Consider the following 548,039-nt stretch of genomic DNA (forward strand, 5'->3'; position numbering starts at 1 on the left):
CTTGGAATAGACCTTACCCGGGAGGCTGAGGAGTGTGATCCCTCTGTAGTTGGAACACACCCTCCGGTCCCCCTTCTTGAACAGAGGGACCACCACCCCGGTCTGCCAGTCCAGAGGCACGGTCCCCGAACGCCACGCGATGTTGCAGAGACGTGTCAACCAAGACAGTCCTACAACATCCAGATACTTTAGGTACTCAGGGCGGATCTCATCCACCCCCGGAGCCCTGCCACCGAGGAGTTTGCGGACAACCTCAGTGACTTCAGCTTGGGTGATGGATGAGCCAGCCTCCGAGTCCCCGGTCTCTACTTCCTCTTCAGAAGACGTGACTGAGGGATTAAGGAGATCCTCAAAGTATTCCTTCCACCGTCCGACGACATCCCCAGTCGAGGTCAGCAGGCCTCCACCCGCACCGTAAACGGTGTTTGTGAGACACTGCTTCCCCTTCCTGAGGCGCCGGACGGTTTGCCAGAATTTCTTTGGTGCCGACCGATAGTCCTCCTCCATGGCCTCCCCGAACTCCTCCCAGGCCCGGGTTTTTGCCTCTGCGACAGCACGAGCCGCGGCTCGCTTGGCCTGCCGATACCCGTCGATGACCTCCGGAGACCTACAAGCCAGAGTGGCCTGATAGGCCTCCTTCTTTAGTCTGACGGCATCCCTTACTTCCGGTGTCCACCACCGGGTTCGGGGGTTGCCGCCACGACAGGCACCGGAGACCTTGCGACCACAGCTCCGAGCAGCCGCATCAACAATGGAGGCGGAGAACATGGTCCACTCGGACTCAATGTCCCCAGCCCCCCCCGGGACATGGGAGAAGCTCTCCCGGAGGTGCGAGTTGAATACCCTACTGACAGAGGGCTCCACTAGACGTTCCCAACAGACCCTCACAATGCGCTTGGGTCTGCCAAGTCTGTCCGGCTTCCTCCTCCGCCAGCGGATCCAACTCACCACCAGGTGGTGATCGGTTGACAACTCTGCCCCTCTCTTCACCCGAGTGTCCAAGACACGCGGCCGGAGGTCTGATGACACGACAACTAAGTCGATCATTGACCTCCGGCCTAGGGTGTCCTGGTGCCACGTGCACTGATGGACACCCTTGTGCTTGAACATGGTGTTCGTTATGGACAATCCGTGGCTAGCACAGAAGTCCAATAACTGAACACCGCTCGGGTTCAGATCGGGGAAGCCGTTCTTCCCGATCACCCCTCTCCAGGTGTCACTGTCATTGCCCACGTGGGCGTTGAAGTCCCCCAGTAGAACAACGGAGTCCCCGGTCGGTGCACTGTCCAGTACCCCTCCCAAGGACTCCAAGAAGGCCGGGTACTCTGCACTGCTGTTCGGCCCGTAGGCCGCCACAACAGTGAGAGACCTGTCCCCCACCCGAAGGCGGAGGGACGCGACCCTCTCGTTCACCGGGGTAAACTCCAACACGTGGCGGCTGAGCTGAGGGGCTATCAGCAAGCCCACACCAGCCCGCCGCCTCTCCCCGCGGGCAACACCAGAGAAGTGGAGCGTCCAGCCCCTCTCGAGGAGATGGGTTCCAGAGCCCAAACTGTGCGTGGAGGTGAGGCCGACTATATCTAGTCGGTATCGCTCAACCTCCCGCACAAGCTCAGGCTCTTTCCCCCCCAGCGAGGTGACATTCCATGTCCCCAGAGTTAGTCTCTGTGTCCGGAGATCTGGTCGCCGAGGCCCCTGCCGTCGACTGCCGCCCAGATCTCTCTGCACCGGCCCCCTATGGATCCTCCTGCGGGTGGTGGGCCCACGGGAGGGCGGCCCCACGTCGCTCTTTCGGGCTGTGCCCGGCCGGGCCCCGTGGGGCAAGACCCGGCCACCAGGCGCTCGCCATGGAGCACCCATCCCAGGCCTGGCTCCAGGATGGGGCCCCGGTGACGCCGATCCGGGCGACGTGAACTGCCTTGATTGTGTCGTCGTCATAAGAGGCTTCTGAACCGATCTTTGTCTGACCCGTCACCTAGGACCTGTTTGCCTTGGGAGACCCTACCAGGGGCATGAAGCCCCCGACAACATAGCTCCCGGGATCATTCGGGCACTCAAACCCCTCCACCACGTTAAGGTGTCGGCTCAAGGAGGCACTGGCAAGTTTCTAATAACAAAAGCATATTTTTATCAATAGAAGTTAAGCGATACTTAATGCTTAGCGTTAGCCTTATGCAAGTAATAAACTAAAAAAAACTGTGTGTTTGTTGTCATGGTAACGGAGCACGGAGTTTGACAGACACATGTGGCTCGGATTGATACGAGATCAGCCGCTTTCAACGTGAATAAATCCAGCAAACAGTTGAGCAGCTCATTTTGAGTCGTTTTGGACGTACCTTTTGTAACAGACTCTGTAGATGCAGTTTTAAGACGTAAACACGGCGTGTGGCACTTCCTGTAGGCGCGTGTGGCACTTCCTGTAGGCGCGTGTGGCAATTCCTGTAGACGCGTGTGGCACTTCCTGTAGACGCGCGCACATGTCTGTGTCTCTAGCGTAAAAAGCGTAGCTCCATGACGTAACTTGTACGTTCAAAAGGGCTCTTCCTGGAGCGCCCCATAGTCGCTATTTTCCTCTGGAGAAAACCATAGTGACGTAGTCACTTTTGATTGTGATTTGATTGGCAAAAAATCCCCATTGGGAACGTAGAAAAGTGACGCAGGCTGCGCAGCAGAGCACGCGGCGCGCAAACAAAGTATACATCTATATCTATTTATGGATATATATATGGATATATATTATTATTTTACACATTTACACTAATAAGAATATAAGATATTTCTGAATAAATTATATTGTTATTGTCTTCTCTGGTGTTGCCCGCGGGGAGAGGCGGCGGGCTGGTGTGGGCTTGCTGATAGCCCCTCAGCTCAGCCGCCACGTGTTGGAGTTTACCCCGGTGAACGAGAGGGTCGCGTCCCTCCGCCTTCGGGTGGGGGACAGGTCTCTCACTGTTGTGGCGGCCTACGGGCCGAACAGCAGTGCAGAGTACCCGGCCTTCTTGGAGTCCTTGGGAGGGGTACTGGACAGTGCACCGACCGGGGACTCCGTTGTTCTACTGGGGGACTTCAACGCCCACGTGGGCAATGACAGTGACACCTGGAGAGGGGTGATCGGGAAGAACGGCTTCCCCGATCTGAACCCGATCGGTGTTCAGTTATTGGACTTCTGTGCTAGCCACGGATTGTCCATAACGAACACCATGTTCAAGCACAAGGTCCATCAGTGCACATGGCACCAGGACACCCTAGGCCGGAGGTCAATGATCGACTTTGTTGTCGTGTCATCAGACCTCCGGCCGCGTGTCTTGGACACTCGGGTGAAGAGAGGGGCAGAGTTGTCAACCGATCACCACCTGGTGGTGAGTTGGATCCGCTGGCGGAGGAGGAAGCCGGACAGACTTGGCAGACCCAAGCGCATTGTGAGGGTCTGTTGGGAACGTCTAGTGGAGCCCTCTGTCAGTAGGCTATTCAACTCGCACCTCCGGGAGAGCTTCTCCCATGTCCCGGGGGAGGTTGGGGACATTGAGTCCGAGTGGACCATGTTCTCCGCCTCCATTGTTGATGCGGCTGCTCGGAGCTGTGGTCGCAAGGTCTCCGGTGCCTGTCGTGGCGGCAACCCCCGAACCCGGTGGTGGACACCGGAAGTAAGGGATGCCGTCAGACTGAAGAAGGAGGCCTATATCAGGCCACTCTGGCTTGTAGGTCTCCGGAGGTCATCGACGGGTATCGGCAGGCCAAGCGAGCCGCGGCTCGTGCTGTTGCAGAGGCAAAAACCCGGGCCTGGGAGGAGTTCGGGGAGGCCATGGAGGAGGATTATCGGTCGGCACCAAAGAAATTCTGGCAAACCGTCCGGCGCCTCAGGAGGGGGAAGCAGTGTCTCACCAACACCGTTTACGGTGCGGGTGGAGGCCTGCTGACCTCAACTGGGGATGTCGTCGGACGGTGGAAGGAATACTTTGAGGATCTCCTTAATCCCTCAGTAACGTCGTCCGAAGAGGAAGTGGAGACCGGGGACTCGGTGGCTGGCTCATCCATCACCCAAGCTGAAGTCACTGAGGTTGTTCGCAAACTCCTCGGTGGCAGGGCTCCGGGGGTGGATGAGATCCGCCCTGAGTACCTAAAGTATCTGGATGTTGTAGGACTGTCTTGGTTGACACGTCTCTGCAACATCGCGTGGCGTTCGGGGACCGTGCCTCTGGACTGGCAGACCGGGGTGGTGGTCCCTCTGTTCAAGAAGGGGGACCGGAGGGTGTGTTCCAACTACAGAGGGATCACACTCCTCAGCCTCCCGGGTAAGGTCTATTCCAAGGTACTGGAGAGGAGAATCCGACCGATAGTCGAACCTCGGATTCAGGAGGAGCAGAGTGGTTTTCGTCCCGGTCGTGGAACACTGGACCAGCTCTATACCCTCCATCGGGTGCTCGAGGGTTCATGGGAGTTTGCCCAACCAGTCCATATGTGTTTTGTGGATCTGGAGAAGGCTTTCGACCGTGTCCCTCGGGGTGTCCTTTGGGGGGTGCTCCGGGAGTACGGGGTCCGGGGCCCTTTGCTCAGGGCTGTCCGGTCCCTGTATGACCGGAGCAGGAGCTGTGTTCGCATTGCCGGCAGTAAGTCAGACCTGTTCCCAGTGCATGTTGGACCCCGCCAGGGCTGCCCTTTGTCACCGGTTCTGTTCATAATTTTTATGGACAGAATTTCTAGGCGCAGTCAGGGGTCGGAGGGTGTCCGGTTTGGGGACCACAGGATCTCATCTCTGCTGTTTGCAGACGATGTTGTCCTGATGGCTCCATCAAACCCGGACCTGCAACATGCACTGGGACGGTTTGCAGCCGAGTGTGAAGCGGCTGGGATGAGAATCAGCACCTCCAAATCCGAGGCCATGGTTCTCGACCGGAAAAAGGTGGCTTGCCCTCTCCAGGTGGGTGGGGTGTCCTTGCCCCAAGTGGAGGAGTTCAAGTATCTCGGGGTCTTGTTCACGAGTGAGGGAAGGATGGAGCGTGAGATCGACAGGCGGATCGGTGCAGCGGCTGCAGTGATGCAGTCGCTGCATCGACTGTTGTGGTGAAGAGGGAGCTGAGCCGAAAGGCAAAGCTCTCTATTTACCGGTCGGTCTACGTTCCTACCCTCACCTATGGTCATGAGCTTTGGGTAGTGACCGAAAGAACAAGATCGCGGATACAAGCGGTCGAAATGAGTTTCCTCCGCCGTGTGGCTGGGCGCTCCCTTAGAGATAAGGTGAGGAGCTCGGCCACACGGGGGGAGCTCGGAGTAGAGCCGCTGCTCCTCCACGTCGAGAGGAGCCAGCTGAGGTGGCTCGGGCATCTGTTTCGGATGCCTCCTGGGCGCCTCCCTCGGGAGGTGTTTCAGGCATGTCCCACCGGGAAGAGGCCCCGGGGAAGACCCAGGACACGCTGGAGAGACTATGTCTCTCGGCTGGCCTGGGAACGCCTCGGGATCCCCCCGGAGGAGTTAGAGGAAGTGTCTGGGGAGAAGGAAGTCTGGGAGTCCCTGCTCAGACTGCTGCCCCCGCGACCCGGCCCCGGATAAAGCGGCAGAAGATGGATGGATGGATGGATGTTTTTAGACACAAATAAATTGACGTAGTTGGCAGATTGACAGGGGGGGGCGGCGCCCCAGCGCCCTTAATGGACCAGCCAATGCTGCTTTAGAATGTACTTTAGAATGTACTTTAGAATGTACTTTTGAATGTACTTTTGAATGTACTTTTGAATGTACTTTAGAACGTAGTTTTAGAATGTTCTTGGGAATGTACTTTAGAATGTACTTTAGAATGTACTTTAGAGCGTAGTTTTGAATGTACTTTTGGAATGTACTTTTGGAATGTAATTTAGAATGTACTTTTGAATGTACTTTTGAATGTACTTTAGAACGTAGTTTTGGAATGTTCTTTGGAATGTACTTTTGGAATGTACTTTTGGAATGTAATTTAACAATGTACTTTTGAACATACTTTAAGAATGTTCTTTGGAATGTACTTTAGAATGTACTTTAGAACGTACTTTAGAATGTAATTTAGAACGTACTTTAGAATGTACTTTAGAACGTACTTTAGAATGTACTTTAGAACGTACTTTAGAATGTACTTTTTTAAAATGTACTTTAGAATGTACTTTTGAATGTACTTTTGGAATGTACTTTAGAATGTACTTTAGAATGTACTTTAGAATGTACTTTAGAATGTACTTTTTTAAATGTACTTTAGAATGTACTTTAGAACGTACTTTAGAATGTACTTTTTTAAATGTACTTTAGAATGTACTTTTGAATGTACTTTTGGAATGTACTTTTGAATGTACTTTTGGAATGTACTTTTGAATGTACTTTTGGAATGTACTTTAGAATGTACTTTTGGAACGAACTTTTTGCAGCAGGAGAAAGGTCCATCACAAAGTAATGGACACAAACATCACCAACGATCCAGGACTGAGAGAGGAACAGACATCAGGCAAATGGAAAAGTTTTTCATTTTCAATGACTGAATTTGGAAATGGACAAATTTGGACTTTGGACCGTTTATTTCATGTATTAAATTTGTATTTATTTTAATTTAATTTAAATATGCTGTGATTTTGTTTCTTTCTTCCAGAGCTGCTCCGAGCCGCTGTGGATCTGATCCTGGACCAGGAGGTTCTGGACCGACGCTGGCTGGACTTTCCTCTGGACCTGGCCCCAGTTTGAAGACCGAGCCGGACTTTACAGAACCACAACAAACTCCTGGAGAAGATGGTCCAGTCCAGATTGAGACCTGAGAAAGACCTTCAGAGTCCAGACCTTCAGAGTCCAGACCCTCAGAGTCCAGACCCTCAGAGTCCAGACCCTCAGAGTCCAGACCTTCAGAGTCCAGACCCTCAGAATCCAGACCTTCAGAGTCCAGACCTTCAGAGTCCAGACCCTCAGAGTCCAGACCCTCAGAGTCCAGACCCTCAGAGTCCAGACCTTCAGAGTCCAGACCCTCAGAGTCCAGACCAGGAGCCAAACCAGAACCAAACCAGGATGTCCTCTTCTGTTAAACAAGAGGTGAGTTCACTGTTCAGGTCCTCCTCTGACCCTCAGGTCCTCCTCTGACCCTCAGGTCTTCCTCTGACCCTCAGGTCCTCCTCTGACCCTCAGGTCTTCCGCTGACCCTCAGGTCCTCCTCTGACCCTCAGGTCTTCCTTTGACCCTCAGGTCTTCCTTTGACCCTCAGGTCTTCCTCTGACCCTCAGGTCCTCCTCTGACCCTCAGGTCTTCCTTTGACCCTCAGGTCTTCCTCTGACCCTCAGGTCCTCCTTTTACCCTCAGGTCCTCCTCTGACCCTCAGGTCTTCCTCTGACCCTCAGGTCCTCCTCTGACCCTCAGGTCCTCCTCTGACCCTCAGGTCCTCCTCTGACCCTCAGGTCCTCAGACTTGGCCGGGTTATCCTCAGGGACCTGTTGTTCCTGTCCCGGTCCGTAGTCCAGTCTTATACAGATCACTTGGACATTTTGAACCACTTCCTGAAACTTTACCACAACAGCTTCAGACTCCGCCTCCAGGAGCTTGCAGACGTCTCATTGGACAGTGACCGTGCCTATTTGCTCCTCTGGACCAATCACAGCTACCAACGGTGAGAGTGGGCGGGGTTTCTACACTAAAGACATTAGATAATTTTCTCATCATCATTACGAGCATTTTTTTGGTGTGAAAACAATTCTCTTCCATTTTAGATTCTTTCAGATTTATTAATTTCATTAATATTTATTTTAGAATATTGTAATCATTCTTGACCCAAACAGTGAAGTTCTGCTTCATGCTGAGCTCAAAGACCGACTGAAGAGTGAGGACCTGGGACCTTTACTGAGTCCTGTGGTTCTCAAGAAGATCCAGGGCCAGCACCGGGACTCCATCCAGGTAAGATTGGTCTACAGGGATCTCAACCAGTTTAGAGAGGGATCTGGACAGGTTTAAGGAGGATCTCAACCAGCTTAGAGAGGGATCTGGACAGGTTTAAGGAGGATCTCAACCAGCTTAGAGAGGGATCTGGAGAGGTTTAAGGGAGGATCTCAACCAGCTTAGAGAGGGATCTGGACAGGTTTAAGGAGGATCTCAACCAGCTTAGAGAGGGATCTGGACAGGTTTAAGGAGGATCTCAACCAGCTTAGAGAGGGATCTGGAAAGGTTTAAGGAGGATCTGGACAGGTATAAGGAGGATCTGGACAGGTTTAAGGAGGATCTGAACAGGTTTAAGGATGATCTGGACAGGTTTAAGGAGGATCTGAACAGGTTTAAGGAGGATCTGAACAGGTTTAAGGAGGATCTGAACAGGTTTAAGGAGGATCTGAACAGGTTTAAGGAGGATCTGGAAAGGTTTAAGGAGGATCTGGACAGGTTTAAAGAGGATCTGAACAGGTTTAAGGAGGATCTGAACAGGTTTAAGGAGGATCTGAACAGGTTTAAGGAGGATCTGAACAGGTTTACATCTGTGTTCTCAGAGTCGGGTGCATTTCTGGTTGAACAACATTCTTCTGAAGGAGGAAAAGTCCTGGAGATCTGGTTCTGGGTCTGAGATGATTGACGGCTTCTGCTTCAGTCCTCTGGCCCTGGACGTGATCCAGGTCGGCTAAAAAGACTTCAACACTATTAGATCATGATATATACTTATAATATATACTTATAATATATACTGAATATAAACTGATATTTTATACTAAACTGTATTTAGACTGATCCTTGGAATTGTTTCAGGTAATAGACGGAGCACTTCAAGAATTGAAATGCTTGAGCCCGGACCAGAGACCGGACCAGACATCGGACCAGACACCGGACCAGAGACCGGACCAGAGACCGGACCAGAGACCGGACCAGAGACCGGACCAGAGTCAGATCTTTTCTGAGCTCCCAGGTTTCCTCAGCAGGTGAGTCACTGTAGTTTCAGTCAGGGTTTTTGGGGGTTGTTTCGTTTGTAACAGAATGGGCTGAAAGAAAAGAACACAAGTAGCACAAAACATTTAAAGAAACACGGCACGCGGTCCCACTGGATCCAAAGTCTGTAAAATGTGTCCATTTCTAAATTCAGTCAGAATGTGATCGTTTAATGTTCAAACCAGTGTCCGTCGAGTCCTTTGTTGTACATGAGTCCAGGGACTCGTGGAGCATCTGTGTCCACAGGTCATCGATGTGAACAGATTGCAAGTGAAATTAAATATGAAATATAGTTTGATAGAATAAGTGTTTATCAGAGGAAAGAGCTCATACTTCCCCCAGAGTTGCTCCTAGGGCAGCGGAGCTGAAACTGTAGCTTTATATTTCTGTTCCTAACTGGTCTGACCATAAGTCATTTCAAAGAGGAACGTTTTAAGCCTGGACTTAAATGAAGAGACTGTGTCAGCATATTTAACATGGGTCGGGAGCTGATTACATAACACAGGAGCTCTACCTCCTACTGTGCTTTTAGAGACTCTTGGGACCACCAGAAGGCTCTACCTCCTACTGTGCTTTTAGAGACTCTTGAGACCACCAGATCAGTGTGTGGATGCAAAACAATGAAATCATCGTCTTTGCCCCACAGAAACCCCGCGCTGCTGCTCGGGTCCTGACTAGAACCAGGACGTACCATCACATTAGTCCTGTTCTCAGGTCTCTGCACTTCCCCCTGTGGCTCAGAGAAGAGACTTTAAAGCAGCTCTGCTTGTGTATAAGTCTCTCTATGGCCAAGCACAAAAGTACATCTCGGACTCTGAGGACCTCAGGGGCCGGCCTCCTGCTGGTGCCAGAGTCAGGACTAAACATGGACCGGTCTCCTGCTGGTGCCAGAGTCAGGACTAAACATGGACCGGCCTCCTGCTGGTGCCGGAGTCAGGACTAAACATGGACCGGCCTCCTGCTGGTGCCGGAGTCAGGACTAAACATGGACCGGCCTCCTGCTGGTGCCAGAGTCAGGACTAAACATGGAGCGGCCTCCTGCTGGTGCCAGAGTCAGGACTAAACATGGACCGGCCTCCTGCTGGTGCCAGAGTCAGGACTAAACATGGAGCGGCCTCCTGCTGGTGCCAGAGTCAGGACTAAACATGGAGCGGCCTCCTGCTGGTGCTAGAGTCAGGACTAAACATGGAGCGGCCTCCTGCTGGTGCCAGAGTCAGGACTAAACATGGAGCGGCCTCCTGCTGGTGCCAGAGTCAGGACTAAACATGGGTAAATATGGGAAAGAGTGTCTGCAGTTTGGTCCATCACTAAGCACGGACATAATGTATGATTCATGTCAGCAAAATTGTTAAATTGAATGAATAGAAATGAGGGTTTTGTGATTTCTGTTGTGTGATTGTAATGATCTTTGTTCCTGTTGTGAAGCACTTTGCCTTGTGTATTAATTGTGCGACACAAAAACGTGCCTTGCTCATGTGCTCCGGGTGAAGAAGGAGTTTTCTCTCAATTCTGATGCATTTACAAATTCAGAGGATCTTCTTTGTCACACACGGTTTTGGTCTCAGCGCAGACAGGGTCAGGGTCAGGGTTAGGGTTGGGGTCAGGGTCACAGTTAGGATCAGGGTTACGGTAAAGGTCAGGGTCAGGGTCAGGGTTAGGGTTAGGGTCAGGGTCAGGGTTAGGGTTAGGGTTAGTGGGTTAGGATTAGGGTCAGGTTAGGGTCAGGGTTAGTGTCAGGCTTAGGGTTAAGGTCAGGGTAAGGGTTAGGGTCAGGGTCAGGGTTAGGGTTAGGGTTAGGGTTAGGGTTAGGGTTAGGGTAAGGGTCAGGGTCAGGCTTAGGTTTGGGTTAACATCTGTTTAAATGTGATCATCTCTGAATAGAATTATTTTAGACTGACCATTTCCTGTATAAAACATTTCCTCAAACTCTAGCCCTAACCCTAACCCTGTGCAGAACTTACAGGAGGGTCTCAGTTTGTGCAGAACTTAAAGGGGGGTCTCAGTTTATGCAGAACTTACAGGAGGGTCTAAGTTTGTGCAGAATTTACAGAAGGGTCTCAGTTTGTGCAAAACTTACCCGAGAGTTTCAGTCTGTGCAGAACTTACAGAATCGTTTTAGTTTGTGCAGTACTTACAGGAGTCTCAATTTGTGCAGAACTTACAGGAGAATCTCAGTTTGTGCAGAACTTACAGGAGGGTCTCAGTTTGTGTAGAACTTACAGGACGGTCTCAATTTGTGCAGAACTTACAGGAGAGTCTCAGTTTGTGCAGAACTTAAAGGAGGGTCTCAGTTTGTGCAAAACTTACAGGATCTCAATTTGTGCAGAACTTACAGGAGAATCTCAGTTTGTGCAGAACTTCCAGGAGAGTCTAAGTTTGTGCAGAACTTACAGGAGAGTCTCAGTTTGTGCAGAACTTACAGGAGGTTCTCAGTTTATGCAGAACTTACAGGAGGGTCTCAGTCTGTGCAGAACTTAAAGGATCGTTTCAGTTTGTGCAGAACTTATAGGAGAGTCTCAGTTTGTGCGGAACTTACAGGAGGGTCTCAGTTTGTGCAGAACTTACAGGAGGGTCTCAGTTTGTGCAGAACTTACAGGAGAGTCTCAGTTTGTGCGGAACTTACAGGAGGGTCTCAGTTTGTGCAGAACTTACAGGAGGGTCTCAGTTTGTGCAGAACTTACGGGAGTGTCAGTTGGTGCAAAACTTAAAGGAGAGTCTCAGTTTGTGCAGAACTTACAGGAGGGTCTCAGTCTGTGCAGAACTTAAAGGATCGTTTCAGTTTGTGCAGAACTTACAGGAGAGTCTCAGTTTGTGCGGAACTTACAGGAGGGTCTCAGTTTGTGCAGAACTTACAGGTGGGTCTCAGTTTGTGTAGAACTTACAGGAGAGTCTCAGTTTGTGCAGAACTTACAGGAGAGTCTCAGATTGTGCGGAACTTACAGGACGGTCTCAGTTTGTGCATAACTTACAGGAGGGTCTCAGTTTGTGTAGAACTTACAGGAGAGTCTCAGTTTGTGAAGAACTTACAGGATCTCAATTTGTGCTGAACTTACAGGAGAATCTCAGTTTGTGCAAAACTTACAGGAGGGTTTCAGTCTGTGCGGAACTTAATGGATCGTTTCAGTTTGTGCAGAACTTACAGGAGGGTCTCAGTTTGTGCAGAACTTACAGGAGGGTCTCAGTTTGTGTAGAACTTACAGGAGAGTCTCAGTTTGTGAAGAACTTACAGGATCTCAATTTGTGCTGAACTTACAGGAGAATTTCAGTTTGTGCAAAACTTACAGGAGAGTTTCAGTATGTGCGGAACTTAAAGGATCGTTTCAGTTTGTGCAGAACTTACAGGAGAGTCTCAGTTTGTGCAGAACTTACATGAGGGTCTCAGTTTGTGTAGAACTTACAGGAGAGTCTCAGTTTGTGAAGAACTTACAGGATCTCAATTTGTGCTGAACTTACAGGAGAATCTCAGTTTATGCAAAACTTACAGGAGGGTCTCAGTTTGTGCAGAACTTACAGGATTCTCAATTTCTGCAAAACTTACAGGAGAGTCTCAGTCTGTACAGAACTTACAGGAGTATCTCAGTTTGTGCAAAACTTACAGGAGAGTCTTAGTTTGTGCAGAACTTACCGGAGATTTTCAGTTTGTGCAGAACTTACAGGATAGTTTCAGTTTTTAAAGAACTTACAGGAAGTAAGTTTTTTTTTTCAAACTGAGTCCAGATGACTACAACTGAAGCTTTTTCTACTATGGAACACGCCTGGACGAATGAGGGATTACACCGACAACTTACAGGAAGGTCTCAGTTTGTGTAGAACTTACAGGACAGTCTCAATTTGTGCAGAACTTACTTGAAAGTCTCAGTTTGTGCAGAACTTAAAGGACTCTCAGATTGTGCAGAACTTACAGGAGAGTCTCAGTTTGTGCAGAACTTGCAGGAGAGTCAGTTTGTGCAGAACTTACAGGGGAGTCTCAGTTTGTGCAGAACTTACGGGAGGGTCTCAGTTTGTGCAGAACTTACAGGATTCTCAATTTGTGCAGAATTTACAGAAGGGTCTCAGTTTGTGCAGAACTTACAGGGAGATCTCAGTTTGTGAAGAACTTACAGGAGGGTCTCAGTCTGTGCAGAACTTACAGGAGAGTCTCAATTAGTGTAGAACTTACCGGTGAGTTTCAGTCTGTGCAGAACTTACAGGATCGTTTCAGTTTGGGCAGAACTTACAGGAGTCTCAGTTCATGCAGAACTTACAGGAAGGTCTCAGTTTGTGTAGAACTTACAGGACAGTCTCAATTTGTCCAGAACTTACTGGAGAGTCTCAGTTTGTGCAGAACTTAAAGGACTCTCAGTTTGTGCAGAACTTGCAGGAGAGTCTCAGTTTGTGCAGAACTTACAGGAGAGTCTAAGTTTGTGCAGAACTTACAGGAGAGTTTAAGTTTGTGCAGAACTTATAGGAGGGTGTCAGTTTTTGCAGAACTTACAGGAGGGTCTCAGTTTGCTCAGAACTTACAGAAGGGTCTCAGTTTGTGCAGAACTTACAGGAGAGTCTAAGTTTGTGCAGAACTTACAGGAGGGTCTCAGTTTGTGTAGAACTTACAGGAGAGTCTCAGTTTGTGAAGAACTTACAGGATCTCAATTTGTGCTGAACTTACAGGATCGTTTAAGTTTGTGCAGAACTTACAGGAGGGTCTCAGTTTGTGTAGAACTTACAGGAGAGTCTCAGTTTGTGAAGAACTTACAGGATCTCAATTTGTGCGGAACTTAAAGGATCGTTTCAGTTTGTGCAGAACTTACAGGAGGGTCTCAGTTTGTGCAGAACTTACAGGAGACTCTCAGTTTGTGAAGAACTTACAGGATCTCAATTTGTGCTGAACTTACAGGAGAATCTCAGTTTGTGCAAAACTTACAGGAGAGTTTCAGTCTGTTCGGAACTTAAAAGATCGTTTCAGTTTGTGCAAAACTTACAGGAGAGTCTCAGTTTGTGCAGAACTTACAGGAGGGTCTCAGTTTGTGCAGAACTTACATGAGGGTCTCAGTTAGTGTAGAACTTACAGGTGAGTCTCAGTTTGTGAAGAACTTACAGGATCTCAATTTGTGCTGAACTTACAGGAGAATCTCAGTTCGTGTAAAACTTACAGGAGGGTCTCAATTTGTGCAGAACTTACAGGATCTCAATTTCTGCAAAACTTACCGGAGGGTCTCAGTCTGTACAGAACTTACAGGAGGATCTCAGTTAGTGCAGAACTTACAGGAGAGTCTTAGTTTGTGCAGAACTTACAGGATCGTTTCATTTTTTGCAGAACTTACAGGAGTCTCTGTTTTTGCAGAACTTACAGGAGAGTCTCAGTTTTTGCAGAACTTACAGGAAGGTCTCAGTTTTTTTAGAACTTACAGGACAGTCTTAATTTGTTTAGAACTTACTGGAGAGTCTCAGTTTGTGCAGATTTTAAAGGACTCTCAGATTGTGCAGAACTTACAGGAGAGTCTCAGTTTGTGCAGAACTTGCAGGAGAGTCTCAGTTTGTGCAGAACTTACAGGAGAGTTTCAGTTTGTGCAGAACTTACAGGATCGTTTCAGTTTGTGCAGAACTTACAGGATCTCAATTTGTGCTGAACTTACAGGAGAATCTCAGTTTGTGCAGAACTTACCGGAGAGTTTCAGTCTGTGCAGAACTTACAGGATCGTTTCAGTTTGTGCAGAACTTACAGGAGAGTCTCAGTTTTTGCAGAACTTACAGGAAGGTCTCAGTTTGTGTAGAACTTACAGGACAGTCTCAATTTGTGCAGAACTTACTGGAGAGTCTCAGTTTGTGCAGAACTTAAAGGACTCTCAGATTGTGCAGAACTTACAGGAGAGTCTCAGTTTGTGCAGAACTTGCAGGAGAGTCTCAGTTTGTGCAGAACTTACAGGAGAGTCTCAGTTTGTGCAGAACTTACGGGAGTGTCAGTTGGTGCAAAACTTAAAGGAGAGTCTCAGTTTGTGCAGAACTTACAGGAGGGTCTCAGTTTGTGCAGAACTTAAAGGATTCTCAATTTGTGCAGAATTTACAGAAGGGTCTCAGTTTGTGCAGAACTTACCGGAGAGTTTCAGTCTATGCAGAACTTACAGGATCGTTTCAGTTTGTGCATAACTTACAGGAGAGTCTCAGTTTTTGCAGAACTTACAGGAAGGTCTCAGTTTGTGTAGAACTTACAGGACAGTCTCAATTTGTGCAGAACGTACTGGAGAGTCTCAGTTTGTGCAGAACTTAAAGGACTCTCAGATTGTGCAGAACTTACAGGAGAGTCTCAGTTTGTGCAGAACTTGCAGGAGAGTCTCAGTTTGTGCAGAACTTACCGGAGTGTCAGTTGGTGCAAATCTTAAAGGAGAGTCTCAGTTTGTGCAGAACTTACAGGAGGGTCTCAGTTTGTGCAGAACTTAAAGCATTGTTTCAGTTTATGAAGAACTTACAGGAGGGTCTCAGTCTGTGCAGAACTTACCTGAGAGTCTCAATTAGTGCAGAACTTACCGGAGAGTTTCAGTCTGTGCAGAACTTACAGGATGGTTTCAGTTTGTGCAGAACTTACAGGAAGGTCTCAGTTTGTGTAGAACTTACAGGACAGTCTCAATATGTGCAGAACTTACTGAAGAGTCTCAGTTTGTGCAGAACTTAAAGGACTCTCAGTTTGTGCAGAACTTAAAGGACTCTCAGTTTGTGCAGAACTTGCAGGAAAGTCTCAGTTTGTGCAAAACTTAAAGGAGAGTCTCAGTTTGTGCAGAAATTACAGGAGAGTCTCAGTTTGTGCAGAACTTACAGGATTCTCAATTTGTGCAGAATTTACAGGAGAATCTCAGTTTGTGCAGAACTTACAGGAGGGTCTCAGTTTGTGCAGAACTTACAGGAGAGTCTCAGTTTGTTCAGAACTTACAGAAGGGTCTCAGTTTGTGCAGAACTTACAGGAGGGTCTCAGTTTGTGAAAAACTTAGAGAAGGGTCTCAGTTTGTGCACAACTTACAGGAGGGTCGCAGTTTGTGCAGAACTTACAGGAGGGTTTCAGTCCGTGCATTCCTTACAGGAGAGTCTCAATTTGTGCAGAACTTACAGGAGAGTCTCAGTTTGTGCAGAACTTACAGGAGGGTCTCAGTTTTTGCAGAACTTACAGGATCTCAATTTGTGCAGGACTTATTGGAGAGTCTCAGTTTGTGCAGAACTTACAGGAGGATCTCAGTTTGTGCAGAACTTACAGGAGGATCTCAGTTTGTGCAGAACTTACAGGATTCTAAATTTGTGCAGAACTTACAGGAGAATCTCAGTTTGTACAGAACTTACAGGAGGGTCTCAGTTCGTGCAGAACTTACAGGATTCTAAATTTGTGCAAAATTTAAAGAAGGGTCTCAGTTTGTGCAGAACTTACAGGAAGGTCTCAGTTTGTGAAGAACTTACAGGAGGGTCTCAGTCTGTCCAGAACTTACAGGACTCTCAGTTTTTGCAGAACTTACAGGAGAGTCTCAGTTTTTGCAGAACTTACATGAGTGTCAGTTTGTGCAGAACTTACAGGAGTGTCTCAGTTTGTGCAGAAATTACAGAATATCAATTTGTGCAGAACTTACAGGAGGGTCTCAGTTTGTGCAGAACTTACAGGATCTCAATTTCTGCAAAACTTACAGGAGGGTCTCAGTCTGTACAGAACTTACAGGAGGATCTCAGTTTGTCTAAAACTTACAGGAGAGTCTTAGTTTGTGCAGAACTTACCGGAGAGTTTCAGTCTGTGCAGAACTTACAGGATCGTTTCAGTTTGTGCAGAACTTACAGGAGAGTCTCAGTTTTTGCAGAACTTACAGGAAGGTCTCAGTTTGTGTAGAACTGACAGGACAGTCTCAATTTGTGCAGAACTTACTGGAGAGTCTCAGTTTGTGCAGAACTTAAAGGACTCTCAGATTGTGCAGAACTTACAGGAGAGTCTCAGTTTGTGCAGAACTTGCAGGAGAGTCTCAGTTTGTGCAGAACTTACAGGAGAGTCTCAGTTTGTGCAGAACTTACGGGAGTGTCAGTTGGTGCAAAACTTAAAGGAGAGTCTAAGTTTGTGCAGAACTTACAGGAGGGTCTCAGTTTGTGCAGAACTTAAAGGATTCTCAATTTGTGCAGAATTTACGGAAGGGTCTCAGTTTGTGCAGAACTTACAGGAGAGTCTCAGTTTTTGCAGAACTTACAGGAAGGTCTCAGTTTGTGTTGAACTTACAGGACAGTCTCAATTTGTGCAGAACGTATTGGAGAGTCTCAGTTTGTGCAGAACTTGCAGGAGAGTCTCAGTTTGTGCAGAACTTACGGGAGTGTCAGTTGGTGCAAAATTAAAGGAGAGTCTCAGTTTGTGCAGAACTTACAGGAGGGTCTCAGTTTGTGCAGAACTTAAAGGATTCTCAATTTGTGCAGAATTTACAGAAGAGTCTCAGTTTGTGCAGAACTTAAAGCAGGGTTTCAGTTTATGAAGAACTTACAGGAGGGTCTCAGTCTGTGCAAAACTTACAGGAGAGTCTCAATTAGTGCAGAACTTACCGGAGAGTTTCAGTCTGTGCAGAACTTACGGGATGGTTTCAGTTTGTGCAGAACTTACAGGAGTCTCAGATTTTGCAGAACTTACAGGAAGGTCTCAGTTTGTGTAGAACTTACAGGACAGTCTCAATATGTGCAGAACTTACTGGAGGGTCTCAGTTTGTGCAGAACTTAAAGGACTCTCAGATTTTGCAGAACTTACAGGAGGGTCTCAGTTTGTGCAGAACTTGCAGGAGAGTCTCAGTTTGTGCAGAACTTACAGGAGAGTCTAAGTTTGTGCAGAACTTACAGGAGAGTCTCAGTTTGTGCAGAACTTACAGGAGTGTCAGTTGGTGCAAAACTTAAAGGAGAGTCTCAGTTCGTGCAGAACTTACAGGAAGGTCTCGGTTTGTGTAGAACTTACAGGACAGTCTCAATTTTAGAAGAATTTACTGAAGAGTCTCAGTTTGTGCAGAACTTAAATGACTCTCAGATTGGGCAGAACTTACAGGAGAGTCTCAGTTTAGGCAGAACTTGCAGGAGAGTCTCAGTTTGTGCAGAACTTACAGGAGAGTCTAAGTTTGTGCAGAACTTACAGGAGAGTCTCAGTTTGTGCAGAACTTACAGGAGTGTCAGTTGGTGCAAAACTTAAAGGAGAGTCTCAGTTTGTGCAGAACTTACAAGAGGGTCTCAGTTTGTGCAGAACTTACAGGATTCTCAATTTGTGCAGAATTTACAGAAGGGTCTCAGTTTGTGCAGAACTTAAAGCAGGGTTTCAGTTTATGAAGAACTTACAGGAGGGTCTCAGTCTGTGCAGAACTTGCAGGAGAGTCTCAATTAGTGCAGAACTTACAGGATGGTTTCAGTCTGTGCAGAACTTACAGGATGGTTTCAGTTTGTGCAGAACTTACAGGGGTCTCAGTTTTTGCAGAACTTACAGGAAGGTCTCAGTTTGTGTAGAACTTACAGGACAGTCTCAATTTGTGCAGAACTTAGTGGAGAGTCTCAGTTCGTGCAGAACTTAAAGGATTCTCAGTTTGTGCAGAACTTAAAGGACTCTCAGTTTGTGCAGAACTTGCATGAAAGTCTCAGTTTGTGAAGAACTTAGAGAAGGGTCTCAGTATGTGCAGAACTTACAGGAGGGTCTCAGTTTGTGCAGAACTTACAGGAGGGTCTCAGTTTGTGCAGAACTTACAGGAGGGTTTCAGTCCGTGCAGACCTTACAGGAGAGTCTCAATTTGTGCAGAACTTACAGGAGAGTCTCAGTTTGTGCAGAACTTACAGGAGGGTCTCAGTTTTTGCAGAACTTACAGAATCTCATTTTGTGCAGGACTTATTGGAGAGTCTCAGTTTGTGCAGAACTTACAGGAGGATCTCAGTTTGTGCAGAACTTACAGGATTCTAAATTTGTGCAAAACTTACAGGAGAATCTCAGTTTGTACAGAACTTACAGGAGGGTCTCAGTTCGTGCAGAACTTACAGGATTCTCAATTTGTGCAGAATTTACAGAAGGGTCTCAGTTTGTGCAGAACTTACAGGAGGGTCTCAGTCTGTCCAGAACTTACAGGAGAGTCTCAGTTTGTTCAGAACTTACAGAAGGGTCTCAGTTTGTGCAGAACTTACAGGAGGGTCTCAGTTTGTGAAGAACTTAGAGAAGGGTCTCAGTATGTGCAGAACTTACAGGAGGGTCTCAGTTTGTGCAGAACTTACAGGAGGGTCTCAGTTTGTGCAGAACTTACAGGAGGGTCTCAGTTTGTGCAGAACTTACAGAATATCAATTTGTGCAGAACTTACAGGAGGGTCTCAGTTTGTGCAGAACTTACAGGATTCTCAATTTGTGCAGAATTTACAGGAGAATCTCAGTTTGTGCAGAACTTACAGGAGGGTCTCAGTTTGTACAGAACTTACAGGAGAGTCTCAGTTTGTTCAGAACTTACAGAAGGGTCTCAGTTTGTGCAGAACTTACAGGAGGGTCTCAGTTTGTGAAGAACTTAGAGAAGGGTCTCAGTATGTGCAGAACTTACAGGAGGGTCTCAGTTTGTGCAGAACTTACAGGAGGGTCTCAGTTTGTGCAGAACTTACAGGAGGGTTTCAGTCCGTGCAGACCTTACAGGAGAGTCTCAATTTGTGCAGAACTTACAGGAGAGTCTCAGTTTGTGCAGAACTTACAGGAGGGTCTCAGTTTTTGCAGAACTTACAGGATCTCATTTTGTGCAGGACTTATTGGAGAGTCTCAGTTTGTGCAGAACTTACAGGAGGATCTCAGTTTGTGCAGAACTTACAGGATTCTAAATTTGTGCAAAACTTACAGGAGAATCTCAGTTTGTACAGAACTTACAGGAGGGTCTCAGTTCGTGCAGAACTTACAGGATTCTCAATTTGTGCAGAATTTACAGAAGGGTCTCAGTTTGTGCAGAACTTACAGGGAGGTCTCAGTTTGTGAAGAACTTACAGGAGGGTCTCAGTCTGTCCAGAACATACAGGAGAGTCTCAATTAGTGCAGAACTTACCGGAGAGTTTCAGTCTGTGCAGAACTTACAGGATCGTTTCAGTTTGGGCAGAACTTACAGGAGTCTCAGTTTTTGCAGAACTTACAGGAGAGTCTCAGTTTTTGCAGAACTTACATGAGTGTCAGTTTGTGCAGAACTTACAGGAGGGTCTCAGTTTGTGCAGAACTTACAGAATATCAATTTGTGCAGAACTTACAGGAGGGTCTCAGTTTGTGCAGAACTTACAGGATCTCAATTTCTGCAAAACTTACAGGAGGGTCTCAGTCTGTACAGAACTTACAGGAGGATCTCAGTTTGTCTAATACTTACAGGAGAGTCTTAGTTTGTGCAGAACTAACCGGAGAGTTTCAGTCTGTGCAGAACTTACAGGATTGTTTTAGTTTGTGTAGAACTTACAGGACAGTCTCAATTTGTGCAGAACTTACTGGAGAGTCTCAGTTTGTGCAGAACTTAAAGGACTCTCAGATTTTACAGAACTTACAGGAGAGTCTCAGTTTGTGCAGAACTTGCAGGAGAGTCTCAGTTTGTGCAGAACTTACAGGAGAGTCTAAGTTTGTGCAGAACTTACAGGAGAGTCTCAGTTTGTGCAGAACTTACAGGAGTGTCAGTTGGTGCAAAACTTAAAGGAGAGTCTCAGTTCGTGCAGAACTTACAGGAAGGTCTCGGTTTGTGTAGAACTTACAGGACAGTCTCAATTTTAGAAGAATTTACTGGAGAGTCTCAGTTTGTGCAGAACTTAAATGACTCTCAGATTGGGCAGAACTTACAGGAGGTTCTCAGTTTAGGCAGAACTTGCAGGAGAGTCTCAGTTTGTGCAGAACTTACAGGAGAGTCTAAGTTTGTGCAGAACTTACAGGAGAGTCTCAGTTTGTGCAGAACTTACAGGAGTGTCAGTTGGTGCAAAACTTAAAGGAGAGTCTCAGTTTGTGCAGAACTTACAAGAGGGTCTCAGTTTGTGCAGAACTTACAGGATTCTCAATTTGTGCAGAATTTACAGAAGGGTCTCAGTTTTTGAATAACTTAAAGCAGGGTTTCAGTTTATGAAGAACTTACAGGAGGATCTCAGTTTATGCAGAACTTACAGGATCTCAATTTCTGCAAAACTTACAGGAGAGTCTTAGTTTGTGCAGAACTTACCGGAGAGTTTCAGTCAGTGCAGAACTTACAGGATTGTTTCAGTTTGTGTAGAACTTACAGGACAGTCTCAATTTGTGCAGAACTTACTGGAGAGTCTCAGTTTGTGCAGAACTTAAAGGACTCTCAGATTGTGCAGAACTTACAGGAGAGTCTCAGTTTGTGCAGAATTTACAGAAGGGTGTCAGTTTGTGCAGAACTTACAGGAGGGTGTCAGTTTGTGAAGAACTTACAGGAGGGTGTCAGTTTGTGAAGAACTTACAGGAGGGTCTCAGTCTGTACAGAACTTACAGCAGGATCTCAGTTTGTGCAAAACTTACAGGAGAGTCTTAGTTTGTGCTGAACTTACCGGAGAGTTTCAGTCTGTGCAGAACTTACAGGATTGTTTCAGTTTGTGTAGAACTTACAGGACAGTCTCAATTTGTGCAGAACTTACTGGAGAGTCTCAGTTTGTGCAGAACTTAAAGGACTCTCAGATTGTGCAGAACTTACAGGAGAGTCTCAGTTTGTGCAGAACCTGCAGGAGAGTCTCAGTTTGTGCAGAACTTACAGGAGAGTCTAAGTTTGTGCAGAACTTACAGGAGAGTCTCAGTTTGTGCAGAACTTACAGGAGAGTCTCAGTTTGTGCAGAACTTACAGGAGAGTCTAAGTTTGTGCAGAACTTACAGGAGAGTCTCAATTAGAGCAGAACTTACCGGAGAGTTTCCTGTCCGTGCAGAACTTACAGGATTGTTTCAGTTTGTGCAGAACTTACAGGAGTCCCAGTTTTTGCAGAACTTACAGGAGAGTCTCAGTTATTGCAGAACTTACAGGAAGGTCTCAGTTTTTGTAGAACTTACAGGACAGTCTCAATTTGTGCAGAACTTACTGGAGAGTCTCAGTTTGTGCAGAACTTGAAGGACTCTCAGTTTGTGCAGAACTTACAGGAGAGTCTCAGTTTGTGCAGAACTTACAGGAGGTTCTCAGTTTATGCAGAACTTACAGGAGGGTCTCAGTTTGTGCAAAACTTACAGGAGAGTTTCAGTCTGTGCAGAACTTAAAGGATCGTTTCAGTTTGTGCCGAACTTACAGGAGTGTCTAAGTTTGTGCAGAACTTACAGGAGGGTCTTAGTTTGTGCAGAACTTACAGGAGAGTCTCAGTTTGTGTAGAACTTACAGGAGAGTCTCAGTTTGTGAAGAACTTACAGGATCTCAATTTGTGCTGAACTTATAGGAGAATCTCAGTTTTTGCAGAACTTAGGGAGAGTTTCAGTTTGTGCAGAACTTACAGGAGAGTCTCAGTTTGTGCAGAACCTACAGGAGTGTCAGTTGGTGCAAAACTTAAAGGAGAGTCTCAGTTTGTGCAGAACTTACAGGATTCTCAATTTGTGCAGAATTTACAGAAGGGTCTCAGTTTGTGCAGAACCTGCAGGAGAGTCTCAGTTTGTGCAGAACTTACAGGAGAGTCTAAGTTTGTGTTGAACTTACAGGAGAGTCTCAGTTTGTGCAGAACTTTCAGGAGAGTCTTAGTTCGTGCAGAACCTGCAGGAGAGTCTCAGTTTGTGCAGAACTTACAGGAGGGTCTCAGTTTGTGCAGAACTTACAGGATTCTCAATTTGTGCAGAATATACAGAAGGGTCTCAGTTTGTGCAGAACTTACAGGGAGGTCTCAGTTTGTGAAGAACTTACAGGAGGGTCTCAGTCAGTCCAGAACTTACAGGAGAGTCTCAATTAGTGCAGAACTTACCGGAGAGTTTCAGTCTGTGCAGAACTTACAGGATCGTTTCAGTTTTTGCAGAACTTACAGGAGAGTCTCAGTTTTTGCAGAACTTACAGGAGTGTCAGTTTGTGCAGAACTTACAGGAGGGTCTCTGTTTGTGCAGAACTTACAGAATATCAATTTGTGCAGAACTTACAGGAGGGTCTCAGTTTATGCAGAACTTACAGGATCTCAATTTCTGCAAAACTTACAGGAGAGTCTTAGTTTGTGCAGAACTTACCGGAGAGTTTCAGTCAGTGCAGAACTTACAGGATTGTTTCAGTTTGTGTAGAACTTACAGGACAGTCTCAATTTGTGCAGAACTTACTGGAGAGTCTCAGTTTGTGCAGAACTTAAAGGACTCTCAGATTGTGCAGAACTTACAAGAGAGTCTCAGTTTGTGCAGAACTTGCAGGATAGTCTCAGTTTGTGCAAAACTTACAGGAGAGTCTAAGTTTGTGCAGAACTTACAGGAGGGTGTCAGTTTGTGAAGAACTTACAGGAGGGTCTCAGTCTGTACAGAACTTACAGCAGGATCTCAGTTTGTGCAAAACTTACAGGAGAGTCTTAGTTTGTGCTGAACTTACCGGAGAGTTTCAGTCTGTGCAGAACTTACAGGATTGTTTCAGTTTGTGTAGAACTTACAGGACAGTCTCAGTTTGTGCAGAACTTAAAGGACTCTCAGATTGTGCAGAACGTACAGGAGAGTCTCAGTTTGTGCAGAACCTGCAGGAGAGTCTCAGTTTGTGCAGAACTTACAGGAGAGTCTAAGTTTGTGCAGAACTTACAGGAGGGTCTCAGTTTGTGAAGAACTTAGAGAAGGGTCTCAGTATGTGCAGAACTTACAGGAGGGTCTCAGTTTGTGCAGAACTTACAGGAGGGTCTCAGTTTGTGCAGAACTTACAGGAGGGTCTCAGTTTGTGCAGAACTTACAGAATATCAATTTGTGCAGAACTTACAGGAGGGTCTCAGTTTGTGCAGAACTTACAGGATTCTCAATTTGTGCAGAATTTACAGGAGAATCTCAGTTTGTGCAGAACTTACAGGAGGGTCTCAGTTTGTACAGAACTTACAGGAGAGTCTCAGTTTGTTCAGAACTTACAGAAGGGTCTCAGTTTGTGCAGAACTTACAGGAGGGTCTCAGTTTGTGAAGAACTTAGAGAAGGGTCTCAGTATGTGCAGAACTTACAGGAGGGTCTCAGTTTGTGCAGAACTTACAGGAGGGTCTCAGTTTGTGCAGAACTTACAGGAGGGTTTCAGTCCGTGCAGACCTTACAGGAGAGTCTCAATTTGTGCAGAACTTACAGGAGAGTCTCAGTTTGTGCAGAACTTACAGGAGGGTCTCAGTTTTTGCAGAACTTACAGGATCTCATTTTGTGCAGGACTTATTGGAGAGTCTCAGTTTGTGCAGAACTTACAGGAGGATCTCAGTTGGTGCAGAACTTACAGGATTCTAAATTTGTGCAAAACTTACAGGAGAATCTCAGTTTGTGCAGAACTTAGGGAGAGTTTCAGTTTGTGCAGAACTTACAGGAGAGTCTCAGTTTGTGCAGAACCTACAGGAGTGTCAGTTGGTGCAAAACTTAAAGGAGAGTCTCAGTTTGTGCAGAACTTACAGGATTCTCAATTTGTGCAGAATTTACAGAAGGGTCTCAGTTTGTGCAGAACCTGCAGGAGAGTCTCAGTTTGTGCAGAACTTACAGGAGAGTCTAAGTTTGTGTTGAACTTACAGGAGAGTCTCAGTTTGTGCAGAACTTTCAGGAGAGTCTTAGTTCGTGCAGAACCTGCAGGAGAGTCTCAGTTTGTGCAGAACTTACAGGAGGTTCTCAGTTTATGCAGAACTTACAGGAGGGTCTCAGTTTTCTGCAAAACTTACAGGAGAGTTTCAGTCTGTGCAGAACTTAAAGGATCGTTTCAGTTTGTGCCGAACTTACAGGAGTGTCTAAGTTTGTGCAGAACTTACAGGAGGGTCTTAGTTTGTGCAGAACTTACAGGAGAGTCTCAGTTTGTGTAGAACTTACAGGAGAGTCTCAGTTTGTGAAGAACTTACAGGATCTCAATTTGTGCTGAACTTACAGGAGAATCTCAGTTTGTGCAGAACTTAGGGAGAGTTTCAGTTTGTGCAGAACTTACAGGAGAGTCTCAGTTTGTGCAGAACCTACAGGAGTGTCAGTTGGTGCAAAACTTAAAGGAGAGTCTCAGTTTGTGCAGAACTTACAGGATTCTCAATTTGTGCAGAATTTACAGAAGGGTCTCAGTTTGTGCAGAACCTGCAGGAGAGTCTCAGTTTGTGCAGAACTTACAGGAGAGTCTAAGTTTGTGTTGAACTTACAGGAGAGTCTCAGTTTGTGCAGAACTTTCAGGAGAGTCTTAGTTCGTGCAGAACCTGCAGGAGAGTCTCAGTTTGTGCAGAACTTACAGGAGGGTCTCAGTTTGTGCAGAACTTACAGGATTCTCAATTTGTGCAGAATATACAGAAGGGTCTCAGTTTGTGCAGAACTTACAGGGAGGTCTCAGTTTGTGAAGAACTTACAGGAGGGTCTCAGTCAGTCCAGAACTTACAGGAGAGTCTCAATTAGTGCAGAACTTACCGGAGAGTTTCAGTCTGTGCAGAACTTACAGGATCGTTTCAGTTTTTGCAGAACTTACAGGAGAGTCTCAGTTTTTGCAGAACTTACAGGAGTGTCAGTTTGTGCAGAACTTACAGGAGGGTCTCTGTTTGTGCAGAACTTACAGAATATCAATTTGTGCAGAACTTACAGGAGGGTCTCAGTTTATGCAGAACTTACAGGATCTCAATTTCTGCAAAACTTACAGGAGAGTCTTAGTTTGTGCAGAACTTACCGGAGAGTTTCAGTCAGTGCAGAACTTACAGGATTGTTTCAGTTTGTGTAGAACTTACAGGACAGTCTCAATTTGTGCAGAACTTACTGGAGAGTCTCAGTTTGTGCAGAACTTAAAGGACTCTCAGATTGTGCAGAACTTACAGGAGAGTCTCAGTTTGTGCAGAACTTGCAGGATAGTCTCAGTTTGTGCAAAACTTACAGGAGAGTCTAAGTTTGTGCAGAACTTACAGGAGGGTGTCAGTTTGTGAAGAACTTACAGGAGGGTCTCAGTCTGTACAGAACTTACAGCAGGATCTCAGTTTGTGCAAAACTTACAGGAGAGTCTTAGTTTGTGCTGAACTTACCGGAGAGTTTCAGTCTGTGCAGAACTTACAGGATTGTTTCAGTTTGTGTAGAACTTACAGGACAGTCTCAGTTTGTGCAGAACTTAAAGGACTCTCAGATTGTGCAGAACGTACAGGAGAGTCTCAGTTTGTGCAGAACCTGCAGGAGAGTCTCAGTTTGTGCAGAACTTACAGGAGAGTCTAAGTTTGTGCAGAACTTACAGGAGGGTCTCAGTTTGTGAAGAACTTAGAGAAGGGTCTCAGTATGTGCAGAACTTACAGGAGGGTCTCAGTTTGTGCAGAACTTACAGGAGGGTCTCAGTTTGTGCAGAACTTACAGGAGGGTCTCAGTTTGTGCAGAACTTACAGAATATCAATTTGTGCAGAACTTACAGGAGGGTCTCAGTTTGTGCAGAACTTACAGGATTCTCAATTTGTGCAGAATTTACAGGAGAATCTCAGTTTGTGCAGAACTTACAGGAGGGTCTCAGTTTGTACAGAACTTACAGGAGAGTCTCAGTTTGTTCAGAACTTACAGAAGGGTCTCAGTTTGTGCAGAACTTACAGGAGGGTCTCAGTTTGTGAAGAACTTAGAGAAGGGTCTCAGTATGTGCAGAACTTACAGGAGGGTCTCAGTTTGTGCAGAACTTACAGGAGGGTCTCAGTTTGTGCAGAACTTACAGGAGGGTTTCAGTCCGTGCAGACCTTACAGGAGAGTCTCAATTTGTGCAGAACTTACAGGAGAGTCTCAGTTTGTGCAGAACTTACAGGAGGGTCTCAGTTTTTGCAGAACTTACAGGATCTCATTTTGTGCAGGACTTATTGGAGAGTCTCAGTTTGTGCAGAACTTACAGGAGGATCTCAGTTTGTGCAGAACTTACAGGATTCTCAATTTGTGCAGAATTTACAGGAGAATCTCAGTTTGTGCAGAACTTACAGGAGGGTCTCAGTTTTTGCAGAACTTACAGGATCTCATTTTGTGCAGGACTTATTGGAGAGTCTCAGTTTGTGCAGAACTTACAGGATTCTAAATTTGTGCAAAACTTACAGGAGAATCTCAGTTTGTACAGAACTTACAGGAGGGTCTCAGTTCGTGCAGAACTTACAGGATTCTCAATTTGTGCAGAATTTACAGAAGGGTCTCAGTTTGTGCAGAACTTACAGGGAGGTCTCAGTTTGTGAAGAACTTACAGGAGGGTCTCAGTCTGTCCAGAACTTACAGGAGAGTCTCAATTAGTGCAGAACTTACCGGAGAGTTTCAGTCTGTGCAGAACTTACAGGATCGTTTCAGTTTGGGCAGAACTTACAGGAGTCTCAGTTTTTGCAGAACTTACAGGAGAGTCTCAGTTTTTGCAGAACTTACATGAGTGTCAGTTTGTGCAGAACTTACAGGAGGGTCTCAGTTTGTGCAGAACTTACAGAATATCAATTTGTGCAGAACTTACAGGAGGGTCTCAGTTTGTGCAGAACTTACAGGATCTCAATTTCTGCAAAACTTACAGGAGGGTCTCAGTCTGTACAGAACTTACAGGAGGATCTCAGTTTGTCTAATACTTACAGGAGAGTCTCAGTTTGTGCAGAACTTACAGGAGGGTCTCAGTTTGTGCAGAACTTACAGAATATCAATTTGTGCAGAACTTACAGGAGGGTCTCAGTTTGTGCAGAACTTACAGGATTCTCAATTTGTGCAGAATTTACAGGAGAATCTCAGTTTGTGCAGAACTTACAGGAGGGTCTCAGTTTGTACAGAACTTACAGGAGAGTCTCAGTTTGTTCAGAACTTACAGAAGGGTCTCAGTTTGTGCAGAACTTACAGGAGGGTCTCAGTTTGTGAAGAACTTAGAGAAGGGTCTCAGTATGTGCAGAACTTACAGGAGGGTCTCAGTTTGTGCAGAACTTACAGGAGGGTCTCAGTTTGTGCAGAACTTACAGGAGGGTTTCAGTCCGTGCAGACCTTACAGGAGAGTCTCAATTTGTGCAGAACTTACAGGAGAGTCTCAGTTTGTGCAGAACTTACAGGAGGGTCTCAGTTTTTGCAGAACTTACAGGATCTCATTTTGTGCAGGACTTATTGGAGAGTCTCAGTTTGTGCAGAACTTACAGGAGGATCTCAGTTTGTGCAGAACTTACAGGATTCTCAATTTGTGCAGAATTTACAGGAGAATCTCAGTTTGTGCAGAACTTACAGGAGGGTCTCAGTTTTTGCAGAACTTACAGGATCTCATTTTGTGCAGGACTTATTGGAGAGTCTCAGTTTGTGCAGAACTTACAGGAGGATCTCAGTTTGTGCAGAACTTACAGGATTCTAAATTTGTGCAAAACTTACAGGAGAATCTCAGTTTGTACAGAACTTACAGGAGGGTCTCAGTTCGTGCAGAACTTACAGGATTCTCAATTTGTGCAGAATTTACAGAAGGGTCTCAGTTTGTGCAGAACTTACAGGGAGGTCTCAGTTTGTGAAGAACTTACAGGAGGGTCTCAGTCTGTCCAGAACTTACAGGAGAGTCTCAATTAGTGCAGAACTTACCGGAGAGTTTCAGTCTGTGCAGAACTTACAGGATCGTTTCAGTTTGGGCAGAACTTACAGGAGTCTCAGTTTTTGCAGAACTTACAGGAGAGTCTCAGTTTTTGCAGAACTTACATGAGTGTCAGTTTGTGCAGAACTTACAGGAGGGTCTCAGTTTGTGCAGAACTTACAGAATATCAATTTGTGCAGAACTTACAGGAGGGTCTCAGTTTGTGCAGAACTTACAGGATCTCAATTTCTGCAAAACTTACAGGAGGGTCTCAGTCTGTACAGAACTTACAGGAGGATCTCAGTTTGTCTAATACTTACAGGAGAGTCTTAGTTTTTGCAGAACTAACCGGAGAGTTTCAGTCTGTGCAGAACTTACAGGATTGTTTTAGTTTGTGTAGAACTTACAGGACAGTCTCAATTTGTGCAGAACTTACTGGAGAGTCTCAGTTTGTGCAGAACTTAAAGGACTCTCAGATTTTACAGAACTTACAGAAGAGTCTCAGTTTGTGCAGAACTTGCAGGAGAGTCTCAGTTTGTGCAGAACTTACAGGAGAGTCTAAGTTTGTGCAGAACTTACAGGAGAGTCTCAGTTTGTGCAGAACTTACAGGAGTGTCAGTTGGTGCAAAACTTAAAGGAGAGTCTCAGTTCGTGCAGAACGTACAGGAAGGTCTCGGTTTGTGTAGAACTTACAGGACAGTCTCAATTTTAGAAGAATTTACTGGAGAGTCTCAGTTTGTGCAGAACTTAAATGACTCTCAGATTGGGCAGAACTTACAGGAGGTTCTCAGTTTAGGCAGAACTTGCAGGAGAGTCTCAGTTTGTGCAGAACTTACAGGAGAGTCTAAGTTTGTGCAGAACTTACAGGAGAGTCTCAGTTTGTGCAGAACTTACAGGAGTGTCAGTTGGTGCAAAACTTAAAGGAGAGTCTCAGTTTGTGCAGAACTTACAAGAGGGTCTCAGTTTGTGCAGAACTTACAGGATTCTCAATTTGTGCAGAATTTACAGAAGGGTCTCAGTTTTTGAATAACTTAAAGCAGGGTTTCAGTTTATGAAGAACTTACAGGAGGATCTCAGTTTATGCAGAACTTACAGGATCTCAATTTCTGCAAAACTTACAGGAGAGTCTTAGTTTGTGCAGAACTTACCGGAGAGTTTCAGTCAGTGCAGAACTTACAGGATTGTTTCAGTTTGTGTAGAACTTACAGGACAGTCTCAATTTGTGCAGAACTTACTGGAGAGTCTCAGTTTGTGCAGAACTTAAAGGACTCTCAGATTGTGCAGAACTTACAGGAGAGTCTCAGTTTGTGCAGAATTTACAGAAGGGTGTCAGTTTGTGCAGAACTTACAGGAGGGTGTCAGTTTGTGAAGAACTTACAGGAGGGTGTCAGTTTGTGAAGAACTTACAGGAGGGTCTCAGTCTGTACAGAACTTATAGCAGGATCTCAGTTTGTGCAAAACTTACAGGAGAGTCTTAGTTTGTGCTGAACTTACCGGAGAGTTTCAGTCTGTGCAGAACTTACAGGATTGTTTCAGTTTGTGTAGAACTTACAGGACAGTCTCAATTTGTGCAGAACTTACTGGAGAGTCTCAGTTTGTGCAGAACTTAAAGGACTCTCAGATTGTGCAGAACTTACAGGAGAGTCTCAGTTTGTGCAGAACCTGCAGGAGAGTCTCAGTTTGTGCAGAACTTACAGGAGAGTCTAAGTTTGTGCAGAACTTACAGGAGAGTCTCAGTTTGTGCAGAACTTACAGGAGAGTCTCAGTTTGTGCAGAACTTACAGGAGAGTCTAAGTTTGTGCAGAACTTACAGGAGAGTCTCAATTAGAGCAGAACTTACCGGAGAGTTTCCTGTCCGTGCAGAACTTACAGGATTGTTTCAGTCTGTGCAGAACTTACAGGAGTCCCAGTTTTTGCAGAACTTACAGGAGAGTCTCAGTTATTGCAGAACTTACAGGAAGGTCTCAGTTTTTGTAGAACTTACAGGACAGTCTCAATTTGTGCAGAACTTACTGGAGAGTCTCAGTTTGTGCAGAACTTGAAGGACTCTCAGTTTGTGCAGAACTTACAGGAGAGTCTCAGTTTGTGCAGAACTTACAGGAGGTTCTCAGTTTATGCAGAACTTACAGGAGGGTCTCAGTTTGTGCAAAACTTACAGGAGAGTTTCAGTCTGTGCAGAACTTAAAGGATCGTTTCAGTTTGTGCCGAACTTACAGGAGTGTCTAAGTTTGTGCAGAACTTACAGGAGGGTCTTAGTTTGTGCAGAACTTACAGGAGAGTCTCAGTTTGTGTAGAACTTACAGGAGAGTCTCAGTTTGTGAAGAACTTACAGGATCTCAATTTGTGCTGAACTTACAGGAGAATCTCAGTTTGTGCAGAACTTAGGGAGAGTTTCAGTTTGTGCAGAACTTACAGGAGAGTCTCAGTTTGTGCAGAACCTACAGGAGTGTCAGTTGGTGCAAAACTTAAAGGAGAGTCTCAGTTTGTGCAGAACTTACAGGATTCTCAATTTGTGCAGAATTTACAGAAGGGTCTCAGTTTGTGCAGAACCTGCAGGAGAGTCTCAGTTTGTTTAGAACTTACAGGACAGTCTCAATTTTAGAAGAATTTACTGGAGAGTCTCAGTTTGTGCAGAACTTAAATGACTCTCAGATTGGGCAGAACTTACAGGAGGTTCTCAGTTTAGGCAGAACTTGCAGGAGAGTCTCAGTTTGTGCAGAACTTACAGGAGAGTCTAAGTTTGTGCAGAACTTACAGGAGAGTCTCAGTTTGTGCAGAACTTACAGGAGTGTCAGTTGGTGCAAAACTTAAAGGAGAGTCTCAGTTTGTGCAGAACTTACAAGAGGGTCTCAGTTTGTGCAGAACTTACAGGATTCTCAATTTGTGCAGAATTTACAGAAGGGTCTCAGTTTTTGAATAACTTAAAGCAGGGTTTCAGTTTATGAAGAACTTACAGGAGGATCTCAGTTTATGCAGAACTTACAGGATCTCAATTTCTGCAAAACTTACAGGAGAGTCTTAGTTTGTGCAGAACTTACCGGAGAGTTTCAGTCAGTGCAGAACTTACAGGATTGTTTCAGTTTGTGTAGAACTTACAGGACAGTCTCAATTTGTGCAGAACTTACTGGAGAGTCTCAGTTTGTGCAGAACTTAAAGGACTCTCAGATTGTGCAGAACTTACAGGAGAGTCTCAGTTTGTGCAGAATTTACAGAAGGGTGTCAGTTTGTGCAGAACTTACAGGAGGGTGTCAGTTTGTGAAGAACTTACAGGAGGGTGTCAGTTTGTGAAGAACTTACAGGAGGGTCTCAGTCTGTACAGAACTTATAGCAGGATCTCAGTTTGTGCAAAACTTACAGGAGAGTCTTAGTTTGTGCAGAACTTACCGGAGAGTTTCAGTCAGTGCAGAACTTACAGGATTGTTTCAGTTTGTGTAGAACTTACAGGACAGTCTCAATTTGTGCAGAACTTACTGGAGAGTCTCAGTTTGTGCAGAACTTAAAGGACTCTCAGATTGTGCAGAACTTACAGGAGGTTCTCAGTTTGTGCAGAACTTGCAGGATAGTCTCAGTTTGTGCAAAACTTACAGGAGAGTCTAAGTTTGTGCAGAACTTACAGGAGGGTGTCAGTTTGTGAAGAACTTACAGGAGGGTCTCAGTCTGTACAGAACTTACAGCAGAATCTCAGTTTGTGCAAAACTTACAGGAGAGTCTTAGTTTGTGCTGAACTTACCGGAGAGTTTCAGTCTGTGCAGAACTTACAGGATTGTTTCAGTTTGTGTAGAACTTACAGGACAGTCTCAGTTTGTGCAGAACTTAAAGGACTCTCAGATTGTGCAGAACGTACAGGAGAGTCTCAGTTTGTGCAGAACCTGCAGGAGAGTCTCAGTTTGTGCAGAACTTACAGGAGAGTCTAAGTTTGTGCAGAACTTACAGGAGAGTCTCAGTTTGTGCAGAACTTACAGGAGAGTCTCAGTTTGTGCAGAACTTACAGGAGTGTCAGTTGGTGCAAAACTTAAAGGAGAGTCTCAGTTCGTGCAGAACTTACAGGAAGGTCTCGGTTTGTGTAGAACTTACAGGACAGTCTCAATTTTAGAAGAATTTACTGGAGAGTCTCAGTTTGTGCAGAACTTAAATGACTCTCAGATTGGGCAGAACTTACAGGAGGTTCTCAGTTTAGGCAGAACTTGCAGGAGAGTCTCAGTTTGTGCAGAACTTACAGGAGAGTCTAAGTTTGTGCAGAACTTACAGGAGAGTCTCAGTTTGTGCAGAACTTACAGGAGTGTCAGTTGGTGCAAAACTTAAAGGAGAGTCTCAGTTTGTGCAGAACTTACAAGAGGGTCTCAGTTTGTGCAGAACTTACAGGATTCTCAATTTGTGCAGAATTTACAGAAGGGTCTCAGTTTTTGAATAACTTAAAGCAGGGTTTCAGTTTATGAAGAACTTACAGGAGGATCTCAGTTTATGCAGAACTTACAGGATCTCAATTTCTGCAAAACTTACAGGAGAGTCTTAGTTTGTGCAGAACTTACCGGAGAGTTTCAGTCAGTGCAGAACTTACAGGATTGTTTCAGTTTGTGTAGAACTTACAGGACAGTCTCAATTTGTGCAGAACTTACTGGAGAGTCTCAGTTTGTGCAGAACTTAAAGGACTCTCAGATTGTGCAGAACTTACAGGAGAGTCTCAGTTTGTGCAGAATTTACAGAAGGGTGTCAGTTTGTGCAGAACTTACAGGAGGGTGTCAGTTTGTGAAGAACTTACAGGAGGGTGTCAGTTTGTGAAGAACTTACAGGAGGGTCTCAGTCTGTACAGAACTTATAGCAGGATCTCAGTTTGTGCAAAACTTACAGGAGAGTCTTAGTTTGTGCTGAACTTACCGGAGAGTTTCAGTCTGTGCAGAACTTACAGGATTGTTTCAGTTTGTGTAGAACTTACAGGACAGTCTCAATTTGTGCAGAACTTACTGGAGAGTCTCAGTTTGTGCAGAACTTAAAGGACTCTCAGATTGTGCAGAACTTACAGGAGAGTCTCAGTTTGTGCAGAACCTGCAGGAGAGTCTCAGTTTGTGCAGAACTTACAGGAGAGTCTAAGTTTGTGCAGAACTTACAGGAGAGTCTCAGTTTGTGCAGAACTTACAGGAGAGTCTCAGTTTGTGCAGAACTTACAGGAGAGTCTAAGTTTGTGCAGAACTTACAGGAGAGTCTCAATTAGAGCAGAACTTACCGGAGAGTTTCCTGTCCGTGCAGAACTTACAGGATTGTTTCAGTTTGTGCAGAACTTACAGGAGAGTCTCAGTTTTTGCAGAACTTACAGGAGTGTCAGTTTGTGCAGAACTTACAGGAGGGTCTCTGTTTGTGCAGAACTTACAGAATATCAATTTGTGCAGAACTTACAGGAGGGTCTCAGTTTATGCAGAACTTACAGGATCTCAATTTCTGCAAAACTTACAGGAGAGTCTTAGTTTTTGCAGAACTTACCGGAGAGTTTCAGTCAGTGCAGAACTTACAGGATTGTTTCAGTTTGTGTAGAACTTACAGGACAGTCTCAATTTGTGCAGAACTTACTGGAGAGTCTCAGTTTGTGCAGAACTTAAAGGACTCTCAGATTGTGCAGAACTTACAGGAGAGTCTCAGTTTGTGCAGAACTTGCAGGATAGTCTCAGTTTGTGCAAAACTTACAGGAGAGTCTAAGTTTGTGCAGAACTTACAGGAGGGTGTCAGTTTGTGAAGAACTTACAGGAGGGTCTCAGTCTGTACAGAACTTACAGCAGGATCTCAGTTTGTGCAAAACTTACAGGAGAGTCTTAGTTTGTGCTGAACTTACCGGAGAGTTTCAGTCTGTGCAGAACTTACAGGATTGTTTCAGTTTGTGTAGAACTTACAGGACAGTCTCAGTTTGTGCAGAACTTAAAGGACTCTCAGATTGTGCAGAACGTACAGGAGAGTCTCAGTTTGTGCAGAACCTGCAGGAGAGTCTCAGTTTGTGCAGAACTTACAGGAGAGTCTAAGTTTTGTGCAGAACTTACAGGAGAGTCTCAGTTTGTGCAGAACTTACAGGAGAGTCTCAGTTTGTGCAGAACTTACAGGAGTGTCAGTTGGTGCAAAACTTAAAGGAGAGTCTCAGTTCGTGCAGAACTTACAGGAAGGTCTCGGTTTGTGTAGAACTTACAGGACAGTCTCAATTTTAGAAGAATTTACTGGAGAGTCTCAGTTTGTGCAGAACTTAAATGACTCTCAGATTGGGCAGAACTTACAGGAGGTTCTCAGTTTAGGCAGAACTTGCAGGAGAGTCTCAGTTTGTGCAGAACTTACAGGAGAGTCTAAGTTTGTGCAGAACTTACAGGAGAGTCTCAGTTTGTGCAGAACTTACAGGAGTGTCAGTTGGTGCAAAACTTAAAGGAGAGTCTCAGTTTGTGCAGAACTTACAAGAGGGTCTCAGTTTGTGCAGAACTTACAGGATTCTCAATTTGTGCAGAATTTACAGAAGGGTCTCAGTTTTTGAATAACTTAAAGCAGGGTTTCAGTTTATGAAGAACTTACAGGAGGATCTCAGTTTATGCAGAACTTACAGGATCTCAATTTCTGCAAAACTTACAGGAGAGTCTTAGTTTGTGCAGAACTTACCGGAGAGTTTCAGTCAGTGCAGAACTTACAGGATTGTTTCAGTTTGTGTAGAACTTACAGGACAGTCTCAATTTGTGCAGAACTTACTGGAGAGTCTCAGTTTGTGCAGAACTTAAAGGACTCTCAGATTGTGCAGAACTTACAGGAGAGTCTCAGTTTGTGCAGAATTTACAGAAGGGTGTCAGTTTGTGCAGAACTTACAGGAGGGTGTCAGTTTGTGAAGAACTTACAGGAGGGTGTCAGTTTGTGAAGAACTTACAGGAGGGTCTCAGTCTGTACAGAACTTATAGCAGGATCTCAGTTTGTGCAAAACTTACAGGAGAGTCTTAGTTTGTGCTGAACTTACCGGAGAGTTTCAGTCTGTGCAGAACTTACAGGATTGTTTCAGTTTGTGTAGAACTTACAGGACAGTCTCAATTTGTGCAGAACTTACTGGAGAGTCTCAGTTTGTGCAGAACTTAAAGGACTCTCAGATTGTGCAGAACTTACAGGAGAGTCTCAGTTTGTGCAGAACCTGCAGGAGAGTCTCAGTTTGTGCAGAACTTACAGGAGAGTCTAAGTTTGTGCAGAACTTACAGGAGAGTCTCAGTTTGTGCAGAACTTACAGGAGAGTCTCAGTTTGTGCAGAACTTACAGGAGAGTCTAAGTTTGTGCAGAACTTACAGGAGAGTCTCAATTAGAGCAGAACTTACCGGAGAGTTTCCTGTCCGTGCAGAACTTACAGGATTGTTTCAGTTTGTGCAGAACTTACAGGAGTCCCAGTTTTTGCAGAACTTACAGGAGAGTCTCAGTTATTGCAGAACTTACAGGAAGGTCTCAGTTTTTGTAGAACTTACAGGACAGTCTCAATTTGTGCAGAACTTACTGGAGAGTCTCAGTTTGTGCAGAACTTGAAGGACTCTCAGTTTGTGCAGAACTTACAGGAGAGTCTCAGTTTGTGCAGAACTTACAGGAGGTTCTCAGTTTATGCAGAACTTACAGGAGGGTCTCAGTTTGTGCAAAACTTACAGGAGAGTTTCAGTATGTGCAGAACTTAAAGGATCGTTTCAGTTTGTGCCGAACTTACAGGAGTGTCTAAGTTTGTGCAGAACTTACAGGAGGGTCTTAGTTTGTGCAGAACTTACAGGAGAGTCTCAGTTTGTGTAGAACTTACAGGAGAGTCTCAGTTTGTGAAGAACTTACAGGATCTCAATTTGTGCTGAACTTACAGGAGAATCTCAGTTTGTGCAGAACTTAGGGAGAGTTTCAGTTTGTGCAGAACTTACAGGAGAGTCTCAGTTTGTGCAGAACCTACAGGAGTGTCAGTTGGTGCAAAACTTAAAGGAGAGTCTCAGTTTGTGCAGAACTTACAGGATTCTCAATTTGTGCAGAATTTACAGAAGGGTCTCAGTTTGTGCAGAACCTGCAGGAGAGTCTCAGTTTGTGCAGAACTTACAGGAGAGTCTAAGTTTGTGTTGAACTTACAGGAGAGTCTCAGTTTGTGCAGAACTTTCAGGAGAGTCTTAGTTCGTGCAGAACCTGCAGGAGAGTCTCAGTTTGTGCAGAACTTACAGGAGGGTCTCAGTTTGTGCAGAACTTACAGGATTCTCAATTTGTGCAGAATATACAGAAGGGTCTCAGTTTGTGCAGAACTTACAGGGAGGTCTCAGTTTGTGAAGAACTTACAGGAGGGTCTCAGTCTGTCCAGAACTTACAGGAGAGTCTCAATTAGTGCAGAACTTACCGGAGAGTTTCAGTCTGTGCAGAACTTACAGGATCGTTTCAGTTTTTGCAGAACTTACAGGAGAGTCTCAGTTTTTGCAGAACTTACAGGAGTGTCAGTTTGTGCAGAACTTACAGGAGGGTCTCTGTTTGTGCAGAACTTACAGAATATCAATTTGTGCAGAACTTACAGGAGGGTCTCAGTTTATGCAGAACTTACAGGATCTCAATTTCTGCAAAACTTACAGGAGAGTCTTAGTTTGTGCAGAACTTACCGGAGAGTTTCAGTCAGTGCAGAACTTACAGGATTGTTTCAGTTTGTGTAGAACTTACAGGACAGTCTCAATTTGTGCAGAACTTACTGGAGAGTCTCAGTTTGTGCAGAACTTAAAGGACTCTCAGATTGTGCAGAACTTACAGGAGAGTCTCAGTTTGTGCAGAACTTGCAGGATAGTCTCAGTTTGTGCAAAACTTACAGGAGAGTCTAAGTTTGTGCAGAACTTACAGGAGGGTGTCAGTTTGTGAAGAACTTACAGGAGGGTCTCAGTCTGTACAGAACTTACAGCAGGATCTCAGTTTGTGCAAAACTTACAGGAGAGTCTTAGTTTGTGCTGAACTTACCGGAGAGTTTCAGTCTGTGCAGAACTTACAGGATTGTTTCAGTTTGTGTAGAACTTACAGGACAGTCTCAGTTTGTGCAGAACTTAAAGGACTCTCAGATTGTGCAGAACGTACAGGAGAGTCTCAGTTTGTGCAGAACCTGCAGGAGAGTCTCAGTTTGTGCAGAACTTACAGGAGAGTCTAAGTTTGTGCAGAACTTACAGGAGAGTCTCAGTTTGTGCAGAACTTACAGGAGAGTCTCAGTTTGTGCAGAACTTACAGGAGAGTCTAAGTTTGTGCAGAACTTACAGGAGAGTCTCAATTAGAGCAGAACTTACCGGAGAGTTTCCTGTCCGTGCAGAACTTACAGGATTGTTTCAGTTTGTGCAGAACTTACAGGAGTCCCAGTTTTTGCAGAACTTACAGGAGAGTCTCAGTTATTGCAGAACTTACAGGAAGGTCTCAGTTTTTGTAGAACTTACAGGACAGTCTCAATTTGTGCAGAACTTACTGGAGAGTCTCAGTTTGTGCAGAACTTGAAGGACTCTCAGTTTGTGCAGAACTTACAGGAGAGTCTCAGTTTGTGCAGAACTTACAGGAGAGTTTCAGTCTGTGCAGAACTTAAAGGATCGTTTCAGTTTGTGCCGAACTTACAGGAGTGTCTAAGTTTGTGCAGAACTTACAGGAGGGTCTCAGTTTGTGCAGAACTTACAGGAGAGTCTCAGTTTGTGTAGAACTTACAGGAGAGTCTCAGTTTGTGAAGAACTTACAGGATCTCAATTTGTGCTGAACTTACAGGAGAATCTCAGTTTGTGCAGAACTTAGGGAGAGTTTCAGTTTGTGCAGAACTTACAGGAGAGTCTCAGTTTGTGCAGAACTTACAGGAGTGTCAGTTGGTGCAAAACTTAAAGGAGAGTCTCAGTTTGTGCAGAACTTACAGGAGGGTCTCAGTTTGTGCAGAACTTACAGGATTCTCAATTTGTGCAGACTTTACAGAAGGGTCTCAGTTTGTGCAGAACTTACAGGGAGGTCTCAGTTTGTGAAGAACTTACAGGAGGGTCTCAGTCTGTCCAGAACTTACAGGAGAGTCTCAATTAGTGCAGAACTTACCGGAGAGTTTCAGTCTGTGCAGAACTTACAGGATCGTTTCAGTTTTTGCAGAACTTACAGGAGAGTCTCAGTTTTTGCAGAACTTACAGGAGTGTCAGTTTGTGCAGAACTTACAGGAGGGTCTCTGTTTGTGCAGAACTTACAGAATATCAATTTGTGCAGAACTTACAGGAGGGTCTCAGTTTGTGCAGAACTTACAGGATCTCAATTTCTGCAAAACTTACAGGAGAGTCTTAGTTTGTGCAGAACTTACCGGAGAGTTTCAGTCAGTGCAGAACTTACAGGATTGTTTAAGTTTGTGTAGAACTTACAGGACAGTCTCAATTTGTGCAGAACTTACTGGAGAGTCTCAGTTTGTGCAGAACTTAAAGGACTCTCAGATTGTGCAGAACTTACAGGAGAGTCTTAGTTTGTGCAGAACTTGCAGGATAGTCTCAGTTTGTGCAGAACTTACAGGAGAGTCTAAGTTTGTGCAGAACTTACAGGAGAGTCTCAGTTTGTGCAGAACTTACAGGAGTGTCAGTTGGTGCAAAACTTAAAGGAGAGTCTCAGTTTGTGCAGAACTTACAGGACAGTCTCAATTTGAGAAGAACTTACTGGAGAGTCTCAGTTTGTGCAGAACTTACAGGAGAGTCTCAGTTTGTGCAGAACTTACAGGAGTGTCAGTTGGTGCAAAACTTAAAGGAGAGTCTCAGTTTGTGTAGAACTTACAGGACAGTCTCAATTTGAGAAGAACTTACTGGAGAGTCTCAGTTTGTGCAGAACTTAAATGACTCTCTGATTGTGCAGAACTTACAGGAGAGTCTCAGTTTAGGCAGAACTTGCAGGAGAGTCTCAGTTTATGCAGAACTTACAGGAGAGTCTCAGTTTGTGCAGAACTTACAGGAGTGTCAGTTGGTGCGAAACTTAAAGGTGAGTCTCAGTTTGTGCAGAACTTACAAGAGGGTCTCAGTTTGTGCAGAACTTACAGGAGGGTCTCAGTTTGTGCAGAACTTACAGGATCTCAATTTCTGCAAAACTTACAGGAGGGTCTCAGTCTGTACAGAACTTACAGGAGGATCTCAGTTTGTCTAATACTTACAGGAGAGTCTTAGTTTGTGCAGAACTAACCGGAGAGTTTCAGTCTGTGCAGAACTTACAGGATTGTTTTAGTTTGTGTAGAACTTACAGGACAGTCTCAATTTGTGCAGAACTTACTGGAGAGTCTCAGTTTGTGCAGAACTTAAAGGACTCTCAGATTTTACAGAACTTACAGGAGAGTCTCAGTTTGTGCAGAACTTGCAGGAGAGTCTCAGTTTGTGCAGAACTTACAGGAGAGTCTAAGTTTGTGCAGAACTTACAGGAGAGTCTCAGTTTGTGCAGAACTTACAGGAGGGTCAGTTGGTGCAAAACTTAAAGGAGAGTCTCAGTTCGTGCAGAACTTACAGGAAGGTCTCGGTTTGTGTAGAACTTACAGGACAGTCTCAATTTTAGAAGAATTTACTGGAGAGTCTCAGTTTGTGCAGAACTTAAATGACTCTCAGATTGGGCAGAACTTACAGGAGGTTCTCAGTTTAGGCAGAACTTGCAGGAGAGTCTCAGTTTGTGCAGAACTTACAGGAGAGTCTAAGTTTGTGCAGAACTTACAGGAGAGTCTCAGTTTGTGCAGAACTTACAGGAGTGTCAGTTGGTGCAAAACTTAAAGGAGAGTCTCAGTTTGTGCAGAACTTACAAGAGGGTCTCAGTTTGTGCAGAACTTACAGGATTCTCAATTTGTGCAGAATTTACAGAAGGGTCTCAGTTTTTGAATAACTTAAAGCAGGGTTTCAGTTTATGAAGAACTTACAGGAGGATCTCAGTTTATGCAGAACTTACAGGATCTCAATTTCTGCAAAACTTACAGGAGAGTCTTAGTTTGTGCAGAACTTACCGGAGAGTTTCAGTCAGTGCAGAACTTACAGGATTGTTTCAGTTTGTGTAGAACTTACAGGACAGTCTCAATTTGTGCAGAACTTACTGGAGAGTCTCAGTTTGTGCAGAACTTAAAGGACTCTCAGATTGTGCAGAACTTACAGGAGAGTCTCAGTTTGTGCAGAATTTACAGAAGGGTGTCAGTTTGTGCAGAACTTACAGGAGGGTGTCAGTTTGTGAAGAACTTACAGGAGGGTGTCAGTTTGTGAAGAACTTACAGGAGGGTCTCAGTCTGTACAGAACTTACAGCAGGATCTCAGTTTGTGCAAAACTTACAGGAGAGTCTTAGTTTGTGCTGAACTTACCGGAGAGTTTCAGTCTGTGCAGAACTTACAGGATTGTTTCAGTTTGTGTAGAACTTACAGGACAGTCTCAATTTGTGCAGAACTTACTGGAGAGTCTCAGTTTGTGCAGAACTTAAAGGACTCTCAGATTGTGCAGAACTTACAGGAGAGTCTCAGTTTGTGCAGAACCTGCAGGAGAGTCTCAGTTTGTGCAGAACTTACAGGAGAGTCTAAGTTTGTGCAGAACTTACAGGAGAGTCTCAGTTTGTGCAGAACTTACAGGAGAGTCTCAGTTTGTGCAGAACTTACAGGAGAGTCTAAGTTTGTGCAGAACTTACAGGAGAGTCTCAATTAGAGCAGAACTTACCGGAGAGTTTCCTGTCCGTGCAGAACTTACAGGATTGTTTCAGTTTGTGCAGAACTTACAGGAGTCCCAGTTTTTGCAGAACTTACAGGAGAGTCTCAGTTATTGCAGAACTTACAGGAAGGTCTCAGTTTTTGTAGAACTTACAGGACAGTCTCAATTTGTGCAGAACTTACTGGAGAGTCTCAGTTTGTGCAGAACTTGAAGGACTCTCAGTTTGTGCAGAACTTACAGGAGAGTCTCAGTTTGTGCAGAACTTACAGGAGAGTTTCAGTCTGTGCAGAACTTAAAGGATCGTTTCAGTTTGTGCCGAACTTACAGGAGTGTCTAAGTTTGTGCAGAACTTACAGGAGGGTCTCAGTTTGTGCAGAACTTACAGGAGAGTCTCAGTTTGTGTAGAACTTACAGGAGAGTCTCAGTTTGTGAAGAACTTACAGGATCTCAATTTGTGCTGAACTTACAGGAGAATCTCAGTTTGTGCAGAACTTAGGGAGAGTTTCAGTTTGTGCAGAACTTACAGGAGAGTCTCAGTTTGTGCAGAACTTACAGGAGTGTCAGTTGGTGCAAAACTTAAAGGAGAGTCTCAGTTTGTGCAGAACTTACAGGAGGGTCTCAGTTTGTGCAGAACTTACAGGATTCTCAATTTGTGCAGACTTTACAGAAGGGTCTCAGTTTGTGCAGAACTTACAGGGAGGTCTCAGTTTGTGAAGAACTTACAGGAGGGTCTCAGTCTGTCCAGAACTTACAGGAGAGTCTCAATTAGTGCAGAACTTACCGGAGAGTTTCAGTCTGTGCAGAACTTACAGGATCGTTTCAGTTTTTGCAGAACTTACAGGAGAGTCTCAGTTTTTGCAGAACTTACAGGAGTGTCAGTTTGTGCAGAACTTACAGGAGGGTCTCTGTTTGTGCAGAACTTACAGAATATCAATTTGTGCAGAACTTACAGGAGGGTCTCAGTTTGTGCAGAACTTACAGGATCTCAATTTCTGCAAAACTTACAGGAGAGTCTTAGTTTGTGCAGAACTTACCGGAGAGTTTCAGTCAGTGCAGAACTTACAGGATTGTTTCAGTTTGTGTAGAACTTACAGGACAGTCTCAATTTGTGCAGAACTTACTGGAGATTCTCAGTTTGTGCAGAACTTAAAGGACTCTCAGATTGTGCAGAACTTACAAGAGAGTCTCAGTTTGTGCAGAACTTGCAGGATAGTCTCAGTTTGTGCAGAACTTACAGGAGAGTCTAAGTTTGTGCAGAACTTACAGGAGAGTCTCAGTTTGTGCAGAACTTACAGGAGTGTCAGTTGGTGCAAAACTTAAAGGAGAGTCTCAGTTTGTGCAGAACTTACAGGACAGTCTCAATTTGAGAAGAACTTACTGGAGAGTCTCAGTTTGTGCAGAACTTACAGGAGAGTCTCAGTTTGTGCAGAACTTACAGGAGTGTCAGTTGGTGCAAAACTTAAAGGAGAGTCTCAGTTTGTGTAGAACTTACAGGACAGTCTCAATTTGAGAAGAACTTACTGGAGAGTCTCAGTTTGTGCAGAACTTAAATGACTCTCTGATTGTGCAGAACTTACAGGAGAGTCTCAGTTTAGGCAGAACTTGCAGGAGAGTCTCAGTTTATGCAGAACTTACAGGAGAGTCTCAGTTTGTGCAGAACTTACAGGAGTGTCAGTTGGTGCGAAACTTAAAGGTGAGTCTCAGTTTGTGCAGAACTTACAAGAGGGTCTCAGTTTGTGCAGAACTTACAGGATGGTTTAAGTTTGTGCAGAACTTACAGGAGTCTCAGTTTTTGCAGAACTTACAGGAAGGTCTCAGTTTGTGTAGAACTTACAGGACAGTCTCAATTTGTGCAGAACCTACTGGAGAGTCTCAGTTTGTGCAGAACTTAAAGGACTCTCAGTTTGTGCAGAACTTAAAAGACTCTCAGTTTGTGCAGAGATTGCAGGAAAGTCTCAGTTTATGCAAAACTTAAAGGAGAGTCTCAGTTTGTGAAGAAGTTAGAGAAGGGTCTCAGTATGTGCAGAACTTACAGGAGGGTCTCAGTTTGTGCAGAACTTACAGGAGGGTCTCAGTTTGTGCAGAACTTACAGGAGGGTTTCAGTCCGTGCAGACCTTACAGGAAATCTCAATTTGTGCAGAACTTACAGGAGAGTCTCAGTTTGTGCAGAACTTACAGGAGGGTCTCAGTTTATGCAGAACTTACAGGATCTCAATTTGTGCAGGACTTACAGGAGAGTCTCAGTTTGTGCAGAACTTACAGGACGATCTCAGTTTGTGCAGAACTTACAGGATTCTAAATGTGTGCAGAACTTACAGGAGAATCTCAGTTTGTACAGAACTTACAGGACCCTCAGTTTGTAGAGAAATTACAGGACTCTCAGTTTGTGCAGAACTTATAAGAGAGTCTCAGTTTGTGCAGAACTTGCAGGAGAGTCTCAGTTTTTGCAGAACTTACAGGAGAATGTCAGTTTGTGCAGAACTTACAGGAGGGTCTCAGTTTCTGCCGAACTTACAGGAGGGTCAAAGTTTGTGCTGAACTTACAGGATTCTCAATTTGTGCAGAACTTACAGTAGGGTCTCAGTTTTTGCAGAACTTACAGGAGAGTCTCAATTTGTGCAGAACTTACAGGACCCTCAGTTTGTGTAGAACTTACAGGAGAGTCTCAGTTTGTGCAGAACTTACAGGAGGGTCTCAGTTTGTCCAGAACTTAAAGGAGGATCTCAGTTTGTGCAGAAAATACAGGATAATCTCAGTTTGTGCTGAATTTACAGGAGAGTCTCAGTTTGTGCAGAACTTGCAGGAGATTCTCAGCTTGTGCAGAACTTACAGGAGAGTCTCAGTTTGTGCAGAACTTACAGGAGAGTCTCAGTTTGTGCAGAACTTACAGGAGTGTCAGTTTGTGCAGAACTTACCGGAGGGTCTCAGTTTGTGCAGAACTTACAGAATATCAATTTGTGCAGAACTTACCGGAGAGTTTCAGTCCGTGCAGAACTTACAGGATTGTTTCAGTTTGTGTAGAACTTACAGGACAGTCTCAATTTGTGCAGAACTTACTGGAGAGTCTCAGTTTGTGCAGAACTTAAAGGACTCTCAGATTATGCAGAACTTACAGGAGAGTCTCAGTTTGTGCAGAACCTGCAGGAGAGTCTCAGTTTGTGCAGAACTTACAGGAGAGTCTCAATTAGTGCAGAACTTACCGGAGAGTTTCCGTCTGTGCAGAACTTACAGGAGGGTGTCAGTTTGTGAAGAACTTACAGGAGGGTGTCAGTTTGTGAAGAACTTACAGGAGGGTCTCAGTCTGTACAGAACTTACAGCAGGATCTCAGTTTGTGCAAAACTTACAGGAGAGTCTTAGTTTGTGCTGAACTTACCGGAGAGTTTCAGTCTGTGCAGAACTTACAGGATTGTTTCAGTTTGTGTAGAACTTACAGGACAGTCTCAATTTGTGCAGAACTTACTGGAGAGTCTCAGTTTGTGCAGAACTTAAAGGACTCTCAGATTGTGCAGAACTTACAGGAGAGTCTCAGTTTGTGCAGAACCTGCAGGAGAGTCTCAGTTTGTGCAGAACTTACAGGAGAGTCTAAGTTTGTGCAGAACTTACAGGAGAGTCTCAGTTTGTGCAGAACTTACAGGAGAGTCTCAGTTTGTGCAGAACTTACAGGAGAGTCTAAGTTTGTGCAGAACTTACAGGAGAGTCTCAATTAGAGCAGAACTTACCGGAGAGTTTCCTGTCCGTGCAGAACTTACAGGATTGTTTCAGTTTGTGCAGAACTTACAGGAGTCCCAGTTTTTGCAGAACTTACAGGAGAGTCTCAGTTATTGCAGAACTTACAGGAAGGTCTCAGTTTTTGTAGAACTTACAGGACAGTCTCAATTTGTGCAGAACTTACTGGAGAGTCTCAGTTTGTGCAGAACTTGAAGGACTCTCAGTTTGTGCAGAACTTACAGGAGAGTCTCAGTTTGTGCAGAACTTACAGGAGAGTTTCAGTCTGTGCAGAACTTAAAGGATCGTTTCAGTTTGTGCCGAACTTACAGGAGTGTCTAAGTTTGTGCAGAACTTACAGGAGGGTCTCAGTTTGTGCAGAACTTACAGGAGAGTCTCAGTTTGTGTAGAACTTACAGGAGAGTCTCAGTTTGTGAAGAACTTACAGGATCTCAATTTGTGCTGAACTTACAGGAGAATCTCAGTTTGTGCAGAACTTAGGGAGAGTTTCAGTTTGTGCAGAACTTACAGGAGAGTCTCAGTTTGTGCAGAACTTACAGGAGTGTCAGTTGGTGCAAAACTTAAAGGAGAGTCTCAGTTTGTGCAGAACTTACAGGAGGGTCTCAGTTTGTGCAGAACTTACAGGATTCTCAATTTGTGCAGACTTTACAGAAGGGTCTCAGTTTGTGCAGAACTTACAGGGAGGTCTCAGTTTGTGAAGAACTTACAGGAGGGTCTCAGTCTGTCCAGAACTTACAGGAGAGTCTCAATTAGTGCAGAACTTACCGGAGAGTTTCAGTCTGTGCAGAACTTACAGGATCGTTTCAGTTTTTGCAGAACTTACAGGAGAGTCTCAGTTTTTGCAGAACTTACAGGAGTGTCAGTTTGTGCAGAACTTACAGGAGGGTCTCTGTTTGTGCAGAACTTACAGAATATCAATTTGTGCAGAACTTACAGGAGGGTCTCAGTTTGTGCAGAACTTACAGGATCTCAATTTCTGCAAAACTTACAGGAGAGTCTTAGTTTGTGCAGAACTTACCGGAGAGTTTCAGTCAGTGCAGAACTTACAGGATTGTTTCAGTTTGTGTAGAACTTACAGGACAGTCTCAATTTGTGCAGAACTTACTGGAGAGTCTCAGTTTGTGCAGAACTTAAAGGACTCTCAGATTGTGCAGAACTTACAAGAGAGTCTCAGTTTGTGCATAACTTGCAGGATAGTCTCAGTTTGTGCAGAACTTACAGGAGAGTCTAAGTTTGTGCAGAACTTACAGGAGAGTCTCAGTTTGTGCAGAACTTACAGGAGTGTCAGTTGGTGCAAAACTTAAAGGAGAGTCTCAGTTTGTGCAGAACTTACAGGACAGTCTCAATTTGAGAAGAACTTACTGGAGAGTCTCAGTTTGTGCAGAACTTACAGGAGAGTCTCAGTTTGTGCAGAACTTACAGGAGTGTCAGTTGGTGCAAAACTTAAAGGAGAGTCTCAGTTTGTGTAGAACTTACAGGACAGTCTCAATTTGAGAAGAACTTACTGGAGAGTCTCAGTTTGTGCAGAACTTAAATGACTCTCTGATTGTGCAGAACTTACAGGAGAGTCTCAGTTTAGGCAGAACTTGCAGGAGAGTCTCAGTTTATGCAGAACTTACAGGAGAGTCTCAGTTTGTGCAGAACTTACAGGAGTGTCAGTTGGTGCGAAACTTAAAGGTGAGTCTCAGTTTGTGCAGAACTTACAAGAGGGTCTCAGTTTGTGCAGAACTTACAGGATGGTTTAAGTTTGTGCAGAACTTACAGGAGTCTCAGTTTTTGCAGAACTTACAGGAAGGTCTCAGTTTGTGTAGAACTTACAGGACAGTCTCAATTTGTGCAGAACCTACTGGAGAGTCTCAGTTTGTGCAGAACTTAAAGGACTCTCAGTTTGTGCAGAACTTAAAAGACTCTCAGTTTGTGCAGAGATTGCAGGAAAGTCTCAGTTTATGCAAAACTTAAAGGAGAGTCTCAGTTTGTGAAGAAGTTAGAGAAGGGTCTCAGTATGTGCAGAACTTACAGGAGGGTCTCAGTTTGTGCAGAACTTACAGGAGGGTCTCAGTTTGTGCAGAACTTACAGGAGGGTTTCAGTCCGTGCAGACCTTACAGGAAATCTCAATTTGTGCAGAACTTACAGGAGAGTCTCAGTTTGTGCAGAACTTACAGGAGGGTCTCAGTTTATGCAGAACTTACAGGATCTCAATTTGTGCAGGACTTACAGGAGAGTCTCAGTTTGTGCAGAACTTACAGGACGATCTCAGTTTGTGCAGAACTTACAGGATTCTAAATGTGTGCAGAACTTACAGGAGAATCTCAGTTTGTACAGAACTTACAGGACCCTCAGTTTGTAGAGAAATTACAGGACTCTCAGTTTGTGCAGAACTTATAAGAGAGTCTCAGTTTGTGCAGAACTTGCAGGAGAGTCTCAGTTTTTGCAGAACTTACAGGAGAATGTCAGTTTGTGCAGAACTTACAGGAGGGTCTCAGTTTCTGCCGAACTTACAGGAGGGTCAAAGTTTGTGCTGAACTTACAGGATTCTCAATTTGTGCAGAACTTACAGTAGGGTCTCAGTTTTTGCAGAACTTACAGGAGAGTCTCAATTTGTGCAGAACTTACAGGACCCTCAGTTTGTGTAGAACTTACAGGAGAGTCTCAGTTTGTGCAGAACTTACAGGAGGGTCTCAGTTTGTCCAGAACTTAAAGGAGGATCTCAGTTTGTGCAGAAAATACAGGATAATCTCAGTTTGTGCTGAATTTACAGGAGAGTCTCAGTTTGTGCAGAACTTGCAGGAGATTCTCAGCTTGTGCAGAACTTACAGGAGAGTCTCAGTTTGTGCAGAACTTACAGGAGAGTCTCAGTTTGTGCAGAACTTACAGGAGTGTCAGTTTGTGCAGAACTTACCGGAGGGTCTCAGTTTGTGCAGAACTTACAGAATATCAATTTGTGCAGAACTTACCGGAGAGTTTCAGTCCGTGCAGAACTTACAGGATTGTTTCAGTTTGTGTAGAACTTACAGGACAGTCTCAATTTGTGCAGAACTTACTGGAGAGTCTCAGTTTGTGCAGAACTTAAAGGACTCTCAGATTATGCAGAACTTACAGGAGAGTCTCAGTTTGTGCAGAACCTGCAGGAGAGTCTCAGTTTGTGCAGAACTTACAGGAGAGTCTCAATTAGTGCAGAACTTACCGGAGAGTTTCCGTCTGTGCAGAACTTACAGGATGGTTTCAGTTTGTGCAGAACTTACAGGAGTCTCAGTTTTTGCAGAACTTACAGGAATGTCTCAATTTGTGCAGAACTTACTGGAGAGTCTCAGTTTGTGGAGAACTTAAAGGATTCTAAATTTGTGCAGAACTTACAGGAGAATCTCAGTTTGTTCAGAACTTACAGGACCCTCAGTTTGTGCAGAACTTACAATGGAGTCTCAGTTTGTTTAGAACTTGCAGGAGGGTCTCAGTTTTTGCAGAACTTACAGGAGAATGTCAGTTTGTGCAGAACTTACAGGAGGGTCTCAGTTTGTGCTGAATTTACAGGAAGGTCTCAGTTTGTGTAGAACTTACAGGACAGTCTCAATTAGTGCAAAACTTACCGGAGAGTTTCAGTCTGTGCAGAACTTACAGGATGGTTTAAGTTTGTGCAGAACTTACAGGAGTCTCAGTTTTTGCAGAACTTACAGGAAGGTCTCAGTTTGTGCAGAACTTGCAGGAGAGTCTCAGTTTTTGCAGAACTTACAGGAGAATGTCAGTTTGTGCAGAACTTACAGGAGGGTCTCAGTTTCTGCCGAACTTACAGGAGGGTCAAAGTTTGTGCTGAACTTACAGGATTCTCAATTTGTGCAGAACTTACAGTAGGGTCTCAGTTTTTGCAGAACTTACAGGAGAGTCTCAATTTGTGCAGAACTTACAGGACCCTCAGTTTGTGTAGAACTTACAGGAGAGTCTCAGTTTGTGCAGAACTTACAGGAGGGTCTCAGTTTGTCCAGAACTTAAAGGAGGATCTCAGTTTGTGCAGAAAATACAGGATAATCTCAGTTTGTGCTGAATTTACAGGAGAGTCTCAGTTTGTGCAGAACTTGCAGGAGATTCTCAGCTTGTGCAGAACTTACAGGAGAGTCTCAGTTTGTGCAGAACTTACAGGAGAGTCTCAGTTTGTGCAGAACTTACAGGAGTGTCAGTTTGTGCAGAACTTACAGGAGGGTCTCAGTTTGTGCAGAACTTACAGAATATCAATTTGTGCAGAACTTACCGGAGAGTTTCAGTCCGTGCAGAACTTACAGGATTGTTTCAGTTTGTGTAGAACTTACAGGACAGTCTCAATTTGTGCAGAACTTACTGGAGAGTCTCAGTTTGTGCAGAACTTAAAGGACTCTCAGATTATGCAGAACTTACAGGAGAGTCTCAGTTTGTGCAGAACCTGCAGGAGAGTCTCAGTTTGTGCAGAACTTACAGGAGAGTCTCAATTAGTGCAGAACTTACCGGAGAGTTTCCGTCTGTGCAGAACTTACAGGATGGTTTCAGTTTGTGCAGAACTTACAGGAGTCTCAGTTTTTGCAGAACTTACAGGAATGTCTCAATTTGTGCAGAACTTACTGGAGAGTCTCAGTTTGTGGAGAACTTAAAGGATTCTAAATTTGTGCAGAACTTACAGGAGAATCTCAGTTTGTTCAGAACTTACAGGACCCTCAGTTTGTGCAGAACTTACAATGGAGTCTCAGTTTGTTTAGAACTTGCAGGAGGGTCTCAGTTTTTGCAGAACTTACAGGAGAATGTCAGTTTGTGCAGAACTTACAGGAGGGTCTCAGTTTGTGCTGAATTTACAGGAAGGTCTCAGTTTGTGTAGAACTTACAGGACAGTCTCAATTAGTGCAAAACTTACCGGAGAGTTTCAGTCTGTGCAGAACTTAAAGGACTCTCAGATTGTGCAGAACTTACAGGAGAGTCTCAGTTTTTGCAGAACTTACAGGAATGTCTCAATTTGTGCAGAACTTACTGGAGAGTCTCAGTTTGTGCAGAACTTAAAGGACTCTCAGATTGTGCAGAACTTACAGGAGAGTCTCAGTTTTTGCAGAACTTACAGGAATGTCTCAATTTGTGCAGAACTTACTGGAGAGTCTCAGTTTGTGGAGAACTTAAAGGATTCTAAATTTGTGCAGAACTTACAGGAGAATCTCAGTTTGTTCAGAACTTACAGGACCCTCAGTTTGTGCAGAACTTACTGGAGAGTCTCAGTTTGTGGAGAACTTAAAGGATTCTAAATTTGTGCAGAACTTACAGGAGAATCTCAGTTTGTTCAGAACTTACAGGACCCTCAGTTTGTGCAGAACTTACAATGGAGTCTCAGTTTGTTTAGAACTTGCAGGAGGGTCTCAGTTTTTGCAGAACTTACTGGAGGGTCTCAGTTTGTGCTGAATTTACAGGAAGGTCTCAGTTTGTGTAGAACTTACAGGACAGTCTCAATTAGTGCAAAACTTACCGGAGAGTTTCAGTCTGTGCAGAACTTACAGGATGGTTTAAGTTTGTGCAGAACTTACAGGAGTCTCAGTTTTTGCAGAACTTACAGGAAGGTCTCAGTTTGTGTAGAACTTACAGGACAGTCTCAATTTGTGCAGAACCTACTGGAGAGTCTCAGTTTGTGCAGAATTTAAAGGACTCTCAGTTTGTGCAGAACTTAAAAGACTCTCAGTTTGTGCAGAGATTGCAGGAAAGTCTCAGTTTATGCAAAACTTAAAGGAGAGTCTCAGTTTGTGAAGAAGTTAGAGAAGGGTCTCAGTATGTGCAGAACTTACAGGAGGGTCTCAGTTTGTGCAGAACTTACAGGAGGGTCTCAGTTTGTGCAGAACTTACAGGAGGGTTTCAGTCCGTGCAGACCTTACAGGAAATCTCAATTTGTGCAGAACTTACAGGAGAGTCTCAGTTTGTGCAGAACTTACAGGAGGGTCTCAGTTTATGCAGAACTTACAGGATCTCAATTTGTGCAGGACTTACAGGAGAGTCTCAGTTTGTGCAGAACTTACAGGACGATCTCAGTTTGTGCAGAACTTACAGGATTCTAAATGTGTGCAGAACTTACAGGAGAATCTCAGTTTGTACAGAACTTACAGGACCCTCAGTTTGTAGAGAAATTACAGGACTCTCAGTTTGTGCAGAACTTATAAGAGAGTCTCAGTTTGTGCAGAACTTGCAGGAGAGTCTCAGTTTTTGCAGAACTTACAGGAGAATGTCAGTTTGTGCAGAACTTACAGGAGGGTCTCAGTTTCTGCCGAACTTACAGGAGGGTCAAAGTTTGTGCTGAACTTACAGGATTCTCAATTTGTGCAGAACTTACAGTAGGGTCTCAGTTTTTGCAGAACTTACAGGAGAGTCTCAATTTGTGCAGAACTTACAGGAGGGTCTCAGTTTGTCCAGAACTTACAGGAGGATCTCAGTTTGTGCAGAAAATACAGGATAATCTCAGTTTGTGCTGAATTTACAGGAGAGTCTCAGTTTGTGCAGAACTTGCAGGAGATTCTCAGCTTGTGCAGAACTTACAGGAGAGTCTCAGTTTGTGCAGAACTTACAGGAGAGTCTCAGTTTGTGCAGAACTTACAGGAGTGTCAGTTTGTGCAGAACTTACAGGAGGGTCTCAGTTTGTGCAGAACTTACAGAATATCAATTTGTGCAGAACTTACCGGAGAGTTTCAGTCCGTGCAGAACTTACAGGATTGTTTCAGTTTGTGTAGAACTTACAGGACAGTCTCAATTTGTGCAGAACTTACTGGAGAGTCTCAGTTTGTGCAGAACTTAAAGGACTCTCAGATTGTGCAGAACTTACAGGAGAGTCTCAGTTTTTGCAGAACTTACAGGAATGTCTCAATTTGTGCAGAACTTACTGGAGAGTCTCAGTTTGTGGAGAACTTAAAGGATTCTAAATTTGTGCAGAACTTACAGGAGAATCTCAGTTTGTTCAGAACTTACAGGACCCTCAGTTTGTGCAGAACTTACTGGAGAGTCTCAGTTTGTGGAGAACTTAATGGATTCTAAATTTGTGCAGAACTTACAGGAGAATCTCAGTTTGTTCAGAACTTACAGGACCCTCAGTTTGTGCAGAACTTACAATGGAGTCTCAGTTTGTTTAGAACTTGCAGGAGGGTCTCAGTTTTTGCAGAACTTACAGGAGAATGTCAGTTTGTGCAGAACTTACAGGAGGGTCTCAGTTTGTGCTGAATTTACAGGAAGGTCTCAGTTTGTGTAGAACTTACAGGACAGTCTCAATTAGTGCAAAACTTACCGGAGAGTTTCAGTCTGTGCAGAACTTACAGGATGGTTTAAGTTTGTGCAGAACTTACAGGAGTCTCAGTTTTTGCAGAACTTACAGGAAGGTCTCAGTTTGTGTAGAACTTACAGGACAGTCTCAATTTGTGCAGAACCTACTGGAGAGTCTCAGTTTGTGCAGAACTTAAAGGACTCTCAGTTTGTGCAGAACTTAAAAGACTCTCAGTTTGTGCAGAGATTGCAGGAAAGTCTCAGTTTATGCAAAACTTAAAGGAGAGTCTCAGTTTGTGAAGAAGTTAGAGAAGGGTCTCAGTATGTGCAGAACTTACAGGAGGGTCTCAGTTTGTGCAGAACTTACAGGAGGGTCTCAGTTTGTGCAGAACTTACAGGAGGGTTTCAGTCCGTGCAGACCTTACAGGAAATCTCAATTTGTGCAGAACTTACAGGAGAGTCTCAGTTTGTGCAGAACTTACAGGAGGGTCTCAGTTTATGCAGAACTTACAGGATCTCAATTTGTGCAGGACTTACAGGAGAGTCTCAGTTTGTGCAGAACTTACAGGACGATCTCAGTTTGTGCAGAACTTACAGGATTCTAAATGTGTGCAGAACTTACAGGAGAATCTCAGTTTGTACAGAACTTACAGGACCCTCAGTTTGTAGAGAAATTACAGGACTCTCAGTTTGTGCAGAACTTATAAGAGAGTCTCAGTTTGTGCAGAACTTGCAGGAGAGTCTCAGTTTTTGCAGAACTTACAGGAGAATGTCAGTTTGTGCAGAACTTACAGGAGGGTCTCAGTTTCTGCCGAACTTACAGGAGGGTCAAAGTTTGTGCTGAACTTACAGGATTCTCAATTTGTGCAGAACTTACAGTAGGGTCTCAGTTTTTGCAGAACTTACAGGAGAGTCTCAATTTGTGCAGAACTTACAGGACCCTCAGTTTGTGTAGAACTTACAGGAGAGTCTCAGTTTGTGCAGAACTTACAGGAGGGTCTCAGTTTGTCCAGAACTTACAGGAGGATCTCAGTTTGTGCAGAAAATACAGGATAATCTCAGTTTGTGCTGAATTTACAGGAGAGTCTCAGTTTGTGCAGAACTTGCAGGAGATTCTCAGCTTGTGCAGAACTTACAGGAGAGTCTCAGTTTGTGCAGAACTTACAGGAGAGTCTCAGTTTGTGCAGAACTTACAGGAGTGTCAGTTTGTGCAGAACTTACAGGAGGGTCTCAGTTTGTGCAGAACTTACAGAATATCAATTTGTGCAGAACTTACCGGAGAGTTTCAGTCCGTGCAGAACTTACAGGATTGTTTCAGTTTGTGTAGAACTTACAGGACAGTCTCAATTTGTGCAGAACTTACTGGAGAGTCTCAGTTTGTGCAGAACTTAAAGGACTCTCAGATTGTGCAGAACTTACAGGAGAGTCTCAGTTTGTGCAGAACCTGCAGGAGAGTCTCAGTTTGTGCAGAACTTACAGGAGAGTCTCAATTAGTGCAGAACTTACCGGAGAGTTTCCGTCTGTGCAGAACTTACAGGATGGTTTCAGTTTGTGCAGAACTTACAGGAGTCTCAGTTTTTGCAGAACTTACAGGAATGTCTCAATTTGTGCAGAACTTACTGGAGAGTCTCAGTTTGTGGAGAACTTAAAGGATTCTAAATTTGTGCAGAACTTACAGGAGAATCTCAGTTTGTTCAGAACTTACAGGACCCTCAGTTTGTGCAGAACTTACAATGGAGTCTCAGTTTGTTTAGAACTTGCAGGAGGGTCTCAGTTTTTGCAGAACTTACAGGAGAATGTCAGTTTGTGCAGAACTTACAGGAGGGTCTCAGTTTGTGCTGAATTAACAGGAAGGTCTCAGTTTGTGTAGAACTTACAGGACAGTCTCAATTAGTGCAAAATTTACCGGAGAGTTTCAGTCTGTGCAGAACTTACAGGATGGTTTAAGTTTGTGCAGAACTTACAGGAGTCTCAGTTTTTGCAGAACTTACAGGAAGGTCTCAGTTTGTGTAGAACTTACAGGACAGTCTCAATTTGTGCAGAACCTACTGGAGAGTCTCAGTTTGTGCAGAACTTAAAGGACTCTCAGTTTGTGCAGAACTTAAAAGACTCTCAGTTTGTGCAGAGATTGCAGGAAAGTCTCAGTTTATGCAAAACTTAAAGGAGAGTCTCAGTTTGTGAAGAAGTTAGAGAAGGGTCTCAGTATGTGCAGAACTTACAGGAGCGTCTCAGTTTGTGCAGAACTTACAGGAGGGTCTCAGTTTGTGCAGAACTTAAAGGAGGGTTTCAGTCCGTGCAGACCTTACAGGAAATCTCAATTTGTGCAGAACTTACAGGAGAGTCTCAGTTTGTGCAGAACTTACAGGAGGGTCTCAGTTTATGCAGAACTTACAGGATCTCAATTTGTGCAGGACTTACAGGAGAGTCTCAGTTTGTGCAGAACTTACTGGACGATCTCAGTTTGTGCAGAACTTACAGGATTCTAAATGTGTGCAGAACTTACAGGAGAATCTCAGTTTGTACAGAACTTACAGGACCCTCAGTTTGTAGAGAAATTACAGGACTCTCAGTTTGTGCAGAACTTATAAGAGAGTCTCAGTTTGTGCAGAACTTGCAGGAGAGTCTCAGTTTTTGCAGAACTTACAGGAGAATGTCAGTTTGTGCAGAACTTACAGGAGGGTCTCAGTTTCTGCCGAACTTACAGGATGGTCAAAGTTTGTGCTGAACTTACAGGATTCTCAATTTGTGCAGAACTTACAGTAGGGTCTCAGTTTTTGCAGAACTTACAGGAGAGTCTCAATTTGTGCAGAACTTACAGGACCCTCAGTTTGTGTAGAACTTACAGGAGAGTCTCAGTTTGTGCAGAAAATACAGGATAATCTCAGTTTGTGCTGAATTTACAGGAGAGTCTCAGTTTGTGCAGAACTTGCAGGAGATTCTCAGCTTGTGCAGAACTTACAGGAGAGTCTCAGTTTGTGCAGAACTTACAGGAGAGTCTCAGTTTGTGCAGAACTTACAGGAGTGTCAGTTTGTGCAGAACTTACAGGAGGGTCTCAGTTTGTGCAGAACTTACAGAATATCAATTTGTGCAGAACTTACCGGAGAGTTTCAGTCCGTGCAGAACTTACAGGATTGTTTCAGTTTGTGTAGAACTTATAGGACAGTCTCAATTTGTGCAGAACTTACTGGAGAGTCTCAGTTTGTGCAGAACTTAAAGGACTCTCAGATTGTGCAGAACTTACAGGAGAGTCTCAGTTTGTGCAGAACCTGCAGGAGAGTCTCAGTTTGTGCAGAACTTACAGGAGAGTCTAAGTTTGTGCGGAACTTACAGGAGAGTCTCAGTTTGTGCAGAACTTACAGGAGAGTTTCCTGTCCGTGCAGAACTTACAGGATTGTTTCAGTTTGTGCAGAACTTACAGGAGTCCCAGTTTTTGCAGAACTTACAGGAGAGTCTCAGTTATTGCAGAACTTACAGGAAGGTCTCAGTTTTTGTAGAACTTACAGGACAGTCTCAATTTGTGCAGAACTTACTGGAGAGTCTCAGTTTGTGCAGAACTTGAAGGACTCTCAGTTCGTGCATTACTTACAGGAGAGTCTCAGTTTGTGCAGAACTTACAGGAGGTTCTCAGTTTATGCAGAACTTACAAGAGGGTCTCAGTCTGTGCAGAACTTAAAGGATCGTTTCAGTTTGTGCCGAACTTACAGGAGTGTCTAAGTTTGTGCAGAACTTACAGGAGGGTCTCAGTTTGTGCAGAACTTACAGGAGAGTCTCAGTTTGTGTAGAACTTACAGGAGAGTCTCAGTTTGTGAAGAACTTACAGGATCTCAATTTGTGCTGAACTTACAGGAGAATCTCAGTTTGTGCAGAACTTAGGGAGAGTTTCAGTTTGTGCAGAACTTACAGGAGAGTCTCAGTTTGTGCAGAACTTACAGGAGTGTCAGTTGGTGCAAAACTTAAAGGAGAGTCTCAGTTTGTGCAGAACTTACAGGAGGGTCTCAGTTTGTGCAGAACTTACAGGATTCTCAATTTGTGCAGAATTTACAGAAGGGTCTCAGTTTGTGCAGAACTTACAGGGAGGTCTCAGTTTGTGAAGAACTTACAGGAGGGTCTCAGTCTGTCCAGAACTTACAGGAGAGTCTCAATTAGTGCAGAACTTACCGGAGAGTTTCAGTCTGTGCAGAACTTACAGGATCGTTTCAGTTTTTGCAGAACTTACAGGAGAGTCTCAGTTTTTGCAGAACTTACAGGAGTGTCAGTTTGTGCAGAACTTACAGGAGGGTCTCTGTTTGTGCAGAACTTACAGAATATCAATTTGTGCAGAACTTACAGGAGGGTCTCAGTTTATGCAGAACTAACAGGATCTCAATTTCTGCAAAACCTACAGGAGAGTCTTAGTTTGTGCAGAACTTACCGGAGAGTTTCAGTCAGTGCAGAACTTACAGGATTGTTTCAGTTTGTGTAGAACTTACAGGACAGTCTCAATTTGTGCAGAACTTACTGGAGAGTCTCAGTTTGTGCAGAACTTAAAGGACTCTCAGATTGTGCAGAACTTACAGGAGAGTCTCAGTTTGTGCAGAACTTGCAGGATAGTCTCAGTTTGTGCAGACTTTACAGCAGAGTCTAAGTTTGTGCAGAACTTACAGGAGAGTCTCAGTTTGTGCAGAACTTACAGGAGTGTCAGTTGGTGCAAAACTTAAAGGAGAGTCTCAGTTTGTGCAGAACTTACAGGACAGTCTCAATTTGAGAAGAACTTACAGGAGAGTCTCAGTTTGTGCAGAACTTACAGGAGTGTCAGTTGGTGCAAAACTTAAAGGAGAGTCTCAGTTTGTGTAGAACTTACAGGACAGTCTCAATTTGAGAAGAACTTACTGGAGAGTCTCAGTTTGTGCAGAACTTAAATGACTCTCTGATTGTGCAGAACTTACAGGAGAGTCTCAGTTTAGGCAGAACTTGCAGGAGAGTCTCAGTTTGTGCAGAACTTACAGGAGAGTCTCAGTTTGTGCAGAACTTACAGGAGTGTCAGTTGGTGCAAAACTTAAAGGTGAGTCTCAGTTTGTGCAGAACTTACAAGAGGGTCTCAGTTTGTGCAGAACTTACAGGATTCTCAATTTGTGCAGAATTTACAGAAGGGTCTCAGTTTGTGCAGAACTTAAAGGAGGGTTTCAGTTTATGAAGAACTTACAGGAGGGTCTCAGTCTGTGCAGAACTTACAGGAGAGTCTCAATTAGTGCAGAACTTACAAGGAGAGTTTCCGTCTGTGCAGAACTTACAGGATGGTTTCAGTTTGTGCAGAACTTACAGGAGTCTCAGTTTTTGCAGAACTTACAGGAAGGTCTCAGTTTGTGTAGAACTTACAGGACAGTCTCAATTTGTGCAGAACTTACTGGAGAGTCTCAGTTTGTGCAGAACTTAAAGGATTCTAAATTTGTGCAGAACTTACAGGAGAATCTCAGTTTGTACAAAACTTACAGGACCCTCAGTTTGTGCAGAACTTACAATGGAGTCTCAGTTTGTTTAGAACTTGCAGGAGGGTCTCAGTTTTTGCAGAACTTACAGGAGAATGTAAGTTTGTGATGAACTTACAGGAGGGTCTCAGTTTGTGCTGAACTTACAGGAGGGTCAAAGTTTGTAATGAACTTACAGGATTCTCAATTTGTGCAGAACTTACAGTAGGGTCTCAGTTTTTGCAGAACTTACAGGAGAGTCTCAATTTGTGCAGAACTTACAGGACTCTCAGTTTTTGTAGAACTTACAGGAGAGTCTCAGTTTGTGCAGAACTTACAGGAGGGTCTCAGTTTGTGCAGAACTTACAGGAGGATCTCAGTTTGTGCAGAAAATACAGGATAATCTCAGTTTGTGCTGAATTTACAGGAGAGTCTCAGTTTGTGCAGAACTTGCAGGAGATTCTCAGCCTGTGCAGAACTTACAGGACAGTCTAAATTTGTGCAGAACTTACAGGAGTGTCTCAGTTTGTGCAGAACTTACAGGAGAGTCTAAGTTTGTGTTGAACTTACAGGAGAGTCTCAGTTTGTGCAGAACTTTCAGGAGAGTCTTAGTTCGTGCAGAACCTGCAGGAGAGTCTCAGTTTGTGCAGAACTTACAGGAGAGTCTCAATTAGAGCAGAACTTACCGGAGAGTTTCAGTCCGTGCAGAACTTACAGGATTGTTTCAGTTAGTGCAGAACTTACAGCAGTCCCAGTTTTTGCAGAACTTACAGGATCCTCAATTTGTGCAGAATTTACAGAAGGGTGTCAGTTTGTGCAGAACTTACAGGAGGGTGTCAGTTTGTGAAGAACTTACAGGAGGGTCTCAGTCTGTACAGCACTTACAGCAGGATCTCAGTTTGTGCAAAACTTACAGGAGGGTCTCAGTTTGTGCAGAACTTACAGGAGAGTCTCAGTTTGTGTAGAACTTACAGGAGAGTCTCAGTTTGTGAAGAACTTACAGGATCTCAATTTGTGCTGAACTTACAGGAGAATCTCAGTTTGTGCAGAACTTAGGGAGAGTTTCAGTTTGTGCAGAACTTACAGGAGAGTCTCAGTTTGTGCAGAACTTACAGGAGTGTCAGTTGGTGCAAAACTTAAAGGAGAGTCTCAGTTTGTGCAGAACTTACAGGAGGGTCTCAGTTTGTGCAGAACTTACAGGATTCTCAATTTGTGCAGAATTTACAGAAGGGTCTCAGTTTGTGCAGAACTTACAGGGAGGTCTCAGTTTGTGAAGAACTTACAGGAGGGTCTCAGTCTGTCCAGAACTTACAGGAGAGTCTCAATTAGTGCAGAACTTACCGGAGAGTTTCAGTCTGTGCAGAACTTACAGGATCGTTTCAGTTTTTGCAGAACTTACAGGAGAGTCTCAGTTTTTGCAGAACTTACAGGAGTGTCAGTTTGTGCAGAACTTACAGGAGGGTCTCTGTTTGTGCAGAACTTACAGAATATCAATTTGTGCAGAACTTACAGGAGGGTCTCAGTTTATGCAGAACTTACAGGATCTCAATTTCTGCAAAACCTACAGGAGAGTCTTAGTTTGTGCAGAACTTACCGGAGAGTTTCAGTCAGTGCAGAACTTACAGGATTGTTTCAGTTTGTGTAGAACTTACAGGACAGTCTCAATTTGTGCAGAACTTACTGGAGAGTCTCAGTTTGTGCAGAACTTAAAGGACTCTCAGATTGTGCAGAACTTACAGGAGAGTCTCAGTTTGTGCAGAACTTGCAGGATAGTCTCAGTTTGTGCAGACTTTACAGGAGAGTCTAAGTTTGTGCAGAACTTACAGGAGAGTCTCAGTTTGTGCAGAACTTACAGGAGTGTCAGTTGGTGCAAAACTTAAAGGAGAGTCTCAGTTTGTGCAGAACTTAAATGACTCTCTGATTGTGCAGAACTTACAGGAGAGTCTCAGTTTAGGCAGAACTTGCAGGAGAGTCTCAGTTTGTGCAGAACTTACAGGAGAGTCTCAGTTTGTGCAGAACTTACAGGAGTGTCAGTTGGTGCAAAACTTAAAGGTGAGTCTCAGTTTGTGCAGAACTTACAAGAGGGTCTCAGTTTGTGCAGAACTTACAGGATTCTCAATTTGTGCAGAATTTACAGAAGGGTCTCAGTTTGTGCAGAACTTACAGGGAGGTCTCAGTTTGTGAAGAACTTACAGGAGGGTCTCAGTCTGTCCAGAACTTACAGGAGAGTCTCAATTAGTGCAGAACTTACCGGAGAGTTTCAGTCTGTGCAGAACTTGCAGGATCGTTTCAGTTTTTGCAGAACTTACAGGAGAGTCTCAGTTTTTGCAGAACTTACAGGAGTGTCAGTTTGTGCAGAACTTACAGGAGGGTCTCTGTTTGTGCAGAACTTACAGAATATCAATTTGTGCAGAATTTACAGGAGGGTCTCAGTTTATGCAGAACTTACAGGATCTCAATTTCTGCAAAACCTACAGGAGAGTCTTAGTTTGTGCAGAACTTACCGGAGAGTTTCAGTCAGTGCAGAACTTACAGGATTGTTTCAGTTTGTGTAGAACTTACAGGACAGTCTCAATTTGTGCAGAACTTACTGGAGAGTCTCAGTTTGTGCAGAACTTAAAGGACTCTCAGATTGTGCAGAACTTACAGGAGAGTCTCAGTTTGTGCAGAACTTGCAGGATAGTCTCAGTTTGTGCAGACTTTACAGGAGAGTCTAAGTTTGTGCAGAACTTACAGGAGAGTCTCAGTTTGTGCAGAACTTACAGGAGTGTCAGTTGGTGCAAAACTTAAAGGAGAGTCTCAGTTTGTGCAGAACTTAAATGACTCTCTGATTGTGCAGAACTTACAGGAGAGTCTCAGTTTAGGCAGAACTTGCAGGAGAGTCTCAGTTTAGGCAGAACTTGCAGGAGAGTCTCAGTTTGTGCAGAACTTACAGGAGAGTCTCAGTTTGTGCAGAACTTACAGGAGTGTCAGTTGGTGCAAAACTTAAAGGTGAGTCTCAGTTTGTGCAGAACTTACAAGAGGGTCTCAGTTTGTGCAGAACTTACAGGATTCTCAATTTGTGCAGAATTTACAGAAGGGTCTCAGTTTGTGCAGAACTTAAAGGATGGTTTCAGTTTATGAAGAACTTACAGGAGGGTCTCAGTCTGTGCAGAACTTACAGGAGAGTCTCAATTAGTGCAGAACTTACCGGAGAGTTTCCGTCTGTGCAGAACTTACAGGATGGTTTCAGTTTGTGCAGAACTTACAGGAGTCTCAGTTTTTGCAGAACTTACAGGAATGTCTAAGTTTGTGTAGAACTTACAGGACAGTCTCAATTTGTGCAGAACTTACTGGAGAGTCTCAGTTTGTGCAGAACCTGAAGGAGAGTCTCAGTTTGTGCAGAACTTACAGGAGAGTCTTAATTTTTGTGCCGAACTTACAGGAGAGTCTCAGTTTGTGCAGAACTTACAGGAGAGTCTTAGTTTGTGCAGAACCTGCAGGAGAGTCTCAGTTTGTGCAGAACTTACAGGAGAGTCTCAAATTAGAGCAGAACTTACCGGAGAGTTTCAGTCCGTGCAGAACTTACAGGATTGTTTCAGTTAGTGCAGAACTTACAGCAGTCCCAGTTTTTGCAGAACTTACAGGATTCTCAATTTGTGCAAAATTTACAGAAGGGTGTCAGTTTGTGCAGAACTTACAGGAGGGTCTCAGTCTCTGCAGAACTTACAGGAGGGTCTCAGTGTGTGCAGAACTTACAGGAGAGTCTCAATTAGAGCAGAACTTACTGGAGAGTTTCAGTCCGTGCAGAACTTACAGGATTGTTTCAGTTTGTGCAGAACTTACAGGAGTCCCAGTTTTTGCAGAACTTACAGGAGAGTCTCAGTTATTGCAGAACTTACAGGAGGGTCTCAGTTTTTGTAGAACTTACAGGACAGTCTCAATTTGTGCAGAACTTACTGGAGAGTCTCAGTTTGTGCAGAACTTACAGGAGAGTCTCAGTTTGTGCAGAACTTACAGGAGGTTCTCAGTTCGTGCAGAAAATACAGGATAATCTCAGTTTGTTCTGAATTTACAGGAGCGTCTCAGTTTGTGCAGAACTTGCAGGAGATTCTTAGCTTGTGCAGAACTTACAGGAGAGTCTCAGTTTGTGCAGAACTTACAGGAGAGTCTCAGTTTGTGCAGAACTTACAGGAGTGTCAGTTTGTGCAGAACTTACAGGAGGGTCTCAGTTTGTGCAGAACTTACAGAATATCAATTTGTGCAGAACTTACAGGAGGGTCTCAGTTTGTGCAGAACTTACAGGATCTCAATTTCTGCAAAACTTACAGGAGGGTCTTAGTCTGTACAGAACTTACAGGAGGATCTCAGTGTGTGCAAAACTTACAGGAGAGTCTTAGTTTGTGCAGAACTTACCGGAGAGTTTCAGTCTGTGCAGAACTTACAGGATTGTTTCAGTTTGTGTAGAACTTACAGGACAGTCTCAATTTGTGCAGAACTTACTGGAGAGTCTCAGTTTGTGCAGAACTTAAAGGACTTTCAGATTGTGCAGAACTTACAGGAGAGTCTCAGTTTGTGCAGAACCTGCAGGAGAGTCTCAGTTTGTGCAGAACTTACAGGAGAGTCTAAGTTTGTGCAGAACTTACAGGAGAGTCTCAGTTTGTGCAGAACTTACAGGAGAGTCTCAGTTTGTGCAGAACCTGCAGGAGAGTCTCAGTTTGTGCAGAACTTACAGGAGAGACTCAGTTTGTGCAGAACTTACAGGAGTGTCAGTTGGTGCAAAACTTAAAGGAGAGTCTCAGTTTGTGTAGAACTTACAGGACAGTCTCAATTTGAGAAGAACTTACTGGAGAGTCTCAGTTTGTGCAGAACTTAAATGACTCTCTGATTGTGCAGAACTTACAGGAGAGTCTCAGTTTAGGCAGAACTTGCAGGATAGTCTCAGTTTGTGCAGAACTTACAGGAGAGTCTCAGTTTGTGCAGAACTTACAGGAGTGTCAGTTGGTGCAAAACTTAAAGGTGAGTCTCAGTTTGTGCAGAACTTACAAGAGGGTCTCAGTTTGTGCAGAACTTACAGGATTCTCAATTTGTGCAGAATTTACAGAAGGGTCTCAGTTTGTGCAGAACTTAAAGGATGGTTTCAGTTTATGAAGAACTTACAGGAGGGTCTCAGTCTGTGCAGAACTTACAGGAGAGTCTCAATTAGTGCAGAACTTACCGGAGAGTTTCCGTCTGTGCAGAACTTACAGGATGGTTTCAGTTTGTGCAGAACTTACAGGAGTCTCAGTTTTTGCAGAACTTACAGGAATGTCTCAGTTTGTGTAGAACTTACAGGACAGTCTCAATTTGTGCAGAACTTACTGGAGAGTCTCAGTTTGTGCAGAACTTAAAGGATTCTAAATTTGTGCAGAACTTACAGGAGAATCTCAGTTTGTACAGAACTTACAGGACCCTCAGTTTGTGCAGAACTTACAATGGAGTCTCAGTTTGTTTAGAACTTGCAGGAGGGTCTCAGTTTTTGCAGAACTTACAGGAGAATGTCAGTTTGTGCAGAACTTACAGGAGGGTCTCAGTTTGTGCTGAACTTACAGGAGGGTCAAAGTTTGTAATGAACTTACAGGATTCTCAATTTGTGCAGAACTTACAGTAGGGTCTCAGTTTTTGCAGAACTTACAGGAGAGTCTCAATTTGTGCAGAACTTACAGGACTCTCAGTTTTTGTAGAACTTACAGGAGAGTCTCAGTTTGTGCAGAACTTACAGGAGGGTCTCAGTTTGTGCAGAACTTACAGGAGGATCTCAGTTTGTGCAGAAAATACAGGATAATCTCAGTTTGTGCTGAATTTACAGGAGAGTCTCAGTTTGTGCAGAACTTGCAGGAGATTCTCAGCCTGTGCAGAACTTACAGGACAGTCTAAATTTGTGCAGAACTTACTGGAGAGTCTCAGTTTGTGCAGAACTTAAAGGACTTTCAGATTGTGCAGAACTTACAGGAGTGTCTAAGTTTGTGCAGAACCTGCAGGAGAGTCTCAGTTTGTGCAGAACTTACAGGAGAGTCTAAGTTTGTGTTGAACTTACAGGAGAGTCTCAGTTTGTGCAGAACTTTCAGGAGAGTCTTAGTTCGTGCAGAACCTGCAGGAGAGTCTCAGTTTGTGCAGAACTTACAGGAGAGTCTCAATTAGAGCAGAACTTACCGGAGAGTTTCAGTCCATGCAGAACTTACAGGATTGTTTCAGTTAGTGCAGAACTTACAGCAGTCCCAGTTTTTGCAGAACTTACAGGATTCTCAATTTGTGCAGAATTTACAGAAGGGTGTCAGTTTGTGCAGAACTTACAGGAGGGTGTCAGTTTGTGAAGAACTTACAGGAGGGTCTCAGTCTGTACAGAACTTACAGCAGGATCTCAGTTTGTGCAAAACTTACAGGAGAGTCTTAGTTTGTGCAGAACTTACCGGAGAGTTTCAGTCTGTGCAGAACTTACAGGATTGTTTCAGTTTGTGTAGAACTTACAGGACAGTCTAAATTTGTGCAGAACTTACTGGAGAGTCTCAGTTTGTGCAGAACTTAAAGGACTTTCAGATTGTGCAGAACTTACAGGAGTGTCTCAGTTTGTGCAGAACCTGAAGGAGAGTCTCAGTTTGTGCAGACTTTACAGGAGAGTCTAAGTTTGTGCAGAACTTACAGGAGAGTCTCAGTTTGTGCAGAACTTACAGGAGTGTCAGTTGGTGCAAAACTTAAAGGAGAGTCTCAGTTTGTGCAGAACTTAAATGACTCTCTGATTGTGCAGAACTTACAGGAGAGTCTCAGTTTAGGCAGAACTTGCAGGAGAGTCTCAGTTTGTGCAGAACTTACAGGAGAGTCTCAGTTTGTGCAGAACTTACAGGAGTGTCAGTTGGTGCAAAACTTAAAGGTGAGTCTCAGTTTGTGCAGAACTTACAAGAGGGTCTCAGTTTGTGCAGAACTTACAGGGAGGTCTCAGTTTGTGAAGAACTTACAGGAGGGTCTCAGTTTTTGCAGAACTTACAGGAGAGTCTCAGTTTTTGCAGAACTTACAGGAGTGTCAGTTTGTGCAGAACTTACAGGAGGGTCTCTGTTTGTGCAGAACTTACAGAATATCAATTTGTGCAGAACTTACAGGAGGGTCTCAGTTTATGCAGAACTTACAGGATCTCAATTTCTGCAAAACCTACAGGAGAGTCTTAGTTTGTGCAGAACTTACCGGAGAGTTTCAGTCAGTGCAGAACTTACAGGATTGTTTCAGTTTGTGTAGAACTTACAGGACAGTCTCAATTTGTGCAGAACTTACTGGAGAGTCTCAGTTTGTGCAGAACTTAAAGGACTCTCAGATTGTGCAGAACTTACAGGAGAGTCTCAGTTTGTGCAGAACTTGCAGGATAGTCTCAGTTTGTGCAGACTTTACAGGAGAGTCTAAGTTTGTGCAGAACTTACAGGAGAGTCTCAGTTTGTGCAGAACTTACAGGAGTGTCAGTTGGTGCAAAACTTAAAGGATAGTCTCAGTTTGTGCAGAACTTAAATGACTCTCTGATTGTGCAGAACTTACAGGAGAGTCTCAGTTTAGGCAGAACTTGCAGGAGAGTCTCAGTTTAGGCAGAACTTGCAGGAGAGTCTCAGTTTGTGCAGAACTTACAGGAGAGTCTCAGTTTGTGCAGAACTTACAGGAGTATCAGTTGGTGCAAAACTTAAAGGTGAGTCTCAGTTTGTGCAGAACTTACAAGAGGGTCTCAGTTTGTGCAGAACTTACAGGATTCTCAATTTGTGCAGAATTTACAGAAGGGTCTCAGTTTGTGCAGAACTTAAAGGATGGTTTCAGTTTATGAAGAACTTACAGGAGGGTCTCAGTCTGTGCAGAACTTACAGGAGAGTCTCAATTAGTGCAGAACTTACCGGAGAGTTTCCGTCTGTGCAGAACTTACAGGATGGTTTCAGTTTGTGCAGAACTTACAGGAGTCTCAGTTTTTGCAGAACTTACAGGAATGTCTAAGTTTGTGTAGAACTTACAGGACAGTCTCAATTTGTGCAGAACTTACTGGAGAGTCTCAGTTTGTGCAGAACCTGAAGGAGAGTCTCAGTTTGTGCAGAACTTACAGGAGAGTCTTAATTTTTGTGCCGAACTTACAGGAGAGTCTCAGTTTGTGCAGAACTTACAGGAGAGTCTTAGTTTGTGCAGAACCTGCAGGAGAGTCTCAGTTTGTGCAGAACTTACAGGAGAGTCTCAAATTAGAGCAGAACTTACCGGAGAGTTTCAGTCCGTGCAGAACTTACAGGATTGTTTCAGTTAGTGCAGAACTTACAGCAGTCCCAGTTTTTGCAGAACTTACAGGATTCTCAATTTGTGCAAAATTTACAGAAGGGTGTCAGTTTGTGCAGAACTTACAGGAGGGTCTCAGTCTCTGCAGAACTTACAGGAGGGTCTCAGTGTGTGCAGAACTTACAGGAGAGTCTCAATTAGAGCAGAACTTACTGGAGAGTTTCAGTCCGTGCAGAACTTACAGGATTGTTTCAGTTTGTGCAGAACTTACAGGAGTCCCAGTTTTTGCAGAACTTACAGGAGAGTCTCAGTTATTGCAGAACTTACAGGAGGGTCTCAGTTTTGTAGAACTTACAGGACAGTCTCAATTTGTGCAGAACTTACTGGAGAGTCTCAGTTTGTGCAGAACTTACAGGAGAGTCTCAGTTTGTGCAGAACTTACAGGAGGTTCTCAGTTCGTGCAGAAAATACAGGATAATCTCAGTTTGTTCTGAATTTACAGGAGCGTCTCAGTTTGTGCAGAACTTGCAGGAGATTCTTAGCTTGTGCAGAACTTACAGGAGAGTCTCAGTTTGTGCAGAACTTACAGGAGAGTCTCAGTTTGTGCAGAACTTACAGGAGTGTCAGTTTGTGCAGAACTTACAGGAGGGTCTCAGTTTGTGCAGAACTTACAGAATATCAATTTGTGCAGAACTTACAGGAGGGTCTCAGTTTGTGCAGAACTTACAGGATCTCAATTTCTGCAAAACTTACAGGAGGGTCTTAGTCTGTACAGAACTTACAGGAGGATCTCAGTGTGTGCAAAACTTACAGGAGAGTCTTAGTTTGTGCAGAACTTACCGGAGAGTTTCAGTCTGTGCAGAACTTACAGGATTGTTTCAGTTTGTGTAGAACTTACAGGACAGTCTCAATTTGTGCAGAACTTACTGGAGAGTCTCAGTTTGTGCAGAACTTAAAGGACTTTCAGATTGTGCAGAACTTACAGGAGAGTCTCAGTTTGTGCAGAACCTGCAGGAGAGTCTCAGTTTGTGCAGAACTTACAGGAGAGTCTAAGTTTGTGCAGAACTTACAGGAGAGTCTCAGTTTGTGCAGAACTTACAGGAGAGTCTCAGTTTGTGCAGAACCTGCAGGAGAGTCTCAGTTTGTGCAGAACTTACAGGAGAGACTCAGTTTGTGCAGAACTTACAGGAGTGTCAGTTGGTGCAAAACTTAAAGGAGAGTCTCAGTTTGTGTAGAACTTACAGGACAGTCTCAATTTGAGAAGAACTTACTGGAGAGTCTCAGTTTGTGCAGAACTTAAATGACTCTCTGATTGTGCAGAACTTACAGGAGAGTCTCAGTTTAGGCAGAACTTGCAGGATGGTCTCAGTTTGTGCAGAACTTACAGGAGAGTCTCAGTTTGTGCAGAACTTACAGGAGTGTCAGTTGGTGCAAAACTTAAAGGTGAGTCTCAGTTTGTGCAGAACTTACAAGAGGGTCTCAGTTTGTGCAGAACTTACAGGATTCTCAATTTGTGCAGAATTTACAGAAGGGTCTCAGTTTGTGCAGAACTTAAAGGATGGTTTCAGTTTATGAAGAACTTACAGGAGGGTCTCAGTCTGTGCAGAACTTACAGGAGAGTCTCAATTAGTGCAGAACTTACCGGAGAGTTTCCGTCTGTGCAGAACTTACAGGATGGTTTCAGTTTGTGCAGAACTTACAGGAGTCTCAGTTTTTGCAGAACTTACAGGAATGTCTCAGTTTGTGTAGAACTTACAGGACAGTCTCAATTTGTGCAGAACTTACTGGAGAGTCTCAGTTTGTGCAGAACTTAAAGGATTCTAAATTTGTGCAGAACTTACAGGAGAATCTCAGTTTGTACAGAACTTACAGGACCCTCAGTTTGTGCAGAACTTACAATGGAGTCTCAGTTTGTTTAGAACTTGCAGGAGGGTCTCAGTTTTTGCAGAACTTACAGGAGAATGTCAGTTTGTGCAGAACTTACAGGAGGGTCTCAGTTTGTGCTGAACTTACAGGAGGGTCAAAGTTTGTAATGAACTTACAGGATTCTCAATTTGTGCAGAACTTACAGTAGGGTCTCAGTTTTTGCAGAACTTACAGGAGAGTCTCAATTTGTGCAGAACTTACAGGACTCTCAGTTTTTGTAGAACTTACAGGAGAGTCTCAGTTTGTGCAGAACTTACAGGAGGGTCTCAGTTTGTGCAGAACTTACAGGAGGATCTCAGTTTGTGCAGAAAATACAGGATAATCTCAGTTTGTGCTGAATTTACAGGAGAGTCTCAGTTTGTGCAGAACTTGCAGGAGATTCTCAGCCTGTGCAGAACTTACAGGACAGTCTAAATTTGTGCAGAACTTACTGGAGAGTCTCAGTTTGTGCAGAACTTAAAGGACTTTCAGATTGTGCAGAACTTACAGGAGTGTCTAAGTTTGTGCAGAACCTGCAGGAGAGTCTCAGTTTGTGCAGAACTTACAGGAGAGTCTAAGTTTGTGTTGAACTTACAGGAGAGTCTCAGTTTGTGCAGAACTTTCAGGAGAGTCTTAGTTCGTGCAGAACCTGCAGGAGAGTCTCAGTTTGTGCAGAACTTACAGGAGAGTCTCAATTAGAGCAGAACTTACCGGAGAGTTTCAGTCCATGCAGAACTTACAGGATTGTTTCAGTTAGTGCAGAACTTACAGCAGTCCCAGTTTTTGCAGAACTTACAGGATTCTCAATTTGTGCAGAATTTACAGAAGGGTGTCAGTTTGTGCAGAACTTACAGGAGGGTGTCAGTTTGTGAAGAACTTACAGGAGGGTCTCAGTCTGTACAGAACTTACAGCAGGATCTCAGTTTGTGCAAAACTTACAGGAGAGTCTTAGTTTGTGCAGAACTTACCGGAGAGTTTCAGTCTGTGCAGAACTTACAGGATTGTTTCAGTTTGTGTAGAACTTACAGGACAGTCTAAATTTGTGCAGAACTTACTGGAGAGTCTCAGTTTGTGCAGAACTTAAAGGACTTTCAGATTGTGCAGAACTTACAGGAGTGTCTCAGTTTGTGCAGAACCTGAAGGAGAGTCTCAGTTTGTGCAGAACTTACAGGAGAGTCTTAATTTTTGTGCCGAACTTACAGGAGAGTCTCAGTTTGTGCAGAACTTACAGGAGAGTCTTAGTTTGTGCAGAACCTGCAGGAGAGTCTCAGTTTGTGCAGAACTTACAGGAGAGTCTCAAATTAGAGCAGAACTTACCGGAGAGTTTCAGTCCGTGCAGAACTTACAGGATTGTTTCAGTTAGTGCAGAACTTACAGCAGTCCCAGTTTTTGCAGAACTTACAGGATTCTCAATTTGTGCAGAATTTACAGAAGGGTGTCAGTTTGTGCAGAACTTACAGGAGGGTCTCAGTTTGTGAAGAACTTACAGGAGGGTCTCAGTCTCTGCAGAACTTACAGGAGGGTCTCAGTGTGTGCAGAACTTACAGGAGAGTCTCAATTAGAACAGAACTTACTGGAGAGTTTCAGTCCGTGCAGAACTTACAGGATTGTTTCAGTTTGTGCAGAACTTACAGGAGTCCCAGTTTTTGCAGAACTTACAGGAGAGTCTCAGTTATTGCAGAACTTACAGGAAGGTCTCAGTTTTTGTAGAACTTACAGGACAGTCTCAATTTGTGCAGAACTTACTGGAGAGTCTCAGTTTGTGCAGAACTTACAGGAGAGTCTCAGTTTGTGCAGAACTTACAGGAGGTTCTCAGTTAGAGCAGAACTTACCGGAGAGTTTCAGTCCGTGCAGAACTTACAGGATTGTTTCAGTTAGTGCAGAACTTACAGCAGTCCCAGTTTTTGCAGAACTTACAGGATTCTCAATTTGTGCAGAATTTACAGAAGGGTGTCAGTTTGTGCAGAACTTACAGGAGGGTGTCAGTTTGTGAAGAACTTACAGGAGGGTCTCAGTCTGTACAGCACTTACAGCAGGATCTCAGTTTGTGCAAAACTTACAGGAGGGTCTCAGTTTGTGCAGAACTTACAGGAGAGTCTCAGTTTGTGTAGAACTTACAGGAGAGTCTCAGTTTGTGAAGAACTTACAGGATCTCAATTTGTGCTGAACTTACAGGAGAATCTCAGTTTGTGCAGAACTTAGGGAGAGTTTCAGTTTGTGCAGAACTTACAGGAGAGTCTCAGTTTGTGCAGAACTTACAGGAGTGTCAGTTGGTGCAAAACTTAAAGGAGAGTCTCAGTTTGTGCAGAACTTACAGGAGGGTCTCAGTTTGTGCAGAACTTACAGGATTCTCAATTTGTGCAGAATTTACAGAAGGGTCTCAGTTTGTGCAGAACTTACAGGGAGGTCTCAGTTTGTGAAGAACTTACAGGAGGGTCTCAGTCTTTCCAGAACTTACAGGAGAGTCTCAATTAGTGCAGAACTTACCGGAGAGTTTCAGTCTGTGCAGAACTTACAGGATCGTTTCAGTTTTTGCAGAACTTACAGGAGAGTCTCAGTTTTTGCAGAACTTACAGGAGTGTCAGTTTGTGCAGAACTTACAGGAGGGTCTCTGTTTGTGCAGAACTTACAGAATATCAATTTGTGCAGAACTTACAGGAGGGTCTCAGTTTATGCAGAACTTACAGGATCTCAATTTCTGCAAAACCTACAGGAGAGTCTTAGTTTGTGCAGAACTTACCGGAGAGTTTCAGTCAGTGCAGAACTTACAGGATTGTTTCAGTTTGTGTAGAACTTACAGGACAGTCTCAATTTGTGCAGAACTTACTGGAGAGTCTCAGTTTGTGCAGAACTTAAAGGACTCTCAGATTGTGCAGAACTTACAGGAGAGTCTCAGTTTGTGCAGAACTTGCAGGATAGTCTCAGTTTGTGCAGACTTTACAGGAGAGTCTAAGTTTGTGCAGAACTTACAGGAGAGTCTCAGTTTGTGCAGAACTTACAGGAGTGTCAGTTGGTGCAAAACTTAAAGGAGAGTCTCAGTTTGTGCAGAACTTACAGGACAGTCTCAATTTGAGAAGAACTTACTGGAGAGTCTCAGTTTGTGCAGAACTTACAGGAGAGTCTCAGTTTGTGCAGAACTTACAGGAGTGTCAGTTGGTGCAAAACTTAAAGGTGAGTCTCAGTTTGTGCAGAACTTACAAGAGGGTCTCAGTTTGTGCAGAACTTACAGGAGTCTCAATTTGTGCAGAATTTACAGAAGGGTCTCAGTTTGTGCAGAACTTAAAGGAGGGTTTCAGTTTATGAAGAACTTACAGGAGGGTCTCAGTCTGTGCAGAACTTACAGGAGAGTCTCAATTAGTGCAGAACTTACCGGAGAGTTTCCGTCTGTGCAGAACTTACAGGATGGTTTCAGTTTGTGCAGAACTTACAGGAGTCTCAGTTTTTGCAGAACTTACAGGAAGGTCTCAGTTTGTGTAGAACTTACAGGACAGTCTCAATTTGTGCAGAACTTACTGGAGAGTCTCAGTTTGTGCAGAACTTAAAGGATTCTAAATTTGTGCAGAACTTACAGGAGAATCTCAGTTTGTACAGAACTTACAGGACCCTCAGTTTGTGCAGAACTTACAATGGAGTCTCAGTTTGTTTAGAACTTGCAGGAGGGTCTCAGTTTTTGCAGAACTTACAGGAGAATGTCAGTTTGTGCAGAACTTACAAGAGGGTCTCAGTTTGTGCAGAACTTACAGGAGTCTCAATTTGTGCAGAATTTACAGAAGGGTCTCAGTTTGTGCAGAACTTAAAGGAGGGTTTCAGTTTATGAAGAACTTACAGGAGGGTCTCAGTCTGTGCAGAACTTACAGGAGAGTCTCAATTAGTGCAGAACTTACCGGAGAGTTTCCGTCTGTGCAGAACTTACAGGATGGTTTCAGTTTGTGCAGAACTTACAGGAGTCTCAGTTTTTGCAGAACTTACAGGAAGGTCTCAGTTTGTGTAGAACTTACAGGACAGTCTCAATTTGTGCAGAACTTACTGGAGAGTCTCAGTTTGTGCAGAACTTAAAGGATTCTAAATTTGTGCAGAACTTACAGGAGAATCTCAGTTTGTACAGAACTTACAGGACCCTCAGTTTGTGCAGAACTTACAATGGAGTCTCAGTTTGTTTAGAACTTGCAGGAGGGTCTCAGTTTTTGCAGAACTTACAGGAGAATGTCAGTTTGTGCAGAACTTACAGGAGGGTCTCAGTTTGTGCTGAACTTACAGGAGGGTCAAAGTTTGTAATGAACTTACAGGATTCTCAATTTGTGCAGAACTTACAGTAGGATCTCAGTTTTTGCAGAACTTACAGGAGAGTCTCAATTTGTGCAGAACTTACAGGACTCTCAGTTTTTGTAGAACTTACAGGAGAGTCTCAGTTTGTGCAGAACTTACAGGAGGGTCTCAGTTTGTGCAGAACTTACAGGAGGATCTCAGTTTGTGCAGAAAATACAGGATAATCTCAGTTTGTGCTGAATTTACAGGAGAGTCTCAGTTTGTGCAGAACTTGCAGGAGATTCTCAGCCTGTGCAGAACTTACAGGACAGTCTAAATTTGTGCAGAACTTACTGGAGAGTCTCAGTTTGTGCAGAACTTAAAGGACTTTCAGATTGTGCAGAACTTACAGGAGTGTCTAAGTTTGTGCAGAACCTGCAGGAGAGTCTCAGTTTGTGCAGAACTTACAGGAGAGTCTAAGTTTGTGTTGAACTTACAGGAGAGTCTCAGTTTGTGCAGAACTTTCAGGAGAGTCTTAGTTCGTGCAGAACCTGCAGAAGAGTCTCAGTTTGTGCAGAACTTACAGGAGAGTCTCAATTAGAACAGAACTTACCGGAGAGTTTCAGTCCATGCAGAACTTACAGGATTGTTTCAGTTAGTGCAGAACTTACAGCAGTCCCAGTTTTTGCAGAACTTACAGGATTCTCAATTTGTGCAGAATTTACAGAAGGGTGTCAGTTTGTGCAGAACTTACAGGAGGGTGTCAGTTTGTGAAGAACTTACAGGAGGGTCTCAGTCTGTACAGAACTTACAGCAGGATCTCAGTTTGTGCAAAACTTACAGGAGAGTCTTAGTTTGTGCAGAACTTACCGGAGAGTTTCAGTCTGTGCAGAACTTACAGGATTGTTTCAGTTTGTGTAGAACTTACAGGACAGTCTAAATTTGTGCAGAACTTACTGGATAGTCTCAGTTTGTGCAGAACTTAAAGGACTTTCAGATTGTGCAGAACTTACAGGAGTGTCTCAGTTTGTGCAGAACCTGAAGGAGAGTCTCAGTTTGTGCAGAACTTACAGGAGAGTCTTAATTTTTGTGCCGAACTTACAGGAGAGTCTCAGTTTGTGTAGAACTTACAGGAGAGTCTTAGTTTGTGCAGAACCTGCAGGAGAGTCTCAGTTTGTGCAGAACTTACAGGAGAGTCTCAAATTAGAGCAGAACTTACCGGAGAGTTTCAGTCCGTGCAGAACTTACAGGATTGTTTCAGTTAGTGCAGAACTTACAGCAGTCCCAGTTTTTGCAGAACTTACAGGATTCTCAATTTGTGCAGAATTTACAGAAGGGTGTCAGTTTGTGCAGAACTTACAGGAGGGTCTCAGTCTCTGCAGAACTTACAGGAGGGTCTCAGTGTGTGCAGAACTTACAGGAGAGTCTCAATTAGAGCAGAACTTACTGGAGAGTTTCAGTCCGTGCAGAACTTACAGGATTGTTTCAGGTTGTGCAGAACTTACAGGAGTCCCAGTTTTTGCAGAACTTACAGGAGAGTCTCAGTTATTGCAGAACTTACAGGAAGGTCTCAGTTTTTGTAGAACTTAAGGGACAGTCTCAATTTGTGCAGAACTTACTGGAGAGTCTCAGTTTGTGCAGAACTTACAGGAGAGTCTCAGTTTGTGCAGAACTTACAGGAGGTTCTCAGTTCGTGCAGAAAATACAGGATAATCTCAGTTTGTTCTGAATTTACAGGAGATTCTCAGTTTGTGCAGAACTTGCAGGAGATTCTTAGCTTGTGCAGAACTTACAGGAGAGTCTCAGTTTGTGCAGAACTTACAGGAGAGTCTCAGTTTGTGCAGAACTTACAGGAGTGTCAGTTTGTGCAGAACTTACAGGAGGGTCTCAGTTTGTGCAGAACTTACAGAATATCAATTTGTGCAGAACTTACAGGAGGGTCTCAGTTTGTGCAGAACTTACAGGATCTCAATTTCTGCCAAACTTACAGGAGGGTCTTAGTCTGTACAAAACTTACAGGAGGATCTCAGTGTGTGCAAAACTTACAGGATAGTCTTAGTTTGTGCAGAACTTACCGGAGAGTTTCAGTCTGTGCAGAACTTACAGGATTGTTTCAGTTTGTGTAGAACTTACAGGACAGTCTCAATTTGTGCAGAACTTACTGGAGAGTCTCAGTTTGTGCAGAACTTAAAGGACTTTCAGATTGTGCAGAACTTACAGGAGAGTCTCAGTTTGTGCAGAACCTGCAGGAGAGTCTCAGTTTGTGCAGAACTTACAGGAGAGTCTAAGTTTGTGCAGAACTTACAGGAGAGTCTCAGTTTGTGCAGAACTTACAGGAGAGTCTCAGTTTGTGCAGAACCTGCAGGAGAGTCTCAGTTTGTGCAGAACTTACAGGAGAGTCTCAGTTTGTGCAGAACTTACAGGAGTGTCAGTTGGTGCAAAACTTAAAGGAGAGTCTCAGTTTGTGTAGAACTTACAGGACAGTCTCAATTTGAGAAGAACTTACTGGAGAGTCTCAGTTTGTGCAGAACTTAAATGACTCTCTGATTGTGCAGAACTTACAGGAGAGTCTCAGTTTAGGCAGAACTTGCAGGAGAGTCTCAGTTTGTGCAGAACTTACAGGAGAGTCTCAGTTTGTGCAGAACTTACAGGAGTGTCAGTTGGTGCAAAACTTAAAGGTGAGTCTCAGTTTGTGCAGAACTTACAAGAGGGTCTCAGTTTGTGCAGAACTTACAGGATTCTCAATTTGTGCAGAATTTACAGAAGGGTCTCAGTTTGTGCAGAACTTAAAGGATGGTTTCAGTTTATGAAGAACTTACAGGAGGGTCTCAGTCTGTGCAGCACTTACAGGAGAGTCTCAATTAGTGCAGAACTTACCGGAGAGTTTCCGTCTGTGCAGAACTTACAGGATGGTTTCAGTTTGTGCAGAACTTACAGGAGTCTCAGTTTTTGCAGAACTTACAGGAATGTCTCAGTTTGTGTAGAACTTACAGGACAGTCTCAATTTGTGCAGAACTTACTGGAGAGTCTCAGTTTGTGCAGAACTTAAAGGATTCTAAATTTGTGCAGAACTTACAGGAGAATCTCAGTTTGTACAGAACTTACAGGACCCTCAGTTTGTGCAGAACTTACAATGGAGTCTCAGTTTGTTTAGAACTTGCAGGAGGGTCTCAGTTTTTGCAGAACTTACAGGAGAATGTCAGTTTGTGCAGAACTTACAGGAGGGTCTCAGTTTGTGCTGAACTTACAGGAGGGTCAAAGTTTGTAATGAACTTACAGGATTCTCAATTTGTGCAGAACTTACAGTAGGGTCTCAGTTTTTGCAGAACTTACAGGAGAGTCTCAATTTGTGCAGAACTTACAGGACTCTCAGTTTTTGTAGAACTTACAGGAGAGTCTCAGTTTGTGCAGAACTTACAGGAGGGTCTCAGTTTGTGCAGAACTTACAGGAGGATCTCAGTTTGTGCAGAAAATACAGGATAATCTCAGTTTGTGCTGAATTTACAGGAGAGTCTCAGTTTGTGCAGAACTTGCAGGAGATTCTCAGCCTGTGCAGAACTTACAGGACAGTCTAAATTTGTGCAGAACTTACTGGAGAGTCTCAGTTTGTGCAGAACTTAAAGGACTTTCAGATTGTGCAGAACTTACAGGAGTGTCTAAGTTTGTGCAGAACCTGCAGGAGAGTCTCAGTTTGTGCAGAACTTACAGGAGAGTCTAAGTTTGTGTTGAACTTACAGGAGAGTCTCAGTTTGTGCAGAACTTTCAGGAGATTCTTAGTTCGTGCAGAACCTGCAGGAGAGTCTCAGTTTGTGCAGAACTTACAGGAGAGTCTCAATTAGAGCAGAACTTACCGGAGAGTTTCAGTCCTTGCAGAACTTACAGGATTGTTTCAGTTAGTGCAGAACTTACAGCAGTCCCAGTTTTTGCAGAACTTACAGGATTCTCAATTTGTGCAGAATTTACAGAAGGGTGTCAGTTTGTGCAGAACTTACAGGAGGGTGTCAGTTTGTGAAGAACTTACAGGAGGGTCTCAGTCTGTACAGAACTTACAGCAGGATCTCAGTTTGTGCAAAACTTACAGGAGAGTCTTAGTTTGTGCAGAACTTACCGGAGAGTTTCAGTCTGTGCAGAACTTACAGGATTGTTTCAGTTTGTGTAGAACTTACAGGACAGTCTAAATTTGTGCAGAACTTACTGGAGAGTCTCAGTTTGTGCAGAACTTAAAGGACTTTCAGATTGTGCAGAACTTACAGGAGTGTCTCAGTTTGTGCAGAACCTGAAGGAGAGTCTCAGTTTGTGCAGAACTTACAGGAGAGTCTTAATTTTTGTGCCGAACTTACAGGAGAGTCTCAGTTTGTGCAGAACTTACAGGAGAGTCTCAAATTAGAGCAGAACTTACCGGAGAGTTTCAGTCCGTGCAGAACTTACAGGATTGTTTCAGTTAGTGCAGAACTTACAGCAGTCCCAGTTTTTGCAGAACTTACAGGATTCTCAATTTGTGCAGAATTTACAGAAGGGTGTCAGTTTGTGCAGAACTTACAGGAGGGTCTCAGTTTGTGCAGAACTTACAGGAGGGTCTCAGTCTCTGCAGAACTTACAGGAGGGTCTCAGTGTGTGCAGAACTTACAGGAGAGTCTCAATTAGAGCAGAACTTACTGGAGAGTTTCAGTCCGTGCAGAACTTACAGGATTGTTTCAGTTTGTGCAGAACTTACAGGAGACCCAGTTTTTGCAGAACTTACAGGAGAGTCTCAGTTATTGCAGAACTTACAGGAAGGTCTCAGTTTTTGTAGAACTTACAGGACAGTCTCAATTTGTGCAGAACTTACTGGAGAGTCTCAGTTTGTGCAGAACTTACAGGAGAGTCTCAGTTTGTGCAGAACTTACAGGAGGTTCTCAGTTCGTGCAGAAAATACAGGATAATCTCAGTTTGTTCTGAATTTACAGGAGAGTCTCAGTTTGTGCAGAACTTGCAGGAGATTCTTAGCTTGTGCAGAACTTACAGGAGAGTCTCAGTTTGTGCAGAACTTACAGGAGAGTCTCAGTTTGTGCAGAACTTACAGGAGTGTCAGTTTGTGCAGAACTTACAGGAGGGTCTCAGTTTGTGCAGAACTTACAGAATATCAATTTGTGCAGAACTTACAGGAGGGTCTCAGTTTGTGCAGAACTTACAGGATCTCAATTTCTGCAAAACTTACAGGAGGGTCTTAGTCTGTACAGAACTTACAGGAGGATCTCAGTGTGTGCAAAACTTACAGGAGAGTCTTAGTTTGTGCAGAACTTACCGGAGAGTTTCAGTCTGTGCAGAACTTACAGGATTGTTTCAGTTTGTGTAGAACTTACAGGACAGTCTCAATTTGTGCAGAACTTACTGGAGAGTCTCAGTTTGTGCAGAACTTAAAGGACTTTCAGATTGTGCAGAACTTACAGGAGAGTCTCAGTTTGTGCAGAACCTGCAGGAGAGTCTCAGTTTGTGCAGAACTTACAGGAGAGTCTAAGTTTGTGCAGAACTTACAGGAGAGTCTCAGTTTGTGCAGAACTTACAGGAGAGTCTCAGTTTGTGCAGAACCTGCAGGAGAGTCTCAGTTTGTGCAGAACTTACAGGAGAGTCTCAGTTTGTGCAGAACTTACAGGAGTGTCAGTTGGTGCAAAACTTAAAGGAGAGTCTCAGTTTGTGTAGAACTTACAGGACAGTCTCAATTTGAGAAGAACTTACTGGAGAGTCTCAGTTTGTGCAGAACTTAAATGACTCTCTGATTGTGCAGAACTTACAGGAGAGTCTCAGTTTAGGCAGAACTTGCAGGAGAGTCTCAGTTTGTGCAGAACTTACAGGAGAGTCTCAGTTTGTGCAGAACTTACAGGAGTGTCAGTTGGTGCAAAACTTAAAGGTGAGTCTCAGTTTGTGCAGAACTTACAAGAGGGTCTCAGTTTGTGCAGAACTTACAGGATTCTCAATTTGTGCAGAATTTACAGAAGGGTCTCAGTTTTTGCAGAACTTAAAGGATGGTTTCAGTTTATGAAGAACTTACAGGAGGGTCTCAGTCTGTGCAGAACTTACAGGAGAGTCTCAATTAGTGCAGAACTTACCGGAGAGTTTCCGTCTGTGCAGAACTTACAGGATGGTTTCAGTTTGTGCAGAACTTACAGGAGTCTCAGTTTTTGCAGAACTTACAGGAATGTCTCAGTTTGTGTAGAACTTACAGGACAGTCTCAATTTGTGCAGAACTTACTGGAGAGTCTCAGTTTGTGCAGAACTTAAAGGATTCTAAATTTGTGCAGAACTTACAGGAGAATCTCAGTTTGTACAGAACTTACAGGACCCTCAGTTTTTGCAGAACTTACAGGAGAATGTCAGTTTGTGCAGAACTTACAGGAGGGTCTCAGTTTGTGCTGAACTTACAGGAGGGTCAAAGTTTGTAATGAACTTACAGGATTCTCAATTTGTGCAGAATTTACAGTAGGGTCTCAGTTTTTGCAGAACTTACAGGAGAGTCTCAATTTGTGCAGAACTTACAGGACTCTCAGTTTTTGTAGAACTTACAGGAGAGTCTCAGTTTGTGCAGAACTTACAGGAGGGTCTCAGTTTGTGCAGAACTTACAGGACAGTCTAAATTTGTGCAGAACTTACTGGATAGTCTCAGTTTGTGCAGAACTTAAAGGACTTTCAGATTGTGCAGAACTTACAGGAGTGTCTCAGTTTGTGCAGAACCTGAAGGAGAGTCTCAGTTTGTGCAGAACTTACAGGAGAGTCTTAATTTTTGTGCCGAACTTACAGGAGAGTCTCAGTTTGTGCAGAACTTACAGGAGAGTCTTAGTTTGTGCAGAACCTGCAGGAGAGTCTCAGTTTGTGCAGAACTTACAGGAGAGTCTCAAATTAGAGCAGAACTTACCGGAGAGTTTCAGTCCGTGCAGAACTTACAGGATTGTTTCAGTTAGTGCAGAACTTACAGCAGTCCCAGTTTTTGCAGAACTTACAGGATTCTCAATTTGTGCAGAATTTACAGAAGGGTGTCAGTTTGTGCAGAACTTGCAGGAGGGTGTCAGTTTGTGAAGAACTTACAGGAGGGTCTCAGTCTGTACAGAACTTACAGCAGGATCTCAGTTTGTGCAAAACTTACAGGAGAGTCTTAGTTTGTGCAGAACTTACCGGAGAGTTTCAGTCTGTGCAGAACTTACAGGATTGTTTCAGTTTGTGTAGAACTTACAGGACAGTCTAAATTTGTGCAGAACTTACTGGATAGTCTCAGTTTGTGCAGAACTTAAAGGACTTTCAGATTGTGCAGAACTTACAGGAGTGTCTCAGTTTGTGCAGAACCTGAAGGAGAGTCTCAGTTTGTGCAGAACTTACAGGAGAGTCTTAATTTTTGTGCCGAACTTACAGGAGAGTCTCAGTTTGTGCAGAACTTACAGGAGAGTCTTAGTTTGTGCAGAACCTGCAGGAGAGTCTCAGTTTGTGCAGAACTTACAGGAGAGTCTCAAATTAGAGCAGAACTTACCGGAGAGTTTCAGTCCGTGCAGAACTTACAGGATTGTTTCAGTTAGTGCAGAACTTACAGCAGTCCCAGTTTTTGCAGAACTTACAGGATTCTCAATTTGTGCAGAATTTACAGAAGGGTGTCAGTTTGTGCAGAACTTACAGGAGGGTCTCAGTCTCTGCAGAACTTACAGGAGGGTCTCAGTGTGTGCAGAACTTACAGGAGAGTCTCAATTAGAGCAGAACTTACTGGAGAGTTTCAGTCCGTGCAGAACTTACAGGATTGTTTCAGGTTGTGCAGAACTTACAGGAGTCCCAGTTTTTGCAGAACTTACAGGAGAGTCTCAGTTATTGCAGAACTTACAGGAAGGTCTCAGTTTTTGTAGAACTTACAGGACAGTCTCAATTTGTGCAGAACTTACTGGAGAGTCTCAGTTTGTGCAGAACTTACAGGAGAGTCTCAGTTTGTGCAGAACTTACAGGAGGTTCTCAGTTCGTGCAGAAAATACAGGATAATCTCAGTTTGTTCTGAATTTACAGGAGAGTCTCAGTTTGTGCAGAACTTGCAGGAGATTCTTAGCTTGTGCAGAACTTACAGGAGAGTCTCAGTTTGTGCAGAACTTACAGGAGAGTCTCAGTTTGTGCAGAACTTACAGGAGTGTCAGTTTGTGCAGAACTTACAGGAGGGTCTCAGTTTGTGCAGAACTTACAGAATATCAATTTGTGCAGAACTTACAGGAGGGTCTCAGTTTGTGCAGAACTTACAGGATCTCAATTTCTGCCAAACTTACAGGAGGGTCTTAGTCTGTACAGAACTTACAGGAGGATCTCAGTGTGTGCAAAACTTACAGGAGAGTCTTAGTTTGTGCAGAACTTACCGGAGAGTTTCAGTCTGTGCAGAACTTACAGGATTGTTTCAGTTTGTGTAGAACTTACAGGACAGTCTCAATTTGTGCAGAACTTACTGGAGAGTCTCAGTTTGTGCAGAACTTAAAGGACTTTCAGATTGTGCAGAACTTACAGGAGAGTCTCAGTTTGTGCAGAACCTGCAGGAGAGTCTCAGTTTGTGCAGAACTTACAGGAGAGTCTAAGTTTGTGCAGAACTTACAGGAGAGTCTCAGTTTGTGCAGAACTTACAGGAGAGTCTCAGTTTGTGCAGAACCTGCAGGAGAGTCTCAGTTTGTGCAGAACTTACAGGAGAGTCTCAATTAGAGCAGAACTTACCGGAGAGTTTCAGTCCTTGCAGAACTTACAGGATTGTTTCAGTTAGTGCAGAACTTACAGCAGTCCCAGTTTTTGCAGAACTTACAGGATTCTCAATTTGTGCAGAATTTACAGAAGGGTGTCAGTTTGTGCAGAACTTGCAGGAGGGTGTCAGTTTGTGAAGAACTTACAGGAGGGTCTCAGTCTGTACAGAACTTAGAGCAGGATCTCAGTTTGTGCAAAACTTACAGGAGAGTCTTAGTTTGTGCAGAACTTACCGGGGAGTTTCAGTCTGTGCAGAACTTACAGGATTGTTTCAGTTTGTGTAGAACTTACAGGACAGTCTAAATTTGTGCAGAACTTACTGGATAGTCTCAGTTTGTGCAGAACTTAAAGGACTTTCAGATTGTGCAGAACTTACAGGAGTGTCTCAGTTTGTGCAGAACCTGAAGGAGAGTCTCAGTTTGTGCAGAACTTACAGGAGAGTCTTAATTTTTGTGCCGAACTTACAGGAGAGTCTCAGTTTGTGCAGAACTTACAGGAGAGTCTTAGTTTGTGCAGAACCTGCAGGAGAGTCTCAGTTTGTGCAGAACTTACAGGAGAGTCTCAAATTAGAGCAGAACTTACCGGAGAGTTTCAGTCCGTGCAGAACTTACAGGATTGTTTCAGTTAGTGCAGAACTTACAGCAGTCCCAGTTTTTGCAGAACTTACAGGATTCTCAATTTGTGCAGAATTTACAGAAGGGTGTCAGTTTGTGCAGAACTTGCAGGAGGGTGTCAGTTTGTGAAGAACTTACAGGAGGGTCTCAGTCTGTACAGAACTTACAGCAGGATCTCAGTTTGTGCAAAACTTACAGGAGAGTCTTAGTTTGTGCAGAACTTACCGGAGAGTTTCAGTCTGTGCAGAACTTACAGGATTGTTTCAGTTTGTGTAGAACTTACAGGACAGTCTAAATTTGTGCAGAACTTACTGGATAGTCTCAGTTTGTGCAGAACTTAAAGGACTTTCAGATTGTGCAGAACTTACAGGAGTGTCTCAGTTTGTGCAGAACCTGAAGGAGAGTCTCAGTTTGTGCAGAACTTACAGGAGAGTCTTAATTTTTGTGCCGAACTTACAGGAGAGTCTCAGTTTGTGCAGAACTTACAGGAGAGTCTTAGTTTGTGCAGAACCTGCAGGAGAGTCTCAGTTTGTGCAGAACTTACAGGAGAGTCTCAAATTAGAGCAGAACTTACCGGAGAGTTTCAGTCCGTGCAGAACTTACAGGATTGTTTCAGTTAGTGCAGAACTTACAGCAGTCCCAGTTTTTGCAGAACTTACAGGATTCTCAATTTGTGCAGAATTTACAGAAGGGTGTCAGTTTGTGCAGAACTTACAGGAGGGTCTCAGTCTCTGCAGAACTTACAGGAGGGTCTCAGTGTGTGCAGAACTTACAGGAGAGTCTCAATTAGAGCAGAACTTACTGGAGAGTTTCAGTCCGTGCAGAACTTACAGGATTGTTTCAGGTTGTGCAGAACTTACAGGAGTCCCAGTTTTTGCAGAACTTACAGGAGAGTCTCAGTTATTGCAGAACTTACAGGAAGGTCTCAGTTTTTGTAGAACTTACAGGACAGTCTCAATTTGTGCAGAACTTACTGGAGAGTCTCAGTTTGTGCAGAACTTACAGGAGAGTCTCAGTTTGTGCAGAACTTACAGGAGGTTCTCAGTTCGTGCAGAAAATACAGGATAATCTCAGTTTGTTCTGAATTTACAGGAGAGTCTCAGTTTGTGCAGAACTTGCAGGAGATTCTTAGCTTGTGCAGAACTTACAGGAGAGTCTCAGTTTGTGCAGAACTTACAGGAGAGTCTCAGTTTGTGCAGAACTTACAGGAGTGTCAGTTTGTGCAGAACTTACAGGAGGGTCTCAGTTTGTGCAGAACTTACAGAATATCAATTTGTGCAGAACTTACAGGAGGGTCTCAGTTTGTGCAGAACTTACAGGATCTCAATTTCTGCCAAACTTACAGGAGGGTCTTAGTCTGTACAGAACTTACAGGAGGATCTCAGTGTGTGCAAAACTTACAGGAGAGTCTTAGTTTGTGCAGAACTTACCGGAGAGTTTCAGTCTGTGCAGAACTTACAGGATTGTTTCAGTTTGTGTAGAACTTACAGGACAGTCTCAATTTGTGCAGAACTTACTGGAGAGTCTCAGTTTGTGCAGAACTTAAAGGACTTTCAGATTGTGCAGAACTTACAGGAGAGTCTCAGTTTGTGCAGAACCTGCAGGAGAGTCTCAGTTTGTGCAGAACTTACAGGAGAGTCTAAGTTTGTGCAGAACTTACAGGAGAGTCTCAGTTTGTGCAGAACTTACAGGAGAGTCTCAGTTTGTGCAGAACCTGCAGGAGAGTCTCAGTTTGTGCAGAACTTACAGGAGAGTCTCAATTAGAGCAGAACTTACCGGAGAGTTTCAGTCCTTGCAGAACTTACAGGATTGTTTCAGTTAGTGCAGAACTTACAGCAGTCCCAGTTTTTGCAGAACTTACAGGATTCTCAATTTGTGCAGAATTTACAGAAGGGTGTCAGTTTGTGCAGAACTTGCAGGAGGGTGTCAGTTTGTGAAGAACTTACAGGAGGGTCTCAGTCTGTACAGAACTTAGAGCAGGATCTCAGTTTGTGCAAAACTTACAGGAGAGTCTTAGTTTGTGCAGAACTTACCGGGGAGTTTCAGTCTGTGCAGAACTTACAGGATTGTTTCAGTTTGTGTAGAACTTACAGGACAGTCTAAATTTGTGCAGAACTTACTGGATAGTCTCAGTTTGTGCAGAACTTAAAGGACTTTCAGATTGTGCAGAACTTACAGGAGTGTCTCAGTTTGTGCAGAACCTGAAGGAGAGTCTCAGTTTGTGCAGAACTTACAGGAGAGTCTTAATTTTTGTGCCGAACTTACAGGAGAGTCTCAGTTTGTGCAGAACTTACAGGAGAGTCTTAGTTTGTGCAGAACCTGCAGGAGAGTCTCAGTTTGTGCAGAACTTACAGGAGAGTCTCAAATTAGAGCAGAACTTACCGGAGAGTTTCAGTCCGTGCAGAACTTACAGGATTGTTTCAGTTAGTGCAGAACTTACAGCAGTCCCAGTTTTTGCAGAACTTACAGGATTCTCAATTTGTGCAGAATTTACAGAAGGGTGTCAGTTTGTGCAGAACTTGCAGGAGGGTGTCAGTTTGTGAAGAACTTACAGGAGGGTCTCAGTCTGTACAGAACTTACAGCAGGATCTCAGTTTGTGCAAAACTTACAGGAGAGTCTTAGTTTGTGCAGAACTTACCGGAGAGTTTCAGTCTGTGCAGAACTTACAGGATTGTTTCAGTTTGTGTAGAACTTACAGGACAGTCTAAATTTGTGCAGAACTTACTGGATAGTCTCAGTTTGTGCAGAACTTAAAGGACTTTCAGATTGTGCAGAACTTACAGGAGTGTCTCAGTTTGTGCAGAACCTGAAGGAGAGTCTCAGTTTGTGCAGAACTTACAGGAGAGTCTTAATTTTTGTGCCGAACTTACAGGAGAGTCTCAGTTTGTGCAGAACTTACAGGAGAGTCTTAGTTTGTGCAGAACCTGCAGGAGAGTCTCAGTTTGTGCAGAACTTACAGGAGAGTCTCAAATTAGAGCAGAACTTACCGGAGAGTTTCAGTCCGTGCAGAACTTACAGGATTGTTTCAGTTAGTGCAGAACTTACAGCAGTCCCAGTTTTTGCAGAACTTACAGGATTCTCAATTTGTGCAGAATTTACAGAAGGGTGTCAGTTTGTGCAGAACTTACAGGAGGGTCTCAGTCTCTGCAGAACTTACAGGAGGGTCTCAGTGTGTGCAGAACTTACAGGAGAGTCTCAATTAGAGCAGAACTTACTGGAGAGTTTCAGTCCGTGCAGAACTTACAGGATTGTTTCAGGTTGTGCAGAACTTACAGGAGTCCCAGTTTTTGCAGAACTTACAGGAGAGTCTCAGTTATTGCAGAACTTACAGGAAGGTCTCAGTTTTTGTAGAACTTACAGGACAGTCTCAATTTGTGCAGAACTTACTGGAGAGTCTCAGTTTGTGCAGAACTTACAGGAGAGTCTCAGTTTGTGCAGAACTTACAGGAGGTTCTCAGTTCGTGCAGAAAATACAGGATAATCTCAGTTTGTTCTGAATTTACAGGAGAGTCTCAGTTTGTGCAGAACTTGCAGGAGATTCTTAGCTTGTGCAGAACTTACAGGAGAGTCTCAGTTTGTGCAGAACTTACAGGAGAGTCTCAGTTTGTGCAGAACTTACAGGAGTGTCAGTTTGTGCAGAACTTACAGGAGGGTCTCAGTTTGTGCAGAACTTACAGAATATCAATTTGTGCAGAACTTACAGGAGGGTCTCAGTTTGTGCAGAACTTACAGGATCTCAATTTCTGCCAAACTTACAGGAGGGTCTTAGTCTGTACAGAACTTACAGGAGGATCTCAGTGTGTGCAAAACTTACAGGAGAGTCTTAGTTTGTGCAGAACTTACCGGAGAGTTTCAGTCTGTGCAGAACTTAAAGGATTGTTTCAGTTTGTGTAGAACTTACAGGACAGTCTCAATTTGTGCAGAACTTACTGGAGAGTCTCAGTTTGTGCAGAACTTAAAGGACTTTCAGATTGTGCAGAACTTACAGGAGAGTCTCAGTTTGTGCAGAACCTGCAGGAGAGTCTCAGTTTGTGCAGAACTTACAGGAGAGTCTAAGTTTGTGCAGAACTTACAGGAGAGTCTCAGTTTGTGCAGAACTTACAGGAGAGTCTCAGTTTGTGCAGAACCTGCAGGAGAGTCTCAGTTTGTGCAGAACTTACAGGAGAGTCTCAGTTTGTGCAGAACTTACAGGAGTGTCAGTTGGTGCAAAACTTAAAGGAGAGTCTCAGTTTGTGTAGAACTTACAGGACAGTCTCAATTTGAGAAGAACTTACTGGAGAGTCTCAGTTTGTGCAGAACTTAAATGACTCTCTGATTGTGCAGAACTTACAGGAGAGTCTCAGTTTAGGCAGAACTTGCAGGAGAGTCTCAGTTTGTGCAGAACTTACAGGAGAGTCTCAGTTTGTGCAGAACTTACAGGAGTGTCAGTTGGTGCAAAACTTAAAGGTGAGTCTCAGTTTGTGCAGAACTTACAAGAGGGTCTCAGTTTGTGCAGAACTTACAGGATTCTCAATTTGTGCAGAATTTACAGAAGGGTCTCAGTTTGTGCAGAACTTAAAGGATGGTTTCAGTTTATGAAGAACTTACAGGAGGGTCTCAGTCTGTGCAGAACTTACAGGAGAGTCTCAATTAGTGCAGAACTTACCGGAGAGTTTCCGTCTGTGCAGAACTTACAGGATGGTTTCAGTTTGTGCAGAACTTACAGGAGTCTCAGTTTTTGCAGAACTTACAGGAATGTCTCAGTTTGTGTAGAACTTACAGGACAGTCTCAATTTGTGCAGAACTTACTGGAGAGTCTCAGTTTGTGCAGAACTTAAAGGATTCTAAATTTGTGCAGAACTTACAGGAGAATCTCAGTTTGTACAGAACTTACAGGACCCTCAGTTTGTGCAGAACTTACAATGGAGTCTCAGTTTGTTTAGAACTTGCAGGAGGGTCTCAGTTTTTGCAGAACTTACAGGAGAATGTCAGTTTGTGCAGAACTTACAGGAGGGTCTCAGTTTGTGCTGAACTTACAGGAGGGTCAAAGTTTGTAATGAACTTACAGGATTCTCAATTTGTGCAGAACTTACAGGAGGGTCTCAGTTTTTGCAGAACTTACAGGAGAGTCTCAATTTGTGCAGAACTTACAGGACTCTCAGTTTTTGTAGAACTTACAGGAGGGTCTCAGTTTGTGCAGAACTTACAGGAGGGTCTCAGTTTGTGCAGAACTTACAGGAGGATCTCAGTTTGTGCAGAAAATACAGGATAATCTCAGTTTGTGCTGAATTTACAGGAGAGTCTCAGTTTGTGCAGAACTTGCAGGAGATTCTCAGCCTGTGCAGAACTTACAGGACAGTCTAAATTTGTGCAGAACTTACTGGAGAGTCTCAGTTTGTGCAGAACTTAAAGGACTTTCAGATTGTGCAGAACTTACAGGAGTGTCTAAGTTTGTGCAGAACCTGCAGGAGAGTCTCAGTTTGTGCAGAACTTACAGGAGAGTCTAAGTTTGTGTTGAACTTACAGGAGAGTCTCAGTTTGTGCAGAACTTTCAGGAGATTCTTAGTTCGTTCAGAACCTGCAGGAGAGTCTCAGTTTGTGCAGAACTTACAGGAGAGTCTCAATTAGAGCAGAACTTACCGGAGAGTTTCAGTCCTTGCAGAACTTACAGGATTGTTTCAGTTAGTGCAGAACTTACAGCAGTCCCAGTTTTTGCAGAACTTACAGGATTCTCAATTTGTGCAGAATTTACAGAAGGGTGTCAGTTTGTGCAGAACTTACAGGAGGGTGTCAGTTTGTGAAGAACTTACAGGAGGGTCTCAGTCTGTACAGAACTTACAGCAGGATCTCAGTTTGTGCAAAACTTACAGGAGAGTCTTAGTTTGTGCAGAACTTACCGGAGAGTTTCAGTCTGTGCAGAACTTACAGGATTGTTTCAGTTTGTGTAGAACTTACAGGACAGTCTAAATTTGTGCAGAACTTACTGGAGAGTCTCAGTTTGTGCAGAACTTAAAGGACTTTCAGATTGTGCAGAACTTACAGGAGTGTCTCAGTTTGTGCAGAACCTGAAGGAGAGTCTCAGTTTGTGCAGAACTTACAGGAGAGTCTTAATTTTTGTGCCGAACTTACAGGAGAGTCTCAGTTTGTGCAGAACTTACAGGAGAGTCTTAGTTTGTGCAGAACCTGCAGGAGAGTCTCAGTTTGTGCAGAACTTACAGGAGAGTCTCAAATTAGAGCAGAACTTACCGGAGAGTTTCAGTCCGTGCAGAACTTACAGGATTGTTTCAGTTAGTGCAGAACTTACAGCAGTCCCAGTTTTTGCAGAACTTACGGGATTCTCAATTTGTGCAGAATTTACAGAAGGGTGTCAGTTTGTGCAGAACTTACAGGAGGGTCTCAGTTTGTGCAGAACTTACAGGAGGGTCTCAGTCTCTGCAGAACTTACAGGAGGGTCTCAGTGTGTGCAGAACTTACAGGAGAGTCTCAATTAGAGCAGAACTTACTGGAGAGTTTCAGTCCGTGCAGAACTTACAGGATTGTTTCAGTTTGTGCAGAACTTACAGGAGTCCCAGTTTTTGCAGAACTTACAGGAGAGTCTCAGTTATTGCAGAACTTACAGGAAGGTCTCAGTTTTTGTAGAACTTACAGGACAGTCTCAATTTGTGCAGAACTTACTGGAGAGTCTCAGTTTGTGCAAAACTTACAGGAGAGTCTCAGTTTGTGCAGAACTTACAGGAGGTTCTCAGTTCGTGCAGAAAATACAGGATAATCTCAGTTTGTTCTGAATTTACAGGAGAGTCTCAGTTTGTGCAGAACTTGCAGGAGATTCTTAGCTTGTGCAGAACTTACAGGAGAGTCTCAGTTTGTGCAGAACTTACAGGAGAGTCTCAGTTTGTGCAGAACTTACAGGAGTGTCAGTTTGTGCAGAACTTACAGGAGGGTCTCAGTTTGTGCAGAACTTACAGAATATCAATTTGTGCAGAACTTACAGGAGGGTCTCAGTTTGTGCAGAACTTACAGGATCTCAATTTCTGCAAAACTTACAGGAGGGTCTTAGTCTGTACAGAACTTACAGGAGGATCTCAGTGTGTGCAAAACTTACAGGAGAGTCTTAGTTTGTGCAGAACTTACCGGAGAGTTTCAGTCTGTGCAGAACTTACAGGATTGTTTCAGTTTGTGTAGAACTTACAGGACAGTCTCAATTTGTGCAGAACTTACTGGAGAGTCTCAGTTTGTGCAGAACTTAAAGGACTTTCAGATTGTGCAGAACTTACAGGAGAGTCTCAGTTTGTGCAGAACCTGCAGGAGAGTCTCAGTTTGTGCAGAACTTACAGGAGAGTCTAAGTTTGTGCAGAACTTACAGGAGAGTCTCAGTTTGTGCAGAACTTACAGGAGAGTCTCAGTTTGTGCAGAACCTGCAGGAGAGTCTCAGTTTGTGCAGAACTTACAGGAGAGTCTCAGTTTGTGCAGAACTTACAGGAGTGTCAGTTGGTGCAAAACTTAAAGGAGAGTCTCAGTTTGTGTAGAACTTACAGGACAGTCTCAATTTGAGAAGAACTTACTGGAGAGTCTCAGTTTGTGCAGAACTTAAATGACTCTCTGATTGTGCAGAACTTACAGGAGAGTCTCAGTTTAGGCAGAACTTGCAGGAGAGTCTCAGTTTGTGCAGAACTTACAGGAGAGTCTCAGTTTGTGCAGAACTTACAGGAGTGTCAGTTGGTGCAAAACTTAAAGGTGAGTCTCAGTTTGTGCAGAACTTACAAGAGGGTCTCAGTTTGTGCAGAACTTACAGGATTCTCAATTTGTGCAGAATTTACAGAAGGGTCTCAGTTTGTGCAGAACTTAAAGGATGGTTTCAGTTTATGAAGAACTTACAGGAGGGTCTCAGTCTGTGCAGAACTTACAGGAGAGTCTCAATTAGTGCAGAACTTACCGGAGAGTTTCCGTCTGTGCAGAACTTACAGGACCCTCAGTTTGTGCAGAACTTACAATGGAGTCTCAGTTTGTTTAGAACTTGCAGGAGGGTCTCAGTTTTTGCAGAACTTACAGGAGAATGTCAGTTTGTGCAGAACTTACAGGAGGGTCTCAGTTTGTGCTGAACTTACAGGAGGGTCAAAGTTTGTAATGAACTTACAGGATTCTCAATTTGTGCAGAACTTACAGTAGGGTCTCAGTTTTTGCAGAACTTACAGGAGAGTCTCAATTTGTGCAGAACTTACAGGACTCTCAGTTTTTGTAGAACTTACAGGAGAGTCTCAGTTTGTGCAGAACTTACAGGAGGGTCTCAGTTTGTGCAGAACTTACAGGAGGATCTAGGTTTGTGTAGAAAATACAGGATAATCTCAGTTTGTGCTGAATTTACAGGAGAGTCTCAGTTTGTGCAGAACTTGCAGGAGATTCTCAGCCTGTGCAGAACTTACAGGACAGTCTAAATTTGTGCAGAACTTACTGGAGAGTCTCAGTTTGTGCAGAACTTAAAGGACTTTCAGATTGTGCAGAACTTACAGGAGTGTCTAAGTTTGTGCAGAACCTGCAGGAGAGTCTCAGTTTGTGCAGAACTTACAGGAGAGTCTAAGTTTGTGTTGAACTTACAGGAGAGTCTCAGTTTGTGCAGAACTTTCAGGAGAGTCTTAGTTCGTGCAGAACCTGCAGGAGAGTCTCAGTTTGTGCAGAACTTACAGGAGAGTCTCAATTAGAGCAGAACTTACCGGAGAGTTTCAGTCCTTGCAGAACTTACAGGATTGTTTCAGTTAGTGCAGAACTTACAGCAGTCCCAGTTTTTGCAGAACTTACAGGATTCTCAATTTGTGCAGAATTTACAGAAGGGTGTCAGTTTGTGCAGAACTTGCAGGAGGGTGTCAGTTTGTGAAGAACTTACAGGAGGGTCTCAGTCTGTACAGAACTTACAGCAGGATCTCAGTTTGTGCAAAACTTACAGGAGAGTCTTAGTTTGTGCAGAACTTACCGGAGAGTTTCAGTCTGTGCAGAACTTACAGGATTGTTTCAGTTTGTGTAGAACTTACAGGACAGTCTAAATTTGTGCAGAACTTACTGTAGAGTCTCAGTTTGTGCAGAACTTAAAGGACTTTCAGATTGTGCAGAACTTACAGGAGTGTCTCAGTTTGTGCAGAACCTGAAGGAGAGTCTCAGTTTGTGCAGAACTTACAGGAGAGTCTTAATTTTTGTGCCGAACTTACAGGAGAGTCTCAGTTTGTGCAGAACTTACAGGAGAGTCTTAGTTTGTGCAGAACCTGCAGGAGAGTCTCAGTTTGTGCAGAACTTACAGGAGAGTCTCAAATTAGAGCAGAACTTACCGGAGAGTTTCAGTCCGTGCAGAACTTACAGGATTGTTTCAGTTAGTGCAGAACTTACAGCAGTCCCAGTTTTTGCAGAACTTACAGGATTCTCAATTTGTGCAGAATTTACAGAAGGGTGTCAGTTTGTGCAGAACTTACAGGAGGGTCTCAGTTTGTGAAGAACTTACAGGAGGGTCTCAGTCTCTGCAGAACTTACAGGAGGGTCTCAGTGTGTGCAGAACTTACAGGAGAGTCTCAATTAGAACAGAACTTACTGGAGAGTTTCAGTCCGTGCAGAACTTACAGGATTGTTTCAGTTTGTGCAGAACTTACAGGAGTCCCAGTTTTTGCAGAACTTACAGGAGAGTCTCAGTTATTGCAGAACTTACAGGAAGGTCTCAGTTTTTGTAGAACTTACAGGACAGTCTCAATTTGTGCAGAAATTACTGGAGAGTTTCAGTTTGTGCAGAACTTACAGGAGAGTCTCAGTTTGTGCAGAACTTACAGGAGGTTCTCAGTTCGTGCAGAAAATACAGGATAATCTCAGTTTGTTCTGAATTTACAGGAGAGTCTCAGTTTGTGCAGAACTTGCAGGAGATTCTTAGCTTGTGCAGAACTTACAGGAGAGTCTCAGTTTGTGCAGAACTTACAGGAGAGTCTCAGTTTGTGCAGAACTTACAGGAGTGTCAGTTTGTGCAGAACTTACAGGAGGGTCTCAGTTTGTGCAGAACTTACAGGATCTCAATTTCTGCAAAACTTACAGGAGGGTCTCAGTCTGTACAGAACTTACAGGAGGATCTCAGTGTGTGCAAAACTTACAGGAGAGTCTTAGTTTGTGCAGAACTTACCGGAGAGTTTCAGTCTGTGCAGAACTTACAGGATTGTTTCAGTTTGTGTAGAACTTACAGGACAGTCTCAATTTGTGCAGAACTTACTGGAGAGTCTCAGTTTGTGCAGAACTTAAAGGACTTTCAGATTGTGCAGAACTTACAGGAGAGTCTCAGTTTGTGCAGAACCTGCAGGAGAGTCTCAGTTTGTGCAGAACTTACAGGAGAGTCTAAGTTTGTGCAGAACTTACAGGAGAGTCTCAGTTTGTGCAGAACTTACAGGAGCGTCTCAGTTTGTGCAGAACCTGCAGGAGAGTCTCAGTTTGTGCAGAACTTACAGGAGAGTCTAAGTTTTTGTAGAACTTACAGGAGAGTCTCAATTAGAGCAGAACTTACCTGAGAGTTTCAGTCCGTGCAGAACTTACAGGATTGTTTCAGTTTGTGAAGAACTTACAGGAGGGTCTCAGTCTGTCCAGAACTTACAGGAGAGTCTCAATTAGTGCAGAACTTACCGGAGATTTTCAGTCTGTGCAGAACTTACAGGATCGTTTCAGTTTGTGCAGAACTTAGAGGAGAGTCTCAGTTAGTGCAGAACTTACAGGAGTGTCAGTTTGTGCAGAACTTACAGGAGGGTCTCAGTTTGTGCAGAACTTACAGAATATCAATTTGTGCAGAACTTACAGGAGAGTCTCAATTAGAGCAGAACTTACCGGAGTATTTCAGTCCGTGCAGAACTTACAGGATTGTTTCAGTTTGTGCAGAACTTACAGGAGTCTCAGTTTTTGCAGAACTTACAGGAGAGTCTCAATTTTGCAGAACTTACAGGAAGGTCTCAGTTTTTGTAGAATATACAGGACAGTCTCAATTTGTGCAGAACTTACTGGAGAGTCTCAGTTTGTGCAGAACTTACAGGAGGGTGTCAGTTTGTGCAGAACTTACAGGAGGGTCTCAGTTTGTGCAGAACTTACAGGAGGGTCTCAGTTTATGCAGAACTTACAGGAGGGTCTCAGTTTGTGCAAAACTTACAGGAGAGTTTCAGTCAGTGCAGAACTTAAAGGATTGTTTCAGTTTATGTAGAACTTACAGGACAGTCTCAATTTGTGCAGAACTTACTGGAGAGTCTCAGTTTGTGCAGAACTTAAAGGACTCTCAGATTGTGCAGAACTTACAGGAGAGTCTCAGTTTGTGCAGAACTTGCAGGAGAGTCTCAGTTTGTGCAGAACTTACAGGAGAGTCTAAGTTTGTGCAGAACTTACAGGAGAGTCTCAGTTTGTGCAGAACTTACAGGAGTGTCAGTTGGTGCAAAACTTAAAGGAGAGTCTCAGTTTGTGCAGAACTTACAGGAGAGTCTCAATTTGTGCAGAACTTACAGGACTCTAGGGTTTGTGTAGAACTTACAGGAGAGTCTCAGTTTGTGCAGAACTTACAGGAGGGTCTCAGTTTGTGCAGAACTTACAGGAGGGTCTCAGTTTGTGCAGAAAATACAGGATAATCTCAGTTTGTGCTGAATTTACAGGAGAGTCTCAGTTTGTGCAGAACTTGCAGGAAATTCTCAGTTTGTGCAGAACTTACAGGAGAGTCTCAGTTTGTGCAGAACTTACAGGAGAGTCTCAGTTAGTGCAGAACTTACAGGAGTGTCAGTTTGTGCAGAACTTACAGGAGGGTCTCAGTTTGTGCAGAACTTACAGGAGGGTCTCAGTTTGTGCAGAACTTACAGGATCTCAATTTCTGCAAAACTTACAAGAGGGTCTCAGTTTGTGCAAAACTTACAGGAGAGTCTTAGTTTGTGCAGAACTTACCGGAGAGTTTCAGTCTGTGCAGAACTTACAGGATTGTTTCAGTTTGTGTAGAACTTACAGGACAGTCTCAATTTGTGCAGAACTTACTGGAGAGTCTCAGTTTGTGCAGAACTTAAAGGACTCTCAGATTGTGCAGAACTTACAGGAGAGTCTCAGTTTGTGCAGAACTTGCAGGAGAGTCTCAGTTTGTGCAGAACTTACAGGAGAGTCTAAGTTGGTGCAAAACTTAAAGGAGAGTCTCAGTTTGTGCAGAACTTACAGGAGGGTCTCAGTTTGTGCAGAACTTACAGGATTCTCAATTTGTGCAGAATTTACAGAAGGGTCTCAGTTTGTGCAGAACTTACAGGAGGGTCTCAGTTTGTGCAGAACTTACAGGAGTGTCAGTTTGTGCAGAACTTACAGGAGGGTCTCAGTTTGTGCAGAACTTACAGAATATCAATTTGTGCAGAACTTACAGGAGGGTCTCAGTTTGTGCAGAACTTACAGGATCTCAATTTCTGCAAAACTTACAGGAGGGTCTCAGTCCGTACAGAACTTACAGGAGGATCTCAGTTTGTGCAAAACTTACAGGAGAGTCTTAGTTTGTGCAGAACTTACCGGAGAGTTTCAGTCTGTGCAGAACTTACAGGATTGTTTCAGTTTGTGTAGAACTTACAGGACAGTCTCAATTTGTGCAGAACTTACTGGAGAGTCTCAGTTTGTGCAGAACTTGCAGGAGAGTCTCAGTTTGTGCAGAACTTACAGGAGGGTCTCAGTTTGTGCAGACCTTACAGGATTCTAAATTTGTGCAGAATTTACAGAAGGGTCTCAGTTTGTGCAGAACTTACAGGAGGGTCTCAGTTTGTGAAGAACTTACAGGAGGGTCTCAGTCTCTGCAGAACTTACAGGAGGGTCTCAGTGTGTGCAGAACTTACAGGAGAGTCTCAATTAGAGCAGAACTTACCGGAGTGTTTCAGTCCGTGCAGAACTTACAGGATTGTTTCAGTTTGTGCAGAACTTACAGGAGTCTCAGTTTTTGCAGAACTTACAGGAGAGTCTCAATTTTGCAGAACTTACAGGAAGGTCTCAGTTTTTGTAGAATTTACAGGACAGTCTCAATTTGTGCAGAACTTACTGGAGAGTCTCAGTTTGTGCAGAACTTACAGGAGGGTGTCAGTTTGTGCAGAACTTACAGGAGGGTTTCAGTTTGTGCAGAACTTACAGGAGGGTCTCAGTTTTTGCAAAACTTACAGGATCCTCTCAGTTATTGCAGAACTTACAGCAGGTTCTCTATTTATGCAGAACTTACATGAGGGTCTCAGTTTGTGCAAAACTTACAGGAGAGTTTCAGTCCGTGCAGAACTTAAAGGATACTTTCAGTTTGTGCAAAACTTACAGGAGTCTCAGATTTTGCAGAACTTAAAGGAGAGTCTCAGTTTTTGCAGAACTTACAGGAAGGTTTCAGTTTTTGTAGAACTTACAGGAAAGTCTCAATTTGTGCAGAACTTACTGGAGAGTCTCAGTTTGTGCAGAACTTACAGGAGAGTCTCAGTTTGTGAAGAACTTGCAGGAGAGTCTCAGTTTGTGCAGAACTTACAGGAGGGTCTCAGTTTGTGTAGAACTTACAGGAGTGTCTAAGTTTGTGCAGAACTTACTGGAGGGTCTCAATTTGTGCAGAACTTACAGGAGGGTCTCAGTTTGTGTAGATCTTACAGGAGAGTCTCAGTTTGTGAAGAACTTACAGGATCTCAATTTGTGCTGAACTTACAGGAGAATCTCAGTTTGTGCAGAACTTAGGGAGAGTCTCAGTTTGTGCAGAACTTACAGGAGAGTCTCAGTTTGTGCAGAACTTACAGGAGGGTCTCAGTTTGTGCAGAACTTACAGGATTCTCAATTTGTGCAGAATTTACAGAAGGGTCTCAGTTTGTGCAGAACTTACAGGGAGGTCTCAGTTTGTGAAGAACTTACAGGAGGGTCTCAGTCTGTCCAGAACTTACAGGAGAGTCTCAATTAGTGCAGAACTTACCGGAGATTTTCAGTCTGTGCAGAACTTACAGGATCGTTTCAGTTTTTGCAGAACTTACAGGAGAGTCTCAGTTTTTGCAGAACTTACAAGAGTGTCAGTTTGTGCAGAACTTACAGGAGGGTCTCAGTTTGTGCAAAACTTACAGGAGAGTCTTAGTTTGTGCAGAACTTACCGGAGAGTTTCAGTCTGTGCAGAACTTACAGGATTGTTTCAGTTTGTGTAGAACTTACAGGACAGTCTCAATTTGTGCAGAACTTACTGGAGAGTCTCAGTTTGTGCAGAACTTAAAGGACTCTCAGATTGTGCAGAACTTACAGGAGAGTCTCAGTTTGTGCAGAACTTGCAGGAGAGTCTCAGTTTGTGCAGAACTTACAGGAGAGTCTAAGTTGGTGCAAAACTTAAAGGAGAGTCTCAGTTTGTGCAGAACTTACAGGAGGGCTCAGTTTGTGCAGAACTTACAGGATTCTCAATTTGTGCAGAATTTACAGAAGGGTCTCAGTTTGTGCAGAACTTACAGGAGGGTCTCAGTTTGTGCAGAACTTACAGGAGTGTCAGTTTGTGCAGAACTTACAGGAGGGTCTCAGTTTGTGCAGAACTTACAGAATATCAATTTGTGCAGAACTTACAGGAGGGTCTCAGTTTGTGCAGAACTTACAGGATCTCAATTTCTGCAAAACTTACAGGAGGGTCTCAGTCCGTACAGAACTTACAGGAGGATCTCAGTTTGTGCAAAACTTACAGGAGAGTCTTAGTTTGTGCAGAACTTACCGGAGAGTTTCAGTCTGTGCAGAACTTACAGGATTGTTTCAGTTTGTGTAGAACTTACAGGACAGTCTCAATTTGTGCAGAACTTACTGGAGAGTCTCAGTTTGTGCAGAACTTGCAGGAGAGTCTCAGTTTGTGCAGAACTTACAGGAGGGTCTCAGTTTGTGCAGACCTTACATGATTCTAAATTTGTGCAGAATTTACAGAAGGGTCTCAGTTTGTGCAGAACTTACAGGAGGGTCTCAGTTTGTGAAGAACTTACAGGAGGGTCTCAGTCTCTGCAGAACTTACAGGAGGGTCTCAGTGTGTGCAGAACTTACAGGAGAGTCTCAATTAGAGCAGAACTTACCGGAGTGTTTCAGTCCGTGCAGAACTTACAGGATTGTTTCAGTTTGTGCAGAACTTACAGGAGTCTCAGTTTTTGCAGAACTTACAGGAGAGTCTCAATTTTGCAGAACTTACAGGAAGGTCTCAGTTTTTGTAGAATTTACAGGACAGTCTCAATTTGTGCAGAACTTACTGGAGAGTCTCAGTTTGTGCAGAACTTACAGGAGGGTGTCAGTTTGTGCAGAACTTACAGGAGGGTTTCAGTTTGTGCAGAACTTACAGGAGGGTCTCAGTTTTTGCAAAACTTACAGGATCCTCTCAGTTATTGCAGAACTTACAGCAGGTTCTCTATTTATGCAGAACTTACATGAGGGTCTCAGTTTGTGCAGAACTTACAGGATTCTCAATTTGTGCAGAATTTACAGAAGGGTCTCAGTTTGTGCAGAACTTACAGGGAGGTCTCAGTTTGTGAAGAACTTACAGGAGGGTCTCAGTCTGTCCAGAACTTACAGGAGAGTCTCAATTAGTGCAGAACTTACCGGAGTCTCAGATTTTGCAGAACTTAAAGGAGAGTCTCAGTTTTTGTAGAACTTACAGGAAAGTCTCAATATGTGCAGAACTTACTGGAGAGTCTCAGTTTGTGCAGAACTTACAGGAGAGTCTCAGTTTGTGAAGAACTTGCAGGAGAGTCTCAGTTTGTGCAGAACTTACAGGAGGGTCTCAGTTTGTGTAGAACTTACAGGAGTGTCTAAGTTTGTGCAGAACTTACTGGAGGGTCTCAATTTGTGCAGAACTTACAGGAGGGTCTCAGTTTGTGTAGATCTTACAGGAGAGTCTCAGTTTGTGAAGAACTTACAGGATCTCAATTTGTGCTGAACTTACAGGAGAATCTCAGTTTGTGCAGAACTTAGGGAGAGTCTCAGTTTGTGCAGAACTTACAGGAGAGTCTCAGTTTGTGCAGAACTTACAGGAGGGTCTCAGTTTATGCAGAACTTACAGGATCTCAATTTCTGCAAAACTTACAGGAGGGTCTCAGTCTGTACAGAACTTACAGGAGGATCTCAGTTTATGCAGAACTTACAGGAGGGTCTCAGTTTGTGCAAAACTTACAGGAGAGTTTCAGTCTGTGCAGAACTTAAAGGATCGTTTAAGTTTGTGCAGAACTTACAGGAGTGTCTAAGTTTGTGCAGAACTTACAGGAGGGTCTCAGTTTTTGCAAAACTTACAGGATCCTCTCAGTTATTGCAGAACTTACAGCAGGTTCTCTATTTATGCAGAACTTACATGAGGGTCTCAGTTTGTGCAAAACTTACAGGAGAGTTTCAGTCCGTGCAGAACTTAAAGGATACTTTCAGTTTGTGCAAAACTTACAGGAGCCTCAGTTTTTGCAGAACTTAAAGGAGAGTCTCAGTTTTTGCAGAACTTACAGGAAGGTTTCAGTTTTTGTAGAACTTACAGGAAAGTCTCAATTTGTGCAGAACTTACTGGAGAGTCTCAGTTTGTGCAGAACTTAAAGGACTCTCAGTTTGTGCAGAACTTACAGGAGAGTCTCAGTTTGTCAAGAACTTGCAGGAGAGTCTCAGTTTGTGCAGAACTTACAGGAGGGTCTCAGTTTGTATAGAACTTACAGGAGTGTCTAAGTTTGTGCAGAACTTACTGGAGGGTCTCAGTTTGTGCAGAACTTACAGGAGGGTCTCAGTTTGTGTAGAACTTACAGGAGAGTCTCAGTTTGTGAAGAACTTACAGGATCTCAATTTGTGCTGAACTTACAGGAGAATCTCAGTTTGTGCAGAACTTAGGGAGAGTCTCAGTTTGTGCAGAACTTACAGGAGAGTCTCAGTTTGTGCAGAACTTACAGGAGTGTCAGTTGGTGCAAAACTTAAAGGAGAGTCTCAGTTTGTGCAGAACTTACAGGAGGGTCTCAGTTTGTGCAGAACTTACAGGATTCTCAATGTGTGCAGAATTTACAGAAGGGTCTCAGTTTGTGCAGAACTTACAGGGAGGTCTCAGTTTGTGAAGAACTTACAGAAGGGTCTCAGTCTCTGCAGAACTTACAGGAGGGTCTCAGTGTGTGCAGAACTTAAAGGAGAGTCTCAATTAGAGCAGAACTTACCGGAGAGTTTCAGTCCGTGCAGAACTTACAGGATTGTTTCAGTTAGTGCAGAACTTACAGCAGTCCCAGTTTTTGCAGAACTTACAGGATTCTCAATTTGTGCAGAATTTACAGAAGGGTGTCAGTTTGTGCAGAACTTACAGTAGGGTCTCAGTTTGTGAAGAACTTACAGGAGGGTCTCAGTCTCTGCAGAACTTACAGGAGGGTCTCAGTGTGTGCAGAACTTACAGGAGAGTCTCAATTAGAGCAGAACTTACCGGAGAGTTTCAGTCCGTGCAGAACTTACAGGATTGTTTCAGTTTGTGCAGAACTTACAGGAGTCCCAGTTTTTGCAGAACTTACAGGAGAGTCTCAGTTATTGCAGAACTTACAGGAAGGTCTCAGTTATTGCAGAACTTACAGGAAGGTCTCAGTTTGTGCTGAATTTACAGGAGAGTCTCAGTTTGTGCAGAACTTGCAGGAGATTCTTAGCTTGTGCAGAACTTACAGGAGAGTCTCAGTTTGTGCAGAACTTACAGGAGAGTCTCAGTTTGTGCAGAACTTACAGGAGTGTCAGTTTGTGCAGAACTTACAGGAGGGTCTCAGTTTGTGCAGAACTTACAGAATATCAATTTGTGCAGAACTTACAGGAGGGTCTCAGTTTGTGCAGAACTTACAGGATCTCAATTTCTGCAAAACTTACAGGAGGGTCTCAGTCTGTACAGAACTTACAGGAGGATCTCAGTGTGTGCAAAACTTACAGGAGAGTCTTAGTTTGTGCAGAACTTACCGGAGAGTTTCAGTCTGTGCAGAACTTACAGGATTGTTTCAGTTTGTGTAGAACTTACAGGACAGTCTCAATTTGTGCAGAACTTACTGGAGAGTCTCAGTTTGTGCAGAACTTAAAGGACTTTCAGATTGTGCAGAACTTACAGGAGAGTCTCAGTTTGTGCAGAACCTGCAGGAGAGTCTCAGTTTGTGCAGAACTTACAGGAGAGTCTAAGTTTGTGCAGAACTTACAGGAGAGTCTCAGTTTGTGCAGAACTTACAGGAGAGTCTCAGTTTGTGCAGAACCTGCAGGAGAGTCTCAGTTTGTGCAGAACTTACAGGATAGTCTAAGTTTGTGTAGAACTTACAGGAGAGTCTCAATTAGAGCAGAACTTACCTGAGAGTTTCAGTCCGTGCAGAACTTACAGGATTGTTTCAGTTTGTGAAGAACTTACAGGAGGGTCTCAGTCTGTCCAGAACTTACAGGAGAGTCTCAATTAGTGCAGAACTTACCGGAGATTTTCAGTCTGTGCAGAACTTACAGGATCGTTTCAGTTTTTGCAGAACTTACAGGAGAGTCTCAGTTTTTGCAGAACTTACAGGAGTGTCAGTTTGTGCAGAACTTACAGGAGGGTCTCAGTTTTTGCAGAACTTACAGAATATCAATTTGTGCAGAACTTACAGGAGGTTCTCAGTTTGTGCAGAACTTACAGGATCTCAATTTCTGCAAAACTTACAGGAGGGTCTCAGTCTGTACAGAACTTACAGGAGTGTCAGTTGGTGCAAAACTTAAAGGAGAGTCTCAGTTTGTGCAGAACTTACAGGAGAGTCTCATTATGTGCAGAACTTACAGGAGAGTCTCAATTTGTGCAGAACTTACAGGACTCTCGGGTTTGTGTAGAACTTACAGGAGAGTCTCAGTTTGTGCAGAACTTACAGGAGGGTCTCAGTTTGTGCAGAACTTACAGGAGGGTCTCAGTTTGTGCAGAAAATACAGGATAATCTCAGTTTGTGCAGAACTTACAGGAGAGTCTCAGTTTGTGCAGAACTTAGAGGAGAGTCTCAGTTAGTGCAGAACTTACAGGAGTGTCAGTTTGTGCAGAACTTACAGGAGGGTCTCAGTTTGTGCAGAACTTACAGAATATCAATTTGTGCAGAACTTACAGGAGAGTCTCAATTAGAGCAGAACTTACCGGAGTGTTTCAGTCCGTGCAGAACTTACAGGATTGTTTCAGTTTGTGCAGAACTTACAGGAGTCTCAGTTTTTGCAGAACTTACAGGAGAGTCTCAATTTTGCAGAACTTACAGGAAGGTCTCAGTTTTTTTAGAATATACAGGACAGTCTCAATTTGTGCAGAACTTACTGGAGAGTCTCAGTTTGTGCAGAACTTACAGGAGGGTGTCAGTTTGTGCAGAACTTACAGGAGGGTCTCAGTTTGTGCAGAACTTACAGGAGGGTCTCAGTTTATGCAGAACTTACAGGAGGGTCTCAGTTTGTGCAAAACTTAACGGGAGAGTTTCAGTCAGTGCAGAACTTAAAGGATTGTTTCAGTTTATGTAGAACTTACAGGACAGTCTCAATTTGTGCAGAACTTACTGGAGAGTCTCAGTTTGTGCAGAACTTAAAGGACTCTCAGATTGTGCAGAACTTACAGGAGAGTCTCAGTTTGTGCAGAACTTGCAGGAGGGTCTCAGTTTGTGCAGAACTTACAGGAGAGTCTAAGTTTGTGCAGAACTTACAGGAGAGTCTCAGTTTGTGCAGAACTTACAGGAGTGTCAGTTGGTGCAAAACTTAAAGGAGAGTCTCAGTTTGTGCAGAACTTACAGGAGAGTCTCAGTTTGTGCAGAACTTACAGGAGAGTCTCAATTTGTGCAGAACTTACAGGACTCTAGGGTTTGTGTAGAACTTACAGGAGGGTCTCAGTTTGTGCAGAACTTACAGGAGGGTCTCAGTTTGTGCAGAACTTACAGGAGGGTCTCAGTTTGTGCAGAAAATACAGGATAATCTCAGTTTGTGCTGAATTTACAGGAGAGTCTCAGTTTGTGCAGAACTTGCAGGAAATTCTCAGTTTGTGCAGAACTTACAGGAGAGTCTCAGTTTGTGCAGAACTTACAGGAGAGTCTCAGTTAGTGCAGAACTTACAGGAGTGTCAGTTTGTGCAGAACTTACAGGAGGGTCTCAGTTTGTGCAGAACTTACAGAATATCAATTTGTGCAGAACTTACCGGAGGGTCTCAGTTTGTGCAGAACTTACAGGATCTCAATTTCTGCAAAACTTACAAGAGGGTCTCAGTTTGTGCAAAACTTACAGGAGAGTCTTAGTTTGTGCAGAACTTACCGGAGAGTTTCAGTCTGTGCAGAACTTACAGGATTGTTTCAGTTTGTGTAGAACTTACAGGACAGTCTCAATTTGTGCAGAACTTACTGGAGAGTCTCAGTTTGTGCAGAACTTAAAGGACTCTCAGATTGTGCAGAACTTACAGGAGAGTCTCAGTTTGTGCAGAACTTGCAGGAGAGTCTCAGTTTGTGCAGAACTTACAGGAGAGTCTAAGTTGGTGCAAAACTTAAAGGAGAGTCTCAGTTTGTGCAGAACTTAAAGGAGGGTCTCAGTTTGTGCAGAACTTACAGGATTCTCAATTTGTGCAGAATTTACAGAAGGTTCTCAGTTTGTGCAGAACTTACAGGAGGGTCTCAGTTTGTGCAGAACTTACAGGAGTGTCAGTTTGTGCAGAACTTACAGGAGGGTCTCAGTTTGTGCAGAACTTACAGAATATCAATTTGTGCAGAACTTACAGGAGGGTCTCAGTTTGTGCAGAACTTACAGGATCTCAATTTCTGCAAAACTTACAGGAGGGTCTCAGTCCGTACAGAACTTACAGGAGGATCTCAGTTTGTGCAAAACTTACAGGAGAGTCTTAGTTTGTGCAGAACTTACCGGAGAGTCTCAGTCTGTGCAGAACTTAAAGGACTCTCAGATTGTGCAGAACTTACAGGAGAGTCTCAGTTTGTGCAGAACTTGCAGGAGAGTCTCAGTTTGTGCAGAACTTACAGGAGAGTCTAAGTTGGTGTAAAACTTAAAGGAGAGTCTCAGTTTGTGCAGAACTTACAGGAGGGTCTCAGTTTGTGCAGAACTTACAGGATTCTCAATTTGTGCAGAATTTACAGAAGGTTCTCAGTTTGTGCAGAACTTACAGGAGGGTCTCAGTTTGTGCAGAACTTACAGGAGTGTCAGTTTGTGCAGAACTTACAGGAGGGTCTCAGTTTGTGCAGAACTTACAGAATATCAATTTGTGCAGAACTTACAGGAGGGTCTCAGTTTGTGCAGAACTTACAGGATCTCAATTTCTGCAAAACTTACAGGAGGGTCTCAGTCCGTACAGAACTTACAGGAGGATCTCAGTTTGTGCAAAACTTACAGGAGAGTCTTAGTTTGTGCAGAACTTACCGGAGAGTCTCAGTCTGTGCAGAACTTACAGGATTGTTTCAGTTTGTGTAGAACTTACAGGACAGTCTCAATTTGTGCAGAACTTACTGGAGAGTCTCAGTGTGTGCAGAACTTGCAGGAGAGTCTCAGTTTGTGCAGAACTTACAGGAGGGTCTCAGTTTGTGCAGACCTTACAGGATTCTAAATTTGTGCAGAATTTACAGAAGGGTCTCAGTTTGTGCAGAACTTACAGGAGGGTCTCAGTTTGTGAAGAACTTACAGGAGGGTCTCAGTCTCTGCAGAACTTACAGGAGGGTCTCAGTGTGTGCAGAACTTACAGGAGAGTCTCAATTAGAGCAGAACTTACCGGAGTGTTTCAGTCCGTGCAGAACTTACAGGATTGTTTCAGTTTGTGAAGAACTTACAGGAGTCTCAGTTTTTGCAGAACTTACAGGAGGGTCTCAGTTTGTGCAAAACTTAACGGGAGAGTTTCAGTCAGTGCAAAACTTAAAGGATTGTTTCAGTTTATGTAGAACTTACAGGACAGTCTCAATTTGTGCAGAACTTACTGGAGAGTCTCAGTTTGTGCAGAACTTAAAGGACTCTCAGATTGTGCAGAACTTACAGGAGAGTCTCAGTTTGTGCAGAACTTGCAGGAGGGTCTCAGTTTGTGCAGAACTTACAGGAGTGTCAGTTGGTGCAAAACTTAAAGGAGAGTCTCAGTTTGTGCAGAACTTACAGGAGAGTCTCAGTTTGTGCAGAACTTACAGGAGAGTCTCAATTTGTGCAGAACTTACAGGACTCTAGGGTTTGTGTAGAACTTACAGGAGAGTCTCAGTTTGTGCAGAACTTACAGGAGGGTCTCAGTTTGTGCAGAACTTACAGGAGGGTCTCAGTTTGTGCAGAAAATACAGGATAATCTCAGTTTGTGCTGAATTTACAGGAGAGTCTCAGTTTGTGCAGAACTTGCAGGAAATTCTCAGTTTGTGCAGAACTTACAGGAGAGTCTCAGTTTGTGCAGAACTTACAGGAGAGTCTCAGTTAGTGCAGAACTTACAGGAGTGTCAGTTTGTGCAGAACTTACAGGAGGGTCTCAGTTTGTGCAGAACTTACAGAATATCAATTTGTGCAGAACTTACCGGAGGGTCTCAGTTTGTGCAGAACTTACAGGATCTCAATTTCTGCAAAACTTACAAGAGGGTCTCAGTTTGTGCAAAACTTACAGGAGAGTCTTAGTTTGTGCAGAACTTACCGGAGAGTTTCAGTCTGTGCAGAACTTACAGGATTGTTTCAGTTTGTGTAGAACTTACAGGACAGTCTCAATTTGTGCAGAACTTACTGGAGAGTCTCAGTTTGTGCAGAACTTAAAGGACTCTCAGATTGTGCAGAACTTACAGGAGAGTCTCAGTTTGTGCAGAACTTGCAGGAGAGTCTCAGTTTGTGCAGAACTTACAGGAGAGTCTAAGTTGGTGCAAAACTTAAAGGAGAGTCTCAGTTTGTGCAGAACTTACAGGAGGGTCTCAGTTTGTGCAGAACTTACAGGATTCTCAATTTGTGCAGAATTTACAGAAGGTTCTCAGTTTGTGCAGAACTTACAGGAGGGTCTCAGTTTGTGCAGAACTTACAGGAGTGTCAGTTTGTGCAGAACTTACAGGAGGGTCTCAGTTTGTGCAGAACTTACAGAATATCAATTTGTGCAGAACTTACAGGAGGGTCTCAGTTTGTGCAGAACTTACAGGATCTCAATTTCTGCAAAACTTACAGGAGGGTCTCAGTCCGTACAGAACTTACAGGAGGATCTCAGTTTGTGCAAAACTTACAGGAGAGTCTTAGTTTGTGCAGAACTTACCGGAGAGTCTCAGTCTGTGCAGAACTTACAGGATTGTTTCAGTTTGTGTAGAACTTACAGGACAGTCTCAATTTGTGCAGAACTTACTGGAGAGTCTCAGTTTGTGCAGAACTTGCAGGAGAGTCTCAGTTTGTGCAGAACTTACAGGAGGGTCTCAGTTTGTGCAGACCTTACAGGATTCTAAATTTGTGCAGAATTTACAGAAGGGTCTCAGTTTGTGCAGAACTTACAGGAGGGTCTCAGTTTTTGAAGAACTTACAGGAGGGTCTCAGTCTCTGCAGAACTTACAGGAGGGTCTCAGTGTGTGCAGAACTTACAGGAGAGTCTCAATTAGAGCAGAACTTACCGGAGTGTTTCAGTCCGTGCAGAACTTACAGGATTGTTTCAGTTTGTGAAGAACTTACAGGAGTCTCAGTTTTTGCAGAACTTACAGGAGAGTCTCAATTTTGCAGAACTTACAGGACAGTCTCAATTTGTGCAGAACTTACTGGAGAGTCTCAATTAGAGCAGAACTTACCGGAGTGTTTCAGTCCGTGCAGAACTTACAGGATTGTTTCAGTTTGTGAAGAATTTACAGGACAGTCTCAATTTGTGCAGAACTTACTGGAGAGTCTCAGTTTGTGCAGAATTTACAGGACAGTCTCAATTTGTGCAGAACTTACTGGAGAGTCTCAGTTTGTGCAGAACTTACAGGAGGGTGTCAGTTTGTGCAGAACTTACAGGAGGGTCTCAGTTTGTGCAGAACTTACAGGAGGTTCTCAGTTTATGCAGAACTTACAGGAGGGTCTCAGTTTGTGCAAAACTTACAGGAGAGTTTCAGTCGGTGCAGAACTTAAAGGATCGTTTCAGTTTGTGCAGAACTTACAGGAGTGTCTAAGTTTGTGCAGAACTTACAGGAGGGTCTCAGTTTTTGCCCCCTGCTTCCGAAGAGTGCACACGCTTTTTCGCTCGCTCCGCTTGCTATCGCTGCTTTCCTTATTTATTTTGCTTTTTAATCAGTTTTTGTCTTCCAAACATTTTTGCTTTAGACTTTTTCAAGTAAACCAAGGATTTTAAGAACATTTTTCCAGTTTTAACGACATATCTGACGGCAGCGACATGTCCGGGAGAAGAAGTGAGAAAGACTGTGAACGCTGTCGGAAATATCAACAAGAAATTAATGAGCTGAAAACACGGATATTTGTTTTGGAATCTGAAAAAGTTCTTCACGATACCATTCCTGTGTCAACCGACGGTAAGAAGAGCACACTTTTTACAAGAAAAACTGCTACTTTCAACCTAAACCGCAGTGACTCTGTGTCGTTTCCAAAACTGTCTAAAAACCAGAAAGACCAGGCTGTTTCTTGGAACAAACTTGGAGCAAAGCCTAAACGATACAAAGATAACGTGAAGTCACCTAAAATACAGCTCACCAACAGATTTTTACCACTTTCAGAGATGGAATTAAATGAAAAAAGGAAAGATGACGTGGCTAAAATACAGCGAGAAGGATCTGTGCCAGGAGCCAAGGTCATTGTTTTAGTTGGGGACGGCGCGATAAGTCACGTGACGCATGAAAAGATAAACACACATTCTTTTCCAAGCGCCACTGTTTCTGAGATAACGTCACTCCTTCCAAATATTATGGCTAAGCATGGAGGAGCTAAACAGCTGATTGTGCACGTGGGTGCAGTGGACATGCGGCGGGAACAGACTGAAGTTTTGAAAAAAGACTTCTTGAAGTTATTCGACGTGCTTGATAAAATGGAAATCAAAACATTCATAAGTGGACCTCTTCCAAACATCGACAGGAGGATAAACAAGTTTAGCCGGCTTCTTCAGCTGAACACATGGCTGTCCAAAGAGTGTCCCCCGAGAGGACTACACTACATTGAGAACTTCTATCTATTCTGGAAACGAGAGGACCTGTTTAAGAGAAATGGCCCCCACCTATGCAGAGGTGGAGTGAGGGTGCTGACAGAGAACCTGCTCCACGCTCTGAGGCATTGGACTGGGCCTGGACAGTTCCTGAGCAGATAGTTAGAGAAGAGAGGAATGAGAGAAGAATTCCTGCTCCATCAGCCAGAGACCGAGCCAATGTTTCAACATCAAAAGCACCACAACCTCAGCCTCCACCAAAGGATTCATCAGCAGCTGCTCCACCACCACCAGCAAAGGATTCAGCTCCAGCTGCTCCACATTCACCTCCACCGCCTCCAGCAAAGGAACAATCTTCATCGCCCCTGCCTTCAGACCATCCCTGGGTTCCCCCTGCAACATCTACTCCCACTAAAGATTCTTCATTCTCCTTCTCATCTCCACTCTCACCCATGGGCCTTCCCAGCCATTTTGAAAGTCTGATCAAATCAGGCATTAAGATGGCTCCACTCACGCCCAATATAGCAAGGGCTATGTCAATACTTATCAACTCTTCCCTGCACAAGCCGACTACACCAACAACAGCCCCACCACCCATCCCCCCTCGTCTCTCACCTGGTATCTCCCATAGCTAGGATGCACTGGGTCTCAGCGTTGCCGGGACTTATTGTCACATTAAAAATCAAACCAACCCGGGGCCCTATGTAAAAAGAGCCCCCCCTAGTGCTATTTCTGTAGTCACATCATCACAGAGATGGAAAAACAAAATGCGAGTCAGGCCCAATCTGAGAAATGTGATTCATATTCCCTGTGAAAAGATAAAGCCCAGTCTCACTGAAACTAGTCTGAAACTTGCTGTGCTAAATGTCAGATCCTTATGTAACAAATCTCTCTTAATTAATAATTTTATTTCTTCTTATAATCTTGATTTTATGTTTTTAACTGAAACATGGCTCGACAAAAACACAGGAAATGTAGTTCTGATAGAATCTGCTCCACCCAACTTTAAGTTTGAATCTGAAACACGAGAAAACAAAAAAGGGGGTGGAGTCTGTGCTGTCTTTAGAGATGAAATAATTACCCGCAGGTTGTCTTTTGGGGTGTTTTCATCATTTGAGTATGTATCCTTTAAAATGGAGCTAAAACGGTCTCCATCCATTCTCTTCATTGTTTTATACAAGCCTCCCCAGCACTGCCAAAGTTTTATTGATGATTTTACTGAGATGCTTTCAGTCATATGCACAGACTTTGATGGTTTGGTCATTACAGGTGATTTCAATGTGCATGTTGATAATATTTGTGACAGAAACGCTAAAGAGCTTGATGCTGTCCTTGAAACCTTCAGTCTTACTCAGCATGTGAGAGGCCCCACCCACAGCAAAGGACACACTCTAGATCTCATAATTACAAAGGGGGTAAATATTTCAAATGTTAATGTGATCGATGTTGCTCTGTCTGATCATTTCTGTGTCTTCTTTGACCTGTCTGTTTCTCCCAAACCTCCGGTTGGTCCTGCAGTTGTTCAGAGGAGACACATAAGTGATGGCACAGGTGCACTGTTTATGGAAATGATAAACTTCGAAAATGTCTCATGTTCTAATGTAAATGATTTGTTGAACTCTGTTACATCTAGTGTTTTGAATGTTCTGGACACCATCGCCCCTATAAAGGCTAAAATGGTTAAAAATAAGCAGAAGGCGCCGTGGAGAAATGATGATTCGGTCAGGGCACAGAAAAGGGAGTGCCGCAGGGCCGAACGGAAATGGCGCAAGTCAAAGCTCCAGGTTCAAAAAGAGATTTACAAAGAAAAGCTGAATATGTACAACCTAATCTTATGTAGAACTAGGGAAAGATATTTTTCTGAAATAATTGGAAGCTGCAGTAACAACTCGCGTGTCCTGTTTGCCACAGTAAACAGATTAACAAACCCTCCAGCTCAGCTGCCGTTAGAACTCATTTCCACATCCAAGTGTAATGAGTTTGCATTATTCTTTAATGACAAAGTTCAGGGCATTAAAAATGCTATAAATCCCACAATGCAAAAAATTACCCTAAAACCACCAAGACACTTAGAGCTGACTCACTTTGCACCAGTAACTGACAAAACTGTCCATGAGATCATCACCAGTCTGAGTTCATCTACATGCTGCCTTGATGTGTTACCCACCAAATTTCTAAAGTCTGTGCTGAACAGTTTGTTAGCACCACTCACTCACATAGTTAACATGTCGCTTCAATCTGGAACATTCCCAATGTCTTTGAAAACTGCGGTCATAAAGCCTCTCCTAAAGAAGAGCAGTCTTGATGCCGCAGTACTGAGTCATTACCGGCCCATCTCTAATCTGCCATTTTGGGGCAAAGTCCTTGAAAAGGTTGTTTACCAACAGCTCACAGATTTCCTCTTAATAAACAACTCATTTGATGTTTTTCAGTCAGGTTTTAGACCTCATCACAGCACTGAGACTGCTCTTGTCAAGGTGACAAATGACATCCGCCTGAACACTGACACGGGCAAAGCCTCAGTCTTAATTCTGTTAGATCTGAGTGCTGCTTTTGACACTGTCGATCATGGGATCCTCTTACAGAGACTAGAGGACTGGGTGGGCATCACTGGCACTGCCCTAAACTGGTTAAGGTCCTATCTGGAAGACAGGAAGTACTTTGTTGAAATTGGTAGCTGTGTCTCAGACCACATGACCCTGACCTGTGGAGTGCCCCAAGGGTCAGTCCTGGGTCCCCTTCTGTTCAACCTCTACATGCTGCCGTTGGGTCAGTTGATACGCAGTGAAAATGTGTCCTATCACAATTATGCAGACGACACTCAGATCTATGTTTCACTATCGGCAGGTGACTATGGACCAGTAGATTCACTCTGTCACTGCATCCAACAGATCAGTTTGTGGATGCAAAACAACTTTCTCCAGCTGAACTCAGACAAGACTGAAATAATCGTTTTTGGCCCACAGAAACAAAGAGAAAGTGTTAGCGGTCACCTCCAGAGTCTCGCTCTAAAACCTACAAACCAAATTAGAAATCTGGGGGTAATAATGGACTCAGACTTGAACTTTAATAGCCACGTCAAATCAATAACATCAGCAGCTTTTTACCATCTAAAAAACATTGCCAAAATCAAAAATATAGTGTCAAAACCAGATTTAGAGAGACTTATCCACGCGTTTGTCTCCAGTAGATTAGACTACTGTAACGGCCTGCTCACTGGTCTCTCCAAACGAGCTGTAAAACAGCTGCAGTACATCCAGAACGCTGCTGCTCGGGTCCTGACTAGAACCAGGAAGTATGATCACATTAGTCCTGTTCTCAGGTCTCTGCACTGGCTCCCTGTGGCTCAGAGAATAGACTTTAAAGCAGCTCTGCTTGTGTACAAGTCTCTCCATGGCCTAGCACCAAAGTACATCTTGGATATGTTAGTGCCATATGAACCATCTCGGACTCTGAGGACCTCAGGGACCGGCCTCATGCTGGTGCCCAGAGTCAGGACAAAACATGGGGAATCTGCGTTTCAGTTTTATGCAGCTAAAATCTGGAACAGTCTTCCTGAAGATGTGAGACAGGCTTCTACTCTGACAATGTTCAAATCTAAGCTAAAAACTGTTTTGTTTAGCTGCGCATATGACTAAAAGGATTTTTTCTTTGCACTCTTCTCTTTTGTTTGTGATTTTATTAGTTTAGAAAATCAGTTGGATTGATAATTTTTAATTTAGTTAATTTTATTGTATTTCTGTAATTTCTTTGTGATTTGAATGCATTTTTCCTGCTGTGAAGCACTTTGAATTGCCTTGTGTATGAAATGTGCTCTACAAATAAACTTGCCTTGCCTTGCCTTGCCTTTGCAAAACTTACAGGATCCTCTCAGTTATTGCAGAACTTACAGCAGGTTCTCTATTTATGCAGAACTTACATGAGGGTCTCAGTTTGTGCAAAACTTACAGGAGAATTTCAGTCCGTGCAGAACTTAAAGGATACTTTCAGTTTGTGCAAAACTTACAGGAGTCTCAGATTTTGCAGAACTTAAAGGAGAGTCTCAGTTTTTGCAGAACTTACAGGAAGGTTTCAGTTTTTGTAGAACTTACAGGAAAGTCTCAATTTGTGCAGAACTTACTGGAGAGTCTCAGTTTGTGCAGAACTTACAGGAGAGTCTCAGTTTGTGAAGAACTTGCAGGAGAGTCTCAGTTTGTGCAGAACTTACAGGAGGGTCTCAGTTTGTGTAGAACTTACAGGAGTGTCTAAGTTTGTGCAGAACTTACTGGAGGGTCTCAATTTGTGCAGAACTTACAGGAGGGTCTCAGTTTGTGCAGAACTTACAGGAGGGTCTCAGTTTGTGCAGAACTTACAGGATTCTGAATTTGTGCAGAATTTACAGAAGGGTCTCAGTTTGTGCAGAACTTACAGGGAGGTCTCAGTTTGAGAAGAACTTACAGGAGGGTCTCAGTCTGTCCAGAACTTACAGGAGAGTCTCAATTAGTGCAGAACTTACCGGAGATTTTCAGTCTGTGCAGAACTTACAGGATCGTTTCAGTTTTTGCAGAACTTACAGGAGAGTCTCAGTTTTTGCAGAACTTACAAGAGTGTCAGTTTGTGCAGAACTTACAGGAGGGTCTCAGTTTGTGCAGAACTTACAGAATATCAATTTGTGCAGAACTTACAGGAGGATCTCAGTTTATGCAGAACTTACAGGAGGGTCTCAGTTTGTGCAAAACTTACAGGAGAGTTTCAGTCTGTGCAGAACTTAAAGGATCGTCTCAGTTTGTGCAGAACTTACAGGAGTGTCTAAGTTTGTGCAGAACTTACAGGAGGGTCTCAGTTTTTGCAAAACTTACAGGATCCTCTCAGTTATTGCAGAACTTACAGCAGGTTCTCTATTTATGCAGAACTTACATGAGGGTCTCAGTTTGTGCAAAACTTACAGGAGAGTTTCAGTCCGTGCAGAACTTAAAGGATACTTTCAGTTTGTGCAAAACTTACAGGAGTCTCAGTTTTTGCAGAACTTAAAGGAGAGTCTCAGTTTTTGCAGAACTTACAGGAAGGTTTCAGTTTTTGTAGAACTTACAGGAAAGTCTCAATTTGTGCAGAACTTACTGGAGAGTCTCAGTTTGTGCAGAACTTAAAGGACTCTCAGTTTGTGCAGAACTTACAGGAGAGTCTCAGTTTGTGAAGAACTTGCAGGAGAGTCTCAGTTTGTGCAGAACTTACAGGAGGGTCTCAGTTTGTGTAGAACTTACAGGAGTGTCTAAGTTTGTGCAGAACTTACTGGAGGGTCTCAGTTTGTGCAGAACTTACAGGAGGGTCTCAGTTTGTGTAGAACTTACAGGAGAGTCTCAGTTTGTGAAGAACTTACAGGATCTCAATTTGTGCTGAACTTACAGGAGAATCTAAGTTTGTGCAGAACTTAGGGAGAGTCTCAGTTTGTGCAGAACTTACAGGAGAGTCTCAGTTTGTGCAGAACTTACAGGAGGGTCTCAGTTTGTGCAGAACTTACAGGATTCTGAATTTGTGCAGAATTTACAGAAGGGTCTCAGTTTGTGCAGAACTTAAAGGGAGGTCTCAGTTTGTGAAGAACTTACAGGAGGGTCTCAGTCTGTCCAGAACTTACAGGAGAGTCTCAATTAGTGCAGAACTTACCGGAGATTTTCAGTCTGTGCAGAACTTACAGGATCGTTTCAGTTTTTGCAGAACTTACAGGAGAGTCTCAGTTTTTGCAGAACTTACAAGAGTGTCAGTTTGTGCAGAACTTACAGGAGGGTCTCAGTTTGTGCAGAACTTACAGAATATCAATTTGTGCAGAACTTAGAGGAGGGTCTCAGTTTATGCAGAACTTACAGGATCTCAATTTCTGCAAAACTTACAGGAGGGTCTCAGTCTGTACAGAACTTACACGAGGATCTCAGTTTATGCAGAACTTACAGGAGGGTCTCAGTTTGTGCAAAACTTACAGGAGAGTTTCAGTCTGTGCAGAACTTAAAGGATCGTTTCAGTTTGTGCAGAACTTACAGGAGTGTCTAAGTTTGTGCAGAACTTACAGGAGGGTCTCAGTTTTTGCAAAACTTACAGGATCCTCTCAGTTATTGCAGAACTTACAGCAGGTTCTCTATTTATGCAGAACTTACATGAGGGTCTCAGTTTGTGCAAAACTTACAGGAGAGTTTCAGTCCGTGCAGAACTTAAAGGATACTTTCAGTCTGTGCAAAACTTACAGGAGTCTCAGTTTTTGCAGAACTTAAAGGAGAGTCTCTGTTTTTGCAGAACTTACAGGAAGGTTTCAGTTTTTGTAGAACTTACAGGAAAGTCTCAATTTGTGCAGAACTTACTGGAGAGTCTCAGTTTGTGCAGAACTTAAAGGACTCTCAGTTTGTGCAGAACTTACAGGAGAGTCTCAGTTTGTGAAGAACTTGCAGGAGAGTCTCAGTTTGTGCAGAACTTACAGGAGGGTCTCAGTTTGTGTAGAACTTACAGGAGTGTCTAAGTTTGTGCAGAACTTACTGGAGGGTCTCAGTTTGTGCAGAACTTACAGGAGGGTCTCAGTTTGTGTAGAACTTACAGGAGAGTCTCAGTTTGTGAAGAACTTACAGGATCTCAATTTGTGCTGAACTTACAGGAGAATCTCAGTTTGTGCAGAACTTAGGGAGAGTCTCAGTTTGTGCAGAACTTACAGGAGAGTCTCAGTTTGTGCAGAACTTACAGGAGTGTCAGTTGGTGCAAAACTTAAAGGAGAGTCTCAGTTTGTGCAGAACTTACAGGAGGGTCTCAGTTTGTGCAGAACTTACAGGATTCTCAATTTGTGCAGAATTTACAGAAGGGTCTCAGTTTGTGCAGAACTTACAGGGAGGTCTCAGTTTGTGAAGAACTTACAGGAGGGTCACAGTCTGTCCAGAACTTACTGGAGAGTCTCAATTAGTGCAGAACTTACCGGAGATTTTCAGTCTGTGCAGAACTTACAGGATCGTTTCAGTTTTTGCAGAACTTACAGGAGAGTCTCAGTTTTTGCAGAACTTACAAGAGTGTCAGTTTGTGCAGAACTTACAGGAGGGTCTCAGTTTGTGCAGAACTTACAGAATATCAATTTGTGCAGAACTTACAGGAGGGTCTCAGTTTATGCAGAACTTACAGGATCTCAATTTCTGCAAAACTTACAGGAGGGTCTCAGTCTGTACAGAACTTACAGGAGGATCTCAGTTTGTGCAAAACTTACAGGAGAGTCTTAGTTTGTGCAGAACTTACCGGAGTGTTTCAGTCCGTGCAGAACTTACAGGATTGTTTCAGTTTGTGCAGAACTTACAGGAGTCTCAGTTTTTGCAGAACTTACAGGAGAGTCTCAATTTTGCAGAACTTACAGGAAGGTCTCAGTTTTTGCAGAACTTACAGGAGAGTCTCAATTTGTGCAGAACTTAAAGGACTCTCAGTTTGTGCAAAACTTACAGGAGGGTCTCAGTTTGTGCAGAACTTACAGGAGGGTGTCAGTTTGTGCAGAACTTACAGGAGGGTCTCAGTTTGTGCAGAACTTACAGGAGGTTCTCAGTTTATGCAGAACTTACAGGAGGGTCTCAGTTTGTGCAAAACTTACAGGAGAGTTTCAGTCTGTGCAGAACTTAAAGGATCGTTTCAGTTTGTGCAGAACTTACAGGAGTGTCTAAGTTTGTGCAGAACTTACAGGAGGGTCTCAGTTTTTGCAAAACTTACAGGATCCTCTCAGTTATTGCAGAACTTACAGGAGGTTCTCTATTTATGCAGAACTTACAGGAGGGTCTCAGTTTGTGCAAAACTTACAGGAGAGTTTCAGTCCGTGCAGAACTTAAAGGATACTTTCAGTTTGTGCAAAACTTACAGGAGTCTCAGTTTTTGCAGAACTTAAAGGAGAGTCTCAGTTTTTGCAGAACTTACAGGAAGGTTTCAGTTTTTGTAGAACTTACAGGAAAGTCTCAATTTGTGCAGAACTTACTGGAGAGTCTCAGTTTTTGCAGAACTTAAAGGACTCTCAGTTTGTGCAGAACTTACAGGAGAGTCTCAGTTTGTGAAGAACTTGCAGGAGAGTCTCAGTTTGTGCAGAACTTACAGGAGAGTCTCAGTTTGTGCAGAACTTACAGGATTCTCAATTTGTGCAGAATTTACAGAAGGGTCTCAGTTTGTGCAGAACTTACAGGGAGGTCTCAGTTTGTGAAGAACTTACAGGAGGGTCTCAGTCTTTCCAGAACTTACAGGAGAGTCTCAATTAGTGCAGAACTTACCGGAGATTTTCAGTCTGTGCAGAACTTACAGGATCGTTTCAGTTTTTGCAGAACTTATAGGAGAGTCTCAGTTTTTGCAGAACTTACAAGAGTGTCAGTTTGTGCAGAACTTACAGGAGGGTCTCAGTTTGTGCAGAACTTACAGAATATCAATTTGTGCAGAACTTACAGGAGGGTCTCAGTTTATGCAGAACTTACAGGATCTCAATTTCTGCAAAACTTACAGGAGTCTCAGTTTTTGCAGAACTTAAAGGAGAGTCTCAGTTTTTGCAGAACTTACAGGAAGGTTTCAGTTTCTGTAGAACTTACAGGAAAGTCTCAATTTGTGCAGAACTTACTGGAGAGTCTCAGTTTGTGCAGAACTTAAAGGACTCTCAGTTTGTGCAGAACTTACAGGAGAGTCTCAGTTTGTGAAGAACTTGCAGGAGAGTCTCAGTTTGTGCAGAACTTACAGGAGAGTCTCAGTTTGTGCAGAACTTACAGGATTCTCAATTTGTGCAGAATTTACAGAAGGGTCTCAGTTTGTGCAGAACTTACAGGGAGGTCTCAGTTTGTGAAGAACTTACAGGAGGGTCTCAGTCATTCCAGAACTTACAGGAGAGTCTCAATTAGTGCAGAACTTACCGGAGATTTTCAGTCTGTGCAGAACTTACAGGATCGTTTCAGTTTTTGCAGAACTTACAGGAGAGTCTCAGTTTTTGCAGAACTTACAAGAGTGTCAGTTTGTGCAGAACTTACAGGAGGGTCTCAGTTTGTGCAGAACTTACAGAATATCAATTTGTGCAGAACTTACAGGAGGGTCTCAGTTTGTGCAGAACTTAAAGGGAGGTCTCAGTTTGTGAAGAACTTACAGGAGGGTCTCAGTCTGTCCAGAACTTACAGGAGAGTCTCAATTAGTGCAGAACTTACCGGAGATTTTCAGTCTGTGCAGAACTTACAGGATCGTTTCAGTTTTTGCAGAACTTACAGGAGAGTCTCAGTTTTTGCAGAACTTACAAGAGTTTCAGTTTGTGCCGAACTTACAGGAGGGTCTCAGTTTGTGCAGAACTTACAGAATATCAATTTGTGCAGAACTTAGAGGAGGGTCTCAGTTTATGCAGAACTTACAGGATCTCAATTTCTGCAAAACTTACAGGAGGGTCTCAGTCTGTACAGAACTTACACGAGGGTCTCAGTTTATGCAGAACTTACAGGAGGGTCTCAGTTTGTGCAAAACTTACAGGAGAGTTTCAGTCTGTGCAGAACTTAAAGGATCGTTTCAGTTTGTGCAGAACTTACAGGAGTGTCTAAGTTTGTGCAGAACTTACAGGAGGGTCTCAGTTTTTGCAAAACTTACAGGATCTTCTCAGTTATTGCAGAACTTACAGCAGGTTCTCTATTTATGCAGAACTTACATGAGGGTCTCAGTTTGTGCAAAACTTACAGGAGAGTTTCAGTCCGTGCAGAACTTAAAGGATACTTTCAGTCTGTGCAAAACTTACAGGAGTCTCAGTTTTTGCAGAACTTAAAGGAGAGTCTCTGTTTTTGCAGAACTTACAGGAAGGTTTCAGTTTTTGTAGAACTTACAGGAAAGTCTCAATTTGTGCAGAACTTACTGGAGAGTCTCAGTTTGTGCAGAACTTAAAGGACTCTCAGTTTGTGCAGAACTTACAGGAGAGTCTCAGTTTGTGAAGAACTTGCAGGAGAGTCTCAGTTTGTGCAGAACTTACAGGAGGGTCTCAGTTTGTGTAGAACTTACAGGAGTGTCTAAGTTTGTGCAGAACTTACTGGAGGGTCTCAGTTTGTGCAGAACTTACAGGAGGGTCTCAGTTTGTGTAGAACTTACAGGAGAGTCTCAGTTTGTGAAGAACTTACAGGATCTCAATTTGTGCTGAACTTACAGGAGAATCTCAGTTTGTGCAGAACTTAGGGAGAGTCTCAGTTTGTGCAGAACTTACAGGAGAGTCTCAGTTTGTGCAGAACTTACAGGAGTGTCAGTTGGTGCAAAACTTAAAGGAGAGTCTCAGTTTGTGCAGAACTTACAGGAGGGTCTCAGTTTGTGCAGAACTTACAGGATTCTCAATTTGTGCAGAATTTACAGAAGGGTCTCAGTTTGTGCAGAACTTACAGGGAGGTCTCAGTTTGTGAAGAACTTACAGGAGGGTCTCAGTCTGTCCAGAACTTACTGGAGAGTCTCAATTAGTGCAGAACTTACCGGAGATTTTCAGTCTGTGCAGAACTTACAGGATCGTTTCAGTTTTTGCAGAACTTACAGGAGAGTCTCAGTTTTTGCAGAACTTACAAGAGTGTCAGTTTGTGCAGAACTTACAGGAGGGTCTCAGTTTGTGCAGAACTTACAGAATATCAATTTGTGCAGAACTTACAGGAGGGTCTCAGTTTATGCAGAACTTACAGGATCTCAATTTCTGCAAAACTTACAGGAGGGTCTCAGTCTGTACAGAACTTACAGGAGGATCTCAGTTTGTGCAAAACTTACAGGAGAGTCTTAGTTTGTGCAGAACTTACCGGAGTGTTTCAGTCCGTGCAGAACTTACAGGATTGTTTCAGTTTGTGCAGAACTTACAGGAGTCTCAGTTTTTGCAGAACTTACAGGAGAGTCTCAATTTTGCAGAACTTACAGGAAGGTCTCAGTTTTTGCAGAACTTACAGGAGAGTCTCAATTTGTGCAGAACTTAAAGGACTCTCAGTTTGTGCAAAACTTACAGGAGGGTCTCAGTTTGTGCAGAACTTACAGGAGGGTGTCAGTTTGTGCAGAACTTACAGGAGGGTCTCAGTTTGTGCAGAACTTACAGGAGGTTCTCAGTTTATGCAGAACTTACAGGAGGGTCTCAGTTTGTGCAAAACTTACAGGAGAGTTTCAGTCTGTGCAGAACTTAAAGGATCGTTTCAGTTTGTGCAGAACTTACAGGAGTGTCTAAGTTTGTGCAGAACTTACAGGAGGGTCTCAGTTTTTGCAAAACTAACAGGATCCTCTCAGTTATTGCAGAACTTACAGGAGGTTCTCTATTTATGCAGAACTTACAGGAGGGTCTCAGTTTGTGCAAAACTTACAGGAGAGTTTCAGTCCGTGCAGAACTTAAAGGATACTTTCAGTTTGTGCAAAACTTACAGGAGTCTCAGTTTTTGCAGAACTTAAAGGAGAGTCTCAGTTTTTGCAGAACTTACAGGAAGGTTTCAGTTTTTGTAGAACTTACAGGAAAGTCTCAATTTGTGCAGAACTTACTGGAGAGTCTCAGTTTGTGCAGAACTTAAAGGACTCTCAGTTTGTGCAGAACTTACAGGAGAGTCTCAGTTTGTGAAGAACTTGCAGGAGAGTCTCAGTTTGTGCAGAACTTACAGGAGAGTCTCAGTCTGTGCAGAACTTACAGGATTCTCAATTTGTGCAGAATTTACAGAAGGGTCTCAGTTTGTGCAGAACTTACAGGAAGGTCTCAGTTTGTGAAGAACTTACAGGAGGGTCTCAGTCTTTCCAGAACTTACAGGAGAGTCTCAATTAGTGCAGAACTTACCGGAGATTTTCAGTCTGTGCAGAACTTACAGGATCGTTTCAGTTTTTGCAGAACTTACAGGAGAGTCTCAGTTTTTGCAGAACTTACAAGAGTGTCAGTTTGTGCAGAACTTACAGGAGGGTCTCAGTTTGTGCAGAACTTACAGAATATCAATTTGTGCAGAACTTACAGGAGGGTCTCAGTTTATGCAGAACTTACAGGATCTCAATTTCTGCAAAACTTACAGGAGTCTCAGTTTTTGCAGAACTTAAAGGAGAGTCTCAGTTTTTGCAGAACTTACAGGAAGGTTTCAGTTTTTGTAGAACTTACAGGAAAGTCTCAATTTGTGCAGAACTTACTGGAGAGTCTCAGTTTGTGCAGAACTTAAAGGACTCTCAGTTTGTGCAGAACTTACAGGAGAGTCTCAGTTTGTGAAGAACTTGCAGGAGAGACTCAGTTTGTGCAGAACTTACAGGAGAGTCTCAGTTTGTGCAGAACTTACAGGATTCTCAATTTGTGCAGAATTTACAGAAGGGTCTCAGTTTGTGCAGAACTTACAGGGAGATCTCAGTTTGTGAAGAACTTACAGGAGGGTCTCAGTCTTTCCAGAACTTACAGGAGAGTCTCAATTAGTGCAGAACTTACCGGAGATTTTCAGTCTGTGCAGAACTTACAGGATCGTTTCAGTTTTTGCAGAACTTACAGGAGAGTCTCAGTTTTTGCAGAACTTACAAGAGTGTCAGTTTGTGCAGAACTTACAGGAGGGTCTCAGTTTGTGCAGAACTTACAGAATATCAATTTGTGCAGAACTTACAGGAGGGTCTCAGTTTATGCAGAACTTACAGGATCTCAATTTCTGCAAAACTTACAGGAGGGTCTCAGTCTGTACAGAACTTACAGGAGGATCTCAGTTTGTGCAAAACTTACAGGAGAGTCTTAGTTTGTGCAGAACTTACCGGAGAGTTTCAGTCTGTGCAGAACTTACAGGATTGTTTCAGTTTGTGCAGAACTTACAGGAGTCTCAGTTTTTGCAGAACTTACAGGAGAGTCTCAATTTTGCAGAACTTACAGGAAGGTCTCAGTTTTTGCAGAACTTACAGGAGAGTCTCAATTTGTGCAGAACTTAAAGGACTCTCAGTTTGTGCAAAACTTACAGGAGGGTCTCAGTTTGTGCAGAACTTACAGGAGGGTGTCAGTTTGTGCAGAACTTACAGGAGGGTCTCAGTTTGTGCAGAACTTACAGGAGGTTCTCAGTTTATGCAGAACTTACAGGAGGGTCTCAGTTTGTGCAAAACTTACAGGAGAGTTTCAGTCTGTGCAGAACTTAAAGGATCGTTTCAGTTTGTGCAGAACTTACAGGAGTGTCTAAGTTTGTGCAGAACTTACAGGAGGGTCTCAGTTTTTGCAAAACTAACAGGATCCTCTCAGTTATTGCAGAACTTACAGGAGGTTCTCTATTTATGCAGAACTTACAGGAGGGTCTCAGTTTGTGCAAAACTTACAGGAGAGTTTCAGTCCGTGCAGAACTTAAAGGATACTTTCAGTTTGTGCAAAACTTACAGGAGTCTCAGTTTTTGCAGAACTTAAAGGAGAGTCTCAGTTTTTGCAGAACTTACAGGAAGGTTTCAGTTTTTGTAGAACTTACAGGAAAGTCTCAATTTGTGCAGAACTTACTGGAGAGTCTCAGTTTGTGCAGAACTTAAAGGACTCTCAGTTTGTGCAGAACTTACAGGAGAGTCTCAGTTTGTGAAGAACTTGCAGGAGAGTCTCAGTTTGTGCAGAACTTACAGGAGAGTCTCAGTCTGTGCAGAACTTACAGGATTCTCAATTTGTGCAGAATTTACAGAAGGGTCTCAGTTTGTGCAGAACTTACAGGAAGGTCTCAGTTTGTGAAGAACTTACAGGAGGGTCTCAGTCTTTCCAGAACTTACAGGAGAGTCTCAATTAGTGCAGAACTTACCGGAGATTTTCAGTCTGTGCAGAACTTACAGGATCGTTTCAGTTTTTGCAGAACTTACAGGAGAGTCTCAGTTTTTGCAGAACTTACAAGAGTGTCAGTTTGTGCAGAACTTACAGGAGGGTCTCAGTTTGTGCAGAACTTACAGAATATCAATTTGTGCAGAACTTACAGGAGGGTCTCAGTTTATGCAGAACTTACAGGATCTCAATTACTGCAAAACTTACAGGAGTCTCAGTTTTTGCAGAACTTAAAGGAGAGTCTCAGTTTTTGCAGAACTTACAGGAAGGTTTCAGTTTTTGTAGAACTTACAGGAAAGTCTCAATTTGTGCAGAACTCACTGGAGAGTCTCAGTTTGTGCAGAACTTAAAGGACTCTCAGTTTGTGCAGAACTTACAGGAGAGTCTCAGTTTGTGAAGAACTTGCAGGAGAGACTCAGTTTGTGCAGAACTTACAGGAGAGTCTCAGTTTGTGCAGAACTTACAGGATTCTCAATTTGTGCAGAATTTACAGAAGGGTCTCAGTTTGTGCAGAACTTACAGGGAGATCTCAGTTTGTGAAGAACTTACAGGAGGGTCTCAGTCTTTCCAGAACTTACAGGAGAGTCTCAATTAGTGCAGAACTTACCGGAGATTTTCAGTCTGTGCAGAACTTACAGGATCGTTTCAGTTTTTGCAGAACTTACAGGAGAGTCTCAGTTTTTGCAGAACTTACAAGAGTGTCAGTTTGTGCAGAACTTACAGGAGGGTCTCAGTTTGTGCAGAACTTACAGAATATCAATTTGTGCAGAACTTACAGGAGGGTCTCAGTTTATGCAGAACTTACAGGATCTCAATTTCTGCAAAACTTACAGGAGGGTCTCAGTCTGTACAGAACTTACAGGAGGATCTCAGTTTGTGCAAAACTTACAGGAGAGTCTTAGTTTGTGCAGAACTTACCGGAGAGTTTCAGTCTGTGCAGAACTTACAGGATTGTTTCAGTTTATGTAGAACTTACAGGACAGTCTCAATTTGTGCAGAACTTACTGGAGAGTCTCAGTTTGTGCAGAACTTAAAGGACTCTCTGATTGTGCAGAACTTACAGGAGAGTCTCAGTTTGTGCAGAACTTGCAGGAGAGTCTCAGTTTGTGCAGAACTTACAGGAGAGTCTAAGTTTGTGCAGAACTTACAGGAGAGTCTCAGTTTGTGCAGAACTTACAGGAGTGTCAGTTGGTGCAAAACTTAAAGGAGAGTCTCAGTTTGTGCAGAACTTACAGGAGGGTCTCAGTTTGTGCAGAACTTACAGGATTCTCAATTTGTGCAGAATTTACAGAAGTGTCTCAGTTTGTGCAGAACTTACAGGAGGGTCTAAGTTTGTGAAGAACTTACAGGAGGGTCTCAGTCTCTGCAGAACTTACAGGAGGGTCTCAGTGTGTGCAGAACTTACAGGAGATTCTCAATTAGAGCAGAACTTACCGGAAAGTTTCAGTCCGTGCAGAACTTACAGAATTGTTTCAGTTTGTGCAGAACTTACAGGAGTCCCAGTTTTTGCAGAACTTACAGGAAAGTCTCAGTTATTGCAGAACTTACAGGAAGGTCTCAGTTTTTGTAGAACTTACAGGACAGTCTCAATTTGTGCAGAACTTACTGGAGAGTCTCAGTTTGTGCAGAACTTAAAGGACTCTCAGTTTGTGCAGAACTTACAGGAGAGTCTCAGTTTGTGCAAAACTTACAGGAGAGTTTCAGTTTGTGCTGAACTTACAGGAGTGTCTAAGTTTGTGCAGAACTTACTGGAGGGTCTCAGTTTGTGCAAAACTTACAGGAGAGTTTCAGTTTGTGCAGAACTTACAGGAGTGTCTAAGTTTGTGCAGAACTTACTGGAGGGTCTCAGTTTGTGCAGAACTTACAGGAGGGTCTCAGTTTGTGTAGAACTTACAGGAGAGTCTCAGTTTGTGAAGAACTTACAGGATCTCAATTTGTGCTGAACTCACAGGAGAATCTCAGTTTGTGCAGAACTTAGGGAGAGTCTCAGTTTGTGCAGAACTTACAGGAGAGTCTCAGTTTGTGCAGAACTTACAGGAGTGTCAGTTGGTGCAAAACTTAAAGGAGAGTCTCAGTTGGTGCAGAACTTACAGGAGGGTCTCAGTTTGTGCAGAACTTAAAGGATTCTCAATTTGTGCAGAATTTACAGAAGGGTCTCAGTTTGTGCAGAACTTACAGGGAGGTCTCAGTTTGTGAAGAACTTACAGGAGGGTCTCAGTTTTTGCAAAACTTACAGGATCCTCTCAGTTATTGCAGAACTTACAGGAGGTTCTCTATTTATGCAGAACTTACAGGAGGGTCTCAGTTTGTGCAAAACTTACAGGAGAGTTTCAGTCCGTGCAGAACTTAAAGGATACTTTCAGTTTGTGCAGAACTTAAAGGATACTTTCAGTTTGTGCAAAACTTACAGGAGTCTCAGTTTTTGCAGAACTTACAGGAAGGTTTCAGTTTTTGTAGAACTTACAGGAGAGTCTCAATTAGTGCAGAACTTACCGGAGATTTTCAGTCTGTGCAGAACTTACAGGATCGTTTCAGTTTTTGCAGAACTTACAGGAGAGTCTCAGTTTTTGCAGAACTTACAAGAGTGTCAGTTTGTGCAGAACTTACAGGAGGGTCTCAGTTTGTGCAGAACTTACAGAATATCAATTTGTGCAGAACTTACAGGAGGGTCTCAGTTTATGCAGAACTTACAGGATCTCAATTTCTGCAAAACTTACAGGAGTCTCAGTTTTTGCAGAACTTAAAGGAGAGTCTCAGTTTTTGCAGAACTTACAGGAAGGTTTCAGTTTTTGTAGAACTTACAGGAAAGTCTCAATTTGTGCAGAACTTACTGGAGAGTCTCAGTTTGTGCAGAACTTAAAGGACTCTCAGTTTGTGCAGAACTTACAGGAGAGTCTCAGTTTGTGAAGAACTTGCAGGAGAGACTCAGTTTGTGCAGAACTTACAGGAGAGTCTCAGTTTGTGCAGAACTTACAGGATTCTCAATTTGTGCAGAATTTACAGAAGGGTCTCAGTTTGTGCAGAACTTACAGGGAGATCTCAGTTTGTGAAGAACTTACAGGAGGGTCTCAGTCTTTCCAGAACTTACAGGAGAGTCTCAATTAGTGCAGAACTTACCGGAGATTTTCAGTCTGTGCAGAACTTACAGGATCGTTTCAGTTTTTGCAGAACTTACAGGAGAGTCTCAGTTTTTGCAGAACTTACAAGAGTGTCAGTTTGTGCAGAACTTACAGGAGGGTCTCAGTTTGTGCAGAACTTACAGAATATCAATTTGTGCAGAACTTACAGGAGGGTCTCAGTTTATGCAGAACTTACAGGATCTCAATTTCTGCAAAACTTACAGGAGGGTCTCAGTCTGTACAGAACTTACAGGAGGATCTCAGTTTGTGCAAAACTTACAGGAGAGTCTTAGTTTGTGCAGAACTTACCGGAGAGTTTCAGTCTGTGCAGAACTTACAGGATTGTTTCAGTTTGTGCAGAACTTACAGGAGTCTCAGTTTTTGCAGAACTTACAGGAGAGTCTCAATTTTGCAGAACTTACAGGAAGGTCTCAGTTTTTGCAGAACTTACAGGAGAGTCTCAATTTGTGCAGAACTTAAAGGACTCTCAGTTTGTGCAAAACTTACAGGAGGGTCTCAGTTTGTGCAGAACTTACAGGAGGGTGTCAGTTTGTGCAGAACTTACAGGAGGGTCTCAGTTTGTGCAGAACTTACAGGAGGTTCTCAGTTTATGCAGAACTTACAGGAGGGTCTCAGTTTGTGCAAAACTTACAGGAGAGTTTCAGTCTGTGCAGAACTTAAAGGATCGTTTCAGTTTGTGCAGAACTTACAGGAGTGTCTAAGTTTGTGCAGAACTTACAGGAGGGTCTCAGTTTTTGCAAAACTAACAGGATCCTCTCAGTTATTGCAGAACTTACAGGAGGTTCTCTATTTATGCAGAACTTACAGGAGGGTCTCAGTTTGTGCAAAACTTACAGGAGAGTTTCAGTCCGTGCAGAACTTAAAGGATACTTTCAGTTTGTGCAAAACTTCCAGGAGTCTCAGTTTTTGCAGAACTTAAAGGAGAGTCTCAGTTTTTGCAGAACTTACAGGAAGGTTTCAGTTTTTGTAGAACTTACAGGAAAGTCTCAATTTGTGCAGAACTTACTGGAGAGTCTCAGTTTGTGCAGAACTTAAAGGACTCTCAGTTTGTGCAGAACTTACAGGAGAGTCTCAGTTTGTGAAGAACTTGCAGGAGAGTCTCAGTTTGTGCAGAACTTACAGGAGAGTCTCAGTCTGTGCAGAACTTACAGGATTCTCAATTTGTGCAGAATTTACAGAAGGGTCTCAGTTTGTGCAGAACTTACAGGAAGGTCTCAGTTTGTGAAGAACTTACAGGAGGGTCTCAGTCTTTCCAGAACTTACAGGAGAGTCTCAATTAGTGCAGAACTTACCGGAGATTTTCAGTCTGTGCAGAACTTACAGGATCGTTTCAGTTTTTGCAGAACTTACAGGAGAGTCTCAGTTTTTGCAGAACTTACAAGAGTGTCAGTTTGTGCAGAACTTACAGGAGGGTCTCAGTTTGTGCAGAACTTACAGAATATCAATTTGTGCAGAACTTACAGGAGGGTCTCAGTTTATGCAGAACTTACAGGATCTCAATTTCTGCAAAACTTACAGGAGTCTCAGTTTTTGCAGAACTTAAAGGAGAGTCTCAGTTTTTGCAGAACTTACAGGAAGGTTTCAGTTTTTGTAGAACTTACAGGAAAGTCTCAATTTGTGCAGAACTCACTGGAGAGTCTCAGTTTGTGCAGAACTTAAAGGACTCTCAGTTTGTGCAGAACTTACAGGAGAGTCTCAGTTTGTGAAGAACTTGCAGGAGAGACTCAGTTTGTGCAGAACTTACAGGAGAGTCTCAGTTTGTGCAGAACTTACAGGATTCTCAATTTGTGCAGAATTTACAGAAGGGTCTCAGTTTGTGCAGAACTTACAGGGAGATCTCAGTTTGTGAAGAACTTACAGGAGGGTCTCAGTCTTTCCAGAACTTACAGGAGAGTCTCAATTAGTGCAGAACTTACCGGAGATTTTCAGTCTGTGCAGAACTTACAGGATCGTTTCAGTTTTTGCAGAACTTACAGGAGAGTCTCAGTTTTTGCAGAACTTACAAGAGTGTCAGTTTGTGCAGAACTTACAGGAGGGTCTCAGTTTGTGCAGAACTTACAGAATATCAATTTGTGCAGAACTTACAGGAGGGTCTCAGTTTATGCAGAACTTACAGGATCTCAATTTCTGCAAAACTTACAGGAGGGTCTCAGTCTGTACAGAACTTACAGGAGGATCTCAGTTTGTGCAAAACTTACAGGAGAGTCTTAGTTTGTGCAGAACTTACCGGAGAGTTTCAGTCTGTGCAGAACTTACAGGATTGTTTCAGTTTATGTAGAACTTACAGGACAGTCTCAATTTGTGCAGAACTTACTGGAGAGTCTCAGTTTGTGCAGAACTTAAAGGACTCTCTGATTGTGCAGAACTTACAGGAGAGTCTCAGTTTGTGCAGAACTTGCAGGAGAGTCTCAGTTTGTGCAGAACTTACAGGAGAGTCTAAGTTTGTGCAGAACTTACAGGAGAGTCTCAGTTTGTGCAGAACTTACAGGAGTGTCAGTTGGTGCAAAACTTAAAGGAGAGTCTCAGTTTGTGCAGAACTTACAGGAGGGTCTCAGTTTGTGCAGAACTTACAGGATTCTCAATTTGTGCAGAATTTACAGAAGTGTCTCAGTTTGTGCAGAACTTACAGGAGGGTCTAAGTTTGTGAAGAACTTACAGGAGGGTCTCAGTCTCTGCAGAACTTACAGGAGGGTCTCAGTGTGTGCAGAACTTACAGGAGATTCTCAATTAGAGCAGAACTTACCGGAAAGTTTCAGTCCGTGCAGAACTTACAGAATTGTTTCAGTTTGTGCAGAACTTACAGGAGTCCCAGTTTTTGCAGAACTTACAGGAAAGTCTCAGTTATTGCAGAACTTACAGGAAGGTCTCAGTTTTTGTAGAACTTACAGGACAGTCTCAATTTGTGCAGAACTTACTGGAGAGTCTCAGTTTGTGCAGAACTTAAAGGACTCTCAGTTTGTGCAGAACTTACAGGAGAGTCTCAGTTTGTGCAAAACTTACAGGAGAGTTTCAGTTTGTGCTGAACTTACAGGAGTGTCTAAGTTTGTGCAGAACTTACTGGAGGGTCTCAGTTTGTGCAAAACTTACAGGAGAGTTTCAGTTTGTGCAGAACTTACAGGAGTGTCTAAGTTTGTGCAGAACTTACTGGAGGGTCTCAGTTTGTGCAGAACTTACAGGAGGGTCTCAGTTTGTGTAGAACTTACAGGAGAGTCTCAGTTTGTGAAGAACTTACAGGATCTCAATTTGTGCTGAACTCACAGGAGAATCTCAGTTTGTGCAGAACTTAGGGAGAGTCTCAGTTTGTGCAGAACTTACAGGAGAGTCTCAGTTTGTGCAGAACTTACAGGAGTGTCAGTTGGTGCAAAACTTAAAGGAGAGTCTCAGTTGGTGCAGAACTTACAGGAGGGTCTCAGTTTGTGCAGAACTTAAAGGATTCTCAATTTGTGCAGAATTTACAGAAGGGTCTCAGTTTGTGCAGAACTTACAGGGAGGTCTCAGTTTGTGAAGAACTTACAGGAGGGTCTCAGTTTTTGCAAAACTTACAGGATCCTCTCAGTTATTGCAGAACTTACAGGAGGTTCTCTATTTATGCAGAACTTACAGGAGGGTCTCAGTTTGTGCAAAACTTACAGGAGAGTTTCAGTCCGTGCAGAACTTAAAGGATACTTTCAGTTTGTGCAGAACTTAAAGGATACTTTCAGTTTGTGCAAAACTTACAGGAGTCTCAGTTTTTGCAGAACTTACAGGAAGGTTTCAGTTTTTGTAGAACTTACAGGAAAGACTCAATTTGTGCAGAACTTACTGGAGAGTCTCAGTTTGTGCAGAACTTAAAGGACTCTCAGTTTGTGCAGAACTTACAGGAGAGTCTCAGTTTGTGAAGAACTTGCAGGAGAGTCTCAGTTTGTGCAGAACTTACAGGAGGGTCTCAGTTTGTGTAGAACTTACAGGAGTGTCTAAGTTTGTGCAGAACTTACTGGAGGGTCTCAGTTTGTGCAGAACTTACAGGAGAGTTTCAGTTTGTGCAGAACTTACAGGAGAGTCTCAGTTTTTGCAGAACTTACAGAATATCAATTTGTGCAGAACTTACAGGAGGGTCTCAGTTTGTGCAGAACTTACAGGAGGGTCTCAGTTTGTGCAGAACTTACAAGTCTCAGTTTGTGCAGAACTTACAGGAGGGTCTCAGTTTGTGCAGAACTTACAGGAGGGTCTCAGTTTGTGCAGAAAATACAGGATAATCTCAGTTTGTGCTGAATTTACAGGAGAGTCTCAGTTTGTGCAGAACTTGCAGGATATTCTCAGTTTGAGCAGAACTTACAGGAGAGTCTCAGTTTGTGCAGAACTTACAGGAGAGTCTCAGTTAGTGCAGAACTTACAGGGGTGTCAGTTTGTGCAGAACTTACAGGAGGGTCTCAGTTTGTTCAGAACTTACAGAATATCAATTTGTGCAGAACTTACAGGAGGGTCTCAGTTTGTGCAGAACTTACAGGATCTCAATTTCTGCAAAATTTACAAGAGGGTCTCAGTTTGTGCAAAACTTACAGGAGAGTCTTAGTTTGTGCAGAACTTACCGGAGAGTTTCAGTCTGTGCAGAACTTACAGGATTGTTTTAGTTTGTGTAGAACTTACAGGACAGTCTCAATTTGTGCAGAACTTAAAGGACTCTCAGATTGTGCAGAACTTACAGGAGCGTCTCAGTTTGTGCAGCACTTGCAGGAGAGTCTCAGTTTGTGCAGAACTTACAAGAGTGTCAGTTTGTGCAGAACTTACAGGAGGGTCTCAGTTTGTGCAGAACTTACAGAATATCAATTTGTGCAGAACTTACAGGAGGGTCTCAGTTTATGCAGAACTTACAGGATCTCAATTTCTGCAAAACTTACAGGAGGGTCTCAGTCTGTACAGAACTTACAGGAGGATCTCAGTTTGTGCAAAACTTACAGGAGAGTCTTAGTTTGTGCAGAACTTACCGGAGAGTTTCAGTCTGTGCAGAACTTACAGGATTGTTTCAGTTTATGTAGAACTTACAGGACAGTCTCAATTTGTGCAGAACTTGCTGGAGAGTCTCAGTTTGTGCAGAACTTAAAGGACTCTCTGATTGTGCAGAACTTACAGGAGAGTCTCAGTTTGTTTAGAACTTGCAGGAGAGTCTCAGTTTGTGCAGAACTTACAGGAGAGTCTAAGTTCGTGCAGAACTTACAGGAGAGTCTCAGTTTGTGCAGAACTTACAGGAGTGTCAGTTGGTGCAAAACTTAAAGGAGAGTCTCAGTTTGTGCAGAACTTACAGGAGGGTCTCAGTTTGTGCAGAACTTACAGGATTCTCAATTTGTGCAGAATTTACAGAAGGGTCTCAGTTTGTGCAGAACTTACAGGAGGGTCTAAGTTTGTGAAGAACTTACAGGAGGGTCTCAGTCTCTGCAGAACTTACAGGAGGGTCTCAGTGTGTGCAGAACTTACAGGAGATTCTCAATTAGAGCAGAACTTACCGGAGAGTTTCAGTCCGTGCAGAACTTACAGGATTGTTTCAGTTTGTGCAGAACTTACAGGAGTCCCAGTTTTTGCAGAACTTACAGGAGAGTCTCAGTTATTGCAGAACTTACAGGAAGGTCTCAGTTTTTGTAGAACTTACAGGACAGTCTCAATTTGTGCAGAACTTACTGGAGAGTCTCAGTTTGTGCAGAACTTAAAGGACTCTCAGTTTGTGCAGAACTTACAGGAGAGTCTCAGTTTGTGCAAAACTTACAGGAGAGTTTCAGTTTGTGCTGAACTTACAGGAGTGTCTAAGTTTGTGCAGAACTTACTGGAGGGTCTCAGTTTGTGCAAAACTTACAGGAGAGTTTCAGTTTGTGCAGAACTTACAGGAGTGTCTAAGTCTGTGCAGAACTTACTGGAGGGTCTCAGTTTGTGCAGAACTTACAGGAGGGTCTCAGTTTGTGTAGAACTTACAGGAGAGTCTCAGTTTGTGAAGAACTTACAGGATCTCAATTTGTGCTGAACTCACAGGAGAATCTCAGTTTGTGCAGAACTTAGGGAGAGTCTCAGTTTGTGCAGAACTTACAGGAGAGTCTCAGTTTGTGCAGAACTTACAGGAGTGTCAGTTGGTGCAAAACTTAAAGGAGAGTCTCAGTTTGTGCAGAACTTACAGGAGGGTCTCAGTTTGTGCAGAACTTAAAGGATTCTCAATTTGTGCAGAATTTACAGAAGGGTCTCAGTTTGTGCAGAACTTACAGGGAGGTCTCAGTTTGTGAAGAACTTACAGGAGGGTCTCAGTTTTTGCAAAACTTACAGGATCCTCTCAGTTATTGCAGAACTTACAGGAGGTTCTCTATTTATGCAGAACTTACAGGAGGGTCTCAGTTTGTGCAAAACTTACAGGAGAGTTTCAGTCCGTGCAGAACTTAAAGGATACTTTCAGTTTGTGCAGAACTTAAAGGATACTTTCAGTTTGTGCAAAACTTACAGGAGTCTCAGTTTTTGCAGAACTTAAAGGAGAGTCTCAGTTTTTGCAGAACTTACAGGAAGGTTTCAGTTTTTGTAGAACTTACAGGAAAGTCTCAATTTGTGCAGAACTTACTGGAGAGTCTCAGTTTGTGCAGAACTTAAAGGACTCTCAGTTTGTGCAGAACTTACAGGAGAGTCTCAGTTTGTGAAGAACTTGCAGGAGAGTCTCAGTTTGTGCAGAACTTACAGGAGGGTCTCAGTTTGTGTAGAACTTACAGGAGTGTCTAAGTTTGTGCAGAACTTACTGGAGGGTCTCAGTTTGTGCAGAACTTACAGGAGGGTCTCAGTTTGTGTAGAACTTACAGGAGAGTCTCAGTTTGTGAAGAACTTACAGGATCTCAATTTGTGCTGAACTTACAGGAGAATCTCAGTTTGTGCAGAACTTAGGGAGAGTCTCAGTTTGTGAAGAACTTACAGGAGGGTCTCAGTCTTTCCAGAACTTACAGGAGAGTCTCAATTAGTGCAGAACTTACCGGAGATTTTCAGTCTGTGCAGAACTTACAGGATCGTTTCAGTTTTTGCAGAACTTACAGGAGAGTCTCAGTTTTTGCAGAACTTACAGAATATCAATTTGTGCAGAACTTACAGGAGGGTCGCAGTTTGTGCAGAACTTACAGGAGGGTCTCAGTTTGTGCAGAACTTACAAGTCTCAGTTTGTGCAGAACTTACAGGAGGGTCTCAGTTTGTGCAGAACTTACAGGAGGGTCTCAGTTTGTGCAGAAAATACAGGATAATCTCAGTTTGTGCTGAATTTACAGGAGAGTCTCAGTTTGTGCAGAACTTGCAGGATCTCAATTTGTGCTGAACTCACAGGAGAATCTCAGTTTGTGCAGAACTTAGGGAGAGTCTCAGTTTGTGCAGAACTTACAGGAGAGTCTCAGTTTGTGCAGAACTTACAGGAGTGTCAGTTGGTGCAAAACTTAAAGGAGAGTCTCAGTTGGTGCAGAACTTACAGGAGGGTCTCAGTTTGTGCAGAACTTAAAGGATTCTCAATTTGTGCAGAATTTACAGAAGGGTCTCAGTTTGTGCAGAACTTACAGGGAGGTCTCAGTTTGTGAAGAACTTACAGGAGGGTCTCAGTTTTTGCAAAACTTACAGGATCCTCTCAGTTATTGCAGAACTTACAGGAGGTTCTCTATTTATGCAGAACTTACAGGAGGGTCTCAGTTTGTGCAAAACTTACAGGAGAGTTTCAGTCCGTGCAGAACTTAAAGGATACTTTCAGTTTGTGCAGAACTTAAAGGATACTTTCAGTTTGTGCAAAACTTACAGGAGTCTCAGTTTTTGCAGAACTTACAGGAAGGTTTCAGTTTTTGTAGAACTTACAGGAAAGACTCAATTTGTGCAGAACTTACTGGAGAGTCTCAGTTTGTGCAGAACTTAAAGGACTCTCAGTTTGTGCAGAACTTACAGGAGAGTCTCAGTTTGTGAAGAACTTGCAGGAGAGTCTCAGTTTGTGCAGAACTTACAGGAGGGTCTCAGTTTGTGTAGAACTTACAGGAGTGTCTAAGTTTGTGCAGAACTTACTGGAGGGTCTCAGTTTGTGCAGAACTTACAGGAGAGTTTCAGTTTGTGCAGAACTTACAGGAGAGTCTCAGTTTTTGCAGAACTTACAGAATATCAATTTGTGCAGAACTTACAGGAGGGTCTCAGTTTGTGCAGAACTTACAGGAGGGTCTCAGTTTGTGCAGAACTTACAAGTCTCAGTTTGTGCAGAACTTACAGGAGGGTCTCAGTTTGTGCAGAACTTACAGGAGGGTCTCAGTTTGTGCAGAAAATACAGGATAATCTCAGTTTGTGCTGAATTTACAGGAGAGTCTCAGTTTGTGCAGAACTTGCAGGATATTCTCAGTTTGAGCAGAACTTACAGGAGAGTCTCAGTTTGTGCAGAACTTACAGGAGAGTCTCAGTTAGTGCAGAACTTACAGGGGTGTCAGTTTGTGCAGAACTTACAGGAGGGTCTCAGTTTGTTCAGAACTTACAGAATATCAATTTGTGCAGAACTTACAGGAGGGTCTCAGTTTGTGCAGAACTTACAGGATCTCAATTTCTGCAAAATTTACAAGAGGGTCTCAGTTTGTGCAAAACTTACAGGAGAGTCTTAGTTTGTGCAGAACTTACCGGAGAGTTTCAGTCTGTGCAGAACTTACAGGATTGTTTTAGTTTGTGTAGAACTTACAGGACAGTCTCAATTTGTGCAGAACTTAAAGGACTCTCAGATTGTGCAGAACTTACAGGAGCGTCTCAGTTTGTGCAGCACTTGCAGGAGAGTCTCAGTTTGTGCAGAACTTACAAGAGTGTCAGTTTGTGCAGAACTTACAGGAGGGTCTCAGTTTGTGCAGAACTTACAGAATATCAATTTGTGCAGAACTTACAGGAGGGTCTCAGTTTATGCAGAACTTACAGGATCTCAATTTCTGCAAAACTTACAGGAGGGTCTCAGTCTGTACAGAACTTACAGGAGGATCTCAGTTTGTGCAAAACTTACAGGAGAGTCTTAGTTTGTGCAGAACTTACCGGAGAGTTTCAGTCTGTGCAGAACTTACAGGATTGTTTCAGTTTATGTAGAACTTACAGGACAGTCTCAATTTGTGCAGAACTTGCTGGAGAGTCTCAGTTTGTGCAGAACTTAAAGGACTCTCTGATTGTGCAGAACTTACAGGAGAGTCTCAGTTTGTTTAGAACTTGCAGGAGAGTCTCAGTTTGTGCAGAACTTACAGGAGAGTCTAAGTTCGTGCAGAACTTACAGGAGAGTCTCAGTTTGTGCAGAACTTACAGGAGTGTCAGTTGGTGCAAAACTTAAAGGAGAGTCTCAGTTTGTGCAGAACTTACAGGAGGGTCTCAGTTTGTGCAGAACTTACAGGATTCTCAATTTGTGCAGAATTTACAGAAGGGTCTCAGTTTGTGCAGAACTTACAGGAGGGTCTAAGTTTGTGAAGAACTTACAGGAGGGTCTCAGTCTCTGCAGAACTTACAGGAGGGTCTCAGTGTGTGCAGAACTTACAGGAGATTCTCAATTAGAGCAGAACTTACCGGAGAGTTTCAGTCCGTGCAGAACTTACAGGATTGTTTCAGTTTGTGCAGAACTTACAGGAGTCCCAGTTTTTGCAGAACTTACAGGAGAGTCTCAGTTATTGCAGAACTTACAGGAAGGTCTCAGTTTTTGTAGAACTTACAGGACAGTCTCAATTTGTGCAGAACTTACTGGAGAGTCTCAGTTTGTGCAGAACTTAAAGGACTCTCAGTTTGTGCAGAACTTACAGGAGAGTCTCAGTTTGTGCAAAACTTACAGGAGAGTTTCAGTTTGTGCTGAACTTACAGGAGTGTCTAAGTTTGTGCAGAACTTACTGGAGGGTCTCAGTTTGTGCAAAACTTACAGGAGAGTTTCAGTTTGTGCAGAACTTACAGGAGTGTCTAAGTCTGTGCAGAACTTACTGGAGGGTCTCAGTTTGTGCAGAACTTACAGGAGGGTCTCAGTTTGTGTAGAACTTACAGGAGAGTCTCAGTTTGTGAAGAACTTACAGGATCTCAATTTGTGCTGAACTCACAGGAGAATCTCAGTTTGTGCAGAACTTAGGGAGAGTCTCAGTTTGTGCAGAACTTACAGGAGAGTCTCAGTTTGTGCAGAACTTACAGGAGTGTCAGTTGGTGCAAAACTTAAAGGAGAGTCTCAGTTTGTGCAGAACTTACAGGAGGGTCTCAGTTTGTGCAGAACTTAAAGGATTCTCAATTTGTGCAGAATTTACAGAAGGGTCTCAGTTTGTGCAGAACTTACAGGGAGGTCTCAGTTTGTGAAGAACTTACAGGAGGGTCTCAGTTTTTGCAAAACTTACAGGATCCTCTCAGTTATTGCAGAACTTACAGGAGGTTCTCTATTTATGCAGAACTTACAGGAGGGTCTCAGTTTGTGCAAAACTTACAGGAGAGTTTCAGTCCGTGCAGAACTTAAAGGATACTTTCAGTTTGTGCAGAACTTAAAGGATACTTTCAGTTTGTGCAAAACTTACAGGAGTCTCAGTTTTTGCAGAACTTAAAGGAGAGTCTCAGTTTTTGCAGAACTTACAGGAAGGTTTCAGTTTTTGTAGAACTTACAGGAAAGTCTCAATTTGTGCAGAACTTACTGGAGAGTCTCAGTTTGTGCAGAACTTAAAGGACTCTCAGTTTGTGCAGAACTTACAGGAGAGTCTCAGTTTGTGAAGAACTTGCAGGAGAGTCTCAGTTTGTGCAGAACTTACAGGAGGGTCTCAGTTTGTGTAGAACTTACAGGAGTGTCTAAGTTTGTGCAGAACTTACTGGAGGGTCTCAGTTTGTGCAGAACTTACAGGAGGGTCTCAGTTTGTGTAGAACTTACAGGAGAGTCTCAGTTTGTGAAGAACTTACAGGATCTCAATTTGTGCTGAACTTACAGGAGAATCTCAGTTTGTGCAGAACTTAGGGAGAGTCTCAGTTTGTGAAGAACTTACAGGAGGGTCTCAGTCTTTCCAGAACTTACAGGAGAGTCTCAATTAGTGCAGAACTTACCGGAGATTTTCAGTCTGTGCAGAACTTACAGGATCGTTTCAGTTTTTGCAGAACTTACAGGAGAGTCTCAGTTTTTGCAGAACTTACAGAATATCAATTTGTGCAGAACTTACAGGAGGGTCGCAGTTTGTGCAGAACTTACAGGAGGGTCTCAGTTTGTGCAGAACTTACAAGTCTCAGTTTGTGCAGAACTTACAGGAGGGTCTCAGTTTGTGCAGAACTTACAGGAGGGTCTCAGTTTGTGCAGAAAATACAGGATAATCTCAGTTTGTGCTGAATTTACAGGAGAGTCTCAGTTTGTGCAGAACTTGCAGGAAATTCTCAGTTTGAGCAGAACTTACAGGAGAGTCTCAGTTTGTGCAGAACTTACAGGAGAGTCTCAGTTAGTGCAGAACTTACAGGAGTGTCAGTTTGTGCAGAACTTACAGGAGGGTCTCAGTTTGTTCAGAACTTACAGAATATCAATTTGTGCAGAACTTACAGGAGGGTCTCAGTGTGTGCAGAACTTACAGGATCTCAATTTCTGCAAAATTTACAAGAGGGTGTCAGTTTGTGCAAAACTTACAGGAGAGTCTTAGTTTGTGCAGAACTTACCGGAGAGTTTCAGTCTGTGCAGAACTTACAGGATTGTTTCAGTTTGTGTAGAACTTACAGGACAGTCTCAATTTGTGCAGAACTTACTGGAGAGTCTCAGTTTGTGCAGAACTTAAAGGACTCTCAGATTGTGCAGAACTTACAGGAGCGTCTCAGTTTGTGCAGAACTTGCAGGAGAGTCTCAGTTTGTGCAGAACTTACAGGAGAGTCTAAGTTGGTGCAAAACTTAAAGGAGAGTCTCAGTTTGTGCAGAACTTACAGGAGGGTCTCAGTTTGTGCAGAACTTACAGGATTCTCAATTCGTGCAGAATTTACAGAAGGGTCTCAGTTTGTGCAGAACTTACAGGAGGGTCTCAGTATGTGAAGAACTTACAGGAGGGTCTCAGTCTCTGCAGAACTTACAGGAGGGTCTCAGTGTGTGCAGTACTTACAGGAGAGTCTCAATTAGAGCAGAACTTACAGGAGAGTCTCAATTTTGCAGAACTTACAGGAAGGTCTCAGTTTTTGTAGAATTTACAGGAGAGTCTCAATTTGCGCAGAACTTACTGGAGAGTCTCAGTTTGTGCAGAACTTAAAGGACTCTCAGTTTGTGCAAAACTTACAGGAGGGTCTCAGTTTGTGCATAACTTACAGGAGGTTCTCAGTTTATGCAGAACTTACAGGAGGGTCTCAGTTTGTGCAAAACTTACAGGAGAGTTTCAGTCTGTGCAGAACTTAAAGGATCGTTTCAGTTTGTGCAGAACTTACAGGAGTGTCTAAGTTTGTGCAGAACTTACAGGAGGGTCTCAGTTTTTGCAAAACTTACAGGATCCTCTCAGTTATTGCAGAACTTACAGGAGTCTCAGTTTTTGCAGAACTTAAAGGAGAGTCTCAGTTTTTGCAGAACTTACAGGAAGGTTTCAGTTTTTGTAGAACTTACAGGAAAGTCTCAATGTGTGCAGAACTTACTGGAGAGTCTCAGTTTGTGCAGAACTTAAAGGACTCTCAGTTTGTGCAGAACTTACAGGAGGGTCTCAGTTTGTGTAGAACTTACAGGAGAAACTCAGTTTTTGAAGAACTTACAGGATATCAATTTGTGCTGAACTTACAGGAGAATCTCAGTTTGTGCAAAACTTACAGGAGGGTCTCAGTTTGTGCAGAACTTATAGAATCTCAATTTCTGCAAAACTTACAGGAGTGTCTCAGTCTGTAGAGAACTTACAGGAGGATCTCAGTTTGTGCAGAACTTACAGGAGTGTCTTAGTTTGTGCAGAACTTACCGGAGTGTTTCAGTCTGTGCAGAACTTACAGGATTGTTTCAGTTTGTGCAAAACTTACAGGAGAGTCTAAGTTTTACAGAACTTACAGGAGAGTCTCAGTTTTTGCAGAACTTACAGGAGAGTCTCAGTTTGTGCAGAACTTACAGGAGAGTCTCAGTTTGTGCAGAACTTACAGGAGTGTCTCAGTTCGTGCAAAACTTACAGGATTCTCAATTCGTGCAGAATTTACAGAAGGGTCTCAGTTTGTGCAGAACTTACAGGAGGGTTTCAGTTCGTGAAGAACTTACATGAGGGTCTCATTCTGTGCAGAACTTACAGGAGAGTCTCAATTAGTGCATAACTTACCGTAGAGTTTCAGTCCGTGCAGAACTTACAGGATGGTTTCAGTTTGTGCAAAACTTACAGGAGTCTCAGTTTTTGCAGAACTTACAGGAAGGTCTCAGTTTGTGTAGAACTTACAGGACAGTCTCAATTTGTGCGAAACTTACTGGAGAGTCTCAGTTTGTGCAGAACTTAAAGGACTCTCAGTTTGTGCAGAGCTTAAAGGACTATCAGTTTGTGCAGAACTTGCAGGAAAGTCTCAGTTTCTGCAAAACTTAAAGGAGAGTCTCAGTTTGTGCAGAACTTACAGGAGAGTCTCAGTTTGTGCAGAACTTACATGATTCTCAATTTGTGCAGAATTTACAGGAGAATATCAGTTTGTGCAGAACTTACAGGAGGGTCTCAGTTTGTGCAGAACTTACAGGAGGGTCTCAGTTTACTCAGAACATACAGAAGGGTCTCAGTTCATGCAGAACTTACAGGGAGGTCTCAGTTTGTGCACACCTTACAGGAGAGTCTAAATTTGTGCAGAACTTACAGGAGAGTCTCAGTTTGTGCAGAACTTACAGGAGGGTCTCAGTTTTTGCAGAACTTACAGGATCTCAATTTGTGAAGGACTTACAGGAGAATCTCAGTTTGTGCAGAACTTACAGGAGGATCTCAGTTAGTACAGAACTTACAGGACCCTCAGTTTGTAAAGAACTTACAGGACTCTCAGTTTCTGCAGAACTTATAAGAGAGTCTCAGTTTGTGCAGAACTTGCAGGAGAGTCTCAGTTTGTGCAGAACTTACAATGGAGTCTCAGTCTGTTTAGAACTTGCAGGAGAGTCTCAGTTTTTGCAGAACTTACAGGAGAGTGTCAGTTTTTGCAGAACTTACAGGAGGGTCTCAGTTCATGCAGAACTTACAGGGGGGTCTCAGTTTGTGCACACCTTACAGGAGAGTCTAAATTTGTGCAGAACTTACAGGAGAGTCTCAGTTTGTGCAGAACTTACAGGAGGGTCTCAGTTTTTGCAGAACTTACAGGATCTCAATTTGTGAAGGACTTACAGGAGAATCTCAGTTTGTGCAGAACTTACAGGAGTATCTCAGTTAGTACAGAACTTACAGGACCCTCAGTTTGTAAAGAACTTACAGGACTCTCAGTTTCTGCAGAACGTATAAGAGAGTCTCAGTTTGTGCAGAACTTGCAGGAGAGTCTCAGTTTGTGCAGAACTTACAATGGAGTCTCAGTCTGTTTAGAACTTGCAGGAGAGTCTCAGTTTTTGCAGAACTTACAGGAGAGTGTCAGTTTTTGCAGAACTTACAGGAGGGTCTCAGTTTGTGCTGAACTTACAGGAGGGTCAAAGTTTGTGCTGAACTTACAGGATTCTCAATTTGTGCAGAACTTACAGTAGGGTCTCAGTTTGTGCAGAACTTACAGGAGGGTCTCAGTTTGCGCAGAACTTACAGGAGAATATAAGTTTGTGCAGAACTTACAGGAGAGTCTCAGTTAGTGCAGAACTTACAGGAGAGTCTCAATTTGTGCAGAACTTACAGGACTCTCAGTTTGTGTAGAACTTACAGGAGGGTCTCAGTCTCTGCAGAACTTACAGGAGGGTCTCAGTGTGTGCAGAACTTACAGGAGAGTCTCAATTAGAGCAGAACTTACCGGAGAGTTTCAGTCCGTGCAGAACTTACAGGATTGTTTCAGTTTGTGCAGAACTTACAGGAGCCTCAGTTTTTGCAGAACTTACAGGAGAGTCTCAGTTTTTGCAGAACTTACAGGAAGGTCTCAGTTTTTTTAGAACTTAAAGGGACAGTCTCAATTTGTGCAGAACTTAATGGAGAGTCTCAGTTTGTGCAGAACTTAAAGGACTCTCAGTTTGTGCAGAACTTACAGGAGGGTCTCAGTTTGTGCAGAACTTACAATGGAGTCTCAGTCTGTTTAGAACTTGCAGGAGAGTCTCAGTTTTTGCAGAACTTACAGGAGAGTGTCAGTTTTTGCAGAACTTACAGGAGGGTCTCAGTTTGTGCTGAACTTACAGGAGGGTCAAAGTTTGTGCTGAACTTACAGGATTCTCAATTTGTGCAGAACTTACAGTAGGGTCTCAGTTTGTGCAGAACTTACAGGAGGGTCTCAGTTTGCGCAGAACTTACAGGAGAATATAAGTTTGTGCAGAACTTACAGGAGAGTCTCAGTTAGTGCAGAACTTACAGGAGAGTCTCAATTTGTGCAGAACTTACAGGACTCTCAGTTTGTGTAGAACTTACAGGAGGGTCTCAGTCTCTGCAGAACTTACAGGAGGGTCTCAATTAGAGCAGAACTTACCGGAGAGTTTCAGTCCGTGCAGAACTTACAGGATTGTTTCAGTTTGTGCAGAACTTACAGGAGCCTCAGTTTTTGCAGAACTTACAGGATTGTTTCAGTTTGTGCAGAACTTACAGGAGCCTCAGTTTTTGCAGAACTTACAGGAGAGTCTCAGTTTTTGCAGAACTTACAGGAAGGTCTCAGTTTTTTTAGAACTTAAAGGGACAGTCTCAATTTGTGCAGAACTTAATGGAGAGTCTCAGTTTGTGCAGAACTTAAAGGACTCTCAGTTTGTGCAGAACTTACAGGAGGGTCTCAGTTTGTGCAGAACTTACAGGAGGGTGTCAGTTTGTGCAGAACTTACAGGAGGGTCTCAGTTTGTGCAGAACTTACAGGAGGATCTCAGTTAGTGCAGAACTTACAGGAGAGTCTTAGTTTGTGCAGAACTTACCGGAGAGTTTCAGTCTCTGCAGAACTTACAGGAGAGTCTCAGTTTTTGCAGAACTTACAGGAAGGTCTCAGTTTGTGTAGAACTTACAGGACAGTCTCAATTTGAGAAGAACTTACTGGAGAGTCTCCGTTTGTGCAGAACTTACAGGAAGGTCTCAGTTTGTGCAGAACTTACAGGAGAGTCTCAGTTTGTGCAGAACTTACAGGAGAGTCTAAGTTTGTGCAGAACTTACAGGAGAGTCTCAGTTTGTGCAGAACTTACAGGAGTGTCAGTTGGTGCAAAACTTAAAGGAGAGTTTCAGTTTGTGCAGAACTTACAGGAGGGTCTCAGTTTGTGCAGTACTTACAGGATTCTCAATTTGTGCAGAATTTACAGAAGGGTCTCAGTTTGTGCAGAACTTACAGGAGGGTTTCAGTTCGTGAAGAACTTACAGGAGGGTCTCAGTCTGTGCAGAACTTACAGGAGAGTCTCAATTAGTGCAGAACTTACCGGAGAGTTTCAGTCCGTGCAGAACTTACAGGATGGTTTCAGTTTGTGCAGAACTTACAGGAGTCTCAGTTTTTGCAGAACTTACAGGAGTCTCAGTTTTTGCAGAATTTACAGGAAGGTCTCAGTTTGTGTAGAACTTACAGGACAGTCTCAATTTGTGCGAAACTTACTGGAGAGTCTCAGTTTGTGCAGAACTTAAAGGACTCTCAGTTTGTGCAGAACTTAAAGGACTCTCAGTTTGTGCAGAACTTGCAGGAAAGTCTCAGTTTGTGCAAAACTTAAAGGAGAGTCTCAGTTTGTGCAGAACTTACAGGAGAGTCTCAATTTGTGCAGAATTTACAGGACAATCTCAGTTTGTGCAGAACTTACAGGAGGGTCTCAGTTTGTGCAGAACTTACAGGAGGGTGTCAGTTTACTCAGAACTTACAGAAGGGTCTCAGTTCGTGCAGAACTTACAGGAGTGTCAGTTTGTGCAGAACTTACAGGAGGGTCTCAGTTTGTGCAGAAGTTACAGAATATCAATTTGTGCAGAACTTACAGAAGGGTCTCAGTTTGTGCAGAACTTACAGGATCTCAATTTGTGCTGAACTCACAGGAGAATCTCAGTTTGTGCAGAACTTAGGGAGAGTCTCAGTTTGTGCAGAACTTACAGGAGAGTCTCAGTTTGTGCAGAACTTACAGGAGTATCAGTTGGTGCAAAACTTAAAGTAGAGTCTCAGTTTGTGCAGAACTTACAGGAGGGTCTCAGTTTGTGCAGAACTTAAAGGATTCTCAATTTGTGCAGAATTTACAGAAGGGTCTCAGTTTGTGCAGAACTTACAGGGAGGTCTCAGTTTGTGAAGAACTTACAGGAGGGTCTCAGTTTTTGCAAAACTTACAGGATCCTCTCAGTTATTGCAGAACTTACAGGAGGTTCTCTATTTATGCAGAACTTACAGGAGGGTCTCAGTTTGTGCAAAACTTACAGGAGAGTTTCAGTCCGTGCAGAACTTAAAGGATACTTTCAGTTTGTGCAGAACTTAAAGGATACTTTCAGTTTGTGCAAAACTTACAGGAGTCTCAGTTTTTGCAGAACTTAAAGGAGAGTCTCAGTTTTTGCAGAACTTACAGGAAGGTTTCAGTTTTTGTAGAACTTACAGGAAAGTCTCAATTTGTGCAGAACTTACTGGAGAGTCTCAGTTTGTGCAGAACTTAAAGGACTCTCAGTTTGTGCAGAACTTACAGGAGAGTCTCAGTTTGTGAAGAACTTGCAGGAGAGTCTCAGTTTGTGCAGAACTCACAGGAGGGTCTCAGTTTGTGTAGAACTTACAGGAGTGTCTAAGTTTGTGCAGAAATTACTGGAGGGTCTCAGTTTGTGCAGAACTTACAGGAGGGTCTCAGTTTATGTAGAACTTACAGGAGAGTCTCAGTTTGTGAAGAACTTACAGGATCTCAGTTTGTGCTGAACTTAGGGAGAGTCTCAGTTTGTGCAGAACTTAGGGAGAGTCTCAGTTTGTGCAGAACTTACAGGAGAGTCTCAGTTTGTGCAGAACTTACAGGAGTGTCAGTTGGTGCAAAACTTAAAGGAGAGTCTCAGTTTGTGCAGAACTTACAGGAGGGTCTCAGTTTGTGCAGAACTTACAGGATTCTCAATTTGTGCAGAATTTACAGAAGGGTCGCAGTTTGTGCAGAACTTACAGGGAGGTCTCAGTTTGTGAAGAACTTACAGGAGGGTCTCAGTCTTTCCAGAACTTACAGGAGAGTCTCAATTAGTGCAGAACTTACCGGAGATTTTCAGTCTGTGCAGAACTTACAGGATCGTTTCAGTTTTTGCAGAACTTACAGGAGAGTCTCAGTTTTTGCAGAACTTACAGAATATCAATTTGTGCAGAACTTACAGGAGGGTCTCAGTTTGTGCAGAACTTACAGGAGGGTCTCAGTTTGTGCAGAACTTACAAGTCTCAGTTTGTGCAGAACTTACAGGAGGGTCTCAGTTTGTGCAGAACTTACAGGAGGGTCTCAGTTTGTGCAGAAAATACAGGATAATCTCAGTTTGTGCTGAATTTACAGGAGAGTCTCAGTTTGTGCAGAACTTGTAGGAAATTCTCAGTTTGAGCAGAACTTACAGGAGAGTCTCAGTTTGTGCAGAACTTACAGGAGAGTCTCAGTTAGTGCAGAACTTACAGGAGTGTCAGTTTGTGCAGAACTTACAGGAGGGTCTCAGTTTGTTCAGAACTTACAGAATATCAATTTGTGCAGAACTTACAGGAGGGTCTCAGTTTGTGCAGAACTTACAGGATCTCAATTTCTGCAAAATTTACAAGAGGGTCTCAGTTTGTGCAAAACTTACAGGAGAGTCTTAGTTTGTGCAGAACTTACCGGAGAGTTTCAGTCAGTGCAGAACTTACAGGATTGTTTCAGTTTGTGTAGAACTTACAGGACAGTCTCAATTTGTGCAGAACTTACTGGAGAGTCTCAGTTTGTGCAGAACTTAAAGGACTCTCAGATTGTGCAGAACTAACAGGAGCGTCTCAGTTTGTGCAGAACTTGCAGGAGAGTCTCAGTTTGTGCAGAACTTACAGGAGAGTCTAAGTTGGTGCAAAACTTAAAGGAGAGTCTCAGTTTGTGCAGAACTTACAGGAGGGTCTCAGTTTGTGCAGAACTTACAGGATTCTCAATTTGTGCAGAATTTACAGAAGGGTCTCAGTTTGTGAAGAACTTACATGAGGGTCTCAGTATGTGAAGAACTTACAGGAGGGTCTCAGTCTCTGCAGAACTTACAGGAGGGTCTCAGTGTGTGCAGAACTTACAGGAGAGTCTCAATTAGAGCAGAACTTACCGGAGTGTTTCAGTCCGTGCAGAACTTACAGGATTGTTTCAGTTTGTGCAGAACTTACAGGAGTCTCAGTTTTTGCAGAACTTACAGGAGAGTCTCAATTTTGCAGAACTTACAGGAAGGTCTCAGTTTTTGTAGAATTTACAGGACAGTCTCAATTTGCGCAGAACTTACTGGAGAGTCTCAGTTTGTGCAGAAATTAAAGGACTCTCAGTTTGTGCAAAACTTACAGGAGGGTCTCAGTTTGTGCAGAACTTACAGGAGGGTGTCAGTTTGTGCAGAACTTACAGGAGGGTCTCAGTTTGTGCAGAACTTACAGGAGGTTCTCAGTTTATGCAGAACTTACAGGAGGGTCTCAGTTTGTGCAAAACTTACAGGAGAGTTTCAGTCTGTGCAGAACTTAAAGGATCGTTTCAGTTTGTGCAGAACTTACAGGAGTGTCTAAGTTTGTGCAGAACTTACAGGAGGGTCTCAGTTTTTGCAAAACTTACAGGATCCTCTCAGTTATTGCAGAACTTACAGGAGGTTCTCTATTTATGCAGAACTTACAGGAGGGTCTCAGTTTGTGCAAAACTTACAGGAGAGTTTCAGTCCGTGCAGAACTTAAAGGATACTTTCAGTTTTTGCAAAACTTACAGGAGTCTCAGTTTTTGCAGAACTTAAAGGAGAGTCTCAGTTTTTGCAGAACTTACAGGAAGGTTTCAGTTTTTGTAGAACTTACAGGAAAGTCTCAATTTGTGCAGAACTTACTGGAGAGTCTCAGTTTGTGCAGAACTTAAAGGACTCTCAGTTTGTGCAGAACTTACAGGAGGGTCTCAGTTTGTGTAGAACTTACAGGAGAAACTCAGTTTTTGAAGAACTTACAGGATATCAATTTGTGCTGAACTTACAGGAGTGTCTCAGTCTGTAGAGAACTTACAGGAGGATCTCAGTTTGTGCAGAACTTACAGGAGAGTCTTAGTTTGTGCAGAACTTACAGGAGAGTCTCAGTTTGTGAAGAACTTGCAGGAGAGTCTCAGTTTGTGCAGAACTCACAGGAGGGTCTCAGTTTGTGTAGAACTTACAGGAGTGTCTAAGTTTGTGCAGAAAATACTGGAGGGTCTCAGTTTGTGCAGAACTTACAGGAGGGTCTCAGTTTATGTAGAACTTACAGGAGAGTCTCAGTTTGTGAAGAACTTACAGGATCTCAGTTTGTGCTGAACTTAGGGAGAGTCTCAGTTTGTGCAGAACTTAGGGAGAGTCTCAGTTTGTGCAGAACTTACAGGAGAGTCTCAGTTTGTGCAGAACTTACAGGAGTGTCAGTTGGTGCAAAACTTAAAGGAGAGTCTCAGTTTGTGCAGAACTTACAGGAGGGTCTCAGTTTGTGCAGAACTTACAGGATTCTCAATTTGTGCAGAATTTACAGAAGGGTCGCAGTTTGTGCAGAACTTACAGGGAGGTCTCAGTTTGTGAAGAACTTACAGGAGGGTCTCAGTCTTTCCAGAACTTACAGGAGAGTCTCAATTAGTGCAGAACTTACCGGAGATTTTCAGTCTGTGCAGAACTTACAGGATCGTTTCAGTTTTTGCAGAACTTACAGGAGAGTCTCAGTTTTTGCAGAACTTACAGAATATCAATTTGTGCAGAACTTACAGGAGGGTCTCAGTTTGTGCAGAACTTACAGGAGGGTCTCAGTTTGTGCAGAACTTACAAGTCTCAGTTTGTGCAGAACTTACAGGAGGGTCTCAGTTTGTGCAGAACTTACAGGAGGGTCTCAGTTTGTGCAGAAAATACAGGATAATCTCAGTTTGTGCTGAATTTACAGGAGAGTCTCAGTTTGTGCAGAACTTGCAGGAAATTCTCAGTTTGAGCAGAACTTACAGGAGAGTCTCAGTTTGTGCAGAACTTACAGGAGAGTCTCAGTTAGTGCAGAACTTACAGGAGTGTCAGTTTGTGCAGAACTTACAGGAGGGTCTCAGTTTGTTCAGAACTTACAGAATATCAATTTGTGCAGAACTTACAGGAGGGTCTCAGTTTGTGCAGAACTTACAGGATCTCAATTTCTGCAAAATTTACAAGAGGGTCTCAGTTTGTGCAAAACTTACAGGAGAGTCTTAGTTTGTGCAGAACTTACCGGAGAGTTTCAGTCAGTGCATAACTTACAGGATTGTTTCAGTTTGTGTAGAACTTACAGGACAGTCTCAATTTGTGCAGAACTTACTGGAGAGTCTCAGTTTGTGCAGAACTTAAAGGACTCTCAGATTGTGCAGAACTTACAGGAGCGTCTCAGTTTGTGCAGAACTTGCAGGAGAGTCTCAGTTTGTGCAGAACTTACAGGAGGGTCTAAGTTGGTGCAAAACTTAAAGGAGAGTCTCAGTTTGTGCAGAACTTACAGGAGGGTCTCAGTTTGTGCAGAACTTACAGGATTCTCAATTTGTGCAGAATTTACAGAAGGGTCTCAGTTTGTGAAGAACTTACAGGAGGGTCTCAGTATGTGAAGAACTTACAGGAGGGTCTCAGTCTCTGCAGAACTTACAGGAGGGTCTCAGTGTGTGCAGAACTTACAGGAGAGTCTCAATTAGAGCAGAACTTACCGGAGTGTTTCAGTCCGTGCAGAACTTACAGGATTGTTTCAGTTTGTGCAGAACTTACAGGAGTCTCAGTTTTTGCAGAACTTACAGGAGGGTCTCAATTTTGCAGAACTTACAGGAAGGTCTCAGTTTTTGTAGAATTTACAGGACAGTCTCAATTTGCGCAGAACTTACTGGAGAGTCTCAGTTTGTGCAGAAATTAAAGGACTCTCAGTTTGTGCAAAACTTACAGGAGGGTCTCAGTTTGTGCAGAACTTACAGGAGGGTGTCAGTTTGTGCAGAACTTACAGGAGGGTCTCAGTTTGTGCAGAACTTACAGGAGGTTCTCAGTTTATGCAGAACTTACAGGAGGGTCTCAGTTTGTGCAAAACTTACAGGATCCTCTCAGTTATTGCAGAACTTACAGGAGGTTCTCTATTTATGCAGAACTTACAGGAGGGTCTCAGTTTGTGCAAAACTTACAGGAGAGTTTCAGTCCGTGCAGAACTTAAAGGATACTTTCAGTTTGTGCAAAACTTACAGGAGTCTCAGTTTTTGCAGAACTTAAAGGAGAGTCTCAGTTTTTGCAGAACTTACAGGAAGGTTTCAGTTTTTGTAGAACTTACAGGAAAGTCTCAATTTGTGCAGAACTTACTGGAGAGTCTCAGTTTGTGCAGAACTTAAAGGACTCTCAGTTTGTGCAGAACTTACAGGAGGGTCTCAGTTTGTGTAGAACTTACAGGAGAAACTCAGTTTTTGAAGAACTTACAGGATATCAATTTGTGCTGAACTTACAGGAGTGTCTCAGTCTGTAGAGAACTTACAGGAGGATCTCAGTTTGTGCAGAACTTACAGGAGAGTCTTAGTTTGTGCAGAACTTACCGGAGTGTTTCAGTCTGTGCAGAACTTACAGGATTGTTTCAGTTTGTGCAAAACTTACAGGAGAGTCTAAGTTTTACAGAACTTACAGGAGAGTCTCAGTTTTTTGCAGAACTTACAGGAGAGTCTCAGTTTGTGCAGAACTTACAGGAGAGTCTCAGTTTGTGCAGAACTTACAGGAGTGTCTCAGTTTGTGCAAAACTTACAGGATTCTCAATTCGTGCAGAATTTACAGAAGGGTCTCAGTTTGTGCAGAACTTACAGGAGGGTTTCAGTTCGTGAAGAACTTACATGAGGGTCTCATTCTGTGCAGAACTTACAGGAGAGTCTCAATTAGTGCATAACTTACCGTAGAGTTTCAGTCCGTGCAGAACTTACAGGAGTCTCAGTTTTTGCAGAACTTACAGGAAGGTCTCAGTTTGTGTAGAACTTACAGGACAGTCTCAATTTGTGCGAAACTTACTGGAGAGTCTCAGTTTGTGCAGAACTTAAAGGACTCTCAGTTTGTGCAGAGCTTAAAGGACTATCAGTTTGTGCAGAACTTGCAGGAAAGTCTCAGTTTCTGCAAAACTTAAAGGAGAGTCTCAGTTTGTGCAGAACTTACAGGAGAGTCTCAGTTTGTGCAGAACTTACATGATTCTCAATTTGTGCAGAATTTACAAGAGAATATCAGTTTGTGCAGAACTTACAGGAGGGTCTCAGTTTGTGCAGAACTTACAGGAGGGTCTCAGTTTACTCAGAACTTACAGAAGGGTCTCAGTTCATGCAGAACTTACAGGGGGGTCTCAGTTTGTGCAGACCTTACAGGATCTCAATTTCTGCAAAATTTACAAGAGGGTCTCAGTTTGTGCAAAACTTACAGGAGAGTCTTAGTTTGTGCAGAACTTACCGGAGAGTTTCAGTCAGTGCATAACTTACAGGATTGTTTCAGTTTGTGTAGAACTTACAGGACAGTCTCAATTTGTGCAGAACTTACTGGAGAGTCTCAGTTTGTGCAGAACTTAAAGGACTCTCAGATTGTGCAGAACTTACAGGAGCGTCTCAGTTTGTGCAGAACTTGCAGGAGAGTCTCAGTTTGTGCAGAACTTACAGGAGGGTCTAAGTTGGTGCAAAACTTAAAGGAGAGTCTCAGTTTGTGCAGAACTTACAGGAGGGTCTCAGTTTGTGCAGAACTTACAGGATTCTCAATTTGTGCAGAATTTACAGAAGGGTCTCAGTTTGTGAAGAACTTACAGGAGGGTCTCAGTATGTGAAGAACTTACAGGAGGGTCTCAGTCTCTGCAGAACTTACAGGAGGGTCTCAGTGTGTGCAGAACTTACAGGAGAGTCTCAATTAGAGCAGAACTTACCGGAGTGTTTCAGTCCGTGCAGAACTTACAGGATTGTTTCAGTTTGTGCAGAACTTACAGGAGTCTCAGTTTTTGCAGAACTTACAGGAGGGTCTCAATTTTGCAGAACTTACAGGAAGGTCTCAGTTTTTGTAGAATTTACAGGACAGTCTCAATTTGCGCAGAACTTACTGGAGAGTCTCAGTTTGTGCAGAAATTAAAGGACTCTCAGTTTGTGCAAAACTTACAGGAGGGTCTCAGTTTGTGCAGAACTTACAGGAGGGTGTCAGTTTGTGCAGAACTTACAGGAGGGTCTCAGTTTGTGCAGAACTTACAGGAGGTTCTCAGTTTATGCAGAACTTACAGGAGGGTCTCAGTTTGTGCAAAACTTACAGGATCCTCTCAGTTATTGCAGAACTTACAGGAGGTTCTCTATTTATGCAGAACTTACAGGAGGGTCTCAGTTTGTGCAAAACTTACAGGAGAGTTTCAGTCCGTGCAGAACTTAAAGGATACTTTCAGTTTGTGCAAAACTTACAGGAGTCTCAGTTTTTGCAGAACTTAAAGGAGAGTCTCAGTTTTTGCAGAACTTACAGGAAGGTTTCAGTTTTTGTAGAACTTACAGGAAAGTCTCAATTTGTGCAGAACTTACTGGAGAGTCTCAGTTTGTGCAGAACTTAAAGGACTCTCAGTTTGTGCAGAACTTACAGGAGGGTCTCAGTTTGTGTAGAACTTACAGGAGAAACTCAGTTTTTGAAGAACTTACAGGATATCAATTTGTGCTGAACTTACAGGAGTGTCTCAGTCTGTAGAGAACTTACAGGAGGATCTCAGTTTGTGCAGAACTTACAGGAGAGTCTTAGTTTGTGCAGAACTTACCGGAGTGTTTCAGTCTGTGCAGAACTTACAGGATTGTTTCAGTTTGTGCAAAACTTACAGGAGAGTCTAAGTTTTACAGAACTTACAGGAGAGTCTCAGTTTTTTGCAGAACTTACAGGAGAGTCTCAGTTTGTGCAGAACTTACAGGAGAGTCTCAGTTTGTGCAGAACTTACAGGAGTGTCTCAGTTTGTGCAAAACTTACAGGATTCTCAATTCGTGCAGAATTTACAGAAGGGTCTCAGTTTGTGCAGAACTTACAGGAGGGTTTCAGTTCGTGAAGAACTTACATGAGGGTCTCATTCTGTGCAGAACTTACAGGAGAGTCTCAATTAGTGCATAACTTACCGTAGAGTTTCAGTCCGTGCAGAACTTACAGGAGTCTCAGTTTTTGCAGAACTTACAGGAAGGTCTCAGTTTGTGTAGAACTTACAGGACAGTCTCAATTTGTGCGAAACTTACTGGAGAGTCTCAGTTTGTGCAGAACTTAAAGGACTCTCAGTTTGTGCAGAGCTTAAAGGACTATCAGTTTGTGCAGAACTTGCAGGAAAGTCTCAGTTTCTGCAAAACTTAAAGGAGAGTCTCAGTTTGTGCAGAACTTACAGGAGAGTCTCAGTTTGTGCAGAACTTACATGATTCTCAATTTGTGCAGAATTTACAGGAGAATATCAGTTTGTGCAGAACTTACAGGAGGGTCTCAGTTTGTGCAGAACTTACAGGAGGGTCTCAGTTTACTCAGAACTTACAGAAGGGTCTCAGTTCATGCAGAACTTACAGGGGGGTCTCAGTTTGTGCAGACCTTACAGGAGAGTCTAAATTTGTGCAGAACTTACAGGAGAGTCTCAGTTTGTGCAGAACTTACAGGAGGGTCTCAGTTTTTGCAGAACTTACAGGATCTCAATTTGTGAAGGACTTACAGGAGAATCTCAGTTTGTGCAGAACTTACAGGAGGATCTCAGTTAGTACAGAACTTACAGGACCCTCAGTTTGTAAAGAACTTACAGGACTCTCAGTTTCTGCAGAACTTATAAGAGAGTCTCAGTTTGTGCAGAACTTGCAGGAGAGTCTCAGTTTGTGCAGAACTTACAATGGAGTCTCAGTCTGTTTAGAACTTGCAGGAGAGTCTCAGTTTTTGCAGAACTTACAGGAGATTGTCAGTTTTTGCAGAACTTACAGGAGGGTCTCAGTTTGTGCTGAACTTACAGGAGGGTCAAAGTTTGTGCTGAACTTACAGGATTCTCAATTTGTGCAGAACTTACAGTAGGGTCTCAGTTTGTGCAGAACTTACAGGAGGGTCTCAGTTTGCGCAGAACTTACAGGAGAATATAAGTTTGTGCAGAACTTAAAGGAGAGTCTCAGTTAGTGCAGAACTTACAGGAGAGTCTCAATTTGTGCAGAACTTACAGGACTCTCAGTTTGTGTAGAACTTACAGGAGAGTCTCAGTTTGTGCAGAACTTACAGGAGGGTCTCAGTTTGTGCAGAACTTACAGGAGGGTCTCAGTTTGTGCAGAAAATACAGGATAATCTCAGTTTGTGCTGAATTTACAGGAGAGTCTCAGTTTGTGCAGAACTTGCAGGAGATTCTCAGTTTGTGCAGAACTTACAGGAGAGTCTCAGTTTGTGCAGAACTTACAGGAGAGTCTCAGTTAGTGCAGAACTTACAGGAGTGTCAGTTTGTGCAGAACTTACAGGAGGGTCTCAGTTTGTGCAGAACTTACAGAATATAAATTTGTGCAGAACTTACAGGAGTGTCTCAGTTTGTGCAAAACTTACAGGATTCTCAATTCGTGCAGAATTTACAGAAGGGTCTCAGTTTGTGCAGAACTTACAGGAGGGTTTCAGTTCGTGAAGAACTTACATGAGGGTCTCATTCTGTGCAGAACTTACAGGAGAGTCTCAATTAGTGCATAACTTACCGTAGAGTTTCAGTCCGTGCAGAACTTACAGGAGTCTCAGTTTTTGCAGAACTTACAGGAAGGTCTCAGTTTGTGTAGAACTTACAGGACAGTCTCAATTTGTGCGAAACTTACTGGAGAGTCTCAGTTTGTGCAGAACTTAAAGGACTCTCAGTTTGTGCAGAGCTTAAAGGACTATCAGTTTGTGCAGAACTTGCAGGAAAGTCTCAGTTTCTGCAAAACTTAAAGGAGAGTCTCAGTTTGTGCAGAACTTACAGGAGAGTCTCAGTTTGTGCAGAACTTACATGATTCTCAATTTGTGCAGAATTTACAGGAGAATATCAGTTTGTGCAGAACTTACAGGAGGGTCTCAGTTTGTGCAGAACTTACAGGAGGGTCTCAGTTTACTCAGAACTTACAGAAGGGTCTCAGTTCATGCAGAACTTACAGGGGGGTCTCAGTTTGTGCAGACCTTACAGGAGAGTCTAAATTTGTGCAGAACTTACAGGAGAGTCTCAGTTTGTGCAGAACTTACAGGAGGGTCTCAGTTTTTGCAGAACTTACAGGATCTCAATTTGTGAAGGACTTACAGGAGAATCTCAGTTTGTGCAGAACTTACAGGAGGATCTCAGTTAGTACAGAACTTACAGGACCCTCAGTTTGTAAAGAACTTACAGGACTCTCAGTTTCTGCAGAACTTATAAGAGAGTCTCAGTTTGTGCAGAACTTGCAGGAGAGTCTCAGTTTGTGCAGAACTTACAATGGAGTCTCAGTCTGTTTAGAACTTGCAGGAGAGTCTCAGTTTTTGCAGAACTTACAGGAGATTGTCAGTTTTTGCAGAACTTACAGGAGGGTCTCAGTTTGTGCTGAACTTACAGGAGGGTCAAAGTTTGTGCTGAACTTACAGGATTCTCAATTTGTGCAGAACTTACAGTAGGGTCTCAGTTTGTGCAGAACTTACAGGAGGGTCTCAGTTTGCGCAGAACTTACAGGAGAATATAAGTTTGTGCAGAACTTAAAGGAGAGTCTCAGTTAGTGCAGAACGTACAGGAGAGTCTCAATTTGTGCAGAACTTACAGGACTCTCAGTTTGTGTAGAACTTACAGGAGAGTCTCAGTTTGTGCAGAACTTACAGGAGGGTCTCAGTTTGTGCAGAACTTACAGGAGGGTCTCAGTTTGTGCAGAAAATACAGGATAATCTCAGTTTGTGCTGAATTTACAGGAGAGTCTCAGTTTGTGCAGAACTTGCAGGAGATTCTCAGTTTGTGCAGAACTTACAGGAGAGTCTCAGTTTGTGCAGAACTTACAGGAGAGTCTCAGTTAGTGCAGAACTTACAGGAGTGTCAGTTTGTGCAGAACTTACAGGAGGGTCTCAGTTTGTGCAGAACTTACAGAATATAAATTTGTGCAGAACTTACAGGAGGGTCTCAGTTTGTGCAGAACTTACAGGAGGGTCTCAGTTTGTGAAGAACTTACAGGAGGGTCTCAGTCTCTGCAGAACTTACAGGAGGGTCTCAGTGTGTGCAGAACTTACAGGAGAGTCTCAATTAGAGCAGAACTTACCGGAGAGTTTCAGTCCGTGCAGAACTTACAGGATTGTTTCAGTTTGTGCAGAACTTACAGGAGCCTCAGTTTTTGCAGAACTTACAGGAGGGTCTCAGTTTGCGCAGAACTTACAGGAGAATATAAGTTTGTGCAGAACTTAAAGGAGAGTCTCAGTTAGTGCAGAACTTACAGGAGAGTCTCAATTTGTGCAGAACTTACAGGACTCTCAGTTTGTGTAGAACTTACAGGAGAGTCTCAGTTTGTGCAGAACTTACAGGAGGGTCTCAGTTTGTGCAGAACTTACAGGAGGGTCTCAGTTTGTGCAGAAAATACAGGATAATCTCAGTTTGTGCTGAATTTACAGGAGAGTCTCAGTTTGTGCAGAACTTGCAGGAGATTCTCAGTTTGTGCAGAACTTACAGGAGAGTCTCAGTTTGTGCAGAACTTACAGGAGAGTCTCAGTTAGTGCAGAACTTACAGGAGTGTCAGTTTGTGCAGAACTTACAGGAGGGTCTCAGTTTGTGCAGAACTTACAGAATATAAATTTGTGCAGAACTTACAGGAGGGTCTCAGTTTGTGCAGAACTTACAGGAGGGTCTCAGTTTGTGAAGAACTTACAGGAGGGTCTCAGTCTCTGCAGAACTTACAGGAGGGTCTCAGTGTGTGCAGAACTTACAGGAGAGTCTCAATTAGAGCAGAACTTACCGGAGAGTTTCAGTCCGTGCAGAACTTACAGGATTGTTTCAGTTTGTGCAGAACTTACAGGAGCCTCAGTTTTTGCAGAACTTACAGGAGAGTCTCAGTTTTTGCAGAACTTACAGGAGAGTCTCAGTTTTTGCAGAACTTACAGGAGTGTCTCAGTTTGTGCAAAACTTACAGGAGGATCTCAGTTAGTGCAGAACTTACAGGAGAGTCTTAGTTTGTGCAGAACTTACCGGAGAGTTTCAGTCTCTGCAGAACTTACTGGAGAGTCTCAGTTTTTGAAGAACTTACAGGAAGGTCTCAGTTTGTGTAGAACTTACAGGACAGTCTCAATTTGAGAAGAACTTACTGGAGAGTCTCCGTTTGTGCAGAACTTACAGGAAGGTCTCAGTTTGTGCAGAACTTACAGGAGAGTCTCAGTTTGTGCAGAACTTACAGGAGAGTCTAAGTTTGTGCAGAACTTACAGGAGAGTCTCAGTTTGTGCAGAACTTACAGGAGTGTCAGTTGGTGCAAAACTTAAAGGAGAGTTTCAGTTTGTGCAGAACTTACAGGAGGGTCTCAGTTTGTGCAGAACTTACAGGATTCTCAATTTGTGCAGAATTTACAGAAGGGTCTCAGTTTGTGCAGAACTTACAGGAGGGTTTCAGTTCGTGAAGAACTTACAGGAGGGTCTCAGTCTGTGCAGAACTTACAGGAGAGTCTCAATTAGTGCAGAACTTACCGGAGAGTTTCAGTCCGTGCAGAACTTACAGGATGGTTTCAGTTTGTGCAGAACTTACAGGAGTCTCAGTTTTTGCAGAACTTACAGGAGTCTCAGTTTTTGCAGAATTTACAGGAAGGTCTCAGTTTGTGTAGAACTTACAGGACAGTCTCAATTTGTGCGAAACTTACTGGAGAGTCTCAGTTTGTGCAGAACTTAAAGGACTCTCAGTTTGTGCAGAACTTAAAGGACTCTCAGTTTGTGCAGAACTTACAGGAGGGTGTCAGTTTGTGCAGAACTTACAGGAGGGTCTCAGTTTGTGCAGAACTTACAGGAGGTTCTCAGTTTATGCAGAACTTACAGGAGGGTCTCAGTTTGTGCAAAACTTACAGGAGAGTTTCAGTCTGTGCAGAACTTAAAGGATCGTTTCAGTTTGTGCAGAACTTACAGGATCCTCTCAGTTATTGCAGAACTTACAGGAGGTTCTCTATTTATGCAGAACTTACAGGAGGGTCTCAGTTTGTGCAAAACTTACAGGAGAGTTTCAGTCCGTGCAGAACTTAAAGGATACTTTCAGTTTGTGCAAAACTTACAGGAGTCTCAGTTTTTGCAGAACTTAAAGGAGAGTCTCAGTTTTTGCAGAACTTACAGGAAGGTTTCAGTTTTTTGTAGAACTTACAGGAGAGTCTCAATTTGTGCAGAACTTACTGGAGAGTCTCAGTTTGTGCAGAACTTAAAGGACTCTCAGTTTGTGCGGAACTTACAGGAGGGTCTCAGTTTGTGTAGAACTTACAGGAGAAACTCAGTTTTTGAAGAACTTACAGGATATCAATTTGTGCTGAACTTACAGGAGAATCTCAGTTTGTGCAAAACTTACAGGAGGGTCTCAGTTTGTGCAGAACTTATAGAATCTCAATTTCTGCAAAACTTACAGGAGTGTCTCAGTCTGTAGAGAACTTACAGGAGGATCTCAGTTTGTGCAGAACTTACAGGAGAGTCTTAGTTTGTGCAGAACTTACCGGAGTGTTTCAGTCTGTGCAGAACTTACAGGATTGTTTCAGTTTGTGCAAAACTTACAGGAGAGTCTAAGTTTTACAGAACTTACAGGAGAGTCTCAGTTTTTGCAGAACTTACAGGAGAGTCTCAGTTTGTGCAGAACTTACAGGAGAGTCTCAGTTTGTGCAGAACTTACAGGAGTGTCTCAGTTCGTGCAAAACTTACAGGATTCTCAATTCGTGCAGAATTTACAGAAGGGTCTCAGTTTGTGCAGAACTTACAGGAGGGTTTCAGTTCGTGAAGAACTTACATGAGGGTCTCATTCTGTGCAGAACTTACAGGAGAGTCTCAATTAGTGCATAACTTACCGTAGAGTTTCAGTCCGTGCAGAACTTACAGGATGGTTTCAGTTTGTGCAAAACTTACAGGAGTCTCAGTTTTTGCAGAACTTACAGGAAGGTCTCAGTTTGTGTAGAACTTACAGGACAGTCTCAATTTGTGCGAAACTTACTGGAGAGTCTCAGTTTGTGCAGAACTTAAAGGTCTCTCAGTTTGTGCAGAGCTTAAATGACTATCAGTTTGTGCAGAACTTGCAGGAAAGTCTCAGTTTCTGCAAAACTTAAAGGAGAGTCTCAGTTTGTGCAGAACTTACAGGAGAGTCTCAGTTTGTGCAGAACTTACATGATTCTCAATTTGTGCAGAATTTACAGGAGAATATCAGTTTGTGCAGAACTTACAGGAGGGTCTCAGTTTGTGCAGAACTTACAGGAGGGTCTCAGTTTACTCAGAACTTACAGAAGGGTCTCAGTTCATGCAGAACTTACAGGGGGGTCTCAGTTTGTGCAGACCTTACAGGAAGGTTTCAGTTTTTGTAGAACTTACAGGAAAGTCTCAATTTGTGCAGAACTTACTGGAGAGTCTCAGTTTGTGCAGAACTTACAGGAGAGTCTCAGTTTGTGAAGAACTTGCAGGAGAGTCTCAGTTTGTGCAGAACTTACAGGAGGGTCTCAGTTTGTGTAGAACTTACAGGAGTGTCTAAGTTTGTGCAGAACTTACTGGAGGGTCTCAATTTGTGCAGAACTTACAGGAGGGTCTCAGTTTGTGCAGAACTTACAGGAGGGTCTCAGTTTGTGCAGAACTTACAGGATTCTGAATTTGTGCAGAATTTACAGAAGGGTCTCAGTTTGTGCAGAACTTACAGGGAGGTCTCAGTTTGAGAAGAACTTACAGGAGGGTCTCAGTCTGTCCAGAACTTACAGGAGAGTCTCAATTAGTGCAGAACTTACCGGAGATTTTCAGTCTGTGCAGAACTTACAGGATCGTTTCAGTTTTTGCAGAACTTACAGGAGAGTCTCAGTTTTTGCAGAACTTACAAGAGTGTCAGTTTGTGCAGAACTTACAGGAGGGTCTCAGTTTGTGCAGAACTTACAGAATATCAATTTGTGCAGAACTTAGAGGAGGGTCTCAGTTTATGCAGAACTTACAGGATCTCAATTTCTGCAAAACTTACAGGAGGGTCTCAGTCTGTACAGAACTTACAGGAGGATCTCAGTTTATGCAGAACTTACAGGAGGGTCTCAGTTTGTGCAAAACTTACAGGAGAGTTTCAGTCTGTGCAGAACTTAAAGGATCGTCTCAGTTTGTGCAGAACTTACAGGAGTGTCTAAGTTTGTGCAGAACTTACAGGAGGGTCTCAGTTTTTGCAAAACTTACAGGATCCTCTCAGTTATTGCAGAACTTACAGCAGGTTATCTATTTATGCAGAACTTACATGAGGGTCTCAGTTTGTGCAAAACTTACAGGAGAGTTTCAGTCCGTGCAGAACTTAAAGGATACTTTCAGTTTGTGCAAAACTTACAGGAGTCTCAGTTTTTGCAGAACTTAAAGGAGAGTCTCAGTTTTTGCAGAACTTACAGGAAGGTTTCAGTTTTTGTAGAACTTACAGGAAAGTCTCAATTTGTGCAGAACTTACTGGAGAGTCTCAGTTTGTGCAGAACTTAAAGGACTCTCAGTTTGTGCAGAACTTACAGGAGAGTCTCAGTTTGTGAAGAACTTGCAGGAGAGTCTCAGTTTGTGCAGAACTTACAGGAGGGTCTCAGTTTGTGTAGAACTTACAGGAGTGTCTAAGTTTGTGCAGAACTTACTGGAGGGTCTCAGTTTGTGCAGAACTTACAGGAGGGTCTCAGTTTGTGTAGAACTTACAGGAGAGTCTCAGTTTGTGAAGAACTTACAGGATCTCAATTTGTGCTGAACTTACAGGAGAATCTAAGTTTGTGCAGAACTTAGGGAGAGTCTCAGTTTGTGCAGAACTTACAGGAGAGTCTCAGTTTGTGCAGAACTTACAGGAGGGTCTCAGTTTGTGCAGAACTTACAGGATTCTGAATTTGTGCAGAATTTACAGAAGGGTCTCAGTTTGTGCAGAACTTAAAGGGAGGTCTCAGTTTGTGAAGAACTTACAGGAGGGTCTCAGTCTGTCCAGAACTTACAGGAGAGTCTCAATTAGTGCAGAACTTACCGGAGATTTTCAGTCTGTGCAGAACTTACAGGATCGTTTCAGTTTTTGCAGAACTTACAGGAGAGTCTCAGTTTTTGCAGAACTTACAAGAGTGTCAGTTTGTGCAGAACTTACAGGAGGGTCTCAGTTTGTGCAGAACTTACAGAATATCAATTTGTGCAGAACTTAGAGGAGGGTCTCAGTTTATGCAGAACTTACAGGATCTCAATTTCTGCAAAACTTACAGGAGGGTCTCAGTCTGTACAGAACTTACACGAGGATCTCAGTTTATGCAGAACTTACAGGAGGGTCTCAGTTTGTGCAAAACTTACAGGAGAGTTTCAGTCTGTGCAGAACTTAAAGGATCGTTTCAGTTTGTGCAGAACTTACAGGAGTGTCTAAGTTTGTGCAGAACTTACAGGAGGGTCTCAGTTTTTGCAAAACTTACAGGATCCTCTCAGTTATTGCAGAACTTACAGCAGGTTCTCTATTTATGCAGAACTTACATGAGGGTCTCAGTTTGTGCAAAACTTACAGGAGAGTTTCAGTCCGTGCAGAACTTAAAGGATACTTTCAGTCTGTGCAAAACTTACAGGAGTCTCAGTTTTTGCAGAACTTAAAGGAGAGTCTCTGTTTTTGCAGAACTTACAGGAAGGTTTCAGTTTTTGTAGAACTTACAGGAAAGTCTCAATTTGTGCAGAACTTACTGGAGAGTCTCAGTTTGTGCAGAACTTAAAGGACTCTCAGTTTGTGCAGAACTTACAGGAGAGTCTCAGTTTGTGAAGAACTTGCAGGAGAGTCTCAGTTTGTGCAGAACTTACAGGAGGGTCTCAGTTTGTGTAGAACTTACAGGAGTGTCTAAGTTTGTGCAGAACTTACTGGAGGGTCTCAGTTTGTGCAGAACTTACAGGAGGGTCTCAGTTTGTGTAGAACTTACAGGAGAGTCTCAGTTTGTGAAGAACTTACAGGATCTCAATTTGTGCTGAACTTACAGGAGAATCTCAGTTTGTGCAGAACTTAGGGAGAGTCTCAGTTTGTGCAGAACTTACAGGAGAGTCTCAGTTTGTGCAGAACTTACAGGAGTGTCAGTTGGTGCAAAACTTAAAGGAGAGTCTCAGTTTGTGCAGAACTTACAGGAGGGTCTCAGTTTGTGCAGAACTTACAGGATTCTCAATTTGTGCAGAATTTACAGAAGGGTCTCAGTTTGTGCAGAACTTACAGGGAGGTCTCAGTTTGTGAAGAACTTACAGGAGGGTCACAGTCTGTCCAGAACTTACTGGAGAGTCTCAATTAGTGCAGAACTTACCGGAGATTTTCAGTCTGTGCAGAACTTACAGGATCGTTTCAGTTTTTGCAGAACTTACAGGAGAGTCTCAGTTTTTGCAGAACTTACAAGAGTGTCAGTTTGTGCAGAACTTACAGGAGGGTCTCAGTTTGTGCAGAACTTACAGAATATCAATTTGTGCAGAACTTACAGGAGGGTCTCAGTTTATGCAGAACTTACAGGATCTCAATTTCTGCAAAACTTACAGGAGGGTCTCAGTCTGTACAGAACTTACAGGAGGATCTCAGTTTGTGCAAAACTTACAGGAGAGTCTTAGTTTGTGCAGAACTTACCGGAGTGTTTCAGTCCGTGCAGAACTTACAGGATTGTTTCAGTTTGTGCAGAACTTACAGGAGTCTCAGTTTTTGCAGAACTTACAGGAGAGTCTCAATTTTGCAGAACTTACAGGAAGGTCTCAGTTTTTGCAGAACTTACAGGAGAGTCTCAATTTGTGCAGAACTTAAAGGACTCTCAGTTTGTGCAAAACTTACAGGAGGGTCTCAGTTTGTGCAGAACTTACAGGAGGGTGTCAGTTTGTGCAGAACTTACAGGAGGGTCTCAGTTTGTGCAGAACTTACAGGAGGTTCTCAGTTTATGCAGAACTTACAGGAGGGTCTCAGTTTGTGCAAAACTTACAGGAGAGTTTCAGTCTGTGCAGAACTTAAAGGATCGTTTCAGTTTGTGCAGAACTTACAGGAGTGTCTAAGTTTGTGCAGAACTTACAGGAGGGTCTCAGTTTTTGCAAAACTTACAGGATCCTCTCAGTTATTGCAGAACTTACAGGAGGTTCTCTATTTATGCAGAACTTACAGGAGGGTCTCAGTTTGTGCAAAACTTACAGGAGAGTTTCAGTCCGTGCAGAACTTAAAGGATACTTTCAGTTTGTGCAAAACTTACAGGAGTCTCAGTTTTTGCAGAACTTAAAGGAGAGTCTCAGTTTTTGCAGAACTTACAGGAAGGTTTCAGTTTTTGTAGAACTTACAGGAAAGTCTCAATTTGTGCAGAACTTACTGGAGAGTCTCAGTTTTTGCAGAACTTAAAGGACTCTCAGTTTGTGCAGAACTTACAGGAGAGTCTCAGTTTGTGAAGAACTTGCAGGAGAGTCTCAGTTTGTGCAGAACTTACAGGAGAGTCTCAGTTTGTGCAGAACTTACAGGATTCTCAATTTGTGCAGAATTTACAGAAGGGTCTCAGTTTGTGCAGAACTTACAGGGAGGTCTCAGTTTGTGAAGAACTTACAGGAGGGTCTCAGTCTTTCCAGAACTTACAGGAGAGTCTCAATTAGTGCAGAACTTACCGGAGATTTTCAGTCTGTGCAGAACTTACAGGATCGTTTCAGTTTTTGCAGAACTTATAGGAGAGTCTCAGTTTTTGCAGAACTTACAAGAGTGTCAGTTTGTGCAGAACTTACAGGAGGGTCTCAGTTTGTGCAGAACTTACAGAATATCAATTTGTGCAGAACTTACAGGAGGGTCTCAGTTTATGCAGAACTTACAGGATCTCAATTTCTGCAAAACTTACAGGAGTCTCAGTTTTTGCAGAACTTAAAGGAGAGTCTCAGTTTTTGCAGAACTTACAGGAAGGTTTCAGTTTCTGTAGAACTTACAGGAAAGTCTCAATTTGTGCAGAACTTACTGGAGAGTCTCAGTTTGTGCAGAACTTAAAGGACTCTCAGTTTGTGCAGAACTTACAGGAGAGTCTCAGTTTGTGAAGAACTTGCAGGAGAGTCTCAGTTTGTGCAGAACTTACAAGAGAGTCTCAGTTTGTGCAGAACTTACAGGATTCTCAATTTGTGCAGAATTTACAGAAGGGTCTCAGTTTGTGCAGAACTTACAGGGAGGTCTCAGTTTGTGAAGAACTTACAGGAGGGTCTCAGTCATTCCAGAACTTACAGGAGAGTCTCAATTAGTGCAGAACTTACCGGAGATTTTCAGTCTGTGCAGAACTTACAGGATCGTTTCAGTTTTTGCAGAACTTACAGGAGAGTCTCAGTTTTTGCAGAACTTACAAGAGTGTCAGTTTGTGCAGAACTTACAGGAGGGTCTCAGTTTGTGCAGAACTTACAGAATATCAATTTGTGCAGAACTTACAGGAGGGTCTCAGTTTGTGCAGAACTTAAAGGGAGGTCTCAGTTTGTGAAGAACTTACAGGAGGGTCTCAGTCTGTCCAGAACTTACAGGAGAGTCTCAATTAGTGCAGAACTTACCGGAGATTTTCAGTCTGTGCAGAACTTACAGGATCGTTTCAGTTTTTGCAGAACTTACAGGAGAGTCTCAGTTTTTGCAGAACTTACAAGAGTTTCAGTTTGTGCCGAACTTACAGGAGGGTCTCAGTTTGTGCAGAACTTACAGAATATCAATTTGTGCAGAACTTAGAGGAGGGTCTCAGTTTATGCAGAACTTACAGGATCTCAATTTCTGCAAAACTTACAGGAGGGTCTCAGTCTGTACAGAACTTACACGAGGGTCTCAGTTTATGCAGAACTTACAGGAGGGTCTCAGTTTGTGCAAAACTTACAGGAGAGTTTCAGTCTGTGCAGAACTTAAAGGATCGTTTCAGTTTGTGCAGAACTTACAGGAGTGTCTAAGTTTGTGCAGAACTTACAGGAGGGTCTCAGTTTTTGCAAAACTTACAGGATCCTCTCAGTTATTGCAGAACTTACAGCAGGTTCTCTATTTATGCAGAACTTACATGAGGGTCTCAGTTTGTGCAAAACTTACAGGAGAGTTTCAGTCCGTGCAGAACTTAAAGGATACTTTCAGTCTGTGCAAAACTTACAGGAGTCTCAGTTTTTGCAGAACTTAAAGGAGAGTCTCTGTTTTTGCAGAACTTACAGGAAGGTTTCAGTTTTTGTAGAACTTACAGGAAAGTCTCAATTTGTGCAGAACTTACTGGAGAGTCTCAGTTTGTGCAGAACTTAAAGGACTCTCAGTTTGTGCAGAACTTACAGGAGAGTCTCAGTTTGTGAAGAACTTGCAGGAGAGTCTCAGTTTGTGCAGAACTTACAGGAGGGTCTCAGTTTGTGTAGAACTTACAGGAGTGTCTAAGTTTGTGCAGAACTTACTGGAGGGTCTCAGTTTGTGCAGAACTTACAGGAGGGTCTCAGTTTGTGTAGAACTTACAGGAGAGTCTCAGTTTGTGAAGAACTTACAGGATCTCAATTTGTGCTGAACTTACAGGAGAATCTCAGTTTGTGCAGAACTTAGGGAGAGTCTCAGTTTGTGCAGAACTTACAGGAGAGTCTCAGTTTGTGCAGAACTTACAGGAGTGTCAGTTGGTGCAAAACTTAAAGGAGAGTCTCAGTTTGTGCAGAACTTACAGGAGGGTCTCAGTTTGTGCAGAACTTACAGGATTCTCAATTTGTGCAGAATTTACAGAAGGGTCTCAGTTTGTGCAGAACTTACAGGGAGGTCTCAGTTTGTGAAGAACTTACAGGAGGGTCTCAGTCTGTCCAGAACTTACTGGAGAGTCTCAATTAGTGCAGAACTTACCGGAGATTTTCAGTCTGTGCAGAACTTACAGGATCGTTTCAGTTTTTGCAGAACTTACAGGAGAGTCTCAGTTTTTGCAGAACTTACAAGAGTGTCAGTTTGTGCAGAACTTACAGGAGGGTCTCAGTTTGTGCAGAACTTACAGAATATCAATTTGTGCAGAACTTACAGGAGGGTCTCAGTTTATGCAGAACTTACAGGATCTCAATTTCTGCAAAACTTACAGGAGGGTCTCAGTCTGTACAGAACTTACAGGAGGATCTCAGTTTGTGCAAAACTTACAGGAGAGTCTTAGTTTGTGCAGAACTTACCGGAGTGTTTCAGTCCGTGCAGAACTTACAGGATTGTTTCAGTTTGTGCAGAACTTACAGGAGTCTCAGTTTTTGCAGAACTTACAGGAGAGTCTCAATTTTGCAGAACTTACAGGAAGGTCTCAGTTTTTGCAGAACTTACAGGAGAGTCTCAATTTGTGCAGAACTTAAAGGACTCTCAGTTTGTGCAAAACTTACAGGAGGGTCTCAGTTTGTTCAGAACTTACAGGAGGGTGTCAGTTTGTGCAGAACTTACAGGAGGGTCTCAGTTTGTGCTGAACTTACAGGAGGTTCTCAGTTTATGCAGAACTTACAGGAGGGTCTCAGTTTGTGCAAAACTTACAGGAGAGTTTCAGTCTGTGCAGAACTTAAAGGATCGTTTCAGTTTGTGCAGAACTTACAGGAGTGTCTAAGTTTGTGCAGAACTTACAGGAGGGTCTCAGTTTTTGCAAAACTAACAGGATCCTCTCAGTTATTGCAGAACTTACAGGAGGTTCTCTATTTATGCAGAACTTACAGGAGGGTCTCAGTTTGTGCAAAACTTACAGGAGAGTTTCAGTCCGTGCAGAACTTAAAGGATACTTTCAGTTTGTGCAAAACTTACAGGAGTCTCAGTTTTTGCAGAACTTAAAGGAGAGTCTCAGTTTTTGCAGAACTTACAGGAAGGTTTCAGTTTTTGTAGAACTTACAGGAAAGTCTCAATTTGTGCAGAACTTACTGGAGAGTCTCAGTTTGTGCAGAACTTAAAGGACTCTCAGTTTGTGCAGAACTTACAGGAGAGTCTCAGTTTGTGAAGAACTTGCAGGAGAGTCTCAGTTTGTGCAGAACTTACAGGAGAGTCTCAGTCTGTGCAGAACTTACAGGATTCTCAATTTGTGCAGAATTTACAGAAGGGTCTCAGTTTGTGCAGAACTTACAGGAAGGTCTCAGTTTGTGAAGAACTTACAGGAGGGTCTCAGTCTTTCCAGAACTTACAGGAGAGTCTCAATTAGTGCAGAACTTACCGGAGATTTTCAGTCTGTGCAGAACTTACAGGATCGTTTCAGTTTTTGCAGAACTTACAGGAGAGTCTCAGTTTTTGCAGAACTTACAAGAGTGTCAGTTTGTGCAGAACTTACAGGAGGGTCTCAGTTTGTGCAGAACTTACAGAATATCAATTTGTGCAGAACTTACAGGAGGGTCTCAGTTTATGCAGAACTTACAGGATCTCAATTTCTGCAAAACTTACAGGAGTCTCAGTTTTTGCAGAACTTAAAGGAGAGTCTCAGTTTTTGCAGAACTTACAGGAAGGTTTCAGTTTTTGTAGAACTTACAGGAAAGTCTCAATTTGTGCAGAACTTACTGGAGAGTCTCAGTTTGTGCAGAACTTAAAGGACTCTCAGTTTGTGCAGAACTTACAGGAGAGTCTCAGTTTGTGAAGAACTTGCAGGAGAGTCTCAGTTTGTGCAGAACTTACAGGAGAGTCTCAGTTTGTGCAGAACTTACAGGATTCTCAATTTGTGCAGAATTTACAGAAGGGTCTCAGTTTGTGCAGAACTTACAGGGAGATCTCAGTTTGTGAAGAACTTACAGGAGGGTCTCAGTCTTTCCAGAACTTACAGGAGAGTCTCAATTAGTGCAGAACTTACCGGAGATTTTCAGTCTGTGCAGAACTTACAGGATCGTTTCAGTTTTTGCAGAACTTACAGGAGAGTCTCAGTTTTTGCAGAACTTACAAGAGTGTCAGTTTGTGCAGAACTTACAGGAGGGTCTCAGTTTGTGCAGAACTTACAGAATATCAATTTGTGCAGAACTTACAGGAGGGTCTCAGTTTATGCAGAACTTACAGGATCTCAATTTCTGCAAAACTTACAGGAGGGTCTCAGTCTGTACAGAACTTACAGGAGGATCTGAGTTTGTGCAAAACTTACAGGAGAGTCTTAGTTTGTGCAGAACTTACCGGAGAGTTTCAGTCTGTGCAGAACTTACAGGATTGTTTCAGTTTATGTAGAACTTACAGGACAGTCTCAATTTGTGCAGAACTTACTGGAGAGTCTCAGTTTGTGCAGAACTTAAAGGACTCTCTGATTGTGCAGAACTTACAGGAGAGTCTCAGTTTGTGCAGAACTTGCAGGAGAGTCTCAGTTTGTGCAGAACTTACAGGAGAGTCTAAGTTTGTGCAGAACTTACAGGAGAGTCTCAGTTTGTGCAGAACTTACAGGAGTGTCAGTTGGTGCAAAACTTAAAGGAGAGTCTCAGTTTGTGCAGAACTTACAGGAGGGTCTCAGTTTGTGCAGAACTTACAGGATTCTCAATTTGTGCAGAATTTACAGAAGTGTCTCAGTTTGTGCAGAACTTACAGGAGGGTCTAAGTTTGTGAAGAACTTACAGGAGGGTCTCAGTCTCTGCAGAACTTACAGGAGGGTCTCAGTGTGTGCAGAACTTACAGGAGATTCTCAATTAGAGCAGAACTTACCGGAAAGTTTCAGTCCGTGCAGAACTTACAGAATTGTTTCAGTTTGTGCAGAACTTACAGGAGTCCCAGTTTTTGCAGAACTTACAGGAAAGTCTCAGTTATTGCAGAACTTACAGGAAGGTCTCAGTTTTTGTAGAACTTACAGGACAGTCTCAATTTGTGCAGAACTTACTGGAGAGTCTCAGTTTGTGCAGAACTTAAAGGACTCTCAGTTTGTGCAGAACTTACAGGAGAGTCTCAGTTTGTGCAAAACTTACAGGAGAGTTTCAGTTTGTGCTGAACTTACAGGAGTGTCTAAGTTTGTGCAGAACTTACTGGAGGGTCTCAGTTTGTGCAAAACTTACAGGAGAGTTTCAGTTTGTGCAGAACTTACAGGAGTGTCTAAGTTTGTGCAGAACTTACTGGAGGGTCTCAGTTTGTGCAGAACTTACAGGAGGGTCTCAGTTTGTGTAGAACTTACAGGAGAGTCTCAGTTTGTGAAGAACTTACAGGATCTCAATTTGTGCTGAACTCACAGGAGAATCTCAGTTTGTGCAGAACTTAGGGAGAGTCTCAGTTTGTGCAGAACTTACAGGAGAGTCTCAGTTTGTGCAGAACTTACAGGAGTGTCAGTTGGTGCAAAACTTAAAGGAGAGTCTCAGTTGGTGCAGAACTTACAGGAGGGTCTCAGTTTGTGCAGAACTTAAAGGATTCTCAATTTGTGCAGAATTTACAGAAGGGTCTCAGTTTGTGCAGAACTTACAGGGAGGTCTCAGTTTGTGAAGAACTTACAGGAGGGTCTCAGTTTTTGCAAAACTTACAGGATCCTCTCAGTTATTGCAGAACTTACAGGAGGTTCTCTATTTATGCAGAACTTACAGGAGGGTCTCAGTTTGTGCAAAACTTACAGGAGAGTTTCAGTCCGTGCAGAACTTAAAGGATACTTTCAGTTTGTGCAGAACTTAAAGGATACTTTCAGTTTGTGCAAAACTTACAGGAGTCTCAGTTTTTGCAGAACTTACAGGAAGGTTTCAGTTTTTGTAGAACTTACAGGAAAGACTCAATTTGTGCAGAACTTACTGGAGAGTCTCAGTTTGTGCAGAACTTAAAGGACTCTCAGTTTGTGCAGAACTTACAGGAGAGTCTCAGTTTGTGAAGAACTTGCAGGAGAGTCTCAGTTTGTGCAGAACTTACAGGAGGGTCTCAGTTTGTGTAGAACTTACAGGAGTGTCTAAGTTTGTGCAGAACTTACTGGAGGGTCTCAGTTTGTGCAGAACTTACAGGAGAGTTTCAGTTTGTGCAGAACTTACAGGAGAGTCTCAGTTTTTGCAGAACTTACAGAATATCAATTTGTGCAGAACTTACAGGAGGGTCTCAGTTTGTGCAGAACTTACAGGAGGGTCTCAGTTTGTGCAGAACTTACAAGTCTCAGTTTGTGCAGAACTTACAGGAGGGTCTCAGTTTGTGCAGAACTTACAGGAGGGTCTCAGTTTGTGCAGAAAATACAGGATAATCTCAGTTTGTGCTGAATTTACAGGAGAGTCTCAGTTTGTGCAGAACTTGCAGGATATTCTCAGTTTGAGCAGAACTTACAGGAGAGTCTCAGTTTGTGCAGAACTTACAGGAGAGTCTCAGTTAGTGCAGAACTTACAGGGGTGTCAGTTTGTGCAGAACTTACAGGAGGGTCTCAGTTTGTTCAGAACTTACAGAATATCAATTTGTGCAGAACTTACAGGAGGGTCTCAGTTTGTGCAGAACTTACAGGATCTCAATTTCTGCAAAATTTACAAGAGGGTCTCAGTTTGTGCAAAACTTACAGGAGAGTCTTAGTTTGTGCAGAACTTACCGGAGAGTTTCAGTCTGTGCAGAACTTACAGGATTGTTTTAGTTTGTGTAGAACTTACAGGACAGTCTCAATTTGTGCAGAACTTAAAGGACTCTCAGATTGTGCAGAACTTACAGGAGCGTCTCAGTTTGTGCAGCACTTGCAGGAGAGTCTCAGTTTGTGCAGAACTTACAAGAGTGTCAGTTTGTGCAGAACTTACAGGAGGGTCTCAGTTTGTGCAGAACTTACAGAATATCAATTTGTGCAGAACTTACAGGAGGGTCTCAGTTTATGCAGAACTTACAGGATCTCAATTTCTGCAAAACTTACAGGAGGGTCTCAGTCTGTACAGAACTTACAGGAGGATCTCAGTTTGTGCAAAACTTACAGGAGAGTCTTAGTTTGTGCAGAACTTACCGGAGAGTTTCAGTCTGTGCAGAACTTACAGGATTGTTTCAGTTTATGTAGAACTTACAGGACAGTCTCAATTTGTGCAGAACTTACTGGAGAGTCTCAGTTTGTGCAGAACTTAAAGGACTCTCTGATTGTGCAGAACTTACAGGAGAGTCTCAGTTTGTTTAGAACTTGCAGGAGAGTCTCAGTTTGTGCAGAACTTACAGGAGAGTCTAAGTTCGTGCAGAACTTACAGGAGAGTCTCAGTTTGTGCAGAACTTACAGGAGTGTCAGTTGGTGCAAAACTTAAAGGAGAGTCTCAGTTTGTGCAGAACTTACAGGAGGGTCTCAGTTTGTGCAGAACTTACAGGATTCTCAATTTGTGCAGAATTTACAGAAGGGTCTCAGTTTGTGCAGAACTTACAGGAGGGTCTAAGTTTGTGAAGAACTTACAGGAGGGTCTCAGTCTCTGCAGAACTTACAGGAGGGTCTCAGTGTGTGCAGAACTTACAGGAGATTCTCAATTAGAGCAGAACTTACCGGAGAGTTTCAGTCCGTGCAGAACTTACAGGATTGTTTCAGTTTGTGCAGAACTTACAGGAGTCCCAGTTTTTGCAGAACTTACAGGAGAGTCTCAGTTATTGCAGAACTTACAGGAAGGTCTCAGTTTTTGTAGAACTTACAGGACAGTCTCAATTTGTGCAGAACTTACTGGAGAGTCTCAGTTTGTGCAGAACTTAAAGGACTCTCAGTTTGTGCAGAACTTACAGGAGAGTCTCAGTTTGTGCAAAACTTACAGGAGAGTTTCAGTTTGTGCTGAACTTACAGGAGTGTCTAAGTTTGTGCAGAACTTACTGGAGGGTCTCAGTTTGTGCAAAACTTACAGGAGAGTTTCAGTTTGTGCAGAACTTACAGGAGTGTCTAAGTCTGTGCAGAACTTACTGGAGGGTCTCAGTTTGTGCAGAACTTACAGGAGGGTCTCAGTTTGTGTAGAACTTACAGGAGAGTCTCAGTTTGTGAAGAACTTACAGGATCTCAATTTGTGCTGAACTCACAGGAGAATCTCAGTTTGTGCAGAACTTAGGGAGAGTCTCAGTTTGTGCAGAACTTACAGGAGAGTCTCAGTTTGTGCAGAACTTACAGGAGTGTCAGTTGGTGCAAAACTTAAAGGAGAGTCTCAGTTTGTGCAGAACTTACAGGAGGGTCTCAGTTTGTGCAGAACTTAAAGGATTCTCAATTTGTGCAGAATTTACAGAAGGGTCTCAGTTTGTGCAGAACTTACAGGGAGGTCTCAGTTTGTGAAGAACTTACAGGAGGGTCTCAGTTTTTGCAAAACTTACAGGATCCTCTCAGTTATTGCAGAACTTACAGGAGGTTCTCTATTTATGCAGAACTTACAGGAGGGTCTCAGTTTGTGCAAAACTTACAGGAGAGTTTCAGTCCGTGCAGAACTTAAAGGATACTTTCAGTTTGTGCAGAACTTAAAGGATACTTTCAGTTTGTGCAAAACTTACAGGAGTCTCAGTTTTTGCAGAACTTAAAGGAGAGTCTCAGTTTTTGCAGAACTTACAGGAAGGTTTCAGTTTTTGTAGAACTTACAGGAAAGTCTCAATTTGTGCAGAACTTACTGGAGAGTCTCAGTTTGTGCAGAACTTAAAGGACTCTCAGTTTGTGCAGAACTTACAGGAGAGTCTCAGTTTGTGAAGAACTTGCAGGAGAGTCTCAGTTTGTGCAGAACTTACAGGAGGGTCTCAGTTTGTGTAGAACTTACAGGAGTGTCTAAGTTTGTGCAGAACTTACTGGAGGGTCTCAGTTTGTGCAGAACTTACAGGAGGGTCTCAGTTTGTGTAGAACTTACAGGAGAGTCTCAGTTTGTGAAGAACTTACAGGATCTCAATTTGTGCTGAACTTACAGGAGAATCTCAGTTTGTGCAGAACTTAGGGAGAGTCTCAGTTTGTGAAGAACTTACAGGAGGGTCTCAGTCTTTCCAGAACTTACAGGAGAGTCTCAATTAGTGCAGAACTTACCGGAGATTTTCAGTCTGTGCAGAACTTACAGGATCGTTTCAGTTTTTGCAGAACTTACAGGAGAGTCTCAGTTTTTGCAGAACTTACAGAATATCAATTTGTGCAGAACTTACAGGAGGGTCGCAGTTTGTGCAGAACTTACAGGAGGGTCTCAGTTTGTGCAGAACTTACAAGTCTCAGTTTGTGCAGAACTTACAGGAGGGTCTCAGTTTGTGCAGAACTTACAGGAGGGTCTCAGTTTGTGCAGAAAATACAGGATAATCTCAGTTTGTGCTGAATTTACAGGAGAGTCTCAGTTTGTGCAGAACTTGCAGGAAATTCTCAGTTTGAGCAGAACTTACAGGAGAGTCTCAGTTTGTGCAGAACTTACAGGAGAGTCTCAGTTAGTGCAGAACTTACAGGAGTGTCAGTTTGTGCAGAACTTACAGGAGGGTCTCAGTTTGTTAAGAACTTACAGAATATCAATTTGTGAAGAACTTACAGGAGGGTCTCAGTGTGTGCAGAACTTACAGGATCTCAATTTCTGCAAAATTTACAAGAGGGTGTCAGTTTGTGCAAAACTTACAGGAGAGTCTTAGTTTGTGCAGAACTTACCGGAGAGTTTCAGTCTGTGCAGAACTTACAGGATTGTTTCAGTTTGTGTAGAACTTACAGGACAGTCTCAATTTGTGCAGAACTTACTGGAGAGTCTCAGTTTGTGCAGAACTTAAAGGACTCTCAGATTGTGCAGAACTTACAGGAGCGTCTCAGTTTGTGCAGAACTTGCAGGAGAGTCTCAGTTTGTGCAGAACTTACAGGAGAGTCTAAGTTGGTGCAAAACTTAAAGGAGAGTCTCAGTTTGTGCAGAACTTACAGGAGGGTCTCAGTTTGTGCAGAACTTACAGGATTCTCAATTCGTGCAGAATTTACAGAAGGGTCTCAGTTTGTGCAGAACTTACAGGAGGGTCTCAGTATGTGAAGAACTTACAGGAGGGTCTCAGTCTCTGCAGAACTTACAGGAGGGTCTCAGTGTGTGCAGTACTTACAGGAGAGTCTCAATTAGAGCAGAACTTACAGGAGAGTCTCAATTTTGCAGAACTTACAGGAAGGTCTCAGTTTTTGTAGAATTTACAGGAGAGTCTCAATTTGCGCAGAACTTACTGGAGAGTCTCAGTTTGTGCAGAACTTAAAGGACTCTCAGTTTGTGCAAAACTTACAGGAGGGTCTCAGTTTGTGCATAACTTACAGGAGGTTCTCAGTTTATGCAGAACTTACAGGAGGGTCTCAGTTTGTGCAAAACTTACAGGAGAGTTTCAGTCTGTGCAGAACTTAAAGGATCGTTTCAGTTTGTGCAGAACTTACAGGAGTGTCTAAGTTTGTGCAGAACTTACAGGAGGGTCTCAGTTTTTGCAAAACTTACAGGATCCTCTCAGTTATTGCAGAACTTACAGGAGTCTCAGTTTTTGCAGAACTTAAAGGAGAGTCTCAGTTTTTGCAGAACTTACAGGAAGGTTTCAGTTTTTGTAGAACTTACAGGAAAGTCTCAATGTGTGCAGAACTTACTGGAGAGTCTCAGTTTGTGCAGAACTTAAAGGACTCTCAGTTTGTGCAGAACTTACAGGAGGGTCTCAGTTTGTGTAGAACTTACAGGAGAAACTCAGTTTTTGAAGAACTTACAGGATATCAATTTGTGCTGAACTTACAGGAGAATCTCAGTTTGTGCAAAACTTACAGGAGGGTCTCAGTTTGTGCAGAACTTATAGAATCTCAATTTCTGCAAAACTTACAGGAGTGTCTCAGTCTGTAGAGAACTTACAGGAGGATCTCAGTTTGTGCAGAACTTACAGGAGAGTCTTAGTTTGTGCAGAACTTACCGGAGTGTTTCAGTCTGTGCAGAACTTACAGGATTGTTTCAGTTTGTGCAAAACTTACAGGAGAGTCTAAGTTTTACAGAACTTACAGGAGAGTCTCAGTTTTTGCAGAACTTACAGGAGAGTCTCAGTTTGTGCAGAACTTACAGGAGAGTCTCAGTTTGTGCAGAACTTACAGGAGTGTCTCAGTTCGTGCAAAACTTACAGGATTCTCAATTCGTGCAGAATTTACAGAAGGGTCTCAGTTTGTGCAGAACTTACAGGAGGGTTTCAGTTCGTGAAGAACTTACATGAGGGTCTCATTCTGTGCAGAACTTACAGGAGAGTCTCAATTAGTGCATAACTTACCGTAGAGTTTCAGTCCGTGCAGAACTTACAGGATGGTTTCAGTTTGTGCAAAACTTACAGGAGTCTCAGTTTTTGCAGAACTTACAGGAAGGTCTCAGTTTGTGTAGAACTTACAGGACAGTCTCAATTTGTGCGAAACTTACTGGAGAGTCTCAGTTTGTGCAGAACTTAAAGGACTCTCAGTTTGTGCAGAGCTTAAAGGACTATCAGTTTGTGCAGAACTTGCAGGAAAGTCTCAGTTTCTGCAAAACTTAAAGGAGAGTCTCAGTTTGTGCAGAACTTACAGGAGAGTCTCAGTTTGTGCAGAACTTACATGATTCTCAATTTGTGCAGAATTTACAGGAGAATATCAGTTTGTGCAGAACTTACAGGAGGGTCTCAGTTTGTGCAGAACTTACAGGAGGGTCTCAGTTTACTCAGAACATACAGAAGGGTCTCAGTTCATGCAGAACTTACAGGGAGGTCTCAGTTTGTGCACACCTTACAGGAGAGTCTAAATTTGTGCAGAACTTACAGGAGAGTCTCAGTTTGTGCAGAACTTACAGGAGGGTCTCAGTTTTTGCAGAACTTACAGGATCTCAATTTGTGAAGGACTTACAGGAGAATCTCAGTTTGTGCAGAACTTACAGGAGGATCTCAGTTAGTACAGAACTTACAGGACCCTCAGTTTGTAAAGAACTTACAGGACTCTCAGTTTCTGCAGAACTTATAAGAGAGTCTCAGTTTGTGCAGAACTTGCAGGAGAGTCTCAGTTTGTGCAGAACTTACAATGGAGTCTCAGTCTGTTTAGAACTTGCAGGAGAGTCTCAGTTTTTGCAGAACTTACAGGAGAGTGTCAGTTTTTGCAGAACTTACAGGAGGGTCTCAGTTCATGCAGAACTTACAGGGGGGTCTCAGTTTGTGCACACCTTACAGGAGAGTCTAAATTTGTGCAGAACTTACAGGAGAGTCTCAGTTTGTGCAGAACTTACAGGAGGGTCTCAGTTTTTGCAGAACTTACAGGATCTCAATTTGTGAAGGACTTACAGGAGAATCTCAGTTTGTGCAGAACTTACAGGAGTATCTCAGTTAGTACAGAACTTACAGGACCCTCAGTTTGTAAAGAACTTACAGGACTCTCAGTTTCTGCAGAACGTATAAGAGAGTCTCAGTTTGTGCAGAACTTGCAGGAGAGTCTCAGTTTGTGCAGAACTTACAATGGAGTCTCAGTCTGTTTAGAACTTGCAGGAGAGTCTCAGTTTTTGCAGAACTTACAGGAGAGTGTCAGTTTTTGCAGAACTTACAGGAGGGTCTCAGTTTGTGCTGAACTTACAGGAGGGTCAAAGTTTGTGCTGAACTTACAGGATTCTCAATTTGTGCAGAACTTACAGTAGGGTCTCAGTTTGTGCAGAACTTACAGGAGGGTCTCAGTTTGCGCAGAACTTACAGGAGAATATAAGTTTGTGCAGAACTTACAGGAGAGTCTCAGTTAGTGCAGAACTTACAGGAGAGTCTCAATTTGTGCAGAACTTACAGGACTCTCAGTTTGTGTAGAACTTACAGGAGGGTCTCAGTCTCTGCAGAACTTACAGGAGGGTCTCAGTGTGTGCAGAACTTACAGGAGAGTCTCAATTAGAGCAGAACTTACCGGAGAGTTTCAGTCCGTGCAGAACTTACAGGATTGTTTCAGTTTGTGCAGAACTTACAGGAGCCTCAGTTTTTGCAGAACTTACAGGAGAGTCTCAGTTTTTGCAGAACTTACAGGAAGGTCTCAGTTTTTTTAGAACTTAAAGGGACAGTCTCAATTTGTGCAGAACTTAATGGAGAGTCTCAGTTTGTGCAGAACTTAAAGGACTCTCAGTTTGTGCAGAACTTACAGGAGGGTCTCAGTTTGTGCAGAACTTACAATGGAGTCTCAGTCTGTTTAGAACTTGCAGGAGAGTCTCAGTTTTTGCAGAACTTACAGGAGAGTGTCAGTTTTTGCAGAACTTACAGGAGGGTCTCAGTTTGTGCTGAACTTACAGGAGGGTCAAAGTTTGTGCTGAACTTACAGGATTCTCAATTTGTGCAGAACTTACAGTAGGGTCTCAGTTTGTGCAGAACTTACAGGAGGGTCTCAGTTTGCGCAGAACTTACAGGAGAATATAAGTTTGTGCAGAACTTACAGGAGAGTCTCAGTTAGTGCAGAACTTACAGGAGAGTCTCAATTTGTGCAGAACTTACAGGACTCTCAGTTTGTGTAGAACTTACAGGAGGGTCTCAGTCTCTGCAGAACTTACAGGAGGGTCTCAGTGTGTGCAGAACTTACAGGAGAGTCTCAATTAGAGCAGAACTTACCGGAGAGTTTCAGTCCGTGCAGAACTTACAGGATTGTTTCAGTTTGTGCAGAACTTACAGGAGCCTCAGTTTTTGCAGAACTTACAGGAGAGTCTCAGTTTTTGCAGAACTTACAGGAAGGTCTCAGTTTTTTTAGAACTTAAAGGGACAGTCTCAATTTGTGCAGAACTTAATGGAGAGTCTCAGTTTGTGCAGAACTTAAAGGACTCTCAGTTTGTGCAGAACTTACAGGAGGGTCTCAGTTTGTGCAGAACTTACAGGAGGGTGTCAGTTTGTGCAGAACTTACAGGAGGGTCTCAGTTTGTGCAGAACTTACAGGAGGATCTCAGTTAGTGCAGAACTTACAGGAGAGTCTTAGTTTGTGCAGAACTTACCGGAGAGTTTCAGTCTCTGCAGAACTTACAGGAGAGTCTCAGTTTTTGCAGAACTTACAGGAAGGTCTCAGTTTGTGTAGAACTTACAGGACAGTCTCAATTTGAGAAGAACTTACTGGAGAGTCTCCGTTTGTGCAGAACTTACAGGAAGGTCTCAGTTTGTGCAGAACTTACAGGAGAGTCTCAGTTTGTGCAGAACTTACAGGAGAGTCTAAGTTTGTGCAGAACTTACAGGAGAGTCTCAGTTTGTGCAGAACTTACAGGAGTGTCAGTTGGTGCAAAACTTAAAGGAGAGTTTCAGTTTGTGCAGAACTTACAGGAGGGTCTCAGTTTGTGCAGTACTTACAGGATTCTCAATTTGTGCAGAATTTACAGAAGGGTCTCAGTTTGTGCAGAACTTACAGGAGGGTTTCAGTTCGTGAAGAACTTACAGGAGGGTCTCAGTCTGTGCAGAACTTACAGGAGAGTCTCAATTAGTGCAGAACTTACCGGAGAGTTTCAGTCCGTGCAGAACTTACAGGATGGTTTCAGTTTGTGCAGAACTTACAGGAGTCTCAGTTTTTGCAGAACTTACAGGAGTCTCAGTTTTTGCAGAATTTACAGGAAGGTCTCAGTTTGTGTAGAACTTACAGGACAGTCTCAATTTGTGCGAAACTTACTGGAGAGTCTCAGTTTGTGCAGAACTTAAAGGACTCTCAGTTTGTGCAGAACTTAAAGGACTCTCAGTTTGTGCAGAACTTGCAGGAAAGTCTCAGTTTGTGCAAAACTTAAAGGAGAGTCTCAGTTTGTGCAGAACTTACAGGAGAGTCTCAATTTGTGCAGAATTTACAGGACAATCTCAGTTTGTGCAGAACTTACAGGAGGGTCTCAGTTTGTGCAGAACTTACAGGAGGGTGTCAGTTTACTCAGAACTTACAGAAGGGTCTCAGTTCGTGCAGAACTTACAGGAGTGTCAGTTTGTGCAGAACTTACAGGAGGGTCTCAGTTTGTGCAGAAGTTACAGAATATCAATTTGTGCAGAACTTACAGAAGGGTCTCAGTTTGTGCAGAACTTACAGGATCTCAATTTGTGCTGAACTCACAGGAGAATCTCAGTTTGTGCAGAACTTAGGGAGAGTCTCAGTTTGTGCAGAACTTACAGGAGAGTCTCAGTTTGTGCAGAACTTACAGGAGTATCAGTTGGTGCAAAACTTAAAGTAGAGTCTCAGTTTGTGCAGAACTTACAGGAGGGTCTCAGTTTGTGCAGAACTTAAAGGATTCTCAATTTGTGCAGAATTTACAGAAGGGTCTCAGTTTGTGCAGAACTTACAGGGAGGTCTCAGTTTGTGAAGAACTTACAGGAGGGTCTCAGTTTTTGCAAAACTTACAGGATCCTCTCAGTTATTGCAGAACTTACAGGAGGTTCTCTATTTATGCAGAACTTACAGGAGGGTCTCAGTTTGTGCAAAACTTACAGGAGAGTTTCAGTCCGTGCAGAACTTAAAGGATACTTTCAGTTTGTGCAGAACTTAAAGGATACTTTCAGTTTGTGCAAAACTTACAGGAGTCTCAGTTTTTGCAGAACTTAAAGGAGAGTCTCAGTTTTTGCAGAACTTACAGGAAGGTTTCAGTTTTTGTAGAACTTACAGGAAAGTCTCAATTTGTGCAGAACTTACTGGAGAGTCTCAGTTTGTGCAGAACTTAAAGGACTCTCAGTTTGTGCAGAACTTACAGGAGAGTCTCAGTTTGTGAAGAACTTGCAGGAGAGTCTCAGTTTGTGCAGAACTCACAGGAGGGTCTCAGTTTGTGTAGAACTTACAGGAGTGTCTAAGTTTGTGCAGAAATTACTGGAGGGTCTCAGTTTGTGCAGAACTTACAGGAGGGTCTCAGTTTATGTAGAACTTACAGGAGAGTCTCAGTTTGTGAAGAACTTACAGGATCTCAGTTTGTGCTGAACTTAGGGAGAGTCTCAGTTTGTGCAGAACTTAGGGAGAGTCTCAGTTTGTGCAGAACTTACAGGAGAGTCTCAGTTTGTGCAGAACTTACAGGAGTGTCAGTTGGTGCAAAACTTAAAGGAGAGTCTCAGTTTGTGCAGAACTTACAGGAGGGTCTCAGTTTGTGCAGAACTTACAGGATTCTCAATTTGTGCAGAATTTACAGAAGGGTCGCAGTTTGTGCAGAACTTACAGGGAGGTCTCAGTTTGTGAAGAACTTACAGGAGGGTCTCAGTCTTTCCAGAACTTACAGGAGAGTCTCAATTAGTGCAGAACTTACCGGAGATTTTCAGTCTGTGCAGAACTTACAGGATCGTTTCAGTTTTTGCAGAACTTACAGGAGAGTCTCAGTTTTTGCAGAACTTACAGAATATCAATTTGTGCAGAACTTACAGGAGGGTCTCAGTTTGTGCAGAACTTACAGGAGGGTCTCAGTTTGTGCAGAACTTACAAGTCTCAGTTTGTGCAGAACTTACAGGAGGGTCTCAGTTTGTGCAGAACTTACAGGAGGGTCTCAGTTTGTGCAGAAAATACAGGATAATCTCAGTTTGTGCTGAATTTACAGGAGAGTCTCAGTTTGTGCAGAACTTGTAGGAAATTCTCAGTTTGAGCAGAACTTACAGGAGAGTCTCAGTTTGTGCAGAACTTACAGGAGAGTCTCAGTTAGTGCAGAACTTACAGGAGTGTCAGTTTGTGCAGAACTTACAGGAGGGTCTCAGTTTGTTCAGAACTTACAGAATATCAATTTGTGCAGAACTTACAGGAGGGTCTCAGTTTGTGCAGAACTTACAGGATCTCAATTTCTGCAAAATTTACAAGAGGGTCTCAGTTTGTGCAAAACTTACAGGAGAGTCTTAGTTTGTGCAGAACTTACCGGAGAGTTTCAGTCAGTGCAGAACTTACAGGATTGTTTCAGTTTGTGTAGAACTTACAGGACAGTCTCAATTTGTGCAGAACTTACTGGAGAGTCTCAGTTTGTGCAGAACTTAAAGGACTCTCAGATTGTGCAGAACTAACAGGAGCGTCTCAGTTTGTGCAGAACTTGCAGGAGAGTCTCAGTTTGTGCAGAACTTACAGGAGAGTCTAAGTTGGTGCAAAACTTAAAGGAGAGTCTCAGTTTGTGCAGAACTTACAGGAGGGTCTCAGTTTGTGCAGAACTTACAGGATTCTCAATTTGTGCAGAATTTACAGAAGGGTCTCAGTTTGTGAAGAACTTACATGAGGGTCTCAGTATGTGAAGAACTTACAGGAGGGTCTCAGTCTCTGCAGAACTTACAGGAGGGTCTCAGTGTGTGCAGAACTTACAGGAGAGTCTCAATTAGAGCAGAACTTACCGGAGTGTTTCAGTCCGTGCAGAACTTACAGGATTGTTTCAGTTTGTGCAGAACTTACAGGAGTCTCAGTTTTTGCAGAACTTACAGGAGAGTCTCAATTTTGCAGAACTTACAGGAAGGTCTCAGTTTTTGTAGAATTTACAGGACAGTCTCAATTTGCGCAGAACTTACTGGAGAGTCTCAGTTTGTGCAGAAATTAAAGGACTCTCAGTTTGTGCAAAACTTACAGGAGGGTCTCAGTTTGTGCAGAACTTACAGGAGGGTGTCAGTTTGTGCAGAACTTACAGGAGGGTCTCAGTTTGTGCAGAACTTACAGGAGGTTCTCAGTTTATGCAGAACTTACAGGAGGGTCTCAGTTTGTGCAAAACTTACAGGAGAGTTTCAGTCTGTGCAGAACTTAAAGGATCGTTTCAGTTTGTGCAGAACTTACAGGAGTGTCTAAGTTTGTGCAGAACTTACAGGAGGGTCTCTATTTATGCAGAACTTACAGGAGGGTCTCAGTTTGTGCAAAACTTACAGGAGAGTTTCAGTCCGTGCAGAACTTAAAGGATACTTTCAGTTTTTGCAAAACTTACAGGAGTCTCAGTTTTTGCAGAACTTAAAGGAGAGTCTCAGTTTTTGCAGAACTTACAGGAAGGTTTCAGTTTTTGTAGAACTTACAGGAAAGTCTCAATTTGTGCAGAACTTACTGGAGAGTCTCAGTTTGTGCAGAACTTAAAGGACTCTCAGTTTGTGCAGAACTTACAGGAGGGTCTCAGTTTGTGTAGAACTTACAGGAGAAACTCAGTTTTTGAAGAACTTACAGGATATCAATTTGTGCTGAACTTACAGGAGTGTCTCAGTCTGTAGAGAACTTACAGGAGGATCTCAGTTTGTGCAGAACTTACAGGAGAGTCTTAGTTTGTGCAGAACTTACAGGAGAGTCTCAGTTTGTGAAGAACTTGCAGGAGAGTCTCAGTTTGTGCAGAACTCACAGGAGGGTCTCAGTTTGTGTAGAACTTACAGGAGTGTCTAAGTTTGTGCAGAAAATACTGGAGGGTCTCAGTTTGTGCAGAACTTACAGGAGGGTCTCAGTTTATGTAGAACTTACAGGAGAGTCTCAGTTTGTGAAGAACTTACAGGATCTCAGTTTGTGCTGAACTTAGGGAGAGTCTCAGTTTGTGCAGAACTTAGGGAGAGTCTCAGTTTGTGCAGAACTTACAGGAGAGTCTCAGTTTGTGCAGAACTTACAGGAGTGTCAGTTGGTGCAAAACTTAAAGGAGAGTCTCAGTTTGTGCAGAACTTACAGGAGGGTCTCAGTTTGTGCAGAACTTACAGGATTCTCAATTTGTGCAGAATTTACAGAAGGGTCGCAGTTTGTGCAGAACTTACAGGGAGGTCTCAGTTTGTGAAGAACTTACAGGAGGGTCTCAGTCTTTCCAGAACTTACAGGAGAGTCTCAATTAGTGCAGAACTTACCGGAGATTTTCAGTCTGTGCAGAACTTACAGGATCGTTTCAGTTTTTGCAGAACTTACAGGAGAGTCTCAGTTTTTGCAGAACTTACAGAATATCAATTTGTGCAGAACTTACAGGAGGGTCTCAGTTTGTGCAGAACTTACAGGAGGGTCTCAGTTTGTGCAGAACTTACAAGTCTCAGTTTGTGCAGAACTTACAGGAGGGTCTCAGTTTGTGCAGAACTTACAGGAGGGTCTCAGTTTGTGCAGAAAATACAGGATAATCTCAGTTTGTGCTGAATTTACAGGAGAGTCTCAGTTTGTGCAGAACTTGCAGGAAATTCTCAGTTTGAGCAGAACTTACAGGAGAGTCTCAGTTTGTGCAGAACTTACAGGAGAGTCTCAGTTAGTGCAGAACTTACAGGAGTGTCAGTTTGTGCAGAACTTACAGGAGGGTCTCAGTTTGTTCAGAACTTACAGAATATCAATTTGTGCAGAACTTACAGGAGGGTCTCAGTTTGTGCAGAACTTACAGGATCTCAATTTCTGCAAAATTTACAAGAGGGTCTCAGTTTGTGCAAAACTTACAGGAGAGTCTTAGTTTGTGCAGAACTTACCGGAGAGTTTCAGTCAGTGCATAACTTACAGGATTGTTTCAGTTTGTGTAGAACTTACAGGACAGTCTCAATTTGTGCAGAACTTACTGGAGAGTCTCAGTTTGTGCAGAACTTAAAGGACTCTCAGATTGTGCAGAACTTACAGGAGCGTCTCAGTTTGTGCAGAACTTGCAGGAGAGTCTCAGTTTGTGCAGAACTTACAGGAGGGTCTAAGTTGGTGCAAAACTTAAAGGAGAGTCTCAGTTTGTGCAGAACTTACAGGAGGGTCTCAGTTTGTGCAGAACTTACAGGATTCTCAATTTGTGCAGAATTTACAGAAGGGTCTCAGTTTGTGAAGAACTTACAGGAGGGTCTCAGTATGTGAAGAACTTACAGGAGGGTCTCAGTCTCTGCAGAACTTACAGGAGGGTCTCAGTGTGTGCAGAACTTACAGGAGAGTCTCAATTAGAGCAGAACTTACCGGAGTGTTTCAGTCCGTGCAGAACTTACAGGATTGTTTCAGTTTGTGCAGAACTTACAGGAGTCTCAGTTTTTGCAGAACTTACAGGAGGTTCTCAATTTTGCAGAACTTACAGGAAGGTCTCAGTTTTTGTAGAATTTACAGGACAGTCTCAATTTGCGCAGAACTTACTGGAGAGTCTCAGTTTGTGCAGAAATTAAAGGACTCTCAGTTTGTGCAAAACTTACAGGAGGGTCTCAGTTTGTGCAGAACTTACAGGAGGGTGTCAGTTTGTGCAGAACTTACAGGAGGGTCTCAGTTTGTGCAGAACTTACAGGAGGTTCTCAGTTTATGCAGAACTTACAGGAGGGTCTCAGTTTGTGCAAAACTTACAGGATCCTCTCAGTTATTGCAGAACTTACAGGAGGTTCTCTATTTATGCAGAACTTACAGGAGGGTCTCAGTTTGTGCAAAACTTACAGGAGAGTTTCAGTCCGTGCAGAACTTAAAGGATACTTTCAGTTTGTGCAAAACTTACAGGAGTCTCAGTTTTTGCAGAACTTAAAGGAGAGTCTCAGTTTTTGCAGAACTTACAGGAAGGTTTCAGTTTTTGTAGAACTTACAGGAAAGTCTCAATTTGTGCAGAACTTACTGGAGAGTCTCAGTTTGTGCAGAACTTAAAGGACTCTCAGTTTGTGCAGAACTTACAGGAGGGTCTCAGTTTGTGTAGAACTTACAGGAGAAACTCAGTTTTTGAAGAACTTACAGGATATCAATTTGTGCTGAACTTACAGGAGTGTCTCAGTCTGTAGAGAACTTACAGGAGGATCTCAGTTTGTGCAGAACTTACAGGAGAGTCTTAGTTTGTGCAGAACTTACCGGAGTGTTTCAGTCTGTGCAGAACTTACAGGATTGTTTCAGTTTGTGCAAAACTTACAGGAGAGTCTAAGTTTTACAGAACTTACAGGAGAGTCTCAGTTTTTTGCAGAACTTACAGGAGAGTCTCAGTTTGTGCAGAACTTACAGGAGAGTCTCAGTTTGTGCAGAACTTACAGGAGTGTCTCAGTTTGTGCAAAACTTACAGGATTCTCAATTCGTGCAGAATTTACAGAAGGGTCTCAGTTTGTGCAGAACTTACAGGAGGGTTTCAGTTCGTGAAGAACTTACATGAGGGTCTCATTCTGTGCAGAACTTACAGGAGAGTCTCAATTAGTGCATAACTTACCGTAGAGTTTCAGTCCGTGCAGAACTTACAGGAGTCTCAGTTTTTGCAGAACTTACAGGAAGGTCTCAGTTTGTGTAGAACTTACAGGACAGTCTCAATTTGTGCGAAACTTACTGGAGAGTCTCAGTTTGTGCAGAACTTAAAGGACTCTCAGTTTGTGCAGAGCTTAAAGGACTATCAGTTTGTGCAGAACTTGCAGGAAAGTCTCAGTTTCTGCAAAACTTAAAGGAGAGTCTCAGTTTGTGCAGAACTTACAGGAGAGTCTCAGTTTGTGCAGAACTTACATGATTCTCAATTTGTGCAGAATTTACAGGAGAATATCAGTTTGTGCAGAACTTACAGGAGGGTCTCAGTTTGTGCAGAACTTACAGGAGGGTCTCAGTTTACTCAGAACTTACAGAAGGGTCTCAGTTCATGCAGAACTTACAGGGGGGTCTCAGTTTGTGCAGACCTTACAGGAGAGTCTAAATTTGTGCAGAACTTACAGGAGAGTCTCAGTTTGTGCAGAACTTACAGGAGGGTCTCAGTTTTTGCAGAACTTACAGGATCTCAATTTGTGAAGGACTTACAGGAGAATCTCAGTTTGTGCAGAACTTACAGGAGGATCTCAGTTAGTACAGAACTTACAGGACCCTCAGTTTGTAAAGAACTTACAGGACTCTCAGTTTCTGCAGAACTTATAAGAGAGTCTCAGTTTGTGCAGAACTTGCAGGAGAGTCTCAGTTTGTGCAGAACTTACAATGGAGTCTCAGTCTGTTTAGAACTTGCAGGAGAGTCTCAGTTTTTGCAGAACTTACAGGAGATTGTCAGTTTTTGCAGAACTTACAGGAGGGTCTCAGTTTGTGCTGAACTTACAGGAGGGTCAAAGTTTGTGCTGAACTTACAGGATTCTCAATTTGTGCAGAACTTACAGTAGGGTCTCAGTTTGTGCAGAACTTACAGGAGGGTCTCAGTTTGCGCAGAACTTACAGGAGAATATAAGTTTGTGCAGAACTTAAAGGAGAGTCTCAGTTAGTGCAGAACTTACAGGAGAGTCTCAATTTGTGCAGAACTTACAGGACTCTCAGTTTGTGTAGAACTTACAGGAGAGTCTCAGTTTGTGCAGAACTTACAGGAGGGTCTCAGTTTGTGCAGAACTTACAGGAGGGTCTCAGTTTGTGCAGAAAATACAGGATAATCTCAGTTTGTGCTGAATTTACAGGAGAGTCTCAGTTTGTGCAGAACTTGCAGGAGATTCTCAGTTTGTGCAGAACTTACAGGAGAGTCTCAGTTTGTGCAGAACTTACAGGAGAGTCTCAGTTAGTGCAGAACTTACAGGAGTGTCAGTTTGTGCAGAACTTACAGGAGGGTCTCAGTTTGTGCAGAACTTACAGAATATAAATTTGTGCAGAACTTACAGGAGGGTCTCAGTTTGTGCAGAACTTACAGGAGGGTCTCAGTTTGTGAAGAACTTACAGGAGGGTCTCAGTCTCTGCAGAACTTACAGGAGGGTCTCAGTGTGTGCAGAACTTACAGGAGAGTCTCAATTAGAGCAGAACTTACCGGAGAGTTTCAGTCCGTGCAGAACTTACAGGATTGTTTCAGTTTGTGCAGAACTTACAGGAGCCTCAGTTTTTGCAGAACTTACAGGAGGGTCTCAGTTTGCGCAGAACTTACAGGAGAATATAAGTTTGTGCAGAACTTAAAGGAGAGTCTCAGTTAGTGCAGAACTTACAGGAGAGTCTCAATTTGTGCAGAACTTACAGGACTCTCAGTTTGTGTAGAACTTACAGGAGAGTCTCAGTTTGTGCAGAACTTACAGGAGGGTCTCAGTTTGTGCAGAACTTACAGGAGGGTCTCAGTTTGTGCAGAAAATACAGGATAATCTCAGTTTGTGCTGAATTTACAGGAGAGTCTCAGTTTGTGCAGAACTTGCAGGAGATTCTCAGTTTGTGCAGAACTTACAGGAGAGTCTCAGTTTGTGCAGAACTTACAGGAGAGTCTCAGTTAGTGCAGAACTTACAGGAGTGTCAGTTTGTGCAGAACTTACAGGAGGGTCTCAGTTTGTGCAGAACTTACAGAATATAAATTTGTGCAGAACTTACAGGAGGGTCTCAGTTTGTGCAGAACTTACAGGAGGGTCTCAGTTTGTGAAGAACTTACAGGAGGGTCTCAGTCTCTGCAGAACTTACAGGAGGGTCTCAGTGTGTGCAGAACTTACAGGAGAGTCTCAATTAGAGCAGAACTTACCGGAGAGTTTCAGTCCGTGCAGAACTTACAGGATTGTTTCAGTTTGTGCAGAACTTACAGGAGCCTCAGTTTTTGCAGAACTTACAGGAGAGTCTCAGTTTTTGCAGAACTTACAGGAGAGTCTCAGTTTTTGCAGAACTTACAGGAGTGTCTCAGTTTGTGCAGAACTTACAGGAGGATCTCAGTTAGTGCAGAACTTACAGGAGAGTCTTAGTTTGTGCAGAACTTACCGGAGAGTTTCAGTCTCTGCAGAACTTACAGGAGAGTCTCAGTTTTTGAAGAACTTACAGGAAGGTCTCAGTTTGTGTAGAACTTACAGGACAGTCTCAATTTGAGAAGAACTTACTGGAGAGTCTCCGTTTGTGCAGAACTTACAGGAAGGTCTCAGTTTGTGCAGAACTTACAGGAGAGTCTCAGTTTGTGCAGAACTTACAGGAGAGTCTAAGTTTGTGCAGAACTTACAGGAGAGTCTCAGTTTGTGCAGAACTTACAGGAGTGTCAGTTGGTGCAAAACTTAAAGGAGAGTTTCAGTTTGTGCAGAACTTACAGGAGGGTCTCAGTTTGTGCAGAACTTACAGGATTCTCAATTTGTGCAGAATTTACAGAAGGGTCTCAGTTTGTGCAGAACTTACAGGAGGGTTTCAGTTCGTGAAGAACTTACAGGAGGGTCTCAGTCTGTGCAGAACTTACAGGAGAGTCTCAATTAGTGCAGAACTTACCGGAGAGTTTCAGTCCGTGCAAAACTTACAGGATGGTTTCAGTTTGTGCAGAACTTACAGGAGTCTCAGTTTTTGCAGAACTTACAGGAGTCTCAGTTTTTGCAGAATTTACAGGAAGGTCTCAGTTTGTGTAGAACTTACAGGACAGTCTCAATTTGTGCGAAACTTACTGGAGAGTCTCAGTTTGTGCAGAACTTAAAGGACTCTCAGTTTGTGCAGAACTTAAAGGACTCTCAGTTTGTGCAGAACTTACAGGAGGGTGTCAGTTTGTGCAGAACTTACAGGAGGGTCTCAGTTTGTGCAGAACTTACAGGAGGTTCTCAGTTTATGCAGAACTTACAGGAGGGTCTCAGTTTGTGCAAAACTTACAGGAGAGTTTCAGTCTGTGCAGAACTTAAAGGATCGTTTCAGTTTGTGCAGAACTTACAGGAGTGTCTCAGTTTGTGCAGAACTTACAGGAGGGTCTCAGTTTACTCAGAACTTACAGAAGGGTCTCAGTTCATGCAGAACTTACAGGGGGGTCTCAGTTTGTGCAGACCTTACAGGAGAGTCTAAATTTGTGCAGAACTTACAGGAGAGTCTCAGTTTGTGCAGAACTTACAGGAGGGTCTCAGTTTTTGCAGAACTTACAGGATCTCAATTTGTGAAGGACTTACAGGAGAATCTCAGTTTGTGCAGAACTTACAGGAGGATCTCAGTTAGTACAGAACTTACAGGACCCTCAGTTTGTAAAGAACTTACAGGACTCTCAGTTTCTGCAGAACTTATAAGAGAGTCTCAGTTTGTGCGGAACTTACAGGAGGGTCTCAGTTTGTGTAGAACTTACAGGAGAAACTCAGTTTTTGAAGAACTTACAGGATATCAATTTGTGCTGAACTTACAGGAGAATCTCAGTTTGTGCAAAACTTACAGGAGGGTCTCAGTTTGTGCAGAACTTATAGAATCTCAATTTCTGCAAAACTTACAGGAGTGTCTCAGTCTGTAGAGAACTTACAGGAGGATCTCAGTTTGTGCAGAACTTACAGGAGAGTCTTAGTTTGTGCAGAACTTACCGGAGTGTTTCAGTCTGTGCAGAACTTACAGGATTGTTTCAGTTTGTGCAAAACTTACAGGAGAGTCTAAGTTTTACAGAACTTACAGGAGAGTCTCAGTTTTTGCAGAACTTACAGGAGAGTCTCAGTTTGTGCAGAACTTACAGGAGAGTCTCAGTTTGTGCAGAACTTACAGGAGTGTCTCAGTTCGTGCAAAACTTACAGGATTCTCAATTCGTGCAGAATTTACAGAAGGGTCTCAGTTTGTGCAGAACTTACAGGAGGGTTTCAGTTCGTGAAGAACTTACATGAGGGTCTCATTCTGTGCAGAACTTACAGGAGAGTCTCAATTAGTGCATAACTTACCGTAGAGTTTCAGTCCGTGCAGAACTTACAGGATGGTTTCAGTTTGTGCAAAACTTACAGGAGTCTCAGTTTTTGCAGAACTTACAGGAAGGTCTCAGTTTGTGTAGAACTTACAGGACAGTCTCAATTTGTGCGAAACTTACTGGAGAGTCTCAGTTTGTGCAGAACTTAAAGGACTCTCAGTTTGTGCAGAGCTTAAATGACTATCAGTTTGTGCAGAACTTGCAGGAAAGTCTCAGTTTCTGCAAAACTTAAAGGAGAGTCTCAGTTTGTGCAGAACTTACAGGAGAGTCTTAGTTTGTGCAGAACTTACATGATTCTCAATTTGTGCAGAATTTACAGGAGAATATCAGTTTGTGCAGAACTTACAGGAGGGTCTCAGTTTGTGCAGAACTTACAGGAGGGTCTCAGTTTACTCAGAACTTACAGAAGGGTCTCAGTTCATGCAGAACTTACAGGGGGGTCTCAGTTTGTGCAGACCTTACAGGAGAGTCTAAATTTGTGCAGAACTTACAGGAGAGTCTCAGTTTGTGCAGAACTTACAGGAGGGTCTCAGTTTTTGCAGAACTTACAGGATCTCAATTTGTGAAGGACTTACAGGAGAATCTCAGTTTGTGCAGAACTTACAGGAGGATCTCAGTTAGTACAGAACTTACAGGACCCTCAGTTTGTAAAGAACTTACAGGACTCTCAGTTTCTGCAGAACTTATAAGAGAGTCTCAGTTTGTGCAGAACTTGCAGGAGAGTCTCGGTTTGTGCAGAACTTACAATGGAGTCTCAGTCTGTTTAGAACTTGCAGGAGAGTCTCAGTTTTTGCAGAACTTACAGGAGAGTGTCAGTTTTTGCAGAACTTACAGGAGGGTCTCAGTTTGTGCTGAACTTACAGGAGGGTCAAAGTTTGTGCTGAACTTACAGGATTCTCAATTTGTGCAGAACTTACAGTAGGGTCTCAGTTTGTGCAGAACTTACAGGAGGGTCTCAGTTTGCGCAGAACTTACAGGAGAATATAAGTTTGTGCAGAACTTACAGGAGAGTCTCAGTTAGTGCAGAACTTACAGGAGAGTCTCAATTTGTGCAGAACTTACAGGACTCTCAGTTTGTGTAGAACTTACAGGAGAGTCTCAGTTTGTGCAGAACTTACAGGAGGGTCTCAGTTTGTGCAGAACTTACAGGAGGGTCTCAGTTTGTGCAGAAAATACAGGATAATCTCAGTTTGTGCTGAATTTACAGGAGAGTCTCAGTTTGTGCAGAACTTGCAGGAGATTCTCAGTTTGTGCAGAACTTACAGGAGAGTCTCAGTTTGTGCAGAACTTACAGGAGAGTCTCAGTTAGTGCAGAACTTACAGGAGTGTCAGTTTGTGCAGAACTTACAGGAGGGTCTCAGTTTGTGCAGAACTTACAGAATATCAATTTGTGCAGAACTTACAGGAGGGTCTCAGTTTGTGCAGAACTTACAGGAGGGTCTCAGTTTGTGAAGAACTTACAGGAGGGTCTCAGTCTCTGCAGAACTTACAGGAGGGTCTCAGTGTGTGCAGAACTTACAGGAGAGTCTCAATTAGAGCAGAACTTACCGGAGAGTTTCAGTCCGTGCAGAACTTACAGGATTGTTTCAGTTTGTGCAGAACTTACAGGAGCCTCAGTTTTTGCAGAACTTACAGGAGAGTCTCAGTTTTTGCAGAACTTACAGGAAGGTCTCAGTTTTTGTAGAACTTAAAGGGACAGTCTCAATTTGTGCAGAACTTAATGGAGAGTCTCAGTTTGTGCAGAACTTAAAGGACTCTCAGTTTGTGCAGAACTTACAGGAGGGTCTCAGTTTGTGCAGAACTTACAGGAGGGTGTCAGTTTGTGCAGAACTTACAGGAGTGTCTCAGTTTGTGCAGAACTTACAGGAGAGTCTTAGTTTGTGCAGAACTTACCGGAGAGTTTCAGTCTCTGCAGAACTTACAGGAGAGTCTCAGTTTTTGCAGAACTTACAGGAAGGTCTCAGTTTGTGTAGAACTTACAGGACAGTCTCAATTTGAGAAGAACTTACTGGAGAGTCTCCGTTTGTGCAGAACTTACAGGAGAGTCTCAGTTTGTGCAGAACTTACAGGAGAGTCTAAGTTTGTGCAGAACTTACAGGAGAGTCTCAGTTTGTGCAGAACTTACAGGAGTGTCAGTTGGTGCAAAACTTAAAGGAGAGTTTCAGTTTTTGCAGAACTTACAGGAGGGTCTCAGTTTGTGCAGAACTTACAGGAGGGTTTCAGTTCGTGAAGAACTTACAGGAGGGTCTCAGTCTGTGCAGAACTTACAGGAGAGTCTCAATTAGTGCAGAACTTACCGGAGAGTTTTAGTCCGTGCAGAACTTACAGGATGGTTTCAGTTTGTGCAGAACTTACAGGAGTCTCAGTTTTTGCAGAACTTACAGGAGTCTCAGTTTTTGCAGAATTTACAGGAAGGTCTCAGTTTGTGTAGAACTTACAGGACAGTCTCAATTTGTGCGAAACTTACTGGAGAGTCTCAGTTTGTGCAGAACTTAAAGGACTCTCAGTTTGTGCAGAACTTAAAGGACTCTCAGTTTGTGCAGAACTTGCAGGAAAGTCTCAGTTTGTGCAAAACTTAAAGGAGAGTCTCAGTTTGTGCAGAACTTACAGGAGAGTCTCAATTTGTGCAGAATTTACAGGACAATCTCAGTTTGTGCAGAACTTACAGGAGGGTGTCAGTTTACTCAGAACTTACAGAAGTGTCTCAGTTCGTGCAGAACTTACAGGAGGGTCTCAGTTTGTGAAGAACTTAGAGAAGGGTCTCAGTATGTGCAGAACTTACAGGAGGGTCTCAGTTTGTTCAGAACTTACAGGGGGGTCTCAGTTTGTGCAGACCTTACAGGAGAGTCTCAATTTGTGCAGAACTTACAGGAGAATCTCAGTTAGTACAGAACTTACAGGACCCTCAGTTTGTAAAGAACTTACAGGACTCTCAGTTTGTACAGAACTTATAAGAGAGTCTCAGTTCGTGCAGAACTTGCAGGAGAGTCTCAGTTTGTGCAGAACTTACAATGGAGTCTCAGTCTGTTTAGAACTTGCAGGAGAGTCTCAGTTTTTGCAGAACTTACAGGAGAGTGTCAGTTTGTGCAGAACTTACAGGAGGGTCTCAGTTTGTGCAGAACTTACAGGAGAATATAAGTTTGTGCAGAACTCACAGGAGAGTCTCAGTTTGTGCAGAACTTACAGGAGAGTCTCAATTTGTGCAGAACTTACAGGAGGGTATCAGTTTGTGCAGAACTTACAATGGAGTCTCAGTCTGTTTAGAACTTGCAGGAGAGTCTCAGTTTTTGCAGAACTTACAGGAGAGTGTCAGTTTTTGCAGAACTTACAGGAGGGTCTCAGTTTGTGCTGAACTTACAGGAGGGTCAAAGTTTGTGCTGAACTTACAGGATTCTCAATTTGTGCAGAACTTACAGTAGGGTCTCAGTTTGTGCAGAACTTACAGGAGGGTCTCAGTTTGCGCAGAACTTACAGGAGAATATAAGTTTGTGCAGAACTTACAGGAGAGTCTCAGTTAGTGCAGAACTTACAGGAGAGTCTCAATTTGTGCAGAACTTACAGGACTCTCAGTTTGTGTAGAACTTACAGGAGAGTCTCAGTTTGTGCAGAACTTACAGGAGGGTCTCAGTTTGTGCAGAACTTACAGGAGGGTCTCAGTTTGTGCAGAAAATACAGGATAATCTCAGTTTGTGCTGAATTTACAGGAGAGTCTCAGTTTGTGCAGAACTTGCAGGAGATTCTCAGTTTGTGCAGAACTTACAGGAGAGTCTCAGTTTGTGCAGAACTTACAGGAGAGTCTCAGTTAGTGCAGAACTTACAGGAGTGTCAGTTTGTGCAGAACTTACAGGAGGGTCTCAGTTTGTGCAGAACTTACAGAATATCAATTTGTGCAGAACTTACAGGAGGGTCTCAGTTTGTGCAGAACTTACAGGAGGGTCTCAGTTTGTGAAGAACTTACAGGAGGGTCTCAGTCTCTGCAGAACTTACAGGAGGGTCTCAGTGTGTGCAGAACTTACAGGAGAGTCTCAATTAGAGCAGAACTTACCGGAGAGTTTCAGTCCGTGCAGAACTTACAGGATTGTTTCAGTTTGTGCAGAACTTACAGGAGCCTCAGTTTTTGCAGAACTTACAGGAGAGTCTCAGTTTTTGCAGAACTTACAGGAAGGTCTCAGTTTTTGTAGAACTTAAAGGGACAGTCTCAATTTGTGCAGAACTTAATGGAGAGTCTCAGTTTGTGCAGAACTTAAAGGACTCTCAGTTTGTGCAGAACTTACAGGAGGGTCTCAGTTTGTGCAGAACTTACAGGAGGGTGTCAGTTTGTGCAGAACTTACAGGAGTGTCTCAGTTTGTGCAGAACTTACAGGAGAGTCTTAGTTTGTGCAGAACTTACCGGAGAGTTTCAGTCTCTGCAGAACTTACAGGAGAGTCTCAGTTTTTGCAGAACTTACAGGAAGGTCTCAGTTTGTGTAGAACTTACAGGACAGTCTCAATTTGAGAAGAACTTACTGGAGAGTCTCCGTTTGTGCAGAACTTACAGGAGAGTCTCAGTTTGTGCAGAACTTACAGGAGAGTCTAAGTTTGTGCAGAACTTACAGGAGAGTCTCAGTTTGTGCAGAACTTACAGGAGTGTCAGTTGGTGCAAAACTTAAAGGAGAGTTTCAGTTTTTGCAGAACTTACAGGAGGGTCTCAGTTTGTGCAGAACTTACAGGAGGGTTTCAGTTCGTGAAGAACTTACAGGAGGGTCTCAGTCTGTGCAGAACTTACAGGAGAGTCTCAATTAGTGCAGAACTTACCGGAGAGTTTTAGTCCGTGCAGAACTTACAGGATGGTTTCAGTTTGTGCAGAACTTACAGGAGTCTCAGTTTTTGCAGAACTTACAGGAGTCTCAGTTTTTGCAGAATTTACAGGAAGGTCTCAGTTTGTGTAGAACTTACAGGACAGTCTCAATTTGTGCGAAACTTACTGGAGAGTCTCAGTTTGTGCAGAACTTAAAGGACTCTCAGTTTGTGCAGAACTTAAAGGACTCTCAGTTTGTGCAGAACTTGCAGGAAAGTCTCAGTTTGTGCAAAACTTAAAGGAGAGTCTCAGTTTGTGCAGAACTTACAGGAGAGTCTCAATTTGTGCAGAATTTACAGGACAATCTCAGTTTGTGCAGAACTTACAGGAGGGTGTCAGTTTACTCAGAACTTACAGAAGTGTCTCAGTTCGTGCAGAACTTACAGGAGGGTCTCAGTTTGTGAAGAACTTAGAGAAGGGTCTCAGTATGTGCAGAACTTACAGGAGGGTCTCAGTTTGTTCAGAACTTACAGGGGGGTCTCAGTTTGTGCAGACCTTACAGGAGAGTCTCAATTTGTGCAGAACTTACAGGAGAATCTCAGTTAGTACAGAACTTACAGGACCCTCAGTTTGTAAAGAACTTACAGGACTCTCAGTTTGTACAGAACTTATAAGAGAGTCTCAGTTCGTGCAGAACTTGCAGGAGAGTCTCAGTTTGTGCAGAACTTACAATGGAGTCTCAGTCTGTTTAGAACTTGCAGGAGAGTCTCAGTTTTTGCAGAACTTACAGGAGAGTGTCAGTTTGTGCAGAACTTACAGGAGGGTCTCAGTTTGTGCAGAACTTACAGGAGAATATAAGTTTGTGCAGAACTCACAGGAGAGTCTCAGTTTGTGCAGAACTTACAGGAGAGTCTCAATTTGTGCAGAACTTACAGGAGGGTATCAGTTTGTGCAGAACTTACAGGAGGGTCTCAGTTTGTGCAGAAAATACAGGATAATCTCAGTTTGTGCTGAATTTACAGGAGAGTCTCAGTTTGTGCAGAACTTGCAGGAGATTCTCAGTTTGTGCAGAACTTACAGGAGAGTCTCAGTTTGTGCAGAACTTACAGGAGAGTCTCAGTTATTGCAAAAATTACAGGAGTGTCAGTTTGTGCAGAACTTACAGGAGGGTCTCAGTTTGTGCAGAAGTTACAGAATATCAATTTGTGCAGAACTTACAGAAGGGTCTCAGTTTGTGCAGAACTTAGAGGATCTCAATTTCTGCAAAACTTACAGGAGAGTCTTAGTTTGTGCAGAACTTACCGGAGAGTTTCAGTCCGTGCAGAATCTTACAGGATTGTGTCAGTTTGTGTAAAACTTACAGGACGGTCTCAATTTGTGCAGAACTTGCAGGAGAGTCTCAGTTTGTGCAGAACTTACAGGAGAGTCTAAGTTTGTGCAGAACTTACAGGAGAGTCTCAGTTTGTGCAGAACTTACAGGAGTGTCAGTTGGTGCAAAACTTAAAGGAGAGTCAGTTTGTGCAGAACTTACAGGAGGGTCTCAGTCTCTGCAGAACTTACAGGAGGGTCTCAGTGTGTGCATAACTTACAGGAGAGTCTCAATTAGAGCAGAACTTACCGGAAAGTTTCAGTCCGTGCAGAACTTACAGGATTGTTTCAGTTTGTGCAGAACTTACAGGAGTCTCAGTTTTTGCAGAACTTACAGGAGAGTCTCAGTTTTTGCAGAACTTACAGGAAGGTCTCAATTTGTGCGAAACTTACTGGAGAGTCTCAGTTTGTGCAGAACTTACTGGAGAGTGTAAGTCCGTGCAGAACTTACAGGACGGTTTCAGTTTGTGCAGAACTTACAGGAGTCTCAGTTTTTGCAGAACTTACAGGAAGGTCTCAGTTTGTGTAGAACTTACAGGACAGTCTCAATTTGTGCGAAACTTACAGGAGAGTCTCAGTTTGTGCAGAACTTACAATAGAGTCTCAGTCTGTTTAGAACTTGCAGGAGAGTCTCAATTTTTGCAGAACTTACAGTAGGGTCTCAGTTTGTGCAGAACTTACAGGAGGGTCTCAGTTTGCGCAGAACTTACAGGAGAATATAAGTTTGTGCAGAACTCACAGGAGAGTCTCAGTTTGTGCAGAACTTACAGGAGGGTATCAGTTTGTGCAGAACTTACAGGAGGGTCTCAGTTTGTGCAGAAAATACAGGATAATGTCAGTTTGTGCTGAATTTACAGGAGAGTCTCAGTTTGTGCAGAACTTGCAGGAGATTCTCAGTTTGTGCAGAACTTACAGGAGAGTCTCAGTTTGTGCAGAACTTACAGGAGAGTCTCAGTTATTGCAAAACTTACAGGAGTGTCAGTTTGTGCAGAACTTACAGGAGGGTCTCAGTTTGTGCAGAAGTTACAGAATATCAATTTGTGCAGAACTTACAGAAGGGTCTCAGTTTGTGCAGAACTTAGAGGATCTCAATTTTTGCAAAACTTACAGGAGAGTCTTAGTTTGTGCAGAACTTACCGGAGAGTTTCAGTCCGTGCAGAATCTTACAGGATTGTGTCAGTTTGTGTAAAACTTACAGGACGGTCTCAATTTGTGCAGAACTTGCAGGAGAGTCTCAGTTTGTGCAGAACTTACAGGAGAGTCTAAGTTTGTGCAGAACTTACAGGAGAGTCTCAGTTTGTGCAGAACTTACAGGAGAGTCTCAGTTTGTGCAGAACTTACAGGAGGGTGTCAGTTTGTGCAGAACTTACAGGAGGGTCTCAGTCTCTGCAGAACTTACAGGAGGGTCTCAATTAGAGCAGAACTTACCGGAAAGTTTCAGTCCGTGCAGAACTTACAGGATTGTTTCAGTTTGTGCAGAACTTACAGGAGTCTCAGTTTTTGCAGAACTTACAGGAGAGTCTCAGTTTTTGCAGAACTTACAGGAAGGTCTCAATTTGTGCGAAACATACTGGAGAGTCTCAGTTTGTGCAGAACTTACTGGAGAGTGTAAGTCCGTGCAGAACTTACAGGACGGTTTCAGTTTGTGCAGAACTTACAGGAGTCTCAGTTTTTGCAGAACTTACAGGAAGGTCTCAGTTTGTGTAGAACTTACAGGACAGTCTCAATTTGTGCGAAACTTACTGGAGAGTCTCAGTTTGTGCAGAACTTAAAGGACTCTCAGTTTGTGCAGAACTTAAAGGACTCTCAGTTTGTGCAGAACTTGCAGGAAAGTCTCAGTTTGTGCAAAACTTAAAGGAGAGTCTCAGTTTGTGCAGAACTTACAGGAGAGTCTCAGTTTGTGCAGAACTTACAGGATTCTCAATTTGTGCAGAATTTACAGGAGAATCTCAGTTTGTGCAGAACTTACAGGAGGGTCTCAGTTTGTGCAGAACTTACAGGAGGGTCTCAGTTTACTCAGAACTTACAGAAGGGTCTCAGTTCGTGCAGAACTTACAGGAGGGTCTCAGTTTGTGAAGAACTTAGAGAAGGGTCTCAATTTGTGCAGAACTTACAGGAGAGTCTCAGTTTGTGCAGAACTTACAGGAGGGTCTCAGTTTGTGCAGAACTTACAGGATCTCAATTTGTGCAGGACTTACAGGAGAATCTCAGTTTGTGCAGAACTTACAGGAGGATCTCAGTTTGTGCAGAACTTACAGGAGTTTCTCAGTTTGTGCAGAACTTACAGGATAGTCTCAGTTTGTGCAGAACTTATAGGAGTGTCTCAGTTAGTGCAGAACTTACAGGAGTGTCAGTTTGTGCAGAACTTACAGGAGGGTCTCAGTTTGTGCAGAACTTACAGAATATCAATTTGTGCAGAACTTACAGGAGGGTGTCAGTTTGTGCAGAACTTACAGGACTCTCAGTTTGTGCAGAACTTATAAGAGAGTCTCAGTTTGTGCAGAACTTGCAGGAGAGTCTCAGTTTGTGCAGAACTTACAATGGAGTCTCAGTTTGTTTAGAACTTGCAGGAGAGTCTCAGTTTTTGCAGAACTTACAGGAGAGTGTCAGTTTGTGCAGAACTTACAGGAGGGTCTCAGTTTGTGCTGAACTTACAGGAGAGTCAAAGTTTGTGCTGAACTTACAGGATTCTCAATTTGTGCAGAACTTACAGGACTCTCAGTTTGTGTAGAACTTACAGGAGAGTCTCAGTTTGTGCAGAACTTACAGGAGGGTCTCAGTTTGTGCAGAACTTACAGGAGGGTCTCAGTTTGTGCAGAAAATACAGGATAATCTCAGTTTGTGCAGAACTTAAAGGAGAGTCTCAGTTTATGCAGAACTTACAGGAGAGTCTCAGTTAGTGCAGAACTTACAGGAGTGTCAGTTTGTGCAGAACTTACAGGAGGGTCTCAGTTTGTGCAGAACTTAAACAATATCAATTTGTGCAGAACTTACAGGAGGGTCTCAGTTTGTGCAGAACTTACAGGATCTCAATTTCTGCAAAACTTACAGGAGGGTCTCAGTCTGTACAGAACTTACAGGAGGATCTCAGTTCGTGCAAAACTTACAGGAGAGTCTTAGTTTGTGCAGAACTTACCGGAGAGTTTCAGTCTGTGCAGAACTTACAGGATTGTTTCTGTTTGTGTAGAACTTACAGGACAGTGTCAATTTGTGCAGAACTTACTGGAGAGTCTCAGTTTGTGCAGATCTTAAAGGACTCTCAGATAGTGCAGAACTTACAGGAGAGTCTCAGTTTGTGCAGAACTTGCAGGAGAGTCTCAGTTTGTGCAGAACTTGCAGGAGAGTCTCAGTTTGTGCAGAACTTACAGGTGAGTCTAAGTTTGTGCAGAACTTACAGGAGTGTCAGTTGGTGCAAAACTTAAAGGAGAGTCTCAGTTTGTGCAGAACTTACAGGAGGGTCTCAGTTTGTGCAGAACTTACAGGATTCTCATTTTGTGCAGAATTTACAGAAGGGTCTCAGTTTGTGCAGAACTTACAGAAGGGTCTCAGTTTGTGAAGAACTTACAGGAGGGTCTCAGTCCCTGCAGAACTTACAGGAGGGTCTCAGTGTGTGCAGAACTTACAGGAGAGTCTCAATTAGAGCAGAACTTACCGGAGAGTTTCAGTCCGTGCAGAACTTACAGGATTGTTTCAGTTTGTGCAGAACTTACAGGAGTCTCAGTTTTTGCAGAACTTACAGGAGAGTCTCAGTTTTTGCAGAACTTACAGGAAGGTCTCAGTTTTTGTAGAACTTACAGGACAGTCTCAATTTGTGCAGAACTTACTGGAGAGTCTCAGTTTGTGCAGAACTTAAAGGACTCTCAGTTTGTGCGGAACTTACAGGAGGGTCTCAGTTTGTGCAGAACTTACAGGAGGGTGTCAGTTTGTGCAGAACTTACAGGAGGTTCTCAGTTTATGCAGAACTTACAGGAGGGTCTCAGTTTGTGCAAAACTTACAGGAGAGTTTCAGTCTGTGCAGAACTTAAAGGATCGTTTCAGTTTGTGCAGAACTTACAGGAGTGTCTAAGTTTGTGCAGAACTTACAGGAGGGTCTCAGTTTGTGGAGAACTTACAGGAGGGTCTCAGTTTGTGTAGAACTTACAGGAGAGTCTCAGTTTGTGAAGAACTTACAGGATCTCAATTTGTGCTGAACTTACAGGAGAGTCTCAGTTTGTGCAGAACTTACAGGAGAGTCTCAATTTGTGCAGAACTTACAGGACTCTCAGTTTGTGTAGAACTTGCAGGAGAGTCTCAGTTTGTGCAGAACTTACAGGAGGGTCTCAGTTTGTGCAAAAAATACAGGATAATCTCAGTTTGTGTAGAACTTACAGGAGAGTCTCAGTTTGTGAAGAACTTACAGGATCTCAATTTGTGCTGAACTTACAGGAGAATCTCAGTTTTTGCAGAACTTACAGGAGAGTCTCAGTTTGTGCAGAACTTACAGGAGAGTCTCAATTTGTGCAGAACTTACAGGACTCTCAGTTTGTGTAGAACTTACATTAGAGTCTCAGTTTGTGCAGAACTTACAGGAGGGTCTCAGTTTGTGCAGAAAATACAGGATAATCTCAGTTTGTGTAGAACTTACAGGAGAGTCTCAGTTTGTGAAGAACTTACAGGATCTCAATTTGTGCTGAACTTACAGGAGAATCTCAGTTTGAGCAGAACTTACAGGAGAGTCTCAGTTTGTGCAGAACTTACAGGAGAGTCTCAATTTGTGCAGAACTTACAGGACTCTCAGTTTGTGCAGAACTTACAGGAGTGTCTCAGTTTGTGTAGAACTTACAGGAGAGTCTCAGTCTGTGAAGAACTTACAGGAGGGTCTCAGTTTGTGTAGAACTTACAGGAGAGTCTCAGTTTGTGAAGAACTTACAGGATCTCAATTTGTGCTGAACTTACAGGAGAATCTCAGTTTGTGCAGAACTTGCAGGAGTTTCTCAGTTTGTGCAGAACTTACAGGATAGTCTCAGTTTGTGCAGAACTTATAGGAGTGTCTCAGTTAGTGCAGAACTTACAGGAGTGTCAGTTTGTGCAGAACTTACAGGAGGGTCTCAGTTTGTGCAGAACTTACAGAATATCAATTTGTGCAGAACTTACAGGAGGGTGTCAGTTTGTGCAGAACTTACAGGATCTCAATTTCTGCAAAACTTACAGGAGGTTCTCAGTTTGTGCAAAACTTACAGGAGAGTCTTAGTTTGTGCAGAACTTACCGGAGAGTTTCAGTCTGTGCAGAACTTACAGGATTGTTTTAGTTTGTGTAGAACTTACAGGAGAGTCTCAGTTTGTGCAGAACTTACAGGATCTCAATTTCTGCAAAACTTACAGGAGGTTCTCAGTTTGTGCAAAACTTACAGGAGAGTCTTAGTTTGTGCAGAACTTACAGGAGAATATAAGTTTGTTCAGAACTTACAGGAGAGTCTCAGTTTGTGCAGAACTTAAAGGAGAGTCTCAATTTGTGCAGAAAATACAGGATAATCTCAGTTTGTGTAGAACTTACAGGAGAGTCTCAGTTTGTGTAGAACTTACAGGAGAGTCTCAGTTTGTGAAGAACTTACAGGATCTCAATTTGTGCTGAACTTACAGGAGAATCTCAGTTTGTGCAGAACTTACAGGAGAGTCTCAATTTGTGCAGAACTTACAGGACTCTCAGTTTGTGTAGAACTTACAGGAGAGTCTCAGTTTGTGCAGAACTTACAGGATCTCAATTTGTGCTGAACTTACAGGAGAATCTCAGTTTGTGCAGAACTTACAGGAGAGTCTCAGTTTGTGCAGAACTTACAGGAGAGTCTCAATTTGTGCAGAACTTACAGGACTCTCAGTTTGTGCAGAACTTACAGGAGTGTCTAAGTTTGTGCAGAACTTACAGGAGGGTCTCAGTTTGTGCAGAACTTACAGGAGGGTCTCAGTTTGTGTAGAACTTACAGGAGAGTCTCAGTTTGTGAAGAACTTACATGATCTCAATTTGTGCTGAACTTACAGGAGAATCTCAGTTTGTGCAGAACTTGCAGGAGATTCTCAGTTTGTGCAGAACTTACAGGACAGTCTCAGTTTGTGCAGAACTTACAGGAGTGTCTCAGTTAGTGCAGAACTTACAGGAGTGTCAGTTGGTGCAAAACTTAAAGGAGAGTCAGTTTGTGCAGAACTTACAGGAGAGTCTCAGTTTGTGCAGAACTTACAGGAGGGTGTCAGTTTGTGCAGAACTTACAGGAGGGTCTCAGTCTCTGCAGAACTTACAGGAGGGTCTCAGTGTGTGCATAACTTACAGGAGAGTCTCAATTAGAGCAGAACTTACCGGAAAGTTTCAGTCCGTGCAGAACTTACAGGATTGTTTCAGTTTGTGCAGAACTTACAGGAGTCTCAGTTTTTGCAGAACTTACAGGAGAGTCTCAGTTTTTGCAGAACTTACAGGAAGGTCTCAATTTGTGCGAAACTTACTGGAGAGTCTCAGTTTGTGCAGAACTTACTGGAGAGTGTAAGTCCGTGCAGAACTTACAGGACGGTTTCAGTTTGTGCAGAACTTACAGGAGTCTCAGTTTTTGCAGAACTTACAGGAAGGTCTCAGTTTGTGTAGAACTTACAGGACAGTCTCAATTTGTGCGAAACTTACTGGAGAGTCTCAGTTTGTGCAGAACTTAAAGGACTCTCAGTTTGTGCAGAACTTAAAGGACTCTCAGTTTGTGCAGAACTTGCAGGAAAGTCTCAGTTTGTGCAAAACTTAAAGGAGAGTCTCAGTTTGTGCAGAACTTACAGGAGAGTCTCAATTTGTGCAGAATTTACAGGACAATCTCAGTTTGTGCAGAACTTACAGGAGGGTCTCAGTTTGTGCAGAACTTACAGGAGGGTGTCAGTTTACTCAGAACTTACAGAAGGGTCTCAGTTCGTGCAGAACTTACAGGAGGGTCTCAGTTTGTGAAGAACTTAGAGAAGGGTCTCAGTATGTGCAGAACTTACAGGAGGGTCTCAGTTTGTTCAGAACTTACAGGGGGGTCTCAGTTTGTGCAGACCTTACAGGAGAGTCTCAATTTGTGCAGAACTTACAGGAGAATCTCAGTTAGTACAGAACTTACAGGACCCTCAGTTTGTAAAGAACTTACAGGACTCTTAGTTTGTACAGAACTTATAAGAGAGTCTCAGTTCGTGCAGAACTTGCAGGAGAGTCTCAGTTTGTGCAGAACTTACAATGGAGTCTCAGTCTGTTTAGAACTTGCAGGAGAGTCTCAGTTTTTGCAGAACTTACAGGAGAGTGTCAGTTTGTGCAGAACTTACAGGAGGGTCTCAGTTTGTGCTGAACTTACAGGAGGGTCAAAGTTTGTGCTGAACTTACAGGATTTTCAATTTTTGCAGAACTTACAGTAGGGTCTCAGTTTGTGCAGAACTTACAGGAGGGTCTCAGTTTGCGCAGAACTTACAGGAGAATATAAGTTTGTGCAGAACTCACAGGAGAGTCTCAGTTTGTGCAGAACTTACAATAGAGTCTCAGTCTGTTTAGAACTTGCAGGAGAGTCTCAATTTTTGCAGAACTTACAGTAGGGTCTCAGTTTGTGCAGAACTTACAGGAGGGTCTCAGTTTGCGCAGAACTTACAGGAGAATATAAGTTTGTGCAGAACTCACAGGAGAGTCTCAGTTTGTGCAGAACTTACAGGAGAGTCTCAATTTGTGCAGAACTTACAGGAGGGTATCAGTTTGTGCAGAACTTACAGGAGGGTCTCAGTTTGTGCAGAAAATACAGGATAATCTCAGTTTGTGCTGAATTTACAGGAGAGTCTCAGTTTGTGCAGAACTTGCAGGAGATTCTCAGTTTGTGCAGAACTTACAGGAGAGTCTCAGTTTGTGCAGAACTTACAGGAGAGTCTCAGTTATTGCAAAACTTACAGGAGTGTCAGTTTGTGCAGAACTTACAGGAGGGTCTCAGTTTGTGCAGAAGTTACAGAATATCAATTTGTGCAGAACTTACAGAAGGGTCTCAGTTTGTGCAGAACTTAGAGGATCTCAATTTCTGCAAAACTTACAGGAGAGTCTTAGTTTGTGCAGAACTTACCGGAGAGTTTCAGTCCGTGCAGAATCTTACAGGATTGTGTCAGTTTGTGTAAAACTTACAGGACGGTCTCAATTTGTGCAGAACTTACAGGAGAGTCTAAGTTTGTGCAGAACTTACAGGAGAGTCTCAGTTTGTGCAGAACTTACAGGAGTGTCAGTTGGTGCAAAACTTAAAGGAGAGTCAGTTTGTGCAGAAATTACAGGAGAGTCTCAGTTTGTGCAGAACTTACAGGAGGGTGTCAGTTTGTGCATAACTTACAGGAGGGTCTCAGTCTCTGCAGAACTTACAGGAGGGTCTCAGTGTGTGCATAACTTACAGGAGAGTCTCAATTAGAGCAGAACTTACCGGAAAGTTTCAGTCCGTGCAGAACTTACAGGATTGTTTCAGTTTGTGCAGAACTTACAGGAGTCTCAGTTTTTGCAGAACTTACAGGAGAGTCTCAGTTTTTGCAGAACTTACAGGAAGGTCTCAATTTGTGCGAAACTTACTGGAGAGTCTCAGTTTGTGCAGAACTTACTGGAGAGTGTAAGTCCGTGCAGAACTTACAGGACGGTTTCAGTTTGTGCAGAACTTACAGGAGTCTCAGTTTTTGCAGAACTTACAGGAAGGTCTCAGTTTGTGTAGAACTTACAGGACAGTCTCAATTTGTGCGAAACTTACTGGAGAGTCTCAGTTTGTGCAGAACTTAAAGGACTCTCAGTTTGTGCAGAACTTAAAGGACTCTCAGTTTGTGCAGAACTTGCAGGAAAGTCTCAGTTTGTGCAAAACTTAAAGGAGAGTCTCAGTTTGTGCAGAACTTACAGGACAATCTCAGTTTGTGCAGAACTTACAGGAGGGTCTCAGTTTGTGCAGAACTTACAGGAGGGTGTCAGTTTACTCAGAACTTACAGAAGGGTCTCAGTTCGTGCAGAACTTACAGGAGGGTCTCAGTTTGTGAAGAACTTAGAGAAGGGTCTCAGTATGTGCAGAACTTACAGGAGGGTCTCAGTTTGTTCAGAACTTACAGGGGGGTCTCAGTTTGTGCAGACCTTACAGGAGAGTCTCAATTTGTGCAGAACTTACAGGAGAATCTCAGTTAGTACAGAACTTACAGGACCCTCAGTTTGTAAAGAACTTACAGGACTCTTAGTTTGTACAGAACTTATAAGAGAGTCTCAGTTCGTGCAGAACTTGCAGGAGAGTCTCAGTTTGTGCAGAACTTACAATGGAGTCTCAGTCTGTTTAGAACTTGCAGGAGAGTCTCAGTTTTTGCAGAACTTACAGGAGAGTGTCAGTTCGTGCAGAACTTACAGGAGGGTCTCAGTTTGTGCTGAACTTACAGGAGGGTCTCAGTTTGTGAAGAACTTACATGATCTCAATTTGTGCTGAACTTACAGGAGAATCTCAGTTTGTGCAGAACTTGCAGGAGATTCTCAGTTTGTGCAGAACTTACAGGACAGTCTCAGTTTGTGCAGAACTTACAGGAGTGTCTCAGTTAGTGCAGAACTTACAGGAGTGTCAGTTGGTGCAAAACTTAAAGGAGAGTCAGTTTGTGCAGAACTTACAGGAGAGTCTCAGTTTGTGCAGAACTTACAGGAGGGTGTCAGTTTGTGCAGAACTTACAGGAGGGTCTCAGTCTCTGCAGAACTTACAGGAGGGTCTCAGTGTGTGCATAACTTACAGGAGAGTCTCAATTAGAGCAGAACTTACCGGAAAGTTTCAGTCCGTGCAGAACTTACAGGATTGTTTCAGTTTGTGCAGAACTTACAGGAGTCTCAGTTTTTGCAGAACTTACAGGAGAGTCTCAGTTTTTGCAGAACTTACAGGAAGGTCTCAATTTGTGCGAAACTTACTGGAGAGTCTCAGTTTGTGCAGAACTTACTGGAGAGTGTAAGTCCGTGCAGAACTTACAGGACGGTTTCAGTTTGTGCAGAACTTACAGGAGTCTCAGTTTTTGCAGAACTTACAGGAAGGTCTCAGTTTGTGTAGAACTTACAGGACAGTCTCAATTTGTGCGAAACTTACTGGAGAGTCTCAGTTTGTGCAGAACTTAAAGGACTCTCAGTTTGTGCAGAACTTAAAGGACTCTCAGTTTGTGCAGAACTTGCAGGAAAGTCTCAGTTTGTGCAAAACTTAAAGGAGAGTCTCAGTTTGTGCAGAACTTACAGGAGAGTCTCAATTTGTGCAGAATTTACAGGACAATCTCAGTTTGTGCAGAACTTACAGGAGGGTCTCAGTTTGTGCAGAACTTACAGGAGGGTGTCAGTTTACTCAGAACTTACAGAAGGGTCTCAGTTCGTGCAGAACTTACAGGAGGGTCTCAGTTTGTGAAGAACTTAGAGAAGGGTCTCAGTATGTGCAGAACTTACAGGAGGGTCTCAGTTTGTTCAGAACTTACAGGGGGGTCTCAGTTTGTGCAGACCTTACAGGAGAGTCTCAATTTGTGCAGAACTTACAGGAGAATCTCAGTTAGTACAGAACTTACAGGACCCTCAGTTTGTAAAGAACTTACAGGACTCTTAGTTTGTACAGAACTTATAAGAGAGTCTCAGTTCGTGCAGAACTTGCAGGAGAGTCTCAGTTTGTGCAGAACTTACAATGGAGTCTCAGTCTGTTTAGAACTTGCAGGAGAGTCTCAGTTTTTGCAGAACTTACAGGAGAGTGTCAGTTTGTGCAGAACTTACAGGAGGGTCTCAGTTTGTGCTGAACTTACAGGAGGGTCAAAGTTTGTGCTGAACTTACAGGATTTTCAATTTTTGCAAAACTTACAGTAGGGTCTCAGTTTGTGCAGAACTTACAGGAGGGTCTCAGTTTGCGCAGAACTTACAGGAGAATATAAGTTTGTGCAGAACTCACAGGAGAGTCTCAGTTTGTGCAGAACTTACAATAGAGTCTCAGTCTGTTTAGAACTTGCAGGAGAGTCTCAATTTTTGCAGAACTTACAGTAGGGTCTCAGTTTGTGCAGAACTTACAGGAGGGTCTCAGTTTGCGCAGAACTTACAGGAGAATATAAGTTTGTGCAGAACTCACAGGAGAGTCTCAGTTTGTGCAGAACTTACAGGAGAGTCTCAATTTGTGCAGAACTTACAGGAGGGTATCAGTTTGTGCAGAACTTACAGGAGGGTCTCAGTTTGTGCAGAAAATACAGGATAATCTCAGTTTGTGCTGAATTTACAGGAGAGTCTCAGTTTGTGCAGAACTTGCAGGAGATTCTCAGTTTGTGCAGAACTTACAGGAGAGTCTCAGTTTGTGCAGAACTTACAGGAGAGTCTCAGTTATTGCAAAACTTACAGGAGTGTCAGTTTGTGCAGAACTTACAGGAGGGTCTCAGTTTGTGCAGAAGTTACAGAATATCAATTTGTGCAGAACTTACAGAAGGGTCTCAGTTTGTGCAGAACTTAGAGGATCTCAATTTCTGCAAAACTTACAGGAGAGTCTTAGTTTGTGCAGAACTTACCGGAGAGTTTCAGTCCGTGCAGAATCTTACAGGATTGTGTCAGTTTGTGTAAAACTTGCAGGACGGTCTCAATTTGTGCAGAACTTACAGGAGAGTCTAAGTTTGTGCAGAACTTACAGGAGAGTCTCAGTTTGTGCAGAACTTACAGGAGTGTCAGTTGGTGCAAAACTTAAAGGAGAGTCAGTTTGTGCAGAAATTACAGGAGAGTCTCAGTTTGTGCAGAACTTACAGGAGGGTGTCAGTTTGTGCAGAACTTACAGGAGGGTCTCAGTCTCTGCAGAACTTACAGGAGGGTCTCAGTGTGTGCATAACTTACAGGAGAGTCTCAATTAGAGCAGAACTTACCGGAAAGTTTCAGTCCGTGCAGAACTTACAGGATTGTTTCAGTTTGTGCAGAACTTACAGGAGTCTCAGTTTTTGCAGAACTTACAGGAGAGTCTCAGTTTTTGCAGACCTTACAGGAGAGTCTCAATTTGTGCAGAACTTACAGGAGAATCTCAGTTAGTACAGAACTTACAGGACCCTCAGTTTGTAAAGAACTTACAGGACTCTTAGTTTGTACAGAACTTATAAGAGAGTCTCAGTTCGTGCAGAACTTGCAGGAGAGTCTCAGTTTGTGCAGAACTTACAATGGAGTCTCAGTCTGTTTAGAACTTGCAGGAGAGTCTCAGTTTTTGCAGAACTTACAGGAGAGTGTCAGTTTGTGCAGAACTTACAGGAGGGTCTCAGTTTGTGCTGAACTTACAGGAGGGTCAAAGTTTGTGCTGAACTTACAGGATTTTCAATTTTTGCAGAACTTACAGTAGGGTCTCAGTTTGTGCAGAACTTACAGGAGGGTCTCAGTTTGCGCAGAACTTACAGGAGAATATAAGTTTGTGCAGAACTCACAGGAGAGTCTCAGTTTGTGCAGAACTTACAATAGAGTCTCAGTCTGTTTAGAACTTGCAGGAGAGTCTCAATTTTTGCAGAACTTACAGTAGGGTCTCAGTTTGTGCAGAACTTACAGGAGGGTCTCAGTTTGCGCAGAACTTACAGGAGAATATAAGTTTGTGCAGAACTCACAGGAGAGTCTCAGTTTGTGCAGAACTTACAGGAGAGTCTCAATTTGTGCAGAACTTACAGGAGGGTATCAGTTTGTGCAGAACTTACAGGAGGGTCTCAGTTTGTGCAGAAAATACAGGATAATCTCAGTTTGTGCTGAATTTACAGGAGAGTCTCAGTTTGTGCAGAACTTGCAGGAGATTCTCAGTTTGTGCAGAACTTACAGGAGAGTCTCAGTTTGTGCAGAACTTACAGGAGAGTCTCAGTTATTGCAAAACTTACAGGAGTGTCAGTTTGTGCAGAACTTACAGGAGGGTCTCAGTTTGTGCAGAAGTTACAGAATATCAATTTGTGCAGAACTTACAGAAGGGTCTCAGTTTGTGCAGAACTTAGAGGATCTCAATTTCTGCAAAACTTACAGGAGAGTCTTAGTTTGTGCAGAACTTACCGGAGAGTTTCAGTCCGTGCAGAATCTTACAGGATTGTGTCAGTTTGTGTAAAACTTACAGGACGGTCTCAATTTGTGCAGAACTTACAGGAGAGTCTAAGTTTGTGCAGAACTTACAGGAGAGTCTCAGTTTGTGCAGAACTTACAGGAGTGTCAGTTGGTGCAAAACTTAAAGGAGAGTCAGTTTGTGCAGAAATTACAGGAGAGTCTCAGTTTGTGCAGAACTTACAGGAGGGTGTCAGTTTGTGCAGAACTTACAGGAGGGTCTCAGTCTCTGCAGAACTTACAGGAGGGTCTCAGTGTGTGCATAACTTACAGGAGAGTCTCAATTAGAGCAGAACTTACCGGAAAGTTTCAGTCCGTGCAGAACTTACAGGATTGTTTCAGTTTGTGCAGAACTTACAGGAGTCTCAGTTTTTGCAGAACTTACAGGAGAGTCTCAGTTTTTGCAGAACTTACAGGAAGGTCTCAATTTGTGCGAAACTTACTGGAGAGTCTCAGTTTGTGCAGAACTTACTGGAGAGTGTAAGTCCGTGCAGAACTTACAGGACGGTTTCAGTTTGTGCAGAACTTACAGGAGTCTCAGTTTTTGCAGAACTTACAGGAAGGTCTCAGTTTGTGTAGAACTTACAGGACAGTCTCAATTTGTGCGAAACTTACTGGAGAGTCTCAGTTTGTGCAGAACTTAAAGGACTCTCAGTTTGTGCAGAACTTAAAGGACTCTCAGTTTGTGCAGAACTTGCAGGAAAGTCTCAGTTTGTGCAAAACTTAAAGGAGAGTCTCAGTTTGTGCAGAACTTACAGGACAATCTCAGTTTGTGCAGAACTTACAGGAGGGTCTCAGTTTGTGCAGAACTTACAGGAGGGTGTCAGTTTACTCAGAACTTACAGAAGGGTCTCAGTTTGTGCAGAACTTACAGGAGGGTCTCAGTTTGTGAAGAACTTAGAGAAGGGTCTCAGTATGTGCAGAACTTACAGGAGGGTCTCAGTTTGTTCAGAACTTACAGGGGGGTCTCAGTTTGTGCAGACCTTACAGGAGAGTCTCAATTTGTGCAGAACTTACAGGAGAATCTCAGTTAGTACAGAACTTACAGGACCCTCAGTTTGTAAAGAACTTACAGGACTCTTAGTTTGTACAGAACTTATAAGAGAGTCTCAGTTCGTGCAGAACTTGCAGGAGAGTCTCAGTTTGTGCAGAACTTACAATGGAGTCTCAGTCTGTTTAGAACTTGCAGGAGAGTCTCAGTTTTTGCAGAACTTACAGGAGAGTGTCAGTTCGTGCAGAACTTACAGGAGGGTCTCAGTTTGTGCTGAACTTACAGGAGGGTCAAAGTTTGTGCTGAACTTACAGGATTTTCAATTTTTGCAGAACTTACAGTAGGGTCTCAGTTTGTGCAGAACTTACAGGAGGGTCTCAGTTTGCGCAGAACTTACAGGAGAATATAAGTTTGTGCAGAACTCACAGGAGAGTCTCAGTTTGTGCAGAACTTACAATAGAGTCTCAGTCTGTTTAGAACTTGCAGGAGAGTCTCAATTTTTGCAGAACTTACAGTAGGGTCTCAGTTTGTGCAGAACTTACAGGAGGGTCTCAGTTTGCGCAGAACTTACAGGAGAATATAAGTTTGTGCAGAACTCACAGGAGAGTCTCAGTTTGTGCAGAACTTACAGGAGAGTCTCAATTTGTGCAGAACTTACAGGAGGGTATCAGTTTGTGCAGAACTTACAGGAGGGTCTCAGTTTGTGCAGAAAATACAGGATAATCTCAGTTTGTGCTGAATTTACAGGAGAGTCTCAGTTTGTGCAGAACTTGCAGGAGATTCTCAGTTTGTGCAGAACTTACAGGAGAGTCTCAGTTTGTGCAGAACTTACAGGAGAGTCTCAGTTATTGCAAAACTTACAGGAGTGTCAGTTTGTGCAGAACTTACAGGAGGGTCTCAGTTTGTGCAGAAGTTACAGAATATCAATTTGTGCAGAACTTACAGAAGGGTCTCAGTTTGTGCAGAACTTAGAGGATCTCAATTTCTGCAAAACTTACAGGACGGTCTCAATTTGTGCAGAACTTGCAGGAGAGTCTCAGTTTGTGCAGAACTTACAGGACTCTCAGTTTGTGCAGAACTTACAGGAGAGTCTCAATTTGTGCAGAACTTACAGGACTCTCAGTTTGTGTAGAACTTACATTAGAGTCTCAGTTTGTGCAGAACTTACAGGAGGGTCTCAGTTTGTGCAGAAAATACAGGATAATCTCAGTTTGTGTAGAACTTACAGGAGAGTCTCAGTTTGTGAAGAACTTACAGGATCTCAATTTGTGCTGAACTTACAGGAGAATCTCAGTTTGAGCAGAACTTACAGGAGAGTCTCAGTTTGGGCAGAACTTACAGGAGAGTCTCAATTTGTGCAGAACTTACAGGACTCTCAGTTTGTGCAGAACTTACAGGAGTGTCTCAGTTTGTGTAGAACTTACAGGAGAGTCTCAGTCTGTGAAGAACTTACAGGAGGGTCTCAGTTTGTGTAGAACTTACAGGAGAGTCTCAGTTTGTGAAGAACTTACAGGATCTCAATTTGTGCTGAACTTACAGGAGAATCTCAGTTTGTGCAGAACTTGCAGGAGTTTCTCAGTTTGTGCAGAACTTACAGGATAGTCTCAGTTTGTGCAGAACTTATAGGAGTGTCTCAGTTAGTGCAGAACTTACAGGAGTGTCAGTTTGTGCAGAACTTACAGGAGGGTCTCAGTTTGTGCAGAACTTACAGAATATCAATTTGTGCAGAACTTACAGGAGGGTGTCAGTTTGTGCAGAACTTACAGGATCTCAATTTCTGCAAAACTTACAGGAGGTTCTCAGTTTGTGCAAAACTTACAGGAGAGTCTTAGTTTGTGCAGAACTTACCGGAGAGTTTCAGTCTGTGCAGAACTTACAGGATTGTTTTAGTTTGTGTAGAACTTACAGGACAGTCTCAATTTGTGCAGAACTTACTGGAGAGTCCCAGTTTGTGCAGAACTTACAGGAGAATATAAGTTTGTACAGAACTTACAGGAGAGTCTCAGTTTGTGCAGAACTTACAGGAGAGTCTCAGTTTGTGCAGAACTTACAGGAGAGTCTCAATTTGTGCAGAACTTACAGGACTCTCAGTTTGTGTAGATCTTACAGGAGAGTCTCAGTTTGTGCAGAACTTACAGGAGGGTCTCAGTTTGTGCAGAAAATACAGGATAATCTCAGTTTGTGTAGAACTTACAGGAGAGTCTCAGTTTGTGTAGAACTTACAGGAGAGTCTCAGTTTGTGAAGAACTTACAGGATCTCAATTTGTGCTGAACTTACAGGAGAATCTCAGTTTGTGCAGAACTTACAGGAGAGTCTCAATTTGTGCAGAACTTACAGGACTCTCAGTTTGTGTAGAACTTACAGGAGAGTCTCAGTTTGTGCAGAACTTACAGGATCTCAATTTGTGCTGAACTTACAGGAGAATCTCAGTTTGTGCAGAACTTACAGGAGAGTCTCAGTTTGTGCAGAACTTACAGGGGAGTCTCAATTTGTGCAGAACTTACAGGACTCTCAGTTTGTGCAGAACTTACAGGAGTGTCTAAGTTTGTGCAGAACTTACAGGAGGGTCTCAGTTTGTGCAGAACTTACAGGAGGGTCTCAGTTTGTGTAGAACTTACAGGAGAGTCTCAGTTTGTGAAGAACTTACATGATCTCAATTTGTGCTGAACTTACAGGAGAATCTCAGTTTGTGCAGAACTTGCAGGAGATTCTCAGTTTGTGCAGAACTTACAGGACAGTCTCAGTTTGTGCAGAACTTACAGGAGTGTCTCAGTTAGTGCAGAACTTACAGGAGTGTCAGTTGGTGCAAAACTTAAAGGAGAGTCAGTTTGTGCAGAACTTACAGGAGAGTCTCAGTTTGTGCAGAACTTACAGGAGGGTGTCAGTTTGTGCAGAACTTACAGGAGGGTCTCAGTCTCTGCAGAACTTACAGGAGGGTCTCAGTGTGTGCATAACTTACAGGAGAGTCTCAATTAGAGCAGAACTTACCGGAAAGTTTCAGTCCGTGCAGAACTTACAGGATTGTTTCAGTTTGTGCAGAACTTACAGGAGTCTCAGTTTTTGCAGAACTTACAGGAGAGTCTCAGTTTTTGCAGAACTTACAGGAAGGTCTCAATTTGTGCGAAACTTACTGGAGAGTCTCAGTTTGTGCAGAACTTACTGGAGAGTGTAAGTCCGTGCAGAACTTACAGGACAGTTTCAGTTTGTGCAGAACTTACAGGAGTCTCAGTTTTTGCAGAACTTACAGGAAGGTCTCAGTTTGTGTAGAACTTACAGGACAGTCTCAATTTGTGCGAAACTTACTGGAGAGTCTCAGTTTGTGCAGAACTTAAAGGACTCTCAGTTTGTGCAGAACTTAAAGGACTCTCAGTTTGTGCAGAACTTGCAGGAAAGTCTCAGTTTGTGCAAAACTTAAAGGAGAGTCTCAGTTTGTGCAGAACTTACAGGAGAGTCTCAATTTGTGCAGAATTTACAGGACAATCTCAGTTTGTGCAGAACTTACAGGAGGGTCTCAGTTTGTGCAGAACTTACAGGAGGGTGTCAGTTTACTCAGAACTTACAGAAGGGTCTCAGTTCGTGCAGAACTTACAGGAGGGTCTCAGTTTGTGAAGAACTTAGAGAAGGGTCTCAGTATGTGCAGAACTTACAGGAGGGTCTCAGTTTGTTCAGAACTTACAGGGGGGTCTCAGTTTGTGCAGACCTTACAGGAGAGTCTCAATTTGTGCAGAACTTACAGGAGAATCTCAGTTAGTACAGAACTTACAGGACCCTCAGTTTGTAAAGAACTTACAGGACTCTCAGTTTGTACAGAACTTATAAGAGAGTCTCAGTTCGTGCAGAACTTGCAGGAGAGTCTCAGTTTGTGCAGAACTTACAATGGAGTCTCAGTCTGTTTAGAACTTGCAGGAGAGTCTCAGTTTTTGCAGAACTTACAGGAGAGTGTCAGTTTGTGCAGAACTTACAGGAGGGTCTCAGTTTGTGCTGAACTTACAGGAGGGTCAAAGTTTGTGCTGAACTTACAGGATTTTCAATTTTTGCAGAACTTACAGTAGGGTCTCAGTTTGTGCAGAACTTACAGGAGGGTCTCAGTTTGCGCAGAACTTACAGGAGAATATAAGTTTGTGCAGAACTCACAGGAGAGTCTCAGTTTGTGCAGAACTTACAATAGAGTCTCAGTCTGTTTAGAACTTGCAGGAGAGTCTCAATTTTTGCAGAACTTACAGTAGGGTCTCAGTTTGTGCAGAACTTACAGGAGGGTCTCAGTTTGCGCAGAACTTACAGGAGAATATAAGTTTGTGCAGAACTCACAGGAGAGTCTCAATTTGTGCAGAACTTACAGGAGGGTATCAGTTTGTGCAGAACTTGCAGGAGGGTCTCAGTTTGTGCAGAAAATACAGGATAATCTCAGTTTGTGCTGAATTTACAGGAGAGTCTCAGTTTGTGCAGAACTTGCAGGAGATTCTCAGTTTGTGCAGAACTTACAGGAGAGTCTCAGTTTGTGCAGAACTTACAGGAGAGTCTCAGTTATTGCAAAACTTACAGGAGTGTCAGTTTGTGCAGAACTTACAGGAGGGTCTCAGTTTGTGCAGAAGTTACAGAATATCAATTTGTGCAGAACTTACAGAAGGGTCTCAGTTTGTGCAGAACTTAGAGGATCTCAATTTCTGCAAAACTTACAGGAGAGTCTTAGTTTGTGCAGAACTTACCGGAGAGTTTCAGTCCGTGCAGAATCTTACAGGATTGTGTCAGTTTGTGTAAAACTTACAGGACGGTCTCAATTTGTGCAGAACTTGCAGGAGAGTCTCAGTTTGTGCAGAACTTACAGGAGAGTCTCAGTTTGTGCAGAACTTACAGGAGAGTCTCAATTTGTGCAGAACTTACAGGACTCTCAGTTTGTGTAGAACTTACATTAGAGTCTCAGTTTGTGCAGAACTTACAGGAGGGTCTCAGTTTGTGCAGAAAATACAGGATAATCTCAGTTTGTGTAGAACTTACAGGAGAGTCTCAGTTTGTGAAGAACTTACAGGATCTCAATTTGTGCTGAACTTACAGGAGAATCTCAGTTTGAGCAGAACTTACAGGAGAGTCTCAGTTTGTGCAGAACTTACAGGAGAGTCTCAATTTGTGCAGAACTTACAGGACTCTCAGTTTGTGCAGAACTTACAGGAGTGTCTCAGTTTGTGTAGAACTTACAGGATCTCAATTTGTGCTGAACTTACAGGAGAATCTCAGTTTGTGCAGAACTTGCAGGAGTTTTTCAGTTTGTGCAGAACTTATAGGAGTGTCTCAGTTAGTGCAGAACTTACAGGAGTGTCAGTTTGTGCAGAACTTACAGGAGGGTCTCAGTTCGTGCAGAACTTACAGAATATCAATTTGTGCAGAACTTACAGGAGGGTGTCAGTTTGTGCAGAACTTACAGGATCTCAATTTCTGCAAAACTTACAGGAGGTTCTCAGTTTGTGCAAAACTTACAGGAGAGTCTTAGTTTGTGCAGAACTTACCGGAGAGTTTCAGTCTGTGCAGAACTTACAGGATTGTTTTAGTTTGTGTAGAACTTACAGGACAGTCTCAATTTGTGCAGAACTTACTGGAGAGTCCCAGTTTGTGCAGAACTTACAGGAGAATATAAGTTTGTACAGAACTTACAGGAGAGTCTCAGTTTGTGCAGAACTTACAGGAGAGTCTCAGTTTGTGCAGAACTTACAGGAGAGTCTCAATTTGTGCAGAACTTACAGGACTCTCAGTTTGTGTAGAACTTACAGGAGAGTCTCAGTTTGTGCAGAACTTACAGGAGGGTCTCAGTTTGTGCAGAAAATACAGGATAATCTCAGTTTGTGTAGAACTTACAGGAGAGTCTCAGTTTGTGTAGAACTTACAGGAGAGTCTCAGTTTGTGAAGAACTTACAGGATCTCAATTTGTGCTGAACTTACAGGAGAATCTCAGTTTGTGCAGAACTTACAGGAGAGTCTCAATTTGTGCAGAACTTACAGGACTCTCAGTTTGTGTAGAACTTACAGGAGAGTCTCAGTTTGTGCAGAACTTACAGGATCTCAATTTGTGCTGAACTTACAGGAGAATCTCAGTTTGTGCAGAACTTACAGGAGAGTCTCAGTTTGTGCAGAACTTACAGGAGAGTCTCAATTTGTGCAGAACTTACAGGACTCTCAGTTTGTGCAGAACTTACAGGAGTGTCTAAGTTTGTGCAGAACTTACAGGAGGGTCTCAGTTTGTGCAGAACTTACAGGAGGGTCTCAGTTTGTGTAGAACTTACAGGAGAGTCTCAGTTTGTGAAGAACTTACATGATCTCAATTTGTGCTGAACTTACAGGAGAATCTCAGTTTGTGCAGAACTTGCAGGAGATTCTCAGTTTGTGCAGAACTTACAGGACAGTCTCAGTTTGTGCAGAACTTACAGGAGTGTCTCAGTTAGTGCAGAACTTACAGGAGTGTCAGTTGGTGCAAAACTTAAAGGAGAGTCAGTTTGTGCAGAACTTACAGGAGAGTCTCAGTTTGTGCAGAACTTACAGGAGGGTGTCAGTTTGTGCAGAACTTACAGGAGGGTCTCAGTCTCTGCAGAACTTACAGGAGGGTCTCAGTGTGTGCATAACTTACAGGAGAGTCTCAATTAGAGCAGAACTTACCGGAAAGTTTCAGTCCGTGCAGAACTTACAGGATTGTTTCAGTTTGTGCAGAACTTACAGGAGTCTCAGTTTTTGCAGAACTTACAGGAGAGTCTCAGTTTTTGCAGAACTTACAGGAAGGTCTCAATTTGTGCGAAACTTACTGGAGAGTCTCAGTTTGTGCAGAACTTACTGGAGAGTGTAAGTCCGTGCAGAACTTACAGGACGGTTTCAGTTTGTGCAGAACTTACAGGAGTCTCAGTTTTTGCAGAACTTACAGGAAGGTCTCAGTTTGTGTAGAACTTACAGGACAGTCTCAATTTGTGCGAAACTTACTGGAGAGTCTCAGTTTGTGCAGAACTTAAAGGACTCTCAGTTTGTGCAGAACTTAAAGGACTCTCAGTTTGTGCAGAACTTGCAGGAAAGTCTCAGTTTGTGCAAAACTTAAAGGAGAGTCTCAGTTTGTGCAGAACTTACAGGAGAGTCTCAATTTGTGCAGAATTTACAGGACAATCTCAGTTTGTGCAGAACTTACAGGAGGGTCTCAGTTTGTGCAGAACTTACAGGAGGGTGTCAGTTTACTCAGAACTTACAGAAGGGTCTCAGTTCGTGCAGAACTTACAGGAGGGTCTCAGTTTGTGAAGAACTTAGAGAAGGGTCTCAGTATGTGCAGAACTTACAGGAGGGTCTCAGTTTGTTCAGAACTTACAGGGGGGTCTCAGTTTGTGCAGACCTTACAGGAGAGTCTCAATTTGTGCAGAACTTACAGGAGAATCTCAGTTAGTACAGAACTTACAGGACCCTCAGTTTGTAAAGAACTTACAGGACTCTCAGTTTGTACAGAACTTATAAGAGAGTCTCAGTTCGTGCAGAACTTGCAGGAGAGTCTCAGTTTGTGCAGAACTTACAATGGAGTCTCAGTCTGTTTAGAACTTGCAGGAGAGTCTCAGTTTTTGCAGAACTTACAGGAGAGTGTCAGTTTGTGCAGAACTTACAGGAGGGTCTCAGTTTGTGCTGAACTTACAGGAGGGTCAAAGTTTGTGCTGAACTTACAGGATTTTCAATTTTTGCAGAACTTACAGTAGGGTCTCAGTTTGTGCAGAACTTACAGGAGGGTCTCAGTTTGCGCAGAACTTACAGGAGAATATAAGTTTGTGCAGAACTCACAGGAGAGTCTCAGTTTGTGCAGAACTTACAGGAGAGTCTCAATTTGTGCAGAACTTACAGGAGGGTATCAGTTTGTGCAGAACTTACAGGAGGGTCTCAGTTTGTGCAGAAAATACAGGATAATCTCAGTTTGTGCTGAATTTACAGGAGAGTCTCAGTTTGTGCAGAACTTGCAGGAGATTCTCAGTTTGTGCAGAACTTACAGGAGAGTCTCAGTTTGTGCAGAACTTACAGGTGAGTCTCAGTTATTGCAAAACTTACAGGAGTGTCAGTTTGTGCAGAACTTACAGGAGGGTCTCAGTTTGTGCAGAAGTTACAGAATATCAATTTGTGCAGAACTTACAGAAGGGTCTCAGTTTGTGCAGAACTTAGAGGATCTCAATTTCTGCAAAACTTACAGGAGAGTCTTAGTTTGTGCAGAACTTACCGGAGAGTTTCAGTCCGTGCAGAATCTTACAGGATTGTGTCAGTTTGTGTAAAACTTACAGGACGGTCTCAATTTGTGCAGAACTTACAGGAGAGTCTAAGTTTGTGCAGAACTTACAGGAGAGTCTCAGTTTGTGCAGAACTTACAGGAGTGTCAGTTGGTGCAAAACTTAAAGGAGAGTCAGTTTGTGCAGAAATTACAGGAGAGTCTCAGTTTGTGCAGAACTTACAGGAGGGTGTCAGTTTGTGCAGAACTTACAGGAGGGTCTCAGTCTCTGCAGAACTTACAGGAGGGTCTCAGTGTGTGCATAACTTACAGGAGAGTCTCAATTAGAGCAGAACTTACCGGAAAGTTTCAGTCCGTGCAGAACTTACAGGATTGTTTCAGTTTGTGCAGAACTTACAGGAGTCTCAGTTTTTGCAGAACTTACAGGAGAGTCTCAGTTTTTGCAGAACTTACAGGAAGGTCTCAATTTGTGCGAAACTTACTGGAGAGTCTCAGTTTGTGCAGAACTTACTGGAGAGTGTAAGTCCGTGCAGAACTTACAGGACGGTTTCAGTTTGTGCAGAACTTACAGGAGTCTCAGTTTTTGCAGAACTTACAGGAAGGTCTCAGTTTGTGTAGAACTTACAGGACAGTCTCAATTTGTGCGAAACTTACTGGAGAGTCTCAGTTTGTGCAGAACTTAAAGGACTCTCAGTTTGTGCAGAACTTAAAGGACTCTCAGTTTGTGCAGAACTTGCAGGGAAGTCTCAGTTTGTGCAAAACTTAAAGGAGAGTCTCAGTTTGTGCAGAACTTACATGATTCTCAATTTGTGCAGAATTTACAGGAGAATCTCAGTTTGTGCAGAACTTACAGGAGGTTCTCAGTTTGTGCAGAACTTACAGGAGGGTATCAGTTTACTCAGAACTTACAGAAGGGTCTCAGTTCGTGCAGAACTTACAGGAGGGTCTCAGTTTGTGAAGAACTTAGAGAAGGGTCTCAATTTGTGCAGAACTTACAGGAGAGTCTCAGTTTGTGCAGAACTTACAGGAGGGTCTCAGTTTGTGCAGAACTTACAGGATCTCAATTTGTGCAGGACTTACAGGAGAATCTCAGTTTGTGCAGAACTTACAGGAGGATCTCAGTTTGTGCAGAACTTACAGGTTTCTAAATTCGAGCAGAACTTACAGGAGAATCTCAGTTAGTACAGAACTTACAGGACCATCAGTTTGTGCAGAACTTACAGGACTCTCAGTTTGTGCAGAACTTATAAGAGAGTCTCAGTTTGTGCAGAACTTGCAGGAGAGTCTCAGTTTGTGCAGAACTTACAATGGAGTCTCAGTTTGTTTAGAACTTGCAGGAGAGTCTCAGTTTTTGCAGAACTTACAGGAGAGTGTGTGTTTTTGCAGAACTTACAGTAGGGTCTCAGTTTGTGCTGAACTTACAGGAGAGTCAAAGTTTGTGCTGAACTTACAGGATTCTCAATTTGTGCAGAACTTACAGGACTCTCAGTTTGTGTAGAACTTACAGGAGAGTCTCAGTTTGTGCAGAACTTACAGGAGGGTCTCAGTTTGTGCAGAACTTAAAGGAGAGTCTCAGTTTGTGCAGAACTTACAGGAGAGTCTCAGTTAGTGCAGAACTTACAGGAGTGTCAGTTTGTGCAGAACTTACAGGAGGGTCTCAGTTTGTGCAGAACTTACACAATATCAATTTGTGCAGAACTTACAGGAGGGTCTCAGTTTGTGCAGAACTTACAGGATCTCAATTTCTGCAAAACTTACAGGAGGGTCTCAGTCTGTACAGAACTTACAGGAGGATCTCAGTTCGTGCAAAACTTACAGGAGAGTCTTAGTTTGTGCAGAACTTACCGGAGAGTTTCAGTCTGTGCAGAACTTACAGGATTGTTTCTGTTTGTGTAGAACTTACAGGACAGTGTCAATTTGTGCAGAACTTACTGGAGAGTCTCAGTTTGTGCAGATCTTAAAGGACTCTCAGATAGTGCAGAACTTACAGGAGAGTCTCAGTTTGTGCAGAACTTGCAGGAGAGTCTCAGTTTGTGCAGAACTTGCAGGAGAGTCTCAGTTTGTGCAGAACTTACAGGTGAGTCTAAGTTTGTGCAGAACTTACAGGAGTGTCAGTTGGTGCAAAACTTAAAGGAGAGTCTCAGTTTGTGCAGAACTTACAGGAGGGTCTCAGTTTGTGCAGAACTTACAGGAGGGTCTCAGTCTCTGCAGAACTTACAGGAGGGTCTCAGTGTGTGCAGAACTTACAGGAGAGTCTCAATTAGAGCAGAACTTACCGGAGAGTTTCAGTCCGTGCAGAACTTACAGGATTGTTTCAGTTTGTGCAGAACTTACAGGAGTCTCAGTTTTTGCAGAACTTACAGGAGAGTCTCAGTTTTTGCAGAACTTACAGGAAGGTCTCAGTTTTTGTAGAACTTACAGGACAGTCTCAATTTGTGCAGAACTTACTGGAGAGTCTCAGTTTGTGCAGAACTTAAAGGAGGGTGTCAGTTTGTGCAGAACTTACACGAGGTTCTCAGTTTATGCAGAACTTACAGGAGGGTCTCAGTTTGTGCAAAACTTACAGGAGAGTTTCAGTCTGTGCAGAACTTAAAGGATCGTTTCAGTTTGTGCAGAACTTACAGGAGTGTCCAAGTTTGTGCAGAACTTACAGGAGGGTCTCAGTTTGTGCAGAACTTACAGGTTTCTGAATTCGAGCAGAACTTACAGGAGAATCTCAGTTAGTACAGAACTTACAGGACCATCAGTTTGTGCAGAACTTACAGGACTCTCAGTTTGTGCAGAACTTATAAGAGAGTCTCAGTTTGTGCAGAACTTGCAGGAGAGTCTCAGTTTGTGCAGAACTTACAATGGAGTCTCAGTTTGTTTAGAACTTGCAGGAGAGTCTCAGTTTTTGCAGAACTAACAGGAGAGTGTCTGTTTGTGCAGAACTTACAGTAGGGTCTCAGTTTGTGCTGAACTTACAGGAGAGTCAAAGTTTGTGCTGAACTTACAGGATTCTCAATTTGTGCAGAACTTACAGGACTCTCAGTTTGTGTAGAACTTACAGGAGAGTCTCAGTTTGTGCAGAACTTACAGGAGGGTCTCAGTTTGTGCAGAACTTAAAGGAGAGTCTCAGTTTGTGCAGAACTTACAGGAGAGTCTCAGTTAGTGCAGAACTTACAGAAGTGTCAGTTTGTGCAGAACTTACAGGAGTGTCTAAGTTTGTGCAGAACTTACAGGAGGGTCTCAGTTTGTGTAGAACTTACAGGAGAGTCTCAGTTTGTGAAGAACTTACAGGATCTCAATTTGTGCTGAACTTACAGGAGAATCTCAGTTTGTGCAGAACTTACAGGAGAGTCTCAGTTTGTGCAGAACTTACAGGGGAGTCTCAATTTGTGCAGAACTTACAGGACTCTCAGTTTGTGTAGAACTTACAGGAGAGTCTCAGTTTGTGCAGAACTTACAGGAGGGTCTCAGTTTGTGCAAAAAATACAGGATAATCTCAGTTTGTGTAGAACTTACAGGAGAGTCTCAGTTTGTGAAGAACTTACAGGATCTCAATTTGTGCTGAACTTACAGGAGAATCTCAGTTTTTGCAGAACTTACAGGAGAGTCTCAGTTTGTGCAGAACTTACAGGAGAGTCTCAATTTGTGCAGAACTTACAGGACTCTCAGTTTGTGTAGAACTTACATTAGAGTCTCAGTTTGTGCAGAACTTACAGGAGGGTCTCAGTTTGTGCAGAAAATACAGGATAATCTCAGTTTGTGTAGAACTTAAAGGAGAGTCTCAGTTTGTGAAGAACTTACAGGATCTCAATTTGTGCTGAACTTACAGGAGAATCTCAGTTTGAGCAGAACTTACAGGAGAGTCTCAGTTTGTGCAGAACTTACAGGAGAGTCTCAATTTGTGCAGAACTTACAGGACTCTCAGTTTGTGCAGAACTTACAGGAGTGTCTAAGTTTGTGCAGAACTTACAGGAGGGTCTCAGTTTGTGCAGAACTTACAGGAGGGTCTCAGTTTGTGTAGAACTTACAGGAGAGTCTCAGTTTGTGAAGAACTTACAGGATCTCAATTTGTGCTGAACTTACAGGAGAATCTCAGTTTGTGCAGAACTTGCAGGAGTTTCTCAGTTTGTGCAGAACTTACAGGAGAGTCTCAGTTTGTGCAGAACTTACAGGAGTGTCTCAGTTAGTGCAGAACTTACAGGAGTGTCAGTTTGTGCAGAACTTACAGGAGGGTCTCAGTTTGTGCAGAACTTACAGAATATCAATTTGTGCAGAACTTACAGGAGGGTGTCAGTTTGTGCAGAACTTACAGGATCTCAATTTCTGCAAAACTTACAGTAGGTTCTCAGTTTGTGCAAAACTTACAGGAGAGTCTTAGTTTGTGCAGAACTTACCGGAGAGTTTCAGTCTGTGCAGAACTTACAGGATTGTTTTAGTTTGTGTAGAACTTACAGGACAGTCTCAATTTGTGCAGAACTTACTGGAGAGTCCCAGTTTGTGCAGAACTTACAGGAGAATATAAGTTTGTACAGAACTTACAGGAGAGTCTCAGTTTGTGCAGAACTTACTGGAGAGTCTCAGTTTGTGCAGAACTTACAGGAGAGTCTCAATTTGTGCAGAACTTACAGGACTCTCAGTTTGTGTAGAACTTACAGGAGAGTCTCAGTTTGTGCAGAACTTACAGGAGGGTCTCAGTTTGTGCAGAAAATACAGGATAATCTCAGTTTGTGTAGAACTTACAGGAGAGTCTCAGTTTGTGAAGAACTTACAGGACTCTCAGTTTGTGTAGAACTTACAGGAGAGTCTCAGTTTGTGCAGAACTTACAGGATCTCAATTTGTGCTGAACTTACAGGAGAATCTCAGTTTGTGCAGAACTTACAGGAGGGTCTCAGTTTGTGCAGAACTTACAGGAGAGTCTCAATTTGTGCAGAACTTACAGGACTCTCAGTTTGTGCAGAACTTACAGGAGTGTCTAAGTTTGTGCAGAACTTACAGGAGGGTCTCAGTTTGTGCAGAACTTACAGGAGGGTCTCAGTTTGTGTAGAACTTACAGGAGAGTCTCAGTTTGTGAAGAACTTACATGATCTCAATTTGTGCTGAACTTACAGGAGAATCTCAGTTTGTGCAGAACTTGCAGGAGATTCTCAGTTTGTGCAGAACTTACAGGACAGTCTCAGTTTGTGCAGAACTTACAGGAGTGTCTCAGTTAGTGCAGAACTTACAGGAGTGTCAGTTTGTGCAGAACTTACAGGAGGGTCTCAGTTTGTGCAGAACTTACAGAATATCAATTTGTGCAGAACTTACAGGAAGGTCTCAGTTTGTACAGAACTTACAGGATCTCAATTTCTGCAAAACTTACAGGAGGGTCTCAGTTTGTGCAAAACTTACAGGAGAGTCTTAGTTTGTGCAGAACTTACCGGAGAGTTTCAGTCTGTGCAGAACTTACAGGATTGTTTTAGTTTGTGTAGAACTTACAGGACAGTCTCAATTTGTGCAGAACTTACTGGAGAGTCCCAGTTTGTGCAGAACTTACAGGAGAATATAAGTTTGTACAGAACTTACAGGAGAGTCTCAGTTTGTGCAGAACTTACAGGAGAGTCTCAGTTTGTGCAGAACTTACAGGAGAGTCTCAATTTGTGCAGAACTTACAGGACTCTCAGTTTGTGTAGAACTTACAGGAGAGTCTCAGTTTGTGCAGAACTTACAGGAGGGTCTCAGTTTGTGCAGAAAACACAGGATAATCTCAGTTTGTGTAGAATTTACAGGAGAGTCTCAGTTTGTGAAGAACTTACAGGAGAGTCTCAATTTGTGCAGAACTTACAGGACTCTCAGTTTGTGTAGAACTTACAGGAGAGTCTCAGTTTGTGCAGAACTTACAGGATCTCAATTTGTGCTGAACTTACAGGAGAATCTCAGTTTGTGCAGAACTTACAGGAGAGTCTCAGTTTGTGCAGAACTTACAGGAGAGTCTCAATTTGTGCAGAACTTACAGGACTCTCAGTTTGTGCAGAACTTACAGGAGTGTTTAAGTTTGTGCAGAACTTACAGGAGGGTCTCCGTTTGTGCAGAACTTACAGGAGTGTCTCAGTTTGTGTAGAACTTACAGGAGAGTCTCAATTAGAGCAGAACTTACCGGAGAGTTTCAGTCCGTGCAGAACTTACAGGATTGTTTCAGTTTGTGCAGAACTTACAGGAGTCTCAGTTTTTGCAGAACTTACAGGAGAGTCTCAGTTTTTGCAGAACTTACAGGAAGGTCTCAGTTTTTGTAGAACTTACAGGACAGTCTAAATTTGTGCAGAACTTACTGGAGAGTCTCAGTTTGTGCAGAACTTAAAGGACTCTCAGTTTGTGCGGAACTTAAAGGAGGGTCTCAGTTTGTGCAGAACTTACAGGAGGGTGTCAGTTTGTGCAGAACTTACAGGAGGTTCTCAGTTTATGCAGAACTTACAGGAGGGTCTCAGTTTGTGCAAAACTTACAGGAGAGTTTCAGTCTGTGCAGAACTTAAAGGATCGTTTCAGTTTGTGCAGAATTTACAGGAGTGTCTAAGTTTGTGCAGAACTTACAGGAGGGTCTCAGTTTGTGCAGAACTTACAGGAGGGTCTCAGTTTGTGTAGAACTTACAGGAGAGTCTCAGTTTGTGAAGAACTTACAGGAGAGTCTCAGTTTGTGCAGAACTTACAGGAGGGTCTCAGTTTGTGCAAAAAATACAGGATAATCTCAGTTTGTGCTGAACTTACAGGAGAATCTCAGTTTGTGCAGAACTTACAGGAGGGTCTCAGTTTGTGCAGAACTTACAGGAGAGTCTCAATTTGTGCAGAACTTACAGGACTCTCAGTTTGTGTAGAACTTACAGGAGAGTCTCAGTTTGTGAAGAACTTACAGGATCTCAATTTGTGCTGAACTTACAGGAGAAACTCAGTTTTTGCAGAACTTACAGGAGAGTCTCAGTTTGTGCAGAACTTACAGGAGAGTCTCAATTTGTGCAGAACTTAGAGGACTCTCAGTTTGTGTAGAACTTACATTAGAGTCTCTGTTTGTGCAGAACTTACAGGAGGGTCTCAGTTTGTGCAGAAAATACAGGATAATCTCAGTTTGTGTAGAACTTACAGGAGAGTCTCAGTTTGTGAAGAACTTACAGGATCTCAATTTGTGCTGAACTTACAGGAGAATCTCAGTTTGAGCAGAACTTACAGGAGAGTCTCAGTTTGTGCAGAACTTACAGGAGAGTCTCAATTTGTGCAGAACTTACAGGACTCTCAGTTTGTGCAGAACTTACAGGAGGGTCTAAGTTTGTGCAGAACTTACAGGAGGGTCTCAGTTTGTGCAGAACTTACAGGAGGGTCTCAGTTTGTGTAGAACTTACAGGAGAGTCTCAGTTTGTGAAGAACTTACAGGATCTCAATTTTTGCTGAACTTACAGGAGAATCTCAGTTTGTGCAGAACTTGCAGGAGATTCTCAGTTTGTGCAGAACTTACAGGAGAGTCTCAGTTAGTGCAGAACTTACAGGAGTGTCAGTTTGTGCAGAACTTACAGGAGGGTCTCAGTTTGTGCAGAACTTAAAGAATATCAATTTGTGCAGCACTTACAGGAGGGTGTCAGTTTGTGCAGAACTTACAGGATCTCAATTTCTGCAAAACTTACAGGAGGGTCTCAGTTTGTGCAAAACTTACAGGAGAGTCTTAGTTTGTGCAGAACTTACCGGAGAGTTTCAGTCTGTGCAGAACTTACAGGATTGTTTTAGTTTGTGTAGAACTTACAGGATCTCAATTTCTGCAAAACTTACAGGAGGGTCTCAATTTGTGCAGAACTTACTGGAGAGTCCCAGTTTGTGCAGAACTTACAGGAGAATATAAGTTTGTACAGAACTTACAGGAGAGTCTCAGTTTGTGCAGAACTTACAGGAGAGTCTCAGTTTGTGCAGAACTTACAGGAGAGTCTCAATTTGTGCAGAACTTACAGGACTCTCAGTTTGTGTAGAACTTACAGGAGAGTCTCAGTTTGTGCAGAACTTACAGGAGGGTCTCAGTTTGTGCAGAAAATACAGGATAATCTCAGTTTGTGTAGAACTTACAGGAGAGTCTCAGTTTGTGCAGAACTTACAGGAGAGTCTCAATTTGTGCAGAACTTACAGGAGAATCTCAGTTTGTGCAGAACTTACAGGAGAGTCTCAGTTTGTGCAGAACTTACAGGAGAGTTTCAGTCTGTGCAGAACTTACAGGATTGTTTTAGTTTGTGTAGAACTTACAGGATCTCAATTTCTGCAAAACTTACAGGAGGGTCTCAATTTGTGCAGAACTTACTGGAGAGTCCCAGTTTGTGCAGAACTTACAGGAGAATATAAGTTTGTACAGAACTTACAGGAGAGTCTCAGTTTGTGCAGAACTTACAGGAGAGTCTCAGTTTGTGCAGAACTTACAGGAGAGTCTCAATTTGTGCAGAACTTACAGGACTCTCAGTTTGTGTAGAACTTACAGGAGAGTGTCAGTTTGTGCAGAACTTACAGGAGGGTCTCAGTTTGTGCAGAAAATACAGGATAATCTCAGTTTGTGTAGAACTTACAGGAGAGTCTCAGTTTGTGCAGAACTTACAGGAGAGTCTCAATTTGTGCAGAACTTACAGGACTCTCAGTTTGTGTAGAACTTACAGGAGAGTCTCAGTTTGTGCAGAACTTACAGGATCTCAATTTGTGCTGAACTTACAGGAGAATCTCAGTTTGTGCAGAACTTACAGGAGAGTCTCAGTTTGTGCAGAACTTACAGGAGAGTCTCAATTTGTGCAGAACTTACAGGACTCTCAGTTTGTGCAGAACTTACAGGAGTGTCTAAGTTTGTGCAGAACTTACAGGAGGGTCTCAGTTTGTGCAGAACTTACAGGAGGGTCTCAGTTTGTGTAGAACTTACAGGAGAGTCTCAGTTTGTGAAGAACTTACATGATCTCAATTTGTGCTGAACTTACAGGAGAATCTCAGTTTGTGCAGAACTTGCAGGAGATTCTCAGTTTGTGCAGAACTTACAGGAGAGTCTCAGTTTGTGCAGAACTTACAGGAGTGTCTCAGTTAGTGCAGAACTTACAGGAGTGTCAGTTTGTGCAGAACTTACAGGAGGGTCTCAGTTTGTGCAGAACTTACAGAATATCAATTTGTGCAGAACTTACAGGAAGGTCTCAGTTTGTACAGAACTTACAGGATCTCAATTTCTGCAAAACTTACAGGAGGGTCTCAGTTTGTGCAAAACTTGCAGGAGAGTCTTAGTTTGTGCAGAACTTACCGGAGAGTTTCAGTCTGTGCAGAACTTACAGGATTGTTTTAGTTTGTGTAGAACTTACAGGACAGTCTCAATTTGTGCAGAACTTACTGGAGAGTCCCAGTTTGTGCAGAACTTACAGGAGAATATAAGTTTGTACAGAACTTACAGAAGAGTCTCAGTTTGTGCAGAACTTACAGGAGAGTCTCAGTTTGTGCAGAACTTACAGGAGAGTCTCAATTTGTTCAGAACTTACAGGACTCTCAGTTTGTGTAGAACTTACAGGAGAGTCTCAGTTTGTGCAGAACTTACAGGAGGGTCTCAGTTTGTGCAGAAAACACAGGATAATCTCAGTTTGTGTAGAACTTACAGGAGAGTCTCAGTTTGTGAAGAACTTACAGGATCTCAATTTGTGCTGAACTTACAGGAGAATCTCAGTTTGTGCAGAACTTACAGGAGAGTCTCAATTTGTGCAGAACTTACAGGACTCTCAGTTTGTGTAGAACTTACAGGAGAGTCTCAGTTTGTGCAGAACTTACAGGATCTCAATTTGTGGTGAACTTACAGGAGAATCTCAGTTTGTGCAGAACTTACAGGAGAGTCTCAGTTTGTGCAGAACTTACATGAGAGTCTCAATTTGTGCAGAACTTACAGGACTCTCAGTTTGTGCAGAATTTACAGGAGTGTCTAAGTTTGTGCAGAACTTACAGGAGGGTCTCAGTTTGTGCAGAACTTACAGGAGGGTCTCAGTTTGTGTAGAACTTACAGGAGAGTCTCAGTTTGTGAAGAACTTACATGATCTCAATTTGTGCTGAACTTACAGGAGAATCTCAGTTTGTGCAGAACTTGCAGGAGATTCTCAGTTTGTGCAGAACTTACAGGAGAGTCTCAGTTTGTGCAGAACTTACAGGAGTGTCTCAGTTAGTGCAGAACTTACAGAAGTGTCAGTTTGTGCAGAACTTACAGGAGGGTCTCAGTTTGTGCAGAACTTACAGAATATCAATTTGTGCAGAACTTACAGGAAGGTCTCAGTTTGTACAGAACTTACAGGATCTCAATTTCTGCAAAACTTACAGGAGGGTCTCAGTTTGTGCAAAACTTACAGGAGAGTCTTAGTTTGTGCAGAACTTACCGGAGAGTTTCAGTCTGTGCAGAACTTACAGGATTGTTTTAGTTTGTGTAGAACTTACAGGACAGTCTCAATTTGAGCAGAACTTACTGGAGAGTCCCAGTTTGTGCAGAACTTACAGGAGAATATAAGTTTGTGCAGAACTTACAGGAGAGTCTCAGTTTGTGCAGAACTTACAGGAGAGTTTCAATTTGTGCAGAACTTACAGGACTCTCAGTTTGTGTAGAACTTACAGGAGAGTCTCAGTTTGTGCAGAACTTACAGGAGGGTCTCAGTTTGTGCAGAACTTACAGGAGGGTCTCAGTTTGTGCAGAAAATACAGGATAATCTCAGTTTTTGCTGAATTTACAGGAGAATCTCAGTTTGTGCAGAACTTGCAGGAGATTCTCAGTTTGTGCAGAACTTACAGGAGAGTCTCAGTTTGTGCAGAACTTACAGGAGAGTCTCAGTTAGTGCAGAACTTACAGGAGTGTCAGTTTGTGCAGAACTTACAGGAGGGTCTCAGTTTGTAAAGAACTTACACAATATCAATTTGTGCAGAACTTACAGGAGGGTCTCAGTTTGTGCAGAACTTACAGGATCTCAATTTCTGCAAAACTTACAGGAGGGTCTCAGTCTGTACAGAACTTAGAGGAGAGTCTTAGTTTGTGCAGAACTTACCGGAGAGTTTCAGTCTGTGCAGAACTTACAGGATTGTTTCTGTTTGTGTAGAACTTACAGGACAGTCTCAATTTGTGCAGAACTTACTGGAGAGTCCCAGTTTGTGCAGAACTTACAGGAGAATATAAGTTTGTACAGAACTTACAGGAGAGTCTCAGTTTGTGCAGAACTTACAGGAGGGTCTCAGTTTGTGCAGAACTTACAGGAGAGTCTCAATTTGTGCAGAACTTACAGGACTCTCAGTTTGTGTAGAACTTACAGGAGAGTCTCAGTTTGTGCAGAACTTACAGGAGGGTCTCAGTTTGTGCAGAAAACACAGGATAATCTCAGTTTGTGTAGAACTTACAGGAGAGTCTCAGTTTGTGAAGAACTTACAGGATCTCAATTTGTGCTGAACTTACAGGAGAATCTCAGTTTGTGCAGAACTTACAGGAGGGTCTCAGTTTGTGCAGAAAACACAGGATAATCTCAGTTTGTGTAGAACTTACAGGAGAGTCTCAGTTTGTGCAGAACTTACAGGATCTCAATTTGTGCTGAACTTACAGGAGAATCTCAGTTTGTGCAGAACTTACAGGAGAGTCTCAGTTTGTGCAGAACTTACAGGAGTCTCAATTTGTGCAGAACTTACAGGACTCTCAGTTTGTGCAGAACTTACAGGACTCTCAGTTTGTGCAGAACTTACAGGAGTGTCTAAGTTTGTGCAGAACTTACAGGAGGGTCTCAGTTTGTGCAGAACTTACAGGAGGGTCTCAGTTTGTGTAGAACTTACAGGAGAGTCTCAGTTTGTGAAGAACTTACATGATCTCAATTTGTGCTGAACTTACAGGAGAATCTCAGTTTGTGCAGAACTTGCAGGAGATTCTCAGTTTGTGCAGAACTTACAGGACAGTCTCAGTTTGTGCAGAACTTACAGGAGTGTCTCAGTTAGTGCAGAACTTACAGGAGTGTCAGTTTGTGCAGAACTTACAGGAGGGTCTCAGTTTGTGCAGAACTTACAGAATATCAATTTGTGCAGAACTTACAGGAAGGTCTCAGTTTGTACAGAACTTACAGGATCTCAATTTCTGCAAAACTTACAGGAGGGTCTCAGTTTGTGCAAAACTTACAGGAGAGTCTTAGTTTGTGCAGAACTTACCGGAGAGTTTCAGTCTGTGCAGAACTTACAGGATTGTTTTAGTTTGTGTAGAACTTACAGGACAGTCTCAATTTGTGCAGAACTTACTGGAGAGTCCCAGTTTGTGCAGAACTTACAGGAGAATATAAGTTTGTGCAGAACTTACAGGAGAGTCTCAGTTTGTGCAAAACTTACAGGAGAGTCTCAATTTGTGCAGAACTTACAGGACTCTCAGTTTGTGTAGAACTTACAGGAGAGTCTCAGTTTTAGCAGAACTTACAGGAGGGTCTCAGTTTGTGCAGAACTTACAGGAGGGTCTCAGTTTGTGCAGAAAATACAGGACAATCTCAGTTTGTGCTGAATTTACAGGAGAATCTCAGTTTGTGCAGAACTTGCAGGAGATTCTCAGTTTCTGCAGAACTTACAGGAGAGTCTCAGTTTGTGCAGAACTTACAGGAGAGTCTCAGTTAGTGCAGAACTTACAGGAGTGTCAGTTTGTGCAGAACTTACACGAGGGTCTCAGTTTGTACAGAACTTACACAATATCAATTTGTGCAGAACTTACAGGAGGGTCTCAGTTTGTGCAGAACTTACAGGATCTCAATTTCTGCAAAACTTACAGTAGGGTCTCAGTCTGTACATAACTTAGAGGAGAGTCTTAGTTTGTGCAGAACTTACCGGAGAGTTTCAGTCTGTGCAGAACTTACAGGATTGTTTTAGTTTGTGTAGAACTTACAGGACAGTCTCAATTTGTGCAGAACTTACTGGAGAGTCCCAGTTTGTGCAGAACTTACAGGAGAATATAAGTTTGTGCAGAACTTACGGGAGAGTCTCAGTTTGTGCAGAACTTACAGGAGAGTCTCAGTTTGTGCAGAACTTACAGGACTCTCAGTTTGTGTAGAACTTACAGGAGAGTCTCAGTTTGAGCAGAACTTACAGGAGGGTCTCAGTTTGTGCAGAACTTACAGGAGGGTCTCAGTTTGTGCAGAAAATACAGGATAATCTCAGTTTGTGCTGAATTTACAGGAGAATCTCAGTTTGTGCAGAACTTGCAGGAGATTCTCAGTTTGTGCAGAACTTACAGGAGAGTCTCAGTTTGTGCAGAACTTACAGGAGAGTCTCAGTTAGTGAAGAACTTACAGGAGTGTCAGTTTGTGCAGAACTTACACGAGGGTCTCAGTTTGTACAGAACTTACACAATATCAATTTGTGCAGAACTTACAGGAGGGTCTCAGTTTGTGCAGAACTTACAGGATCTCAATTTCTGCAAAACTTACAGTAGGGTCTCAGTCTGTACATAACTTAGAGGAGAGTCTTAGTTTGTGCAGAACTTACCGGAGAGTTTCAGTCTGTGCAGAACTTACAGGATTGTTTCTGTTTGTGTAGAACTTACAGGACAGTCTCAATTTGTGCATAACTTACTGGAGAGTCTCAGTTTGTGCAGAACTTAAAGGACTCTCAGATTGTGCAGAACTTACAGGAGAGTCTCAGTTTGTGCAGAACTTGCAGGAGAGTCTCAGTTTGTGCAGAACTTGCAGGTGAGTCTAAGTTTGTGCAGAACTTACAGGACAGTCTCAGTTTGTGCAGAACTTACAGGAGTGTCAGTTGGTGCGAAACTTAAAGGAGAGTCTCAGTTTGTGCAGAACCTACAGGAGGGTCTCAGTTTGTTCAGAACTTACAGGATTCTCAATTTGTGCAGAATTTACAGAAGGGTCTCAGTTTGTGCAGAACTTACGGAAGGGTCTCAGTTTATGCAGAACTTACAGGAGGGTCTCAATTTGTGCAGAACTTACTGGAGAGTCTCAGTTTGTGCAGAACTTAAAGGACTCTCAGTTTGTGCGGAACTTACAGGAGGGTCTCAGTTTGTGCAGAACTTACAGGAGGGTCTCAATTTGTGCAGAACTTACAGGAGGTTCTCAGTTTATGCAGAACTTACAGGAGGGTCTCAGTTTGTGCAAAACTTACAGGAGAGTTTCAGTCTGTGCAGAACTTACAGGAGGGTCTCAGTTTTGCAGAAAATACAGGATAATCTCAGTTTGTGTAGAACTTACAGGAGAGTCTCAGTTTGTGAAGAACTTACAGGATCTCAATTTGTGCTGAACTTACAGGAGCATCTCAGTTTGTGCAAAACTTGCAGGAGTTTCTCAGTTTGTGCAGAACTTACAGGAGAGTCTCAGTTTGTGCAGAACTTACAGGAGTGTCTCAGTTAGTGCAGAACTTACAGGAGTGTCAGTTTGTGCAGAACTTACAGGAGGGTCTCAGTTTGTGCAGAACTTACAGAATATCAATTTGTGCAGAACTTACAGGAGGGTCTCAGTTTGTGCAGAACTTACAGGATCTCAATTTCTGCAAAACTTACAGGAGGGTCTCAGTCTGTACAGAACTTACAGGAGGATCTCAGTTTGTGCAAAACTTACAGGAGAGTCTTAGTTTGTGCAGAACTTACCGGAGAGTTTCAGTCTGTGCAGAACTTACAGGATTGTTTTAGTTTGTGTAGAACTTACAGGACAGTCTCAATTTGTGCAGAACTTACTGGAGAGTCTCAGTTTGTGCAGAACTTAAAGGACTCTCAGTTTGTGCAGAACTTACAGGAGGGTCTCAGTTTGTGCAGAACTTACAGGAGGGTGTCAGTTTGTGCAGAACTTTCAGGAGGGTCTCAGTTTGTGCAGAACTTACAGGAGGTTCTCAGTTTATGCAGAACTTACAGGAGGGTCTCAGTTCGTGCAAAACTTACAGGAGAATCTTAGTTTGTACAGAAGTTAACGGAGAGTTTCAGTCTGTGCAGAACTTACAGGATTGTTTCTGTTTGTGTAGAACTTACAGGACAGTCTCAATTTGTGCAGAACTTACTGGAGAGTCTCAGTTTATGCAGAACTTAAAGGAATCTCAGATTGTGCAGAACTTACAGGAGAGTCTCAGTTTGTGCAGAACTTGCAGGAGAGTCTCAGTTTGTGCAGAACTTGCAGGAGAGTCTCAGTTTGTGCAGAACTTACAGGAGAGTCTAAGTTTGTGCAGAACTTACAGGACAGTCTCAGTTATTGCAGAACTTACAGGAGTGTCAGTTGGTGCAAAACTTAAAGGAGAGTCTCAGTTTGTGCAGAACTTACAGGAGGGTCTCAGTTTGTGCAGAACTTACAGGAGGGTCTCAGTTTGTGCAGAACTTACAGGATTCTCAATTTGTGCAGAATTTACAGAAGGGTCTCAGTTTGTGCAGAACTTACAGGAGGGTCTCAGTTTGTGAAGAACTTACAGGAGGGTCTCAGTCTCTGCAGAACTTACAGGAGGGTCTCAGTGTGTGCAGAACTTACAGGAGAGTCTCAATTAGAGCAGAACTTACCGGAGAGTTTCAGTCCGTGCAGAACTTACAGGATTGTTTCAGTTTGTGCAGAACTTACAGGAGTCTCAGTTTTTGCAGAACTTACAGGAGGGTCTCAGTTTGTGCAGAACTTACAGGAGGGTGTCAGTTTGTGCAGAACTTTCAGGAGGGTCTCAGTTTGTGCAGAACTTACAGGAGGTTCTCAGTTTATGCAGAACTTACAGGAGGGTCTCAGTTCGTACAAAACCTACAGGAGAATCTTAGTTTGTACAGAAGTTACCGGAGAGTTTCAGTCTGTGCAGAACTTACAGGATTGTTTCTGTTTGTGCAGAACTTACAGGACAGTCTCAATTTGTGCAGAACTTACTGGAGAGTCTCAGTTTATGCAGAACTTAAAGGACTCTCAGATTGTGCAGAACTTACAGGAGAGTCTCAGTTTGTGCAGAACTTGCAGGAGAGTCTCAGTTTGTGCAGAACTTGCAGGAGAGTCTCAGTTTGTGCAGAACTTACAGGAGAGTCTAAGTTTGTGCAGAACTTACAGGACAGTCTCAGTTATTGCAGAACTTACAGGAGTGTCAGTTGGTGCAAAACTTAAAGGAGAGTCTCAGTTTGTGCAGAACTTACAGGAGGGTCTCAGTTTGTGCAAAACTTACAGGAGAGTCTTAGTTTGTGCAGAACTTACCGGAGAGTTTCAGTCTGTGCAGAACTTACAGGATTGTTTTAGTTTGTGTAGAACTTACAGGACAGTCTCAATTTGAGCAGAACTTACTGGAGAGTCCCAGTTTGTGCAGAACTTACAGGAGAATATAAGTTTGTGCAGAACTTACAGGAGAGTCTCAGTTTGTGCAGAACTTACAGGAGAGTTTCAATTTGTGCAGAACTTACAGGACTCTCAGTTTGTGTAGAACTTACAGGAGAGTCTCAGTTTGTGCAGAACTTACAGGAGGGTCTCAGTTTGTGCAGAACTTACAGGAGGGTCTCAGTTTGTGCAGAAAATACAGGATAATCTCAGTTTTTGCTGAATTTACAGGAGAATCTCAGTTTGTGCAGAACTTGCAGGAGATTCTCAGTTTGTGCAGAACTTACAGGAGAGTCTCAGTTTGTGCAGAACTTACAGGAGAGTCTCAGTTAGTGCAGAACTTACAGGAGTGTCAGTTTGTGCAGAACTTACAGGAGGGTCTCAGTTTGTAAAGAACTTACACAATATCAATTTGTGCAGAACTTACAGGAGGGTCTCAGTTTGTGCAGAACTTACAGGATCTCAATTTCTGCAAAACTTACAGGAGGGTCTCAGTCTGTACAGAACTTAGAGGAGAGTCTTAGTTTGTGCAGAACTTACCGGAGAGTTTCAGTCTGTGCAGAACTTACAGGATTGTTTCTGTTTGTGTAGAACTTACAGGACAGTCTCAATTTGTGCAGAACTTACTGGAGAGTCCCAGTTTGTGCAGAACTTACAGGAGAATATAAGTTTGTACAGAACTTACAGGAGAGTGTCAGTTTGTGCAGAACTTACAGGAGGGTCTCAGTTTGTGCAGAACTTACAGGAGAGTCTCAATTTGTGCAGAACTTACAGGACTCTCAGTTTGTGTAGAACTTACAGGAGAGTCTCAGTTTGTGCAGAACTTACAGGAGGGTCTCAGTTTGTGCAGAAAACACAGGATAATCTCAGTTTGTGTAGAACTTACAGGAGAGTCTCAGTTTGTGAAGAACTTACAGGATCTCAATTTGTGCTGAACTTACAGGAGAATCTCAGTTTGTGCAGAACTTACAGGAGGGTCTCAGTTTGTGCAGAAAACACAGGATAATCTCAGTTTGTGTAGAACTTACAGGAGAGTCTCAGTTTGTGCAGAACTTACAGGATCTCAATTTGTGCTGAACTTACAGGAGAATCTCAGTTTGTGCAGAACTTACAGGAGAGTCTCAGTTTGTGCAGAACTTACAGGAGTCTCAATTTGTGCAGAACTTACAGGACTCTCAGTTTGTGCAGAACTTACAGGACTCTCAGTTTGTGCAGAACTTACAGGAGTGTCTAAGTTTGTGCAGAACTTACAGGAGGGTCTCAGTTTGTGCAGAACTTACAGGAGGGTCTCAGTTTGTGTAGAACTTACAGGAGAGTCTCAGTTTGTGAAGAACTTACATGATCTCAATTTGTGCTGAACTTACAGGAGAATCTCAGTTTGTGCAGAACTTGCAGGAGATTCTCAGTTTGTGCAGAACTTACAGGACAGTCTCAGTTTGTGCAGAACTTACAGGAGTGTCTCAGTTAGTGCAGAACTTACAGGAGTGTCAGTTTGTGCAGAACTTACAGGAGGATCTCAGTTTGTGCAGAACTTACAGAATATCAATTTGTGCAGAACTTACAGGAAGGTCTCAGTTTGTACAGAACTTACAGGATCTCAATTTCTGCAAAACTTACAGGAGGGTCTCAGTTTGTGCAAAACTTACAGGAGAGTCTTAGTTTGTGCAGAACTTACCGGAGAGTTTCAGTCTGTGCAGAACTTACAGGATTGTTTTAGTTTGTGTAGAACTTACAGGACAGTCTCAATTTGTGCAGAACTTACTGGAGAGTCCCAGTTTGTGCAGAACTTACAGGAGAATATAAGTTTGTGCAGAACTTACAGGAGAGTCTCAGTTTGTGCAGAACTTACAGGAGAGTCTCAATTTGTGCAGAACTTACAGGACTCTCAGTTTGTGTAGAACTTACAGGAGAGTCTCAGTTTTAGCAGAACTTACAGGAGGGTCTCAGTTTGTGCAGAACTTACAGGAGGGTCTCAGTTTGTGCAGAAAATACAGGACAATCTCAGTTTGTGCTGAATTTACAGGAGAATCTCAGTTTGTGCAGAACTTGCAGGAGATTCTCAGTTTCTGCAGAACTTACAGGAGAGTCTCAGTTTGTGCAGAACTTACAGGAGAGTCTCAGTTAGTGCAGAACTTACAGGAGTGTCAGTTTGTGCAGAACTTACACGAGGGTCTCAGTTTGTACAGAACTTACACAATATCAATTTGTGCAGAACTTACAGGAGGGTCTCAGTTTGTGCAGAACTTACAGGATCTCAATTTCTGCAAAACTTACAGTAGGGTCTCAGTCTGTACATAACTTAGAGGAGAGTCTTAGTTTGTGCAGAACTTACCGGAGAGTTTCAGTCTGTGCAGAACTTACAGGATTGTTTTAGTTTGTGTAGAACTTACAGGACAGTCTCAATTTGTGCAGAACTTACTGGAGAGTCCCAGTTTGTGCAGAACTTACAGGAGAATATAAGTTTGTGCAGAACTTACGGGAGAGTCTCAGTTTGTGCAGAACTTACAGGAGAGTCTCAATTTGTGCAGAACTTACAGGACTCTCAGTTTGTGTAGAACTTACAGGAGAGTCTCAGTTTGAGCAGAACTTACAGGAGGGTCTCAGTTTGTGCAGAACTTACAGGAGGGTCTCAGTTTGTGCAGAAAATACAGGATAATCTCAGTTTGTGCTGAATTTACAGGAGAATCTCAGTTTGTGCAGAACTTGCAGGAGATTCTCAGTTTGTGCAGAACTTACAGGAGAGTCTCAGTTTGTGCAGAACTTACAGGAGAGTCTCAGTTAGTGCAGAACTTACAGGAGTGTCAGTTTGTGCAGAACTTACACGAGGGTCTCAGTTTGTACAGAACTTACACAATATCAATTTGTGCAGAACTTACAGGAGGGTCTCAGTTTGTGCAGAACTTACAGGATCTCAATTTCTGCAAAACTTACAGTAGGGTCTCAGTCTGTACATAACTTAGAGGAGAGTCTTAGTTTGTGCAGAACTTACCGGAGAGTTTCAGTCTGTGCAGAACTTACAGGATTGTTTCTGTTTGTGTAGAACTTACAGGACAGTCTCAATTTGTGCATAACTTACTGGAGAGTCTCAGTTTGTGCAGAACTTAAAGGACTCTCAGATTGTGCAGAACTTACAGGAGAGTCTCAGTTTGTGCAGAACTTGCAGGAGAGTCTCAGTTTGTGCAGAACTTGCAGGTGAGTCTAAGTTTGTGCAGAACTTACAGGACAGTCTCAGTTTGTGCAGAACTTACAGGAGTGTCAGTTGGTGCGAAACTTAAAGGAGAGTCTCAGTTTGTGCAGAACCTACAGGAGGGTCTCAGTTTGTTCAGAACTTACAGGATTCTCAATTTGTGCAGAATTTACAGAAGGGTCTCAGTTTGTGCAGAACTTACGGAAGGGTCTCAGTTTATGCAGAACTTACAGGAGGGTCTCAATTTGTGCAGAACTTACTGGAGAGTCTCAGTTTGTGCAGAACTTAAAGGACTCTCAGTTTGTGCGGAACTTACAGGAGGGTCTCAGTTTGTGCAGAACTTACAGGAGGGTCTCAATTTGTGCAGAACTTACAGGAGGTTCTCAGTTTATGCAGAACTTACAGGAGGGTCTCAGTTTGTGCAAAACTTACAGGAGAGTTTCAGTCTGTGCAGAACTTACAGGAGGGTCTCAGTTTTGCAGAAAATACAGGATAATCTCAGTTTGTGTAGAACTTACAGGAGAGTCTCAGTTTGTGAAGAACTTACAGGATCTCAATTTGTGCTGAACTTACAGGAGCATCTCAGTTTGTGCAAAACTTGCAGGAGTTTCTCAGTTTGTGCAGAACTTACAGGAGAGTCTCAGTTTGTGCAGAACTTACAGGAGTGTCTCAGTTAGTGCAGAACTTACAGGAGTGTCAGTTTGTGCAGAACTTACAGGAGGGTCTCAGTTTGTGCAGAACTTACAGAATATCAATTTCTGCAAAACTTACAGGAGGGTCTCAGTCTGTACAGAACTTACAGGAGGATCTCAGTTTGTGCAAAACTTACAGGAGAGTCTTAGTTTGTGCAGAACTTACCGGAGAGTTTCAGTCTGTGCAGAACTTACAGGATTGTTTTAGTTTGTGTAGAACTTACAGGACAGTCTCAATTTGTGCAGAACTTACTGGAGAGTCTCAGTTTGTGCAGAACTTAAAGGACTCTCAGTTTGTGCAGAACTTACAGGAGGGTCTCAGTTTGTGCAGAACTTACAGGAGGGTGTCAGTTTGTGCAGAACTTTCAGGAGGGTCTCAGTTTGTGCAGAACTTACAGGAGGTTCTCAGTTTATGCAGAACTTACAGGAGGGTCTCAGTTCGTGCAAAACTTACAGGAGAATCTTAGTTTGTACAGAAGTTAACGGAGAGTTTCAGTCTGTGCAGAACTTACAGGATTGTTTCTGTTTGTGTAGAACTTACAGGACAGTCTCAATTTGTGCAGAACTTACTGGAGAGTCTCAGTTTATGCAGAACTTAAAGGAATCTCAGATTGTGCAGAACTTACAGGAGAGTCTCAGTTTGTGCAGAACTTGCAGGAGAGTCTCAGTTTGTGCAGAACTTGCAGGAGAGTCTCAGTTTGTGCAGAACTTACAGGAGAGTCTAAGTTTGTGCAGAACTTACAGGACAGTCTCAGTTATTGCAGAACTTACAGGAGTGTCAGTTGGTGCAAAACTTAAAGGAGAGTCTCAGTTTGTGCAGAACTTACAGGAGGGTCTCAGTTTGTGCAGAACTTACAGGAGGGTCTCAGTTTGTGCAGAACTTACAGGATTCTCAATTTGTGCAGAATTTACAGAAGGGTCTCAGTTTGTGCAGAACTTACAGGAGGGTCTCAGTTTGTGAAGAACTTACAGGAGGGTCTCAGTCTCTGCAGAACTTACAGGAGGGTCTCAGTGTGTGCAGAACTTACAGGAGAGTCTCAATTAGAGCAGAACTTACCGGAGAGTTTCAGTCCGTGCAGAACTTACAGGATTGTTTCAGTTTGTGCAGAACTTACAGGAGTCTCAGTTTTTGCAGAACTTACAGGAGGGTCTCAGTTTGTGCAGAACTTACAGGAGGGTGTCAGTTTGTGCAGAACTTTCAGGAGGGTCTCAGTTTGTGCAGAACTTACAGGAGGTTCTCAGTTTATGCAGAACTTACAGGAGGGTCTCAGTTCGTACAAAACCTACAGGAGAATCTTAGTTTGTACAGAAGTTACCGGAGAGTTTCAGTCTGTGCAGAACTTACAGGATTGTTTCTGTTTGTGCAGAACTTACAGGACAGTCTCAATTTGTGCAGAACTTACTGGAGAGTCTCAGTTTATGCAGAACTTAAAGGACTCTCAGATTGTGCAGAACTTACAGGAGAGTCTCAGTTTGTGCAGAACTTGCAGGAGAGTCTCAGTTTGTGCAGAACTTGCAGGAGAGTCTCAGTTTGTGCAGAACTTACAGGAGAGTCTAAGTTTGTGCAGAACTTACAGGACAGTCTCAGTTATTGCAGAACTTACAGGAGTGTCAGTTGGTGCAAAACTTAAAGGAGAGTCTCAGTTTGTGCAGAACTTACAGGAGGGTCTCAGTTTGTGCAGAACTTACAGGATTCTCAATTTGTGCAGCATTTACAGAAGGGTCTCAGTTTGTGCAGAACTTACAGAAGGGTCTCAGTTTGTGAAGAACTTACAGGAGGGTCTCAGTCTCTGCAGAACTTACAGGAGGGTCTCAGTGTGTGCAGAACTTAAAGGAGAGTCTCAATTAGAGCAGAACTTACCGGAGAGTTTCAGTTTGTGCAGAACTTACAGGATTGTTTCAGTTTGTGCAGAACTTACAGGAGTCTCAGTTTTTGCAGAACTTACAGGAGAGTCTCAGTTTTTGCAGAACTTACAGGAAGGTCTCAGTTTTTGTAGAACTTACAGGACAGTCTCAATTTGTGCAGAACTTACTGGAGAGTCTCAGTTTGTGCAGAACTTAAAGGACTCTCAGTTTGTGCGGAACTTACAGGAGGGTCTCAGTTTGTGCAGAACTTACAGGAGGGTGTCAGTTTGTGCAGAACTTACAGGAGGGTCTCAGTTTGTGCAGAACTTACAGGAGGTTCTCAGTTTATGCAGAACTTACAGGAGGGTCTCAGTTTGTGCAAAACTTACAGGAGAGTTTCAGTCTGTGCAGAACTTAAAGGATCGTTTCAGTTTGTGCAGAACTTACAGGAGTGTCTAAGTTTGTGCAGAACTTACAGGAGGGTCTCAGTTTGTGCAGAACTTACAGGAGGGTCTCAGTTTGTGTAGAACTTACAGGAGAGTCTCAGTTTGTGAAGAACTTACAGGATCTCAATTTGTGCTGAACTTACAGGAGAATCTCAGTTTCTGCAGAACTTACAGGAGAGTCTCAGTTTGTGCAGAACTTACAGGAGAGTCTCAATTTGTGCAGAACTTACATGACTCTCAGTTTGTGTAGAACTTACAGGAGAGTCTCAGTTTGTGCAGAACTTACAGGAAGGTCTCAGTTTGTATAGAAAATACAGGATAATCTCAGTTTGTGTAGAACTTACAGGAGGCAAGGCAAGGCAAGGCAAGGCAAGTTTATTTGTAGAGCACATTTCATACACAAGGCAATTCAAAGTGCTTCACAGCAGGAAAAATGCATTCAAATCACAAAGAAATTACAGAAACAGAAATACAATAAAATTAACTAAATTAAAAATTATCAATCCAACTGATTTTCTAAACTAATAAAATCACAAACAAAAGAGAAGAGTGCAAAGAAAAAATCCTTTCAGTCATATGCGCAGCTAAACAAAACTGTTTTTAGCTTAGATTTGAACATTGTCAGAGTAGAAGCCTGTCTCACATCTTCAGGAAGACTGTTCCAGATTTTAGCTGCATAAAACTGAAACGCAGATTCCCCATGTTTTGTCCTGACTCTGGGCACCAGCAAGAGGCCGGTCCCTGAGGTCCTCAGAGTCCGAGATGGTTCATATGGCACTAACATATCCAAGATGTACTTTGGTGCTAGGCCATGGAGAGACTTGTACACAAGCAGAGCTGCTTTAAAGTCTATTCTCATAGCCACAGGGAGCCAGTGCAGAGACCTGAGAACAGGACTAATGTGATCATACTTCCTTGTTCTAGTCAGGACCCGAGCAGCAGCGTTCTGGATGTACTGCAGCTGTTTTACAGCTCGTTTGGAGAGACCAGTGAGCAGGCCGTTACAGTTGTCTAATCTACTGGAGACAAACGCATGGATAAGTCTCTCTAAATCTGGTTTTGACACTATATTTTTGATTTTGGCAATGTTTTTTAGATGGTAAAAAGCTGCTGATGTTATTGATTTGACGTGGCTATTAAAGTTCAAGTCTGAGTCCATTATTACCCCCAGATTTCTAATTTGGTTTGTAGGTTTTAGAGCGAGACTCTGGAGGTGACCGCTAACACTTTCTCTTTGTTTCTGTGGGCCAAAAACGATTATTTCAGTCTTGTCTGAGTTCAGCTGGAGAAAGTTGTTTTGCATCCACAAACTGATCTGTTGGATGCAGTGACAGAGTGAATCTACTGGTCCATAGTCACCTGCCGACAGTGAAACATAGATCTGAGTGTCGTCTGCATAATTGTGATAGGACACATTTTCACTGCGTATCAACTGACCTAACGGCAGCATGTAGAGGTTGAACAGAAGGGGACCCAGGACTGACCCTTGGGGCACTCCACAGGTCAGGGTCATGTGGTCTGAGACACAGCTACCAATTTCAACAAAGTACTTCCTGTCTTCCAGATAGGACCTTAACCAGTTTAGGGCAGTGCCAGTGATGCCCACCCAGTCCTCTAGTCTCTGTAAGAGGATCCCATGATCGACAGTGTCAAAAGCAGCACTCAGATCTAACATAATTAAGACTGAGGCTTTGCCCGTGTCAGTGTTCAGGCGGATGTCATTTGTCACCTTGACAAGAGCAGTCTCAGTGCTCAGGAGAGTCTCAGTTTGTGAAGAACTTACAGGATCTCAATTTGTGCTGAACTTACAAGAGAATCTCAGTTTGTGCAGAACTTACAGGAGAGTCTCAGTTTGTGCAGAACTTACAGGAGAGTCTCAATTTGTGCAGAACTTACAGTACTCTCAGTTTGTGCAGAACTTACAGGAGTGTCTAAGTTTGTGCAGAACTTACAGGAGGGTCTCAGTTTGTGCAGAACTTACAGGAGGGTCTCAGTTTGTGTAGAACTTACAGGAGAGTCTCTGTTTGTGAAGAACTTACAGGATCTCAATTTGTGCTGAACTTACAGGAGAATCTCAGTTTGTGCAGAACTTGCAGGAGATTCTCAGTTTGTGCAGAACTTACAGGAGAGTCTCAGTTTGTGCAGAACTTACAGAATATCAATTTGTGCAGAACTTACAGGATTGTTTCAGTTTGTGCAGAACTTACAGGAGGATCTCAGTTTGTGCAAAACTTACAGGAGAGTCTTAGTTTGTGCAGAACTTACCGGAGAGTTTCAGTCTGTGCAGAACTTACAGGATTGTTTTAGTTTGTGTAGAACTTACAGGACAGTCTCAATTTGTGCAGAACTTACTGGAGAGTCTCAGTTTGTGCAGAACTTAAAGGACTCTCAGATTGTGCAGAACTTACAGGAGAGTCTCAGTTCGTGCAGAACTTGCAGGAGAGTCTCAGTTTGTGCAGAACTTACAGGAGAGTCTAAGTTTGTGCAGAACTTACAGGAGAGTCTCAGTTTGTGCAGAACTTACAGGAGTGTCAGTTGGTGCAAAACTTAAAGGAGAGTCTCAGTTTGTGCAGAACTTACAGGAGGGTCTCAGTTTGTGTGGAACTTACAGGATTCTCAATTTGTGCAGAATTTACAGAAGGGTCTCAGTTTGTGCAGAACTTACAGGAGGGTCTCAGTTTGTGAAGAACTTACAGGAGGGTCTCAGTCTCTGCAGAACTTACAGGAGAGTCTCAATTAGAGCAGAACTTACCGGAGAGTTTCAGTCCGTGCAGAACTTACAGGATTGTTTCAGTTTGTGCAGAACTTACAGGATTCTCAGTTTTTGCAAAACTTACAGGAGAGTCTCAGTTTTTGCAGAACTTACAGGAAGGTCTCAGTTTTTGTAGAACTTACAGGACAGTCTCAATTTGTGCAGAACTTACTGGAGAGTCTCAGTTTGTGCAGAACTTAAAGGACTCTCAGTTTGTGCAGAACTTACAGGAGGGTCTCAGTTTGTGCAGAACTTACAGGAGGGTGTCAGTTTGTGCAGAACTTACAGGAGGGTCTCAGTTTGTGCAGAACTTACAGGAGGGTGTCAGTTTGTGCAGAACTTACAGGAGGGTCTCAGTTTGTGCAGAACTTACCGGAGAGTTTCAGTCTGTGCAGAACTTACAGGATTGTTTCTGTTTGTGTAGAACTTACAGGACTCTCAGATTGTGCTGAACTTACAGGAGAGTCTCAGTTTGTGCAGAACTTGCAGGAGAGTCTCAGTTTGTGCAGAACTTGCAGGATAGTCTCAGTTTGTGCAGAACTTTCAAGTGAGTCTAAGTTTGTGCAGAACTTACAGGACAGTCTCAGTTTGTGCAGAACTTACAGGAGTGTCAGTTGGTGCAAAACATAAAGGAGAGTCTCAGTTTGTGCAGAACTTAAAGGACTCTCAGTTTGTGAAGAACTTACAGGAGGGTCTCAGTCTCTGCAGAACTTACAGGAGGGTCTCAGTGTGTGCAGAACTTACAGGAGAGTCTCAATTACAGCAGAACTTACCGGAGAGTTTCAGTTTGTGCAGAACTTACAGGATCGTTTCAGTTTGTGCAGAACTTACAGGAGTGTCTAAGTTTGTGCAGAACTTACAGGAGGGTCTAAGTTTGTGCAGAACTTAGAGGAGTGTCTAAGTTTGTGCAGAACTTACAGGAGGGTCTCAGTTTGTGCAGAACTTACAGGAGGGTCTCAGTTTGTGTAGAACTTACAGGAGAGTCTCAGTTTGTGAAGAACTTACAGGATCTCAATTTGTGCTGAACTTACAGGAGAATCTCAGTTTGTGCAGAACTTACAGGAGAGTCTCAATTTGTGCAGAACTTACAGGACTCTCAGTTTGTGCAGAACTTACAGGAGTTTCTAAGTTTGTGCAGAACTTACAGGAGAGTCTCAGTTTTTGCAGAACTTACAGGAAGGTCTCAGTTTTTGTAGAACTTACAGGACAGTCTCAATTTTTGCAGAACTTACTGGAGAGTCTCAGTTTGTGCAGAACTTGCAGGAGAGTCTCAGTTTGTGCAGAACTTACAGGAGAGTCTAAGTTTGTGCAGAACTTACAGGAGAGTCTCAGTTTGTGCAGAACTTACAGGAGTGTCAGTTGGTGCAAAACTTAAAGGAGAGTCTCAGTTTGTGCAGAACTTACAGGAGGGTCTCAGTTTGTGCAGAACTTACAGGATTCTCAATTTGTGCAGAATTTACAGAAGTGTCTCATTTGGTGCAGAACTTACAGGAGGGTCTCAGTTTGTGAAGAACTTACAGAAGGGTCTCAGTCTCTGCAGAACTTACAGGAGGGTCTCAGTTTGTGCAGAACTTACAGGAGAGTCTCAATTAGAGCAGAACTTACCGGAGAGTTTCAGTCCGTGCAGAACTTACAGGATTGTTTCAGTTTGTGCAGAACTTACAGGAGTCTCAGTTTTTGCAAAACTTACAGGAGAGTCTCAGTTTTTGCAGAACTTACAGGAAGGTCTCAGTTTTTGTAGAACTTACAGGACAGTCTCAATTCGTGCAGAACTTACTGGAGAGTCTCAGTTTGTGCAGAACTTAAAGGACTCTCAGTTTGTGCAGAACTTACAGGAGGGTCTCAGTTTGTGCAGAACTTACAGGAGGGTGTCAGTTCATGCAGAACTTACAGGAGGGTCTCAGTTTGTGCAGAACTTACAGGAGGTTCTCAGTTCATGCAGAACTTACAGGAGGGTCTCAGTTCGTGCAAAACTTACAGGAGAGTCTTAGTTTGTGCAGAACTTACCGGAGAGTTTCAGTCTGTGCAGAACTTACAGGATTGTTTCTGTTTGTGTAGAACTTACAGGACAGTCTCAATTTGTGCAGAACTTACTGGAGAGTCTCAGTTTGTGCAGAACCTAAAGGACTCTCAGATTGTGCAGAACTTACAGGAGAGTCTCAGTTTGTGCAGAACTTGCAGGAGAGTCTCAGTTTGTGCAGAACTTGCAGGAGAGTCTCAGTTTGTGCAGAACTTACAGGTGAGTGTCAGTTTGTGTAGAACTTACAGGACAGTCTCAGTTTGTGCAGAACTTACAGGAGTGTCAGTTGGTGCAAAACTTAAAGGAGAGTCTCAGTTTGTGCAGAACTTACAGGAGTGTCTAAGTTTGTGCAGAACTTACAGGAGGGTCTCAGTTTGTGTAGAACTTACAGGAGAGTCTCAGTTTGTGAAGAACTTACAGGATCTCAATTTGTGCTGAACTTACAGGAGAATCTCAGTTTGTGCAGAACTTGCAGGAGATTCTCAGTTTGTGCAGAACTTACAGGAGTGTCTCAGTTAGTGCATAACTTACAGAATATCAATTTGTGAAGAACTTACAGGAGGGTCTCAGTTTGTGCAGAACTTACAGGATCTCAATTTCTGCAAAACTTACAGGAGGGTCTCAGTCTGTACAGAACTTATAGGCGGATCTCAGTTTGTGCAAAACTTACAGGAGAGTCTTAGTTTGTGCAGAACTTACAGGAGGGTCTCAGTTTGTGCAGAATTTACAGGATTCTCAATTTGTGCAGAATTTACAGAAGGGTCTCAGTTGGTGCAGAACTTACAGGAGGGTCTCAGTTTGTGAAGAACTTACAGAAGGGTCTCAGTCTCTGCAGAACTTACAGGAGGGTCTCAGTATGTGCAGAACTTACAGGAGAGTCTCAATTAGAGCAGAACTTACCGGAGAGTTTCAGTCCGTGCAGAACTTACAGGATTGTTTCAGTTTGTGCAGAACTTACAGGAGTCTCAGTTTTTGCAAAACTTACAGGAGAGTCTCAGTTTTTGCAGAACTTACAGGAAGGTCTCAGTTTTTGTAGAACTTAAAGGACTCTCAGTTTGTGCAGAACTTACAGGAGGTTCTCAGTTTATGCAGAACTTACAGGAGGGTCACAGTTCGTGCAAAACTTACAGGAGAGTCTTAGTTTGTGCAGAACTTACCGGAGAGTTTCAGTCTGTGCAGAACTTACAGGATTGTTTCTGTTTGTGTAGAACTTACAGGACAGTCTCAATTTGTGCAGCACTTACTGGAGAGTCTCAGTTTGTGCAGAACTTAAAGGACTCTCAGATTGTGCAGAACTTACAGGAGAGTCTCAGTTTGTGCAGAACTTGCAGGAGAGGTTCAGTCTGTGCAGAACTTAAAGGATCGTTTCAGTTTGTGCAGAACTTACAGGAGTGTCTTAGTTTGTGTAGAACTTACAGGAGAGTCTCAGTTTGTGAAGAACTTACAGGATCTCAATTTGTGCTGAACTTACAGGAGAATCTCAGTTTGTGCAGAACTTACAGGAGAGTCTCAGTCTGTGCAGAATTTACAGGAGAGTCTCAATTTGTGCAGAACTTACAGGACTCTCAGTTTGTGTAGAACTTACAGGAGAGTCTCAGTTTGTGCAGAACTTACAGGAGGGTCTCAGTTTGTGCAGAAAATACAGGATAATCTCAGTCTGTGTAGAACTTACAGGAGAGTCTCAGTTTGTAAAGAACTTACAGGATCTCAATTTGTGCTGAACTTGCAGGAGAATCTCAGTTTGTGCAGAACTTACAGGAGAGTCTCAGTTTGTGCAGAACTTACAGGAGAGTCTCAATTTGTGCAGAACTTACAGGACTCTCAGTTTGTGCAGCACTTACAGGAGTGTCTAAGTTTGTGCAGAACTTACAGGAGGGTCTTTGTTTGTGCAGAACTTACAGGAGGGTCTCAGTTTGTGTAGAACTTACAGGAGAGTCTCAGTTTGTGAAGAACTTACAGGATCTCAATTTGTGCTGAACTTACAGGAGAATATCAGTTTGTGCAGAACTTGCAGGAGATTCTCAGTTTGTGCAGAACTTACAGGAGAGTCTCAGTTTGTGCAGAACTTACAGGAGTGTCTCAGTTAGTGCAGAACTTACAGAATATCAATTTGTGCAGAACTTACAGGAGGGTCTCAGTTTGTGCAGAACTTACAGGATCTCAATTTCTGCAAAACTTACAGGAGGGTCTCAGTCTGCACAGAACTTACAGGAGGATCTCAGTTTGTGCAAAACTTACAGGAGAGTCTTAGTTTGTGCAGAACTTACAGGAGAGTCTCAGTTTGTGCAGAACTTGCAGGAGAGTCTCAGTTTGTGCAGAACTTACAGGAGAGTCTAAGTTTGTGCAGAACTTACAGGAGAGTCTCAGTTTGTGCAGAACTTACAGGAGTGTCAGTTGGTGCAAAACTTAAAGGAGAGTCTCAGTTTGTGCAGAACTTACAGGAGGGTCTCACTTTGTGCAGAATTTACAGAAGGGTCTCAGTTGGTGCAGAACTTACAGGAGGGTCTCAGTTTGTGAAGAACTTACAGAAGGGTCTCAGTCTCTGCAGAACTTACAGGAGGGTCTCAGTGTTTGCAGAACTTACAGGAGAGTCTAAATTAGAGCAGAACTTACCGGAGAGTTTCAGTCCGTGCAGAACTTACAGGATTGTTTCAGTTTGTGCAGAACTTACAGCAGTCTCAGTTTTTGCAAAACTTACAGGAGAGTCTCAGTTTTTGCAGAACTTACAGGAAGGACTCAGTTTTTGTAGAACTTACAGGACAGTCTCAATTTGTGCAGAACTTACTGGAGAGTCTCAGTTTGTGCAGAACTTACAGAATATCATTTTGTGCAGAACTTACAGGAGGGTCTCAGTTTGTGCAGAACTTACAGGAGAGTCTTAGTTTGTGCAGAACTTACCGGAGAGTTTCAGTCTGTGCAGAACTTACAGGATTTTTTCAGTTTGTGTAGAACTTACAGGACAGTTTCAATTTGTGCAGAACTTACTGGAGAGTCTCAGTTTGTGCAGAACTTAATGGACTCTCAGATTGTGCAGAACTTACAGGAGAATCTAAGTTTGTGCAGAACTTGCAGGACAGTCTCAGTTTGTGCAGAACTTACAGGAGAGTCTCAGTTTGTGCAGAACTTACAGGAGTGTCAGTTGGTGCAAAACTTAAAGGAGAGTCTCAGTTTGTGCAGAACTTACAGGAGGGTCTCAGTTTGTGCAGAACTTACAGGATTCTCAATTTGTGCAGAATTTACAGAAGGTTCTCAGTTGGTGCAGAACTTACAGGAGGGTCTCAGTTTGTGAAGAACTTACAGGAGGGTCTCAGTCTCTGCAGAACTTACAGGAGGGTCTCAGTGTGTGCAGAACTTACAGGAGAGTCTCAATTAGAGCAGAACTTACCGGAGAGTTTCAGTCCGTGCAGAACTTACAGGATTGTTTCAGTTTGTTTAGAACTTACAGGAGTCTCAGTTTTTGCAAAACTTACAGGATAGTCTCAGTTTTTGCAGAACTTACAGGAAGGTCTCAGTTTTTGTAGAACTTACAGGACAGTCTCAATTTGTGCAGAACTTACTGGAGAGTCTCAATTTGTGCAGAACTTAAAGGACTCTCAGTTTGTGCAGAACTTACAGGAGGGTCTCAGTTTGTGCAGAACGTACAGGAGGGTGTCAGTTTGTGCAGAACTTACAGGAGGGTCTCAGTTTGTGCAGAACTTACAGGAGGTTCTCAGTTTATGCAGAACTTACAGGAGGGTCTCAGTTCGTGCAAAACTTACAGGAGAGTCTTAGTTTGTGCAGAACTTACCGGAGAGTTTCAGTCTGTGCAGAACTTACAGGATTGTTTCTGTTTGTGTAGAACTTACAGGACAGTCTCAGTTTGTGCAGAACTTACTGGAGAGTCTCAGTTTGTGCAGAACTTGCAGGAGAGTCTCAGTTTGTGCAGAACTTGCAGGAGAGTCTCAGTTTTTGCAGAACTTACAGGTGAGTCTGAGTTTGTGCAGAACTTACAGGACAGTCTCAGTTTGTGCAGAACTTACAGGATTGTCAGTTGGTGCAAAACTTAAAGGAGAGTCTCAGTTTGTGCAGAACTTACAGGAGGGTCTCAGTTTGTGCAGAACTTACAGGATTCTCAATTTGTGCAGAATTTACAGAAGGGTCTCAGTTTGTGCAGAACTTACAGAAGGGTCTCAGTTTGTGAAGAACTTACAGGAGGGTCTCAGTCTCTGCAGAACTTACAGGAGGGTCTCAGTGTGTGCAGAACTTACAGGAGAGTCTCAATTAGAACAGAACTTACCGGAGAGTTTCAGTCCGTGCAGAACTTACAGGATTGTTTCAGTTTGTGCAGAACTTACAGGAGTCTCAGTTTTTGCAGAACTTACAGGAGAGTCTCAGTTTTTGCAGAACTTACAGGAAGGTCTCAGTTTTTGTAGAACTTACAGGACAGTCTCAATTTGTGCAGAACTTACTGGAGAGTCTCAGTTTGTGCAGAACTTAAAGGACTCTCAGTTTGTGCGGAACTTACAGGAGGGTCTCAGTTTGTGCAGAACTTACAGGAGGGTGTCAGTTTGTGCAGAACTTACAGGAGGGTCTCAGTTTGTGCAGAACTTACAGGAGGTTCTCAGTTTATGCAGAACTTACAGGAGGGTCTCAGTTTGTGCAAAACCTACAGTAGAGTTTCAGTCTGTGCAGAACTTAAAGGATCGTTTCAGTTTGTGCAGAACTTACAGGAGTGTCTAAGTTTGTGCAGAACTTACAGGAGGGTCTCAGTTTGTGCAGAACTTACAGGAGGGTCTCAGTTTGTGTAGAACTTACAGGAGAGTCTCAGTTTGTGAAGAACTTACAGGATCTCAATTTGTGCTGAACTTACAGGAGAATCTCAGTTTGTGCAGAACTTACAGGAGAGTCTCAGTTTGTGCAGAACTTGCAGGAGGGTCTCAGTTTGTGCAGAACTTGCAGGAGAGTCTCAGTTTTTGCAGAACTTACAGGTGAGTCTAAGTTTGTGCAGAACTTACAGGACAGTCTCAGTTTGTGCAGAACTTACAGGAGTGTCAGTTGGTGCAAAACTTAAAGGAGAGTCTCAGTTTGTGCAGAACTTACAGGAGGGTCTCAGTTTGTGCAGAACTTACAGGATTCTCAATTTGTGCAGAATTTACAGAAGGGTCTCAGTTTGTGCAGAACTTACAGAAGGGTCTCAGTTTGTGAAGAACTTACAGGAGGGTCTCAGTCTCTGCAGAACTTACAGGAGGGTCTCAGTGTGTGCAGAACTTACAGGAGAGTCTCAATTAGAACAGAACTTACCGGAGAGTTTCAGTCCGTGCAGAACTTACAGGATTGTTTCAGTTTGTGCATAACTTACAGGAGAGTCTCAGTTTGTGCAGAACTTGCAGGAGAGTCTCAGTTTTTGCAGAACTTACAGGTGAGTCTGAGTTTGTGCAGAACTTACAGGACAGTCTCAGTTTGTGCAGAACTTACAGGATTGTCAGTTGGTGCAAAACTTAAAGGAGAGTCTCAGTTTGTGCAGAACTTACAGGAGGGTCTCAGTTTGTGCAGAACTTACAGGATTCTCAATTTGTGCAGAATTTACAGAAGGGTCTCAGTTTGTGCAGAACTTACAGAAGGGTCTCAGTTTGTGAAGAACTTACAGGAGGGTCTCAGTCTCTGCAGAACTTACAGGAGGGTCTCAGTGTGTGCAGAACTTACAGGAGAGTCTCAATTAGAACAGAACTTACCGGAGAGTTTCAGTCCGTGCAGAACTTACAGGATTGTTTCAGTTTGTGCAGAACTTACAGGAGTCTCAGTTTTTGCAGAACTTACAGGAGAGTCTCAGTTTTTGCAGAACTTACAGGAAGGTCTCAGTTTTTGTAGAACTTACAGGACAGTCTCAATTTGTGCAGAACTTACTGGAGAGTCTCAGTTTGTGCAGAACTTAAAGGACTCTCAGTTTGTGCGGAACTTACAGGAGGGTCTCAGTTTGTGCAGAACTTACAGGAGGGTGTCAGTTTGTGCAGAACTTACAGGAGGGTCTCAGTTTGTGCAGAACTTACAGGAGGTTCTCAGTTTATGCAGAACTTACAGGAGGGTCTCAGTTTGTGCAAAACCTACAGTAGAGTTTCAGTCTGTGCAGAACTTAAAGGATCGTTTCAGTTTGTGCAGAACTTACAGGAGTGTCTAAGTTTGTGCAGAACTTACAGGAGGGTGTCAGTTTGTGCAGAACTTACAGGAGGGTCTCAGTTTGTGTAGAACTTACAGGAGAGTCTCAGTTTGTGAAGAACTTACAGGATCTCAATTTGTGCTGAACTTACAGGAGAATCTCAGTTTGTGCAGAACTTACAGGAGAGTCTCAGTTTGTGCAGAACTTACAGGAGAGTCTCAATTTGTGCAGAACTTACAGGACTCTCAGTTTGTGTAGAACTTACAGGAGAGTCTCAGTTTGTGCAGAACTTACAGTAGGGTCTCAGTTTGTGCAGAACATACAGGATAATCTCAGTTTGTGCAGAACTTGCAGGAGAGTCTCAGTTTGTGCAGAACTTGCAGGAGAGTCTCAGTTTTTGCAGAACTTACAGGTGAGTCTAAGTTTGTGCAGAACTTACAGGACAGTCTCAGTTTGTGCAGAACTTACAGGAGTGTCAGTTGGTGCAAAACTTAAAGGAGAGTCTCAGTTTGTGCAGAACTTACAGGAGGGTCTCAGTTTGTGCAGAACTTACAGGATTCTCAATTTGTGCAGAATTTACAGAAGGGTCTCAGTTTGTGCAGAACTTACAGAAGGGTCTCAGTTTGTGAAGAACTTACAGGAGGGTCTCAGTCTCTGCAGAACTTACAGGAGGGTCTCAGTGTGTGCAGAACTTACAGGAGAGTCTCAATTAGAACAGAACTTACCGGAGAGTTTCAGTCCGTGCAGAACTTACAGGATTGTTTCAGTTTGTGCGGAACTTACAGGAGTCTCAGTTTTTGCAGAACTTACAGGAGAGTCTCAGTTTTTGCAGAACTTACAGGAAGGTCTCAGTTTTTGTAGAACTTACAGGACAGTCTCAATTTGTGCAGAACTTACTGGAGAGTCTCAGTTTGTGCAGAACTTAAAGGACTCTCAGTTTGTGCGGAACTTACAGGAGGGTCTCAGTTTGTGCAGAACTTACAGGAGGGTGTCAGTTTGTGCAGAACTTACAGGAGGGTCTCAGTTTGTGCAAAACTTACAGGAGGTTCTCAGTTTATGCAGAACTTACAAGAGGGTCTCAGTTTGTGCAAAACTTACAGGAGAGTTTCAGTCTGTGCAGAACTTAAAGGATCGTTTCAGTTTGTGCAGAACTTACAGGAGTGTCTAAGTTTGTGCAGAACTTACAGGAGGGTCTCAGTTTGTGCAGAACTTACAGGAGGGTCTCAGTTTGTGTAGAACTTACAGGAGAGTCTCAGTTTGTGAAGAACTTACAGGATCTCAATTTGTGCTGAACTTACAGGAGAATCTCAGTTTGTGCAGAACTTACAGGAGAGTCTCAGTTTGTGCAGAACTTACAGGAGAGTCTCAATTTGTGCAGAACTTACAGGACTCTCAGTTTTTGTAGAACTTACAGGAGAGTCTCAGTTTGTGCAGAACTTACAGTAGGGTCTCAGTTTGTGCAGAAAATACAGGATAATCTCAGTTTGTGTAGAACTTACAGGAGAGTCTCAGTTTGTGAAGAACTTACTGGATCTCAATTTGTGCTGAACTTACAGGATAATCTCAGTTTGTGCAGAACTTACAGGAGAGTCTCAGTTTGTGCAGAACTTACAGGAGAGTCTCAATTTGTGCAGAACTTACAGGAGAGTCTCAGTTTGTGCAGAACTTACAGGAGGGTCACAGTTTGTGCAGAACTTACAGGAGGGTCTCAGTTTGTGAAGAACTTACAGGATCTCAATTTGTGCTGAACTAACAGGAGAGTCTCAGTTTGTGCAGAACTTGCAGGAGATTCTCAGTTAGTGCAGAATTTACAGGAGAGTCTTAGTTTGTGCAGAACTTACAGGAGTGTCTCAGTTAGTGCAGAACTTACAGAATATCAATTTGTGCAGAACTTACAGGAGGGTCTCAGTTTGTGCAGAACTTAAAGGACTCTCAGATTGAGCAGAACTTACAGGAGGGTCTCAGTTTGTGCAGAACTTACAGGATTCTCAATTTGTGCAGAATTTACAGAAGGGTCTCAGTTTGTGCAGAACTTACAGAAGGGTCTCAGTTTGTGAAGAACTTACAGGAGGGTCTCAGTCTCTGCAGAACTTACAGGAGGGTCTCAGTGTGTGCAGAACTTACAGGAGAGTCTCAATTAGAGCAGAACTTACCGGAGAGTTTCAGTCCGTGCAGAACTTACAGGATTGTTTCAGTTTTTGTAGAACTTACAGGGCAGTCTCAATTTGTGCAGAACTTACTGGAGAGTCTCAGTTTGTGCAAAACTTAAAGGACTCTCAGTTTGTGCGGAACTTACAGGAGGGTCTCAGTTTATGCAGAACTTACAGGAGGATGTCAGTTTGTGCAGAACTTACAGGAGGGTCTCAGTTTGTGCAGAACTTACAGGAGGTTCTCAGTTTATGCAGAACTTACAGGAGGGTCTCAGTTTGTGCAAAACTTACAGGAGAGTTTCAGTCTGTGCAGAACTTAAAGGATCGTTTCAGTTTGTGCAGAACTTACAGGAGTGTCTAAGTTTGTGCAGAACTTACAGGAGGGTCTCAGTTTGTGCAGAACTTACAGGAGGGTCTCTGTTTGTGTAGAACTTACAGGAGAGTCTCAGTTTGTGAAGAACTTACAGGATCTCAATTTGTGCTGAACTTACAGGAGAATCTCAGTTTGTGCAGAACTTACAGGAGAGTCTCAGTTTGTGCAGAACTTACAGGAGAGTCTCAATTTGTGCAGAACTTAAAGGACTCTCAGTTTGTGTAGAACTTACAGGAGAGTCTCAGTTTGTGCATAACTTACAGTAGGGTCTCAGTTTGTGCAGAAAATACAGGATAATCTCAGTTTGTGTAGAACTTACAGGAGAGTCTCAGTTTGTGAAGAACTTACAGGATCTCAATTTGTGCTGAACTTACAGGAGAATCTCAGTTTGTGCAGAACTTACAGGAGAGTCTCAGTTTGTGCAGAACTTACAGGAGAGTCTCAATTTGTGCAAAACTTACAGGAGAGTCTCAGTTTGTGCAGAACTTACAGGAGGGTACCAGTTTGTGCAGAACTTACAGCAGGGTCTCAGTTTGTGTAGAACTTACAGGAGAGTCTCAGTTTGTGAAGAACTTACAGGATCTCAATTTGTGCTGAACTTACAGGAGAATCTCAGTTTGTGCAGAACTTGCAGGAGATTCTCAGTTAGTGCAGAATTTACAGGAGAGTCTCAGTTTGTGCAGAACTTACAGGAGTGTCTCAGTTAGTGCAGAACTTACAGAATATCAATTTGTGCAGAACTTACAGGAGGGTCTCAGTTTGTGCAGAACTTACAGGATTTCAATTTCTGCAAAACTTACAGGAGGGTCTCAGTCAGTTGAGAACTTACAGGAGGATCTCAGTTTGTGCAAAACTTACAGGAGAGTCTTAGTTTGTGCAGAACTTACTGGAGAGTCTCAGTTTGTGCAGAACTTAAAGGACTCTCAGATTGTGCAGAACTTACAGGAGAGTCTCAGTTTGTGCAGAACTTGCAGGAGAGTCTCAGTTTGTGCAGAACTTACAGGAGAGTCTAAGTTTGTGCAGAACTTACAGGAGAGTCTCAGTTTGTGCAGAACTTACAGGAGTTTCAGTTGGTGCAAAACTTAAAGGAGAGTCTCAGTTTGTGCAGAACTTACAGGAGGGTCTCAGTTTGTGCAGAACTTACAGGATTCTCAATTTGTGCAGAATTTACAGAAGGGTCTCAATTGGTGCAGAACTTACAGGAGGGTCTCAGTTTGTGAAGAACTTACAGAAGGGTCTCAGTCTCTGCAGAACTTACAGGAGGGTCTCAGTTTGTGCAGAACTTACAGGAGTGTCTCAATTAGAGCAGAACTTACCGGAGAGTTTCAGTCCGTGCAGAACTTACAGGATTGTTTCAGTTTGTGCAGAACTTACAGGAGTCTCAGTTTTTGCAAAACTTGCAGGAGAGTCTCAGTTTTTGCAGAACTTACAGGAAGGTCTCAGTTTTTGTAGAACTTACAGGACAGTCTCAATTCGTGCAGAACTTACTGGAGAGTCTCAGTTTGTGCAGAACTTACAGGAGGGTGTCAGTTTGTGCAGAACTTACAGGAGGGTCTCAGTTTGTGCAGAACTTACAGGAGGTTCTCAGTTCATGCAGAACTTACAGGAGGGTCTCAGTTCGTGCAAAACTTACAGGAGAGTCTTAGTTTGTGCAGAACTTACCGGAGAGTTTCAGTCTGTGCAGAACTTACAGGATTGTTTCTGTTTGTGTAGAACTTACAGGACAGTCTCAATTTGTGCAGAACTTACTGGAGAGTCTCAGTTTGTGCAGAACTTAAAGGACTCTCAGATTGTGCAGAACTTACAGGAGAGTCTCAGTTTGTGCAGAACTTGCAGGAGAGTCTCAGTTTGTGCAGAACTTGCAGGAGAGTCTCAGTTTGTGCAGAACTTACAGGTGAGTCTCAGTTTGTGAAGAACTTACAGGACAGTCTCAGTTTGTGCAGAACTTACAGGAGTGTCAGTTGGTGCAAATCTTAAAGGAGAGTCTCAGTTTGTGCAGAACTTACAGGAGGGTCTCAGTTTGTGCAGAACTTACAGGATTCTCAATTTGTGCAGAATTTACAGAAGGGTCTCAGTTTGTGCAGAACTTACAGAAGGGTCTCAGTTTGTGAAGAACTTACAGGAGGGTCTCAGTCTCTACAGAACTTACAGGAGGGTCTCAGTGTATGCAGAACTTACAGGAGAGTCTCAATTAGAGCAGAACTTACCGGAGAGTTTCAGTCCGTGCAGAACTTACAGGATTGTTTCAGTTTGTGCAGAACTTACAGGAGTCTCAGTTTTTGCAGAACTTACAGGAGAGTCTCAGTTTTTGCAGAACTTACAGGAAGGTCTCAGTTTTTGTAGAACTTACAGGACAGTCTCAATTTGTGCAGAACTTACTGGAGAGTCTCAGTTTGTGCAGAACTTAAAGGACTCTCAGTTTGTGCGGAACTTACAGGTGGTTCTAAGTTTGTGCAGAACTTACATGACAGTCTCAGTTTGTGCAGGACTTACAGGAGGGTCTCAGTTTGTGCAGAACTTACAGGAGGTTCTCAGTTTATGCAGAACTTACAGGAGGGTCTCAGTTTGTGCAAAACTTACAGGAGAGTTTCAGTCTGTGCAGAACTTAAAGGATTGTTTCAGTTTGTGCAGAACTTACAGGAGTGTCTAAGTTTGTGCAGAACTTACAGGAGGGTCTCAGTTTGTGCAGAACTTACAGGAGGGTCTCAGTTTGTGTAGAACTTACAGGAGAGTCTCAGTTTGTGAAGAACTTACAGGATCTCAATTTGTGCTGAACTTACAGGAGAATCTCAGTTTGTGCAGAACTTACAGGAGAGTCTCAGTTTGTGCAGAACTTACAGGAGAGTCTCAGTTTGTGCAGAACTTACAGGAGAGTCTCAATTTGTGCAGAACTTACAGGACTCTCAGTTTGTGTAGAACTTACAGGAAAGTCTCAGTTTGTGCAGAACTTACAGGAGGGTCTCAGTTTGTGCAGAAAATACAGGATAATCTCAGTTTGTGTAGAACTTACAGGAGAGTCTCAGTTTGTAAAGAACTTACAGGATCTCAATTTGTGCTGAACTTACAGGAGAGTCTCAGTTTGTGCAGAACTTACAGGAGAGTCTCAATTTGTGCAGAACTTACAGGACTCTCAGTTTGTGCAGAACTTACAGGAGTGTCTAAGTTTGTGCAGAACTTACAGGAGGGTCTCAGTTTGTGCAGAACTTACAGGAGGGTCTCAGTTTGTGTAGAACTTACAGGAGAGTCTCAGTTTGTGAAGAACTTACAGGATCTCAATTTGTGCTGAACTTACAGGAGAATCTCAGTTTGTGCAGAACTTGCAGGAGATTCTCAGTTTGTGCAGAACTTACAGGAGAGTCACAGTTTGTGCAGAACTTACAGGAGTGTGTCAGTTAGTGCAGAACTTACAGAATATAAATTTGTGAAGAACTTACAGGAGGGTCTCAGTTTGTGCAGAACTTACAGGATCTCAATTTCTGCAAAACTTACAGGAGGGTCTCAGTCTGTACAGAACTTACAGGCGGATCTCAGTTTGTGCAAAACTTACAGGAGAGTCTTAGTTTGTGCAGAACTTACAGGAGGGTCTCAGTTTGTGCAGAATTTACAGGATTCTCAATTTGTGCAGAATTTACTGAAGGGTCTCAGTTGGTGCAGAACTTACAGGAGGGTCTCAGTTTGTGAAGAACTTACAGAAGGGTCTCAGTCTCTGCAGAACTTACAGGAGTGTCTAAGTTTGTGCAGAACTTACAGGAGGGTCTCAGTTTGTGCAGAACTTACAGGAGGGTCTCAGTTTGTGTAGAACTTACAGGAGAGTCTCAGTTTGTGAAGAACTTACAGGATCTCAATTTGTGCTGAACTTACAGGAGAATCTCAGTTTGTGCAGAACTTGCAGGAGATTCTCAGTTTGTGCAGAACTTACAGGAGAGTCTCAGTTTGTGCAGAACTTACAGGAGTGTGTCAGTTAGTGCAGAACTTACAGAATATAAATTTGTGAAGAACTTACAGGAGGGTCTCAGTTTGTGCAGAACTTACAGGATCTCAATTTCTGCAAAACTTACAGGAGGGTCTCAGTCTGTACAGAACTTACAGGCGGATCTCAGTTTGTGCAAAACTTACAGGAGAGTCTTAGTTTGTGCAGAACTTACAGGAGGGTCTCAGTTTGTGCAGAATTTACAGGATTCTCAATTTGTGCAGAATTTACTGAAGGGTCTCAGTTGGTGCAGAACTTACAGGAGGGTCTCAGTTTGTGAAGAACTTACAGAAGGGTCTCAGTCTCTTCAGAACTTACAGGAGGGTCTCAGTGTGTGCAGAACTTACAGGAGAGTCTCAATTAGAGCAGAATTCACCGGAGAGTTTCAGTCCGTGCAGAACTTACAGGATTGTTTCAGTTTGTGCAGAACTTACAGGAGTCTCAGTTTTTGCAAAACTTACAGGAGAGTCTCAGTTTTTGCAGAACTTACAGGAAGGTCTCAGTTTTTGTAGAACTTACAGGACAGTCTCAGTTTGTGCAGAACTTACTGGAGAGTCTCAGTTTGTGCAGAACTTAAAGGACTCTCAGTTTGTGCAGAACTTACAGGAGGGTCTCAGTTTGTACAGAACTTACAGGAGGGTGTCAGTTTGTGCAGAACTTACAGGAGGGTCTCAGTTTGTGCAGAACTTACAGGAGGTTCTCAGTTTATGCAGAACTTACAGGAGGGTCTCAGTTCGTGCAAAACTTACAGGAGAGTCTTAGTTTGTGCAGAACTAACCGGAGAGTCTCAGTTTGTGCAGAACGTAAAGGACTCTCAGATTGTGCAGAACTTACAGGAGAGTCTCAGTTTGTGCAGAACTTGCAGGAGAGTCTCAGTTTGTGCAGAACTTGCAGGAGAGTCTCAGTTTGTGCAGAACTTACAGGTGAGTCTAAGTTTGTGCAGAACTTACAGGACAGTCTCAGTTTGTGCAGAACTTACAGGAGTGTCACTTGGTGCAAAACTTAAAGGAGAGTCTCAGTTTGTGCAGAACTTACAGGATTCTCAATTTGTGCAGAATTTACAGAAGGGTCTCAGTTTGTGCAGAACTTACAGAAGGGTCTCAGTTTGTGAAGAACTTACAGGAGGGTCTCAGTCTCTGCAGAACTTACAAGAGGGTCTCAGTGTGTGCAGAACTTACAGGAGAGTCTCAATTAGAGCAGAACTTACCGGAGAGTTTCAGTTTGTGCAGAACTTACAGGAGTCTCTGTATTTGCAGAACTTACAGGAGAGTCTCAGTTTTTGCAGAACTTACAGGAAGGTCTCAGTTTTTGTAGAACTTACAGGACAGTCTCAATTTGTGCAGAACTTACTGGAGAGTCTCAGTTTGTGTAGAACTTGCAGGAGAGTCTCAGTTTGTGCAGAACTTACAGGAGAGTCAAAGTTTGTGCAGAACTTACAGGAGAGTCTCAGTTTGTGCAGAACTTACAGGAATGTCAGTTGGTGCAAAACTTAAAGGAGAGTCTCAGTTTGTGCAGAACTTACTGGAGGGTCTCAGTTTGTGCAGAACTTACAGGATTCTCAATTTGTGCAGAATTTGAAGAAGTGTCTCATTTGGTGCAGAACTTACAGGAGGGTCTCAGTTTGTGAAGAACTTACAGAAGGGTCTCAGTCTCTGCAGAACTTACAGGAGGGTCTCAGTTTGTGCAGAACTTACAGGAGAGTCTCAATTAGAGCAGAACTTACCGGAGAGTTTCAGTCCGTGCAGAACTTACAGGATTGTTTCAGTTTGTGCAGAACTTACAGGAGTCTCAGTTTTTGCAAAACTTACAGGAGAGTCTCAGTTTTTGCAGAACTTACAGGAAGGTCTCAGTTTTTGTAGAACTTACAGGACAGTCTCAATTCGTGCAGAACTTACTGGAGAGTCTCAGTTTGTGCAGAACTTAAAGGACTCTCAGTTTGTGCAGAACTTACAGGAGGGTCTCAGTTTGTGCAGAACTTACAGGAGGGTGTCATTTCATGCAGAACTTACAGGAGGGTCTCAGTTTGTGCAGAACTTACAGGAGGTTCTCAGTTAATGCAGAACTTACAGGAGGGTCTCAGTTCGTGCAAAACTTACAGGAGAGTCTCAGTTTGTGCAGAACTTGCAGGAGAGTCTCAGTTTGTGCAGAACTTACAGGATTGTTTCTGTTTGTGTAGAACTTACAGGACAGTCTCAATTTGTGCAGAACTTACTGGAGAGTCTCAGTTTGTGCAGAACTTAAAGGACTCTCAGATTGTGCAGAACTTACAGGAGAGTCTCAGTTTGTGCAGAACTTGCAGGAGAGTCTCAGTTTGTGCAGAACTTGCAGGAGAGTCTCAGTTTGTGCAGAACTTACAGGTGAGTCTCAGTTTGTGCAGAACTTACAGGACAGTCTCAGTTTGTGCAGAACTTACAGGAGTGTCTAAGTTTGTGCAGAACTTACAGGAGGGTCTCAGTTTGTGCAGAACTTACAGGAGGGTCTCAGTTTGTGTAGAACTTACAGGAGAGTCTCAGTTTGTGAAGAACTTAAAGGATCTCAATTTGTGCTGAACTTACAGGAGAATCTCAGTTTGTGCAAAACTTGCAGGAGATTCTGAGTTTGTGCAGAACTTACAGGAGAGTCTCAGTTTGTGCAGAACTTACAGGAGGGTACCAGTTTGTGCAGAACTTACAGCAGGGTCTCAGTTTGTGTAGAACTTACAGGAGAGTCTCAGTTTGTGAAGAACTTACAGGATCTCAATTTGTGCTGAACTTACAGGAGAATCTCAGTTTGTGCAGAACTTGCAGGAGATTCTCAGTTAGTGCAGAATTTACAGGAGAGTCTCAGTTTGTGCAGAACTTACAGGAGTGTCTCAGTTAGGGCAGAACTTACAGAATATCAATTTGTGCAGAACTTACAGGAGGGTCTCAGTTTGTGCAGAACTTACAGGATTTCAATTTCTGCAAAACTTACAGGAGGGTCTCAGTCAGTTGAGAACTTACAGGAGGATCTCAGTTTGTGCAAAACTTACAGGAGAGTCTTAGTTTGTGCAGAACTTACTGGAGAGTCTCAGTTTGTGCAGAACTTAAAGGACTCTCAGATTGTGCAGAACTTACAGGAGAGTCTCAGTTTGTGCAGAACTTGCAGGAGAGTCTCAGTTTGTGCAGAACTTACAGGAGAGTCTAAGTTTGTGCAGAACTTACAGGAGAGTCTCAGTTTGTGCAGAACTTACAGGAGTGTCAGTTGGTGCAAAACTTAAAGGAGAGTCTCAGTTTGTGCAGAACTTACAGGAGGGTCTCAGTTTGTGCAGAACTTACAGGATTCTCAATTTGTGCAGAATTTACAGAAGGGTCTCAATTGGTGCAGAACTTACAGGAGGGTCTCAGTTTGTGAAGAACTTACAGAAGGGTCTCGGTCTCTGCAGAACTTACAGGAGGGTCTCAGTTTGTGCAGAACTTACAGGAGTGTCTCAATTAGAGCAGAACTTACCGGAGAGTTTCAGTCCGTGCAGAACTTACAGGATTGTTTCAGTTTGTGCAGAACTTACAGGAGTCTCAGTTTTTGCAAAACTTGCAGGAGAGTCTCAGTTTTTGCAGAACTTACAGGAAGGTCTCAGTTTTTGTAGAACTTACAGGACAGTCTCAATTCGTGCAGAACTTACTGGAGAGTCTCAGTTTGTGCAGAACTTAAAGGACTCTCAGTTTGTGCAGAACTTACAGGAGGGTCTCAGTTTGTGCAGAACTTACAGGAGGGTGTCAGTTTGTGCAGAACTTACAGGAGGGTCTCAGTTTGTGCAGAACTTACAGGAGGTTCTCAGTTCATGCAGAACTTACAGGAGGGTCTCAGTTCGTGCAAAACTTACAGGAGAGTCTTAGTTTGTGCAGAACTTACCGGAGAGTTTCAGTCTGTGCAGAACTTACAGGATTGTTTCTGTTTGTGTAGAACTTACAGGACAGTCTCAATTTGTGCAGAACTTACTGGAGAGTCTCAGTTTGTGCAGAACTTAAAGGACTCTCAGATTGTGCAGAACTTACAGGAGAGTCTCAGTTTGTGCAGAACTTGCAGGAGAGTCTCAGTTTGTGCAGAACTTGCAGGAGAGTCTCAGTTTGTGCAGAACTTACAGGTGAGTCTCAGTTTGTGAAGAACTTACAGGACAGTCTCAGTTTGTGCAGAACTTACAGGAGTGTCAGTTGGTGCAAATCTTAAAGGAGAGTCTCAGTTTGTGCAGAACTTACAGGAGGGTCTCAGTTTGTGCAGAACTTACAGGATTCTCAATTTGTGCAGAATTTACAGAAGGGTCTCAGTTTGTGCAGAACTTACAGAAGGGTCTCAGTTTGTGAAGAACTTACAGGAGGGTCTCAGTCTCTACAGAACTTACAGGAGGGTCTCAGTGTATGCAGAACTTACAGGAGAGTCTCAATTAGAGCAGAACTTACCGGAGAGTTTCAGTCCGTGCAGAACTTACAGGATTGTTTCAGTTTGTGCAGAACTTACAGGAGTCTCAGTTTTTGCAGAACTTACAGGAGAGTCTCAGTTTTTGCAGAACTTACAGGAAGGTCTCAGTTTTTGTAGAACTTAAAGGACAGTCTCAATTTGTGCAGAACTTACTGGAGAGTCTCAGTTTGTGCAGAACTTAAAGGACTCTCAGTTTGTGCGGAACTTACAGGTGGTTCTAAGTTTGTGCAGAACTTACATGACAGTCTCAGTTTGTGCAGGACTTACAGGAGGGTCTCAGTTTGTGCAGAACTTACAGGAGGTTCTCAGTTTATGCAGAACTTACAGGAGGGTCTCAGTTTGTGCAAAACTTACAGGAGAGTTTCAGTCTGTGCAGAACTTAAAGGATTGTTTCAGTTTGTGCAGAACTTACAGGAGTGTCTAAGTTTGTGCAGAACTTACAGGAGGGTCTCAGTTTGTGCAGAACTTACAGGAGGGTCTCAGTTTGTGTAGAACTTACAGGAGAGTCTCAGTTTGTGAAGAACTTACAGGATCTCAATTTGTGCTGAACTTACAGGAGAATCTCAGTTTGTGCAGAACTTACAGGAGAGTCTCAGTTTGTGCAGAACTTACAGGAGAGTCTCAGTTTGTGCAGAACTTACAGGAGAGTCTCAATTTGTGCAGAACTTACAGGACTCTCAGTTTGTGTAGAACTTACAGGAAAGTCTCAGTTTGTGCAGAACTTACAGGAGGGTCTCAGTTTGTGCAGAAAATACAGGATAATCTCAGTTTGTGTAGAACTTACAGGAGAGTCTCAGTTTGTAAAGAACTTACAGGATCTCAATTTGTGCTGAACTTACAGGAGAGTCTCAGTTTGTGCAGAACTTACAGGAGAGTCTCAATTTGTGCAGAACTTACAGGACTCTCAGTTTGTGCAGAACTTACAGGAGTGTCTAAGTTTGTGCAGAACTTACAGGAGGGTCTCAGTTTGTGCAGAACTTACAGGAGGGTCTCAGTTTGTGTAGAACTTACAGGAGAGTCTCAGTTTGTGAAGAACTTACAGGATCTCAATTTGTGCTGAACTTACAGGAGAATCTCAGTTTGTGCAGAACTTGCAGGAGATTCTCAGTTTGTGCAGAACTTACAGGAGAGTCTCAGTTTGTGCAGAACTTACAGGAGTGTGTCAGTTAGTGCAGAACTTACAGAATATAAATTTGTGAAGAACTTACAGGAGGGTCTCAGTTTGTGCAGAACTTACAGGATCTCAATTTCTGCAAAACTTACAGGAGGGTCTCAGTCTGTACAGAACTTACAGGCGGATCTCAGTTTGTGCAAAACTTACAGGAGAGTCTTAGTTTGTGCAGAACTTACAGGAGGGTCTCAGTTTGTGCAGAATTTACAGGATTCTCAATTTGTGCAGAATTTACTGAAGGGTCTCAGTTGGTGCAGAACTTACAGGAGGGTCTCAGTTTGTGAAGAACTTACAGAAGGGTCTCAGTCTCTGCAGAACTTACAGGAGTGTCTAAGTTTGTGCAGAACTTACAGGAGGGTCTCAGTTTGTGCAGAACTTACAGGAGGGTCTCAGTTTGTGTAGAACTTACAGGAGAGTCTCAGTTTGTGAAGAACTTACAGGATCTCAATTTGTGCTGAACTTACAGGAGAATCTCAGTTTGTGCAGAACTTGCAGGAGATTCTCAGTTTGTGCAGAACTTACAGGAGAGTCTCAGTTTGTGCAGAACTTACAGGAGTGTGTCAGTTAGTGCAGAACTTACAGAATATAAATTTGTTAAGAACTTACAGGAGGGTCTCAGTTTGTGCAGAACTTACAGGATCTCAATTTCTGCAAAACTTACAGGAGGGTCTCAGTCTGTACAGAACTTACAGGCGGATCTCAGTTTGTGCAAAACTTACAGGAGAGTCTTAGTTTGTGCAGAACTTACAGGAGGGTCTCAGTTTGTGCAGAATTTACAGGATTCTCAATTTGTGCAGAATTTACTGAAGGGTCTCAGTTGGTGCAGAACTTACAGGAGGGTCTCAGTTTGTGAAGAACTTACAGAAGGGTCTCAGTCTCTTCAGAACTTACAGGAGGGTCTCAGTGTGTGCAGAACTTACAGGAGAGTCTCAATTAGAGCAGAATTCACCGGAGAGTTTCAGTCCGTGCAGAACTTACAGGATTGTTTCAGTTTGTGCAGAACTTACAGGAGTCTCAGTTTTTGCAAAACTTACAGGAGAGTCTCAGTTTTTGCAGAACTTACAGGAAGGTCTCAGTTTTTGTAGAACTTACAGGACAGTCTCAGTTTGTGCAGAACTTACTGGAGAGTCTCAGTTTGTGCAGAACTTAAAGGACTCTCAGTTTGTGCAGAACTTACAGGAGGGTCTCAGTTTGTACAGAACTTACAGGAGGGTGTCAGTTTGTGCAGAACTTACAGGAGGGTCTCAGTTTGTGCAGAACTTACAGGAGGTTCTCAGTTTATGCAGAACTTACAGGAGGGTCTCAGTTCGTGCAAAACTTACAGGAGAGTCTTAGTTTGTGCAGAACTAACCGGAGAGTCTCAGTTTGTGCAGAACGTAAAGGACTCTCAGATTGTGCAGAACTTACAGGAGAGTCTCAGTTTGTGCAGAACTTGCAGGAGAGTCTCAGTTTGTGCAGAACTTGCAGGAGAGTCTCAGTTTGTGCAGAACTTACAGGTGAGTCTAAGTTTGTGCAGAACTTACAGGACAGTCTCAGTTTGTGCAGAACTTACAGGAGTGTCACTTGGTGCAAAACTTAAAGGAGAGTCTCAGTTTGTGCAGAACTTACAGGATTCTCAATTTGTGCAGAATTTACAGAAGGGTCTCAGTTTGTGCAGAACTTACAGAAGGGTCTCAGTTTGTGAAGAACTTACAGGAGGGTCTCAGTCTCTGCAGAACTTACAAGAGGGTCTCAGTGTGTGCAGAACTTACAGGAGAGTCTCAATTAGAGCAGAACTTACCGGAGAGTTTCAGTTTGTGCAGAACTTACAGGAGTCTCTGTATTTGCAGAACTTACAGGAGAGTCTCAGTTTTTGCAGAACTTACAGGAAGGTCTCAGTTTTTGTAGAACTTACAGGACAGTCTCAATTTGTGCAGAACTTACTGGAGAGTCTCAGTTTGTGCAGAACTTGCAGGAGAGTCTCAGTTTGTGCAGAACTTACAGGAGAGTCTAAGTTTGTGCAGAACTTACAGGAGAGTCTCAGTTTGTGCAGAACTTACAGGAATGTCAGTTGGTGCAAAACTTAAAGGAGAGTCTCAGTTTGTGCAGAACTTACAGGAGGGTCTCAGTTTGTGCAGAACTTACAGGATTCTCAATTTGTGCAGAATTTGAAGAAGTGTCTCATTTGGTGCAGAACTTACAGGAGGGTCTCAGTTTGTGAAGAACTTACAGAAGGGTCTCAGTCTCTGCAGAACTTACAGGAGGGTCTCAGTTTGTGCAGAACTTACAGGAGAGTCTCAATTAGAGCAGAACTTACCGGAGAGTTTCAGTCCGTGCAGAACTTACAGGATTGTTTCAGTTTGTGCAGAACTTACAGGAGTCTCAGTTTTTGCAAAACTTACAGGAGAGTCTCAGTTTTTGCAGAACTTACAGGAAGGTCTCAGTTTTTGTAGAACTTACAGGACAGTCTCAATTCGTGCAGAACTTACTGGAGAGTCTCAGTTTGTGCAGAACTTAAAGGACTCTCAGTTTGTGCAGAACTTACAGGAGGGTCTCAGTTTGTGCAGAACTTACAGGAGGGTGTCATTTCATGCAGAACTTACAGGAGGGTCTCAGTTTGTGCAGAACTTACAGGAGGTTCTCAGTTAAACAGGACTTACAGGAGGGTCTCAGTTCGTGCAAAACTTACAGGAGAGTCTTAGTTTGTGCAGAACTTACCGGAGAGTTTCAGTCTGTGCAGAACTTACAGGATTGTTTCTGTTTGTGTAGAACTTACAGGACAGTCTCAATTTGTGCAGAACTTACTGGAGAGTCTCAGTTTGTGCAGAACTTAAAGGACTCTCAGATTGTGCAGAACTTACAGGAGAGTCTCAGTTTGTGCAGAACTTGCAGGAGAGTCTCAGTTTGTGCAGAACTTGCAGGAGAGTCTCAGTTTGTGCAGAACTTACAGGTGAGTCTCAGTTTGTGCAGAACTTACAGGACAGTCTCAGTTTGTGCAGAACTTACAGGAGTGTCTAAGTTTGTGCAGAACTTACAGGAGGGTCTCAGTTTGTGCAGAACTTACAGGAGGGTCTCAGTTTGTGTAGAACTTACAGGAGAGTCTCAGTTTGTGAAGAACTTAAAGGATCTCAATTTGTGCTGAACTTACAGGAGAATCTCAGTTTGTGCAAAACTTGCAGGAGATTCTGAGTTTGTGCAGAACTTACAGGAGAGTCTCAGTTTGTGCAGAACTTACAGGAGTGTCTCAGTTAGTGCATAACTTACAGAATATCAATTTGTGAAGAACTTACAGGAGGGTCTCAGTTTGTGCAGAACTTACAGGATCTCAATTTCTGCAAAACTTACAGGAGGGTCTCAGTTTGTGCAGAATTTACAGGATTCTCAATTTGTGCAGAATTTACAGAAGGGTCTCAGTTGGTGCAGAACTTACAGGAGGGTTTCAGTTTGTGAAGAACTTACAGAAGGGTCTCAGTCTCTGCAGAACTTACAGGAGGGTCTCAGTGTGTGCAGAACTTACAGGAGAGTCTCAATTAGAGCAGAACTTACCGGAGAGTTTCAGTCCGTGCAGAACTTGCAGGAGATTCTCAGTTTGTGCAGAACTTACAGGAGAGTCTCAGTTTGTGCAGAACTTACAGGAGTGTGTCACTTAGTGCAGAACTTACAGAATATAAATTTGTGAAGAACTTACAGGAGGGTCTCAGTTTGTGCAGAACTTACAGGATCTCAATTTCTGCAAAACTTACAGGAGGGTCTCAGTCTGTACAGAACTTACAGGCGGATCTCAGTTTGTGCAAAACTTACAGGAGAGTCTTAGTTTGTGCAGAACTTACAGGAGGGTCTCAGTTTGTGCAGAATTTACAGGATTCTCAATTTGTGCAGAATTTACTGAAGGGTCTCAGTTGGTGCAGAACTTACAGGAGGGTCTCAGTTTGTGAAGAACTTACAGAAGGGTCTCAGTCTCTTCAGAACTTACAGGAGGGTCTCAGTGTGTGCAGAACTTACAGGAGAGTCTCAATTAGAGCAGAATTCACCGGAGAGTTTCAGTCCGTGCAGAACTTACAGGATTGTTTCAGTTTGTGCAGAACTTACAGGAGTCTCAGTTTTTGCAAAACTTACAGGAGAGTCTCAGTTTTTGCAGAACTTACAGGAAGGTCTCAGTTTTTGTAGAACTTACAGGACAGTCTCAGTTTGTGCAGAACTTACTGGAGAGTCTCAGTTTGTGCAGAACTTAAAGGACTCTCAGTTTGTGCAGAACTTACAGGAGGGTCTCAGTTTGTACAGAACTTACAGGAGGGTGTCAGTTTGTGCAGAACTTACAGGAGGGTCTCAGTTTGTGCAGAACTTACAGGAGGTTCTCAGTTTATGCAGAACTTACAGGAGGGTCTCAGTTCGTGCAAAACTTACAGGAGAGTCTTAGTTTGTGCAGAACTAACCGGAGAGTCTCAGTTTGTGCAGAACGTAAAGGACTCTCAGATTGTGCAGAACTTACAGGAGAGTCTCAGTTTGTGCAGAACTTGCAGGAGAGTCTCAGTTTGTGCAGAACTTGCAGGAGAGTCTCAGTTTGTGCAGAACTTACAGGTGAGTCTAAGTTTGTGCAGAACTTACAGGACAGTCTCAGTTTGTGCAGAACTTACAGGAGTGTCACTTGGTGCAAAACTTAAAGGAGAGTCTCAGTTTGTGCAGAACTTACAGGATTCTCAATTTGTGCAGAATTTACAGAAGGGTCTCAGTTTGTGCAGAACTTACAGAAGGGTCTCAGTTTGTGAAGAACTTACAGGAGGGTCTCAGTCTCTGCAGAACTTACAAGAGGGTCTCAGTGTGTGCAGAACTTACAGGAGAGTCTCAATTAGAGCAGAACTTACCGGAGAGTTTCAGTTTGTGCAGAACTTACAGGAGTCTCTGTATTTGCAGAACTTACAGGAGAGTCTCAGTTTTTGCAGAACTTACAGGAAGGTCTCAGTTTTTGTAGAACTTACAGGACAGTCTCAATTTGTGCAGAACTTACTGGAGAGTCTCAGTTTGTGCAGAACTTGCAGGAGAGTCTCAGTTTGTGCAGAACTTACAGGAGAGTCTAAGTTTGTGCAGAACTTACAGGAGAGTCTCAGTTTGTGCAGAACTTACAGGAATGTCAGTTGGTGCAAAACTTAAAGGAGAGTCTCAGTTTGTGCAGAACTTACAGGAGGGTCTCAGTTTGTGCAGAACTTACAGGATTCTCAATTTGTGCAGAATTTGAAGAAGTGTCTCATTTGGTGCAGAACTTACAGGAGGGTCTCAGTTTGTGAAGAACTTACAGAAGGGTCTCAGTCTCTGCAGAACTTACAGGAGGGTCTCAGTTTGTGCAGAACTTACAGGAGAGTCTCAATTAGAGCAGAACTTACCGGAGAGTTTCAGTCCGTGCAGAACTTACAGGATTGTTTCAGTTTGTGCAGAACTTACAGGAGTCTCAGTTTTTGCAAAACTTACAGGAGAGTCTCAGTTTTTGCAGAACTTACAGGAAGGTCTCAGTTTTTGTAGAACTTACAGGACAGTCTCAATTCGTGCAGAACTTACTGGAGAGTCTCAGTTTGTGCAGAACTTAAAGGACTCTCAGTTTGTGCAGAACTTACAGGAGGGTCTCAGTTTGTGCAGAACTTACAGGAGGGTGTCATTTCATGCAGAACTTACAGGAGGGTCTCAGTTTGTGCAGAACTTACAGGAGGTTCTCAGTTAATGCAGAACTTACAGGAGGGTCTCAGTTCGTGCAAAACTTACAGGAGAGTCTTAGTTTGTGCAGAACTTACCGGAGAGTTTCAGTCTGTGCAGAACTTACAGGATTGTTTCTGTTTGTGTAGAACTTACAGGACAGTCTCAATTTGTGCAGAACTTACTGGAGAGTCTCAGTTTGTGCAGAACTTAAAGGACTCTCAGATTGTGCAGAACTTACAGGAGAGTCTCAGTTTGTGCAGAACTTGCAGGAGAGTCTCAGTTTGTGCAGAACTTGCAGGAGAGTCTCAGTTTGTGCAGAACTTACAGGTGAGTCTCAGTTTGTGCAGAACTTACAGGACAGTCTCAGTTTGTGCAGAACTTACAGGAGTGTCTAAGTTTGTGCAGAACTTACAGGAGGGTCTCAGTTTGTGCAGAACTTACAGGAGGGTCTCAGTTTGTGTAGAACTTACAGGAGAGTCTCAGTTTGTGAAGAACTTAAAGGATCTCAATTTGTGCTGAACTTACAGGAGAATCTCAGTTTGTGCAAAACTTGCAGGAGATTCTGAGTTTGTGCAGAACTTACAGGAGAGTCTCAGTTTGTGCAGAACTTACAGGAGTGTCTCAGTTAGTGCATAACTTACAGAATATCAATTTGTGAAGAACTTACAGGAGGGTCTCAGTTTGTGCAGAACTTACAGGATCTCAATTTCTGCAAAACTTACAGGAGGGTCTCAGTTTGTGCAGAATTTACAGGATTCTCAATTTGTGCAGAATTTACAGAAGGGTCTCAGTTGGTGCAGAACTTACAGGAGGGTTTCAGTTTGTGAAGAACTTACAGAAGGGTCTCAGTCTCTGCAGAACTTACAGGAGGGTCTCAGTGTGTGCAGAACTTACAGGAGAGTCTCAATTAGAGCAGAACTTACCGGAGAGTTTCAGTCCGTGCAGAACTTACAGGATTGTTTTAGTTTGTGCAGAACTTACAGGAGTCTCAGTTTTTGCAAAACTTACAGGAGAGTCTCAGTTTTTGCAGAACTTACAGGAAGGTCTCAGTTTTTGTAGAACTTACAGGACAGTCTCAGTGTGTGCAGAACTTACTGGAGAGTCTCAGTTTGTGCAGAACTTAAAGGACTCTCAGTTTGTGCAGAACTTACAGGAGGTTCTCAGTTTATGCAGAACTTACAGGAGGGTCTCAGTTCGTGCAAAACTTACAGGAGAGTCTTAGTTTGTGCAGAACTTACCGGAGAGTTTCAGTCTGTGCAGAACTTACAGGATTGTTTCTGTTTGTGTAGAACTTACAGGACAGTCTCAATTTGTGAAGAACTTACTGGAGAGTCTCAGTTTGTGCAGAACTTAAAGGACTCTCAGTTTGTGCAGAACTTACAGGAGGGTCTCAGTTTGTGCAGAACTTACAGGAGGGTCTCAGTTTGTGTAGAACTTACAGGAGAGTCTCAGTTTGTGAAGAACTTAAAGGATCTCAATTTGTGCTGAACTTACAGGAGAATCTCAGTTTGTGCAAAACTTGCAGGAGATTCTGAGTTTGTGCAGAACTTACAGGAGAGTCTCAGTTTGTGCAGAACTTACAGGAGTGTCTCAGTTAGTGCATAACTTACAGAATATCAATTTGTGAAGAACTTACAGGAGGGTCTCAGTTTGTGCAGAACTTACAGGATCTCAATTTCTGCAAAACTTACAGGAGGGTCTCAGTTTGTGCAGAATTTACAGGATTCTCAATTTGTGCAGAATTTACAGAAGGGTCTCAGTTGGTGCAGAACTTACAGGAGGGTTTCAGTTTGTGAAGAACTTACAGAAGGGTCTCAGTCTCTGCAGAACTTACAGGAGGGTCTCAGTGTGTGCAGAACTTACAGGAGAGTCTCAATTAGAGCAGAACTTACCGGAGAGTTTCAGTCCGTGCAGAACTTACAGGATTGTTTCAGTTTGTGCAGAACTTACAGGAGTCTCAGTTTTTGCAAAACTTACAGGAGAGTCTCAGTTTTTTGCAGAACTTACAGGAATGTCTCAGTTTTTGTAGAACTTACAGGACAGTCTCAGTGTGTGCAGAACTTACTGGAGAGTCTCAGTTTGTGCAGAACTTAAAGGACTCTCAGTTTGTGCAGAACTTACAGGAGGTTCTCAGTTTATGCAGAACTTACAGGAGGGTCTCAGTTCGTGCAAAACTTACAGGAGAGTCTTAGTTTGTGCAGAACTTACCGGAGAGTTTCAGTCTGTGCAGAACTTACAGGATTGTTTCTGTTTGTGTAGAACTTACAGGACAGTCTCAATTTGTGAAGAACTTACTGGAGAGTCTCAGTTTGTGCAGAACTTAAAGGACTCTCAGTTTGTGCAGAACTTACAGGAGGGTCTCAGTTTGTACATAACTTACAGGAGGGTGTCAGTTTGTGCAGAACTTACAGGAGAGTCTCAGTTTGTGCAGAACTTACAGGAGGTTCTCAGTTTATGCAGAACTTACAGGAGGGTCTCAGTTCGTGCAAAACTTACAGGAGAGTCTTAGTTTGTGCAGAACTAACCGGAGAGTCTCAGTTTGTGCAGAACTTACAGGAGAGTCTCAGTTTGTGCAGAACTTGCAGAAGAGTCTCAGTTTGTGCAGAACTTGCAGGAGAGTCTCAGTTTGTGCAGAACTTACAGGTAAGTCTAAGTTTGTGCAGAACTTACAGGACAGTCTCAGTTTGTGCAGAACTTACAGGAGTGTCACTTGGTGCAAAACTTAAAGGAGAGTCTCAGTTTGTGCAGAACTTACAGGAGGGTCTCAGTTTGTGCAGAACTTACAGGATTCTCAATTTGTGCAGAATTTACAGAAGGGTCTCAGTTTGTGCAGAACTTACAGAAGGGTCTCAGTTTGTGAAGAACTTACAGGAGGGTCTCAGTCTCTGCAGAACTTACAGGAGGGTCTCAGTGTGTGCAGAACTTACAGGAGAGTCTCAATTAGAACAGAACTTACCGGAGAGTTTCAGTTTGTGCAGAACTTACAGGAGTCTCTGTATTTGCAGAACTTACAGGAGAGTCTCAGTTTTTGCAGAACTTACAGGAAGGTCTCAGTTTTTGTAGAACTTACAGGACAGTCTCAATTTGTGCAGAACTTACTGGAGAGTCTCAGTTTGTGCAGAACTTGCAGGAGAGTCTCAGTTTGTGCAGAACTTACAGGAGAGTCTAAGTTTGTGCAGAACTTACTGGAGAGTCTCAGTTTGTGCAGAACTTACAGGAGTGTCAGTTGGTGCAAAACTTAAAGGAAAGTCTCAGTTTGTGCAGAACTTACAGGAGGGTCTCAGTTTGTGCAGAACTTACAGGATTCTCAATTTGTGCAGAATTTACAGAAGTGTCTCATTTGGTGCAGAACTTACAGGAGGGTCTCAGTTTGTGAAGAACTTACAGAAGGGTCTCAGTCTCTGCAGAACTTACAGGAGGGTCTCAGTTTGTGCAGAACTTACAGGAGAGTCTCAATTAGAGCAGAACTTACCGGAGAGTTTCAGTCCGTGCAGAACTTACAGGATTGTTTCAGTTTGTGCAGAACTTACAGGAGTCTCAGTTTTTGCAAAACTTACAGGAGAGTCTCAGTTTTTGCAGAACTTACAGGAAGGTCTCAGTTTTTGTAGAACTTACAGGACAGTCTCAATTCGTGCAGAACTTACTGGAGAGTCTCAGTTTGTGCAGAACGTAAAGGACTCTCATTTTGTGCAGAACTTACAGGAGGGTCTCAGTTTGTGCAGAACTTACAGGAGGGTGTCAGTTCATGCAGAACATACAGGAGGGTCTCAGTTTGTGCAGAACTTACAGGAGGTTCTCAGTTCATGCAGAACTTACAGGAGGGTCTCAGTTCGTGCAAAACTTACAGGAGAGTCTTAGTTTGTGCAGAACTTACCGGAGAGTTTCAGTCTGTGCAGAACTTACAGGATTGTTTCTGTTTGTGTAGAACTTACAGGACAGTCTCAATTTGTGCAGAACTTACTGGAGAGTCTCAGTTTGTGCAGAACTTAAAGGACTCTCAGATTGTGCAGAACTTACAGGAGAGTCTCAGTTTGTGCAGAACTTGCAGGAGAGTCTCAGTTTGTGCAGAACTTGCAGGAGAGTCTCAGTTTGTGCAGAACTTACAGGTGAGTCTCAGTTTGTGCAGAACTTACAGGACAGTCTCAGTTTGTGCAGAACTTACAGGAGTGTCTAAGTTTGTGCAGAACTTACAGGAGGGTCTCAGTTTGTGCAGAACTTACAGGAGGGTCTCAGTTTGTGTAGAACTTACAGGAGAGTCTCAGTTTGTGAAGAACTTACAGGATCTCAATTTGTGCTGAACTTACAGGAGAATCTCAGTTTGTGCAGAACTTGCAGGAGATTCTCAGTTTGTGGAGAACTTACAGGAGAGTCTCAGTTTGTGCAGAACTTACAGGAGTGTCTCAGTTAGTGCATAACTTACAGAATATCAATTTGTGAAGAACTTACAGGAGGGTGTCAGTTTGTGCAGAACTTACAGGATCTCAATTTCTGCAAAACTTACAGGAGGGTCTCAGTCTGTACAGAACTTATAGGCGGATCTCAGTTTGTGCAAAACTTACAGGAGAGTCTTAGTTTGTGCATAACTTACAGGAGGGTCTCAGTTTGTGCAGAATTTACAGGATTCTCAATTTGTGCAGAATTTACAGAAGGGTCTCAGTTGGTGCAGAACTTACAGGAGGGTCTCAGTTTGTGAAGAACTTACAGAAGGGTCTCAGTCTCTGCAGAACTTACAGGAGGGTCTCAGTGTGTGCAGAACTTACAGGAGAGTCTCAATTAGAGCAGAACTTACCGGAGAGTTTCAGTCCGTGCAGAACTTACAGGATTGTTTCAGTTTGTGCAGAACTTACAGGAGTCTCAGTTTTTGCAAAACTTACAGGAGAGTCTCAGTTTTTGCAGAACTTACAGGAAGGTCTCAGTTTTTGTAGAACTTACAGGACAGTCTCAGAGTGTGCAGAACTTACTGGAGAGTCTCAGTTTGTGCAGAACTTAAAGGACTCTCAGTTTGTGCAGAACTTACAGGAGGTTCTCAGTTTATGCAGAACTTACAGGAGGGTCTCAGTTCGTGCAAAACTTACAGGAGAGTCTTAGTTTGTGCAGAACTTACCGGAGAGTTTCAGTCTGTGCAGAACTTACAGGATTGTTTCTGTTTGTGTAGAACTTACAGGACAGTCTCAATTTGTGCAGAACTTACTGGAGAGTCTCAGTTTGTGCAGAACTTTAAGGACTCTCAGATTGTGCAGAACTTGCAGGAGAGTAACAGTTTGTGCAGAACTTACAGGTGAGTCTAAGTTTGTGCAAAACTTACACGAGAGTTTCAGTCTGTGCAGAACTTAAAGGATCGTTTCAGTTTGTGCAGAACTTACAGGAGTGTCTAAGTTTGTGTAGAACTTACAGGAGAGTCTCAGTTTGTGAAGAACTTACAGGATCTCAATTTGTGCTGAACTTACAGGAGAATCTCAGTTTGTGCAGAACTTACAGGAGTGTCTCAGTTTGTGCAGAACTTACAGGAGAGTCTCAATTTGTGCAGAACTTACAGGATTCTCAGTTTGTGTAGAACTTACAGGAGAGTCTCAGTTTGTGCAGAAAATACAGGATAATCTCAGTCTGTGTAGAACTTACAGGAGAGTCTCAGTTTGTAAAGAACTTACAGGATCTCAATTTGTGCTGAACTTACAGGAGAATCTCAGTTTGTGCAGAACTTACAGGAGAGTCTCAGTTTGTGCAGAACTTACAGGAGAGTCTCAATTTGTGCAGAACTTACAGGACTCTCAGTTTGTGCAGAACTTACAGGAGTGTCTAAGTTTGTGCAGAACTTACAGGAGGGTCTCAGTTTGTGCAGAACTTACAGGATGGTCTCAGTTTGTGTAGAATTTACAGGAGAGTCTCAGTTTGTGAAGAACTTACAGGAGAGTCTCAGTTTGTGCAGAACTTACAGGAGAGTCTCAATTTGTGCAGAACTTACAGGACTCTCAGTTTGTGCAGAACTTACAGGAGTGTCTAAGTTTGTGCAGAACTTACAGGAGGGTCTCAGTTTGTGCAGAACTTACAGGATGGTCTCAGTTTGTGTAGAATTTACAGGAGAGTCTCAGTTTGTGAAGAACTTACAGGATCTCAATTTGTGCTGAACTTACAGGAGAATATCAGTTTGTGCAGAACTTGCAGGAGATTCTCAGTTTGTGCAGAACTTACAGGAGAGTCTCAGTTTGTGCAGAACTTACAGGAGTGTCTCAGTTAGTGCAGAACTTACAGAATATCAATTTGTGCAGAACTTACAGGAGGGTCTCAGTTTGTGCAGAACTTACAGGATCTCAATTTCTGCAAAACTTACAGGAGGGTCTCAGTCTGCACAGAACTTACAGGAGGATCTCAGTTTGTGCAAAACTTACAGGAGAGTCTTAGTTTGTGCAGAACTTACTGGAGAGTCTCAGTTTGTGCAGAACTTAAAGGACTCTCAGATTGTGCAGAACTTACAGGAGAGTCTCAGTTTGTGCAGAACTTGCAGGAGAGTCTCAGTTTGTGCAGAACTTACAGGAGAGTCTAAGTTTGTGCAGAACTTACAGGAGAGTCTCAGTTTGTGCAGAACTTACAGGAGTGTCAGTTGGTGCAAAACTTAAAGGAGAGTCTCAGTTTGTGCAGAACTTACAGGAGGGTCTCAGTTTGTGCAGAACTGACAGGATTCTCAATTTGTGCAGAATTTACAGAAGGGTCTCAGTTGGTGCAGAACTTACAGGAGGGTCTCAGTTTGTGAAGAACTTACAGAAGGGTCTCAGTCTCTGCAGAACTTACAGGAGGGTCTCAGTGTTTGCAGAACTTACAGGAGAGTCTCAATTAGAGCAGAACTTACCGGAGAGTTTCAGTCCGTGCAGAACTTACAGGATTGTTTCAGTTTGTGCAGAACTTACAGCAGTCTCAGTTTTTGCAAAACTTACAGGAGAGTCTCAGTTTTTGCAGAACTTACAGGAAGGACTCAGTTTTTGTAGAACTTACAGGACAGTCTCAATTTGTGCAGAACTTACTGGAGAGTCTCAGTTTGTGCAGAACTTAAAGGACTCTCAGTTTGTGCAGAACTTACAGGAGGGTCTCAGTTTGTGCAGAACTTGCAGGAGATTCTCAGTTTGTGCAGAACTTACAGGAGAGTCTCAGTTTGTGCAGAACTTACAGGAGTGTCTCAGTTAGTGCATAACTTACAGAATATCAATTTGTGAAGAACTTACAGGAGGGTCTCAGTTTGTGCAGAACTTACAGGATCTCAATTTCTGCAAAACTTACAGGAGGGTCTTAGTTTGTGCAGAACTTACAGGAGGGTCTCAGTTTGTGCAGAATTTACAGGATTCTCAATTTGTGCAGAATTTACAGAAGGGTCTCAGTTGGTGCAGAACTTACAGGAGGGTCTCAGTTTGTGAAGAACTTACAGAAGGGTCTCAGTCTCTGCAGAACTTACAGGAGGGTCTCAGTGTGTGCAGAACTTACAGGAGAGTCTCAATTAGAGCAGAACTTACCGGAGAGTTTCAGTCCGTGCAGAACTTACAGGATTGTTTCAGTTTGTGCAGAACTTACAGGAGTCTCAGTTTTTGCAAAACTTACAGGAGAGTCTCAGTTTTTGCAGAACTTACAGGAAGGTCTCAGTTTTTGTAGAACTTACAGGACAGTCTCAGTGTGTGCAGAACTTACAGGAGGTTCTCAGTTTATGCAGAACTTACAGGAGGGTCTCAGTTCGTGCAAAACTTACAGGAGAGTCTTAGTTTGTGCAGAACTTACCGGAGAGTTTCAGTCTGTGCAGAACTTACAGGATTGTTTCTGTTTGTGTAGAACTTACAGGACAGTCTCAATTTGTGAAGAACTTACTGGAGAGTCTCAGTTTGTGCAGAACTTAAAGGACTCTCAGTTTGTGCAGAACTTACAGGAGGGTCTCAGTTTGTACAGAACTTACAGGAGGGTGTCAGTTTGTGCAGAACTTACAGGAGGGTCTCAGTTTGTGCAGAACTTACAGGAGGTTCTCAGTTTATGCAGAACTTACAGGAGGGTCTCAGTTCGTGCAAAACTTACAGGAGAGTCTTAGTTTGTGCAGAACTAACCGGAGAGTCTCAGTTTGTGCAGAACTTAAAGGACTCTCAGATTGTGCAGAACTTACAGGAGAGTCTCAGTTTGTGCAGAACTTGCAGGAGAGTCTCAGTTTGTGCAGAACTTGCAGGAGAGTCTCAGTTTCTGCAGAACTTACAGGTGAGTCTAAGTTTGTGCAGAACTTACAGGACAGTCTCAGTTTGTGCAGAACTTACAGGAGTGTCACTTGGTGCAAAACTTAAAGGAGAGTCTCAGTTTGTGCAGAACTTACAGGAGGGTCTCAGTTTGTGCAGAACTTACAGGATTCTCAATTTGTGCAGAATTTACAGAAGGGTCTCAGTTGTGCAGAACTTACAGAAGGGTCTCAGTTTGTGAAGAACTTACAGGAGGGTCTGTATTTGCAGAACTTACAGGAGAGTCTCAGTTTTTGCAGAACTTACAGGAAGGTCTCAGTTTTTGTAGAACTTACAGGACAGTCTCAATTTGTGAAGAACTTACTGGAGAGTCTCAGTTTGTGCAGAACTTGCAGGAGAGTCTCAGTTTGTGCAGAACTTACAGGAGAGTCTCAGTTTGTGCAGAACTTACAGGAGTGTCAGTTGGTGCAAAACTTAAAGGAGAGTCTCAGTTTGTGCAGAACTTACAGGAGGGTCTCAGTTTGTGCAGAACTTACAGGAGGGTCTCAGTCTCTGCAGAACTTACAGGAGGGTCTCAATGTGTGCAGAACTTACAGGAGAGTCTCAATTAGAGCAGAACTTACCGGAGAGTTTCAGTCCGTGCAGAACTTACAGGATTATTTCAGTTTGTTTAGAATTTACAGGAGTCTCAGTTTTTGCAAAACTTACAGGAGAGTTTCAGTTTTTGCAGAACTTACAGGAAGGTCTCAGTTTTTGTAGAACTTACAGGACAGTCTCAATTTGTGCAGAACTTACTGGAGAGTCTCAGTTTGTGCAGAACTTAAAGGACTCTCAGTTTGTGCAGAATTTACAGGAGGGTCTCAGTTTGTGCAGAACTTACAGGAGGGTGTCAGTTTGTGCAGAACTTACAGGAGGGTCTCAGTTTGTGCAGAACTTACAGGAGGTTCTCAGTTTATATAGAACTTACAGGCGGGTCACAGTTCGTGCAAAACTTACAGGAGAGTCTTAGTTTGTGCAGAACTTACCGGAGAGTTTCAGTCTGTGCAGAACTTACAGGATTGTTTCTGTTTGTGTAGAACTTACAGGACAGTCTCAATTTGTGCAGAACTTACTGGAGAGTCTCAGTTTGTGCAGAACTTAAAGGACTCTCAGATTGTGCAGAACTTACAGGAGAGTCTCAGCTTGTGCAGAACTTGCAGGAGAGTCTCAGTTTGTGCAGAACTTGCAGGAGAGTCTCAGTTTGTGCAGAACTTACAGGTGAGTCTAAATTTGTGCAGAACTTACAGGACAGTCTCAGTTTGTGCAGAACTTACAGGAGTGTCAGTTGGTGCAAAACTTAAAGGAGAGTCTCAGTTTGTGCAGAACTTACAGGAGGGTCTCAGTTTGTGCAGAACTTACAGGATTCTCAATTTGTGCAGAATTTACAGAAGGGTCTCAGTTTGTGCAGAACTTACAGAAGGGTCTCAGTTTGTGAAGAACTTACAGGAGGGTCTCAATTAGAACAGAACTTACCGGAGAGTTTCAGTCCGTGCAGAACTTACAGGATTGTTTCAGTTTGTGCAGAACTTACAGGAGTCTCAGTTTTTGCAGAACTTACAGGAGAGTCTCAGTTTTTGCAGAACTTACAGGAAGGTCTCAGTTTTTGTAGAACTTACAGGACAGTCTCAATTTGTGCAGAACTTACTGGAGAGTCTCAGTTTGTGCAGAACTTAAAGGACTCTCAGTTTGTGCGGAACTTACAGGAGGGTCTCAGTTTGTGCAGAACTTACAGGAGGGTCTTAGTTTGTGCAGAACTTATCGGAGAGTTTCAGTCCGTGCAGAACTTACAGGATTGTTTCAGTTTGTGCAGAACTTACAGGAGTCTCAGTTTTTGCAGAACTTACAGGAGAGTCTCAGTTTGTGCAGAACTTACAGGAGGGTCTCAGTTTGTGCAGAAAATACAGGATAATCTCAGTCTGTGTAGAACTTACAGGAGAGTCTCAGTTTGTAAAGAACTTACAGGATCTCAATTTGTGCTGAACTTACAGGAGAATCTCAGTTTGTGCAGAACTTACAGGAGAGTCTCAGTTTGTGCAGAACTTACAGGAGAGTCTCAATTTGTGCAGAACTTACAGGACTCTCAGTTTGTGCAGAACTTACAGGAGTGTCTAAGTTTGTGCAGAACTTACAGGAGGGTCTCAGTTTGTGCAGAACTTACAGGATGGTCTCAGTTTGTGTAGAACTTACAGGAGAGTCTCAGTTTGTGAAGAACTTACAGGATCTCAATTTGTGCTGAACTTACAGGAGAATATCAGTTTGTGCAGAACTTGCAGGAGATTCTCAGTTTGTGCAGAACTTACAGGAGAGTCTCAGTTTGTGCAGAACTTACAGGAGTGTCTCAGTTAGTGCAGAACTTACAGAATATCAATTTGTGCAGAACTTACAGGAGGGTCTCAGTTTGTGCAGAACTTAAAGGACTCTCAGATTGTGCAGAACTTACAGGAGAGTCTCAGTTTGTGCAGAACTTGCAGGAGAGTCTCAGTTTGTGCAGAACTTACAGGAGAGTCTAAGTTTGTGCAGAACTTACAGGAGAGTCTCAGTTTGTGCAGAACTTACAGGAGTGTCAGTTGGTGCAAAACTTAAAGGAGAGTCTCAGTTTGTGCAGAACTTACAGGAGGGTCTCAGTTTGTGCAGAACTTACAGGATTCTCAATTTGTGCAGAATTTACAGAAGGGTCTCAGTTGGTGCAGAACTTACAGGAGGGTCCCAGTTTGTGAAGAACTTACAGAAGGGTCTCAGTCTCTGCAGAACTTACAGGAGGGTCTCAGTGTTTGCAGAACTTACAGGAGAGTCTCAATTAGAGCAGAACTTACCGGAGAGTTTCAGTCCGTGCAGAACTTACAGGATTGTTTTAGTTTGTGCAGAACTTACAGCAGTCTCAGTTTTTGCAAAACTTACAGGAGAGTCTCAGTTTTTGCAGAACTTACAGGAAGGACTCAGTTTTTGTAGAACTTACAGGACAGTCTCAATTTGTGCAGAACTTACTGGAGAGTCTCAGTTTGTGCAGAACTTAAAGGACTCTCAGTTTGTGCAGAACTTACAGGAGGGTCTCAGTTTGTGCAGAACTTGCAGGAGATTCTCAGTTTGTGCAGAACTTACAGGAGAGTCTCAGTTTGTGCAGAACTTACAGGAGTGTCTCAGTTAGTGCATAACTTACAGAATATCAATTTTTGAAGAACTTACAGGAGGGTCTCAGTTTGTGCAGAACTTACAGGATCTCAATTTCTGCAAAACTTACAGGAGGGTCTCAGTCTGTACAGAACTTATAGGCGGATCTCAGTTTGTGCAAAACTTACAGGAGAGTCTTAGTTTGTGCAGAACTTACAGGAGGGTCTCGGTTTGTGCAGAATTTACAGGATTCTCAATTTGTGCAGAATTTACAGAAGGGTCTCAGTTGGTGCAGAACTTACAGGAGGGTCTCAGTTTGTGAAGAACTTACAGAAGGGTCTCAGTCTCTGCAGAACTTACAGGAGGGTCTCAGTGTGTGCAGAACTTACAGGAGAGTCTCAATTAGAGCAGAACTTACCGGAGAGTTTCAGTCCGTGCAGAACTTACAGGATTGTTTCAGTTTGTGCAGAACTTACAGGAGTCTCAGTTTTTGCAAAACTTACAGGAGAGTCTCAGTTTTTGCAGAACTTACAGGAAGGTCTCAGTTTTTGTAGAACTTACAGGACAGTCTCAGTGTGTGCAGAACTTACTGGAGAGTCTCAGTTTGTGCAGAACTTAAAGGACTCTCAGTTTGTGCAGAACTTACAGGAGGTTCTCAGTTTATGCAGAACTTACAGGAGGGTCTCAGTTCGTGCAAAACTTACAGGAGAGTCTTAGTTTGTGCAGAACTTACCGGAGAGTTTCAGTCTGTGCAGAACTTACAGGATTGTTTCTGTTTGTGTAGAACTTACAGGACAGTCTCAATTTGTGAAGAACTTACTGGAGAGTCTCAGTTTGTGCAGAACTTAAAGGACTCTCAGTTTGTGCAGAACTTACAGGAGGGTCTCAGTTTGTACAGAACTTACAGGAGGGTGTCAGTTTGTGCAGAACTTACAGGAGGGTCTCAGTTTGTGCAGAACTTACAGGAGGTTCTCAGTTTATGCAGAACTTACAGGAGGGTCTCAGTTCGTGCAAAACTTACAGGAGAGTCTTAGTTTGTGCAGAACTAACCGGAGAGTCTCAGTTTGTGCAGAACTTAAAGGACTCTCAGATTGTGCAGAACTTACAGGAGAGTCTCAGTTTGTGCAGAACTTGCAGGAGAGTCTCAGTTTGTGCAGAACTTGCAGGAGAGTCTCAGTTTGTGCAGAACTTACAGGTGAGTCTAAGTTTGTGCAGAACTTACAGGAGAGTCTAAGTTTGTGCAGAACTTACAGGAGAGTCTCAGTTTGTGCAGAACTTACAGGAGTGTCAGTTGGTGCAAAACTTAAAGGAGAGTCTCAGTTTGTGCAGAACTTACAGGAGGGTCTCAGTTTGTGCAGAACTTACAGGATTCTCAATTTGTGCAGAATTTACAGAAGGGTCTCAGTTGTGCAGAACTTACAGAAGGGTCTCAGTTTGTGAAGAACTTACAGGAGGGTCTGTATTTGCAGAACTTACAGGAGAGTCTCAGTTTTTGCAGAACTTACAGGAAGGTCTCAGTTTTTGTAGAACTTACAGGACAGTCTCAATTTGTGCAGAACTTACTGGAGAGTCTCAGTTTGTGCAGAACTTGCAGGAGAGTCTCAGTTTGTGCAGAACTTACAGGAGAGTCTCAGTTTGTGCAGAACTTACAGGAGTGTCAGTTGGTGCAAAACTTAAAGGAGAGTCTCAGTTTGTGCAGAACTTACAGGAGGGTCTCAGTTTGTGCAGAACTTACAGGAGGGTCTCAGTCTCTGCAGAACTTACAGGAGGGTCTCAATGTTTTTCAGAACTTACAGGAGAGTCTCAATTAGAGCAGAACTTACCGGAGAGTTTCAGTCCGTGCAGAACTTACAGGATTATTTCAGTTTGTTTAGAACTTACAGGAGTCTCAGTTTTTGCAAAACTTACAGGAGAGTCTCAGTTTTTGCAGAACTTACAGGAAGGTCTCAGTTTTTGTAGAACTTACAGGACAGTCTCAATTTGTGCAGAACTTACTGGAGAGTCTCAGTTTGTGCAGAACTTAAAGGACTCTCAGTTTGTGCAGAACTTACAGGAGGGTCTCAGTTTGTGCAGAACTTACAGGAGGGTGTCAGTTTGTGCAGAACTTACAGGAGGGTCTCAGTTTGTGCAGAACTTACAGGAGGTTCTCAGTTTATGCAGAACTTACAGGCGGGTCACAGTTCGTGCAAAACTTACAGGAGAGTCTTAGTTTGTGCAGAACTTACCGGAGAGTTTCAGTCTGTGCAGAACTTACAGGATTGTTTCTGTTTGTGTAGAACTTACAGGACAGTCTCAATTTGTGCAGAACTTACTGGAGAGTCTCAGTTTGTGCAGAACTTAAAGGACTCTCAGATTGTGCAGAACTTACAGGAGAGTCTCAGCTTGTGCAGAACTTGCAGGAGAGTCTCAGTTTGTGCAGAACTTGCAGGAGAGTCTCAGTTTGTGCAGAACTTACAGGTGAGTCTAAGTTTGTGCAGAACTTACAGGACAGTCTCAGTTTGTGCAGAACTTACAGGAGTGTCAGTTGGTGCAAAACTTAAAGGAGAGTCTCAGTTTGTGCAGAACTTACAGGAGGGTCTCAGTTTGTGCAGAACTTACAGGATTCTCAATTTGTGCAGAATTTACAGAAGGGTCTCAGTTTGTGCAGAACTTACAGAAGGGTCTCAGTTTGTGAAGAACTTACAGGAGGGTCTCAGTCTCTGCAGAACTTACAGGAGGGTCTCAGTGTGTGCAGAACTTACAGGAGAGTCTCAATTAGAACAGAACTTACCGGAGAGTTTCAGTCCGTGCAGAACTTACAGGATTGTTTCAGTTTGTGCAGAACTTACAGGAGTCTCAGTTTTTGCAGAACTTACAGGAGAGTCTCAGTTTTTGCAGAACTTACAGGAAGGTCTCAGTTTTTGTAGAACTTACAGGACAGTCTCAATTTGTGCAGAACTTACTGGAGAGTCTCAGTTTGTGCAGAACTTAAAGGACTCTCAGTTTGTGCGGAACTTACAGGAGGGTCTCAGTTTGTGCAGAACTTACAGGAGGGTCTTAGTTTGTGCAGAACTTACCGGAGAGTTTCAGTCCGTGCAGAACTTACAGGATTGTTTCAGTTTGTGCAGAACTTACAGGAGTCTCAGTTTTTGCAGAACTTACAGGAGAGTCTCAGTTTGTGCAGAACTTACAGGAGGGTCTCAGTTTGTGCAGAAAATACAGGATAATCTCAGTCTGTGTAGAACTTACAGGAGAGTCTCAGTTTGTAAAGAACTTACAGGATCTCAATTTGTGCTGAACTTACAGGAGAATCTCAGTTTGTGCAGAACTTACAGGAGAGTCTCAGTTTGTGCAGAACTTACAGGAGAGTCTCAATTTGTGCAGAACTTACAGGACTCTCAGTTTGTGCAGAACTTACAGGAGTGTCTAAGTTTGTGCAGAACTTACAGGAGGGTCTCAGTTTGTGCAGAACTTACAGGATGGTCTCAGTTTGTGTAGAACTTACAGGAGAGTCTCAGTTTGTGAAGAACTTACAGGATCTCAATTTGTGCTGAACTTACAGGAGAGTCTCAGTTTGTGCAGAACTTACAGGAGAGTCTCAGTTTGTGCAGAACTTACAGGAGTGTCTCAGTTAGTGCAGAACTTACAGAATATCAATTTGTGCAGAACTTACAGGAGGGTCTCAGTTTGTGCAGAACTTAAAGGACTCTCAGATTGTGCAGAACTTACAGGAGAGTCTCAGTTTGTGCAGAACTTGCAGGAGAGTCTCAGTTTGTGCAGAACTTACAGGAGAGTCTAAGTTTGTGCAGAACTTACAGGAGAGTCTCAGTTTGTGCAGAACTTACAGGAGTGTCAGTTGGTGCAAAACTTAAAGGAGAGTCTCAGTTTGTGCAGAACTTACAGGAGGGTCTCAGTTTGTGCAGAACTTACAGGATTCTCAATTTGTGCAGAATTTACAGAAGGGTCTCAGTTGGTGCAGAACTTACAGGAGGGTCCCAGTTTGTGAAGAACTTACAGAAGGGTCTCAGTCTCTGCAGAACTTACAGGAGGGTCTCAGTGTTTGCAGAACTTACAGGAGAGTCTCAATTAGAGCAGAACTTACCAGAGAGTTTCAGTCCGTGCAGAACTTACAGGATTGTTTCAGTTTGTGCAGAACTTACAGCAGTCTCAGTTTTTGCAAAACTTACAGGAAGGACTCAGTTTTTGTAGAACTTACAGGACAGTCTCAATTTGTGCAGAACTTACTGGAGAGTCTCAGTTTGTGCAGAACTTAAAGGACTCTCAGTTTGTGCAGAACTTACAGGAGTGTCTCAGTTTGTGCAGAACTTACAGAATATCAATTTGTGCAGAACTTACAGGATGGTCTCAGTTTGTGCAGAACTTACAGGTTCTCAATTTCTGCAAAACTTACAGGAGGGTCTCAGTCTGTACAGAACTTACAGGAGGATCTCAGTTTGTGCAAAACTTACAGGAGAGTCTTAGTTTGTGCAGAACTTACCGAAGAGTTTCAGTCTGTGCAGAACTTACAGGATTTTTTCAGTTTGTGTAGAACTTACAGGACAGTTTCAATTTGTGCAGAACTTACTGGAGAGTCTCAGTTTGTGCAGAACTTAAAGGACTCTCAGATTGTGCAGAACTTACAGGAGAGTCTCAGTTTGTGCAGAACTTGCAGGAGAGTCTCAGTTTGTGCAGAACTTACAGGAGAGTCTCAGTTTGTGCAGAACTTACAGGAGTGTCAGTTGGTGCAAAACTTAAAGGAGAGTCTCAGTTTGTGCAGAACTTACAGGAGGGTCTCAGTTTGTGCAGAACTTACAGGAGGGTCTCAGTCTCTGCAGAACTTACAGGAGGGTCTCAATGTGTGCAGAACTTACAGGAGAGTCTCAATTAGAGCAGAACTTACCGGAGAGTTTCAGTCCGTGCAGAACTTACAGGATTATTTCAGTTTGTTTAGAACTTACAGGAGTCTCAGTTTTTGCAAAACTTACAGGAGAGTCTCAGTATTTGCAGAACTTACAGGAAGGTCTCAGTTTTTGTAGAACTTACAGGACAGTCTCAATTTGTGCAGAACTTACTGGAGAGTCTCAGTTTGTGCAGAACTTAAAGGACTCTCAGTTTGTGCAGAACTTACAGGAGGGTGTCAGTTTGTGCAGAACTTACAGGAGGGTCTCAGTTTGTGCAGAACTTACAGGAGGTTCTCAGTTTATGCAGAACTTACAGGAAGGTCACAGTTCGTTCAAAACTTACAGGAGAGTCTTAGTTTGTGCAGAACTTACCGGAGAGTTTCAGTTTGTGTAGAACTTACAGGAGAGTCTCAGTTTGTGAAGAACTTACAGGATCTCAATTTGTGCTGAACTTACAGGAGAATCTCAGTTTGTGCAGAACTTACAAGAGAGTCTCAGTTTGTGCAGAACTTACAGGAGAGTCTCAATTTGTGCAGAACTTACAGGACTCTCAGTTTGTGTAGAACTTACAGGAGAGTCTCAGTTTGTGCAGAACTTACAGTAGGGTCTCAGTTTGTGCAGAAAATACAGGATAATCTCAGTTTGTGTAGAACTTACAGGAGAGTCTCAGTTAGTGCAGAACTTACAGAATATCAATTTGTGCAGAACTCACAGGAGGGTCTCAGTTTGTGCAGATCTTAAAGGACTCTCAGATTGTGCAGAACTTACAGGAGAGTCTCAGTTTGTGCAGAACTTGCAGGAGAGTCTCAGTTTGTGCAGAACTTACAGGTGAGTCTCAGTTTGTGCAGAACTTACAGGACAGTCTCAGTTTGTGCAGAACTTACAGGAGATTCAGTTGGTGCAAAACTTAAAGGAGAGTCTCAGTTTGTGCAGAACTTACAGGAGGGTCTCAGTTTGTGCAGAACTTACAGGATTCTCAATTTGTGCAGAATTTACAGAAGGGTCTCAGTTTGTGCAGAACTTACAGAAGGGTCTCAGTTTGTGAAGAACTTACAGGAGGGTCTCAGTCTCTGCAGAACTTACAGGAGAGTCTCAATTAGAGCAGAACTTACCGGAGAGTTTCAGTCCGTGCAGAACTTACAGGATTGTTTCAGTTTGTGCAGAACTTACAGGAGTCTCAGTTTTTGCAGAACTTACAGGAGAGTCTCAGTTTTTGCAGAACTTACAGGAAGGTCTCAATTTGTGCAGAACTTACTGGAGAGTCTCAGTTTGTGCAGAACTTAAAGGACTCTCAGTTTGTGCGGAACTTACAGGAGGGTCTCAGTTTGTGCAGAACTTACAGGAGGATGTCAGTTTGTGCAGAACTTACAGGAGGGTCTCAGTTTGTGCAGAACTTACAGGAGGTTCTCAGTTTATGCAGAACTTACAGGAGGGTCTCAGTTTGTGCAAAACTTACAGGAGAGTTTCAGTCTGTGCAGAATTTAAAGGATCGTTTCAGTTTGTGCAGAACTTACAGGAGTGTCTAAGTTTGTGCAGCACTTACAGGAGGGTCTCAGTTTGTGCAGAACTTACAGGAGGGTCTCAGTTTGTATAGAACTTACAGGAGAGTCTCAGTTTGTGAAGAACTTACAGGATCTCAATTTGTGCTGAACTTACAGGAGAATCTCAGTTTGTGCAGAACTTACAGGAGAGTCTCAGTTTGTGCAGAACTTACAGGAGAGTCTCAATTTGTGCAGAACTTACAGGAGAGTCTCAGTTTGTGCAGAACTTACAGGAGGGTCACAGTTTGTGCAGAACTTGCAGGAGATTCTCAGTTAGTGCAGAATTTACAGGAGAGTCTCAGTTTGTGCAGAACTTACAGGAGTGTCTCAGTTAGTGCAGAACTTACAGAATATCAATTTGTGCAGAACTTACAGGAGGGTCTCAGTTTGTGCAGAACTTACAGGATTTCAATTTCTGCAAAACTTACAGGAGGGTCTCAGTCTGTTGAGAACTTACAGGAGGATCTCAGTTTGTGCAAAACTTACAGGAGAGTCTTAGTTTGTGCAGAACTTACTGGAGAGTCTCAGTTTGTGCAGAACTTAAAGGACTCTCAGATTGTGCAGAACTTACAGGAGAGTCTCAGTTTGTGCAGAACTTGCAGGAGAGTCTCAGTTTGTGCAGTACTTACAGGAGAGTCTAAGTTTGTGCAGAACTTACAGGAGAGTCTCAGTTTGTGCAGAACTTACAGGAGTGTCAGTTGGTGCAAAACTTAAAGGAGAGTCTCAGTTTGTGCAGAACTTACAGGAGGGTCTCAGTTTGTGCAGAACTTACAGGATTCTCAATTTGTGCAGAATTTACAGAAGGGTCTCATTTGGTGCAGAACTTACAGGAGAGTCTCAGTTTGTGCAGAACTTGCAGGAGAGTCTCAGTTTGTGCAGTACTTACAGGAGAGTCTAAGTTTGTGCAGAACTTACAGGAGAGTCTCAGTTTGTGCAGAACTTACAGGAGTGTCAGTTGGTGCAAAACTTAAAGGAGAGTCTCAGTTTGTGCAGAACTTACAGGAGGGTCTCAGTTTGTGCAGAACTTACAGGATTCTCAATTTGTGCAGAATTTACAGAAGGGTCTCATTTGGTGCAGAACTTACAGGAGGGTCTCAGTCCGTGCAGAACTTACAGGATTGTTTCAGTTTGTGCAGAACTTACAGGAGTCTCAGTTTTTGCAAAACTTACAGGAGAGTCTCAGTTTTTGCAGAACTTACAGGAAGGTCTCAGTTTTTGTAGAACTTACAGGACAGTCTCAATTCGTGCAGAACTTACTGGAGAGTCTCAGTTTGTGCAGAACTTAAAGGACTCTCAGTTTGTGCAGAACTTCCAGGACGGTCTCAGTTTGTGCAAAACTTACAGGAGGGTGTCAGTTTGTGCAGAACTTACAGGAGGGTCTCAGTTTGTGCAGAACTTACAGGAGGTTCTCAGTTCATGCAGAACTTACAGGAGGGTCTCAGTTCGTGCAAAACTTACAGGAGAGTCTTAGTTTGTGCAGAACTTACCGGAGAGTTTCAGTCTGTGCAGAACTTACAGGATTGTTTCTGTTTGTGTAGAACTTACAGGACAGTCTCAATTTGTGCAGAACTTACTGGAGAGTCTCAGTTTGTGCAGAACTTAAAGGACTCTCAGATTGTGCAGAACTTACAGGAGAGTCTCAGTTTGTGCAGAACTTGCAGGAGAGTCTCAGTTTGTGCAGAACTTGCAGGAGAGTCTCAGTTTGTGCAGAACTTACAAGTGAGTCTCAGTTTGTGCAGAACTTACAGGACAGTCTCAGTTTGTGCAGAACTTACAGGAGTGTCAGTTGGTGCAAAACTTAAAGGAGAGTCTCAGTTTGTGCAGAACTTACAGGAGGGTCTCAGTTTGTGCAGAACTTACAGGATTCTCAATTTGTGCAGAATTTAAAGAAGGGTCTCAGTTTGTGCAGAACTTACAGAAGGGTCTCAGTTTGTGAAGAACTTACAGGAGGGTCTCAGTGTATGCAGAACTTACAGGAGAGTCTCAATTAGAGCAGAACTTACCGGAGAGTTTCAGTCCGTGCAGAACTTACAGGATTGTTTCAGTTTGTGCAGAACTTACAGGAGTCTCAGTTTTTGCAGAACTTACAGGAGAGTCTCAGTTTTTGCAGAACTTACAGGAAGGTCTCAGTTTTTGTAGAACTTACAGGACAGTCTCAATTTGTGCAGAACTTACTGGAGAGTCTCAGTTTGTGCAGAACTTGCAGGAGATTCTCAGATTGTGCAGAACTTACAGGTGAGTCTAAGTTTGTGCAGAACTTACATGACAGTCTCAGTTTGTGCAGGACTTACAGGAGTGTCAGTTGGTGCAAAACTTAAAGGAGAGTCTCAGTTTGTGCAGAACTTACAGGAGGGTCTCAGTTTGTGCAGAACTTACAGGATTCTCAATTTGTGCAGAATTTACAGAAGGGTCTCAGTTTGTGCAGAACTTACAGGAGGGTCTCAGTCTCTGCAGAACTTAAAGGACTCTCAGTTTGTGCAGAACTTACAGGAGGGTGTCAGTTTGTGCAGAACTTACAGGAGGGTCTCAGTTTGTGCAGAACTTACAGGACTCTCAGTTTATGCAGAACTTACAGGAGGGTCTCAATGTGTGCAGAACTTACAGGAGAGTCTCAATTAGAGCAGAACTTACCGGAGAGTTTCAGTCCGTGCAGAACTTACAGGATTATTTCAGTTTGTTTAGAACTTACAGGAGTCTCAGTTTTTGCAAAACTTACAGGAGAGTCTCAGTATTTGCAGAACTTACAGGAAGGTCTCAGTTTTTGTAGAACTTACAGGACAGTCTCAATTTGTGCAGAACTTACTGGAGAGTCTCAGTTTGTGCAGAACTTAAAGGACTCTCAGTTTGTGCAGAACTTACAGGAGGGTGTCAGTTTGTGCAGAACTTACAGGAGGGTCTCAGTTTGTGCAGAACTTACAGGAGGTTCTCAGTTTATGCAGAACTTACAGGAAGGTCACAGTTCGTTCAAAACTTACAGGAGAGTCTTAGTTTGTGCAGAACTTACCGGAGAGTTTCAGTTTGTGTAGAACTTACAGGAGAGTCTCAGTTTGTGAAGAACTTACAGGATCTCAATTTGTGCTGAACTTACAGGAGAATCTCAGTTTGTGCAGAACTTACAAGAGAGTCTCAGTTTGTGCAGAACTTACAGGAGAGTCTCAATTTGTGCAGAACTTACAGGACTCTCAGTTTGTGTAGAACTTACAGGAGAGTCTCAGTTTGTGCAGAACTTACAGTAGGGTCTCAGTTTGTGCAGAAAATACAGGATAATCTCAGTTTGTGTAGAACTTACAGGAGAGTCTCAGTTAGTGCAGAACTTACAGAATATCAATTTGTGCAGAACTCACAGGAGGGTCTCAGTTTGTGCAGATCTTAAAGGACTCTCAGATTGTGCAGAACTTACAGGAGAGTCTCAGTTTGTGCAGAACTTGCAGGAGAGTCTCAGTTTGTGCAGAACTTACAGGTGAGTCTCAGTTTGTGCAGAACTTACAGGACAGTCTCAGTTTGTGCAGAACTTACAGGAGATTCAGTTGGTGCAAAACTTAAAGGAGAGTCTCAGTTTGTGCAGAACTTACAGGAGGGTCTCAGTTTGTGCAGAACTTACAGGATTCTCAATTTGTGCAGAATTTACAGAAGGGTCTCAGTTTGTGCAGAACTTACAGAAGGGTCTCAGTTTGTGAAGAACTTACAGGAGGGTCTCAGTCTCTGCAGAACTTACAGGAGAGTCTCAATTAGAGCAGAACTTACCGGAGAGTTTCAGTCCGTGCAGAACTTACAGGATTGTTTCAGTTTGTGCAGAACTTACAGGAGTCTCAGTTTTTGCAGAACTTACAGGAGAGTCTCAGTTTTTGCAGAACTTACAGGAAGGTCTCAATTTGTGCAGAACTTACTGGAGAGTCTCAGTTTGTGCAGAACTTAAAGGACTCTCAGTTTGTGCGGAACTTACAGGAGGGTCTCAGTTTGTGCAGAACTTACAGGAGGATGTCAGTTTGTGCAGAACTTACAGGAGGGTCTCAGTTTGTGCAGAACTTACAGGAGGTTCTCAGTTTATGCAGAACTTACAGGAGGGTCTCAGTTTGTGCAAAACTTACAGGAGAGTTTCAGTCTGTGCAGAATTTAAAGGATCGTTTCAGTTTGTGCAGAACTTACAGGAGTGTCTAAGTTTGTGCAGCACTTACAGGAGGGTCTCAGTTTGTGCAGAACTTACAGGAGGGTCTCAGTTTGTATAGAACTTACAGGAGAGTCTCAGTTTGTGAAGAACTTACAGGATCTCAATTTGTGCTGAACTTACAGGAGAATCTCAGTTTGTGCAGAACTTACAGGAGAGTCTCAGTTTGTGCAGAACTTACAGGAGAGTCTCAATTTGTGCAGAACTTACAGGAGAGTCTCAGTTTGTGCAGAACTTACAGGAGGGTCACAGTTTGTGCAGAACTTGCAGGAGATTCTCAGTTAGTGCAGAATTTACAGGAGAGTCTCAGTTTGTGCAGAACTTACAGGAGTGTCTCAGTTAGTGCAGAACTTACAGAATATCAATTTGTGCAGAACTTACAGGAGGGTCTCAGTTTGTGCAGAACTTACAGGATTTCAATTTCTGCAAAACTTACAGGAGGGTCTCAGTCTGTTGAGAACTTACAGGAGGATCTCAGTTTGTGCAAAACTTACAGGAGAGTCTTAGTTTGTGCAGAACTTACTGGAGAGTCTCAGTTTGTGCAGAACTTAAAGGACTCTCAGATTGTGCAGAACTTACAGGAGAGTCTCAGTTTGTGCAGAACTTGCAGGAGAGTCTCAGTTTGTGCAGTACTTACAGGAGAGTCTAAGTTTGTGCAGAACTTACAGGAGAGTCTCAGTTTGTGCAGAACTTACAGGAGTGTCAGTTGGTGCAAAACTTAAAGGAGAGTCTCAGTTTGTGCAGAACTTACAGGAGGGTCTCAGTTTGTGCAGAACTTACAGGATTCTCAATTTGTGCAGAATTTACAGAAGGGTCTCATTTGGTGCAGAACTTACAGGAGAGTCTCAGTTTGTGCAGAACTTGCAGGAGAGTCTCAGTTTGTGCAGTACTTACAGGAGAGTCTAAGTTTGTGCAGAACTTACAGGAGAGTCTCAGTTTGTGCAGAACTTACAGGAGTGTCAGTTGGTGCAAAACTTAAAGGAGAGTCTCAGTTTGTGCAGAACTTACAGGAGGGTCTCAGTTTGTGCAGAACTTACAGGATTCTCAATTTGTGCAGAATTTACAGAAGGGTCTCATTTGGTGCAGAACTTACAGGAGGGTCTCAGTCCGTGCAGAACTTACAGGATTGTTTCAGTTTGTGCAGAACTTACAGGAGTCTCAGTTTTTGCAAAACTTACAGGAGAGTCTCAGTTTTTGCAGAACTTACAGGAAGGTCTCAGTTTTTGTAGAACTTACAGGACAGTCTCAATTCGTGCAGAACTTACTGGAGAGTCTCAGTTTGTGCAGAACTTAAAGGACTCTCAGTTTGTGCAGAACTTCCAGGACGGTCTCAGTTTGTGCAAAACTTACAGGAGGGTGTCAGTTTGTGCAGAACTTACAGGAGGGTCTCAGTTTGTGCAGAACTTACAGGAGGTTCTCAGTTCATGCAGAACTTACAGGAGGGTCTCAGTTCGTGCAAAACTTACAGGAGAGTCTTAGTTTGTGCAGAACTTACCGGAGAGTTTCAGTCTGTGCAGAACTTACAGGATTGTTTCTGTTTGTGTAGAACTTACAGGACAGTCTCAATTTGTGCAGAACTTACTGGAGAGTCTCAGTTTGTGCAGAACTTAAAGGACTCTCAGATTGTGCAGAACTTACAGGAGAGTCTCAGTTTGTGCAGAACTTGCAGGAGAGTCTCAGTTTGTGCAGAACTTGCAGGAGAGTCTCAGTTTGTGCAGAACTTACAAGTGAGTCTCAGTTTGTGCAGAACTTACAGGACAGTCTCAGTTTGTGCAGAACTTACAGGAGTGTCAGTTGGTGCAAAACTTAAAGGAGAGTCTCAGTTTGTGCAGAACTTACAGGAGGGTCTCAGTTTGTGCAGAACTTACAGGATTCTCAATTTGTGCAGAATTTAAAGAAGGGTCTCAGTTTGTGCAGAACTTACAGAAGGGTCTCAGTTTGTGAAGAACTTACAGGAGGGTCTCAGTGTATGCAGAACTTACAGGAGAGTCTCAATTAGAGCAGAACTTACCGGAGAGTTTCAGTCCGTGCAGAACTTACAGGATTGTTTCAGTTTGTGCAGAACTTACAGGAGTCTCAGTTTTTGCAGAACTTACAGGAGAGTCTCAGTTTTTGCAGAACTTACAGGAAGGTCTCAGTTTTTGTAGAACTTACAGGACAGTCTCAATTTGTGCAGAACTTACTGGAGAGTCTCAGTTTGTGCAGAACTTGCAGGAGATTCTCAGATTGTGCAGAACTTACAGGTGAGTCTAAGTTTGTGCAGAACTTACATGACAGTCTCAGTTTGTGCAGGACTTACAGGAGTGTCAGTTGGTGCAAAACTTAAAGGAGAGTCTCAGTTTGTGCAGAACTTACAGGAGGGTCTCAGTTTGTGCAGAACTTACAGGATTCTCAATTTGTGCAGAATTTACAGAAGGGTCTCAGTTTGTGCAGAACTTACAGGAGGGTCTCAGTCTCTGCAGAACTTAAAGGACTCTCAGTTTGTGCAGAACTTACAGGAGGGTGTCAGTTTGTGCAGAACTTACAGGAGGGTCTCAGTTTGTGCAGAACTTACAGGACTCTCAGTTTATGCAGAACTTACAGGAGGGTCTCAGTTTGTGCAAAACTTACAGGAGAGTTTCAGTCTGTGCAGAACTTAAAGGATTGTTTCAGTTTGTGCAGAACTTACAGGAGTGTCTAAGTTTGTGCAGAACTTACAGGAGGGTCTCAGTTTGTGCAGAACTTACAGGAGGGTCTCAGTTTGTGTAGAACTTACAGGAGAGTCTCAGTTTGTGAAGAACTTACAGGATCTCAATTTGTGCTGAACTTACAGGAGAATCTCAGTTTGTGCAGAACTTACAGGAGAGTCTCAGTTTGTGCAGACTTACAGGAGAGTCTCAATTTGTGCAGAACTTACAGGACTCTCAGTTTGTGCAGAACTTACAGGAGTGTCTAAGTTTGTGCAGAACTTACAGGAGGGTCTCAGTTTGTGCAGAACTTACAGGAGGGTCTCAGTTTGTGTAGAACTTACAGGAGAGTCTCAGTTTGTGAAGAACTTACAGGATCTCAATTTGTGCTGAACTTACAGGAGAATCTCAGTTTGTGCAGAACTTGCAGGAGATTCTCAGATTGTGCAGAACTTACAGGAGAGTCTCAGTTTGTGCAGAACTTACAGGAGTGTCTCAGTTAGTGCAGAACTTACAGAATATCAATTTGTGAAGAACTTACAGGAGGGTCTCAGTTTCTGCAGAACTTACAGGATCTCAATTTCTGCAAAACTTACAGGAGGGTCTCAGTGTGTGCAGAACTTACAGGAGAGTCTCAATTAGAGCAGAACTTACCGGAGAGTTTCAGTCCGTGCAGAACTTACAGGATTGCTTCAGTTTGTGCAGAACTTACAGGAGTCTCAGTTTTTGCAAAACTTACAGGGGAGTCTTAGTTTTTGCAGAACTTACAGGAAGGTCTCAGTTTTTGTAGAACTTACAGGACAGTCTCAGTTTGTGCAGAACTTACTGGAGAGTCTCAGTTTGTGCAGAACTTAAAGGACTCTCAGTTTGTGCAGAACTTACAGGAGGGTCTCATTTTGTACAGAACTTACAGGAGGGTGTCAGTTTGTGCAGAACTTACAGGAGGGTCTCAGTTTGTGCAGAACTTACAGGAGGTTCTCAGTTTATGCAGAACTTACAGGAGGGTCTCAGTTCGTGCAAAACTTACAGGAGAGTCTTAGTTTGTGCAGAACTTACCGGAGAGTCTCAGTTTGTGCAGAACTTAAAGGACTCTCAGATTGTGCAGAACTTACAGGAGAGTCTCAGTTTGTGCAGAACTTACAGAAGGGTCTCAGTTTTTGAAGAACTTACAGGAGGGTCTCAGTCTCTGTAGAACTTACAGGAGGGTCTCAGTGTGTGCAGAACTTAGAGGAGAGTCTCAATTAGAGCAGAACTTACCGGAGAGTTTCAGTCTGTGCAGAACTTACAGGATTGTTTCAGTTTGTGCAGAACTTACAGGAGTCTCTGTATTTGCAGAACTTACAGGAGAGTCTCAGTTTTTGCAGAACTTACAGGAAGGTCTCAGTTTTTGTAGAAATTACAGGACAGTCTCAATTTGTGCAGAACTTACTGGAGAGTCTCAGTTTGTGCAGAACTTGCAGGAGAGTCTCAGTTTGTGCAGAACTTACAGGAGAGTCTAAGTTTGTGCAGAACTTACAGGAGTGTCAGTTGGTGCAAAACTTAAAGGAGAGTCTCAGTTTGTGCAGAACTTACAGGAGGGTCTCAGTTTGTGCAGAACTTACAGGATTCTCAATTTATGCAGAATTTACTGAAGTGTCTCATTTGGTGCAGAACTTACAGGAGGGTCTCAGTTTGTGAAGAACTTACAGAAGGGTCTCAGTCTCTGCAGAACTTACAGGAGGGTCTCAGTTTGTGCAGAACTTACAGGAGAGTCTCAATTAGAGCAGAACTTACCGGAGAGTTTCAGTCCGTGCAGAACTTACAGGATTGTTTCAGTTTGTGCAGAACTTACAGGAGTCTCAGTTTTTGCAAAACTTACAGGAGAGTCTCAGTTTTTGCAGAACTTACAGGAAGGTCTCAGTTTTTGTAGAACTTACAGGACAGTCTCAATTCGTGCAGAACTTACTGGAGAGTCTCAGTTTGTGCAGAACTTAAAGGACTCTCAGTTTGTGCAGAACTTACAGGAGGGTCTCAGTTTGTGCAGAACTTACAGGAGGGTGTCAGTTCATGCAGAACTTACAGGAGGGTCTCAGTTTGTGCAGAACTTACAGGAGGTTCTCAGTTCATGCAGAACTTACAGGAGGGTCTCAGTTCGTGCAAAACTTACAGGAGAGTCTTAGTTTGTGCAGAACTTACCGGAGAGTTTCAGTCTGTGCAGAACTTACAGGATTGTTTCTGTTTGTGTAGAACTTACAGGACAGTCTCAATTTGTGCAGAACTTACTGGAGAGTCTCAGTTTGTGCAGAACTTAAAGGAGAGTCTCAGTTTGTGCAGAACTTACAGGAGAGTCTAAGTTTGTGCAGAACTTACAGGAGAGTCTCAGTTTGTGCAGAACTTACAGGAGTGTCAGTTGGTGCAAAACTTAAAGGAGAGTCTCAGTTTGTGCAGAACTTACAGGAGGGTCTCAGTTTGTGCAGAACTTACAGGATTCTCAATTTGTGCAGAATTTACAGAAGGGTCTCAGTTGGTGCAGAACTTACAGGAGGGTCTCAGTTTGTGAAGAACTTACAGAAGGGTCTCAGTCTCTGCAGAACTTACAGGAGGGTCTCAGTGTTTGCAGAACTTACAGGAGAGTCTCAATTAGAGCAGAACTTACCAGAGAGTTTCAGTCCGTGCAGAACTTACAGGATTGTTTCAGTTTGTGCAGAACTTACAGCAGTCTCAGTTTTTGCAAAACTTACAGGAGAGTCTCAGTTTTTGCAGAACTTACAGGAAGGACTCAGTTTTTGTAGAACTTACAGGACAGTCTCAATTTGTGCAGAACTTACTGGAGAGTCTCAGTTTGTGCAGAACTTAAAGGACTCTCAGTTTGTGCAGAACTTACAGGAGGGTCTCAGTTTGTGCAGAACTTACAGAATATCAATTTGTGCAGAACTTACAGGATGGTCTCAGTTTGTGCAGAACTTACAGGTTCTCAATTTCTGCAAAACTTACAGGAGGGTCTCAGTCTGTACAGAACTTACAGGAGGATCTCAGTTTGTGCAAAACTTACAGGAGAGTCTTAGTTTGTGCAGAACTTACCGGAGAGTTTCAGTCTGTGCAGAACTTACAGGATTTTTTCAGTTTGTGTAGAACTTACAGGACAGTTTCAATTTGTGCAGAACTTACTGGAGAGTCTCAGTTTGTGCAGAACTTAAAGGACTCTCAGATTGTGCAGAACTTACAGGAGAGTCTCAGTTTGTGCAGAACTTGCAGGAGAGTCTCAGTTTGTGCAGAACTTACAGGAGAGTCTCAGTTTGTGCAGAACTTACAGGAGTTTCAGTTGGTGCAAAACTTAAAGGAGAGTCTCAGTTTGTGCAGAACTTACAGGAGGGTCTCAGTTTGTGCAGAACTTACAGGAGGGTCTCAGTCTCTGCAGAACTTACAGGAGGGTCTCAATGTGAGCAGAACTTACAGGAGAGTCTCAATTAGAGCAGAACTTACCGGAGAGTTTCAGTCCGTGCAGAACTTACAGGATTATTTCAGTTTGTTTAGAACTTACAGGAGTCTCAGTTTTTGCAAAACTTACAGGAGAGTCTCAGTTTTTGTAGAACTTACAGGACAGTCTCAATTTGTGCAGAACTTACTGGAGAGTCTCAGTTTGTGCAGAACTTAAAGGACTCTCAGTTTGTGCAGAACTTACAGGAGGGTCTCAGTTTGTGCAGAACTTACAGGATTCTCAATTTGTGCAGAATTTAAAGAAGGGTCTCAGTTTGTGCAGAACTTACAGAAGGGTCTCAGTTTGTGAAGAACTTACAGGAGGGTCTCAGTGTATGCAGAACTTACAGGAGAGTCTCAATTAGAGCAGAACTTACCGGAGAGTTTCAGTCCGTGCAGAACTTACAGGATTGTTTCAGTTTGTGCAGAACTTACAGGAGTCTCAGTTTTTGCAGAACTTACAGGAGAGTCTCAGTTTTTGCAGAACTTACAGGAAGGTCTCAGTTTTTGTAGAACTTACAGGACAGTCTCAATTTGTGCAGAACTTACTGGAGAGTCTCAGTTTGTGCAGAACTTGCAGGAGATTCTCAGATTGTGCAGAACTTACAGGTGAGTCTAAGTTTGTGCAGAACTTACATGACAGTCTCAGTTTGTGCAGGACTTACAGGAGTGTCAGTTGGTGCAAAACTTAAAGGAGAGTCTCAGTTTGTGCAGAACTTACAGGAGGGTCTCAGTTTGTGCAGAACTTACAGGATTCTCAATTTGTGCAGAATTTACAGAAGGGTCTCAGTTTGTGCAGAACTTACAGGAGGGTGTCAGTCTCTGCAGAACTTAAAGGACTCTCAGTTTGTGCAGAACTTACAGGAGGGTGTCAGTTTGTGCAGAACTTACAGGAGGGTCTCAGTTTGTGCAGAACTTACAGGACTCTCAGTTTATGCAGAACTTACAGGAGGGTCTCAGTTTGTGCAAAACTTACAGGAGAGTTTCAGTCTGTGCAGAACTTAAAGGATTGTTTCAGTTTGTGCAGAACTTACAGGAGTGTCTAAGTTTGTGCAGAACTTACAGGAGGGTCTCAGTTTGTGCAGAACTTACAGGAGGGTCTCAGTTTGTGTAGAACTTACAGGAGAGTCTCAGTTTGTGAAGAACTTACAGGATCTCAATTTGTGCTGAACTTACAGGAGAATCTCAGTTTGTGCAGAACTTACAGGAGAGTCTCAGTTTGTGCAGACTTACAGGAGAGTCTCAATTTGTGCAGAACTTACAGGACTCTCAGTTTGTGCAGAACTTACAGGAGTGTCTAAGTTTGTGCAGAACTTACAGGAGGGTCTCAGTTTGTGCAGAACTTACAGGAGGGTCTCAGTTTGTGTAGAACTTACAGGAGAGTCTCAGTTTGTGAAGAACTTACAGGATCTCAATTTGTGCTGAACTTACAGGAGAATCTCAGTTTGTGCAGAACTTGCAGGAGATTCTCAGATTGTGCAGAACTTACAGGAGAGTCTCAGTTTGTGCAGAACTTACAGGAGTGTCTCAGTTAGTGCAGAACTTACAGAATATCAATTTGTGAAGAACTTACAGGAGGGTCTCAGTTTCTGCAGAACTTACAGGATCTCAATTTCTGCAAAACTTACAGGAGGGTCTCAGTGTGTGCAGAACTTACAGGAGAGTCTCAATTAGAGCAGAACTTACCGGAGAGTTTCAGTCCGTGCAGAACTTACAGGATTGCTTCAGTTTGTGCAGAACTTACAGGAGTCTCAGTTTTTGCAAAACTTACAGGGGAGTCTTAGTTTTTGCAGAACTTACAGGAAGGTCTCAGTTTTTGTAGAACTTACAGGACAGTCTCAGTTTGTGCAGAACTTACTGGAGAGTCTCAGTTTGTGCAGAACTTAAAGGACTCTCAGTTTGTGCAGAACTTACAGGAGGGTCTCATTTTGTACAGAACTTACAGGAGGGTGTCAGTTTGTGCAGAACTTACAGGAGAGTCTCAGTTTGTGCAGAACTTACAGGAGGTTCTCAGTTTATGCAGAACTTACAGGAGGGTCTCAGTTCGTGCAAAACTTACAGGAGAGTCTTAGTTTGTGCAGAACTTACCGGAGAGTCTCAGTTTGTGCAGAACTTAAAGGACTCTCAGATTGTGCAGAACTTACAGGAGAGTCTCAGTTTGTGCAGAACTTACAGAAGGGTCTCAGTTTTTGAAGAACTTACAGGAGGGTCTCAGTCTCTGTAGAACTTACAGGAGGGTCTCAGTGTGTGCAGAACTTAGAGGAGAGTCTCAATTAGAGCAGAACTTACCGGAGAGTTTCAGTCTGTGCAGAACTTACAGGATTGTTTCAGTTTGTGCAGAACTTACAGGAGTCTCTGTATTTGCAGAACTTACAGGAGAGTCTCAGTTTTTGCAGAACTTACAGGAAGGTCTCAGTTTTTGTAGAAATTACAGGACAGTCTCAATTTGTGCAGAACTTACTGGAGAGTCTCAGTTTGTGCAGAACTTGCAGGAGAGTCTCAGTTTGTGCAGAACTTACAGGAGAGTCTAAGTTTGTGCAGAACTTACAGGAGTGTCAGTTGGTGCAAAACTTAAAGGAGAGTCTCAGTTTGTGCAGAACTTACAGGAGGGTCTCAGTTTGTGCAGAACTTACAGGATTCTCAATTTATGCAGAATTTACTGAAGTGTCTCATTTGGTGCAGAACTTACAGGAGGGTCTCAGTTTGTGAAGAACTTACAGAAGGGTCTCAGTCTCTGCAGAACTTACAGGAGGGTCTCAGTTTGTGCAGAACTTACAGGAGAGTTTCAGTCCGTGCAGAACTTACAGGATTGTTTCAGTTTGTGCAGAACTTACAGGAGTCTCAGTTTTTGCAAAACTTACAGGAGAGTCTCAGTTTTTGCAGAACTTACAGGAAGGTCTCAGTTTTTGTAGAACTTACAGGACAGTCTCAATTCGTGCAGAACTTACTGGAGAGTCTCAGTTTGTGCAGAACTTAAAGGACTCTCAGTTTGTGCAGAACTTACAGGAGGGTCTCAGTTTGTGCAGAACTTACAGGAGGGTGTCAGTTCATGCAGAACTTACAGGAGGGTCTCAGTTTGTGCAGAACTTACAGGAGGTTCTCAGTTCATGCAGAACTTACAGGAGGGTCTCAGTTCGTGCAAAACTTACAGGAGAGTCTTAGTTTGTGCAGAACTTACCGGAGAGTTTCAGTCTGTGCAGAACTTACAGGATTGTTTCTGTTTGTGTAGAACTTACAGGACAGTCTCAATTTGTGCAGAACTTACTGGAGAGTCTCAGTTTGTGCAGAACTTAAAGGAGAGTCTCAGTTTGTGCAGAACTTACAGGAGAGTCTAAGTTTGTGCAGAACTTACAGGAGAGTCTCAGTTTGTGCAGAACTTACAGGAGTGTCAGTTGGTGCAAAACTTAAAGGAGAGTCTCAGTTTGTGCAGAACTTACAGGAGGGTCTCAGTTTGTGCAGAACTTACAGGATTCTCAATTTGTGCAGAATTTACAGAAGGGTCTCAGTTGGTGCAGAACTTACAGGAGGGTCTCAGTTTGTGAAGAACTTACAGAAGGGTCTCAGTCTCTGCAGAACTTACAGGAGGGTCTCAGTGTTTGCAGAACTTACAGGAGAGTCTCAATTAGAGCAGAACTTACCAGAGAGTTTCAGTCCGTGCAGAACTTACAGGATTGTTTCAGTTTGTGCAGAACTTACAGCAGTCTCAGTTTTTGCAAAACTTACAGGAGAGTCTCAGTTTTTGCAGAACTTACAGGAAGGACTCAGTTTTTGTAGAACTTACAGGACAGTCTCAATTTGTGCAGAACTTACTGGAGAGTCTCAGTTTGTGCAGAACTTAAAGGACTCTCAGTTTGTGCAGAACTTACAGGAGGGTCTCAGTTTGTGCAGAACTTACAGAATATCAATTTGTGCAGAACTTACAGGATGGTCTCAGTTTGTGCAGAACTTACAGGTTCTCAATTTCTGCAAAACTTACAGGAGGGTCTCAGTCTGTACAGAACTTACAGGAGGATCTCAGTTTGTGCAAAACTTACAGGAGAGTCTTAGTTTGTGCAGAACTTACCGGAGAGTTTCAGTCTGTGCAGAACTTACAGGATTTTTTCAGTTTGTGTAGAACTTACAGGACAGTTTCAATTTGTGCAGAACTTACTGGAGAGTCTCAGTTTGTGCAGAACTTAAAGGACTCTCAGATTGTGCAGAACTTACAGGAGAGTCTCAGTTTGTGCAGAACTTGCAGGAGAGTCTCAGTTTGTGCAGAACTTACAGGAGAGTCTCAGTTTGTGCAGAACTTACAGGAGTTTCAGTTGGTGCAAAACTTAAAGGAGAGTCTCAGTTTGTGCAGAACTTACAGGAGGGTCTCAGTTTGTGCAGAACTTACAGGAGGGTCTCAGTCTCTGCAGAACTTACAGGAGGGTCTCAATGTGAGCAGAACTTACAGGAGAGTCTCAATTAGAGCAGAACTTACCGGAGAGTTTCAGTCCGTGCAGAACTTACAGGATTATTTCAGTTTGTTTAGAACTTACAGGAGTCTCAGTTTTTGCAAAACTTACAGGAGAGTCTCAGTTTTTGTAGAACTTACAGGACAGTCTCAATTTGTGCAGAACTTACTGGAGAGTCTCAGTTTGTGCAGAACTTAAAGGACTCTCAGTTTGTGCAGAACTTACAGGAGGGTCTCAGTTTGTGCAGAACTTACAGGAGGGTGTCAGTTTGTGCAGAACTTACAGGAGGGTCTCAGTTTGTGCAGAACTTACAGGAGGGTCTCAGTTTATGCAGAACTTACAGGAGGGTCTCAGTTCGTGCAAAACTTACAGGAGAGTCTTAGTTTGTGCAGAACTTACCGGAGAGTTTCAGTCTGTGCAGAACTTACAGGATTGTTTCTGTTTGTGTAGAACTTACAGGACAGTCTCAATTTGTGCAGAACTTACTGGAGAGTCTCAGTTTGTGCAGAACTTAAAGGACTCTCAGATTGTGCAGAACTTACAGGAGAGTCTCAGCTTGTGCAGAACTTGCAGGAGAGTCTCAGTTTGTGCAGAACTTGCAGGAGAGTCTCAGTTTGTGCAGAACTTACAGGTGAGTCTAAGTTTGTGCAGAACTTACAGGACAGTCTCAGTTTGTGCAGAACTTACAGGAGTGTCAGTTGGTGCAAAACTTAAAGGAGAGTCTCAGTTTGTGCAGAACTTACAGGAGGGTCTCAGTTTGTGCAGAACTTACAGGATTCTCAATTTGTGCAGAATTTACAGAAGGGTCTCAGTTTGTGCAGAACTTACAGAAGGGTCTCAGTTTGTGAAGAACTTACAGGACAGTCTCAATTTGTGCAGAACTTACTGGAGAGTCTCAGTTTGTGCAGAACTTAAAGGACTCTCAGTTTGTGCGGAACTTACAGGAGGGTCTCAGTTTGTGCAGAACTAACAGGAGGGTGTCAGTTTGTGCAGAACTTACAGGAGGGTCTCAGTTTGTGCAGAACTTACAGGAGGTTCTCAGTTTATGCAGAACTTACAGGAGGGTCTCAGTTTGTGCAAAACTTACAGGAGAGTTTCAGTCTGTGCAGAACTTAAAGGATCGTTTCAGTTTGTGCAGAACTTACAGGAGTGTCTAAGTTTGTGCAGAACTTACATGAGGGTCTCAGTTTGTGCAGAACTTACAGGAGGGTCTCAGTTTGTGTAGAACTTACAGGAGAGTCTCAGTTTGTGAAGAACTTACAGGATCTCAATTTGTGCTGAACTTACAGGAGAATCTCAGTTTGTGCAGAACTTACAAGAGAGTCTCAGTTTGTGCAGAACTTACAGGAGAGTCTCAATTTGTGCAGAACTTACAGGACTCTCAGTTTGTGTAGAACTTACAGGAGAGTCTCAGTTTGTGCAGAACTTACAGTAGGGTCTCAGTTTGTGCAGAAAATACAGGATAATCTCAGTTTGTGTAGAACTTACAGGAGAGTCTCAGTTTGTGAAGAACTTACTGGATCTCAATTTGTGCTGAACTTACAGGAGAATCTCAGTTTGTGAAGAACTTACAGGATCTCAATTTGTGCTGAACTTACAGGAGAATCTCAGTTTGTGCAGAACTTGCAGGAGATTCTCAGTTAGTGCAGAATTTACAGGAGAGTCTCAGTTTGTGCAGAACTTACAGGAGTGTCTCAGTTAGTACAGAACTTACAGAATATCAATTTGTGCAGAACTTACAGGAGGGTCTCAGTTTGTGCAGATCTTAAAGGACTCTCAGATTGTGCAGAACTTACAGGAGAGTCTCAGTTTGTGCAGAACTTGCAGGAGAGTCTCAGTTTGTGCAGAACTTGCAGGAGAGTCTCAGTTTGTGCAGAACTTACAGGTGAGTCTCAGTTTGTGCAGAACTTACAGGAAAGTCTCAGTTTGTGCAGAACTTACAGGACAGTCTCAGTTTGTGCAGAACTTGCAGGAGATTCTCAGTTAGTGCAGAATTTACAGGAGAGTCTCAGTTTGTGCAGAACTTACAGGAGTGTCTCAGTTAGTGCAGAACTTACAGAATATCAATTTGTGCAGAACTTACAGGAGGGTGTCAGTTTGTGCAGAACTTACAGGAGGGTCTCAGTTTGTGCAGAACTTACAGGAGGTTCTCAGTTTATGCAGAACTTACAGGAGGGTCTCAGTTCGTGCAAAACTTACAGGAGAGTCTTAGTTTGTGCAGAACTTACCGGAGAGTTTCAGTCTGTGCAGAACTTACAGGATTGTTTCTGTTTGTGTAGAACTTACAGGACAGTCTCAATTTGTGCAGAACTTACTGGAGAGTCTCAGTTTGTGCAGAACTTAAAGGACTCTCAGATTGTGCAGAACTTACAGGAGAGTCTCAGCTTGTGCAGAACTTGCAGGAGAGTCTCAGTTTGTGCAGAACTTGCAGGAGAGTCTCAGTTTGTGCAGAACTTACAGGTGAGTCTAAGTTTGTGCAGAACTTACAGGACAGTCTCAGTTTGTGCAGAACTTACAGGAGTGTCAGTTGGTGCAAAACTTAAAGGAGAGTCTCAGTTTGTGCAGAACTTACAGGAGGGTCTCAGTTTGTGCAGAACTTACAGGATTCTCAATTTGTGCAGAATTTACAGAAGGGTCTCAGTTTGTGCAGAACTTACAGAAGGGTCTCAGTTTGTGAAGAACTTACAGGAGAGTCTCAATTAGAACAGAACTTACCGGAGAGTTTCAGTCCGTGCAGAACTTACAGGATTGTTTCAGTTTGTGCAGAACTTACAGGAGTCTCAGTTTTTGCAGAACTTACAGGAGAGTCTCAGTTTTTGCAGAACTTACAGGAAGGTCTCAGTTTTTGTAGAACTTACAGGACAGTCTCAATTTGTGCAGAACTTACTGGAGAGTCTCAGTTTGTGCAGAACTTAAAGGACTCTCAGTTTGTGCGGAACTTACAGGAGGGTCTCAGTTTGTGCAGAACTAACAGGAGGGTGTCAGTTTGTGCAGAACTTACAGGAGGGTCTCAGTTTGTGCAGAACTTACAGGAGGTTCTCAGTTTATGCAGAACTTACAGGAGGGTCTCAGTTTGTGCAAAACTTACAGGAGAGTTTCAGTCTGTGCAGAACTTAAAGGGTCGTTTCAGTTTGTGCAGAACTTACAGGAGTGTCTAAGTTTGTGCAGAACTTACAGGAGGGTCTCAGTTTGTGCAGAACTTACAGGAGGGTCTCAGTTTGTGTAGAACTTACAGGAGAGTCTCAGTTTGTGAAGAACTTACAGGATCTCAATTTGTGCTGAACTTACAGGAGAATCTCAGTTTGTGCAGAACTTACAAGAGAGTCTCAGTTTGTGCAGAACTTACAGGAGAGTCTCAATTTGTGCAGAACTTACAGGACTCTCAGTTTGTGTAGAACTTACAGGAGAGTCTCAGTTTGTGCAGAACTTACAGTAGGGTCTCAGTTTGTGCAGAAAATACAGGATAATCTCAGTTTGTGTAGAACTTACAGGAGAGTCTCAGTTTGTGAAGAACTTACTGGATCTCAATTTGTGCTGAACTTACAGGAGAATCTCAGTTTGTGAAGAACTTACAGGATCTCAATTTGTGCTGAACTTACAGGAGAATCTCAGTTTGTGCAGAACTTGCAGGAGATTCTCAGTTAGTGCAGAATTTACAGGAGAGTCTCAGTTTGTGCAGAACTTACAGGAGTGTCTCAGTTAGTACAGAACTTACAGAATATCAATTTGTGCAGAACTTACAGGAGGGTCTCAGTTTGTGCAGATCTTAAAGGACTCTCAGATTGTGCAGAACTTACAGGAGAGTCTCAGTTTGTGCAGAACTTGCAGGAGAGTCTCAGTTTGTGCAGAACTTGCAGGAGAGTCTCAGTTTGTGCAGAACTTACAGGTGAGTCTCAGTTTGTGCAGAACTTACAGGACAGTCTCAGTTTGTGCAGAACTTACAGGACAGTCTCAGTTTGTGCAGAACTTGCAGGAGATTCTCAGTTAGTGCAGAATTTACAGGAGAGTCTCAGTTTGTGCAGAACTTACAGGAGTGTCTCAGTTAGTGCAGAACTTACAGAATATCAATTTGTGCAGAACTTACAGGAGGGTCTCAGTTTGTGCAGATCTTAAAGGACTCTCAGATTGTGCAGAACTTACAGGAGAGTCTCAGTTTGTGCAGAACTAGCAGGAGAGTCTCAGTTTGTGCAGAACTTACAGAAGGGTCTCAGTTTGTGAAGAACTTACAGGAGGGTCTCAGTCTCTGCAGAACTTACAGGAGAGTCTCAATTAGAGCAGAACTTACCGGAGAGTTTCAGTCCGTGCAGAACTTACAGGATTGTTTCAGTTTGTGCAGAACTTACAGGAGTCTCAGTTTTTGCAGAACTCACAGGAGAGTCTCAGTTTGTGCAGAACTTAAAGGACTCTCAGATTGTGCAGAACTTACAGGAGAGTCTCAGCTTGTGCAGAACTTGCAGGAGAGTCTCAGTTTGTGCAGAACTTGCAGGAGAGTCTCAGTTTGTGCAGAACTTACAGGTGAGTCTAAGTTTGTGCAGAACTTACAGGACAGTCTCAGTTTGTGCAGAACTTACAGGAGTGTCAGTTGGTGCAAAACTTAAAGGAGAGTCTCAGTTTGTGCAGAACTTACAGGAGGGTCTCAGTTTGTGCAGAACTTACAGGATTCTCAATTTGTGCAGAATTTACAGAAGGGTCTCAGTTTGTGCAGAACTTACAGAAGGGTCTCAGTTTGTGAAGAACTTACAGGAGAGTCTCAATTAGAACAGAACTTACCGGAGAGTTTCAGTCCGTGCAGAACTTACAGGATTGTTTCAGTTTGTGCAGAACTTACAGGAGTCTCAGTTTTTGCAGAACTTACAGGAGAGTCTCAGTTTTTGCAGAACTTACAGGAAGGTCTCAGTTTTTGTAGAACTTACAGGACAGTCTCAATTTGTGCAGAACTTACTGGAGAGTCTCAGTTTGTGCAGAACTTAAAGGACTCTCAGTTTGTGCGGAACTTACAGGAGGGTCTCAGTTTGTGCAGAACTAACAGGAGGGTGTCAGTTTGTGCAGAACTTACAGGAGGGTCTCAGTTTGTGCAGAACTTACAGGAGGTTCTCAGTTTATGCAGAACTTACAGGAGGGTCTCAGTTTGTGCAAAACTTACAGGAGAGTTTCAGTCTGTGCAGAACTTAAAGGATCGTTTCAGTTTGTGCAGAACTTACAGGAGTGTCTAAGTTTGTGCAGAACTTACAGGAGGGTCTCAGTTTGTGCAGAACTTACAGGAGGGTCTCAGTTTGTGTAGAACTTACAGGAGAGTCTCAGTTTGTGAAGAACTTACAGGATCTCAATTTGTGCTGAACTTACAGGAGAATCTCAGTTTGTGCAGAACTTACAAGAGAGTCTCAGTTTGTGCAGAACTTACAGGAGAGTCTCAATTTGTGCAGAACTTACAGGACTCTCAGTTTGTGTAGAACTTACAGGAGAGTCTCAGTTTGTGCAGAACTTACAGTAGGGTCTCAGTTTGTGCAGAAAATACAGGATAATCTCAGTTTGTGTAGAACTTACAGGAGAGTCTCAGTTTGTGAAGAACTTACTGGATCTCAATTTGTGCTGAACTTACAGGAGAATCTCAGTTTGTGAAGAACTTACAGGATCTCAATTTGTGCTGAACTTACAGGAGAATCTCAGTTTGTGCAGAACTTGCAGGAGATTCTCAGTTAGTGCAGAATTTACAGGAGAGTCTCAGTTTGTGCAGAACTTACAGGAGTGTCTCAGTTAGTACAGAACTTACAGAATATCAATTTGTGCAGAACTTACAGGAGGGTCTCAGTTTGTGCAGATCTTAAAGGACTCTCAGATTGTGCAGAACTTACAGGAGAGTCTCAGTTTGTGCAGAACTTGCAGGAGAGTCTCAGTTTGTGCAGAACTTGCAGGAGAGTCTCAGTTTGTGCAGAACTTACAGGTGAGTCTCAGTTTGTGCAGAACTTACAGGACAGTCTCAGTTTGTGCAGAACTTACAGGACAGTCTCAGTTTGTGCAGAACTTGCAGGAGATTCTCAGTTAGTGCAGAATTTACAGGAGAGTCTCAGTTTGTGCAGAACTTACAGGAGTGTCTCAGTTAGTGCAGAACTTACAGAATATCAATTTGTGCAGAACTTACAGGAGGGTCTCAGTTTGTGCAGATCTTAAAGGACTCTCAGATTGTGCAGAACTTACAGGAGAGTCTCAGTTTGTGCAGAACTAGCAGGAGAGTCTCAGTTTGTGCAGAACTTACAGAAGGGTCTCAGTTTGTGAAGAACTTACAGGAGGGTCTCAGTCTCTGCAGAACTTACAGGAGAGTCTCAATTAGAGCAGAACTTACCGGAGAGTTTCAGTCCGTGCAGAACTTACAGGATTGTTTCAGTTTGTGCAGAACTTACAGGAGTCTCAGTTTTTGCAGAACTCACAGGAGAGTCTCAGTTTTTGCAGAACTTACAGGAAGGTCTCAGTTTTTGTAGAACTTACAGGACAGTCTCAATTTGTGCAGAACTTACTGGAGAGTCTCAGTTTGTGCAGAACTTAAAGGACTCTCAGTTTGTGCGGAACTTACAGGAGGGTCTCAGTTTGTGCAGAACTTACAGGAGGATGTCAGTTTGTGCAGAACTTACAGGAGGGTCTCAGTTTGTGCAGAACTTACAGGAGGGTCTCAGTTTATGCAGAACTTACAGGAGGGTCTCAGTTTGTGCAAAACTTACAGGAGAGTTTCAGTCTGTGCAGAACTTAAAGGATCGTTTCAGTTTGTGCAGAACTTACAGGAGTGTCTAAGTTTGTGCAGAACTTACAGGAGGGTCTCAGTTTGTGCAGAACTTACAGGAGTGTCTAAGTTTGTGCAGAACTTACAGGAGAATCTCAGTTTGTGCAGAATTTACAGGAGAGTCTCAGTTTGTGCAGAACTTACAGGAGAGTCTCAATTTGTGCAGAACTTACAGGACTCTCAGTTTGTGCAGAACATACAGGATAATCTCAGTTTGTGTAGAACTTACAGGAGAGTCTCAGTTTGTGAAGAACTTACAGGATCTCAATTTGTGCTGAACTTACAGGAGAATCTCAGTTTGTGCAGAACTTACAGGAGAGTCTCAGTTTGTGCAGAACTTACAGGAGGGTCACAGTTTGTGCAGAACTTTCAGGAGATTCTCAGTTAGTGCAGAATTTACAGGAGAGTCTCAGTTTGTGCAGAACTTACAGGAGTGTCTCAGTTAGTGCAGAACTTACAGAATATCAATTTGTGCAGAACTTACAGGAGGGTCTCAGTTTGTGCAGAACTTACAGGATTTCAATTTCTGCAAAACTTACAGGAGGGTCTCAGTCTGTTGAGAACTTACAGGAGGATCTCAGTTTGTGCAAAACTTACAGGAGAGTCTTAGTTTGTGCAGAACTTACTGGAGAGTCTCAGTTTGTGCAGAACTTAAAGGACTCTCAGATTGTGCAGAACTTACAGGAGAGTCTCAGTTTGTGCAGAACTTGCAGGAGAGTCTCAGTTTGTGCAGTACTTACAGGAGAGTCTAAGTTTGTGCAGAACTTACAGGAGAGTCTCAGTTTGTGCAGAACTTACAGGAGTGTCAGTTGGTGCAAAACTTAAAGGAGAGTCTCAGTTTGTGCAGAACTTACAGGAGGGTCTCAGTTTGTGCAGAAATTACAGGATTCTCAATTTGTGCAGAATTTACAGAAGGGTCTCATTTGGTGCAGAACTTACAGGAGGGTCTCAGTTAGTGAAGAACTTACAGAAGGGTCTCAGTCTCTGCAGAACTTACAGGAGGGTCTCAGTTTGTGCAGAACTTACAGGAGAGTCTCAATTAGAGCAGAACTTACCGGAGAGTTTCAGTCCTTGCAGAACTTACAGGATTGTTTCAGTTTGTGCAGAACTTACAGGAGTCTCAGTTTTTGCAAAACTTACAGGAGAGTCTCAGTTTTTGCAGAACTTACAGGAAGGTCTCAGTTTTTGTAGAACTTACAGGACAGTCTCAATTCGTGCAGAACTTACTGGAGAGTCTCAGTTTGTGCAGAACTTAAAGGACTCTCAGTTTGTGCAGAACTTACAGGACGGTCTCAGTTTGTGCAGAACTTACAGGAGGGTGTCAGTTTGTGCAGAACTTACAGGAGGGTCTCAGTTTGTGCAGAACTTACAGGAGGTTCTCAGTTCATGCAGAACTTACAGGAGGGTCTCAGTTCGTGCAAAACTTACAGGAGAGTCTTAGTTTGTGCAGAACTTACCGGAGAGTTTCAGTCTGTGCAGAACTTACAGGATTGTTTCTGTTTGTTTTGAACTTACAGGACAGTCTCAATTTGTGCAGAACTTACTGGAGAGTCTCAGTTTGTGCAGAACTTAAAGGACTCTCAGATTGTGCAGAACTTACAGGAGAGTCCCAGTTTGTGCAGAACTTGCAGGAGAGTCTCAGTTTGTGCAGAACTTGCAGGAGAGTCTCAGTTTGTGCAGAACTTACAGGTGAGTCTCAGTTTGTGCAGAACTTACAGGACAGTCTCAGTTTGTGCAGAACTTACAGGAGTGTCAGTTGGTGCAAAACTTAAAGGAGAGTCTCAGTTTGTGCAGAACTTACAGGAGGGTCTCAGTTTGTGCAGAACTTACAGGATTCTCAATTTGTGCAGAATTTAAAGAAGGGTCTCAGTTTGTGCAGAACTTACAGAAGGGTCTCAGTTTGTGAAGAACTTACAGGAGGGTCTCAGTTTGTGCAGAACTTACAGGAGAGTCTCAATTTGTGCAGAACTTACAGGACTCTCAGTTTGTGTAGAACTTACAGGAGGGTCTCAGTTTGTGCAGAACTTACAGGAGGGTCTCAGTTTGTGCAGAAAATACAGGATAATCTCAGTTTGTGTAGAACTTACAGGAGAGTCTCAGTTTGTGAAGAACTTACAGGATCTCAATTTGTGCTGAACTTACAGGAGAATCTCAGTTTGTGCAGAACTTACAGGAAAGTCTCAGTTTGTGCAGAACTTACAGGAGAGTCTCAATTTGTGCAGAACTTACAGGACTCTTAGTTTGTGCAGAACTTACAGGAGTGTCTAAGTTTGTGCAGAACTTACAGGAGGGTCTCAGTTTGTGCAGAACTTACAGGAGGGTCTCAGTTTGTGCAAAACTTACAGGAGAGTCTTAGTTTGTGCAGAACTTACCGGAGAGTTTCAGTCTGTGCAGAACTTACAGGATTGTTTTAGTTTGTGTAGAACTTACAGGACAGTCTCAATTTGTGCAGAACTTACTGGAGAGTCTCAGTTTGTGCAGAACTTAAAGGACTCTCAGATTGTGCAGAACTTACAGGAGAGTCTCAGTTCGTGCAGAACTTGCAGGAGAGTCTCAGTTTGTGCAGAACTTACAGGAGAGTCTAAGTTTGTGCAGAACTTACAGGAGGGTCTCAGTTTGTGCAGAACTTACAGGATTCTCAATTTGTGCTGAATTTACAGAAGGGTCTCAGTTTGTGCAGAACTTACACGAGGGTCTCAGTTTGTGAAGAACTTAGAGGAGGGTCTCAGTCTCTGCAGAACTTACAGGAGGGTCTCAGTGTGTGCAGAACTTACAGGAGAGTCTCAATTAGAGCAGAACTTACCAGAGAGTTTCGGTCCGTGCAGAACTTACAGGATTGTTTCAGTTTGTGCAGAACTTACAGGAGTCCCAGTTTTTGCAAAACTTACAGGAGAGTCTCAGTTTTTGCAGATTTTACAGGAAGGTCTCAGTTTTTGTAGAACTTACAGGACAGTCTCAATTTGTTTCGAACTTACTGGAGAGTCTCAGTTTGTGCAGAACTTAAAGGACTCTCAGTTTGTGCAGAACTTACAGGAGGGTCTCAGTTTGTGCAGAACTTACAGGAGGGTGTCAGTTTGTGCAGAACTTACAGGAGGGTCTCAGTTTGTGCAGAACTTACAGGAGGTTCTCAGTTTATGCAGAACTTACAGGAGGGTCTCAGTTTGTGCAAAACTTACAGGAGAGTTTCAGTCTGTGCAGAACTTAAAGGATCGTTTCAGTTTGTGCAGAACTTACAGGAGTGTCTCAGTTTGTGCAGAACTTACAGGAGGGTCTCAGTTTGTGTAGAACTTACAGGAGAGTCTCAGTTTGTGAAGAACTTACAGGATCTCAATTTGTGCTGAACTTACAGGAGAATCTCAGTTTGTGCAGAATTTACAGGAGAGTCTCAGTTTGTGCAGAACTTACAGGAGAGTCTCAATTTGTGCAGAACTTACAGGACTCTCAGTTTGTGCAGAAAATACAGGATAATCTCAGTTTGTGTAGAACTTACAGGAGAGTCTCAGTTTGTGAAGAACTTACAGGATCTCAATTTGTGATGAACTTACAGGAGAATCTCAGTTTGTGCAGAACTTACCGGAGAGTCTCAGTTTGTGCAGAACTTACAGGAGGGTCACAGTTTGTTCAGAACTTTCAGGAGATTCTCAGTTAGTGCAGAATTTACAGGAGAGTCTCAGTTTGTGCAGAACTTACAGGAGTGTCTCAGTTAGTGCAGAACTTACAGAATATCAATTTGTGCAGAACTTACAGGAGGGTCTCAGTTTGTGCAGAACTTACAGGATTTCAATTTCTGCAAAACTTACAGGAGGGTCTCAGTCTGTTGAGAACTTACAGGAGGATCTCAGTTTGTGCAAAACTTACAGGAGAGTCTTAGTTTGTGCAGAACTTACTGGAGAGTCTCAGTTTGTGCAGAACTTAAAGGACTCTCAGATTGTGCAGAACTTACAGGAGAGTCTCAGTTTGTGCAGAACTTGCAGGAGAGTCTCAGTTTGTGCAGTACTTACAGGAGAGTCTAAGTTTGTGCAGAACTTACAGGAGAGTCTCAGTTTGTGCAGAACTTACAGGAGTGTCAGTTGGTGCAAAACTTAAAGGAGAGTCTCAGTTTGTGCAGAACTTACAGGAGGGTCTCAGTTTGTGCAGAAATTACAGGATTCTCAATTTGTGCAGAATTTACAGAAGGGTCTCATTTGGTGCAGAACTTACAGGAGGGTCTCAGTTAGTGAAGAACTTACAGAAGGGTCTCAGTCTCTGCAGAACTTACAGGAGGGTCTCAGTTTGTGTAGAACTTACAGGAGAGTCTCAATTAGAGCAGAACTTACCGGAGAGTTTCAGTCCTTGCAGAACTTACAGGATTGTTTCAGTTTGTGCAGAACTTACAGGAGTCTCAGTTTTTGCAAAACTTACAGGAGAGTCTCAGTTTTTGCAGAACTTACAGGAAGGTCTCAGTTTTTGTAGAACTTACAGGACAGTCTCAATTCGTGCAGAACTTACTGGAGAGTCTCAGTTTGTGCAGAACTTAAAGGACTCTCAGTTTGTGCAGAACTTACAGTACGGTCTCAGTTTGTGCAGAACTTACAGGAGGGTGTCAGTTTGTGCAGAACTTACAGGAGGGTCTCAGTTTGTGCAGAACTTACAGGAGGTTCTCAGTTCATGCAGAACTTACAGGAGGGTCTCAGTTCGTGCAAAACTTACAGGAGAGTCTTAGTTTGTGCAGAACTTACCGGAGAGTTTCAGTCTGTGCAGAACTTACAGGATTGTTTCTGTTTGTTTTGAACTTACAGGACAGTCTCAATTTGTGCAGAACTTACTGGAGAGTCTCAGTTTGTGCAGAACTTAAAGGACTCTCAGATTGTGCAGAACTTACAGGAGAGTCCCAGTTTGTGCAGAACTTGCAGGAGAGTCTCAGTTTGTGCAGAACTTGCAGGAGAGTCTCAGTTTGTGCAGAACTTACAGGTGAGTCTCAGTTTGTGCAGAACTTACAGGACAGTCTCAGTTTGTGCAGAACTTACAGGAGTGTCAGTTGGTGCAAAACTTAAAGGAGAGTCTCAGTTTGTGCAGAACTTACAGGAGGGTCTCAGTTTGTGCAGAACTTACAGGATTCTCAATTTGTGCAGAATTTAAAGAAGGGTCTCAGTTTGTGCAGAACTTACAGAAGGGTCTCAGTTTGTGAAGAACTTACAGGAGGGTCTCAGTTTGTGCAGAACTTACAGGAGAGTCTCAATTTGTGCAGAACTTACAGGACTCTCAGTTTGTGTAGAACTTACAGGAGGGTCTCAGTTTGTGCAGAACTTACAGGAGGGTCTCAGTTTGTGCAGAAAATACAGGATAATCTCAGTTTGTGTAGAACTTACAGGAGAGTCTCAGTTTGTGAAGAACTTACAGGATCTCAATTTGTGCTGAACTTACAGGAGAATCTCAGTTTGTGCAGAACTTACAGGAAAGTCTCAGTTTGTGCAGAACTTACAGGAGAGTCTCAATTTGTGCAGAACTTACAGGACTCTCAGTTTGTGCAGAACTTACAGGAGTGTCTAAGTTTGTGCAGAACTTACAGGAGGGTCTCAGTTTGTGCAGAACTTACAGGAGGGTCTCAGTTTGTGCAAAACTTACAGGAGAGTCTTAGTTTGTGCAGAACTTACCGGAGAGTTTCAGTCTGTGCAGAACTTACAGGATTGTTTTAGTTTGTGTAGAACTTACAGGACAGTCTCAATTTGTGCAGAACTTACTGGAGAGTCTCAGTTTGTGCAGAACTTAAAGGACTCTCAGATTGTGCAGAACTTACAGGAGAGTCTCAGTTCGTGCAGAACTTGCAGGAGAGTCTCAGTTTGTGCAGAACTTACAGGAGAGTCTAAGTTTGTGCAGAACTTACAGGAGGGTCTCAGTTTGTGCAGAACTTACAGGATTCTCAATTTGTGCTGAATTTACAGAAGGGTCTCAGTTTGTGCAGAACTTACAGGAGGGTCTCAGTTTGTGAAGAACTTACAGGAGGGTCTCAGTCTCTGCAGAACTTACAGGAGGGTCTCAGTGTGTGCAGAACTTACAGGAGAGTCTCAATTAGAGCAGAACTTACCGGAGAGTTTCAGTCCGTGCAGAACTTACAGGATTGTTTCAGTTTGTGCAGAACTTACAGGAGTCCCAGTTTTTGCAAAACTTACAGGAGAGTCTCAGTTTTTGCAGAACTTACAGGAAGGTCTTAGTTTTTGTAGAACTTACAGGACAGTCTCAATTTGTTTCGAACTTACTGGAGAGTCTCAGTTTGTGCAGAACTTAAAGGACTCTCAGTTTGTGCAGAACTTACAGGAGGGTCTCAGTTTGTGCAGAACTTACAGGAGGGTGTCAGTTTGTGCAGAACTTACAGGAGGGTCTCAGTTTGTGCAGAACTTACAGGAGGTTCTCAGTTTATGCAGAACTTACAGGAGGGTCTCAGTTTGTGCAAAACTTACAGGAGAGTTTCAGTCTGTGCAGAACTTAAAGGATCGTTTCAGTTTGTGCAGAACTTACAGGAGGGTCTCAGTTTGTGTAGAACTTACAGGACAGTCTCAGTTTGTGAAGAACTTACAGGATCTCAATTTGTGCTGAACTTACAGGAGAATCTCAGTTTGTGCAGAACTTACAGGAGAGTCTCAGTTTGTGCAGAACTTACAGGAGTGTCTCAGTTAGTGCGGAATTTACAGGACTGTCAGTTTGTACAGAACTTACAGGAGGGTCTCAGTTTGTGCAGAACTTACAGAATATCAATTTGTGCAGAACTTACAGGAGGGTCTCAGTTTGTGCAGAACTTACAGGATCTCAATTTCTGCAAAACTTACAGGAGGGTCTCAGTCTGTACAGAACTTACAGGAGGATCTCAGTTTGTGCAAAACTTACAGGAGAGTCTCAGTTTGTGCAGAACTTACCGGAGAGTTTCAGTCTGTGCAGAACTTACAGGATTGTTTCAGTTTGTGTAGAACTTACAGGACAGTCTCAATTTGTGCAGAACTTACTGGAGAGTCTCAGTTTGTGCAGAACTTAAAGGACTCTCAGATTGTGCAGAACATACAGGAGAGTCTCAGTTTGTGCAGAACTTGCAGGAGAGTCTCAGTTTGTGCAGAACTTACAGGAGAGTCTCAGTTTGTGCAGAACTTACAGGAGTGTCAGTTCGTGCAAAACTTAAAGGAGAGTCTCAGTTTGTGCAGAACTTACAGGAGGGTCTCAGTTTGTGCAGAACTTACAGGATTCTCAATTTGTGCAGAATTTACAGAAGGGTCTCAGTTGGTGCAGAACTTACAGGAGGGTCTGAGTTTGTGAAGAACTTACAGGAGGGTCTCAGTTTGTGTAGAACTTACAGGAGAGTCTCAGTTTGTGCAGAACTTAGAGGAGAGTCTCAGTTTGTGCAGAACTTACAGGAGGGTCTCAGTTTGTGCAGAACTTACAGGATTCTCAATTTGTGCAGAATTTACAGAAGGGTCTCAGTTGGTGCAGAACTTACAGGAGGGTCTGAGTTTGTGAAGAACTTACAGGAGGGTCTCAGTTTGTGTAGAACTTACAGGAGAGTCTCAGTTTGTGCAGAACTTAAAGGATCGTTTCAGTTTGTGCAGAACTTACAGGAGTGTCTAAGTTTGTGCAGAACTTACAGGAAGGTCTCAGTTTGTGTAGAACTTACAGGAGAGTCTCAGTTTGTGCAGAACTTAGAGGAGAGTCTCAGTTTGTGCAGAACTTACAGGAGAGTTTCAATTTGTGCAGAACTTACAGGATTCTCAGTTTGTGTAGAACTTACAGGAGAGTCTCAGTTTGTGCAGAACTTACAGGAGGGTCTCAGTTTGTGCAGAACTTGCAGGAGAGTCTCAGTTTGTGCAGAACTTACAGGAGAGTCTAAGTTTGTGCAGAACTTACAGGAGAGTCTCAGTTTGTGCAGAACTTACAGGAGTGTCTCAGTTTGTGCAGAACTTACAAGATTCTCAATTTGTGCAGAATTTACAGAAGGGTCTCAGTTTGTGCAGAACTTACAGGAGGGTTTCAGTTCGTGAAGAACTTACCGGAGAGTTTCAGTCCGTGCAGAACTTAGAGGATGGTTTCAGTTTGTGTAGAACTTACAGGACAGTCTCAATTTGTGCAGAACTTACTGGAGAGTCTCAGTTTGTGCAGAACTTAAAGGACTCTCAGATTGTGCAGAACATACAGGAGAGTCTCAGTTTGTGCAGAACTTGCAGGAGAGTCTCAGTTTGTGCATAACTTACAGGAGAGTCTAAGTTTGTGCAGAACTTACAGGAGGGTCTCAGTTTGTGCAGAACTTACAGGATTGTCAGTTCGTGCAAAACTTAAAGGAGAGTCTCAGTTTGTGCAGAACTTACAGGAGGGTCTCAGTTTGTGCAGAACTTACAGGATTCTCAATTTGTGCAGAATTTACAGAAGGGTCTCAGTTGGTGCAGAACTTACAGGAGGGTCTGAGTTTGTGAAGAACTTACAGGAGGGTCTCAGTCTCTGCAGAACTTACAGGAGGGTCTCAGTGTGTGCAGAACTTACAGGAGAGTCTCAATTAGAGCAGAACTTACCGGAGAGTTTCAGTCCGTGCAGAACTTACAGTATTGTTTCAGTTTGTGCAGAACTTACAGGAGTCTCAGTTTCTGCAGAACTTACAGGAGAGTCTCAGTTTTTGCAGAACTTACAGGAAGGTCTCAGTTTTTGTAAAACTTACAGGACAGTCTCAATTTGTGCAGAATTTGTGTAGAACTTACAGGAGAGTCTCAGTTTGTGCAGAACTTAGAGGAGAGTCTCAGTTTGTGCAGAACTTACAGGAGAGTTTCAATTTGTGCAGAACTTACAGGACTCTCAGTTTGTGTAGAACTTACAGGAGAGTCTCAGTTTGTGCAGAACTTACAGGAGGGCCTCAGTTTGTGCAGAACTTGCAGGAGAGTCTCAGTTTGTGCAGAACTGACAGGAGAGTCTAAGTTTGTGCAGAACTTACAGGAGAGTCTCAGTTTGTGCAGAACTTACAGGAGTGTCTCAGTTTGTGCAGAACTTACAAGATTCTCAATTTGTGCAGAATTTACAGAAGGGTCTCAGTTTGTGCAGAACTTACAGGAGGGTTTCAGTTCGTGAAGAACTTACCGGAGAGTTTCAGTCCGTGCAGAACTTAGAGGATGGTTTCAGTTTGTGCAGAACTTACTGGAGAGTCTCAGTTTGTGCAGAACTTACTGGAGAGTCTCAGTTTGTGCAGAACTTAAACGACTCTCAGTTTGTGCAGAACTTAAAGGACTCTCAGTTTGTGCAGAACTTGCAGGAGAGTCTCAGTTTGTGCAAAACTTAAAGGAGAGTCTCAGTTTGTGCAGAACTTACAGGAGAGTCTCAGTTTGTGCAGAACTTACAGGATTCTCAATTTGTGCAGAACTTACAGAAGGGTCTCAGTTTGTGAAGAACTTACAGGAGGGTCTCAGTCTCTGCAGAACTTACAGGAGTGTCTAAGTTTGTGTAGAACTTACAGGAGAGTCTCAGTTTGTGAAGAACTTACAGGATCCCAATTTGTGCTGAACTTACAGGAGAATCTCAGTTTGTGCAGAACTTACAGGAGAGTCTCAGTTTGTGCAGAACTTACAGGAGAGTCTCAATTTGTGCAGAACTTACAGGACCCTCAGTTTGTGTAGAACTTACAGGAGGGTCTCAGTTTGTGCAGAACTTACAGGAGGGTCTGAGTTTGTTAAGAACTTACAGGAGGGTCTCAGTCTCTGCAGAACTTACAGGAGGGTCTCAGTGTGTGCAGAACTTACAGGAGAGTCTCAATTAGAGCAGAACTTACCGGAGAGTTTCAGTCCGTGCAGAACTTACAGGATTGTTTCAGTTTGTGCAGAACTTACAGGAGTCTCAGTTTCTGCAGAACTTACAGGAGAGTCTCAGTTTTTGCAGAACTTACAGGAAGGTCTCAGTTTTTGTAAAACTTACAGGACAGTCTCAATTTGTGCAGAACTTACTGGAGAGTCTCAGTTTGTGCAGATCTTAAAGGACTCTCAGTTTGTGCAGAACTTACAGGAGGGTCTCAGTTTGTGCAGAACTTACAGGAGGGTGTCAGTTTGTGCAGAACATACAGGAGGGTCTCAGTTTGTGCAGAACTTACAGGAGGTTCTCAGTTTATGCAGAACTTGCAGGAGGGTCTCAGTTTGTGCAAAACTTACAGGAGAGTTTCAGTCTGTGCAGAACTTAAAGGATCGTTTCAGTTTGTGCAGAACTTACAGGAGTGTCTAAGTTTGTGCAGAACTTACAGGAAGGTCTCAGTTTGTGTAGAACTTACAGGAGAGTCTCAGTTTGTGCAGAACTTAGAGGAGAGTCTCAGTTTGTGCAGAACTTACAGGAGAGTTTCAATTTGTGCAGAACTTACAGGACTCTCAGTTTGTGTAGAACTTACAGGAGAGTCTCAGTTTGTGCAGAACTTACAGGAGGGTCTCAGTTTGTGCAGAACTTGCAGGAGAGTCTCAGTTTGTGCAGAACTTACAGGAGAGTCTAAGTTTGTGCAAAACTTACAGGAGTGTCTCAGTTTGTGCAGAACTTACAAGATTCTCAATTTGTGCAAAACTTCAAGGAGAGTCTCAGTTTGTGCAGAACTTACAGGAGAGTCTCAGTTTGTGCAGAACTTACAGGATTCTCAATTTGTGCAGAACTTACAGAAGGGTCTCAGTTTGTGAAGAACTTACAGGAGGGTCTCAGTCTCTGCAGAACTTACAGGAGTGTCTAAGTTTGTGTAGAACTTACAGGAGAGTCTCAGTTTGTGAAGAACTTACAGGATCCCAATTTGTGCTGAACTTACAGGAGAATCTCAGTTTGTGCAGAACTTACAGGAGAGTCTCAGTTTGTGCAGAACTTACAGGAGAGTCTCAATTTGTGCAGAACTTACAGGACTCTCAGTTTGTGCAGAACTTAAAGGACTCTCAGTTTGTGCAGAACTTGCAGGAGAGTCTCAGTTTGTGCAAAACTTCAAGGAGAGTCTCAGTTTGTGCAGAACTTACAGGAGAGTCTCAGTTTGTGCAGAACTTACAGGATTCTCAATTTGTGCAGAACTTACAGAAGGGTCTCAGTTTGTGAAGAACTTACAGGAGGGTCTCAGTCTCTGCAGAACTTACAGGAGTGTCTAAGTTTGTGTAGAACTTACAGGAGAGTCTCAGTTTGTGAAGAACTTACAGGATCCCAATTTGTGCTGAACTTACAGGAGAATCTCAGTTTGTGCAGAACTTACAGGAGAGTCTCAGTTTGTGCAGAACTTACAGGAGAGTCTCAATTTGTGCAGAACTTACAGGACTCTCAGTTTGTGTAAAACTTACAGGAGGGTCTCAGTTTGTGCAGAACTTACAGGAGGGTCTCAGTTTGTGCAGAAAATACAGGATAATCTCAGTTTGTGTAGAACTTACAGGAGAGTCTCAGTTTGTGAAGAACTTACAGGATCTCAATTTGTGCTGAACTTACAGGAGAATCTCAGTTTGTGCAGAACTTACAGGAAAGTCTCAGTTTGTGCAGAACTTACAGGAGGGTCTCAGTTTGTGCAGAACTTACAGGAGGGTCTCAGTTTGTGCAAAACTTACAGGAGAGTCTTAGTTTGTGCAGAACTTACCGGAGAGTTTCAGTCTGTGCAGAACTTACAGGATTGTTTTAGTTTGTGTAGAACTTACAGGACAGTCTCAATTTGTGCAGAACTTACTGGAGAGTCTCAGTTTGTGCAGAACTTAAAGGACTCTCAGATTGTGCAGAACTTACAGGAGAGTCTCAGTTCGTGCAGAACTTGCAGGAGAGTCTCAATTTGTGCAGAACTTACAGGACTCTCAGTTTGTGTAGAACTTACAGGACTCTCAGTTTGTGCAGAACTTAAAGGACTCTCAGTTTGTGCAGAACTTGCAGGAGAGTCTCAGTTTGTGCAAAACTTCAAGGAGAGTCTCAGTTTGTGCAGAACTTACAGGAGAGTCTCAGTTTGTGCAGAACTTACAGGATTCTCAATTTGTGCAGAACTTACAGAAGGGTCTCAGTTTGTGAAGAACTTACAGGAGGGTCTCAGTCTCTGCAGAACTTACAGGAGTGTCTAAGTTTGTGTAGAACTTACAGGAGAGTCTCAGTTTGTGAAGAACTTACAGGATCCCAATTTGTGCTGAACTTACAGGAGAATCTCAGTTTGTGCAGAACTTACAGGAGAGTCTCAGTTTGTGCAGAACTTACAGGAGAGTCTCAATTTGTGCAGAACTTACAGGACTCTCAGTTTGTGTAAAACTTACAGGAGGGTCTCAGTTTGTGCAGAACTTACAGGAGGGTCTCAGTTTGTGCAGAAAATACAGGATAATCTCAGTTTGTGTAGAACTTACAGGAGAGTCTCAGTTTGTGAAGAACTTACAGGATCTCAATTTGTGCTGAACTTACAGGAGAATCTCAGTTTGTGCAGAACTTACAGGAAAGTCTCAGTTTGTGCAGAACTTACAGGAGGGTCTCAGTTTCTGCAGAACTTACAGGAGGGTCTCAGTTTGTGCAAAACTTACAGGAGAGTCTTAGTTTGTGCAGAACTTACCGGAGAGTTTCAGTCTGTGCAGAACTTACAGGATTGTTTTAGTTTGTGTAGAACTTACAGGACAGTCTCAATTTGTGCAGAACTTACTGGAGAGTCTCAGTTTGTGCAGAACTTAAAGGACTCTCAGATTGTGCAGAACTTACAGGAGAGTCTCAGTTCGTGCAGAACTTGCAGGAGAGTCTCAATTTGTGCAGAACTTACAGGACTCTCAGTTTGTGTAGAACTTACAGGAGAGTCTCAGTTTGTGCAGAACTTACAGTAGGGTCTCAGTTTGTGCAGAAAATACAGGATAATCTCAGTTTGTGTAGAACTTACAGGAGAGTCTCAGTTTGTGAAGAACTTACTGGATCTCAATTTGTGCTGAACTTACAGGAGAATCTCAGTTTGTGAAGAACTTACAGGATCTCAATTTGTGCTGAACTTACAGGAGAATCTCAGTTTGTGCAGAACTTGCAGGAGATTCTCAGTTAGTGCAGAATTTACAGGAGAGTCTCAGTTTGTGCAGAACTTACAGGAGTGTCTCAGTTAGTACAGAACTTACAGAATATCAATTTGTGCAGAACTTACAGGAGGGTCTCAGTTTGTGCAGATCTTAAAGGACTCTCAGATTGTGCAGAACTTACAGGAGAGTCTCAGTTTGTGCAGAACTTGCAGGAGAGTCTCAGTTTGTGCAGAACTTGCAGGAGAGTCTCAGTTTGTGCAGAACTTACAGGTGAGTCTCAGTTTGTGCAGAACTTACAGGAAAGTCTCAGTTTGTGCAGAACTTACAGGACAGTCTCAGTTTGTGCAGAACTTGCAGGAGATTCTCAGTTAGTGCAGAATTTACAGGAGAGTCTCAGTTTGTGCAGAACTTACAGGAGTGTCTCAGTTAGTGCAGAACTTACAGAATATCAATTTGTGCAGAACTTACAGGAGGGTGTCAGTTTGTGCAGAACTTACAGGAGGGTCTCAGTTTGTGCAGAACTTACAGGAGGTTCTCAGTTTATGCAGAACTTACAGGAGGGTCTCAGTTCGTGCAAAACTTACAGGAGAGTCTTAGTTTGTGCAGAACTTACCGGAGAGTTTCAGTCTGTGCAGAACTTACAGGATTGTTTCTGTTTGTGTAGAACTTACAGGACAGTCTCAATTTGTGCAGAACTTACTGGAGAGTCTCAGTTTGTGCAGAACTTAAAGGACTCTCAGATTGTGCAGAACTTACAGGAGAGTCTCAGCTTGTGCAGAACTTGCAGGAGAGTCTCAGTTTGTGCAGAACTTGCAGGAGAGTCTCAGTTTGTGCAGAACTTACAGGTGAGTCTAAGTTTGTGCAGAACTTACAGGACAGTCTCAGTTTGTGCAGAACTTACAGGAGTGTCAGTTGGTGCAAAACTTAAAGGAGAGTCTCAGTTTGTGCAGAACTTACAGGAGGGTCTCAGTTTGTGCAGAACTTACAGGATTCTCAATTTGTGCAGAATTTACAGAAGGGTCTCAGTTTGTGCAGAACTTACAGAAGGGTCTCAGTTTGTGAAGAACTTACAGGAGAGTCTCAATTAGAACAGAACTTACCGGAGAGTTTCAGTCCGTGCAGAACTTACAGGATTGTTTCAGTTTGTGCAGAACTTACAGGAGTCTCAGTTTTTGCAGAACTTACAGGAGAGTCTCAGTTTTTGCAGAACTTACAGGAAGGTCTCAGTTTTTGTAGAACTTACAGGACAGTCTCAATTTGTGCAGAACTTACTGGAGAGTCTCAGTTTGTGCAGAACTTAAAGGACTCTCAGTTTGTGCGGAACTTACAGGAGGGTCTCAGTTTGTGCAGAACTAACAGGAGGGTGTCAGTTTGTGCAGAACTTACAGGAGGGTCTCAGTTTGTGCAGAACTTACAGGAGGTTCTCAGTTTATGCAGAACTTACAGGAGGGTCTCAGTTTGTGCAAAACTTACAGGAGAGTTTCAGTCTGTGCAGAACTTAAAGGATCGTTTCAGTTTGTGCAGAACTTACAGGAGTGTCTAAGTTTGTGCAGAACTTACAGGAGGGTCTCAGTTTGTGCAGAACTTACAGGAGGGTCTCAGTTTGTGTAGAACTTACAGGAGAGTCTCAGTTTGTGAAGAACTTACAGGATCTCAATTTGTGCTGAACTTACAGGAGAATCTCAGTTTGTGCAGAACTTACAAGAGAGTCTCAGTTTGTGCAGAACTTACAGGAGAGTCTCAATTTGTGCAGAACTTACAGGACTCTCAGTTTGTGTAGAACTTACAGGAGAGTCTCAGTTTGTGCAGAACTTACAGTAGGGTCTCAGTTTGTGCAGAAAATACAGGATAATCTCAGTTTGTGTAGAACTTACAGGAGAGTCTCAGTTTGTGAAGAACTTACTGGATCTCAATTTGTGCTGAACTTACAGGAGAATCTCAGTTTGTGAAGAACTTACAGGATCTCAATTTGTGCTGAACTTACAGGAGAATCTCAGTTTGTGCAGAACTTGCAGGAGATTCTCAGTTAGTGCAGAATTTACAGGAGAGTCTCAGTTTGTGCAGAACTTACAGGAGTGTCTCAGTTAGTACAGAACTTACAGAATATCAATTTGTGCAGAACTTACAGGAGGGTCTCAGTTTGTGCAGATCTTAAAGGACTCTCAGATTGTGCAGAACTTACAGGAGAGTCTCAGTTTGTGCAGAACTTGCAGGAGAGTCTCAGTTTGTGCAGAACTTGCAGGAGAGTCTCAGTTTGTGCAGAACTTACAGGTGAGTCTCAGTTTGTGCAGAACTTACAGGACAGTCTCAGTTTGTGCAGAACTTACAGGACAGTCTCAGTTTGTGCAGAACTTGCAGGAGATTCTCAGTTAGTGCAGAATTTACAGGAGAGTCTCAGTTTGTGCAGAACTTACAGGAGTGTCTCAGTTAGTGCAGAACTTACAGAATATCAATTTGTGCAGAACTTACAGGAGGGTCTCAGTTTGTGCAGATCTTAAAGGACTCTCAGATTGTGCAGAACTTACAGGAGAGTCTCAGTTTGTGCAGAACTGGCAGGAGAGTCTCAGTTTGTGCAGAACTTACAGAAGGGTCTCAGTTTGTGAAGAACTTACAGGAGGGTCTCAGTCTCTGCAGAACTTACAGGAGAGTCTCAATTAGAGCAGAACTTACCGGAGAGTTTCAGTCCGTGCAGAACTTACAGGATTGTTTCAGTTTGTGCAGAACTTACAGGAGTCTCAGTTTTTGCAGAACTCACAGGAGAGTCTCAGTTTTTGCAGAACTTACAGGAAGGTCTCAGTTTTTGTAGAACTTACAGGACAGTCTCAATTTGTGCAGAACTTACTGGAGAGTCTCAGTTTGTGCAGAACTTAAAGGACTCTCAGTTTGTGCGGAACTTACAGGAGGGTCTCAGTTTGTGCAGAACTTACAGGAGGATGTCAGTTTGTGCAGAACTTACAGGAGGGTCTCAGTTTGTGCAGAACTTACAGGAGGGTCTCAGTTTATGCAGAACTTACAGGAGGGTCTCAGTTTGTGCAAAACTTACAGGAGAGTTTCAGTCTGTGCAGAACTTAAAGGATCGTTTCAGTTTGTGCAGAACTTACAGGAGGGTCTCAGTTTGTGCAGAACTTACAGGAGTGTCTAAGTTTGTGCAGAACTTACAGGAGAATCTCAGTTTGTGCAGAATTTACAGGAGAGTCTCAGTTTGTGCAGAACTTACAGGAGAGTCTCAATTTGTGCAGAACTTACAGGACTCTCAGTTTGTGCAGAACATACAGGATAATCTCAGTTTGTGTAGAACTTACAGGAGAGTCTCAGTTTGTGAAGAACTTACAGGATCTCAATTTGTGCTGAACTTACAGGAGAATCTCAGTTTGTGCAGAACTTACAGGAGAGTCTCAGTTTGTGCAGAACTTACAGGAGGGTCACAGTTTGTGCAGAACTTTCAGGAGATTCTCAGTTAGTGCAGAATTTACAGGAGAGTCTCAGTTTGTGCAGAACTTACAGGAGTGTCTCAGTTAGTGCAGAACTTACAGAATATCAATTTGTGCAGAACTTACAGGAGGGTCTCAGTTTGTGCAGAACTTACAGGATTTCAATTTCTGCAAAACTTACAGGAGGGTCTCAGTCTGTTGAGAACTTACAGGAGGATCTCAGTTTGTGCAAAACTTACAGGAGAGTCTTAGTTTGTGCAGAACTTACTGGAGAGTCTCAGTTTGTGCAGAACTTAAAGGACTCTCAGATTGTGCAGAACTTACAGGAGAGTCTCAGTTTGTGCAGAACTTGCAGGAGAGTCTCAGTTTGTGCAGTACTTACAGGAGAGTCTAAGTTTGTGCAGAACTTACAGGAGAGTCTCAGTTTGTGCAGAACTTACAGGAGTGTCAGTTGGTGCAAAACTTAAAGGAGAGTCTCAGTTTGTGCAGAACTTACAGGAGGGTCTCAGTTTGTGCAGAAATTACAGGATTCTCAATTTGTGCAGAATTTACAGAAGGGTCTCATTTGGTGCAGAACTTACAGGAGGGTCTCAGTTAGTGAAGAACTTACAGAAGGGTCTCAGTCTCTGCAGAACTTACAGGAGGGTCTCAGTTTGTGCAGAACTTACAGGAGAGTCTCAATTAGAGCAGAACTTACCGGAGAGTTTCAGTCCTTGCAGAACTTACAGGATTGTTTCAGTTTGTGCAGAACTTACAGGAGTCTCAGTTTTTGCAAAACTTACAGGAGAGTCTCAGTTTTTGCAGAACTTACAGGAAGGTCTCAGTTTTTGTAGAACTTACAGGACAGTCTCAATTCGTGCAGAACTTACTGGAGAGTCTCAGTTTGTGCAGAACTTAAAGGACTCTCAGTTTGTGCAGAACTTACAGGACGGTCTCAGTTTGTGCAAAACTTACAGGAGGGTGTCAGTTTGTGCAGAACTTACAGGAGGGTCTCAGTTTGTGCAGAACTTACAGGAGGTTCTCAGTTCATGCAGAACTTACAGGAGGGTCTCAGTTCGTGCAAAACTTACAGGAGAGTCTTAGTTTGTGCAGAACTTACCGGAGAGTTTCAGTCTGTGCAGAACTTACAGGATTGTTTCTGTTTGTTTTGAACTTACAGGACAGTCTCAATTTGTGCAGAACTTACTGGAGAGTCTCAGTTTGTGCAGAACTTAAAGGACTCTCAGATTGTGCAGAACTTACAGGAGAGTCCCAGTTTGTGCAGAACTTGCAGGAGAGTCTCAGTTTGTGCAGAACTTGCAGGAGAGTCTCAGTTTGTGCAGAACTTACAGGTGAGTCTCAGTTTGTGCAGAACTTACAGGACAGTCTCAGTTTGTGCAGAACTTACAGGAGTGTCAGTTGGTGCAAAACTTAAAGGAGAGTCTCAGTTTGTGCAGAACTTACAGGAGGGTCTCAGTTTGTGCAGAACTTACAGGATTCTCAATTTGTGCAGAATTTAAAGAAGGGTCTCAGTTTGTGCAGAACTTACAGAAGGGTCTCAGTTTGTGAAGAACTTACAGGATCTCAATTTGTGCTGAACTTACAGGAGAATCTCAGTTTGTGCAGAACTTACAGGAAAGTCTCAGTTTGTGCAGAACTTACAGGAGAGTCTCAATTTGTGCAGAACTTACAGGACTCTCAGTTTGTGCAGAACTTACAGGAGTGTCTAAGTTTGTGCAGAACTTACAGGAGGGTCTCAGTTTGTGCAGAACTTACAGGAGGGTCTCAGTTTGTGCAAAACTTACAGGAGAGTCTTAGTTTGTGCAGAACTTACCGGAGAGTTTCAGTCTGTGCAGAACTTACAGGATTGTTTTAGTTTGTGTAGAACTTACAGGACAGTCTCAATTTGTGCAGAACTTACTGGAGAGTCTCAGTTTGTGCAGAACTTAAAGGACTCTCAGATTGTGCAGAACTTACAGGAGAGTCTCAGTTCGTGCAGAACTTGCAGGAGAGTCTCAGTTTGTGCAGAACTTACAGGAGAGTCTAATTTTGTGCAGAACTTACAGGAGGGTCTCAGTTTGTGCAGAACTTACAGGATTCTCAATTTGTGCTGAATTTACAGAAGGGTCTCAGTTTGTGCAGAACTTACAGGAGGGTCTCAGTTTGTGAAGAACTTAGAGGAGGGTCTCAGTCTCTGCAGAACTTACAGGAGGGTCTCAGTGTGTGCAGAACTTACAGGAGAGTCTCAATTAGAGCAGAACTTACCAGAGAGTTTCGGTCCGTGCAGAACTTACAGGATTGTTTCAGTTTGTGCAGAACTTACAGGAGTCCCAGTTTTTGCAAAACTTACAGGAGAGTCTCAGTTTTTGCAGATTTTACAGGAAGGTCTCAGTTTTTGTAGAACTTACAGGACAGTCTCAATTTGTTTCGAACTTACTGGAGAGTCTCAGTTTGTGCAGAACTTAAAGGACTCTCAGTTTGTGCAGAACTTACAGGAGGGTCTCAGTTTGTGCAGAACTTACAGGAGGGTGTCAGTTTGTGCAGAACTTACAGGAGGGTCTCAGTTTGTGCAGAACTTACAGGAGGTTCTCAGTTTATTCAGAACTTACAGGAGGGTCTCAGTTTGTGCAAAACTTACAGGAGAGTTTCAGTCTGTGCAGAACTTAAAGGATCGTTTCAGTTTGTGCAGAACTTACAGGAGTGTCTCAGTTTGTGCAGAACTTACAGGAGGGTCTCAGTTTGTGTAGAACTTACAGGAGAGTCTCAGTTTGTGAAGAACTTACAGGATCTCAATTTGTGCTGAACTTACAGGAGAATCTCAGTTTGTGCAGAATTTACAGGAGAGTCTCAGTTTGTGCAGAACTTACAGGAGAGTCTCAATTTGTGCAGAACTTACAGGACTCTCAGTTTGTGCAGAAAATACAGGATAATCTCAGTTTGTGTAGAACTTACAGGAGAGTCTCAGTTTGTGAAGAACTTACAGGATCTCAATTTGTGCTGAACTTACAGGAGAATCTCAGTTTGTGCAGAACTTACCGGAGAGTCTCAGTTTGTGCAGAACTTACAGGAGGGTCACAGTTTGTTCAGAACTTTCAGGAGATTCTCAGTTAGTGCAGAATTTACAGGAGAGTCTCAGTTTGTGCAGAACTTACAGGAGTGTCTCAGTTAGTGCAGAACTTACAGAATATCAATTTGTGCAGAACTTACAGGAGGGTCTCAGTTTGTGCAGAACTTACAGGATTTCAATTTCTGCAAAACTTACAGGAGGGTCTCAGTCTGTTGAGAACTTACAGGAGGATCTCAGTTTGTGCAAAACTTACAGGAGAGTCTTAGTTTGTGCAGAACTTACTGGAGAGTCTCAGTTTGTGCAGAACTTAAAGGACTCTCAGATTGTGCAGAACTTACAGGAGAGTCTCAGTTTGTGCAGAACTTGCAGGAGAGTCTCAGTTTGTGCAGTACTTACAGGAGAGTCTAAGTTTGTGCAGAACTTACAGGAGAGTCTCAGTTTGTGCAGAACTTACAGGAGTGTCAGTTGGTGCAAAACTTAAAGGAGAGTCTCAGTTTGTGCAGAACTTACAGGAGGGTCTCAGTTTGTGCAGAAATTACAGGATTCTCAATTTGTGCAGAATTTACAGAAGGGTCTCATTTGGTGCAGAACTTACAGGAGGGTCTCAGTTAGTGAAGAACTTAGAGAAGGGTCTCAGTCTCTGCAGAACTTACAGGAGGGTCTCAGTTTGTGTAGAACTTACAGGAGAGTCTCAATTAGAGCAGAACTTACCGGAGAGTTTCAGTCCTTGCAGAACTTACAGGATTGTTTCAGTTTGTGCAGAACTTACAGGAGTCTCAGTTTTTGCAAAACTTACAGGAGAGTCTCAGTTTTTGCAGAACTTACAGGAAGGTCTCAGTTTTTGTAGAACTTACAGGACAGTCTCAATTCGTGCAGAACTTACTGGAGAGTCTCAGTTTGTGCAGAACTTAAAGGACTCTCAGTTTGTGCAGAACTTACAGTACGGTCTCAGTTTGTGCAGAACTTACAGGAGGGTGTCAGTTTGTGCAGAACTTACAGGAGGGTCTCAGTTTGTGCAGAACTTACAGGAGGTTCTCAGTTCATGCAGAACTTACAGGAGGGTCTCAGTTCGTGCAAAACTTACAGGAGAGTCTTAGTTTGTGCAGAACTTACCGGAGAGTTTCAGTCTGTGCAGAACTTACAGGATTGTTTCTGTTTGTTTTGAACTTACAGGACAGTCTCAATTTGTGCAGAACTTACTGGAGAGTCTCAGTTTGTGCAGAACTTAAAGGACTCTCAGATTGTGCAGAACTTACAGGAGAGTCCCAGTTTGTGCAGAACTTGCAGGAGAGTCTCAGTTTGTGCAGAACTTGCAGGAGAGTCTCAGTTTGTGCAGAACTTACAGGTGAGTCTCAGTTTGTGCAGAACTTACAGGACAGTCTCAGTTTGTGCAGAACTTACAGGAGTGTCAGTTGGTGCAAAACTTAAAGGAGAGTCTCAGTTTGTGCAGAACTTACAGGAGGGTCTCAGTTTGTGCAGAACTTACAGGATTCTCAATTTGTGCAGAATTTAAAGAAGGGTCTCAGTTTGTGCAGAACTTACAGAAGGGTCTCAGTTTGTGAAGAACTTACAGGAGGGTCTCAGTTTGTGCAGAACTTACAGGAGAGTCTCAATTTGTGCAGAACTTACAGGACTCTCAGTTTGTGTAGAACTTACAGGAGAGTCTCAGTTTGTGCAGAACTTACAGGAGGGTCTCAGTTTGTGCAGAAAATACAGGATAATCTCAGTTTGTGTAGAACTTACAGGAGAGTCTCAGTTTGTGAAGAACTTACAGGATCTCAATTTGTGCTGAACTTACAGGAGAATCTCAGTTTGTGCAGAACTTACAGGAAAGTCTCAGTTTGTGCAGAACTTACAGGAGAGTCTCAATTTGTGCAGAACTTACAGGACTCTCAGTTTGTGCAGAACTTACAGGAGTGTCTAAGTTTGTGCAGAACTTACAGGAGGGTCTCAGTTTGTGCAGAACTTACAGGAGGGTCTCAGTTTGTGCAAAACTTACAGGAGAGTCTTAGTTTGTGCAGAACTTACCGGAGAGTTTCAGTCTGTGCAGAACTTACAGGATTGTTTTAGTTTGTGTAGAACTTACAGGACAGTCTCAATTTGTGCAGAACTTACTGGAGAGTCTCAGTTTGTGCAGAACTTAAAGGACTCTCAGATTGTGCAGAACTTACAGGAGAGTCTCAGTTCGTGCAGAACTTGCAGGAGAGTCTCAGTTTGTGCAGAACTTACAGGAGAGTCTAAGTTTGTGCAGAACTTACAGGAGGGTCTCAGTTTGTGCAGAACTTACAGGATTCTCAATTTGTGCTGAATTTACAGAAGGGTCTCAGTTTGTGCAGACCTTACAGGAGGGTCTCAGTTTGTGAAGAACTTACAGGAGGGTCTCAGTCTCTGCAGAACTTACAGGAGGGTCTCAGTGTGTGCAGAACTTACAGGAGAGTCTCAATTAGAGCAGAACTTACCGGAGAGTTTCAGTCCGTGCAGAACTTACAGGATTGTTTCAGTTTGTGCAGAACTTACAGGAGTCCCAGTTTTTGCAAAACTTACAAGAGAGTCTCAGTTTTTGCAGAACTTACAGGAAGGTCTCAGTTTTTGTAGAACTTACAGGACAGTCTCAATTTGTTTCGAACTTACTGGAGAGTCTCAGTTTGTGCAGAACTTAAAGGACTCTCAGTTTGTGCAGAACTTACAGGAGGGTCTCAGTTTGTGCAGAACTTACAGGAGGGTGTCAGTTTGTGCAGAACTTACAGGAGGGTCTCAGTTTGTGCAGAACTTACAGGAGGTTCTCAGTTTATGCAGAACTTACAGGAGGGTCTCAGTTTGTGCAAAACTTACAGGAGAGTTTCAGTCTGTGCAGAACTTAAAGGATCGTTTCAGTTTGTGCAGAACTTACAGGAGGGTCTCAGTTTGTGTAGAACTTACAGGACAGTCTCAGTTTGTGAAGAACTTACAGGATCTCAATTTGTGCTGAACTTACAGGAGAATCTCAGTTTGTGCAGAACTTACAGGAGAGTCTCAGTTTGTGCAGAACTTACAGGAGTGTCTCAGTTAGTGCGGAATTTACAGGACTGTCAGTTTGTACAGAACTTACAGGAGGGTCTCAGTTTGTGCAGAACTTACAGAATATCAATTTGTGCAGAACTTACAGGAGGGTCTCAGTTTGTGCAGAACTTACAGGATCTCAATTTCTGCAAAACTTACAGGAGGGTCTCAGTCTGTACAGAACTTACAGGAGGATCTCAGTTTGTGCAAAACTTACAGGAGAGTCTCAGTTTGTGCAGAACTTACCGGAGAGTTTCAGTCTGTGCAGAACTTACAGGATTGTTTCAGTTTGTGTAGAACTTACAGGACAGTCTCAATTTGTGCAGAACTTACTGGAGAGTCTCAGTTTGTGCAGAACTTAAAGGACTCTCAGATTGTGCAGAACATACAGGAGAGTCTCAGTTTGTGCAGAACTTGCAGGAGAGTCTCAGTTTGTGCAGAACTTACAGGAGAGTCTAAGTTTGTGCAGAACTTACAGGAGAGTCTCAGTTTGTGCAGAACTTACAGGAGTGTCAGTTCGTGCAAAACTTAAAGGAGAGTCTCAGTTTGTGCAGAACTTACAGGAGGGTCTCAGTTTGTGCAGAACTTACAGGATTCTCAATTTGTGCAGAATTTACAGAAGGGTCTCAGTTGGTGCAGAACTTACAGGAGGGTCTGAGTTTGTGAAGAACTTACAGGAGGGTCTCAGTTTGTGTAGAACTTACAGGAGAGTCTCAGTTTGTGCAGAACTTAGAGGAGAGTCTCAGTTTGTGCAGAACTTACAGGAGGGTCTCAGTTTGTGCAGAACTTACAGGATTCTCAATTTGTGCAGAATTTACAGAAGGGTCTCAGTTGGTGCAGAACTTACAGGAGGGTCTGAGTTTGTGAAGAACTTACAGGAGGGTCTCAGTTTGTGTAGAACTTACAGGAGAGTCTCAGTTTGTGCAGAACTTAAAGGATCGTTTCAGTTTGTGCAGAACTTACAGGAGTGTCTAAGTTTGTGCAGAACTTACAGGAAGGTCTCAGTTTGTGTAGAACTTACAGGAGAGTCTCAGTTTGTGCAGAACTTAGAGGAGAGTCTCAGTTTGTGCAGAACTTACAGGAGAGTTTCAATTTGTGCAGAACTTACAGGATTCTCAGTTTGTGTAGAACTTACAGGAGAGTCTCAGTTTGTGCAGAACTTACAGGAGGGTCTCAGTTTGTGCAGAACTTGCAGGAGAGTCTCAGTTTGTGCAGAACTTACAGGAGAGTCTAAGTTTGTGCAGAACTTACAGGAGAGTCTCAGTTTGTGCAGAACTTACAGGAGTGTCTCAGTTTGTGCAGAACTTACAAGATTCTCAATTTGTGCAGAATTTACAGAAGGGTCTCAGTTTGTGCAGAACTTACAGGAGGGTTTCAGTTCGTGAAGAACTTACCGGAGAGTTTCAGTCCGTGCAGAACTTAGAGGATGGTTTCAGTTTGTGTAGAACTTACAGGACAGTCTCAATTTGTGCAGAACTTACTGGAGAGTCTCAGTTTGTGCAGAACTTAAAGGACTCTCAGATTGTGCAGAACATACAGGAGAGTCTCAGTTTGTGCAGAACTTGCAGGAGAGTCTCAGTTTGTGCATAACTTACAGGAGAGTCTAAGTTTGTGCAGAACTTACAGGAGGGTCTCAGTTTGTGCAGAACTTACAGGATTGTCAGTTCGTGCAAAACTTAAAGGAGAGTCTCAGTTTGTGCAGAACTTACAGGAGGGTCTCAGTTTGTGCAGAACTTACAGGATTCTCAATTTGTGCAGAATTTACAGAAGGGTCTCAGTTGGTGCAGAACTTACAGGAGGGTCTGAGTTTGTGAAGAACTTACAGGAGGGTCTCAGTCTCTGCAGAACTTACAGGAGGGTCTCAGTGTGTGCAGAACTTACAGGAGAGTCTCAATTAGAGCAGAACTTACCGGAGAGTTTCAGTCCGTGCAGAACTTACAGTATTGTTTCAGTTTGTGCAGAACTTACAGGAGTCTCAGTTTCTGCAGAACTTACAGGAGAGTCTCAGTTTTTGCAGAACTTACAGGAAGGTCTCAGTTTTTGTAAAACTTACAGGACAGTCTCAATTTGTGCAGAATTTGTGTAGAACTTACAGGAGAGTCTCAGTTTGTGCAGAACTTAGAGGAGAGTCTCAGTTTGTGCAGAACTTACAGGAGAGTTTCAATTTGTGCAGAACTTACAGGACTCTCAGTTTGTGTAGAACTTACAGGAGAGTCTCAGTTTGTGCAGAACTTACAGGAGGGTCTCAGTTTGTGCAGAACTTGCAGGAGAGTCTCAGTTTGTGCAGAACTGACAGGAGAGTCTAAGTTTGTGCAGAACTTACAGGAGAGTCTCAGTTTGTGCAGAACTTACAGGAGTGTCTCAGTTTGTGCAGAACTTACAAGATTCTCAATTTGTGCAGAATTTACAGAAGGGTCTCAGTTTGTGCAGAACTTACAGGAGGGTTTCAGTTCGTGAAGAACTTACCGGAGAGTTTCAGTCCGTGCAGAACTTAGAGGATGGTTTCAGTTTGTGCAGAACTTACTGGAGAGTCTCAGTTTGTGCAGAACTTACTGGAGAGTCTCAGTTTGTGCAGAACTTAAACGACTCTCAGTTTGTGCAGAACTTAAAGGACTCTCAGTTTGTGCAGAACTTGCAGGAGAGTCTCAGTTTGTGCAAAACTTAAAGGAGAGTCTCAGTTTGTGCAGAACTTACAGGAGAGTCTCAGTTTGTGCAGAACTTACAGGATTCTCAATTTGTGCAGAACTTACAGAAGGGTCTCAGTTTGTGAAGAACTTACAGGAGGGTCTCAGTCTCTGCAGAACTTACAGGAGTGTCTAAGTTTGTGTAGAACTTACAGGAGAGTCTCAGTTTGTGAAGAACTTACAGGATCCCAATTTGTGCTGAACTTACAGGAGAATCTCAGTTTGTGCAGAACTTACAGGAGAGTCTCAATTAGAGCAGAACTTACCGGAGAGTTTCAGTCCTTGCAGAACTTACAGGATTGTTTCAGTTTGTGCAGAACTTACAGGAGTCTCAGTTTTTGCAAAACTTACAGGAGAGTCTCAGTTTTTGCAGAACTTACAGGAAGGTCTCAGTTTTTGTAGAACTTACAGGACAGTCTCAATTCGTGCAGAACTTACTGGAGAGTCTCAGTTTGTGCAGAACTTAAAGGACTCTCAGTTTGTGCAGAACTTACAGTACGGTCTCAGTTTGTGCAGAACTTACAGGAGGGTGTCAGTTTGTGCAGAACTTACAGGAGGGTCTCAGTTTGTGCAGAACTTACAGGAGGTTCTCAGTTCATGCAGAACTTACAGGAGGGTCTCAGTTCGTGCAAAACTTACAGGAGAGTCTTAGTTTGTGCAGAACTTACCGGAGAGTTTCAGTCTGTGCAGAACTTACAGGATTGTTTCTGTTTGTTTTGAACTTACAGGACAGTCTCAATTTGTGCAGAACTTACTGGAGAGTCTCAGTTTGTGCAGAACTTAAAGGACTCTCAGATTGTGCAGAACTTACAGGAGAGTCCCAGTTTGTGCAGAACTTGCAGGAGAGTCTCAGTTTGTGCAGAACTTGCAGGAGAGTCTCAGTTTGTGCAGAACTTACAGGTGAGTCTCAGTTTGTGCAGAACTTACAGGACAGTCTCAGTTTGTGCAGAACTTACAGGAGTGTCAGTTGGTGCAAAACTTAAAGGAGAGTCTCAGTTTGTGCAGAACTTACAGGAGGGTCTCAGTTTGTGCAGAACTTACAGGATTCTCAATTTGTGCAGAATTTAAAGAAGGGTCTCAGTTTGTGCAGAACTTACAGAAGGGTCTCAGTTTGTGAAGAACTTACAGGAGGGTCTCAGTTTGTGCAGAACTTACAGGAGAGTCTCAATTTGTGCAGAACTTACAGGACTCTCAGTTTGTGTAGAACTTACAGGAGAGTCTCAGTTTGTGCAGAACTTACAGGAGGGTCTCAGTTTGTGCAGAAAATACAGGATAATCTCAGTTTGTGTAGAACTTACAGGAGAGTCTCAGTTTGTGAAGAACTTACAGGATCTCAATTTGTGCTGAACTTACAGGAGAATCTCAGTTTGTGCAGAACTTACAGGAAAGTCTCAGTTTGTGCAGAACTTACAGGAGAGTCTCAATTTGTGCAGAACTTACAGGACTCTCAGTTTGTGCAGAACTTACAGGAGTGTCTAAGTTTGTGCAGAACTTACAGGAGGGTCTCAGTTTGTGCAGAACTTACAGGAGGGTCTCAGTTTGTGCAAAACTTACAGGAGAGTCTTAGTTTGTGCAGAACTTACCGGAGAGTTTCAGTCTGTGCAGAACTTACAGGATTGTTTTAGTTTGTGTAGAACTTACAGGACAGTCTCAATTTGTGCAGAACTTACTGGAGAGTCTCAGTTTGTGCAGAACTTAAAGGACTCTCAGATTGTGCAGAACTTACAGGAGAGTCTCAGTTCGTGCAGAACTTGCAGGAGAGTCTCAGTTTGTGCAGAACTTACAGGAGAGTCTAAGTTTGTGCAGAACTTACAGGAGGGTCTCAGTTTGTGCAGAACTTACAGGATTCTCAATTTGTGCTGAATTTACAGAAGGGTCTCAGTTTGTGCAGACCTTACAGGAGGGTCTCAGTTTGTGAAGAACTTACAGGAGGGTCTCAGTCTCTGCAGAACTTACAGGAGGGTCTCAGTGTGTGCAGAACTTACAGGAGAGTCTCAATTAGAGCAGAACTTACCGGAGAGTTTCAGTCCGTGCAGAACTTACAGGATTGTTTCAGTTTGTGCAGAACTTACAGGAGTCCCAGTTTTTGCAAAACTTACAAGAGAGTCTCAGTTTTTGCAGAACTTACAGGAAGGTCTCAGTTTTTGTAGAACTTACAGGACAGTCTCAATTTGTTTCGAACTTACTGGAGAGTCTCAGTTTGTGCAGAACTTAAAGGACTCTCAGTTTGTGCAGAACTTACAGGAGGGTCTCAGTTTGTGCAGAACTTACAGGAGGGTGTCAGTTTGTGCAGAACTTACAGGAGGGTCTCAGTTTGTGCAGAACTTACAGGAGGTTCTCAGTTTATGCAGAACTTACAGGAGGGTCTCAGTTTGTGCAAAACTTACAGGAGAGTTTCAGTCTGTGCAGAACTTAAAGGATCGTTTCAGTTTGTGCAGAACTTACAGGAGGGTCTCAGTTTGTGTAGAACTTACAGGACAGTCTCAGTTTGTGAAGAACTTACAGGATCTCAATTTGTGCTGAACTTACAGGAGAATCTCAGTTTGTGCAGAACTTACAGGAGAGTCTCAGTTTGTGCAGAACTTACAGGAGTGTCTCAGTTAGTGCGGAATTTACAGGACTGTCAGTTTGTACAGAACTTACAGGAGGGTCTCAGTTTGTGCAGAACTTACAGAATATCAATTTGTGCAGAACTTACAGGAGGGTCTCAGTTTGTGCAGAACTTACAGGATCTCAATTTCTGCAAAACTTACAGGAGGGTCTCAGTCTGTACAGAACTTACAGGAGGATCTCAGTTTGTGCAAAACTTACAGGAGAGTCTCAGTTTGTGCAGAACTTACCGGAGAGTTTCAGTCTGTGCAGAACTTACAGGATTGTTTCAGTTTGTGTAGAACTTACAGGACAGTCTCAATTTGTGCAGAACTTACTGGAGAGTCTCAGTTTGTGCAGAACTTAAAGGACTCTCAGATTGTGCAGAACATACAGGAGAGTCTCAGTTTGTGCAGAACTTGCAGGAGAGTCTCAGTTTGTGCAGAACTTACAGGAGAGTCTAAGTTTGTGCAGAACTTACAGGAGAGTCTCAGTTTGTGCAGAACTTACAGGAGTGTCAGTTCGTGCAAAACTTAAAGGAGAGTCTCAGTTTGTGCAGAACTTACAGGAGGGTCTCAGTTTGTGCAGAACTTACAGGATTCTCAATTTGTGCAGAATTTACAGAAGGGTCTCAGTTGGTGCAGAACTTACAGGAGGGTCTGAGTTTGTGAAGAACTTACAGGAGGGTCTCAGTTTGTGTAGAACTTACAGGAGAGTCTCAGTTTGTGCAGAACTTAGAGGAGAGTCTCAGTTTGTGCAGAACTTACAGGAGGGTCTCAGTTTGTGCAGAACTTACAGGATTCTCAATTTGTGCAGAATTTACAGAAGGGTCTCAGTTGGTGCAGAACTTACAGGAGGGTCTGAGTTTGTGAAGAACTTACAGGAGGGTCTCAGTTTGTGTAGAACTTACAGGAGAGTCTCAGTTTGTGCAGAACTTAAAGGATCGTTTCAGTTTGTGCAGAACTTACAGGAGTGTCTAAGTTTGTGCAGAACTTACAGGAAGGTCTCAGTTTGTGTAGAACTTACAGGAGAGTCTCAGTTTGTGCAGAACTTAGAGGAGAGTCTCAGTTTGTGCAGAACTTACAGGAGAGTTTCAATTTGTGCAGAACTTACAGGATTCTCAGTTTGTGTAGAACTTACAGGAGAGTCTCAGTTTGTGCAGAACTTACAGGAGGGTCTCAGTTTGTGCAGAACTTGCAGGAGAGTCTCAGTTTGTGCAGAACTTACAGGAGAGTCTAAGTTTGTGCAGAACTTACAGGAGAGTCTCAGTTTGTGCAGAACTTACAGGAGTGTCTCAGTTTGTGCAGAACTTACAAGATTCTCAATTTGTGCAGAATTTACAGAAGGGTCTCAGTTTGTGCAGAACTTACAGGAGGGTTTCAGTTCGTGAAGAACTTACCGGAGAGTTTCAGTCCGTGCAGAACTTAGAGGATGGTTTCAGTTTGTGTAGAACTTACAGGACAGTCTCAATTTGTGCAGAACTTACTGGAGAGTCTCAGTTTGTGCAGAACTTAAAGGACTCTCAGATTGTGCAGAACATACAGGAGAGTCTCAGTTTGTGCAGAACTTGCAGGAGAGTCTCAGTTTGTGCATAACTTACAGGAGAGTCTAAGTTTGTGCAGAACTTACAGGAGGGTCTCAGTTTGTGCAGAACTTACAGGATTGTCAGTTCGTGCAAAACTTAAAGGAGAGTCTCAGTTTGTGCAGAACTTACAGGAGGGTCTCAGTTTGTGCAGAACTTACAGGATTCTCAATTTGTGCAGAATTTACAGAAGGGTCTCAGTTGGTGCAGAACTTACAGGAGGGTCTGAGTTTGTGAAGAACTTACAGGAGGGTCTCAGTCTCTGCAGAACTTACAGGAGGGTCTCAGTGTGTGCAGAACTTACAGGAGAGTCTCAATTAGAGCAGAACTTACCGGAGAGTTTCAGTCCGTGCAGAACTTACAGTATTGTTTCAGTTTGTGCAGAACTTACAGGAGTCTCAGTTTCTGCAGAACTTACAGGAGAGTCTCAGTTTTTGCAGAACTTACAGGAAGGTCTCAGTTTTTGTAAAACTTACAGGACAGTCTCAATTTGTGCAGAATTTGTGTAGAACTTACAGGAGAGTCTCAGTTTGTGCAGAACTTAGAGGAGAGTCTCAGTTTGTGCAGAACTTACAGGAGAGTTTCAATTTGTGCAGAACTTACAGGACTCTCAGTTTGTGTAGAACTTACAGGAGAGTCTCAGTTTGTGCAGAACTTACAGGAGGGTCTCAGTTTGTGCAGAACTTGCAGGAGAGTCTCAGTTTGTGCAGAACTGACAGGAGAGTCTAAGTTTGTGCAGAACTTACAGGAGAGTCTCAGTTTGTGCAGAACTTACAGGAGTGTCTCAGTTTGTGCAGAACTTACAAGATTCTCAATTTGTGCAGAATTTACAGAAGGGTCTCAGTTTGTGCAGAACTTACAGGAGGGTTTCAGTTCGTGAAGAACTTACCGGAGAGTTTCAGTCCGTGCAGAACTTAGAGGATGGTTTCAGTTTGTGCAGAACTTACTGGAGAGTCTCAGTTTGTGCAGAACTTACTGGAGAGTCTCAGTTTGTGCAGAACTTAAACGACTCTCAGTTTGTGCAGAACTTAAAGGACTCTCAGTTTGTGCAGAACTTGCAGGAGAGTCTCAGTTTGTGCAAAACTTAAAGGAGAGTCTCAGTTTGTGCAGAACTTACAGGAGAGTCTCAGTTTGTGCAGAACTTACAGGATTCTCAATTTGTGCAGAACTTACAGAAGGGTCTCAGTTTGTGAAGAACTTACAGGAGGGTCTCAGTCTCTGCAGAACTTACAGGAGTGTCTAAGTTTGTGTAGAACTTACAGGAGAGTCTCAGTTTGTGAAGAACTTACAGGATCCCAATTTGTGCTGAACTTACAGGAGAATCTCAGTTTGTGCAGAACTTACAGGAGAGTCTCAGTTTGTGCAGAACTTACAGGAGAGTCTCAATTTGTGCAGAACTTACAGGACCCTCAGTTTGTGTAGAACTTACAGGAGGGTCTCAGTTTGTGCAGAACTTACAGGAGGGTCTGAGTTTGTTAAGAACTTACAGGAGGGTCTCAGTCTCTGCAGAACTTACAGGAGGGTCTCAGTGTGTGCAGAACTTACAGGAGAGTCTCAATTAGAGCAGAACTTACCGGAGAGTTTCAGTCCGTGCAGAACTTACAGGATTGTTTCAGTTTGTGCAGAACTTACAGGAGTCTCAGTTTCTGCAGAACTTACAGGAGAGTCTCAGTTTTTGTAAAACTTACAGGACAGTCTCAATTTGTGCAGAACTTACTGGAGAGTCTCAGTTTGTGCAGATCTTAAAGGACTCTCAGTTTGTGCAGAACTTACAGGAGGGTCTCAGTTTGTGCAGAACTTACAGGAGGGTGTCAGTTTGTGCAGAACATACAGGAGGGTCTCAGTTTGTGCAGAACTTACAGGAGGTTCTCAGTTTATGCAGAACTTGCAGGAGGGTCTCAGTTTGTGCAAAACTTACAGGAGAGTTTCAGTCTGTGCAGAACTTAAAGGATCGTTTCAGTTTGTGCAGAACTTACAGGAGTGTCTAAGTTTGTGCAGAACTTACAGGAAGGTCTCAGTTTGTGTAGAACTTACAGGAGAGTCTCAGTTTGTGCAGAACTTAGAGGAGAGTCTCAGTTTGTGCAGAACTTACAGGAGAGTTTCAATTTGTGCAGAACTTACAGGACTCTCAGTTTGTGTAGAACTTACAGGAGAGTCTCAGTTTGTGCAGAACTTACAGGAGGGTCTCAGTTTGTGCAGAACTTGCAGGAGAGTCTCAGTTTGTGCAGAACTTACAGGAGAGTCTAAGTTTGTGCAAAACTTACAGGAGTGTCTCAGTTTGTGCAGAACTTACAAGATTCTCAATTTGTGCAGAATTTACAGAAGGGTCTCAGTTTGTGCAGAACTTACAGGAGGGTTTCAGTTCGTGAAGAACTTACCGGAGAGTTTCAGTCCGTGCAGAACTTAGAGGATGGTTTCAGTTTGTGCAGAACTTACTGGAGAGTCTCAGTTTGTGCAGAACTTACTGGAGAGTCTCAGTTTGTGCAGAACTTAAACGACTCTCAGTTTGTGCAGAACTTAAAGGACTCTCAGTTTGTGCAGAACTTGCAGGAGAGTCTCAGTTTGTGCAAAACTTCAAGGAGAGTCTCAGTTTGTGCAGAACTTACAGGAGAGTCTCAGTTTGTGCAGAACTTACAGGATTCTCAATTTGTGCAGAACTTACAGAAGGGTCTCAGTTTGTGAAGAACTTACAGGAGGGTCTCAGTCTCTGCAGAACTTACAGGAGTGTCTAAGTTTGTGTAGAACTTACAGGAGAGTCTCAGTTTGTGAAGAACTTACAGGATCCCAATTTGTGCTGAACTTACAGGAGAATCTCAGTTTGTGCAGAACTTACAGGAGAGTCTCAGTTTGTGCAGAACTTACAGGAGAGTCTCAATTTGTGCAGAACTTACAGGACTCTCAGTTTGTGTAAAACTTACAGGAGGGTCTCAGTTTGTGCAGAACTTACAGGAGGGTCTCAGTTTGTGCAGAAAATACAGGATAATCTCAGTTTGTGTAGAACTTACAGGAGAGTCTCAGTTTGTGCAGAACTTACAGGATTCTCAATTTGTGCAGAACTTACAGAAGGGTCTCAGTTTGTGAAGAACTTACAGGAGGGTCTCAGTCTCTGCAGAACTTACAGGAGTGTCTAAGTTTGTGTAGAACTTACAGGAGAGTCTCAGTTTGTGAAGAACTTACAGGATCTCAATTTGTGCTGAACTTACAGGAGAATCTCAGTTTGTGCAGAACTTACAGGAAAGTCTCAGTTTGTGCAGAACTTACAGGAGGGTCTCAGTTTGTGCAGAACTTACAGGAGGGTCTCAGTTTGTGCAAAACTTACAGGAGAGTCTTAGTTTGTGCAGAACTTACCGGAGAGTTTCAGTCTGTGCAGAACTTACAGGATTGTTTTAGTTTGTGTAGAACTTACAGGACAGTCTCAATTTGTGCAGAACTTACTGGAGAGTCTCAGTTTGTGCAGAACTTAAAGGACTCTCAGATTGTGCAGAACTTACAGGAGAGTCTCAGTTCGTGCAGAACTTGCAGGAGAGTCTCAGTTTGTGCAGAACTTACAGGAGAGTCTAAGTTTGTGCAGAACTTACAGGAGGGTCTCAGTTTGTGCAGAACTTACAGGATTCTCAATTTGTGCTGAATTTACAGAAGGGTCTCAGTTTGTGCAGAACTTACAGGAGGGTCTCAGTTTGTGAAGAACTTACAGGAGGGTCTCAGTCTCTGCAGAACTTACAGGAGGGTCTCAGTGTGTGCAGAACTTACAGGAGAGTCTCAATTAGAGCAGAACTTACCGGAGAGTTTCAGTCCGTGCAGAACTTACAGGATTGTTTCAGTTTGTGCAGAACTTACAGGAGTCCCAGTTTTTGCAAAACTTACAGGAGAGTCTCAGTTTTTGCAGAACTTACAGGAAGGTCTCAGTTTTTGTAGAACTTACAGGACAGTCTCAATTTGTTTCGAACTTACTGGAGAGTCTCAGTTTGTGCAGAACTTAAAGGACTCTCAGTTTGTGCAGAACTTACAGGAGGGTCTCAGTTTGTGCAGAACTTACAGGAGGGTGTCAGTTTGTGCAGAACTTACAGGAGGGTCTCAGTTTGTGCAGAACTTACAGGAGGTTCTCAGTTTATGCAGAACTTACAGGAGGGTCTCAGTTTGTGCAAAACTTACAGGAGAGTTTCAGTCTGTGCAGAACTTAAAGGATCGTTTCAGTTTGTGCAGAACTTACAGGAGTGTCTCAGTTTGTGCAGAACTTACAGGAGGGTCTCAGTTTGTGTAGAACTTACAGGACAGTCTCAGTTTGTGAAGAACTTACAGGATCTCAATTTGTGCTGAACTTACAGGAGAATCTCAGTTTGTGCAGAACTTACAGGAGAGTCTCAGTTTGTGCAGAACTTACAGGAGTGTCTCAGTTAGTGCAGAACTTACAGGACTGTCAGTTTGTACAGAACTTACAGGAGGGTCTCAGTTTGTGCAGAACTTACAGAATATCAATTTGTGCAGAACTTACAGGAGGGTCTCAGTTTGTGCAGAACTTACAGGATCTCAATTTCTGCAAAACTTACAGGAGGGTCTCAGTCTGTACAGAACTTACAGGAGGATCTCAGTTTGTGCAAAACTTACAGGAGAGTCTCAGTTTGTGCAGAACTTACCGGAGAGTTTCAGTCTGTGCAGAACTTACAGGATTGTTTCAGTTTGTGTAGAACTTACAGGACAGTCTCAATTTGTGCAGAACTTACTGGAGAGTCTCAGTTTGTGCAGAACTTAAAGGACTCTCAGATTGTGCAGAACATACAGGAGAGTCTCAGTTTGTGCAGAACTTGCAGGAGAGTCTAAGTTTGTGCAGAACTTTCAGGAGAGTCTCAGTTTGAGCAGAACTTACAGGAGTGTCAGTTCGTGCAAAATTTAAAGGAGAGTCTCAGTTTGTGCAGAACTTACAGGAGGGTCTCAGTTTGTGCAGAACTTACAGGATTCTCAATTTGTGCAGAATTTACAGAAGGGTCTCAGTTGGTGCAGAACTTACAGGAGGGTCTGAGTTTGTGAAGAACTTACAGGAGGGTCTCAGTTTGTGTAGAACTTACAGGAGAGTCTCAGTTTGTGCAGAACTTAGAGGAGAGTCTCAGTTTGTGCAGAACTTACAGGAGGGTCTCAGTTTGTGCAGAACTTACAGGATTCTCAATTTGTGCAGAATTTACAGAAGGGTCTCAGTTGGTGCAGAACTTACCGAAGGGTCTGAGTATGTGAAGAACTTACAGGAGTGTCTCAGTTGGTGCAGAACTTACAGGAGGGTCTGAGTGTGTGAAGAACTTACAGGAGGGTCTCAGTCTCTGCAGAACTTACAGGAGGGTCTCAGTGTGTGCAGAACTTACAGGAGAGTCTCAATTAGAGCAGAACTTACCGGAGAGTTTCAGTCCGTGCAGAACTTACAGGATTGTTTCAGTTTGTGCAGAACTTACAGGAGTCTCAGTTTCTGCAGAACTTACAGGAGAGTCTCAGTTTTTGCAGAACTTACAGGAAGGTCTCATTTTTTGTAAAACTTACAGGACAGTCTCAATTTGTGCAGAACTTACTGGAGAGTCTCAGTTTGTGCAGATCTTAAAGGACTCTCAGTTTGTGCAGAACTTACAGGAGGGTCTCAGTTTGTGCAGAACTTACAGGAGGGTGTCAGTTTGTGCAGAACATACAGGAGGGTCTCAGTTTGTGCAGAACTTACAGGAGGGTCTCAGTTTGTGAAAAACTTACAGGAGAGTTTCAGTCTGTGCAGAACTTAAAGGATCGTTTCAGTTTGTGCAGAACTTACAGGAGTGTCTAAGTTTGTGCAGAACTTACAGGAAGGTCTCAGTTTGTGTAGAACTTACAGGAGAGTCTCAGTTTGTGCAGAACTTAGAGGAGAGTCTCAGTTTTTTGCAGAACTTACAGGAGAGTTTCAATTTGTGCAGAACTTACAGGACTCTCAGTTTGTGTAGAACTTACAGGAGAGTCTCAGTTTGTGCAGAACTTACAGGAGGGTCTCAGTTTGTGCAGAACTTGTAGGAGAGTCTCAGTTTGTGCAGAACTTACAGGAGAGTCTAAGTTTGTGCAGAACTTACAAGATTCTCAATTTGTGCAGAATTTACAGAAGGGTCTCAGTTTGTGAAGAACTTACCGGAGAGTTTCAGTCCGTGCAGAACTTAGAGGATGGTTTCAGTTTGTGCAGAACTTACTGGAGATTCTCAGTTTGTGCAGAACTTACTGGAGAGTCTCAGTTTGTGCAGAACTTAAAGGACTCTCAGTTTGTGCAGAACTTAAACGACTCTCAGTTTGTGCAGAACTTAAAGGACTCTCAGTTTGTGCAGAACTTGCAGGAGAGTCTCATTTTGTGCAAAACTTAAAGGAGAGTCTCAGTTTGTGCAGAACTTACAGGAGAGTCTCAATTTGTGCAGAACTTACAGGACTCTCAGTTTGTGTAGAACTTACAGGAGAGTCTCAGTTTGTGCAGAACTTACAGGATTCTCAATTTGTGCAGAACTTACAGAAGGGTCTCAGTTTGTGAAGAACTTACAGGAGGGTCTCAGTCTCTGCAGAACTTACAGGAGTGTCTAAGTTTGTGTAGAACTTACAGGAGAGTCTCAGTTTGTGAAGAACTTACAGGATCCCAATTTGTGCTGAACTTACAGGAGAATCTCAGTTTGTGCAGAACTTACAGGAGAGTCTCAGTTTGTGCAGAACTTACAGGAGAGTCTCAATTTGTGCAGAACTTACAGGACTCTCAGTTTGTGTAGAACTTACAGGAGGGTCTCAGTTTGTGCAGAACTTACAGGAGGGTCTCAGTTTGTGCAGAAAATACAGGATAATCTCAGTTTGTGTAGAACTTACAGGAGAGTCTCAGTTTGTGAAGAACTTACAGGATCTCAATTTGTGCTGAACTTACAGGAGAATCTCAGTTTGTGCAGAACTTACAGGAAAGTCTCAGTTTGTGCAGAACTTACAGGAGAGTCTCAATTTGTGCAGAACTTACAGGACTCTCAGTTTGTGCAGAACTTACAGGAGTGTCTAAGTTTGTGCAGAACTTACAGGAGGGTCTCAGTTTGTACAGAACTTACAGGAGGGTCTCAGTTTGTGCAAAACTTACAGGAGAGTCTTAGTTTGTGCAGAACTTACCGGAGAGTTTCAGTCTGTGCAGAACTTACAGGATTGTTTTAGTTTGTGTAGAACTTACAGGACAGTCTCAATTTGTGCAGAACTTACTGGAGAGTCTCAGTTTGTGCAGAACTTAAAGGACTCTCAGATTGTGCAGAACTTACAGGAGAGTCTCAGTTCGTGCAGAACTTGCAGGAGAGTCTCAGTTTGTGCAGAACTTACAGGAGAGTCTAAGTTTGTGCAGAACTTACAGGAGGGTCTCAGTTTGTGCAGAACTTACAGGATTCTCAATTTGTGCTGAATTTACAGAAGGGTCTCAGTTTGTGCAGAACTTACAGGAGGGTCTCAGTTTGTGAAGAACTTACAGGAGGGTCTCAGTCTCTGCAGAACTTACAGGAGGGTCTCAGTGTGTGCAGAACTTACAGGAGAGTCTAAATTAGAGCAGAACTTACCGGAGAGTTTCAGTCCGTGCAGAACTTACAGGATTGTTTCAGTTTGTGCAGAACTTACAGGAGTCCCAGTTTTTGCAAAACTTACAGGAGAGTCTCAGTTTTTGCAGAACTTACAGGAAGGTCTCAGTTTTTGTAGAACTTACAGGACAGTCTCAATTTGTTTCGAACTTACTGGAGAGTCTCAGTTTGTGCAGAACTTAAAGGACTCTCAGTTTGTGCAGAACTTACAGGAGGGTCTCAGTTTGTGCAGAACTTACAGGAGGGTGTCAGTTTGTGCAGAACTTACAGGAGGGTCTCAGTTTGTGCAGAACTTACAGGAGGTTCTCAGTTTATGCAGAACTTACAGGAGGGTCTCAGTTTGTGCAAAACTTACAGGAGAGTTTCAGTCTGTGCAGAACTTAAAGGATCGTTTCAGTTTGTGCAGAACTTACAGGAGTGTCTCAGTTTGTGCAGAACTTACAGGAGGGTCTCAGTTTGTGTAGAACTTACAGGACAGTCTCAGTTTGTGAAGAACTTACAGGATCTCAATTTGTGCTGAACTTACAGGAGAATCTCAGTTTGTGCAGAACTTACAGGAGAGTCTCAGTTTGTGCAGAACTTACAGGAGTGTCTCAGTTAGTGCAGAACTTACAGGACTGTCAGTTTGTACAGAACTTACAGGAGGGTCTCAGTTTGTGCAGAACTTACAGGAGGGTCTCAGTTTGTGTAGAACTTACAGGACAGTCTCAGTTTGTGAAGAACTTACAGGATCTCAATTTGTGCTGAACTTACAGGAGAATCTCAGTTTGTGCAGAACTTACAGGAGAGTCTCAGTTTGTGCAGAACTTACAGGAGTGTCTCAGTTAGTGCAGAACTTACAGGACTGTCAGTTTGTACAGAACTTACAGGAGGGTCTCAGTTTGTGCAGAACTTACAGAATATCAATTTGTGCAGAACTTACAGGAGGGTCTCAGTTTGTGCAGAACTTACAGGATCTCAATTTCTGCAAAACTTACAGGAGGGTCTCAGTCTGTACAGAACTTACAGGAGGATCTCAGTTTGTGCAAAACTTACAGGAGAGTCTCAGTTTGTGCAGAACTTACCGGAGAGTTTCAGTCTGTGCAGAACTTACAGGATTGTTTCAGTTTGTGTAGAACTTACAGGACAGTCTCAATTTGTGCAGAACTTACTGGAGAGTCTCAGTTTGTGCAGAACTTAAAGGACTCTCAGATTGTGCAGAACATACAGGAGAGTCTCAGTTTGTGCAGAATTTGCAGGAGAGTCTCAGTTTGTGCAGAACTTACAGGAGAGTCTAAGTTTGTGCAGAACTTTCAGGAGAGTCTCAGTTTGTGCAGAACTTACAGGAGTGTCAGTTCGTGCAAAATTTAAAGGAGAGTCTCAGTTTGTGCAGAACTTACAGGAGGGTCTCAGTTTGTGCAGAACTTACAGGATTCTCAATTTGTGCAGAATTTACAGAAGGGTCTCAGTTGGTGCAGAACTTACAGGAGGGTCTGAGTTTGTGAAGAACTTACAGGAGGGTCTCAGTTTGTGTAGAACTTACAGGAGAGTCTCAGTTTGTGCAGAACTTAGAGGAGAGTCTCAGTTTGTGCAGAACTTACAGGAGGGTCTCAGTTTGTGCAGAACTTACAGGATTCTCAATTTGTGCAGAATTTACAGAAGGGTCTCAGTTGGTGCAGAACTTACCGGAGGGTCTGAGTTTGTGAAGAACTTACAGGAGTGTCTCAGTTGGTGCAGAACTTACAGGAGGGTCTGAGTGTGTGAAGAACTTACAGGAGGGTCTCAGTCTCTGCAGAACTTACAGGAGGGTCTCAGTGTGTGCAGAACTTACAGGAGAGTCTCAATTAGAGCAGAACTTACCGGAGAGTTTCAGTCCGTGCAGAACTTACAGGATTGTTTCAGTTTGTGCAGAACTTACAGGAGTCTCAGTTTCTGCAGAACTTACAGGAGAGTCTCAGTTTTTGCAGAACTTACAGGAAGGTCTCATTTTTTGTAAAACTTACAGGACAGTCTCAATTTGTGCAGAACTTACTGGAGAGTCTCAGTTTGTGCAGATCTTAAAGGACTCTCAGTTTGTGCAGAACTTACAGGAGGGTCTCAGTTTGTGCAGAACTTACAGGAGGGTGTCAGTTTGTGCAGAACATACAGGAGGGTCTCAGTTTGTGCAGAACTTACAGGAGGTTCTCAGTTTATGCAGAACTTACAGGAGGGTCTCAGTTTGTGAAAAACTTACAGGAGAGTTTCACTCTGTGCAGAACTTAAAGGATCGTTTCAGTTTGTGCAGAACTTACAGGAGTGTCTAAGTTTGTGCAGAACTTACAGGAAGGTCTCAGTTTGTGTAGAACTTACAGGAGAGTCTCAGTTTGTGCAGAACTTAGAGGAGAGTCTCAGTTTTTTGCAGAACTTACAGGAGAGTTTCAATTTGTGCAGAACTTACAGGACTCTCAGTTTGTGTAGAACTTACAGGAGAGTCTCAGTCTGTGCAGAACTTACAGGAGGGTCTCAGTTTGTGCAGAACTTGTAGGAGAGTCTCAGTTTGTGCAGAACTTACAGGAGAGTCTAAGTTTGTGCAGAACTTACAAGATTCTCAATTTGTGCAGAATTTACAGAAGGGTCTCAGTTTGTGAAGAACTTACCGGAGAGTTTCAGTCCGTGCAGAACTTAGAGGATGGTTTCAGTTTGTGCAGAACTTACTGGAGATTCTCAGTTTGTGCAGAACTTACTGGAGAGTCTCAGTTTGTGCAGAACTTAAAGGACTCTCAGTTTGTGCAGAACTTAAACGACTCTCAGTTTGTGCAGAACTTAAAGGACTCTCAGTTTGTGCAGAACTTGCAGGAGAGTCTCATTTTGTGCAAAACTTAAAGGAGAGTCTCAGTTTGTGCAGAACTTACAGGAGAGTCTCAATTTGTGCAGAACTTACAGGACTCTCAGTTTGTGTAGAACTTACAGGAGAGTCTCAGTTTGTGCAGAACTTACAGGATTCTCAATTTGTGCAGAACTTACAGAAGGGTCTCAGTTTGTGAAGAACTTACAGGAGGGTCTCAGTCTCTGCAGAACTTACAGGAGTGTCTAAGTTTGTGTAGAACTTACAGGAGAGTCTCAGTTTGTGAAGAACTTACAGGATCCCAATTTGTGCTGAACTTACAGGAGAATCTCAGTTTGTGCAGAACTTACAGGAGAGTCTCAGTTTGTGCAGAACTTACAGGAGAGTCTCAATTTGTGCAGAACTTACAGGACTCTCAGTTTGTGTAGAACTTACAGGAGGGTCTCAGTTTGTGCAGAACTTACAGGAGGGTCTCAGTTTGTGCAGAAAATACAGGATAATCTCAGTTTGTGTAGAACTTACAGGAGAGTCTCAGTTTGTGAAGAACTTACAGGATCTCAATTTGTGCTGAACTTACAGGAGAATCTCAGTTTGTGCAGAACTTACAGGTAAGTCTCAGTTTGTGCAGAACTTACAGGAGAGTCTCAATTTGTGCAGAACTTACAGGACTCTCAGTTTGTGCAGAACTTACAGGAGTGTCTAAGTTTGTGCAGAACTTACAGGAGGGTCTCAGTTTGTGCAGAACTTACAGGAGGGTCTCAGTTTGTGCAAAACTTACAGGAGAGTCTTAGTTTGTGCAGAACTTACCGGAGAGTTTCAGTCTGTGCAGAACTTACAGGATTGTTTTAGTTTGTGTAGAACTTACAGGACAGTCTCAATTTGTGCAGAACTTACTGGAGAGTCTCAGTTTGTGCAGAACTTAAAGGACTCTCAGATTGTGCAGAACTTACAGGAGAGTCTCAGTTCGTGCAGAACTTGCAGGAGAGTCTCAGTTTGTGCAGAACTTACAGGAGAGTCTAAGTTTGTGCAGAACTTACAGGAGGGTCTCAGTTTGTGCAGAACTTACAGGATTCTCAATTTGTGCTGAATTTACAGAAGGGTCTCAGTTTGTGCAGAACTTACAGGAGGGTCTCAGTTTGTGAAGAACTTACAGGAGGGTCTCAGTCTCTGCAGAACTTACAGGAGGGTCTCAGTGTGTGCAGAACTTACAGGAGAGTCTCAATTAGAGCAGAACTTACCGGAGAGTTTCAGTCCGTGCAGAACTTACAGGATTGTTTCAGTTTGTGCAGAACTTACAGGAGTCCCAGTTTTTGCAAAACTTACAGGAGAGTCTCAGTTTTTGCAGAACTTACAGGAAGGTCTCAGTTTTTGTAGAACTTACAGGACAGTCTCAATTTGTTTCGAACTTACTGGAGAGTCTCAGTTTGTGCAGAACTTAAAGGACTCTCAGTTTGTGCAGAACTTACAGGAGGGTCTCAGTTTGTGCAGAACTTACAGGAGGGTGTCAGTTTGTGCAGAACTTACAGGAGGGTCTCAGTTTGTGCAGAACTTACAGGAGGTTCTCAGTTTATGCAGAACTTACAGGAGGGTCTCAGTTTGTGCAAAACTTACAGGAGAGTTTCAGTCTGTGCAGAACTTAAAGGATCGTTTCAGTTTGTGCAGAACTTACAGGAGTGTCTCAGTTTGTGCAGAACTTACAGGAGGGTCTCAGTTTGTGTAGAACTTACAGGACAGTCTCAGTTTGTGAAGAACTTACAGGATCTCAATTTGTGCTGAACTTACAGGAGAATCTCAGTTTGTGCAGAACTTACAGGAGAGTCTCAGTTTGTGCAGAACTTACAGGAGTGTCTCAGTTAGTGCAGAACTTACAGGACTGTCAGTTTGTACAGAACTTACAGGAGGGTCTCAGTTTGTGCAGAACTTACAGGAGGGTCTCAGTTTGTGTAGAACTTACAGGACAGTCTCAGTTTGTGAAGAACTTACAGGATCTCAATTTGTGCTGAACTTACAGGAGAATCTCAGTTTGTGCAGAACTTACAGGAGAGTCTCAGTTTGTGCAGAACTTACAGGAGTGTCTCAGTTAGTGCAGAACTTACAGGACTGTCAGTTTGTACAGAACTTACAGGAGGGTCTCAGTTTGTGCAGAACTTACAGAATATCAATTTGTGCAGAACTTACAGGAGGGTCTCAGTTTGTGCAGAACTTACAGGATCTCAATTTCTGCAAAACTTACAGGAGGGTCTCAGTCTGTACAGAACTTACAGGAGGATCTCAGTTTGTGCAAAACTTACAGGAGAGTCTCAGTTTGTGCAGAACTTACCGGAGAGTTTCAGTCTGTGCAGAACTTACAGGATTGTTTCAGTTTGTGCAGAACTTAAAGGACTCTCAGATTGTGCAGAACATACAGGAGAGTCTCAGTTTGTGCAGAACTTGCAGGAGAGTCTCAGTTTGTGCAGAACTTACAGGAGAGTCTAAGTTTGTGCAGAACTTTCAGGAGAGTCTCAGTTTGTGCAGAACTTACAGGAGTGTCAGTTCGTGCAAAATTTAAAGGAGAGTCTCAGTTTGTGCAGAACTTACAGGAGGGTCTCAGTTTGTGCAGAACTTACAGGATTCTCAATTTGTGCAGAATTTACAGAAGGGTCTCAGTTGGTGCAGAACTTACAGGAGGGTCTGAGTTTGTGAAGAACTTACAGGAGGGTCTCAGTTTGTGTAGAACTTACAGGAGAGTCTCAGTTTGTGCAGAACTTAGAGGAGAGTCTCAGTTTGTGCAGAACTTACAGGAGGGTCTCAGTTTGTGCAGAACTTACAGGATTCTCAATTTGTGCAGAATTTACAGAAGGGTCTCAGTTGGTGCAGAACTTACCGGAGGGTCTGAGTTTGTGAAGAACTTACAGGAGTGTCTCAGTTGGTGCAGAACTTACAGGAGGGTCTGAGTGTGTGAAGAACTTACAGGAGGGTCTCAGTCTCTGCAGAACTTACAGGAGGGTCTCAGTGTGTGCAGAACTTACAGGAGAGTCTCAATTAGAGCAGAACTTACCGGAGAGTTTCAGTCCGTGCAGAACTTACAGGATTGTTTCAGTTTGTGCAGAACTTACAGGAGTCTCAGTTTCTGCAGAACTTACAGGAGAGTCTCAGTTTTTGCAGAACTTACAGGAAGGTCTCATTTTTTGTAAAACTTACAGGACAGTCTCAATTTGTGCAGAACTTACTGGAGAGTCTCAGTTTGTGCAGATCTTAAAGGACTCTCAGTTTGTGCAGAACTTACAGGAGGGTCTCAGTTTGTGCAGAACTTACAGGAGGGTGTCAGTTTGTGCAGAACATACAGGAGGGTCTCAGTTTGTGCAGAACTTACAGGAGGTTCTCAGTTTATGCAGAACTTACAGGAGGGTCTCAGTTTGTGAAAAACTTACAGGAGAGTTTCAGTCTGTGCAGAACTTAAAGGATCGTTTCAGTTTGTGCAGAACTTACAGGAGTGTCTAAGTTTGTGCAGAACTTACAGGAAGGTCTCAGTTTGTGTAGAACTTACAGGAGAGTCTCAGTTTGTGCAGAACTTAGAGGAGAGTCTCAGTTTTTTGCAGAACTTACAGGAGAGTTTCAATTTGTGCAGAACTTACAGGACTCTCAGTTTGTGTAGAACTTACAGGAGAGTCTCAGTTTGTGCAGAACTTACAGGAGGGTCTCAGTTTGTGCAGAACTTGTAGGAGAGTCTCAGTTTGTGCAGAACTTACAGGAGAGTCTAAGTTTGTGCAGAACTTACAAGATTCTCAATTTGTGCAGAATTTACAGAAGGGTCTCAGTTTGTGAAGAACTTACCGGAGAGTTTCAGTCCGTGCAGAACTTAGAGGATGGTTTCAGTTTGTGCAGAACTTACTGGAGATTCTCAGTTTGTGCAGAACTTACTGGAGAGTCTCAGTTTGTGCAGAACTTAAAGGACTCTCAGTTTGTGCAGAACTTAAACGACTCTCAGTTTGTGCAGAACTTAAAGGACTCTCAGTTTGTGCAGAACTTGCAGGAGAGTCTCATTTTGTGCAAAACTTAAAGGAGAGTCTCAGTTTGTGCAGAACTTACAGGAGAGTCTCAATTTGTGCAGAACTTACAGGACTCTCAGTTTGTGTAGAACTTACAGGAGAGTCTCAGTTTGTGCAGAACTTACAGGATTCTCAATTTGTGCAGAACTTACAGAAGGGTCTCAGTTTGTGAAGAACTTACAGGAGGGTCTCAGTCTCTGCAGAACTTACAGGAGTGTCTAAGTTTGTGTAGAACTTACAGGAGAGTCTCAGTTTGTGAAGAACTTACAGGATCCCAATTTGTGCTGAACTTACAGGAGAATCTCAGTTTGTGCAGAACTTACAGGAGAGTCTCAGTTTGTGCAGAACTTACAGGAGAGTCTCAATTTGTGCAGAACTTACAGGACTCTCAGTTTGTGTAGAACTTACAGGAGGGTCTCAGTTTGTGCAGAACTTACAGGAGGGTCTCAGTTTGTGCAGAAAATACAGGATAATCTCAGTTTGTGTAGAACTTACAGGAGAGTCTCAGTTTGTGAAGAACTTACAGGATCTCAATTTGTGCTGAACTTACAGGAGAATCTCAGTTTGTGCAGAACTTACAGGTAAGTCTCAGTTTGTGCAGAACTTACAGGAGAGTCTCAATTTGTGCAGAACTTACAGGACTCTCAGTTTGTGCAGAACTTACAGGAGTGTCTAAGTTTGTGCAGAACTTACAGGAGGGTCTCAGTTTGTGCAGAACTTACAGGAGGGTCTCAGTTTGTGCAAAACTTACAGGAGAGTCTTAGTTTGTGCAGAACTTACCGGAGAGTTTCAGTCTGTGCAGAACTTACAGGATTGTTTTAGTTTGTGTAGAACTTACAGGACAGTCTCAATTTGTGCAGAACTTACTGGAGAGTCTCAGTTTGTGCAGAACTTAAAGGACTCTCAGATTGTGCAGAACTTACAGGAGAGTCTCAGTTCGTGCAGAACTTGCAGGAGAGTCTCAGTTTGTGCAGAACTTACAGGAGAGTCTAAGTTTGTGCAGAACTTACAGGAGGGTCTCAGTTTGTGCAGAACTTACAGGATTCTCAATTTGTGCTGAATTTACAGAAGGGTCTCAGTTTGTGCAGAACTTACAGGAGGGTCTCAGTTTGTGAAGAACTTACAGGAGGGTCTCAGTCTCTGCAGAACTTACAGGAGGGTCTCAGTGTGTGCAGAACTTACAGGAGAGTCTCAGTTTTTGCAGAACTTACAGGAAGGTCTCAGTTTTTGTAGAACTTACAGGACAGTCTCAATTTGTTTCGAACTTACTGGAGAGTCTCAGTTTGTGCAGAACTTAAAGGACTCTCAGTTTGTGCAGAACTTACAGGAGTGTCAGTTCGTGCAAAATTTAAAGGAGAGTCTCAGTTTGTGCAGAACTTACAGGAGGGTCTCAGTTTGTGCAGAACTTACAGGATTCTCAATTTGTGCAGAATTTACAGAAGGGTCTCAGTTGGTGCAGAACTTACAGGAGGGTCTGAGTTTGTGAAGAACTTACAGGAGGGTCTCAGTTTGTGTAGAACTTACAGGAGGGTCTCAGTTTGTGCAAAACTTACAGGAGAGTCTTAGTTTGTGCAGAACTTACCGGAGAGTTTCAGTCTGTGCAGAACTTACAGGATTGTTTTAGTTTGTGTAGAACTTACAGGACAGTCTCAATTTGTGCAGAACTTACTGGAGAGTCTCAGTTTGTGCAGAACTTAAAGGACTCTCAGATTGTGCAGAACTTACAGGAGAGTCTCAGTTCGTGCAGAACTTGCAGGAGAGTCTCAGTTTGTGCAGAACTTACAGGAGAGTCTAAGTTTGTGCAGAACTTACAGGAGGGTCTCAGTTTGTGCAGAACTTACAGGATTCTCAATTTGTGCTGAATTTACAGAAGGGTCTCAGTTTGTGCAGAACTTACAGGAGGGTCTCAGTTTGTGAAGAACTTACAGGAGGGTCTCAGTCTCTGCAGAACTTACAGGAGGGTCTCAGTGTGTGCAGAACTTACAGGAGAGTCTCAGTTTTTGCAGAACTTACAGGAAGGTCTCAGTTTTTGTAGAACTTACAGGACAGTCTCAATTTGTTTCGAACTTACTGGAGAGTCTCAGTTTGTGCAGAACTTAAAGGACTCTCAGTTTGTGCAGAACTTACAGGAGTGTCAGTTCGTGCAAAATTTAAAGGAGAGTCTCAGTTTGTGCAGAACTTACAGGAGGGTCTCAGTTTGTGCAGAACTTACAGGATTCTCAATTTGTGCAGAATTTACAGAAGGGTCTCAGTTGGTGCAGAACTTACAGGAGGGTCTGAGTTTGTGAAGAACTTACAGGAGGGTCTCAGTTTGTGTAGAACTTACAGGAGAGTCTCAGTTTGTGCAGAACTTAGAGGAGAGTCTCAGTTTGTGCAGAACTTACAGGAGGGTCTCAGTTTGTGCAGAACTTACAGGATTCTCAATTTGTGCAGAATTTACAGAAGGGTCTCAGTTGGTGCAGAACTTACCGGAGGGTCTGAGTTTGTGAAGAACTTACAGGAGTGTCTCAGTTGGTGCAGAACTTACAGGAGGGTCTGAGTGTGTGAAGAACTTACAGGAGGGTCTCAGTCTCTGCAGAACTTACAGGAGGGTCTCAGTGTGTGCAGAACTTACAGGAGAGTCTCAATTAGAGCAGAACTTACCGGAGAGTTTCAGTCCGTGCAGAACTTACAGGATTGTTTCAGTTTGTGCAGAACTTACAGGAGTCTCAGTTTCTGCAGAACTTGAAGGAGAGTCTCAGTTTTTGCAGAACTTACAGGAAGGTCTCATTTTTTGTAAAACTTACAGGACAGTCTCAATTTGTGCAGAACTTACTGGAGAGTCTCAGTTTGTGCAGATCTTAAAGGACTCTCAGTTTGTGCAGAACTTACAGGAGGGTCTCAGTTTGTGCAGAACTTACAGGAGGGTGTCAGTTTGTGCAGAACATACAGGAGGGTCTCAGTTTGTGCAGAACTTACAGGAGGTTCTCAGTTTATGCAGAACTTACAGGAGGGTCTCAGTTTGTGAAAAACTTACAGGAGAGTTTCAGTCTGTGCAGAACTTAAAGGATCGTTTCAGTTTGTGCAGAACTTACAGGAGTGTCTAAGTTTGTGCAGAACTTACAGGAAGGTCTCAGTTTGTGTAGAACTTACAGGAGAGTCTCAGTTTGTGCAGAACTTAGAGGAGAGTCTCAGTTTTTTGCAGAACTTACAGGAGAGTTTCAATTTGTGCAGAACTTACAGGACTCTCAGTTTGTGTAGAACTTACAGGAGAGTCTCAGTTTGTGCAGAACTTACAGGAGGGTCTCAGTTTGTGCAGAACTTGTAGGAGAGTCTCAGTTTGTGCAGAACTTACAGGAGAGTCTAAGTTTGTGCAGAACTTACAAGATTCTCAATTTGTGCAGAATTTACAGAAGGGTCTCAGTTTGTGAAGAACTTACCGGAGAGTTTCAGTCCGTGCAGAACTTAGAGGATGGTCTCAGTTTGTGCAGAACTTACAGGAGGGTCTCAGTTTGTGCAAAACTTACAGGAGAGTCTTAGTTTGTGCAGAACTTACCGGAGAGTTTCAGTCTGTGCAGAACTTACAGGATTGTTTTAGTTTGTGTAGAACTTACAGGACAGTCTCAATTTGTGCAGAACTTACTGGAGAGTCTCAGTTTGTGCAGAACTTAAAGGACTCTCAGATTGTGCAGAACTTACAGGAGAGTCTCAGTTCGTGCAGAACTTGCAGGAGAGTCTCAGTTTGTGCAGAACTTACAGGAGAGTCTAAGTTTGTGCAGAACTTACAGGAGGGTCTCAGTTTGTGCAGAACTTACAGGATTCTCAATTTGTGCTGAATTTACAGAAGGGTCTCAGTTTGTGCAGAACTTACAGGAGGGTCTCAGTTTGTGAAGAACTTACAGGAGGGTCTCAGTCTCTGCAGAACTTACAGGAGGGTCTCAGTGTGTGCAGAACTTACAGGATTGTTTCAGTTTGTGCAGAACTTACAGGAGTCCCAGTTTTTGCAAAACTTACAGGAGAGTCTCAGTTTTTGCAGAACTTACAGGAAGGTCTCAGTTTTTGTAGAACTTACAGGACAGTCTCAATTTGTTTCGAACTTACTGGAGAGTCTCAGTTTGTGCAGAACTTAAAGGACTCTCAGTTTGTGCAGAACTTACAGGAGTGTCAGTTCGTGCAAAATTTAAAGGAGAGTCTCAGTTTGTGCAGAACTTACAGGAGGGTCTCAGTTTGTGCAGAACTTACAGGATTCTCAATTTGTGCAGAATTTACAGAAGGGTCTCAGTTGGTGCAGAACTTACAGGAGGGTCTGAGTTTGTGAAGAACTTACAGGAGGGTCTCAGTTTGTGTAGAACTTACAGGAGAGTCTCAGTTTGTGCAGAACTTAGAGGAGAGTCCCAGTTTGTGCAGAACTTACAGGAGGGTCTCAGTTTGTGCAGAACTTACAGGATTCTCAATTTGTGCAGAATTTACAGAAGGGTCTCAGTTGGTGCAGAACTTACCGGAGGGTCTGAGTTTGTGAAGAACTTACAGGAGTGTCTCAGTTGGTGCAGAACTTACAGGAGGGTCTGAGTGTGTGAAGAACTTACAGGAGGGTCTCAGTCTCTGCAGAACTTACAGGAGGGTCTCAGTGTGTGCAGAACTTACAGGAGAGTCTCAATTAGAGCAGAACTTACCGGAGAGTTTCAGTCCGTGCAGAACTTACAGGATTGTTTCAGTTTGTGCAGAACTTACAGGAGTCTCAGTTTCTGCAGAACTTGAAGGAGAGTCTCAGTTTTTGCAGAACTTACAGGAAGGTCTCATTTTTTGTAAAACTTACAGGACAGTCTCAATTTGTGCAGAACTTACTGGAGAGTCTCAGTTTGTGCAGATCTTAAAGGACTCTCAGTTTGTGCAGAACTTACAGGAGGGTCTCAGTTTGTGCAGAACTTACAGGAGGGTGTCAGTTTGTGCAGAACATACAGGAGGGTCTCAGTTTGTGCAGAACTTACAGGAGGTTCTCAGTTTATGCAGAACTTACAGGAGGGTCTCAGTTTGTGTAGAACTTACAGGAGAGTCTCAGTTTGTGCAGAACTTAGAGGAGAGTCCCAGTTTGTGCAGAACTTACAGGAGGGTCTCAGTTTGTGCAGAACTTACAGGATTCTCAATTTGTGCAGAATTTACAGAAGGGTCTCAGTTGGTGCAGAACTTACCGGAGGGTCTGAGTTTGTGAAGAACTTACAGGAGTGTCTCAGTTGGTGCAGAACTTACAGGAGGGTCTGAGTGTGTGAAGAACTTACAGGAGGGTCTCAGTCTCTGCAGAACTTACAGGAGGGTCTCAGTGTGTGCAGAACTTACAGGAGAGTCTCAATTAGAGCAGAACTTACCGGAGAGTTTCAGTCCGTGCAGAACTTACAGGATTGTTTCAGTTTGTGCAGAACTTACAGGAGTCTCAGTTTCTGCAGAACTTGAAGGAGAGTCTCAGTTTTTGCAGAACTTACAGGAAGGTCTCATTTTTTGTAAAACTTACAGGACAGTCTCAATTTGTGCAGAACTTACTGGAGAGTCTCAGTTTGTGCAGATCTTAAAGGACTCTCAGTTTGTGCAGAACTTACAGGAGGGTCTCAGTTTGTGCAGAACTTACAGGAGGGTGTCAGTTTGTGCAGAACATACAGGAGGGTCTCAGTTTGTGCAGAACTTACAGGAGGTTCTCAGTTTATGCAGAACTTACAGGAGGGTCTCAGTTTGTGAAAAACTTACAGGAGAGTTTCAGTCTGTGCAGAACTTAAAGGATCGTTTCAGTTTGTGCAGAACTTACAGGAGTGTCTAAGTTTGTGCAGAACTTACAGGAAGGTCTCAGTTTGTGTAGAACTTACAGGAGAGTCTCAGTTTGTGCAGAACTTAGAGGAGAGTCTCAGTTTTTTGCAGAACTTACAGGAGAGTTTCAATTTGTGCAGAACTTACAGGACTCTCAGTTTGTGTAGAACTTACAGGAGAGTCTCAGTTTGTGCAGAACTTACAGGAGGGTCTCAGTTTGTGCAGAACTTGTAGGAGAGTCTCAGTTTGTGCAGAACTTACAGGAGAGTCTAAGTTTGTGCAGAACTTACAAGATTCTCAATTTGTGCAGAATTTACAGAAGGGTCTCAGTTTGTGAAGAACTTACCGGAGAGTTTCAGTCCGTGCAGAACTTAGAGGATGGTTTCAGTTTGTGCAGAACTTACTGGAGATTCTCAGTTTGTGCAGAACTTACTGGAGAGTCTCAGTTTGTGCAGAACTTAAAGGACTCTCAGTTTGTGCAGAACTTAAACGACTCTCAGTTTGTGCAGAACTTAAAGGACTCTCAGTTTGTGCAGAACTTGCAGGAGAGTCTCATTTTGTGCAAAACTTAAAGGAGAGTCTCAGTTTGTGCAGAACTTACAGGAGAGTCTCAATTTGTGCAGAACTTACAGGACTCTCAGTTTGTGTAGAACTTACAGGAGAGTCTCAGTTTGTGCAGAACTTACAGGAGGGTCTCAGTTTGTCAGAAAATACAGGATAATCTCAGTTTGTGTAGAACTTACAGGAGAGTCTCAGTTTGTGAAGAACTTACAGGATCTCAATTTGTGCTGAACTTACAGGAGAATCTCGGTTTGTGCAGAACTTACAGGAAAGTCTCAGTTTGTGCAGAACTTACAGGAGAGTCTCAATTTGTGCAGAACTTACAGGACTCTCAGTTTGTGCAGAACTTACAGGAGTGTCTAAGTTTGTGCAGAACTTACAGGAGGGTCTCAGTTTGTGCAGAACTTACAGGAGGGTCTCAGTTTGTGCAAAACTTACAGGAGAGTCTTAGTTTGTGCAGAACTTACCGGAGAGTTTCAGTCTGTGCAGAACTTACAGGATTGTTTTAGTTTGTGTAGAACTTACAGGACAGTCTCAATTTGTGCAGAACTTACTGGAGAGTCTCAGTTTGTGCAGAACTTAAAGGACTCTCAGATTGTGCAGAACTTACAGGAGAGTCTCAGTTCGTGCAGAACTTGCAGGAGAGTCTCAGTTTGTGCAGAACTTACAGGAGAGTCTAAGTTTGTGCAGAACTTACAGGAGGGTCTCAGTTTGTGCAGAACTTACAGGGTTCTCAATTTGTGCTGAATTTACAGAAGGGTCTCAGTTTGTGCAGAACTTACAGGAGGGTCTCAGTTTGTGAAGAACTTACAGGAGGGTCTCAGTCTCTGCAGAACTTACAGGAGGGTCTCAGTGTGTGCAGAACTTACAGGAGAGTCTCAATTAGAGCAGAACTTACCGGAGAGTTTCAGTCCGTGCAGAACTTACAGGATTCTTTCAGTTTGTGCAGAACTTACAGGAGTCCCAGTTTTTGCAAAACTTACAGGAGAGTCTCAGTTTTTGCAGAACTTACAGGAAGGTCTCAGTTTTTGTAGAACTTACAGGACAGTCTCAATTTGTTTCGAACTTACTGGAGAGTCTCAGTTTGTGCAGAACTTAAAGGACTCTCAGTTTGTGCAGAACTTACAGGAGGGTCTCAGTTTGTGCAGAACTTACAGGAGGGTGTCAGTTTGTGCAGAACTTACAGGAGGGTCTCAGTCTCTGCAGAACTTACAGGAGGGTCTCAGTGTGTGCAGAACTTACAGGAGAGTCTCAATTAGAGCAGAACTTACCGGAGAGTTTCAGTCCGTGCAGAACTTACAGGATTGTTTCAGTTTGTGCAGAACTTACAGGAGTCCCAGTTTTTGCAAAACTTACAGGAGAGTCTCAGTTTTTGCAGAACTTACAGGAAGGTCTCAGTTTTTGTAGAACTTACAGGACAGTCTCAATTTGTTTCGAACTTACTGGAGAGTCTCAGTTTGTGCAGAACTTAAAGGACTCTCAGTTTGTGCAGAACTTACAGGAGGGTCTCAGTTTGTGCAGAACTTACAGGAGGATGTCAGTTTGTGCAGAACTTACAGGAGGGTCTCAGTTTGTGCAGAACTTACAGGAGGTTCTCAGTTTATGCAGAACTTACAGGAGGGTCTCAGTTTGTGCAAAACTTACAGGAGAGTTTCAGTCTGTGCAGAACTTAAAGGATCGTTTCAGTTTGTGCAGAACTTACAGGAGTGTCTCAGTTTGTGCAGAACTTACAGGAGGGTCTCAGTTTGTGTAGAACTTACAGGACAGTCTCAGTTTGTGAAGAACTTACAGGATCTCAATTTGTGCTGAACTTACAGGAGAATCTCAGTTTGTGCAGAACTTACAGGAGAGTCTCAGTTTGTGCAGAACTTACAGGAGTGTCTCAGTTAGTGCAGAACTTACAGGACTGTCAGTTTGTACAGAACTTACAGGAGGGTCTCAGTTTGTGCAGAACTTACAGAATATCAATTTGTGCAGAACTTACAGGAGGGTCTCAGTTTGTGCAGAACTTACAGGATCTCAATTTCTGTAAAACTTACAGGAGGGTCTCAGTCTGTACAGAACTTACAGGAGGATCTCTGTTTGTGCAAAACTTACAGGAGAGTCTCAGTCTGTGCAGAACTTACAGGATTGTTTCAGTTTGTGTAGAACTTACAGGACTCTCAGTTTGTGCAGAACTTACAGGAGGGTCTCAGTTTGTGCAGAACTTACAGGAGGGTGTCAGTTTGTGCAGAACTTACAGGAGGGTCTCAGTCTCTGCAGAACTTACAGGAGGGTCTCAGTGTGTGCAGAACTTACAGGAGAGTCTCAATTAGAGCAGAACTTACCGGAGAGTTTCAGTCCGTGCAGAACTTACAGGATTGTTTCAGTTTGTGCAGAACTTACAGGAGTCCCAGTTTTTGCAAAACTTACAGGAGAGTCTCAGTTTTTGCAGAACTTACAGGAAGGTCTCAGTTTTTGTAGAACTTACAGGACAGTCTCAATTTGTTTCGAACTTACTGGAGAGTCTCAGTTTGTGCAGAACTTAAAGGACTCTCAGTTTGTGCAGAACTTACAGGAGGGTCTCAGTTTGTGCAGAACTTACAGGAGGGTGTCAGTTTGTGCAGAACTTACAGGAGGGTCTCAGTTTGTGCAGAACTTACAGGAGGTTCTCAGTTTATGCAGAACTTACAGGAGGGTCTCAGTTTGTGCAAAACTTACAGGAGAGTTTCAGTCTGTGCAGAACTTAAAGGATCGTTTCAGTTTGTGCAGAACTTACAGGAGTGTCTCAGTTTGTGCAGAACTTACAGGAGGGTCTCAGTTTGTGTAGAACTTACAGGACAGTCTCAGTTTGTGAAGAACTTACAGGATCTCAATTTGTGCTGAACTTACAGGAGAATCTCAGTTTGTGCAGAACTTACAGGAGAGTCTCAGTTTGTGCAGAACTTACAGGAGTGTCTCAGTTAGTGCAGAACTTACAGGACTGTCAGTTTGTACAGAACTTACAGGAGGGTCTCAGTTTGTGCAGAACTTACAGAATATCAATTTGTGCAGAACTTACAGGAGGGTCTCAGTTTGTGCAGAACTTACAGGATCTCAATTTCTGTAAAACTTACAGGAGGGTCTCAGTCTGTACAGAACTTACAGGAGGATCTCTGTTTGTGCAAAACTTACAGGAGAGTCTCAGTCTGTGCAGAACTTACAGGATTGTTTCAGTTTGTGTAGAACTTACAGGACAGTCTCAATTTGTGCAGAACTTACTGGAGAGTCTCAGTTTGTGCAGAACTTAAAGGACTCTCAGATTGTGCAGAACTTACAGGAGAGTCTCAGTTTGTGCAGAACTTACAGGAGTGTCAGTTCGTGCAAAACTTAAAGGAGAGTCTCAGTTTGTGCAGAACTTACAGGAGGGTCTCAGTTTGTGCAGAACTTACAGGATTCTCAATTTGTGCAGAATTTACAGAAGGGTCTCAGTTGGTGCAGAACTTACAGGAGGGTCTGAGTTTGTGAAAAACTTACAGGAGGGTCTCAGTCTCTGCAGAACTTACAGGAGGGTCTCAGTGTGTGCAGAACTTACAGGAGAGTCTCAATTAGAGCAGAACTTACCGGAGAGTTTCAGTCCGTGCAGAACTTACAGGATTGTTTCAGTTTGTGCAGAACTTACAGGAGTCTCAGTTTCTGCAGAACTTACAGGAGAGTCTCAGTTTTTGCAGAACTTACAGGAAGGTCTCAGTTTTTGTAAAACTTACAGGACAGTCTCAATTTGTGCAGAACTTACTGGAGAGTCTCAGTTTGTGCAGAACTTAAAGGACTCTCAGTTTGTGCAGAACTTACAGGAGGGTCTCAGTTTGTGCAGAACTTACAGGAGGGTCTCAGTTTGTGCAGAACTTACAGGAGGGTGTCAGTTTGTGCAGAACATACAGGAGGGTCTCAGTTTGTGCAGAACTTACAGGTGGTTCTCAGTTTATGCAGAACTTACAGGAGGGTCTCAGTTTGTGCAAAACTTACAGGAGAGTTTCAGTCTGTGCAGAACTTAAAGGATCGTTTCAGTTTGTGCAGAACTTACAGGAGTGTCTAAGTTTGTGCAGAACTTACAGGAAGGTCTCAGTTTGTGTAGAACTTACAGGAGAGTCTCAGTTTGTGCAGAACTTAGAGGAGAGTCTCAGTTTGTGCAGAACTTACAGGAGAGTTTCAATTTGTGCAGAACTTACAGGACTCTCAGTTTGTGTAGAACTTACAGGAGAGTCTCAGTTTGTGCAGAACTTACAGGAGGGTCTCAGTTTGTGCAGAACTTGTAGGAGAGTCTCAGTTTGTGCAGAACTTACAGGAGAGTCTAAGTTTGTGCAGAACTTACAGGAGAGTCTCAGTTTGTGCAGAACTTACAGGAGTGTCTCAGTTTGTGCAGAACTTACAAGATTCTCAATTTGTGCAGAATTTACAGAAGGGTCTCAGTTTGTGCAGAACTTACAGGAGGGTTTCAGTTCGTGAAGAACTTACCGGAGAGTTTCAGTCCGTGCAGAACTTAGAGGATGGTTTCAGTTTGTGCAGAACTTACTGGAGATTCTCAGTTTGTGCAGAACTTACTGGAGAGTCTCAGTTTGTGCAGAACTTAAACGACTCTCAGTTTGTGCAGAACTTAAAGGACTCTCAGTTTGTGCAGAACTTAAACGACTCTCAGTTTGTGCAGAACTTAAAGGACTCTAAGTTTGTGCAGAACTTGCAGGAGAGTCTCATTTTGTGCAAAACTTAAAGGAGAGTCTCAGTTTGTGCAGAACTTACAGGAGAGTCTCAGTTTGTGCAGAACTTACAGGATTCTCAATTTGTGCAGAACTTACAGAAGGGTCTCAGTTTGTGAAGAACTTACAGGAGGGTCTCAGTCTCTGCAGAACTTACAGGAGTGTCTAAGTTTGTGTAGAACTTACAGGAGAGTCTCAGTTTGTGAAGAACTTACAGGATCCCAATTTGTGCTGAACTTACAGGAGAATCTCAGTTTGTGCAGAACTTACAGGAGAGTCTCAGTTTGTGCAGAACTTACAGGAGAGTCTCAATTTGTGCAGAACTTACAGGACTCTCAGTTTGTGTAGAACTTACAGGAGAGTCTCAGTTTGTGCAGAACTTACAGGAGGGTCTCAGTTTGTGCAGAAAATACAGGATAATCTCAGTTTGTGTAGAACTTACAGGAGGGTCTCAGTTTGTGAAGAACTTACAGGATCTCAATTTGTGCTGAACTTACAGGAGAATCTCAGTTTGTGCAGAACTTACAGGAAAGTCTCAGTTTGTGCAGAACTTACAGGAGAGTCTCAATTTGTGCAGAACTTACAGGACTCTCAGTTTGTGCAGAACTTACAGGAGTGTCTAAGTTTGTGCAGAACTTACAGGAGGGTCTCAGTTTGTGCAGAACTTACAGGAGGGTCTCAGTTTGTGCAAAACTTACAGGAGAGTCTTAGTTTGTGCAGAACTTACCGGAGAGTTTCAGTCTGTGCAGAACTTACAGGATTGTTTTAGTTTGTGTAGAACTTACAGGACAGTCTCAATTTGTGCAGAACTTACTGGAGAGTCTCAGTTTGTGCAGAACTTAAAGGACTCTCAGATTGTGCAGAACTTACAGGAGAGTCTCAGTTCGTGCAGAACTTGCAGGAGAGTGTCAGTTTGTGCAGAACTTACAGGAGAGTCTAAGTTTGTGCAGAACTTACAGGAGGGTCTCAGTTTGTGCAGAACTTACAGGATTCTCAATTTGTGCTGAATTTACAGAAGGGTCTCAGTTTGTGCAGAACTTACAGGAGGGTCTCAGTTTGTGAAGAACTTACAGGAGGGTCTCAGTCTCTGCAGAACTTACAGGAGGGTCTCAGTGTGTGCAGAACTTACAGGAGAGTCTCAATTAGAGCAGAACTTACCGGAGAGTTTCAGTCCGTGCAGAACTTACAGGATTCTTTCAGTTTGTGCAGAACTTACAGGAGTCCCAGTTTTTTCAAAACTTACAGGAGAGTCTCAGTTTTTGCAGAACTTACAGGAAGGTCTCAGTTTTTGTAGAACTTACAGGACAGTCTCAATTTGTTTCGAACTTACTGGAGAGTCTCAGTTTGTGCAGAACTTAAAGGACTCTCAGTTTGTGCAGAACTTACAGGAGGGTCTCAGTTTGTGCAGAACTTACAGGAGGGTGTCAGTTTGTGCAGAACTTACAGGAGGGTCTCAGTTTGTGCAGAACTTACAGGATGTTCTCAGTTTATGCAGAACTTACAGGAGGGTCTCTGTTTGTGCAAAACTTACAGGAGAGTTTCAGTCTGTGCAGAACTTAAAGGATCGTTTCAGTTTGTGCAGAACTTACAGGAGTGTCTCAGTTTGTGCAGAACTTACAGGAGGGTCTCAGTTTGTGTAGAACTTACAGGAGTCTCAGTTTGTGAAGAACTTACAGGATCTCAATTTGTGCTGAACTTACAGGAGAATCTCAGTTTGTGCAGAACTTACAGGAGAGTCTCAGTTTGTGCAGAACTTACAGGAGTGTCTCAGTTAGTGCAGAACTTACAGGACTGTCAGTTTGTACAGAACTTACAGGAGGGTCTCAGTTGGTGCAGAACTTACAGAATATAAATTTGTGCAGAACTTACAGGAGGGTCTCAGTTTGTGCAGAACTTACAGGATCTCAATTTCTGCAAAACTTACAGGAGGGTCTCAGTCTGTACAGAACTTACAGGAGGATCTCAGTTTGTGCAAAACTTACAGGAGAGTCTCAGTTTGTGCAGAACTTACCGGAGAGTTTCAGTCTGTGCAGAACTTACAGGATTGTTTCAGTTTGTGTAGAACTTACAGGACAGTCTCAATTTGTGCAGAACTTACTGGAGAGTCTCAGTTTGTGCAGAACTTAAAGGACTCTCAGATTGTGCAGAACATACAGGAGAGTCTCAGTTTGTGCAGAACTTGCAGGAGAGTCTCAGTTTGTGCAGAACTTACAGGAGAGTCTAAGTTTGTGCAGAACTTACAGGAGAGTCTCAGTTTGTGCAGAACTTACAGGAGTGTCAGTTCGTGCAAAACTTAAAGGAGAGTCTCAGTTTGTGCAGAACTTACAGGAGGGTCTCAGTTTGTGCAGAACTTACAGGATTCTCAATTTGTGCAGAATTTACAGAAGGGTCTCAGTTGGTGCAGAACTTACAGGAGGGTCTGAGTTTGTGAAGAACTTACAGGAGGGTCTCAGTCTCTGCAGAACTTACAGGAGGGTCTCAGTGTGTGCAGAACTTACAGGAGAGTCTCAATTAGAGCAGAACTTACCGGAGAGTTTCAGTCCGTGCAGAACTTACAGGATTGTTTCAGTTTGTGCAGAACTTACAGGAGTCTCAGTTTCTGCAGAACTTACAGGAGAGTCTAAGTTTTTGCAGAACTTACAGGAAGGTCTCAGTTTTTGTAAAACTTACAGGACAGTCTCAATTTGTGCAGAACTTATTGGAGAGTCTCAGTTTGTGCAGAACTTAAAGGACTCTCAGTTTGTGCAGAACTTACAGGAGGGTCTCAGTTTGTGCAGAACTTACAGGAGGGTGTCAGTTTGTGCAGAACATACAGGAGGGTCTCAGTTTGTGCAGAACTTACAGGAGGTTCTCAGTTTATGCAGAACTTACAGGAGGGTCTCAGTTTGTGCAAAACTTACAGGAGAGTTTAGGTCTGTGCAGAACTTAAAGGATCGTTTCAGTTTGTGCAGAACTTACAGGAATGTCTAAGTTTGTGCAGAACTTACAGGAAGGTCTCAGTTTGTGTAGAACTTACAGGAGAGTCTCAGTTTGTGCAGAACTTAGAGGAGAGTCTCAGTTTGTGCAGAACTTACAGGAGAGTTTCAATTTGTGCGGAACTTACAGGACTCTCAGTTTGTGTAGAACTTACAGGAGAGTCTCAGTTTGTGCAGAACTTACAGGAGGGTCTCAGTTTGTGCAGAACTTGCAGGAGAGTCTCAGTTTGTGCAGAACTTACAGGAGAGTCTAAGTTTGTGGAGAACTTACAGGAGAGTCTCAGTTTGTGCAGAACTTACAGGAGTTTCTCAGTTTGTGCAGAACTTACAAGATTCTCAATTTGTGCAGAATTTACAGAAGGGTCTCAGTTTGTGCAGAACTTACAGGAGGGTTTCAGTTCGTGAAGAACTTACCGGAGAGTTTCAGTCCGTGCAGAACTTAGAGGATGGTTTCAGTTTGTGCAGAACTTACTGGAGAGTCTCAGTTTGTGCAGAACTTACTGGAGAGTCTCAGTTTGTGCAGAACTTAAACGACTCTCAGTTTGTGCAGAACTTAAAGGACTCTCAGTTTGTGCAGAACTTGCAGGAGAGTCTCAGTTTGTGCAAAACTTAAAGGAGAGTCTCAGTTTGTGCAGAACTTACAGGAGAGTCTCAGTTTGTGCAGAAATTACAGGATTCTCAATTTGTGCAGAACTTACTGGAGAGTCTCAGTTTGTGCAGAACTTAAAGGACTCTCAGTTTGTGCAGAACTTACAGGAGGGTCTCAGTTTGTGCAGAACTTACAGGAGGGTGTCAGTTTGTGCAGAACATACAGGAGGGTCTCAGTTTATGCAAAACTTACAGGAGGGTCTCAGTTTGTGCAAAACTTACAGGAAAGTTTCAGTCTGTGCAGAAAATAAAGGATCGTTTCAGTTTGTGCAGAACTTACAGGAGTGTCTAAGTTTGTGCAGAACTTAGAGGATTCTCAATTTGTGCAGAACTTACAGAAGGGTCTCAGTTTGTGCAGAACTTAAAGGACTCTCAGTTTGTGCAGAACTTACAGGAGGGTCTCAGTTTGTGCAGAACTTACAGGAGGGTGTCAGTTTGTGCAGAACATACAGGAGGGTCTCAGTTTGTGCAGAACTTACAGGAGGTTCTCAGTTTATGCAGAACTTACAGGAGGGTCTCAGTTTGTGCAAAACTTACAGGAGAGTTTCAGTCTGTGCAGAACTTAAAGGATCGTTTCAGTTTGTGCAGAACTTACAGGAGTGTCTAAGTTTGTGCAGAACTTACAGGAAGGTCTCAGTTTGTGTAGAACTTACAGGAGAGTCTCAGTTTGTGCAGAACTTAGAGGAGAGTCTCAGTTTGTGCAGAACTTACAGGAGAGTTTCAATTTGTGCAGAACTTACAGGACTCTCAGTTTGTGTAGAACTTACAGGAGAGTCTCAGTTTGTGCAGAACTTACAGGAGGGTCTCAGTTTGTGCAGAACTTGCAGGAGAGTCTCAGTTTGTGCAGAACTTACAGGAGAGTCTAAGTTTGTGCAGAACTTACAGGAGAGTCTCAGTTTGTGCAGAACTTACAGGAAAGTTTCAGTCTGTGCAGAAAATAAAGGATCGTTTCAGTTTGTGCAGAACTTACAGGAGTGTCTAAGTTTGTGCAGAACTTACAGGATTCTCAATTTGTGCAGAACTTACAGAAGGGTCTCAGTTTGTGCAGAACTTACAGGAGGGTTTCAGTTCGTGAAGAACTTACCGGAGAGTTTCAGTCCGTGCAGAACTTAGAGGATGGTTTCAGTTTGTGCAGAACTTACAGGAGTCTCAGTATTTGCAGAACTTACAGGAAGGTCTCAGTTTGTGTAGAACTTACAGGGCAGTCTCAATTTGTGCGAAACTTACTGGATAGTCTCAGTTTGTGCAGAACTTACTGGATTCTCAATTTGTGCAGAACTTACTGGAGAGTCTCAGTTTGTGCAGAACTTACAGGGCAGTCTCAATTTGTGCAGAACTTACAGGAGAGTCTCAGTTTGTGCAGAACTTACAGGATTCTCAATTTGTGCAGAACTTACTGGAGAGTCTCAGTTTGTGCAGAACTTAAAGGACTCTCAGTTTGTGCAGAACTTACAGGAGGGTCTCAGTTTGTGCAGAACTTACAGGAGAGTGTCAGTTTGTGCAGAACATACAGGAGGGTCTCAGTTTATGCAGAACTTACAGGAGGGTCTCAGTTTGTGCAAAACTTACAGGAAAGTTTCAGTCTGTGCAGAAAATAAAGGATCGTTTTAGTTTGTGCAGAACTTACAGGAGTGTCTAAGTTTGTGCAGAACTTACAGGATTCTCAATTTGTGCAAAACTTACAGAAGGGTCTCAGTTTGTGCAGAACTTACAGGAGGGTTTCAGTTCGTGAAGAACTTACCGGAGAGTTTCAGTCCGTGCAGAACTTAGAGGATGGTTTCAGTTTGTGCAGAACTTACAGGAGTCTCAGTATTTGCAGAACTTACAGGAAGGTCTCAGTTTGTGTAGAACTTACAGGGCAGTCTCAATTTGTGTGAAACTTACTGGAGAGTCTCAGTTTGTGCAGAACTTACTGGAGAGTCTCAGTTTGTGCAGAACTTAAACGACTCTCAGTTTGTGCAGAACTTAAAGGACTCTCAGTTTGTGCAGAACTTACAGGAGGGTCTCAGTGTGTGCAGAACTTACAGGAGAGTCTCAATTAGAGCAGAACTTACCGGAGAGTTTCAGTCCATGCAGAACTTACAGGATTGTTTCAGTTTGTGCAGAACTTACAGGAGTCTCAGTTTCTGCAGAACTTACAGGAGAGTCTCAGTTTTTGCAGAACTTACAGGAAGGTCTCAGTTTTTGTAAAACTTACAGGACAGTCTCAATTTGTGCAGAACTTACTGGAGAGTCTCAGTTTGTGCAGAACTTAAAGGACTCTCAGTTTGTGCAGAACTTACAGGAGGGTCTCAGTTTGTGCAGAACTTACAGGAGGGTGTCAGTTTGTGCAGAACATACAGGAGGGTCTCAGTTTGTGCAGAACTTACAGGAGGTTCTCAGTTTATGCAGAACTTACAGGAGGGTCTCAGTTTGTGCAAAACTTACAGGAGAGTTTCAGTTTGTGCAGAACTTACAGGAGTGTCTAAGTTTGTGCAGAACTTACAGGAAGGTCTCAGTTTGTGTAGAACTTACAGGAGAGTCTCAGTTTGTGCAGAACTTAGAGGAGAGTCTCAGTTTGTGCAGAACTTACAGGAGAGTCTCAGTTTGTGCAGAACTTACAGGAGAGTCTCATTTTTTGCAGAACTTACAGGAGTGTCTCAGTTTGTGCAGAACTTACAAGATTCTCAATTTGTGCAAAATTTACAGAAGGGTCTCAGTTTGTGCAGAACTTACAGGAGGGTTTCAGTTCGTGAAGAACTTACCGGAGAGTTTCAGTCCGTGCAGAACTTAGAGGATGGTTTCAGTTTGTGCAGAACTTACCGGAGAGTCTCAGTTTGAGCAGAACTTACTGGAGAGTCTCAGTTTGTGCAGAACTTAAACGACTCTCAGTTTGTGCAGAACTTAAAGGACTCTCAGTTTGTGCAGAACTTGCAGGAGAGTCTCAGTTTGTGCAAAACTTAAAGGAGAGTCTCAGTTTGTGCAGAACTTACAGGAGAGTCTCAGTTTGTGCAGAACTTACAGGATTCTCAATTTGTGCAGAACTTACTGGAGAGTCTCAGTTTGTGCAGAACTTAAAGGACTCTCAGTTTGTGCAGAACTTACAGGAGGGTCTCAGTTTGTGCAGAACTTACAGGAGGGTGTCAGTTTGTGCAGAACATACAGGAGGGTCTCAGTTTATGCAGAACTTACAGGAGGTTCTCAGTTTATGCAGAACTTACAGGAGGGTCTCAGTTTGTGCAAAACTTACAGGAAAGTTTCAGTCTGTGCAGAAAATAAAGGATCGTTTCAGTTTGTGCAGAACTTACAGGAGTGTCTAAGTTTGTGCAGAACTTACAGGATTCTCAATTTGTGCAGAACTTACAGAAGGGTCTCAGTTTGTGCAGAACTTACAGGAGGGTTTCAGTTCGTGAAGAACTTACCGGAGAGTTTCAGTCCGTGCAGAACTTAGAGGATGGTTTCAGTTTGTGCAGAACTTACAGGAGTCTCAGTATTTGCAGAACTTACAGGAAGGTCTCAGTTTGTGTAGAACTTACAGGGCAGTCTCAATTTGTGCGAAACTTACTGGAGAGTCTCAGTTTGTGCAGAACTTACTGGATTCTCAATTTGTGCAGAACTTACTGGAGAGTCTCAGTTTGTGCAGAACTTACAGGGCAGTCTCAATTTGTGCAGAAATTACAGGAGAGTCTCAGTTTGTGCAGAACTTACAGGATTCTCAATTTGTGCAGAACTTACTGGAGAGTCTCAGTTTGTGCAGAACTTAAAGGACTCTCAGTTTGTGCAGAACTTACAGAAGGGTCTCAGTTTGTGCAGAATTTACAGGAGGGTGTCAGTTTGTGCAGAACATACAGGAGGGTCTCAGTTTATGCAGAACTTACAGGAGGGTCTCAGTTTGTGCAAAACTTACAGGAAAGTTTCAGTCTGTGCAGAAAATAAAGGATCGTTTCAGTTTGTGCAGAACTTACAGGAGTGTCTAAGTTTGTGCAGAACTTACAGGATTCTCAATTTGTGCAGAACTTACAGAAGGGTCTCAGTTTGTGCAGAACTTACAGGAGGGTTTCAGTTCGTGAAGAACTTACCGGAGAGTTTCAGTCCGTGCAGAACTTAGAGGATGGTTTCAGTTTGTGCAGAACTTACAGGAGTCTCAGTATTTGCAGAACTTACAGGAAGGTCTCAGTTTGTGTAGAACTTACAGGGCAGTCTCAATTTGTGCGAAACTTACTGGAGAGTCTCAGTTTGTGCAGAACTTACTGGAGAGTCTCAGTTTGTGCAGAACTTAAACGACTCTCAGTTTGTGCAGAACTTAAAGGACTCTCAGTTTGTGCAGAACTTACAGGAGGGTCTCAGTGTGTGCAGAACTTACAGGAGAGTCTCAATTAGAGCAGAACTTACCGGAGAGTTTCAGTCCGTGCAGAACTTACAGGATTGTTTCAGTTTGTGCAGAACTTACAGGAGTCTCAGTTTGTGCAGAACTTACAGGAGGGTCTCAGTTTGTGCAGAACTTACAGGAGGGTGTCAGTTTGTGCAGAACATACAGGAGGGTCTCAGTTTATGCAGAACTTACAGGAGGGTCTCAGTTTGTGCAAAACTTACAGGAAAGTTTCAGTCTGTGCAGAAAATAAAGGATCGTTTCAGTTTGTGCAGAACTTACAGGAGTGTCTAAGTTTGTGCAGAACTTACAGGATTCTCAATTTGTGCAGAACTTACAGAAGGGTCTCAGTTTGTGCAGAACTTACAGGAGGGTTTCAGTTCGTGAAGAACTTACCGGAGAGTTTCAGTCCGTGCAGAACTTAGAGGATGGTTTCAGTTTGTGCAGAACTTACAGGAGTCTCAGTATTTGCAGAACTTACAGGAAGGTCTCAGTTTGTGTAGAACTTACAGGGCAGTCTCAATTTGTGCGAAACTTACTGGAGAGTCTCAGTTTGTGCAGAACTTACTGGAGAGTCTCAGTTTGTGCAGAACTTAAACGACTCTCAGTTTGTGCAGAACTTAAAGGACTCTCAGTTTGTGCAGAACTTACAGGAGGGTCTCAGTGTGTGCAGAACTTACAGGATTGTTTCAGTTTGTGCAGAACTTACAGGAGTCTCAGTTTCTGCAGAACTTACAGGAGAGTCTCAGTTTTTGCAGAACTTACAGGAAGGTCTCAGTTTGTGTAAAACTTACAGGACAGTCTCAATTTGTGCAGAACTTGCTGGAGAGTCTCAGTTTGTGCAGAACTTAAAGGACTCTCAGTTTGTGCAGAACTTACAGGAGGGTCTCAGTTTGTGCAGAACTTACAGGAGGGTGTCAATTTGTGCAGAACATACAGGAGGGTCTCAGTTTGTGCAGAACTTACAGGAGGTTCTCAGTTTATGCAGAACTTACAGGAGGGTCTCAGTTTGTGCAAAACTTACAGGAGAGTTTCAGTCTGTGCAGAACTTAAAGGATCGTTTCAGTTTGTGCAGAACATACAGGAGTGTCTAAGTTTGTGCAGAACTTACAGGAAGGTCTCAGTTTGTGTAGAACTTACAGGAGAGTCTCAGTTTGTGCAGAACATAGAGGAGAGTCTCAGTTTGTGCAGAACTTACAGGAGAGTTTCAATTTGTGCAGAACTTACAGGACTCTCAGTTTGTGTAGAACTTACAGGAGAGTCTCAGTTTGTGCAGAACTTACAGGAGGGTCTCAGTTTGTGCAGAACTTGCAGGAGAGTCTCAGTTTGTGCAGAACTTACAGGAGAGTCTAAGTTTGTGCAGAACTTACAGGAGAGTCTCAGTTCGTGCAGAACTTACAGGAGTGTCTCAGTTTGTGCAGAACTTACAAGATTCTCAATTTGTGCAAAATTTACAGAAGGGTCTCAGTTTGTGCAGAACTTACAGGAGGGTTTCAGTTCGTGAAGAACTTACCGGAGAGTTTCAGTCCGTGCAGAACTTAGAGGATGGTTTCAGTTTGTGCAGAACTTACTGGAGAGTCTCAGTTTGAGCAGAACTTACTGGAGAGTCTCAGTTTGTGCAGAACTTAAACGACTCTCAGTTTGTGCAGAACTTAAAGGACTCTCAGTTTGTGCAGAACTTGCAGGAGAGTCTCAGTTTGTGCAAAACTTAAAGGAGAGTCTCAGTTTGTGCAGAACTTACAGGAGAGTCTCAGTTTGTGCAGAACTTACAGGATTCTCAATTTGTGCAGAACTTACTGGAGAGTCTCAGTTTGTGCAGAACTTAAAGGACTCTCAGTTTGTGCAGAACTTACAGGAGGGTCTCAGTTTGTGCAGAACTTACAGGAGGGTGTCAGTTTGTGCAGAACATACAGGAGGGTCTCAGTTTATGCAGAACTTACAGGAGGTTCTCAGTTTATGCAGAACTTACAGGAGGGTCTCAGTTTGTGCAAAACTTACAGGAAAGTTTCAGTCTGTGCAGAAAATAAAGGATCGTTTCAGTTTGTGCAGAATTTACAGGAGTGTCTAAGTTTGTGCAGAACTTACAGGATTCTCAATTTGTGCAGAACTTACAGAAGGGTCTCAGTTTGTGCAGAACTTACAGGAGGGTTTCAATTCGTGAAGAACTTACCGGAGAGTTTCAGTCCGTGCAGAACTTAGAGGATGGTTTCAGTTTGTGCAGAACTTACAGGAGTCTCAGTATTTGCAGAACTTACAGGAAGGTCTCAGTTTGTGTAGAACTTACAGGGCGGTCTCAATTTGTACGAAACTTACTGGAGAGTCTCAGTTTGTGCAGAACTTACTGGATTCTCAATTTGTGCAGAACTTACTGGAGAGTCTCAGTTTGTGCAGAACTTACAGGGCAGTCTCAATTTGTATAGAACTTACAGGAGAGTCTCAGTTTGTGCAGAACTTACAGGATTCTCAATTTCTGCAGAACTTACAGGACGGTCTCAGTTTGTGCAGAACTTAAAGGACTCTCAGTTTGTGCAGAACTTACAGGAGGGTCTCAGTTTGTGCAGAACTTACAGGAGGGTGTCAGTTTGTGCAGAACATACAGGAGGGTCTCAGTTTATGCAGAACTTACAGGAGGGTCTCAGTTTGTGCAAAACTTACAGGAAAGTTTCAGTCTGTGCAGAAAATAAAGGATCGTTTCAGTTTGTGCAGAACTTACAGGAGTGTCTAAGTTTGTGCAGAACTTACAGGATTCTCAATTTGTGCAGAACTTACAGAAGGGTCTCAGTTTGTGCAGAACTTACAGGAGGGTTTCAGTTCGTGAAGAACTTACCGGAGAGTTTCAGTCCGTGCAGAACTTAGAGGATGGTTTCAGTTTGTGCAGAACTTACAGGAGTCTCAGTATTTGCAGAACTTACAGGAAGGTCTCAGTTTGTGTAGAACTTACAGGGCAGTCTCAATTTGTGCGAAACTTACTGGAGAGTCTCAGTTTGTGCAGAACTTACTGGGGAGTCTCAGTTTGTGCAGAACTTAAACGACTCTCAGTTTGTGCAGAACTTAAAGGACTCTCAGTTTGTGCAGAACTTACAGGAGGGTCTCAGTTTGTGCAGAACTTGCAGGACAGTCTCAGTTTGTGCAGAACTTACAGGAGAGTCTAAGTTTGTGCGGAACTTACAGGAGAGTCTCAGTTCGTGCAGAACTTACAGGAGTGTCTCAGTTTGTGCAGAACTTACAAGATTCTCAATTTGTGCAAAATTTACAGAAGGGTCTCAGTTTGTGCAGAACTTACAGGAGGGTTTCAGTTCGTGAAGAACTTACCGGAGAGTTTCAGTCCGTGCAGAACTTAGAGGATGGTTTCAGTTTGTGCAGAACTTACTGGAGAGTCTCAGTTTGAGCAGAACTTACTGGAGAGTCTCAGTTTGTGCAGAACTTAAAGGACTCTCAGTTTGTGCAGAACTTAAAGGACTCTCAGTTTGTGCAGAACTTACAGGAGGGTCTCAGTGTGTGCAGAACTTACAGGAGAGTCTCAATTAGAGCAGAACTTACCGGAGAGTTTCAGTCCGTGCAGAACTTACAGGATTGTTTCAGTTTGTGCAGAACTTACAGGAGTCTCAGTTTCTGCAGAACTTACAGGAGAGTCTCAGTTTTTGCAGAACTTACAGGAAGGTCTCAGTTTTTGTAAAACTTACAGGACAGTCTCAATTTGTGCAGAACTTACTGGAGAGTCTCAGTTTGTGCAGAACTTAAAGGACTCTCAGTTTGTGCAGAACTTACAGGAGGGTCTCAGTTTGTGCAGAACTTACAGGAGGGTGTCAGTTTGTGCAGAACATACAGGAGGGTCTCAGTTTGTGCAGAACTTACAGGAGGTTCTCAGTTTATGCAGAACTTACAGGAGGGTCTCAGTTTGTGCAAAACTTACAGGAGAGTTTCAGTCTGTGCAGAACTTAAAGGATCGTTTCAGTTTGTGCAGAACTTACAGGAGTGTCTAAGTTTGTGCGGAACTTACAGGAGAGTCTCAGTTCGTGCAGAACTTACAGGAGTGTCTCAGTTTGTGCAGAACTTACAAGATTCTCAATTTGTGCAAAATTTACAGAAGGGTCTCAGTTTGTGCAGAACTTACAGGAGGGTTTCAGTTCGTGAAGAACTTACCGGAGAGTTTCAGTCCGTGCAGAACTTAGAGGATGGTTTCAGTTTGTGCAGAACTTACTGGAGAGTCTCAGTTTGAGCAGAACTTACTGGAGAGTCTCAGTTTGTGCAGAACTTAAAGGACTCTCAGTTTGTGCAGAACTTAAAGGACTCTCAGTTTGTGCAGAACTTGCAGGAGAGTCTCAGTTTGTGCAAAACTTAAAGGAGAGTCTCAGTTTGTGCAGAACTTACAGGAGAGTCTCAGTTTGTGCAGAACTTACAGGATTCTCAATTTGTGCAGAACTTACTGGAGAGTCTCAGTTTGTGCAGAACTTAAAGGACTCTCGGTTTGTGCAGAACTTACAGGAGGGTCTCAGTTTGTGCAGAACTTACAGGAGGGTGTCAGTTTGTGCAGAACATACAGGAGGGTCTCAGTTTATGCAGAACTTACAGGAGGTTCTCAGTTTATGCAGAACTTACAGGAGGGTCTCAGTTTGTGCAAAACTTACAGGAAAGTTTCAGTCTGTGCAGAAAATAAAGGATCGTTTCAGTTTGTGCAGAATTTACAGGAGTGTCTAAGTTTGTGCAGAACTTACAGGATTCTCAATTTGTGCAGAACTTAAAGAAGGGTCTCAGTTTGTGCAGAACTTACAGGAGGGTTTCAGTTCGTGAAGAACTTACCGGAGAGTTTCAGTCCGTGCAGAACTTAGAGGATGGTTTCAGTTTGTGCAGAACTTACAGGAGTCTCAGTATTTGCAGAACTTACAGGAAGGTCTCAGTTTGTGTAGAACTTACAGGGCAGTCTCAATTTGTGCGAAACTTACTGGAGAGTCTCAGTTTGTGCAGAACTTACTGGATTCTCAATTTGTGCAGAACTTACTGGAGAGTCTCAGTTTGTGCAGAACTTACAGGGCAGTCTCAATTTGTGCAGAACTTACAGGAGAGTCTCAGTTTGTGCAGAACTTACAGGATTCTCAATTTGTGCAGAACTTACTGGAGAGTCTCAGTTTGTGCAGAACTTAAAGGACTCTCAGTTTGTGCAGAACTTACAGGAGGGTCTCAGTTTGTGCAGAACTTACAGGATGGTTTCAGTTTGTGCAGAACTTACTGGAGAGTCTCAGTTTGAGCAGAACTTACTGGAGAGTCTCAGTTTGTGCAGAACTTAAACGACTCTCAGTTTGTGCAGAACTTAAAGGACTCTCAGTTTGTGCAGAACTTGCAGGAGAGTCTCAGTTTGTGCAAAACTTAAAGGAGAGTCTCAGTTTGTGCAGAACTTACAGGAGAGTCTCAGTTTGTGCAGAACTTACAGGATTCTCAATTTGTGCAGAACTTACTGGAGAGTCTCAGTTTGTGCAGAACTTAAAGGACTCTCAGTTTGTGCAGAACTTACAGGAGGGTCTCAGTTTGTGCAGAACTTACAGGAGGGTGTCAGTTTGTGCAGAACATACAGGAGGGTCTCAGTTTATGCAGAACTTACAGGAGGTTCTCAGTTTATGCAGAACTTACAGGAGGGTCTCAGTTTGTGCAAAACTTACAGGAAAGTTTCAGTCTGTGCAGAAAATAAAGGATCGTTTCAGTTTGTGCAGAACTTACAGGAGTGTCTAAGTTTGTGCAGAACTTACAGGATTCTCAATTTGTGCAGAACTTACAGAAGGGTCTCAGTTTGTGCAGAACTTACAGGAGGGTTTCAGTTCGTGAAGAACTTACCGGAGAGTTTCAGTCCGTGCAGAACTTAGAGGATGGTTTCAGTTTGTGCAGAACTTACAGGAGTGTCAGTATTTGCAGAACTTACAGGAAGGTCTCAGTTTGTGTAGAACTTACAGGGCAGTCTCAATTTGTGCGAAACTTACTGGAGAGTCTCAGTTTGTGCAGAACTTACTGGAGAGTCTCAGTTTGTGCAGAACTTAAACGACTCTCAGTTTGTGCAGAACTTAAAGGACTCTCAGTTTGTGCAGAACATGCAGGAGAGTCTCAGTTTGTGCAAAACTTAAAGGAGAGTCTCAGTTTGTGCAGAACTTACAGGAGAGTCTCAGTTTGTGCAGAACTTACAGGATTCTCAATTTGTGCAGAACTTACTGGAGAGTCTCAGTTTGTGCAGAACTTAAAGGACTCTCAGTTTGTGCAGAACTTACAGGAGGATCTCAGTTTGTGCAGAACTTACAGGAGGGTGTCAGTTTGTGCAGAACATACAGGAGGGTCTCAGTTTATGCAGAACTTACAGGAGGTTCTCAGTTTATGCAGAACTTACAGGAGGGTCTCAGTTTGTGCAAAACTTACAGGAGAGTTTCAGTCTGTGCAGAACTTAAAGGATCGTTTCAGTTTGTGCAGAACTTACAGGAGTGTCTAAGTTTGTGCAGAACTTACAGGAGGGTCTCAGTTTGTAAAGAACTTAAAGGACTCTCAGTTTGTGCAGAACTTACAGGAGAGTCTCAGTTTGTGCAGAACTTACAGGATTCTCAATTTGTGCAGAATTTACAGGAGAATCTCAGTTTGTGCAGAACTTACAGGAGGGTCTCAGTTTGTGCAGAACTTACAGGAGGGTCTCAGTTTACTCAGAACTTACAGAAGGGTCTCAGTTTGTGCAGAACTTACAGGAGGGTCTCAGTTTGTGAAGAATTTAGAGAAGGGTCTCAATATGTGAAGAACTTACAGGACGGTCTCTTTTTTTGCAGAACTTACAGGAGGGTTTCAGTCTCTGCAGAACTTACAGGAGGGTCTCAGTGTGTGCAGAACTTACAGGAGAGTCTCAATTACAGCAGAACTTACAGGATTCTCAATTTGTGCAGAACTTACTGGAGAGTCTCAGTTTGTGCAGAACTTAAAGGACTCTCAGTTTGTGCAGAACTTACAGGAGGGTCTCAGTTTGTGCAGAACTTACAGGAGGGTGTCAGTTTGTGCAGAACATACAGGAGGGTCTCAGTTTATGCAGAACTTACAGGAGGTTCTCAGTTTATGCAGAACTTACAGGAGGGTCTCAGTTTGTGCAAAACTTACAGGAAAGTTTCAGTCTGTGCAGAAAATAAAGGATCGTTTCAGTTTGTGCAGAACTTACAGGAGTGTCTAAGTTTGTGCAGAACTTACAGGAGGGTCTCAGTTTGTGCAGAACTTAAAGGACTCTCAGTTTGTGCAGAACTTGAAGGAAAGTCTCAGTTCGTGCAAAACTTAAAGGAGAGTCTCAGTTTGTGCAGAATTTACAGGAAAGTCTCAGTTTGTGCAGAACTTACAGGATTCTCAATTTGTGCAGAATTTACAGGAGAATCTCAGTTTGTGCAGAACTTACAGGAGGGTCTCAGTTTGTGCAGAACTTACAGAAGGGTCTCAGTTTGTGCAGAACTTACAGGAGGGTCTCAGTTTACTCAGAACTTACAGAAGGGTCTCAGTTTGTGCAGAACTTACAGGAGGGTCTCAGTTTACTCAGAACTTACAGAAAGGTCTCAGTTTGTGCAGAACTTACAGGAGGGTCTCAGTTTGTGAAGAATTTAGAGAAGGGTCTCAATATGTGAAGAACTTACAGGACGGTCTCTTTTTTTGCAGAACTTACAGGAGGGTCTCAGTCTCTGCAGAACTTACAGGAGGGTCTCAGTGTGTGCAGAACTTACAGGAGAGTCTCAATTACAGCAGAACTTACCGGAGAGTTTCAGTCCGTGCAGAACTTACAGGATTGTTTCAGTTTGTGCAGAACTTACAGGAGCCTCAGTTTTTGCAGAACTTACAGGAGAGTCTCAGTTTTTGCAGAAATTACAGGAAGGTCTCAGTTTTTGTAGAACTTACAGGACAGTCTCAATTTGTGCAGAACTTACTGGGAGTCTCAGTTTGTGCAGAAATTAAAGGACTCTCAGTTTGTGCAGAACTTACAGGAGGGTCTCAGTTTGTGCAGAACTTACAGGAGGGTGTCAGTTTGTGCAGAACATACTGGAGGGTCTCAGTTTGTGCAGAACTTACAGGAAGGTCTCGGTTTTTGTAGAACTTACAGGACAGTCTCAATTTGTGCAGAACTTACAGGACTCTCAGTTTGTGTAGAACTTACAGGAGAGTCTCAGTTTGTGCAGAACTTACAGGAGGGTCTCAGTTTGTGCAGAACTTGCAGGAGAGTCTCAGTTTGTGCAGAACTTACAGGAGAGTCTAAGTTTGTGCAGAACTTACAGGAGAGTCTCAGTTTGTGCAGAACTTACAGGAGTGTCTCAGTTTGTGTAGAACTTACAAGATTCTCAATTTGTGCAAAATTTACAGAAGGGTCTCAGTTTGTGCAGAACTTACAGGAGGGTTTCAGTTCGTGAAGAACTTACCGGAGAGTTTCAGTCCGTGCAGAACTTAGAGGATGGTTTCAGTTTGTGCAGAACTTACTGGAGAGTCTCAGTTTGAGCAGAACTTACTGGAGAGTCTCAGTTTGTGCAGAACTTAAACGACTCTCAGTTTGTGCAGAACTTAAAGGACTCTCAGTTTGTGCAGAACTTGCAGGAGAGTCTCAGTTTGTGCAAAACTTAAAGGAGAGTCTCAGTTTGTGCAGAACTTACAGGAGAGTCTCAGTTTGTGCAGAACTTACAGGATTCTCAATTTGTGCAGAACTTACTGGAGAGTCTCAGTTTGTGCTGAACTTAAAGGACTCTCAGTTTGTGCAGAACTTACAGGAGGGTCTCAGTTTGTGCAGAACTTACAGGAGGGTGTCAGTTTGTGCAGAACATACAGGAGGGTCTCAGTTTATGCAGAACTTACAGGAGGTTCTCAGTTTATGCAGAACTTACAGGAGGGTCTCAGTTTGTGCAAAACTTACAGTAAAGTTTCAGTCTGTGCAGAAAATAAAGGATCGTTTCAGTTTGTGCAGAACTTACAGGAGTGTCTAAGTTTGTGCAGAACTTACAGGATTCTCAATTTGTGCAGAACTTACAGAAGGGTCTCAGTTTGTGCAGAACTTACAGGAGGGTTTCAGTTCGTGAAGAACTTACCGGAGAGTTTCAGTCCGTGCAGAACTTAGAGGATGGTTTCAGTTTGTGCAGAACTTACAGGAGTCTCAGTATTTGCAGAACTTACAGGAAGGTCTCAGTTTGTGTAGAACTTACAGGGCAGTCTCAATTTGTGCGAAACTTACTGGAGAGTCTCAGTTTGTGCAGAACTTACTGGATTCTCAATTTGTGCAGAACTTACTGGAGAGTCTCAGTTTGTGCAGAACTTACAGGGCAGTCTCAATTTGTGCAGAACTTACAGGAGAGTCTCAGTTTGTGCAGAACTTACAGGATTCTCAATTTGTGCAGAACTTACTGGAGAGTCTCAGTTTGTGCAGAACTTAAAGGACTCTCAGTTTGTGCAGAACTTACAGGAGGGTCTCAGTTTGTGCAGAACTTACAGGAGGGTGTCAGTTTGTGAAGAACATACAGGAGGGTCTCAGTTTATGCAGAACTTACAGGAGGGTCTCAGTTTGTGCAAAACTTACAGGAAAGTTTCAGTCTGTGCAGAAAATAAAGGATCGTTTCAGTTTGTGCAGAACTTACAGGAGTGTCTAAGTTTGTGCAGAACTTACAGGATTCTCAATTTGTGCAGAACTTACAGAAGGGTCTCAGTTTGTGCAGAACTTACAGGAGGGTTTCAGTTCGTGAAGAACTTACCGGAGAGTTTCAGTCCGTGCAGAACTTAGAGGATGGTTTCAGTTTGTGCAGAACTTACAGGAGTCTCAGTATTTGCAGAACTTACAGGAAGGTCTCAGTTTGTGTAGAACTTACAGGGCAGTCTCAATTTGTGCGAAACTTACTGGAGAGTCTCAGTTTGTGAAGAACTTACTGGATTCTCAATTTGTGCAGAACTTACTGGAGAGTCTCAGTTTGTTCAGAACTTACAGGGCAGTCTCAATTTGTGCAGAACTTACAGGAGAGTCTCAGTTTGTGCAGAACTTACAGGATTCTCAATTTGTGCAGAACTTACTGGAGAGTCTCAGTTTGTGCAGAACTTAAAGGACTCTCAGTTTGTGCAGAACTTACAGGAGGGTCTCAGTTTGTGCAGAACTTACAGGAGGGTGTCAGTTTGTGCAGAACATACAGGAGGGTCTCAGTTTATGCAGAACTTACAGGAGGGTCTCAGTTTGTGCAAAACTTACAGGAAAGTTTCAGTCTGTGCAGAAAATAAAGGATCGTTTCAGTTTGTGCAGAACTTACAGGAGTGTCTAAGTTTGTGCAGAACTTACAGGATTCTCAATTTGTGCAGAACTTACAGAAGGGTCTCAGTTTGTGCAGAACTTACAGGAGGGTTTCAGTTCGTGAAGAACTTACCGGAGAGTTTCAGTCCGTGCAGAACTTAGAGGATGGTTTCAGTTTGTGCAGAACTTACAGGAGTCTCAGTATTTGCAGAACTTACAGGAAGGTCTCAGTTTGTGTAGAACTTACAGGGCAGTCTCAATTTGTGCGAAACTTACTGGAGAGTCTCACTTTGTGCAGAACTTACTGGAGAGTGTCAGTTTGTGCAGAACTTAAACGACTCTCAGTTTGTGCAGAACTTACAGGAGGGTCTCAGTGTGTGCAGAACTTACAGGAGAGTCTCAATTAGAGCAGAACTTACCGGAGAGTTTCAGTCCGTGCAGAACTTACAGGATTGTTTCAGTTTGTGCAGAACTTACAGGAGTCTCAGTTTCTGCAGAACTTACAGGAGAGTCTCAGTTTTTGCAGAACTTACAGGAAGGTCTCAGTTTTTGTAAAACTTACAGGACAGTCTCAATTTGTGCAGAACTTACTGGAGAGTCTCAGTTTGTGCAGAACTTAAAGGACTCTCAGTTTGTGCAGAACTTACAGGAGGGTCTCAGTTTGTGCAGAACTTACAGGAGGGTGTCAGTTTGTGCAGAACATACAGGAGGGTCTCAGTTTGTGCAGAACTTACAGGAGGTTCTCAGTTTATGCAGAACTTACAGGAGGGTCTCAGTTTGTGCAGAACTTGCAGGAGAGTCTCAGTTTGTGCAGAACTTACAGGAGAGTCTAAGTTTGTGCAGAACTTACAGGAGAGTCTCAGTTTGTGCAGAACTTACAGGAGTGTCTCAGTTTGTGCAGAACTTACAAGATTCTCAATTTGTGCAAAATTTACAGAAGGGTCTCAGTTTGTGCAGAACTTAGAGGATGGTTTCAGTTTGTGCAGAACTTACTGGAGAGTCTCAGTTTGTGCAGAACTTACAAGATTCTCAATTTGTGCAAAATTTACAGAAGGGTCTCAGTCCGTGCAGAACTTAGAGGATGGTTTCAGTTTGTGCAGAACTTACTGGAGAGTCTCAGTTTGAGCAGAACTTACTGGAGAGTCTCAGTTTGTGCAGAACTTAAACGACTCTCAGTTTGTGCAGAACTTAAAGGACTCTCAGTTTGTGCAGAACTTGCAGGAGAGTCTCAGTTTGTGCAAAACTTAAAGGAGAGTCTCAGTTTGTGCAGAACTTACAGGAGAGTCTCAGTTTGTGCAGAACTTACAGGATTCTCAATTTGTGCAGAACTTACTGGAGAGTCTCAGTTTGTGCAGAACTTAAAGGACTCTCAGTTTGTGCAGAACTTACAGGAGGGTCTCAGTTTGTGCAGAACTTACAGGAGGGTGTCAGTTTGTGCAGAACATACAGGAGGGTCTCAGTTTGTGCAGAACTTAAACGACTCTCAGTTTGTGCAGAACTTAAAGGACTCTCAGTTTGTGCAGAACATGCAGGAGAGTCTCAGTTTGTGCAAAACTTAAAGGAGAGTCTCAGTTTGTGCAGAACTTACAGGAGAGTCTCAGTTTGTGCAGAACTTACAGGATTCTCAATTTGTGCAGAACTTACTGGAGAGTCTCAGTTTGTGCAGAACTTAAAGGACTCTCAGTTTGTGCAGAACTTACAGGAGGATCTCAGTTTGTGCAGAACTTACAGGAGGGTGTCAGTTTGTGCAGAACATACAGGAGGGTCTCAGTTTATGCAGAACTTACAGGAGGTTCTCAGTTTATGCAGAACTTACAGGAGGGTCTCAGTTTGTGCAAAACTTACAGGAGAGTTTCAGTCTGTGCAGAACTTAAAGGATCGTTTCAGTTTGTGCAGAACTTACAGGAGTGTCTAAGTTTGTGCAGAACTTACAGGAGGGTCTCAGTTTGTAAAGAACTTAAAGGACTCTCAGTTTGTGCAGAACTTACAGGAGAGTCTCAGTTTGTGCAGAACTTACAGGATTCTCAATTTGTGCAGAATTTACAGGAGAATCTCAGTTTGTGCAGAACTTACAGGAGGGTCTCAGTTTGTGCAGAACTTACAGGAGGGTCTCAGTTTACTCAGAACTTACAGAAGGGTCTCAGTTTGTGCAGAACTTACAGGAGGGTCTCAGTTTGTGAAGAATTTAGAGAAGGGTCTCAATATGTGAAGAACTTACAGGACGGTCTCTTTTTTTGCAGAACTTACAGGAGGGTTTCAGTCTCTGCAGAACTTACAGGAGGGTCTCAGTGTGTGCAGAACTTACAGGAGAGTCTCAATTACAGCAGAACTTACAGGATTCTCAATTTGTGCAGAACTTACTGGAGAGTCTCAGTTTGTGCAGAACTTAAAGGACTCTCAGTTTGTGCAGAACTTACAGGAGGGTCTCAGTTTGTGCAGAACTTACAGGAGGGTGTCAGTTTGTGCAGAACATACAGGAGGGTCTCAGTTTATGCAGAACTTACAGGAGGTTCTCAGTTTATGCAGAACTTACAGGAGGGTCTCAGTTTGTGCAAAACTTACAGGAAAGTTTCAGTCTGTGCAGAAAATAAAGGATCGTTTCAGTTTGTGCAGAACTTACAGGAGTGTCTAAGTTTGTGCAGAACTTACAGGAGGGTCTCAGTTTGTGCAGAACTTAAAGGACTCTCAGTTTGTGCAGAACTTGAAGGAAAGTCTCAGTTCGTGCAAAACTTAAAGGAGAGTCTCAGTTTGTGCAGAATTTACAGGAAAGTCTCAGTTTGTGCAGAACTTACAGGATTCTCAATTTGTGCAGAATTTACAGGAGAATCTCAGTTTGTGCAGAACTTACAGGAGGGTCTCAGTTTGTGCAGAACTTACAGAAGGGTCTCAGTTTGTGCAGAACTTACAGGAGGGTCTCAGTTTACTCAGAACTTACAGAAGGGTCTCAGTTTGTGCAGAACTTACAGGAGGGTCTCAGTTTACTCAGAACTTACAGAAAGGTCTCAGTTTGTGCAGAACTTACAGGAGGGTCTCAGTTTGTGAAGAATTTAGAGAAGGGTCTCAATATGTGAAGAACTTACAGGACGGTCTCTTTTTTTGCAGAACTTACAGGAGGGTCTCAGTCTCTGCAGAACTTACAGGAGGGTCTCAGTGTGTGCAGAACTTACAGGAGAGTCTCAATTACAGCAGAACTTACCGGAGAGTTTCAGTCCGTGCAGAACTTACAGGATTGTTTCAGTTTGTGCAGAACTTACAGGAGCCTCAGTTTTTGCAGAACTTACAGGAGAGTCTCAGTTTTTGCAGAAATTACAGGAAGGTCTCAGTTTTTGTAGAACTTACAGGACAGTCTCAATTTGTGCAGAACTTACTGGGAGTCTCAGTTTGTGCAGAAATTAAAGGACTCTCAGTTTGTGCAGAACTTACAGGAGGGTCTCAGTTTGTGCAGAACTTACAGGAGGGTGTCAGTTTGTGCAGAACATACTGGAGGGTCTCAGTTTGTGCAGAACTTACAGGAAGGTCTCGGTTTTTGTAGAACTTACAGGACAGTCTCAATTTGTGCAGAACTTACAGGACTCTCAGTTTGTGTAGAACTTACAGGAGAGTCTCAGTTTGTGCAGAACTTACAGGAGGGTCTCAGTTTGTGCAGAACTTGCAGGAGAGTCTCAGTTTGTGCAGAACTTACAGGAGAGTCTAAGTTTGTGCAGAACTTACAGGAGAGTCTCAGTTTGTGCAGAACTTACAGGAGTGTCTCAGTTTGTGTAGAACTTACAAGATTCTCAATTTGTGCAAAATTTACAGAAGGGTCTCAGTTTGTGCAGAACTTACAGGAGGGTTTCAGTTCGTGAAGAACTTACCGGAGAGTTTCAGTCCGTGCAGAACTTAGAGGATGGTTTCAGTTTGTGCAGAACTTACTGGAGAGTCTCAGTTTGAGCAGAACTTACTGGAGAGTCTCAGTTTGTGCAGAACTTAAACGACTCTCAGTTTGTGCAGAACTTAAAGGACTCTCAGTTTGTGCAGAACTTGCAGGAGAGTCTCAGTTTGTGCAAAACTTAAAGGAGAGTCTCAGTTTGTGCAGAACTTACAGGAGAGTCTCAGTTTGTGCAGAACTTACAGGATTCTCAATTTGTGCAGAACTTACTGGAGAGTCTCAGTTTGTGCTGAACTTAAAGGACTCTCAGTTTGTGCAGAACTTACAGGAGGGTCTCAGTTTGTGCAGAACTTACAGGAGGGTGTCAGTTTGTGCAGAACATACAGGAGGGTCTCAGTTTATGCAGAACTTACAGGAGGTTCTCAGTTTATGCAGAACTTACAGGAGGGTCTCAGTTTGTGCAAAACTTACAGTAAAGTTTCAGTCTGTGCAGAAAATAAAGGATCGTTTCAGTTTGTGCAGAACTTACAGGAGTGTCTAAGTTTGTGCAGAACTTACAGGATTCTCAATTTGTGCAGAACTTACAGAAGGGTCTCAGTTTGTGCAGAACTTACAGGAGGGTTTCAGTTCGTGAAGAACTTACCGGAGAGTTTCAGTCCGTGCAGAACTTAGAGGATGGTTTCAGTTTGTGCAGAACTTACAGGAGTCTCAGTATTTGCAGAACTTACAGGAAGGTCTCAGTTTGTGTAGAACTTACAGGGCAGTCTCAATTTGTGCGAAACTTACTGGAGAGTCTCAGTTTGTGCAGAACTTACTGGATTCTCAATTTGTGCAGAACTTACTGGAGAGTCTCAGTTTGTGCAGAACTTACAGGGCAGTCTCAATTTGTGCAGAACTTACAGGAGAGTCTCAGTTTGTGCAGAACTTACAGGATTCTCAATTTGTGCAGAACTTACTGGAGAGTCTCAGTTTGTGCAGAACTTAAAGGACTCTCAGTTTGTGCAGAACTTACAGGAGGGTCTCAGTTTGTGCAGAACTTACAGGAGGGTGTCAGTTTGTGAAGAACATACAGGAGGGTCTCAGTTTATGCAGAACTTACAGGAGGGTCTCAGTTTGTGCAAAACTTACAGGAAAGTTTCAGTCTGTGCAGAAAATAAAGGATCGTTTCAGTTTGTGCAGAACTTACAGGAGTGTCTAAGTTTGTGCAGAACTTACAGGATTCTCAATTTGTGCAGAACTTACAGAAGGGTCTCAGTTTGTGCAGAACTTACAGGAGGGTTTCAGTTCGTGAAGAACTTACCGGAGAGTTTCAGTCCGTGCAGAACTTAGAGGATGGTTTCAGTTTGTGCAGAACTTACAGGAGTCTCAGTATTTGCAGAACTTACAGGAAGGTCTCAGTTTGTGTAGAACTTACAGGGCAGTCTCAATTTGTGCGAAACTTACTGGAGAGTCTCAGTTTGTGAAGAACTTACTGGATTCTCAATTTGTGCAGAACTTACTGGAGAGTCTCAGTTTGTTCAGAACTTACAGGGCAGTCTCAATTTGTGCAGAACTTACAGGAGAGTCTCAGTTTGTGCAGAACTTACAGGATTCTCAATTTGTGCAGAACTTACTGGAGAGTCTCAGTTTGTGCAGAACTTAAAGGACTCTCAGTTTGTGCAGAACTTACAGGAGGGTCTCAGTTTGTGCAGAACTTACAGGAGGGTGTCAGTTTGTGCAGAACATACAGGAGGGTCTCAGTTTATGCAGAACTTACAGGAGGGTCTCAGTTTGTGCAAAACTTACAGGAAAGTTTCAGTCTGTGCAGAAAATAAAGGATCGTTTCAGTTTGTGCAGAACTTACAGGAGTGTCTAAGTTTGTGCAGAACTTACAGGATTCTCAATTTGTGCAGAACTTACAGAAGGGTCTCAGTTTGTGCAGAACTTACAGGAGGGTTTCAGTTCGTGAAGAACTTACCGGAGAGTTTCAGTCCGTGCAGAACTTAGAGGATGGTTTCAGTTTGTGCAGAACTTACAGGAGTCTCAGTATTTGCAGAACTTACAGGAAGGTCTCAGTTTGTGTAGAACTTACAGGGCAGTCTCAATTTGTGCGAAACTTACTGGAGAGTCTCACTTTGTGCAGAACTTACTGGAGAGTGTCAGTTTGTGCAGAACTTAAACGACTCTCAGTTTGTGCAGAACTTACAGGAGGGTCTCAGTGTGTGCAGAACTTACAGGAGAGTCTCAATTAGAGCAGAACTTACCGGAGAGTTTCAGTCCGTGCAGAACTTACAGGATTGTTTCAGTTTGTGCAGAACTTACAGGAGTCTCAGTTTCTGCAGAACTTACAGGAGAGTCTCAGTTTTTGCAGAACTTACAGGAAGGTCTCAGTTTTTGTAAAACTTACAGGACAGTCTCAATTTGTGCAGAACTTACTGGAGAGTCTCAGTTTGTGCAGAACTTAAAGGACTCTCAGTTTGTGCAGAACTTACAGGAGGGTCTCAGTTTGTGCAGAACTTACAGGAGGGTGTCAGTTTGTGCAGAACATACAGGAGGGTCTCAGTTTGTGCAGAACTTACAGGAGGTTCTCAGTTTATGCAGAACTTACAGGAGGGTCTCAGTTTGTGCAGAACTTGCAGGAGAGTCTCAGTTTGTGCAGAACTTACAGGAGAGTCTAAGTTTGTGCAGAACTTACAGGAGAGTCTCAGTTTGTGCAGAACTTACAGGAGTGTCTCAGTTTGTGCAGAACTTACAAGATTCTCAATTTGTGCAAAATTTACAGAAGGGTCTCAGTTTGTGCAGAACTTAGAGGATGGTTTCAGTTTGTGCAGAACTTACTGGAGAGTCTCAGTTTGTGCAGAACTTACAAGATTCTCAATTTGTGCAAAATTTACAGAAGGGTCTCAGTCCGTGCAGAACTTAGAGGATGGTTTCAGTTTGTGCAGAACTTACTGGAGAGTCTCAGTTTGAGCAGAACTTACTGGAGAGTCTCAGTTTGTGCAGAACTTAAACGACTCTCAGTTTGTGCAGAACTTAAAGGACTCTCAGTTTGTGCAGAACTTGCAGGAGAGTCTCAGTTTGTGCAAAACTTAAAGGAGAGTCTCAGTTTGTGCAGAACTTACAGGAGAGTCTCAGTTTGTGCAGAACTTACAGGATTCTCAATTTGTGCAGAACTTACTGGAGAGTCTCAGTTTGTGCAGAACTTAAAGGACTCTCAGTTTGTGCAGAACTTACAGGAGGGTCTCAGTTTGTGCAGAACTTACAGGAGGGTGTCAGTTTGTGCAGAACATACAGGAGGGTCTCAGTTTATGCAGAACTTACAGGAGGTTCTCAGTTTATGCAGACCTTACAGGAGGGTCTCAGTTTGTGCAAAACTTACAGGAGAGTTTCAGTCTGTGCAGAACTTAAAGGATCGTTTCAGTTTGTGCAGAACTTACAGGAGTGTCTAAGTTTGTGCAGAACTTACAGGAGGGTCTCAGTTTGTGCAGAACTTGCAGGAAAGTCTCAGTTTGTGCAAAACTTAAAGGAGAGTCTCAGTTTGTGCAGAACTTACAGGAGAGTCTCAGTTTGTGCAGAACTTACAGGATTCTCAATTTTTGTGCAGAATTTACAGGAGAATCTCAGTTTGTGCAGAACTTACAGGAGGGTCTCAGTTTGTGCAGAACTTACAGGAGGGTCTCAGTTTACTCAGAACTTACAGAAGGGTCTCAGTTTGTGCAGAACTTACAGGAGGGTCTCAGTTTGTGAAGAATTTAGAGAAGGGTCTCAATATGTGAAGAACTTACAGGACGGTCTCTTTTTTTGCAGAACTTACAGGAGGGTTTCAGTCTCTGCAGAACTTACAGGAGGGTCTCAGTGTGTGCAGAACTTACAGGAGAGTCTCAATTACAGCAGAACTTACAGGATTCTCAATTTGTGCAGAACTTACTGGAGAGTCTCAGTTTGTGCAGAACTTAAAGCACTCTCAGTTTGTGCAGAACTTACAGGAGGGTCTCAGTTTGTGCAGAACTTACAGGAGGGTGTCAGTTTGTGCAGAACATACAGGAGGGTCTCAGTTTATGCAGAACTTACAGGAGGTTCTCAGTTTATGCAGAACTTACAGGAGGGTCTCAGTTTGTGCAAAACTTACAGGAAAGTTTCAGTCTGTGCAGAAAATAAAGGATGGTTTCAGTTTGTGCAGAACTTACAGGAGTCTCAGTTTTTGCAGAACTTACAGGAAGGTCTCAGTTTGTGTAGAACTTACAGGGCAGTCTCAATTTGTGCGAAACTTACTGGAGAGTCTCAGTTTGTGCAGAACTTACTGGAGAGTCTCAGTTTGTGCAGACCTTAAACGACTCTCAGTTTGTGCAGAACTTAAAGGACTCTCAGTTTGTGCAGAACTTGCAGGAGAGTCTCAGTTTGTGCAAAACTTAAAGGAGAGTCTCAGTTTGTGCAGAACTTACAGGAGAGTCTCAGTTTGTGCAGAACTTACAGGATTCTCAATTTGTGCATAACTTACTGGAGAGTCTCAGTTTGTGCAGAACTTAAAGGACTCTCAGTTTGTGCAGAACTTACAGGAGGGTCTCAGTTTGTGCAGAACTTACAGGAGGGTGTCAGTTTGTGCAGAACATACAGGAGGGTCTCAGTTTATGCAGAACTTACAGGAGGTTCTCAGTTTATGCAGAACTTACAGGAGGGTCTCAGTTTGTGCAAAACTTACAGGAGAGTTTCAGTCTGTGCAGAACTTAAAGGATCGTTTCAGTTTGTGCAGAAATTACAGGAGTGTCTAAGTTTGTGCAGAACTTACAGGAGGGTCTCAGTTTGTGCAGAACTTAAAGGACTCTCAGTTTGTGCAGAACTTGCAGGAAAGTCTCAGTTCGTGCAAAACTTAAAGGAGAGTCTCAGTTTGTGCAGAACTTACAGGAAAGTCTCAGTTTGTGCAGAACTTACAGGGTTCTCAATTTGTGCAGAATTTACAGGAGAATCTCAGTTTGTGCAGAACTTACAGGAGGGTCTAAGTTTGTGCAGAACTTACAGAAGGGTCTCAGTTTGTGCAGAACTTACAGGAGGGTCTCAGTTTACTCAGAACTTACAGAAGGGTCTCAGTTTGTGCAGAACTTACAGGAGGGTCTCAGTTTACTCAGAACTTACAGAAAGGTCTCAGTTTGTGCAGAACTTACAGGAGGGTCTCAGTTTGTGAAGAATTTAGAGAAGGGTCTCAATATGTGAAGAACTTACAGGACGGTCTCTTTTTTTGCAGAACTTACAGGAGGGTCTCAGTGTGTGCAGAACTTACAGGAGAGTCTCAATTACAGCAGAACTTACCGGAGAGTTTCAGTCCGTGCAGAACTTACAGGATTGTTTCAGTTTGTGCAGAACTTACAGGAGCCTCAGTTTTTGCAGAACTTACAGGAGAGTCTCAGTTTTTGCAGAACTTACAGGAAGGTCTCGGTTTTTGTAGAACTTACAGGACAGTCTCAATTTGTGCAGAACTTACTGGGAGTCTCAGTTTGTGCAGAACTTAAAGGACTCTCAGTTTGTGCAGAACTTACAGGAGGGTCTCAGTTTGTGCAGAACTTACAGGAGGGTGTCAGTTTGTGCAGAACATACTGGAGGGTCTCAGTTTGTGCAGAACTTACAGGAGGTTCTCAGTTTATGCAGAACTTACAGGAGGGTCTCAGTTTGTGCAAAACTTACAGGAGAGTTTCAGTCTGTGCAGAACTTAAAGAATCGTTTCAGTTTGTGCAGAACTTACAGGAGTGTCTAAGTTTGTGCAGAACTTACAGGAGGGTCTCAGTTTGTGCAGAACTTACAGGAGGGTCTCAGTTTGTGTAGAACTTACAGGAGAGTCTCAGTTTGTGAAGAACTTACAGGATCTCAATTTGTGCTGAACTTACAGGAGAATCTCAGTTTGTGCAGAACTTACAGGAGAGTCTCAGTTTGTGCAGAACTTACAGGAGAGTCTCAATTTGTGCAGAACTTACAGGACTCTCAGTTTGTGTAGAACTTACAGGAGAGTCTCAGTTTGTGTAGAACTTACAGGAGGGTCTCAGTTTGTGCAGAACTTGCAGGAGAGTCGCAGTTTGTGCAGAACTTACAGGAGAGTCTAAGTTTGTTGAGAACTTACAGGAGAGTCTCAGTTTGTGCAGAACTTACAGGAATGTCAGTTGGTGCAAAACTTAAAGGAGAGTCTCAGTTTGTGCAGAACTTACAGGAGGGTCTCAGTTTGTGCAGAACTTACAGGATTCTCAATTTGTGCAGAATTTACAGAAGGGTCTCAGTTTGTGCAGAACTTACAGGAGGGTTTCAGTTCGTGAAGAACTTACAGGAGGGTCTCAGTCTGTGCAGAACTTACAGGAGAGTCTCAATTAGTGCAGAACTTACCGGAGAGTTTCAGTCCGTGCAGAACTTACAGGATGGTTTCAGTTTGTGCAGAACTTACAGGAGTCTCAGTTTTTGCAGAACTTACAGGACAGTCTCAATTTGTGCGAAACTTACTGGAGAGTCTCAGTTTGTTTAGAACTCAAAGGACTCTCAGTTTGTGCAGAACTTAAAGGACTCTCAGTTTGTGCAGAACTTGCAGGAAAGTCTCAGTTTGTACAAAACTTAAAGGAGAGTCTCAGTTTGTGCAGAACTTACAGGAGAGTCTCAGTTTGAGCAGAACTTACAGGATTCTCAATTTGTGCAGAATTTACTGGAGAATCTCAGTTTGTGCAGAACTTACAGGAGAGTCTCAGTTTGTGCAGAACTTACAGGAGGGTCTCAGTTTGTGCAGAACTTACAGGACTCTCAGTTTGTGTAGAACTTACAGGAGAGTCTCAATTTGTGCAGAACTTACAGGACGGTCTCAGTTTGTGCAGAACTTACAGGAGGGTCTCAGTTTACTCAGAACTTACAGGAGGGTCTCAGTTTGTGAAGAACTTAGAGAAGGGTCTCAGTATGTGCAGAACTTACAGGAGGGTCTCAGTTTGTGAAGAACTTACAGGAGGGTCTCCGTTTGTGCAGACCTTACAGGAGAGTCTCAATTTGTGCAGAGCTTACAGGAGAGTCTCAGTTTGTGCAGAACTTACAGGAGGGTCTCAGTTTGTGCAGAACTTACAGGATCTCAATTTGTGCAGGATTTACAGGAGAATCTCAGTTTGTGCAGAACTTACAGGAGGATCTCAGTTTGTGCAGAACTTACAGGATTCTAAATTCGTGCAGAACTTACAGGAGAATCTCAGTTAGTACAGAACTTACAGGACCCTCAGTTTGTAAAGAACTTACAGGACTCGCAGTTTGTGCAGAACTTATAAGAGAGTCTCAGTTTGTGCAGAACTTATAAGAGAGTCTCAGTTTGTGCAGAACTTACAATGGAGTCTCAGTTTGTTTAGAACTTGCAGGAGAGTCTCAGTTTTTGCAGAACTTACAGGAGAGTGTCAGTTTGTGCAGAACTTACAGGAGAGTCTCAATTTGTGCAGAACTTACAGGACTCTCAGTTTGTGTAGAACTTACAGGAGAGTCTCAATTTGTGCAGAACTTACAGGAGGGTCTCAGTTTGTGCAGAACTTACAGGAGGGTCTCAGTTTGTGCAGAAAATACAGGATAATCTCAGTTTTTGCTGAATTTACAGGAGAGTCTCAGTTTGTGCAGAACTTGCAGGAGATTCTCAGTTTTTGCAGAACTTACAGGAGAGTCTCAGTTTTTGCAGAACTTACAGGAGAGTCTCAGTTAGTGCAGAACTTACAGGAGTGTCAGTTTGTGCAGAACTTACAGGAGGTTCTCAGTTTGTGCAGAAATTACAGAATATCAATTTGTGCAGAACTTACAGGAGGGTCTCAGTTTGTGCAGAACTTACAGGATCTCAATTTCTGCAAAACTTACAGGAGGGTCTCAGTCTGTACAGAACTTACAGGAGGATCTCAGTTTGTGCTAAACTTACAGGAGAGTCTTAGTTTCTGCAGAACTTACAGGAGAGTCTCAGTTTGTGCAGAACTTACAGGAGTGTCAGTTGGTGCAAAACTTAAAGGAGAGTCTCAATTAGAGCAGAACTTACCGAAGAGTTTCAGTCCGTGCAGAACTTACAGGATTGTTTCAGTTTGTGCAGAACTTACAGGAGTCTCAGTTTTTGCAGAACTTACAGAAGAGTCTCAGTTTGTGCTGAACTTACAGGAGGGTCTCAGTTTGTGCAGAACTTACAGGAGGGTGTCAATTTGTGCAGAACTTACAGGAGGGTCTCAGTTTGTGCAGAACTTACAGGAGGGTCTAAGTTTATGCAGAACTTACAGGAGGGTCTCAGTTTGTGCAAAACTTACAGGAGAGTTTCAGTCCGTGCAGAACTTAAAGGATCGTTTCAGTTTGTGCAGAACTTACAGGAGTGTCTAAGTTTGTGCAGAACTTACAGGAGAATCTCAGTTTGTGCAGAACTTACAGGACAGTCTCAATTTGTGCAGAACTTACTGGAGAGTCTCAGTTTGTTCAGAACTTAAAGGACTCTCAGATTGTGCAGAACTTACAGGAGAGTCTCAGTTTGTGCAGAACGTGCAGGAGAGTCTCAGTTTGTGCAGAACTTACAGGAGAGTATAAGTTTGTGCAGAACTTACATGAGAGTCTCAGTTTGTGCAGAACTTACAGGAGTGTCAGTTGGTGCAAAACTTAAAGGAGAGTCTCAGTTTGTGCAGAACTTACAGGAGGGTCTCAGTTTGTGCAGAACTTACAGGAGGGTCTCAGTTTGTGAAGAACTTACAGGAGGGTCTCAGTCTGTGCAGAACTTACAGGATTCTCAATTTGTGCAGAATTTACAGGAGGGTCTCAGTGTGTGCAGAACTTACAGGAGAGTCTCAATTAGAGCAGAACTTACCGGAGAGTTTCAGTCCGTGCAGAACTTACAGGATTGTTTCAGTTTGTGCAGAACTTACAGGAGCCTCAGTTTTTGCAGAACTTACAGGAGAGTCTCAGTCTTTGCAGAACTTACAGGAAGGTCTCAGTTGTTGTAGAACTTACAGGACAGTCTCAATTTGTGCAGAACTTACTGGAGAGTCTCAGTTTGTGCAGAACTTAATGGACTCTCAGTTTGTGCAGAACTTACAGGAGGGTCTCAGTTTGTGCAGAACTTACAGGAGGGTGTCAGTTTGTGCAGAACTTACAGGAGGGTCTCAGTTTGTGCAGAACCTACAGGAAGTTCTCAGTTTATGCAGAACTTACAGGAGGGTCTCAGTTTGGGCATAACTTACAGGAGTGTCAGTTTGTGCAGAACTTACAGGAGGGTCTAAGTTTGTGCAGAACTTACAGGAGGGTCTCAGTTTGGGCATAACTTAAAGGAGGGTCTCAGTTTGTGTAGAACTTACAGGAGAGTCTCAGTTTGTGAGGAACTTACAGGATCTCAATTTGTGCTGAACTTACAGGAGAATCTCAGTTTGTGCAGAACTTACAGGAGAGTCTCAGTTTGTGCAGAACTTACAGGAGTGTCTGAGTTAGTGCAGAACTTACAGGAGTGTCAGTTTGTGCAGAACTTACAGGAGGGTCTCAGTTTGTGCAGAACTTACAGAATATCAATTTGTGCAGAACTTACAGGAGGGTCTCAGTTTGTGCAGAACTTAAAGGATCTCAATTTCTGCAAAACTTACAGGAGGGTCTGAGTTAGTGCAGAACTTACAGGAGTGTCAGTTTGTGCAGAACTTACAGGAGGGTCTCAGTTTGTGCAGAACTTACAGAATATAAATTTGTACAGAACTTACAGGAGGATCTCAGTTTCTGCAAAACTTACAGGAGAGTCTTAGTTTGTGCAGAACTTACCGGAGAGTTTCGGTCTGTGCAGAACTTACAGGATTGTTTCAGTTTGTGTAGAACTTACAGGAGAGTCTCAATTTGTGCAGAACTTACTGGAGAGTCTCAGTTTGTGCAGAACTTAAAGGACTCTCAGATTGTGCAGAACTTACAGGAGAGTCTCAGTTTGTGCAGAACTTGCAGGAGAGTCTCAGTTTGTGTAGAACTTACAATAGAGTCTCAGTTTGTACAGAACTTGCAGGAGAGTCTCAGTTTGTGCAAAACTTACAGGAGAGTCTCAGTTTGGGCAGAACCTACAGGAGGGTCTCAGTTTTTGCCGAACTTACAAGAGAGTCTCAGTTTTTGCAGAACTTACAGGAGGGTCTCAGTTTGTGCAGAACGTACAGGATCTCAATTTGTGCAGGACTTACAGGAGAATCTCAGTTTGTGCAGAACTTACAGGAGGATCTTAGTTTGTGCAGAACTTACAGGATTCTAAATTCGTGCAGAACTTACAGGAGAATCTCAGTTAATACAGAACTTACAGGACCTTCAGTTTGAAAAGAACTTACAGGACTCTCAGTTTGTGCAGAACTTATAAGAGAGTCTCAGTTTGTGCAGAACTTGCAGGAGAGTCTCAGTTTGTGCAGAACTTACAATGGAGTCTCAGTTTGTTTAGAACTTGCAGGAGAGTCTCAGTTTTTGCAGAACTTAGAGGAGAGTATCAGTTTGTGCAGAACTTACACGAGGGTCAAAGTTTGTGCTGAACTTACAGGATTCTCAATTTGTGCAGAACTTACAGTAGGGTCTCAGTTTGTGCAGAACTTACAGGAGGGTCTAAGTTTGTGCAGAACTTACAGGAGAATATAAGTTTGTGCAGAACTTACAGGAGAGTCTCAGTTTGTGCAGAACTTACAGGAGAGTCTCAATTTGTGCAGAACTTACAGGACTCTCAGTTTGTGCAGAACTTACAGGAGGATCTCAGTTTGTGCAGAATTTACAGGAGGGTCTCAGTTTGTGCAGAAAATACAGGATAATCTCAGTTTGTGCTGAATTTACAGGAGAGTCTCAGTTTTTGCAGAACTTGCAGGAGATTCTCAGTTTGTGCAAAACTTACAGGAGAGTCTCAGTTTGTTTAGAACTTACAGGAGAGTCTCAGTGTGTGAAGAACTTACAGGATCTCAATTTGTGCTGAACTTACAGGAGGATCTCAGTTTGTGCAGAACTTACAGGATTCTAAATTCGTGCAGAACTTACAGGAGAATCTCAGTTAATACAGAACTTACAGGACCCTCAGTTTGGAAAGAACTTACAGGATTCTCAATTTGTGCAGAACTTACAGTAGGGTCTCAGTTTGTGCAGAACTTACAGGAGGGTTTAAGTTTGTGCAGAACTTACAGGAGAATATAAGTTTGTGCAGAACTTACAGGAGAGTCTCAGTTTGTGCAGAACTTACAGGAGAATCTCAATTTGTGCAGAATTTACAGGACTCTCAGTTTGTGCAGAACTTACAGGAGGATCTCAGTTTGTGCAGAACTTACAGGAGGGTCTCAGTTTGAGCAGAAAATACAGGATAATCTCAGTTTGTGCTGAATTTACAGGAGAGTCTCAGTTTTTGCAGAACTTGCAGGAGTTTCTCAGTTTGTGCAAAACTTACAGGAGAGTCTCAGTTTGTGTAGAACTTACAGGAGAGTCTCAGTGTGTGAAGAACTTACAGGATCTCAATTTGTGCTGAACTTACAGGAGAGTCTCAATTTGTGCAGAACTTACAGGACTCTCAGTTTGTGTAGAACTTACAGGAGAGTCTCAGTTTGTGCTGAACTTACAGGAGGGTCTCAGTTTGTGCAGAACTTACAGGAGGGTTTCAGTTTGTGCAGAACTTACAGGAGGGTCTAAGTTTGTGCAAAACTTACAGGAGAGTTTCAGTCTGTGCAGAACTTAAAGGATCGTTTCAGTTTGTGCAGAACTTACAGGAGTTTCTAAGTTTGTGCAGAACTTACAGGAGGGTCTCAGTTTGTGTAGAACTTACAGGAGAGTCTCAGTGTGTGAAGAACTTACAGGATCTCAATTTGTGCTGAACTTACAGGAGAATCTCAGTTTGTGCAGAACTTACAGGAGAGTCTCAGTTTGTGCAGAACTTACAGGAGAGTCTCAATTTGTGCAGAACTTACAGGACTCTCAGTTTGTGTAGAACTTACAGGAGAGTCTCAGTTTGTGCAGAACTTACAGGAGGGTCTCAGTTTGTGCAGAAAATACAGGATAATCTCAGTTTGTGCTGAATTTACAGGAGAGTCTCAGTTTGTGCAGAACTTGCAGGAGATTCTCAGTTTGTGCAGAACTTACAGGAGAGTCTCAGTTTGTGCAGAACTTACAGGAGTGTTTCAGTTAGTGCAGAACTTACAGGAGTGTCAGTTTGTGCAGAACTTACAGGAGGGTCTCAGTTTGTGCAGAACTTACAGAATATCAATTTGTGCAGAACTTACAGGAGGGTCTCAGTTTGTGCAGAACTTATAGGATATAAATTTCTGCAAAACTTACAGGAAGATGTCAGTCTGTACAGAACTTACAGGAGGATCTCAGTTTGTGCAAAACTTACAGGAGGGTCTTAGTTTGTGCAGAACTTACCGGAGAGTTTCAGTCTGTGCAGAACTTACAGGATTGTTTCAGTTTGTGTAGAACTTACAGGACAGTCTCAATTTGTGCAGAACTTACTGGAGAGTCTCAGTTTGTTCAGAACTTAAAGGACTCTCAGATTGTGCAGAACTTACAGGAGAGTCTCAGTTTGTGCAGAACTTGCAGGAGAGTCTCAGTTTGTGCAGAACTTACAGGAGAGTATAAGTTTGTGCAGAACTTACATGAGAGTCTCAGTTTGTGCAGAACTTACAGGAGTGTCAGTTGGTACAAAACTTAAAGGAGAGTCTCAGTTTGTGCAGAACTTACAGGAGGGTCTCAGTTTGTGCAGAACTTACAGGATTCTCAATTTGTGCAGAATTTACAGAAGGGTCTCAGTTTGTGCAGAACTTACAGGAGGGTCTCAGTTTGTGAAGAACTTACAGGAGGGTCTCAGTCTGTGCGGAACTTACAGGATTCTCAATTTGTGCAGAATTTACAGGAGGGTCTCAGTGTGTGCAGAACTTACAGGAGAGTCTCAATTAGAGCAGAACTTACCGGAGAGTTTCAGTCCGTGCAGAACTTACAGGATTGTTTCAGTTTGTGCAGAACTTACAGGAGCCTCAGTTTTTGCAGAACTTACAGGAGAGTCTCAGTTTTTGCAGAACTTACAGGAAGGTCTCAGTTTTTGTAGAACTTACAGGACAGTCTCAATTTGTGCAGAACTTACTGGAGAGTCTCAGTTTGTGCAGAACTTAAAGGACTCTCAGTTTGTGCAGAACTTACAGGAGGGTCTCAGTTTGTGCAGAACTTACAGGAGGGTGTCAGTTTGTGCAGAACTTACAGGAGGGTCTCAGTTTGTGCAGAACTTACAGGAAGTTCTCAGTTTATGCAGAACTTACAGGAGGGTCTCAGTTTGGGCATAACTTACAGGAGTGTCAGTTTGTGCAGAACTTACAGGAGGGTCTAAGTTTGTGCAGAACTTACAGGAGGGTCTCAGTTTGGGCATAACTTAAAGGAGGGTCTCAGTTTGTGCAGAACTTACAGGAGGGTCTAAGTTTATGCAGAACTTACAGGAGTGTCTCAGTTTGTGCAAAACTTACAGGAGAGTTTCAGTCCGTGCAGAACTTAAAGGATCGTTTCAGTTTGTGCAGAACTTACAGGAGTGTCTAAGTTTGTGCAGAACTTACAGGAGGGTCTCAGTTTGTGTAGAACTTACAGGAGAGTCTCAGTGTGTGCAGAACTTACATGATCTCAATTTGTGCTAAACTTACAGGAGGATCTCAGTTTGTGCAGAACTTACCGGAGAGTTTCAGTCTGTGCAGAACTTACAGGATTGTTTCAGTTTGTGTAGAACTTACAGGAGAGTCTCAATTTGTGCAGAACTTACTGGAAAGTCTCAGTTTGTGCAGAACTTAAAGGACTCTCAGATTGTGCAGAACTTACAGGAGAGTCTCAGTTTGTGCAGAACTTGCAGGAGAGTCTCAGTTTGTGCAGAACTTACAATAGAGTCTCAGTTTGTACAGAACTTGCAGGAGAGTCTCAGTTTGTGCAAAACTTACAGGAGAGTCTCAGTTTGGGCAGAACCCACAGGAGGGTCTCAGTTTTTGCCGAACTTACAAGAGAATCTCAGTTTTTGCAGAACTTACAGGAGGGTCTCAGTTTGTGCAGAACTTACAGGATCTCAATTTGTGCAGGACTTACAGGAGAATCTCAGTTTGTGCAGAACTTACAGGAGGATCTCAGTTTGTGCAGAACTTACAGGATTCTAAATTCGTGCAGAACTTACAGGAGAATCTCAGTTAATACAGAACTTACAGGACCCTCAGTTTGGAAAGAACTTACAGGACTCTCAGTTTGTGCAGAACTTATAAGAGAGTCTCAGTTTGTGCAGAACTTGCAGGAGAGTCTCAGTTTGTGCAGAACTTACAATGGAGTCTCAGTTTGTTTAGAACTTGCAGGAGAGTCTCAGTTTTTGCAGAACTTAGAGGAGAGTATCAGTTTGTGCAGAACTTACACGAGGGTCAAAGTTTGTGCTGAACTTACAGGATTCTCAATTTGTGCAGAACTTACAGTAGGGTCTCAGTTTGTGCAGAACTTACAGGAGGGTCTAAGTTTGTGCAGAACTTACAGGAGAATATAAGTTTTTTGCAGAACTTGCAGGAGATTCTCAGTTTGTGCAAAACTTACAGGAGAGTCTCAGTTTGTGTAGAACTTACAGGAGAGTCTCAGTGTGTGAAGAACTTACAGGATCTCAATTTGTGCTGAACTTACAGGAGAATCTCAGTTTGTGCAGAACTTACAGGAGAGTCTCAGTTTGTGCAGAACTTACAGGAGAGTCTCAATTTGTACAGAACTTACAGGACTCTCAGTTTGTGTAGAACTTACAGGAGAGTCTCAGTTTGTGCTGAACTTACAGGAGGGTATCAGTTTGTGCAGAACTTACAGGAGGGTGTCAGTTTGTGCAGAACTTACAGGAGGGTCTCAGTTTGTGCAGAACTTACAGGAGGGTCTAAGTTTATGCAGAACTTACAGGAGGGTCTCAGTTTTTGCAAAACTTACAGGAGAGTTTCAGTCCGTGCAGAACTTAAAGGATCGTTTCAGTTTGTGGAGAACTTACAGGAGTGTCTCAGTTTGTGCAGAACTTACAGGAGGGTCTCAGTTTGTGCAGAAAATACAGGATAATCTCAGTTTGTGCTGAATTTACAGGAGAGTCTCAGTTTTTGCAGAACTTGCAGGAGATTCTCAGTTTGTGCAAAACTTACAGGAGAGTCTCAGTTTGTGTAGAACTTAGAGGAGAGTCTCAGTGTGTGAAGAACTTACAGGATCTCAATTTGTGCGGAACTTACAGGAGAATCTCAGTTTGTGCAGAACTTACAGGAGAGTCTCAGTTTGTGCAGAACTTACAGGAGAGTCTCAATTTGTGCAGAACTTACAGGACTCTCAGTTTGTGTAGAACTTACAGGAGAGTCTCAGTTTGTGCAGAACTTACAGGAGGGTCTCAGTTTGTGCAGAAAATACAGGATAATCTCAGTTTGTGCTGAATTTACAGGAGAGTCTCAGTTTGTGCAGAACTTACAGGAGAGTCTCAGTTTGTGCAGAACTTACAGGAGTGTCTCAGTTAGTGCAGAACTTACAGGAGTGTCAGTTTGTGCAGAACTTACAGGAGGGTCTCAGTTTGTGCAGAACTTACAGAATATCAATTTGTGCAGAACTTACAGGAGGGTCTCAGTTTGTGCAGAACTTATAGGATATCAATTTCTGCAAAACTTACAGGAAGATCTCAGTCTGTACAGAACTTACAGGAGGATCTCAGTTTGTGCAAAACTTACAGGAGGGTCTTAGTTTGTGCAGAACTTACCGGAGAGTTTCAGTCTGTGCAGAACTTACAGGATTGTTTCAGTTTGTGTAGAACTTACAGGACAGTCTCAATTTGTGCAGAACTTACTGGAGAGTCTCAGTTTTGTTCAGAACTTAAAGGACTCTCAGATTGTGCAGAACTTACAGGAGAGTCTCAGTTTGTGCAGAACTTGCAGGAGAGTCTCAGTTTGTGCAGAACTTACAGGAGAGTATAAGTTTGTGCAGAACTTACATGAGAGTCTCAGTTTGTGCAGAACTTACAGGAGTGTCAGTTGGTGCAAAACTTAAAGGAGAGTCTCAGTTTGTGCAGAACTTACAGGAGGGTCTCAGTTTGTGCAGAACTTACAGGATTCTCAATTTGTGCAGAATTTACAGAAGGGTCTCAGTTTGTGCAGAACTTACAGGAGGGTCTCAGTTTGTGAAGAACTTACAGGAGGGTCTCAGTCTGTGCAGAACTTACAGGATTCTCAATTTTTGCAGAATTTACAGGAGGGTCTCAGTGTGTGCAGAACTTACAGGAGAGTCTCAATTAGAGCAGAACTTACCGGAGAGTTTCAGTCCGTGCAGAACTTACAGGATTGTTTCAGTTTGTGCAGAACTTACAGGAGCCTCAGTTTTTGCAGAACTTACAGGACAGTCTCAATTTGTGCAGAACTTACTGGAGAGTCTCAGTTTGTGCAGAACTTAAAGGACTCTCAGTTTGTGCAGAACTTACAGGAGGGTCTCAGTTTGTGCAGAACTTACAGGAGGGTGTCAGTTTGTGCAGAACTTACAGGAGGGTCTCAGTTTGTGCAGAACTTACAGGAAGTTCTCAGTTTATGCAGAACTTACAGGAGGGTCTCAGTTTGGGCATAACTTATAGGAGTGTCAGTTTGTGCAGAACTTACAGGAGGGTCTAAGTTTGTGCAGAACTTACAGGAGGGTCTCAGTTTGGGCATAACTTAAAGGAGGGTCTCGGTTTGTGTAGAACTTACAGGAGAGTCTCAGTTTGTGAAGAACTTACAGGATCTCAATTTGTGCTGAACTTACAGGAGAATCTCAGTTTGTGCAGAACTTACAGGAGAGTCTCAGTTTGTGCAGAACTTACAGGAGTGTCTGAGTTAGTGCAGAACTTACAGGAGTGTCAGTTTGTGCAGAACTTACAGGAGGGTCTCAGTTTGTGCAGAACTTACAGAATATCAATTTGTGAAGAACTTATAGGAGGGTCTCAGTTTGTGCAGAACTTATAGGATATCAATTTCTGCAAAACTTGCAGGAAAATCTCAGTCTGTACAGAACTTACAGGAGGATCTCAGTTTGTGCAAAACTTACAGGAGGGTCTTAGTTTGTGCAGAACTTACCGGAGAGTTTCAGTCTGTGCAGAACTTACAGGATTGTTTCAGTTTGTGTAGAACTTACAGGACAGTCTCAATTTGTGCAGAACTTACTGGAGAGTCTCAGTTTGTTCAGAACTTAAAGGACTCTCAGATTGTGCAGAACTTACAGGAGAGTCTCAGTTTGTGCAGAACTTACAGGAGAGTCTCAATTTGTGCAGAACTTACAGGACTCTCAGTTTGTGTAGAACTTACAGGAGAGTCTCAGTTTGTGCAGAACTTACAGGAGGGTCTCAGTTTGTGCAGAAAATACAGGATAATCTCAGTTTGTGCTGAATTTACAGGAGAGTCTCAGTTTGTGCAGAACTTACAGGAGAGTCTCAGTTTGTGCAGAACTTACAGGAGTGTCTCAGTTAGTGCAGAACTTACAGGAGTGTCAGTTTGTGCAGAACTTACAGGAGGGTCTCAGTTTGTGCAGAACTTACAGAATATCAATTTGTGCAGAACTTACAGGAGGGTCTCAGTTTGTGCAGAACTTATAGGATATCAATTTCTGCAAAACTTACAGGAAGATCTCAGTCTGTACAGAACTTACAGGAGGATCTCAGTTTGTGCAAAACTTACAGGAGGGTCTTAGTTTGTGCAGAACTTACCGGAGAGTTTCAGTCTGTGCAGAACTTACAGGATTGTTTCAGTTTGTGTAGAACTTACAGGACAGTCTCAATTTGTGCAGAACTTACTGGAGAGTCTCAGTTTTGTTCAGAACTTAAAGGACTCTCAGATTGTGCAGAACTTACAGGAGAGTCTCAGTTTGTGCAGAACTTGCAGGAGAGTCTCAGTTTGTGCAGAACTTACAGGAGAGTATAAGTTTGTGCAGAACTTACATGAGAGTCTCAGTTTGTGCAGAACTTACAGGAGTGTCAGTTGGTGCAAAACTTAAAGGAGAGTCTCAGTTTGTGCAGAACTTACAGGAGGGTCTCAGTTTGTGCAGAACTTACAGGATTCTCAATTTGTGCAGAATTTACAGAAGGGTCTCAGTTTGTGCAGAACTTACAGGAGGGTCTCAGTTTGTGAAGAACTTACAGGAGGGTCTCAGTCTGTGCAGAACTTACAGGATTCTCAATTTTTGCAGAATTTACAGGAGGGTCTCAGTGTGTGCAGAACTTACAGGAGAGTCTCAATTAGAGCAGAACTTACCGGAGAGTTTCAGTCCGTGCAGAACTTACAGGATTGTTTCAGTTTGTGCAGAACTTACAGGAGCCTCAGTTTTTGCAGAACTTACAGGACAGTCTCAATTTGTGCAGAACTTACTGGAGAGTCTCAGTTTGTGCAGAACTTAAAGGACTCTCAGTTTGTGCAGAACTTACAGGAGGGTCTCAGTTTGTGCAGAACTTACAGGAGGGTGTCAGTTTGTGCAGAACTTACAGGAGGGTCTCAGTTTGTGCAGAACTTACAGGAAGTTCTCAGTTTATGCAGAACTTACAGGAGGGTCTCAGTTTGGGCATAACTTATAGGAGTGTCAGTTTGTGCAGAACTTACAGGAGGGTCTAAGTTTGTGCAGAACTTACAGGAGGGTCTCAGTTTGGGCATAACTTAAAGGAGGGTCTCGGTTTGTGTAGAACTTACAGGAGAGTCTCAGTTTGTGAAGAACTTACAGGATCTCAATTTGTGCTGAACTTACAGGAGAATCTCAGTTTGTGCAGAACTTACAGGAGAGTCTCAGTTTGTGCAGAACTTACAGGAGTGTCTGAGTTAGTGCAGAACTTACAGGAGTGTCAGTTTGTGCAGAACTTACAGGAGGGTCTCAGTTTGTGCAGAACTTACAGAATATCAATTTGTGAAGAACTTATAGGAGGGTCTCAGTTTGTGCAGAACTTATAGGATATCAATTTCTGCAAAACTTACAGGAAAATCTCAGTCTGTACAGAACTTACAGGAGGATCTCAGTTTGTGCAAAACTTACAGGAGGGTCTTAGTTTGTGCAGAACTTACCGGAGAGTTTCAGTCTGTGCAGAACTTACAGGATTGTTTCAGTTTGTGTAGAACTTACAGGACAGTCTCAATTTGTGCAGAACTTACTGGAGAGTCTCAGTTTGTTCAGAACTTAAAGGACTCTCAGATTGTGCAGAACTTACAGGAGAGTCTCAGTTTGTGCAGAACTTGCAGGAGAGTCTCAGTTTGTGCAGAACTTACAGGAGAGTATAAGTTTGTGCAGAACTTACATGAGAGTCTCAGTTTGTGCAGAACTTACAGGAGTGTCAGTTGGTGCAAAACTTAAAGGAGAGTCTCAGTTTGTGCAGAACTTACAGGAGGGTCTCAGTTTGTGCAGAACTTACAGGATTCTCAATTTGTGCAGAATTTACAGAAGGGTCTCAGTTTGTGCAGAACTTACAGGAGGGTCTCAGTTTGTGAAGAACTTACAGGAGGGTCTCAGTCTGTGCAGAACTTACAGGATTCTCAATTTGTGCAGAATTTACAGGAGGGTCTCAGTGTGTGCAGAACTTACAGGAGAGTCTCAATTAGAGCAGAACTTACCGGAGAGTTTCAGTCCGTGCAGAACTTACAGGATTGTTTCAGTTTGTGCAGAACTTACAGGAGCCTCAGTTTTTGCAGAACTTACAGGACAGTCTCAATTGTTGCAGAACTTACTGGAGAGTCTCAGTTTGTGCAGAACTTAAAGGACTCTCAGTTTGTGCAGAACTTACAGGAGGGTCTCAGTTTGTGCAGAACTTACAGGAGGGTGTCAGTTTGTGCAGAACTTACAGGAGGGTCTCAGTTTGTGCAGAACTTACAGGAAGTTCTCAGTTTATGCAGAACTTACAGGAGGGTCTCAGTTTGGGCATAACTTACAGGAGTGTCAGTTTGTGCAGAACTTACAGGAGGTTCTAAGTTTGTGCAGAACTTACAGGAGGGTCTCAGTTTGGGCATAACTTAAAGGAGGGTCTCGGTTTGTGTAGAACTTACAGGAGAGTCTCAGTTTGTGAAGAACTTACAGGATCTCAATTTGTGCTGAACTTACAGGAGAATCTCAGTTTGTGCAGAACTTACAGGAGAGTCTCAGTTTGTGCAGAACTTACAGGAGTGTCTGAGTTAGTGCAGAACTTACAGGAGTGTCAGTTTGTGCAGAACTTACAGGAGGGTCTCAGTTTGTGCAGAACTTACAGAATATCAATTTGTGCAGAACTTACAGGAGGGTCTCAGTTTGTGCAGAACTTAAAGGATCTCAATTTCTGCAAAACTTACAGGAGGGTCTGAGTTAGTGCAGAACTTACAGGAGTGTCAGTTTGTGCAGAACTTACAGGAGGGTCTCAGTTTGTGCAGAACTTACAGAATATCAATTTGTACAGAACTTACAGGAGGATCTCAGTTTGTGCAAAACTTACAGGAGAGTCTTAGTTTGTGCAGAACTTACCGGAGAGTTTCAGTCTGTGCAGAACTTACAGGATTGTTTCAGTTTGTGTAGAACTTACAGGAGAGTCTCAATTTGTGCAGAACTTACTGGAGAGTCTCAGTTTGTGCAGAACTTAAAGGACTCTCAGATTGTGCAGAACTTACAGGAGAGTCTCAGTTTGTGCAGAACTTGCAGGAGAGTCTCAGTTTGTGCAGAACTTACAATAGAGTCTCAGTTTGTACAGAACTTGTAGGAGAGTCTCAGTTTGTGCAAAACTTACAGGAGAGTCTCAGTTTGGGCAGAACCTACAGGAGGGTCTCAGTTTTTGCCGAACTTACAAGAGAGTCTCAGTTTTTGCAGAACTTACAGGAGGGTCTCAGTTTGTGCAGAACTTACAGGATCTCAATTTGTGCAGGACTTACAGGAGAATCTCAGTTTGTGCAGAACTTACAGGAGGATCTCAGTTTGTGCAGAACTTACAGGATTCTAAATTCGTGCAGAACTTACAGGAGAATCTCAGTTAATACAGAACTTACAGGACCCTCAGTTTGGAAAGAACTTACAGGACTCTCAGTTTGTGCAGAACTTATAAGAGAGTCTCAGTTTGTGCAGAACTTACAGGAGTGTCAGTTGGTGCAAAACTTAAAGGAGAGTCTCAGTTTGTGCAGAACTTACAGGAGGGTCTCAGTTTGTGCAGAACTTACAGGATTCTCAATTTGTGCAGAATTTACAGAAGGGTCTCAGTTTGTGCAGAACTTACAGGAGAGTCTCAGTTTGGGCAGAACCTACAGGAGGGTCTCAGTTTTTGCCGAACTTACAAGAGAGTCTCAGTTTTTGCAGAACTTACAAGAGGGTCTCAGTTTGTGCAGAACTTACAGGATCTCAATTTGTGCAGGACTTACAGGAGGATCTCAGTTTGTGCAGAACTTACAGGATTCTAAATTCGTGCAGAACTTACAGGAGAATCTCAGTTAATACAGAACTTACAGGACCCTCAGTTTGGAAAGAACTTACAGGACTCTCAGTTTGTGCAGAACTTATAAGAGAGTCTCAGTTTGTGCAGAACTTGCAGGAGAGTCTCAGTTTGTGCAGAACTTACTATGGAGTCTCAGTTTGTTTAGAACTTGCAGGAGAGTCTCAGTTTTTGCAGAACTTAGAGGAGAGTATCAGTTTGTGCAGAACTTACAGGAGAATATAAGTTTGTTCAGAACTTACAGGAGAGTCTCAGTTTGTGCAGAACTTACAGGAGAGTCTCAATTTGTGCAGAACTTACAGGACTCTCAGTTTGTGCAGAACTTACAGGAGGATCTCAGTTTGTGCAGAATTTACAGGAGGGTCTCAGTTTGTGCAGAAAATACAGGATAATCTCAGTTTGTGCTGAATTTACAGGAGAGTCTCAGTGTGTGAAGAACTTACAGGATCTCAATTTGTGCTGAACTTACAGGAGAATCTCAGTTTGTGCAGAACTTACAGGAGAGTCTCAGTTTGTGCAGAACTTACAGGATAGTCTCAATTTGTGCAGAACTTACAGGAGTTTCAGTTTGTGCAGAACTTACAGAAGGGTCTCAGTTTGTGCAGAAATTACAGTATATCAATTTGTGCAGAACTTACAGGAGGGTCTCAGTTTGTGCAGAACTTACAGGAGAGTCTCAGTTTGGGCAGAACCTACAGGAGGGTCTCAGTTTTTGCCGAACTTACAAGAGAGTCTCAGTTTTTGCAGAACTTACAAGAGGGTCTCAGTTTGTGCAGAACTTACAGGATCTCAATTTGTGCAGGACTTACAGGAGGATCTCAGTTTGTGCAGAACTTACAGGATTCTAAATTCGTGCAGAACTTACAGGAGAATCTCAGTTAATACAGAACTTACAGGACCCTCAGTTTGGAAAGAACTTACAGGACTCTCAGTTTGTGCAGAACTTATAAGAGAGTCTCAGTTTGTGCAGAACTTGCAGGAGAGTCTCAGTTTGTGCAGAACTTACTATGGAGTCTCAGTTTGTTTAGAACTTGCAGGAGAGTCTCAGTTTTTGCAGAACTTAGAGGAGAGTATCAGTTTGTGCAGAACTTACAGGAGAATATAAGTTTGTTCAGAACTTACAGGAGAGTCTCAGTTTGTGCAGAACTTACAGGAGAGTCTCAATTTGTGCAGAACTTACAGGACTCTCAGTTTGTGCAGAACTTACAGGAGGATCTCAGTTTGTGCAGAATTTACAGGAGGGTCTCAGTTTGTGCAGAAAATACAGGATAATCTCAGTTTGTGCTGAATTTACAGGAGAGTCTCAGTGTGTGAAGAACTTACAGGATCTCAATTTGTGCTGAACTTACAGGAGAATCTCAGTTTGTGCAGAACTTACAGGAGAGTCTCAGTTTGTGCAGAACTTACAGGATAGTCTCAATTTGTGCAGAACTTACAGGAGTTTCAGTTTGTGCAGAACTTACAGAAGGGTCTCAGTTTGTGCAGAAATTACAGTATATCAATTTGTGCAGAACTTACAGGAGGGTCTCAGTTTGTGCAGAACTTACAGGATCTCAATTTCTGCAAAACTTACAGGAGGGTCTCAGTCTGTACAGAACTTACAGGAGGATCTCAGATTGTGCAAAACTTACAGGAGAGTCTTAGTTTGTGCAGAACTTACCGGAGAGTTTCAGTCCGTGCAGAACTTACAGGATTCTTTCAGTTTGTGTAGAACTTACAGGACAGTCTCAATTTGTGCAGAACTTACTGGAGAGTCTCAGTTTGTTCAGAACTTAAAGGACTCTCACATTATGCAGAACTTACAGGAGAGTCTCAATTTGTGCAGAACTTACTGGAGAGTCTCAGTTTGTGCAGAACTTAAAGGACTCTCACATTGTGCAGAACTTACAGGATAGTCTAAGTTTGTGCAGAACTTACAGGAGGGTCTCAGTTTGTGCAGAACTTACAGGATTCTCAATTTGTGCAGAATTTACAGAAGGATCTCAGTTTGTGCAGAACTTACAGGAGGGTCTCAGTTTGTGAAGAACTTACAGGAGGGTTTCAGTCTCTGCAGAACTTACAGGAGGGTCTCAGTGTGTGCAAAACTTACAGGAGAGTCTCAATTAGAGCAGAACTTACCGGAGAGTTTCAGTCCGTGCAGAACTTACAGGATTGTTTCAGTTTGTGCAGCACTTACAGGAGTATCAGTTTTTGCAGAACTTACAGGAGAGTCTCAGTTTTTGCAGAACTTACAGGAAGGTCTCAGTTTTTGTAGAACTTACAGGACAGTCTCAAATTGTGCAGAACTTACTGGAGAGTCTCAGTATGTCCAGAACTTAAAGGACTCTCAGTTTGTGCAGAACTTACAGGAGGGTCTCAGTTTGTGCAGAACGTAAAGGATCGTTTCAGTTTGTGCAGAACTTACAGGAGGGTCTAAGTTTGTGCAGAACTTACAGGAGGGTCTCAGTTTGTGCAGAACTTACAGGAGGGTCTCAGTTTGGGCAGAACTTACAGGAGAGTCTCCGTTTGTGCAGAACTTACAGGAGAGTCTCAGTTTGTGCAGAACTTACAGGATTCTCAATATGTGCAGAACTTACAGGAGAATCTCAGTTTGTGCAGAACTTACAGGAGGGTCTAAGTTTGTGCAGAACTTACAGGAGAGTCTCAGTTTGTGCAGAACTTACAGGAGGGTCTCAGTTTGTGCAGAACTTACAGGATTCTCAATTTGTGCAGAATTTACAGAAGGGTCTCAGTTTGTGCAGAACTTACAGGAGGGTCTCAGTTTGTGAAGAACTTACAGGAGGGTCTCAGTCTCTGCAGAACTTACAGGAGGGTCTCAGTGTGTGCAGAACTTACAGGAGAGTCTCAATTAGAGCAGAACTTACCGGAGAGTTTCAGTCCGTGCAGAACTTACAGGATTGTTTCAGTTTGTGCAGAACTTACAGGAGCCTCAGTTTTTGCAGAACTTACAGGAGAGTCTCAGTTTTTGCAGAACTTACAGGAAGGTCTCAGTTTTTGTAGAACTTACAGGACAGTCTCAATTTGTGCAGAACTTACTGGAGAGTCTCAGTTTGTGCAGAACTTAAAGGACTCTCAGTTTGTGCAGAACTTACAGGAGAGTCTCAGTTTGGGCAGAACCTACAGGAGGGTCTCAGTTTTTGCCGAACTTACAAGAGAGTCTCAGTTTGTGCAGAACTTACAGGAGGGTCTCAGTTTGTGCAGAACTTACAGGATTCTCAATTTGTGCAGAATTTACAGAAGGGTCTCAGTTTGTGCAGAACTTACAGGAGGGTCTCAGTTTGTGAAGAACTTACAGGAGGGTCTCAGTCTCTGCAGAACTTACAGGAGGGTCTCAGTGTGTGCAGAACTTACAGGAGAGTCTCAATTAGAGCAGAACTTACCGGAGAGTTTCAGTCCGTGCAGAACTTACAGGATTGTTTCAGTTTGTGCAGAACTTACAGGAGCCTCAGTTTTTGCAGAACTTACAGGAGAGTCTCAGTTTTTGCAGAACTTACAGGAAGGTCTCAGTTTTTGTAGAACTTACAGGACAGTCTCAATTTGTGCAGAACTTACTGGAGAGTCTCAGTTTGTGCAGAACTTAAAGGACTCTCAGTTTGTGCAGAACTTACAGGAGAGTCTCAGTTTGGGCAGAACCTACAGGAGGGTCTCAGTTTTTGCCGAACTTACAAGAGAGTCTCAGTTTTTGCAGAACTTACAAGAGGGTCTCAGTTTGTGCAGAACTTACAGGATCTCAATTTGTGCAGGACTTACAGGAGGATCTCAGTTTGTGCAGAACTTACAGGATTCTAAATTCGTGCAGAACTTACAGGAGAATCTCAGTTAATACAGAACTTACAGGACCCTCAGTTTGGAAAGAACTTACAGGACTCTCAGTTTGTGCAGAACTTATAAGAGAGTCTCAGTTTGTGCAGAACTTGCAGGAGAGTCTCAGTTTGTGCAGAACTTACTATGGAGTCTCAGTTTGTTTAGAACTTGCAGGAGAGTCTCAGTTTTTGCAGAACTTAGAGGAGAGTATCAGTTTGTGCAGAACTTACACGAGGGTCAAAGTTTGTGCTGAACTTACAGGATTCTCAATTTGTGCAGAACTTACAGTAGGGTCTCAGTTTGTGCAGAACTTACAGGAGGGTCTAAGTTTGTGCAGAACTTACAGGAGAATATAAGTTTTTGCAGAACTTGCAGGAGATTCTCAGTTTGTGCAAAACTTACAGGAGAGTCTCAGTTTGTGTAGAACTTACAGGAGAGTCTCAGTGTGTGAAGAACTTACAGGATCTCAATTTGTGCTGAACTTACAGGAGAATCTCAGTTTGTGCAGAACTTACAGGAGAGTCTCAGTTTGTGCAGAACTTACAGGAGAGTCTCAATTTGTGCAGAACTTACAGGACTCTCAGTTTGTGTAGAACTTACAGGAGAGTCTCAGTTTGTGCTGAACTTACAGGAGAGTCTCAATTTGTGCAGAACTTACAGGACTCTCAGTTTGTGCAGAACTTACAGGAGGATCTCAGTTTGTGCAGAATTTACAGGAGGGTCTCAGTTTGTGCAGAAAATACAGGATAATCTCAGTTTGTGCTGAATTTACAGGAGAGTCTCAGTGTGTGAAGAACTTACAGGATCTCAATTTGTGCTGAACTTTCAGGAGAATCTCAGTTTGTGCAGAACTTACAGGAGAGTCTCAGTTTGTGCAGAACTTACAGGAGAGTCTCAATTTGTGCAGAACTTACAGGAGTTTCAGTTTGTGCAGAACTTACAGAAGGGTCTCAGTTTGTGCAGAAATTACAGTATATCAATTTGTGCAGAACTTACAGGAGGGTCTCAGTTTGTGCAGAACTTACAGGATCTCAATTTCTGCAAAACTTACAGGAGGGTCTCAGTCTGTACAGAACTTACAGGAGGATCTCAGTTTGTGCAAAACTTACAGGAGAGTCTTAGTTTGTGCAGAACTTACCGGAGAGTTTCAGTCCGTGCAGAACTTACAGGATTCTTTCAGTTTGTGTAGAACTTACAGGACAGTCTCAATTTGTGCAGAACTTACTGGAGAGTCTCAGTTTGTGCAGAACTTAAAGGACTCTCACATTGTGCAGAACTTACAGGAGAGTCTCAATTTGTGCAGAACTTACTGGAGAGTCTCAGTTTGTGCAGAACTTAAAGGACTCTCACATTGTGCAGAACTTACAGGATAGTCTAAGTTTGTGCAGAACTTACAGGAGGGTCTCAGTTTGTGCAGAACTTACAGGATTCTCAGTTTGTGCAGAATTTACAGAAGGATCTCAGTTTGTGCAGAACTTACAGGAGGGTCTCAGTTTGTGAAGAACTTACAGGAGGGTTTCAGTCTCTGCAGAACTTACAGGAGGGTCTCAGTGTGTGCAAAACTTACAGGAGAGTCTCAATTAGAGCAGAACTTACCGGAGAGTTTCAGTCCGTGCAGAACTTACAGGATTGTTTCAGTTTGTGCAGCACTTACAGGAGTATCAGTTTTTGCAGAACTTACAGGAGAGTCTCAGTTTTTGCAGAACTTACAGGAAGGTCTCAGTTTTTGTAGAACTTACATGACAGTCTCAAATTGTGCAGAACTTACTGGAGAGTCTCAGTATGTCCAGAACTTAAAGGACTCTCAGTTTGTGCAGAACTTACAGGAGGGTCTCAGTTTGTGCAGAACGTAAAGGATCGTTTCAGTTTGTGCAGAACTTACAGGAGGGTCTAAGTTTGTGCAGAACTTACAGGAGGGTCTCAGTTTGTGCAGAACTTACAGGAGGGTCTCAGTTTGGGCAGAACTTACAGGAGAGTCTCCGTTTGTGCAGAACTTACAGGAGAGTCTCAGTTTGTGCAGAACTTACAGGATTCTCAATATGTGCAGAACTTACAGGAGAATCTCAGTTTGTGCAGAACTTACAGGAGGGTCTAAGTTTGTGCAGAACTTACAGGAGAGTCTCAGTTTGTGCAGAACTTACAGGAGGGTCTCAGTTTGTGCAGAACTTACAGGATTCTCAATTTGTGCAGAATTTACAGAAGGGTCTCAGTTTGTGCAGAACTTACAGGAGGGTCTCAGTTTGTGAAGAACTTACAGGAGGGTCTCAGTCTCTGCAGAACTTACAGGAGGGTCTCAGTGTGTGCAAAACTTACAGGAGAGTCTCAATTAGAGCAGAACTTACCGGAGAGTTTCAGTCCGTGCAGAACTTACAGGATTGTTTCAGTTTGTGCAGAACTTACAGGAGCCTCAGTTTTTGCAGAACTTACAGGAGAGTCTCAGTTTTTGCAGAACTTACAGGAAGGTCTCAGTTTTTGTAGAACTTACAGGACAGTCTCAATTTGTGCAGAACTTACTGGAGCGTCTCAGTTTGTGCAGAACTTAAAGGACTCTCAGTTTGTGCAGAACTTACAGGAGAGTCTCAGTTTGGGCAGAACCTACAGGAGGGTCTCAGTTTTTGCCGAACTTACAAGAGAGTCTCAGTTTTTGCAGAACTTACAGGAGGGTCTCAGTTTGTGCAGAACTTACAGGATCTCAATTTGTGCAGGACTTACAGGAGAATCTCAGTTTGTGCAGAACTTACAGGAGGATCTCAGTTTGTGCAGAACTTACAGGATTCTAAATTCGTGCAGAACTTACAGGAGAATATCAGTTAATACAGAACTTACAGGACCCTCAGTTTGGAAAAAACTTACAGGATTCTCAGTTTGTGCAGAACTTATAAGAGAGTCTCAGTTTGTTTAGAACTTGCAGGAGAGTCTCAGTTTTTGCAGAACTTAGAGGAGAGTATCAGTTTGTGCAGAACTTACACGAGGGTCAAAGTTTGTGCTGAACTTACAGGATTCTCAATTTGTGCATAACTTACAGTAGGGTCTCAGTTTGTGCAGAACTTACAGGAGGGTCTAAGTTTGTGCAGAACTTACAGGAGAATATAAGTTTGTGCAGAACTTACAGGAGAGTCTCAGTTTGTGCAGAACTTACAGGAGAGTCTCAATTTGTGCAGAACTTACAGGACTCTCAGTTTGTGCAGAACTTACAGGAGGATCTCAGTTTGTGCAGAATTTACAGGAGGGTCTCAGTTTGTGCAGAAAATACAGGATAATCTCAGTTTGTGCTGAATTTACAGGAAAGTCTCAGTGTGTGAAGAACTTACAGGATCTCAATTTGTGCTGAACTTACAGGAGAATCTCAGTTTGTGCAGAACTTACAGGAGAGTCTCAGTTTGTGCAGAACTTACAGGATAGTCTCAATTTGTGCAGAACTTACAGGAGTTTCAGTTTGTGCAGAACTTACAGAAGGGTCTCAGTTTGTGCAGAAATTACAGTATATCAATTTGTGCAGAACTTACAGGAGGGTCTCAGTTTGTGCAGAACTTACAGGATCTCAATTTCTGCAAAACTTACAGGAGGGTCTCAGTCTGTACAGAACTTACAGGAGGATCTCAGATTGTGCAAAACTTACAGGAGAGTCTTAGTTTGTGCAGAACTTACCGGAGAGTTTCAGTCCGTGCAGAACTTACAGGATTCTTTCAGTTTGTGTAGAACTTACAGGACAGTCTCAATTTGTGCAGAACTTACTGGAGAGTCTCAGTTTGTGCAGAACTTAAAGGACTCTCACATTGTGCAGAACTTACAGGAGAGTCTCAATTTGTGCAGAACTTACTGGAGAGTCTCAGTTTGTGCAGAACTTAAAGGACTCTCACATTGTGCAGAACTTACAGGATAGTCTAAGTTTGTGCACAACTTACAGGAGGGTCTCAGTTTGTGCAGAACTTACAGGATTCTCAATTTGTGCAGAATTTACAGAAGGATCTCAGTTTGTGCAGAACTTACAGGAGGGTCTCAGTTTGTGAAGAACTTACAGGAGGGTTTCAGTCTCTGCAGAACTTACAGGAGGGTCTCAGTGTGTGCAAAACTTACAGGAGAGTCTCAATTAGAGCAGAACTTACCGGAGAGTTTCAGTCCGTGCAGAACTTACAGGATTGTTTCAGTTTGTGCAGCACTTACAGGAGTATCAGTTTTTGCAGAACTTACAGGAGAGTCTCAGTTTTTGCAGAACTTACAGGAAGGTCTCAGTTTTTGTAGAACTTACAGGACAGTCTCAAATTGTGCAGAACTTACTGGAGAGTCTCAGTATGTCCAGAACTTAAAGGACTCTCAGTTTGTGCAGAACTTACAGGAGGGTCTCAGTTTGTGCAGAACGTAAAGGATCGTTTCAGTTTGTGCAGAACTTACAGGAGGGTCTAAGTTTGTGCAGAACTTACAGGAGGGTCTCAGTTTGTGCAGAACTTACAGGAGGGTCTCAGTTTGGGCAGAACTTACAGGAGAGTCTCCGTTTGTGCAGAACTTACAGGAGAGTCTCAGTTTGTGCAGAACTTACAGGATTCTCAATATGTGCAGAACTTACAGGATTCTCAATATGTGCAGAACTTACAGGAGAATCTCAGTTTGTGCAGAACTTACAGGAGGGTCTAAGTTTGTGCAGAACTTACAGGAGAGTCTCAGTTTGTGCAGAACTTACAGGAGGGTCTCAGTTTGTGCAGAACTTACAGGATTCTCAATTTGTGCAGAATTTACAGAAGGGTCTCAGTTTGTGCAGAACTTACAGGAGGGTCTCAGTTTGTGAAGAACTTACAGGAGGGTCTCAGTCTCTGCAGAACTTACAGGAGGGTCTCAGTGTGTGCAAAACTTACAGGAGAGTCTCAATTAGAGCAGAACTTACCGGAGAGTTTCAGTCCGTGCAGAACTTACAGGATTGTTTCAGTTTGTGCAGAACTTACAGGAGCCTCAGTTTTTGCAGAACTTACAGGAGAGTCTCAGTTTTTGCAGAACTTACAGGAAGGTCTCAGTTTTTGTAGAACTTACAGGACAGTCTCAATTTGTGCAGAACTTACTGGAGCGTCTCAGTTTGTGCAGAACTTAAAGGACTCTCAGTTTGTGCAGAACTTACAGGAGAGTCTCAGTTTGGGCAGAACCTACAGGAGGGTCTCAGTTTTTGCCGAACTTACAAGAGAGTCTCAGTTTTTGCAGAACTTACAGGAGGGTCTCAGTTTGTGCAGAACTTACAGGATCTCAATTTGTGCAGGACTTACAGGAGAATCTCAGTTTGTGCAGAACTTACAGGAGGATCTCAGTTTGTGCAGAACTTACAGGATTCTAAATTCGTGCAGAACTTACAGGAGAATATCAGTTAATACAGAACTTACAGGACCCTCAGTTTGGAAAAAACTTACAGGATTCTCAGTTTGTGCAGAACTTACAGGAGAGTCTCAATTTGTGCAGAACTTACAGGACTCTCAGTTTGTGCAGAACTTACAGGAGGATCTCAGTTTGTGCAGAATTTATAGGAGGGTCTCAGTTTGTGCAGAAAATACAGGATAATCTTAGTTTGTGCTGAATTTACAGGAGAGTCTCAGTGTGTGAAGAACTTACAGGATCTCAATTTGTGCTGAACTTACAGGAGAATCTCAGTTTGTGCAGAACTTACAGGAGAGTCTCAGTTTGTGCAGAACTTACAGGATAGTCTCAATTTGTGCAGAACTTACAGGAGTTTCAGTTTGTGCAGAACTTACAGAAGGGTCTCAGTTTGTGCAGAAATTACAGTATATCAATTTGTGCAGAACTTACAGGAGGGTCTCAGTTTGTGCAGAACTTACAGGATCTCAATTTCTGCAAAACTTACAGGAGGGTCTCAGTCTGTACAGAACTTACAGGAGGATCTCAGATTGTGCAAAACTTACAGGAGAGTCTTAGTTTGTGCAGAACTTACCGGAGAGTTTCAGTCCGTGCAGAACTTACAGGATTCTTTCAGTTTGTGTAGAACTTACAGGACAGTCTCAATTTGTGCAGAACTTACTGGAGAGTCTTAGTTTGTGCAGAACTTAAAGGACTCTCACATTGTGCAGAACTTACAGGATAGTCTCGATTTGTGCAGAACTTACTGGAGAGTCTCAGTTTGTGCAGAACTTAAAGGACTCTCACATTGTGCAGAACTTACAGGATAGTCTAAGTTTGTGCAGAACTTACAGGAGGGTCTCAGTTTGTGCAGAACTTACAGGATTCTCAATTTGTGCAGAATTTACAGAAGGATCTCAGTTTGTGCAGAACTTACAGGAGGGTCTCAGTTTGTGAAGAACTTACAGGAGGGTTTTAGTCTCTGCAGAACTTACAGGAGGGTCTCAGTGTGTGCAAAACTTACAGGAGAGTCTCAATTAGAGCAGAACTTACCGGAGAGTTTCAGTCCGTGCAGAACTTACAGGATTGTTTCAGTTTGTGCAGCACTTACAGGAGTATCAGTTTTTGCAGAACTTACAGGACTCTCAGTTTGTGCAGAACTTACAGGACTCTCAGTTTGTGCAGAACTTACAGGAGGGTCTCAGTTTGTGCAGAACTTACAGGAGGGTCTCAGTTTGTGCAGAACTTAAAGGACTCTCAGTCTGTGCAGAACTTACAGAGGAGTCTCAGTTTGTGCAGAACTTACATGAGGGTCTCAGTTTTTTTTGAGAACTTACAGGACTCTCAGTTTGTGCAGAACTTACAGGACTCTCAGTTTGTGCAGAACTTACAGGAGGGTCTCAGTTTGTGCAGAACTTACAGGAGGGTCTCAGTTTGTGCAGAACTTACAGGAGGGTCTCGGTTAGTGCAGAACTTAGAGGATGGTCTAAGTTTGTGAAGGACTTACAGGACTCTCAGTTTGTGTTGAACTTACAGGACTCTCAGTTTGTGCAGAACTTGCAGGAGAGTCTCAGTTTTTGCAGAACTTACAAGAGAGTCTCAGTTTGTGCAGAACTTGCAGGAGAGTCTCAGTTTGTGCAGAACTTACAGGAGGGTCTCAGTTTGGGCAGAACTTACAGGAGAGTCTCCGTTTGTGCAGAACTTACAGGAGAGTCTCAGTTTGTGCAGAACTTACAGGATTCTCAATATGTGCAGAACTTACAGGAGAATCTCAGTTTGTGCAGAACTTACAGGAGGGTCTAAGTTTGTGCAGAACTTACAGGAGAGTCTCAGTTTGTGCAGAACTTACAGGAGGGTCTCAGTTTGTGCAGAACTGACAGGAGAGTCTCAGTTTGTTTAGAACTTACAGAAGAGTTTCAGTCTGTGCAGAACTTACAGGAGGGTATCAGTCTGTGCAGATCTTACAGGAGAGTCTCAGTCCGTGCAGAAGTTACAGGAGTGTCTAAGTTTGTGCAGAACTTACAGGAGAGTCTCAGTTTGTGCAGAACTTACAGAGGAGTCTCAGTTTGTGCAAAACTTACAGGAGGGTCTCAGTTTGTGCAGAACTTACAGGAGAGTCTCAGTTTGTGCAGAGCTAACATGAGGATCTCAGTTCATGCAGAACTTACAGGACTCTCAGTTTGTGCAGAACTTACAGGACTCTCAGTTTGTGCAGAACTTGCAGGAGAGTCTCAGTTTGTGCAGAACTTAAAAGAGAGTCTCAATTTTTGCAAAACTTATGGGAGAGTCTCAGTTTGTGCAGAACTTACAGGAGAGTCTCAGTTTGTGCAGAACTTACAGGAGGGTCTCGGTTAGTGCAGAACTTAGAGGATGGTCTAAGTTTGTGAAGAACTTACAGGACTCTCAGTTTGTGTTGAACTTACAGGACTCTCAGTTTGTGCAGAACTTGCAGGAGAGTCTCAGTTTTTGCAGAACTTACAAGAGAGTCTCAGTTTGTGCAGAACTTGCAGGAGAGTCTCAGTTTGTGCAGAACTTACAGGAGGGTCTCAGTTTGGGCAGAACTTACAGGAGAGTCTCCGTTTGTGCAGAACTTACAGGAGAGTCTCAGTTTGTGCAGAACTTACAGGATTCTCAATATGTGCAGAACTTACAGGAGAATCTCAGTTTGTGCAGAACTTACAGGAGGGTCTAAGTTTGTGCAGAACTTACAGGAGAGTCTCAGTTTGTGCAGAACTTACAGGAGGGTCTCAGTTTGTGCAGAACTGACAGGAGAGTCTCAGTTTGTTTAGAACTTACAGGAGAGTTTCAGTCGGTGCAGAACTTACAGGAGGGTATCAGTCTGTGCAGATCTTACAGGAGAGTCTCAGTCCGTGCAGAAGTTACAGGAGTGTCTAAGTTTGTGCAGAACTTACAGGAGAGTCTCAGTTTGTGCAGAACTTACAGAGGAGTCTCAGTTTGTGCAAAACTTACAGGAGGGTCTCAGTTTGTGCAGAACTTACAGGAGAGTCTCAGTTTGTGCAGAGCTAACATGAGGATCTCAGTTCATGCAGAACTTACAGGACTCTCAGTTTGTGCAGAACTTACAGGACTCTCAGTTTGTGCAGAACTTGCAGGAGAGTCTCAGTTTGTGCAGAACTTAAAAGAGAGTCTCAATTTTTGCAAAACTTATGGGAGAGTCTCAGTTTGTGCAGAACTTACAGGAGAGTCTCAGTTTGTGCAGAACTTACAGGAGGGTCTCGGTTAGTGCAGAACTTAGAGGATGATCTAAGTTTGTGCAGAACTTACAGGAGGGTCTCAGTCTGTGCAGAACTTACAGGAGAGTCTCAGTTTGGGCAGAACTTACAGGAGAGTCTCAGCTTGTTTAGAACTTACAGGAGAGTCTCAGTCTGTGCAGAACTTACAGGAGGGTCTCAGTCTATGCAGATCTTACAGGAGAGTCTCAGTCCGTGCAGAAGTTACAGGAGTGTCTCAGTTTGTGCAGAACTTACAGGACTCTCAGTTTGTGCAGATCTTACAGGAGGGTCTCAGTGTGTGCAGAACTTACAGGAGGGTCTAAGTTTGTGCAGAACTTACAAGAGAGTCTCAGTTTGTGCAGAACTTACAGGAGGGTCTCAGTCTGTGCAGAACTTACAGGAGAGTCTCAGTTTGGGCAGAACTTACAGGAGAGTCTCAGTTTGTTTAGAACTTACAGGAGAGTCTCAGTCTGTGCAGAACTTACAGGAGGGTGTCAGTCTGTGCAGAACTTACAGGAGTGTCTAAGTTTGTGCAGAACTTACAGGGGAGTCTCAGTTTGTGCAGAACTTACATGAGGGTCTCAGTTTTTTTTGAGAACTTACAGGACTCTCAGTTTGTGCAGAACTTACAGGACTCTCAGTTTGTGCAGAACTTACAGGAGGGTCTCAGTTTGTGCAGAACTTACAGGAGGGTCTCAGTTTGTGCAGAACTTAAAGGACTCTCAGTCTGTGCAGAACTTACATAAGAGTCTCAGTTTGTGCAGAACTTACAGGACTCTCAGTTTGTGCAGAACTTACAGGAGGGTCTCAGTTTGTGCAGAACTTACAGGAGGGTCTCAGTTTGTGCAGAACTTAAAGGACTCTCAGTCTGTGCAGAACTTACAGAAGAGTCTCAGTCTGAACAGAACTTACAGGACTCTCAGTTTGTGCAGAACTTACAGGACTCTCAGTTTGTACAGAACTTACAGGAGGGTCTCAGTTTGTGCAGAACTTACAGGAGGGTCTCAGTTTGTGCAGAACTTAAATGACTCTCAGTCTGTGCAGAACTTACAGAAGAGTCTCAGTCTGAACAGAACTTACAGGACTCTCAGTTTGTGCAGAACTTGCAGGAGAGTCTCAGTTTTTGCAGAACTTACAGGAGAGTTTCAGTCTGTGCAGATCTTACAGGAGAGTCTCAGTCCGTGCAGAAGTTACAGGAGTGTCTAAGTTTGTGCAAAACTTACAGGGGAGTCTCAGTTTGTGCAAAACTTACATGAGGGTCTCAGTTTTTTTTGAGAACATACAGGACTCTCAGTTTGTGCAGAACTTACAGGAGGGTCTCAGTTTGGGCAGAACTTACAGGAGAGTCTCTGTTTGTGCGGAACTTAACGGAGAGTCACGGTTTGTGCAGAGATTACAGGAGGGTCTCAGTCAGTGCAGAACTTACAGAAGAGTCTCAGTTTGAACAGAACTTACAGGACTCTCAGTTTGTGCAGAACTTGCAGGAGAGTCTCAGTTTTTGCAGAACTTACAAGAGAGTCTCAGTTTGTGCAGAACTTGCAGGAGAGTCTCAGTTTGTGCAGAACTTACAATAGAGTCTCAGTTTGTACAGAACTTGCAGGAGAGTCTCAGTTTGGGCAGAACCTACAGGAGGGTCTCAGTTTTTGCCGAACTTACCAGAGAGTCTCAGTTTTTGCAGAACTTACAGGAGAGTTTAAGTTTGTGCAGAACTTACAGGAGGGTCTCAGTTTGTGCAGAACTTACAGGAGTTTCAGTTGGTGCAAAACTTACAGGAGAGTCTCAGTTTGTGTAGAACTTACAGGAGGGTCTCAGTTTGTGCAGAACTTACAAGAGGGTCTCAGTTTGGGCAGAACTTACAGGAGGGTCTCAGTTTGGGCAGAACTTACAGGAGAGTCTCAGTTTGTGCAGAACTTACAGGAGAGTCTCAGTTTGTGCAGAACTTACAGGATTTTGAATATGTGCAGAACTTACAGGAGAATCTCAGTTTGTGCAGAACTTACAGGAGGGTCTAAGTTTGTGCAGAACTTAAAGGGGAGTCTCAGTTTTTGCAGAACTTACAGGAGAGTCTCAGTTTGTGCAGAACTTACAATAGAGTCTCAGTTTGTACAGAACTTGCAGGAGAGTCTCAGTTTGTGCAAAACTTACAGGAGAGTCTCAGTTTGGGCAGAACCTACAGGAGGGTCTCAGTTTTTGCCGAACTTACCAGAGAGTCTCAGTTTTTGCAGAACTTACAGGAGAGTTTAAGTTTGTGCAGAACTTACAGGAGGGTCTCAGTTTGTGCAGAACTTACAGGAGTTTCAGTTGGTGCAAAACTTACAGGAGAATCTCAGTTTGTGTAGAACTTACAGGAGTGTCTCAGTTTGTGCAGAACTTACAGGAGGGTCTCAGTTTGGGCAGAACTTACAGGAGGGTCTCAGTTTGGGCAGAACTTACAGGAGAGTCTCAGTTTGTGCAGAACTTACAGGAGAGTCTCAGTTTGTGCAGAACTTACAGGATTTTGAATATGTGCAGAACTTACAGGAGAATCTCAGTTTGTGCAGAACTTACAGGAGGGTCTAAGTTTGTGCAGAACTTACAGGAGAGTCTCAGTTTGTGCAGAACTTACAGGAGGGTCTCAGTTTGTGCAGAACTTACAGGAGAGTCTCAGTTTGGGCAGAACTGACAGGAGAGTCTCAGTTTGTTTAGAACTTACAGGAGAGTCTCAGTTTGGGCAGAACTTACAGGAGAGTCTCAGTTTGTTTAGAACTTACAGGAGAGTCTCAGTCTGTGCAGAACTTACAGGAGGGTGTCAGTCTGTGCAGAACTTACAGGAGTGTCTAAGTTTGTGCAGAACTTACAGGGGAGTCTCAGTTTGTGCAGAACTTACATGAGGGTCTCAGTTTTTTTTGAGAACTTACAGGACTCTCAGTTTGTGCAGAACTTACAGGACTCTCAGTTTGTGCAGAACTTACAGGAGGGTCTCAGTTTGTGCAGAACTTACAGGAGGGTCTCAGTTTGTGCAGAACTTAAAGGACTCTCAGTCTGTGCAGAACTTACAGAAGAGTCTCAGTTTGTGCAGAACTTACATGAGGGTCTCAGTTTTTTTTTAGAACTTACAGGAATCTCAGTTTGTGCAGAACTTACAGGAGGGTCTCAGTTTGTGCAGAACTTACAGGAGGGTCTCAGTTTGTGCAGAACTTAAAGGACTGTCAGTCTGTGCAGAACTTACAGAAGAGTCTCAGTCTGAACAGAACTTACAGGACTCTCAGTTTGTGCAGAACTTACAGGACTCTCAGTTTGTGCAGAACTTACAGGAGGGTCTCAGTTTGTGCAGAACTTACAGGAGGGTCTCAGTTTGTGCAGAACTTAAATGACTCTCAGTCTGTGCAGAACTTACAGAAGAGTCTCAGTCTGAACAGAACTTACAGGACTCTCAGTTTGTGCAGAACTTGCAGGAGAGTCTCAGTTTTTGCAGAACTTACAAGAGAGTCTCAGTTTGTGCAGAACTTGCAGGAGAGTCTCAGTTTGTGCAGAACTTACAATAGAGTCTCAGTTTGTACAGAACTTGCAGGAGAGTCTCAGTTTGTGCAAAACTTACAGGAGAGTCTCAGTTTGGGCAGAACCTACAGGAGGGTCTCAGTTTTTGCCGAACTTACAAGAGAGTCTCAGTTTTTGCAGAACTTACAGGAGAGTTTCAGTTTGTGCAGAACTTACAGGAGGGTCTCAGTTTGTGCAGAACTTACAGGAGTTTCAGTTGGTGCAAAACTTACAGGAGAGTCTCAGTTTGTGCAGAACTTACAGGAGGGTCTCAGTCTGTGCAGAACTTACAGAAGAGTCTCAGTTTGAACAGAACTTACAGGACTCTCAGTTTGTGCAGAACTTGCAGGAGAGTCTCAGTTTTTGCAGAACTTACAAGAGAGTCTCAGTTTGTGCAGAACTTGCAGGAGAGTCTCAGTTTTTGCAGAACTTACAATAGAGTCTCAGTTTGTACAGAACTTGCAGGAGAGTCTCAGTTTGTGCAAAACTTACAGGAGAGTCTCAGTTTGGGCAGAACTTACAGGAGAGTCTCAGTTTGTTTAAAACTTACAGGAGAGTCTTAGTCTGTGCAGAACTTACAGGAGGGTCTCAGTCTGTGCAGATCTTACAGGAGAGTCTCAGTCCGTGCAGAAGTTACAGGAGTGTCTAAGTTTGTGCAAAACTTACAGGGGAGTCTCAGTTTGTGCAAAACTTACATGAGGGTCTCAGTTTTTTTTGAGAACATACAGGACTCTCAGTTTGTGCAGAACTTACAGGAGGGTCTCAGTTTAGGCAGAACTTACAGGAGAGTCTCTGTTTGTGCGGAACTTAACGGAGAGTCACGGTTTGTGCAGAGATTACAGGAGGGTCTCAGTAAGTGCAGAACTTACAGAAGAGTCTCAGTTTGAACAGAACTTACAGGACTCTCAGTTTGTGCAGAACTTGCAGGAGAGTCTCAGTTTTTGCAGAACTTACAAGAGAGTCTCAGTTTGTGCAGAACTTGCAGGAGAGTCTCAGTTTGTGCAGAACTTACAATAGAGTCTCAGTTTGTACAGAACTTGCAGGAGAGTCTCAGTTTGTGCAAAACTTACAGGAGAGTCTCAGTTTGGGCAGAACCTACAGGAGGGTCTCAGTTTTTGCCGAACTTACCAGAGAGTCTCAGTTTTTGCAGAACTTACAGGAGAGTTTAAGTTTGTGCAGAACTTACAGGAGGGTCTCAGTTTGTGCAGAACTTACAGGAGTTTCAGTTGGTGCAAAACTTACAGGAGAGTCTCAGTTTGTGTAGAACTTACAGGAGGGTCTCAGTTTGTGCAGAACTTACAGGAGGGTCTCAGTTTGGGCAGAACTTACAGGAGGGTCTCAGTTTGAGCAGAACTTACAGGAGAGTCTCAGTTTGTGCAGAACTTACAGGAGAGTCTCAGTTTGTGCAGAACTTACAGGATTTTAAATATGTGCAGAACTTACAGGAGAATCTCAGTTTGTGCAGAACTTACAGGAGGGTCTAAGTTTGTGCAGAACTTACAGGAGAGTCTCAGTTTGTGCAGAACTTACAGGAGGGTCTCAGTTTGTGCAGAACTTACAGGAGAGTCTCAGTTTGGGCAGAACTGACAGGAGAGTCTCAGTTTGTTTAGAACTTACAGGAGAGTCTCAGTCTGTGCAGAACTTGCAGGAGGGTATCAGTCTGTGCAGATCTTACAGGAGAGTCTCAGTCCGTGCAGAAGTTACAGGAGTGTCTAAGTTTGTGCAGAACTTACAGGAGAGTCTCAGTTTGTGCAGAACTTACAGAGGAGTCTCAGTTTGTGCAAAACTTACAGGAGGGTCTCAGTTTGTGCAGAACTTACAGGAGAGTCTCAGTTTGTGCAGAGCTTACATGAGGGTCTCAGTTTATGCAGAACTTACAGGACTCTCAGTTTGTGCAGAACTTGCAGGAGAGTCTCATTTTGTGCAGAACTTACAGGAGAGTCTCAGTTTTGGCAGAACTGACAGGAGAGTCTCAGTTTGTTTAGAACTTACAGGAGAGTCTCAGTCTGTGCAGAACTTGCAGGAGGGTATCAGTCTGTGCAGATCTTACAGGAGAGTCTCAGTCCGTGCAGAAGTTACAGGAGTGTCTAAGTTTGTGCAGAACTTACAGGAGAGTCTCAGTTTGTGCAGAACTTACAGAGGAGTCTCAGTTTGTGCAAAACTTACAGGAGGGTCTCAGTTTGTGCAGAACTTACAGGAGAGTCTCAGTTTGTGCAGAGCTTACATGAGGGTCTCAGTTTATGCAGAACTTACAGGACTCTCAGTTTGTGCAGAACTTGCAGGAGAGTCTCAGTTTGTGCAGAACTTAAAAGAGAGTCTCAATTTGTGCAAAACTCATGGGAGAGTCTCAGTTTGTGCAGAACTTACAGGAGAGTCTCAGTTTGTGCAGAACTTACAGGAGGGTCTCGGTTTGTGTAGAACTTACAGGACTCTCAGTTTGTGTTGAACTTACAGGACTCTCAGTTTGTGCAGAACTTGCAGGAGAGTCTCAGTTTTTGCAGAACTTACAAGAGAGTCTCAGTTTGTGCAGAACTTGCAGGAGAGTCTCAGTTTGTGCAGAACTTACAATAGAGTCTCAGTTTGTACAGAACTTGCAGGAGAGTCTCAGTTTGTGCAAAACTTACAGGAGAGTCTCAGTTTGGGCAGAACCTACAGGAGGGTCTCAGTTTTTGCCGAACTTACAAGAGAGTCTCAGTTTGTGCAGAACTTGCAGGAGAGTCTCAGTTTTTGCAGAACTTACAAGAGAGTCTCAGTTTGTGCAGAACTTGCAGGAGAGTCTCAGTTTGTGCAGAACTTACAATAGAGTCTCAGTTTGTACAGAACTAGCAGGAGAGTTTCAGTTTGTGCAAAACTTACAGGAGAGTCTCAGTTTGGGCAGAACCTACAGGAGGGTCTCAGTTTTTGCCGAACTTACAAGAGAGTCTCAGTTTTTGCAGAACTTACAGGAGAGTTTCAGTTTGTGCAGAACTTACAGGAGGGTCTCAGTTTGTGCAGAACTTACAGGAGGGTCTCAGTTTGTGCAGAACTTACAGGAGGGTCTCAGTTTGGGCAGAACTTACAGGAGAGTCTCAGTTTGTTTAGAACCTACAGGAGAGTCTCAGTCTGTGCAGAACTTGCAGGAGGGTATCAGTCTGTGCAGATCTTACAGGAGAGTCTCAGTCCGTGCAGAAGTTACAGGAGTGTCTAAGTTTGTGCAGAACTTACAGGAGAGTCTCAGTTTGTGCAGAACTTACAGAGGAGTCTCAGTTTGTGCAAAACTTACAGGAGGGTCTCAGTTTGTGCAGAACTTACAGGAGAGTCTCAGTTTGTGCAGAGCTTACATGAGGGTCTCAGTTTATGCAGAACTTACAGGACTCTCAGTTTGTGCAGAACTTGCAGGAGAGTCTCAGTTTGTGCAGAACTTAAAAGAGAGTCTCAATTTGTGCAAAACTCATGGGAGAGTCTCAGTTTGTGCAGAACTTACAGGAGAGTCTCAGTTTGTGCAGAACTTACAGGAGGGTCTCGGTTTGTGTAGAACTTACAGGACTCTCAGTTTGTGTTGAACTTACAGGACTCTCAGTTTGTGCCGAACTTGCAGGAGAGTCTCAGTTTTTGCAGAACTTACAAGAGAGTCTCAGTTTGTGCAGAACTTGCAGGAGAGTCTCAGTTTGTGCAGAACTTACAATAGAGTCTCAGTTTGTACAGAACTTGCAGGAGAGTCTCAGTTTGTGCAAAACTTACAGGAGAGTCTCAGTTTGGGCAGAACCTACAGGAGGGTCTCAGTTTTTGCCGAACTTACAAGAGAGTCTCAGTTTGTGCAGAACTTGCAGGAGAGTCTCAGTTTTTGCAGAACTTACAAGAGAGTCTCAGTTTGTGCAGAACTTGCAGGAGAGTCTCAGTTTGTGCAGAACTTACAATAGAGTCTCAGTTTGTACAGAACTAGCAGGAGAGTCTCAGTTTGTGCAAAACTTACAGGAGAGTCTCAGTTTGGGCAGAACCTACAGGAGGGTCTCAGTTTTTGCCGAACTTACAAGAGAGTCTCAGTTTTTGCAGAACTTACAGGAGAGTTTCAGTTTTTGCAGAACTTACAGGAGGGTCTCAGTTTGTGCAGAACTTACAGGAGGGTCTCAGTTTGTGCAGAACTTACAGGAGGGTCTCAGTTTGGGCAGAACTTACAGGAGAGTCTCCGTTTGTGCAGAACTTACAGGAGAGTCTCAGTTTGTGCAGAACTTTCAGGATTCTCAATATGTGCAGAACTTACAGGAGAATCTCAGTTTGTGCAGAACTTACAGGGGAGTCTCAGTTTGTGCAGAACTTACAGGAGGGTCTCAGTTTGTGCAGAACTTACAGGACTCTCAGTTTGTGCAGAACTTACAGGAGGGTCTCAGTTTGTGCAGAACTTACAGGAGGGTCTCAGTTTGTGCAGAACTTAAAGGACTCTCAGTCTGTGCAGAACTTACAGAAGAGTCTCAGTTTGTGCAGAACTTACATGAGGGTCTCAGTTTTTTTTGAGAACTTACAGGACTCTCAGTTTGTGCAGAACTTACAGGACTCTCAGTTTGTGCAGAACTTACAGTAGGGTCTCAGTTTGTGCAGAACTTACAGGAGGGTCTCAGTTTGTGCAGAACTTAAAGGACTCTCAGTCTGTGCAGAACTTACAGAAGAGTCTCAGTCTGAACAGAACTTACAGGACTCTCAGTTTGTGCAGAACTTACAGGACTCTCAGTTTGTTCAGAACTTACAGGAGGGTCTCAGTTTTTGCAGAACTTACAGGAGAGTTTCAGTTTGTGCAGAACTTACAGGAGGGTCTCAGTTTGTGCAGAACTTACAGGAGTTTCAGTTGGTGCAAAACTTACAGGAGAGTCTCAGTTTGTGCAGAACTTACAGGAGGGTCTCAGTCTGTGCAGAACTTACAGAAGAGTCTCAGTTTGAACAGAACTTACAGGACTCTCAGTTTGTGCAGAACTTGCAGGAGAGTCTCAGTTTTTGCAGAACTTACAAGAGAGTCTCAGTTTGTGCAGAACTTGCAGGAGAGTCTCAGTTTTTGCAGAACTTACAATAGAGTCTCAGTTTGTACAGAACTTGCAGGAGAGTCTCAGTTTGTGCAAAACTTACAGGAGAGTCTCAGTTTGGGCAGAACTTACAGGAGAGTCTCAGTTTGTTTAAAACTTACAGGAGAGTCTTAGTCTGTGCAGAACTTACAGGAGGGTCTCAGTCTGTGCAGATCTTACAGGAGAGTCTCAGTCCGTGCAGAAGTTACAGGAGTGTCTAAGTTTGTGCAAAACTTACAGGGGAGTCTCAGTTTGTGCAAAACTTACATGAGGGTCTCAGTTTTTTTTGAGAACATACAGGACTCTCAGTTTGTGCAGAACTTACAGGAGGGTCTCAGTTTGGGCAGAACTTACAGGAGAGTCTCTGTGCGGAACTTAACGGAGAGTCACGGTTTGTGCAGAGATTACAGGAGGGTCTCAGTCAGTGCAGAACTTACAGAAGAGTCTCAGTTTGAACAGAACTTACAGGACTCTCAGTTTGTGCAGAACTTGCAGGAGAGTCTCAGTTTTTGCAGAACTTACAAGAGAGTCTCAGTTTGTGCAGAACTTGCAGGAGAGTCTCAGTTTGTGCAGAACTTACAATAGAGTCTCAGTTTGTACAGAACTTGCAGGAGAGTCTCAGTTTGTGCAAAACTTACAGGAGAGTCTCAGTTTGGGCAGAACCTACAGGAGGGTCTCAGTTTTTGCCGAACTTACCAGAGAGTCTCAGTTTTTGCAGAACTTACAGGAGAGTTTAAGTTTGTGCAGAACTTACAGGAGGGTCTCAGTTTGTGCAGAACTTACAGGAGTTTCAGTTGGTGCAAAACTTACAGGAGAGTCTCAGTTTGTGTAAACTTACAGGAGGGTCTCAGTTTGTGCAGAACTTACAGGAGGGTCTCAGTTTGGGCAGAACTTACAGGAGGGTCTCAGTTTGAGCAGAACTTACAGGAGAGTCTCAGTTTGTGCAGAACTTACAGGAGAGTCTCAGTTTGTGCAGAACTTACAGGATTTTAAATATGTGCAGAACTTACAGGAGAATCTCAGTTTGTGCAGAACTTACAGGAGGGTCTAAGTTTGTGCAGAACTTACAGGAGAGTCTCAGTTTGTGCAGAACTTACAGGAGGGTCTCAGTTTGTGCAGAACTTACAGGAGAGTCTCAGTTTGGGCAGAACTGACAGGAGAGTCTCAGTTTGTTTAGAACTTACAGGAGAGTCTCAGTCTGTGCAGAACTTGCAGGAGGGTATCAGTCTGTGCAGATCTTACAGGAGAGTCTCAGTCCGTGCAGAAGTTACAGGAGTGTCTAAGTTTGTGCAGAACTTACAGGAGAGTCTCAGTTTGTGCAGAACTTACAGAGGAGTCTCAGTTTGTGCAAAACTTACAGGAGGGTCTCAGTTTGTGCAGAACTTACAGGAGAGTCTCAGTTTGTGCAGAGCTTACATGAGGGTCTCAGTTTATGCAGAACTTACAGGACTCTCAGTTTGTGCAGAACTTGCAGGAGAGTCTCATTTTGTGCAGAACTTACAGGAGAGTCTCAGTTTTGGCAGAACTGACAGGAGAGTCTCAGTTTGTTTAGAACTTACAGGAGAGTCTCAGTCTGTGCAGAACTTGCAGGAGGGTATCAGTCTGTGCAGATCTTACAGGAGAGTCTCAGTCCGTGCAGAAGTTACAGGAGTGTCTAAGTTTGTGCAGAACTTACAGGAGAGTCTCAGTTTGTGCAGAACTTACAGAGGAGTCTCAGTTTGTGCAAAACTTACAGGAGGGTCTCAGTTTGTGCAGAACTTACAGGAGAGTCTCAGTTTGTGCAGAGCTTACATGAGGGTCTCAGTTTATGCAGAACTTACAGGACTCTCAGTTTGTGCAGAACTTGCAGGAGAGTCTCAGTTTGTGCAGAACTTAAAAGAGAGTCTCAATTTGTGCAATACTCATGGGAGAGTCTCAGTTTGTGCAGAACTTACAGGAGAGTCTCAGTTTGTGCAGAACTTACAGGAGGGTCTCGGTTTGTGTAGAACTTACAGGACTCTCAGTTTGTGTTGAACTTACAGGACTCTCAGTTTGTGCAGAACTTGCAGGAGAGTCTCAGTTTTTGCAGAACTTACAAGAGAGTCTCAGTTTGTGCAGAACTTGCAGGAGAGTCTCAGTTTGTGCAGAACTTACAATAGAGTCTCAGTTTGTACAGAACTTGCAGGAGAGTCTCAGTTTGTGCAAAACTTACAGGAGAGTCTCAGTTTGGGCAGAACCTACAGGAGGGTCTCAGTTTTTGCCGAACTTACAAGAGAGTCTCAGTTTGTGCAGAACTTGCAGGAGAGTCTCAGTTTTTGCAGAACTTACAAGAGAGTCTCAGTTTGTGCAGAACTTGCAGGAGAGTCTCAGTTTGTGCAGAACTTACAATAGAGTCTCAGTTTGTACAGAACTAGCAGGAGAGTTTCAGTTTGTGCAAAACTTACAGGAGAGTCTCAGTTTGGGCAGAACCTACAGGAGGGTCTCAGTTTTTGCCGAACTTACAAGAGAGTCTCAGTTTTTGCAGAACTTACAGGAGAGTTTCAGTTTGTGCAGAACTTACAGGAGGGTCTCAGTTTGTGCAGAACTTACAGGAGGGTCTCAGTTTGTGCAGAACTTACAGGAGGGTCTCAGTTTGGGCAGAACTTACAGGAGAGTCTCAGTTTGTTTAGAACCTACAGGAGAGTCTCAGTCTGTGCAGAACTTGCAGGAGGGTATCAGTCTGTGCAGATCTTACAGGAGAGTCTCAGTCCGTGCAGAAGTTACAGGAGTGTCTAAGTTTGTGCAGAACTTACAGGAGAGTCTCAGTTTGTGCAGAACTTACAGAGGAGTCTCAGTTTGTGCAAAACTTACAGGAGGGTCTCAGTTTGTGCAGAACTTACAGGAGAGTCTCAGTTTGTGCAGAGCTTACATGAGGGTCTCAGTTTATGCAGAACTTACAGGACTCTCAGTTTGTGCAGAACTTGCAGGAGAGTCTCAGTTTGTGCAGAACTTAAAAGAGAGTCTCAATTTGTGCAAAACTCATGGGAGAGTCTCAGTTTGTGCAGAACTTACAGGAGAGTCTCAGTTTGTGCAGAACTTACAGGAGAGTCTCAGTTTGGGCAGAACTGACAGGAGAGTCTCAGTTTGTTTAGAACTTACAGGAGAGTCTCAGTCTGTGCAGAACTTGCAGGAGGGTATCAGTCTGTGCAGATCTTACAGGAGAGTCTCAGTCCGTGCAGAAGTTACAGGAGTGTCTAAGTTTGTGCAGAACTTACAGGAGAGTCTCAGTTTGTGCAGAACTTACAGAGGAGTCTCAGTTTGTGCAAAACTTACAGGAGGGTCTCAGTTTGTGCAGAACTTACAGGAGAGTCTCAGTTTGTGCAGAGCTTACATGAGGGTCTCAGTTTATGCAGAACTTACAGGACTCTCAGTTTGTGCAGAACTTGCAGGAGAGTCTCATTTTGTGCAGAACTTACAGGAGAGTCTCAGTTTTGGCAGAACTGACAGGAGAGTCTCAGTTTGTTTAGAACTTACAGGAGAGTCTCAGTCTGTGCAGAACTTGCAGGAGGGTATCAGTCTGTGCAGATCTTACAGGAGAGTCTCAGTCCGTGCAGAAGTTACAGGAGTGTCTAAGTTTGTGCAGAACTTACAGGAGAGTCTCAGTTTGTGCAGAACTTACAGAGGAGTCTCAGTTTGTGCAAAACTTACAGGAGGGTCTCAGTTTGTGCAGAACTTACAGGAGAGTCTCAGTTTGTGCAGAGCTTACATGAGGGTCTCAGTTTATGCAGAACTTACAGGACTCTCAGTTTGTGCAGAACTTGCAGGAGAGTCTCAGTTTGTGCAGAACTTAAAAGAGAGTCTCAATTTGTGCAAAACTCATGGGAGAGTCTCAGTTTGTGCAGAACTTACAGGAGAGTCTCAGTTTGTGCAGAACTTACAGGAGGGTCTCGGTTTGTGTAGAACTTACAGGACTCTCAGTTTGTGTTGAACTTACAGGACTCTCAGTTTGTGCAGAACTTGCAGGAGAGTCTCAGTTTTTGCAGAACTTACAAGAGAGTCTCAGTTTGTGCAGAACTTGCAGGAGAGTCTCAGTTTGTGCAGAACTTACAATAGAGTCTCAGTTTGTACAGAACTTGCAGGAGAGTCTCAGTTTGTGCAAAACTTACAGGAGAGTCTCAGTTTGGGCAGAACCTACAGGAGGGTCTCAGTTTTTGCCGAACTTACAAGAGAGTCTCAGTTTGTGCAGAACTTGCAGGAGAGTCTCAGTTTTTGCAGAACTTACAAGAGAGTCTCAGTTTGTGCAGAACTTGCAGGAGAGTCTCAGTTTGTGCAGAACTTACAATAGAGTCTGAGTTTGTACAGAACTAGCAGGAGAGTTTCAGTTTGTGCAAAACTTACAGGAGAGTCTCAGTTTGGGCAGAACCTACAGGAGGGTCTCAGTTTTTGCCGAACTTACAAGAGAGTCTCAGTTTTTGCAGAACTTACAGGAGAGTTTCAGTTTGTGCAGAACTTACAGGAGGGTCTCAGTTTGTGCAGAACTTACAGGAGGGTCTCAGTTTGTGCAGAACTTACAGGAGGGTCTCAGTTTGGGCAGAACTTACAGGAGAGTCTCAGTTTGTTTAGAACCTACAGGAGAGTCTCAGTCTGTGCAGAACTTGCAGGAGGGTATCAGTCTGTGCAGATCTTACAGGAGAGTCTCAGTTTGTGCAGAACTTACAGGATTCTCAATATGTGCAGAACTTACAGGAGAATCTCAGTTTGTGCAGAACTTACAGGGGAGTCTCAGTTTGTGCAGAACTTACATGAGGGTCTCAGTTTTTTTTGAGAACTTACAGGACTCTCAGTTTGTGTAGAACTTACAGGACTCTCAGTTTGTGCAGAACTTACAGGAGGGTCTCAGTTTGTGCAGAACTTACAGGAGGGTCTCAGTTTGTGCAGAACTTAAAGGACTCTCAGTCTGTGCAGAACTTACAGAAGAGTCTCAGTTTGTGCAGAACTTACATGAGGGTCTCAGTTTTTTTTGAGAACTTACAGGACTCTCAGTTTGTGCAGAACTTACAGGACTCTCAGTTTGTGCAGAACTTACAGTAGGGTCTCAGTTTGTGCAGAACTTACAGGAGGGTCTCAGTTTGTGCAGAACTTAAAGGACTCTCAGTCTGTGCAGAACTTACAGAAGAGTCTCAGTCTGAACAGAACTTACAGGACTCTCAGTTTGTGTAGAACTTACAGGACTCTCAGTTTGTTCAGAACTTACAGGAGGGTCTCAGTTTTTGCAGAACTTACAGGAGAGTTTCAGTTTGTGCAGAACTTACAGGAGGGTCTCAGTTTGTGCAGAACTTACAGGAGTTTCAGTTGGTGCAAAACTTACAGGAGAGTCTCAGTTTGTGCAGAACTTACAGGAGGGTCTCAGTCTGTGCAGAACTTACAGAAGAGTCTCAGTTTGAACAGAACTTACAGGACTCTCAGTTTGTGCAGAACTTGCAGGAGAGTCTCAGTTTTTGCAGAACTTACAAGAGAGTCTCAGTTTGTGCAGAACTTGCAGGAGAGTCTCAGTTTTTGCAGAACTTACAATAGAGTCTCAGTTTGTACAGAACTTGCAGGAGAGTCTCAGTTTGTGCAAAACTTACAGGAGAGTCTCAGTTTGGGCAGAACTTACAGGAGAGTCTCAGTTTGTTTAAAACTTACAGGAGAGTCTTAGTCTGTGCAGAACTTACAGGAGGGTCTCAGTCTGTGCAGATCTTACAGGAGAGTCTCAGTCCGTGCAGAAGTTACAGGAGTGTCTAAGTTTGTGCAAAACTTACAGGGGAGTCTCAGTTTGTGCAAAACTTACATGAGGGTCTCAGTTTTTTTTGAGAACATACAGGACTCTCAGTTTGTGCAGAACTTACAGGAGGGTCTCAGTTTGGGCAGAACTTACAGGAGAGTCTCTGTGCGGAACTTAACGGAGAGTCACGGTTTGTGCAGAGATTACAGGAGGGTCTCAGTCAGTGCAGAACTTACAGAAGAGTCTCAGTTTGAACAGAACTTACAGGACTCTCAGTTTGTGCAGAACTTGCAGGAGAGTCTCAGTTTTTGCAGAACTTACAAGAGAGTCTCAGTTTGTGCAGAACTTGCAGGAGAGTCTCAGTTTGTGCAGAACTTACAATAGAGTCTTAGTTTGTACAGAACTTGCAGGAGAGTCTCAGTTTGTGCAAAACTTACAGGAGAGTCTCAGTTTGGGCAGAACCTACAGGAGGGTCTCAGTTTTTGCCGAACTTACCAGAGAGTCTCAGTTTGTGCAGAACTTACAGGAGTTTCAGTTGGTGCAAAACTTACAGGAGAGTCTCAGTTTGTGTAGAACTTACAGGAGGGTCTCAGTTTGTGCAGAACTTACAGGAGGGTCTCAGTTTGGGCAGAACTTACAGGAGGGTCTCAGTTTGGGCAGAATTTACAGGAGAGTCTCAGTTTGTGCAGAACTTACAGGAGAGTCTCAGTTTGTGCAGAACTTACAGGATTTTGAATATGTGCAGAACTTACAGGAGAATCTCAGTTTGTGCAGAACTTACAGGAGGGTCTAAGTTTGTGCAGAACTTACAGGAGAGTCTCAGTTTGTGCAGAACTTACAGGAGGGTCTCAGTTTGTGCAGAACTTACAGGAGAGTCTCCGTTTGGGCAGAACTGACAGGAGAGTCTCAGTTTGTTTAGAACTTACAGGAGAGTCTCAGTCTGTGCAGAACTTGCAGGAGGGTATCAGTCTGTGCAGATCTTACAGGAGAGTCTCAGTCCGTGCAGAAGTTACAGGAGTGTCTAAGTTTGTGCAGAACTTACAGGAGAGTCTCAGTTTGTGCAGAACTTACAGAGGAGTCTCAGTTTGTGCAAAACTTACAGGAGGGTCTCAGTTTGTGCAGAACTTACAGGAGAGTCTCAGTTTGTGCAGATCTTACATGAGGGTCTCAGTTTATGCAGAACTTACAGGACTCTCAGTTTGTGCAGAACTTGCAGGAGAGTCTCAGTTTGTGCAGAACTTAAAAGAGAGTCTCAATTTGTGCAAAACTCATGGGAGAGTCTCAGTTTGTGCAGAACTTACAGGAGAGTCTCAGTTTGTTTAGAACTTACAGGAGGGTCTCGGTTAGTGCAGAACTTAGAGGATGGTCTAAGTTTGTGCAGAACTTACAGGACTCTCAGTTTGTGTTGAACTTACAGGACTCTCAGTTTGTGCAGAACTTGCAGGAGAGTCTCAGTTTTTGCAGAACTTACAAGAGAGTCTCAGTTTGTGCAGAACTTGCAGGAGAGTCTCAGTTTGTGCAGAACTTACAATAGAGTCTCAGTTTGTACAGAACTTGCAGGAGAGTCTCAGTTTGTACAAAACTTACAGGAGAGTCTCAGTTTGGGCAGAACCTACAGGAGGGTCTCAGTTTTTGCCGAACTTACAAGAGAGTCTCAGTTTTTGCAGAACTTACAGGAGAGTTTCAGTTTGTGCAGAACTTACAGGAGGGTCTCAGTTTGTGCAGAACTTACAGGAGGGTCTCAGTTTGGGCAGAACTTACAGGAGAGTCTCCGTTTGTGCAGAACTTACAGGAGAGTCTCAGTTTGTGCAGAACTTACAGGATTCTCAATATGTGCAGAACTTACAGGAGAATCTCAGTTTGTGCAGAACTTACAGGAGGGTCTAAGTTTGTGCAGAACTTACAGGAGAGTCTCAGTTTGTGCAGAACTTACAGGAGGGTCTCAGTTTGTGCAGAACTTACAGGAGAGTCTCAGTCTGGGCAGAACTGACAGGAGAGTCTCAGTTTGTTTAGAACTTACAGGAGAGTTTCAGTCTGTGCAGAACTTACAGGAGGGTCTCAGTCTGTGCAGATCTTACAGGAGAGTCTCAGTCCGTGCAGAAGTTACAGGAGTGTCTAAGTTTGTGCAGAACTTACAGGAGAGTCTCAGTTTGTGCAGAACTTACAGAGGAGTCTCAGTTTGTGCAAAACTTACAGGAGGGTCTCAGTTTGTGCAGAACTTACAGGAGAGTCTCAGTTTGTGCAGAGCTAACATGAGGATCTCAGTTCATGCAGAACTTACAGGACTCTCAGTTTGTGCAGAACTTACAGGACTCTCAGTTTGTGCAGAACTTGCAGGAGAGTCTCAGTTTGTGCAGAACTTAAAAGAGAGTCTCAATTTTTGCAAAACTTATGGGAGAGTCTCAGTTTGTGCAGAACTTACAGGAGAGTCTCAGTTTGTGCAGAACTTACAGGAGGGTCTCGGTTAGTGCAGAACTTAGAGGATGATCTAAGTTTGTGCAGAACTTACAGGAGGGTCTCAGTCTGTGCAGAAATTACAGGAGAGTCTCAGTTTGGGCAGAACTTACAGGAGAGTCTCATCTTTTTAGAACTTACAGGAGAGTCTCAGTCTGTGCAGAACTTACAGGAGGGTCTCAGTCTGTGCAGATCTTACAGGAGAGTCTCAGTCCGTGCAGAAGTTACAGGAGTGTCTCAGTTTGTGCAGAACTTACAGGACTCTCAGTTTGTGCAGATCTTACAGGAGGGTCTCAGTGTGTGCAGAACTTACAGGAGGGTCTAAGTTTGTGCAGAACTTACAGGAGAGTCTCAGTTTGTGCAGAACTTACAGGAGGGTCTCAGTCTGTGCAGAACTTACAGGAGAGTCTCAGTTTGGGCAGAACTTACAGGAGAGTCTCAGTTTGTTTAGAACTTACAGGAGAGTCTCAGTCTGTGCAGAACTTACAGGAGGGTGTCAGTCAGTGCAGAACTTACAGGAGTGTCTAAGTTTGTGCAGAACTTACAGGGGAGTCTCAGTTTGTGCAGAACTTACATGAGGGTCTCAGTTTTTTTTGAGAACTTACAGGACTCTCAGTTTGTGCAGAACTTACAGGACTCTCAGTTTGTGCAGAACTTACAGGAGGGTCTCAGTTTGTGCAGAACTTACAGGAGGGTCTCAGTTTGTGCAGAACTTACAGGACTATCAGTCTGTGCAGAACTTACAGAAGAGTCTCAGTCTGAACAGAACTTACAGGACTCTCAGTTTGTGCAGAACTTGCAGGAGAGTATCAGTTTTTGCAGAACTTACAAGAGAGTCTCAGTTGTGCAGAACTTGCAGGAGAGTCTCAGTTTGTGCAGAACTTACAATAGAGTCTCAGTTTGTACAGAACTTGCAGGAGGGTCTCAGTTTGTGCAAAACTTACAGGAGAGTCTCAGTTTGGGCAGAACCTACAGGAGGGTCTCAGTTTTTGCCGAACTTACAAGATAGTCTCAGTTTTTGCAGAACTTACAGGAGAGTTTCAGTTTGTGCAGAACTTACAGGAGGGTCTCAGTTTGTGCAGAACTTACAGGAGTTTCAGTTGGTGCAAAACTTACAGGAGAGTCTCAGTTTGTGCAGAACTTACAGGAGGGTCTCAGTTTGTGCATAACTTACAGGAGGGTCTCAGTTTGTGCAGAACTTACAGGAGGGTCTAAGTTTGGGCAGAACTTACAGGAGAGTCTCCGTTTGTGCAGAACTTACAGGAGAGTCTCAGTTTGTGCAGAACTTACAGGATTCTCAATATGTGCAGAACTTACAGGAGAATCTCAGTTTGTGCAGAACTTACAGGAGGGTCTAAGTTTGTGCAGAACTTACAGGAGAGTCTCAGTTTGTGCAGAACTTACAGGAGGGTCTCAGTTTGTGCAGAACTTACAGGAGAGTCTCAGTTTGGGCAGAACTGACAGGAGGGTCTCAGTTTGGGCAGAACTTACAGGAGAGTCTCAGTTTGTTTAGAACTTACAGGAGAGTCTCAGTCTGTGCAGAACTTACAGGAGGGTGTCAGTCTGTGCAGAACTTACAGGAGTGTCTAAGTTTGTGCAGAACTTAAAGGGGAGTCTCAGTTTGTGCAGAACTTACATGAGGGTCTCAGTTTTTTTTGAGAACTTACAGGACTCTCAGTTTGTGCAGAACTTACAGGACTCTCAGTTTGTGCAGAACTTACAGGAGGGTCTCAGTTTGTGCAGAACTTACAGGAGGGTCTCAGTTTGTGCAGAACTTACAGGACTCTCAGTCTGTGCAGAACTTACAGAAGAGTCTCAGTTTGAACAGAACTTACAGGACTCTCAGTTTGTGCAGAACTTGCAGGAGAGTCTCAGTTTTTGCAGAACTTACAAGAGAGTCTCAGTTTGTGCAGAACTTGCAGGAGAGTCTCAGTTTTTGCAGAACTTACAATAGAGTCTCAGTTTGTACAGAACTTGCAGGAGAGTCTCAGTTTGTGCAAAACTTACAGGAGAGTCTCAGTTTGGGCAGAACCTACAGGAGGGTCTCAGTTTTTGCCGAACTTACAAGAGAGTCTCAGTTTTTGCAGAACTTACAGGAGAGTTTCAGTTTGTGCAGAACTTACAGGAGGGTCTCAGTTTGTGCAGAACTTACAGGAGTTTCAGTTGGTGCAAAACTTACAGGAGAGTCTCAGTTTGTGCAGAACTTACAGGAGGGTCTCAGTTTGTGCAGAACTTACAGGAGGGTCTCAGTTTGTGCAGAACTTACAGGAGGGTCTAAGTTTGGGCAGAACTTACAGGAGAATCTCCGTTTGTGCAGAACTTACAGGAGAGTCTCAGTTTGTGCAGAACTTACAGGATTCTCAATATGTGCAGAACTTACAGGAGAATCTCAGATTGTGCAGAACTTACAGGAGGGTCTAAGTTTGTGCAGAACTTACAGGAGAGTCTCAGTTTGTGCAGAACTTACAGGAGGGTCTCAGTTTTTGCAGAACTTACAGGAGAGTCTCAGTTTGGGCAGAACTGACAGGAGAGTCTCAGTTTAGTTAGAACTTACAAGAGAGTCTCAGTCTGTGCAGAACTTACAGGAGTGTCTAAGTTTGTGCAGAACTTACAGGAGAGTCTCAGTTTGTGCAGAACTTACAGAGGAGTCTCAGTTTGTGCAAAACTTACAGGAGGGTCTCAGTTTGTGCAGAACTTACAGGAGAGTCTCAGTTTGTGCAGAGCTTACATGAGGGTCTCAGTTCATGCAGAACTTACAGGACTCTCAGTTTGTGCAGAACTTACAGGACTGTCAGTTTGTGCAGAACTTGCAGGAGAGTCTCAGTTTGTGCAGAACTTAAAAGAGAGTCTCAATTTGTGCAAAACTTATGGGAGAGTCTCAGTTTGTGCAGAACTTACAGGAGAGTCTCAGTCTGTGCAGAACTTACAGGAGGGTCTCAGTGTGCTGAGAACTTACAGGAGGTTCACAATTTGTGCAAAACTTACAGGAAGGTCTCAGTTTGGGCAGAACTTACAGGAGAGTCTCCGTTTTTGCAGAACTTACAGGAGAGTCTCAGTTTGTGCAGAACTTACAGGAGGGTCTCAGTCTGTGCAGAACTTACAGGAGAGTCTCAGTTTGTGCAAAACTTACAGGAGAGTCTCAGTTTGGGCAGAACCTACAGGAGGGTCTCAGTTTTTGCCGAACTTACAAGAGAGTCTCAGTTTTTGCAGAACTTACAGTAGAGTTTCAGTTTGTGCAGAACTTACAGGAGGGTCTCAGTTTGTGCAGAACTTACTGGAGTTTCAGTTGGTGCAAAACTTACAGGAGAGTCTCAGTTTGTGCAGAACTTACAGGAGGGTCTCAGTTTGTGCAGAACTTACAGGAGGGTCTCAGTTTGTGCAGAACTTACAGGAGGGTCTCAGTTTGGGCAGTACTTACAGGAGAGTCTCCGTTTGTGCAGAACTTACAGGAGAGTCTCAGTTTGTGCAGAACTTACAGGATGGTTTCAGTTTGTGCAGAACTTACAGGAGAGTCTCAGTTTGGGCAGAACTGACAGGAGAGTCTCAGTTTGTTTAGAACTTACAGGAGAGTCTCAGTCTGTGCAGAACTTACAGGAGTGTCTAAGTTTGTGCAGAACTTACAGGAGAGTCTCAGTTTGTGCAGAACTTACAGAGGAGTCTCAGTTTGTGCAAAACTTACAGGAGGGTCTCAGTTTGTGCAGAACTTACAGGAGAGTCTCAGTTTGTGCAGAGCTTACATGAGGGTCTCAGTTCATGCAGAACTTACAGGACTCTCAGTTTGTGCAGAACTTACAGGACTGTCAGTTTGTGCAGAACTTGCAGGAGAGTCTCAGTTTGTGCAGAACTTAAAAGAGAGTCTCAATTTGTGCAAAACTTATGGGAGAGTCTCAGTTTGTGCAGAACTTACAGGAGAGTCTCAGTCTGTGCAGAACTTACAGGAGGGTGTCAGTCTGTGCAGAACTTACAGGAGTGTCTAAGTTTGTGCAGAACTTAAAGGGGAGTCTCAGTTTGTGCAGAACTTACATGAGGGTCTCAGTTTTTTTTGAGAACTTACAGGACTCTCAGTTTGTGCAGAACTTACAGGACTCTCAGTTTGTGCAGAACTTACAGGAGGGTCTCAGTTTGTGCAGAACTTACAGGAGGGTCTCAGTTTGTGCAGAACTTACAGGACTCTCAGTCTGTGCAGAACTTACAGAAGAGTCTCAGTTTGAACAGAACTTACAGGACTCTCAGTTTGTGCAGAACTTGCAGGAGAGTCTCAGTTTTTGCAGAACTTACAAGAGAGTCTCAGTTTGTGCAGAACTTGCAGGAGAGTCTCAGTTTTTGCAGAACTTACAATAGAGTCTCAGTTTGTACAGAACTTGCAGGAGAGTCTCAGTTTGTGCAAAACTTACAGGAGAGTCTCAGTTTGGGCAGAACCTACAGGAGGGTCTCAGTTTTTGCCGAACTTACAAGAGAGTCTCAGTTTTTGCAGAACTTACAGGAGAGTTTCAGTTTGTGCAGAACTTACAGGAGGGTCTCAGTTTGTGCAGAACTTACAGGAGTTTCAGTTGGTGCAAAACTTACAGGAGAGTCTCAGTTTGTGCAGAACTTACAGGAGGGTCTCAGTTTGTGCAGAACTTACAGGAGGGTCTCAGTTTGTGCAGAACTTACAGGAGGGTCTAAGTTTGGGCAGAACTTACAGGAGAATCTCCGTTTGTGCAGAACTTACAGGAGAGTCTCAGTTTGTGCAGAACTTACAGGATTCTCAATATGTGCAGAACTTACAGGAGAATCTCAGATTGTGCAGAACTTACAGGAGGGTCTAAGTTTGTGCAGAACTTACAGGAGAGTCTCAGTTTGTGCAGAACTTACAGGAGGGTCTCAGTTTTTGCAGAACTTACAGGAGAGTCTCAGTTTGGGCAGAACTGACAGGAGAGTCTCAGTTTGTTTAGAACTTACAAGAGAGTCTCAGTCTGTGCAGAACTTACAGGAGTGTCTAAGTTTGTGCAGAACTTACAGGAGAGTCTCAGTTTGTGCAGAACTTACAGAGGAGTCTCAGTTTGTGCAAAACTTACAGGAGGGTCTCAGTTTGTGCAGAACTTACAGGAGAGTCTCAGTTTGTGCAGAGCTTACATGGGGGTCTCAGTTCATGCAGAACTTACAGGACTCTCAGTTTGTGCAGAACTTACAGGACTGTCAGTTTGTGCAGAACTTGCAGGAGAGTCTCAGTTTGTGCAGAACTTAAAAGAGAGTCTCAATTTGTGCAAAACTTATGGGAGAGTCTCAGTTTGTGCAGAACTTACAGGAGAGTCTCAGTCTGTGCAGAACTTACAGGAGGGTCTCAGTGTGCTGAGAACTTACAGGAGGTTCACAATTTGTGCAAAACTTACAGGAAGGTCTCAGTTTGGGCAGAACTTACAGGAGAGTCTCCGTTTTTGCAGAACTTACAGGAGAGTCTCAGTTTGTGCAGAACTTACAGGAGGGTCTCAGTCTGTGCAGAACTTACAGGAGAGTCTCAGTTTGTGCAAAACTTACAGGAGAGTCTCAGTTTGGGCAGAACCTACAGGAGGGTCTCAGTTTTTGCCGAACTTACAAGAGAGTCTCAGTTTTTGCAGAACTTACAGTAGAGTTTCAGTTTGTGCAGAACTTACAGGAGGGTCTCAGTTTGTGCAGAACTTACTGGAGTTTCAGTTGGTGCAAAACTTACAGGAGAGTCTCAGTTTGTGCAGAACTTACAGGAGGGTCTCAGTTTGTGCAGAACTTACAGGAGGGTCTCAGTTTGTGCAGAACTTACAGGAGGGTCTCAGTTTGGGCAGTACTTACAGGAGAGTCTCCTTTTGTGCAGAACTTACAGGAGAGTCTCAGTTTGTGCAGAACTTACAGGATGGTTTCAGTTTGTGCAGAACTTACAGGAGAGTCTCAGTTTGGGCAGAACTGACAGGAGAGTCTCAGTTTGTTTAGAACTTACAGGAGAGTCTCAGTCTGTGCAGAACTTACAGGAGAGTCTCAGTCCGTGCAGAAGTTACAGGAGTGTCTAAGTTTGTGCAGAACTTACAGGAGAGTCTCAGTTTGTGCAGAACTTACAGAGGAGTCTCAGTTAGTGCAAAACTTACAGGGGGGTCTCAGTTTGTGCAGAACTTACAGGAGAGTCTCAGTTTGGGCCAAACTTACAGGACAGTGTCAGTTTGTGCAGAACTTACAGGAGGGTCTCAGTCCGTGCAGATCTTACAGGAGGGTCTCAGTCTGTGCATAACTTACAGGAGGGTCTAAGTTTGTGCAGAACTTACAGGAGAGTCTCAGTTTGTGCAGAACTTACAGGAGGGTCTCAGTCTGTGCAGAACTTACAGGAGAGTCTAAGTCTGTGCAGAACTTACAGGAGGGTCTCAGTCTGTGCAGATCTTACAGGAGAGTCTCAGTCCGTGCAGAAGTTACAGGAGTGTCTAAGTTTGTGCAGAACTTACAGGGGAGTCTCAGTTTGTGCAAAACTTACATGAGGGTCTCAGTTTTTTTTGAGAACTTACAGGACTCTCAGTTTGTGCAGAACTTACAGGACTCTCAGTTTGTGCAGAACTTACAGGAGGGTCTCAGTTTGTGCAGAACTTACAGGAGGGTCTCAGTTTGGGCAGAACTTACAGGAGAGTCTCTGTTTGTGCAGAACTTAACGGAGAGTCACGGTTTGTGCAGAGCTTACAGGAGGGTCTCAGTCTGTGCAGAACTTACAGAAGAGTCTCAGTTTGAACAGAACTTACAGGACTCTCAGTTTGTGCAGAACTTGCAGGAGAGTCTCAGTTTTTGCAAAACTTACAAGAGAGTCTCAGTTTGTGCAGAACTTGCAGGAGAGTCTCAGTTTGTGCAGAACTTACAATAGAGTCTCAGTTTGTACAGAACTTGCAGGAGAGTCTCAGTTTGTGCAAAACTTACAGGAGAGTCTCAGTTTGGGCAGAACTTACAGGAGAGTCTCAGTTTGTTTAGAACTTACAGGAGAGTCTTAGTCTGTGCAAAACTTACAGGAGGGTCTCAGTCTGTGCAGATCTTACAGGAGAGTCTCAGTCCGTGCAGAAGTTACAGGAGTGTCTAAGTTTGTGCAGAACTTACAGGGGAGTCTCAGTTTGTGCAAAACTTACATGAGGGTCTCAGTTTTTTTTGAGAACTTACAGGACTCTCAGTTTGTGCAGAACTTACAGGACTCTCAGTTTGTGCAGAACTTACAGGAGGGTCTCAGTTTGTGCAGAACTTACAGGAGGGTCTCAGTTTGGGCAGAACTTACAGGAGAGTCTCTGTTTGTGCAGAACTTAACGGAGAGTCACGGTTTGTGCAGAGCTTACAGGAGGGTCTCAGTCCGTGCAGAAGTTACAGGAGTGTCTAAGTTTGTGCAGAACTTACAGGGGAGTCTCAGTTTGTGCAAAACTTACATGAGGGTCTCAGTTTTTTTTTGAGAACTTACAGGACTCTCAGTTTGTGCAGAACTTACAGGACTCTCAGTTTGTGCAGAACTTACAGGACTCTCAGTTTGTGCAGAACTTACAGGAGGGTCTCAGTTTGTGCAGAACTTACAGGAGGGTCTCAGTTTGTGCAGAACTTACAGGACTCTCATTCTGTGCAGAACTTACAGAAGAGTCTCAGTTTGAACAGAACTTACAGGACTCTCAGTTTGTGCAGAACTTGCAGGAGAGTCTCAGTTTTTGCAGAACTTACAAGAGAGTCTCAGTTTGTGCAGAACTTGCAGGAGAGTGTCAGTTTTTGCAGAACTTACAATAGAGTCTCAGTTTGTACAGAACTTGCAGGAGAGTCTCAGTTTGTGCAAAACTTACAGGAGAGTCTCAGTTTGGGCAGAACCTACAGGAGGGTCTCAGTTTTTGCCGAACTTACAAGAGAGTCTCAGTTTTTGCAGAACTTACAGGAGAGTTTCAGTTTGTGCAGAACTTACAGGAGGGTCTCAGTTTGTGCAGAACTTACAGGAGTTTCAGTTGGTGCAAAACTTACAGGAGAGTCTCAGTTTGTGCAGAACTTACAGGAGGGTCTCAGTTTGGGCAGAACTTACAGGAGAGTCTCCGTTTGTGCAGAACTTACAGGAGAGTCTCAGTTTGTGCAGAACTTACAGGATTCTCAATATGTGCAGAACTTACAGGAGAATCTCAGTTTGTGCAGAACTTACAGGAGGGTCTAAGTTTATGCAGAACTTACAGGAGAGTCTCAGTTTGTGCAGAACTTACAGGAGGGTCTCAGTTTGTGCAAAACTTACAGGAGAGTCTCAGTTTGGGCAGAACTGACAGGAGAGTCTCAGTTTGTTTAGAACTTACAGGAGAGTCTCAGTTTGTGCAGAACTTACAGGAGGGTCTCGGTTAGTGCAGAACTTAGAGGATGATCTAAGTTTGTGCAGAACTTACAGGAGGGTCTCAGTTTGTGCAGAACTTACAGGAGAGTCTCAGTTTGGGCAGAACTTACAGGAGAGTCTCAGCTTGTTTAGAACTTACAGGAGAGTCTCAGTCTGTGCAGAACTTACAGGAGGGTCTCAGTCTGTGCAGATCTTACAGGAGAGTCTCAGTCCGTGCAGAAGTTACAGGAGTGTCTCAGTTTGTGCAGAACTTACAGGACTCTCAGTTTGTGCAGATCTTACAGGAGGGTCTCAGTGTGTGCAGAACTTACAGGAGGGTCTAAGTTTGTGCAGAACTTACAGGAGAGTCTCAGTTTGTGCAGAACTTACAGGAGGGTCTCAGTTTGTGCAGAACTTACAGGGGAGTCTCAGTTTGTGCAGAACTTACATGAGGGTCTCAGTTTTTTTTGAGAACTTACAGGACTCTCAGTTTGTGCAGAACTTACAGGACTCTCAGTTTGTGCAGAACTTACAGGAGGGTCTCAGTTTGTGCAGAACTTACAGGATGGTCTCAGTTTGTGCAGAACTTACAGGACTATCAGTCTGTGCAGAACTTACAGAAGAGTCTCAGTCTGAACAGAACTTGCAGGACTCTCAGTTTGTGCAGAACTTGCAGGAGAGTCTCAGTTTTTGCAGAACTTACAAGAGAGTCTCAGTTTGTGCAGAACTTGCAGGAGAGTCTCAGTTTGTGCAGAACTTACAATAGAGTCTCAGTTTGTACAGAACTTGCAGGAGAGTCTCAGTTTGTGCAAAACTTACAGGAGAGTCTCAGTTTGGGCAGAACCTACAGGAGGGTCTCAGTTTTTGCCGAACTTACAAGAGAGTCTCAGTTTTTGCAGAACTTACAGGAGAGTTTCAGTATGTGCAGAACTTACAGGAGGGTCTCAGTTTGTGCAGAACTTACAGGAGTTTCAGTTGGTGCAAAACTTACAGGAGAGTCTCAGTTTGTGCAGAACTTACAGGAGGGTCTCAGTTTGTGCAGAACTTACAGGAGGGTCTCAGTTTGTGCAGAACTTACAGGAGGGTCTAAGTTTGGGCAGAACTTACAGGAGAGTCTCCGTTTGTGCAGAACTTACAGGAGAGTCTCAGTTTGTGCAGAACTTACAGGATTCTCAATATGTGCAGAACTTACAGGAGAATCTCAGTTTGTGCAGAACTTACAGGAGGGTCTAAGTTTGTGCAGAACTTACAGGAGAGTCTCAGTTTGTGCAGAACTTAGAGGAGGGTCTCAGTTTGTGCAGAACTTACAGGAGAGTCTCAGTTTGGGCAGAACTGACAGGAGGGTCTCAGTTTGGGCAGAACTTACAGGAGAGTCTCAGTTTGTTTAGAACTTACAGGAGAGTCTCAGTCTGTGCAGAACTTACAGGAGGGTGTCAGTCTGTGCAGAACTTACAGGAGTGTCTAAGTTTGTGCAGAACTTAAAGGGGAGTCTCAGTTTGTGCAGAACTTACATGAGGGTCTCAGTTTTTTTTGAGAACTTACAGGACTCTCAGTTTGTGCAGAACTTACAGGACTCTCAGTTTGTGCAGAACTTACAGGAGGGTCTCAGTTTGTGCAGAACTTACAGGAGGGTCTCAGTTTGTGCAGAACTTACAGGACTCTCAGTCTGTGCAGAACTTACAGAAGAGTCTCAGTTTGAACAGAACTTACAGGACTCTCAGTTTGTGCAGAACTTGCAGGAGAGTCTCAGTTTTTGCAGAACTTACAAGAGAGTCTCAGTTTGTGCAGAACTTGCAGGAGAGTCTCAGTTTTTGCAGAACTTACAATAGAGTCTCAGTTTGTACAGAACTTGCAGGAGAGTCTCAGTTTGTGCAAAACTTACAGGAGAGTCTCAGTTTGGGCAGAACCTACAGGAGGGTCTCAGTTTTTGCCGAACTTACAAGAGAGTCTCAGTTTTTGCAGAACTTACAGGAGAGTTTCAGTTTGTGCAGAACTTACAGGAGGGTCTCAGTTTGTGCAGAACTTACAGGAGTTTCAGTTGGTGCAAAACTTACAGGAGAGTCTCAGTTTGTGCAGAACCTACAGGAGGGTCTCAGTTTTTGCCGAACTTACAAGAGAGTCTCAGTTTTTGCAGAACTTACAGGAGAGTTTCAGTTTGTGCAGAACTTACAGGAGGGTCTCAGTTTGTGCAGAACTTACAGGAGTTTCAGTTGGTGCAAAACTTACAGGAGAGTCTCAGTTTGTGCAGAACTTACAGGAGGGTCTCAGTTTGTGCAGAACTTACAGGAGGGTCTCAGTTTGTGCAGAACTTACAGGAGGGTCTAAGTTTGGGCAGAACTTACAGGAGAATCTCCGTTTGTGCAGAACTTACAGGAGAGTCTCAGTTTGTGCAGAACTTACAGGATTCTCAATATGTGCAGAACTTACAGGAGAATCTCAGTTTGTGCAGAACTTACAGGAGGGTCTCAGTTTTTGCAGAACTTACAGGAGAGTCTCAGTTTTGGCAGAACTGACAGGAGAGTCTAAGTTTGTGCAGAACTTACAGGAGAGTCTCAGTTTGTGCAGAACTTACAGAGGAGTCTCAGTTTGTGCAAAACTTACAGGAGGGTCTCAGTTTGTGCAGAACTTACAGGAGAGTCTCAGTTTGTGCAGAGCTTACATGAGGGTCTCAGTTCATGCAGAACTTACAGGACTCTCAGTTTGTGCAGAACTTACAGGACTCTCAGTTTGTGCAGAACTTGCAGGAGAGTCTCAGTTTGTGCAGAACTTAAAAGAGAGTCTCAATTTGTGCAAAACTTATGGGAGAGTCTCAGTTTGTGCAGAACTTACAGGAGAGTCTCAGTTTGTGCAGAACTTACAGGAGGGTCTCGGTTAGTGCAGAACTTAGAGGATGGTCTAAGTTTGTGCAGAACTTACAGGACTCTCAGTTTGTGTTGAACTTATAGGACTCTCAGTTTGTGCAGAACTGACAGGAGAGTTTCAGTTTTTGCAGAACTTACAGGAGGGTTTCAGATTTTCAGAACTTACAGGAGGGTTTCAGTTTGCTGAGAACTTACAGGATTCTTAATTTGTGCAGAACTTACAGGAGAATCTCAGTTTGTGCAGAATTTACAGGAGGGTCTCAGTGTGCTGAGAACTTACAGAAGGTTCACAATTTGTGCAAAACTTACAGGAAGGTCTCAGTTTGGGCGAAACTTACAGGATTCTCGATATGTGCAGAACTTACAGGAGAATCTCAGTTTGTGCAGAACTTACAGGAGGGTCTAAGTTTGTGCAGAACTTACAGGAGAGTCTCAGTTTGTGCAGAACTTACAGGAGGGTCTTAGTTTGTGCAGAACTTACAGGAGAATCTCAGTTTGTGCAGAACTTACAGGAGGGTCTAAGTTTGTGCAGAACTTACAGGAGAGTCTCAGTTTGTGCAGAACTTACAGGAGGGTCTCAGTTTGTGCAGAACTTACAGGAGAGTCTCAGTTTGGGCAGAACTGACAGGAGGGTCTCAGTTTGGGCAGAACTTACAGGAGAGTCTCAGTTTGTTTAGAACTTACAGGAGAGTCTCAGTCTGTGCAGAACTTACAGGAGGGTGTCAGTCTGTGCAGAACTTACAGGAGTGTCTAAGTTTGTGCAGAACTTAAAGGGGAGTCTCAGTTTGTGCAGAACTTACATGAGGGTCTCAGTTTTTTTTGAGAACTTACAGGACTCTCAGTTTGTGCAGAACTTACAGGACTCTCAGTTTGTGCAGAACTTACAGGAGGGTCTCAGTTTGTGCAGAACTTACAGGAGGGTCTCAGTTTGTGCAGAACTTACAGGACTCTCAGTCTGTGCAGAACTTACAGAAGAGTCTCAGTTTGAACAGAACTTACAGGACTCTCAGTTTGTGCAGAACTTGCAGGAGAGTCTCAGTTTTTGCAGAACTTACAAGAGAGTCTCAGTTTGTGCAGAACTTGCAGGAGAGTCTCAGTTTTTGCAGAACTTACAATAGAGTCTCAGTTTGTACAGAACTTGCAGGAGAGTCTCAGTTTGTGCAAAACTTACAGGAGAGTCTCAGTTTGGGCAGAACCTACAGGAGGGTCTCAGTTTTTGCCGAACTTACAAGAGAGTCTCAGTTTTTGCAGAACTTACAGGAGAGTTTCAGTTTGTGCAGAACTTACAGGAGGGTCTCAGTTTGTGCAGAACTTACAGGAGGGTCTCAGTTTGTGCAGAACTTACAGGAGGGTCTAAGTTTGGGCAGAACTTACAGGAGAATCTCCGTTTGTGCAGAACTTACAGGAGAGTCTCAGTTTGTGCAGAACTTACAGGATTCTCAATATGTGCAGAACTTACAGGAGAATCTCAGTTTGTGCAGAACTTACAGGAGGGTCTAAGTTTGTGCAGAACTTAGAGGAGAGTCTCAGTTTGTGCAGAACTTACAGGAGGGTCTCAGTTTGTGCAGAACTTACAGGAGAGTCTCAGTTTGGGCAGAACTGACAGGAGAGTCTAAGTTTGTGCAGAACTTACAGGAGAGTCTCAGTTTGTGCAGAACTTACAGAGGAGTCTCAGTTTGTGCAAAACTTACAGGAGGGTCTCAGTTTGTGCAGAACTTACAGGAGAGTCTCAGTTTGTGCAGAGCTTACATGAGGGTCTCAGTTCATGCAGAACTTACAGGACTCTCAGTTTGTGCAGAACTTACAGGACTCTCAGTTTGTGCAGAACTTGCAGGAGAGTCTCAGTTTGTGCAGAACTTAAAAGAGAGTCTCAATTTGTGCAAAACTTATGGGAGAGTCTCAGTTTGTGCAGAACTTACAGGAGAGTCTCAGTTTGTGCAGAACTTACAGGAGGGTCTCGGTTAGTGCAGAACTTAGAGGATGGTCTAAGTTTGTGCAGAACTTACAGGACTCTCAGTTTGTGTTGAACTTATAGGACTCTCAGTTTGTGCAGAACTGACAGGAGAGTTTCAGTTTTTGCAGAACTTACAGGAGGGTTTCAGATTTTCAGAACTTACAGGAGGGTTTCAGTTTGCTGAGAACTTACAGGATTCTTAATTTGTGCAGAACTTACAGGAGAATCTCAGTTTGTGCAGAATTTACAGGAGGGTCTCAGTGTGCTGAGAACTTGCAGAAGGTTCACAATTTGTGCAAAACTTACAGGAAGGTCTCAGTTTGGGCAGAACTTACAGGATTCTCAATATGTGCAGAACTTACAGGAGAATCTCAGTTTGTGCAGAACTTACAGGAGGGTCTAAGTTTGTGCAGAACTTACAGGAGAGTCTCAGTTTGTGCAGAACTTACAGGAGGGTCTCAGTTTGGGCAGAACTTACAGGAGAGTCTCCGTTTGTGCAGAACTTACAGGAGTTTCAGTTGGTGCAAAACTTACAGGAGAGTCTCAGTTTGTGCAGAACTTACAGGAGGGTCTCAGTTTGTGCAGAACTTACAGGAGGGTCTCAGTTTGTGCAGAACTTACAGGAGGGTCTAAGTTTGGGCAGAACTTACAGGAGAGTCTCCGTTTGTGCAGAACTTACAGGAGTTTCAGTTGGTGCAAAACTTACAGGAGAGTCTCAGTTTGTGCAGAACTTACAGGAGGGTCTCAGTTTGTGCAGAACTTACAGGAGGGTCTCAGTTTGTGCAGAACTTACAGGAGGGTCTCAGTTTGTGCAGAACTTACAGGAGTTTCAGTTGGTGCAAAACTTACAGGAGAGTCTCAGTTTGTGCAGAACTTACAGGAGGGTCTCAGTTTGTGCAGAACTTACAGGAGGGTCTCAGTTTGTGCAGAACTTACAGGAGGGTCTAAGTTTGGGCAGAACTTACAGGAGAGTCTCCGTTTGTGCAGAACTTACAGGAGAGTCTCAGTTTGTGCAGACCTTACAGGATTCTCAATATGTGCAGAACTTACAGGAGAATCTCAGTTTGTGCAGAACTTACAGGAGGGTCTAAGTTTGTGCAGAACTTACAGGAGAGTCTCAGTTTGTGCAGAACTTACAGGAGGGTCTCAGTTTGTGCAGAACTTACAGGAGAGTCTCAGTTTGGGCAGAACTGACAGGAGGGTCTCAGTTTGGGCAGAACTTACAGGAGAGTCTCAGTTTGTTTAGAACTTACAGGAGAGTCTCAGTCTGTGCAGAACTTACAGGAGGGTGTCAGTCTGTGCAGAACTTACAGGAGTGTCTAAGTTTGTGCAGAACTTAAAGGGGAGTCTCAGTTTGTGCAGAACTTACAGGACTCTCAGTTTGTGCAGAACTTACAGGAGGGTCTCAGTTTGTGCAGAACTTACAGGAGGGTCTCAGTTTGTGCAGAACTTACAGGACTCTCAGTCTGTGCAGAACTTACAGAAGAGTCTCAGTTTGAACAGAACTTACAGGACTCTCAGTTTGTGCAGAACTTGCAGGAGAGTCTCAGTTTTTGCAGAACTTACAAGAGAGTCTCAGTTTGTGCAGAACTTGCAGGAGAGTCTCAGTTTTTGCAGAACTTAGAAATAGAGTCTCAGTTTGTACAGAACTTGCAGGAGAGTCTCAGTTTGTGCAAAACTTACAGGAGAGTCTCAGTTTGGGTAGAACCTACAGGAGGGTCTCAGTTTTTGCCGAACTTACAAGAGAGTCTCAGTTTTTGCAGAACTTACAGGAGAGTTTCAGTTTGGGCAGAACTTACAGGAGGGTCTCAGTTTGTGCAGAACTTACAGGAGTTTCAGTTGGTGCAAAACTTACAGGAGAGTCTCAGTTTGTGCAGAACTTACAGGAGGGTCTCAGTTTGTGCAGAACTTACAGGAGGGTCTCAGTTTGTGCAGAACTTACAGGAGGGTCTAAGTTTGGGCAGAACTTACAGGAGAATCTCCGTTTGTGCAGAACTTACAGGAGAGTCTCAGTTTGTGCAGAACTTACAGGATTCTCAATATGTGCAGAACTTACAGGAGAATCTCAGTTTGTGCAGAACTTACAGGAGGGTCTAAGTTTGTGCAGAACTTACAGGAGAGTCTCAGTTTGTGCAGAACTTACAGGAGGGTCTCAGTCTGTGCAGAACTTACAGGAGAGTCTAAGTCTGTGCAGAACTTACAGGAGGGTCTCAGTCTGTGCAGATCTTACAGGAGAGTCTCAGTCCGTGCAGAAGTTACAGGAGTGTCTAAGTTTGTGCAGAACTTACAGGGGAGTCTCAGTTTGTGCAAAACTTACATGAGGGTCTCAGTTTTTTTTGAGAACTTACAGGACTCTCAGTTTGTGCAGAACTTACAGGACTCTCAGTTTGTGCAGAACTTACAGGAGGGTCTCAGTTTGTGCAGAACTTACAGGAGGGTCTCAGTTTGGGCAGAACTTACAGGAGAGTCTCTGTTTGTGCAGAACTTAACGGAGAGTCACGGTTTGTGCAGAGCTTACAGGAGGGTCTCAGTCTGTGCAGAACTTACAGAAGAGTCTCAGTTTGAACAGAACTTACAGGACTCTCAGTTTGTGCAGAACTTGCAGGAGAGTCTCAGTTTTTGCAAAACTTACAAGAGAGTCTCAGTTTGTGCAGAACTTGCAGGAGAGTCTCAGTTTGTGCAGAACTTACAATAGAGTCTCAGTTTGTACAGAACTTGCAGGAGAGTCTCAGTTTGTGCAAAACTTACAGGAGAGTCTCAGTTTGGGCAGAACTTACAGGAGAGTCTCAGTTTGTTTAGAACTTACAGGAGAGTCTTAGTCTGTGCAAAACTTACAGGAGGGTCTCAGTCTGTGCAGATCTTACAGGAGAGTCTCAGTCCGTGCAGAAGTTACAGGAGTGTCTAAGTTTGTGCAGAACTTACAGGGGAGTCTCAGTTTGTGCAAAACTTACATGAGGGTCTCAGTTTTTTTTGAGAACTTACAGGACTCTCAGTTTGTGCAGAACTTACAGGACTCTCAGTTTGTGCAGAACTTACAGGAGGGTCTCAGTTTGTGCAGAACTTACAGGAGGGTCTCAGTTTGGGCAGAACTTACAGGAGAGTCTCTGTTTGTGCAGAACTTAACGGAGAGTCATGGTTTGTGCAGAGCTTACAGGAGGGTCTCAGTCCGTGCAGAAGTTACAGGAGTGTCTAAGTTTGTGCAGAACTTACAGGGGAGTCTCAGTTTGTGCAAAACTTACATGAGGGTCTCAGTTTTTTTTGAGAACTTACAGGACTCTCAGTTTGTGCAGAACTTACAGGACTCTCAGTTTGTGCAGAACTTACAGGACTCTCAGTTTGTGCAGAACTTACAGGAGGGTCTCAGTTTGTGCAGAACTTACAGGAGGGTCTCAGTTTGTGCAGAACTTACAGGACTCTCATTCTGTGCAGAACTTACAGAAGAGTCTCAGTTTGAACAGAACTTACAGGACTCTCAGTTTGTGCAGAACTTGCAGGAGAGTCTCAGTTTTTGCAGAACTTACAAGAGAGTCTCAGTTTGTGCAGAACTTGCAGGAGAGTCTCAGTTTTTGCAGAACTTACAATAGAGTCTCAGTTTGTACAGAACTTGCAGGAGAGTCTCAGTTTGTGCAAAACTTACAGGAGAGTCTCAGTTTGGGCAGAACCTACAGGAGGGTCTCAGTTTTTGCCGAACTTACAAGAGAGTCTCAGTTTTTGCAGAACTTACAGGAGAGTTTCAGTTTGTGCAGAACTTACAGGAGGGTCTCAGTTTGTGCAGAACTTACAGGAGTTTCAGTTGGTGCAAAACTTACAGGAGAGTCTCAGTTTGTGCAGAACTTACAGGAGGGTCTCAGTTTGGGCAGAACTTACAGGAGAGTCTCCGTTTGTGCAGAACTTACAGGAGAGTCTCAGTTTGTGCAGAACTTACAGGATTCTCAATATGTGCAGAACTTACAGGAGAATCTCAGTTTGTGCAGAACTTACAGGAGGGTCTAAGTTTGTGCAGAACTTACAGGAGAGTCTCGGTTTGTGCAGAACTTACAGGAGGGTCTCAGTTTGTGCAAAACTTACAGGAGAGTCTCAGTTTGGGCAGAACTGACAGGAGAGTCTCAGTTTGTTTAGAACTTACAGGAGAGTCTCAGTTTGTGCAGAACTTACAGGAGGGTCTCGGTTAGTGCAGAACTTAGAGGATGATCTAAGTTTGTGCAGAACTTACAGGAGGGTCTCAGTTTGTGCAGAACTTACAGGAGAGTCTCAGTTTGGGCAGAACTTACAGGAGAGTCTCAGCTTGTTTAGAACTTACAGGAGAGTCTCAGTCTGTGCAGAACTTACAGGAGGGTCTCAGTCTGTGCAGATCTTACAGGAGAGTCTCAGTCCGTGCAGAAGTTACAGGAGTGTCTCAGTTTGTGCAGAACTTACAGGACTCTCAGTTTGTGCAGATCTTACAGGAGGGTCTCAGTGTGTGCAGAACTTACAGGAGGGTCTAAGTTTGTGCAGAACTTACAGGAGAGTCTCAGTTTGTGCAGAACTTACAGGAGGGTCTCAGTTTGTGCAGAACTTACAGGGGAGTCTCAGTTTGTGCAGAACTTACATGAGGGTCTCAGTTTTTTTTGAGAACTTACAGGACTCTCAGTTTGTGCAGAACTTACAGGACTCTCAGTTTGTGCAGAACTTACAGGAGGGTCTCAGTTTGTGCAGAACTTACAGGATGGTCTCAGTTTGTGCAGAACTTACAGGACTATCAGTCTGTGCAGAACTTACAGAAGAGTCTCAGTCTGAACAGAACTTGCAGGACTCTCAGTTTGTGCAGAACTTGCAGGAGAGTCTCAGTTTTTGCAGAACTTACAAGAGAGTCTCAGTTTGTGCAGAACTTGCAGGAGAGTCTCAGTTTGTGCAGAACTTACAATAGAGTCTCAGTTTGTACAGAACTTGCAGGAGAGTCTCAGTTTGTGCAAAACTTACAGGAGAGTCTCAGTTTGGGCAGAACCTACAGGAGGGTCTCAGTTTTTGCCGAACTTACAAGAGAGTCTCAGTTTTTGCAGAACTTACAGGAGAGTTTCAGTATGTGCAGAACTTACAGGAGGGTCTCAGTTTGTGCAGAACTTACAGGAGTTTCAGTTGGTGCAAAACTTACAGGAGAGTCTCAGTTTGTGCAGAACTTACAGGAGGGTCTCAGTTTGTGCAGAACTTACAGGAGGGTCTCAGTTTGTGCAGAACTTACAGGAGGGTCTAAGTTTGGGCAGAACTTACAGGAGAGTCTCCGTTTGTGCAGAACTTACAGGAGAGTCTCAGTTTGTGCAGAACTTACAGGATTCTCAATATGTGCAGAACTTACAGGAGAATCTCAGTTTGTGCAGAACTTACAGGAGGGTCTAAGTTTGTGCAGAACTTACAGGAGAGTCTCAGTTTGTGCAGAACTTAGAGGAGGGTCTCAGTTTGTGCAGAACTTACAGGAGGGTCTCAGTTTGGGCAGAACTGACAGGAGGGTCTCAGTTTGGGCAGAACTTACAGGAGAGTCTCAGTTTGTTTAGAACTTACAGGAGAGTCTCAGTTTGTGCAGAACTTACATGAGGGTCTCAGTTTTTTTTGAGAACTTACAGGACTCTCAGTTTGTGCAGAACTTACAGGACTCTCAGTTTGTGCAGAACTTACAGGAGGGTCTCAGTTTGTGCAGAACTTACAGGAGGGTCTCAGTTTGTGCAGAACTTACAGGACTCTCAGTCTGTGCAGAACTTACAGAAGAGTCTCAGTTTGAACAGAACTTACAGGACTCTCAGTTTGTGCAGAACTTGCAGGAGAGTCTCAGTTTTTGCAGAACTTACAAGAGAGTCTCAGTTTGTGCAGAACTTGCAGGAGAGTCTCAGTTTTTGCAGAACTTACAATAGAGTCTCAGTTTGTACAGAACTTGCAGGAGAGTCTCAGTTTGTGCAGAACTTACAGGAGGGTCTCAGTTTGGGCAGAACTTACAGGAGAGTCTCAGTTTGTGCAGAACTTACAGGAGGGTCTCAGTTTTTGCAGAACTTACAGGAGAGTCTCAGTTTTGGCAGAACTGACAGGAGAGTCTAAGTTTGTGCAGAACTTACAGGAGAGTCTCAGTTTGTGCAGAACTTACAGGAGAGTCTCAGTTTGTGCAGAGCTTACATGAGGGTCTCAGTTCATGCAGAACTTACAGGACTCTCAGTTTGTGCAGAACTTACAGGACTCTCAGTTTGTGCAGAACTTGCAGGAGAGTCTCAGTTTGTGCAGAACTTAAAAGAGAGTCTCAATTTGTGCAAAACTTATGGGAGAGTCTCAGTTTGTGCAGAACTTACAGGAGAGTCTCAGTTTGTGCAGAACTTACAGGAGGGTCTCGGTTAGTGCAGAACTTAGAGGATGGTCTAAGTTTGTGCAGAACTTACAGGACTCTCAGTTTGTGTTGAACTTATAGGACTCTCAGTTTGTGCAGAACTGACAGGAGAGTTTCAGTTTTTGCAGAACTTACAGGAGGGTTTCAGATTTTCAGAACTTACAGGAGGGTTTCAGTTTGCTGAGAACTTACAGGATTCTTAATTTGTGCAGAACTTACAGGAGAATCTCAGTTTGTGCAGAATTTACAGGAGGGTCTCAGTGTGCTGAGAACTTACAGAAGGTTCACAATTTGTGCAAAACTTACAGGAAGGTCTCAGTTTGGGCGACACTTACAGGATTCTCGATATGTGCAGAACTTACAGGAGAATCTCAGTTTGTGCAGAACTTACAGGAGGGTCTAAGTTTGTGCAGAACTTACAGGAGAGTCTCAGTTTGTGCAGAACTTACAGGAGGGTCTTAGTTTGTGCAGAACTTACAGGAGAATCTCAGTTTGTGCAGAACTTACAGGAGGGTCTAAGTTTGTGCAGAACTTACAGGAGAGTCTCAGTTTGTGCAGAACTTACAGGAGGGTCTCAGTTTGTGCAGAACTTACAGGAGAGTCTCAGTTTGGGCAGAACTGACAGGAGGGTCTCAGTTTGGGCAGAACTTACAGGAGAGTCTCAGTTTGTTTAGAACTTACAGGAGAGTCTCAGTCTGTGCAGAACTTACAGGAGGGTGTCAGTCTGTGCAGAACTTACAGGAGTGTCTAAGTTTGTGCAGAACTTAAAGGGGAGTCTCAGTTTGTGCAGAACTTACATGAGGGTCTCAGTTTTTTTTGAGAACTTACAGGACTCTCAGTTTGTGCAGAACTTACAGGACTCTCAGTTTGTGCAGAACTTACAGGAGGGTCTCAGTTTGTGCAGAACTTACAGGAGGGTCTCAGTTTGTGCAGAACTTACAGGACTCTCAGTCTGTGCAGAACTTACAGAAGAGTCTCAGTTTGAACAGAACTTACAGGACTCTCAGTTTGTGCAGAACTTGCAGGAGAGTCTCAGTTTTTGCAGAACTTACAAGAGAGTCTCAGTTTGTGCAGAACTTGCAGGAGAGTCTCAGTTTTTGCAGAACTTACAATAGAGTCTCAGTTTGTACAGAACTTGCAGGAGAGTCTCAGTTTGTGCAAAACTTACAGGAGAGTCTCAGTTTGGGCAGAACCTACAGGAGGGTCTCAGTTTTTGCCGAACTTACAAGAGAGTCTCAGTTTTTGCAGAACTTACAGGAGAGTTTCAGTTTGTGCAGAACTTACAGGAGGGTCTCAGTTTGTGCAGAACTTACAGGAGTTTCAGTTGGTGCAAAACTTACAGGAGAGTCTCAGTTTGTGCAGAACTTACAGGAGGGTCTCAGTTTGTGCAGAACTTACAGGAGGGTCTCAGTTTGTGCAGAACTTACAGGAGGGTCTAAGTTTGGGCAGAACTTACAGGAGAATCTCCGTTTGTGCAGAACTTACAGGAGAGTCTCAGTTTGTGCAGAACTTACAGGATTCTCAATATGTGCAGAACTTACAGGAGAATCTCAGTTTGTGCAGAACTTACAGGAGGGTCTAAGTTTGTGCAGAACTTAGAGGAGAGTCTCAGTTTGTGCAGAACTTACAGGAGGGTCTCAGTTTGTGCAGAACTTACAGGAGAGTCTCAGTTTGGGCAGAACTGACAGGAGAGTCTAAGTTTGTGCAGAACTTACAGGAGAGTCTCAGTTTGTGCAAAACTTACAGAGGAGTCTCAGTTTGTACAAAACTTACAGGAGGGTCTCAGTTTGTGCAGAACTTACAGGAGAGTCTCAGTTTGTGCAGAGCTTACATGAGGGTCTCAGTTCATGCAGAACTTACAGGACTCTCAGTTTGTGCAGAACTTACAGGACTCTCAGTTTGTGCAGAACTTGCAGGAGAGTCTCAGTTTGTGCAGAACTTAAAAGAGAGTCTCAATTTGTGCAAAACTTATGGGAGAGTCTCAGTTTGTGCAGAACTTACAGGAGAGTCTCAGTTTGTGCAGAACTTACAGGAGGGTCTCGGTTAGTGCAGAACTTAGAGGATGGTCTAAGTTTGTGCAGAACTTACAGGACTTTCAGTTTGTGTTGAACTTATAGGACTCTCAGTTTGTGCAGAACTGACAGGAGAGTTTCAGTTTTTGCAGAACTTACAGGAGGGTTTCAGATTTTCAGAACTTACAGGAGGGTTTCAGTTTGCTGAGAACTTACAGGTTTCTTAATTTGTGCAGAACTTACAGGAGAATCTCAGTTTTTGCAGAATTTACAGGAGGGTCTCAGTGTGCTGAGAACTTGCAGAAGGTTCACAATTTGTGCAAAACTTACAGGAAGGTCTCAGTTTGGGCAGAACTTACAGGATTCTCAATATGTGCAGAACTTACAGGAGAATCTCAGTTTGTGCAGAACTTACAGGAGGGTCTAAGTTTGTGCAGAACTTACAGGAGAGTCTCAGTTTGTGCAGAACTTACAGGAGAGTTTAAGTTTGTGCAGAACTTACAGGAGGGTCTCAGTTTGTGCAGAACTTACAGGAGTTTCAGTTGGTGCAAAACTTACAGGAGAGTCTCAGTTTGTGCAGAACTTACAGGAGGGTCTCAGTTTGTGCAGAACTTACAGGAGGGTCTCAGTTTGTGCAGAACTTACAGGAGGGTCTAAGTTTGGGCAGAACTTACAGGAGAGTCTCCGTTTGTGCAGAACTTACAGGAGAGTCTCAGTTTGTGCAGAACTTACAGGATTCTCAATATGTGCAGAACTTACAGGAGAATCTCAGTTTGTGCAGAACTTACAGGAGGGTCTAAGTTTGTGCAGAACTTACAGGAAAGTCTCAGTTTGTGCAGAACTTACAGGAGGGTCTCAGTTTGTGCAGAACTTACAGGAGAGTCTCAGTTTGGGCAGAACTGACAGGAGGGTCTCAGTTTGTTTAGAACTTACAGGAGAGTCTCAGTCTGTGCAGAACTTACAGGAGGGTGTCAGTCTGTGCAGAACTTACAGGAGTGTCTAAGTTTGTGCAGAACTTAAAGGGGAGTCTCAGTTTGTGCAGAACTTACATGAGGGTCTCAGTTTTTTTTGAGAACTTACAGGACTCTCAGTTTGTGCAGAACTTACAGGACTCTCAGTTTGTGCAGAACTTACAGGAGGGTCTCAGTTTGTGCAGAACTTACAGGAGGGTCTCAGTTTGTGCAGAACTTACAGGACTCTCAGTCTGTGCAGAACTTACAGAAGAGTCTCAGTTTGAACAGAACTTACAGGACTGTCAGTTTGTGCAGAACTTGCAGGAGAGTCTCAGTTTTTGCAGAACTTACAAGAGAGTCTCAGTTTGTGCAGAACTTGCAGGAGAGTCTCAGTTTTTGCAGAACTTACAATAGAGTCTCAGTTTGGGTAGAACCTACAGGAGGGTCTCAGTTTTTGCCGAACTTACAAGAGAGTCTCAGTTTTTGCAGAACTTACAGGAGAGTTTCAGTTTGTGCAGAACTTACAGGAGGGTCTCAGTTTGTGCAGAACTTACAGGAGTTTCAGTTGGTGCAAAACTTACAGGAGAGTCTCAGTTTGTGCAGAACTTACAGGAGGGTCTCAGTTTGTGCAGAACTTACAGGAGGGTCTCAGTTTGTGCAGAACTTACAGGAGGGTCTAAGTTTGGGCAGAACTTACAGGAGAATCTCCGTTTGTGCAGAACTTACAGGAGAGTCTCAGTTTGTGCAGAACTTACAGGATTCTCAATATGTGCAGAACTTACAGGAGAATCTCAGTTTGTGCAGAACTTACAGGAGGGTCTAAGTTTGTGCAGAACTTACAGGAGAGTCTCAGTTTTTGCAGAACTTACAGGAGGGTCTCAGTTTGTGCAGAACTTACAGGAGAGTCTCAGTTTGGGCAGAACTGACAGGAGAGTCTAAGTTTGTGCAGAACTTACAGGAGAGTCTCAGTTTGTGCAGAACTTACAGAGGAGTCTCAGTTTGTGCAAAACTTACAGGAGGGTCTCAGTTTGTGCAGAACTTACAGGAGAGTCTCAGTTTGTGCAGAGCTTACATGAGGGTCTCAGTTCATGCAGAACTTACAGGACTCTCAGTTTGTGCAGAACTTACAGGACTCTCAGTTTGTGCAGAACTTTCAGGAGAGTCTCAGTTTGTGCAGAACTTAAAAGAGAGTCTCAATTTGTGCAAAACTTACAGGAGAGTCTCAGTTTGTGCAGAACTTACAGGAGGGTCTCGGTTAGTGCAGAACTTAGAGGACTCTCAGTTTGTGTTGAACTTATAGGACTCTCAGTTTGTGCAGAACTGACAGGAGAGTTTCAGTTTTTGCAGAACTTACAGGAGGGTTTCAGATTTTCAGAACTTACAGGAGGGTTTCAGTTTGCTGAGAACTTACAGGATTCTTAATTTGTGCAGAACTTACAGGAGAATCTCAGTTTGTGCAGAATTTACAGGAGGGTCTCAGTGTGCTGAGAACTTACAGAAGGTTCACAATTTGTGCAAAACTTACAGGAAGGTCTCAGTTTGGGCAGAACTTACAGGATTCTCAATATGTGCAGAACTTACAGGAGAATCTCAGTTTGTGCAGAACATACAGGAGAGTCTCAGTTTGTGCAGAACTTACAGGAGGGTCTCAGTTTGTGCAGAACTTACAGGAGAGTCTCAGTTTGGGCAGAACTGACAGGAGGGTCTCAGTTTGGGCAGAACTTACAGGAGAGTCTCAGTTTGTTTAGAACTTACAGGAGAGTCTCAGTCTGTGCAGAACTTACAGGAGGGTGTCAGTCTGTGCAGAACTTACAGGAGTGTCTAAGTTTGTGCAGAACTTAAAGGGGAGTCTCAGTTTGTGCAGAACTTACATGAGGGTCTCAGTTTTTTTTGAGAACTTACAGGACTCTCAGTTTGTGCAGAACTTACAGGACTCTCAGTTTGTGCAGAACTTACAGGAGGGTCTCAGTTTGTGCAGAACTTACAGGACTCTCAGTCTGTGCAGAACTTACAGAAGAGTCTCAGTTTGAAAAGAACTTACAGGACTCTCAGTTTGTGCAGAACTTGCAGGAGAGTCTCAGTTTTTGCAGAACTTACAAGAGAGTCTCAGTTTGTGCAGAACTTGCAGGAGAGTCTCAGTTTTTGCAGAACTTACAATAGAGTTTCAGTTTGTACAGAACTTGCAGGAGAGTCTCAGTTTGTGCAAAACTTACAGGAGAGTCTCAGTTTGGGCAGAACCTACAGGAGGGTCTCAGTTTTTGCCGAACTTACAAGAGAGTCTCAGTTTTTGCAGAACTTACAGGAGAGTTTCAGTTTGTGCAGAACTTACAGGAGGGTCTCAGTTTGTGCAGAACTTACAGGAGTTTCAGTTGGTGCAAAACTTACAGGAGAGTCTCAGTTTGTGCAGAACTTACAGGAGGGTCTCAGTTTGTGCAGAACTTACAGGAGGGTCTCAGTTTGTGCAGAACTTACAGGAGGGTCTAAGTTTGGGCAGAACTTACAGGAGAATCTCCGTTTGTGCAGAACTTACAGGAGAGTCTCAGTTTGTGCAGAACTTACAGGATTCTCAATATGTGCAGAACTTATAGGAGAATCTCAGTTTGTGCAGAACTTACAGGAGGGTCTACGTTTGTGCAGAACTTACAGGAGAGTCTCAGTTTGTGCAGAACTTACAGGAGGGTCTCAGTTTGTGCAGAACTTACAGGAGAGTCTCAGTTTGGGCAGAACTGACAGGAGAGTCTCAGTTTGTTTAGAACTTACAAGAGAGTCTCAGTCTGTGCAGAACTTACAGGAGTGTCTAAGTTTGTGCAGAACTTACAGGAGAGTCTCAGTTTGTGCAGAACTTACAGAGGAGTCTCAGTTTGTGCAAAACTTACAGGAGGGTCTCAGTTTGTGCAGAACTTACAGGAGAGTCTCAGTTTGTGCAGAGCTTACATGAGGGTCTCAGTTCATGCAGAACTTACAGGACTCTCAGTTTGTGCAGAACTTACAGGACTCTCAGTTTGTGCAGAACTTGCAGGAGAGTCTCAGTTTGTGCAGAACTTAAAAGAGAGTCTCAATTTGTGCAAAACTTATGGGAGAGTCTCAGTTTGTGCAGAACTTACAGGAGAGTCTCAGTTTGTGCAGAACTTACAGGAGGGTCTCGGTTAGTGCAGAACTTAGACGATGGTCTAAGTTTGTGCAGAACTTACAGGACTCTCAGTTTGTGTTGAACTTATAGGACTTTCAGTTTGTGCAGAACTGACAGGAGAGTTTCAGTTTGTGCAGAACTTACAGCAGGGTCTCAATTTGTGCAGAACTTACAGGAGGGTCTCAGTGTGCTGAGAACTTACAGGAGGTTCACAATTTGTGCAAAACTTACAGGAAGGTCTCAGTTTGGGCAGAACTTACAGGAGAGTCTCCGTTTTTGCAGAACTTACAGGAGAGTCTCAGTTTGTGCAGAACTTACAAGAGGGTCTCAGTCTGTGCAGAACTTACAGGAGAGTCTCAGTTTGTGCAAAACTTACAGGAGAGTCTCAGTTTGGGCAGAACCTACAGGAGGGTCTCAGTTTTTGCCGAACTTACAAGAGAGTCTCAGTTTTTGCAGAACTTACAGGAGAGTTTCAGTTTGTGCAGAACTTACAGGAGGGTCTCAGTTTGTGCAGAACTTACAGGAGTTTCAGTTGGTGCAAAACTTACAGGAGAGTCTCAGTTTGTGCAGAACTTACAGGAGGGTCTCAGTTTGTGCAGAACTTACAGGAGGGTCTCAGTTTGTGCAGAACTTACAGGAGGGTCTCAGTTTGGGCAGAACTTACAGGAGAGTCTCCGTTTGTGCAGAACTTACAGGAGAGTCTCAGTTTGTGCAGAACTTACAGGATAGTTTCAGTTTGTGCAGAACTTACAGGAGAGTCTCAGTTTGGGCAGAACTGACAGGAGAGTCTCAGTTTGTTTAGAACTTACAGGAGAGTCTCAGTCCGTGCAGAAGTTACAGGAGTGTCTAAGTTTGTGCAGAACTTACAGGAGAGTCTCAGTTTGTGCAGAACTTACAGAGGAGTCTCAGTTAGTGCAAAACTTACAGGGGGGTCTCAGTTTGTGCAGAACTTACAGGAGAGTCTCAGTTTGGGCCAAACTTACAGGACAGTGTCAGTTTGTGCAGAACTTACAGGAGGGTCTCAGTCTGTGCAGAACTTACAGGAGGGTCTAAGTTTGTGCAGAACTTACAGGAGAGTCTCAGTTTGTGCAGAACTTACAGGAGGGTCTCAGTCTGTGCAGAACTTACAGGAGAGTCTCAGTCTGTGCAGATCTTACAGGAGAGTCTCAGTCCGTGCAGAAGTTACAGGAGTGTCTAAGTTTGTGCAGAACTTACAGGGGAGTCTCAGTTTGTGCAAAACTTACATGAGGGTCTCAGTTTTTTTTGAGAACTTACAGGACTCTCAGTTTGTGCAGAACTTACAGGACTCTCAGTTTGTGCAGAACTTACAGGAGGGTCTCAGTTTGTGCAGAACTTACAGGAGGGTCTCAGTTTGGGCAGAACTTACAGGAGAGTCTCTGTTTGTGCAGAACTTAACGGAGAGTCACGGTTTGTGCAGAGCTTACAGGAGGGTCTCAGTCTGTGCAGAACTTACAGAAGAGTCTCAGTTTGGGCAGAACTTACAGGAGAGTCTCAGCTTGTTTAGAACTTACAGGAGAGTCTCAGTCTGTGCAGAACTTGCAGGAGGGTCTCAGTCTGTGCAGATCTTACAGGAGAGTCTCAGTCCGTGCAGAAGTTACAGGAGTGTCTCAGTTTGTGCAGAACTTACAGGACTCTCAGTTTGTGCAGATCTTACAGGAGGGTCTCAGTGTGTGCAGAACTTACAGGAGGGTCTAAGTTTGTGCAGAACTTACAGGAGAGTCTCAGTTTGTGCAGAACTTACAGGAGGGTCTCAGTCTGTGCAGAACTTACAAGAGAGTCTCAGTTTGGGCAGAACTTACAGGAGAGTCTCAGTTTGTTTAGAACTTACAGGAGAGTCTCAGTCTGTGCAGAACTTACAGGAGGGTGTCAGTCTGTGCAGAACTTACAGGAGTGTCTAAGTTTGTGCAGAACTTACAGGGGAGTCTCAGTTTGTGCAGAACTTACATGAGGGTCTCAGTTTTTTTTGAGAACTTACAGGACTCTCAGTTTGTGCAGAACTTACAGGACTCTCAGTTTGTGCAGAACTTACAGGAGGGTCTCAGTTTGTGCAGAACTTACAGGATGGTCTCAGTTTGTGCAGAACTTACAGGACTATCAGTCTGTGCAGAACTTACAGAAGAGTCTCAGTCTGAACAGAACTTACAGGACTCTCAGTTTGTGCAGAACTTGCAGGAGAGTCTCAGTTTTTGCAGAACTTACAAGAGAGTCTCAGTTTGTGCAGAACTTGCAGGAGAGTCTCAGTTTGTGCAGAACTTACAATAGAGTCTCAGTTTGTACAGAACTTGCAGGAGAGTCTCAGTTTGTGCAAAACTTACAGGAGAGTCTCAGTTTGGGCAGAACCTACAGGAGGGTCTCAGTTTTTGCCGAACTTACAAGAGAGTCTCAGTTTTTGCAGAACTTACAGGAGAGTTTCAGTTTGTGCAGAACTTACAGGAGGGTCTCAGTTTGTGCAGAACTTACAGGAGTTTCAGTTGGTGCAAAACTTACAGGAGAGTCTCAGTTTGTGCAGAACTTACAGGAGAGTCTCAGTTTGTGCAGAACTTACAGGAGGGTCTCAGTTTGTGCAGAACTTACAGGAGGGTCTAAGTTTGGGCAGAACTTACAGGAGAGTCTCCGTTTGTGCAGAACTTACAGGAGAGTCTCAGTTTGTGCAGAACTTACAGGATTCTCAATATGTGCAGAACTTACAGGAGAATCTCAGTTTGTGCAGAACTTACAGGAGGGTCTAAGTTTGTGCAGAACTTACAGGAGAGTCTCAGTTTGTGCAGAACTTACAGGAGGGTCTCAGTTTGTGCAGAACTTACAGGAGAGTCTCAGTTTGGGCAGAACTGACAGGAGGGTCTCAGTTTGGGCAGAACTTACAGGAGAGTCTCAGTTTGTTTAGAACTTACAGGAGAGTCTCAGTCTGTGCAGAACTTACAGGAGGGTGTCAGTCTGTGCAGAACTTACAGGAGTGTCTAAGTTTGTGCAGAACTGAAAGGGGAGTCTCAGTTTGTGCAGAACTTACATGAGGGTCTCAGTTTTTTTTGAGAACTTACAGGACTCTCAGTTTGTGCAGAACTTACAGGACTCTCAGTTTGTGCAGAACTTACAGGAGGGTCTCAGTTTGTGCAGAACTTACAGGAGGGTCTCAGTTTGTGCAGAACTTACAGGACTCTCAGTCTGTGCAGAACTTACAGAAGAGTCTCAGTTTGAACAGAACTTACAGGACTCTCAGTTTGTGCAGAACTTGCAGGAGAGTCTCAGTTTTTGCAGAACTTACAAGAGAGTCTCAGTTTGTGCAGAACTTGCAGGAGAGTCTCAGTTTTTGCAGAACTTACAATAGAGTCTCAGTTTGTACAGAACTTGCAGGAGAGTTTCAGTTTGTGCAAAACTTACAGGAGAGTCTCAGTTTGGGCAGAACCTAAAGGAGAGTCTCAGTTTTTGCCGAACTTACAAGAGAGTCTCAGTTTTTGCAGAACTTACAGGAGAGTTTCAGTTTGTGCAGAACTTACAGAAGGGTCTCAGTTTGTGCAGAACTTACAGGAGTTTCAGTTGGTGCAAAACTTACAGGAGAGTCTCAGTTTGTGCAGAACTTACAGGAGGGTCTCAGTTTGTGCAGAACTTACAGGAGGGTCTCAGTTTGTGCAGAACTTACAGGAGGGTCTAAGTTTGGGCAGAACTTACAGGAGAATCTCCGTTTGTGCAGAACTTACAGGAGAGTCTCAGTTTGTGCAGAACTTACAGGATTCTCAATATGTGCAGAACTTACAGGAGAATCTCAGTTTGTGCAGAACTTACAGGAGGGTCTAAGTTTGTGCAGAACTTACAGGAGAGTCTCAGTTTGTGCAGAACTTACAGGAGGGTCTCAGTTTGTGCAGAACTTACAGGAGAGTCTCAGTTTGGTTAGAACTGACAGGAGAGTCTAAGTTTGTGCAGAACTTACAGGAGAGTCTCAGTTTGTGCAGAACTTACAGAGGAGTCTCAGTTTGTGCAAAACTTACAGGAGGGTCTCAGTTTGTGCAGAACTTACAGGAGAGTCTCAGTTTGTGCAGAGCTTACATGAGGGTCTCAGTTCATGCAGAACTTACAGGACTCTCAGTTTGTGCAGAACTTACAGGACTCTCAGTTTGTGCAGAACTTGCAGGAGAGTCTCAGTTTGTGCAGAACTTAAAAGAGAGTCTCAATTTGTGCAAAACTTATGGGAGAGTCTCAGTTTGTGCAGAACTTACAGGAGAGTCTCAGTTTGTTCAGAACTTACAGGAGGGTCTCGGTTAGTGCAGAACTTAGAGGATGGTCTAAGTTTGTGCAGAACTTACAGGACTCTCAGTTTGTGTTGAACTTATAGGACTCTCAGTTTGTGCAGAACTGACAGGAGAGTTTCAGTTTTTGCAGAACTTACAGGAGGGTTTCAGATTTTCAGAACTTACAGGAGGGTTTCAGTTTGCTGAGAACTTACAGGATTCTTAATTTGTGCAGAACTTACAGGAGAATCTAAGTTTGTGCAGAATTTACAGGAGGGTCTCAGTGTGCTGAGAACTTACAGAAGGTTCACAATTTGTGCAAAACTTACAGGAAGGTCTCAGTTTGGGCAGAACTTACAGGATTCTCAATATGTGCAGAACTTACAGGAGAATCTCAGTTTGTGCAGAACTTACAGGAGGGTCTAAGTTTGTGCAGAACTTACAGGAGAGTCTCAGTTTGTGCAGAACTTACAGGAGGGTCTCAGTTTGTGCAGAACTTACAGGAGAGTCTCAGTTTGGGCAGAACTGACAGGAGGGTCTCAGTTTGGGCAGAACTTACAGGAGAGTCTCAGTTTGTTTAGAACTTACAGGAGAGTCTCAGTCTGTGCAGAACTTACAGGAGTGTCTAAGTTTGTGCAGAACTTAAAGGGGAGTCTCAGTTTGTGCAGAACTTACATGAGGGTCTCAGTTTTTTTTGAGAACTTACAGGACTCTCAGTTTGTGCAAAACTTACAGGACTCTCAGTTTGTGCAGAACTTACAGGAGGGTCTCAGTTTGTGCAGAACTTACAGGAGGGTCTCAGTTTGTGCAGAACTTACAGGACTCTCAGTCTGTGCAGAACTTACAGAAGAGTCTCAGTTTGAACAGAACTTACAGGACTCTCAGTTTGTGCAGAACTTGCAGGAGAGTCTCAGTTTTTGCAGAACTTACAAGAGAGTCTCAGTTTGTGCAGAACTTGCAGGAGAGTCTCAGTTTTTGCAGAACTTACAATAGAGTCTCAGTTTGTGCAGAACTTACAGGAGAGTCTCAGTTTGTGCAAAACTTACAGGAGAGTCTCAGTTTGGGCAGAACCTACAGGAGGGTCTCAGTTTTTGCCGAACTTACAAGAGAGTCTCAGTTTTTGCAGAACTTACAGGAGAGTTTCAGTTTGTGCAGAACTTACAGGAGGGTCTCAGTTTGTGCAGAACTTACAGGAGTTTCAGTTGGTGCAAAACTTACAGGAGAGTCTCAGTTTGTGCAGAACTTACAGGAGGGACTCAGTTTGTGCAGAACTTACAGGAGGGTCTCAGTTTGTGCAGAACTTACAGGAGGGTCTCAGTTTGGGCAGAACTTACAGGAGAGTCTCCGTTTGTGCAGAACTTACAGGAGAGTCTCAGTTTGTGCAGAACTTACAGGATGGTTTCAGTTTGTGCAGAACTTACAGGAGAGTCTCAGTTTGGGCAGAACTGACAGGAGAGTCTCAGTTTGTTTAGAACTTACAGGAGAGTCTCAGTCTGTGCAGAACTTACAGGAGAGTCTCAGTCCGTGCAGAAGTTACAGGAGTGTCTAAGTTTGTGCAGAACTTACAGGAGAGTCTCAGTTTGTGCAGAACTTACAGAGGAGTCTCAGTTAGTGCAAAACTTACAGGGGGGTCTCAGTTTGTGCAGAACTTACAGGAGAGTCTCAGTTTGGGCCAAACTTACAGGACAGTGTCAGTTTGTGCAGAACTTACAGGAGGGTCTCAGTCTGTGCAGAACTTACAGGAGGGTCTAAGTTTGTGCAGAACTTACAGGAGAGTCTCAGTTTGTGCAGAACTTACAGGAGGGTCTCAGTCTGTGCAGAACTTACAGGAGAGTCTCAGTCTGTGCAGAACTTACAGGAGGGTCTCAGTCTGTGCAGATCTTACAGGAGAGTCTCAGTCCGTGCAGAAGTTACAGGAGTGTCTAAGTTTGTGCAGAACTTACAGGGGAGTCTCAGTTTGTGCAAAACTTACATGAGGGTCTCAGTTTTTTTTTGAGAACTTACAGGACTCTCAGTTTGTGCAGAACTTACAGGACTCTCAGTTTGTGCAGAACTTACAGGAGGGTCTCAGTTTGGGCAGAACTTACAGGAGAGTCTCTGTTTGTGCAGAACTTAACGGAGAGTCACGGTTTGTGCAGAGCTTACAGGAGGGTCTCAGTCTGTGCAGAACTTACAGAAGAGTCTCAGTTTGAACAGAACTTACAGGACTCTCAGTTTGTGCAGAACTTGCAGTAGAGTCTCAGTTTTTGCAAAACTTACAAGAGAGTCTCAGTTTGTGCAGAACTTGCAGGAGAGTCTCAGTTTGTGCAGAACTTACAATAGAGTCTCAGTTTGTACAGAACTTGCAGGAGAGTCTCAGTTTGTGCAAAACTTACAGGAGAGTCTCAGTTTGGGCAGAACTTACAGGAGAGTCTCAGTTTGTTTAGAACTTACAGGAGAGTCTTAGTCTGTGCAAAACTTACAGGAGGGTCTCAGTCTGTGCAGATCTTACAGGAGAGTCTCAGTTTGTTTAGAACTTACAGGAGAGTCTCAGTCCGTGCAGAAGTTACAGGAGTGTCTAAGTTTGTGCAGAACTTACAGGGGAGTCTCAGTTTGTGCAAAACTTACATGAGGGTCTCAGTTTTTTTTGAGAACTTACAGTACTCTCAGTTTGTGCAGAACTTACAGGACTCTCAGTTTGTGCAGAACTTACAGGAGGGTCTCAGTTTGTGCAGAACTTACAGGAGGGTCTCAGTTTGGGCAGAACTTACAGGAGAGTCTCTGTTTGTGCAGAACTTAACGGAGAGTCACGGTTTGTGCAGAGCTTACAGGAGGGTCTCAGTCCGTGCAGAAGTTACAGGAGTGTCTAAGTTTGTGCAGAACTTACAGGGGAGTCTCAGTTTGTGCAAAACTTACATGAGGGTCTCAGTTTTTTTTGAGAACTTACAGGACTCTCAGTTTGTGCAGAACTTACAGGACTCTCAGTTTGTGCAGAACTTACAGGACTCTCAGTTTGTGCAGAACTTACAGGAGGGTCTCAGTTTGTGCAGAACTTACAGGAGGGTCTCAGTTTGTGCAGAACTTACAGGACTCTCAGTCTGTGCAGAACTTACAGAAGAGTCTCAGTTTGAACAGAACTTACAGGACTCTCAGTTTGTGCAGAACTTGCAGGAGAGTCTCAGTTTTTGCAGAACTTACAAGAGAGTCTCAGTTTGTGCAGAACTTGCAGGAGAGTCTCAGTTTGTGCAGAACTTACAATAGAGTCTCAGTTTGTACAGAACTTGCAGGAGAGTCTCAGTTTGTGCAAAACTTACAGGAGAGTCTCAGTTTGGGCAGAACCTACAGGAGGGTCTCAGTTTTTGCCGAACTTACAAGAGAGTCTCAGTTTTTGCAGAACTTACAGGAGAGTTTCAGTTAGTGCAGAACTTACAGGAGGGTCTCAGTTTGTGCAGAACTTACAGGAGTTTCAGTTGGTGCAAAACTTACAGGAGAGTCTCAGTTTGTGCAGAACTTACAGGAGGGTCTCAGTTTGTGCAGAACTTACAGGAGGGTCTCAGTTTGTGCAGAACTTACAGGAGGGTCTAAGTTTGGGCAGAACTTACATGAGAATCTCCGTTTGTGCAGATTTTACAGGAGAGTCTCAGTTTGTGCAGAACTTAAAGGATTCTCAATATGTGCAGAACTTACAGGAGAGTCTCAGTTTGTGCAGAACTTACAGGAGGGTCTAAGTTTGTGCAGAACTTACAGGAGAGTCTCAGTTTGTGCAGAACTTACAAGAGGGTCTCAGTTTGTGCAGAACTTACAGGAGAGTCTCAGTTTGGGCAGAACTGACAGGAGAGTCTCAGTTTGTTTAGAACTTACAAGAGAGTCTCAGTCTGTGCAGAACTTACAGGAGTGTCTAAGTTTGTGCAGAACTTACAGGAGAGTCTCAGTTTGTGCAGAACTTACAGAGAAGTGTCAGTTTGTGCAAAACTTACAGGAGGGTCTCAGTTTGTGCAGAACTTACAGGAGAGTCTCAGTTTGTGCAGAGCTTACATGAGGGTCTCAGTTCATGCAGAACTTACAGGACTCTCAGTTTGTGCAGAACTTACAGGACTCTCAGTTTGTGCAGAACTTGCAGGAGAGTCTCAGTTTGTGCAGAACTTAAAAGAGAGTCTCAATTTGTGCAAAACTTATGGGAGAGTCTCAGTTTGTGCAGAACTTACAGGAGAGTCTCAGTTTGTGCAGAACTTACAGGAGGGTCTCGGTTAGTGCAGAACTTAGAGGATGGTCTAAGTTTGTGCAGAACTTACAGGACTCTCAGTTTGTGTTGAACTTATAGGACTCTCAGTTTGTGCAGAACTGACAGGAGGGTTTCAGATTTTCAGAACTTACAGGAGGGTTTCAGTTTGCTGAGAACTTACAGGATTCTTAATTTGTGCAGAACTTACAGGAGAATCTCAGTTTGTGCAGAACTTACAGGAGGTTCACAATTTGTGCAAAACTTACAGGAAGGTCTCAGTTTGGGCAGAACTTACAGGAGAGTCTCCGTTTTTGCAGAACTTACAGGAGAGTCTCAGTTTGTGCAGAACTTACAGGAGGGTCTCAGTTTGTGCAGAACTTACAGGAGTTTCAGTTGGTGCAAAACTTACAGGAGAGTCTCAGTTTGTGCAGAACTTACAGGAGGGTCTCAGTTTGTGCAGAACTTACAGGAGGGTCTCAGTTTGTGCAGAACTTACAGGAGGGTCTCAGTTTGGGCAGAACTTACAGGAGAGTCTCCGTTTGTGCAGAACTTACAGGAGAGTCTCAGTTTGTGCAGAACTTACAGGATTCTCAATATGTGCAGAACTTACAGGAGAATCTCAGTTTGTGCAGAACTTACAGGAGGGTCTCAGTTTGTGCAAATCTTACAGGAAGGTCTCAGTTTTTGCTGAACTTACAGGAGAGTTTAAGTTTGTGCAGAACTTACAGGAGAGTCTCAGTCCCTGCAGAACTTACAGAAGAGTCTCAGTTTGAACAGAACTTACAGGACTCTCAGTTTGTGCAGAACTTGCAGGAGAGTCTCAGATTTTGCAGAACTTACAAGAGAGTCATAGTTTGTGCAGAACTTGCAGGAGAGTCTCAGTTTGTGCAGAACTTACAGGAGGGTCTCAGTCTGTGCAGAACTTACAGGAGGGTCTCAGTCTGTGCAGAATTTACAGGAGGGTCTAAGTTTGTGCAGAACTTACAGGAGAGTCTCAGTTTGTGCAGAACTTACAGGAGGGTCTCAGTCCGTGCAGAACTTACAGGAGGGTCTAAGTTTGTTCAGAACTTATAGGAGAGTGTCAGTTTGTGCAGAACTTACAGGACTCTCAGTTTGTGAAGAACTTACAAGAGAGTCTCAGTTTGTGCAGAACTTAAAAGAGAGTCTCAGTTTGTGCAGAACTTAAAGGAAAGTCTCAGTTTGTGCAGAACTTACAGGAGGGTCTAAGTTCGTGCAGAACTTACAGGATTCTCAATTTGTGCAGAACTTACAGTAGGGTCTCAGTTTGTGCAGAACTTACAGGAGTCTCAGTTTGTGCAGAACTTACAGGAGAGTCCCAGATTGTGCAGAACTTACAGGACCCTCAGGTTGTGCAGAACTTACAGGAGTGTCTCAGTTTGTGCAGAACTTACAGGAGAGTATCAGTTTTTGCATAACTTAAAGGAGAGTCTCAGTTTGTGCAGAACTTACAGGATTCTCAATTTGTGCAGAACTTACAGGAGGGTCTAAGTTCGTGCAGAACTTACAGGATTCTCAATTTGTGCAGAACTTACAGTAGGGTCTCGGTTTGTGCAGAACTTACAGGAGTCTCAGTTTGTGCAGAACTTACAGGAGTGTCTCAGTTTGTGCAGAACTTACAGGAGAGTCTCAGTTTGTGCAAAACTTAAAGGAGAGTCTCAGTTTGTGCAGAACTTACAGGATTCTCAATTTGTGCAGAACTTACAGGAGAGTCTCAGTTTGTGCAGAACTTACAGGAGAGTCTCAATTTATGCAGAACTTACAGGAGAGTCTCAGTTTGTGCAGAACTTACAGGAGAGTCTCAGTTTGTGCAAAACTTAAAGGAGAGTCTCAGTTTGTGCAGAACTTACAGGATTCTCAATTTGTGCAGAACTTACAGGAGAGTCTCAGTTTGTGCAGAACTTACAGGAGAGTCTCAGTTTGTGCAGAACTTACAGGAGAGTCTCAATTTATGCAGAACTTACAGGAGAGTCTCAGTTTGTGCAGAACTTACAGGAGAGTCTCAGTTTGTGGGAGGAGCAAATTGGTGTGGAAGTCGTCTCCACATCACGTGGTCTACGCACTGCGCAGTGCAGAAGCTTGAGGTCTGTTGTGTGGACTAACACCTGTTTTCTGCAGTTACAGGCACTCTCTGGAAGAGTTCCTGAAGGAGAACCTGAAGGAGAACCTGAAGGAGAACCTGAAGGAGAACCTGAAGGAGAACCAGATTAACACTGCGCGTGTGGTCAAAGCTCAGCTCGTGTGTGAGGAGCAGCTCAGGTCAAACACACTTCATTTCTTAGTTTCTTTGTGAGTTTGTTTGTCCTGAGTCAAAGCTTCTGTTCTTCAGAGACTGAGTCAAAGTCAGGAGATGAATGTCGCTCTGAGACGCCGATGTTTGGACGCTCTCTCAGCCCTGAGGGATTGTGGGTACTGTAGTCTGACCAGCAATGTCCAGTCACAGCTAAAGGTGAGTCAGACCGTCCAATCACAGCTTAGTGGGTGACACTTGACCCACATGGGTGTGAGGGGACTTATGGCCTGTGGCTACAATAATAATAATAATAATAATAATAACTTTTATTTATATAGCGCTTTTCAGTGACCCAAAGACGCTGAACATAATAAAAAAAGGGGGGTATTTACAGACAGGGGGGACAACACGTACAGAACACATTAATATACAGATAAAATGAACAAGACAGAAGAAGTAGAGAGAAAAAGATGGGGATGTAACAGGGGGTAGAAGAGTAGGCAATGGGGTAGAGGAGGCTAGGGGGAGGGGAGGTCATAGGCTTGGGTGAAGAGGTCATGTTTTTAGGCGGGATTTGAATGTTGTGAGTGAGGGAGAGTGGCGGACAGGTTGGGGGAGGGAGTTCCAGAGTCGGGGTGCTGTTCGGGAGAACGCTCTGTCGCCAAAAGTTTTGAGTCGGGATGTTGGTGCAGTCAGGGTGAGAGAGGAGGAGGATCGGAGAGCTCGGGTGGGGCGGTGGGGGATGAGGAGGTCAGACAGGTAGGGGGGGGCAAGGTGGTGAAGAGCTTTGAAGGTGAGGAGGAGTATTTTAAAGTTTATGCGCTGGTTGATGGGGAGAGAGTGGAGAGAGCGGAGAACGGGAGTGATGTGATCACGGGACCGGGTGTGGGTGAGGAGGCGGGTGTGGGTGAGGAGGCGGGTGTGGGTGAGGAGGCGGGTGTGGGTGAGGAGGCGGGCAGCGGAGTTTTGGACCATTTGGAGTCTGTGGAGGGAATGGGAGGAGATGCCAGTGAGGAGGGAGTTGCAGTAGTCGAGGCGGGAGGAGATGAAGGCATGGATGAGGGATTCAGCAGCGGGGAGGGTGAGGCAGTGTCGGATTTTGTCGATGCGGCGGAGGTGGAAGTATGAGGTCTTGACGATGTGGCTGACATGGGGAGTGAAGGAGAGGGTGGGGTCCATGATGACACCGAGATTGCGTACCAGGGTAGAGGGGGTGATATTACAAAAACAAAGCTAAGCTGGTTTATTTTAAATATAGAGTCAGAGTCAGGGTCAGAGTCAAAGTCAGAGTCAGAATCAGAGTCAAAGTCAGAGTCAGGGTCAGAGTCAGGGTCAGGGTCAGAGTCAAAGTTAGAGTCAGAGTTAGAATCAGAGTCAAAGTCAGGGTCAGGGTCAGGGTCAGGGTCAGAGTCAGAGTCAGGGTCAGGGTCAGGGTCAGGGTCAGAGTCAGGGTCAGAGTCAGGAGGTTTAGGGTTCACAAACATAGGAACTTAGGGTTCAACATAAAACAATGATCAATGAATTAGTCAAAAGAGGAAAAATTTAAATCTTCTAATTCTTCTAAATAAGAATGACAATAAAAATAGGCAGTTCAGAACTTCACACTTTACAGAACTTTACACTTGACAGAACTTTACACTTGACAGAACTTTACACTTGACAGAACTTCACACTTTACAGAACTTTACACTTGACAGAACTTTACACTTTACAGAACTTCACACTTTACAGAACTTTACACTTTACAGAACTTTACACTTTACAGAACTTTACAGAACTTTACAGAACTTTACACTTGACAGAACTTTACAGAACTTTACACTTTACAGAACTTCACACTTTACAGAACTTTACACTTTACAGAACTTTACACTTGACAGAACTTTACACTTTACAGATATCAATTTCAATTCAATTTATTTTTGTAACGCCCAAAATCACAACAACAGTTTCCTCTGAGGGCGATGTCCCAAGGTCCTCTGTCCTTAGCTCCTCCTTCTGTCCTTAGCTCCTCCTTCTGCAGGAAAAACTACAAAAAACCTTTTTGAGAAAAAGTATAAACCTGAAAGAGTTAGACAGTGGAGCTGGAGCCACTCAGGAGGAGAACCAGATCTACAGGAGGAGAACCGGTTCTTCAGGAGGAGAACCGGTTCTTCAGGAGGAGAACCGGTTCTTCAGTAGGAGAACCGGATCTTCAGGAGGAGAACCGGTTCTTCAGGAGGAGAACCGGTTCTTCAGGAGGAGAACCAGTTCTTCAGGAGGAGAACCACCTCTTCAGGAGGAGAACCGGTTCTTCAGTAGGAGAACCAGATCTTCAGGGGGAGAACTGGTTCTTCAGGAGGAGAACCAGTTCTTCAGGAGGAGAACCGGTTCTTCAGGAGGAGAACCGGTTCTTCAGGAAGAGAACCACCTCTTCAGGAGGAGAACCGGTTCTTCAGTAGGAGAACCAGTTCTTCAGGAGGAGAACCGGTTCTTCAGGAGGAGAACCGGTTCTTCAGGAGGAGAACCAGATCTTCAGGAGGAGAACCACTTCTTCAGGAGGAGAACCGGTTCTTCAGTAGGAAAACCAGATCCTCAGGAGGAGAACCGGTTCTTCAGGAGGAGAACCGGGTCTTCAGTAGGAGAACCGGTTCTTCAGGAGGAGAACCGGTTCTTCAGTAGGAGAAGCAGATCTTCAGGAGGAGAACCAGTTCTTCAGGAGGAGAACCGGTTCTTCAGGAAGAGAACAACTTCTTCAGGAGGAGAACCGAAGAACCGGTTCTTCAGGAGGAGAACCGGTTCTTCAGGAGGAGAACCAGATCTTCAGGAGGAGAACCGTTCATCTGGAGTAGAACCAGATCTTCAGGAGGAGAACCGGTTCTTCAGGAGGAGAACCAGATCTTCAGGAGGAGAAACGTTCATCTGGAGTAGAACCAGATCTTCAGGAGGAGAACCGGTTCTTCAGGAGGAGAACCAGATCTTCAGGAGGAGAACCGTTCCTCTGGAGTAGATGTTTCTCCAGGATCATCTGGATCCACATCATGGATGTGTCTGTTTCACTCTCGACAGGAAGTGAGAGAAGAAGAAAAGACGATGAACAAAACAAGTGAAATCCCCCAGAGTTGCTGCTAGGGCAGCGGAGCTGAAACTGTGGGTTTATATTTCTGTTCCTAACTAGTCTGACCATAAGTCATTTCAAAGAGGAACATTTTAAGCCTGGACTTAAATGAAGTGACTGTGTCAGCATATTTAACATGGACAGGACTCAACCTTCTACTGTGCTTTTAGAGACTCTTGGCACCACCAAAAGGCTCTACCTCCTACTGTGCTTTTAGAGACTCTTGGAACCACCAGAAGGCTGTACCTCCTACTGTGCTTTTAGAGACTCTTGGAACCACCAGAAGGCTGTACCTCCTGCTGTGCTTTTAGAGACTCTTGGGACCACCAGAAGGCTCTACCTCCTACTGTGCTTTTAGAGACTCTTGGCACCACCAGAAGGCTCTACCTCCTACTGTGCTTTTAGAGACTCTTGGAACCACCAGAAGGCTGTACCTCCTACTGTGCTTTTAGAGACTCTTGGGACCACCAGAAGGCTCTACCTCCTACTGTGCTTTTAGAGACTCTTGGCACCACCAGAAGGCTCTACCTCCTACTGTGCTTTTAGAGACTCTTGGCACCACCAGAAGGCTCTACCTCCTACTGTGCTTTTAGAGACTCTTGGGACCACCAGAAGTCCAGCATTGAGAGTGAAGAGCTCTGATTGGATGAGATGGTTCTATAGCATCTTTGAGGTGGGAGGGGCCATGTCATTTATGGCTTTGTAAATCAGGAGGAGTTTAAATGTGATTCTAAACCGGACAGGAGCCAGTGAAGAGACTCCAGCACCGGCGTAATGTGTTCTCTTCTTTTAGTTGCTGTTGTAATCTTGCTGCTGCATTTTCAACCAGTTAAAGCTTTTTATGGAGCTTTTAGGACCTGCTGTGAGCAGGAGTTACAGGAGAATCGAGACGTTACAAATGCAGGAGACGTGACCCAAATTTTATAATTGGGAAATTTCTGAAATTCTAGCTACATTTTGCGGCTTCTCCGCTCAGAGACCCAGCCCCGCCCCTCAGAGACCCGGCCCCGCCCTCAACACGTTTCATCAACGCTGTGGGAGGAGTTTGTAAAAGTACCACATTGTGTTGCCAATTTTGAACCAATATGGCCGACGTTTGGTGGGCGGAGCTTTGCTGTGGTCATAGTTTCACTTCCTGTTTCACGTTTCAGTGGATTTTTTCTCTCGCAACGTTTTTTTGTTCATTTGGGGGAAATCGACACCAAATGTTTAAACGTCAGAAACAGAGAAAGTCACAAGAAAGAAGATTTATATTTATAATATTTATATTCATAAGCTTTTTTCAAATATAAACTATACATTTTTGGAAAATGCTCACTACATCCTGGGCCCCTGGTCACTGATGGGCCCCTGGTCACTGACGGGCCCCTGGTCACTGACGGTCACTGACAGGCCCCTGGTCACTGACGGTCACTGACGGGCCCCTGGTCACTGACGGTCACTGACAGGCCCCTGGTCACTGACGGTCACTGATGGGCCCCTGGTCACTGACGGGCCCCTGGTCACTGACGGTCACTGACAGGCCCCTGGTCACTGACGGTCACTGACAGGCCCCTGGTCACTGACGGTCACTGGTCACTGACGGGCCCCTGGTCACTGACGGTCACTGACGGGCCCCTGGTCACTGACGGTCACTGACGGGCCCCTGGTCACTGACGGTCACTGGTCACTGACGGGCCCCTGGTCACTGACGGGCCCCTGGTCACTGACGGTCACTGACGGGCCCCTGGTCACTGACGGTCACTGGTCACTGACGGACCCCTGGTCACTGACGGGCCCCTGGTCACTGACGGTCACTGGTCACTGACGGGCCCCTGGTCACTGACGGGCCCCTGGTCACTGACGGTCACTGACGGGCCCCTGGTCACTGACGGTCACTGGTCACTGACGGACCCCTGGTCACTGACGGGCCCCTGGTCACTGACGGGCCCCTGGTCACTGACTTGACTCTAGTCGTTTTATGAAGCGACTAAAGGTTTGAATCTGATGCATTCAAAGACAAGATAAAGACTTGTTTATCTCAAATATGTAATTTTTGGCAGTGAAAAGTAAAAAAGTCTCAAAGTTTCTTGGCTGCTTCACTTAAGGCCTGAATGTAAAGTTTGTGGTCTGATTTCAGACGCTTCTGTCTGGACTCTGGACTCAGCCCTGGCTCTCTGGGACTCTGGACGTCCTGGACTTTCTCCTGGACTTTCTGAGTCCTAAACTGGACCAACTGCAGGACCTGAAACCCACCTGTCGCAAGGTAACGGCACCTGTCGCCAGGTAACGGCACCTGTCGCCAGGTAAAACAATGCCGGATCGTAGCTCTAGTCTATTCCTGGTTTAAACCTGCTTCTGGTTTCTCTTTAGATCTGGGTTAGAGCCAGTTTAGACTCAGCTTAGACTCAGTTTAGACTCTGTTTAGAGCCAGTTTAGTTCTGATTTTGGTCTCTTTTCAGATTGTGCTGAATCGCCTTCACCAGGAGGTGGCACTGCGTTTTGTGAAAAACCTGCTGAAGTCCAGAAAGCAGAATCACGAAGATCAGGAGGGCGGGGCCAGTCGGATGAAGGCCGACGCCCACAAACTGCACACCTTTTTCACTGCTCAGGTGAGACGGAGGCGGGACCATCAGGTGAGACGGAGGCGAGACCATCAGGTGAGACGGAGGCGTGACCATCAGGTGAGCGTGACCATCAGGTGAGACGGAGGCGTCGGAGGCGGGACCATCAGGTGAGACGGAGGCGGGACCATCAGGTGAGACGGAGGCGAGACCATCAGGTGAGACGGAGGCGTGACCATCAGGTGAGCGTGACCATCAGGTGAGACGGAGGCGTCGGAGGCGAGACCATCAGGTGAGACGGAGGCGTGACCATCAGGTGAGACGGAGGCGGGACCATCAGGTGAGCGTGACCATCAGGTGAGATGGAGGCGTCGGAGGCGGGACCATCAGGTGAGACGGAGGCGAGACCATCAGGTGAGACGGAGGCGGGACCATCAGGTGAAACGGAGGCGTCGGAGGCGGGACCATCAGATGAGACGGAGGCGAGACCATCAGGTGAGACGGAGGCGGGACCATCAGGTGAAACGGAGGCGTCGGAGGCGGGACCATCAGATGAGACGGAGGCGAGACCATCAGGTGAGACGGAGGCGGGACCATCAGGCGAGACGGAGGCGGGACCATCAGGTGAGACGGAGGCGTCGGAGGCGGGACCATCAGATGAGACGGAGGCGAGACAGTCAGGTGAGACGGAGGCGGGACCATCAGGCGAGACGGAGGCGGGACCATCAGGTGAGACGGAGGCGTCGGAGGCGGGACCATCAGGTGAGACGGAGGCGTCGGAGGCGGGACCATCAGGTGAGACGGAGGCGAGACCATCAGGTGAGACGGAGGCGGGACCATCAGGTGAGACGGAGGCGTGACCATCAGGTGAGACGGAGGCGAGACCATCAGATGAGACGGAGGCGTGACCATCAGGTGAGCGTGACCATCAGGTGAGACGGAGGCGTCGGAGGCGGGACCATCAGGTGAGACGGAGGCTAGACCATCAGGTGAGACGGAGGCGGGACCATCAGGTGAAACGGAGGCGTCGGAGGCAGGACCATCAGGTGAGACGGAGGCGAGACCATCAGGTGAGACGGAGGCGAGACCATCAGGTGAGACGGAGGCGGGACCATCAGGTGAGACGGAGGTGTGACCATCAGGTGAGACGGAGGCGAGACCATCAGGTGAGACGGAGGCGTCGGAGGCGGGACCATCAGGTGAGACGGAGGCAGGACCATCAGGCGAGACGGAGGCGGGACCATCAGGTGAGAGGGAGGCGTCGGAGGCGGGACCATCAGGTGAGACGGAGGCGAGACCATCAGGTGAGTCGGAGGCGGGACCATCAGGTGAGACGGAGGCGGGACCATCAGGTAAGACGGAGGCGAGACCATCAGGTGAGACGGAGGCGGGACCATCAGGTGAGACGGAGGTGTGACCATCAGGTGAGACGGAGGCGAGACCATCAGGTGAGACGGAGGCGGGACCATCAGGTGAAACGGAGGCGGGACAATCAGGTGAGACGGAGGCGTGACCATCAGGTGAGACGGAGTCGGGACCATCAAGTGAGACTGAGGCGTCGGAGGCGGGACCATCAGGTGAGACGGAGGCGGGACCATCAGGTGAGATGGAGGCGAGACCATCAGGTGAGACGGAGGCGGGACCATCAGGTGAGACGGAGGCGGAACCATCAGGTGAGACGGAGGCGTCGGAGGCGGGACCATCAGGTGAGACGGAGGCGGGACCATCAGGTGAGACGGAGGCGAGACCATCAGGTGAGACGGAGGCGGGAACATCAAGTGAGACGGAGGCGGGACCATCAGGTGAGACGGAGGCGTCGGAGGCGGGACCATCAGGTGAGACGGAGGCGGGACCATCAGGTGAGACGGAGGCGTGACCATCAGGTGAGACGGAGGCGGGACCATCAGGTGAGACGGAGGGCGGGACCATCAGGTGAGACGGAGGCGGGACCATCAGGTGAGACGGAGGCAAGACCATCAGGTGAGACGGAGGCGGGACCATCAGGTGAGACAGAGGCGAGACCATCAGGTGAGACGGAGGCGGGACCATCAGGTGAGACGGAGGCGGGACCATCAGGTGAGACGGAGGCGGGACCATCAGGTGAGAAGGAGGCGTCGGAGGCGGGACCATCAGGTGAGACGGAGGCGGGACCATCAGGTGAGAAGGAGGCGTCGGAGGCGGGACCATCAGGTGAGACAGAGGCGAGACCATCAGGTGAGACAGAGGCGAGACCATCAGGTGAGACGGAGGCGGGACCATCAGGTGAGACGGAGGCGGGACCATCAGGTGAGACGGAGGCGGGACCATCAGGTGAGAAGGAGGCGTCGGAGGCGGGACCATCAGGTGAGACAGAGGCGAGACCATCAGGTGAGACGGAGGCGGGACCATCAGGTGAGACGGAGGCGAGACCATCAGGTGAGATGGAGGCGGGACCATCAGGTGAAACGGAGGCGTCGGAGGCGGGACCATCAGGTGAGACGGAGGCGAGACCATCAGGTGAGACGGAGGCGGGAAAATCAGGCAAGACGGAGGCGGGACCATCAGGTGAGACGGAGGCGTCGGAGGCGGGACCATCAGGTGAGACGGAGGCGGAACCATCAGGTGAGACGGAGGTGTGACCATCAGGTGAGACGGAGGCGTGACCATCAGGTGAGACGGAGGCGGGACCATCAGGTGAGACGGAGGCGGGACCATCAGGTGAGCGTGACCATCAGGTGAGATGAAGGCGTCGGAGGCGGGACCATCAGGTGAGACGGAGGCGAGACCATCAGGTGAGACGGAGGCGGGACCATCAGGTGAAACGGAGGCGTCGGAGGCGGGACCATCAGATGAGACGGAGGCGAGACCATCAGGTGAGACGGAGGGAGGACCATCAGGCGAGACGGAGGCGAGACCATCAGGTGAGACGGAGGCGGGACCATCAGGCGAGACGGAGGCGGGACCATCAGGTGAGACGGAGGCGTCGGAGGCGGGACCATCAGGTGAGACGGAGGCGTCGGAGGCGGGACCATCAGGTGAGACGGAGGCGGGACCATCAGGTGAGACGGAGGCGAGACCATCAGGTGAGACGGAGGCGGGACCATCAGGTGAGACGGAGGCGTGACCATCAGGTGAGACGGAGGCGGGACCATCAGGTGAGACGGAGGCGTCGGAGGCGGGACCATCAGGTGAGACGGAGGCGGGACCATCAGGTGAGACGGAGGCGGGACTATCAGGTGAGACGGAGGTGTGACCATCAGGTGAGACGGAGGCGGGACCATCAGGTGAGACGGAGGCGAGACCATCAGGTGAGACGGAGGCGTGACCATCAGGTGAGCGTGACCATCAGGTGAGACGGAGGCGTCGGAGGCGAGACCATCAGGTGAGACGGAGGCGTGACCATCAGGTGAGACGGAGGCGGGACCATCAGGTGAGCGTGACCATCAGGTGAGACGGAGGCGTCGGAGGCGAGACCATCAGGTGAGACGGAGGCGAGACCATCAGGTGAGACGGAGGCGGGACCATCAGGTGAAACGGAGGCGTCGGAGGCGGGACCATCAGATGAGACGGAGGCGAGACCATCAGGTGAGACGGAGGCGGGACCATCAGGTGAAACGGAGGCGTCGGAGGCGGGACCATCAGATGAGACGGAGGCGAGACCATCAGGCGAGACGGAGGCGGGACCATCAGGTGAGACGGAGGCGTCGGAGGCGGGACCATCAGATGAGAAGGAGGCGAGACCATCAGGTGAGACGGAGGCGGGACCATCAGGCGAGACGGAGGCGGGACCATCAGGTGAGACGGAGGCGTCGGAGGCGGGACCATCAGGTGAGACGGAGGCGTCGGAGGCGGGACCATCAGGTGAGACGGAGGCGGGACCATCAGGTGAGACGGAGGCGAGACCATCAGGTGAGACGGAGGCGGGACCATCAGGTGAGACGGAGGCGGGACCATCAGGTGAGCGTGACCATCAGGTGAGATGGAGGCGTCGGAGGCGGGACCATCAGGTGAGACGGAGGCGAGACCATCAGGTGAGACGGAGGCGGGACCATCAGGTGAAACGGAGGCGTCGGAGGCGGGACCATCAGATGAGACGGAGGCGAGACCATCAGGTGAGACGGAGGCGGGACCATCAGGTGAAACGGAGGCGTCGGAGGCGGGACCATCAGATGAGACGGAGGCGAGACCATCAGGTGAGACGGAGGCGGGACCATCAGGCGAGACGGAGGCGGGACCATCAGGTGAGACGGAGGCGTCGGAGGCGGGACCATCAGATGAGACGGAGGCGAGACCATCAGGTGAGACGGAGGCGGGACCATCAGGCGAGACGGAGGCGGGACCATCAGGTGAGACGGAGGCGTCGGAGGCGGGACCATCAGGTGAGACGGAGGCGTCGGAGGCGGGACCATCAGGTGAGACGGAGGCGGGACCATCAGGTGAGACGGAGGCGAGACCATCAGGTGAGACGGAGGCGGGACCATCAGGTGAGACGGAGGCGTGACCATCAGGTGAGACGGAGGCGAGACCATCAGGTGAGACGGAGGCGTGACCATCAGGTGAGCGTGACCATCAGGTGAGACGGAGGCGTCGGAGGCGGGACCATCAGGTGAGACGGAGGCTAGACCATCAGGTGAGACGGAGGCGGGACCATCAGGTGAAACGGAGGCGTCGGAGGCAGGACCATCAGGTGAGACGGAGGCGAGACCATCAGGTGAGACGGAGGCGGGACCATCAGGTGAGACGGAGGTGTGACCATCAGGTGAGACGGAGGCGAGACCATCAGGTGAGACGGAGGCGTCGGAGGCGGGACCATCAGGTGAGACGGAGGCAGGACCATCAGGCGAGACGGAGGCGGGACCATCAGGTGAGAGGGAGGCGTCGGAGGCGGGACCATCAGGTGAGACGGAGGCGGGACCATCAGGTGAGACGGAGGCGAGACCATCAGGTGAGTCGGAGGCGGGACCATCAGGTGAGACGGAGGCGGGACCATCAGGTAAGACGGAGGCGAGACCATCAGGTGAGACGGAGGCGGGACCATCAGGTGAGACGGAGGTGTGACCATCAGGTGAGACGGAGGCGAGACCATCAGGTGAGACGGAGGCGGGACAATCAGGTGAAACGGAGGCGGGACAATCAGGTGAGACGGAGGCGTGACCATCAGGTGAGACGGAGGCGGGACCATCAAGTGAGACTGAGGCGTCGGAGGCGGGACCATCAGGTGAGACGGAGGCGGGACCATCAGGTGAGACGGAGGCGAGACCATCAGGTGAGACGGAGGCGGGACCATCAGGTGAGACGGAGGCGGAACCATCAGGTGAGACGGAGGCGTCGGAGGCGGGACCATCAGGTGAGACGGAGGCGGGACCATCAGGTGAGACGGAGGCGAGACCATCGGGTGAGACGGAGGCGGGAACATCAAGTGAGACGGAGGCGGGACCATCAGGTGAGACGGAGGCGTCGGAGGCGGGACCATCAGGTGAGACGGAGGCGGGACCATCAGGTGAGACGGAGGCGTGACCATCAGGTGAGACGGAGGCGGGACCATCAGGTGAGACGGAGGGCGGGACCATCAGGTGAGACGAAGGCGGGACCATCAGGTGAGACGGAGGCAAGACCATCAGGTGAGACGGAGGCGGGACCATCAGGTGAGACAGAGGCGAGACCATCAGGTGAGACGGAGGCGGGACCATCAGGTGAGACGGAGGCGGGACCATCAGGTGAGACGGAGGCGGGACCATCAGGTGAGAAGGAGGCGTCGGAGGCGGGACCATCAGGTGAGACGGAGGCGGGACCATCAGGTGAGAAGGAGGCGTCGGAGGCGGGACCATCAGGTGAGACAGAGGCGAGACCATCAGGTGAGACAGAGGCGAGACCATCAGGTGAGACGGAGGCGGGACCATCAGGTGAGACGGAGGCGGGAACATCAGGTGAGACGGAGGCGGGACCATCAGGTGAGAAGGAGGCGTCGGAGGCGGGACCATCAGGTGAGACAGAGGCGAGACCATCAGGTGAGACGGAGGCGGGACCATCAGGTGAGACGGAGGCGAGACCATCAGGTGAGATGGAGGCGGGACCATCAGGTGAAACGGAGGCGTCGGAGGCGGGACCATCAGGTGAGACGGAGGCGAGACCATCAGGTGAGACGGAGGCGGGACCATCAGGCAAGACGGAGGCGGGACCATCAGGTGAGACGGAGGCGTCGGAGGCGGGACCATCAGGTGAGACGGAGGCGGAACCATCAGGTGAGACGGAGGTGTGACCATCAGGTGAGACGGAGGCGTGACCATCAGGTGAGACGGAGGCGGGACCATCAGGTGAGACGGAGGCGGGACCATCAGGTGAGCGTGACCATCAGGTGAGATGAAGGCGTCGGAGGCGGGACCATCAGGTGAGACGGAGGCGAGACCATCAGGTGAGACGGAGGCGGGACCATCAGGTGAAACGGAGGCGTCGGAGGCGGGACCATCAGATGAGACGGAGGCGAGACCATCAGGTGAGACGGAGGGAGGACCATCAGGCGAGACGGAGGCGAGACCATCAGGTGAGACGGAGGCGGGACCATCAGGCGAGACGGAGGCGGGACCATCAGGTGAGACGGAGGCGTCGGAGGCGGGACCATCAGGTGAGACGGAGGCGTCGGAGGCGGGACCATCAGGTGAGACGGAGGCGGGACCATCAGGTGAGACGGAGGCGAGACCATCAGGTGAGACGGAGGCGGGACCATCAGGTGAGACGGAGGCGTGACCATCAGGTGAGACGGAGGCGGGACCATCAGGTGAGACGGAGGCGTCGGAGGCGGGACCATCAGGTGAGACGGAGGCGGGACCATCAGGTGAGACGGAGGCGGGACTATCAGGTGAGACGGAGGTGTGACCATCAGGTGAGACGGAGGCGGGACCATCAGGTGAGACGGAGGCGAGACCATCAGGTGAGACGGAGGCGTGACCATCAGGTGAGCGTGACCATCAGGTGAGACGGAGGCGTCGGAGGCGAGACCATCAGGTGAGACGGAGGCGTGACCATCAGGTGAGACGGAGGCGGGACCATCAGGTGAGCGTGACCATCAGGTGAGACGGAGGCGTCGGAGGCGAGACCATCAGGTGAGACGGAGGCGAGACCATCAGGTGAGACGGAGGCGGGACCATCAGGTGAAACGGAGGCGTCGGAGGCGGGACCATCAGATGAGACGGAGGCGAGACCATCAGGTGAGACGGAGGCGGGACCATCAGGTGAAACGGAGGCGTCGGAGGCGGGACCATCAGATGAGACGGAGGCGAGACCATCAGGCGAGACGGAGGCGGGACCATCAGGTGAGACGGAGGCGTCGGAGGCGGGACCATCAGATGAGAAGGAGGCGAGACCATCAGGTGAGACGGAGGCGGGACCATCAGGCGAGACGGAGGCGGGACCATCAGGTGAGACGGAGGCGTCGGAGGCGGGACCATCAGGTGAGACGGAGGCGTCGGAGGCGGGACCATCAGGTGAGACGGAGGCGGGACCATCAGGTGAGACGGAGGCGAGACCATCAGGTGAGACGGAGGCGGGACCATCAGGTGAGACGGAGGCGGGACCATCAGGTGAGCGTGACCATCAGGTGAGATGGAGGCGTCGGAGGCGGGACCATCAGGTGAGACGGAGGCGAGACCATCAGGTGAGACGGAGGCGGGACCATCAGGTGAAACGGAGGCGTCGGAGGCGGGACCATCAGATGAGACGGAGGCGAGACCATCAGGTGAGACGGAGGCGGGACCATCAGGTGAAACGGAGGCGTCGGAGGCGGGACCATCAGATGAGACGGAGGCGAGACCATCAGGTGAGACGGAGGCGGGACCATCAGGCGAGACGGAGGCGGGACCATCAGGTGAGACGGAGGCGTCGGAGGCGGGACCATCAGATGAGACGGAGGCGAGACCATCAGGTGAGACGGAGGCGGGACCATCAGGCGAGACGGAGGCGGGACCATCAGGTGAGACGGAGGCGTCGGAGGCGGGACCATCAGGTGAGACGGAGGCGTCGGAGGCGGGACCATCAGGTGAGACGGAGGCGGGACCATCAGGTGAGACGGAGGCGAGACCATCAGGTGAGACGGAGGCGGGACCATCAGGTGAGACGGAGGCGTGACCATCAGGTGAGACGGAGGCGAGACCATCAGGTGAGACGGAGGCGTGACCATCAGGTGAGCGTGACCATCAGGTGAGACGGAGGCGTCGGAGGCGGGACCATCAGGTGAGACGGAGGCTAGACCATCAGGTGAGACGGAGGCGGGACCATCAGGTGAAACGGAGGCGTCGGAGGCAGGACCATCAGGTGAGACGGAGGCGAGACCATCAGGTGAGACGGAGGCGGGACCATCAGGTGAGACGGAGGTGTGACCATCAGGTGAGACGGAGGCGAGACCATCAGGTGAGACGGAGGCGTCGGAGGCGGGACCATCAGGTGAGACGGAGGCAGGACCATCAGGCGAGACGGAGGCGGGACCATCAGGTGAGAGGGAGGCGTCGGAGGCGGGACCATCAGGTGAGACGGAGGCGGGACCATCAGGTGAGACGGAGGCGAGACCATCAGGTGAGTCGGAGGCGGGACCATCAGGTGAGACGGAGGCGGGACCATCAGGTAAGACGGAGGCGAGACCATCAGGTGAGACGGAGGCGGGACCATCAGGTGAGACGGAGGTGTGACCATCAGGTGAGACGGAGGCGAGACCATCAGGTGAGACGGAGGCGGGACAATCAGGTGAAACGGAGGCGGGACAATCAGGTGAGACGGAGGCGTGACCATCAGGTGAGACGGAGGCGGGACCATCAAGTGAGACTGAGGCGTCGGAGGCGGGACCATCAGGTGAGACGGAGGCGGGACCATCAGGTGAGACGGAGGCGAGACCATCAGGTGAGACGGAGGCGGGACCATCAGGTGAGACGGAGGCGGAACCATCAGGTGAGACGGAGGCGTCGGAGGCGGGACCATCAGGTGAGACGGAGGCGGGACCATCAGGTGAGACGGAGGCGAGACCATCGGGTGAGACGGAGGCGGGAACATCAAGTGAGACGGAGGCGGGACCATCAGGTGAGACGGAGGCGTCGGAGGCGGGACCATCAGGTGAGACGGAGGCGGGACCATCAGGTGAGACGGAGGCGTGACCATCAGGTGAGACGGAGGCGGGACCATCAGGTGAGACGGAGGGCGGGACCATCAGGTGAGACGAAGGCGGGACCATCAGGTGAGACGGAGGCAAGACCATCAGGTGAGACGGAGGCGGGACCATCAGGTGAGACAGAGGCGAGACCATCAGGTGAGACGGAGGCGGGACCATCAGGTGAGACGGAGGCGGGACCATCAGGTGAGACGGAGGCGGGACCATCAGGTGAGAAGGAGGCGTCGGAGGCGGGACCATCAGGTGAGACGGAGGCGGGACCATCAGGTGAGAAGGAGGCGTCGGAGGCGGGACCATCAGGTGAGACAGAGGCGAGACCATCAGGTGAGACAGAGGCGAGACCATCAGGTGAGACGGAGGCGGGACCATCAGGTGAGACGGAGGCGGGAACATCAGGTGAGACGGAGGCGGGACCATCAGGTGAGAAGGAGGCGTCGGAGGCGGGACCATCAGGTGAGACAGAGGCGAGACCATCAGGTGAGACGGAGGCGGGACCATCAGGTGAGACGGAGGCGAGACCATCAGGTGAGATGGAGGCGGGACCATCAGGTGAAACGGAGGCGTCGGAGGCGGGACCATCAGGTGAGACGGAGGCGAGACCATCAGGTGAGACGGAGGCGGGACCATCAGGCAAGACGGAGGCGGGACCATCAGGTGAGACGGAGGCGTCGGAGGCGGGACCATCAGGTGAGACGGAGGCGGAACCATCAGGTGAGACGGAGGTGTGACCATCAGGTGAGACGGAGGCGTGACCATCAGGTGAGACGGAGGCGGGACCATCAGGTGAGACGGAGGCGGGACCATCAGGTGAGCGTGACCATCAGGTGAGATGAAGGCGTCGGAGGCGGGACCATCAGGTGAGACGGAGGCGAGACCATCAGGTGAGACGGAGGCGGGACCATCAGGTGAAACGGAGGCGTCGGAGGCGGGACCATCAGATGAGACGGAGGCGAGACCATCAGGTGAGACGGAGGGAGGACCATCAGGCGAGACGGAGGCGAGACCATCAGGTGAGACGGAGGCGGGACCATCAGGCGAGACGGAGGCGGGACCATCAGGTGAGACGGAGGCGTCGGAGGCGGGACCATCAGGTGAGACGGAGGCGTCGGAGGCGGGACCATCAGGTGAGACGGAGGCGGGACCATCAGGTGAGACGGAGGCGAGACCATCAGGTGAGACGGAGGCGGGACCATCAGGTGAGACGGAGGCGTGACCATCAGGTGAGACGGAGGCGGGACCATCAGGTGAGACGGAGGCGAGACCATCAGGTGAGACGGAGGCGTGACCATCAGGTGAGCGTGACCATCAGGTGAGACGGAGGCGTCGGAGGCGGGACCATCAGGTGAGACGGAGGCTAGACCATCAGGTGAGAAGGAGGCGGGACCATCAGGTGAAACGGAGGCGTCGGAGGCGGGACCATCAGGTGAGACGGAGGTGGGACCATCAGGTGAGACGGAGGTGTGACCATCAGGTGGGACGGAGGCGAGACCATCAGGTGAGACGGAGGCGTGACCATCAGGTGAGACGGAGGCGTGACCATCAGGTGAGCGTGACCATCAGGTGAGACGGAGGCGTCGGAGGCGGGACCATCAGGTGAGACGGAGGCAGGACCATCAGGCGAGACGGAGGCGGGACCATCAGGTGAGAGGGAGGCGTCGGAGGCGGGACCATCAGGTGAGACGGAGGCGGGACCATCAGGTAAGACGGAGGCGAGACCATCAGGTGAGACGGAGGCGGGACCATCAGGTGAGACGGAGGTGTGACCATCAGGTGAGACGGAGGCGAGACCATCAGGTGAGTCGGAGGCGGGACCATCAGGTGAGACGGAGGCGGCACCATCAGGTAAGACGGAGGCGAGACCATCAGGTGAGACGGAGGCGGGACCATCAGGTGAGACGGAGGTGTGACCATCAGGTGAGACGGAGGCGAGACCATCAGGTGAGACGGAGGCGTCGGAGGCGGGACCATCAGGTGAGACGGAGGCGGGACCATCAGGTGAGACGGAGGCGAGACCATCAGGTGAGACGGAGGCGGGACCATCAGTTGAGACGGAGGCGTGACCATCAGGTGAGACGGAGGCGGGACCATCAGGTGAGACGGAGGCGTGACCATCAGGTGAGCGTGACCATCAGGTGAGACGGAGGCGTCGGAGGCGGGACCATCAGGTGAGACGGAGGCTAGACCATCAGGTGAGACGGAGGCGGGACCATCAGGTGAAACGGAGGCGTCGGAGGCGGGACCATCAGGTGAGACGGAGGCGAGACCATCAGGTGAGACGGAGGTGGGACCATCAGGTGAGACGGAGGTGTGACCATCAGGTGAGACGGAGGCGAGACCATCAGGTGAGACGGAGGCGTGACCATCAGGTGAGACGGAGGCGTGACCATCAGGTGAGCGTGACCATCAGGTGAGACGGAGGCGTCGGAGGCGGGACCATCAGGTGAGACGGAGGCAGGACCATCAGGTAAGACGGAGGCGAGACCATCAGGTGAGACGGAGGCGGGACCATCAGGTGAGACGGAGGTGTGACCATCAGGTGAGACGGAGGCGAGACCGTCAGGTGAGTCGGAGGCGGGACCATCAGGTGAGACGGAGGCGGCACCATCAGGTAAGACGGAGGCGAGACCATCAGGTGAGACGGAGGCGGGACCATCAGGTGAGACGGAGGTGTGACCATCAGGTGAGACGGAGGCGAGACCATCAGGTGAGACGGAGGCGGGACCATCAGGTGAAACGGAGGCGGGACCATCAGGTGAGACGGAGGCGTGACCATCAGGTGAGACGGAGGCGGGACCATCAAGTGAGACTGAGGCGTCGGAGGCGAGACCATCAGGTGAGACGGAGGCGGGACCATCAGGTGAGACGGAGGCGGGACCATCAGGTGAGACGGAGGCGGGACCATCAGGTGAGACGGAGGCGTGACCATCAGGTGAGACGGAGGCGGGACCATCAAGTGAGACTGAGGCGTCGGAGGCGGGACCATCAGGTGAGACGGAGGCGAGACCATCAGGTGAGACGCAGGCGGGACCATCAGGTGAGACGGAGGCGGGACCATCAGGTGAGACGGAGGCGTTGGAGGCGGGACCATCAGGTGAGACGGAGGCGGGACCATCAGGTGAGACGGAGGCGAGACCATCAGGTGAGACGGAGGCGGGACCATCAGGTGAGACGGAGGCGGGACCATCAGGTGAGACGGAGGCGAGACCATTAGGTGAGACGGAGGCGGGACCATCAGGTGAGACGGAGGCGTCGGAGGCGGGAACATCAGGTGAGACGGAGGCGGGACCATCAGGTGAGAAGGAGGCGGGACAATCAGGTGGAACGGAGGCGTGACCATCAGGTGAGATGGAGGCGAGACCATCAGGTGAGACGGAGGCGGGACCATCAGGTGAGAAGGAGGCGTCGGAGGCGGGACCATCAGGTGAGACGGAGGCGAGACCATCAGGTGAGACGGAGGCGGGACTATCAGGTGAGATGGAGGCGTCGGAGGCGGGACCATCAGGTGAGACGGAGGCGGGACCATCAGGTGAGACGGAGGCGGGACCATCAGGTGAAACAGAGGCGGGACCATCAGGTGAGACGGAGGCGGGACCATCAGGTGAGACGGAGGCGTCGGAGGCGGGACCATCAGGTGAGACGGAGGCGGGACCATCAGGTGAGACGGAGGCGTCGGAGGCGGGACCATCAGGTGAGACGGAGGCGGGACCATCAGGTGAGACGGAGGCGGGACCATCGGGTGAGACGGAGGCGGGACCATCAGGTGAGACGGAGGCGGGACCATCAGGTGAGACGGGGGCGTCGGAGGCGGGACCATCAGGTGAGACGGAGGCGGGACAATCAGGTGAGACGGAGGCTGGACCATCAGGTGAGACGGAGGCGGGACCATCAGGTGAGACGGAGGCGTCGGAGGCGGGACCATCAGGTGAGACGGAGGCGGGACCATCAGGTGAGACGGAGGCGGGACCATCAGGTGAGACGGAGGCGTCGGAGGTGGGACCATCAGGTGAGACGGAGGCGTCGGAGGCGGGACCATCAGGTGAGACGGAGGCGTCGGAGGCGGGACCATCAGGTGAGACGGAGGCGGGACCATCAGGTGAAACAGAGGCGGGACCATCAGGTGAGACGGAGGCGGGACCATCAGGTGAGACAGAGGCGGGACCATCAGGTGAGACGGAGGCGTCGGAGGCGGGACCATCAGGTGAGACGCAGGCGGGACCATCAGGTGAGACGGAGGCGTCGGAGGCGGGACCATCAGGTGAGACGGAGGCGGGACCATCAGGTGAGACGGAGGCGGGACCATCAGGTGAGACGGAGGCGGGACCATCACGGTGTTGTCGTTATTGTCGTTTTGAAGGAATATTTGTCATTGAGTTCTAATAAATTCTAGAGCTCATGTTCTGTCGCCATTTTTTGACTGAGAAGCAGAAAATCTTTACAGTCTTAGCGCGTTATTATATTAGCGTGTTAGCATATTAGCGCGTTATCATATTAGCGTGCTAGCATATTAGCATGTAAGCATATTAGCATGTTATCATAGGGTGTTCGCATATTAGCGTGTTCGCACATTAGCGTGTTAGCATATTAGCCTGTTAGCATATTTGTTTGGTAGAACATAAGAGTTAAAGTGCAAAGTAATTATAACAAAATGATGATTAAAAGTGCATTTCCAACACAACATGGAGCTGGATCATGTTACCATGGCAACGAGGGCTCTAGTGTTCATTACAAACACATTGATATTGATAGGGTTAGAGTCATGTGACTCTTCTCGTCTTCCTGTCGTCATGTCACATGACACCTGTGTTTTTAGGGCGGGGCTTGTGAAAGGACCACCCACATCCTGATCCAGGTCTCAGAAGTTGTCAGACTCAAGGATCCAGACTTCATCCAACTGGAACTGGTCAGTCTGACCCAGACCTGCCCTGACCTGAGGTACGGGAGGGCATCTGACACAGGGGGAGGGCATCTGACACAGGGGGAGGGGCATCTGACACAGGGGGAGGGCATCTGACACAGGGGGAGGGCATCTGAAACAGGGGGAGGGCATCTGACACAGGGGGAGGGCATCTGACACAGGGGGAGGGGCATCTGAAACAGGGGGAGGGCATCTGACACACAGGGAGGGGCATCTGACACAGGGGGAGGGCATCTGACACAGGGGGAGGGCATCTGACACAGGGGGAGGGCATCTGACACACAGGGAGGGGCATCTGACACACAGGGAGGGCATCTGACACAGGGGGAGGGGCATCTGACACAGGGGGAGGGGCATACACAGGGGGAGGGGCATCTGACACACAGGGAGGGCATCTGACACAGGGGGAGGGGCATCTGACACACAGGGAGGGGCATCTGACACACAGGAAGGGCATCTGACACAGGGGGAGAGGCATCTGACACAGGGGGAGGGCATCTGACACAGGGGGAGGGGCATCTGACACAGGGGGAGGGCATCTGACATCGGGGGAGGGGCATCTGACACAGGGGGAGGGCATCTGACACAGGGGGAGGGGCATCTGACACACAGGGAGGGCATCTGAAACAGGGGGAGGGCATCTGACACAGGGGGAGGGGCATCTGAAACAGGGGGAGGGCATCTGACACAGGGGGAGGGGCATCTGACACACAGGGAGGGCATCTAACACAGGGGGAGGGGCATCTGACACACAGGGCGGGCATCTGACACAGGGGGAGGGGCATCTGACACAGGGGGAGGGCATCTAACACAGGGGGAGGGGCATCTGACACAGGGGGAGGGGCATACACAGGGGGAGGGGCATCTGACACACAGGGAGGGCATCTGACACAGGGGGAGGGGCATCTGACACACAGGGAGGGGCATCTGACACACAGGAAGGGCACATGACACCTGTGTTTTTAGGGCGGGGCTTGTGAAAGGACCACCCACATCCTGATCCAGGTCTCAGAAGTTGTCAGGCTCAAGGATCCAGACTTCATCCAACTGGAACTGGTCAGTCTGACCCAGACCTGCCCTGACCTGAGGTACGGGAGGGCATCTGACACAGGGGGAGGGCATCTGACACAGGGGGAGGGGCATCTGACACAGGGGGAGGGCATCTGACACAGGGGGAGGGGCATCTGAAACAGGGGGAGGGCATCTGACACACAGGGAGGGGCATCTGACACAGGGGGAGGGCATCTGACACAGGGGGAGGGCATCTGACACAGGGGGAGGGCATCTGACACACAGGGAGGGGCATCTGACACACAGGGAGGGCATCTGAAACAGGGGGAGGGCATCTGACACAGGGGGAGGGCATCTAACACAGGGGGAGGGGCATCTGACACACAGGGAGGGCATCTGACACAGGGGGAGGGGCATCTGACACAGGGGGAGGGGCATACACAGGGGGAGGGGCATCTGACACACAGGGAGGGCATCTGACACAGGGGGAGGGGCATCTGACACACAGGGAGGGGCATCTGACACACAGGAAGGGCATCTGACACAGGGGGAGAGGCATCTGACACAGGGGGAGGGGCATCTGACACAAAGGGAGGGCATCTGACACACAGGGGGAGGGGCATCTGACACAGGGGGAGGGGCATCTGACACACAGGGAGGGCATCTGACACAAGAGGAGGGGCATCTGACACAGGGGGAGGGGCATCTGACACACAGGGAGGGCATCTGACACAGGGGGAGGGGCATCTGACACAGGGGAGGGGCATCTGACACAGGGGGAGGGGCATCTGACACACAGGGAGGGCATCTGACTCACAGGGAGGGGCATCTGACACAGGGGGAGGGCATCTGACACAGGGGAGGGCATCTGACACAGGGGAGGGCATCTGACACAGGGGGAGGGGCATCTGGCACAGGGGGAGGGGCATCTGACACAGAGGGAGGGCATCTGACACAGGGGGAGGGGCATCTGACACAGGGGGAGGGGAATCTGGCACAGGGGGAGGGGCATCTGACACAGAGGGAGGGGCATCTGACACACAGGGAGGGGCATCTGACACAAGGGGAGGGCATCTGACACAAGGGGGAGGGCATCTGACACAGGGGGAGGGGCATCTGACACAGGGGGAGGGCATCTGACACAGGGGGAGGGGCATCTGACACAGGGGGAGGGCATCTGACATCGGGGGAGGGGCATCTGACACAGGGGGAGGGCATCTGACACAGGGGGAGGGGCATCTGACACACAGGGAGGGCATCTGAAACAGGGGGAGGGCATCTGACACAGGGGGAGGGGCATCTGAAACAGGGGGAGGGCATCTGACACAGGGGGAGGGGCATCTGACACACAGGGAGGGCATCTAACACAGGGGGAGGGGCATCTGACACACAGGGCGGGCATCTGACACAGGGGGAGGGGCATCTGACACAGGGGGAGGGCATCTAACACAGGGGGAGGGGCATCTGACACAGGGGGAGGGGCATACACAGGGGGAGGGGCATCTGACACACAGGGAGGGCATCTGACACAGGGGGAGGGGCATCTGACACACAGGGAGGGGCATCTGACACACAGGAAGGGCACATGACACCTGTGTTTTTAGGGCGGGGCTTGTGAAAGGACCACCCACATCCTGATCCAGGTCTCAGAAGTTGTCAGGCTCAAGGATCCAGACTTCATCCAACTGGAACTGGTCAGTCTGACCCAGACCTGCCCTGACCTGAGGTACGGGAGGGCATCTGACACAGGGGGAGGGCATCTGACACAGGGGGAGGGGCATCTGACACAGGGGGAGGGCATCTGACACAGGGGGAGGGGCATCTGAAACAGGGGGAGGGCATCTGACACACAGGGAGGGGCATCTGACACAGGGGGAGGGCATCTGACACAGGGGGAGGGCATCTGACACAGGGGGAGGGCATCTGACACACAGGGAGGGGCATCTGACACACAGGGAGGGCATCTGAAACAGGGGGAGGGCATCTGACACAGGGGGAGGGCATCTAACACAGGGGGAGGGGCATCTGACACACAGGGAGGGCATCTGACACAGGGGGAGGGGCATCTGACACAGGGGGAGGGGCATACACAGGGGGAGGGGCATCTGACACACAGGGAGGGCATCTGACACAGGGGGAGGGGCATCTGACACACAGGGAGGGGCATCTGACACACAGGAAGGGCATCTGACACAGGGGGAGAGGCATCTGACACAGGGGGAGGGGCATCTGACACAAAAGGAGGGCATCTGACACACAGGGGGAGGGGCATCTGACACAGGGGGAGGGGCATCTGACACACAGGGAGGGCATCTGACACAGGGGAGGGGCATCTGACACAAGAGGAGGGGCATCTGACACAGGGGGAGGGGCATCTGACACACAGGGAGGGCATCTGACACAGGGGGAGGGGCATCTGACACAGGGGAGGGGCATCTGACACAGGGGGAGGGGCATCTGACACACAGGGAGGGCATCTGACTCACAGGGAGGGGCATCTGACACAGGGGGAGGGCATCTGACACAGGGGAGGGCATCTGACACAGGGGGAGGGGCATCTGGCACAGGGGGAGGGGCATCTGACACAGAGGGAGGGCATCTGACACAGGGGGAGGGGCATCTGACACAGGGGGAGGGGAATCTGGCACAGGGGGAGGGGCATCTGACACAGAGGGAGGGGCATCTGACACACAGGGAGGGGCATCTGACACAAGGGGAGGGCATCTGACACAAGGGGAGGGCATCTGACACAGGGGGAGGGCATCTGACACAGGGGGAGGGGCATCTGACACAGGGGGAGGGCATCTGACACAGGGGGAGGGGCATCTGACACAGGGGGAGGGCATCTGACACAGGGGGAGGGGCATCTGACACAGGGGGAGGGCATCTGACACAGGGGGAGGGGCATCTGACACAGGGGGAGGGCATCTGACATCGGGGGAGGGGCATCTGACACAGGGGGAGGGCATCTGACACAGGGGGAGGGGCATCTGACACACAGGGAGGGCATCTGAAACAGGGGGAGGGCATCTGACACAGGGGGAGGGCATCTGACACAGGGGGAGGGCATCTGAAACAGGGGGAGGGCATCTGACACAGGGGGAGGGGCATCTGACACAGGGGGAGGGCATCTGACACAGGGGGAGGGCATCTGACACAAGGGGAGGGCATCTGACACAGGGAGGGCATCTGAAACAGGGGGAGGGCATCTGACACACAGGGAGGGGCATCTGACACAGGGGGAGGGCATCTGACACAGGGAGGGCATCTGAAACAGGGGGAGGGCATCTGACACACAGGGAGGGGCATCTGACACACAGGGAGGGCATCTGAAACAGGGGGAGGGCATCTGACACAGGGGGAGGGGCATCTGACACACAGGGAGGGCATCTAACACAGGGGGAGGGGCATCTGACACACAGGGAGGGCATCTGACACAGGGGGAGGGGCATCTGACACAGGGGGAGGGCATCTAACACAGGGGGAGGGGCATCTGACACAGGGGGAGGGGCATACACAGGGGGAGGGGCATCTGACACACAGGGAGGGCATCTGACACACAGGAAGGGCATCTGACACAGGGGGAGAGGGATCTGACACACAGGGAGGGCATCTGACACACAGGAAGGGCATCTGACACAGGGGGAGAGGCATCTGACACAGGGGGAGGGCATCTGACACAAAGGGAGGGCATCTGACACAGGGGGAGGGCATCTGGCACAGGGGGAGGGGCATCTGACACAGAGGGAGGGGCATCTGACACACAGGGAGGGGCATCTGACACAAGGGGAGGGCATCTGACACAAGGGGAGGGCATCTGACACAGGGGGAGGGCATCTGACACAGGGGGAGGGGCATCTGACACAGGGGGAGGGCATCTGACACAGGGGGAGGGGCATCTGACACAGGGGGAGGGCATCTGACACAGGGGGAGGGGCATCTGACACAGGGGGAGGGCATCTGACACAGGGGGAGGGGCATCTGACACAGGGGGAGGGCATCTGACATCGGGGGAGGGGCATCTGACACAGGGGGAGGGCATCTGACACAGGGGGAGGGCATCTGACACAGGGGGAGGGGCATCTGACACAGGGGGAGGGGCATCTGACACACAGGGAGGGCATCTGAAACAGGGGGAGGGCATCTGACACAGGGGGAGGGGCATCTGACACAGGGGGAGGGGCATCTGACACAGGGAGGGCATCTGAAACAGGGGGAGGGCATCTGACACACAGGGAGGGGCATCTGACACAGGGGGAGGGCATCTGACACACAGGGAGGGGCATCTGACACACAGGGAGGGCATCTGACACACAGGGAGGGCATCTGAAACAGGGGGAGGGCATCTGACACAGGGGGAGGGGCATCTGACACAGGGGGAGGGCATCTAACACAGGGGGAGGGGCATCTGACACAGGGGGAGGGGCATACACAGGGGGAGGGGCATCTGACACACAGGGAGGGCATCTGACACAGGGGGAGGGGCATCTGACACACAGGGAGGGGCATCTGACACACAGGAAGGGCATCTGACACAGGGGGAGAGGCATCTGACACACAGGGAGGGCATCTGACACAGGGGGAGGGGCATCTGACACAAAGGGAGGGCATCTGACACACAGGGGGAGGGGCATCTGACACAGGGGGAGGGGCATCTGACACACAGGGAGGGCATCTGACACAAGAGGAGGGGCATCTGACACAGGGGGAGGGCATCTGACACAGGGGGAGGGGCATCTGACACAGGGGAGGGGCATCTGACACAGGGGGAGGGCATCTGACACAGGGGGAGGGGCATCTGACACAGGGGGAGGGGCATCTGACACAGGGAGGGCATCTGAAACAGGGGGAGGGCATCTGACACACAGGGAGGGGCATCTGACACAGGGGGAGGGCATCTGACACACAGGGAGGGGCATCTGACACACAGGGAGGGCATCTGAAACAGGGGGAGGGCATCTGACACAGGGGGAGGGGCATCTGACACAGGGGGAGGGCATCTAACACAGGGGGAGGGGCATCTGACACAGGGGGAGGGGCATACACAGGGGGAGGGGCATCTGACACACAGGGAGGGGCATCTGACACACAGGAAGGGCATCTGACACAGGGGGAGAGGCATCTGACACACAGGGAGGGCATCTGACACAGGGGGAGGGGCATCTGACACAAAGGGAGGGCATCTGACACACAGGGGGAGGGGCATCTGACACAGGGGGAGGGGCATCTGACACACAGGGAGGGCATCTGACACAAGAGGAGGGGCATCTGACACAGGGGGAGGGCATCTGACACAGGGGGAGGGGCATCTGACACAGGGGAGGGGCATCTGACACAGGGGGAGGGGCATCTGACACACAGGGAGGGCATCTGACTCACAGGGAGGGGCATCTGACACAGGGGGAGGGCATCTGACACAGGGGGAGGGGCATCTGGCACAGGGGGAGGGGCATCTGACACAGAGGGAGGGCATCTGACACAGGGGGAGGGGCATCTGACACAGGGGGAGGGGCATCTGGCACAGGGGGAGGGGCATCTGACACAGAGGGAGGGGCATCTGACACACAGGGAGGGGCATCTGACACAAGGGGAGGGCATCTGACACAAGGGGAGGGCATCTGACACAGGGGGAGGGGCATCTGACACACAGGGAGGGCATCTGACACAGGGGGAGGGGCATCTGACACAGGGGGAGGGCATCTAACACAGGGGGAGGGGCATCTGACACAAGGGGAGGGCATCTGACACAGGGGGAGGGGCATCTGACACAGGGAGGGCATCTTACACACAGGGAGGGCATCTCACTCAGGGGGAGGGGCATCTGACACAGGGGGAGGGCATCTAACACAGGGGGAGGGGCATCTGACACAAGGGGAGGGCATCTGACACAGGGGGAGGGGCATCTGACACAGGGAGGGGCATCTGACACACAGGGAGGGCATCTCACTCAGGGGGAGGGGCATCTGACACAGGGGGAGGGCATCTAACACAGGGGGAGGGGCATCTGACACAAGGGGAGGGCATCTGACACAGGGGGAGGGCATCTCACTCAGGGGGCGGGGCATCTGACACACAGGGAGGGCATCTCACTCAGGGGGAGGGGCATCTGACACACAGGGAGGGCATCTAACACAGGGGGAGGGGCATCTGACACAGGGGGAGGGGCATACACAGGGGGAGGGGCATCTGACACACAGGGAGGGCATCTGACACAGGGGGAGGGGCATCTGACACACAGGGAGGGGCATCTGACACACAGGAAGGGCATCTGACACAGGGGGAGAGGCATCTGACACACAGGGAGGGCATCTGACACAGGGGGAGGGGCATCTGACACAGGGGGAGGGGCATCTGACACAGGGAGGGCATCTGACACAGGGGGAGGGGCATCTGACACACAGGGAGGGCATCTCACTCAGGGGGAGGGGCATCTGACACAGGGGGAGGGGCATCTGACACAGGGGGAGGGGCATCTGACACAGGGGGAGGGGCATCTGACACAGGGGGAGGGCATCTGACACAGGGGGAGGGGCATCTGACACAGGGGGAGGGGCATCTGACACAGGGGGAGGGGCATCTGACACACAGGGAGGGGCATCTGACACAGGGGGAGGGGCATCTGACACACAGGGAGGGGCATCTGACACACAGGAAGGGCATCTAACACAGGGGGAGGGGCATCTGACACAGGGGGAGGGGCATACACAGGGGGAGGGGCATCTGACACACAGGGAGGGCATCTGACACAGGGGGAGGGGCATCTGACACACAGGGAGGGGCATCTGACACACAGGAAGGGCATCTGACACAGGGGGAGAGGCATCTGACACACAGGGGGAGGGGCATCTGACACAGGGGGAGGGGCATCTGACACAGGGGGAGGGGCATCTGACACAGGGAGGGCATCTGACACAGGGGGAGGGGCATCTGACACACAGGGAGGGCATCTCACTCAGGGGGAGGGGCATCTGACACAGGGGGAGGGGCATCTGACACAGGGGGAGGGGCATCTGACACAGGGGGAGGGGCATCTGACACAGGGGGAGGGCATCTGACACAGGGGGAGGGGCATCTGACACAGGGGGAGGGGCATCTGACACAGGGGGAGGGGCATCTGACACAGGGGGAGGGGCATCTGACACACAGGGAGGGGCATCTGACACACAGGGAGGGGCATCTGACACACAGGGAGGGGCATCTGACACACAGGGAGGGCATAAGACCATCTTTACACAATGACACACACAACTAAACAAAGATGGAGGAATAAGTCTGGACGAGGAAATTAAGTTTCATGTCTGTGTAAGTTGAAGCTCCTTGTCTCGTCTCCTCTTTCCTCACTCATCTTCTTGTCTCCTTCCCTCAGTGCGGCTCACATTTCCAGGCTCCTTTTCCTGAAAAGCGGCCAATCAGCAGCCTCTATTCGCCAGATCAAACGTAGCGTGGAGGAGATCCGCCCCTTGCCGCTGGGATCGACCAATCCGAGCGCTGCGTTCTTCTCCAGGATCAAAGTGAAGTGGCTCAATGGTGAAGCGGATCAAGAGTGAAGCGGCTCCAGGGTGAAGCGGCTCGAGGGTGAAGCGGCTCGAGGGTGAAGCGGCTCGAGGGTGAAGCGGCTCCAGGGTGAAGCGGCTCCAGGGTGAAGCGGCTCCAGGGTGAAGCGGCTCCACGGTGAAGCGGCTCCAGGGTGAAGCGGATCGAGGGTGAAGCGGCTCCAGGGTGAAGCGGCTCGAGGGTGAAGCGGCTCGAGGGTGAAGCGGCTCGAGGGTGAAGCGGCTCGAGGGTGAAGCGGCTCGAAGGTGAAGCGGCTCCAGGGTGAAGCGGCTCCAGGGTGAAGCGGCTCCAGGGTGAAGCGGCTCCACGGTGAAGCGGCTCCAGGGTGAAGCGGATCGAGGGTGAAGCGGCTCCAGGGTGAAGCGGCTCGAGGGTGAAGCGGCTCGAGGGTGAAGCGGCTCGAGGGTGAAGCGGCTCGAGGGTGAAGCGGCTCGAAGGTGAAGCGGCTCCAGGGTGAAGCGGCTCGAGGGTGAAGCGGCTCGAGGGTGAAGCGGCTCCAGGGTGAAGCGGCTCGAGGGTGAAGCGGCTCCACGGTGAAGCGGCTCGAGGGTGAAGCGGCTCCAGGGTGAAGCGGCTCCAGGGTGAAGCGGCTCCAGGGTGAAGCGGCTCGAGGGTGAAGCGGCTCCAGGGTGAAGCGGCTCGAGGGTGAAGCGGCTCCAGGGTGAAGCGGCTCGAGGGTGAAGCGGCTCCAGGGTGAAGCGGCTCGAGGGTGAAGCGGCTCGAGGGTGAAGCGACTCCAGGGTGAAGCGGCTCGAGGGTGAAGCGGCTCGAGGGTGAAGCGGCTCCAGGGTGAAGCGGCTCCAGTGTGAAGCGGCTCCAGGTGAAGCGGCTCCAGTGTGAAGCGGCTCCACGGTGAAGCGGCTCCAGGGTGAAGCGGCTCCAGGGTGAAGCGGCTCCAGGGTGAAGCGGCTCCAGTGTGAAGCGGCTCCAGTGTGAAGCGGCTCGAGGGTGAAGCGGCTCCACGGTGAAGCGGCTCGAGGGTGAAGCGGCTCCAGGGTGAAGCGGCTCCAGGGTGAAGCGGCTCCAGGGTGAAGCGGCTCAAGGGTGAAGCGGCTCCAGGGTGAAGCGGCTCGAGGGTGAAGCGGCTCCAGTGTGAAGCGGCTCCAGGTGAAGCGGCTCCAGTGTGAAGCGGCTCCAGGTGAAGCAGCTCCAGTGTGAAGCGGCTCCAGGGTGAAGCGGCTCCAGGGTGAAGCGGCTCCAGTGTGAAGCGGCTCCAGTGTGAAGCGGCTCCAGGGTGAAGCGGCTCGAGGGTGAAGCGGCTCCAGTGTGAAGTGGCTCCAGGGTGAAGCGGCTCCAGGGTGAAGCGGCTCCAGGTGAAGCGGCTCCAGGGTGAAGCGGCTCCAGGTGAAGCGGCTCCAGGGTGAAGCGGCTCCAGTGTGAAGCGGCTCCAGGTGAAGCGGCTCCAGTGTGAAGCGGCTCCAGGGTGAAGCGGCTCCAGGGTGAAGCGGCTCCAGGGTGAAGCGGCTCCAGGTGAAGCGGCTCCAGGGTGAAGCGGCTCCAGGGTGAAGCGGCTCCAGTGTGAAGCGGCTCCAGGGTGAAGCGGCTCAAGGGTGAAGCGGCTCCAGGGTGAAGCGGCTCGAGGGTGAAGCGGCTCCAGTGTGAAGCGGCTCCAGGTGAAGCGGCTCCAGTGTGAAGCGGCTCCAGGTGAAGCGGCTCCAGTGTGAAGCGGCTCCAGGGTGAAGCGGCTCCAGGGTGAAGCGGCTCCAGTGTGAAGCGGCTCCAGGTGAAGCGGCTCCAGGGTGAAGCGGCTCGAGGGTGAAGCGGCTCCAGTGTGAAGCGGCTCCAGGGTGAAGCGGCTCCAGGTGAAGCGGCTCCAGGGTGAAGCGGCTCCAGGGTGAAGCGGCTCCAGTGTGAAGCGGCTCCAGTGTGAAGCGGCTCCAGGGTGAAGCGGCTCCAGGGTGAAGCGGCTCCAGGGTGAAGCGGCTCCAGGTGAAGCGGCTCCAGGGTGAAGCGGCTCCAGTGTGAAGCGGCTCCAGTGTGAAGCGGCTCCAGGTGAAGCGGCTCCAGTGTGAAGCGGCTCCAGGTGAAGTGGCTCGAGGGTGAAGCGGCTCCAGGTGAAGCGGCTCCAGGTGAAGCGGCTCCAGGTGAAGCGGCTCCAGGGTGAAGCGGCTCCAGGTGAAGCGGCTCCAGGGTGAAGCGGCTCCAGTGTGAAGCGGCTCCAGGTGAAGCGGCTCCAGTGTGAAGCGGCTCCAGGGTGAAGCGGCTCGAGGGTGAAGCGGCTCCAGGGTGAAGCGGCTCCAGGTGAAGCGGCTCCAGGGTGAAGCGGCTCCAGTGTGAAGCGGCTCCAGTGTGAAGCGGCTCCAGGTGAAGCGGCTCCAGTGTGAAGCGGCTCCAGGTGAAGCGGCTCCAGGGTGAAGCGGCTCGAGGGTGAAGCGGCTCCAGGTGAAGCGGCTCCAGGGTGAAGCGGCTCCAGGGTGAAGCGGCTCCAGGGTGAAGCGGCTCCAGGGTGAAGCGGCTCCAGGGTGAAGCGGCTCCAGGGTGAAGCGGCTCCAGGGTGAAGCGGCTCCAGGGTGAAGCGGCTCCAGGGTGAAGCGGCTCCAGGGTGAAGCGGCTCCAGGGTGAAGCGGCTCCAGGGTGAAGCGGCTCCAGGGTGAAGCGGCTCCAGTGTGAAGCGGCTCCAGGTGAAGCGGCTCCAGGGTGAAGCGGCTCGAGGGTGAAGCGGCTCCAGTGTGAAGCGGCTCCAGGGTGAAGCGGCTCCAGGTGAAGCGGCTCCAGGTGAAGCGGCTCCAGGTGAAGCGGCTCCAGGGTGAAGCGGCTCCAGGTGAAGCGGCTCCAGGGTGAAGCGGCTCCAGTGTGAAGCGGCTCCAGGTGAAGCGGCTCCAGTGTGAAGCGGCTCCAGGGTGAAGCGGCTCGAGGGTGAAGCGGCTCCAGGGTGAAGCGGCTCCAGGTGAAGCGGCTCCAGGGTGAAGCGGCTCCAGTGTGAAGCGGCTCCAGTGTGAAGCGGCTCCAGGTGAAGCGGCTCCAGTGTGAAGCGGCTCCAGGTGAAGCGGCTCCAGGGTGAAGCGGCTCGAGGGTGAAGCGGCTCCAGGTGAAGCGGCTCCAGGGTGAAGCGGCTCCAGGGTGAAGCGGCTCCAGGGTGAAGCGGCTCCAGGGTGAAGCGGCTCCAGGGTGAAGCGGCTCCAGGGTGAAGCGGCTCCAGGTGAAGCGGCTCCAGTGTGAAGCGGCTCCAGGGTGAAGCGGCTCCACGGTGAAGCGGCTCCAGGGTGAAGCGGCTCCAGGGTGAAGCGGCTCCAGGGTGAAGCGGCTCGAGGGTGAAGCGGCTCCAGGGTGAAGCGGCTCGAGGGTGAAGCGGCTCCAGGGTGAAGCGGCTCCAGGGTGAAGCGGCTCGAGGGTGAAGCGGCTCCAGGGTGAAGCGGCTCGAGGGTGAAGCGGCTCCAGTGTGAAGCGGCTCCAGGTGAAGCGGCTCCAGTGTGAAGCGGCTCCAGGTGAAGCGGCTCCAGTGTGAAGCGGCTCCAGGGTGAAGCGGCTCCAGGGTGAAGCGGCTCGAGGGTGAAGCGGCTCCAGTGTGAAGCGGCTCCAGGTGAAGCGGCTCCAGTGTGAAGCGGCTCCAGGTGAAGCGGCTCCAGTGTGAAGCGGCTCCAGGGTGAAGCGGCTCCAGGGTGAAGCGGCTCCAGTGTGAAGCGGCTCCAGGTGAAGCGGCTCCAGGGTGAAGCGGCTCGAGGGTGAAGCGGCTCCAGTGTGAAGCGGCTCCAGGTGAAGCGGCTCCAGTGTGAAGCGGCTCCAGGTGAAGCGGCTCCAGTGTGAAGCGGCTCCAGGGTGAAGCGGCTCCAGGGTGAAGCGGCTCCAGTGTGAAGCGGCTCCAGGTGAAGCGGCTCCAGGGTGAAGCGGCTCGAGGGTGAAGCGGCTCCAGTGTGAAGCGGCTCCAGGGTGAAGCGGCTCCAGGGTGAAGCGGCTCCAGGGTGAAGCGGCTCCAGGTGAAGCGGCTCCAGGGTGAAGCGGCTCCAGGTGAAGCGGCTCCAGGGTGAAGCGGCTCCAGGGTGAAGCGGCTCCAGGGTGAAGCGGCTCCAGGTGAAGCGGCTCCAGGTGAAGCGGCTCCAGGGTGAAGCGGCTCCAGGGTGAAGCGGCTCGAGGGTGAAGCGGCTCCAGTGTGAAGCGGCTCCAGGTGAAGCGGCTCCAGTGTGAAGCGGCTCCAGGTGAAGCGGCTCCAGGTGAAGCGGCTCCAGGGTGAAGCGGCTCCAGGGTGAAGCGGCTCGAGGGTGAAGCGGCTCCAGTGTGAAGCGGCTCCAGGTGAAGCGGCTCCAGTGTGAAGCGGCTCCAGGTGAAGCGGCTCCAGTGTGAAGCGGCTCCAGGGTGAAGCGGCTCCAGGGTGAAGCGGCTCCAGTGTGAAGCGGCTCCAGGTGAAGCGGCTCCAGGGTGAAGCGGCTCGAGGGTGAAGCGGCTCCAGTGTGAAGCGGCTCCAGGGTGAAGCGGCTCCAGGGTGAAGCGGCTCCAGGGTGAAGCGGCTCCAGGTGAAGCGGCTCCAGGGTGAAGCGGCTCCAGGTGAAGCGGCTCCAGGGTGAAGCGGCTCCAGGGTGAAGCGGCTCCAGGGTGAAGCGGCTCCAGGTGAAGCGGCTCCAGGTGAAGCGGCTCCAGGGTGAAGCGGCTCCAGGGTGAAGCGGCTCCAGTGTGAAGCGGCTCCAGGGTGAAGCGGCTCCAGGGTGAAGCGGCTCCAGGGTGAAGCGGCTCCAGGTGAAGCGGCTCCAGGGTGAAGCGGCTCCAGGGTGAAGCGGCTCCAGGTGAAGCGGCTCCAGTGTGAAGCGGCTCCAGGTGAAGCGGCTCCAGGGTGAAGCGGCTCCAGGTGAAGCGGCTCCAGGGTGAAGCGGCTCCAGGGTGAAGCGGCTCCAGGGTGAAGCGGCTCCAGGTGAAGCGGCTCCAGGTGAAGCGGCTCCAGGGTGAAGCGGCTCCAGGGTGACGCGGCTCCAGTGTGAAGCGGCTCCAGGTGAAGCGGCTCCAGTGTGAAGGGGCTCCAGGTGAAGTGGCTCCAGGGTGAAGCGGCTCGAGGGTGAAGCGGCTCCAGGTGAAGCGGCTCCAGGGTGAAGCGGCTCCAGGGTGAAGCGGCTCCAGGTGAAGCGGCTCCAGGTGAAGCGGCTCCAGGTGAAGCGGCTCCAGGTGAAGCGGCTCCAGGGTGAAGCGGCTCCAGGTGAAGCGGCTCCAGTGTGAAGCGGCTCCAGGTGAAGTGGCTCCAGGTGAAGCGGCTCGAGGTGAAGCGGCTCCAGGTGAAGCGGCTCCAGGGTGAAGCGGCTCCAGGTGAAGCGGCTCCAGGTGAAGCGGCTCCAGGGTGAAGCGGCTCCAGGTGAAGCGGCTCCAGGTGAAGCGGCTCCAGGTGAAGCGGCTCCAGGTGAAGCGGATCCAGGGTGAAGCGGCTCCAGGTGAAGCGGCTCCAGGGTGAAGCGGCTCCAGTGTGAAGCGGCTCCAGGTGAAGCGGCTCCAGTGTGAAGCGGCTCCAGGGTGAAGCGGCTCCAGGGTGAAGCGGCTCCAGGGTGAAGCGGCTCCAGGGTGAAGCGGCTCCAGGGTGAAGCGGCTCCAGGTGAAGCGGCTCCAGGTGAAGCGGCTCCAGTGTGAAGCGGCTCCAGGGTGAAGCGGCTCCAGTGTGAAGCGGCTCCAGGGTGAAGCGGCTCCAGGGTGAAGCGGCTCCAGGGTGAAGCGGCTCCAGGGTGAAGCGGCTCCAGGTGAAGCGGCTCCAGGGTGAAGCGGCTCAGGGTGAAGCGGCTCCAGGGTGAAGCGGCTCCAGTGTGAAGCGGCTCCAGGTGAAGCGGCTCCAGTGTGAAGCGGCTCCAGGTGAAGCGGCTCCAGGGTGAAGCGGCTCGAGGGTGAAGCGGCTCCAGGTGAAGCGGCTCCGAGCGGCTCGAGGGTGAAGCGGCTCAGGTGAAGCGGCTCCAGGGTGAAGCGGCTCCAGGGTGAAGCGGCTCCAGGGTGAAGCGGCTCCAGGTGAAGCGGCTCCAGGTGAAGCGGCTCCAGGTGAAGCGGCTCCAGGGTGAAGCGGCTCCAGGGTGAAGCCAGGGTGAAGCGGCTCCAGGGTGAAGCGGCTCCAGTGTGAAGCGGCTCCAGGGTGAAGCGGCTCCAGGGTGAAGCGGCTCCAGGGTGAAGCGGCTCCAGGGTGAAGCGGCTCCAGGGTGAAGCGGCTCCAGTGTGAAGCGGCTCCAGGTGAAGCGGCTCCAGTGTGAAGCGGCTCCAGGTGAAGCGGCTCCAGGGTGAAGCGGCTCGAGGGTGAAGCGGCTCCAGGTGAAGCGGCTCCAGGGTGAAGCGGCTCCAGGGTGAAGCGGCTCCAGGGTGAAGCGGCTCCAGGGTGAAGCGGCTCCAGGTGAAGCGGCTCCAGGTGAAGCGGCTCCAGGGTGAAGCGGCTCCAGTGTGAAGCGGCTCCAGGGTGAAGCGGCTCGAGGGTGAAGCGGCTCCAGGTGAAGCGGCTCCAGGGTGAAGCGGCTCCAGGGTTAAGCGGCTCCAGGTGAAGCGGCTCCAGGGTGAAGCGGCTCCAGGGTGAAGCGGCTCCAGGGTGAAGCGGCTCCAGGGTGAAGCGGCTCCAGGGTGAAGCGGCTCCAGGGTGAAGCGGCTCCAGGTGAAGCGGCTCCAGTGTGAAGCGGCTCCAGGGTGAAGCGGCTCCACGGTGAAGCGGCTCCAGGGTGAAGCGGCTCCAGGGTGAAGCGGCTCCAGGGTGAAGCGGCTCGAGGGTGAAGCGGCTCCAGGGTGAAGCGGCTCGAGGGTGAAGCGGCTCGAGGGTGAAGCGGCTCCAGGGTGAAGCGGCTCCAGGGTGAAGCGGCTCGAGGGTGAAGCGGCTCCAGGGTGAAGCGGCTCGAGGGTGAAGCGGCTCCAGTGTGAAGCGGCTCCAGGTGAAGCGGCTCCAGTGTGAAGCGGCTCCAGGTGAAGCGGCTCCAGTGTGAAGCGGCTCCAGGGTGAAGCGGCTCCAGGGTGAAGCGGCTCCAGTGTGAAGCGGCTCCAGGTGAAGCGGCTCCAGGGTGAAGCGGCTCCAGGGTGAAGCGGCTCCAGGGTTAAGCGGCTCCAGGTGAAGCGGCTCCAGGGTGAAGCGGCTCCAGGGTGAAGCGGCTCCAGGGTGAAGCGGCTCCAGGGTGAAGCGGCTCCAGGGTGAAGCGGCTCCAGGGTGAAGCGGCTCCAGGTGAAGCGGCTCCAGTGTGAAGCGGCTCCAGGGTGAAGCGGCTCCACGGTGAAGCGGCTCCAGGGTGAAGCGGCTCCAGGGTGAAGCGGCTCCAGGGTGAAGCGGCTCGAGGGTGAAGCGGCTCCAGGGTGAAGCGGCTCGAGGGTGAAGCGGCTCCAGGGTGAAGCGGCTCCAGGGTGAAGCGGCTCCAGGGTGAAGCGGCTCGAGGGTGAAGCGGCTCCAGGGTGAAGCGGCTCGAGGGTGAAGCGGCTCCAGTGTGAAGCGGCTCCAGGTGAAGCGGCTCCAGTGTGAAGCGGCTCCAGGTGAAGCGGCTCCAGTGTGAAGCGGCTCCAGGGTGAAGCGGCTCCAGGGTGAAGCGGCTCCAGTGTGAAGCGGCTCCAGGTGAAGCGGCTCCAGGGTGAAGCGGCTCGAGGGTGAAGCGGCTCCAGTGTGAAGCGGCTCCAGGGTGAAGCGGCTCCAGGGTGAAGCGGCTCCAGGTGAAGCGGCTCCAGGGTGAAGCGGCTCCAGGTGAAGCGGCTCCAGGGTGAAGCGGCTCCAGGGTGAAGCGGCTCCAGGGTGAAGCGGCTCCAGGTGAAGCGGCTCCAGGTGAAGCGGCTCCAGGGTGAAGCGGCTCCAGGGTGAAGCGGCTCCAGTGTGAAGCGGCTCCAGGTGAAGCGGCTCCAGGGTGAAGCGGCTCCAGGGTGAAGCGGCTCCAGGTGAAGCGGCTCCAGGGTGAAGCGGCTCCAGGGTGAAGCGGCTCCAGGTGAAGCGGCTCCAGTGTGAAGCGGCTCCAGGTGAAGCGGCTCCAGGGTGAAGCGGCTCCAGGTGAAGCGGCTCCAGGGTGAAGCGGCTCCAGGGTGAAGCGGCTCCAGGGTGAAGCGGCTCCAGGTGAAGCGGCTCCAGTGTGAAGCGGCTCCAGGTGAAGCGGCTCCAGTGTGAAGCGGCTCCAGGTGAAGCGGCTCCAGTGTGAAGCGGCTCCAGGGTGAAGCGGCTCCAGGGTGAAGCGGCTCCAGTGTGAAGCGGCTCCAGGTGAAGCGGCTCCAGGTGAAGCGGCTCCAGGGTGAAGCGGCTCCAGGGTGAAGCGGCTCCAGGTGAAGCGGCTCCAGGGTGAAGCGGCTCCAGGGTGAAGCGGCTCCAGGGTGAAGCGGCTCCAGGGTGAAGCGGCTCCAGGGTGAAGCGGCTCCAGGGTGAAGCGGCTCCAGGTGAAGCGGCTCCAGTGTGAAGCGGCTCCAGGGTGAAGCGGCTCCACGGTGAAGCGGCTCCAGGGTGAAGCGGCTCCAGGGTGAAGCGGCTCCAGGGTGAAGCGGCTCGAGGGTGAAGCGGCTCCAGGGTGAAGCGGCTCGAGGGTGAAGCGGCTCCAGGGTGAAGCGGCTCCAGGGTGAAGCGGCTCCAGGGTGAAGCGGCTCGAGGGTGAAGCGGCTCCAGGGTGAAGCGGCTCGAGGGTGAAGCGGCTCCAGTGTGAAGCGGCTCCAGGTGAAGCGGCTCCAGTGTGAAGCGGCTCCAGGTGAAGCGGCTCCAGTGTGAAGCGGCTCCAGGGTGAAGCGGCTCCAGGGTGAAGCGGCTCCAGTGTGAAGCGGCTCCAGGTGAAGCGGCTCCAGGGTGAAGCGGCTCGAGGGTGAAGCGGCTCCAGTGTGAAGCGGCTCCAGGGTGAAGCGGCTCCAGGGTGAAGCGGCTCCAGGTGAAGCGGCTCCAGGGTGAAGCGGCTCCAGGTGAAGCGGCTCCAGGGTGAAGCGGCTCCAGGGTGAAGCGGCTCCAGGGTGAAGCGGCTCCAGGGTGAAGCGGCTCCAGGTGAAGCGGCTCCAGGTGAAGCGGCTCCAGGGTGAAGCGGCTCCAGGGTGAAGCGGCTCCAGTGTGAAGCGGCTCCAGGTGAAGCGGCTCCAGGGTGAAGCGGCTCCAGGGTGAAGCGGCTCCAGGTGAAGCGGCTCCAGGGTGAAGCGGCTCCAGGTGAAGCGGCTCCAGGGTGAAGCGGCTCCAGGTGAAGCGGCTCCAGTGTGAAGCGGCTCCAGGTGAAGCGGCTCCAGGGTGAAGCGGCTCCAGGTGAAGCGGCTCCAGGGTGAAGCGGCTCCAGGGTGAAGCGGCTCCAGGGTGAAGCGGCTCCAGGTGAAGCGGCTCCAGGTGAAGCGGCTCCAGGGTGAAGCGGCTCCAGGGTGAAGCGGCTCCAGTGTGAAGCGGCTCCAGGTGAAGCGGCTCCAGTGTGAAGCGGCTCCAGGGTGAAGCGGCTCCAGGGTGAAGCGGCTCCAGGTGAAGCGGCTCCAGGTGAAGCGGCTCCAGGTGAAGCGGCTCCAGGTGAAGCGGCTCCAGGGTGAAGCGGCTCCAGTGTGAAGCGGCTCCAGGGTGAAGCGGCTCCAGGTGAAGCGGCTCCAGGTGAAGCGGCTCCAGGTGAAGCGGCTCCAGGTGAAGCGGCTCCAGGGTGAAGCGGCTCCAGGGTGAAGCGGCTCCAGTGTGAAGCGGCTCCAGGGTGAAGCGGCTCCAGGGTGAAGCGGCTCCAGGGTGAAGCGGCTCCAGTGTGAAGCGGCTCCAGGTGAAGCGGCTCCAGGGTGAAGCGGCTCCAGGGTGAAGCGGCTCCAGTGTGAAGCGGCTCCAGGGTGAAGCGGCGACGGCGCTGAAACTTGGATTTATACAATATTTAGAGCGTAAATAGAATAAACACAATATAAATATTGTTTAGACAGCTTTAATTAGTTTTTACATGTTTTTATTATTTTTCTTACTTTGACTTCCTTAATTAAAAAGATCTTTTAAAGTGATTCCACCAGAAACAGTAGTGTCATGTTACAGTGTTTGATCCACAGTCAAATAAAGTGTTCCCGATCCTCAGCAGCAGAAATAAAAGCATAAAATCATCATAAAATCATCATAAAATCATCATAAAATCATCATAAAATCATCAAATGTCTCATTATTTTGACAGGTTTGGTGACACAAAATGGCTGCCGTCCGGCTACAAACATATAAAGTATTTAAAGATAAAGTTACACTATTTTCTTATTTGCACAAGTTCCTTCAGCAGCTTTAAAATGTTTTCAAAAGATAAAATCGACAAAACTGTAAATATTTAAAGAGATAAAGTTTAGAAGCCACAGGAATATTCTCCAGTAGAATGTTCTTTTTAGTGTTTTTAAGAGCAAACGCTGGACCCGGAACTAAAAGCAGGACTAAACCAGGTCTAAACCAGGTCTAAACCAGGACTAAACCAGGACTAAACCAGGTCTAAACCAGGACTAAACCAGGTCTAAACCAGGTCTAAACCAGGACTAAACCAGGACTAAACCAGGACTAAACCAGGTCTAAACCAGGTCTAAACCAGGACTAAACCAGGTCTAAACCAGGTCTAAACCAGGTCTAAACCAGGTCTAAACCAGGACTAAACCAGGTCTAAACCAGGACTAAACCAGGTGTCTGGGTCCCGACCCAGACCAGACCCAGTCAGTTGAATTGGTCTAGGTCCAGGTCCAGGTCCAGCTCGGGGGTCCGGTGGGGCGAGTTGGGCGATGGCGGGCTGCTCGGGTTGGAGGAGTTAGACGAGAGTTTGACTGAGTCCGAGTCCTGAAACACAGAGGAACTGTCAAAGACCAGATCAAATGTTCTAGTTACAAACCTCAGGACGTCCCGCCTCTACATCGGGACGTCCCGCCTCTACATCGGGACGTCCCGCCTCTACATCGGGACGTCCCGCCTCTACATCGTCCCGCCTCTACATCGGGACGTCCCGCCTCTACATCGGGACGTCCCGCCTCTACATCGGGACGTCCCGCCTCTACATCGGGACGTCCCGCCTCTACATCGCGACGTCCCGCCTCTACATCGGGACGTCCCGCCTCTACATCGGGACGTCCCGCCTCTACATCTGGACGTCCCGCCTCTACATCGGGACGTCCCGCCTCTACATCGGGACGTCCCGCCTCTACATCGGGACGTCCCGCCTCTACATCGCGACGTCCCGCCTCTACATCGCGACGTCCCGCCTCTACATCGGGACGTCCCGCCTCTACATCGGGACGTCCCGCCTCTACATCTGGACGTCCCGCCTCTACATCGGGACGTCCCGCCTCTACATCGGGACGTCCCGCCTCTACATCGCGACGTCCCTCCTCTACATCGGGACGTCCCGCCTCTACATCGGGACGTCCCGCCTCTACATCGGGACGTCCCGCCTCTACATCGGGACGTCCCGCCTCTACATCGCGACGTCCCGCCTCTACATCGGGACGTCCCGCCTCTACATCGCGACGTCCCGCCTCTACATCGGGACGTCCCGCCTCTACATCGGGACGTCCCTCCTCTACATCGGGACGTCCCGCCTCTACATCTGGACGTCCCGCCTCTACATCAGGACGTCCCGCCTCTACATCTGGACGTCCCGCCTCTACATCAGGACGTCCCGCCTCTACATCGGGACGTCCCGCCTCTACATCGGGACGTCCCGCCTCTACATCAGGACGTCCCACCTCGAGATCAGGATCCAGCTCCAGCCGAGAAGAAACTCCACCTCCAAAATCTAGAGGAACCACAACACAGAAGAGGTGAGGAACGCTCTAGTACGATTCATGCAGAGCAATGAAGAGACAGGGGCGTGACAGGGCGTGGCAGGGGCGTGGAGGAGTGTGCGGGGCTCAAACCTGACGCCGTCCTGGTGATGTGGCTCTTGCTGCGCTGTTGGTTCCTGGAGATACTGGACAAAGGTCTGGAACGATTCACAGGCTCCTGCTCCTGAGCCACGCCCTGGAACACAGAACAGACCATGTGACCACAGGACCCCCGACCACGGGACCCCCGACGACGGGACCCCCGACCATTGGACCCCCGGTCAGAATTTACCTTATCCCACCTCGCCCACTTTTCCCTTTTCGTTCTAACTGCAGGTCACTCACTCACCACAGGCAAGTCCCTCACTCATCACAGGCAGGTCACTCACCACAGGCAGATCCCTCACTCATCACAGGCAGGTCACTCACCACAGGCAGATCCCTCACTCATCACAGGCAGGTCCCCGACGACGGGACCCCCGACCATTGGACCCCCGGTCAGAATTTACCTTATCCCACCTCGCCCACTTTTCCCTTTTCGTTCTAACTGCAGGTCACTCACTCACCACAGGCAAGTCCCTCACTCATCACAGGCAGGTCACTCACCACAGGCAGGTCCCTCACTCATCACAGGCAGGTCTGTCACTCATCACAAGCAGGTAACTCACTCACCACAGGTAAGTCCCTCACTCATCACACGCAGGTCCCTCCCTCACCACAGGCAGGTCCCTCCCTCACCACAGGCAGGTCCCTCCCTCATCACACGCAGGTCCCTCACTCATCACAGGCAGGTCCCTCCCTCACCACACGCAGCTCCCTCCCTCACCACAGGCAGGTCACTCACTCACCACAGGCCGGTCCCTCACTCACCATAGGCAGGTCACTCACTCATCACACGCAGGTCCCTCCCTCACCACAGGCAGGTCACTCACTCACCACAGGCCGGTCCCTCACTCACCATAGGCAGGTCACTCACTCATCACACGCAGGTCCCTCCCTCACCACAGGCCGGTCCCTCCCTCACCACAGGCAGGTCACTCACTCACCACAGGCAGGTCACTCACTCACCACAGGCAGGTCTGTCACTCATCACAGGCAGGTCCCTCACTCAGCACACGAAGGTCACTCACTCATCACAGGCAGGTCACTCACCACAGGCAGGTCCCTCACTCATCACAGGCAGGTCTGTCACTCATCACAAGCAGGTAACTCACTCACCACAGGTAAGTCCCTCACTCATCACACGCAGGTCCCTCCCTCACCACAGGCAGGTCCCTCCCTCACCACAGGTAGGTCCCTCCCTCATCACACGCAGGTCCCTCACTCATCACAGGCAGGTCCCTCCCTCACCACAGGCAGGTCCCTCACTCATCACAGGCAGGTCCCTCACTCAGCACACGAAGGTCACTCACTCATCACAGGCAGGTCCCTCCCTCACCACAGGCAGGTCACTCACTCACCACAGGCCGGTCCCTCACTCACCACAGGCCGGTCCCTCACTCACCATAGGCAGGTCACTCACTCATCACACGCAAGTCCCTCCCTCACCACAGGCAGGTCACTCACTCACCACAGGCCGGTCCCTCACTCACCATAGGCAGGTCACCCACTCATCACACGCAGGTCCCTCCCTCACCACAGGCCGGTCCCTCCCTCACCACAGGCAGGTCCCTCCCTCACCACAGGCCGGTCACTCACTCATCACATGCAGGTCCCTCCCTCACCACAGGCCGGTCACTCACTCATCACATGCAGGTCCCTCCCTCACCACATGCAGGTCCCTCCCTCACCACAGGCAGGTCACTCTCACCACATGCAGGTCCCTCCCTCACCACAGGCAAGTCCCTCACTCATCACAGGCAGGTCCCCGACGACGGGACCCCCGACCATTGGACCCCCGGTCAGAATTTACCTTATCCCACCTCGCCCACTTTTCCCTTTTCGTTCTAACTGCAGGTCACTCACTCACCACAGGCAGGTCCCTCACTCATCACAGGCAGGTCTGTCACTCATCACAAGCAGGTAACTCACTCACCACAGGTAAGTCCCTCACTCATCACACGCAGGTCCCTCCCTCACCACAGGCAGGTCCCTCCCTCACCACAGGCAGGTCCCTCCCTCATCACACGCAGGTCCCTCACTCATCACAGGCAGGTCCCTCCCTCACCACACGCAGCTCCCTCCCTCACCACAGGCAGGTCACTCACTCACCACAGGCCGGTCCCTCACTCACCATAGGCAGGTCACTCACTCATCACACGCAGGTCCCTCCCTCACCACAGGCAGGTCACTCACTCACCACAGGCCGGTCCCTCACTCACCATAGGCAGGTCACTCACTCATCACACGCAGGTCCCTCCCTCACCACAGGCCGGTCCCTCCCTCACCACAGGCAGGTCACTCACTCACCACAGGCAGGTCACTCACTCACCACAGGCAGGTCTGTCACTCATCACAGGCAGGTCCCTCACTCAGCACACGAAGGTCACTCACTCATCACAGGCAGGTCACTCACCACAGGCAGGTCCCTCACTCATCACAGGCAGGTCTGTCACTCATCACAAGCAGGTAACTCACTCACCACAGGTAAGTCCCTCACTCATCACACGCAGGTCCCTCCCTCACCACAGGCAGGTCCCTCCCTCACCACAGGTAGGTCCCTCCCTCATCACACGCAGGTCCCTCACTCATCACAGGCAGGTCCCTCCCTCACCACAGGCAGGTCCCTCACTCATCACAGGCAGGTCCCTCACTCAGCACACGAAGGTCACTCACTCATCACAGGCAGGTCCCTCCCTCACCACAGGCAGGTCACTCACTCACCACAGGCCGGTCCCTCACTCACCACAGGCCGGTCCCTCACTCACCATAGGCAGGTCACTCACTCATCACACGCAAGTCCCTCCCTCACCACAGGCAGGTCACTCACTCACCACAGGCCGGTCCCTCACTCACCATAGGCAGGTCACCCACTCATCACACGCAGGTCCCTCCCTCACCACAGGCCGGTCCCTCCCTCACCACAGGCAGGTCCCTCCCTCACCACAGGCCGGTCACTCACTCATCACATGCAGGTCCCTCCCTCACCACAGGCAGGTCACTCTCACCACATGCAGGTCCCTCCCTCACCACAGGCCGGTCCCTCCCTCACCACAGGCCGGTCACTCACTCACCACATGCAGGTCCCTCCCTCACCAAAGGCAGGTCCCTCTCTCGCCACAGGCAGGTCACTCACTCATCACATGCAGGTCCCTCCCTCACCACAGGCAGGTCACTCACTCACCACAGGCAGCTAACTCACTCACCACATGCAGGTCCCTCCCTCACCACAGGCAGGTCCCTCTCTCACCACAGGCAGGTCACTCACTCATCACATACAGGTCCCTCCCTCACCACAGGCCGGTCCCTCTCTCACCACAGGCCGGTCCCTCCCTCACCACAGGCAGGTCACTCACTCACCACAGGCAGGTCACTCACTCATCACATACAGGTCCCTCCCTCACCACAGGCCGGTCCCTCTCTCACCACAGGCCGGTCCCTCCCTCACCACAGGCCGGTCCCTCACTCACCATAGGCAGGTCACTCACTCATTACACGCAGGTCCCTCTCTCACCACAGGCCGGTCCCTCCCTCACCACAGGCAGGTCACTCACTCACCACAGGCAGGTCACTCACTCACCACATGCAGGCCCCTCCCTCACCACAGGCAGGTCCCTCTCTCACCACAGGCCGGTCCCTCACTCACCATAGGCAGGTCACTCACTCATCACACGCAGGTCCCTCCCTCACCACAGGCAGGTCCCTCACTCATCACAGGCAGGTCACTCACCACAGGCAGGTCCCTCACTCATCACAGGCAGGTCTGTCACTCATCACAAGCAGGTAACTCACTCACCACAGGTAAGTCCCTCACTCATCACACGCAGGTCCCTCCCTCACCACAGGCAGGTCCCTCCCTCACCACAGGCAGGTCCCTCCCTCATCACACGCAGGTCACTCACTCATCACATACAGGTCCCTCACTCATCACACGCAGGTCCCTCTCTCACCACAGGCAGGTCACTCACTCACCACAGGCCGGTCCCTCACTCACCACAGGCCGGTCCCTCACTCACCATAGGCAGGTCACTCACTCATCACACGCAGGTCCCTCCCTCACCACAGGCAGGTCACTCACTCACCACAGGCCGGTCCCTCACTCACCATAGGCAGGTCACTCACTCATCACACGCAGGTCCCTCCCTCACCACAGGCCGGTCCCTCCCTCACCACAGGCAGGTCACTCACTCAACACAGGCAGGTCCCTCCCTCACCACAGGCCGGTCACTCACTCATCACATGCAGGTCCCTCCCTCACCACAGGCAGGTCACTCTCACCACATGCAGGTCCCTCCCTCACCACAGGCCGGTCCCTCCCTCACCACAGGCCGGTCACTCACTCACCACATGCAGGTCACTCACTCACCACAGGCAGCTCACTCACTCACCACATGCAGGTCCCTCCCTCACCACAGGCAGGTCCCTCCCTCACCACAGGCAGGTCACTCACTCATCACATACAGGTCCCTCCCTCACCACAGGCCGGTCCCTCTCTCACCACAGGCCGGTCCCTCCCTCACCACAGGCAGGTCACTCACTCACCACAGGCAGGTCACTCACTCATCACATACAGGTCCCTCCCTCACCACAGGCCGGTGCCTCTCTCACCACAGGCCGGTCCCTCCCTCACCACAGGCCGGTCCCTCACTCACCATAGGCAGGTCACTCACTCATCACACGCAGGTCCCTCTCTCACCACAGGCAGGTCACTCACTCATCACACGCAGGTCCCTCTCTCACCACAGGCCGGTCCCTCCCTCACCACAGGCAGGTCACTCACTCACCACAGGCAGGTCACTCACTCACCACATGCAGGCCCCTCCCTCACCACAGGCAGGTCCCTCTCTCACCACAGGCCGGTCCCTCTCTCACCACAGGCCGGTCCCTCACTCACCATAGGCAGGTCACTCACTCATCACACGCAGGTCCCTCCCTCACCACAGGCAGGTCCCTCACTCATCACAGGCAGGTCACTCACCACAGGCAGGTCCCTCACTCATCACAGGCAGGTCTGTCACTCATCACAAGCAGGTAACTCACTCACCACAGGTAAGTCCCTCACTCATCACACGCAGGTCCCTCCCTCACCACAGGCAGGTCCCTCCCTCACCACAGGCAGGTCCCTCCCTCATCACACGCAGGTCCCTCACTCATCACAGGCAGGTCCCTCCCTCATCACACGCAGGTCCCTCACTCATCACAGGCAGGTCCCTCCCTCACCACAGGCAGGTCCCTCACTCACCACAGGCCGGTCCCTCACTCACCACAGGCCGGTCCCTCACTCACCATAGGCAGGTCACTCACTCATCACACGCAGGTCCCTCACTCATCACAGGCAGGTCACTCACTCACCACAGGCCGGTCCCTCACTCACCATAGGCAGGTCCCTGAGGATCTGCATGCCGTCCCCGGGGCCCATGTGTGAGATGTGGTTGAAGTTGGTGGGGCCTGAGATCATCTTGGAGCGGAGCTCGGGGTCGCGCAGCATCTCCCTGAAACATGTCAATCAAACTTAAACTTATTATAAAGAAAAGTTTAGAGCAAGTGTCAGTTTGTGATGAGAAGTTTCTGGATCCACCGTCCTGCAACTGACCACAACTGACCACAACTGACCACAACTGACCACAACTGACCACAACTGACCACAACTGACCACAACTGACCACAACTGACCATCTGCACCAGGATCAGTCCCTAAACCCTTCCCGTTTTCACGTCCCATCTCAGGTCAGGGGCCCCTCACAGGTCAGGGGCACCCCACAGGTCAGGGGCACCTCACAGGTCAGGGGCACCTCACAGGTCAGGGGCCCCTCACAGGTCAGGGGCACCCCACAGGTCAGGGGCGCCTCACAGGTCAGGGGCACCTCACAGGTCAGGGGCACCTCACAGGTCAGGGCCCCCCCACAGGTCAAGGGCACCCCACAGGTCAGGGGCACCTCACAGGTCAGGGGCACCTCACAGGTAAGGGGCCCCTCACTGGTCAGGGGCACCCCACAGGTCAGGGGCACCTCGGCACCTCACAGGTCAGGGGCACCTCACAGGTCAGGGGCCCCCCACAGGTCAGAGGCACCCCACAGGTCAGGAGGCACCTCACAGGTCAGGGACAGGTGTACGACTTGTAGTATGTGTAGTATTGGTACTTTTAGTATTAATACCTGTAATGTGTAGTATTAGTAGTACTTGCTGCATCAGTAGTTGCAGTAGTAGTACTCACAGTATCAGTACTTGCAGTAGTAGTATTTGCAGTAGAAGTACTTGCAGTAGTAGTAATGAAAGTATAAGTACTTTCAGAAGTATTACATCCAGTAGTAATACTCACAGTATCAGTACTTGCAGTAGTAGTATTTGCAGGGGTAGTACTCACAGTATCAGTATTGGCAGTATCCGTACTTGCATTAGTAGTACTTGCAGTAGTATTACTTGCAATAGTAGTACTTGCAGAAGTAGTACTTGCATTAGCAGTACTAAGTATCAGTGCTGGTAGCATCAGTACTTGAAGTAGTACTTGCAGTAGTAGGACTTGCAGTAGTAGTACTTAGAGTACAAGTACTCCCTCTCGCTCACTAAGGTCCTTGGATCAGAAACTGTTGTTGGTTCCTCGCACTCGTTTTGACTCAGTTGTTGCTGCGGTCACTGGACTCAGTTGTTGCTACGGTCACTGGACTCAGTTGTTGCTACGGTCACTGGACTCAGTTGTTGCTACGGTCACTGGACTCAGTTGTTGCTACGGTCACTGGACTCAGTTGTTGCTACGGTCACTGGACTCAGTTGTTTCTACGGTCACTGGACTCAGTTGTTGCTACGGTCACTGGACTCAGTTGTTTCTACGGTCACTGGACTCAGTTGTTGCTACGGTCACTGGACTCAGTTGTTGCTACGGTCACTGGACTCAGTTGTTGCTACGGTCACTGGCAGTATCAGTACTGGCAGTATCAGTACTGGCAGTATCAGTACTTGCAGTAGTAGTACTTGCAGTAGTAGTACTCACAGTATCAGTACTGGCAGTATCAGTATTTGCAGTAGTAGCACTGGCAGTAGTAGTACTCTCAGTAGTAGTACTCACAGTAGTAGTACTCACAGTATCAGTACTTGCAGTAGTAGTACTTGCAGTAGTAGTACTGGCAGTATCAGTACTTGCAGTATCAGTACTGGCAATATCAGTACTTGCAGTAGTAGTACTTGCATTAGTAGTACTCACGGTATCAGTACTGGCAGTATCAGTACTTGAAGAAGTAGTACTTGCAGTAGAAGTACTTGCAGTAGTAGTACTTTCAGTAGCAGTACTTTCAGTAGTAGTACTTTCAGTGGAAGAACTTTCAGTAGTAGTACGTGCAGTAGTAGTACTTTCAGTAGTAGTACTTGCAGTAGAAGTACTTGCAGTAGAAGTACTTGCAGTAGAAGTACTTTCAGTAGTAGTTTGTGCAGTAGTAGTACTTGCAGTATCAGTACTTGCAGTAGTAGTACTTGCAGTATCAGTACTTGCAGTAGTAGTACTTTCAGTAGTAGTACGTGCAGTAGTAGTACTTGCAGTAGTAGTACTTGCAGTAGTAGTACTTGCAGTAGTAGTACTTGCAGTATCAGTACTTGCAGTAGTAGTACTTTCAGTAGTAGTACGTGCAGTAGTAGTACTTGCAGTAGTAGTACTTGCAGTAGTAGTACTTGCAGTAGTAGTTCGTGCAGTAGTAGTACTTGCAGTATCAGTACTTGCAGTAGTAGTACTTGCAGTATCAGTACTTGCAGTAGTAGTACTTTCAGTAGTAGTACGTGCAGTAGTAGTACTTGCAGTAGTAGTACTTGCAGTAGTAGTACTTGCAGTAGTAGTACTTGCAGTAGTAGTAGTTTTACCTTCGTTGTTGTTGTCGTTCTTCTTCAGGAAGTTTAAACAGAAACTTTCTTTTGCTCCGAGTTCGAACCATCAGTTTCCTGCTGCTGCTCTCAGAGGTAACCGACGGTAACGCCAGCTCGCCCTCTCCCCAGACGCCTCCCTCTGCAACACACACAGGTCACACTCTCCCCAGACGCCTCCCTCTGCAACACACACAGGTCACACTCTCCCCAGACGCCTCCCTCTGCAACACACACAGGTCACACTCTCCCCAGACGCCTCCCTCTGCAACACACACAGGTCACACCCTCCCCAGACGCCTCCCTCTGCAACACACACAGGTCACACTCTCCCCAGACGCCTCCCTCTGCAACACACACAGGTCACACTCTCCCCAGACGCCTCCCTCTGCAACACACACAGGTCACACTCTCCCCAGACGCCTCCCTCTGCAACACACACAGGTCACACTCTCCCCAGACGCCTCCCTCTGCAACACACACAGGTCACACTCTCCCCAGACGCCTCCCTCTGCAACACACACAGGTCACACTCTCCCCAGACGCCTCCCTCTGCAACACACACAGGTCACACTCTCCCCAGACGCCTCCCTCTGCAACACACACAGGTCACACTCTCCCCAGACGCCTCCCTCTGCAACACACACAGGTCACACTCTCCCCAGACGCCTCCCTCTGCAACACACACAGGTCACACCCTCCCCAGACGCCTCCCTCTGCAACACACACAGGTCACACTCTCCCCAGACGCCTCCCTCTGCAACACACACAGGTCACACTCTCCCCAGACGCCTCCCTCTGCAACACACACAGGTCACACTCTCCCCAGACGCCTCCCTCTGCAACACACACAGGTCACACTCTCCCCAGACGCCTCCCTCTGCAACACACACAGGTCACACCCTCCCCAGACGCCTCCTCACCTGTCTTCTGGAGGTAGATGAGTCTTGGAGGGTCAGAGCTGAGAAGGTTCAAGGATCCTTCAGCGTTTAACGGACGCAACTGAAAAAACATGAAAAACAGGTCCAGACCAGGTCTCGGTACCAGGTCCAGACCAGGTCTCGGTACCAGGTCCAGACCAGGTCCAGACCAGGTATCAGTACCAGGTCCAGACCAGGTCCAGACCAGGTCTCAGTACCAGGTCCAGACCAGGTCTCAGTACCTTCCTGATGGGCAGAGTCTGTAGCCACTCGGAGCTGTGCAGGTCGTAGATGTCGACTCCATAATCAGAGTAAACTGTGAGGTGAGACGCATTGGAGCCTGAGGAGAAACAAGAGAGTGTCAGACACCATCAACCTGGCTCTCCACTTCACCTGCAGCACCTGGACTCCCCGAGAACCTACACCAGGATCTACACCAACTCCGCCCGCAGGGGGAGCGCCTGACTCTGCCCGGGGGGGAGCACTGACTCCACCTGCAGGGGGAGCACTGACTTCCTGATGGAGGCAGTGTGTGCGGGAAGAACGTCTCAGACACTGGGATCAGCACAGGGCTGTGTACTTTCTCCCCTGCTCTTCTCCCTGTGACTAACTACTGCCGACACCACCCTCATCGCCATGACGACACCACCCTCATTGGGCTCAACTCGGACGGGGATGAGTCTGTCTACAGGAGGGAGGAGGACAACCTGGAGTTCAACGCCCAGAAGACAGTGGAGATGATCGTGGACTTCAGGAAAGTCACAGTCATATTTTTATCATTCTGATAAACCTGTTTTTCATCTCAAAGGACTAATAACGCACCGCGCAACACATGTGCGTCTTCATTTTCAGTCCTCCACATGCATCTATAACAACACAGAGCGCACATACGAGTCGCCATATTGCTTCTGACAAGTTGGTTTGCCTCTGTCGGCGCCACTGAAGTCTCCATAGGACAAAATTTGACTTACGCAAATGCATTCTGGGATTGAAACACGCCCAGCGATTGAAACATGGCGGCGCCCGTGTTCCCCCCGCTCGCCTTAGCTACCAAAATAAAGGATAGCGGCTACAAAAGGTTGATTAAAATATCTTAAAATCGTGAGATTTAGTCTCCCGAACGGCTTGAGAGAGACGTTTTCTGTCATTGACTGTTGTAGCCTGACCCCTGGTGGTCACTCCGACACAAAAAAGGCAAAATTTTGATCTTTTTTTTTTGCCTTCAAAGTAAAAAAAAATAAGAATTTGCCTAACGTCCGAGCCACTTAAAAAATGTTGACTCGGGTTACAGTAAACATATTATTTATTTGGGGAAGCCTGATAGTTATTCTTATCCCCTAGTAGATTTAAATTGTTTCTCTTTTTACTTATTCATTGCTTCATGTTGAATCAGCAGGACGAGTTCCTCTGTGAAGGGTCAGGTTAGGGTTAGGGTCAGGGTTAGGTTAGGGGTCAGGGTTAGGTTAGGGGTCAGGGTTAGGTTAGGGTCAGGGTTGTGACTCACTGAAGGCCGTGGGCGTCCCGGCCCACATTAGCTCCCTGGTCCTAGCCCGTCGGCCCTGGTGGTCCACATAAACCCCGGTTTGGCTGAAACAGAGCAGGATCTGGTCTGACTGGGTCAGCGGAGCGGCGTGAAGTGCGTCCAGAGGCGTCTGTGACAGGAAGACCAGGCTCGGATCCTGAGGCCAGACCAGAGACACCGGACTGGACTCTCCCTGCAGAGCCAGAAGAGCAAATCCCCCTGGAAACCCCATGCAGATCCGGTCCAGGACCATGCCCAGCCACTGGACCGGGCCAGGAGCCTGGACCTCCCAAAGTCTGCGATAGAACGGTTTAAACCGGCTCAGCTCGAAGCACTGCACCTGAAAACCAGACCAGAGACCAGGGTCAGACCTGAGACTGGACCAGAGACTGGACCAGAGACCAGGGTCAGACCTGAGACTGGACCAGAGACCAGGGTCAGACCTGAGACTGGACCAGAGACTGGACCAGAGACCAGGGTCAGACCTGTGACTGGACCAGAGACCAGGGTCAGACTGGACCAGAGACTGGACCAGAGACCAGGGTCAGACCTGAGACTGGACCAGAGACTGGACCAGACACCAGGGTCAGACTGGACCAGAGACTGGACCAGAGACCAGGGTCAGACCTGAGACTGGACCAGAGACCAGGGTCAGACTGGACCAGAGACTGGACCAGAGACCAGGGTCAGACCTGAGACTGGACCAGAGACTGGACCAGACACCAGGGTCAGACTGGACCAGAGACTGGACCAGAGACCAGGGTCAGACCTGAGACTGGACCAGAGACTGGACCAGACACCAGGGTCAGACTGGACCAGAGACTGGACCAGAGACCAGGGTCAGACCTGAGACTGGACCAGAGACCAGGGTCAGACTGGACCAGAGACTGGACCAGAGACCAGGGTCAGACCTGAGACTGGACCAGAGACTGGACCAGACACCAGGGTCAGACTGGACCAGAGACTGGACCAGAGACCAGGGTCAGACCTGAGATTGGACCAGAGACCAGGGTCAGACCCGGTTTAGTCCCAGTTTAGTCCCGGTTTAGACCCGGTTTAGTCCAGGTTTAGTCCTGCTTTAGTCCTGGTTTAGTCCTGGTTTGGACCTGCTTTAGTCCTGGTTTAGTCCCCACCTGTCTCTTCACGGCCGTCACGAGACAGGACGCTCCTCCTGGCCTCAGAGTCCCGGTGGTCAGGGCCTGGCAGCCTTTGGTCTCAGTGAGTTTGACGTCAAAACTGGACTCGGCTCCGTCCAGCGCTGACCAGGACTGAAGATGGACCTGTTTAGTCCGGCCACAGACCAGGACCAGGAGGTTCTCCCGAGGGACCAGCTCCACCTGGTGGATCCTCTTAGTATCTGAGGCCCGGACGATCACTAGAGATATAATGTATACACATTAATATACACGTATAATATATACACATCATTATACATGTATAATATATACACATCAATATACACGTATAATATATACACATCATTATACATGTATAATATATACACATCAATATACACGTATAATATATACACATCATTATACATGTATAATATATACACATCATTATACATGTATAATATATACACATCATTATACACGTATAATATATACACATCATTATACACGTATAATATATACACATCATTATACACGTATAATATATAAACATTATACACGTATAACATATACACATCATTATACACGTATAATATATACACATCATTATACACGTATAATATATAAACATTATACACATATAACATATACACATCATTATACACGTATAACATATACACATCATTATACACGTATAATATATACACATCATTATACACGTATAACATATACACATCATTATACACGTATAATATATACACATCATTATACATGTATAACATATACACATCATTATACACGTATAATATATACACATCATTATACACTTATAATATATAAACATTATACACATATAACATATACACATCATTATACACGTATAATATATACACATCATTATACACGTATAATATATAAACATTATACACATATAACATATACACATCATTATACATGTATAACATATACACATCATTATACATGTATAATATATACACATCATTATACACGTATAATATATACACATCATTATACATGTATAACATATACACATCATTATACACATCATTATACACATATACACATCATTATACATGTATAACATATACACATCATTATACATGTATAACATATACACATCATTATACACATATAATATATACACATGTATCACAATGTAATTGTTTTTTGTTGAATCACCAGGACAAGTTCCTTTGTTTCTGATTCATGATATATACATATAATATATACATTTAACATATACATGTAATATATACATAAATATTAGTGTTATAAAGTAGTGACTCACCGTCTCGTGTGAGTTCCACCACAAACAGAGCCTCTTCTGTCCCCAGAACCACACGCTCACGATCTGTACCAGAACCAGAACCAGAACATGTTAGAACTGAAAGAACTTTCTCTCCACTCGAGATGAACGAGTCCAGGTCCAGGTCCAGGTCCAGGTCTAGGTCTAGGTCTAGGTCCTTGTCCAGGTCCAGGTCCTGGGGAGTAGGATCTCTACTTCACAGTTCTACTTTCTCCCAAAGGGTTTTTCCTACTGCAGGAGGAGGGGCTCTCCCCCTGAAGTGGGTGTAGTATGTGAAGTATGTGTAGTACATGAAGTATGTGTAGTACATGAAGTGGGTGTAGTACATGAAGTATGTGTAGTACATGAAGTATGTGTAGTACATGAAGTGGGTGTAGTATATGAAGTATGTGTAGTACATGAAGTATGTGTAGTACATGAAGTGGGTGTAGTACATGAAGTGGGTGTAGTATATGAAGTATGTGTAGTACATGAAGTGGGTGTAGTATATGAAGTGGGTGTAGTACATGAAGTATGTGTAGTACATGAAGTGTGCGTAGTACATGAAGTATGTGTAGTACATGAAGTATGTGTAGTACATGAAGTGGGTGTAGTACATGAAGTGGGTGTAGTACATGAAGTATGTGTAGTACATGAAGTGGGTGTAGTACATACAGTATGTGTAGTACATGAAGTATGTGTAGTACATGAAGTGGGTGTAGTACATGAAGTGGGTGTAGTACATGAAGTATGTGTAGTACATGAAGTATGTGTAGTACATGAAGTGGGTGTAGTACATGAAGTATGTGTAGTACATGAAGTATGTGTAGTACATGAAGTGGGTGTAGTACATGAAGTGGGTGTAGTATATGAAGTATGTGTAGTACATGAAGTGGGTGTAGTATATGAAGTGGGTGTAGTACATGAAGTATGTGTAGTACATGAAGTGTGCGTAGTACATGAAGTATGTGTAGTACATGAAGTATGTGTAGTACATGAAGTGGGTGTAGTACATGAAGTGGGTGTAGTACATGAAGTATGTGTAGTACATGAAGTGGGTGTAGTACATACAGTATGTGTAGTACATGAAGTATGTGTAGTACATGAAGTGGATGTAGTACATGAAGTATGTGTAGTATATGAAGTGGGTGTAGTACATGAAGTGGGTGTAGTATATGAAGTGGGTGTAGTACATTAAGTATATTTAGTACATGAAGTGGGTGTAGTACATGAAGTGGGTGTAGTACATGAAGTGGGTGTAGTACATGAAGTATGTGTAGTACATGAAGTATGTGTAGTACATGAAGTGGGTGTAGTACATGAAGTGGGTGTAGTACATGAAGTATGTGTAGTACATGAAGTGGGTGTAGTACATGAAGTGGGTGTAGTACATGAAGTATGTGTAGTACATGAAGTGGGTGTAGTACATGAAGTGGGTGTAGTACATGAAGTATGTGTAGTACATGAAGTATGTGTAGTACATGAAGTATGTGTAGTACATGAAGTGGGTGTAGTACATGAAGTATGTGTAGTACATGAAGTATGTGTAGTACATGAAGTGGGTGTAGTACATGAAGTATGTGTAGTACATGAAGTATGTGTAGTACATGAAGTGGGTGTAGTACATGAAGTGGGTGTAGTACATGAAGTATGTGTAGTACATGAAGTGGGTGTAGTACATGAAGTGGGTGTAGTACATGAAGTATGTGTAGTACATGAAGTATGTGTAGTACATGAAGTATGTGTAGTACATGAAGTGGGTGTAGTACATGAAGTATGTGTAGTACATGAAGTATGTGTAGTACATGAAGTGGGTGTAGTACATGAAGTATGTGTAGTACATGAAGTATGTGTAGTACATGAAGTGGGTGTAGTATATGAAGTATGTGTAGTACATGAAGTGGGTGTAGTATATGAAGTGGGTGTAGTACATGAAGTGTGCGTAGTACATGAAGTATGTGTAGTACATGAAGTATGTGTAGTACATGAAGTGGGTGTAGTACCTGAAGTGGGTGTAGTACATGAAGTGTGTGTAGTACATGAAGTGGGTGTAGTACATACAGTATGTGTAGTACATGAAGTATGTGTAGTACATGAAGTGGGTGTAGTACATGAAGTATGTGTAGTATATGAAGTGGGTGTAGTACATGAAGTGGGTGTAGTACATGAAGTGGGTGTAGTACATGAAGTATATTTAGTACATGAAGTGGGTGTAGTACATGAAGTGGGTGTAGTACATGAAGTGGGTGTAGTACATGAAGTATGTGTAGTACATGAAGTATGTGTAGTACATGAAGTGGGTGTAGTACATGAAGTGGGTGTAGTACATTAAGTATGTGTAGTACATGAAGTGGGTGTAGTACATGAAGTGGGTGTAGTACATGAAGTATGTGTAGTACATGAAGTGGGTCTAGTACATGAAGTGGGTGTAGTACATGAAGTGGGTGTAGTACATAAAGTATGTGTAGTACATGAAGTGGGTGTAGTACATGAAGTGGGTGTAGTACATGAAGTATGTGTAGTACATGAAGTGGGTGTAGTACATGAAGTGGGTGTAGTACATGAAGTATGTGTAGTACATGAAGTGGGTGTAGTACATGAAGTGGGTGTAGTACATGAAGTATGTGTAGTACATGAAGTATGTGTAGTACATGAAGTGGGTGTAGTACATGAAGTGGGTGTAGTACATGAAGTATGTGTAGTACATGAAGTGGGTGTAGTACATGAAGTGGGTGTAGTACATGAAGTATGTGTAGTACATGAAGTGGGTGTAGTACATGAAGTGGGTGTAGTACATGAAGTGGGTGTAGTACATGAAGTATGTGTAGTACATGAAGTGGGTGTAGTACATGAAGTGGGTGTAGTACATGAAGTATGTGTAGTACATGAAGTGGGTCTAGTACATGAAGTGGGTGTAGTACATGAAGTGGGTGACCTGACCCTAACCCTGACCGTGACCCTGACCCATTGAATTAAAAGTTTCCAGTTGATACAACTGGATCCTTAGAATGTAGTATATGAAGTATAAGTGAAGTATAAGTGCAGTATAGTGCAGCATAAGTGCAGTATAGTGCAGTATAGTGCATTATAAGTGCAGTATAGTGCTAGTGCAGTATAGTGCAGTATAGTGCAGTATAGTGCAGTATAGTGCAATATAAGTGCAGTATAGTGCAGTATAGTGCAGTATAAGTGCAGTATAAATGCAGTATAGTGCAGTATAAGTGCAGTATAAATGCAGTATTGTGCAGTATAAGTGCAGTATTGTGCAGTATAAGTGCAGTATTGTGCAGTATAAGTACAGTATAAGTGCAGTAAAGTGCAGTATAGTGCCGTATTAGTGCAGTATAGTGCCGTATTAGTGCAGTATAGTGCAGTATAGTGCAGTATTAGTGCAGTATAGTGCAGTATAGTGCCGTATTAGTGCAGTATAGTGCCGTATTAGTGCAGTATAGTGCAGTATAATGCAGTATAAGTACAGTATAAGTGCAGTATAAGTGCAGTATAGTGCAGTATAAGTGCAGTATAGTGTGTACCCAGCAGGGCGGCGCTCAGCGTGCTCTTGATCAGAGGCAGTGCAGCGTCGTACACCTCCAGGGGGCGCTGCACTGGGCTCTGCAGCAGACGGTTCTGTTTGAGGAGAAGATGAAGACTTTCCAGAACCTTCAGCCACTTCCTCTGCTCCTGCTCCGAGTCGGCCAAGACCAGGACCGAGACCAGAGCCAGACTGGACTGTCCAGAGCCCACCTGCACAGAGGTCAGAGAGAGGGTCAGAGGTCAGAGAGAGGGTCAGACACCTGCACAGAGGTCAGAGAGAGGGTCAGAAAGAGGGTCAGAGGTCAGAGAGAGGGTCAGACACCTGCACAGAGGTCAGAGAGAGGGTCAGAGGTCAGAGAGAGGGTCAGACACCTGCACAGAGGTCAGAGAGAGGGTCAGAAAGAGGGTCAGAGGTCAGAGAGAGGGTCAGACACCTGCACAGAGGTCAGAGAGAGGGTCAGAGGTCAGAGAGAGGGTCAGACACCTGCACAGAGGTCAGAGAGAGGGTCAGAGGTCAGAGAGAGGGTCAGACACCTGCACAGAGGTCAGAGAGAGGGTCAGAGAGAGGGTCAGAGGTCAGAGAGAGGGTCAGACACCTGCACAGAGGTCAGAGAGAGGGTCAGAGGTCAGAGAGAGGGTCAGACACCTGCACAGAGGTCAGAGAGAGGGTCAGAGAGAGGGTCAGAGGTCAGAGAGAGGGTCAGACACCTGCACAGAGGTCAGAGAGAGGGTCAGAGGTCAGAGAGAGGGTCAGACACCTGCACAGAGGTCAGAGAGAGGGTCAGAGGTCAGAGAGAGGGTCAGAGACCTGCACAGAGGTCAGAGAGAGGGTCAGAGGTCAGAAAGAGGGTCAGACACCTGCACAGAGGTCAGAGAGAGGGTCAGAGGTCAGAGAGAGGGTCAGAGAGAGGGTCAGACACCTGCACAGAGGTCAGAGAGAGGGTCAGAGGTCAGAGAGAGGGTCAGACACCTGCACAGAGGTCAGAGAGAGGGTCAGAGGTCAGAGAGAGGGTCAGACACCTGCACAGAGGTCAGAGAGAGGGTCAGAGGTCAGAAAGAGGGTCAGACACCTGCACAGAGGTCAGAGAGAGGGTCAGAGGTCAGAGAGAGGGTCAGAGAGAGGGTCAGACACCTGCACAGAGGTCAGAGAGAGGGTCAGAGGTCAGAGAGAGGGTCAGACACCTGCACAGAGGTCAGAGAGGGTCAGAGGTCAGAGAGAGGGTCAGACACCTGCACAGAGGTCAGAGAGAGGGTCAGAGGTCAGAGAGAGGGTCAGAAACCTGCACAGAGGTCAGAGAGAGGGTCAGAGGTCAGAAAGAAGGTCAGACACCTGCACAGAGGTCAGAGAGAGGGTCAGAGGTCAGAGAGAGGGTCAGAGAGAGGGTCAGACACCTGAAGAGAGGTCCGAGAGAGGGTCAGAGGTCAGAGAGAGGGTCAGAGAAAGGGTCAGACACCTGCACAGAGGTCAGAGAGAGGGTCAGAGGTCAGAGAGAGGGTCAGACACCTGCACAGAGGTCAGAGAGAGGGTCAGACACATGCACAGAGGTCAGAGAGAGGGTCAGAGGTCAGAGAGAGGGTCAGACACCTGCACAGAGGTCAGAGAGAGGGTCAGAGGTCAGAGAGAGGGTCAGACACCTGCACAGAGGTCAGAGAGAGGGTCAGAGGTCAGAGAGAGGGTCAGACACCTGCACAGAGGTCAGAGAGAGGGTCAGAAAGAGGGTCAGACACCTGCACAGAGGTCAGAGAGAGGGTCAGAGGTCAGAAAGAGGGTCAGACACCTGCACAGAGGTCAGAGAGAGGGTCAGAGGTCAGAGAGAGGGTCAGAGAGAGGGTCAGACACCTGCACAGAGGTCAGAGAGAGGGTCAGAGGTCAGAGAGAGGGTCAGAGAGAGGGTCAGACACCTGCACAGAGGTCAGAGAGAGGGTCAGAGGTCAGAGAGAGGGTCAGAGAGAGGGTCAGACACCTGCACAGAGGTCAGAGAGAGGGTCAGAGGTCAGAGAGAGGGTCAGACACCTGCACAGAGGTCAGAGAGAGGGTCAGAGGTCAGAGAGAGGGTCAGACACCTGCACAGAGGTCAGAGAGAGGGTCAGAGAGAGGGTCAGAGGTCAGAGAGAGGGTCAGACACCTGCACAGAGGTCAGAGAGAGGGTCAGAGGTCAGAGAGAGGGTCAGACACCTGCACAGAGGTCAGAGAGAGGGTCAGAGAGAGGGTCAGAGGTCAGAGAGAGGGTCAGACACCTGCACAGAGGTCAGAGAGAGGGTCAGAGGTCAGAGAGAGGGTCAGACACCTGCACAGAGGTCAGAGAGAGGGTCAGAGGTCAGAGAGAGGGTCAGAGACCTGCACAGAGGTCAGAGAGAGGGTCAGAGGTCAGAAAGAGGGTCAGACACCTGCACAGAGGTCAGAGAGAGGGTCAGAGGTCAGAGAGAGGGTCAGAGAGAGGGTCAGACACCTGCACAGAGGTCAGAGAGAGGGTCAGAGGTCAGAGAGAGGGTCAGACACCTGCACAGAGGTCAGAGAGAGGGTCAGAGGTCAGAGAGAGGGTCAGACACCTGCACAGAGGTCAGAGAGAGGGTCAGAGGTCAGAAAGAGGGTCAGACACCTGCACAGAGGTCAGAGAGAGGGTCAGAGGTCAGAGAGAGGGTCAGAGAGAGGGTCAGACACCTGCACAGAGGTCAGAGAGAGGGTCAGAGGTCAGAGAGAGGGTCAGACACCTGCACAGAGGTCAGAGAGGGTCAGAGGTCAGAGAGAGGGTCAGACACCTGCACAGAGGTCAGAGAGAGGGTCAGAGGTCAGAGAGAGGGTCAGACACCTGCACAGAGGTCAGAGAGAGGGTCAGAGGTCAGAAAGAAGGTCAGACACCTGCACAGAGGTCAGAGAGAGGGTCAGAGGTCAGAGAGAGGGTCAGAGAGAGGGTCAGACACCTGAAGAGAGGTCCGAGAGAGGGTCAGAGGTCAGAGAGAGGGTCAGAGAAAGGGTCAGACACCTGCACAGAGGTCAGAGAGAGGGTCAGAGGTCAGAGAGAGGGTCAGACACCTGCACAGAGGTCAGAGAGAGGGTCAGACACATGCACAGAGGTCAGAGAGAGGGTCAGAGGTCAGAGAGAGGGTCAGACACCTGCAAAGAGGTCAGAGAGAGGGTCAGAGGTCAGAGAGAGGGTCAGACACCTGCACAGAGGTCAGAGAGAGGGTCAGAGGTCAGAGAGAGGGTCAGACACCTGCACAGAGGTCAGAGAGAGGGTCAGAAAGAGGGTCAGACACCTGCACAGAGGTCAGAGAGAGGGTCAGAGGTCAGAAAGAGGGTCAGACACCTGCACAGAGGTCAGAGAGAGGGTCAGAGGTCAGAGAGAGGGTCAGAGAGAGGGTCAGACACCTGCACAGAGGTCAGAGAGAGGGTCAGAGGTCAGAGAGAGGGTCAGAGAGAGGGTCAGACACCTGCACAGAGGTCAGAGAGAGGGTCAGAGGTCAGAGAGAGGGTCAGACACCTGCACAGAGGTCAGAGAGGGTCAGAGGTCAGAGAGAGGGTCAGACACCTGCACAGAGGTCAGAGAGAGGGTCAGAGGTCAGAGAGAGGGTCAGACACCTGCACAGAGGTCAGAGAGAGGGTCAGAGGTCAGAAAGAAGGTCAGACACCTGCACAGAGGTCAGAGAGAGGGTCAGAGGTCAGAGAGAGGGTCAGAGAGAGGGTCAGACACCTGAAGAGAGGTCCGAGAGAGGGTCAGAGGTCAGAGAGAGGGTCAGAGAAAGGGTCAGACACCTGCACAGAGGTCAGAGAGAGGGTCAGAGGTCAGAGAGAGGGTCAGACACCTGCACAGAGGTCAGAGAGAGGGTCAGACACATGCACAGAGGTCAGAGAGAGGGTCAGAGGGAGGGTCAGACACCTGCACAGAGGTCAGAGAGAGGGTCAGAGGTCAGAGAGAGGGTCAGACACCTGCACAGAGGTCAGAGAGAGGGTCAGAGGTCAGAGAGAGGGTCAGACACCTGCACAGAGGTCAGAGAGAGGGTCAGAAAGAGGGTCAGACACCTGCACAGAGGTCAGAGAGAGGGTCAGAGGTCAGAAAGAGGGTCAGACACCTGCACAGAGGTCAGAGAGAGGGTCAGAGGTCAGAGAGAGGGTCAGAGAGAGGGTCAGACACCTGCACAGAGGTCAGAGAGAGGGTCAGAGGTCAGAGAGGGGGTCTGACACCTGCACAGAGGTCAGAGAGAGGGTCAGAGGTCAGAGAGAGGGTCAGACACCTGCACAGAGGTCAGAGAGGGTCAGAGGTCAGAGAGAGGGTCAGAAACCTGCACAGAGGTCAGAGAGAGGGTCAGAGGTCAGAGAGAGGGTCAGACACCTGCACAGAGGTCAGAGAGAGGGTCAGAGGTCAGAGAGAGGGTCAGACACCTGCACAGAGGTCAGAGAGAGGGTCAGAGGTCAGAAAGAGGGTCAGACACCTGCACAGAGGTCAGAGAGAGGGTCAGAGGTCAGAGAGAGGGTCAGAGAGAGGGTCAGACACCTGCACAGAGGTCAGAGAGAGGGTCAGAGGTCAGAGAGAGGGTCAGAGACCTGCACAGAGGTCAGAGAGAGGGTCAGAGGTCAGAGAGAGGGTCAGACACCTGCACAGAGGTCAGAGAGGGTCAGAGGTCAGAGAGAGGGTCAGACACCTGCACAGAGGTCAGAGAGAGGGTCAGAGGTCAGAGAGAGGGTCAGACACCTGCACAGAGGTCAGAGAGAGGGTCAGAGGTCAGGAAGAGGGTCAGACACCTGCACAGAGGTCAGAGAGAGGGTCAGAGGTCAGAGAGAGGGTCAGAGAGAGGGTCAGACACCTGCAGAGAGGTCCGAGAGAGGGTCAGAGGTCAGAGAGAGGGTCAGACACCTGCACAGAGGTCAGAGAGAGGGTCAGAGGTCAGAGAGAGGGTCAGACACCTGCAAAGAGGTCAGAGAGAGGGTCAGACACATGCACAGAGGTCAGAGAGAGGGTCAGAGGTCAGAGAGAGGGTCAGACACCTGCACAGAGGTCAGAGAGAGGGTCAGAGGTCAGAGAGAGGGTCAGACACCTGCACAGAGGTCAGAGAGAGGGTCAGAGGTCAGAGAGAGGGTCAGACACCTGCACAGAGGTCAGAGAGAGGGTCAGAGGTCAGAGAGAGGGTCAGACACCTGCACAGAGGTCAGAGAGAGGGTCAGAGGTCAGAGAGAGGGTCAGACACCTGCACAGAGGTCAGAGAGAGGGTCAGAGGTCAGAGAGAGGGTCAGACACCTGCACAGAGGTCAGAGAGGGTCAGAGGTCAGAGAGAGGGTCAGACACCTGCACAGAGGTCAGAGAGAGGGTCAGAGGTCAGAGAGAGGGTCAGACACCTGCACAGAGGTCAGAGAGAGGGTCAGAGGTCAGAAAGAGGGTCAGACACCTGCACAGAGGTCAGAGAGAGGGTCAGAGGTCAGAGAGAGGGTCAGAGAGAGGGTCAGACACCTGCACAGAGGTCAGAGAGAGGGTCAGAGGTCAGAGAGAGGGTCAGACACCTGCACAGAGGTCAGAGAGAGGGTCAGAGGTCAGAGAGAGGGTCAGACACCTGCACAGAGGTCAGAGAGGGTCAGAGGTCAGAGAGAGGGTCAGACACCTGCACAGAGGTCAGAGAGAGGGTCAGAGGTCAGAGAGAGGGTCAGACACCTGCACAGAGGTCAGAGAGAGGGTCAGAGGTCAGAAAGAGGGTCAGACACCTGCACAGAGGTCAGAGAGAGGGTCAGAGGTCAGAGAGAGGGTCAGAGAGAGGGTCAGACACCTGCAGAGAGGTCCGAGAGAGGGTCAGAGGTCAGAGAGAGGGTCAGAGAACGGGTCAGACACCTGCACAGAGGTCAGAGAGAGTGTCAGAGGTCAGAGAGAGGGTCAGACACCTGCACAGAGGTCAGAGAGAGGGTCAGACACATGCACAGAGGTCAGAGAGAGGGTCAAAGGTCAGAGAGAGGGTCAGACACCTGCACAGAGGTCAGAGAGAGGGTCAGAGGTCAGAGAGAGGGTCAGACACCTGCACAGAGGTCAGAGAGATGGTCAGAGGTCAGAGAGAGGGTCAGACACCTGCACAGAGGTCAGAGAGAGGGTCAGAGGTCAGAGAGAGGGTCAGACACCTGCACAGAGGTCAGAGAGAGGGTCAGAGGTCAGAGAGAGGGTCAGACACCTGCACAGAGGTCAGAGAGAGGGTCAGAGTTCAGAAAGAGGGTCAGACACCTGCACAGAGGTCAGAGAGAGGGTCAGAGGTCAGAGAGAGGGTCAGAGTTCAGAAAGAGGGTCAGACACCTGCAGAGAGGTCCGAGAGAGGGTCAGAGGTCAGAGAGAGGGTCAGAGGTCAGAGAGAGGGTCAGACACCTGCACAGAGGTCAGAGAGAGGGTCAGAGGTCAGAGAGAGGGTCAGACACCTGCACAGAGGTCAGAGAGAGGGTCAGGCATATGAACAGAGGTCAGAGAGAGGGTCAAAGGTCAAAAAGAGGGTCAGACACCTGCAAAGAGGTCAGAGAGAGGGTCAGAGGTCAGAGAGAGGGTCAGACACCTGCACAGAGGTCAGAGAGAGGGTCAGAGGTCAGTGAGAGGGTCAGACACCTGCACAGAGGTCAGAGAGAGGGTCAGAGGTCAGAGAGAGGGTCAGAGAGAGGGTCAGACACCTGCACAGAGGTCCGAGAGAGGGTCAGAGGTCAGAGAGAGGGTCAGACACCTGCAGAGAGGTCAGAGAGAGGGTCAGAGGTCAGAGAGAGGGTCATAAAGAGGGTCAGACACCTGCACAGAGGTCAGAGAGAGGGTCAGAGGTCATATAGAGGGTCAGAGGTCAGAGAGAGGGTCAGACACCTGCACAGAGGTCAGAGAGAGGGTCAGAGAGAGTGTCAGACACCTGCAGAGAGGTCCGAGAGAGGGTCAGAGGTCAGAGAGAGGGTCAGACACCTAAACAGAGGTCAGAGAGAGGGTCAGAGGTCAGAGAGAGGGTCAGACACCTGCACAGAGGTCAGAGAGAGGGTCAGCGGTCAGAAAGAGGGTCAGACACCTGCACAGAGGTCCGAGAGAGGGTCAGAGGTCAGAGAGAGGGTCAGACACCTGAACAGAGGTCCGAGAGAGGGTCAGAGGTCAGAGAGAGGGTCAGACACCTGCACAGAGGTCAGAGAGAGGGACAGAGGTCAGAGAGAGGGTCAGAGAGAGGGTCAGACACCCGCACAAAGGTCCGAGAGAGGGTCAGAGGTCAGAGAGAGGGTCAGACACCTGCAGAGAGGTCAGAGAGAGGGTCAGAGGTCAGAGAGAGGGTCAGAAAGAGGGTCAGACACCTGCACAGAGGTCAGAGAGAGGGTCAGAGGTCAGAGAGAGGGTCAAACACCTGCACAGAGTTCAGAGAGAGGGTCAGAGGTCAGAGAGAGGGTCAGACACCTGCACAGAGGTTAGAGAGGGTCAAAGGTCAGAGAGAGGGTCAGACACCTGCAGAGAGGTCAGAGAGGGGGTCAGAGGTCAGAGAGAGGGTCAGAAACCTGCACAGAGGTCAGAGAGAGGGTCAGACACCTGCACAGAGGTCAGAGAGAGGGTCAGAGGTCAGAGAGAGGGTCAGACACCTGCACAGAGGTCAGAGAGAGAGTCAGAGGTCAGAAAGAAGGTCAGACACAAGGTCATAAGATAACGAGGTCAGAGACCAGGACTAAAACGGGTCTAAAGCAGGTCTAAAGCAGGTCTAAAGCAGGACTAAAGAAGGACTAAAGCAGGTCTAAAGCAGAACTAAAGCAGGACTAAAGCAGGACTAAAGCGGGTCTAAAGCAGGACTAAAGCGGGACTAAAGCAGGTCTAAAGCAGGTCTAAAGCAGGACTAAAGCAGGTCGAAAGCGGGACTAAAGCGGGACTAAAGCAGGTCTAAAGCAGGACTAAAGCGGGACTAAAGCGGGACTAAAGCGGGTCTAAAGCGGGACTAAAGCAGGTCTAAAGCAGGACTAAAGCGGGACTAAAGCAGGTCTTAAGCAGGTCTAAAGCGGGACTAAAGCAGGTCTAAAGCAGGACTTAAGCAGGACTAAAGCGGGACTAAAGCAGGTCTTAAGCAGGTCTAAAGCGGGACTAAAGCGGGACTAAAGCAGGAGTAAAGCAGGACTAAAGCGGGTCAAAAGCGGGACTAAAGCGGGACTAAAGCAGGAGTAAAGCAGGATTAAAGCGGGTCTAAAGCGGGACTAAAGCGGGTCTAAAGCAGGACTAAAGAAGGACTAAAGCAGGACTAAAGCGGGTCTAAAGCGGGTCTAAAGCAGGACTAAAGAAGGACTAAAGCGGGACTAAAGCAGGTCTAAAGCAGGTCTAAAGCAGGACTAAAGCAGGACTAAAGCAGGTCTAAAGCAGAACTAAAGCAGGTCTAAAACAGGTCTAAAGCAGGACTAAAGCGGGTCTAAAGCGGGACTAAATCGGGACTAAAGCAGGACTAAAGCAGGTCTAAAGCAGGACTAAAGCAGGTCTAAAGCAGGACTAAAGCAGGTCTAAAGCCGGACTAAAGCAGGACTAAAGCGGGTCTAAAGCAGGACTAAAGCGGGTCTAAAGCGGGACTAAAGCAGGTCTAAAGCAGGTCTAAAGCAGGACTAAAGCAGGACTAAAGCAGGACTAAAGCTGGTCTAAAGCGGGACTAAAGCGGGACTAAAGCAGGTCTAAAGCAGGACTAAAGCAGGACTAAAGCGGGACTAAAGCGGGTCTAAAGCGGGACTAAAGCGGGACTAAAGCAGGACTAAAGCGGGTCTAAAGCGGGACTAAAGCAGGACTAAAGCGGGTCTAAAGCAGGACTAAAGAAGGACTAAAGCGGGACTAAAGCAGGACTAAAGCGGGTCTAAAGCGGGACTAAAGCGGGACTAAAGCGGGACTAAAGCGGGACTAAAGCGGGACTAAAGCAGGACTAAAGCGGGTCTAAAGCGGGACTAAAGCAGGACTAAAGCGGGTCTAAAGCGGGACTAAAGCAGGTCTAAAGCAGGTCTAAAGCAGGACTAAAGCAGGACTAAAGCAGGACTAAAGCTGGTCTAAAGCGGGACTAAAGCGGGACTAAAGCAGGTCTAAAGCAGGACTAAAGCGGGACTAAAGCAGGAGTAAAGCAGGACTAAAGCAGGACTAAAGCGGGACTAAAGCGGGTCTAAAGCAGGTCTAAAGCAGGACTAAAGCAGGACTAAAGCAGGACTAAAGCAGGACTAAAGCAGGACTAAAGCAGGACTAAAGAAGGACTAAAGAAGGACTCACCTGGACCTTGAAGATGCAGGGCACGTCTTTCCGAGGCGCATGAATCACATCTGAGGGAAGAACTGAGCAGACGGAGAAGAACTCGTCCCTGAAACGAGACCAGAACCAGGACTGAAGCAGGACTGTGCACCGGTCACCATGACGACCAAGTGACCGGCCAAACATGTCAATATGACCAATGGGCTGGACACACAGGGGGCGCCGTCTCCCTCCTGCATTCACTTCAGCCAATCAGAGAGTTTCTTTGTCACGTTTGTCTGATTTGATTAAACAAATGTCAAAAATGTGCTCCATGGACATTACAGTACCTGAGGCCCAGGACAAAGTCTACCTGAGGCCCAGGACATGGTCTGCCTGAGGTCCAGGACAAAGTCTACCTGAGGCCCAGGACAAAGTCTACCTGAGGCCCAGGACAAAGTCTACCTGAGGCCCAGGACATGGTCTGCCTGAGGTCCAGGACAAAGTCTACCTGAGGCCCAGGACAAAGTCTACCTGAGGCCCAGGACAAAGTCTACCTGAGGCCCAGGACATGGTCTGCCTGAGGCCCAGGACAAAGTCTTCCTGAGGTCCAGGACAAAGTACCTGAGGTCCAGGACAAAGTACCTGAGGTCCAGGACATGGTCTGCCTGAGGTCCAGGACATGGTCTGCCTGAGGCCCAGGACAAAGTCTTCCTGAGGTCCAGGACAAAGTCTACCTGAGGTTCAGGACAAAGTCTACCTGAGGTCCAGGACCAGGTCTACCTGAGGTCCAGGACAAAGTCTTCCTGAGGTCCAGGACAAAGTCTTCCTGAGGTCCAGGACAAAGTCTACCTGAGGTCCAGGACCAGGTCTACCTGAGGTCCAGGACAAAGTCTTCCTGAGGTCCAGGACAAAGTACCTGAGGTCCAGGACAAAGTCTACCTGAGGTCCAGGACAAAGTCTACCTGAGGTCCAGGACATGGTCTGCCTGAGGCCCAGGACAAAGTCTTCCTGAGGTCCAGGACAAAGTACCTGAGGTCCAGGACAAAGTACCTGAGGTCCAGGACATGGTCTGCCTGAGGTCCAGGACATGGTCTGCCTGAGGCCCAGGACAAAGTCTTCCTGAGGTCCAGGACAAAGTCTACCTGAGGTCCAGGACAAAGTCTACCTGAGGTCCAGGACCAGGTCTACCTGAGGTCCAGGACAAAGTCTTCCTGAGGTCCAGGACAAAGTACCTGAGGTCCAGGACAAAGTCTACCTGAGGTCCAGGACAAAGTCTACCTGAGGTCCAGGACATGGTCTGCCTGAGGCCCAGGACAAAGTCTTCCTGAGGTCCAGGACAAAGTCTACCTGAGGTCCAGGACCAGGTCTACCTGAGGTCCAGGACAAAGTCTACCTGAGGTCCAGGACATGGTCTGCCTGAGGCCCAGGACAAAGTCTACCTGAGGCCCAGGACAAAGTCTACCTGAGGCCCAGGACATGGTCTGCCTGAGGCCCAGGACAAAGTCTACCTGAGGCCCAGGACAAAGTCTACCTGAGGCCCAGGACAAAGTCTACCTGAGGCCCAGGACAAAGTCTACCTGAGGCCCAGGACATGGTCTGCCTGAGGTCCAGGACAAAGTCTACCTGAGGCCCAGGACATGGTCTGCCTGAGGTCCAGGACAAAGTACCTGAGGTCCAGGACATGGTCTGCCTGAGGTCCAGGACAAAGTACCTGAGGTCCAGGACAAAGTACCTGAGGTCCAGGACATGGTCTGCCTGAGGCCAAGGACAAAGTCTACCTGAGGTCCAGGACAAAGTCTACCTGAGGTCCAGGACATGGTCTGCCTGAGGCCCAGGACAAAGTCTTCCTGAGGTCCAGGACAAAGTACCTGAGGTCCAGGACAAAGTACCTGAGGTCCAGGACATGGTCTGACTGAGGCCCAGGACAAAGTCTACCTGAGGTCCAGGACAAAGTCTACCTGAGGTCCAGGACATGGTCTGCCTGAGGCCCAGGACAAAGTCTACCTGAGGTCCAGGACAAAGTCTACCTGAGGTCCAGGACATGGTCTGCCTGAGGCCCAGGACAAAGTCTTCCTGAGGTCCAGGACAAAGTACCTGAGGTCCAGGACAAAGTACCTGAGGTCCAGGACATGGTCTGCCTGAGGCCCAGGACAAAGTCTACCTGAGGTCCAGGACAAAGTCTACCTGAGGTCCAGGACATGGTCTGCCTGAGGCCCAGGACAAAGTCTTCCTGAGGTCCAGGACAAAGTACCTGAGGTCCAGGACAAAGTACCTGAGGTCCAGGACAAAGTACTTGAGGTCCAGGACTAAGTCTACCTGAGGTCCAGGACCAGGTCTACCTGAGGTCCAGGACTAAGTCTACCTGAGGTCCAGGACCAGGTCTACCTGAGGTCCAGGACAAAGTCTACCTGAGGTCAAGGACAACGTACCTGAGGTCCAGGACATGGTCTGCCTGAGGCCCAGGACAAAGTCTTCCTGAGGTCCAGGACGGAGTCTACCTGAGGTCCAGGACCAGGTCTACCTGAGGTCCAGGACAAAGTCTACCTAAGGTCCAGGACAAAGTACCTAAGGTCCAGGACGAGTGAGGCCGAGTTCCCGGGCTGAGTGGACTTTCCTTCTGGGACGTCGTAGAAAAACAAGCGACAGTCTGAGACCACGGCCCAGACTCTCTGCCAGCCTTTCTTCACTCCACTGGGTTTAGGCACCTGAGACGACAGAACCGGGTCAGAACAGGAACAGGGTCAGAACAGGGTCAGAACCAGCTCAGAACAGGGTCAAAACAGGGTCAGTACTGGGTCAGAACCTGGTCAGAACCGGGTCAGAACAGGGTCAGAACCGGGTCAGTACTGGGTCAGAACTGGGTCAGAACAGGGTCAGAACAGGGTCAGAACCGAGTCAGAACAGGGTCAGAACAGGGTCAGAACCGGGTCAGAACCGGGTCAGAACAGGGTGAGTACTGGGTCAGAACTGGGTCAGAACAGGGTCAGAACAGGGTCAGAACCGAGTCAGAACAGGGTCAGAACAGGGTCAGAACCGGGTCAGAACCGGGTCAGAACAGGGTCAGAACCGGGTCAGAACAGGGTCAGTACTGGGTCAGAACCGGGTCAGAACAGGGTCAGAACAGAGTCAGAACAGGGTCAGAACAGGGTCAGAACCGAGTCAGAACAGGGTCAGAACAGGGTCAGAACCGGGTCAGAACCGGGTCAGAACAGGGTCTGAACCAGGTCAGAACAAGCTCAGAACAGGGTCAGAACAGGGTCAGAACCGAGTCAGAACAGGGTCAGAACAGGGTCAAAACCGGGTCAGAACAGGGTCAGAACCGAGTCAGAACAGGGTCAGAACAGGGTCAGAACCAGGTCAGAACAGGGTCAGAACCAGATCAGAACAGGATCAAAACAGGGTCAGAACTGGGACAGAACAGGGTCAGAACTGGGTCAAAACAGGGTCAGTACTGGGTCAGAACCTGGTCAGAACCGGGTCAGAACCGGGTCAGAACAGGGTCAGAACAGGGTCAGTACCGAGTCAGAACAGGGTCAGAACAGGGTCAGAACCGGGTCAAAACAGGGTCAGAACCAGGTCAGAACAGGGTCAGAACCAGATCAGAACCGGGTCAGAACCGGGTCAGAACAGGGTCAGAACCAGGTCAGAACAAGTTCAGAACAGGGTCAGAACAGGGTCAGAACCGAGTCAGAACAGGGTCAGAACAGGGTCAGAACCGGGTCAGAACAGGGTCAAAACCGGGTCAGAACAGGGTCAGAACCGAGTCAGAACAGGGTCAGAACAGGGTCAGAACCGGGTCAGAACAGGGTCAGAACCAGGGTCAGAACCAGATCAGAACAGGATCAAAACAGGGTCAGAACTGGGACAGAACAGGGTCAGAACTGGGTCAAAACAGGGTCAGTACTGGGTCAGAACCTGGTCAGAACCGGGTCAGAACCGGGTCAGAACAGGGTCAGAACAGGGTCAGTACTGGGTCAGAACTGGGTCAGAACAGGGTCAGAACCGGGTCAGAACCAGGTCAGAACAAGCTCAGAACCGGGTCAGAACAGGGTCAAAACCGGGTCAGAACAGGGTCAGAACTGAGTCAGAACAGGGTCAGAACAGGGTCAGAACAGGGTCAGAACCAGGTCAGAACTTGGTCAGAACAGGGTAAGAACCGGGTCAGAACAGGGTCAGGCCCAGATCAGAACAGGGTCAGAACCAGCTCAGAACAGGGTCAGAACAGGGTCAGAACCGAGTCAGAACAGGGTCAGAACAGGAACAGGGTCAGATCAGGGTCAGAACTGGGTCAGAACCGAGTCAGAATTAGGTCAGAACAGGATTAGAACAGGGTCAAAACCGGGTCAGAACAGGGTCAGAACCGAGTCAGAACTGGGACAGAACAGGGTCAGAACAGGGTCAGTACTGGGTCAGAACCTGGTCAGAACCGGGTCAGAACAGGGTCAGAACCGAGTCAGAACAGGGTCAGAACAGGGTCAGAACCAGGTCAGAACAGGGTCAGAACAGGGTTAGAACTTGGTCAGAACAGGGTCAGAACCGGGTCAGGCCCAGATCAGAACAGGGTCAGAACCAGCTCAGAACAGGATCAGAACAGGAACAGGGTCAGATCAGGGTCAGAACTGGGTCAGAACTGGGTCGGAACAGGGTCAGAACCGGGTCAGAACAGGGTCAGAACAGAGTCAGAACAGGGTCAGAACTGAGTGAGAACAGGGTCAGAACAGGGTCAGAACTGGGTCAGAACCAAGTCAGAACAGGGTCAGAACAGGGTTAGAACAGGGTCAGAACAGGGTCAAAACTGGGTAATAACAGGGTCAGAACAGGGTCAGATCCGAGTCAGAACAGGGTCAGAACCGGGTAAGAACAGGGTCAGAACTGGGTCAGAACTGGGTCAGAACAGGGTCAGAACTGGGTCAGAACAGGGTCAGAACCAGATCAGAACAGGGTCAGAACAGGGTCAGAACCGAGTCAGAATAGGGTCAGAACTGGGACAGAACAGGGTCAGAACTGGGTTAGAACAGGGTCAGAACTGGGTCAGAACAGGGTCAGAACAGGGTTAGAACAGGGTCAGAACTGAGTCAGAACAGGGTCAGAACAGGGTCAGACCAAGGTCAGAACTGGGTCAGAACAGAGTATGAACAGGGTCAGAACAGGGTCAGAGCAGAGTCAGAACAGGGTCAGAACAGGGAGAGAACAGGGTCAGAACTGGGTCAGAACAGGGTCAGAACCGAGTCAGAACAGGGTCAGAACCAGGTCAGAACCAGGTCAGAACCAGGTCAGAACAGGGTCAGAACTGGGTCAGAACAGGGTCAGAACAGTCAGAACAGAGTCAGAACTGGGTCAGAACAGGGTCAGAACAGGGTTAGAACCGAGTCAGAATCAAGTCAGAACAGGGTCAGAACAGGGTCAGAACTGGGTCAGAACAGGGTCAGAACAGGGTCAGAACTGGGTCATAACAGGGTCAGAACAGGGTCAGAACCGGGTCAGAACAGAGTCAGAATAAAGTCAGAACAGGGTCAGAACAGGGTTAGAACTTGGTCAGAACAGGGTCAGAACCGGGTCAGGCCCAGATCAGAACAGGGTCAGAACCAGCTCAGAACAGGGTCAGAACCAGCTCAGAACAGGGTCAGAACAGGAACAGGGTCAGATCAGGGTCAGAACTGGGTCAGAACTGGGTCGGAACAGGGTCAGAACCGGGTCAGAACAGGGTCAGAACTGAGTCAGAACAGGGTCAGAACTGGGTCAGAACCAAGTCAGAACAGGGTCAGAACAGGGTTAGAACAGGGTCAGAACAGGGTCAAAACTGGGTAATAACAGGGTCAGAACAGGGTCAGAACCGAGTCAGAACAGGGTCAGAACCGGGTAAGAACAGGGTCAGAACTGGGTCAGAACAGGGTCAGAACCAGATCAGAACAGGGTCAGAACCGAGTCAGAATAGGGTCAGAACTGGGACAGAACAGGGTCAGAACAGGGTCAGAACTGGGTTAGAACAGGGTCAGAACTGGGTCAGAACAGGGTCATAACAGGGTTAGAACAGAGTCAGAATAAAGTCAGAACTGGGTCAGAACAGAGTCAGAACAGAGTCAGAACTGGGTCATAACAGGGTCAGAACAGGGTCAGAACCGGGTCAGAACAGAGTCAGAACAGGGTCAGAACCGGGTCAGAACAGAGTCAGAACAGGGTCAGAACTGGGTCAGAACAGAGTCAGAACCGGGTCAGAACAGAGTCAGAATAAAGTCATAACAGGGTCATAACAGGGTCAGAACAGGGTCAGAATAAAGTCAGAACTGGGTCAGAACAGAGTCAGAACTGGGTCATAACAGGGTCAGAACTGGGTCAGAACAGAGTCAGAACCGGGTCAGAACAGAGTCAGAATAAAGTCATAACAGGGTCATAACAGGGTCAGAACAGAGTCAGAACTGGGTCATAACAGGGTCAGAACTGGGTCAGAACAGAGTCAGAACCGGGTCAGAACAGAGTCAGAATAAAGTCATAACAGGGTCATAACAGGGTCAGAACAGGGTCAGAATAAAGTCAGAACTGGGTCAGAACAGAGTCAGAACTGGGTCATAACAGGGTCAGAACTGGGTCAGAACAGAGTCAGAACCGGGTCAGAACAGAGTCAGAATAAAGTCAGAACAGGGTCATAACAGGGTCAGAACAGGGTCAGAATAAAGTCAGAACTGGGTCAGAACAGAGTCAGAACTGGGTCATAACAGGGTCAGAACCGGGTCAGAACCGGGTCAGAACAGAGTCATAACAGGGTCAGAACAGGGTCAGAACCGGGTCAGAACAGAGTCAGAACAGGGTCAGAACTGGGTCAGAACAGAGTCAGAACCGGGTCAGAACAGAGTCAGAATAAAGTCAGAACAGGGTCATAACAGGGTCAGAACAGAGTCAGAACTGGGTCATAACAGGGTCAGAACCGGGTCAGAACAGAGTCAGAATAAAGTCAGAACTGGGTCAGAACAGGGTCAGAACTGGGTCATAACAGGGTCAGAACAGAGTCAGAACTGGGTCATAACAGGGTCAGAACAGGGTCAGAATAAAGTCAGAACTGGGTCAGAACTGGGTCAGAACATAGTCAGAACTGGGTCATAACAGGGTCAGAACAGGGTCAGAACCGGGTCAGAACAGAGTCAGAACAGGGTCAGAACCGGGTCAGAACAGAGTCAGAATAAAGTCAGAACTGGGTCAGAACAGGGTCAGAACTGGGTCATAACAGGGTCAGAACAGAGTCAGAACTGGGTCATAACAGGGTCAGAACAGGGTCAGAACTGGGTCAGAACAGAGTCAGAATAAAGTCAGAACTGGGTCAGAACAGAGTCAGAACCGGGTCAGAACAGAGTCAGAATAAAGTCAGAACAGGGTCATAACAGGGTCAGAACAGAGTCAGAACCGGGTCAGAACAGAGTCAGAACAGGGTCAGAACAGGGTTAGAACAGAGTCAGAACCGGGTCAGAACTGGGTCAGAACAGGGTCAGAACTGGGTCAGAACAGGGTTAGAACAGAGTCAGAACCGGGACCTGGTCAGGACTCACCCGGACATAGCCTTTGTAGGCGGTGCCGATGCCCCTCTGGATGTCGACGCCCGCCGGCCTCAGCTCCGTAGGGATTGGACAGATCTGAGGGGCGTGGTCTCGGCAGGTCACATGACACACGAACGAACACACTAAAAATATAAAAATAAAATCAATCAAAAATTAATAACCCTAAGAAGGTCTAAAGCAGGACTAAAGCAGGACTAAAGCAGGACTAAAGCAGGACTAAAGCAGGTCTAAAGCAGGTCTAAAGCAGGACTAAAGCAGGACTAAAGCAGGTCTAAAGCAGGTCTAAAGCAGGACTAAAGCAGGTCTAAAGCAGGTCTAAAGCAGGACTAAAGCAGGACTAAAGCAGGACTAAAGCAGGACTAAAGCAGGAGTAAAGCAGGACTAAAGCAGGACTAAAGCAGGACTAAAGCAGGAGTAAAGCAGGTCTAAAGCAGGACTAAAGCAGGTCTAAAGCAGGACTAAAGCAGGACTAAAGCAGGTCTAAAGCAGGACTAAAGCAGGTCTAAAGCAGGACTAAAGCAGGACTAAAGCAGGACTAAAGCAGGTCTAAAGCAGGTCTAAAGCAGGACTAAAGCAGGACTAAAGCAGGAGTAAAGCAGGACTAAAGCAGGACTAAAGCAGGACTAAAGCAGGACTAAAGCAGGAGTAAAGCAGGTCTAAAGCAGGACTAAAGCAGGACTAAAGCAGGACTAAAGCAGGACTAAAGCAGGAGTAAAGCAGGACTAAAGCAGGACTAAAGCAGGACTAAAGCAGGAGTAAAGCAGGACTAAAGCAGGACTAAAGCAGGACTAAAGCAGGACTAAAGCAGGTCTAAAGCAGGACTAAAGCAGGACTAAAGCAGGACTAACGCAGGACTAAAGCAGGAGTAAAGCAGGACTAAAGCAGGACTAAAGCAGGACTAAAGCAGGAGTAAAGCAGGTCTAAAGCAGGAGTAAAGCAGGTCTAAAGCAGGACTAAAGCAGGACTAAAGCAGGACTAAAGCAGGAGTAAAGCAGGAGTAAAGCAGGTCTAAAGCAGGACTAAAGCAGGACTAAAGCAGGACTAAAGCAGGACTAAAGCAGGTCTAAAGCAGGACTAAAGCAGGACTAAAGCAGGAGTAAAGCAGGTCTAAAGCAGGACTAAAGCAGGACTAAAGCAGGACTAACGCAGGACTAAAGCAGGAGTAAAGCAGGACTAAAGCAGGACTAAAGCAGGAGTAAAGCAGGTCTAAAGCAGGAGTAAAGCAGGTCTAAAGCAGGACTAAAGCAGGACTAAAGCAGGAGTAAAGCAGGAGTAAAGCAGGTCTAAAGCAGGAGTAAAGCAGGACTAAAGCAGGACTAAAGCAGGACTAAAGCAGGACTAAAGCAGGTCTAAAGCAGGACTAAAGCAGGACTAAAGCAGGACTAAAGCAGGAGTAAAGCAGGACTAAAGCAGGACTAAAGCAGGACTAAAGCAGGAGTAAAGCAGGACTAAAGCAGGACTAAAGCAGGACTAAAGCAGGAGTAAAGCAGGACTAAAGCAGGACTAAAGCAGGAGTAAAGCAGGTCTAAAGCAGGACTAAAGCAGGACTAAAGCAGGACTAACGCAGGACTAAAGCAGGAGTAAAGCAGGACTAAAGCAGGAGTAAAGTAGGTCTAAAGCAGGAGTAAAGCAGGTCTAAAGCAGGACTAAAGCAGGACTAAAGCAGGACTAAAGCAGGAGTAAAGCAGGAGTAAAGCAGGTCTAAAGCAGGACTAAAGCAGGACTAAAGCAGGAGTAAAGCAGGACTAAAGCAGGACTAAAGCAGGAGTAAAGCAGGTCTAAAGCAGGACTAAAGCAGGTCTAAAGCAGGACTAAAGCAGGACTAAAGCAGGTTTAAAGCAGGTCTAAAGCAGGACAAAAGCAGGACTAAAGAGGGTCTAAAGCAGGTCTAAAGCGGGTCTGAAGCAGGTCTAAAGCAGGTCTAAAGCAGGACAAAAGCAGGTCTAAAGCAGGACTAAAGCAGGACAAAAGCAGGACTAAAGTAGGTCTAAAGCAGGTCTAAAGCAGGACTAACGCAGGACTAAAGCAGGAGTAAAGCAGGACTAAAGCAGGACTAAAGCAGGACTAAAGCAGGAGTAAAGCAGGTCTAAAGCAGGAGTAAAGCAGGTCTAAAGCAGGACTAAAGCAGGACTAAAGCAGGACTAAAGCAGGAGTAAAGCAGGAGTAAAGCAGGTCTAAAGCAGGACTAAAGCAGGACTAAAGCAGGACTAAAGCAGGACTAAAGCAGGTCTAAAGCAGGACTAAAGCAGGTCTAAAGCAGGACTAAAGCAGGACTAAAGCAGGAGTAAAGCAGGTCTAAAGCAGGACTAAAGCAGGACTAAAGCAGGACTAACGCAGGACTAAAGCAGGAGTAAAGCAGGACTAAAGCAGGACTAAAGCAGGACTAAAGCAGGTCTAAAGCAGGAGTAAAGCAGGTCTAAAGCAGGTCTAAAGCAGGACTAAAGCAGGACTAAAGCAGGACTAAAGCAGGACTAAAGCAGGACTAAAGCAGGAGTAAAGCAGGACTAAAGCAGGAGTAAAGCAGGTCTAAAGCAGGACTAAAGCAGGACTAAAGCAGGACTAACGCAGGACTAAAGCAGGAGTAAAGCAGGACTAAAGCAGGACTAAAGCAGGAGTAAAGTAGGTCTAAAGCAGGAGTAAAGCAGGTCTAAAGCAGGACTAAAGCAGGACTAAAGCAGGACTAAAGCAGGAGTAAAGCAGGAGTAAAGCAGGTCTAAAGCAGGACTAAAGCAGGACTAAAGCAGGAGTAAAGCAGGACTAAAGCAGGACTAAAGCAGGAGTAAAGCAGGTCTAAAGCAGGACTAAAGCAGGTCTAAAGCAGGACTAAAGCAGGACTAAAGCAGGACTAAAGCAGGTTTAAAGCAGGTCTAAAGCAGGACAAAAGCAGGACTAAATAGGGTCTAAAGCAGGTCTAAAGCGGGTCTGAAGCAGGTCTAAAGCAGGTCTAAAGCAGGACAAAAGCAGGTCTAAAGCAGGACTAAAGCAGGACAAAAGCAGGACTAAAGTAGGTCTAATGCAGGTCTAAAGCAGGTCTAAAGCAGGACTAAAGCAGGACTAAAGCAGGACTAAAGCAGGACTAAAGCAGGTCTAAAGCAGGACTAAAGCGGGTCTAAAGCAGGACAAAAGCAGGTCTAAAGCAGGACAAAAGCAGGACTAAAGCAGGTCTAAAGCAGGTCTAAAGCAGGATTAAAGCAGGACTAAAGCAGGACTAAAGCGGCACTAAAGCAGGACTAAAGCAGGTCTAAAGCAGGACTAAAGCGGGTCCAAAGCAGGTCTAAAGCGGGTCTAAAGCAGGACTAAAGCGGGTCTAAAGCGGGTCTCAAGCAGGTCTAAAGCAGGACAAAAGCAGGACTAAAGCAGGTCTAAAGCAGGACTAAAGCAGGTCTAAAGCAGGTCTAAAGCAGGTCTAAAGCAGGAAAAAAGCAGGACTAAAGCAGGTCTAAAGCAGGATTAAAGCAGGACTCAAGCAGGACTAAAGCGGGTCTAAAGCAGGACTAAAGCGGGTCTAAAGCGGGTCTAAAGCAGGAGTAAAGCAGGTCTAAAGCAGGACTAAAGCAGGACTAAAGCAGGAGTAAAGCAGGTCTAAAGCAGGACTAAAGCAGGACTAAAGCAGGAGTAAAGCAGGTCTAAAGCAGGACTAAAGCAGGACTAAAGCAGGTCTAAAGCAGGTCTAAAGCAGGACTAAAGCAGGACTAAAGCAGGACTAAAGCAGGACTAAAGCAGGACTAAAAGCAGGAGTAAAGCAGGACTAAAGCAGGAGTAAAGCAGGACTAAAGCAGGTCTAAAGCAGGACTAAAGCAGGAGTAAAGCAGGACTAAAGCAGGACTAAAGCAGGACTAAAGCAGGAGTAAAGCAGGTCTAAAGCAGGACTAAAGCAGGTCTAAAGCAGGACTAAAGCAGGACTAAAGCAGGACTAAAGCAGGTTTAAAGCAGGACTAAAGAGGGTCTAAAGCAGGTCTAAAGCGGGTCTGAAGCAGGACTAAAGCAGGTCTAAAGTAGGTCTAAAGCAGGTCTAAAGCAGGTCTAAAGCAGGACAAAAGCAGGTCTAAAGCAGGATTAAAGCAGGACTAAAGCAGGACTAAAGCAGGACAAAAGCAGGACTAAAGTAGGTCTAAAGCAGGTCTAAAGCAGGTCTAAAGCAGGACAAAAGCAGGTCCAAAGCAGGACTAAAGCAGGACTAAAGCAGGACTAAAGCAGGACTAAAGCAGGACTAAAGCAGGTCTAAAGCAGGACTAAAGCGGGTCTAAAGCAGGACAAAAGCAGGTCTAAAGCAGGACAAAAGCAGGACTAAAGCAGGTCTAAAGCAGGTCTAAAGCAGGATTAAAGCAGGACTAAAGCAGGACTAAAGCGGCACTAAAGCAGGACTAAAGCAGGTCTAAAGCAGGACTAAAGCGGGTCTAAAGCAGGACTAAAGCAGGTCTAAAGCAGGTCTAAAGCAGGTCTAAAGCAGGACAAAAGCAGGACTAAAGCAGGTCTAAAGCAGGACTAAAGCGGGTCTAAAGCGGGTCTAAAGCAGGATTAAAGCAGGTCTAAAGCAGGACTAAAGCAGGACTCAAGCAGGACTAAAGCGGGTCTAAAGCAGGACTAAAGCGGGACTAAAGCAGGACTAAAGCAGGTCTAAAGCGGGTCTAAAGCAGGACTAAAGCGGGTCTAAAGCAGGTCTAAAGCAGGACTAAAGCGGGTCTAAAGCGGGTCTCAAGCAGGTCTAAAGCAGGACAAAAGCAGGACTAAAGCAGGTCTAAAGCAGGACTAAAGCAGGTCTAAAGCAGGACAAAAGCAGGACTAAAGCAGGACAAAAGCAGGACTAAAGCAGGTCTAAAGCAGGTCTAAAGCAGGACAAAATCAGGACTAAAGCAGGTCTAAAGCAGGACTAAAGCGGGTCTAAAGCGGGTCTAAAGCAGGACTAAAGCGGGTCTAAAGCGGGTCTAAAGCGGGTCTAAAGCGTGTCTAAAGCGGATCTAAACCCGGTCTCACCCTCGCAGCCGTAGCCCTGTCGGGTCAGGCCGGTCATCACAGCGCTGCAGTGGCTACATTGAGGAGGAGAACTGAAGGTTTTGATGCTGAGTTGATGAGCGCGAGGCTGGAACAAGAAACACAAACACTGAGGGCTTGAACTGTGCGCCGCACCGTCAGGGGGCATGAAACCAGCGTGTGCAGTCAAAGGAAAGATGAAGAAATATGTTTCAGAGAAATTATATGAATAGGCTATTTTATTTGTTTTACTTTACTTTGTGGCAAAATTAAAAAACATTGAAAATGTGATGTTCAAATGAATGTTAAAGGTCCAATATCATTAAAAGACCCATATCATTAAAGGACCAATGTCATTAAAGGTCCCATATCATTAAAGGACCAATGTCATTAAAGGTCCCATATCATTAAAGGACCAATGTCATTAAAGGTCCCATATCATTAAAGGACCCATGTCATTAAAGGATCCATGTCATTAAAGGACCCATGTCATTAAAGGTCCCATATCATTAAAGGACCCATGTCATTAAAGGATCCATGTCATTAAAGGACCCATGTCATTAAAGGTCCCATATCATTAAAGGACCCATGTCATTAAAGGACCCATGTCATTAAAGGACCCATGTCATTAAAGGTCCCATATCATTAAAGGACCCATGTCATTAAAGGACCCATGTCATTAAAGGACCCATGTCATTAAAGGTCCCATATCATTAAAGGACCCATGTCATTAAAGGATCCATGTCTTTAAAGGACCCATGTCATTAAAGGTCCCATATCATTAAAGGACCAATGTCATTAAAGGTCCCATATCATTAAAGGACCCATGTCATTAAAGGATCCATGTCATTAAAGGACCCATATCATTAAAGGACCCATGTTATTAAAGGTCCCATATCATTAAAGGACCCATGTCATTAAAGGATCCATGTCATTAAAGGACCCATGTCATTAAAGGTCCCATATCATTAAAGGACCCATGTCATTAAAGGATCCATGTCATTAAAGGACCCATGTCATTAAAGGTCCCATATCATTAAAGGACCCATGTCATTAAAGGACCCATGTCATTAAAGGACCCATGTCATTAAAGGTCCCATATCATTAAAGGACCCATGTCATTAAAGGACCCATGTCATTAAAGGACCCATGTCATTAAAGGTCCCATATCATTAAAGGACCCATGTCATTAAAGGATCCATGTCTTTAAAGGACCCATGTCATTAAAGGTCCCATATCATTAAAGGACCCATGTCATTAAAGGACCCATGTCATTAAAGGTCTCATGTCATTAAAGGTCCCATATCATTAAAGGACCCATATCATTAAAGGACCCATGTCATTAAAGGACCCATGTCATTAAAGGACCCATATCATTAAAGGACCCATATCATTAAAGGATCCATGTCTTTAAAGGACCCATGTCATTAAAGGTCCCATATCATTAAAGAACCCATGTTATTAAAGGTCCCATGTCATTAAAGGTCCCATGTCATTAAAGGTAAAGGTCCCATATCATTAAAGGACCCATATCATTAAAGGACCCATGTCATTAAAGGTCCCATGTTATTAAAGGGCCCATATCATTAAAGAACCCATGTTATTAAAGGTCCCATGTCATTAAAGGTCCCATGTCATTAAGGGACCCTTGTCATTAAAGGTCCCATATCATTAAAGGTCCCATGTCATTAAAGGTCCCATATCATTAAAGGACCCATGTCATTAAAGGTCCCATGTCATTAAAAGTAAAGGTCCCATGTCATTAAAGGACCCATATCATTAAAGGTCCCATGTCATTAAAGGACCCATGTCATTAAAGGACCCATATCATTAAAGTCCCATGTCTTTTAAAGGACCCATATCATTAAAGGTCCCATGTCATTAAAGGACCCGTGTCATTAAAGGTCCCATATCATTAAAGGTCCCATGTCATTAAAGGTCCCATGTCATTAAAGGTAAAGGTCCCATGTCATTAAAGGACCCATATCATTAAAGGTCCCATATCATTAAAGGTCCCATGTCATTAAAGGTCCCATATCATTAAAGGTCCCATGTCATTAAAGGTCCTATGTCATTAAAGGTAAAGGTCCCATGTCATTAAAGGACCCATGTCATTAAAGGTCCCATATCATTAAAGGTCCCATGTCATTAAAGGTCCCATGTCATTAAAGGTAAAGGTCCCATGTCATTAAAGGACCCATATCATTAAAGGTCCCATATCATTAAAGGTCCCATGTCATTAAAGGTCCCATATCATTAAAGGTCCCATGTCATTAAAGGTCCTATGTCATTAAAGGTAAAGGTCCCATGTCATTAAGGGACCCTTGTCATTAAAGGTCCCATATCATTAAAGGTCCCATGTCATTAAAGATCCCATGTCATTAAAGGTCCCATGTCATTAAAGGTCCCATGTCATTAAAGGTCCCATGTCATTAAAAGTAAAGGTCCCATGTCATTAAAGGTCCCATGTCATTAAAGGTAAAGGTCCCATGTCATTAAATGACCCATGTCATTAAAGGACCCATATCATTAAAGGTCCCATGTCATTAAAGGTCCCATGTCATTAAAGGTAAAGGTCCCATGTCATTAAAGGTCCCATGTCATTAAAGGACCCATATCATTAAAGGTCCCATGTCATTAAAGGACCCATATCATTAAAGGTCCCATGTCATTAAAGGTACCATGTCATTAAAGGACCCATATCATTAAAGGTCCCATATCATTAAAGGTCCCATGTCATTAAAGGTCCCATGTCATTAAAGGTAAAGGTCCCATGTCATTAAAGGACCCATGTCATTAAAGGACCCATGTCATTAAAGGTCCCATGTCATTAAAGGTCCCATGTCATTAAAGGTAAAGGTCCCATGTCATTAAGGGACCCTTGTCATTAAAAGTCCCATATCATTAAAGGTCCCATGTCATTAAAGGTCTCATATCATTAAAGGTCCCATGTCATTAAAGGACCCATATCATTAAAGGACCCATGTCATTAAAGGTCCCATGTCATTAAAGGACCCATGTCATTAAAGGTCCCATGTTATTAAAGGTCCCATATCATTAAAGGACCCATGTCATTAAAGGTCCCATGTCATTAAAGGTCCCATGTCATTTAAGGTAAAGGTCCCATGTCATTAAAGGTCCCATATCATTAAAGGTCCCATGTCATTAAAGGTCCCATGTCATTAAAGGTAAAGGTCCCTTGTCTTTAAAGGTCCCATATCATTAAAGGTCCCATGTCATTAAAGGTCCCATATCATTAAAGGTCCCATGTCATTAAAGGTCCCATATCATTAAAGGTCCCATGTCATTAAAGGTCCCATATCATTAAAGGTCCCATGTCATTAAAGGTCCCATATCATTAAAGGTCCCATGTCATTAAAGGTCCCATATCATTAAAGGTCCCATGTCATTAAAGGTCCCATATCATTAAAGGTCCCATGTCATTAAAGGTCCCATGTCATTAAAGGTCCCATGTCATTAAAGGTAAAGGTCCCTTGTCATTAAAGGTCCCATGTCATTAAAGGTCCCATGTCATTAAAGGTCC

The 548,039-nt window shown here is 45.1% G+C and overlaps 2 protein-coding genes across 5 annotated transcripts in view; one reads left to right on the top strand and one right to left on the bottom strand.

Annotated features, from left to right (window-relative positions):
- The first annotated feature begins 7,003 nt into the window (after positions 1-7,003).
- Positions 7,004-487,324, top strand: LOC140376661 (exocyst complex component 3-like). The gene is made up of 11 exons (XM_072462138.1): positions 7,004-7,038; positions 7,398-7,606; positions 7,776-7,890; positions 8,472-8,594; positions 8,725-8,894; positions 466,525-466,665; positions 466,738-466,855; positions 471,856-471,981; positions 472,178-472,327; positions 486,220-486,341; positions 487,291-487,324. The coding sequence occupies exons 1-11, from the start codon at positions 7,015-7,017 to the stop codon at positions 487,322-487,324; spliced, it is 1,332 nt and encodes a 443-aa protein (XP_072318239.1). The 5' UTR covers positions 7,004-7,014.
- A 17,289-nt stretch (positions 487,325-504,613) lies between these two features.
- Positions 504,614-548,039, bottom strand: part of cdc42bpb (CDC42 binding protein kinase beta (DMPK-like)) — a 116,401-nt gene continuing 72,975 nt past the window's right edge. For 3 of the 4 annotated variants that reach the window (XM_072462143.1, XM_072462146.1, XM_072462144.1), the window contains 15 exons: positions 544,499-544,604; positions 539,516-539,646; positions 534,543-534,682; positions 532,017-532,104; positions 522,822-523,032; positions 519,292-519,354; positions 518,001-518,242; positions 516,850-517,207; positions 515,588-515,685; positions 515,349-515,427; positions 514,426-514,567; positions 511,955-512,072; positions 506,575-506,677; positions 506,404-506,453; positions 504,614-505,501 (listed from right to left, as the gene is read on the bottom strand). In XM_072462143.1, coding sequence (XP_072318244.1) covers positions 505,382-505,501; positions 506,404-506,453; positions 506,575-506,677; positions 511,955-512,072; positions 514,426-514,567; positions 515,349-515,427; positions 515,588-515,685; positions 516,850-517,207; positions 518,001-518,242; positions 519,292-519,354; positions 522,822-523,032; positions 532,017-532,104; positions 534,543-534,682; positions 539,516-539,646; positions 544,499-544,604 — 2,049 coding nt within the window. In that variant the 3' untranslated portion in view covers positions 504,614-505,381. Of the gene's footprint in view, positions 505,502-506,403; positions 506,454-506,574; positions 506,678-511,954; positions 512,073-514,425; positions 515,306-515,348; positions 515,428-515,587; positions 515,686-516,849; positions 517,208-518,000; positions 518,243-519,291; positions 519,355-522,821; positions 523,033-532,016; positions 532,105-534,542; positions 534,683-539,515; positions 539,647-544,498; positions 544,605-548,039 lie in introns of those variants that run through there. The other variant, XM_072462145.1, reaches the window with a different exon arrangement.

Source organism: Eucyclogobius newberryi, unplaced genomic scaffold (assembly GCF_026437365.1).
Source record: "Eucyclogobius newberryi isolate DKJ021-1_F unplaced genomic scaffold, fEucNew1.0.hap1 SCAF_38, whole genome shotgun sequence".
Classification (NCBI taxonomy): Eukaryota; Metazoa; Chordata; class Actinopteri; order Gobiiformes; family Gobiidae; genus Eucyclogobius; species Eucyclogobius newberryi.

Coding starts and splice junctions, on each gene's coding strand:
- LOC140376661 (XM_072462138.1), top strand. CDS start 7,015: ATGTCCTCTTCTGTTAAACAAGAG. Junction 7,039..7,397: donor CCTCTTCTGTTAAACAAGAG/GTGAGTTCACTG, acceptor TCTGACCCTCAG/GTCCTCAGACTTGGCCGGGT. Junction 466,856..471,855: donor ATGTCCAGTCACAGCTAAAG/GTGAGTCAGACC, acceptor GTCTGATTTCAG/ACGCTTCTGTCTGGACTCTG.